This window comes from Natator depressus, chromosome 18 (assembly GCF_965152275.1).
Source record: "Natator depressus isolate rNatDep1 chromosome 18, rNatDep2.hap1, whole genome shotgun sequence".
In the NCBI taxonomy this organism is placed as follows: domain Eukaryota; kingdom Metazoa; phylum Chordata; order Testudines; family Cheloniidae; genus Natator; species Natator depressus.
In genome coordinates, this window is record NC_134251.1 from 15,966,327 (window position 1) to 16,540,724 (window position 574,398).

Below are 574,398 nucleotides of genomic sequence, written 5' to 3' on the forward strand. Positions count from 1 at the left end.
CCCACCCCCGCATCCTGCAGCCTTTGGGGCGCACGCTGAGCCCATGGGGAGCGCTGCGCCCTGGCCTCGCCTCTTGATCGGCATCAGAAACCTGTCTGCCGCCAGTCGCATCGCTCTGCCTCCCGATACTCCCATGCCGCTTGGCTTCTTTGTCGGCACAGGCATCCAGCCAGGGACGGCCTGTTTGTACAGGACCACCAGAAAACTGCCCGGATGCAGTGGTTCTCAACCTTTTCTCAGTTGCAGACCCCTAGAAAATTTCGAATGGAGCTGCAGACCCCTTTGGAAATCGTAGGCACAATTTGCGGACCCCCAGGAGTCCGTGGATCCCCGGTTGAAAACCGCTGTTCTATGGTAATGACAATATTTTTGCGGACCCCTTAGGCATAGTCTGCGGACCCCCAGGAGTTCACAGACCATAGGTTAAAACAAATGCCTTGATGGATGACGCCACCGGTCCAATGTCTCGGATAGCAGCCTGAACCCCGTGCTTCAGAGGGAGCTGTAATCAGACCCCTCCAGAGAAATGCAGGGCTCCTGGAGGCCCACTGCTTCCCATTTCACTGTCTTTAGACAGCAGTGAAACCATTTGAGGGGCCTCTGGAGCTCCAGACCCCAGTACCGTTGTCCCCACTTTCTCCCCTCTTGTCAGCCCTCAAACACAACGGGCCACAGATCCCTATCAGGGAACCAGGACATCACTGCAATGTCAATATCAAATAATCAGCCTCGCTGTTAATTCACTTCCGTGGATTTACTCCTGATTTTCACCAGTATAACTGAGATCAGACTCTTGCCCTTGTGTTTATGGCAGGTTGGCATTTCCCTTCTCTTCTCAAAATGCTGCAGGGAAATAAAAATGTGACTCGAACGGCAACGGGCACGTTTAATGCATTTGTTATTATTTCTGGGCAGTGAGGGGTGGGGGTTTGAGGAGAAAGCTCAAGAAATATCTTGCTGCCCGCCCACACTTTCCCACACGGTTTCTGTTTCCTGGTTCGAAATAAGCAGGGCTAGATTTTCAGAAACCCGGGGTTGCGTTTTGAAAAGGGGATGTGTTTGCAGACTTGCTCATGCAATGATCACCCCTCAGTTCATGTAATCCTGGTAACTGGGTGGTTAAATGACTAGCTGGACGTGTAACTAGCAATCTGCATGTACCGTCGCCACCATTCATCTGCACCATAAAATATGCCAGGCCCTGTACAGTATACAAGGACCACTCCTGCATTACTGATGCCAACGGTAGCAGGATGAAGCTCAGAATTACTAAATCTAGTCTCTCATTTAAAAAATTCAGGGTTTGATGCTGCTCTTGGCCATCCTGGTGTGAATCAGGAGTAGCTCCAATGACATCAATGGAATTACACCGGCGTAAAGCCAATGAGAGAGCAGAATCAGCCCTGGGAGTCTATATGAATGGATGAAATTTTTCACAGATCAAGTTAATTTAATCTGGCATGGATAAACTGGAATACATGGGGTGTGCTTAATCTTTATCCTCACCCAGTTAAGCAGCACGGACAGCAGAAGCATGGGGAGCCTTTTCTACACAGCAAAGCAGCGAACCGTACAGATTGTGTCATTGTCACATCATGTCACGTTATCCCGATTTCAGATTTTTAAAACAATTACATTTTTTTTAGGTATAAATCTCCATATACCGTATAAACAAATGAATCACAGACAATGTGGGCTTGAACCAAAAAACAAGAGCCAAATGACCCAAAGGGCTGGGGAAATTTGGATCCAAATCAAAACTTCATGAACAGGCTTTATCTCAGTAATGGGCCAAACCAAAAACTTGAGGGAATTCCGTCCCAGTTCTATATGCAAACACTGCAGTGAAAACCTAACTCTAGACCAGTGGTTCCCAAACTGGGGTTCGTGAAATGTTACAGGGGGTTCTCGGGGAAAAAATTCCCTAATGGCAGACTGAGCTATCCCTAGGGACCCCGGACAGCCCAGGGCCAGCAGCCCGGAGCCCCTGGACTTCCAAGAGCTAAGCAGATCAAAGCAAGCATGTCTATCACACTGAGGAGATTTAACCTTCAGGACTCCTTATAAGAAATGGAAAGGGAGGTGGATATTTTTTGCTGTTTTTAAAAATTAAATAGGCAGCTAATATTGTTTTTAAAATTATTATGAAGAACAAGTTTAAGCTTTGTTGTAACGTGTGTCGTTTGCCTGGACTGCTCAAGACCTGAATGTTTGTGTAGGAGGAACTCTTTGAGTTAGCTTCTTAAATCCCTTCATGCTGTTTCACATCTGATACTCCTTGATGAAACATAGGAGCCTTGTCTTACAACAGGCTTATTCAAAGTGATACAAGCTACGGAAGTGAGATCTGGGAAGAGTGTTGCTGTTTTCATAATGTAATAAAAATACTGTAATGATAAATAATAATTAATAATAAATAGTGTGTAATAAGCATGTCATAAAAACAAATTTTATATTTCCAAGATCACTGCTTTTATAATTTATACTCAGGTAAAGGAGAAAATCCCTGGAAATATTCATTTTTAGGAGGGGATTTGCGAAACTTGACATTTTAGTGAAAGGGGTTCACAGGTTGTTAAAGTTTGGGAATGACTGATCTAGACAATGCTCATGTTTCTTACAGGCCTCTAAGACTCCGTTGGTCAGACAGAGGCAGGAATACTGTACTGTAGGAAAAGGTCTGATTTATGTAACACGATCACTGTACATTGCATGATTGCTAAGAGCTCACAGGAAGTTAGAAGGCAAATCAAGACTTCTTACACTTTTAAAATTTTCTTTGGTGCATCCAGTGTTGAGAATGGCGGTGCGTGGCTGGTTGTTGGGGGCCCCTTTCTAAAAGGGGGATTCATCAGTTTCATTATAACAGAGTCCAGATGCTACCAGTATAGTTGAAAGTTGGGCAGATTTTTCCATTTAAAAACTCTAATCTCAGTTCTGTATAGGAGGGCGATGGATTTGAATTGGTTTTATTTCTCCTACATACAGTCCTTGGTTACTACTGACCCAGGCTGTGGTTTTTACATCTTTTTGTAGTGTATTAATTCTGCACCTAGTTATTCCAGTGTTTGACACTTTAGAAATAGGTGTAATAATAAAAAAAAAACAACAAAACCATGAGGACAATGAACACTAGCATGTAATATTTATTACCACCATCTTCTTCTATTTTTATCCACATAGTTATTTATTACGAACAAGTGGTAGCACAGAAGCAATTTATTTATTTATTTATTTTAAAGAAAGTTTAAAATGTTATTAACCCAGTCCTGCTTGAAATGCCTCTGTTGATTTCAACTGGGATTTTGGGCCCAGATGTGCAGTCAGGATCCATTACTTGAGGCCTGATTCTCAGCTAGACTGCCATACCACTGGAGAATTTACACCAGCTGAGAATTTGGTCTTGGCCTCCCCAGGCTCCCTGCCCCAAAAATTATTCTAAAACCAAACAGCCTCTTTCTGCAAATCCTTACTTACACAAATAGTCTGTTACTCCCATGAGTATCCTCACTGACGTCAAGGGGAATACTCATGTGACTAAAGACTACTCCCATTTGTAAGCATTGCTGCTTTAGCACCTGATCCTACAAACTCTTATGCATATGAATAACTTTTCTTCAAGGCTGCTCCCATGTGTAAAGCTACACTCCGGTTTGGGTGTTTGAAGAATTGGGGTGTTAACTTTTTTGACATCCTAATTTGACTTTAATGGGAGTTGGATTAGGCCCCGTCTGAGTTAGGAGTTAGCCCTAAAGTGGACTAATTGCTCTTGTAAGTGAAACAAAGTAAAAAGCCCAACTCAGAGGTATTACTGTATCATGCTCATAAAGTAAATAATAACAACACTTAGCACTTACGTGTTTTATGAGTTTTCATCAGTCACATGCAAAGCAGCAGTCTGGCCTAGTGGATAGAGCACGAGACAGGCACTCAGGAGACCTGCATTCTGTTCCTGTCTCTGCCAAGGTGGGATTTGGGGGCAAATCATTTTGATTCTCTGTGCCTCACTTTCCCTCATTTGTAAAATGGAGATAACAATACTGACCTCCTTTGTAAAACACTTTGAGATCTATGGATGATAAGACCTAGGTAGCAGTAGTATTATGTTTACAATGGCAGGTAAGCATCATTATGTTCACTTAACAGATGGGAAAACTGAGGCACTGAGAATCAAAGTAATATTCCCAAAATTACACCGTGGCAGAGACAGGAATAGGACCCAGGTCTTCTGTTTCTCAGCCCTGTGCCTTTATCCATTGGACAAAAGATAAAACCTTTAGCCGATCATGTGTATTACATTTTGTTTCATAAGATATTTTCCAATGTCATAGTGATGCAATTAAATAACACAACGGCATATTCTGCTGATGGCGTTTCTGTATTTATAGTGATTACACGATTTAAAAAAAGAAAAAGATCATCCATGCCACCACCATTCCAAACATGCAAGAACGTTCACAGAAGAATGATGCCACATATAAGCAGAAGGACAAGCCTACTACCAATCTGGGTCTTTGCAATTAAGGATTACACCTCCATAAACAGGCACTGCAGACGGTCTCTTTAATGTCACCCAACTGTGCCCGCAGCACTGGTTTGAGGCTTATACCTTACCTATGAATTTCCTTGCTTTGTGGGTTTATTATGGGGAAGGTAACAGAAGTATAGGTAGCCCTAATGCTGCTCCCATGTGATTGGGGATTGTGATACAGCACTGCATGCATACGGTAGTATGTTAATCTGTGGTAATCCTTATACAGATATTAAATTGAAAATAGGTGCTAAACGTGTTTGCACTAATTAGAAGGGATTGCAGGGCCTACATTCCATGGAGAAAGGAGGATTCTGGTAATTAAGTTTCTAGTGCCTAAACGGCAGAACCTCAGCCTTGATTAATTCATTAGGGAGCCTAGCAGAGGAGATCATAGCTGATCTGTGTAACCCTGACCAGAAGGCATCACTATGGAAAACAGATATGTGATGTAATGGGTTAATGGAGCAGCCATTCATCTCTGGAGAGCAAAAAGAAAGGTGCTCTGAAGTAATGTTAAAATTAGGGCTGTGAAGCGATTAAAAGAATTAATCGCATGATTAATCTCACGGTTAATAATAGAATACCATTTATTTAAATATTTTTGGATGTTTCCTACATTTTCAAATATACTGATTTCAGTTACAACACAGTGTACAAAGTGTACAGTGGTCACTTTATATTTGTTTTTTATTACAAATCTTTGCACTGCAAAAAACAAAAGAAATAGTATTTGTCAATTCACCTTATACAAGTACTGTAGCGCAATCTCTTGATCATGACAGGTTTCAGAGGAGCAGCTCTGTTAGTCTGTATCTGCAAAAAGAACAGGAGGACTTGTGGCACCTTAGAGTTAGTCTCTAAGGTGCCACAAGTACTCCTTTTCTTTTTCTAATGAAAGTTGTAGAATTATGTACAAAAAATATCTGCATTCAAAAATAGAACAATGTAAAACTTTAGAGCCTACAAGTCCACTCAGTTCTACTTTTTGTTAAGCCAGTTTCTAAGACAGACAAGTTTGTTTACATTTACGGGAGATGCTGCTGATTGCTTCTTATTTACAATGTCACCTGAAAGTGAGAACAGGCGTTCGCATGGCACTGTTGTAGCAGGCATCACAAGATATTTACGTGCCAGATGTGCTAAAGATTCATATGTCCCTTCATGCTTTAACCACCGTTCCAGAAGACATGCGTCCATGCTGATGATGGGTTCTGCTCGATAATGATCCAAAGCAGAGCGGACCGACGCATGTTCATTTTCATCATCTGAGTCAAATGCCACCAGCAGGTTGATTTTCTTTTTTGATGGTTCAGGTTCTGTAGTTTCCACATTGGAGTGTTGCTCTTTAAAGACATCTGAAAGCATTCTCCACACCTTGTCCCTCTCAGATTTTGGAAGGCCCTTCAGATTCTTAAGCCTTGGGTCGAGTGCTGTATCTATTCTCAGAAATCTCACATTGGTACCTTCTTTGCATTTTGTCAAATCTGCAGTGAAGGTGTTCTTAAAACGAACATGTGCTGGGTTATCATCCGAGACTGCTATAACATGAAATATATGGCAGAATGCAGGTAAAATAGAACAGGAGACACACAGTTCTCCCCCAAGCAGTTCAGTCACAAATTTAATTAACACATTTTTTTAACGAGCATCATCAGCATGGAAGCATGTCCTCTGGAATGGTGGCCGAAGCATGAAGGGGCATATGAATGTTTAGCATATCTGGCACGTAAATACCTTGCAATGCTGGCTACAAAAGTGCCATGCGAACACCTGCTCTCACTTTCAGGTGACGTTGTAAATAAGAAGCAGTCAGCAGGATCTCCCGTAAATGTCAACAAACTTGTTTGTCTTCATAATTGGCTGAACAAAAAGTAGAACTGACTGGACTTGTAGGCTCTAAAGTTTTACTTTGTTTTGTTTTTGAGTGCAGTTATGTAACAAAAAAAAATCTACATTTGTAAGTTACACTTTCACGATAAAGAGATTGCACTACTGCACTTGTATGGGGAGAACTGAAAAATACTATTGCTTTTGTTTATCATTTTTACAGGGCAAATATTTGTAACAGAAAAGAATATTATAAAGTGAGCACTGAACACTTGGTAGTCTGTGTTGTAATAGAAATCAATGTATTTGAAAATGTAGAAAAACATCCAAAATATTTAATAAATCTCAGTTCGTATTCTATTGTTTAACAGTGCGATTCATTGTGATTATTTTTTTTAATCGCAGTTAATTTTTTGGCTAATCGCGTGAGTTAACAGTGATTAATCGACAGCCCTAGTTAAAATCGATGCTGGTTTGAGAGCTGAGCCGTCGTCATGGGCCTGACTGTGCAACCTTTAGGCGGATCCTCAGTTGGTAAAACTGTTATAGCTCCTCCAAAGTCCACTGAGCTAGTGCAGTTTACCCCAGCTGAGGATCTGCTCTGTAGAGTAGTTCTTATTCACAGGGGATGTTCCACTGAACTTAATAGAACTACTTGCATGAATACCACTGTGAATAAAGGCTACAGATTCACATCATATATTTTACCTAAATGCTGCTGCAAATCCATTGTGTACAGCTCTGTGAAGCCTGACTCCCTTTAGCTTGGGGTTTCCAGCTTGTATTTTTCATTAGTATTACCAATATATTGCCCTTCTATAGCACCTCTCACCCAAAGAGCTCATGCTTCCCAAACAGCACAGCTGTGAGCTGGGAACGATCATAATCTCCATCTTACAAATGGGGAAACTGAGGCTCGGCACTGACATTACTTGCCCGCCCATACAGTCTGTCAGTGACAGAAATAGAACCTGCAAGTCCCTTCTCTAATCAATAGACCATGCACCCTTCCCAGAGCTGGGAGCAGAACCCAGGAGTGTATCTGATTCTCCAACCCTGTTCTAACCACTAGGCTACACTTCCGTGTTGAGATGACACTGGTCAGTGGCAGATCTAGACACAGTATAGAATGGTGCTAACAGGGGACCTTGCCAGCATGCAAGGGGAATGACATGTCTGCTCCCCACCCTACGCCCTGTTGAAGCACCCTTTGCTGGGGCTCTGGGCAGAAGGGGTTCAGTGGAGTTAACAGCATATATAGCAATGTCCCTTGCACAGCTTGGGTGATACTCACTCCTGTGTAGCAGGCCAGCCCAAAGCATGTGCTCTGCTCAAGCCCCCAGAAGCCCTGTTTTGAGGACAGATCTGTCACTGGGTGAATTTCATAATCTCCACGGCTCGCCAAGGGGATTCTAGCACCAGGTCGTGCTGCTTTCGACAACACAAATTTCTGCAAGGTCCCGTCCCTGATGAATGCTATGTAGTTGCTTCGGCCAGGGCAGCCCGGCTCCTTTCGCTTTGGGTTTTAATAATGTATTTTGAGGGGCACAGATTGAAAAATGCACAGCTGGATGACAAATGATTGTTTTCCTGTTGCAGTCCACACTGTAGATTATTGTAAATGAATGGACTTTGAACCTAAAGGGTAACATTTTCAAAAGCTCCCAAGTCACTTGGGAGCCCAAACCTAATTTTTATAAGTGATTTAGGCATCACGGCTGCAGGCTGGATTCTCGAAGGTATGTGGGTGACCAGACAGCAAATGTAAAAAATCCGGACGGGGTGGGGGGTAATAGGGGCCTATATAAGAAAAAGACCCCAAAATCAGGACTGTTCCTATAAAATCGGGACATCTGGTCACCCTAAGCTCACCTCAATATTTTTGAGGATCTGTGCCTTAAATGCCTTTTGAAAGTGGGACTTAGGTGCGAAGTGACTTACCTGCTTTTGAAAATTCTGCCCAGAATTTCTTTCACTGTTTATGCGGTTTGCTTATTGTGTTTTTCACGTTATTCTTCTTAGGCGGTGGGGCCATGTTGAGACAGGCTAGTCAGTTTCCCCTCGGGTTACACCAGGGTCCAGTCAATCCCACTTTCAAGCCCCCTCCCCGCAGCTGCCTGGGGTGCAAACTGCGGGGAAACATGAAACCCCCCCCCCCCCAAGTGGTTTCCCAAGCAAGTAAAATAAGGAATTTCAGCGAGGAAAGGGAGCATTTTTAAATGCACAAAAGCTACAGGCTGGGGCAGGCGAGACCCTTTAAAGGATGAACCTCGCTCGACCTTTAAAAAATAGATTTATTTATTTATTTATTTATTTTAAAATCACAAAGCCATTACACGTTTTATACCAAAGGCGAAACTTTACCTCGCTCCCTACCGCGGATTGCAACTGAGTCTAAAGCTCCTCCTCTTGCTCGGGGGGGGGGGTGGGGGTGGCTCTGGCCTGCCCAAAGTTGCAAGCGGCGGCGGCGACACCGAGCTCTTTAGGCCCCTGGAAGCTCGCTGCCTCCTGGGCACGTGCGCCCCTGGGGCTCCCCGGGCGCCGCCTGCAAAGCGCGTGCCTGGAAGCCCCCTGGAAGGGGCGCGCGGCGGGGCGAGCTGCGGCGCGCCCGGGGAGAGGAAGCGAGACGGGGGAGCGCTGGAGAGGGGGGCAATTCATTGCGGGGCGTCCCCGGGCAGAGCGGGCAGCTGCTGCAGCGGCCCTGTGCCGAGGCTGGTGGCCGGAGCTGCAGTCCCGATCCCCCGGCGAGGAGGAGGCTCGCTCTGAGCTCGCAGGTTTCCCCGCGAAGCCGGGCAGGGTTTTTGTGCCCCAGAAGCGACCATGGGGCGCGGGGCTGTGTTGCTGAGCGCATTTCAACCCGGGGGGGTGGTAACAGCTGCTTTCGCGGCTGCTACGCGAGCCTGAACCGAAAGCAGAGCTTTTAAATTAAAGCCTTCGCAAGCAGAGATGCATTCCCCCAAAACTCGGTACCTAGTTTTCTTTCAGTACTTTGGGACTAACTATAGGTAGGTGCCGTGGTGGTTTGCCCTCCCGGGGGGTGGGTAAAACGAGTCCGGGATCTGTGCATTGTTAGCGTGGGGTGGAAGACAGCCAGATGTCCTCCTATTAGGGGATTTGTTTTCTATGCGCACCTATAACCCCAGCCCCTGGGTGGGGTGGAGGGAGGGGGAAGTGTCCCAGTTTTTCACACTTCCTGTCTGGTCACCATAAAGGGGTGGGAGGCAAGGAAACTACACACCAGTCTCGAAGGTAAATAATTCATTGTATTTTTGGTAAATATTAATCCCATTATTGAATGCATAGGAATACATCTACTGGGATTAGAAACTGGAACGAGGGCAAATCGTTTGGGGTGGGGGAAATGTTGTCCTGGTTCCCTCCTCCCTCAAAGCCCAACTGGAGTGATGGGGGACGGGCTGACAACACATTTCTATCCTTGGAGGTTTCAGAGTAATAGCCATGTTAGTCTGTATTCGCAAAAAGAAAAGGAGTACTTGTGGCACCTTAGAGACTAACCAATTTATTTGAGCATAAGCTTTTGTGAGCTACAGCTCACTTCATCGGATGCAGGATATCCTTGGAGGATAGACGAAAGAGCCAGCTTCTGACGTCAGACAGGTGTAAATGCAAAGTAACTTCATTTAAATCCCTGGAGGTATTTCGGCCTGAGGCTCTGGTCCAGCAAGGAGTTCCGTGGGGGTTGACTCTGCACCACGAAGAAGAGTTTGTAGATTGCATCGGAAGACGTGGGGCTTTTTTTACCCACAAAAGCTTATGACCAAATAAATCTGTTAGTTTTTAAGGTGTCAGTGGACTCCTTGTTGTTTTTGTGGATACAGACTAACACGGCAACCCCTCTGAAGTTTGTAAGTTGGGACTTATAGCAAAGTCACTTGGCCTCAAAGTTTTTGTGGGCCTAGCTTTGTTGGGTAGGAGTGTGACAATAAGAGGTGTGCCAGCAGAAGCTCCAGTGTCGGTGCTGTGAGGCCAGCAAAAACCTCCTTTTTGCTGGTCTGGTTGATTTTGTTTGGGGAACTGGTATACGCTATAAACAAACTCTTTTGCCAGCATTAGCGACAGGCAAACCCTTTCTAGTGTAGACAAGACCTTAATGTCTATAACTTTCAGCCTGTCGTTTCTACTTTGTCTCTAATGCGAGAATCAAAATCACTCGCGTGAAGGTCAGTGACTGTTAGAATAACCCCTAGGTTTTGTCCCCTCTTTACTACACTGAGTAGAGTTATTTACTGCAGTGCTCTCGGTTTTTTCAGTGCGGCACAAGGTCCCTGCCTCAAGAAGTTTCTGAGCTGAAGCTCAAGTACTGCAAATGTACGTTTGCACGTGTGAGGTTACGTTCAGTCGCACTGCTCACTCGCAATAGCATCTGCGGGGTTGGGACCTTATCCTGAAAGCCTTTACCTTGTGCAAATCGTCCCCAGAACTTCAGTGGGCTTGTCGTTATCATTAATTTTGACTGATGTGCAATTGCTCCAGCTGGGGGCCTTCCAGACACTTAGCAAGGGTGGCCTGTGCACTGTGACCCTGGCTCTTGAAGGTCAGAGCAGGAGAAGGATCTCAAGGAACTGTTATGAGGGCAATTTAGGAGAAACATAAGCGGTAGGAGGGAAAAGTAGCTGAGAATGGGGTTATGTAGAGGCTTAAAGGTGAGGACAGGTAGCTTGAACATGATATGGAAGGCTAGAGGGAAAATTGGGTGAGATTCAGAGAGGGGTGTGATGTGATCAGAACATTGTGGGAGGAAGCAAGGTGACTTTTGGCAGTATTTTGTGTGGACGGGATGGGGGAGCAAGGGGGAAAAGCAGGAAGACCAAAGACGAGGAAATCTCAGTAGCTAAGGACAGATCCTTGATGTGGCAGTTCCTATGTAGGTGGGATGGGGGCCTGGCTAGGGAACGAGGAGAAAGGGTGGATTGTGATTTCTGCAGTCACAAACCTTTTTGCAAAGTAAAATAAATAAATTAAAGCTTTTAAAAATGTGAAGTGCTGAATGTGACCGTTTCCCTTCGTCCTTGAATGATGCAGAGAGAACCAAGGCAGATAAGCTTGTCTTTAGACGCAGTAAAGGGGCCATTTAATTTTTGAGGGGAGAGTTTGAATGTTAGATATGCCACGTAATACATTTTGACAGCTGAGATTGCGTTATTTTGCTTTTCCTTTTTTCCCCTTGAGTGAGTCTGTAACTCTCGGCGAGACCTTCTATTAGGCAGACAATGAAAGGAGAATAGAGAAGGAATAACTGAAATAAGATATGCAAATGTCCTCTGTTGTTGAAACCATAGTCATAAATTCGTGTCTGCATCTGCGGCTTAAATATTGTTCTTTGCCTATAATCAGATTAGGCATTTATTATCAATGGGACAATTACTATAGCTAGAAGCCGCAAACTCCATCCTACGTGAATTGTTAAGAAGTCTTTGTAAAACTTTGATTCCTATTCCTGTGGCCTCAATACAGTACAACACTTAACAGCCCTTGAAGTCAATGGGACATAACCATGTGCTTAACTGCTTTGCTAAATGAAGGCCTGACTAAATTAGCAGCATATAGTGGAAGGAAAACAGATATAATTTTACTTCAGTGTACAGTATTGGTGCCTGATTCGAAGCCCATTAAAGTCAATGGCAGTCTATCTAAAATAGGTGAAAGGTAGCATTTGATCCTTAGTTAAGTTTTATATAAAGAATTTGCTGGATCTCAATCACAGTCGGTCACTTGACAAAGAAGGTGACGATCCTTATTTTGCTGTAGCCCAGGTACTCAGCCTAAGTGTGATGTTACATCCTATGTTCAGCCATCGGCTGAAGGTTGGCGTTTACTGACCATTGCTAAGAACTGTTGTCTTTCTTTTGCTCTGCAGTGGTGTCATGGAGACATTGACTGATCAGCCTGTGCTCGGCGTCCAGAATTACTTGGAGGTAGGTACTTGGGGTGGCACTGACACAAACTGAAAAGCTAAGGTTGCATTGTGGAACTGCAAATGTTATAAGGGGGAACGCTTGTCCTTGTAACTGACCACTTAGAATAATAATATTACCTGGCTCCTTGTACAGCACTTTTAGTCTGTAGATCTCAAAGCTCTTTACAAAAGAGTTCAGTATTATTATCCCCTTTTTAAAGATGGGGAAACGGAAGCACGGGGTGAAGTGTCTTGCCCAAGGTCACCCAGCAATTCAGTGGCATTGTTAAGGATTTGATCCAGGGCAAGTTTTTCATGCCTTTTTTCTGTTTTTTGAGGGGATGTGGGGGCCAGTCCTGCAAGCTGCTCTGCGTGGGCAAGCACTTGTCTAAAGGCAGTATTGTGCTGGTTTCCCTTGAGATTTGATTTTAAACCGGTTTGGTTAAACTGGTGTCCATGTAGCGCTGGATTAGCTAAACCAGTTTAACCAAATGGGTGAAAGTTTGTGTGTAGACAAAACCTGGCTTACTACAGGACCTTGTGGCAGTCATCCAGCTTTTTCTGTGCCCAGTTTTCCCCTCCGATAAAAGAGGTATTGAAACACTTTCCTCCCAGGGGCATGAGAGTTTTACTGGAAGGATGTTGGTAAAACATTCTCAGATCCTTGTATGGATGCAAAGCATTGTTATTTCCAAAGCCTGCAAATGCATTTGTTAAACTGGCGCCACATGCCAGAAGTTTTGCTGTGTTCCAAAGCGGTGTATTGAATAGCTTTTTGCTGTTAACAAAAACTCAGTTATTACCATGGTACATTAAAATTAATGATTTGTGCTTAATTTGAATGTAGACACCCATAAGAATGGTGCACTTCGCCTGTTGTCCCAGAGATGCAATCATGAATGACTGGTTTAATCTTAATGTATGTTCCTCATGGTCATTATTGTCTCAAAGGGGGCAGCACCGTCACTCAGCCGTTATTTTTCTGTAATTTCTGTTGGGAACTGTACCGAGGGAACATCTGGTTCTTAGATGACTTGTCTAATGTGCAGGAATTTTGTCTGATGTAGAGGAATTTTGCTAATCACCCTTACGTTGTTGAAGGGCATTCCTCTCCAGAGGGTCATATGACTGTCCTATCTAAGCAAAGCCATCAGAAATGTTTAATTAGCAGTGGATTCTTACCTCTCTCCTCCCACTAATTGACAGGTAGCGACAATCTCTCAGTTTCTACACAAGCAAAACCAAATAGCTTCAAATTGTAGAGACTTGGTACTGAGTTGGATTCTTCCTGGTAGAGCTATTAAAAGCGATCCTGTGTGTCTGCCTGTGTACTTACATAGCTCCCCTCACTGTACCTCACAAACGTTGTTAATTTATCCCTGCAAAACACCTGTGCCGAAGTGGTGTTTTCCCCATTTTACAGATGAGAAGCTGAGGCCCAGAGAAATTAAGGAACGAATCCTCAAAGGTATTTAAGTACCTAACCTTCATGGATTTCAATGGGAGTTAGGTTCCTAAACACCTGATAATCTGGGTTTATGAGACTTGCCCACGGTCACACAGGGAGTCTGCTGCAGAGCATAGAATTGAACTTCGGGTCCCTGAGTCTCGATACAGGGCCTTAACCACAAGACAGTCTTCTTCTCTGCCTGGTCAAACTGGAACCAAAAGCTGGGCTTGTAAGAACAACTTTTCATAAAACTTAAAACCAGTAGAAATGGTTCTGAAAACTCCAGTGGAAACAGTTTTTGTTTTTTAAGCTAAACATTCCCCTGCAGAACTGCAATCCAAACGTTACGGCATTGTGTTAGCGTGTGACACCCAAAGGTGAAATTGACTAGTAACTGTAAACAAAAGTGAGACAAAGAGGGAGAGGTAATATCTCTTACTGGCCCAACTTCTGTGGGTGAAAGAGAGAAGCTTTCAAGCTTACATAGAGTTTTTTGCTGTGTAAATGCAAAAGCTTCTCTCTCGCATCAACAGATGTTAGTCTAATAAAAGATTTTACCTCACCCACCTGGTCTTTCTAATATCCTGGGATTAATACAGCTACAGCAATGCTGCCTGTAAATAAAAGTGAAATTGACTAGTTCGTTTTCATTGTCAAGATGACAAGAAATGCAAAAATTTAAGAAGGAAATTTGCCGTTAACATTTCTCTCCAGTTTTAATGCTCCGATATATCTATTAACACTCATAAAGAAACCTTGCGGGGGTTTTAAATGATTTCTACTCTGAAAGCATCCCTTTTAATACACTGCATATGGGTTTGATCCTACAAACACCGTGAGTAGCGCCTGAGTTGTTCCATTAATTTCCAGGAGACCTCCCAAGGTGGTCAGGACTTCTCTCTGTATCAGTTAACAGGATTGGGCCCTAACTGTGCAGTAGCAGTGAAAAAAGACCCATTCCTCTGTCAGCCAGTAGAAAGTGAGTCACTAGTACAGGTTACAGAATGAATGCTCTGCACATCTAGGCATTTTTGTGATGTAATGCTAAGTTAATTACAATTCTGTATTGAGTGGCACATCTCTGAACACTGCTGGTGATTCCCATGTCCCCACGAGTGGCTGTAATTAAAAGGAGACTCTGCTGTCTTAATTTACTTCTTGCAGTCGGGGTAAGTTATAAGCTAAAGTGAAACACATGCCTGTTTATGTAAGAGATGAGATTTGAGCTGTCAGAGAGGTTACAGTCCAGCCACTTTGTGCTGCAGTGGACTGCGCTTGCTATCCAGAATGAGACTCTCGCACGACTGTTTCTAGTCACTTCTGAAGCAACAGAAATGATGTATGGCTCTCATAAGCTTTACTTCTGGAAAGATTATCCCCTGGCATGTTTCTGGGCTGGGTTTATGCTTGCCAGGAGCAGAGATTAAACCATACGTTTTATTCTAGCCCATCTAGGTTCTATATGATGGCTCCCCTCACGTTAGGATCTGAGCGTAGTATTCTTAGAGCAGCATGTTTTCTTATCATCCCTACGGGTTTTAAGGACGGTGTGCTTGTCTCTGGAATAGTCTTAGCTCTTGCCCTGCTTTTCCTCTTCGGAGGAGTGGGTATGTTTGGGAGGTGTGTGCAGGATAGGGCTGTGTGCAGTTCAATAGATGGTGTGAACCCTTAGCACTGCATCGGTGCCCCAACATGGTGTCAGGTGGTGATGCACTTTTGGAGGTGCTGTCCTTTTAAGATGAGATGGTAAACGTTTATGGTCGCTGAAAAGAATGACTTGTGGCCATTCAAAGATCACTCTTCCCATTTTGCATGGGTAGAATTGTGGACCTTGACGTCAGAGTTAAATTCAAGCCAGGTTAAGTAATGCCTACCTAAAAAAAAATGACTCTTGGAGCTTCAGCTACTATACAGTATTCTTTGCTTCCTGGCCAAACTGTTGTGCTGTGTTTCTGTGTGCTCCTAAACAGCTGCCATTTTTCAGAGTGGTCAGAGGCACCTGCATGTCAGTGATGGGTCAGATTACTCCTGGGGGAATTACGCACCACTGCGCATGTGCAGAATTTATGTTCCCTGCAGATTTCTTTGCTTCCTCACAGAAAAATGACTTTCTGATGGGGAAGCAAAGGGAAGCCACAAGAGCGGTCATGCGACCTTCCCCAGCAGTATGTTTCGGGTGCCCACGGCAGCCGGCAGAGAGAGAAATCACTGTAGGGCGAGGGGAGGGACTGGGGAAGACCCAGCTGGTGGCTCCTACCCTGTGCCAGGCTCAGCTGATATTCCTGGCTGGGCTGGGGAGGACAGGACTTCCTCTTCCCCTGCATGGCATCCGGGGCTGGGTTGCAAACTCCTCCCCCTCTCCTTCGCTTCCTGTACCCACTGCTCCTCACCTGCAGAGGGAGGGGTCACTGTGTAGGGAGCTTCTCCCCCGACCACCCTGCATCCAGACCCCCTCATACCCAGACCCTCCCGCTGAGCCTCACACCTGCCGCACCCAGAACCCCCCTGAGGAGCCCCACTCCCCTGCACTTGGACCACCCCGATGAGCCCCAACCGGCTGCACCTGGATCACCACCCCACTGAGCCCCACTCCCCCAGCATCAGTCCCCCCCCCATGGGACCCCCACACCCGGACCCACTGCCGAGCTCTATCCCCCCACACTCAGACCTCCCCCATTGAGCCCCCAACACCCAGACCCCACAACAAGCCCCTGTGCATCCAGAGCCCCAACTCACCTGGATCCCTCACTGAGCCACCCACACTCAGATGGCCCCACACAGAACCCTCTCAATCCACATCTGGATCCTCCCACACTAAGCCCCTCCACACTTGGATCCTGCCGGGCTGAGCCTGCGCACACCTGGATGTATCTGGCACTGAGGGGCAGGGCACTGGGGTGTTTCTGGGGCAGGCCCGGTCCTTGCGCTGTGTCAGGGTTGGGTGCAGCCTCACTGCTGAGTCTGTCCCCAGGGGGGAGCTGTGCAGTGATCTCCCACTTCTGTGCAGCCAGTGGCCTGTGCTCTCCAATGCCATGCTGGAGCCTCCACATTTATTTGACCAATACATTTTGCATAATTTTAAAATACTGTGCACAGAATTTTTAATTTTTTGGCACAGAATGCCCTCAGAAGTAGTCAGATGGTTCCAGCATATAGCAAATCGAAGGAGCTTTGGGCTAGATAGCTCAACGGACTGTTTGAGGCACGTGTTCTGAATTTGGTGGCAGTGTGGGGTTTTTTTGGAACTGGTTGACTTTTTAAAAAATTTGGTGCAATTACAAAATTTAAAAAAAAACTGCAGAAAAGGTTGAAATTTTTGCAAAAAAATAGTTTTTTGTGCAACTAACTTTAGTGCTGGTCAACTTATTAAAAATGTTGAAATTAGGATGAAGTTTGTAGTTTCACAAAGAACTGGACAAAAACTGTTTTGGGGGAAAATGTTGCTTACTCTTCTCTCCTCCGTGCTCCCCTCTCTGCCACTCCCTGGTCCCCCCCCCCCCCCCCCCGCCCCTCTGTATTTATTGTTGTTAGAGCAGCGGGTTCCCTTGTTTTACAGAGAGTTCCAGGCATAAGGAGCAGTAGAAAGGGTGTGAAATTAAGAGAGGACAGAGGGAGCAAAAGGGCATTGTGGGTGGTTGTTTGGGAGGAGATCTGACCATAAAAATTGAATCTGAAGGTAATGCCACACGCAACAGCTCAGGCTGGAGATCTCTTATGTAATATACAACCTGTATGCCCATATGATCTTGTTATTACTCAGCACTGGAATTGATTACTTATCATGAGCCCAGCAGCAAGCAGGTGCTGCTTTATCCTCTCTAGCCTCGGGACACACACCATTTGAAGGTCACATATTTGCCCACCAACCTCTCCACGATACCCCCTGCGCTGTGGGATTGAACATCTCATAGCAGCAGACCAAGGTCCATAGACTCGGAGCGGGGTATTCTGTGGAGAGCAGTGAGGAGTTCACCTACCTCGACTGTAAGCAGGGTTCGAATGGATGCAGCAAACTGGATGTTCTTTGGCGAACATGAACCCGGCATGAAGTGTGCGTCTTCCTTATGGATGCTAAACCATCTTTGTGCTGAGACAAAGTTCAGGATCTATCAAACCTGCATACTACCTGCATTGCTAGATGGGTCACAAATCCGGACACTCCTCAGGCAGACTTGGAGCGCTGAGGGGTATTCCATATACGCTGAGTATAAAGTGGTTTGTGTGCAACGATCTGGCCTTCCTTCGGTCGTTCGTCATGCCCAAAAGCGGCGTAGCGAACTTTTCGGCCAGGTTGTTGCAATGGACAAAAACAACCCAGCACACTGTGCTCTCAAACTTCCATCAATGTGCAAAGGGGTGCATGCCCTAATCGTACCTGGGCCTTCTGGAGGGCTGCCCCAGAGAATCATGGATTTGTAGGATTGAGCCAGATCTAGGAACTTGATTGCACCATGCCCGGTGTGATGCCATCACTCGCGGTCACTCTGACTGACTGGTGCAATGTTCCTTAGAAGACTATGCGTCTGTGTATTTGCCATGCTTGTTTTTCATGGTCTGTGTTGGCATTCATTCGGCACTCACTGCTGTGGTAGCCGAGGGCTATCTGCAATTCTGGTGGTGGGAGTTAGCGCCGTCCGATGGCGGGGGCACTGGTCTGGGAATTGGGAGACTCAGGTTTTATACTCCGCTTTGCCACCCACCTGCTGCACGACCTTGAGCAAGTCACCTAATCTTAGCGCCTTGGGTAGCAAAATGAGGATAATGATTTCTCACATCCTTTGGCCAAGAGCTCTGAGATTTATGGAGGGAAAGTCCTGCCTAGCGGCTAAGAATCGTAACTCTAATTGGGGATCTCAGCAACATTTATTCGTATTGCTCATTGATTTATAAAGCACCCACCCATCTCCAGAGACTGTATCTGGAATGCTGCATAACTGTTACATGGCGCTTGAAAGAGAGAGAGTCCAGAAGGCTGTGTATCCCATTTACCCATCCTCTGCACAGTATAGCACTGTTTTCCCTCCCTGTCCCATGCTTGGGGCTTTGGATGAGCTCAGCAGTTGTTTTGCAACATTTGAGCGAGCAGCTTTTTGTTTTAACAAGCAAATGGGTAGAATGGGCAATTAAAAAAAAAAGGGAGGGGGGAGAAAAAGTTAGATCAACATATTTGTTATTGTCATTTCATGGCATCGGCATTTTGATCTCCTCAGCTGCACACTGGCCAATTCGTGGATATGCTCGTTTCTTTCATGTGGTTGGATTGATGTCGGGCACTGCTGAGTCGGGTTGCATTTATGAGAACCACATGGGATGTCTTAAAGGAACATTAATGGAAAACTTCTGGAGTCTGTAGGAATTTGTCCCCTTTGCTTCACCTTCTTGTAACCTTGAACTCCGAAAGACTTGTTCTTCTTCGAGCGATTGCACATGTCCGTTCCACTGTAGGTGTTGGTGCGTTCCAATGCACAGTTATCGGAGAGTTTTTACCCTTAGCAGCACTGGTCAGGGCGGCCCGAGTGCCCTTTTCTGTCTTGTGCACATGGTGCAGGCGTAAAGGGCTGAGCCACCCCAGGTCTCCTTCAGCCCTTCTGCCTGTGATGGTTGTTGGCGCTCCCTGTCCTTGCTTCTGCAAGGCTTTTCTCAATACCTGTATCTAGTACCCGGGTATTGTGAGTGTCCTTTTAGTAGCTAGTTAGTTTGTTAAGGGAAAAAACTTGTTTTGTGTGGTTCTGGCACCCAGCTTGGGGACTGGTACCGGAGATGTGCTGCACTCTCCGGGTTTCGAGGCCTGCCGCTTCTCGAGAAGAAGCTTCATACTCATTGGACTCTGAAGTGGGTTCCTATGTACCCCAACCCCTATGGACAAAAACAACCCAGCACACTGTGCTCTCGAACTTCCATCAACATGCCCTGATCCTACCTGGGCCTTCTGGAGGGCTGCCCCAGGGAGTCATGGATTTGTAGGATTGAGCCAGATCTGGGAACTTGACTGCACCATGCCTGGTGTGATGCCATCACTCGTGGTCACTCTGACAGACTGGTGCAATGTTCCTTGGAAGACTATGCATCTGTGAATTTGCCATGCTTGTTTTTGATGGTCTTCTCTGGCACTGATGGGTACGGTGCCGCTTAGCTCTCGAGAAGAAGCTTCATACTCATTGAACTCTGAAGTGGGTTCCTATGTACCCCAACCCCATCAGGAGAGAGAGGTCACCTGCCTGCCCTGGATTCCACCCCAGCAGGAAGCCTACAAGAGGGACCTTTGGGCTAGGCATAGCTGGGTCCAGGGCTGTACCTGTGGCCCTTTTGGAACCTTGGGGTCATCTCCCCTCCCCCACCCAGCCAAGGCAAGAGCATCCCTGCAGCCATCTCAGCTGGCTCCATCTGCCGGGCATCAGGAGAATTGTCACCACAAGCACCATAGTGGTGGTACCAAGCAGAGTCGGGTTTCCTTTCATGAGCAGCTGCAAGAGGAGAAGGAACTAGACCAACCCCTGGTTCCGTTGGCATCCTCTTCCTCATCTCCAGAGGAGGAAATTGTGGCAGATCCTATTTCTCCACCTCGGGATGATTCTAAGACTCATCTGGAGCTTTTGCGGAGGATGGCTATAGCTCTTGATAGACCTGGGGGAGGTCTGGGAAAAATCTCACAAGCTGAGGGACATTCGAACATCTGCGGCTCCAGCTAAAATAGCCCCATTCATTGGGAGAGCTATCTTAGAGCCTACAATGTGCACATAGGTGGTTTTAGGTTGCCAAACTGTGCCTTAGACTCCTTCGGGGCTGGATGGTGGAGAAGTGCTCGTCTAGAGAGCACCACGTAGACATGTTAATGTAAACTGTCCTCTCCTGGGTGGAATCAGAATTGCTCAACTGTGTGCCATAGATCCTGTACTGCTAACCGAGATTCTCCTTTAGCTCAAGCAGCTGGGGACTGATCCTTTGGAGCAGGAGGTTTTGATTCTATCCCCGCTGTCACCATGAAGTTCACAAGTGGTCATGGCATGCACCATAGTGACAATCCTGTACCCACAGATTTGTTAGTGTTCAGAGACCACCTGCATGAAACAGAGAGAAGTATCAATTTTGCAGACTAAGCATACAGAGATAGGTGATGATTTAATATGTTTGGCTTTTTTCCCCCCAGAGGATTAAAACTTTCTTTCTAGGTGAATATTTATTTAGCCTGCAACCCTTAAAAACTCATATCATTTCTAGGGATGGGTGCAAACCAAGAACCCAGATCTAAGCATCCCCCCGACTTCTCTAGAGTTTGGATCTAGATCTGAACACTGTGGCTTGGCCATGTCTCTTGTTGTTTCTTTATTAATATTGACAAGATATATAGGACCTGATCCTGTAGCCCTTACAAACAGGTAACCCCACTGTAAGTGCAGTTTAGAAGGACAAACCTCCAGTGTCGAGCCTGAGCCTTTTAATCCCCATACCCAAATGAGTAGCTGTTACTCATGCAAGTGGGCACCTGGACTTCAGTGGGATTACTTGCATAAGGAAGCACTGTTAGGATTTGCAGGATCAAGCCCATTTAGCGTTGCAGCTAGTAAACTGCACCCAGTTTGATCGCTTCTAAAATGCAATAAATGCAAATCCAGTTTATACACACCAGTTTATACAAGAAAACAGAGCCCCAAGCCCTGAGCTGTTGTTTGTTGCTTCTTCATTGTATTTTTCTCCCTGGACTTATGTGCACTGTGGTGCTTGCTGTTTGGTTTGAATCGTCTCCTGAGTGTGCTGTTACCCATCGTGCTGATGAACACTGCCCAGAACAAATCTTCCTGCACAAAGCTCTGCTTTGGCCAGCAGCTTTGTGCTATATCCAGATACCATTTCCCATGCAAGGGGGGGCGGGGAACAGAGCAGCCCAGGACCGCGTGAGGCTGTTTCAGAACAAACTCCAAAGAAAAGAAGGTAGACCCAGGAATGAGTCATCTGTTGTCCCTGTTTGAGTTGGATTGCTCTTCCAGCGATGTGGGTGACGGGCTTTTAGACCCATTCTTCCAGGCCTAGTGAATGTCTCTACTGTATTCTCCTTGTTGCCACAAGAACTTGCATCCATCACACTGAGTACCGGGCCAGATCCTCAGCTGGTGTGAATCGGTGTCACATTGTCTAAGTCTATGAGGCTGCCAATAGATACCAGAAGAGGATCAGGCCCCCTAATTTTAAAATGTACCCTGATACTTCAGGAGGCGGCCGTGAGCCAGTGCAGCACATACTGCCTATATTGGGTCTCTGCACATCTGGTGCCGTATGGGTGGAATTCGCTTCTGCATGCAGTTTGCCCTTGTACTTCTCTTTTGACCTTTAAGACCCATTTGAAAGCATCCATTTCCCGTCTCTCTAACCCGGCACAGTCAGAGAGGAAGCATTGTCCAGTGGTTAGAGCACAGAGCAAGCTTCAGGAAGCTCAGATTCTACTCAGGGTGCTGCCATTCAGTACATACAGCATCACAGTTAGGTATCATGGTTAGGTGACTTCTGATGTCAGGGTTAGAGGTGAGACCTCATGTAACAAGCTTACCATGGAGTTTTTCTAACTACTTCCCCTAGCTCAGTGGTTCTCAGACTTATTGAGTGGGCCCCCTTCTTTGTGTCTGTAGCCAGTTAGCCCCTCCCATCTCCAAGTACATAGACTGCCACCCTCCGCTGAAGGCTTCAGAGCGCAAGCTCCAGCCCAAGCCCCAACTTTAAAGCCATGTCCTGCTAGCCCGAGTCTCAGAAGACAGGCTGGGAGCGCTTGCTTCCCTGGGCTGTGTAGAGACACCCTCACGGTCTGTTTTAACCTTTAAAGGGCAATTGGATCGGGGTCAGAGAGCTGAAAATCAGGTCTTTCTATAGGATGCAGCACTGCAGGTGATGTCTCTCTGTCTCTTCTTCTGCAAGCAGAGATTTCCCTGGTTCTACAAGACTCTGTCCTTCTTCTCTGGATCCTGCTGAACCTACCAGGGATTCCTGTTGTTTCCTGTCCCTTCAGGATATAATTCTGGCACTTAAGAGTGGACATTTTCATGCTGTTCTAAATATGGAAGCGCTTAGCAAATGACCTGTTAGAAGAACAGTCCAGCTACCTGCAAATGGTTCTTTTCATGCATCACAGCGTAGGCAGGAATTCAGGGTAAAGTGAAATCCTTGGATGTGTATCCCAGCTCAAGGAATACTGTTGGCTGGAGAGAACGCACACCAGAAAGTAAAGTCAAATAGAAAATTGACTGGATTTAGGTAAATGAGGCACCTCCGGCCTGTGCCAAGCCATCAAATGGCAGAGCACTCAGAAATGAACATCAGCTAAGGTGAGGATGCTTGGATGGAGACATGGGCTAAGAACCAGCCCCTGGGGACTTCTAAGGCCTGATCCTCCTCTTACTTGCACTGGAGTGATCAGGAGTAAGTCCATTCAAGTCAGCAAAGTTACACTGGTGTGAAAACAGCACAACTGAGGGGAGACTCCTCAATCCTAAACTCCAGTCCCAGCTGTACCAGCCACTTGCTGGGTGACCTTGGGCAAGTTGCTTAATCCTTCTTCCTCAGTTTCCTCATTTGGATCTCTGAGATCATACCCAGGGGAGATATTTGGGAGGCTTAATTAATATCAGTAATGCCGGGGTGAGTTCCTCTGATGAAAAGCACTGGGCGGGTCCAAAGTGTTTTTATTTTATTATCAGGCTTTTACCTGAAATTACTAAAGAGTAAATAATGCATCTTTTCATAATTCAGTGCAGGTGATATTAGCAGATTAGCGTTGTGGAAATCAGGGGGGAAACAAACCACCAGCTGCATATAGACTCAAAGGACATCTGGATGGTCCAATTATGGCACACACTCATAAGTGAAGGGGTCATTTGTGAGTTGCTCGCAACTGGGGTCAGCAGTTCAGCAATGCCCCGCATTGGGGAGATTAATTAGGACGTGCTTTCACTGAGCTATTAAAAAAGGAATCTGATGCAGGAGTCACTTGTAATATCTATTAAAGACCATGTGGCCGCTGGGCTGGAGGGAAAATAGCTTTTAATAGCTCTGGTTTTGTTGTTGGTTATTCCTTGAATGTTCAGCACATAGATCCTTCAGTTTCCTCTCCAGAGAGTTCTGCATGGGAAGGATGCCTGCTGGATGAAGGCAGCTGTGAAAATAGCTTTTCTTTGTCCCCGTCGTCCAGTTCTGTGTCTCTGTGGGTTCATTGTTCCCCACGTGCCAGTCAGCCAGCCCTGCTTGGATCCTACAGTCCACTCTTCTTTTCCAGTCTATTCTCCAAAAAGAGAGAGCTCCTCCCAGGCCGAGGGGTGAGATCCAAACCTCAGCGCCTGGTTCTCACTGCAGTGCCGTTCAGACACTGGTTTGAAAGGGGCTGGAGAAGGGATGGGCTGGGCGTGGGGATCCCCCTGAGCCCAAGCAGACGCAAATCCATACCAAGCCAAGCAGGGTGTTTCCCATGCTCTAGCCCGTCTCCCCAAGTGTGGATTCGCTGCGCTTCTCGTATGCCTGACGAAATCTGCTAAACCCAAACACGTCTTCCTGCAAGTTTGCTCTCTAAATGCAGCTTCAGCTTTACCATAAGTCCGCTGGGCCACATGTCAAGGTCTGCTAAAGAAAACTGTTTAATTTCTGTCTGCTCCTCTCTGCTAAAGGGTAATAAATAAAGATTTTCACTGTTAATTGTAACCATATGTGAGCGCCAAAGAGAAGGACTAGGAAGAGAAAAAGCCTCGGGTGGGGTGTGTTCTGGTTCCCAGGCCTTCCCCCTGTAGCTCAGTTACATGTTTGCACTCCTCCCCATGCTTCATCATGGTATGTTTCTAAGAGTCCAGAATCCTCTCTGCTAAAATAGCAGGAGCCTGGAAGGCATTTCCGAGTGAGCGGCTAAAACTTTATTGACTCTCAGTACCAAATTGAAATCTAATAAAGATCACTGCTTGGTCTCCTCAAGGGGGAGGGGAGTGAGAGCCAATTGCTAGCCATTAATCTGGTTTTCTCCTTTATTTCTTTTTCAGCACATCTTTCCGATCTCTCTCCCTCCCCCCCCCCAGCTAACTGCCTTAGTCTCTCTCTAAGGGCCTGTGAACATGAGGCTGAAAGGTGTATTTGCACAACGAGATAGCGAACGTGTTTTGAAAACTCGAGCATATATGGGACAAGTTGTGTTTTAAAATGTGTAAAGTCAGTCCTGGTGAACCCTAGGCTCCTACTCACTAACGTGTTAAAATAAAACCTGCCCTGTCTTCACTAGGGTTTTTAAGAAAACGTAATTCATCCTAGTGTGCGCGCAAACGCACACACATGCCTAATTAGCTGTAATAGAGTCTTTTAATTAGAGGATACCACATTAATGACTCATTTAGCAGAGATTTTCTTTACTTTCCCAGCAGGGGGGCTGTGATATCGCACCTGTTTTTTTTCCAGCCCTTTGTTATGGGGCAAAGGAGGAAAGCGAGGGAGGGGAACCCAGCTGTTGGGGAGGGGAGTGGAGGGGAATGGGAACTGAAATCCCTTTCAAAAGGTATTTAAACTGGAACATGTGCCATGGTGCAGAACCTTGCAGATATTAAATTACTTCCACCACCCTTGGTTTAAAAATGGTGATTTTTAGTATTACTGGGTGTAATTTTTAACTGTCCATCCTCTGCCTCCTCAAAAAAATCTCACTTCACAGCTGCAGTGTGATTCAAGGGCAGAATGGTGGCTCTAGTAAAATACAGTCCTCTCTCTCTATAAATAATATATTGCCCACAGTCATATTAATTTTAGTCTTGCTGTGACTAACATCCCAGTAGCGTTAGCAGGACATCGCATCAATGCTGAGATGACTCTCGCTAGGACAGAAAGGCGGTATATTTAAACAGGAGCAGCCCAATTCTGTGTTATAGTCACATGTGTAACCAGTGAAGAGAAGGGCGTGACTTGAGTCCGTATGGTTTATCCCGTCACTAGTATCCCTGCGTATATGTCCTTGCACCGGCTCCAACGCGACACGTGCGTATTAATGGGGAAGTGCCTGGATCCTTGGGTGTTAGTATTTATTCCTGAGACTAATGAAATGCATGAGCTAGGTGCTGTGTTACTGTTAGTCTGATCTGCTGGCCCCTCCTCTGATCTTAATAAGTGATGGAAGCCTATTGCTCCCTTTATGGGTGGGAGGAATCTTTGGCTTGAGATATTTTATTCAGCTAGGGTCTGCGCTGAAAATGAAAGGGTGAACCCTGCACCTGCTAAAGCCTGGTGGCAAGCTGCAGTGGTGCTGGATTCATCCCTAGGTGCTGCTGATGTCTCTTGAGTGAATTGCTTCCATAATCTTTTAGGGGTGTGTGCACAGAGTCAGGCTAAGGTCAATAGCATTGTAAGGAGGCCTAGGGCAACCAGTGGTTTTCACCCTCTGGTCTTCATCCCCTGAGGGTCCGCAGACTATGCCTAAGATTTCCAAAGGGGTCAGCACCTCCATTTGAAATATTTTAGGGGTCCACAAATGAGAAAAGGCTGTAAATGCAGTTACTTGCCCATCACAGGATAAGCTGCTGGGTTGCATTTAAACGCTGGGCGCGTCGACTGGCTGTCATGGCTAAGCTGTGACTTACAAATGGAGACAAGACAACGTTTTGCATTTTAAGGGTCGCTGAGAAGGGGGAGGAATGGATTTGCCCACCTGACCTGCCACTCTGCTAAATGCTATCTCTGCTCAGCCAATCACACGCCGTATGGCACGGTGGGAAGAGCCAGGGCTAGGGAAAATCTGGGACAGCCATATCTTGATGGAAGATTGGATTTAGAATCTGGGTCACCCTAAAGGGGAAGTCACCTTAGAATCATAGAATATCAGGGTTGGAAGAGACCTCAGGAGGTCATCTAGTCCAACCCCCTGCTCAAAGCAGGACCAAACTTTACAAAACAACCAGCCAACCTACTTTTCTGTCTTCTATTCTGTCTAGGTTTTTTATACCATCCTCGTCACCAGAGTGTCTGGGCACCTTCCAGTTGTGTATTAAGCATTGTGACTAACATCTATTGTATGTGATACCTTCTTCCCTGATGACAATTGTATGAAAAGCAACGACCTGCATCTACAGCGGTGACTAGGGATTTTGAGTGTCTCCATCTTTGGGTGTCCAGCCTAAGATATCTTTTAAAGGAGCCAGATTCTCAGAGGGCAAACGCTCCGCGCTGTCTGAAAATCAGGCCCCTTTATCGTGTCTCAAACTGGGCCCCAAAATCACCCCGTCATGTTTGAAAATTGGGTATTTTGTTGTTATTGGCCTCAAAGAAACGAAAGCACCCACTGATCTGCTTTCTGCAAGGGGCTGAGGCCTCTGAATTGGACTCCTGTTGATTGTCCTTGGAAGCTGATGGACCCCAGCCCCTTGCAGAATGGATCCCTTGATGAGAACCGGGAAAACATTATTAAATATTTGCCAGTGACAGAGCTGGCTGGTTTTGTTTCCTGCTCAAACGATTGGAGGCCAGTACTTAGCATGAGTCATGGTAAATGTGTTGGGGGCTTGGAGTGGGGAGTTCTTTCCTCTGGTGTGTTACTATATAAAAAAAGCTTCAAAGGAAGAAGCAGGTGAACTGATGCAGGAAGTTTCATTTGCTGTATGTGCTTGCATTAAATGTGTATGATTTGATGCTCTACCAGAGCAAAGGTCAGATCAGTGGGACCAGGCCTATAACCATGCTCCGCTTCTGCTCCCGTTGATTGCCATGGTGCAGGAGAAGGCACATGGGAGAGCCAAAGAACACAGCGTTGTGTTCTAATGCCTCCTTCCGAATCCCTTGCTCACTGTCCCTTCTCTTGGATTGCAGCGGGCAGCACAGAATCTCAGACCCATCACTCCCATCAAGTTCTATGTCTCCAGCCGAACGGACACCGGCGTCCACGCCCTCTGCAACTCCGCTCACCTAGACATCCAGAGAGCCGCCGGGAAGCCGCATCTCCCTGAGAGCGTTATTGTCTCCGCCCTCAATTACCACTTGAAACCCGAACCAATCCGGTGAGTGGGGTGGAGGGACAAATCTCTCTCTGCGACTGCTGGCGAGGGTGCGATGAACTCCCCCGCATTTATCCACAGAATGGGTCTGACTCTCTTACACCTCTCTGCAAGCTCTCCACCCGCGTCCACACGTACAGTCTCCTCTGTCCCACCAGTGTGGTTTGGCAGTCTCATCGTATCACAGTAATGGCACTTCGTGGAGAACCCTATAAGGGTTGAAATGAGGGAGATCCTGGGGGGATCCAGCTCCTGTAATTGCTACATTCAGGCCATGGTCAAACAGTGATGATGGTATGACTGTAACTTCATATCCTTGATAGACAATCAAGGGGTTGTTCTACAGAAAGCTGCAGATTGCTCAGGTAGTCGAATTTAGCTCTTCATAAAAGCATTTCTTTGCCCGTATAACCAGCTTTAAATAAGATTGCTTCCAACAACGCAAAGACCTCCGAGCAAATAAATAGGATTTTCAGTTGCTCGCTAGCACCAGCCAGGCCCTCTCCACTCCAGTGAGGTCAGCCCCATCCCTTCTCAATACGATCTAGTCTGCCACTTGACCTGGTTCAGAGAAGTTAAGTCAAAATTCCTAGTTTATTATTTTTGTAATAAAATACGATGCTCTGCTCAGTAATGCAGCTACACAGTCCTTATGAGCTGATACCAGATGGGTGATAACTAGACCAACGAGCATGTAACTGCAGAGTTGAGCGCGATATAAGGATCTACATAGACTAGACTAGAATGTCTGACGTTTTGTCTCCTTTCCCTCACCCCTCTGCAGTTATTGCTAGTTCTCATCGAATCACAAAATCAGCTTATTTTGGACAAAACCCAGGTCTAAACACCTGCTCCCACAGACCTAGCCGCTGGGAAAAATATGATAATTAAACTAAAAGCTTTTGTCGGGAAGTTGCATTTGTTATATAAGCAATTTGTAAGGTATATTGTATGTTAATTTTCTGTGTTTCCAACGGGATGGGTGAAATTAATGTGCATCTGTTTCCTTCCTAAACTGTTGTGTGCTGTTACTGTGAGCTGTTAATAGTGCTATATTCCTCCTCCGAGGTGGGTGCATTTCAGTGATTAGTGAGTGAACGCTAAGCGTGATGTTTACTTCTGTCTTTTTTTTATTGTTTTGAATGCTTTGTGGAAAACAACCAAAAACCTCTCCCAAATTGTGGCACCAACATGCTGTTGCAGACCATCACTTTGCTTGTGTGCTTTAGCTCTCTACCATACCCACTATCTGTCTTGTCTGTTTCGATTGTAAACTTTTTGGGGGCCGGGATGATCTCTTTGTTAGTACAGCACCTAGCACCATGAGGTCCCCGTCTCGCCTGGTCTCTAAGCGTTTTCATAAATAATAATCTACGTACGTGCTTTACAATCCAAATTGGCATTAAGGAAAGCAGGTAGTTGGGTCAGTGCCTGAGACCTGAATGATAGATCCTTGATGTAAGATGCCCATTCATGGTGCTTACGAGGAACATGGCCTGCACTATCACTTGTCGCCACAACCCGCCTGCTGTCTGGTGGTGTGAAATTAAACAAAGGGACGCTTATGGAGGCGAATACTCTCCTGCCACAGAGCCAACGGGCTCGGGACAAAAAACAAATCCCCAACGCACCCTGTGAAAGGATTGTTGTTAAGCATAGCAACATTATTGTAAAGTGCCCCTCCCTCTCCCAGCGCCCCTGTTTGCTTTAAATCCTAATCTCCTCTTTGTATAGCAGGGCCCAACCCAAATGCCGACACAGCAAGGCCTGGGATTTGGGGGCTGACATCACAGTTGCATCTGATCGCGGCATTGCAGGGTAGAGAATCCAGTCGTCCGGCACTGGGGGACTGCGCCAACCCTGGCTGTAAATTGTCAGCTCTGAAATATTTTTGCATGGGTGGTCGTGGGGTTTTTTTTGTTTTTTTTAATGCCACTTTGTTTTCTCCCCTCCGTGTTGCCTGTCCGGTTTGGGAGAATCCCCAAATCAGCGTATGAAATACCATGTAGGGTCATGCCCTTGGCGGGGGGGGTGCTGAGCCAGCCCTAATAGCAAGACACCTCCAAAGCACAGGACACCCACAGCCTAGCCCAGTTGTTCTCAGACTTTTGTACTGGTGACCCCTTTCACACAGCAAGCCTCTGAGTGTGACCCCTCCCCCCCGATAAATTAAAAACACTTTAAATATATTTAACACCATTATAAATGCTGGAGGCAAAGCGGGGTTTGGGCTGGAGGCTGACCGTTCATGACCCCCCATGTAATAACTTCGCAACCCCCTGAGAGGTCCCGACCCCCAGCTTGAGAACCCCTGGCCTAGCCCATTTCTGCAGCATCCCAAAGAGAGAGCCATTTTTGTTATCCCAGCGGGAGTGAACGGTGAGACAGATTAGGAAGCTTGGTTTAAATGTCCTGATCTGCCCCCCCCGCAAAGCTCTCTCAGGCTTTAACTGGTGTGGTGGGTGCTCAGCAACTCTGAAAAATTAGGCCCATTGTCAAAGGTGTTTAGGCGCCCAAAGATGCGGATAGACGTCTGGCGGGGTTTTGAGAGGCCCAAAGCCAGTTCAATGCCGAACGCCCATTGGCTTCAGCGGGAATTAAACCCCGAATACGCTTAGGGCCTTTTGTGACTTGCTCGGGTCCATGCACTGAGTCAGCATCCAGCCAGAGTTAGGCCGAGCTGCTGGTCCCCATGCATGTTCCGTGAGACCCCTTGGTGTGTTGACAGGTGGAACAAAGTGGAGGATTCGCTGAGTTGCCGGGACCCCAGAGTTCTCTCTCTGCTCTTGTTCTCTTCAGCACCATCTCCAGAGCGTTCTTCACGGCAGCGTCTTCGCGGCTTTGCCGTTAGCGTTGCCCAGGACAGGCGTGGTGATGCCCCTGGATGACAAGGGTCAGCGTGGGAGGCTGGTTGGGAGCTGTCCTCCGGTATCCTAAATTCAGCCATGGTGCTCATGTGTGAATCCACGCTTGCTGCCATGGTGGCCGGGGTCCTACCCGCGCACAGTGAAAGCTTTCCCAGGCTCTGGAGCTGAGTGTTTGTAGCTCGCAGGGCAGCCCTCTTGGAATTCAGGTGCTCAGCACCCCTCAGGATCAATCCCTGCTCTGGTTTATTGCAATGTTTCCGGAGCTGGGTGACCAGGCTACTTTGCATTGAAATACAGTGGGGCCTTTTGTCTGAAGGCTCTCGACTGAGTGAATAAAAGGAGCAGCATCTGCAGCAGCTGTCTCGGAGCCAGCTGTACGCTCTTATGTCTGAACAAGTGCCATGGTATCTGCTAGGCGGTATGGGAACGATTAAATACAGTCCTCGGAATTTGAGTTTCACGGACAGAGGAGATGCAGAGGGAGAAGGTGTTGTAAGAGCCTTATTATTAAAGGGACAATCAACTTCAATTATTATTTTTAATTGACTAATTTCCTGAGTGATTACTGCTCCCCTGCTGATGTGTAGAAGGGTCTTTAGGGCAGGCTGAGGAGCGATCTCATTGAACATACTCCTGACACACACACACACACACACCCCCACAATGCATCTTCCTTTTGCCTCTTCAGTGTTAGTTTTGCAGCTGCTGTTCTTTGGAGATGCCCTCTCCTGGTGCCTGGGAAAGGGAGTTCATCCACCAAGGTGCAGGCGAATAATGCCTCGGTGCTGGGGCTTGGGACAGGGAGCCCAACTGGCCCCCGGGAAGGAGTGAAGCTGGCTACAAAATGCTGGCAAATGCAGAGTAAACAAACTGGCCAAAAGAGAGATTTTCTGATCTCATTTGTTTAGCATAATCTAAGGTGTAAATATTTAGGTCAGAGTTTTTCAGAGGGGATTGTGATTTTTTTGTTTTGTTTTGTTTCAAGTTGGTGTCTCTTTAAGTGCAAAAAACTTAGTTTGCAAAGTCCATTAAGTTCCCTCAAAGCAAATGCTTCTGTGATGATTATTTTAAAAAAAAAAATTCAGTCCCACAATCTCACTATTCAGAGGCAACCCTACAATAACAAACCAGGCTGTACAGCTCAGCACTCAGAGGCAACCCTACAATAATAAACCAGTGTTGACAAATGTAAGCCACTGTGTCCAGATACCCTGCTTAAAATACAGGAAAGAATCCTGGTGGTGGTGGTTTTGAGGTTTGGGGTTTTTTGATACCTGTGACGCACAGCAAAGCAAAAATGAACTTGAGTTCATTGACAGTTACGGTGCAAAGTAAAAAGCAGCAATAAGATAAAGTTTGACTCCCACTGGCAAGGCCCCTTGTATAGGTCTCAGCTGTACTGCCAACAGCAAGTGCATCATTGTAATTTCACTTGTTTAAGCCCTCAGCCAGATGGATTGGTAATGGCTGTGGTTACCATGTGGCCTTTGAATGCATAGTCAGAGGCCAGCGCATGAAGCCAGTATTTCACAAGCCAGCTGAAGTTACATGTTTAACATCTGTGGGGAACTGTCCCTCAAAAGCTTTCACCTTGTACAACACATATAGAAAATGGCCTACACAGCTGTCTTGAGAGCTAGGAGAGGGTTTGTTTTCAGATGACTCTTTGGTTTAAAAAAGGCCATAAAATAGAATTCGGTCGTATATTTTCAGCCTCCGAACTTAACACAGTTTGGAAGTCAAAGAACTTCTGATCACTCTGACAGTAGGAAGGAACAGAGTATAAATGTGGAGGTCCCATATTTGGTTTCTTGCCTGTGTGGTCTAGTGGTGGGAGCAGTGGTTTGGAAGTCAGAACTCAGAGATACAAAGGCCAGAAGGGACAATTAGACCATTTAGTCTGACCTGTATATCACAGATCACAGAATTTCATCCACTTCCTCCTGTGTTGAACCCAATAATTTGTCCATTCTATTCCTGGCTCTGCCACTGACTCATTGTGACTTGGGCAAGTCACTTAACTTCTCCATGCCTCCATTTCCCCTTGTGTCAAATGATTCCTCTTGGCTTCATTGGGGGTGGTTTTAGGTTTTGTTAATGTTTGCTTGGTGCTCCAAAATCGTCAGATGAAAGGTGCTCCAGAATTGCAAAGTGTTCTTTTCTGAATTCGTTTGCAAAATTCCATGCAATTTTTCTTTCTAGCGAAACAAATTTGGTGTTGGCAGTCATCCAGTTTCAGCACAGTAAGTGCATGCATCATGGTGGGTGGGTGAGGGACTGAATTCGATAAGGAAATAGCCTGTAGTGATGTGTTCCCACTGTGACTCTAACTAGTGAATTGAGGGGTTGGAGGTAAAGGTTTTAAAATCATGGCATGTAAGTTGACAATGTACTTGTGATTGATTTATAGTCTGGGTTGATGGCTAATCATTACTGAGGGGAAAGGACGTGTAAGAAGAGCATTTTGCTTTTGTGACAAATGAGACAAGTATCGAGAAGTAGAGTTGGGGACCAAAAAATCTTCTGGTGTATATATGTGGCTGTGTTGGAAGTCCATGGCAATTCCTTACATGCATCAGAGGGTGAAATTTGGCCCCACATGTGCTATAAATAAGAACTCTGAGAGTGATGAGGTGTAGGATGCCGATATGTTAATTGAATTGGGAGGTATGGAGTTTCCGAAAACATCTCCAGCTGTTGCATGAAGGCAGCAGGGTGAAAGAATTGGTTTTCAGTCCAGCAGGCTGCTAGAAGTTATGCTACCATAACCACTATTAACGAAAGGAAACCCAGAGGCTCACACAGAATTTTACCATGGTACTTCACGCTTCTGTAACACCTTGAGATCTGAGGATCTGAACACCCTTTCCACATCATCTCTGGGGGGGAGGTAGGGGATGTACAGGTATTACTTCACCACAGTGGAACATTGTGTTTAACAGCACAACACTATGGGGTAGGAAGTAAAGAACACAATACCTCTGTGAAACTGTAGCGAGGATTTAGGGAAGCAGAATGCAATTACTTGAGATGGAGTTTGGCCAGAATACCATTTATTTTTGCAGTACTATGACATTTTTAATGACTGTGCGTGGTTAGGATTTCAGTCTCTTCTGAATGACACGGCACAGTGACCTCTATGGCCAGACTGGGATATTGCTCCAGTACTGACCTGGAGGGAAGAATGACACCATTCAGAACAGCCATTTATCCGATGTCTAACACACATTAAGAAAGTGTTGGCCTTTGTCTCCCTCTAGTGGCTGGTCTGCTGAAGGGGATAACAGCCTACTGCAGTTGCAAGCTAGTGGAGGTATTCCTTTAGCTCAAGCAGTAGGGGGCCACACTTCTAGCACAGGACGTTTTAGGTTCAAACCCTGTTCCAGGTCTAAGGGATAGCTCTTCCATTTCTACTACGAGGCCTTGGAAAGCCAGATAGCAATCTCCCTGTCAAACCTTTTTATGAGGCAAACTCTACTTCATACTCAATACATATCAAACTGTTGATTTATTTACCTCCTGATGGGTTAATAGATGCTGCGGGAATAAACGTGATGAACTAGAGATTTGATCTACAGCGTGGCCCTAGATTTCTGTGCTGGGCTTTGGATGGAGAGGGGAGGCTGGTTTTGATGATCGTGATGAAAGCTCGGAGTTTTCTTCCTTCCAACCCATAAAGAAGCTCACGGTTTTATGTGCTGAGATTGGCATTAGACAGAAGATCCCGGTTAGAGAGCATCCAGTGAAAAGTTGGCAGTCGTATCCCGCGGAAGAGATAAGCTTTTCTCTTTCTGTATGGCCTGTTAGTCTGGTACAGTTGCAATGACTGACCCCTGGGACGGGGAATCTAACTTTATTTGGTCTTTAACCAGTGACAGTGTCGCTCTGATCGGTTAGAGGGTTTGGGTTTAGAGGAACTTGGGTTGGTGCTGCTTCCCCTTGCTGTAGTTTTCAAAACCGTCCGTCTGCTTCATATTAAGGAATTGGTGACGGGCATGAGACGGAGCGGACTCAGCAACCGCCACTCTCCCTGTGTCAATATTACTCTGCTGAAAAAAAATTCCCTCCTAATGCTGAACAGAAAACTCAGCACTTTCATGTGGTTGAGATTGGGGAAGTGGGTGGGGGGGATGGTCTTTGTGAAAGCATATGATTGTCGATAGAGTTTGGAAGGGAAACAAGATTCCATGCTGGCTGGCTGCATTATCAGCAGTAATATCCTTCTGTAGAGCTCTCCCATATGCCATGTGATGGGTCTAATCTCTCATCTGATCTTCCCCTCCACAAAACTGGCTGCAGCAGATGATGCTCCCCCAAAACCCACGCTCTGGATCTGGAGACATGCGTGAGGAATTCCTAACCCATCGCAGAAGAGTTTGAAACCCACCCTCTATCCCAGCGCATCCTTCCCCCCTCTCCCTCCCCCCCGCCACCCCCAACTCTCGCTTGTGCCTGCCCACAGTCTCAGCTAACCCTTGCACCTTGCTGCGCCCTGGGCAAAAACTCAGAGGATCTAAGGGCATTCTTGTGTTTGTATTCTGTGGCTCCTATCCCTATGGCAATGGTACCTTGCACATTATCTGCTTTATAGGGATTTTACATGCCTAATGATCCTGTTATTCCCCAAAAGCTAGTCTGGTTGCAGTCCCTTAGCAACTGCCGCATCTCGACTCAGTCTTGCGTTACTTTAGGGCTGCAAAGCACATTTTAAAGGATCTCGCCCACGCAGATCCAGTATGTACCACATAGATGGAGAAGATCTGTTAAAGACATCTCCTCTACCCAGCGACTGTAGGATGGCTCCCCGCCGAATATTTGCTGGCATTTTGTCAGAGTGATGGAATCATGGCAGGAAAATTTACTTGTATTCCTTTTTGTTTCTGGTTTCAGTTCCATATTTGCTTATTATTTGCTTCTGGATTAATGACAGACCTAGCAAAATAAACATTAGTGTCAGATGAAAGCGAAGGAAGCCAAGTATTTGGTTCCCCCATGGTGTTCGCAGGACCTGCTAATAAAATATTGCTTCCATACAGATTCTGTTGGGATCTTTAAGAATCACTTTTGCTTCCTCTGTATCACCAGTGGAAGATAGTACCTCTCTGAATCAGAGCGCAGGAGAACACAGCCAAGGCTTTCACAGTAACGAGTGATTTTTTGTACCATCCACTTGAGATGTGGCGTCTGGTTTTCAGACAGTGCTGAGCACCTGCCCTCTGAAGATCGGGTCCCTTTACGGCATCTCAAGTGGATCCCCCACAAACTGAGGTGCTACCGATCACCAGTTACTCTTGAAAAACTTGGTCAGTGGGTTTGCCCCTCCCTCGTGGGAGGAGCGTCCCATAAACATCTACCAACGTGCCGCTCCCCCGCCCCATTATCACTTTCAGAACTCTTCTCTGCCTTGGTGCCTCCAAACAACTTGACAATGGTTAGGCTTCTGGGGTGCGGAAACCACAGCCCAGTAATGCCTCATTGTTTCCTTGTGTTCCCCCTTCTGTTGACTTATATGTCGATTGTCCACCCACTGGAGCAGGGACTGTCCTTTTGTTCTGTGTTTGTACAGCGCCTAGCACAACGGGGTCCTTCTCTGTGGTGCTACGGTAATAACAGATAAATAGTCATAATTCAGTTCCTGTCAGTAGGTGGAGTTCTCTTACCGTGTGGGTTTAGCCTGTACCGATCATGCCTAAGCGCTGTATCCGGCAAACATCGCCAGGCACTGGGCCCAGGGCTGATCCTGCTCTGCCAACCTCCTGCATAAAGTCCGATTGACTTCTGCAGGGCTCCCAAGCGGGTGTATAATTCCCTTTGCAGGGTCAGAGGCATAAGCAATAAAGGTGGGGTGTTGCAAATCAGTCACAAGTTTGCTCGGTGCATCGTAGACCGCACGTACACGGCAGGGTTCTGAGAAGGGCTCGCTGCTCGAGCTGCTTGAAATGTTCAGAAGTTTGGAATATTTTTGGGAAAAAACAAATTCATCTCCCCCACTCTCTCAAACCAGCTCTAGTCCCAGTCTGAAAGACAGACTTGGTAGAGAGGAGACAACTCACTCCTGGAAGGATGGGAGGCGTGGAAAGGAGCCAGGTTACAGGTCTATGATTTTGTGGTTACAAGAAGTACACTTATTTTGATGACTCCGTCTTTTATGTCGTTGGAGAAATCCCAGCCTAGGTAACCAAGGGACCTAAATTCCTTTGGAAATCCCGACTTTGTCAGTGCCAAGCATGGTTTTTGCAGGCCGTGCTGCTGAAATGGGCTCTAGGAGTGACTGAAATGAAGCAAGGAGGGAGGCTGAGGGGACTACATTGTGGAAAGACATTCCCAGCTCTAAAAGGACTGTAGCTCTCACTACGCTGAGTGTGCGAGGCAGGAAATAATGTGTACACAGAAGAATCATGTGAGCATAAATATATTTCTTTTCTGAAAGAGCCGCTCTATTGGAGTGCATACAAGGGTGATTATTTCCTAATAAGTAGATGAGCATTGACGAGGAAGGCTCCAGGGGAACCGCATACTTGCAGTGTGTGTGTGTGTGCGTGCGCGCGCGGGGGGAATAAATGGAACATTTCATTATGGTACTGGGGTCAGATGAGGCTTGTTACAGGAAAACTGCATTGAGTCCTTCAGCTCTGTGATCCTTCCTGATCCACTCCATGGCAGTCGGGGAGAGGATCAGCGGGCACTCCAGCTGGCAAAACCCCCAGGGCACAAAAAAAATATTTGTAAATCCGTTTGTTGCTCAAATATTTGCTCTTGATAGGCACCTGGGTTTTTTAATGGCTGTTGATCTCATTCCTCCTCGGATGCCAGGTTCAGAGCACCCCATACTTAATGCAAAGGGCCCCTGGCACTGTGAGGACCCCTGCATTCCGCAGAGGGGCGGCCCACCTTGGTTAGAGTCACACCTGCCAGAAGAGGATAATGACCTTTCCCTTCCACACCTCGGCCTCTTCCAAAAGCCCATGGGGCAATATCCTTCGGCCTGTCCCTGCAGGATAACAAATCTGTGCTCAGCTGGACCAAGAGGGGAATTGAGTTCCAAGGCGAAGCATCCTTTGCGGGAAACACTTCAATATAACCTCTTGCCTCCAGTGGCTTAAATAGATGGAAAGAAGTGGAGGAGCTAACAGGGGCGTGGGCACTGCTCCCTAAAGCCAGAGAGAGGAGGAGGAGCTGTATCCCTGCTTCCCCCCGCTATAATCTGTGGCCCAAATAGATGGAAAGAAGTGGAGGAGCTAACAGGGGCGTGGGCACTGCTCCCTAAAGCCAGAGAGAGGAGGAGGAGCTGTATCCCTGCTTCCCCCCGCTATAATCTGTGGCCCCCCTCTGTTTTAAACCAAGGTGGCCCCATTGCCATGGCAGCTTCTCACAGAGACTCCTCTACCTGGATTAAAATAGAAAATAAGGGAGTGTAGGAAACTGACAAGTTCTTCATCGGTGTAACGGCTCTGAAGTCCATGGAGCTGCGCCGGGGATAACTTTGTCCTAGCACCCTTCCTCTGAATACACAAGAGCTTGTGATTTCGTGGAGGTCTCTTAAATGCAGTCCACGTGCTCATCTTCCTGGCTGCAGAATCAGTCTAAGAGGCAGCAATGTGCTCCCTGCATTTCCACCCGACTGCGGCAAAGTCGTGTCTGTCTTTGGGGGGGTGGGGGAGTGACCTAGTTTCCTGCTATCTCCATCTGCTGCAGTGAGCTGAGTAACAGCCTTCAGAAAGAGCTAGCGAGGAGTGTGCTCCTTGGGTATCCAGGTGGGCCATGACTGGAAGGACCTTCCTTCTCAGGGCCCCGATTCAGGAAGGCACTCAAGTTCATGCTTGACTGTAAGCATGGGAGGGAACTCATTAAAGCCCCCAGGGAAGTGCTGTTTACCCCTTCACATAGCATACAAACCAGGGGTCACCCAATTAAATTAATAGGCAGTAAGTTTAAAACAAACAAAAGGAAGTATTTCTTCTCACAGTGCACAGTCAGCCTGTGGAAGTCGAACTCCTTGCCAGGGGATGCTGTGAAGGCCAAAAATAAAACTGGATTCATAAAAGAACTAGATAAGTTCATGGCACATAGGTCCATCAATGACTATTAGCCAAGATGGTCAGGGATGCAACCTTATGCTCTGGGTGTCCCTAAGCCTTTGAGCCCCAGGCTACACTACCGAGTTAGGTCAACGTAAGCTGCCTTACATCAACCTAACTGTGGAGGTGTCTACGCTACAATGCTCCTCCTGCCGCTTTAACTCGCTCGCTACGCTGATGGAACAAAATCACCTCCAGGAGAGGCGGAGCTCTTCGGGCGACGTAGTTAGGGCGACACAGTGTCGGTGTAGACACTGCATTGTTCATGGCGTCCTCAGTGACCTCCAGGAGGTGTCCCACCGTGACCGCTCTGGTCACCGGTTTGAACCCTGCTGTCCTGCAGCCAGTTATGCAGTTATTCGCCCCTCCCCTTTTAACGCCCTGGGAACTTATGAAATGGCTCTTCCTGTTTTGCTCGGTGTGGAGAGCTAACATAGGAACTGCCCAGCTGACCATGCCGGCATCAGGCAGCAAACGCCCAGAGGAGGTGGATCTCCTGGGTATGTGGGGAGGGGAGGCTGTGCAGTCCCAGCTCCGCGCTAGCTGTAGGAAGTTCAACATCTACCGCCAGATTGCTCGGGGCGTGGAGGAGGACTACGACAGGGACGCGCAGCAGGGCCGTGTAAAAATCAAGGAGCTGGGGCAGGCATACCAGAAGGCCAGGGAGGCAAATAGCTGCTCTGTCACGGAGCTGCGAACGTGCCGGTCCTACAAGGAGCTGCACGCCATCCTCGGCAGCAGCCCCACCTGCACGGTCAAGAGCCCTATGGATACTTTGCAGGGGGGCTGGAGTCACTGGCCCACTGGAATGAACTCTGAGGACGAGGAAATGGAGGCAGAGGAGGATGGGGACAGGTGACAGGGAGAGCCGGTGGTGTGAGGAGCCAGGATCTCTTTTGGACTCCTGAGCAGTCTAGCCAGTCCCAGCAGTCGAGCTCTGGTGAGCCTGATGCAGGGGAGGGAAGCTCTGGTAAGTCCTCAGTTTGCTTCAGTACGGCAGGGACACATCTGCCCATGTACGGCTTTTTTTAACCAGGCTAGATGAGGTCATGAAATAACCAACACAGGGCCAGTTGCTATCTGCTTCTCATTCCCCTGTGCAGCGAGGCAGAGGAGGCCCCGGTGAACAGTTGGTTTATGCACGCTGGGATGTCCTGTGAATCCTCCATAGAGATCTCTAGGAAATTTTCCTGGGGCTAATCTGCAATCCTCTGCCGAAGGTTTCTTGGGAGGGCTGCTTTGTTTCTTTCCCTGTGGTAGGACGCTTCGCCATGGCACTCAGCAATTACTTCAGAAGTCACCATTGCAGCATTCAGGCTAGCAGCATACAGATCCAGTCTGCAGCCAGATGCATGCAGGAGCTGCTCCCTGGCAGCCTCGGTTACCCTCAGTTTACTGCCTGTGGAAAATGGTACCAGTATTCAGAACAACAGCCCTATGTGCTTGTACTGGTACCCCAGTGCCACCTCACCACCACCCCTCCCCGGGCTGCCATCCTGCTCTCTGACTCCGAAGCGAAAGTGAGAAAGTTTTGCTGCAAATCTATCCATTATGTCCTGCACATTGCCCAGAGTCACAGTCCTTCATAGCAGGAGGCGATTGATGGCCCTGCACCCTTGCATCACAGCCACCCCCACAGTGGATTTCCCCACTCCAAACTGATTTGTAGCAGTCTGGCCAGCTTCCACACAGCGATCGTTACTTAGGATTCACCTTGTGGCTGTAATCTTTCCATGAAAGTCAGTGTGGATGTGCTCAACCTGGGGTAAAATCCATCAACTCTAAGATTTATTCATTCGTTGCAGAGCTCTGCTGTGAAGGGACCTGGTGGGGGAGAGCATGGTTCTCTTGCCATCATTCGTGTGATCTAGGCACGACGGTGGGAGTTGCAGGATAGTGGGGAAGGTGCAGAAAGATTTTAATTTTTAAGTCCACATCAGTAGCAACAGAGTTAATCATGATGTTCTATGTTTGTGTAACATACTAGGGATACCAAAGAAACTGGTAAGTATATAGTGAATTCTGGCAAAAAAACACAAAACAAACCCCATTATGCGTCCCTTGACATTTGCACCAGCCACTGAAGAGCTAGTGGCCCCGCTGTGGTTGATGCTAGCCATAATGTAGCATAATATAATATCTCGTATTTGTATAGTACATTTTATCCCACAGCATTTCTGCAAACCGTGAGCAAACTCCTGCTTGTCTTACTCCTGCAAAACTTTCCCCTTAAGGGGGGTGGGTGGGTGTGTGTCAGAGAGAGAATACTTTGTGCATATTTAGATGTACACCATCTTGCATTCCACATCTACTGCTAAGGCGGAATGGAGCAGCTGTTTAGCAGTGCTCAGCAACACATGAGTTTAAGATACACCCTTCAGTTGAAACTGAAATGGAAAGGGAATTAAGGGTGGCAGGAATTAATTACTCAGGTTGGAACCTAGGTCAGGACACCAAGGTTACTTCCCTGTTCTTGCAAAAAGAGCTGTGGGGTTGTTAATAACTGCAAGGGGTCAGAACCTCAGTTGTGTCTCATTCTAAAGATACCTCCTACAGCGACGCAGGCTTGCTTTTGTCTGGGATTTAAAGGTATGCTAGAAGTGATGGCTAACAAAGTCTAAAACTCTAGGGTGGGTAGTCGGGGTGTGTAGACTTTACCAAGTGCCAGCCAGTTGTTGAAGCATACAGTCTCCTTTTCTATCCTAATCAACACAAATCCACAGTGACCCCAAGTTCCATGCTAGAGCACTGGTTTGTTATCAGATCAAAGGGATGGGTGGTAACTAGGGAATCATCAGAGGAGCTTCCTAGAGAAGTCTGTTGTGTGTTTAATTCTGGAGGTCGCCAATCCAGGTAGTGATCAGGCTTAAACCAGTGTGTTAAAAAGGATCCCAACTTTTCTTTCCTAACAGCATTCTGAGTGCCTATCGGGTGTCTGATAAGTTCCACGCACGCTTCTCTGCACTGTCAAGAACCTATGTTTATCGGCTGGTGACAGGCTGCTCTCACCATTCCCAAATACCGGTGTTTGAAAGGGATCTGTGCTGGGCTCCGAAGGGAGAGTAAGTTTATTTAATTAACCGAACTTTTCAGGAAAATCCCCTTTATTGGATTATGCAGATGTTTTTCTGGTTTGTTTGTTTGTTTTTTGTTTTTTAAGTTTCAAAGTGAGTTAAACTAAGTGGGATTCACTTTCCTGAGTGTTCCTGTGTAGACAAGCCCTAAATTTCCAGGTATGAGACCAGATCCCCAGCCAGTGTAAGTCAGTTTTGTCGAATGAAGTCACTGGAACCACGCTGACTTACTGCCACTGTGAATCTGGCTGTCCATCCTTTCTTCATTGAGATCTGGGATAACTGCAGTGGCCTAGCTGGCTTACAGCCAATAGCAGATCTGCAGTGATTGAGCCACAAAGGAGTGCATCTGTGATTGATGTTCTCTGCGCTGCCAAAGCCAGAAACTCGCAATGGAGCAAACTTTTTGCATCCTCTGTAGAGAGTGAGAAGCATCTAAAATGGAGACTTTTTTCTGTACAGCAAGTTAACTCTGACAATCTAGGGCGCAATTATCCAACAAGAAACAAATGTGCAGAAACCCATTACCTTGCAGATTTTAGAGTTACAGATAGTCTGCTCTGTACAGTCCCATCAAGCCTGACAGCTCAGTGTTTTTTTTCTTGCCCCCGTTTGCAAATCCATATAATTCTTCTCCCTGGTCACATTCTACAATGCTGTGTGTTCAAATAATGAATGAACGCAGGTGCCAATCGTTCATGTGCAACCCTACAAAAACAAACCAGTCTGCGTCGCCCAGTGCTCGTAAACAATCTTGGAATAGCAAGCCAGTTGTTGCAGATTGGTACCTATGAAACAACCCTTTAGTAATATAGCAGCATACGTGCAATGGAGGATACAAATATTTTAGTAAAGAAACAGGATGTCGGTTTCAAGCTTTAAGATACTATAAATTGTTAGTTAAAGAATAAAACAATGTCACGCTATCCTCATTCTTTTTTACTATCATATACTATAATAAATATACATTCAAGAATATTGGGGTTTTTGGAGTTTTTCCAATCACATTATAGTAAAACAGTTTTATAACTTCAAAGTCAGTTACAATAGTTTTATCACCACTAATGGAATAACTTGACATTTTTCATTACATGTATTCTTATAAAGCCAGCAAAACAATCACAAATGGTCCCAGCAGAGAAATCAAACTTATGTTGTCCTAATGGTAAATATGTGTGTTCTTTTTTGTGGGCTGAGGAGGGGGAAAACAACTTAAAACTGCAAAATTATATGTTGCACACACCATAAACCCTAATCTCAAGCTTTGTGAAATGACATGTAATTTAGCCCAGATGTTGCAGTTAATTTTCTCAAAGGACAATACCACACAGTAGGTAAAGACAGACTGTACCAAACGCTGAGTCGGGGGCAATTTACTAATTGGACTGATCCTTACTCTAACAAAATCCAGAGAGCAAATTCCCACTGATTTCAGTGGAAAGCAGCATCAGCCCTAAATCCGTAAATATATATTTTAAAGGGGACGCTGTCAGTTTAAAAATCCCCGAACCAGATTCCTTTCTGTATTCTCAGTACCACCTTTAGAGCTAGTTGGGAAATCCTTTTTGTTCCTGTGACAAATTTCCACAAAAATGGAAAAACTGTTTTGAAGTTTTTCTTCAGAAGTGTTGGGGCTTTTGTTGAAAAACTGAAAATGTTCAGCCAAAAGCCACACCATTTTTGTGGGTTTCTGACAGACAAAACCCCAACATTTAATCAAAAATGGACATTTCCTGTGGTGATTTCCGTTGGGGGGGGACTCTCAAAAACAAACCCACCATTTTTTCCACAAAAAAACCTTAAAAGAAGATCTACCACCTTGAAACGTTTTGGGTTATTAAATGTGAATGGCAACTAGCAATCTTAACTTTACTTTTTGCCCTTTACACTCTCTCGTCATTGAGAGTTTGCAGTGCCTTGAACTTGTGCTGTTGCCAGTTCCTCTCCCGTCTCGAGTCCGTTACACCTGTGGGTTGGCTTGCTTGTAGCAGGCTATTTCAAATGCCTGGTTTAGGTAATTGTCCTCGTGTCTCTGCAATTTCCATTTTAATTTATCAGAACCTCATCCTCCAGAGAGGATTTTTAGTTTGTTTTTTTCAGGGCGGTAACTTTCATGCAGGTGATCAGAGCTTGCAGTCATGAGAGATCTAGAAGTTCTTTGATAGATACTGCCTTGCGTAAACCTTTGCGGTAGTAGGTCCTTAGAGGTGAACAGAATTCACATCTGGATTAGGGTTTGGAACACCATGTGTTTTTGGTTTGGGCCATTATAAGTAGGGGGCCATTTGCAATATGGGAGTTCCCCACCCTCTACTCGCCCCTCTCAGTTTTTTTCTAGAGTGTCTGAATCTGGGGCTTGGACTTGGAAATTTATTCTCCCCCGCCCAAAAGACATGGTTGTGCAGAACCTTCCCTTGCTTCCGGACCCCCCCTCAGACCTTCCTTCTTGCTCTGATGTATCTCTCTCCATTTTGTTCCAGCCATTTGAATGTTCCTGCCATGCAGGAAGCAGCGGGTTCCCTCCTAGGGACCCATGACTTCAGCACCTTCCGCTCAGTCAGCTCTGAAAAGCCTTTCAAATCTCCCATTAAAACCCTGGCCCAGGCAGACATCCGACCCTCTTCTGGCTTCATGTCACATCACTATGAATACAGGTAAGAACCCACGTGGCCCTCAGCCCTGTCACTTTGTTGACCATACACTTGATTGTCCACTGCTTCTGCTGAGAGACCACCAACTGCAGCTTGCCAATAGCCCACTGTTCTCTCTCCTTGCCAGCAGCCTAAGACTGGAAACTAAGGGGACTGAAAGCAGCAGCCCACGTGTGAGCAAGCCGAATAGACCCACTGGCTGCCTGTCCCACCATGGAGTGTGGATCAGGTAGATGCAGTGACATGTTGTGTCATTCCTGCCCTCCCTGGTCAGTATCGAATGCCACATTGCCGGAGCCATCAAACTTGACTTGACTCTGGCTCTTTGCATCCTCTGGTCTGCTAGTGGAAGGACATGCGCTGTTCTCACCGGATGGAGCATTTCCCTAACTCCTCCTTGCCGTACAGCTGGGAAGGCAGAGAACCACTCGTTTACAGGGGATTGGCTTCAGTTTTTAAGGCTCAAAGCCATCTTAAAAAAACTCTCCTTTCTGGTCAGTGATGTACCACTCATTAAGGTCAAGAATTGAAACTGGAGCACTGCCCATTCCTTGTGGCCTCTGTAAAGCTGTGCTGGATTGTTATTACTTCCGCATGAGTCTTGCTTGCGTTAAGTATTTAGTGAATTAGCCATATTGCGTGTCCCTCCGCCAACTCCATCTCACTCGTAGGTTTAGAGTGGGGCACTTGAGCCAAACCTGTCTGTGAGATTCCCCAGGTGTTGCATGCAGATTTCTTCATCTCCAACTTTGGCCAAGGTGACTGTGGAGCAAAATAAGGGACTGATCCTGTGTGGTGTAAGCTTCAGACATCGCTGCAGCATGCACGCCCTCCTTCATTGCCAGCTGTCCAGCCTTGCAGCTTGCAAGCAAGGTGGTTAAAGGGGGAGGCCCTGGCCATCTCCTAGCTTTGTGGTGACCCTTGTAGGCATGGTGGCACAGGATGAGTACAGCAGGCTCACTGGCAGGGTGATCCGTTTTAGGCCACTGGGAAGGGTCAGCCAAGTGCTGAGATCCAAGCTTTAGAGCACCGAGAGATTTGGGTTTGTTCCATAAACCACATTTTAAAAAACTTGACGCCTTGAAAAGAGAAGAAAATGGAGATTTGTTTGCACCCATGCTCATAGAACAGTAAAAGATCAATGACTGTAGCTGTCCCATCTGGGTCAGACACTCTAAGCCACTCTATGGGTGTGATCCATACATGAGAGACCCAGGGAGGAGAAACAGGGTGTTTCTGGGTTGGTGTTGGCATCTCAGTGGGTGGCACTCTCTCTTGCTATCATGGCACTGAACTGCCAGACTCTTGGGTTGAGTGTAAGGCAGAGGCCATGGCCACTTGTGTTCATTAAACATTCCCTGGCATGTTTTCCCCAAAGTAGGGATTCTAGTCCTTGTCATCCTGATCTGTTCCAGTTTAGACATTTAAATTCTACCTCCATCAACCCCCAGCTCTGGGAGTGGCTCGGTCAGATAAAGCATGCCTCCTGTCCTCCCCAAGACTGGGATGCACTGTTAGCTGCTGCGTTCCACTCTAGAGGCAGCTGCATTTCATCGTGAGGAAGAAGGGATTCTCCTCTATTTAATTTGCAAAGGGGTGCGGGATTCATTGGGAGTTAATATGCCAGAGAAGTGCAAGAGGTGGTTGGTTTTTTTTTTTTAAACACACTCTGATCTGAACAGCAGGTCATTGGTAGGCATTGCCTGGCTTGTTAGGATAAGTGAATAATCAATTGTTCTGGCGTGCGTGTCCAGAACAAAGCAGTCATCGTGATGACCCTTTAAATGAAGAGAAATGGTGGGTCATGATGGAAAGACCCCCCCCCCCCCCCCAGGCAAAGAAATCAGTGTTTATAGAGCTGAGCCACTGGGGGGAGAATACACACGTACGTTCTCTGGGCTAGGCAGCATCTTGGTAGTAAATCTGCACCTACCTGATCTTAACTTTGGCCACCACACGCCACTGGGCAGCTGAATAAGCTGCCTTTCCAGGTAGTTCCTGGAGATAGATGGCAAGGGGGGAGACTGCTATGATAGCTGGCCTCTTGTGCATGGCAGCCTCCTCGCTGTCACTCATGGGCTGCTGTTGCTGGAGGCAAAGAGCCTTCCTCCATCAGGGATGGGTGGAGCTGAAGTTAAAACACCTCTTTGCTTCTGGAGCCCCCCAACCCCCCGAACCTGTGTCCCCTACCCTGCTGCGTTCTGCCCAAGGGAGAAGTGGCAAGGAGGTGATGTTGGCGCTGTGAAAAGTCAGGTCGCCTTCCCATTAAAGGCATGTCCTCCTGACGATACTGGACGTCTCTTCCTTTCAAAAAACCACAGCTCTGTGTAGCTAGTAATGCTTAGCCTTGAAGGAGGGCTTTGCCACAGTAGCTAATCAATCCCGTCAGCGCCCCGGGGGGAGGCGAGAATTACAGGTGAGGAAAGTGAGGCAGTCCAGTGATTTGGCCCAGGGTAAACCCAGGGCGAGTTAGGCAGAGCTGGGACTGGAACTCAGGAGCGGCTGACTTGGAGTTTTTTCTCTCGCTCCTAGCCACGGCTGCCTCGTGTTTATCCAGCTTGTGCAGCCTGGCTTCTCTGCACATTTCTGCTGGGACGTTTGCAGGCTCACCTCAACCAACAGGCCTGCAGTCTGCCCAAGGGTGGAGGGAGGAGCTAGGGGAAAGGGTAGAAGGCAGGTAAAAGGAGCCAGGAGAGGTGGTGATGGGGCAAGAAGGGGAGCTCCCTCTCCAATCTCGCTGCTCAATAATAAATTGCTCATAGTCCAGCAACCAAAGGAGGGGGCCAGAATTGCATCTTTACTGGCACAGTCCATCCAAAGCCACCTGCCTGTCCATTGTGAAGTTATGGTATAGCTAGTCATTAGCGTGTGGAAATGATTGCCCGTGTTTATGGCATGTCTGGAGCCTGGGGGATCTGGAATTGGGTAACCTAAGTGATCACGCACATCAGGGAAAGAGAAGTGTGATTTTAAACCCTTCTGTATTAGTACAGCCAACTCCAGTAAATGGCCACAGTGGTGTACGTCCTGCTTTTCATCAGTGCAGCGTGTCTAGGTGAGGGTTTGCAATGGAGTGACTGCAGCAGTCTAGCTACTCCAGTGCCAATATCATAAATGTAGACAGGCCTGTTTTTAGTACCAGGGCTGTTTCTTGAAACCCATCAGTTGCTCTTTGAGTCAGAGTGAAATCTCCCTGCACTGAACCCAGCTCTAGGCAAAAAAACCCAGTGACTGAAAAGGAGAGTACTACCGGGGAAAGCAGTGGACTTGGCAGATCTTTCTCTCGTCACTGATCTACCAATTTGTGAATTTTTAACGTGGCTGGTTTTGTGTATTTGATTTTAATAGAATGCTGTTGATTTAAATGGTTTGGAAAGGGAATGTGCATTTTCTCGTTTATCTTGCTTCATAAATCTGTGCCAAGCAGCTTGAGAGAGCCTTAAAGCTGAATCAATGGCATCACACTAGTTGTTAGAGGAGCATTTCTGCTGAGTTCTGGCGATGCACAAAGACAGTTGTCTTATAGCGAGTCATTTTTACAGCGATGTAATGTTTTATGTATTTATTTACTGAGCATACAGACTTGCGGCTTTCAAAGGTGCATGATTTCAATGGGATTTGGATGATTAATTCCCATAGATGCCTTTCAAATCCCAGCCTTAATTATTAAAATCTTGTTAAACCAAACCATTATTTTTCTGGTTTAGGGAATAAATATAGTTCTGGTTTTATTTATCCTTTGCATTAATCTCCTGGTTATAATTAATCAGATGGTCCCTCGGTGGGACAGTTGTCACTTACGAAACTCGGTATGCACCTTTCCCAAACCTGTGACTGACGGCCAATGTACCTGGAGCGTGCGCATTTCTTTACTGAAGTACCAGCAGGAAATCAGCTTGCACAGAAAGGCCTGAGATTGCACGAACAGCATATAAATAGGTTTTAAAACTAATCTAAGAGGTTTATTTTATTTTTTTTCACTCTGGAGGGTGGGATACAGCGAATGATAAACCATGATCTTTTAGTCAAATAATGCAGCTTTTCTTCCTGCTTCTCTCTTCCCCCCCCAAATGAAAACCGAGCTTCTGAATTGACCCCTTGTCTGTGTAAAAGGGCAGCTGTTAAAACTGCTCCCTCCATCAAACTCACCGTTGCTTGGCAACAGTGGAAGTTAGGTTAATGTCCCATCAATACAAAGCACTCTTGAATGCTAAAGCCATGTTCAGGAACTTAGCCCCATCGCTGCTTCCTTGGGAGTAATTTTCCATCACCTGTTTCTCACTGAACATGTATTATTCGTTGCGAGGTGCTGGGTTGTGCCAAGTGAAAAGCCAGCCCAGAGTTTTGCTCGGAAGCAGAATTGTGTGTGATATTAACAAGGAGAAAATTCTCCCTTATGGAAAAGTCTGATAGAATTTAACAGAGAATCAATCATTTCTCTAAGGTTATTGAGTCATCTGATATAATTTAATAGAGAATTCTATCCCCGCTATAAAATTCTATAAGAAGGCTCAGAAAACGTTCAGAAAGAATCTCATTTTCCATTCAGCTCCATAGGTTTTTAGGGCAACCTCTGTAGACTGCTGTTGGTTTCATCCTTAAGTCCTATTCGACTTTGCCATCAGAGATGCCACTTGCTGTGTCGATTTAGGAAGTCAGATTTCACAGGCAATTCCAGCCCTAGACCCCAGCAAAATACTGCAAGATTTCAGCCTAGTCTTGATCAAAAATGCACTTTTTACATTCTTCTTTTAGAATAAATTTAAAATTCAGAGATCAGATAGGTCATGGGCTTGAACACCTTTATTAGCCCTGTTTTACAGATGGGAAACTGAGGCAGAGAAGGGGAAGTAACTTGCCCAGGGTCATGCAGCGAAACAATGACAAAGCCAGGAACTGAATGCAAGTGTCCAAATACTTAGTGTGGCCAGGCCCTCAGTTTTCCTTCTCCTTACATTGGGGTCCAGGGTTATTGATCAGGGGTCTTAGAGAACTAGGGACAAAGAAATCCTGCCGGTGGTGCTGTATAAAATTAAGGGAGGCTGCATTAAATATATTAGCCTCGATTCAGAACACCTGCATAAGTGCTTTGCTGGATCAGGGCCTTAATCTGCTTAAAATTGTGTGTACCATGTGCATATGGGCAGAGCACGTACAACATCTACGTAGAGGGAAAGGAATGGCATGGGAAAGCGGTAGGATATTAACGTTTTCTGACGGGAGCAGAGTCTGGGGGGGTGGGAACTGAATGATACGTTGCAGCAGGATGATATTGGTGATTTTCTTGGAAAGCATCCTCCCGATGTGGCGTGTTCAGCGCGCCCACCTCCCGTGCAGGCTGGCAGGTGATCTCAACCCCACTCTCCCCGTCTTGATCGCATGGTAGCTTTTCACCTTCCCAGATAGCCGAGCCCTTCCCCACAAGCCTGTAGGTTCTGGGCAGGCCCAAACCGATGGGGAACCAACCTGAACAACACACATGCATTTCTCGCAGCCACACTTTACACACACACACGGACCCCTTCTGCGTAAGCACAGATGGTCCAAATCTTCATAGCTGCCCAGTCTGCCATTACCAATAATTTTGCAGGGGCGTGGGAACAGACCACAGAGCACTAACAGTCACTTGCACACAAAGGTCAGCTGTTAGGATTAGCAAAGGCAAATGTCATCCCGAGTGGCAGTAGGAAGGAATTGAGGGAGGATTGGTGAATGGGGGAGCAGGGGCATTTAGGAACTCCCCGTGCATTGGATAGTTTCCATTTGCTCTCACGTGAATTCCAGCAGCACTTAAATACCGGTGAGTACTTATATTTATGAGTCTATAAATGTGCTGTTACATATGTACCCCCTCTATGCCTGGAACGGACTGGAGAGTGTTTTGCCTCTGGCCATGTCCCTTTGTAGAGTCCGCCACTGAACCGTGAATTTTCAAAACCACTTTTTCCAGAAATGAACCAGATTGGATCCGCCATAAAACAAAAATCTCCCCACGTTGGTAGGATGGTGTTGAGGTGTCCTTTGGAGGTTTTAAAATCCTGTTTTCAATGAGTCTTAGAAACCCTAAAACTTTTGGAAATCCAAGACTGGTATCTATTTCCGAAGCTAATATTTTTGTCTTCATCACATGGACACTGGCTTGTTGTGGCAGGATCATGCTTTAGGGCAGGACATTTTGGTTGCTCTAGGGTTGCTCTTGAGTGCTGTGCCGTGCATTCTGGGTTTTGATTTTATGGCTGTAGGAGAAGGAGGTTGTTTTTGGTTTGTTATTGTAGGGCTGCTCCTGAGAGTCGGGCTGCAGGCATGGATTTGTTGTTATAGGGTTGGGTGTGAATACTGGGTCTTCTGCCGTTTGGGGTGAGGGGATGGTGCAAAGGCACAAAGTATTCAAAGACGGCCAATAAAGAATAAAAGGGGTTTGCAAGCCTAAGTGAAATGTTGGGAGAACTAGCGTTGGTAGGATCCCCTTTAAGGAACATTGGTGATTATTCAAGTAGGTTTTGGAATCGGCGTGATCTCCAGGTTGCAAAAAGCAGCGGCTGTTTCTATCCAAGCAGCACGGATTTGACAAGGGAGAGGAATGCCTGCTTACCTAATGTCTGGACCAGAATCTCCATCTGGCCGTTTCCCCCGACTCTCGCACCGGCATGGGAACGCCTCTCCGTCTGCTGCTACGTGCCTTCCTGACTGTTACAGATGGATTCCCTGTGCACGTCAGTTTCCTGATTTGCTTGCTCTGGCCTTTCCAGCAGCATGTGGACCTTGCGGTGTGGATTGCCGAATGATGAAAAGCATTCTGCAAAGTCGGTGGTGACCATATGACTTTCCCCAGTCAGCTCTGATGAAATCGCATTGTGGGTTTGATCTGGGTATTAGGAGAGAGTTTTTTTCTGTTACCAGCAGGGAGCATTCCCAGAGTCAGCACTTTCTCTGCAGGCAGTTGAATTGTACCTTGTTTTATACCGCGTGTCTCAGACTGTAGTCATTGCTCTGTTTGTGAGCCATTGTGCATACGTGTATAAGAACCTACACCTAGCGCATCCAAAGGATCCTACAGCTCTTTACAAGCTTAGGAATCACTCATTCAAACTAGGCAGGGATTGCTCAGTGGCAGCCACCTCTGGGGTGGAACATGGCAGCTGTTTAACAGCTCACAGCAGTTTTCCACTTTTAATTTAGGAGTGGAAGTGGTGCTGAACGCGCTCTCTAGCTGAAATGACAGAAGAGTTTAAATAGGAGGAATGTAGGAACTGTGTGTTTTGACCGGGACACTGAGATTAAAAGCTGTTACCAAAAAAAACCAACCACTTCCAACTTCGGTTTCACATCTTCTCTGAAAGATTGCTCCTCCTGCCATCCAGCAGCTTCCTAACACCCGTTTGGGGCACTGGTTCATTGCTGAATCTCTAGGGGGAAAATGCCACCTACTCCCAGACCCACACCAAAGACTGCCACCACAGTGAGCTGGGGTGGTTTAATTTGCAGTTGGCTGCCGACCACTGGCTTTGGACAGACTTTTCACAGCAGCTGCTCTAATGCAAAGTGGCAGCATTCAGCCCTGCAGGCTAACTGGGTTTGCAGAGAAGAGCTAGTAGCGTTGTGAGATCTGTACCAGAAGTTCTGAATTCCCATCTCCCCACTGGGACTGGTGCTCATCTCCTCGGTGAAGGGTAAGTGATGAATCAGGTAGATGTGAAAAGCCCCTTTATTCTTGTTGGATACTGGAGGAAGATCACTGATGATCCTTGGGTTCTGGACAGGGCTCCTTGTGTCAGTTGGTAACTGCATCCAGTCAGTGGTGCTGATGCGGATGATCAGCCATGTGTCTGAAGAACATAATAGCCACTCTAACTCTAGCTCCTGTGCTGCAAGTGCACAGTGCATCATCGCTCTGCAAAATACCTGGGGCCTACCCTAGCACGCGGGAAGATCGGCGTTTCCTTTTGCATTACATTCAACTGCCTGCCTGCAAAACCCCAGTTTAACTGCTGACCAAAACAGGCACTCAAGAGGTTTACATTCCAGATTCTTTGCAGGGCAGCCGGTTTCCTTAATCTGCGTCTGTGGCGTGCGTCTGTCTGAATTTGGGCTTTGTGGATATCAGTGCTGAACTCAGGCCACAAAGTTCCCATCCAACTTTTCCCAAAACTGGGGGGAGGGGGGGGGGAGAGTTCACATTGGTCTCTGTGTTGACGCAAGGGATTCAGATGTTTCTGATGTTGCATTAATGGATATAGAATGGGGCAGTGGTTAGAGAAAGCAGTGAGGATACAGAGCACTTGGAATACAGCTGTGCCAGCTGTTGCTTGGTGCCAGATGCAGCCATCCCTGGGCAAGATCCCAGTGGAGTCTGGGCAAGGGCTACCAGGGTTGGCTGGGCTGACAGAGTTGCCAGGTAGGGGAGGGGGCAGAAGGTCAGCAAGGCAGAGGCAGGAGAAAAGGTCCAGTTGAAATTGGAAATGTAACCTGGAGAGCGGGTGGCGCCTAGCCCCAGAATTGCCTGGACACGCCGTAAAGCGGATGCTGTCCTGGAGTGGGCCTTGCAGGGCGTGCAGGGCTCTGCACCAGAACTGGTGGCCACCCTGCATGTTTAGGCATTGTGCACCACGGCACTAGACTTGCAACTTCCAAACCCAGTTATAGCGCCGCTAATGGCCTCCCATCTACGCTCTGGATGTTGCCAGGCCAGCGGCCCCGGGTTGTAACGGTCATGGGCCAAACACGCTGTCCTGTGCAAACCCCCGATGATGCGACACGTAGTTACAATGCACAGTGGGCCTGGCCAAGCAGCAAGACCAAATCCTGTTAGAACCCAGGGGCCCAGCTCTGTAAGCTCCTGTCCTGGCTGCAGTCCCTCTTGGGTTCAGGGAAGACAGTCACACTTTGCCCAGCTTACTGCCAGAATCGCTTATTCCCCTCTCCCTCATACACTGGTTGCTTTTGTTCCTGTGAATCGCGCTAATTTCCACCCCCTTGTAGCTACAGTCCAAGAGCTATAGTGACGCTACAAACCACTGAGTGCTGTAGCTTTGTCAGAGGCTCAGAGAGAGAGAGAGATGTGGGTCCTGAGAGCTTGGCAAAGCCCTGCTTTCTCTGGGGCGGGGGGAAGGAATGGGGAGGGGGGGCAGACAGAGCATGGAACAACCTAATGCCATGAGGTTCCAGTTAGTAATTCATCCCGAAGCCTGGTCAGGTAACGTCTAGCAAATTCGATTAGAAATCACACCCATAAAAAATTCCTTTTAATGATGCTAAACGCTGGGCGGGGATGGAGACAGAGGACGGGGCGTGGGAGGAGGAGGCAGATTTATAGTGAGCTGCAGCTTAGAGGAAAGCAAGGGAGTCTTATCTGCAAATGCCCCAGGGACGCCTGTAGCCAGCATTGCGGAGGGTTGGTTAAGGGGGGAAGAGATTTGTTTTGTCTGCTAGCAGTGCTCCCCCTCCTTCCCCCGGCAATCCAATCTGGCTGGTTTCGAATTCCCTCCTCCCAGCCAAGCACAAAACCCTCCTCGCTGTGGACCCCGTAATGTAATATCCCCACCGAAACCCAGCTCCTCTGCCTTTTCCCAAGACGTGAAATTAAAACCAGAGGCGGGGAACTTTCCCCTGCTTCCAGCACTCACTGTGTCTGGGGTTCTTAGTAAGCAGTGCTGCGGGGTGGGGAGCTTACCAGGATGCTGCCTGTTTCCGGCACCTTGATAACTGTCTCTCCCTTAAAAGACGCTCGCAGCATGAGCAGAGGGATCCACAGAGTGAATCCCCCCAGAGACCAGGGGTTCTCAACCTTTTCCTTTCTGAGGCCCCCCGCAACATGCTATAAAAACTCCACGGCCCACCTGTGTCATAATAACTGGTTTTCTGTATATAAAAGCCGGGGCCGGCATTAGGGGGTAGCAAGCAAGGAAGTTGCCTGGGGTTCCATGCCCCAAGGGCCCCTGCAAAGCTACATTGCTCAGGCTTTGGTTTCAGCCCCTGGCGACGGGGCTCAGGGCCCCAGGCGTCAGCCCCATGCGGTGGGGCTTCAGCTTTCTGCCCTGGGCCCTAGCAAGTCTAATGCTGACCCTGCTTGGAGGGCCCCCTGAAACCTGCTCGCGGCCCCACAGGGGGCCCAGGGCCCCTGGTTGAGAACCACTGCCCTAGACAGCACTAGATCTGGTTAATAACTGCAAGCCCCCAAGCCAGCAGACAATAACGACTATGTTCAGATTCTATCACCCCAGCTCACCTTGAGTAACACCTAATTGGCGAGTAGCCCATTGGTTAAGTTAAGGTGTCTAGTGCTTAATTAGCTCTTCTAAGTTCCCTCCCTCTTAACAGGAAGGAGCCCAGGTGGCTGGGGGACCAACCCCAACCTGCCAAAGTGCTCTGGAGATGACATGATGAGCAAGACCTCAAGTGGCATCTGGGGGTACCAGGAGACCAGCCTCTCTCCTGGCATTTCAGCCTGGCCAAAGCCAGCTACATGCTGGGAGGAGAGGAGAAAAGCAGCCAACCATAGTGTGTTTGCCCCTTTGGGTTTGTGGACTTGCTCTTTGTATGATGGTAGCACCTAGATCCCCGTTGTGCTAGGCACTGGACAAACATAGTGAGACAGTCCCTGCCCTGAATGGTTTACTAGCGAAGGCCCTGATTCACAAAAGCCCTTAAGCATGTTCTTAAATCCCATTGATGTCACTGATAAGTTAAGCATGTGCTTAAGTTTTCTCCTGAATCAGGGCCAGAATAGACCAGACAGAGAAGAACAGTGCTATCACCCCATTGTACAGCCAGGGAGCAAGGGCACAGAGAGATGAAATGACTTGCCCAAGATCACATAGGAAACCCATGGCAGAGCTGGGCATTAAACCCAGATCACCTAATCAATAGGTCTCAAAGTGTAACTGTAAATGGAGACTTGTCATCAGACAGGGTCTGTTTCCAGTGGAACCCGCAGGGATTGGGTCTTGGCCCTTCGCTATTTAACGTTTTTATCAGTGACCTGGAAGAAAACACATAATCACTGATCAAGTTTGCCAATGACACAAAAATCGGGGGAGTGGTAAATACTGGGGATGCTGGATCACTGATACAGAGCAATCTGGATGGTTTGGTAAACTGAGCACAAGCAAACAAATAACTGTATTAAAACATATAAAGGTATGTGTGGACATCTGAGAACAAAGAATGTCGGCCATACTAACAGGATGGGGCACTGTATCCTGGGAAGCAGGGACTTTGAAAAAGATTTGGGGATCATGGTAGATAATCAGCTGAACGTGAGCTGCCAGTGTGACGCAGTGGCCAAAAGAGTTAATGGGATCCTGGGATGCATGAACAGGGGAATCTCCAGTAAGAGCAGAGAGGTGATTTTACTCCTGTATTTGGCACTATTGCGACCGCTGCTGGAATCCTGTGTCCAGTTCTGGTGCCCACAATTCAAGAAGGAGGTTAATAAACTGGAGAGGGCTCAAAGAAGAGCTGCAAGAATGATTAATGGATTAGAAAACCTGCTTTGTAGCGATAGACTCACGGAGCTCAATGTATTTAGTTTAACAAAGAGAAGGGTTACAGGGTGACTTCATTACAGTCTACAGGTGCCTACGTGGGGAACAAATACTTCATAACGGGCTCTTCAGTCTAGCAGAGAAAGTAGAACCCAATCCAAGGGCTGCAAGTTGAAGCTAGACAAATTCAGACTGGAAATAGGGCATACATTTGTAACAGTGAGAGTGATTAACCATTAGAACGATTTATCAAGGGCTGTGGTGGATTCTCCATCAGTGACCATTTTTAAATCAAGATGGGATGTGTTTCTAAAAGCTCGGCTCTCGGGATTATTTGGGGGCAGGTCTCTGGCCTGTGCACTGCAGTGGGTCGGACTGGAGGATCCCGGTGAAAAACCTGAGCCCTGCTCCGGTGCATTAGCCACCAGCCCTTCCTTCGTCGGAACTTGTTCCCCCACCCCTGGGGCAGGCTGCGCGTTCGCTGCACGTTAGCTGCCTTGCCAGCTCAGCGATGGCTTGCACTGAGCGCATCTTGTCAGTTCCCCAGCGCTTTTGCCTGGGCTTCCTTTTCCGCCTGCTAGGTGCTTTCTACTTTTAGCCTCTGTCGTTGAGACCTGATCCGTAACAGCATCAGAACACGCATCTCCCCACATCAGTCCGTGCTCGTCGGCTGAGCGTCCACTGCCTGCAACACCGATGTAAGCGCTCCGACCGGCCCTGGGACGATGACTGTCTGGGGCGTATTCCCCCTCTGCCTTGCTAGCCCCAGTGCTGACCGAGCATGTGACATGTGCCCGGAGCCCAGTTTCTCCTGCTGGGACACAGGGATGGAGCCACCCATCAACAGAAGCAAGCTACGGCAGTGGGAGTCGGACTCCTGGGTTCCTCCTGTCTGCTGCTGATGTGCTGGAGCTCATGTGCTGGCTTTGAGCATATAAATGAGTGATGTCACCCTCTAGTGCTCTCCCCCCTCCTCCGCCGGGGACAGTATTACAGACCTAGTAGGACAAGCTGAGGGAGTTCTCCTTTAGCTCAAGTGTAAGAAGCCCATGGATCTGGAATGTAAAAAGTCTCCGACTGTCTTTTTGGAGAGAAGGGGAAGACGCAGAGTTAAATCTGACCTGCTGGGGGCTCCTTAAATTCATTATCTTGGTGATATGATGCCCAGCTAATTATGTTTGAACTGTGGCTGAAGGAACTCCAGTCTTGCAGTGAGCAGCCTGGCTCTGCTTCCAGGTTTACGCTGGCAAATGTTATTTACTAAATGGCTCCAATTCATTAGGTAACGAGATTCTTCATTTGCAATTTCCTGCAGCACTTGTTTTTGAAGAGCCCTTTGCACTGGGTATTGAGAAGCATAAATGAAATATAAATGTAACCTGCAGTAAACTAGCAATAGCTGCCTACCTGGTGGTAGTTGAAGCCAGTTCTTGTTTGGGAAGGAGCCTTATCTAGGGGTCAGAGCTGCTTTCCTCATCCTTTCTCTGCCAATAAGCGAAGCCGCGTTAGCGACCAGGCCAGGCCGAGGGCTGGGTGCCCCCGAGCAGAAGGGAGAATGTGTCACGGGCAGCGTTTCCCGACGGGATAGATGGGATTTCGTAGAGCAAAGGCTGAAATGAACGTGACTCAGATCCCATGGCACTGCCGTTACCTCCTGGCCAGGCCCTTCCCTCTTCCCAGCCCATTCAAATGGTGCCCTCCTCCTCTCCACCCTCCCTTGGCTCTATCCCTGCCCCTCCCTGGAATCCGTCCACTTGCTGCAGTTGGTTGAAAGGTTGGCCATGTTTTTCATCAAAAATGTGACTGCCGATGGAGAGGGAAGGGACAGAAACGCCCCATTTCTCCTTCAGCTCTAGCACTCGCTTCCTGTCTCCAGCATCTGATGCTTCCCAGCCCCACGAGGCTCTGTGGAATTGTACCTGAATTGCACAGGGATGTAGGAATGGCCAGGGTGAATCAGACAATCCATCTCGTCCTGTATCCTGGCTCAGCAGACAGAACCAGCTGTTTCAGCAGACAGTGAAGGAAGCCCCCACTCGCTAGTGGACAGTTATGGAATAATGCAGTTGACCCCAGCTAAGTAGAGGTTGCCCGGAAGCTGGTGGGGTTTATATCCCAAGGAAGGTGAATAACAACGAAGCGATGTTGCACATGGAATGGAAGGCCATGTTGGGTGGATCTCCGGTGTTCTCAGACAGTTGCACCATTTCCTAAAGGTGACCTGAAAAGAGTGGGAGAAATGGGCGTGTGCCGTCTTTATTTTTGCTGCTTCCTGGTGAATGAGAAAAGATCTGAAAGGTTTGTGGAAGGAAAAAACCCAACAACCTGGTGTGTGTGTTACATTATGAATTCAGTTCTTTCCACTCTGTTTCCCTGAAAGACTCTTTGGATGACTGGGGAACTAGTCACAGACACCAAGCAGTTGAAAACTGATTAAATGGAAAGAGGGGGATTTTGATGTTCAAAACTGTTGTTTCAGCAACAACGAATAAATTCAGACACCTGCTAAACAGCTGGGGGAAAAGCTCTCTCGTTAAAGATGCAAACCCCAAGCTAATCGTATGGATCCAGTCACTGAACTAATCCATGTTTACTTCTCTAGCTCTTGTTAGAGCGGCCAATGAGATGGAAAGTTGGTGATGCTAATACTCTAGAAGTTTTCTTTCTTTGTTGGGATTTACATATTTTTTGAAATAAACATTTTCTGTAATAAGCTTGTTTGAAACAAACAGATCTCCCAGGCCAGCCAACGTGCTGACAGTCTCTGGATGACTCCGGGCCAGCTGTCAACAGGGAGGCTGCATCCCCAGCTCTCTTGACAGGTAGAAATTCTTTCTCGACATTTGGCTGCGAATGCATTTCATGGTTCAGCAGCTGACCCTGGTTTGGAAGAATGTTAATTTTTGCACCTAGGCTTGTGCACCTGAGCAGTCCTGGAGGGGGCTGCAGAGAAGCAGGAAGGGCTGGCTCCGTCTATCCAAACACATGCAGCAGTGCCGCCTTGCGTACTCACTGTGTATTCAGTTTATTAAGGAGGGTGATGAGAGCTTCCTCAAAGATGCCTTCTAGGAACTTCAGGCCGGACAGGTGCTCCATCTAGTCTAATATCCTGGTCGTGGTCAGTACCAGTTAGATCAAAGATCCAGACCTTGCAATTGGCAGTTATGGTCTCTCAGCTGCTCCCAAGGAAAGTCTACTGCCAAACCACACATGTGCGAGCTTCTGCCACAGAGCTGGAGGCTTTATCCAGGCTCTCGCCATCTTGCGTCTCAATTACTGCAACATCCTTTTCTCTGGAATTGACCAATGCAGTCCTGTCATGCTTAGAGCCCTTCAGAGCCTGTTGCTTTGACCGTGTCGCCCCCTCTCTTTGCAACCCTGCATTGGCTTCTCCCTTCTCTAGTGTATCGAAAATATAAGCTGCTTGTCTTCGCTTTCAAGGTCCTTCACGGCCTTTCCCCATCTCTCATTCGCCGTCCCACCACCAGTCAATCCAGGATCCCAGCCTCCATTGCCCACTTGCTGTCCCCTGTGCTGCCCCTCTTGCTGGAGTGGAGCTCCCCATGAACATCCACAAAACTAATGAATTATCCTCTTTCAGAACCCTCCTTAAGACCTTCCTTTTCCGCGATGCCTACAAAAAAACTTGACAGGTTAGGCTGCTTGTGTGCTGAGACCACAGCCGGTCACGCTGACCAACACTGTCTCATGGTTTTCTTGCACTCCCCTGTCAGTCTGTATCTACTTTTTGTCTATTGTTTTATATGTAGATTATAAACGCTGTGGACATGGGCTGTCGTTTTTTGTTCTGTGTTTGTACAGTGCCTAGCAAAATGGGGTCCTGGTCCATGACTAGGGATCCTAGGTATTGCAATACTGCTCCTACTAATTATCCTGCCAAAACTCTTGTTTGGTGTGTTTTTTAGTATGTACTATTCTAACTCTATCAATGCCTCATACCCATTTAATCCTGCTAAACTTCTTGGCATCGGTGACATCTTGTGGCAGTGAGTTCCACCAGCTAATTATGCATCATGTGGGGAAAAAAATCTTTCCTTTTGATCAGGTTTGAATTGGCCGCTTTTCAAGTTCATTGACTGTCCCCTTGTCCTTGTATCGTCACACACGGGTCATGCTGGTTTCTGATCAACACGCCAAGTCCCATTCGTTATTTTGCATGCTTCGTTCGTGTCCCCTCTTAACGTACTCAACTCCCTGCTGCACTAGTTCATCGCTAGCTGCAGAGCGAGCCGCTGTCAGTGCAGCCGCCATCCTCGTTTCCCATCCCTGGCTCCGTTCAGGTGAACTTCTGGCCAAGGTCCAAGTGACAGATCCCCCCAAAAAAAGGAAGCCGCGCTGGGCTGCCATGGAAAAATTAGCTTCCGGCTGCTGAGTTGACTTTGGTGGTGTCATTATTAACCATCGACTCTCACCCCCCCAATCCCCATTCCTTACAGATGCCTGGAGGAAAATTGCGCATAAGGGCTGCAGTGCCTGCTGTTTAAATAATAGTGCCTCAATTAAGGCCCATTTTGCATCTCCTGGAGAAGAGCGCGTTGTGTGCATCCTCTTGGGAGACGTCTGCTCAGGTTACATCAGCCAAACGATCCTCATGACTCGACTCCCCCCTCCTGAACAGAAGCTGCCTAATGGCAGCAAACGCCAAAAGCAATCTTCATGTCCGTGGGAGAAGAGGCTGGTTTTGTGTGAATTTAGTGCTTCCGAAAGAAGCAGATGGATTGGCTTGGTGTGGTGGGGAGGTCAGCAGCCCTGGGTAGCTCAGATGCTGGGCAAGTTTCCTCCCCCTAGATGTGCCTGGGTCCAGAACCCTGACCTAAAAATCCTTCCCTTGCCATTCCAGCTGGGAGGTCTCCGCCCAGCTCTGCCAGTGCACTTTGTTCTCCTCTTGTAGCCGTCACTGCTGATCCAGTTCTGAACGCTCACACAGCTCTGCCCCTGCAGCACCCCCTGCCGTTCCAGGCATCCTGTCTGCGCTTGGCTTGCCCCCATTTAGATTCAGCTCATCGGGGCAGTGCCCTGCCTGGGTATGTGCGTCCTGCCTGGCTTTTGATTGGTTAAAGCACAGGTGAGGCTGGTGAGTTTTAACGAGGGGGAGCTGGCAAACTGGGCTATGCGGCCGTTGAGAATTGAATTGGAAATCGCTTGAGGAGGTTGTGGGTCTTTTAAATGGATCAGCTGGGACCACCCGGCAGGTGCAAATAAAGTGTTGATTTCCCGCTTGGTTTGGAGCCTCCTCGCCTGTGGGGCAGCACCTGTGTGGAGCAGCTCCAAGCCAGGCTGAGGCACGTCATCCCCACGGAGCAGCCCAGAACCCTCCAGCCCCCTTGGCCAAGGTAATGCATCGGTGTAGAGCCACCCCAGAGCTGTCCAGCCCAGGCATGACAATCCTGTAAGTGAACATAAAAACAGCCAGACTGGGTCAGACCAAAGGTCCATGCAGCCCAGTATCCTGTCTTCCGACAGAGGCCAATGCCAGGTGCCTCAAAGGGAATGAACAGAACAGGGAATCATCAAGTGATCCATCCCCTGTCGCCCATTCCCAGCCTCTGGCAAACAGAGGTGAGGGACACCATCCCTGCCCATCCTGGCTAATAGCCATTGATGGACCTATCCTCCGTGAACGTATCTAGTTCTTTTTTGAACCCTGTTATGGTCTTGGCCTTCACAACATCCTCTGGCAAGGAGTTCCGCAGGTTGACTGTGCATTGTGTGAAGAAATACTTCCTTTTATTTGTTTTAAACCTGTGCTCCTGAAATTGACCACGTCTCCCCAGCAACCGGACTGCGCTGTAAATACTGAGTCATCTCTTCCCCTCTGGCTCTTCCCCTCTGCTTTGTCCTTGGGCATTTTAGGGTCGTGCTACTCAGCGAGGGGCAAATTTCAGGCAGTCAGAACATGTCCCACCTGAGATGGCAGGAAAAGAATCTCTTGAAAGAACCCCCAGCACAACATCTGCTTCCTCGAAAGCTACATTAAAATCAGCAACCCTTCTGGGTCTCACAGGCTGGGAAGAAAAGGGGGGCGAGTCTTAGCCCTGATACAGGGAGGCTGCTGTCCTAGGGCAGAGTCAGATGAACGGGGATTCCAGCCCTGTTTCACTGACCAACGGGGCTGCAGCCCCTACTGTGAACAGAGACTCAGTTTGCACATGCGTGGCTTAACCTGCCCTTACGCGGTGACCGCTTCTCTGCTGCAGAGTAGCATTGCCTGGCTGTGCCGGGACAGCTGTACCTGTGGCTGGTCACGAACGGCTGAAATCCCCAGTGGAGGCAAGGCCCCAGAAACCGCCACCATGCTGGCAGCAGCCCAAGTGAGCCCACTATTCAATAATTATAATCGACAGTAGGATCCCCTGCAGCTGCCCCAGTCAGGGAATGTCTGCAACCTTTGGCTCATTGGGGGTGCAGGTAAACGTGATTTTCCCTGGACTGCAGCTATGTCCTTATCTGTGCTAGTTACATGGTCAGTCTGGGGGAGCTGAGAGCGGAAGGGCAGGGTTGAGGCCCATCGGCTTGTTCTGTTCGGGGCCAGAGCTGTAGTTAGCGTTTCAAACGGGTTGAGAATCTGTGGGGCAGTTTAGTGCATCCAGACCAAAAGGAATTAAGAAAAAATCAGAAAACCAAAACTTCCCTGACGGGAGAGGTTATTAATTGCACTAAAACTGTGATCTGAACCCCTCTTCCCCACCCCACCCCCGCCCACCCCCGACGCCAGCCTAGGGCTATAGGCGTGTTCTACTTGGTAACCAGAAACCCGGTGGGCAGGTCGGGTGAGTGCCATCCAGGGAGCATTGAAACAGGGCCGGTGGTGTTTGATTCTCTCTTCTCCTTCCAAAGGCTTAAGAAGATTCAGAGTGGAATTGTTCCTCCTTAATCTTCTCTCCTGGAGCCTGTTTTAGTCTTTTGTTCCCACTCACGCTAGTTTAAACTGATTATTTTTTAGGTCACGGAGAGATTTAGGGAGAGGCTGAGGCTCAGTGCTGTCCGGTGGTGGTGGCACAAAGATGAGTTGTCTTCTTGTGCTTGAGTTTTGGCACCATTGAGAGCGAACAGGTGAATGGCAGAGCAGCGGGGGACCAAAACTTCCCCAGCACACCTCTGCTGATGCCCTGGAATCCTGACCCATAGCATCCCCTGCTGTGCCCCTCCTAGCTCCCCCAGCAGCTCTGCCGACGCTCCTCAGTCCTGACCCACAGCGCCTTTACCATTCCACGGCTCTGCTGATGCTGCTCTGCCCAGACCCGCCGCACCCCCTGCTACTCCCCAGCTCTGCAGCTGCCCCCCCTTTCCAATCTGTCGCTGGGCAGAGAGAACCTGCCAGATGGGCCGCGTGATGCAGATGCCGAGGGCACAAAGGGAAGGACCATCCTGGCCTCTTCCCGTCCCCACCTGCGTTGGGCCAGCCACAGTGTGACTGACAGAGCTGTGTGTGGGTTGGGTGGAGAACAGCCTGGAGTTGATGCTGCTGTATAAACTACTTATAAGCTCCATGCAAGAAGCGAGCTGGGATGGTGAGGGAGAAAATTGCTTTGGGTATGGTGCAACGCATGTCCTGTGCAGCCCGTGTCCCGTGCAGCCCCAAGCTGCCCTGGCCTCTCTGGTGCCATCTGTCTTAGAAGCAGCATTTCAGGTTCCCCCATAAATCTCCTCTGCCGTTTCCCTGACAAAGGCTGGTGTCTCCTTTGTTTTGGCCAGCGCTGTTTCTCTTACTCCAGGACTGTGAAATTTGCCCGTTTGCCTGTCCCTCGCAGATGTTTACAGCGAGTGGAGGGCTGGGGTGTGCTCACTGCATAACTGACTGTCTGCAAGTTCAGTTTAGTTCCTGCTGGAGAATCTGGGCTCCAGAGGAAGCAGTCACTGTTCTGATGTAAAGAGCCCTCCCTGATCCCCAACACTGAAGTGGAAACTTGGCTTCACACTGATTCGCCTGCCTGCCTGTAACTGACCAGTGATTTACGGTCCCTCTTGGGGCTGGTTTGAGAGAGACAATTTTTAAAACTGATCTTTTTTTTTTTTTTTTTTCCTAGGGGGCTGCAGTTCTGGGAGCTAGAATTCAAGAGCAGATCATTCCTCTACAGGCAGGTACGGTGTAGTGCTGCAATTGTGATAGTTCTAGCCGCCTTCGGCCCCTTTCACCTGAGGATCTCAAAGCACCCCACCAGCACTAAGCAAACTTCCCTACATCCTTGGGAGGTGTCTTCCCTATTTGACAGATGGGGAAACTGAGGCAAAGAGGTGCCATGACTGCTTCGGCCATGCAGTGAATCCATAGCAGAGCTGGGAATAGAACCTAGATGTTTTTATTTCCACGTTTGGGCCAGTACAACCAGAACCTCTAAGTTTGTTCCTAAAATGACTGGAGGTTCCAGGTCATGTGGGTGGGAGTTCTAATTGTCTCCAAACTACCTTGTCTTATCCCTACGGTGTGAGTGGCTGCAGCCAATAGCCAGCCAGTCTCACTCTGTGTTACAATGCCGAGCGTCGTGAGGACCGTCTGGAGTTTTCCCTTGTGTTTTGGATCATGAAATACTACGTAGAACTATAGAAAGGAGAGATGGAAAAGCTCCATGACTCCATGTACTTCCTCTCCTAGGGAGATTATTCCCTACTGCAGGATTGTTCCCTACTCTGCCCTGTTCTCTAGTTTTGTCCTGTCTGCTTTGAAATGACTCAGGAGTGGGGTTTTCACCACATTTCCCCCCCTCCCGAGAGAGGCTGCTCCCCAGTTTAATGGAGCTCATTGTTCGGAAAGGATTGGCAGTTCTTCGTTGGTGGGTCTTAGCCATGGTCACGTTCTGGCGGCAGCAAGCTGCAGAGAGAGGGCTCGTTGGTCTTTTTTTGTGGGATCAATAAGCAGCTCTTTTGGATTCTGTTCTGGCAGACCCGCTTTGTTTGCATCATGGGCCGAGCAGCTTTTTAGACTCCCTGGCTGCGGGTGCCCAGCGACTGAGCAGTAGTGGGCTTGAAAGGGGGAGACCTTCAGGGCATGGGAAGGACTTAGGCCTGTTCCCGGGAAGGACAATTTAGAGAGAGAGATTGTCTCCCTCCCGGTGAGTGTTTTAGGGATTAGACAGGAGGCCCCAGCCTCAGGCAGTGATGTTCTGGGCCCCCCACGCTCCCATCTCTGCTCAACTATCTACTGCAATCTGCTATGACAACCTTCCCCATCCCTGCAGAAACCCAGCTCCGCTTTGAACTGTGCGCACCGACCTGCCCGCAGGCGCAGTCAGGATGCGTTTGACAAGGGAAGCAGGGTGGGCACCCCAGGAGAACTGTCACGAGGAGTGCAGTGTGTTTGCCCCGGGAGGCTGAGGAGGAGGTGATCGGGGCATGTGGCTATCCCAGATCCCTTGGGGGTAGCCTCCCTTTAAAGCCGGCAGACCTGAAACACTGAGGCATCGAAGTTAGATTCACAGCAGGCAGTGACCTCTAGTGGGGAAAATTTAAAATAGTGCCAAGTTCTCCTGGTTTTTGTTTTTGTTTTTTAAATAGTGCATGTCCAGAAGGGTTGTTTCTTCACAGTCAGACCTGGGCTTGTTTTATCCATGCTGAAATGTAGGATCTTAGCAGGTAGAGATGTAAAAGACCTAGCTGTCTTGAGCAGGGGAAGATCTATAAAACAGATCAGTGCTGGGTTGGCCCATCAATCTGAAGATTTTGAGACCGAACCCAAACCCCTATTTGCTAACAGCACTGGGAGCTGACTGCTTTGATTGGATTAAGGCATTAGTGGGAAAGTGATGGTGCTTTGTCTTCATCTAAATAACTCCTCGCTCGTTTGACCTGTGCGTGGGTTTAACAAGGACAAACCTGATTAGCTGAGTTTACTCCACTGTAAATGCAACCTCCTGGATAATTGTTTCCTGCTCTTGTACAGTGCTGTGCTTAGGTCCCTGCAGGATTCGCTTTACATTTGTGTCTTCATTTTTCTTGTAAGGGCACAAACAGCCTAATAAAACAAATACAAATGGAACTCAGATGTTAGCCCCAGCCTTCCCTTCTGTGCGGGCAGAACCAATTGCACGTAAGGAAGTGGACTTGCGTTTGCACAACAGCTGTTTGCACAAGTAAGCGTGGCAGCTGGGCCTCTGTGTGTTTGATCTGACTCCCTCGTACAGATTCGGTCTGCGTTCATTGGTTGCTGGCAAAATCAGTTTGGTGCCCAAAATCCGAGGCTAGTGGGAAATCTGGAGGGACCCACGGGAGGTGATGAGATAGCAGTTGGTGGGCATGTCCTGCAACAGTAGCATGTTCTGTGGCCCAACTCCAAATGTCAGTGGGACTCCCCATCCCTGCGATGTGTGACCCAAAGGCTGTTGCCTGGTGTCTCCCCTGAGCCTGCACAACTTTCCTCTCAGTGCCCGGGATACTAGACAGACAATCACAAAGCTCCAGCCGTCTTGAGGAGGGGTCTTGCGGGATCTCACCAAACACAATGCCCAGCTTGAAAGGCTGGTCGCCTCTGAGCTGGGTGGAATTACATTTCAGGGGCTTTTGTGCATTGCAGACTTCTAGGAATGCTTGAGCAGTGAGCACAATGGATGAAGTCCCAATCACGTCAGTGACCCCCACTGAACCGTCTCTCCTGCTGGTTGGCCCTGTTAAGAGCTGGCTGCCTGGTTTTGGAACCTGCTCGCCTCTTTCTCCCTTTATTTTCCTGGGGATCTTCAAGCCCTTTGCACATTAAACTTTTCAAGGGCAAATTGACTTGCCCACAGTCATGCCGTGAGCTGACCCCAGATCTCCTGGGTCCAGATCTTCCCCAGCTCTAACCACTAGACAGCGTCTTTGATAGTGACCGCAGAACAGCCTTAACCCTAGAAATGGATCGCTAGCGAGGCTTGTGTCCTTAAAGTGACATTTCATGACTGCAGCCTAACGGGAAAGCCACCATGCAAACATGAAGTATGCAAAGGGCCAGGAGATAAATCTAGTTTCAGAATAAGCTCATCAATATACAAGGGAGGTGGAGGTCTGGGAGTTGATCATGCAGCCTAGCTAGCAAACTCAGCTGTGTATCCCTCTGACGAGATCAGTTGGTGATCCTGGGAGAGCAGCTAGGCTGCAAAGGTACCAGCTCAGAGGCTGCTAGACTCTGTTTCTGGAAATGCTATCAGCAGAAAGGAGGTTTCCTCAGCCCTCTTCAGAAGGGAGGTGCTGAGTTTTTTCTTGATGGCAAGAGGGAAGAAGGGTCAGGCAGTAGGCAGCCCTGAAAGGTGGCTTTTGGGACGTGCTTGTGTCCTTTGCTGCTGCAGCATGATGCACTGCATAAAGGGCAGGAAGGAGCCTGGGCTTTTAGTTTTTGTTTCTCCTTTTTTTATTACATTAGCAGTTCAGGTTGTGTCTACTCTGCTTTTCCAAGCTTCTGTGGTTGACTGTGGAGCTTAAAGGATTATGGGATCTTAACTCTCAAGAATGTGTACCCAGAGCAATTGAGAAGAGGTGGGATCTTTTTAGATGAGCTGTGATAGGAGCTCCTAGGACTACCACAATTCAAATACTAAATAATCATAGAATATCAGGGTTAGAAGGGACCTCAGGAGGTCATCTAGTCCAACCCCCTGAATCATATAATCATAAACCCCTTTTAACTCAAACGCCTGCCAAACATCTGGGAGAAAAGACATTTTTGTTAAAGTTTAATCGTCCCCCCTGCCCCTTCAGTTAAGGGCTGAGGAAGTCCCAACTCAAGGGTTTTGGCTCCTCCAGCAAAAACAGACTAGACATTCCTGATATTTCTGTTTTTCATTATCGGGTGGCACCATAAAGAAGCTAAATAAATAAATAGGGTGCAAGCATAATTTTATTGCCACCTTTATAGGTCACCAAAACAAGGAGGATCCCAATGGCTGGAAATTCCTGGTGCAAAGTTATTAACTGTGATAGAATTCCAATTTCTCTAGCAGTTTTCATCCCCAAATGCTCCCCTAACTATGTACACGCAGCCAGCAGCCCTGTGATCTGCAATGCAGCCACCTCTGGGTTGGCAGGGAGCAGCTAGGGAACACCGTGCGTGACAGCGAGCGGGCAGACACAAGGGCAAACCCTGCTCTTGTGACAGATGTCCTGGGGTCTTTCATAGCCAGACCAGACCTTGGTTTTTAAGGGTTTGTACAAAAATCCTGTACACACTTAGCTACCTGCATTAGCGTTTGTGTGTGAAACCTCCGTTCGTCCTGCTCTGATTCTTGGGGGTGAAGGGAGGCAAGATATTTAAACTCTTCTGCTGAGATGGCTAAGAGAGAGAGCAGAGGCAGTAGCAAGCACAGAAGGCAGGGTGAGGCAGCTTTTCATGGCATGGATGCGGGAATCATTTTCCCCTTGAGTCATGCGGGGGAAGGCTGTGGGGGAGCTGATTGGTAGCTGGGGAGGAGACAGCGACACGGCTGAGGACAGGCTGCCAATAATATAAAAGGGAACATGTAACTTTTTAGTGTGCTTTTTGCATAAAAGCAAAATGGAAGTGTCCCCTCCTGTGAGAGGCTGAACAGCGCCCCCCGCAACCTGCAGGGCAGGGACCCTGAGCAAAGGCTAAACAACGTCTAGCATATCTACAGTGCCTTGCGTCCCCCCCAGACCCCTACTGGGCTAGCTTTGCCCTTGGAAAGGCAGCCAGGAGGAGCAAAGGGCCTTCTCCTTGAGAGGTCTGGAGCCCTCGCAGCACCTGCTGACTGTGCTGTGCGGATTATGGCCCATGGCCACCCGCTCAGGCTCACATTCTCGTAACGAAGTGTTGGGATAATACCAGGGCCTTGGGCATGTGGAGAGCTCGGCTGCTGACTGGCTCCTTGCACCACCTACTTGTTAATTTTGTCCCTCTCTTATGGCTTGTCTTCTAGACTGTGAGTTCTTTGGGGCAGGGACTGCCATGTCCCACGGCCTGAGGGGAGCTGCTCTGCAGTGCTCCGGGCTGGCCGGCCCGCCTGTGGGAAAAGAGCAGAGTGCTTTGGACAGGCCAACCTGGGGCTTTCCGGGGTGCCCACTTTGAGATGCCTTAAAAGGGCCTGACATTCGGAAAGCACTGAGCATCCCTCTGGCAGGATCAGCTCCCCCTCTGATTCTGCCCAAGGCCCTTAAAGGGACACTGGCTGATGCGATGCTAGTGCCAATGGGTGGACAGTTTCCGTTTTGGGCATTCGCTCTTGTGGGAGCTGTGAAATCCCGTCATCTCCGTTCTCCCGCTGCACTGTGTGCTTTGAACAGGATCCCCGCCGATGCCCACTCTCCTGGCCCCACCATTGCCTTGCCTGGAGGGGACACGGACCTGGCTGTTAGCAGTGACATCTGTCCAGCTCCTGCGTGTAACTAACTAGCTGCTGGGCAGTCGGTGCCTTGAAAATCACAACAATGGGTTTCACTTCCTAGCAGCCATACGGAAACCAAAGGCCATCCCATACCCTATCACAGCGGGCTTAAGGGAATTGAGGTGTTGGGCCTGATTATTATGATTAATGATTTGCATTACCATCGTGCCCATGAGCCGCATTCGTGGACCAGGACCAGGACCCCAGCGTGTACCAACACGGAAGAAAAAGACGGTCCTGCCCCAAAGAGCGTACAATCTATCAGAGCCTCTCTCTTAACGAGCGACAGTGCATCCTGTGGGCAGACCTCATTCCTACATGCATCCTTGGTGCTCTAGTTTTTAGCTTTGCTTCTCCTGCATGTTGGTAGATGTGCGGAAGAGCTGTCAGGCTGTGGCCACTCGTGTTAATGCACCTTCTGCAAGCGGGCGCTGGCTTCTGCCGCCTGAGCCAGGCAGCAGGCCATGCACAGCCTGCGTGCAGAGCTGCTCAGTGCCTCTGGCGTAGGAGGCTGCTTGGGACAGGAGGCACTGAGGACTGCAAGTACCAGCGGTATCCCTGCAGCACCTTCGGTCTCAGGGACAGAGAGGGAAAGGACAACTGTTAGCCTAGATGCTCAAGTGATGGGTGTGTTCTAAATATGACTTCTCCATGTAGCTCTCCAGTTCTCCCAGTGTGGATGAAATCAGCGAGTGGCAGGGGGGAGGTGTTATATGCAGATCGGAGGAGGTGTTTGAAATGTCAGATTGCTGGCTGCGGGGGCATTTCCTCTCATCTGACTCGCTTGTTTTTGGCTTTTTGAGAGAGAAACGAGCCCCCGAGTCTCCCCCGCCTGGAAACAAGGTTGGTTGCGTAACTTGAGTTTGAAAGCCCAGCTCTGTCGCATGCTTGTTAGTTTCCTACCGCAGAGGGATGCGTGGGCACTGCTGCTCCTCGCCTCTGCTCTGCTCGCTCTCTGCCCACGTGTGCGCTCCAGTTAGAGGCAGCGTTGCTCGTAGCAGAACGTTTCAGCGTCCCCAGCGCTCTCAGTATCATTGTGAGGGGGGGGCTCAGAATATAATGGAGAGGGCCCAGGAATTTGGTCTGCACTTCACCCCTCCTCCTTTGGCCACTGCAGGTCACTGTGCTGATTTGTGTTACTGGTGGCAGCTGTCACGGCTGCCTGCAGTCCCCAGGCACCACTGAGCAGGGCAGACGCATGGAGCCGGCAAATCACAGCAGCGCTACCCCCGCCCCAAGCTGTGCAGCCGGGGCCACTGCCTATCACTGCAGCGCAGTGTCCTGCCCCCTGCAGGCTGGAGATGGGGGCAGCTGCTGGAGCTCACCAGGGCACTGCGGGAGCAGGGGCCAGGCATGAGGGGGTGTCAGAAAGGCGGGGTCTCGGGGCATGTCTACACTGCAGTGTAAGCCCAGGGTTTGCATTCAGGCTCACCACTAACCCCTCTTCCGTATACACACACATCGCTCTGTTCCAGGAGGCTCTAAGCCTGGGTTCAAGCCCTATTGCTTTGCAGTGTAGACACAGCCTCCCCTGGACTCATGTTCTGGGAGTATCCCACAATCCCATGGGCTGACTTTTTGTCCTCTGAACGGTCATGCTTGGTGGACAGTCCAGTTTTCCCACACGGCCCCGTGAACGAAGGGCTAGAGCGGCCACATTGTGGGAGGGCACTAGGAAGTCTGGGATACACCTGGCTGGACTCGGACCTGCATAATGCAATGTAGATGCTGGAGCCCCAGGCTGGGTTTCAACGATTCCTAACCTGGGGTTACGAATGGGTGTAGATGCTCAAGCCCTAAGGTAACAAACCCAGGGCAGGCTGACTTGCGTTCTGCTAACCCTGGGCTTGCATTGCAGGGTAGACACACCTTGGGAGTTAAAAGAGCAAGGCCAAGGGGTGCTTCTGGGAGATGTGGAAGCTCCAGGCTGCCACATCAAGTCCAGCCCAGGTCTGTATGGACAGAGAGTCAGGGCTCTTTGGGGTGACTGGTCTCGGCCTGGTTCTCTTTGGTTACGTCTACACCGCACTAAAGCACGCACGGCTGACCTGCGTCTGCTGACTTGGGCACGCGAGGCTAGGCTGTGGGGCTGCAAAATCGCAGTGTGGGCATTCGGACTCAGGCTGGAGCCCGGGCTCCGAGGCCTCGTGACTGGGGGAGGTCCCAGACCCTGGGCTCCGGCTCGAGCCTGAATGTCTCCACTGAAATTTTACAGCCCTGTGAGCCCAAGTCAGCTGACGCAGGCCAGCCACGGGTGTTTCACCTAGCGGGTCTGTGCCGTGATGGAGCCCCTGGGTTGGCATCTCAGTAAAGAAGCCCAGCATAGAATAGACCACGGAGCTTGGAATCTCCTCCAAGGGCCGGAGCCCCCTTAATTCCCACTCAGCTCCTCTCAGGAGACGCCCAGCCCTTTGGGTCCAGACAGAGGCACAGGGTTAGCTGGGATGAGTGATGGGAGCTTCCCCCAGCCAGTGGTGGCACTAAAAATACCTGCAGAAGAGGCCCCAGAGAGACAACACGTTCTTGCAGGGGCTGGTTTATCTCACCTTCCTTTGAGTAAGGGGCTTAATTTACCGGTCGCCAGTGCTGGAATTTTCTCAGGCCACTTCTTCTCAACCAGTGTGTGTTGGCAGGACTCCTCCCAGGATCACAGGGACCGGGCATGCTGCCTTGAACTGCAGGGCGTGAAGCATCACTCAATACGCTAATTCCCTGGCCTGGTAGTTATGGGACATTACATGCCCCTAGGCCCTGCTGGTTTACACTGAAAGCATCAGGTGCCGGGCAGAGGGTTTTCACATCTGCTTTTTACAAGGGCAACGACGGGGCGGTATTTCTAAGCCGGATTCTCTGTCGTTTCAGGTACGAAGGATGGCAGGGGCTCTGGTAGCAGTTGGCCAAGGCAGGCTGGCTCCTTATCGCATAAAGGAACTATTAGAGATCAGAGACCCGCTGGCTTATCCACTAAACACCATGGCTCCGGCAGCTGGACTCTTCCTGAAATCTGTGGAGTACGACGAAGCTGGTAAGTGAATCCATGGAGTTCCCGTCAGAGGGAACACCGAGCATCGCAAGGTTCCTTCAGTGCAGTCGGATCTGCCTCTGAAGGCAGCAGTAACCTGCCCCAGCCTTGCGATCAAGACTGTCTGCGCCATTATTCGTCTCACAGGCTATTTATAGCCACGTGCCACTGAGTGCCGATGTCGTAATGGGCACTCGCTGCAATGTGACATCATGTTTCCTGGTCAGTTTCCTCCACGGGTAAAACATTCATCATAAAGTTTGCAAAGGGCGTTGAGATTCTTGGATGAACGGTGCTCTGTCGGTGCAAATGAACTAATGAAGCCTCGTTATACCCACGTAAGCGTTATGACCGTTCTGATGAGGAAACTGTGGCACAAGGAGGGGCAGCAGCTTGCTCGAGGTCACAGAGCAAATGAGTGGCTGAGCGAAGTCGAGGATCCAATAATTCTGGCACCTGTTCCCCTGCTCTAACTACCTGACCCCTTCCCTCCCAGAGACAGGAACAGAACCCAGGGTTCGAGACTTAGTCTCTTGCACGTAACAAGTAGAGCTACTACCCTCTTTAAATATTTCACAGCGGGCTGAGAAGGGTAGTGGGCGCCAGCCAAATATCCAGAATTTGCTCGCATCTTCATTCCCACCTCTCACTGGACTGTTACTGCACAGAACCTGTAATGATAAGACCTGTTGCTTAACCCGTCCAGAACAGGAGACGGAAATCCAGGGGGTCCCTGTGAGCGGAGACATGGTATCTATTTTAAGCTGTTTATTTCAGGTACTGCTTCATGGAAGTCTCCCCCCCCCCCCCCCAAAAGGCAATCTCTCTCTCTCAGAAGATTATGAATTCATACAATCCAAAATTCATATCCCTTGTAGGGAGGGAGAATATTAATAAAAGCGATTTTATTGCAGGCAGAGTGTGATAAGATGATGTCTTGATGGGGGAAAGATTATCTTATTTCTAAATCGAATCCGGCCTCTGTGTTAGTGTCCCATTAAAGGGAATCCATGAAATCTTTGCCGCAAACACGTGTACTTGCTTCTGATGAGATTAGCGATCCGCTCCAAGAGAGAAGGATGGGGGCATTGAAATAATTCCTAGCTCACTCGCTAAGCAAGCCTTGCCGTAGTGACAAATGCGAGCCACCATTGTGAAATGATACAATAATCAAGTACTTAATGGAGCTACTTCGTCCATAGCGCTCTCAGCCCTTTATAAAGACGTGTATTATTGCCGAGGATGGGGAAACTGAGGCACGGAGAGGCAAAACCGACTTGCTCAAAGTCACATGGGCTTCACGTGGAGTAGAACCCAGGTATCCTGACAGCTACACAGCACTGTGCCCTAGCTGGCCAGGTCAGGGTTGAGGGCACAAATGATGGAGGGTGGCGATATGGGGCAGCTTGTGTAACTGGTGATCCTGTGCTGCATAGAGAGAGGCCTTTGGACCCCCGAGCTGTCCCCAGGCACACGGCAGCTGCAGTGAATAAACTAAACTCAATTTACTTCTACAGGTGGGGTGGGGACAAACTGACTTCAATGGTTCACCTTGTACTGGCTCTCTCTGGGGCCCCCATCTCCCTGGAGTGCCCTCCCTGTGAGCCGCTTCCTCTCTCTGCAGCTCATTGTAGAATCTTCCTCTCCTCGTTAGCCAGCAATTCACCCAGGGCTGGGGTGAGCTGGTAATGAAGGATCCTTAACAAACACAGAGTGTCCATCTCAGCTAGCCCCACCGGCTCTCCCTGGCGCGCTCCGTTGCAGCCAGGGCTTGCTAAAGCTGTCAAGGCTCCCCAAGGCTCTGTTAAACTGGGGTTAGGTTTCATCCCCCACAGCAGCAGAGGAGGCCTCCTTTGATTTTTCTTGGAGGTGCCAGAGCAGGACGTGGGGAACAAAGAGCAACACAACCCGCTTGGAGACAAAGCAGAGCTCTTGGGCGGGCCTTGAAAACGCTGCAGCTTGTCGGTTTTGGCCCGTTCTAATGGCACTTCTCCCAAGAAGCGCTGGCTGCCGAGCCACCCAGCCATCTGCCCACGTGTGTGGGGACGGAGCCCAGGCAGGAAATGAAGAAACACAGAAACTTAAGTGCTTTCAGGTGGGGCTGGGTTTTTCTTTCTTTCCACATCAATGTTTTCCCTTTTTCTCCTCGCAGACTTGGAGACAGAAGGTAACGCAGCAAAATAGCGGCCCTGTGAGACATGCAGCCGTGCCTGAAAGAACTCGGTTGGTGGGGGCCGTGTTGCGGAGATTTCTGGAACTCGCTTTGTATGCTGATACGCGGCCGGGTCTCAATAAACCCCATTGATTGTGGCTAGAGGCATCTCCACGTCATTTGTCCACATGCCTAGAGGCTGCCCGGGTGGAAGGATAGGTAACTCTGGGCGACGGACAGCCGGTTGGTTTGCAGATTCTAGGCTACTTGGGTCATACCACTGGCTACGAACTCACATACTGTCTTCCCCTCGCCTCCTGCCTACTCCAACATACAGGGAAGGGACCTGTGTGTGTGGAGGGGCGTCACTTCCCCAAGGCACAGACAGAATGGGGTCAGACCATGGTAGGCAAACCTTTGTCTCCTCTCTACCCCTATTCTTTGTAATCCCTGTCCTCTTGCAGACCAGCAGGAGACACAGTCGTTTATGTATGGATCATGAAGGCCCAACTTGAATTGCGGGACGATTGTCAAATAATCGCAGCTGAGCTGCAGACAAGACATGGAAAATTGCGGAAGAGTAATTGATTTTGGTCATTTGGAAAAGCCAGAGAAGACCTATTTGTTTAAGAAAAGTTTGCTAGAACAAGTATTATGTTATGCTCGCAAATTTTTTTTGATAATCTGACATTTTGCTGCAAGTGTATTACAGTTATTAATGCGCAGTGCTGACAGTGGGAGACCCAGCCGCCCGGGGCCGACAGCGGGGCAGCCCAGCTGCCAAGGGCCGGGGACTAGCAGCCGGGAGCTCCTGCTGTCAGCTGCCTGGCTGACAAAATTGCGGTGGAAGCTGAGTTTGATGATGATACAAGAGGCAAATCAGAATCCAGCTTGCTCTTGGATCACTTCAGCATGTGAGCTGGGGCTGCGGATTGTTTTCTGCTCTTATCAGTGCACAAAGCACACGTGAATCAACACAGGAGCGTGTCGGGATGGAGAATACACGGGTGCCTTTTTTTTTAATTAAACAGGATCATTTTTTGTGACACTTAAACCTTAAGTTTAGCCTATTTTATGACTAGGTCTGATACAATCAGCATCATATTGTGTGTTAATTGGCCTGGCTTGTGAATGGCACCGAAACACCAGCCGTCCTTGAGTGGGACTCAAAGGCCCATGCCCCAGGCAGTTGAGCATTGACTTCACTGAGAGCTAAAAGTCAGACCGAGGTGTGCTGGAGGCTGGCCTGTTTTGCTGCGCATATTATGCAACAGTTCATTTTTGTGGCAAAAGTTTTCGGCAGAGAGACTGAAACAAGAGTTATTCTTATATAACCTCATCTTGTTCTGCCTTTTGCTTTCTCTCTTTTAAAGCTTTGTGGTGTCTTACGGCTTGGTTGGTGCAAACTTCAGTGTCTTGTGGTTCTTCCCAAACGAAAGCAAACGTATCGCTCAGTGAAACACTAGTGCGTGGCCGGGTCCTGCTGCAAAAATCATCCTTAGTGCACAAAGAAAGTGCCTAATGTCAACTTTATTAATTAGCCCTTCCTCCTTATGTGCCGGTGTTGCAGTTATTGAGAAGGACCGGTGCAACTGGCCAGAGAGAGGGTCAGATTGTCAGTGACTGTGGGGGGTGGTTTTTCCCCCTACCTTCCTCTGCGGTGTGTGGATGCAGGTGACCTGCCAAGATTATCAGGGTCTATCTCACTTACTCATTTCCCTGGCATTTGCAGCGACTCTGGGCATCGGTGCATCTTGAGTCCCTCCCATTCTCTGCCTGTGGCACAAAGTCTAGGTTCCCGAGGGCTGTAATATTTGGTTTCCTTTTGGTTGCTGGGTGGTGGTGGTGGCTTGTGATATACAGGAAATGAGACTGAACTCTAAGACCCGGTGATAAGCTATCTCCTTGGCTGCAGAGCTGGTGTTCAGACCCCTACAGTCTGCTCCTCAAGGTAAGAAGGTGCTTTTTGTTACTGGGGGGATACTAGATACCCAGTAACCTATTCAGACAAATGAAAAATCCCATTTAATACTTAGTTGCAAGACTGTACAATGTACATTAACTCTTTGACAGCAGGGTTGTGAGTTTGTGATGGCAAAATGAAGTATTTCATCCCCTTACTGTTGCCAGTAGCAGGTTTATCAGTGGAACCACTTCTTCCACCCGCTGAAGGAGAGGTAAGAATTTTCCACTTTATTCTCTCCCTTCGTGCCGAGCGGGTTGGTTCCTACTCACTTTCTAATCCCAGTTGCACAAGGGTGAGTTGGGAGCTGCATTCTTAGCACTAACAGTGCCACTGGCAATTCCAAGGAGCCCCAGAAAATTCCACACAGTCGGGAAGGTTAACATCGGTGTCTCAGTAGGGGTGGTGCTGACTGCATCTGCTTGTATAGCTTTGGGCTCACCCTGTCATTATCCTAGAGACTGGACATATTGCAGAACAGTTAAGGGACCAGCTGTCATGGTGCTTTAGACTCACCTGGGTATCTGAGCTCCACATAGATACAGACACACAGGAAATCTGATGCTATAGATCAAATTTAGGCAACTGTTTCCCTGGAAAGGAGTTGACCAGTGGCCTAAACCTTCCCACATCATTGCCATTTCTCCTTACCAGGAAAAGCATTGGTTAAAATAAAGAAAAAATCACAAGTGGAATGAATCTGATTTAGGCTCAGGCTAAAGTCAAGTACTACCCATGATTTGGAAGCATTCGCATTCTCTGCTAAGGAGAGACCTAGGGCTGTGTAGTAGCTCAGGTGCCAGTCGCAGTTGTGAACTAACGTGGGACTGTGCCTTTCACGAGCTGGCAAAACTGAAACTCATCTCATTGTAGTTTCACGTGACAGATGCTGGGCAACGTTCTGTTCACCTACTAGCCGATTCCGAGTATGAACTGGAGGCCTACGTCTGCACTTCCTGTGGTTTCTCTCTGCAGAGCAAGGTGGGAGGGTTTTGCTGTATGCTTTGCAATGTGACTTTATTCTGGTGCTTCACTTCAGACAGGAGAGCTCAGCATCAAGCCTCTGCTTTGTGAAGAGTCTTCACAGGATCCAGTGTGTTCGTTGCATTTTTCGCGTGAGATAAAATGGCCTGGGGCTGGTGGGTGAGTTTTTGTTTCTTTCACTTCCCTTCCTTGATTTGTCATGAGATGGCGCAAGACGAGGGCAATTGGCAGACCAGGCTCTCTAGCTGTCCATCAATCCAGCCACAAGTGCAGGCTCTAAAATTACAGCCTCTCTACAGATGTTTTTACCAACCCCCCACAGCTGCCATCTTGTTTCTCAACTTGGGTAAAACTAAAACCCTCTCATGATCTGTCTGTCCAATAGCTGAACGACCCAACTTAACTAGCTAGAGGATCTGGTGTTAGTTGGTCAGTTCCACGTTCAGAAGCTAGCGCCTTATATGAGCACTTCAAAAGTAAAAACATCTAAATCAGCACGATCCTTGGTTTAGTGTCTGGATTTTTTTAAAGGAATGCCAACATCTTAATACAAGCTGGAAAGCCCCTCTCCAAATTATCAGGCTGAGTTAGTTTTGCAACACCCATGGTAAATGTTTGAAAATAACCTACCATCTTATATGCTAATTTTTTATTTATTTATTGCTTTAAATATCTTGTTATGCTGTTAATTCCTTCTACTTGGATGTAATCTTCATTGGACATTGCACCCTGACATTGGGAATGCATTTCTGGTGCTTTAAAAGGGATGCTGTCAAATCACAGTTTGACCTGAAATTTGAATTTTGTAAAAACAAGGGTTTATCCTGTGACTAGCAGAAATGTTTCCATTACTAACAATGGAAACTTCTTTTCCAATCCAACAGACCTTTTCCTCTTCACTACCAGGTTTGCAAACCAGAACTTTTGCACCAGGGAGAGCTTGGCAAGTGAAACTCACAATGGTGACTTTCATTATCCAGGATGAAATGCAAGAAGTAAAATGGGTGCTGATAAATTTGGCAGAAAGAATTGGGGTTTTTAAAGAGATGTAGGCGCTGGTCCTGCAAGCTGATTTAGTAGCAGAATGGGGGCTGTTGGGTAATAGGAGAACCATCAGTAAACAATTTAGTTTATTTACAATAGGGAGAAGTTGACTGTACCTGGGGAACTGGGTGCTTCTCCTAGCGTTGTGACAGGGGGAGAGTTTTGCTGCTACCTCTACCCGCTTGTGTACAATGAAGACACTTTGATTTATTTACTTCCGATGTGTATTGTGATGCTAAATTGTTTGTTTGTAAAGAGTTGCTGATGGAATGTCTTCAGTGTTATTTCTTCCCTCTCTGATCCTCATTTTGCTCTAATTAATCCAAAGCAGGTTCGCTTTAAGGGAGTGGAACATCTAAACCGAGTTACTCATCTTACCAGTTCTGAACTTAATGACTTCTCCGTCCTCTTTCAGTGGGGCAGACCTGGTTTCTGATGTCTACTTAGATGGTGGCTTTACAATCTTGCACAGCTGTGCTGCTCACAGCAGACAACTAGAATATTAGTCACTGTTTTCATTGTGGTAATGCTGGGCAAGTAGATTTTGTGCCTTGGCTAGTCATTTCTCATCCCCAGACTGCTTGAGAAGTGAGTTTTTGAGATTTTCCTTTAACTTGAGTGGGTTGGTGTTGTCAGTTAAATATCTAAAAATGTCACTTTTGGGGAAAAAAACCCTACGTTTTCCTGCATGATGCTACCTCTGCTTCTTACGGACTTGCTCTGTCCCACGTCATTCGGTTAGTGGGCAGTAAAATTACTCTCTCTTTCCTCCTGTTTCCTTTAGACAAAGTCTAGAGCCTATTCAAAACCCCACTGCTCACTTCATTTACTAGTATCCTCTCCACTCACACATCACTCTTCTTTATTCCGATCACCCTGGCTGCTCCTCAGATGGAGAATTAAATTTAAGATAGCTCCAAGACCATTGCAACCTCCTTGTCTGTGTGCATGAATCAGTATGTTTGTTTTAGGCCTGCTGCAATTTCTTGGTTGTCCTTTTTTCTTGTCAGGGACAGGGTCAAATCATAGAGTAGTCACTGGGTGTTCACTTCACCAGAGCAGGATCTATTCTTGCATGGTCTGCCACAGTGTGGTTTTGCAGTTATTTCCCTTTCCCCCACTCTGTTATCTGAAAGACCCACACCAACAGATTGTGTAGTCAGACTTGCTGTTCACCCTGTCGTGCCAAAGTGAAACTATTTCCCCCCACCTCTCTAATCTGTTATAACAATCTTTGATGCTTCTTGTAACAACAGGACAAGTGAGGGGACTGACTGTGCCCCTTTAATGTATAATGAATAGTAGCATCTACTTTACTAGGGCCTCCCACCAGAGGATCTCAAAGCACTTTACAAACACTGCATGAAACCTCACTCCATGGCGAGGTGGTATCCCAATTGTTTCAAGAGGTTATTTGTATTACAGTAGCAGCTACAGGCCCCAGCTGACATCCAAGCCCACGTGTGCTTGGCTCTGTACAGATACATCACAAGAAACAGCCCCTGCCCTGAAGAGCTTGCAGTCTAAGACAAAGGGTAGGAGGGGCAACAGGCATAGAGAGGTGAAATGACTTGCCTGAAACAGAAGTCAGGTCTGCTAGGCCCAGTTCAATGCTCAAACTCACACAACCACTCCTAAATTTGGATGCCTAATCTCAGAGAACTGGGGCTTGGCTTGCTCCTGTAACTGGTCTCCTCCAGCTGCCTGTTAAATGTAAATGAGTTGGGGGCTGCGGCTGCTTAATCTCAACCAGTCTCCTGTTTTAGGGGATATTTTTGATTGTAACTTGACAGAAAGATCTTTCCCGACCACACTAATACTTATTTTTATCTTATTAGGCTTACTGAGCGTAGAAGCTTTAGCTACATTTTTAACCAGAACTGGGTGATGTAAGAACTTGGAGTTCTCACAGAGAGCTCCTGGAGCTTTGGACTTGCTCATCTTTGGAAAGAAGAGACGGATCTAGGCTATCCCCACAGAACTTGTTCTCCTGCAGCGGAAAGCATGGAAAACACTTCATGTACCTTGGCCAGGGGACACTCTAATGCAACACTAGTTGAAGCAGACTTCCAGTACCATCTCTTCAGTGTCATCTACAGCTTTGTCTTTGTACTGGGACTGCTAGAAAACATCTTAGCTCTCTACCTTTTGACCTGCAATGTCAAGCACACCTCGCACTCCATCTACCTCATCAACCTGGCTGTAGCAGATACCTTGTTCGTGTGTATATTGCCCTTTAAAATCCATTACCACCTGAACCAGAACAATTGGATCTTTGGAGACATGGCTTGTAGGATCACCGGGACCTTGTACTACATCAACATCTACCTCAGCATTGCCTTCTTCACCTGCATTTGCATGGATCGTTACATTGCCGTGCTGCACCCCTTCACCTACATCCGGATTAAAGTCACCCACTACATGACAGTGGTCACCAGCTTTTGGCTCACTGCTGCAAGCATCACGATCCCGCTTATCCTTGGGGGGCCCCTTCACAACAAGGGCACAGGGAACAAGACTGCCTGCTTTGAGAACTTCTCGCTGACCAGCTGGACCCATCGCATGTTGCCCTACAATGTCTGTGCCTTGCTGTTCGGCTTTGTCATCCCGTTTGCCATCATCCTCATCAGCTACCCTCTCGTCGCCAAGCGGATCAACCACACCAGACACAGCATTCACAAGAAGAAGGCCTTGAGGACCATTTACCTCATCCTGCTCATCTGCATCCTATGTTTCCTTCCGTATCATCTCACTCACCTACTCCACTTCCTGATGAGGGTCCAGCTCATCCGAAGTTGCCTGTTTACCAACTTAATTTACAAAATGCGCCGGGTCACTTTGGCCCTGGTCAGTTTCAGCTGCTGCCTGAATCCCATCCTATACTACTTCACGTCTTCCAGCAAGCCATGGCGGCTTGGCCTCAAGTTCAGATCCAGATCCAAGGTTTACACCATCTGTGACAGAAAATTCAGTGACTATCCTTATAAAAGCAAGCCAGCAGTGAGACCAACAACACAGCAATTGAATGAATTGTCTTTTTAAAACAAGGTCAGTAAGTTCTCCACCTGAACTCTGAGGAGGAGTATTCAGGTGCTGGATACACATACTCGTTAGGGCAGGGACTATGAATTGAATTTGGTGGTGGTGTCAGTCCACTTCCTTGGAGACCAGAGTCTGTTACAACCCCTGCCCCCCTCCAATTGGCAAGGGTGGGCTCAGCAGACAACAAGAAGATTAAAGACACAAGAGTTTTTCCCCCCTCAGCTCTAAAAACTGAAGTCCTATTTATACACAACACAGGCACATCTGCTAAAGGGTGTCAGTAAGTAACATTGAAGTAGAAATATTGCCTAAGCAGTACCAAAAAAATCCTTTGTTTGGAAAGTGGTGACGTATGAAATATTTCACAAATTATCTGAACCAATGGACCTGCACCAGTATGGTTTGGTATACCGAATACTTGACTGAGTCATTCCATCATCTGCAGCCTTCTCTCAACTTTCTTAGGTATCCTTTATTTTAACTGCTATCGAGGCGGACTGGGACTCAGAGGGCTAGTTCTAATACCAGTTGCTTTGCAGGACATTGGCTCATGATTGAAGCTCTGCCCATCTATAAAATGGGAATAACCAAGCACCTCCCTGTTGTCCCATTATTTGCTGAACATTGTGAAAGTTAGCTTGGCTTTCTACCTGAGGGATGTTCTTCTTCTCAATAAGAGACCCCTAGGGCATACAGAAGCTCCTCAGCTATTGTTCACAGCAGCGTATGCATATGCGGTTAACTACTTAAATATTATGCTTGTTTTAATCCCTTGGGCCTACTTTTAAGTTCTAACCCCCTATCAGTGTTCTGTACTGTTAAAGTTGACAGCTGACCCTATGTTCAATGCAGAAGCAACAAGATAATTGAATCATTTTGTTCACAAGCGGCTGAGTGAATTAAAATACTGTTAAGAGGAGCATCTTCCTGTGATGTTCTTATGTATGTTGAAAAAGCAAAGTGCTTGCTGTCATCCAAATGTTCTTTTTAATATTACAAAAATAAATGTGAAGGGAAAGACTTTGAAAATCTCTTACCATGCTCTACAAGGAACTCCAGTCAAAGCTGCTCCAGGTAACTTGATGCAAACAGCTTGCGCAGTAATTGATATTTGTGACTGGCTTTGCCAGTGGGAGATAGCGGTGCTGCTAAAGCAAAATTTTGTCTGAATAGTTAAATACTCTCTACTGCAGGATATTTTACAACAGACGTTTTATTTAAAAAAACAAGTATTTACATGCTCTGGATAATGTAAAAAATGGAGGTAAACCTGGAAGGCTTCTGAAGTTCCATTTTCCCCATTGCTGCATCACTCAAGCTGTAGTTTGTGGCAGTCCCTTTTTCAATAGGGATGTAAGATAGCTGCCCAGTTCTTCATCCTGTATAGAGAAATAGGTCAGGTGGCAACACCCCCACTCCACTCTCTTTTAGGGCAGCAAAGCAGAGCCTGCTGTTTTGACAGGCCTACACCTAAACTTAGTACTGTTTCTGAATTGTTTGACAAATGGGAGTTTGTTACTGCCAAGTCTGCTATTTTGGAAGAACAAAGCGTGAGGGGGCGCTGAGACAACAGATGTCTCTCTTTTTGCTTTGCTCTCAGGAAAACATTTCCCCTCTAAAGAAAATCCTTTTGAAATCCACAAAACCTAGGCACTAGAGAACTCTAGCCATGAAATTAAACACTAGTGCCTCTGCTGGGGTGAGCTTTTTGCTAGTCACAACTCAAATTTTTCATACAACCCCCAACCTTCCCTCTGCTACCAGTACTCCACCCATTGCATCATATTGCTGATGGCTAAGGCCATCAATTTTAGGATGGTTGATGATTTTGTTTCCAGTGCCGGCAGTGGGAGTAGACTCAGGAGATGGTGCTACTGGAAAGGTAGTTTTATTAGGGCTAAAACACTGGGGGAAAGCTTAAGGAAAGGAGGTGACTCTAGAGTTAGTGCATGGCAAGCTGGGCTGTAAATCTACAGCACTCTAACAGGCCCTGTGGGCCTGCGGCTGCCCAATGAAAGTTTGAACCAGCAGGCTAGAGCACTGTAGAGCAGCCCATACTAAGACATCGTGTCTACACTGCAGCTGAGGTGTGAGATCCCCAGCCTGGACAGACGATCATGATAGCTCAGCATGAGCTAGTGCACTAAAAATAGCCGTGTGGATGCTGCAGCTATGTCTGTGCTGCACATGGGAGGTGTAACTCCATGCCCAAGTGGCTCATGCTGGACTCAAAACAAACAAACTCAAAGATGGAGTAGCTCTTTTCTGTTCCCTCACTGCAATAACCCACTTCCTCTGGAAACTCATCCTTACAATTGCAACCCTCACCACAGGCCCATGTTAGAACATAGCTAACCAGAGTCACTTTGTGAATGTGTGTCTTCTGAAGTGACATTTATTCTTACCTGGTATGTCCATGACACCAGCAAAACTTTGGTTCCTTGGTCCTCTGACTGTGCTGTGGCTTGGATCAGAATGGACTCCACCATGATAGATCCATCAGGGAGATGCTGAACAGAATAATCTTTCAGGACTCTAGGAAGATGGAAGGTACATTATGCATTCCTGCTCTGTACTGAAGTGGGCGTCTGAGTACACAGACCTAGCTCCTACAATCAGTGCATCAGTACAGAGAACACCTGCACCTCCCAGGCCACCGTCTGAGCCAATACCCGCCAGCCGAGGAGAGCAGAATAGGACTTATAAAAAGGCATAAGCAGGCTTTGAATATTAATCATTAGAAAGTCACATGGTCCCACAGGGCTTGATTTCTGGTTTGTCTGCATAAACCACTCCTGAGGGGCAGGGCCACCAGTCTAGAGCAGAGGAATTATCTGTACATTTTAGTCACTGGAATCTCTACCAATAGTTTTTTTGTCACCTATTAACATTCCCCAGCTACACACAGCTGCTTTGGAACAGCAGCTGTTAAACAGCCTGTGGCATGCTTACCCCTTAAGGTGATTATAGACTCGAAGCACCATCTCGTGCTCCTTGCGAGGATCCTGAATGTGGACACGGCAGGTAAAACGCAGCTGATGCTCCCCAAGCCCCAGTTCCTTCAGTGCCTGCTCGGGAGAGACCAAGCGGAAGCTCTGCCAAGGGAAAGGAGAAATCCATTAATCACAGGCTGCCATTCACATTAGCTCTATAGAGAGCTACCCAATAATGAAAAAAGGACTCTGGAGCAAAGGACAAACACATAGATTTCCTTGGGGCATGGACCATGCCTTTTTAAATGGCCTAGCACATTGTGGACAATGCCACAAACTCAGCCGCTAGCTAAATGTGTGTGTGTACACAGATTTATACATACAAACACCTCTCTCCATCATACATTCCCTGTTTTCCAAACCTGCCGTCAAGCACAGCTGCTCTATGAATAAAAGTTGGCACAACCCACCTGTATGACAAGAGTGAGTTAGACTACAACCACTAGGCTAAGCATAAGATCTCTTGACCTGGACCAGAAGGTAAATGCATCCATAGTGTGGCAGCAGGAGGCAAGAGCATGACAAAAAGCAGAACTGTATTGGAAGTGGCTCTGTGGATTGGTTAGCTATGTCTCCAGTGTCCTCTTCCAGAGACAGAGAGCCATGCCTCTGGGTTGGTCTGATCTCTACCAACCTTGGTGGTTGAGAAGCTGGGAATTCTCATACACCTGGATCTCCTTCATAGCCCCACAACACTTCAGAGCGGTCACTGCTGAGCTGCTTCCAAGAAGCTAGGACTGTGCACAACACCTTTACTGTTAGCAGAGGCCACAAGACAAGTACTAGAGTAATCTCCTTTTCACTTACATTATCCTTCATGATTAATGTGCCATGCATGAGCTTTGGCTTCTTGGAATCTGGTACGAGACCTAGAGTGGGACCAACAGAAAGGAAGCACGAAGTCATTAATGGTCTTTTTATACACACATAGTAAAACACTTTGGGATCTAACAGACTGCAGGGCCATGATGAGAAGAGGGCCTGAACTGCCAGCCCCTCAACTGAAATGAAGTAGGTTTAGTCTATGATCTTATAACCTTGGCAGAGACCTTTTACAAACAGTTGCTAACTGGCTGCTATAAGACGTTCCCTGGGGATGGGGCAAATCAGGCTCAGCAACACTGACTTTCTCTCAATCTTGCAGCACACATCACTTCCTCAGTTTAGATAGAAGTTTGGGGGGATTAAAACCAGATTATCTTGTAATTCCAATAGGGGTGGAACTGGCCCACTGAAGCATGCATTTTTATCCATTAAGCAAACTTGACAGGTAATCTCTCTGCAGAGTGCATTAGTGATGAATATCAGGGCAGCCCCATTCTACGTGTGTCTGACTTTCCAGCATGGGGCTTTTAAAAAACAGTGAATACACTATGAATGGGGATAAATTGGCAGGTGAACTCTTCATCCCACTAGTGATGAAGCTCCATTATATGGAAGATCATATAAATGTGTCCACAACATCCCCTTCTCACACATCCATGCATAACCTTACACTCAGCAGTAAAAACAAGCTGTTCTAGAACTGCAGTGCCTGAAAGGGAAAAGTCATTGTTAACTGGTGTATTACCTATGGCAGTCTCTCTCTTCAACAATCCAAGGGAAATGTCCACTGGTATATTGGGGCTGGTGAACAATGTAGTGGTTTCTCCGTTTGCAGGCATGTAACAGTTGACATCTGTATTAAAAGCAAACAATACTGGAGAAACGTCCATATAGAGCTTCTAAACCCAAAGGAATTTTTATACAGGAACTATCATTGCACCCATAGCTAGAGTGGAACACGGCGGGTGTTTAACAACAACCCTTTACAACAATTTGGGACAGGGACTAAGAACATTATACTCAACTGAAACTTGAAGGGGTAATGCAAATAGCCAGTATACTTGTTCTAAAGGGAATCTTGCCAGGACACCAGAGTTAACACCCCTAAACGTGTGGTAAATTCCATGGGATCATTAGTCACAAGTAGTCACGGCCTTTTTTTTTTTTTTTTTTTTTACATACTTTTCCCATGGAAGACAGCACAAATTCCCACAAAGGGAACAATGCTACTTAGTGAATCACCAGCAACACCTCATGCAGCAGCATGGGTTTCTTTTGGAGAACTCCCATCCAGCCTGAGTCTTGGAGAATTTGTGAGAGTTGGCAAGATCACAGGCTGCAGCAAGACTGCCGCAGAACTTACAGCCATGATAAAAACAAGTTAATGCAAAAGTCACCTGCAACTGTTGGGAAAATGCACCCAATAAATAAGTATCCAGAGAGTGAAACACAATGGTCTCTTTGCTGATCATTCTCCACCTCGCCTTAGAGTCAGCTGCTTTCAAAAAAGGTTTTAGTTTTTCCTCTACTCTTGTTCACTGTAACTTAAGTCCGTAGTACAGGAATTATAAACATGAAAGAACTTTTCCCCACCAGTGTCTGTTGGTTTTAGGAGTCCAAGAGACACAGCTTACAGAAATAAATCCCTGTTTATACATGCACACATACAATAACTCTCTGTTTCTTCGACTGCACTGCATCTGATTGGTCCCCAAAGATCATTAAACCTGCAGCAGGGGCTTACTGCAAGCCATGCCATCTGGAGAGTCATCAAGCCAATCAAAACACGTTATTCAACTAGATTTCACGTCCTGGCCAAAGTACATGAACTATAAAAATAATTAATCCTTCCCCCTTCCACGATGAATCCTCCCCAGCACCCTCTACACCCAAACAAGTCACATACGAAATTCCTGTTCAATTTTCTGCTTCAGGAACTCCATCTTCTTTGCTTCCCCGTGAACCAGAAGAACACTGCGTGGCTCGGCCTGGCGAATCAGCTGCATTATTCCCTTGGCATCAGCATGGGCACTAAAGGACATGTATTCTACCTGCATCTTCACCTCCAGCTGCAGGGAGCAAGGGGAGAAGCAAACAGAAACCATCCCCCATCAATACTTGCTTTGCTTGTTCGCAACTTACAAGCTGCGCAGTAACTGAACCAGAGCTCTCAGGGTCCGCGTGTAACTGGAGTGAGCAAGACACCTCCTTCAGAAAGTGGGACAATTGAGACAGCCAGATCCTTGACGTCAGGGGCAGTTGACAGCAGTCAACTCCATACAAGGAAAGCAGTTAGTACCTTGCAGGATCAGACTATCATTCTGGATACACTACCTGTCTCAGCTTTGCCCAAAGAAAATCACCATGTAAGGATTTTAATTACCAGCTGCAATGTCCCTTCCAGCAGGAATCTATGTGACGGTTACCTCACTGAGTATAGGTGATTTATGTACTTTTCCATATAGAAGTAAACACCCATTAAAGCCTCTGGGCACATCTACAGTGATTTCAGGCAGTAAGAGATTTATGGGGCAATCGTTCAGCCATTGCCCACGTAGCCAAACTCCTACCGACTGTAGTTGTGGGTCCACACGTGGAAGGATGGCCGCAGAATGCAAATCATTGTCAGTGCAACCAAAGGAACTAATTCAATCACGTCAGCTAAAATGTTACTTGGTATATCAACACAGGGAGAGATTTTCACCGACACAGAGGGCAGTGCAATGTGCAAGTCCCCTGAAAGTCAGTGGTGCCCTTCCAAAATAAACTTACTATTTGTCTTCCTTCCATTTCTAGCTTCCGCTGTCCACTCAGGATCTTATGGCCCACAGTTCCTTGCACACAGTAACCTGGCATAATGACCTGGAAGGAATCCAGACAAATACGTAGCATTTGCACACTGAACGGAGCTACAGTAAATTGTTCTCTTGGGACAGAGCTAGCCGTATGATGCTGACGGCAAGTTTCCATGGTTCTCGACCTGTATACCACAGCTCTTTGTTTAGATGCTACTGAATCTATTCTGTTCAATTATGCCCCTTAGCATCTTGTACGATAAAGACCCGAGTATGGCACAAGCATTAAGATTAAATTGAAAAGGTGGCTTTTGTTAAAATTTGCATGCTACTAAATAAGGGTTATTACTAGTCACGGGTAAACAGACAGCTTTGAGCAGATAAGCACAGCTGAAAATACATTTCCATAACAAACTCTTGCACAAAAGCTCGAGCTAAAAAAACCGTACCCATGTCAGTTCCTCAGGAAATCCCTCTCTCCCCGACTGTAAAGGCCTGGTTATCATTCAGTTTCATCGGATTCCTTCAAAATTAAGGCTTCTTTTAAAAGACCTTCAAAATATTTAGTAAAAAAATATAAAAAGTGGTTCCAGTCTCAAACCTGAGGAATGTCACCTTATGAGTTTCAAAGGTCACCGTCAGCCTTTGTGCACAGAAACTCTCTCAGTGGGATATTTTATATCCTTATTGAGACCACCAGAGCAGGCTGGCTTTCAGAGCGTGGCTCCGTGAGGAACGCTCAGAGTTCCACAGTTATTCACCATCGATGATTTTCATAGCCAGTGTTCCCTGGGTAAAAACTGACCCGCATGGATACTTGATAAGGTGGTCCCACTGAAATAAATGGACCAGTATGTCCCCACGCATGGATCACAGGCAGCATGTTAGGAGTTAATACTAATTGTTTTCCCCTAATTGAAGCACAATGTGGTATCTAACATAGGTCAACTTAAGTCTGGAGTGTAGACATGCCATCAGAACTGAAAGCGTCATGTTCATGCACAGTAATTAAACCTTGATTTTATCAAGCTGCATCTGTTCCTCAAAGGGTGAATCCTTGTCCAGCAGAGACAAATCCTGGCCCCAGCGAAGCCAATGGCTAAACATCCACTAATTTCAGGGCCTGGAGTTGGTCCAAATGCAATATGCCAGTCATAAAAAGCATTTTTTAATTATGCTTTAATTAAATAAGGTCAGTCAGTGGTTATTACTAACTGATGACTCATTTAGATAACAGCTGATAAAGGAAAGATACATGCAAAAGACACTGCCATTATAGGCAGAGTTTATTTCTAAAACGACTGGACTGTAGCCCCACACATCAATATGAAGCATCATTCAAGGTCACAGAATTTCTTACCATGTTCTTTTCATTCCCTGCCCATTTCCTGAAGATCTGAAGGGACTGTCCGGCATGAAGCATACCTGGGGTTGCAAATACAACCTAGGTTTCAAAACAAGAGTGTTAGGAGCTGCCACACAGAGATTCATTTTTCCTAATGATTAAAAAGCAGGTTTCCCAGATTATGGAGAGAGCACATAAGAATAGAACCCAGAAAGTTCCATCCATGAATCTATATAGTACCAAATAATATACAGTACCGCTTACACTCATTACAGCTGTGGGGTTTGGGGGGGAGGGGAGGGAGAGGCAGAGAGAATTTTTTCAAACTGTGCCTTATTTTCATATAATAAGATCTCCATAAATTTTCCATAAAACAAAATACTTCAGAATTCACATTTCCTAATAAACCCTTCAAGAGTTTTTATTAGCCTGTAGTGCCGTGACGGTTTCTGAGCGATCTACTGGGATGGAACTAGAACAGGAATCTGTCAAAATCAACAGCAACAATGCAACATTTATTTATTTTTTTTTAAAAGGGTCACTGTCATGAGTTTAATTTAAAGGGACTGGTTATAAGAACTATAGATTGGATCAATGCAGAGGAATGCACTTAACAGATTTGCCATCTGTAGATTAATTTTCTAATTACAAGAAGAAAAGGAGTACTTGTGGCACCTTAGAGACTAACACATTTATTTGAGCATAAGCTTTCGTGAGCTACAGCTGACTTCATCGGATGCATTCAGTGGAAAATACAGTGGGGAGATTTATATACACAGAGAACATGAAACAATGGATGTTACCATACACACTGTAACCAGAGTGATCACTTAAGGTGAGCTATTACCAGAGGGAGAGCGGGGGGACTACAAGCCGTCAGGAACAGTATCCCCGATAATGTCACGGCAAACCTGGTGGCTGAACTTTGTCCTCACCCATAACTATTTCACATTTGGGTACAATGTATACCTTCAAATCAGCGGCACTGCTATGGGTACCCGCATGGCCCCACAGTATGCCAACATTTTTATGGCTGGCTTAGAACAACGCTTCCTCAGCTCTCGTCCCCTAATGCCCCTACTCTACTTGCGCTACATTGATGACATCTTCATCATCTAGACCCATGGAAAAGAAGCCCTTGAGGAATTCCACCATGATTTCAACAATTTCCATCCCACCATCAACCTCACCTGGACCAGTCCACACAAGAGATCCACTTCCTGGATACTACGGTGCTAATAAGCGATGGTCACATAAAGACCATCCTATACCGGAAACTCACTGACCGCTATTCCTACCTACATGCCTCCAGTTTTCATCCAGACCACACCACACGATCCATTGTCTACAGCCAAGCTCTACGATACAACCGCATTTGCTCCAACCCCTCAGACAGAGACAAACACCTACAAGATCTCTATCAAGCATTCTTGCAACTACAATACCCACCTGCTGAAGTGAAGAAACAGATTGACAGAGCCAGAAGAGTACCCAGAAGTCACCTACTACAGGACAGACCCAACAAAGAAAATAACAGAACGCCACTAGCCGTCACCTTCAGCCCCCAACTAAAACCTCTCCAACGCATCATCAAGGATCTACAACCTATCCTGAAGGACAACCCATCACTTTCACAGATCTTGGGAGACAGGCCAGTCCTTGCTTACAGACAGCCCCCCAACCTGAAGCAAATTCTCACCAGCAACCACATACCACACAACAGAACCACTAACTCAGGAACCTATCCTTGCAACAAAGCCCGTTGCCAATTGTGTCCACGTATCTATTCAGGGGACACCATCACAGGGCCTAATAACATCAGCCACAATATCAGAGGCTCGTTCACCTGCACATCTACCAATGTGATATATGCCATTATGTGCCAGCAATGCCCCTCTGCCATGTATATTGGTCAAACTGGACAGTCTCTACGTAAAAGAATAAATGGACACAAATCAGACATTAAGAATTAAAACATTCAAAAACCAGTTGGAGAACACTTCAGTCTCTCTGGTCACTCGATTACAGACCTAAAAGTGGCAATACTTCAACAAAAAAAAAACTTCAAAAACAGACTCCAACGAGAGACTGCTGAATTGGAATTAATTTGCAAACTGGATACAATTAACTTAGGCTTGAATAGAGACTGGGAGTGGATGGGTCATTACACAAAGTAAAACTATTTCCCCATGTTTATCCCCCCTGCCCCACTGTTCCTCAGACGTTCTTGTCAACTGCTGAAAATGGCCCACCTTGATTATAACTACAAAAGGTTCCCCCTGCCCCCCCACTCTCCTGCTGGTAATAGCTCACCTTAAGTGATCACATTGGTTGCAGTGTGTATGGTAACACCCATTGTTTCATGTTCTCTATGTATATAAATCTCCCCACTGTATTTTCCACTGAATGCATCCGATGAAGCCAGCTGTAGCTCACAAAAGCTTATGCTCAAATAAATTGGTTAGTCTCTAAGGTGCCACAAGTCCTCCTTTTCTTTTTGCGAATACAGACTAACACGGCTGCTACTCTGAAACCTGTAATTACAAGAAGGTAGGTCTTGTAGTATGTTTATTCCTTTTATTATGTTTAAGACAAAAGCTTCATTATTGCTGCATATGATTGGATTTATTAGTGCAAAAAATGTATATTCAACAGGGATTTGGGTGTAGAGTCCCAGGTCTGCCATAGGCGCTTCCTATGTGACGTTGGGCAAATTACTTCATCTCTTTAGGTCTCAGTTTCCCATCTGTAAAATGGGGATAACAGTAATTCACTATCTCAGAGAGGTGTTGTGAAAAATACATTCACAATTGTGAGGAGCTCAGATGCTATGTAAATTGTGCGCTTTCCTTAACCCAGGCAAAAAACAGCACTAAAGCATCTCCTATCAATGCACATCAATCCTATCATGTTCTTAACCTCCACGTACCATTGGCCCAGGGTTATCAGCAAAGGCCCTGTCAAATGCCTTGATGTGTTTGAATTCGAACATGTTTCTCTGGACAAAAGTTTTCCGGATCTTCTGATTGGTCCATGTGATGAACAGCTTGTAGTAGTGATTGGCCTTCTCAGTCAGCCCCATGGAGAAGTAAATTGGGGCCTTCAGGTTCATTCTTTCCCTTTGGGGAGAGAGAAAAGTCAGTCAGCCAACTGTCGTTGCTTAAGTGGGATCCTGGCAAAAATCCCTCAGGCTCTCCCCTTTGTGTACTCAAGAATCAGTCTAGGGACTTAAGATTTCTATGCATATACTTACCTGGGGAAGTAATAAGCCAATATCACTGCTATGTCACATTAATGTTAGATAATCCAGTTCTCAATGTCAACTGCTCCATTATGAATGTTAAACATGATGCTACGGGGTATAATTAAGAGTAAGGCATCTTTAGATTATCATGTACATGTTCCAACCCAGACACAGCCTCTCCTTTTTGATCTTTACCATGACGATGTTCATGAAAAAGACTCAATATTTTATTCAGCCATCCAAAAAAAGTTACTTGTCCTGAGCATGGAGAGTTTTGCAAGGCCAGAGGGATGGCATGAAATAAGGAAAGGGAAAATTTAGACTGAGTGTCTGGGGGCAAGGTGAGGCATGTCTCAAAAGAGCAAGATATTTCAGAGTAGTGTCCAAGTGGTGGAGGGACAAAAGCATTAGAAAAATATACTACAGGGAGCAATCCTACACTAGCCAGCATGGGCAGATACAGACTAGAGACAGAGAGATGAATGTAAGACTATCCATGACAAGACAGACACCACAGAATCCTGGAAAAAATGAGCAGTAAGTGTATGGGGGGGGGGGGGAAGGGGAATAGATATAGGTTTTAAATGGAAAACCTGAGGCTGTTCTTACCAGAAAGTTTCCAGTAAGATGCAGAGTTCCTGGGCACGTCCCAGAGCAAAAACCGGGATAAGAACCTGCAGTTGAAGTGGAGAGTTAGACTATATACTGCGAACACTATGCAAAAATTACGTGCCCCACTAGTGCCCACAAACACCTGCACTTGCTCACAATGGGTGCACATTCAATTTTGCAGATGAACTCCATGTGCCCTCCTTTCCAGACTCTCCCCATAGAGGGCCGATCTTCCTGATGCTGCTTTTTATTTCCCTATTCATCATTTGTTCTTAATGGAGAGGAGGTATTGCACTTATACTGAAAGCAACATCCCAGGCTCCCTGGATTCTTGCAATATAACAGAGAACACGCTTTATGGAGACTTAGGGAGCCACACTGTTCTGTTTAGCACTGCAAGGAAGTTTCCAATAAAATACTGTAAATAAAAACAAAACCACATTTCTGGCATTGTCTATGGAAAATTACATTGTGCCAAGCACTTTTCATCTTAACTGCCTAGGCCGCACTGGAGCAGTTATGTCCTAGCAGTAACTTATTTAGCCCTCCAGGGGACAAGGAGCGTGAGAGTCCAACATAGAACGTACACACAGCTGCCTCCTTGGAGAGTTTTCACACGCGTCGTTTCATGTCTCTAATATTTTCTTCTGTCAAACTGTTCACTGATGCTTGCTGCCAACTGGCAGCACCTTACATTACTGATTGGTTTTCCAGATTCAGTGACAACTTCATACTTAAGAAATCATCAGCTAGTTCTAAGAGGAGTCTCTAGGTGGGAGATCTATCTGTATGCCACCTCTGTTCTCAGAGGACTCACTTTTTCCTTCCATAAGCAGATCCAGATTTCTCCCTCACTGGGAACAGAACAATAAATGAATGAAGTATATGACCAAAGTCACTGGGGATGAACTAATGTACCTTTTAACCAAGACAACACCATTAAAACTGTAAACATGTGATTGCCATACAGACTGCACCTCCCATTTTATCAGTGATTAATTTAGTCCAAACCTCAGGAACTAAGGGCCACATCCTCATGAAAATCAGCATAGTTCCATTACTTGAGAATCCAGTGACTTGACCATTGGGATCTGGCTCTAAATTATTTGTTTTAATGCAGATACAACATCCATCTTTAAGTAGGACTGCTTTAAGGCACATTTTATTGGGAAACTTCTCTCACTGGCTACAGAAAGTTGGCTTTTAATTAACAAGAGGGGGGCAATGACCAAAATTCTGAATGAACAAGAAACAAACAAGTGTCTAAGGAAGACACACAAAAATCACAAAAGCCAACTACAGTTAAAAATTGCATTAAGATGTTATTAACATTATAAGCACTGCTATGTGCCATGTGCTTTGGTGGTCACGTAGACAAGACGACCAGTTGTTTATTTCAAATTGACGTGATTAGAAAAGATCTGAACAAATAAAAGGGGGAAAGCTACATGCAGTGCATTCAAACATTTTTAAAATGCTTCAGAAGGGGATGTAGGTAGGTTAATACTTCTCATATATTTGGGGTTTTACAGCAAAAATCTGCTCAGGGTCTAATAGTGGGGCACGGAATACGGAGATGAGAGCACTGGTTATACTAGAAATTGTTTCTTATGAATGGTTAAGTGTAAAGATTTTGACAGATATTCATTGAAATTTAGAAAGAGACCAAGAGATGAGTTTAGAGCACAGAATGCACACGTCTGCGTTTCAGGCATGACTGTCTCTGTAACTTTGAACGACAGAGTTCAGATTGTAACCCTGGCATTTCCTTTCCACTAGAAAAGCAAGAACACCCACTTAATACCCTGCCCTTTCTAGCATAGGTTAGCAATAAAACCAACCACCAAATTTGCTTGGTGGAGCAACAGAGCTGTCGTCATGCTGTGTAAGAAGGCAGCTCAAATATTAGCAATAATACAGCCCTACTGACCCACCGGATGCGCATGCTTTCTACAGACTGGGAAAGGCCCCAATTAGCTTATGCCACATACCATACCTTCCCTCCTCTCTCTACGCTTTCATGGACCTTCTTCAGGAAGTCCCTCTCTCTGCAGCGTTTGGAGTCTCTGATAGTTGTGGCATAGGTGGATTCGCTGATTAATAAATCCGGACGACACTTATCAATCCAGGCAGCTCTAAAAACAGAGAGCGACAATCTAATAGATAATATATAGCACCTTAATATAGGAATAATAATGGTCCTTATCCACCTTTTATAGATGGGAAAACTAAGGCCCAGAAATCACAGAATCATAGGACTGGAAGGGGTCATCTAGTCCAGTCCCCTGCACTCATGGCAGGACTAAGTATTATCTAGACCGTTACTGACAGGTGTTTTTCTAACCCACTCTTAAAAACCTCCAAACCTAAGCAATTTTATTCCAGTGCTTAGCTACCCAGACAGGAAGTTTTTCCTAATGTTCAATCTAAACCTTCGTTGCTGGAGTTTAAGCCCATTGCTTCTTGTCCTATCCTCAGAGGTTACGAAAAACAATTTTTCTCCCTCCTTCTTGTAACAACCTTTTACGTACTTGAAAATTGTTAAGACCCCTCTCAGTCTTCTCTTTTTCAGACTAAACAAACCCAATTTTTTCAATCTTCTCTCACAGGTCATGCTTTTTAGACCTTTAATCGTCTTTGTTGCTCTTCTCTGGACTCTCTCCAATTTGTCCATGTTTCCTGAAATGTGGTGCCCAGAACTGGACACAACACTCCAGTTGAGGCCTAATCAGCGCAGAGTAGAGCGGAAGAATTACTTCTCGTGTCTTGCTTACAATACTCCTGCTAATACATCCCAGAATGAGGTTTGGTTTTTTTGCAACAGCGTTACACTGTTGACTCATTTAGCTTGTGGTCCACTATGACCCCCAGATCCCTTTCCGCAGTACTCCTTCCTAGGCAGTCATTTCCCATTTTGTATGTGTGCAACTGATTGTTCCTTCCTATATGGAATACTTTGCATTTGTCTTTATTCAATTTCATCCTATTTACTTCAGACCATTTCTCCAGTTTGTCCAGATTACTGTGCAGTGACTTGCTCAAGGTCACACAGGAAGTTAGTAGCAGAGCCAGGAATCCTAACTTCATTGAACCACACTGTAATGGTCTCTTGCTAAACGAATCCAGTGCACAATATGGAAACTAACACTACAGATTTTTGAGACACAAGTTGTCATTTACTTGCTGATGACTAATTTAAGAGGTTTCATTTTATTAAAGATCAGCAACATTTAAAATCTTTCATACACATAAATATACTTCTCCTTTAGCACTGATACAACATTTATTACTGCAAGTCAAAAACAAAACATGCCTCACTACAAATTTATAGCATTTGATCTGAACTATGTTAGAAAGCTAACACCTATAAAAAAATGCCATGACAGGAAAACATTTAAACCCAATTATTGTGCAGTCTTAAAAAGGGGATTAACATGCCCATACACCAGAGAAAAGAATAATACTGAAGAAGTGCATTCAGAGTCTATCTTGAGGAATTATTTTAAACCTGTTTAGTTCCATAATTGAAAACTGCATTTATCTTCCCAAGAGAGAAGGCACTAAGTGACCGAGTCTTTTATCCAAGAACACAGAATCAACACTAATAAACTCCCATACATTAACAGGAGTTGCAGGTTCAGATCTCCCATGTATGGATCACACACATTAAAATTCACAGTCTCTCTGCTTCCTACTTACCCTAAGTGTCTGTCTGGCGTCATGTTATAATCACCCTAATGGAAGAAAAGAAAACCCATTTACTACCTGAAAGATAATTGGACACATACCATACAAAGGAGATGTATCGGTCTATAAATATTTATCTGTATACTTACAGTATATACCACAGACTCAGAACCAACTTTAATCTGGAACATGGCTGCTCCCAGCACATGGCCAGCATAGTACGCCTTGATTTCCAGCTCATCATCTACCTACATAGACAAAACCATTTAGCCAATTTTAGATGACATCTCTCTCAGTGGTTAAAGAGAATTCATGAATTAGGAATTATGAGCACTGATGGCAGCTGATTTTATTACTCTGTTTCTTCACTGCTAATTTTCCGATCCCTTCCCCAATACAACTGTCCTCTTCCCACCCCCTGTGTTTGAGAGGCAGCATCCTCTATACCACACTCCTGCTAGAGGAAACCATAGAGAAGAACCAACTTCAGGTGCAGTACCCTGAACAAATAAGGGATCTGATTACCCCCGAAGTGCCTCAGAATCCACAGACTGCAAGACAAATGCACTAGCTCCTGAGAATCTTCAACAGCAACCACTAAAAGGACTCTGGGTAATCTCTGTCTCACCTTCTTCCTATTTTGTATTGTGTCTCTGCCTCCCTGCTTTCTCTTGTTTCTGGACCTCCACCCTGATCTCTTGCTTGTTTCTTTCTTTTATATGCACTTTGGTTTTTCCACCTATTTTTGGTCTTTGCTAGGTGAGGAACAACAATCCTCCACCCCCTTTATACATGGAAGGGCTGCAGAGGAAACTGACTAAGCCTTCTCCTTCTGTATCAAGCTCCTTAGAGCACACAGCTGGCTGCAAAGGGAAACTGACAAGAAACACAATATCTTAAAAGTTTAAAGTGAAAGTGCTCCTTAGCAGGTGCAGGGGTATGAGGAGAGGGGATTAAGATTCCTGGGCTCCTTTCCCTGGGTCTGCCACTGACTCTCTGTCTGACCTTGGGCACATCACTTAACCTTTTTGTGGCTCAGGCACTACAGAAGTGTAGCAATAGAAGACCCTGTACTCTCCTCTTCAACAGTCCAACTGATTTATTCTGAGAGTTCCCCGGGGTGACTCATTTTACCTGAACTGTCTGGTGAAGGTGGACAGCTACCACTTTTTTCATACAATCTTTAATCATCTGGGAAGTGAAGAAGTTGCTCTCCCCTTTCTTATCCACAGTAATTTTCCTGTAATCCTCCAGCAGGATGGGGCAGATGGCCTTGGTGGGGTGCGTCATGTATATGGGTCCATCATACCCAACCATTTCGCTGAAATACGGTAAAGCTCCACAGTGGTCCAAATGGAAGTGGCTGTGAAGGAACACCCAGAATGAAAGATACATCCCACAGGCACTTAGTTAGATGTTTACTGCTGTCACCTAACACACAGATCTTGTGAACACGCATTAGTTCATGTAAAGCGCTGAGAGATCCTTGCATGAAGCAGAAGTGCAATCTAATCTTTGCGGTATAGAACTGCAAGCCATTAAGGATGACTAGTTTATTAATGTAGGAGGGGAAAGTGGAAGAATTATTTTCCAGTGCTTTCCTCTTTTGCATCTGAATTATAAGACGGGAGCAAGTTTTCTTACCTGATGATTACACAGTCTAGAAAGTCAGTCAGCCTTCCATTCTGGGTAATGTATGAAAAATCAGGAAAGCGTCTCTAAAAGACACAAAAGCATGTTATCAAATATTAAACAAAACTGGTTACTGAATTCAAAACATGACATTAAACAAATGTCAGCCGCCCATGTAGCTTTAGGAATGCACTGTGATCTTATTACAGGGCAGAACTCCAGTGGGACAACAGGGAATGCTGGTGTCACCAATAAAGTGGATCGCTACAGGCTAAACCCCATAAAAGAGATGAGTGCAGAGTGTGCCAAGAAGGAGGAGGAGAAAACTGCCAATGGGAGGGTTTATTAGAACATTGCAAATAAGTAATTAAGTTATCGTCAAAGAAGAAAGATAGCTAATCCATTTTATCTTCACCAAAGTGCTCATTTGTAGGTTTCAGACCTCTTCATAGAGTTCTGCTAAAGTTGGTAGTTTGCTCTGTGCTGTGTTTTATGAATTCTGTTATCTGCACACAAGAATTAAGCTTACTCCTCTCTCTCTTAGAAGGTATCAATATTCAGGCATCGTGAGCCAAAACAACAGAGTCAGGAGGAAAACCCAACCACCACAATGCATCACTCTATATCCAGCAAAGCATACATGCTGCAGGTCTCGATTTGGGTCCCATCAACTGGCTGGTAACAAAGCTCATCCCAGTACCAAACTAATGATGGGTTTTATGTTTTAAGCCGGGGTGAGCAAACTTTTTGGCCCGAGGGCCACATCGGGGTTCCAAAACTCTATGGAGGGCCGGGTAAGGAAGACTGTGCCTCCCCTAACCCTGACTGCCCCCCTCAGAATACCCCACCCATCCAACCCCGCGGGCTCCTTGTCCCCTGACTGCAACCTCCTGGGACCCCCTGCCCCTAACCGCCCCCCCCGGGACTCCACCCCCTATCCAACCCACCCTGCTCCCTGTCCCCTGACTGCCCCGCCCCCTATCCACACCCCCGCCCCCTGATAGGCGCCCTGGAACTCCACCCCCATTCAACCCTCCCTCTAAAGCCCCCTTCAGAATGCGGCCCTGCGAACATGGGTGGAGGATTCAGGAGGAGCAGGGGCAGCCACGCAGCTGGAGAGAAGCAGCCGTTTCCCCTTCAAAGCACCACCTCTCTCTGGCCGGCTGCGCAGCCGCCCGGTGCTCCTCCTGAGTCCTCCGCTCGTGTTCGCCGCGCTCCCACCAACTGCCTGCTCCCCTGAGGTTGCAGGTGAGCCTCCCTTCCTGCTCTCCCCTGCCCCTGCAGTGCAGCCCCCTCCCGTGCTGGCGGCGTGGTGCACTGAGGCTGCGGGGGAGGAAGAACAGCAAGGGAGGGGCCGGGGACTAGCCTCCCCGGCCAGGAGCTCAGGAGCCGGGCAGGACGGTCCCGTGGGCCAGATGTGGCCCACGGGCCGTAGTTTGCCCACCTCTGTTTTAAGCACACAGGAAGCCTCCTGCCACTTAAAGTGAAATGACCCTGAAATGCAGGATCCACTGCCCTGCTGATCCTCTTTTTAAGGTTTTCAGGCAGCTCACACAACACCTGGGGGCTGGGAGGTGGAACTACAGAACACAAACGTATATGGGGAAGAGGGGACATCTAGTCCCCACACAGGAACTCAGAATTGCCAGAGGGAATATTGGTCCATCAAGCGTGGTACTACAACTCCAGCAGCGGTTAATACCTGAGGTTTCAGAGGAAAGTGAGCCCTCACCTGAGAGTGCACCAAGACGTTATGCTGGATTCTTCAAACAATTTCTAAATGAAGCTGGTACAGCTGGCCAAGTAGGTTGTGTAGCTTAGGCACCCATAGAACCAGAAGTAATACTGGAAAAGGCGGGGCAGATAAACCTTAAAGAATCTGCACACAGCATTCAGTCTTTCTGCGATACTTACATCGTCATTATAGCCCATGTGCATCCCGCAGTCTAGCATGACATTTTTCCCTGCAATAGACACAAGGATGCAGCTCCGGCCCACATCCTGGCCAGCCCCTGGAGCAAGAGACAAACAAAGGAAGCTGCATCACCTGTCTATGTAACCTCTTAAATCTTGATAAGGATATAAACATTTGAAGCTCTGGGAAAAACACTGACTAGATAAACATCAACATCCATATTAAAAGAGGCAAGTATCATTAACCTCATTTTAGAAAGGAGGAAACTCAGGCGGCGACTGGGGAAATGACTTGCCCAATGGCACATAGTTAATCATTGGCAGGGCTGGATTTGAAATCTGGAGTTCCCCCTCCTGTAGTCACTCCTCTGTGCCACAGGGTCTCATCTTTCCGTGAAAGTGCAGCTCTCCATTTAGCACCCAGCTTGTCAGTTTCAGACCAAAAGACATACATTAGCAAACAGCATTTTTGCCGATATATTTAAGGAGATGCCATCAAATGGCTTATCACTAAGACTGCTATCATCTTTCAGGAACATCCTCTGTATGCAGACTACACAGAGAGACAGAGCTACACAAAGTAACAGCAGCTGTTTTTGAATTTGTGTACTCCACAGAACAATGACCCCCACTCTTTCTACAGCAATGTTAAATAAGCTAACATTCTTCACAAACTATGCTAATATGTATGCTGAAGCAAGACCACAAAGGAAACAAGAGGCGCACAGCACAATCCAGCTTCAGTAAAAACATTTTTGGGGTGGGCAGAAAACAGCGTTTGCCAAATTCAAAAGGACAACAAGAAATAATATTTTCCACGTATCTAGCTATTTCTATCTATGAGGCAGCTTATAAACATTAATTAATTAATCCTTTTAACATCGAAAAGCAAGGTTAGCAACGTCTCTTTCTGTCTTCATGTTTGCAAAGCAAGATTAAGATAACCTAAAGAGAGGAGTCAAATCTGAATGCTAGTTATACAAATGTAACACAGTAACATATAAGTAACGTAACATAGATAGAAGTATAAGATAGGGCAGGGATCGGCAACCTTTGGCACACAGCCCGTCAGGGAAATCCGCTGGCCGGCCGGGATGGTTTTGTTTACCTGCAGTGTCCGCAGGTTCGGCCGATCGCAGCTCCCGCTGGCCGCAGTTCGCTGTTCCAGCCAACAAGGGCTGCGGGAAGTGGATTGCCAATCCCTTAAAACTATAACAAGCTATTCTATCCCAAAACATGGAAAGAGGCACAAATCTCCTGCTATCTGTATTGGAGTTATTTCTACATTTCTATATTAGTTATTTCTAACTAATTTTAATTCCTTTAAGGCTCTGTCACAGCATCCAAACCTTTTCTACCTATTTCAGCTCCACCTTGTGGTTTGAACTTACCCAGGGGAGTGACTTTTATTTCAGGCATTTTAAGCAGAGACGAACTCTTTGAACCTTAGCTGTACAGCAGGCTATTTCAGAGATACCATAACTGGGTACTGAAAACAAGAGAAGATCCAGCCTTTCTTCAAACCACTGATCTGTTTATTTACTAATATCACAGAGAAGAGTTCAGCTGGGGCCCCATGGCTTCCTAGACGGAGACAAGAATACAGACAAGTAAAGAGTCAGCTAACTCGGCACATTATTAGTGTCATCTAAAAATGCATGCCTGTTTCCAATATAGTCAAGGCTAACGTTCCCCAAAAACAAACTGGTTTCCTTAACCCTAACATTATTACAGTGTTTTATAGTCACTCAGTCCAAGACTGATTGGGCCATGGAGGCTGAATCCTTCTCTTGGTCCTTAGAGAGATTCAGCCCAGGTGAGAGGGGATGCACATTGGCATGGCTGTATGTGGGAAGCCTGACTGCTGCTGATCCTGAAGTACCTGATCTGCGGACAGAGTGAGGTCTTCAGCCTCCTGGACTCTTGAGCAAGGACTAAGTTCATTAATTTATTAATAAACTGCAGACAAACTCCCTATTACAGCCTTGATTTTGAAGTGGGAGTTAGTTTTAAAAAATTAGGACTCTCATCCTCTGCATCCCTTTCCCAATGCAAACTGCTATTAAATCAAAGATGAGAATAGACTTAGTTCAATTAACTTCTAAGTTGGGAAATAACAAAACCCCTTAAATTGTCTGAATACAATTAGCACATTCTTTAGCTCTGCTTCTGGGATTCCAGAGCAGTATGTATTTTATAAATCATTACGGGAAGTTGTCAGGTTGTGTTATCACTACCAATGTTCCCTCAAATTTTTGACAGGCCGCGTGCGCAAAAAATTTCTTCGGTGCAAATTTTTGACAGGCCGTGTGCGCAAAAAATTTCTTCGGTGCAAATTTTTGTGCACGCGGTGTTTCACCGTGTGCGCAGGGTTTAGGAAAAAAACAAACAACATTTTTTTGTTTGTTTTGATGACAATTTTCCCATCGGCGGTAGTGATCACTGTTCCCTCTAAGCTGTGCGTGTCTGCACACGCACACAGATCCTAAACCCCGCGCACAGCTTAGCCCAACTTGATGATCACTTTAGATAAGCTATTACCAGCAGGAGAGTGGGGTGGGAGGAGGTATTGTTTCATGGTCTCTGTGTGTATATAATGTCTTCTGCAGTTTCCACAGTATGCATCCGATGAAGTGAGCTGTAGCTCACGAAAGCTCATGCTCAAATAAATTGGTTAGTCTCTAAGGTGCCACAAGTACTCCTTTTCTTTTTTAGAGGGAACAGTGATCATGACCGCCGATGGGAAAATCATCATCAAAACAAACAAAAAAATGTTGTTTAAGTCGAAATCAAAATATTTAGAAAAAGCTGTTTTTTTTAAGCATCAAAAACAACAACCAAATGAAGTGTTTTCATAAAGTTGAAATATCCTGAAACAACATAAAAACATCCCTTTTTTTCAGAAATATAAAGTCCTGATTATTTTTTGTTTGTTTCAAAAGAACTTTCAGGAACAAAATATTATTTTATAAAAACCATTTTAAAAAGGTTTAGAAGGCTGGGATCCGAAAAAAAGATCAAAACAAAACGTCCCAGTTAAGCCGCAGCACGGCGGGCCCCCCCAACTCTCCCCCCCCTCAGCACGGCAGGCCCTGCTCAGCACTGCAACCTCCCGCCCACTGACCCCGCAGCAGGGCCCCCCCCGCGCTCACTCCCAGCCCGCGGCTCCCAAACGGACTCACAGCGCTCTCGCTTCTAGCAGGCCCTCTTTCCCGGAGACATCTGCGCATGCGCGGCAACCCTAACTAAGACCCGCCCTCTGCCTTGGAGGGGTTGTCCCTGCCCTATCACGTGACGCAGGCATGGCCTCTCACCACGTCCCCAGCGGGCGCCAGCCAATGGCCAGCGGCTATCAGCCTCCGCAACCACCCCCCCCAATAAGGCGACTTGCGATTGGCCAGGGTAATGTGCTGCCCGGAGAGGAAGACGGTGAATGGCTGGAGCGGGAGCCTCGGGCGTCGATTGGCTGCGGCGGGAAGGGGCGGGGCAGCAGTCGGGAAGGCGGAAGCAACTGGCTGAGGGGAGCCAGGGGGAGTCTCTGGCGGTTCAACATGGCGGAGGGGGCGGAGACGTTCTCCCTGAGGGAAGTGCTGGTGGCGTTCACAGCCTGCGTCAGCGAGCAGCGGGAAGTCCGCGTGGACCCGTACCTGGCGGGCTGGAAAGGCCTGGTCCGGTAAGGCTGGGGCGGCGGGGGGCTCCCGGGCTGCGACTGGCCTCAGCCGGCCCGAGGCCCGCCCCCGGGCCGGGGGTCAGCGGCCGCCCGCGAGGCCCCGCCCCGGATTTTAATTGACAGGGGTGCTTGGCCGGCAGCGGCGGGGAGGGGGGGCGCGCGCCATCTTGCAGCGTGCACTGCCGCGCCCTTCGCGGTCACGCCTCGCTCGGACGCGCGGCCGGAGCCCTGGGCGTGGCCGCCCGGCCCGGCCCGGCCCGTTAACCTCGCCCCGTGGCGGGCCCGGAGCCCCCGCGCCAGCGCTGCACGGGGTGGGGGGCGGAGCAAAGCTTCCGAGCGCTTCACAGCGCGGGGCCAGCCGGAGCCCAAGCCCGGGGAGGCTGCAGGAGGCCCCTTAGAAAGAAGCGGGACGTGAACCGGGCTGAGCACTTAGGAGGGGCGATAGGGCACCGTAAACCCGGGGTCAGGTAACTAGCCGCGGGCGCACAGGCCCCTGGGGAGGGGCAGTGGTGCCCTCGCGCGCCATCCGCCGTCAAGAAAAGTTCGTGGTAACGCAGAAGCTTGTGTCCCTCGCCAACACGCGTTGGTCCAAGGAAAGATCGTCCCTCACCCGCCTTGTGTCTCTGATGTCACCCTCCTACACGCTTTACAGGAGTTTAATGCCAAGCACCTGCCTCAGCCCCGCCCCTTGTGATCTACATACAGGTGAAGCATAATTAGACATGACGAAATTCAATTTTGAATTTTTAAATCATCAATAAATATGCTTCAAACTAATTAAGTTTATCCATTTAAATTTTTGCAGTTGCACAAAATTATGGGGGGAGGGGGAGAGATCAGACAGATTATAGACATTGAGATTCAAAAAGCCGAAACTTTATAACTTAAATTGTCAACATCATATGTCAAAACACACAACGTCACTAACCTTACATCAAACTAAGTTCTTAAGCGGCTTTTTTTTTTTTTTTTTTTTTTGCTTTGCCTATACGTAAACTTTGACGGTCTCTGAAAATATTTTTCATCAGTTTGTGTGTGTGTACAGTGAAATCAATGTTTATCAATAAATATTTACCAATAAAAACCTAATCCTTCCAAGCCTAACACTGAAACATTGCCTCTTGATCGTCCCTGAAAAGGTAGCTGACTCGTCCTAGGCACAAAGTGGCTGTTAGTAGATTACATTCTATATAGGTTTCAGAGTAAACAGCCGTGTTAGTCTGTATTCGTAAAAAGAAAAAAGAAAAGGAGTACTTGTGGCACCTTAGAGACTAACCAGTTTATTTGAGCATGAGCTTTCGTGAGCTACAGCTCACTTCATCGGATGCATAGCATATTGTTTTGTTTCATGGTCTCTGTGTGTATATAATGTCTTCTGCAGTTTCCACGATATGCTATGCATCCGATGAAGTGAGCTGTAGCTCACGCTCAAATAAACTGGTTAGGCTCTAAGGTGCCACAAGTACTCCTTTTCTTTTTTCTTTTTACATTCTATATAGTTAACCAGTTTTGCTTTATATTACCAACACTTGACTCTGCTACTGTCTTGTTTGTAAGCCTGTTCCAGTTATTTACGACATCACCTGTAATAAAAATGACCACCACCTTATTCTTCCATGTATTCCATGGAAGTTCAATCTATGTTCACCAGTTCTGGTCTGTCCAATAATTTCCGTTATAAATTAAGACCGATCTAACTCTTAACCACTTAAGTAAGGTCACCATTTCAGCATCATTTCTCAAGCTCCCTTACGCTGTTACATAACACAATTGATTTTTGTTTTGAATGTAGGTTTCTGAACTGCCTGGGCACAATTTTCTCCTTCATTTCTAAAGATGCAGTGACCAAAATAGAGATAATAGAGAATTACCGTAATAGTGACCAGCGAGAAAAGTACTTGACCGTTCAATCCATGGTGGAGTATGAGTTGGCTAACGGCCTGGTTGATCTCCAAAAGCGATCTGACTCAGGCTGCAGAACCTTGTTGCGCCTCCACCGAGCCCTTCACTGGCTGCAGATGTTCTTGGAAGGACTGAGGACTGGCAAGGACAACTCCAAAACCTCTGTGATCTGCTCAGAGACATACAATGCTTCCTTGGCTAACTATCATCCCTGGATTATTCGCAAGGCTGCTGGGGTGGCTTTTTGTGCCTTACCCACTCGAAATACATTCCTTGAAACCATGAATGTGGGCACAGTTGAAGAGGCTGTGGCTATGCTGGGGGATGCTTTGCCCTATATCTGTGAAGTCTATAAAATCACAGAGGAGCTCTATGCCCAACACAAACTGCTTGACCTCCCCTAGCAGGGGATGTTTGATTAGAATATCTCACTATTGTAATTGCTGAAAGAGTTCACTGTATTGGGGATGGGGATGGGGGCACTCATGTAAATAATTGATTATTTGCACTAAAGACTGGATTCTCTTCCTCCCTCTCCCCCTACCCTGCCATCTCCAATAGGTCTCTAGTAGAGCCCATAAATAATTTGATTGATACTCTTTGGCCTTTTAAAAGAGAGCTGACTTAATTCTTGGCTCCCCTTTTATTAGAAGAAATTTGGAATAAACATTCTAAAGCCCATGTTAGCTTGTTTAAACTTAAAGGATTTATCTCTCTCCTCTGCACTGAACTCCTTTTTCAAAACTTTATCAGGTCTTTATTTGTAAAAGCCAAACAAAGCCCCCAGCCACAAGTGATCACTTAATCTTTGTAGCTCCAATGCCTTTAAACAAAAGTAGTGAGGAATCTCCCTTTGTCCTACTCATGGGATAATGCTAAAATTCAGCTAAACTAGGGTCAGAACCTCTCGCTGTGGTATTATAGGGCCTGTGTACAGATGACACTCATTGCCATTCAGCCACTTGTTCTCTGTTTAGGTTAACAAGGTGATGTGTGTTACAGGGCCTGGAATTTTGGTTTTGCTGCACTGCAATGCAGGACCCTTGAAATTATGCTGCTTTCTTACAACAGTGAGCAATTGATTGCAGACCATCTTCATGGCAGCTGGTCATCACTTGCACTGGATAACGCTTCCTGCCCCGTCTTCTCCCACTCATCCTCACAAAAACTAAATGGTGTGGAGGTGTGGTATAAGGATACATTCCCCCTCCCCCATTTTTGTGTGGTGCTGTTGAGACAGGAAGACCCTTTGTTATTTTCTCCCTCTTCCCCCGCCCTCCCCCAAGTTTTGCTGCTTGGCATCGTGCCTTTTGGGGGTGGGAAATAATCTTGAGTGCAGACTGCACAGTACTGAATCACAGAATAATTCAGAGCTTTATGGAAGTTGAGACTACAGGTACAGAAGCTACCCCTAGAGTAGACTTTAGGAAATAAAGGGAATGCTGAAAGCCTAGAGAAATGAAGTCCTGCTGTCTGGGTGAGGCAATTATGATTTGTGCTATACATAAAATCATAGTGTTTGCTGAAGCTTAATGCCTTGCAGTCCAAATCAATCAAAGCTTTAAAAGGAGGGTAAATCTTCATGCAAGTGGTAAGTGTAAAATTGTTTTAGCAAGAATTCCTATATATGTTGTATATATAATAGGTGTATACATAGGAAGAGGGATGCAAGCTGGTTATAAAATAATGAATTGTACTTTCAGATATTTTCAAAATTTATCTTTCACAACAGTGCATGGATATTTCAGAAAGAACACTAATATTACTGCTGTAAAACTATTTTAAGACAACGTTCACACCTCTCACACTGTGCCCCTGTACATTTTATTAACATTAATAAAGTGATCTAGATAATTGGAGGCATTTAAATGGCCACAATAAGGCCACAGTGCTGGAATTGAGTATTACCTCATGGGTTTGGACCTAGCTAGCCACACTACTCTCCCTTAAATTACGTTAATAACTTGCCTCCAAAGAGTGGCGTTGTACAGGAATGCCTGCCTTTCTCAGGTCTTTGAAGGCATGTGATCTTGGGTCTCGTACATTCAGGGCATATTGAACCCAATAATGAGTGGTTGCTTAATTAGTCATTTGGCTAGTGACCAGAAATGAGACCAAATAAATTTAACAGCAGATTCTAAACTCTCAGCTGCAGCATGCATCTCTAGATCCTGCAGATCAGAATCTGTGCATAGAGTATTTCTTAGCTTGAGGATCAGGAAAGGAGGGTTTGCCCCCATCTGATCCAAGGATAGATGTTTACCCACAGTGATTAAAAGGTATTTATGCCTCTGGCACATTTCACAGACTATTTTCCTTCCATGTTAAGATATTAATTTAGAAAAGCCCCTTTTAAATTTACTGTAACTTTAAAACTGCTGTTTACACACAATGCCATGGGGTAGCTCCCCCACGTATTAAGACAATTCAGGTAACTCAGTGTTCCAATGTCTAATAAATACTTGCTGGTTTTTGTTTTATTTTAGCTAACTGAGTTTTCTTTCTGGTCAGATGTTCTTGATATTTCATCTAAAATGTTGTGTTGCATATTTTGCGTATGATCAATTTCATAAAATATTTTAAAGTATCTCGCACTACATATGATGTGAAAAAGCTGCATGTATCGTAAGTAACATTTGCGTAATGCCTTTGTTCCAAGGGTTTAATATAAAGAGGGAAACGTGAAAACTGTTTCTGTTCTCCACCAGTATGTCCAAGCTAAATACTATTCTTATATGATCAAAGCTGTAATACATGATTTGCAATTTCCAACAAGTGGTTTTTCAATTAAAAAGTCACTTATCAGTGGAAAACCTGAGTTTGCTTTGTTTCTACTAATCTGTTGGTCCTGTTTTTTTTTTTCAAATGGGGGTTATATATATGATGGCTAGATTCCACAGGGTGGTACATACACTCAAAATCCACACCTTTCTACCAGCACCCTGCAATCTGTGTGGCATCTTTAGCAAATTCCTATGCATATGCATTGTTTAGTGATGCTTCTCCAAATTCTGAGGTTCCTCTTCTGTCCCTGCTCTGGCCATGTTCAAAATCCTAGCCTCTATCCCTTACTGCTCATTAAGACCGGGGTCCTACAAACTGCTCTGGGGGGTTGTAAGCTGCTTTGCACAGAAGGCCTCTGCATGGTGTAAGGGCCCAGCCATGCAGAGCAGCTGACAGGATTGGGGCCCAAATTACTTTTGGGTTTAGAGAGTCCGTTTTAAGCAGAAAGTGTTGTCGGACATGTGGGCCTACAGCTGCAGGGACTGAAAGTAGGTTTTGAGGAAGGGTCCCAATGAACTTATCTGTGCACCAGAGGGCGCTCGTTCATTGGGTGACAAACAGGTACAATCTCTTTGCCTCTGTACACGTATTAATCTTGCACCATTTGGCTCTAAATTTCCTTTTATCTTAGAATGAATGTGTACTTAGTTTAGTCTTATGAAACTACTGAACATACTTTAAAAATGAATCACTTTCCCCTCTGCTCATTAATTGTATTTCCATTGCACGTGGGGGCTGGTCATGATTAGGGATTCTATTGTGCTAGACTCTATACAGACAGAACAAAAAGATGGTCCCTGCTCTGAAGAATTTATAATCTAAGTAAGCCAGTGACATTAAAAGGAGAAGAAAATATATTTCTGGAGCAATGAGTTGACTTTGCAGTCACATAAGGATTTCAGATCATTCTCTGCTGGCCTGTTCCATCTGTTCATGTCCTTAGATATATTCCTACACTTACATTCTGACCCTTTACTGAAGATTAGGGAATGATGCATAGAAAGCTTACCAAGAGATCTACAGTCATGTCAGTTAAACAGTAAAACACAGCCCACTGTACTCAGGAAACTCACAACCGTGTCAACCTTCATAGGGATCATACAGCAAGCTAAACACTAAATTTAAATGCACAAGTATCATTCCTCTAATTGACTTATTGAAAGACCTATTCTAACGTCTAGTAGCAGAAAACAGTGCTTTTTTCATTGGTGCTTTGAGACTAGGTGCATGATGGAGTATCAATGCATGCAGAGCCAGTAAGAAGTGCACCAGTGAGCTCAAGTGTTAAAACCAGAAGTTCTCCAGTTTAGATCTTCTGTCCTCCTCAGGATAAGCCTCGGTGCCTAAATGACTGTATTCTGGAATAGAGATCCATGAAGAGTTGCACTAAGGATAACATAAATAGTAACCCCATATGCAAGAAATCACAGTTTTGCCAAATGACTTAAAAATAGCTGCACAACTTACCTGTCCTGGAGTATAGACTAGCTCTCTGCTCCAGACAAGTTCCAGTGATGATTCTGAAGGAGACTCAAATCTGTGCCATTGGATGACCTAAAATTAAAAAGTTTAGGATCCCTGCTGTCTGGGCCACTGAGCACATAATTCCACAGCTCATTTAAAAATAAGTTCCACACCATTCTTTCATTGCAGGTCACCTTTACGTAGTTAGAGGGTTCCTGTCCCAGTGTGATTTGAAAACCAGCAGGAGATGCAACGTGGTGCTTTAGCTAGAAAATTAGTCACTGTGCCTGTGGATGAAAAGGCTCAAATAAGAATCAGGAGTTTGGAGAATGAATTTAGTACCTGGGGATGAACTTGAAAGGTTATGGAGGAATAATAGGTCCCAAAGAGAATGAAGAGCTGAGGCTGGGAAAGTGCATCTGTCATGGGCGAGAAGCACACAGTGTGTCCCCAGAGAACACCGAGTTTAATGGCAGCATTTAATGTTTTACTCCACATTCTAGCAATAACTATTCTATATTTCTCTGCCACTATTTCACCACTCCCACGTCAAAGCCAAGCTGTATTGTCAAGGGGAATGCTAGAGAAGTTATTCAGAATGCCTAATAATGTCTGCCCTTATTTTTGATGTGTTCTCAACATATTGCTTGTTCCTCTTCCTTATGACTAGACGTGATGACAGGGACCCTCAACATTCTTACGGTATCGCACCGAGTCCTGGGATGGAAAAGGGGAAGACCCACTGCTTTAGCAGTTTTCCTGGGACCAACATAATGTAGATTGAAGAGGGTGACTGGGTGTGTTTTTTAATCCAGCCAGTGATTTTCTCTAAAACTGGTTTGAGAGTAAATACCCAGCCAAACCTGTCCCCATGCTTCAGGCTGTTTGAAAAGAGGAGCGACATTTCAGTGGACCCAAGAAGGTGAGCTAAGCCTCTGAACTTTTGCATGTCTGTCTACAATGAACCTTTTGAGGTTTGGCCATCTGCTCTGTTACACTAGAATGGCTTAGGTGTTTGAGCAAGGGATGGGAAGCCAGGACACCTGGATTTTATTCCTAGTTCTGCCACTGACATACTGTCTGTCCTTGGGAAAGTTATTTCACCTGAACCTCTAGAACAGAGCTTTAAATCACAGATTGCAACACCTATGGCAACCTTTTTTATTGCCATCCCTTTTCTCCCCCTCGCCCCAAGGTGCACAAAGAGCTTAGGGTATCCAAAAAGCCCTTTCAGTTATCTAAGGAGCCTGATCCTGCAGCTTGCTCTGGGCCCTTGAACCCCACTGACTTTGCAGGGATACATCCTACACCAAAAATAGGTCTTTCCATTGATTTCAATGTGCTCTGCACCAGACCCTCAGCACTTAGCTATACACTCCCCTCCAGACTTCACTCTTGCAGGAGTAACATGGGGTCCACCCAGCAACACTCTCACTCGTGTAGGATCAGGTTCTCCACACGTCCCTCTTCACCCAGGGCCTATAGGCACGATCGCTGCCCTGCATCGGAACAAACCCTTGGTAACACTAGTACATCACGCAGCTACTGAAACAGTCAGTCTACGTGGGATCTTCAGATATCACATCATCTCTCTGCTCAAACCATAATGCCAGCGTGATTCCGTACATACACCATCAGGTACACCTCCGTACCAACTGCTTTTCCTTTCTTTGCAAGCAAAACAGTGGCCCTCGCCTTCTCTGCTTTGAGGCTAAGATCACGCATAATGGCAGCTGATGGGTCCTATCTCGGGAATCTGCCTTGTCCTTGATGATCTAATAGTCCTTGCCAGCTCTAACTGCTCTTATTCCATTGCCCCTCCCACAGTGCATGAGCATCTTCAGATAGAAACATCAGGTGCTCTGAAACAGACAGAGCCCATAAAGCATGAACCCCTCAGGAGTCCCCTGCTCACACCGAAATGGAGCCATGACAGCAAATGAAAAACAAGACATTCTCGCAGCCTGATGGCCAAGATGTTTGAGGGAGTGGAGATAAAAATGCAGTGCAGAAAAATAGCCCAATGTACACACAACCCTCTGCTCCAGAATCAACGTGGAAGTGGGCCCTGAGCTCGCTCCCATCTGCAGGGGATGCTTGTGCAGTTATTCATTCAGAATGGATTTGAACAAGATCAGGCTATTGGAGTGGATGGAGCCATATCCTGGGCTTGAAAAATTCACCTTGCCAAAGAGGCCTATAAGAATGATGAAGGGGGGAAAGCCACCAGCAAGTTCAGGCACCCCGCCCCCAGCATCACCTACGCTGCACACTCCTCCACCACCACCACTCCCAGCTGCTGGGTGCATAACCAGCATGCAATCCCTGGACACCACTTGAGAGCTCCTCTGGCTGGTTGCAGTCTGATAATTCTGAAGCCTCAACCTCCTCTGGGCTTCTCCAAGGAAAGAGGAACTCTGTCCTTCCTTTTCCCCACTCAAGCTTCCACCCTGTTGTTCCCCCACGCCTCTAAAAGCCTCCCAACTCTTGCATGTTTGGGGCCTCTCCTACCCTCCCTCTTCCCTAGCCTGTTGGCTGCTAGGAAGGTCTTTCCGAAAGATTATGCCCTGCAGAAATTGATGGCTAAGCTCACCCACACACCAGGGAGACAGTTTGTCAATCACCAGAAATTAGCAATGTTGGTTTTTCTATTCCCTGGCTATACCAATTGGATGGGCCTAAACATAGTCCAATCTATCACAGGCAATACAATGTACATTGATAAGGCCTTCCCTGCTCAGCCCTCTTTGGAATTGAAAAGTGCTCTCCTTTGGGTAATCACCAAGCACTGCAAATTGCATGAGAGTGGTTTTGGAAACAGCCCTCTCTGATGGACTAGAATGGTTTTATAAATAGGTAAACTGAAGTACAGAGAAGGAGAAAGTGACTTTTCCCAGAGCGTATGTTAAGTCAGTGGCAATGCCACGGACAGGACCCAGAAGTCCTGATTCCTAGTCCCGTCACTAGCTGCAGGCCCCATTCCATCCTCCAATAAATAAGAGCCGTTTCCCCACATTTACAGGTATTTGGAAAGTGTCCAGTTCCTGTAATCTCCCCACTCTAGCATTGACAGAATCCAAAGCGACACTGTCTACTGTAAATACACTTGGAGTGGGGGAATCCCACAAATGAGCTGTTCAGAGAACCATGTGTGGCTAATTTTGCTTGCCCGTTAGACACAAAGCAGGTCCATCAGCCACAGTGCAGTGATGAGTACTGTACATTGTGTACCCTGGTGCCATAGGACCACACAGCTGCAATTTGTTTAACTGCAGCACAAGATGACTGATCAAGCCCTGGCAAGAAATAAGATATTGGATCCCTCTGAAAGCAGAGCAGTCAGTGATTGCTATGATTTATGCTCCCCACTGAGGCTTATTATTGCAAGCAGCTACAGGATATTTACTGTCTCATCTGCAACTAATTTCTGTTACTTTTTCTGCCAGACTGAACGAGATATTTACATGGGAGGAGGGGAAGAAAGGACAGAACCGGCTGCTGATTGGACCAGAATCTTTTTTGTTTGTTTGTTTCCAGCAGAATTTTTAGCTGAGTTATAAACCTCTAGGGTTAGACGGGCATAATAAAGAAAGGGCTGATACCAAGTAACTACAGTGGAGCAGCATCAACCCAGGTGTGGAATAAGGATGGTCCTGAGGTTACAACATTGGACTAGGACTCCTAAGAACAGGGCTCTGTCACTAACTCTGTAACGATGGGAAAGCTACATAGAATCTGAGTTCAAAAGTGCCTGAGGTCCAGATCCTCAAAGGTATTTAGGTGCCTAACTCATATGGATATCGACATGTTTTAATAGTTACCAACCGAGAGTCAACCTCTCTTTAGGAAAATAAATAAAAACGACAAATACAAAACAAGACTAAAATCGATTATTTGAATCAAGGTTGGCTGCTTGCCGATTTAAATCATGATTAAAATCAGTGATTTAAATCAATCTACCCTGAAAGGAGCCTAATCTCAATGGGTGTGTGCTCAGAACTTTCTGAAATGTAGGGCCCTCTAAGATCTCTCACATAAGAACAGCCATACTGGATCAGACCAAAGGTCCATCTAGCCCAGCATCCTGTCTTGCGACAGTGGCCAATGCCAGGTGCCCCAGAGGGAATGAACAGAACAGGGAATCATCAAGTGATCCAAATCATCAAGTGATCTCTCAAGCTGAGCACTCAGTATCATTTGTCACTTTGAAAAATCTTGGCCTGTTCGTATAAGACCATCACCGTGGTATCTGGCTATGTTACCCAAACAGAAAGTACAGCAGGCACTGTTTGGGGAAAGCAAACATTTACTCTACTAAAAGGCCAGATCCTGAAAAGCGCAGAGCACTCGCACCACCGAGCTTCAATCAGGCCAGTGTATAAAACACGACATCCGCGCAGAGGCACTCTGGATAAGATGATCTGCAGTAATCAAGAGCTGTTGTTGATACAACACACAAATCCAGGTGTCTGGGAAATTTGCAAACAGGAGACAGTTTCTGCAAATTTCACGCTGTGAAAGAGGTCATGTAAAGCAACTTTAGTCAAATTGGATCATCTCCAGGGCATGGGACGTGATCCTGCACGCCTCCCTCAAGCAAATACAGACTCTTCCTACTGAAGTCAGTGAGATTCCAGGCCTGAATACATGCCGCTCACTGAGTGAAGGGAGCAGGATCAAGCCCCTGGTTTGCAGAAGAGCCCATGCAGAGGTCATTGCTGGATATTTGACTACCGAGGACCAAACACAGAGTTATTTATTTAATGAATTTTGCAAAACAAATTCGCGTGCGTCATTCTCACCTCTTTCAATTCTATTTGACAAGATTTTTTGGGACCTGCCACCACAAGATTCTCTCTCTCCTTCCCCCCCTGCTCCCTGTGGCCTTTTTAAATTTCCTGGGAAGCATGAGCTCTGAGAAGAGCAAAGCCATGGCTAGAGCCCTGCTGCTGTACCTTAGTTTTGTCAGCTCCGCGGCCCACGGACGCACATGCATGTCGGCTCAGTTTAAAAAGCCGGGTGATTATATCCTGGGAGGCTTATTCCCTTTTGGAATGAATACCATGAACCTGAGCGAGCGACTGGAGCCCAGTGTCGTCGTGTGTGACAGGTCAGAAGGGGTCTGTCAAGGATATCATCCTAATTGGCATACAGTGACTTTGGTCACCCCCCCGGGGGTAGGGGGTGGGAGAGGGAGAGGGGCTTTTATGTAGCAAACAATCTGATGTCTTAGTCACAGAGGACGACATTTGAGGCGAGTTCGGAAGAAAGAGCGCTATGGTACCCAGCGAGGTGGGGCGCGGAGGGCATTGCCACGGCGATGGCAGGTGCTGGAATGGGAAATCTTCGGCACTCTCCCGCTGATGTTATTCACTCCAGCATCAGATGCCACCACTCACCTCCAAACACACTTTGGTCAGCAATTTTAATGGTGCTGGCCTGTTTGGCTGTTCCCACGGAAAGGATTCTGCTGCATCTGCCATGATGGTTTCAATACGCTGTGGGTTTAGACCGGGCTGTAAGTGTGCATGGGACACTGACAGAGCATGGTGGCTTCTTATCGCATTTGTAACCCGCTGGGAAGCTCACCAGGCCTACTGGGGGCAGATGCTTACAAACCAGGATAAGAAAGATCCCGGCTAGGTGATGAGCACCCTCCACTCTCACCAAATTCAGCCAGAGCAGAGGATGCTCAGCACTTTGCATGATTGGACCCTATGCACTTACACGTTCCCATCCCTGCTCAGCAAAGCATTTAAGCACCTAGACTTTAAGGCCAGAAGGGACCATCGTGATCATTGCGTCTGACCTCTGCACGTTGTAGGTGACGATACCTCACCCGCCCACTCCTGTAATAGACCCCCAACCTCTGGCTGAGTTACCGACGTCCTCAAATCAGGGTTTGAAGATGTCAAGTTACAGAGAATTCACCATTTACACTACTTTAAACCTGCAGGTGGCCTGTGTCCCACGCTGCAGAGGAAGGCGAAAAACCACCAGGGTCTCTGCCAATCTGACCTGGGGAAAAATTCCTTCCCGACCCCAAATATGGCGCTCAGTTAAACCCTGAGCATGTGGGCAGGACCCACCAAGCAGACACTTTAACTCTAAGTGGAGGCATTCAAATCAATGGGAATTAAGATCTTGCTTATGTGCTTTGCTGAGTTAGAGCCTACATGAAGAAGGGCATCGCTGAAAAGTGAGGAAATTCTTCCTCGGCCAGTACCTGCTGCGTTAAAGCCTCAGAGCACAGAGGCAATCCAGAATTTTGTGAAACGGGTGAAATTTTAATAAGGGACACTTAAATTTGGAGAAGATTCCACAAGCCCACATGCAGAGATACGAGCCAACCTGGGTGCAGTTCATTGCTTCAGGCTTTGGGGTGAAATCTGGCGTTCTGGATTACTTTTTGCTTTGAGTCAACTCCCAGGAAAAGCCAGCCTCAGAGGAAGCAAGCCTCACACAGATCAAACATGGGGGGGGGAGGAGGAGGGAGCGGGGGCGCGCCAGGGGGCCCATACACCAACTCCAGAGAGCAATCAGCCCCATCTCCCAGCGTACAGTCCTACAATAGTCATTACTCTGTAGCTGAATGCTGTAGGCAGGGCTCAGCTCAAGCTAGAGAATTTATTCATCTCGCACACTAGCTCTTACCTGTGTACTTGCGATTGATATTTCTTTGTCAGATTCCCAAATTAGTCACATTTACAGGGACGATATAGGCTGCCAACAAGCCCAGACCAAAATGGCAATATGTATACACACCTCCATTTGCAGGGAGTGGAAAAGAGACCCTTGTGTCCCATCCACTGTAAAGGACAGAACTGAAGTCAACAGCACACTCCACACACAATGGTCTAGTGGTTAACACATAGGGAGTCAAGGGCACTGGGTTCAAATCCCATCTCTGCCACAGACCTCGTGTGTGACACAGGATGAATCACTTCCCCGCTCTGTACTTCAGTTTCCTCACCTGTGAAATACAGAGAATATATTTACCTACCACCCAATGGGGCTTCAAAGCTGAATTCATTAGTGCTTGGAAATCTTCAGGCAGAAGGTACAAAATCTTACAAAGGTCCTGGTTACAGTCAAGCTCTGCTGATAGTTAAATCACCTCCTGTAGAATCCGGATTTGCTAGAGGCAGGCTCAGCTATACCGGTCTGCACATCTGTGCTAATGCACAGCTGCCGAGAGCTCAAAGAGCATAGAATAAATTCATCCCTGGTGCAACGGCACTGATCAGTCTGGCTTCATGCAGTTCTAGGTCACTGCTTTGCTGTTTCCCCTACCTGCAGGTTATATGCTTCTGGCCTGATCTGGGCTCTAGGGATGAAGTTTGCCATCGATAAAATCAACAACTCCACTTCCCTCCTCCCGGGAATAAAACTGGGCTATGAAATCTACGACACCTGCTTACAGCCTGTGGTGGTCATACAGCCCAGCTTGTTATTCCTGACCAGGGAGGGCAGCACTGGCATCAGAGTCCTGTGCAGCTACACCGACTACCAGACCCGAGTAACAGCTGTGATTGGGCCTTACGTGTCAGACCTCGCTCTGATTACAGCCAAGCTCTTCGGCTTCTTTCTCATCCCGCAGGTAAGTCTTTGGAGAATCACGGCTTTTGCATTATAGGGGTTTGGCCCAGAGAGGGTGAGAGGCAGGACTGCCTAGTGGTTAGAGTGCTAGCCTGGGCTTGGGGAGACCTGGGTTCAATTCCCTGATCCACCACAGACATGGTGAGTTACTTAGTCTCTCTGTCCCTCAGTCCCCTGTCTGTAAAATGGGGCTACCTCTCAGGGACGTGTGGATAAATGCACTCATGACTGTGGGGCTCAGACACTGCGCTGATGGAGGGCTATTGAAGTAAGACAGAGGGGTTGTGTGTTTCCTGATCACAGGCGAGCTCCCTGGCTGGTGCCAGCAGACTGCTCTGGAGAGTGAAGCCGCCTTGCTGTACAAGTTGCTGCTGTTGATCCAATAGGTCTAAACGCTGCTCCCTGGGTAGCGTTTGGGCCTCTGGCTGGTAGGTACTGAGCACTCTAGATTCCTATCAGTGGAATCAAGGGGGCTTGGCCCCAGGCCCTCTGCCTACAGAGGGAAGCTCAGTTTCTTGATACTAGATCCCCTTTGAACAGGCGGCAGGGTGAAAATGCAGAGAGCGGAAATGACCAGCAGTGGGCGTTTACATACTGGGGAAAGTCACTGATTTTCATCCTCATGTCTGCAGTCTCCCCAGTCAGTCAATCTACCGCCTTCTTACGCCTTTACCCTGAACCCGTCTTTTAGGCACCCCGCGCTATCAGATGTGATGGGACTGGGTGACAGGCTGGAATCGGTGGTTCTGGCTCCCAGTGGTTCTCTCCAGGACCAACTTTGGTCTCACGGGTACATCTACACTGGAGAGGTAATTTCCGGCGTGGGCGGACGTACGCACACTCGCTCTGTACGAGCTAGAGAACCAGGAACAGCAGCGCAGTTGTGGCCGCGCAGGCGGGAGGATGGTCTGGCCTCCCCCAGCACAATCCCATCCGACATCCTAGGTTATGTATTCAGGGTGGACAGCCCGGCCCGCAACCTGCGCTTCCATGTCCACACTGCTGGTTTTAGCATGGTAGATCAATCAGAGCTAGCGCGGGTATGTCTGCCCAAGATGGAAATTATACCTCCAGTCCAGACAAGGTGTTGGAGGGAATATCTTTGACTGGGCCAACTTCTGTTGCTGAGAGTCTCAAGCTGAGCTCGGGGTGGCTTGAAAGCTTCTCTCTCACCAACAGAACCTGGTCCAATCAAAGATATGACCTCCCCCACCTTCTCTCTCTCTAATATCCTGGGACAGACACGGCTACAACTACACTGCATACCTCCAGTCCAGTGCAGACGTATCCAGACACACTGGTCTCTCCCCCATTTCCAGGTTAGCTATGGAGCCAGCAGTGAGAAACTCAGCCAAGAGGAGTATTACCCATCCTTTTTCCGGACTGTTCCCAGTGATAAGAGCCAGTCGAAAGCCCTGGTGCAGCTAATCAACAAGTTTGAATGGAACTGGATTGTGGCCATTGGGAGCGAAAACGAATATGGCCGTGAAGGCCTAGGCACCTTCTCCAACTTGGCCACAGCCCAAGGCATCTGCATAGCCTATGAGGCATTGATTCCTGCTGACCCATCAGCCCCACAAGATCACCAGAAACTGGAGAAAATAATCAAGTACATCAATGAGACCCAGGTGAATGTAATTGTCCTCTTCTCCGTGGACAAGCCAGTGCAGGCCCTGCTGGAACTGTGGATCAGTCATGGCTTCAGCCAGAAGGTGTGGATTGCCACTGAAGCCTGGGTGATGTCTGACATAGTCACCTCCATCCCTAACATCCAGACCATTGGGACAGTCATCGGCTTTACCATCAAGGGAGGCATTGTACCTGGCTTTCAAGACTACGTCACTGACCTCTTCGCATCCGTCCAGCAGGAGAGCTTCTGCCGGGCTTCCTGGGAGTACAGCCGCGACGCCGACTCTCCAGTGCTTGGCCCGCAGTGCAGGCAGTGCGACAATGTCTCCCTGCCCGACATATCTCACTTGCTGGAGAACCAGCAGACCTACGCGGTGTACGTCGCAGTGTACAGCGTGGCCCAGGCGCTGCACCAGGCGCTGGGGTGCACGGCGGAAGGGTGCCCCAAAGCGACTGTCAAGTCCTGGCAGGTGAGCGAGGTCCAGAGTCTCAGCAGCAGCTTTTCCACTCCGACCCATCTGTCACGCTGCTGGCTTTCTCCCATCGGTCCTTTTCCAAATGCTAAGATTAATCCCCCCTGCCGTCTCCCGACATGAGCCCGTGACTTGAGCCACACTGACCAACTCCTTTAACTCAGGCATAGGATCTGCCATAACGGATCATCGTGCCATTGGCCCATTAGGTCCAGTTTCCTGCCTCTGGCAATGGCCAAAATGTGGTCCAGTGGCCTCTGAGTCAGGAGACCTGAATTCTATTCCTGACTCTGCCACAGACCTTCTGGGTGACTTCCAGGCAAGTTACTTGCCCTCGGTGTGCCCCCGTTTCCGCAGCTGTAAAACCGGGAAAGCGGTACTTTGAGATCTACAAAGGAACAGCGTATTTATTAACACAACCCCACACTGCAGTAAAGGGCCGTTAAATGTGCAGCAGGTCCCCAAGTCAGTTCCACACCCAGGATAATGCTAGGTCAATGCTTTATAAAAAGGGGAGATTCCTTCCTGAGCCCAGCAGTTACCAGCTGATGTCCAGAAGCCTGAGAGCTGATGGCTGCTATCTTAGCCTGCCCAGGTGACAAGTGATTTCAATCAGAAAATGAGACATTCATACCCAGCCCACTGCCACACTCAGAGCAGGTCTGTCTCCCTGCAATGTAAACCCAGGGTTAGTAGAACTTGAGCCAGCAGACCCTGGGTTTGGTAACCTAGGGCTTGAGAGGGCTGTCTACCCTCATTTGTAACCCCAGCTAGGAATCACTGTATATGGGCTCCAGCACCCACCGTATTATGCAGCCCTGGGGCCGACCAGCTGTACCCTAGATTTCCTAGCGCCCTCCCAAAACGTGGCCCACACTAGCCCTTTGTTCGTGGAGCAGCGTGGGAAAAGGTCACTGTCCACCAAACTTGACCATCCAGAGGACAAAGAAAGGTCGGCCCATGGGATTGTGGGATACTTTTGGCGGCCTTCCAGGGCATGAGTCAAATGGGTCTGTGTCTACATTGCAAAGCAATAGGGCTTGAACCCTGGGTCCTGACTCCATCCTCATGGAGCCCTGGGACCTTGGATCAGAGTCCTGGGTTAGTGTGATGTGTGTGTAGCCGGAAGGGGGGTTAGCCTTGAGCCTGAGTTTGACACCTGGGCTAATACTGCCATGTAGACACACCCTGTACACTGTAGTCATGGGGCGTGGTTGTAGCTGAAGCCGACATACCCAAGTTAGCTTTAATTGATTTAACTTGGGTCCCACAGCAGCAAGCTTCAGCATGGGTTGTACACAAACCCACCCCAAACCCTGGGCAATTACTTGTGGGGTTAGCCTGGGCTGAAGCGCTTGCTGCCACAGCTTTACTGAGCTCGCTAGACGAAAGCTAGCTCTGCTACGTCGGGTCAGGCCGCAACAACACCCAGCGATTGCAATCCAGACGTACCCAATATCGGCGAGTGCTTGGCAAAGTCTCTCAGCCTCCCGCCGCCCACTGCCAATCGCGCCTTCTCCCCTTTTCTCTGCAGCTGCTGGACATCATGAAAACGCTTCGGTTCACCCTTGATAACCAGTCATTCCAGATGAACCAGTTCCATAGCACAAACCAGGGCTACGACGTCATGTTTTGGAGCTGGCAGAAAAACAGCCTCCAGTATATATCCGTCGGAGACTACCGGGGGTCCTTAAGCATCGACACGTCCCAGATTCGGTTTCACACCCTGGATAACAAGGTAAAGAGTGATTAGCAGCACCTCTGCCCTCACAACACAGTAACAAAGCTGCACCTATCTACCCACCCAGCTTGCTTGCTGTGGCCACTCAGGACTTATTGGCTACAGCAGTTCTTCCTGCTCCCAAACAGACCCCAGCTGTGTGAGCTAAAGGAGAGTCCTCCTTAGCAGTATAGGGACTCAGACACAGAGCTCTGGTCCTACCCAACACGGGGCAGTGGTGCCCATACTCAGCCCGTGTGGTTCAGTGTCATCAAATTGCTGCTGCTGAATGTCTGTGGCTTTGTTCATCTTCCAGAAGCCTGTATCCACGTGTTTTCAGCGGTGTGAACCAGGGCAGATTAAGAGAGTGAAGGGATTCCACCTCTGCTGTTATGACTGTATCGACTGTGAAGAAAACACCTACCAGGGCACCAGAGGTGAGGCTTGGGAAAAGCAACTGTCTGAATAACCCATATCCCAGCTGACTTTAGGGTCACACAACTTCCTCTAAGGAAAATTGGTGTCCAATTCTATGCTGTTCCTCTGAGAGGCTTGGTGTACAAGATGCAGACCATGGGGAGGAGGGACAAAGGTGACTTGAAGCCATCTTTGCCTGGCCTGATCCTGGGCCAGTGCTGCTCCCACCATAAGTTTGGAGCAACCCTGGGGCTGCTCTATTTACAGCAGCCTCCAAAGGGCCGAGTTACAGCTCCACATTTCTGTAGTGATATGGGCTGCAGACATGTGCTCCTGCCCTTGGCCTGCTCCTAGCGTACCCCCTACACTTGTGAATAGGCCAGGGTTGGTTATGCCAGCCCCATGGTGGGGGAATTTCCCCCCAGTACCTTGTGACACCTTTGCAGCCCCTGTACGCAGCTCGAGTGGCATGGGGTGGGTGAGCATCTTTCACTTGCCTATTGGTCTGCCCCTGCTACTGGCCAGTGCAGGATTGTTCCCTATGATATATTCTCCAGTGCTTTGTCCAGCATCCTTCTGAAGGGCTCAGGTGACAGCCAACGCAGGGCCAAAGCAGCGGGAGCGAGCCTATGTGACATGACGGGATTTTTTTTTTTTTTTTTAGTTTTGTGAGAAGGTGAAAATGATCATTGTGGCACAACTGACGGGTCTTTTGGAAGCAGGGGCGCCTGCCTGATGGGGGGAGAAGAAGCGGAAAATACAGGGCTTGTTTGGGGGTGGACAGGGGAGGATATTGGCTAGTCACAGGCTCTGGGGACCCTGAAGATGCTTGCATATTTCCGGCGACTGTAGGAACTGCATTGGCTGCTCCGTTCACCCGTGCCGGTGACCCGCCATCACGAGCTGCCTGCGGCAGGGTCATTGCAGCCCAGAGAGACGGCGTGCAAAGCCGTGCCCAGCCTCACGTCCCCTCCTCATTGCTTGTTTTCAGAGGACTTGTTTTGCACTGAGTGCCCAGAGCACCAGTGGTCACCTATTCGAAGCACCAAGTGTTACGACCGCAGCGAGAGGTACCTCTTCTGGGACGAGCCGCTCGTCATCGGCTTGCTGGTCCTCATGCTCTTCGCCACAGTGCTGACCTGCCTGTCAGCAGTGCTCTTCCTTAAGAACCTCAACACGCCCCTGGTGCAAGCGTCCGGGGGCACCAGGAGCATCTTTGCCCTGCTCTGCCTCTTGCTGACGTGCCTCAGCTTCTGCCTGCATATAGGGAAGCCCAGCACTGTCAGCTGTATGGTCCAGCAGCCCCTCTACGCCCTGGGCCTCAGCGCTTGCTTCTCCACCTTCTTAGTCAAGTCACTGGAGATCGTCTTGCTGACGGAGTTCACAAGCTGTCCCAAAAGCTCCCTGCTCTGGGTGACCCAGAAGAGGGCTTGGCTCGTTGTCGCCATCGCCTGCCTGGTTGAGAGCATGCTCTGTTTTTGGTACATCTACTCGGTTCCAGCCATCCCGGCGAGCAATTACAAACTGCTGCACTCCCAGGTTCTGATCGGTTGTAGGGTTCAGTCCTGGTTCGCCTTCATCATGATCCACGGCTACACCGGCGGCCTGGCATTCATCTGTTTCCTCTGCACTTTCATGGTGCAGACCCCTGCCAAGAGGTACAACATGGCCCGGGGGATAACATTTAGCATGCTATCCTACTTCGTTACTTGGATCGCTTTTGTTGCCACCTATAGCACGGTGCAGCCCACGCAGCAGCCCGCTGCGCAGATCTGCAGCGGGCTGCTGTGTGCGCTGGGGCTCCTGGCCTCCTACTTCCTCCCAAAATGTTACATCCTTTTGTTTAAGCCCGAATGGAACACGGTGGCTTATTTCCAGTTACACCAAGGAGGGGCCTCATGAGAAGGACTCCCGCTAACCAGACCTGTTCTAGGCTGCTGTGAAATAGAAGTTGGGAGGGCTTTAAATGTTAGCGAGGATGGTTTGGTTTGTAATGACTCCATGAGCTGCAGTCGAAAGACACAATTACTGTATAAAATACACACACAGCCCTACCTGGTAGACTGAAGACTAGAACCTTTCCAGCTAAAAAAAAATATCACAGGGTTCTGATGCTTGAACTAAAAGACTATGCCCCAGGTAACAATAATAGTAGGTCCCACATCCTCTTGGGCCAACAATAAGCACAGGGAGACATTGCTCAGTCAGTCACCTCCATAAAGCCAGCAACATTACAGGTTCCATTTAGCAAGCATCCTAAGGTTCAGATGCTTCTCTGCAGCATCTGTTCCTGTCGGATCTGCACATCTGAGCTGGGAACCTCACCAGACCCAGCTCCCTCAAAAGATTTCCAGGATTTCCCGGTTCTAGTCAGGGCAGAAATAAAAGCCGGCCTGCTTCTCTCGTGCTATTTCTGTACATCCATTTCCGGTCCTGACCAGAGCATGGAAATGCAGGAGAGGCCACAGAAAGAAGGGATAGCATGGGGTGGGTGAGGAGAGGACTTGCTCTCACGGAAGAAGCAGATGCTCAGAACCCCTCGAGTGTCAACTGGTGAGTTTCCAATTCCAACTCAACGGTAGGGGAAAAAAATAGTTATGGTCCAGGAATTGCCAAGTACATATATACAGATCCTTTATTAATGCTCTCCAAATATGCATCACAGACAGCATGGATGGGGGAGAGAACCCACTGAAATGCCTCTGCGTTGCTGCTAGGGTGAGACCCACGTAGAATTGTATTCAAGGATCAGTTCCTCCAGCCCCAGCAACTAATTTAAAGGCTGGAGTTTGATTCTGGCTTCCATCCTCCTGGATGCTTCTTAGTATATATGTTTGCTCTGTTCCTAGCGCCCAAGCTTGCTTTGCAACACACTGGGTTTGTAACTCCAGGCTAGCGTAACAGGTGTTTATTAAAAAGTAATAAAACCAAGACATTCTGCAGCCTTGGATTTACTTTGTAGAAGTTACAGTGAATGAAATCATTTCACCATCTAAATCAGCGGCAGGCCAAAGGGGCCACCAAAACCCAAAGAGACTCCCGGATCCATCTCAGACCAATATACCATATTTCATGCTGGGATCTATCATTTCTTTGTGCTGCCCTTTTGCCTTAAAAGATGAGGGTGACTCCCATCTGCTTGAAGTTAGCTGTGACCCTGGGTTCTTGGAAAATAGCCAACGTAGCTTTGGGGTTGGGGCAATTTTTGCATGCCCTTGATTTCACCTTGAGGAATACACAGAAGGGGGGTGGGGTACATGGGAGGGGAAAGATATGGGAGAAGAGAACAAGAGTAGGTCACACCTGAAATGGGGGGAAAGGGAGGAATTGGAAAAAAGAGTATAATTTTTCTCCTCACAACTGATATAAATTAATGCTGGAATCCCACCTGAGCATTCTGGTGACAAACTTTCCTCTTACCATTTATACCGTCCCCAGAATCCTTCAGTATACAGGTAAGAATGTGCTATTCCTTAGATCTATCTAATCTATCTATCTACCACTGCATATATTTGTACCGAGGCTTGTAGAAACCACATCTAGATCAAGTATAAGGGGAAAATATCTGGCCTGATACAAGGGACATATTAATCGTCTAAATTTGCTCTAGTGTATTTTTCACCAAGCTGCCTTTGCAAAGAACATGGAAATGAAGTGAAAATAGAAAATGCAAATCTTGCCGTCCCAAGTCGGAGCAAAATGCTCCCACAGCCTCTGCAAACATGCAAAGGATCAACCAAAAGACCCACTCCTCACCCAGTGGGACCGTTTGCATTGGGATAAAAACAACAAAATCCTTGTTGCAAATTATGAACTACATGTAAAAAAACCCCTCACCTGTTCATAAAACAGGCTCAGGAATTGTCAGATCAAGTCAGAGCAGTGGTTTGTCTAATTTAGCAACCTGCCACCAACAGTGACGAATAGCAGCTGTTTCAAAGGAAGGGGTAGGAAACCCTATAAACGGACAATTATGGAATAACTAGCTCATAGAAGTTCCTTCAGAGCTGGTTAATGCTCGGAAACATGAGGGTTTACATATTCTCCATTTTTAAAAAATCCTATCTAATGTAAATGGATGTTTTCATTGTCCATAGAGTTGTCCAAATCTTTTTGAAACTCTACCAAGCTCTTGGCATATTTCATTGCAATGAGTTCCACAGGCCAATTATTGCATTGTGGTGTGTCAGCTTCGGCTTACTACAAGCATCAGCCCAGGCTCCTTCAATTTGGCCCATTTCTTAGGGGCTACATCCAAACCCTAAAGATATGGGTTTTTTGTACAGCTGTGTTAATGGAATTAGATAGGAGTAAACAGAAATAGTAGGAATCTCCACTGTCACTTTCTATCTCCATACATAGCAACAAACATTCATACCCTCAAATTGATCTTTCTGCCAACTGCCTTTTCGGTTCATTTCTAATATATGGATTGCTCCAGAAGCATCTGCTGTCTGTGCAAAGCATTCCACACATCATTTACACTCTGCGTAGAGAGAGACATGCTCTGGGGAAGAGGAGGGGAAGCACAGAGGGAGCGTGCAAACTATTTATTGCAAAAGTTACAAAATTCAAGAGGGGGAAAGGTTTGATCCCATAGGAAACAAATGCATTAAAATCAACACCCCTCTCCGAAATTCTAATTACACCCAAAACAAAGATGGGACACTTATTCTTTGGTTACCTCGCAGCTGCTTCGGATACGTCACTGAATATTTTCTTAACGAGAGGTAGAACTTTATTATAGACGATCCCTCTTTCTGCTACAACAGTCAGAAGGCATTTTGGGCCTGATCCTAAAGCCCACTGGAAAGGACGACTCACGATGACTTCAGTAGGCTCTGGATTAGGTGAATCAGGGTTTTTAGGACTGCAGGTGGTCGGGATCTCAGGGATACGTCTCACCTACCCGATGGAGTTACCTGTAGTGCAGCAGCGGGTAACACCGCACTGAGACAAGGGAAAAGTGCCTCCTACTGAATGCACATCACTTCCATCTTGGGCTTTCCTTGCTATCCCTACCCCAACCCTGGAGATCACAGCCCGACGTGGCACTGCTGCCCACGGACATGGCAAAGCTTCGTCATCAAAGGCAAGAGGGAGGCAGAAGCTTCCTGCCACCCGGTGGCTACTTCTGTTGGTCTTAGAGGGGGAGCTGCCTTAGGGGCCATTTGCATTCAGGCTACAGTGCTACGAAACCACAGTAATTATGGGCCTCAGCCAAAGCCCGCTGCAGTTACGGGAAATCTTTCCATTGCCATTTCTGGGAAATTACTCTCTTGGTCTCAGTGCAGCATGGAGGCTAGTCACTTTGGGCTAGATTTACAAAGGCCTAAAGATGCAGATGTGTGTCTAGAGGGATTCACAAATGGCACCTAACCGGATTAGGTGCCTAACTCCCATTGCAAGTCACTGGGCATTAGGACACTTGCAAATCTCACTAGGCCCCTCCCTGCATCCTGAGGTACCTAAATACCTTTGGAAATCTGGCCCTTTGTTGTTAAATCTAAATTAACACGTCACCCTCCCAATTCATTCCCCTCCCCAGAGCAGCATCACCTTGACATGATCGGATGTCACCACATCCCATTCTGCTGAAGGCTAGCTGCTTTCAGGAGGCAGGGGATGGTAAGCCTATTGGAAGATCCCAGATCTCTCAAATCCCGCTCAGAAGGCAGAGCCACGTTACTGCCTCGGCCCCCAAGGAGCAGCTTCTTTTGTCCCGTTCAGAGCAGGAGGAGAGGAACGAGAGCGTGAGAGCGACAGGCAGAAGGGAAGAGGCAGAGGAGAGCTAGAATCCCAGGAGTGAAAAGGGGCAGCAGATGTGTGGATATGAAGGGAAGAAGAGGGGTATGTTTGCAGGAAAAGCATCATTATGGTGAGAAGCTGGTGCTGAAACACCACCATGCCGAGCACCAATACAAGAACGTTTAGACAGATCTTATGAATTTAAAGGGGTTTATAGTATTAGGATGATCTAGAATAAGAGGATCTGTTCCATGGCATGTAGGCAAAATGCACATACGGTTATTCAAAGCCAGATTTGTGATTTAAGATGATTTTATCTTGTATATCCCTATACCTGCCCCGCCTCAAACAACTCCCCACAGATCAGGCTGTCTAGCTTTGAAATAATATGGCTCCATTATTCCCCCCCACACACACACACACACACACACCAAGGAACACACATGCTATCAAATAATCCAGATTAAATGAGGCACTCTTTGTGATGAAGGATCTGACTCGTTCATGGTGCTATAAACCCCTACGTGCACGGGACCCACAAAGGCAATGGGGAAAAAATGGATGACAGTTTATTTGGATGCGGGAAAACAAAATACTGCTGCAATTTTCAAAGTCCTTTAGGGTATCCGGGCACTCAATTCCCAGTACTTTTAGGCATCACTGAAAGGCTCAGTCCACACACACACACACACACACACACACCCACCAGCTGCACAGGGAACTTCCAGCGATATTGCTGGATTCAGCCACAGCTCGTCTATTCAGCGATCAGTTCACAGACAGCATCAGAACAGATGCTCTGGAATCGTTACAGTCATGGGGCTTGATCCCAGTTCCCACTGGAGACAAGAGTGAAGCTCCCACGGACAGCAATGGAGCAGGATCAAGCCACTGAATTAGCCTGGAAGGGAAGCAAACCAACCAACCAAATGGAGACTAGCTTTCACTGAGTGGCAATGGAATCAGTGAAACCAAGCCAGCGGGCACATTTAAAGCGCCGTGCAGGCCACTCCAGAAGCATTCATACGTCTGTTTGTTTTTCCTGCCATCCATTGACTGGGGCATTTGTGCTCTGGGCAATGTAATTACTATTTGTTCTTTCAGTCGAGTGACACTTTGGTTTTAAACCCACTAGCAAGGTTTAAATTGTCTCTCTATCACCCTGTATCAGAAATAAATGCACCGTTGCGACTATGGAGGTATCATAGCCCAAGCTGCAGAGGACAACATGTGTCCAAGTTCGTTCCTTGCTTTGGGTCTCTTCTCCCAACAGTGCAGGGAGATCCGTAGCCCTGCTCGCCCTTGGCGACATGTTTGATCGGCACCTTGGATAGTTGCTGTTTATTAGCTGTTGCCTGCGGTGAAAGGTAGGAGCCATCGGGACGCTAAGGTGGGTGAAGGCGCACGTTCTCTCACTGCGAGTGAGATGAGTACATGGGTATTATCACCTCCATTGTACAAAGGGGGAAATGAGGCAGAGAGGGGCCCATGGTCACACAACAAGTTGATGGCAGAGCTGGGAACAGACCCTAGGATCTCCCTAGGCAAAAGGCCATGCTCCTTCCCATGAATATATTATTAAGTGTATACTATCTAGTGCAGTGGTTCCCAAACTGGGGTTCGTGAACCCCTGGGGGTTCACAAAACGTTACAGGGGGTTCTCAGGAAAAAATTCCCTAATGGCGGACAGAGCTGTCCCTAGGGACCCCAGGCACCACGGGGCCAGCAGCCTGGAGCCCCTGGACTTCCAAGAGCTGAGCAGATTAAAAGCAGGCATATCTATCACACTGAGGAGATTTAAACTTCAAGACGCCTTATAAGGAATGGAAAGGGAGGTGGATATTTTTTGCTGTTTTTAAAATTAAATAGGCAGCTAGTATTGTTTTTTAAATTATTATGAAGAACAAGTTTCAGCTTTGTTGTAACGTGCGTTGTTTGCCTGGACTGCTCAAGACCTGAATGCTTGTGTAGGAGGAACTCCTTGAGTTGGCTTCTTAAATCCCTTCCTGCTGTTTCACATCTGACACTCCTTGATGAAACATAGGAGCCTTGTCTTATAACAGGCTTATTCAAAGTGATACAAGCTACGAAAGTCAGATCTGGGAAGAGTGTTGCCGTTTTCATAACATAATAAAAATACTGTAATGATAAATAATTAATAGTGTGTAATAAGCATGTCATAAAAACAAATTTTATATTTCCGAGATCACTGCTTTTATAATTTATACTCAGGGAAAAGAGAAAATCCCTGGAAATATTCATTTTTAGGAGAGGGTTCGTGAGACTTGACATTTTAGTGAAAGGGGTTCACAGGTTGTTAAAGTTTGGGAACCACTGATCTCGTGATAACCAGCAGGCCCTGGGTTTGCAGGCGTTTCAGCGGAAGTTCCGTGTGTGGAGGGCTTGCAGACTGAGGCTGATGATATTTATTGCACTGCAGTAATGTCTATGAGCTCCAGGAGCAGGACCTGACCGTGCTAGGCGCTGCACGGACAAAGACTAGAAAGACAGTCCCTGCCCTCAAAGAGCTTACAGTCTGAAAGCCACAGTTATAACTAGGCTATGATTTCAGCATGGACATTTTTAGTACATTTTACAGCAGAGGTGTGGGGAAAAAAACCCTAAGTCACGTAAAGGCCACCAAATAATGTGTTTTTTGTTACATCAACATTCACAAGAGACTAGTGGGGATGCTGAAAGGTGAGGGCCAGGGAAGGGGCTGGAGAAAGGGCCCACTCCAGATTCACTCCGCAGCAGCAGAGGCTGGGCCTGGCTCCCCATTCCAGGTGTTGTGACATGCTACAAGAGGTTGCAGTGTCACTCTGGTTCGGCCCATGGGCTCCTCCATCTACATGCTCAGTGACTCTCAGGAGAAAGCCCCATCACAGATAAAATATAGACAGTGTTTTGCTTGGAACATACACACACAGAGAATAGCAATCAGCCCCCAGAACTCCTCAAGTGCTCACAACCAAAGCATCCCAGGGACTGGTCTACACTGTAAAGTTAGGTCGAGCCAGCTGAGTCACTCAAAGGTGTGAAAAATACACCCCTCCCCCCCAGTGATGTAGTTAAGCCAACCCCTAACACCATTCTTCCATACTTAGCTACCACCTCTCGGGCAGGGGGATTTACGACAGCAAGGGGAGAACCCCTCCCATCACTACGGCGTTTCAATGGCGGAGCTGTAGCATTTTGAGTGTAGACATAGCCTCCCTTGCGAAGCTACCTGTTCTTTTTCCTGTGCTCTGCCCTAATGAAGGCTCAGTTCAATGTCAATAAATCCCAGAAATTAACCCCAGCGTGTGCATTCCATTTCATTGCCTACTCAAAGTGCGTTGCTTGCTGTGCTGAATACAAAAGCAGTGCATTATTTCAGGGAGAAATCTCCTGGTTCCTTGTGTCTGAGTTTGTGGGTGGATTTTTTTTTTTTTTTTTTTTTTTAAAAAGGAACATCAAAGCAGGATCCATCTTTACCAAAATTAGATCCTAGATTATGAACAACAAAGTTTTTATGGGGCCTTTGTGTAGCAAGAACCATCATATTCTTTTCTGGGGCGACAGTAAAAAAGCATCATTTTATCACATTGTAACACACATACATACTGATTCCACTCTCTCTTATATCAATTTTACACCCATGTAATTCCATTGATTTAAAATGGATTTACTCCTTATTTACACCACTAGATCAACATTTGGCCCTCTGTATCTACATTAAAATGCAACAGCTCATTCTGAAGGTGCCTTCAGTGAGTTCCCCTCAGAAGTACCCAAGGCAGAACTTTTAGAAAGCAAGAAGCTCTTTTTCTGAGATCTCCCTATTTTATTCTGCCCCCTTCCCCTCCGTCAAAGTTGGCCCAAAGCGTTTGGTCTTTACCTCCATTTTTATCAGTGCGGCTTTATCAGCCAGTCACTGAGCTGCATGAAAATTATCCCATCAATTGAATGCACATGATGACTGGACATAAGCAGACACTAATCTATGGGATAGGCTGAACATTAGAGAAACAGGACTTTTGCAGTGCATCCCGTGCACACCTCTTCCTCTGCATTTCTTTAACTCCCTGCATACTGAAGTTCTTTCGGAGGTAGGAGCCTGTGTACATGTGCGCATGGAAATTCACGTGAGTGGGATTTCGTGTGGAGTAAGGCGCTACTCAGCACGAGCCAACGTATCAGAATCTGGCTTTATGCCTGGAAGTCCCCATTGCCGGAGACCGTACTCAAGGATGTGTTGTCATGTGTGAGATGACCCAAGTGGTGATTTCATGACCATGCAGCAGTTTATGGCATTTTCAAACCAGGAAAGACACAGAGCCACGTTCTTTGATGAGACTCTCTTGAGGTCAGCAGAGATTAAACTGACCCCTTCTTTTTACAGCCAAGTGGAGTCACCTGTTCTGGGACCCCGGCTGGAGTCAATAATCTAACTCCCTCATTAGACTGCTGAGTAAGTGCAGGCTGCACAACCTAGATCTGCAAGGTTTGAGAAATACTGGGCCCAGTTCTCCTCTCACTTACAGTTGAGCAGCTCTGCACTGGCTCTAAATTGTGATGAGCATCCAGCATTTAGCCAACTTCCCCTCAGCTCCCTCCAAGCCGACATGTAGGCTTTGAAAGATAGAAGAGCTGGGGAAGTTCTTCTGCACACAGCCCAGAGAAGGGGTCTCCAGTCCATATCTGCTACAGAGCAGTACTATCCATGATAGGCCCGAGCGGCGTTCAGGGGTCGCCTAGGATCCCATGATGACTGAGAGCAAACCCCCTCCCTCCATTCTGCTGGCTCTTGCCAGCCTAGGAGGGGGATCTGGTCCCAATCAAACTCTAGGGAGAATCCCTGTGCCAGGCCCATTCAGTCAATTTAGGCTTTAGAGGGAGGGAGGGTGGATCTCTTTATGCCGTTTATCAAAGGCATTTTGTTGGGGTTTCCTTGTTAGACTCACCTGCAATCTGGGGTCCGGCAGGATCCTGGTTTCCATCTCAGCTGAGGCAGACGTGCAGAGTCCAGAACAAAAGTGAGTCTAGCCACAGGACTGTGTTAGTGGGTTCAAGCAGCTCCAGGGGACAGAGGGAGAGATTTCTCACTCCTTGGGTTTGCAACTCAGACAGCTTGTTCCAACCTAGGCTCAGGACTTAACACCTTGGTCCAACTAGTGCAAAATATCACACCATCTACATTATACTTGTGCCCGCACATGCTCTGTCTACTCCCTTTCCAAAGGCAGGCTCAGGGAGAGGGAGGAGATAGGCTAATTAATCTAGCCTCTCTTAAAGAGACAAACATGCTTTCTGCACAAATGCATTGGTGACAAGCTCAGGGCCTGTGCCTTGTCAGTATCTGAGCATCCGGAGAAATGATGATAGGCCATACAACTCTGATCCCAGTTCCCTGTTCTAACCTCCAGACCCCACATCCTCCTATCAACTGGACAGAATACTTACCTCTCTCAGGGAGGAGCTGTCAGACATAATGCACGCCTCGAGATGCCTGGATAGCAAGTGCTATAGAAGTCCAAAGGATCCTCATCAATAAAGGGAAGACACTGGGTGCAGTTGTCACATAAAATTAAAAGCTTTTTTAGTGTTTAAAATAGCATTTACACATAAGCAGCTATATATTAACTATACAGACACTTGGGTTTTAATACAATATCTACAAAAAAGAATTCAATTATGCAATAGACATTTAACAGGAACAGTGCAGTCCATGCTAGTAAAAGGTTACTCTCGGAGTAGAACCAATTCTAGAATAGGTGATAGTCTGGGTTTTCATTATTTAAAATCATTTAACGTTTCCCCCCCTCTACTGTACATAAATTCTTTACATGTATTTCTAATCACTGATTAGAAGGATTTTTTTTAAAGTCAATCTTATTACAATCCAGTTAAATGCAAAACAAAAACAATTACATCAACTCATCAGCTGTCAGTCTCAAGATGGGACTGTCAATTTGACAAAAAAACCAACAAAAATATCAAAAGTCAGCGCCTGTGCATCGTTTGCCATCCAATATACTTTTGGATAAAGTGTCCAGGGACTATTACCTCTGAAAAGCAAATGTGTTAACAGGAGGTCAAAGACATCAGCAGTGCCTTTAAGACGCTCATAAACCATTCACCAAAATCTTACTCTTTAGAGAGTTGGGTTAATACATTAGGTGGGTGCATTACCCTCACATTCCAGTAGGAGGCATCATCCCAAAGCCTTGGCACATAGGTAATCTCTAATCCACAAAACACACCTATTTGTTCTTATTAGTTGCTGTTGACAGGAATGAATAAATAATAGTGCAAGTCCAGCTGCAGAGCACAGGCAGATTGTGTTAACTCCCCCCTTCCCTCCCAATTCAAATACTATTTAAGGCTCCTGTTATGAGACCAGCTTGTCATTTGAACCCGTTCAGCATCACCCCCTTCATGTGCCTATTAACGGCAAGCCCATCACTTTTCTTTGCAGCGGGAGGAGGACAGGTCAAGATACATTCTAGAGCCAGACCACTGCCAGCTCCCCAACCTTAAAAGGAGCAAACTAACCTGGGCTCTACTAAGAAACGACATGCTCTTTAAGGGCCTGATCCGTCAACTATTCGCCACCTGGCGTAGCACTTACAACTGCCTCGTTGACGTCAAGGGCACGTCTCTCTGGAGGAAGCACTCCACCTGGCAGTATATGCTTGCAAAATTAGGCCCAAACGCCCCCAGGCTGCACAGATAAACTTGGACATATTTAAAGGCATCGGCAGGATTTTGGAGATCTCCCTCCATCCACTCATGAATAAGTGACAAACATTCTGCTCCTGGTTCCCCACTCACTCAGCCTGGCATCTCCCTAGACTTCAGTGGAGTTACTGTACATTCCTCCAGGGGAAGGGAGAGGAGAATCAAGCCCTAAGTATTATACTGCAACCATGATGTATTGCACTATTCATAGAATGGGCATTTAGATTCTCCTATGGCTCTTCAGGGAACAGAAGATTCGAAATACCGTTCATTGTTTAATAACCTGCCATTGCACACAGAGCAGCACATGCTTTGCCCTAAGTGGGAGCTTGATTTCAGCTGAAGCCAGTTTGGATAGAACTAAGTTAATTTCTAACTCACAGTCAAAGCCAGACTTGGCAGCCTGCTTCCTTCAGCAGATGAGCACCTTCCCACACCTACAATCGGGACTGTGTCAGCCTGAGTCCAGAGTCACCCATGCACACAGAAATACATAACACAATCATTTCAACACAGCAGCAAAGGGCAACACGACATAGAGCAGTTTTTCTGCCAATAGCACTTACCACAACAACAAAAAGAAAAATACAGCAAGTGTGTAACTGCAACTCTTGAAAAGACATACAAGGAAACAAAACACTTCAGCCTCCTTGGGTGAAAGCCCAGCCTATAATCACTCCCCCTTCTGTATACCCTAACATATTAACACTACCATCTTTTCCCCCGATCCCGTAACTTTTGCTTTAAGATAAAGTGAGCCAGAAAAAAAAAAAAAAAAAAAGAGCAGAGAAGTAAAAAACTGGTTTAAAAGCAGAACCACCAGAGATTGTCAGTAAAGTCAAAGACTTTTTTTTTTTTTTTTTTAAATAGGGCCTCCTTGAGCTACAGCAAAAGTAAGGGATGATTTCTTTGATTGCTTTAAAAAAAAATCTCTGAATGTAATTAGTATTTGCATCATGCCTAGGTGAAAAATGAAAAAAATGTTGCGAACAGCTCCAGGTTCTAAAAGGATCGTGCAATTTTATATTGGTTACCGGCAACTCTGCTACTTAGCCAGTTTAGGCTGGGATTCCAGCTGAATCATAAAGAAACACAGCTGGGCGAGGCTAGCCAATGGGTGGGTTAGGCAAAAGGGATTTAGGGGCTTAAACAGGGAGTTGGTGTGTGGCATGGTGGGGTGTAAAATCTACAGTGCTCCAGCACACTAACTGTCCATGTGGATCCTGCCACTGTGCATTAAGAGTACCCTAGTGTGCACTGGTGAAATGAATGGTTGTTTCAAACAGCGGTTATGTCAGTGCACTCTAGGGAACCTTGTGGGTACAGCAGCAAGATCCACATGGACCGTTGGTATGTGACGCCCTGCAATGCTGCAGCTCTACGCCCCAGCTTGCTGTGCACTAACTTCATTTAGACACGCCCTAAGACCCACTGACTTTCAGGTTGCTCTGTGCTTAAGTCGCTTTTGAAAAGGAGCCCTACGATCCTAAGTCATTTTGCTACTTTTGCAAATTTTACCCTTTGTCTTTTTCTAATTCTACTAAGAAAAAGAAAAAGCTGTGGCAGCCACCCCAGGGTGCATGACATGATAAGCACGCTGCTTGGGAAGTCAGTGCTGCAGTAGGATTACAAGGGAACATGAAATCCCAGCAGTATTCAGCTATACATCTCTTCTGCATGCCTGCTAGGCACTGAAACCAACAACAATGCAAGAAATATAGCCGGAGGGACCGTCATATTGGGGGGAAATCTTTTCTACACAGTGAAGCGTGATTTAAGCACCTATCCTCAAATTCATCAGGAAGAGCTGACTACTAATAAAGGTGGATTTTAACTGAAGGGCCAACAACATAGGACTGAAATCCTTGGAGATGTGTGACAGCGGATGCTTAAGAAAAAGCTGCCGGTTGGAAGTGCGACCCTTAACACAGTTTTCACTGTGTGTCAGGTAGAAAGATGAATCGATTTTAGCATTTCTGAGCTGTGCATAAAAGCATTTCCCTTACCTAGCCCTGTCTGCATTCAGAACATGCCCACTTGGTAACACTGCAGGGCCAACCCCAGGATTCTGATTCACAGCAGAGGTGAAGCTGGGAAGGGTGATGCCAGGAAGATCTTATTCAGCAACCGAGAGGAAAAAGAGCGGCCAAAATTACCAGCAAAGCCACTGATGTGGGCAGGAATAGGATGAGCATCCCCTCTTTAATGAGAGGAAGCTGCATCTATGCCTTGAATAACCAGATAGTGGCAACTGTCCCATTGCTGCGGGAACAACCTTCACAACAGCAATTAAGTGCACGTTATGCCCAGACAAAAATGGACATGCCTCATCATCAGGGGTGTCACGGTTGTGATAGGATGATGTCAAAATGAAAGACAATTCTACTCCTTACTCAGCAGAGGAAAGAAGGGTTCTACATCGAATCAGATCTTTGCCTCCTGCTGGGAATTTCCCCTCTTACATACTGCCCACAAACTTTCAGGCGTCAGGGCTGCTCGTGCTGTTTTTTGCTATTTACCAGACGTATGACAAGGAAATCAATCATAGTAGCCAGTGTTTCTGGTAAGACAGAGAAAGAGAGAGAGAGAGAGATAAAGGTGCTAATAATGCATCACTGGAAACTTAGAAGTCATATGAAATAAAAAAGCCTTGAATCAGCCAAGACGACACACTAATTGCACTGAAAGTAGATGCCACAATTACCAAAGCTCGTCAGGCTGTGAATATACACCAGTCAATCACATTAAAAAAAAAACAACATGGGGAGAAAGGGAAAAAAAGAGGAGGAAAGAAAAGATGCCATCGACTTGCTGATATTTAAGAATCCCAGGGGATTTTTTTTGTTTTTTGTTTTGCAACACACGACTGAGATTCAGGAAGGTGTTACATGCAGTGTTCGGCAAGGACCCCCCCCCCCCCCCCAAAACCCAACCCCAAACCCCAACATCAATGAAAACAAGCCCCTCCCGCCCCTCCCCCCAAAACAGAGTCTGAAGGCACTTCCTCTCACATGATGTCAACAAAGAATTCGCAAGGGTTGCCCATCGCCTTCTGGAAGGACTGCCGGCTCCCCGTCAGCTCTGGAGGAACGGAACTCAGTTCTCTCACGGGCGGTCCCCCGGGGGGTCCACTCGTCCCGTAGACTTTGGAGCCTAGCTTTGGCAGGTTGTAGAGGGGTGGGACCCCCGGAGGCCCGTACGAATGGTGGCTGTGGTGGCTTCTCTCGCTGTGGGTGGCAGAGACGTGGCTGAGCTGGCTGACGGGCCGTTCGCGGCGCACGACGCTGGCTCCGCCCCCGCTGCGGGCGGTGTGGTCGGATTCGCTGCCGCTTCCGGCTGACTTGCGGTCCTTCTCCCTGCCCAGTGCCCTCCGGCTGTTCTCACTGTTGCTCCGGTTAGAGCCGCTGCTCTTGCTTCCTGTGGACGGCGAGCAACAGGAACAGAACGGGAGGGTCAGTCAGTCACGTTTCCTCCCCTCCTCTTTCATCAACACGTCCTGAAATCCCCCCGGCATCAAACCCACAGTGGCAACAATGACAATGACCAACTCCGGCCCACGTCAAGCACAACAGGCTATGGAGGACTCCAGAATTTGGCGACGACACCCGCTAGAACAAAGCTGAGAAGGCTGCGACATGCAAAGATGCACATCGATCCAACCCACCCTCCGGAGCCAGCGTGGGGAAAGCATTGGCTAGCCTAGAACTACAGCCTGAAGCCCCTCTGCTTCCATGCCTTCCCACTGGCCAAGCAAAGGAGAGGGAAAAGACAAAAAGGGGAGAAAATGGAGGGATGGGGGGGGCCGCGCGGGTTCTGTTTTTAAACACAAAATAGGTTTCTTCTAACAGTATGATTGACTCAATGTGTGGATGCCAGGAACCCTGGCACAGGAATGGGTTATTCTACCACAAAACCGCTTCTTCAGAACAAAACTCATCTGCTCTTTCCGGTATCAGTCTTTGGTAAACAAAGCGGATTCAAAGGATGGGCCTGCTCCAAATCCAGTGAAGTCAATGGAAGTCATTCTGTTGGCTTCCATGGCATTAGGACCTGATCCAAAGGCAGACTCCTACAAAGCCCATCACGGAGGTGCTTTGTGGTTGTAGTGTCCTTCAAAAGCCGGTGTGTAGAGTTGTTACACGTAGATTGCCATGTATCATGCAAATGCTGAGTCTAGAAGATGTTCCCAACAGAGGCTGAAAATAATGCCTTAGAGGTTGTGTGCAAGTAGCCACAGTACATGAGAGTGTGAGCTATTGACCTCACTGGGTTTTGGGTCAGGCCCAGTGTGAACAGCCGCAGGAGGTGCTCAGATATCATAAGGATGAGCATGGAAGGATACTTAGGTAGATATTTCCAAGTAAAATCTCTCTCTTAAAAAAAAAATAAAAATCCTAACTTTCCAAGCCATCATTCGACAAGGAACTAATTGCTCTGCTTAAACCAAAGCCCTTAGAGTTTGACGTTCCATTCACGCACAAACTCCACCGCCTCGTAACCATGGGCCAGATTCTGAATTTCAACAAGTGCTTGCTACTCCACTCAAGTCATCACAGCATTGATGGTTAATGCAACGGAAGAGAGGGAAAGAGAGAATCACAGGTGCTCCTACTGCTAGTCGCGGCTCTCCTTCTGCTGATGAGATTATATTGAGAAAAGGCAAAACAAAAGAGATGGAGGAAAGAAAACTAGCCAGGCCTGGTGCGTGTAGTAGAGATCTCAAAGTCTCCTGCAGAACACAGAGGGCTTGAGGACCAAAGCAGAACGTGGAATACCCAAGACGCAGTGTGGACGAGGGGTTTGAACTCAGGACTAGGAGCCTGCAACTGGTGAGTTCTATTCCTAATTTCCACCAATTCCCTTGTTTGCTTTAGGCAAGACACTTGACTGTTCTGGGCTTCAGTTTCTCCATCTATGAATGGAGGTTATAACATTTACTCCCCTACCTCCCAGGGGTGTTGTAAGGATTGGTTAGCTAAGCCCTTTGAAAACAAAGCGTTACATAAATGCTGAGTTTCATTATCAAACATCTCCTAATGAGCCAATAAACCCCGCCCCCGCCATGTACCAGAGCATAATTGGGAATTAATAAGATAACTGTTCCAGCCCTCACTCCAGGCAGGATCGACGTAAGAGTGACACAGAGAATTCTTACAAGGCACTGATTATAATTCATCCTCGAGTGAATGGCGCTGTGCCCATCACCACCCAAACACAAATCTTAAGGCAGCGCTCTTTGGCAACTGCTTTGCAAAATCAAGAAGCACCTTGATAGGAAGAAACTCCAATGCAGTGGGCCTTTGTTCCCCAGCAGGAAGTCCCCACATTGTGGCAATCTTTGAAGCACTAGAGAAGCCTCCTTTTCCCCTAACGTGTCCCAGGACAATAGTATCAGTTTTCAAGCAGGAATTCCCATGGATGGAGAGATCGGTTTAAAACCTGATGGCACAAAACTGGCCCCTTGACATTCTCCTCCCACGTTCTAGCTCTATGCTGGGCATGCAATGCCGAGTCTGTAGTAATGTTCTGAGATTAAAGCTGGCGTGTATTTCAAAGTAAAGGTCTCTGTGGGAGCTGCTATTCGAGATCAGGCCCCGGAACCGAGGCTCACTTACCCCATCAGCACAGTCACTTCTGAAGGTAGTAGCGCATTCAGTTTGGTGCAGGTGAAAGGAGCTGAACCGACAGCTTTGGAGAACTAAGCCCTCTATTTACTAAGAACTATGTCCTCCCCAGAACAGTAAGATTCGGGCAATAGCAGGGCAAGCTTCCTCTTATTGCCCTTCCAATACACCTCACCACAAATCCAGGAGAGGAGAACAAAATCTAGGATCCTTGGCCGCTCTGATGACTACCAACGAGGTACCAATTGTATGACATGGACACTCACCAGATCTGCACAGACACCCACGGGCTCCCCGGCCACTGAAATCCTGGGATATCCCCTTTTCTGTCTGGGGGGTCACGACCAACCTACCAGAGCCACTCTCTCATTTTGAATAGCTGAGTTATTGCTACACCCTCAGTGGCTGCTCACTTTACGCTTCCGTCAGTCACATCAGCTTTCCGAATGCCCAGTGTGACTAGATCCAGCTGCCTGGTCCAGCACCCCCAAACAACTAAGGTGCTGGCACCCATAGGCCTTCCACCAGGCGTATAACAGGAGAGAATTGGTGGACACCTCCAGAAGCAGCTTATTGGACTACTAAAAACAGGATGCAGGAGGAAAAAAGTCAAAAGGCTGACCACAGGCGCTCAGGGGCGGGCACCATTTGGAAGTCTGCACGTTGGCAGGGAGAATTCGGACGTCATTCCCCGGTAGCTGTTGTCCCGCTCTGCAGTCAGATTGCTCACTCCACTAATGCCACAATATTACAACAGGATGCGCTGGGACAGGCAAAGTGCCTCTGACAATTGAAAATAAAATAAAAGGGGGGGAGGGGAACAGCTAAACATTTGGATCACAAGAGTCTAAATGATCATGCTATGAATTTGTTGTTATTATGGAGGCATTTGAAGCTTACCAATCCCCTAGTGTCAGCCATTCCCTTCTGAATCCTTCAGTCTAATGCTTGCTCAGAACAAAACAAGGGAATAACACAGTTACAAAACAAGAAACAACACAGCAGTGTAGTTTCCAAAAGTAGAACAAGGGAGAAAAAAGTGCTGAACCCTTCAAAATGAAACCCTCCCGTTGCCTTTAATGAAACTCTCCTAGCTGGTAACCCAGGATGCATGGATAAAAAGACTGGACCTTTCCTATTCCAGCAGCAAAGAGCTCATGTTCTGTTGCTCACAGTGACTGGTGAACCACATTAGGAAAAATCAGTGTCCCCCCGCCCCAGTGGCAGAACGGACCTGATGTGGATTTTTTTCCTAAAGATCTGAATTTTTTTGGTTCCCCTTCCCCACATATTTGTTTTCAGCTGAGGTGGGAAGGGCAAGCGCTGGCCGTCTCACCAGAGAGCTCTTCTCGTGGGATTCCCAGCCTGGGTTTGCAAAACGAAGCAGGTTGGGTTAAGTCTGGAGGGGCTGCATGCAAATTACTGGATGTTTATCTTGGTAACATAATTCACGCCCAAGCTTGGAGCCTCCTTCTGAGCCTTGCCTTTTGGTTACGGGCAGCGTTTCCAAGAGGGATATTCACACTGGAAGCAATGAATTTCAGAAATTGCAGGGGACCGCCCACTGGACAGTCCTACCACAGAATCATGTTTTCTTTACTTGGCTCAGAAGAAGGACGTAGCAAGGGCTGGAAGGAGGTGGTACGTTTACGCAACCCATGCAACATGCATCAAAGCAAAAGTAATTGCGCTCCCAGCGGAACAGCGTTTAGGGGTTGCAGTCCATTTGGCTGGCTGCTCCAGACAGCACTCTTTTTGCTTATTTCACACGAGAGGCGGTGAATAGCCTTCTGCACTCAGGGCGGAAGTGGAAGCCAGGAGCACGTAGTTTGGAAGCCCACTTCTGTCCCTGACTCTCAGTTCTGGCACATGGCTTCAAGCAAACCACTAACGGCCTGATTTTCAGGGACATTGAGCACTCCACTGAACTCGGCGACTCGCACCTGTGAAAACCAGGCTCTTCACCTCTCAGGGTCTCATTGTTGCCTTTTGATTAGTCGGCAAGCTGCTATCTATGTAGCTCTTTCCCAGGGTGAGGACTGGGTCATTAACGCTGGATTAATTAGGGATTTGTAAGTGCTACGTAGTATGTAATGCTGTGGGGTACCTATGCCACATTGAACATGACAGACGGCCCTGTATCTAGTTCCCCCTTGGTTCTTGCTCTGTGTGCTGAGCTCTAGCGAACTACCCAGATGGAATATCGTGCTGGCTCAATTAAAATGTAACGGGCACTTTCACTCCGGTGCTGAAAGGCCGGCCCTCCTCTCCCTTGAGTCTGCAAAGAGAGATTTGCTTCAGCACAGTTGCAGCAAATCCCATGCATGGAGCATACAAACCACGGGGAAGGGGAGCACAGACAGGACTAGGGAAACTCAAGCAAATGGCCAGGGATAACGGGAGCTGGGACAGCGCGTGTTCCACTCACAGGCTTACCTTCACTTTGCTGGCTACCCGCGCTGCCACTTCCGTAGCTGAAGCCTGGGTCCTGGTATGCTGGTGGGAAGCATGGAGGGGGGAGTGGGTACTGGTAGGGGTACCCCTGACCCAATGGCCAAGGTGCAGCAGGATGTGGAAGGGGAGCAAGAGTGTCCTGATCAGAGGCTCCGCTAGAACCGTTGTTAAGGTTCAAGGCAGCCATATCTGGAGGAAGAAAGAAAAGGTGAGGACAGTACAATTCCCTAGCACCTGATACCCACGTACTATCATCACCCTATAGAACGACAGCTAATGGGTTTACGTGGGACTTAACCTCAGCAGTTCAATCCAACTATTACCCAGGGTGAATATTGAATATGGAGGGACGGGTATTCTCAAGCAGGCGTGTGCAGTTGGGAGTGCAAAAACACATGCACTGATCTGATTTGATGCCCCAAACCTTCTATCATTTGCCTATCGCTACCAGCCGCCCGCAAAGACATTCTGTTTATAGGCAGCGTCTCAGTGGGGAGATGGGCCTTGCAGCAGAACCAAAAGGTTAACGAAGCCAGTCTCTGGTGGACTATGGAAGGATGGTGGCCTTGTGCTTAAGACACTAGACTGGGACTCAGGAGATCAGGGCTCAATGCCCGACTCTGCTTCAGACTCCCCGTGTGACTTTGGGCAAGTCCAGCCGGGGTGCGATTCCCAGCGTGCGTACTCACACTTGCACTAGTTTGCGCTGAGCGAGTGTGCTAAAACGAGTAGTGAAGCTGTGGCAGCATGGACAGCTCAGGCCAGCAGCCCCGACAATAAACCGGCTTAGGCACTGGGGTGTGGGGGGACATGCTCAGGGCAGCTAGCCCGGGCTGCTGCTCCCACTGCTCGAACACTATGGCGGCCATGCTCCTATTATTAGCGCTAGCTCTCCTCAGGCCGCGCATGTCTCCCCGAGCCGGGAATCGCACCCCAAGCTCCAAGTGCAGATGTAGCTTCGATCCCCTCTGTGCTTCAGAGCCCTTTCTGTACAAGGGGGATCGGTCCTGAACGCCGAGGGAAATTGTGAGGGTACAGCCATTGCTGAAATAGAGGTGCTAACGCACTACCACGATGGGGGCCCCCAAAGTGACCTGAAGAATGAATTCCAGAGCAAGAGGGGTCAGCGGAGAATGCCCTGGCAGCCTATTCTCATTTACATGAAAGGAGGGCCAGACGGAATGCCTCTGCTGATCACGCTTGTGTCAGGGCATGAAATCATTATTCAATTTCAGATCATACTTACACAGTCTGCATCGCCATAGCATTTGAGCCCCTCACAGCATCCCCGTAAGGCAGGGTAATCCTAGCCCCATTTTACAGATGAGAAACTGAGGCCCGATGACAGGCAGGCGTGTGGCAGTAAGGATTGGAACCCAGATTTCCTGAGTCCCAGTCCAGTGTCCTATTTCACTAGGCCATCCTTCCAACCCAGATAAAAGCATAAGAACGGCCATACTGGGTCAGACCAAAGGTCCATCTAGCCCGGTATCCTGTCTTCCGACAGTGGCCGATGCCAGGTGCCCCAGAGGGAATGAACAGAACACGGAATCATCAAGTGATCCATCCCCTGTCGCACATTCCCAGCTTCTGGCAAGATAACTCAGTTGCTTCTCCTAGAGGAAAATATTGGCTCACGATCATGTAACTCTGGTGGGGGGCAGGCTCGTGTGTGGAAATCGCCACGCTTGTGAGATTCCACAGGAGGTTGTCCTGCGCTTCCTGCCAGAACAGAGGAGCTGGCATAGAGCACATGTGCAGCTTTGCCCTTCTCGGCCGAGGAACTTACTGCTGCAGAGGTCCCCGAAGACGTAATAGCACTGCTCTGAGAAGGTGATTTTGTTCACAGTGTGCCTGAGGTAGCCGTGTTTTAACATGCTGCTGGCGTATTTTCTAGCCTCCCGTCTGTCCTTGAAGCCCTCCACGTGCGTGTAAAGCCAGTCGACCACATCTGCCCCTGCAATGAGAGTGGGGAATGGAGAAAGAGAAACATCCCAATGTTACTTTTAGCCGGCAAGACAACGTTCAAACTCCTATCATTATCTATTACAATGCATTTGGGCCTATAGGCCTCAGCCAGCTCAGAGCATCATTGTGCTAGGCACTATCAAAAAAAGATACAGGTCAGGCCCTGCCCCGGAAAGCTTCAGGATATCATATTTTCATAGCACCTTTCATCAGGCCCGTCACTGAAATGCATCCACCTCTGGGGTGGGATAGAGCACCTGTCTAACAGTGCTAACCACCACCAGCCATCAGTTTAAACCAGGAAGTGAAGAATAATCCTGCATCCAGGTGGAGCACCTATTCATTTAAATGCTAAAAAAACAAAAAACAAAAAACAAAAACAAAAAAACCAACACAGACATGGATTTTTTTTTTACGTGGTGCATATGAGGAGGAATTAAGACAATCTGAAATGACACAGTGTTTATACAGACAGTGACAGGTTTTCAACAGATATGGGGGGCCAGGAGGGGTGCAGACTCCAGGCTGTCTAGTGTCCTGTTTAGGTAACAAGTAAAAGTCACATAGGTTGTTTAGAGCTCAGTACATATTTGCATGCAGCATGAAAACACCATCTGGATCACTTGGCAGTTTCCATCCAAGAGGGAAATAGCTGGGGTGGTTCAGGTCATGACTGAGATGCCTTGGCCGAGCTGCGTGAACGTGCAGGTTTGGAGCAGCAGGGGGCGCTGCTATCCTGGACTGAGATGCCTTGGCCGAGCTGTGTGAACGTGCAGCTTTGGAGCAGCAGGGGGCGCTGCTATCCTGACAGGCACAGGATGGGAGCAGCAGTGGTATTATCCATAAGGGTTCAGGTGCAGTGGGACAATGGGTGGGGGAACCTTGCACAGTCCTAGCCCACACTAGTTCAAACTCGAGCCATTCGTTCTTCCTTTTCACAACTAGATTCTTTCACAGAAACACAGAAGAAAAAAAAAGTCACCACGGCTCTAAAAGGCAGCTCCCAAAGATGGTTTCTAACAAGCCACTGGGTGATCTGCGCAGCCGTCGGGGGACCCGCTTACCTATCACTGCATTGGAGATGGTAATTTTTAACCACATTCTGTCCCGGATTTCCAGGCCTGAGTCAGGTAACTGCATAACCTTGACAATAGTAGCCATGTCACTCTTCACAGTCAAGGGAGATTCTTCCAATTCTGAAAGGAAGAGAGGTTAGATGCTTCTCGGAGCTCAGCCACCTCCGCAGAGAGTGTCACTTCGTTTCAGCTCACCGTTTGGATTGCGCCTTTCAAGACACAGCTTTCCAAAGCAGAGGCAAGACAGAGTCACAGGATTTCCCCATCTTGCCCTCAGCAGTGGCACCAAGGTGCAGGATTCACACCAGTTCTGTAAAGATGCTGCTTGGCGTGAACAGTTTAGTCACTGAGCTGCAGGCACCCTACAGGTGTTGGGTTCTCTAGCCAGCTACAAGTCACTACCGGCCCATTTCCCTAGGGGGAGCTCCTGAGGCTGATCCAATCATCAGCAATTTCCCATGTAATTTGCAGCACTCCCAGAGGGACTTCAGGCAACACTCCCTCCACATTCAACCCACCATAGGTCACGTGGTGGTCGCACAACAGACAATGTTAGGAACAAGCACGTTTTGCTTCTACCTAGACCTTTGGGTTAATCACTATGAATGGTGGCACCTGCCAGGGAAAGAAGAGGGTAAGTCTATTCTGCTATCAATGCATCTGCAGCTCATGTCAATGGGCACAGTGCAGGCATCAAAGGGAGGAGTGAAACGAATCGGGAAACTAGAAGACAGCCTGTATCAGTAACAAGCCCTGGGCTGGTGGATGCCTTGAAAATGACTTTAGTGGTACGCAGCCTTACAAACCAGGGAAAGTAACAAAACCCAATGAGAACACATATACCCTCTCCCCCATGCTCCATGCACCTCTCTTGCAGAGTATTTGGAAAAGCCAATTCTAGATGTGTCAGCACTGATCAGCCGTTGCTGCTTTTCTCATTTGACCACCCCCATCTCGTGCACAACTCCCCTGACCTGAGTGTTCAGCTAGAAACGAGAGAATTTGTTTTGCTGATCCATTTCAATAATAAAACCCAACAGTAAGTGCCTGCCAGATCTTCTGTGCTGGCTGGGCAGGGTTAAGCCTGGCCCCCCTGTCCCTCATATGGGAGGGGTATTCTCCTTGGTTACCTCACCCAGCAACTTCTAGGGCCCTTCCTTCCAATCTCTCTCGTTACTATGATCTGCGAGACAGGTGTGAACCCCAAACGCCATCCAACTCTGGATCCAATTCCCAACTGGTAATGTATTTTTAATGGGCTGCCCACCATACTCATTGTGTTAATCCTGCCTCCCATCCTCCCAGCTCAGGAGAATTCATATCCATCATGTAGCTCAGGCTCATCTCTAACAGAAACATAGCAAGTCATGAGCCCCCTCACTTTTCTAGGACAGCAACGGAACCAATTTCACTTTGCATCAGCCACCCTCACATTTTTGGTAAAAGGCACAAGTATGACACAGCGAAAACTCAAACCATTGATCTTGATACATGCACATCTACACACTTGAAATATACCATCACATGCCATATACACACACACACAAGGCTTCTAAACACTCATGCCATCGGAGCAACACTATGATTTGCTTTTGCTTTAAGTTAGTTTGGTTAGTGACAAAAAGCAACTTTTTTAAAAAAGAATATCTGATTTAAATATGCAGGGAGCAATAAACTTGATTTTCATATGGCCTGTCTCCAAATCAGTATTATGCTTTTCGAAGCCACTGGAAGCAGAAGGATGGTGGATCAGTAGGCTGTTGTTTGCAGGTGGCTGTCCAAATCTGAAAACTCTCAGTTACACCAAAGAAAATGTATCCACCTCAGGACTGGACTTCCTCAAGTAACCCTTGACCCGACAACATGACTGAGTGGGGTTGTGAATACACGAGCATCAGAACAGGCAGAAATGCCGACCATCTTTTGAATCAGATGCATTAACCCAGTGATACTCAGATCCCAGTGGTTCAGGAGCCAAATTAGCGATCAACGTTACCCAAAGGAGCCACAATGTATTGTTTCATTTACTCTCTCTCTCTAGATTAGTCATTTTGCTGCGAGGATTCTATAGAAATATTCTCACAGCAAAATGACTGACCAAGTGTTCTACACTTGGTCAACAACACAGTAAAAGCATCTGATTGGTTAATAATTAAACCACACCACGTTTTAATATCACGTGCAGCAAAGAGAGAGCCACTAAAGAGCCACTTGCCGCTTCCGAGCCCTAGTCTGAGTATCACTGCATTAGCCCATTGCTTTAGATTGGTTCTGAGTGGTACCTTTACCTCTCAATTTCACCCCTCCACTCTTAGAGATTACTGATAAGAAGGGTATATATATATACACACACACACACACCAGGACAATGCAGTTGTACCATACCTCATACCATCTTTATTTCGCACCTTCATTCTAGTGCATGTGTGTACAATATTTGCTGAAGAGACAGGCCCACGCAGAAGGAATGAGTAGCTTTGGGCAGGATACCCCTTTTCAAAAAGCAAGACGGTATTTCACAGTAATGGTCTGAGGGCTTGATCAAACCCCATTCAAGTCAATGGAAAAAAACTCCCATTGATTTCAATGGGTTTTGGATCAGACTCCGAAACACAACAGCTGCCAAGAAGGACTTTGCAATGCTCAGGGGCTACTCCTGTAGAAAACTGGAGTAGTTTTACACATAAAGGTCTCTAGGGTGATCTCAGAAGACCCGGACGGGCCGTAAGCAAGTTCCTCTTCTGAAAACGGAGGGGGGAAAGATGCTCTGCCTTTGATAAATGAACCAGCACTGGTGCTTGTCCTGGCTGAAGGCAGCTGGCCCAACAGAGAAAATCAGAGGCTAATGCAAGAGATTCTTGCCATGGAATGAGCTGAAAATTCTAGAACAAGGTACCTTTTTCAATAATAATTAATATGAAAAACTGCATCTATCTGGTGTGAAAAAGTCTGATTTAACAGCAATTGAGTAGTCAGGTCCCTGAGGAGTCCTGTGTTTGAGAGAAAAAGCCTGAAGAAACAAAGAGATAACGAAACCGACCGAAAAAACAAAAAAGAAACCCAAGCCCTGCTGCTTTGTGGGTTTCATCTGAACCCCCCCTTCCCCCATCTCAGGTGCTTTAGTCACAAATGTTGATGTAACACTGGCTGCACCAATACGTCTGATGTTAAGAACAGGCAAGAGGGCAAAGGGGGTGGGCTGCAAGGAAAAAAAAAAAGTCTCTCAACCCATTTACGTTATCCCAGCCCCATTATATAAATAGAGTAAACCAGGAGACATACCACGGTACTCAAAAGAAGGAACCCCGACACAGACTTGCACTCAGCTAATGCTGCTCCATTAACTGGCTGCTTCCACGTTTACAGCCAAAACAGTAAAACTGATGTTTATATTTGCTGTGAGTATCGGCAACATAACCCTGAGAGACTTTAGGAGGCTCTTGGACGGGGAAGTGCAAGGCTGGAAAGCCCTGTTTGTATTTAAGCTCTTTGTTTATTCCATTTTGGGTTGAGAGGCGTGCGGTCTCTCCGTTTCTGCCGTGACTGAGAGGTTAATGGGCGAGATCCTCTCTTCTTCCTGACCCACTCCTGAGATCTGGGTGTGCTGCCCCTCCTGTGCATCAGATTGGCTCCAAGTGAAGGAGACAGAAAGGGGGAAATCAAATAAATGGCAGTGCAGTTTGCTACCAACCTCGCTGCTAGTCCTGTTGGCCTTGTTTGTAATAAAATGTTACCCTCCTATCGCACTGCCATCTGAGGATCCCAAAGAGCCAGGGGTGGGTGCTGGAACAACTTGTATAATGAGGGGCGCTGAGAGCCACTGAACCAAACTGTAAACCCTGCGTGTGATGGAAACCGCTTCAAGCCAGTGAGTGTGGCAGCCCCCAGTTCTAGCACCTATGCAAAGAGCATGGGAAACGTGAATGAACGAAGCCTCCAGACACACCTCTGACGTGTGTCAGGATAACCACTTCACAGATGTGGAAACTGAGCCATTTTGTTCTGATTTCAAGTTTTTTCTCCTGCTCGTGTTAGGAAAAGGGAACGCCCCACGCCACAAGAAATGAAAAGCTAACTGCAGAAAACTGGTTTCACTCCCAAGCAACCTTCATTTCAGAAGCATGACAAAGAGGGTGTCTGCATTCCTCATTTCCAAATCGCTGTACTGTGCAGCAAGGCACCCGATACATTAATGTTTCAAGAGGAATGTAAACAGAGTAACAGACTCTCATTGTTTGACAGCAATCAGCAGACATATTAGACTCCAGTAATCTTTAGTATTTATAAGACTGAAAAAAATGCATCTCAAGATAAAGCCATGGTGGGGTAAGTGGTTTGACTGCTGATAATATTTCCCCCCCTTTTGCTGGTGCCGCCTACTGTCTAGGGAGATGCAGAAACAAGACCTACAAAAGAGGTCACTCCCCTTTCAGAGTTTCAAGGTGAGGCTGTAATTCTAGCTGCTGTCCGCTTATGAAATCAGAGAGTGAGCGAGCGAGCGAGCAGCTACATGGTCTGGCAGGACCTTCTGGTACTTTTAAATATAAAGGCACCACCAATGCACAGACAACTTTAGGAATTTAATACTTCAGCCAAACATTTGGCCAGGAAAGATTCAGTCATTGATCATTAACCCAAAGGTCTTTAAATGATCAATGAAGATCTACTTTATTAATTATGATGATGATTGTTGTTTTGCCTCTATTGAAAAATCCAGTATAACATATTAGCAATGAAACCAATAGGGTTTCTTTAAGGGGTTACAGAAATTACTTTAAGCAACCTATAGATTTTAGGCCCCAATTCAGCAATGTACTTAAGTGCTTGCTTACCATTAAGCTTGTGAGTTATGCAAGCTGGCTTCAGTGGTATCCTGCTGATTTGGAGCCTTAACAGAGAATGAGAGTACTTGTGGCACCTTCGAGACTAACAAATTTGTTTGAGCATAAGCTTTTGTGCATCCGATGAAGTGAGCTGTAGCTCACAAAAGCTTACGCTCAAATAAATTTGTTAGTCTCTAAGGTGCCACAAGTCCTCCTGTTCTTTTTGCGGATACAGACTAACACGGCTGTTACTCTGAAACTTAACAGAGAAGGAGATCCTCCCTACAGGAATTTTAAGGCAACCTACAAAATCTGTGGGGAATTATATAACCTTGCTACAGATTGGGTTAAAAATTCTACAGAAGGTTATCATTCTGTATTAAGGGTTTTTCCATACAGAATACCTGTAGGAAAGAAAGAAACACTTTTCAAGGTGTAAAGTTCCTTAGAGCTTCTAATTTAGATTATTTCATTGCAAAACAAGTCTTCAGGTGGAAAGAATGTCTGAACTGTAATTGGCAGTGTCACGGTTAGTTAACAGAGCCAATCTCTTTTTTTTTATTACCCTGTGCAGCTGAGAATATTTTCAGTGCAAAACAAAGAGATTAAAGGAGGTGTGTGTGAGCAATACAGCTAGATCCATCAATTCTCACCCCCTCTTTTAACCTACTCAGATAAGCCAGCCCTTTCAGAAGTGACGAGTCATTTGAGGTATTTCAGTTTTTGGATGTTCAAGCTGAGGCACCATAAAGGGCCTGATTTTTAGAAAGGGCGGACCACTCTGAAAACTAGCCATCTTTAAGGTATTTCAGACTGAGACCCCAAAATGGCTGGTCACTTTTGAAAATCTTGGCCCAAATTTTCTAAATAGGGATATGCTATTATGCCACCAAAAGCATCCAGTTTGCATTGCTCCTCCCTATTTCTTCTTCTTTTGAAAAAATATGCCAGCCAACAAAGTACAGTAGCTGTCCTGCCTGCCTCGGAGGAATCAGTGGGGGAAGAAAGGCTTGGGGACACATACCGAGGCTTTGCCACTTTATGAGTAAGAACGAGACAAGAATTTGATCTTGATTGAGGCAAAAGTGCTGTTTAATTTTGCTGTTCGCAGGGCAATAGGAAAGTGTGTCCAGTGTGCTTAGTTTAGTTGGTCAGTGCATTGATTGCCTTTTGAGCATCAACAGGACCAGCTAGAATCAGCAGCTCAAAGTGGGACGCTAGATGGCAATGTTTTGGAAGAAATCGTGAACCAGTCCTGCAGAATGTGTTTAGTTTCTGGTCTCTTTATTCTTCATTCAGGAAAACACTTAAGGATGGTGCTTAAGTCCATCCCTATTTAGGGCCGCACTTACAGACTAGCTTAAGTCCCTTCAGCACATGCTTAAGTGCGGTCTCGAATAGGGATGCTTTCCTAAATTGGGGCCTCTGTGGTGAGGACCTGAACAGCCACTTGCTGTATGTATTTGTCTTGCCTTAGTGCCATGTGTTTTTAAATCAGATGCTGCATTGTGCCCTGCACTCACACTAGAGAACAAGGAAAGACTTGTTTCTTCAGTTCTAAAATTTCCAAGATAAGAAACCATAATAACTTTCTCACTAGGCTGATAGGAGAACTTAGGAACTGCCACAACAGACCAGACCAGTGGTGGAGAAAATCTGACCCTTCATTTCCTCTTGCAGGACAAAAGTCACCAGCTTTTGGTTTGGTTTTTTAAATTTAGTAAAGTTCCAGAAAAGAAATGGCAACCCAATTAAACCATATTAAAAACACTGTGAAGGCTGTTTTGAAAGCAAATAGAAAGTTTCCAAACATAATGCCCTACTTCTTGATCCGCAAGGTTATCCACCTGGGGGAAATGGCTTTTGGCTCTGTAAGGGACTGATACATTAGGATGGAGCTCTGCCCCTCCATTTTATTGGAAGACGTGGGGGAAGCTCTTCTAACATATGGTACAAAATCTAAGTGCAAAACCTTGCTCCTACTCTGTGGCATCCCTGTGTTAACCTTTGGAAAGTTTTATGCTCCCCACACGTTAAAATTAAAAATTAAAATGTTTTCTTGCGGTTGTTGTGTTTGTTTGTGTCTTGCTTTGCTTTTTGTGCAGCTCTACACTGCCGGCCCTGAGCAGAAGACACCTGCCCTGTGCTGGCCGCAGTGCGACTTACTTTCCGAATCGTGAATTGAGCTTGTTAGTGAGGAGCTGGTAGATGTGATGGTGCTCATGGAGGGGCTCATACCGTAACGGGGGTATGCTCCCGTCATGGCTGTGGTATGAGAGATCCATGCTGCAGGGTCAATTGGCCTCACCGGTTCAGCTGGAATAGCAAACAAACAAAAAGAAAGAAACAAATCAGATTTCTGGCAGAATCCACCTCAGCAGGATTCAGTTGAGGGGGTGGGTAGGAGACAATTATTTGGACACTGTCAGTATCTTGGCGTCATTGTCATTCACATGCACAGGGCTAAGATGATCACTAGTGTGGGGGACCAGAAGGAATAGTCAGGGACTTTTGCCTTCATCCAGGACACTAAGCAGGGACGGTTGGGTTAGATTTGGAGGGGAGATCCAAGATGATCAGTTTCCTGTGATAGTGGCAGGAGTCTTCTCATATTATACTGTGAAACCTGACCCAGAGTCCAGACCCAAAGCTAACTGAATCCAAGAAAGAACGAAGTCCTGTGCCCCCCACCCCAAACTTAGAACTAGATATTCTGATCTGTTTGCAAAGGGTTGTGGAAAAAAAAATAACTTCCTAAGGTAACAGGGTAGCTGGAAATGCCTTGACCCTTGGGGTCTTTGTGCCATGCATTTTGAAAACCTTGCAACTTAGCACTGCTATACTGGCTGCTCACTTACCCCTGGGGATAGTAAAATAACTCCTAGGTGTGGGATCCCAGCACTTGGCCACCGTTAGGCTGATAGGTCTGAAAATAAAGAAAATAAATATGGATGACTCAGTTACCTTTCCCTGTAGAACCGGGAGAACGATATTCTATCGTGGTGAACGGATTCGTTCCTCCCCAAGGATGGCTAGATAGAACAATCACATTTTGAGGTGGTTTTTGCCCTAGGAACCCCATAGGGAATGAATCAGCAAGACAGCTACCAGTCTGTGTTGGTTTTAGCTGGTATACTAGCAGCCAGGGGCTAACCTATTCCAAGTGGTTCAGATAATCAGGATAAGCATCCATACTCTCGGTGCTTATCCAGATTGAACTGCTGAACTTCTTGAGCTTTGCCCAGTACTAAATTTCGGGAGACGGGGGAAAAACAGGGATCTGGTGACACACTCACCCAGGCTTGGAGACTATTTCCCGTAAAACCCGCACTGCGTCATCATTGCTCATGTTCTCAAAGTTGACCTCGTTCACCTGGAACATGCCACAAAAAGACAATGATGGTCAGAGGTTGTCACTAAAGGGAAAAGGCCGTTTTATTAGGCTAGTGTTAGCCTGTCCCATGACAATGGCAATGAATAGGGCATTGTCAAGCATTATGAGTGAAGCCCCATCTTAAATTCGTCTTAACTGTTTTCATTTGGTGGAGAAACTGAAGAGATTTTTCATTGCTGTAGAGTTGGTCAGCCAGCCAGCAGGGAGAACTCAAGTTAAATGGCAAATATTTGGAGACTTATGTAGTAGGTAGGCTAAAGTAGGTGTGCAAGCTAAAACTTCTTTGCACAAGAGTGAATTTCGCTCACGGGTTCTGGAACGGGGGAAGCTGGTGGAAAGGCCAAGCTGAAACCAGTAATATTTCAGCAAGTGGCATAATTTTGGGGGCATGGACCAACCTGTAGAAGCATGTCTCCTGGTTCAATTCGGCCATCTGCTGCCACGGCTCCTCCTTTCATGATAGAGCCAATGTAAATGCCACCATCTCCTCGGTCGTTGCTCTGTCCTACGATGCTGATCCCCAGAAAATTATACTTTTCTAGATAGGCAGAGGGGGGAGAAAAAGCAAGCGAGGTGATTGGAAGGCCACTGAAAGCTGGCCAAGTATTACTCTATGGCCTTAAGAGAGACTGGTGTCTTCCAGATTTCTCACCACCACCACATTATCAACAGAAGCATTGTAGACATTCAGACCAAGAGGCTAAGCTGAGCTGGTTGTATGTACCTGGCATATTCATCCAAGCAGGGAGAGGTTGTTGATCTTGGATTATTTTTTCATACGACTTGTTGAAAATGTGCACATTTTAAAGAAAATAAGCAAGAGGAACTGTACTGAAAAGACCTGTCTGCGCCTAGAAATAAAACACTTAACAGCATCAGGTCCTGTTTGTTTTTCCATACATCACTGAGGCAGCAGGAATTTAGGGCTGGTGAAAGGGGTTGGACTGACAGCCTGGAAAGTGTCTATTTATCCAAACAATGGGGACAACATGGGTGGCAGCAACATAAGCCTCCATCACCAAGCTACCTTCCTCCTTACCCCACTTCTAGGGGTGAGAGGAGAATTTTATCTCCAATGACCAGTCATGGCCTATCCCGCTGTATCTGCCACAAAGTTTGAAAATCTGAGACAGTTATGATGTTGGTTATGGGATATGGACACACATCCACTCTGAACTGGATTGAGACCCACATGCTTCATTTGGCAGTCTGGACAGCTGTCAAAATTTATGCTCCTTGAAGTCAACGGGAATCTTTTCATTGACTTCTAAAGAACTTTGGATCAGGCCCTAATTGCAGTAGCTCAGCTACTATATCACGCTAAGTCTTGACTTTAATAGTAAACAATGAACAGCACTCGACAAATAGAATTAAGAATAAAAATCAACAACGATGCTACAACGTCATCTTACCCATATTGAGCGTGACAGTGATGATATTCAGGGACATGGTTGAATCTGTGATACTGCTGAATGAGGATGACTGGAAAAATACAACAGAGGCTTCATAAGAATCCCAGCTTTTAAATGGTTCAAAATCTAGCAATGAAAATAACTAACTGGGAGCAACCAACTGATCAGATTTGGACCTTCCTTCTGTATGGAAACCACCTAGGAACCCATCATGATTTCTTGAAATTGATTCCTTATTCATGATTCTTCAAACAACCGTATTTCACCCAATGGGCTGTTTAAAAGTGCTCATAGCAATGCTCAATATCAGGGGTTCTCTATTTGAATGGTGCATGCTAAGTCATGTGGTACAGTTTCAGACCAGATGACCTAAAGAAAGTACTCCTGTTGCAAAGACGCCCATTTGCACGGGAGTCCTGGTATTCACGTGAATCAAAGCTCCTTCCCAACCATCCGTGCAAATAAAACATGACCTCACAAACGTTTGCAGAAAGGCAAAGAGAAAACGGGGGACACACACTTGAATCAAAACACTATCAAGGTTCAGCAAACATGTTTGAGAATAGCTCTTCTGTTAGCCCAGTTCTAGCAAGAAGAGCTTAACATAGTCTGTTTCTTTAAAGCCCCAAGGGATATATTTTTTCTGAGAAGCAAACAAGTGCCTGATGAAATTGTAATACATCATCCGAGTCACTCTGGTGCTGCTGTTGTAGCACTGTCCCAGAACGGAGCGAGAGACAATCCTTGCAAGTTGCTGAGTATTTCCTAAGAGCTGAGCATTCTCTCCTATTGACCTGAACGGGAGCAGAGGATGGTGCAGGCCAAATACCCAATACTGTAGTAACCTTGCCATTGGCCCTTCCCCTTGCTGAAGACAGAGTCCTGATTGAGGCTGTCTCATGGGAGCACGTGGCAGTGAGAAGATGGGGCAAGAAGCAGGGACACAGCATCAGAGGCAGAGGGCTGAAGAAAAACAACAAACTGTGAAGATACGTCAAGATTCCTAGGTCAAGGACCTGTTCCAAAGCCCATAGGAGTGGACAGGAATCTTTCCACTAACTTCAGTAGGCGGTTGACCAGTCCTATCACCTCTTTCTAGCACACACACTGCACTCATCAGAAACATGACCCACCCCGCCGTATGCTGCAGCACCAACCTTACCCTGTCAATCTGTCGCATCCTTTGTTTTCTCCTCCTGCGTTTATGCTTCCGTATGAGCCGGGACGAAGTACTTTGCTCTGTGGAGCTACTCAGCCTGGGGAGAATTCAAAGCACAATTCAGCTGCATAAAAGTGAGGCCATTTGCAACTCTCGACCCTGCCACAAAGGGCTGATGCCCAAAGATCCAGGAGGGAGCAAGAAATGTAGGCCCCAGCAACTGGCTCACGATGCATGCCCCCACCCCGCCCATCCTTGAACTGCCGCTCACCCCAGTGTTAGATCTTGGTCTCTGCCTAGCAGCATGCACAGGGCAGTAGATTAACTGTGACAAGGAAGTTACAGGCTAAATTACAACATGGATTAATGAGAATAATTTACTATCTTCCTCCTCTCCGGGAGCAAGAGTGAATTCAGCCCCCAGCTCGGCAAACACAAATCCTTCCGATTTAATCACCCAAAAGGTCACAGATCCCCAGCATTGCCTAGTACTTTGCGGTGGTCCTGACCCCATTATCCAGTGAAGAAAATTGCACACAATAAAGACAGCTGTAGGCCAAGCAATGATTTTAAATCTCTGCTCTGAAAGGCTCCAGCACAGAGAACCCTGGAGAATCATGTGATGCTACATTTTGAGAACCCTGGAGAAAGAGATCCTTGTCAGCATGCTGCTATTCCCTCCATGCAACTGGAATCCCATGTGCCTAGGAACTTAATGGGGACGTACTATAGCTAAAGAAATAACTCTCTTAAATAGTTATGCTTGTTCCGATGACTCCTCGGTCCGTGCGATGGAAAGAGTTACATTGCCATGGAGGTATTTATTTATTTTTGGTTTCTATGATTTTCGAAGGCACTGTAATAGCTGAGCGTGTCACATCCATGAATGCATTTTTCTTCCGAACCGCTCGGTGAGGTAGGGAAGTTGTATCATCCCCATTTTACAGATGAGGAACTGAGAGCAGAAGAAATGAAGCGACTTGTCCAAGGTCCCACAAGCAGTCTGTGGCAGAGCCAAGGACAGAACCCGGATCTCACAAATCCCAGTCTGGTGGGTAACCACAAGAACATCCTTCCTCTCTATTTGTTACTCTAAAAATGGTTAAGATAGACAAAGATGATGCAATATCTTTAACCAGGACAACATAGCAGCTACAAGAGCAAATGGGCAGATGCAAGTCCCTGCTTCACAAATCTGAGCAAGAGGGACCCTGGACCGGTTTTTCCATGTCTACCTGGCTCTGATCTACAAGGTTCTGGCCACGTTCAAAATGCTGGAATACCACAAGAGAGGACAAACCCTGGAAATTTCATGAAGGGGCCTGTTGTCATGAGAATCCCCACATGACAGGAATATTCAGCTCGTGTATACTCTGCATGAGCACGTTGGAGTGAATATTGGGGATGGGAACCTCACGGAGCTGGAGGGTTTGTGAACCTCTCGATTCATCCTCTGAGGTCACAAAACTAACTCAAAGCTTGTCAACATGAAGCACATGCTTCCTCTCAGCCAGCAGGACAGTTCCAGTTGGAAAGGCAACGGCCCACATTTTCAAAAGCAATTAGTGATTGCAAGTGCCTCCATTGCTGGCAAAGCCCACACACCACTAAACTCCTACCAAAGCGCTCCAGGTATAGTACAGTATGGCTTCCAGGGTGCCTAGATCTTGTTGGCTGCTCTGCATAGGAGTCAGTTTCACATAATGTCCATTTTGCCACCAATATTTTTCCCCACTGGATTTTCACTCTTCTCCTCTTTCCTCCCAGAGTCTCTTCTTAGAGCATGAACCTAACTGCATTCAAGACTGAGCTGAATTCTCCAGCCCACAACAATCAGGTGGGCTTAAAGTCCAGCAAAGTGAGTTTGCTTGAGTCCAATGAACCTGCCTGCTACTTGACGAGAGACTCCGGGGAAACTTTCCTGCTTGGACACAAGTCAAACAGCAAGATTCCTGGGAAGGCTGCCGAGTGAGAGGCAAGTGCCTTTCTTAGGCTGATAAGAGTAGGGCTTCAGTAGGCAAACTAACCTTGTGCCGAGATTTCATTCCATGCAGGGAGCCCTGGGGAACGGGTGAAATCCAGCATGACTCATGGTGAAGTACGCACTAATCTTTCTATTGACTTTCATGCAGCTGGGTTTGGCCATGAGTGAGAAAGAATAAAAACACATGGCAATTTTTATACAGTCATCTTTTTCTGATTATAACTGTGCTTTAAATAATTCCCGGCAGCTATGCATCACGTAGTTGATTTTCAGCGGCTGTAATGATCTGCTGAAGCATGCAATAGTTTAGAAGGTGCTGCTCTAGACCAGTGTTTCTCAACTTAGAAATTTAGAAGTAACGGAGGAGGAAAAGGGCCTTGGAGTATTGGTTGATCATAGGATGACTATGAGCCGCCAATGTGCTGTGGCCGTGAAAAAAGCTAATGCGATCTTGGGATGCATCAGGAGAGGTATTTCCAGTAGCGATAAGGTTTTAGTACCGTTATTCAAGGCACTGGTGAGACCTCACCTGGAATACTGTGTGCAGTTCTGGTCTCCCATGTTTAAGAAGGATGAATTCAAACTGGAACAGGTACAGAGAAGGGCTACTAGGATGATCCGAGGAATGGAAGACTTGTCTTATGAAAGAAGACTCAAGGAGCTTGGCTTGTTTAGCCTAACTAAAAGAAGGTTGAGGGGAGATATGATTGCTCTCTATAAATATATCAGAGGGATAAATACCGGAGAGGGAGAGGAATTATTTAAGTTCATTACCAATGTGGACACAAGAACAAATGGATATAAACTGGCCAGGAAATTTAGACTAGAAATTAGATGAAGATTTCTAACCATCAGAGGAGTGAAGTTTTGGAATAGTCTTCCAAGGGAAGCAGTGGGGGCAAAAGATCTATCTGGCTTTAAGATTAAACTCGATAAGTTTATGGAGGAGATGGTATGATGGGATAACATGGTTTTGGTAATTAAATATTCATGGTAAATAGGCCCAATGGCCTGTGATGGGATATTAGATGGGGTGGGATCTGAGTTACCTAGGAAAGAATTTTCTGTAGTATCTGGCTGATGAACCTTGCCCATATGCTCAGGGTTTAGCTGATCGCCATATTTGGGGTCAGGAAGGAATTTTCCTCCAGGGCAGATTGGAAGAGGCCCTGGAGGTTTTTCGCCTTCCTCTGTAGCATGGCACACGGGTCACTTGCTGGAGGATTCTCTGCTCCTTGAAGTCTTTAAACTACGATTTGAGGACTTCAATAGCACAGATATAAGTGTGAGTTTTTTTGCAGGAGTGGTGGGTGAAATTCTGTGGCCTGCATTGTGCAGGTGGTCAGACTAGATGATCATAATGGTCCCTTCTGACCTAAATATTTATGAATCTATGAATAAACTTTTTTCATGTCAGGGACTGGCTTGCTGCCTCCCTAGACTGTGTCAGGAAGATCTCAGGGACCGGCGCCGGTTCACGGGCCAGTCGTTGAGAAACGCTGCTCTAGACAACGGGGACAGTGCACACTCCCAAGGAGCGGGATTCTGTCTTGCAATGGATAAACAGAGCACAGGACACGTGCCATGCAGCTCACCAAATCGTTTGTTTGGTTTCACAGTGCCACGCCAATCAAAGGGTTAATGCCACTGGCTGCTATTTCCCATTGTAAACAGCGGGCTCTAGGTTAGAGATGTTGGCGAAACGCACATGCCAGGCCATGCCTGAGATGTCCAATCAGGGAGGGACTTCTCCCAGTAGCAGAGAGTTCTTCCTTCACCTCACAGAAAAAGGATGTTTTGTCTGGACAGGAAATCCCGGGACCAGTAGGCAGAAACTTAAGACACCTTCAAGACCCCCCTAGCCCAGTTTTGCCTTAAGTAGTCTTGGCAGCGACCTAGTGTTGCCTCCAACATTTCTGACACAGAAGCATCTTCCAGCACACTCTCTCCCTGTCAATATTCTCATTATCACCACACACTTCCAGTCACCAAACCCGCCGAACTGCCCACGCTGACTGGTTGTGCCAGTTCCTCCCCTTCTGCTCTGAGGGGCATCAACACGGTGCTGCTTAGAAACACAAAGAGCAATTATACCAGGGGTTCAATCGCATTCTCTCTGGCAGGCTGGACTAAAAATATTTGTCTGCAGTCAATCTGGCTGGAAAATGCAGCTGCTCTCTGACCTTGTGAGCACTTAGAAGTGACGTTTTAATCCCCCATCAAGTCAGGGACTCAGTGTTTCAAAGCTAGCTTTGATATATACAAGGGTAAAATTAGCTCAGCTCCTAATTGCACTGACACCAATTAAAGATGTCCTGATTGTGACTAGAAGGGATACTACAGTCCATTGCTAATATACCAGCAAGATGGTTACATCTTGGACAGTGGTCTGATGCAAGGGATGGCCAAGAGAATTTGGCTAAAATATTCTCACCAATTTGTAGTTCGCTTAACTTTTCCTCCTATTTTCTCTGCTGCTCCTGCAATTCTGGGCTCTGGCCAGGGCTGGAAGTGTAACGAGTCTTTAGCATGGTTTGCACTTGGGTCTTCCAGCTCAAGCTAGACTTCTACCATTAAAGCTTGGCTGGTGGCCAGTAGTAGGCTGTTATTTTCTAGTGACCCAGCCACTAGACAGAAGCCACATCAGACATGTTGCTAGTGTTACAAAGAGGTGCAAAAATACCACAAGAAAGTGAACAGAACAGAAGGAAGAAGTAGCAGAAATCTCGAGAGAAAGCCTGTTTCCCATGAGACTTAGAGGTTCTACAGGCTCAAAAAAGGTCCGAGAACTAGCACCCAAACTCTAGGTCACTATTCAACCCAAACTGTCAGATATTCTTAGAGGTTCTTCCACCAAATCACCATCTTATACGTCCTTTATTACTGATTTCTTAAAGAACAACGTACCCTACCCCTTCTGACTTGCTTACCTTTCATAATTAAATTGAAGGAATTCTGAAGGAGTAGGGTAAATTATACCTTCTGAACAGAGACCGTGTCAGAGCAGAGCATGGTTATGAAAAGCATAACAAACAGATTCTTACAAACTGAAGGGAAAGGGAGACAATCTGCTTAATGATTCAGAAAGATGGTTCTGTAACCCTCAGGAAATTCCAGACATTCACTCAAAGCATCCAATTGGCTCTAAAGTGCTGGGGAGGTAGTGTCTGGTCTGGGCAATACCACCACACATGTGTTCTACTCTCTGGGCCAGAGGAGCTGGGCACTCGGTTATTATTTACTTGTATTATGGTAGTGCTCAGGGCTCCACTGTGCTAGGCACTGTAAAGAGAAACAAAGAAGACAGTCTCTGTCCCAGAGAACGTACAGTATATGAGAGAGCAACTGTAGTGATGAGCCTAAATAGAGGGATTAGACAGAAAGAATAGGCAAACTGGGGAAAGATACTTGCGTACGTGTGAAGGTGATGGCAGTCGGAACATTTTACCACCACCTACAGGCTGATTCCACTGTCAACCACACTCTGAGCATCTTCAAAAGGATACACACCTTTACCCTCCCCACGTACCTCCGCAATCCTGGATAAAAAGATATGAGTCTGCATAGGGAGAAGTGAGCCTCATTTGGGAATCTGGGTTTCATTAGGATATGCACCTCTTCAAATGCTGAACACGGTCGATCTGTAAAAACGGAACTGGATATCCCACACAACAGACTTTCTTGAAAGACTTTGGTTTCCAGCTGGTATCAGACTAAGAGGAGTCATCTTCGTTTGGTCTGTGCTATTTCCAGTTCTACTCTGCATCAGAAACCAGGATTTGGGGGGGCGGGGAAATCAGACCCACAAAAGATCTCCATTCATATTTGGTTCTAAATTACGGTCCATGATTTGGGGCAGTTTTTATGCAATCCAAATTGGCTCTTTCACTCTTTGTCTTTCAAAATTCAGGACCACAACTTCAGCCTTAAGACACACTTCACTTCTCTTGCTTTCCGGCATCTTTCCATCATAGATGAAGGACTTTAAAACGGTACTTGCAATATGTATGCAAAAGAAATGAAAGAAGAGGAAAGTTATGCTGAAGAATGCTGCAAATGTGTATGCATTTAATTCAATTAATTCTTGATCCCTTCTTGTGGGAAGCTGGGCAAGGTTTTAAGCTATCTTAACAACCTTGGGTGCAAGTACAAGGAAAGCAGTTGGTCTTGGCAAGACTCCTAGATGATGTGAAAGCATGTTTGTAAATATCAGGCTTCACAGTCTCTGCGATTTCTTTCAGAAAAAATAATTAGGGAAAAATCAAAGGAATCCAACTTATTTCCTCTTGCATGTTGCCATAACATTTTAGCCATCTCTCCTTGCCAACTTTTTCAACCTGTGTCCTCAGCAGAACTGCTGCTTACTCCATGTTTCATCAGTAAAGAAAATATATATTACAATTACATGTCAGTCATACTAATTTTCATTTCTGTAGCACTTTTCACGCCCTGTATTTCAAAAGTGCTTTACGAGAATTAATTACTTAATCCTTACAACATCCCTGGGAGGCGGGTAGGAATGATTATAGCCATTTTACAATTGGACAAAGAGAGTGACTTGCCCAGGGTCACCAGGTGTCAGCGCCATGCCAGGAATAGAACCCAGGAGTCCTGACTCTCAGTCTCCTGCTGCAACCACTGGCCAAAACTCCTTGAGCACTCCTCAAAACCGAAAGGCTACTAAACTCTACACCGAGTTTTATGAGGATAATCAATGCAATCTGGTTTCTCCAAAGAGAAGGAAAGAAGGGGGAAAAGTGGTAATGATAGATGTAGTTGCAAAAAGTGCTTCAGAAAACGTTCTTTCCATTTGGTTCTTTTATGCAGTGGACTACAGCACATCTGAAGTCAGTGCAGTTGGAATTCTCGCCACGCACGATTTTGACCACATTAGAGCTAAGAGCTCTTATTAATAATAATTATAGGCTGCTGTCAAAAGCCTAGCTTCCTAACAGCCTTTCATTTTCCAACTATTTATGGTCTTAGGGGAAGGAAGAGACTTTAGAAAAGTACCTTCGTATTGAATGGATTACTCCCCAGCAGCTCTGTACTCAATAGATCACCCATTACCTGCAAACGCCACTAAGTTTACGCTGTTTAATGACTTGTGTACTATACCCCATTCTATCACATTGCTTTAAAGTCATTTTTTAAAGAGAACAAATGGTTTTTTGTATCTTTTTCCCACCTCCCATATGAAAAGCACAAAAATGAATCAGAAGATCAAAGTCTGAAACTCCCTGAACCATAAGAGAGAGTGAAATTGCTACGGTCTGTAGAGAACCTGAGACAGAGATCTGCCAGCACTATTAAAAAAAAAAAAAAAAAAAAAAAAAAAAAGATGGCTCCTACCATATAAGGCACAGATGAGAAATGAATCTTGGAGGAACAGGATTCTGGTTAAGAAAAGAAACCTAGAAGATGGTGTCGAATTGGGGAACTGTACTGCCTTGAAATAGCCACTCACTGAAATAAAGTCACCCTCCCTAAAACACATCCCGGCTTTCCCTGGAATGGAAATTAACCAATTCTGCTGCGCCGCTCCAAGTTAAAATCAAATACTCACAGAGAAGTACCACAGAAAGTTCACATCCTCCTCACTGTTACCACCATAAAATCCTTTTCATTTGGATTCTTCTCTCCGCGTTGTCCCCCCCCCACCCGCTCATTCCCCACTCTCAACTCGGCCTCCAACACTAGAGTTTATCAACGCCATTAAACAAACTTACCCCCTTTAACCCTTTCCCCAGGCCCCCATCCCCAGCAGCTCCAGAGCGTGTTTGGTTTTCTATCAGGCTGTGTTCGCCCGTGAAGAACGTTCTCCCCCCACCAGCGGAATCTCTCATCCGCTTATGAACATCGCCTTTGTTATAGAACAACATACCTTGGAGCATGCCATTACGCTGCTCTTCCTGACGAGCTAGCCTGGCAGCTGCTTTGTATGCCAAGAACTTCTGCCCTCGCCTAGAAAGGAAAGGGCCCTTGGCAGCAGCTTCTAAGAATTTTGCTCTCATCTTGGGTCAGGTGTAGAGAGTTTTCTTTATTAAAATACAGGACAGGATTTAGCTGGGTCTAGCATGCTGTGCTTTAGTAACCACCCTGACTGTGCTAATCCTGCCCCACTGCATATCTTGCTGCCATGGAAATGATTCATTTATTTACAAGAAACAAAATGAGTTGCAAGGCTCTCTTGGAAACCCCCAAAGGTTTTAGGAAAGCTTAGAATGGATGCAGGTTAAAGGCAAAGGGCCGGATTCTGCGAATCATTTAGGCACAGGGAAGGCTGATGGGCTTACTCATCTGTGTAAAATACTTGAGGATTGGTCCCTTCATTTTCACATGTTGGCGATCCATGCCCACAGCTCACGTTTGCACAGGGAATTTCCATTTGCATGTGAAATTATCAGTTTTGGCTGGGCGTTTTTCACCTAGACTGTGTCTGCGAGCAAATATTTTTTTTAAGGTCAAAGCAAAAATCGGCCAAACTGTCAACAGGTGACCTGGTAGACCAAATGAGCATGCATGTGCATGGACAAATGGGCATTCTGCATACCGCACTACTCAGTGCAGCCTCCTCGCCCTTTACAGGTGTCAAAATGGAGCTCAAATTAAGTGGGATTTTAGCAAATTAAAAATAACTGAGGCCCCAGTTCATCAAGGCACTTAAGCATCTGACTCACTGCAAGCCCACAAATAATTCCTCTGAATTTAATGGGCTATTCATGTGCTTAAAGTGAGGCATGTGCTTAAATACCTTGCTGAGTTGGGCTCCTTTTTTGTTTGCTTTTCGCCTTAGAAATGACAGGAATATCAAGTTGTGTCTTTCTTGTTTTTACGAGAGGCCTCCTTGGAGTACCAGAGACCTGGAACGGGCTTTCTCAGCTCAGCATCTCCAAAGGACATCAGTACAGCTCTAGATATAGCATTTATAGCTACTTGCATTGGGAAATCAGCAGGGGGAACAAGAAGTTGGTCTTGCAAAAACAATGGTGAGTTTTGTTTTAAATCTTGCAGTAATGGAGTGGCAAAATGGAGTAGCAAAATCAGTCATAGTCTGGCCCCTGGGTCCCTCTCCTTGCTCCTGGCAGGGGATATGATTTGCATCAGTCCTACACCTACTGCAGACCAGGTCTCTCCTCTGTACCTGCTCAGCTGCACTGGCTGGCAGCGCATGTGGGTAGGTGATGTGGAGCCCAGCCTCCACCTGTTCCCGAACGCTGCCCGCCCCCCACCTTTGCAGAAGCTTCCCCACGGATGCTGCTTTTCCTCCCCCATGCTCTGTTCCAAGCTGCAAATGGTGATGGGGGTAAGGGATGTGTGTAAGGGATGCCTTACGCGCCCTTAGCTCGGTACGTAGCTAGGGTCACAATCTGGCCCTACACGATTAGAGCAACACAGTAAATCTACCCTAATTGCGCCGCGTGAATTCCCCACACCGGCTCCCTACCTGCTTGTGTTATCGTCATCATCAGAGTCAATGAAGCTGCTGGACTCCAGCTCGCTGCTCATCATGGTGGAAGAGCTGTCGTAGCCGGGCGGGTGCTCACGGTGCCTGTCCAGCTTGGGGTGCCCATTGATCCGAGGGACTGCGGAGAGAACAGCAGGAAATCAGGCCTGAGGTGGAGAGAGGGTGACAAACAACTGCAGTGGCAGGAAGGTGTCAGGGAAGGGAGCATGAGACTGACACTAAAAACAACCAATTCTCAACAGCCTTCGAAAAGGGCCCGTCTTGAAAACGGAACCACTTAGTGTTTGGATTTCAGTCAACAGCTGACAAATCCTGCCCTAGCCTTCCCCCATCTACCCCTGCTCTGGCACATTCGCAGACCAGGTTTAAGGTTCACAGGGAGAGTCGCACAGGAGTTAGGGCAGATGGGCTGCAGGTCAGGACTGAGGTGCATCACAGCAGAGCTCTGTGGGGAGCCCAGCGTTGAAAGAGCAGCAAGTGCTGAAAGTCAGGACTGAGGTTCTTTGCAGAGCAGCACATAGCACGGGGTGCCACAAACTGGGGGTGAGACTCGTAGAGCAGCGGGGCAAAATGTGCATTGCCCCGGTCTGCACAGTGCTATCAGCTTCTCTCTCAAACACAAATCCGTACGTTCCTCCACACCCCATAACCTGGGCAGTACAGCTACGTTGCAGCCTCATTGTCCTGGCCTTTCCATATGCATAATATATACTGGCACATTTTCTTCTGCGAACACAGCTCTGAGTATGCAATCAGAGGGCAAGGACTTCCCTGTGCATCTTCCCTACAAAAGTGTACCCCATTTACCTGAATGCACCAGTGGTTCACCTCTGGCTATAGGAACACTCAGGATAGCCCGCTACAAAACAAACTTCCTCGCTCCCTTCTCCCACTCAGTCACCTGTCACTAAAAGATCCTTGACCTAAGAGCAATACAGTTTGCCAAGAAAGTTCTTGTCCTAGACGCCGGAAAGGCTGATTCTGATAAGGAACCCAGTCAAGAAATCAACAAACTGGACTTCAAAGCAGGAATGACTTTTTAAAGCATGCTTTCTAACCCTTGGAATGCCTTCCCAGGTACAAGCAGATTATACAATGGAAAAGCTTCATGCGGAAAGAATGACAGTGCCAGGAATACACAAACCAGAGGGCAATTATTATACCCAGGAAGAAACTTTCACAGCCTAAGACTTTGTATAAGTTCTGAAGTAAGATTACTTGAAAAAGTACAAGAAGCAGCATGGACTAGCAGACAGACACAGGACCAGGGGTTGAGAGAGCTGGTTTCTGGTCCCAGATCTGCCATCCTTAACCTTGCTGCCTCGATTTACTCATCTGGAAAAAGGGCATCTGACTACTTCCCTCCCTCCTTCCCAGGGGGAGTAATTGTAAAGCACTTTGAGATCTCCAGACAAAAAGGTACTCGAGAATTACAAAGCACTATTATTATTCTTTATAATTCAAGCACTCACGGCTATAAAGCTAGATAAAGTACTGTGACAGTAACCGAGCCGATCCTTCTGTTGCACAATTTCCAAATCCCGTTCTGTCACCGCCTTGGCCCAGTTTACGTGAATTTAGCAGTGGAGAAAGGGGCTATGTTGGCAGTCCCTGAAGATCCAAATAGTCTTTGCATTGCCAGAGCGGGTGCAACCTGAAAGTGGCACTGTCAGTTTCCCCTCCTCCTGGTCAATGCGACTCAATCTTGGTTTGCAGGGAACCACGCCTGGCAGCATCCCTCCTAGCTAGCGTATGGTGCACGAGGGGACTGTTCAGATGCCATGGTCCATCCAAGCCCTGACGCTCTGGTAGGATTGTGAACTAGTTCTAATAGTGGGTTTTGAGACTGGAAACTTGTCCTCTCGGAACTATGCTGAGACCACCGAGGATGGTCCTGTGTTTAAAGCCTCAGGTGGGTGATCAGTGTCCAGTTCCAGGTACTGCCTCAGTTTCCCCATGTGACCTCGGGACTGTCGTCATTTAATCTCTCAGTGCTTCAACTCCCCATCTGTAACACTGGGACAATGGTACTTTGTCTCGTCTTTTTAGATTGCAAGTGCTTCAGGGCAGGGACTACCTTGTAGTACGTGTTTGTACAGCTCCCAGTACAGTGCAGCCTTGATCGGGACCTTTAGACACTACTGGAATCCAAAGAAACTTTTTCACAAGTTGAACCAATCCGTTATTAGAATGATTCTTGCCATCAATGAAGAGAGGGGGAAATGTTAAAACACTTGAAGTTCAGGCTCAATTTAACAGATACATAGGAAATGACTAAAGGACCAGAGCAGTGGCTCTCAACCTTTCCAGACTACTGTACTCCTTTCCGGAGTCTGATTGGTCTCCTCACTTAAAAACTACTTGCTTATAAAATCAGACATAAAAATACAAAAGTGTCACAGCACACTGTTACTGACAAATTGCTCATTTTTACCATAGAATTATAAAAAATCAGTTGGAATATAAATATTATACTTACATTTCAGCGTATAGTACATAGAGCAGTCATTGTATGAAATGTTAGTTTGGACTGACTTCGCGCGTGCTTTTTATGTAGCCTGTTGTAAAACTGGGCAAATATCTAGCTGAGTTGATGTACCTCCGGAAGACATCTGTGTAGCCTGAACTGAGAACCACTGGACTAGAAAACATGGCTTATAGCGATAGACTCAAAGATCTCAGTCTATTTAGCTTAACAAAGAAAAAATTAAGGGGTGATTTGATTACAGTCTGTTAGTACCTACATGGGGAACTAATATTTAACCATAGGCTCTTCAATCTAGCAAAGAAAGGTATCACATGACCCAATGGCTGGAAGTTGAAGCTAGTTAAATTCAGACCAGGAAAAAAGGTGTAAATTTTTAATGGTGAGAGTAATTAGCCATTACAATACTTTACCAAGGGTTGCAGTGGATTTCTCATCACTGCAATTTTAAAATCAAGATTGGATGTTTTTCCTCAAAGACCTGCTCTAGGAATTATTTTGGGGAAGTTCTCTGGCCTGTGTTGTACAGGAAGGCAGACTAGATGATCACAATTGGAATCTATGGATCTACGAGGTTTAATTTGAATAAACATTCAAAATGGACAGCTACTTCTCCAAATTCTACAGTCTAAAACAGGCTAGAAACTAAATAATTTACGCGTATATTGCACCACAGATGATCAGGTAAAAAATGTGGTGGGAATCCTCCCCAAAATAGCCTTCTAGTTCTGGATTTAAAACCAAACTCAGGGACCAGGCAACAAAGTCCATGTATCCCAGACTCAACACAGACAGAAGGGAAAATAAAAGGAAGTCAAATTTTGCCCCTCCCAGCCTGGACCACAGGAGTGTTCAGGCAAAAGCTATTCTAAATGATCAAGCAGGCGGCCTGGAAACAGACACACACGTCTCTTGAATGATCACTGAGGAAGTAAAGACTAAACTGCTATTTCTTCTCATGGGGAATCAGCCAACTTTGACCTTTGTCAGCTAAGGTCAAGTAATCTGTTCTACAAATGCCCTGAACGTTCGAACCCAGCACCTCAGCCAAGCTTTAAGAGCCAATTTTTTCTTTCATTGGTGCTGTCATCCATGACAAAACAGAAGGAAAAGGGAAAAACTTTCCCGATTCTAAAGCTGAGAAAACCGTGTTCTGTCCATCAAATTGGTAGTTGTGTGAAATTTACTAAATTGCCCGTTAAAACCACAGAGAGTGTCCTTGGCTTGGGTTAATGACAAGCCTCCTTCCTGGGAAAATGAGTGAATAGTTTTAAATCCAGATACAGTGTAGTCTAGTGGCTAGAGCACATGCCTGGAAACCCTAGTGGCCTGGATTCTGTTCCCAGCATCAACGTTGCTTCCTCTCTCTGTGCTTCGGTTTCCCCCAATCTGTAAACTGGAGAATGATACAATCACTTAGCTCCTGCTGGGAGGGTTTTGAGGCTTAATTAACATCCATAAAGTCTTGGAGACCTTTAGATGGGAGGGTCTATAGAACTGCGAAGTTAGGTTGTATCGCTGAGGCTGAGTGACGTAAATCATACCAACATCAGCACTCAGGCCCACAGCACTGTGTCAGTAGGAGCGCTTCTCCCGCCGACACAGCTTCTGTCGTTCGCAGAGGGGGTTTTATTAGGCCAACGGGAGAGCTCTCTCCTGATACAGCTGCACCGCTGCAGCACTTACGTGTATACGTGGCCCAAGAAATACTCAAATCCCATTGACAGTCAGTGCTATTTGCGCGGCTAACTTCCCGTAGGCACCTCTGAAAAAATCCCATCTTAAATCCCCCAAAACGCGGGCGTCTTCCTAACCAGGAACCCTTTGTTTCTTCCCTGGTGCAAGCGCAAAAGGCAGACTCCTGCCCACACCTGTTCGGGTCCAGGGAGGAATGTTTTCATTACTGGTCCGGAGGGCGGGATAAAACAAAACAAAACAGAAAAACACAAAGGCTTCGCTGCTGAAAGAAGCCTATTCTGTTGAGGGAGATTTAAAGTAACTGCCAGGCAATCGGAGTCATCATCAGAGCTCCCCGCTTCTGGTGACTTAGTAAGACAAGAGATGGGAAGTGAACCGGAGAGCTAAAGAACACAGAAGCTCTTTAATCTGTTTACAAGAGAACAAAGCCATGCGTGAAGCTTTAACTGCTGGGGCTCTCCTCCCGTTTCCTGACATTCCTCTCCACACCCAGATGTTTCTTGCCCCTCAATCAAAGACCCATCCTAGGTGCCCATTCCCTCGCCACATTCTGCAGGTGCTCTTCCCCCAACCTGTCTCACTCTTAGCTAAGCCTCCTAAGTTCTGCTTTGGATAACAATAAGGAGCACTTTTCATCCAAAGGCTCTCACGGCTCTTTACAACAGAGAGCATAAGGAACTTCACTCTGCAAAACCCAATCCAGCAAAGCACTTGAACACATGATTAACTTAACTTTAATCATGTGCTCAGGTCCTAGGGGAGTCAATGGAGCTTAAACTTTAATCACGTGTGCAAGGTCTGTGCTAAATTGGGGTCCACTTCGTCAAAGGCAGTTGGGCGCCTAACTTCCATTGGATGGGATTTTCAAAGGAGCCAAAGGGAGTTAGGCACATAAATGCCAGTGGAATTTTAGGAGACTGAAAACCTCTCAGGATCAGGGCCTAAGTGACCTGGCCTGGGGCAAACAGTGAGTCTTTGTCCCTCTTTGGTGTTGGCTTCGTAGCTGGATTCAATGCGCATCTGGTTAACAAAAGCGGAGCCTGACACTACCATACAGCTGAGGAGCCGTGCAGATGAATTTATATGGTAAAGGGATTAGCTTTACAGCTTTGCTGTCTCAAGGCAGCATTTCCAATCAGGCAGGTCACAGGCAGCACCTCACTAAGGCAAGGTGTGTCTATTGACAACAAACATTTGTCACAATGTGAGAGCTGAAGTTGAGGGGAAGAGGAAAAGGGTTTGGGAAGAGACTGTTGGACCCAGTTTTTACTGTGCTGATCACTGTTGGTGTGGAATACCTGTTGGCTTTCCTTTTAATTGGACTGCATTTTTAATTTTGGTAGAGAGGGGGAAAAAAATCCATGTTTTGGGTTTGTACTTTGGTTATAAGACCACATGAAATAAATACATACCCTGCCAGGTAAGAGGGCAGGAACTGTCCATCAGATTCAGAAATATTTAATAATTTCTTGCCCTAATAATAATAATTTCTTACACTTCCATCACACCTTCTGTTTGAACACTTTGCTACGCTCGACCAACAATGAGGTTGAAATGTTCAGAGCCGCTATGATGACGATTTGTTGTTTGTCTTGCTGTAGTACTGCGAGTTCACAGGACGGCATCAGGGTCCTGATGTGCTGTACAAACACAGAGAAATGGTCCCTGCCTTTGTGCAAGGGATCTCATTAGGGTTGGGAAGGATGGAAAAATTTACCACCGCCTTGGGGTTCAGCAGCCATTATAGTAACCAATACCCCTCTCACCTCCACCCCCATATGCTTGGGGTTAGGCCAGGAATCCACAAAGATCTCCTTGCACTGAACCCTCCAGTCCTTGCTGTTATGCAGAGTCCTGGGGACGAAGTGAAGGAAAAATAATGAAAACGAATAGCAACAGTGATTGCGATAACAGAACCTGAACACATCCAGCAGCTGGCAGGGAAACGCTAGAGGGGAGGTGGTCGCAACGCCAGCAGATATTTGCAAATCAGCCTGTAGCTGGGTCTTCAGCAAACACCGCAGATAAACACTAGGATTAAGGAAATCCATCTACCATAATCCATCATTCTGGGTCAGTTGAATCTCCGTGCTGTGTTTCTGTCTGAACTGGCTGCTAAGGATTCTCCTTTCCCATTCAGAGGAGGGCTCCTGGACTTGCCAAATAAACACCAGGCTTCCAGTTTATTTTATCAGCTGTGCGGGATGGGGCACCCTTATTGTGCAAACCAAAATACAGGAACACATGGCAGCATTCGGAGAGAAAGAACAGCATCTCCTCGCACCCCCCGCCAACACGATCCCTGGGAAAGTCAAGTTAACAGGAACTGGCCAGGGGTTGCATGAAAGGCAGGGGGGTGGGTCAGAAAAGGCTTGAGAGGCCCCGTCTTATGGTTAGCCTGACAAGGAATGATAGGAAACAGGTTCTCACATTATTATTGCGGTAACTTCCCAACTAAGATGAGGACCACATTGTGCAAGGTGCTGTACATGTACGTACACACACACACACACACACACACACACACACACACAAAGCAACTGTTCTTGATGCACATAGCTTACAGTCTAAACAGACAAGTCAGACTGCAGGTGGAAGAAAGGCAGGATTATTACCACATTACAGATTGGAACTCCCACTGCTGACTCTAGGCCCCAGAACTACCCAAAGCCACACGCGTTAGCAGGTAACGCAGCCACTGGAGGTAAAACCCACTCTCTACTAGCAGCTCTTTGGGACAGGGACCATCTTTTTGTCCTGTACAGCCCAATGGGGCCCTGGTCCATGACTGGAGCTCCTAGGTGCTACAATAGATGAGGAAAATAAAACTGGTCTCCCTGTTATCTTGTCTGTGTAAACCTGGTCTGTCTTCGATCCAGTTCAGGCTTTTTCATGGTACCCATCACCTCAGACTGTAAGTTCTGTGGTGCAGAGAATGTTCCTTATTCTAGGTTTGCAAATCACTGGGGAAATTTCTGCTAGCCCTACCGCACAGTGTTTTGGCTCACCCCCACCACAGTGCTGTAGCAGTATTTAACTGAAAACTAGCCCATCAAAAACAAAACAAAAAACCACCCTAATGCTGAGCCCTGAAAAATCTCCATCCACTTCAGCAGTGTTTTAAGGGATACAAACCTCTGAAAACTGGGGCTAAACAACAGAATGCCGAAAAATTCAAAAGATTCGAGCTTGAGCCATTAGGAGCAAAGACTGTTCGGATGTGTGTGCAGAGCCCCTAACACAATGGGTCCCTGATCTCCAAGTGGGGCCCTCCCGGCACTACAGGAATAGAAAGAATCCATCATTCAAACGTAGCAATGTGGAGTCAGTACCCCAGACAAGAATAAATAACCTATAGCATAGCCATGGGAACTCCCAAGCCACCTCACCAAATGCAGACCCAACACAGAGCGGAGCTGCTTGTGAGAGCTGACTGCCTATCATTTGCGGACAACAAACCGGGAGTGAAGTCTTGCTCCCTCTGAAGTTTTGTTGTTGACTTCAGTGAGAGCTGCAGCTTTCCAGATTCACTAGCTGACTCCTACTTTAACATGGACAGATTGAATCACTTTGTTCTTTCCGAATTTTAAACGTCCATTTTTCATAGAGGAGCTGTGTATAAATTAGAAGCCGCACAGGTCCAAAACACTAACCCCCAGGAGACCCGCTGTATACTTCCCCATTAGACAAAACCCCCTTTGTATTTTTTTCTTGCCCTTCCTGAGTTCCCTCTGCTATTCATCGGTCGCAACTTATAAAACCAATCCCATCAATGGGAGCGGATCATTTCTATTTCATTTGGTGGAGCTGACGTAAAACAGAGCCCTGATCTTAAAAACAAGCCCCCGTTGGGGAAAGCTTTCCCAGCTCCAACTGGCTGGAGCATGAAGATCACACAAAGTTGCAGGGCCAGAATTTCATCTCAGGTACAGGGGTGTGAATGGGAGATGAATCTGGCCAACAGGCTGCATCAAAAGGAGAAAGCTTATTTATATTCAGTTTTGATTATTAAGCATGTAGCTTTCGAAGCCAGTTGCATTTGTCATGTTCCCCCTTCCCCTCCGGTTGCATAACTCTTCTCTATTTTTGCAGCTGAAAGGCTCTGTGAATAAGTCTGGGCTGCCCCCGGCACTCATTACTCCACGTTCACTGTGGAAGCCCCAAATCCCCCCATCCCCACCCCCAGGCAGTGACTAGACAGCATAGATTCTTTATTCTATTCAGAGTGGGTGGTCTCAGAGCTTTTACCACTGTGGGTCCCCTTTTCCTCTGTATAATTCCATCTTGCATTTTCTTCACCGCTGAAAACTCCACGTCATCGGTTATGGGGGGGGGGGGGGGTTAAAGAGAGATATTTATCGCCTGCAACCTCCAAGTTCTCTCTTAGCCCACACAGCGGGGAAGGGAACTCACTTCCACAACCGGGCCTCCCTCACAACACAGCTCCTCATTCATAATGGAGCCTTTAGCCAGTGAATTTTTCTGATCACAAACTGTCCGTGAGCAGATGGGTACAATATCCCTGAATTTGTCATTCAGAATTCTTTGCCAAATAATGCTGATGGATAATTCTGGGTCAGTAGCTCATTTGGTTTGCAAAGAAGATTCACCGTTCAAAACGCTAGGCTTTTTGATTAAACACAGAGGTCACGTGGCAGGCTTTTGTTCTCTCACTGGATGAGCGTAGATCTTAGAATCAGGTTTCAGGTGAGAACCCTTGCAATTGCAATTTGTTATTTCCTTCCTTTTTACACTCTTGCAACACTTGCTCAGAATTCATTGATTCCACAAACCTCAATGCTAATAAATTCACTCACCAGGACATTCACCGAAAACAAAAAACAAATGCTCATAGCAAATTTGCTCCAAAATTCAAACTAACATTGATAGGATTTTTTTTTGAAGCTGTCACTGTCTCATTGTCTAACACTAGGGTCTGGTGCAGGCTTCTCGGCTATTCCTATAATAGGGTTTTAAGCAGTATTTCTCTACAAGAACACACACTTATTTTCCTGTGCATTGTCTGGCTAAAGATTTATGAAGGATTACAACACAGCATGAGAACATTCCTCACTGCGATTATCTCGCACTCTGAATTAATATCGACAGGAGTGATTAGCTTTGGCATCTCAGAATATCCCACGATTTACTTGTACCTGCTAGTTTTGGAGGCTATAAACTTGCAGCTGTGACTTGTATTCCAATCAAATGGACTAGGATAGCTAATCCCACGTGTAATATTTAGACTCACACAGTTTCCCCATTCGTTTTCAGGTAAATAATTTATCCCAGAAAAACTCCATCCGTTCACAGCCACTATTAAGAATTAATGGCCCACATCAATTTGCTATGCTCTTTAGTTCTCAAGGGGGACTTTTCACATGGAGGAGCATGCTAAAAGCAGGCAGAATTTTAACCAGCTGAGTGCTGCTTCGCATACTTGGGACAAAAACACACCTAACAGGGCTTATCTGCACACTGGGCAAGTTTCCTTCAAAGCTCTGATCTTCCAATGAAATACCAGTGTTTAAAAACACATAAGGCAAGTGCCATATGGCTGCTGCACCTGCGGTTAGACATGGATTAAACATGGATCCATTTGCACTTGTTCTTAACTTTCCTCAGTTTCCAGTCACTTCGGTTGGTGATCAGAGAGTCTCGCTCTACGCCAGGTTTTCCCTTTCATGACTCAGTCTTGCAGTGAAATCACAGGGTTGGAAGGAAGAAAGCAAAGCTCTGGAAAGCTGGTGGGAGCATGGTCTACCAAGGAAGGCAGGGGAGTGGGAATCAGGACTCCTGGGTTCTATTCCTGCCTTGGCCAGTGCCTGGCTGTTTGACCTTGGACAAGTCTCAATCTCTCTGTGCCTCAATTTGTCAGGATGCAAAATGAGGTGAAGCTGCTTTGCAAGCGGTCACGAGAGGTTTATAAAGCCCGTGGAGATCCTAGGAAAAGGCCATGGGAGTGCTAAGGGCTTACAGAATAAAATCTTGCCAATTGACGTTGATGATCCACTCCCCTCTCCTCCGTTCGCATGCCGAGAATGGGCCTCTCACCACTGAAAGTTTAATAGCAGGGTGCTGGGGCAAGTGCTTTAATGGGCGCGGAGGCAGGTTTTGTTTGTGCCAAGAGTACATGTGAATTTTTAGTGGATGCAGTGTTTGATAATGTTTCCCGCCCCCGGCGTTAAACGAGCTCTTTCCATCAGATGGATACAGACGGGCAAGTAAAAATATTAGCACTCACATGGGGCTGTGTATCTCCAAAGGACTTTACAAACATGAAATCATCGAAACCCTCAATACGCTGCAGGAGGCAAGTAGATTGCCTCGGTTTCCCTGTCTAAAGGCCACGTGGGAGCCTGTAATCCGTTTGACCGCACGGGAGCCTCAGTTAAGATGGCTCTTGATACCTACAGTGATGCACGCGGGGCTGCGCTTCTGGGTAGCATCGGATGGGTTCCAGAGGTCTCGTCAGGGGGGGACACCACGTGTGGCAATGTCTCCTACTGCGCCTGGGTCGTGGAGGGGACCCTTGCCCCTGCTGTTGCCGCCGTCGCTGCTGCCTCTCCTGCCGTGGCCGGCTTCCCCCGCAACATTTCAGGAAGGTGGACGTGACCATGTCCCTGCCCACCCCGAGGCCCGGGAAGGAATCCACAGGGTGCAACGTGACTGCCACGCCGCGCAACTCAAGCAACCGAATCCAGAGGCACAGAATTCTCCCGCTCTGTGCGTTAAAAATAACTCTACTTCTGAAAAGAGGGTGTCGTTCAGAGCTCCAGCTGGGGCATTAAGAGAATTCTTTGCCCGAAGACTCAGAGATTATGGGGGGGGAAATCTGCATGCTCTTCCTCCATGACATAATCCCAAGGATGCTTGTGCCCGAAGGGCAGCCAACCTGGTGAGCACTGTATCTTCAAGGGACTGGGGAAACAGAACACAAATCATTTGCATGGGCTTTTTCACGTGGCTGTTCCCTGAACATGCTTTGCACTCTCTCTCTTTCATGAATCATCTCTGAAGAGCCAAATCCTTTTATGGACACATTTTTAATGGGATCCCTAGAATATACGCTACAGTCCCCTCTATCCAAATGAGCCACGCATAAACACAGCTTTGGAATTTGCATGATTACTTTATACTCAGGCTACAGGAGAGGAGGATGATTTGGTGATTATTATTTTTAAATTGTCTCGGATTTTTAATGTATTTCAGAAATACAGTTTGGGCCTAACTACACTGGCTGATTATTCTATTTTAATATAGTTGTTTAAATTCTTTATGCATTTTGCCTCGAGGACAATGTATTAATAATAAACAATGGTTAAAAATAGTATCCTTATAGTACACGTGTGGGGATTCCCTTCTTATAAATTTGTTCAGTTTCATGTACACATTGGTATCTAACAGGAGCATTGGCAGGTTCCTCAGACAAAATTCTGTCAATTATATTGGTGTAAATCTACAGTAACTCCACTGACTTCTACTTGACAAAGGATAAAACACACAGACTGCTGTCAGGGATACTGTCTGCTTATAGTGGTGGAGGCATTTCTTACAATGGATCAAATTCTGGTCTCACTCCCACCACTGTAAATCCAGATTAACCTTCACTGAAGTCAACGGGAGTTTGGAACGTGTAAGGACCACAAAATATAGCCTGACAGACTGAGATCCTACAAGTTATGTCCCTGATTCAAGAAGTGACATAGCATGTGCTTAAATCCATCTCATGCTAAGTGTGTCCTTATACCCCACTGACTTCAACAGGACTTCAACACGTGCTTAAGTTCTTTCCTGAATCAGGACACATGGGCAAGATTGCGCTTTCATTACAGGCAAAATACTTATTGACTTCAGCGGAAGCTTTGCTTGAATAAGTTCTATGGGATCAGGTCCTAAAAATCAGTTATTTAATGCCACCTCCTCTGGAGTCAATGTGAAATTAATCATTGAACGTTTTCTGTTTGACGCATTTCAAAAATTTTTGTACGAGGGCTCACGTTTTGTCTCAAGTGATGCACCCTGGCGTTACTATCAGGTGCTCCAGCTCAGCTGTAAAGAGGCAGTATTTGCTGAGGAACGGTTTCCATTCAGAAAATTAAGGGCCAAATCATCAGATGAACTTCCTCAGCTCCCAGAGACTCCAATTGGAGTTGCAGTGGCTCATCTCCTTTCAAGCTTTGGCTCTATGCTTATACCCCATTTCAGGGAGATTTTCATATTCCATGACTGCCTTCTTCGCTGACTGGGTCATTAGGACACAGAGACAGCTACATCTCTTACCCTGGGGATGACAGGACATTTAAAGAGAGCTCTCAGCTTTGTCACAACTCTCCCCAGCTCTCTTTTTCAAATTATCCCTCAGAAGCAAAGCACAGGAAATTGGGAAGGGGAGGGGAATATGGAGGTGATATTTCAACAGAGACAAATAATGTATATTCTTGGTATCATAATTATTAACTGTAGTAACTTTTTTTTTATGATAGCACCTACAGACTCCGATAGGGTACTGTACATGCTATATATTACTGCGTATGCTAGATTTAAACAGCTCTAACACAACTCTAAGAACTGTGATCTTATATCCTCAAACAATGTTTTCCCTCCATTTACAGTAAGTCGTAAGTCACACTGTCTAGGTCTCTTACCACCCAACCCAGGGACTCTTCTAGGACATACAACTTCTTGATTCCCATTTGTGCAGCTCACTTCTTTTAATAAAATTAAAAGATTTAAGAAAATACCTATCCCGCTCCTCCCCCCACCTCTGCCTTATTTTTCCATTCATATTACAATCATTACATCAAAAGATATATTTCCTAATACCAACATTTAAAAAAATTTACAAAGCTTTTTACCTAAGCGATATGCGTTGTTGAAAAAATCCCTGTTGTTTTTAACATTATAACATTTTTAGCACCTCATACAGCAAAAGAGCTTTGGAAATATACTTTCACTTTTGACAAAATCATGGCCTTTGATCAGAAACACTATTTAAATAATCTTTCCCATGGGGTTTTACCAGAGCAGAGGTCAATAATCCTTAACTAGAGAAACAGACAGTATTGTTCTGCAACAACATCAAAACTGAGCTGTTGGGGTTTTTAAACTATAAAGGATTGTTAGGATCCATGTTTTATCAAAGTTTGTACAACACCAACGCAAGAGGGTGGCGAGAGATCTCCCACACACACACAGACCCCTCTCTCTAAAACCCATCTTACATATTCACCCACCTCCTGAATTTGTCCTCCAACAGCATATACCAAAAGCTACTCACTTTAAAGCTCCCTCCAGCAATATGCTCAGTGAGCTGCTGTATATACTTACTTTAAAGCACAACTTCTGCTGACTAGACTGGGCAGAACAAACTTCAGCCTGGCCTTCCTAAGAAACCCTTTTAAAACAAGCGCACACGCAACCAGACCTCAACGTGCCTAAGGACACCTGAGGCAGCGATCAGCCAGACGCTACAGTCAGCCCTCACTCTGGCTTCACTGAGTGCCAAACCAATGAGGGGGGAGCTATGCAAATGCTCCGGTGATGCACTCTCTTCCAAGGCCTCTGGCACACACGTTGTGGCCCTGATGAATAGTCCTTCAGCGCAGAGTCCCCAAAGGGCAGTGCTGGGAAGACAGGTAGACTTCTCTCCGGCAGGCAGCGGACATATGCCGGCCAACGAAGGGGTCTCTAGTGAGAAGGCACATGCTCCTGATCAAAGCAACAGGCCGTGGGCTGCTTTGACAAGAGGAAAGAAACACCGTGTTTCTGCTTTCAATGGCATAAGCTCAGCACAAAGCAGGACAGTCTAACATGCTTGCAAACACAATCCCCCACTACCTCAGTCCCGTCCCCCCCACCGGATCTGCGAAGGAAGTGAGAGATCATTCCACCCATTATCCCTCGGGCTTGTTGAGCCAGAATAAAGGCGGAGGCAAATGGAGTCAACTCAACAAAGAGGCCGCCGGAGTTCAGTTTGCGATGTCGTGTGTTAACTCAGCTGAAATCAGACAAATACGAAATGGAAAAACCAACAGCATTTCTTCGGGGTGCGGCAGGGGAGGGAAGCAGAGGCTCCAACAATTCCTAAAATAACAGACAGGATAAGTGCTACTTAGCAGCACTGAGATTCCTCCTAAACTTAGAGAAACACCCCCAAGGCCAGGCACATAAGGTCTCTTTTGACTCACACACTTCGTTGTATAGCATGATGTTCCCCATACATAAAGCACACAAGTACCAGTCAGCCTCGGTGGCTTTCGTTGTAGATTAAGGAAAACCGCCAAAACAAGAAAGAATAAAATCTCTCTGCAAGAACTGCCAGAGTGGACCAGACGCTGCAGAGGAAGGTGTAAGAACCCCGCAGTAGCAGATGTGGAATAACCTGCCCCCCACATTAGCCCTTATCCTCCTCTCTAATAGCTAGAGATTGGCTTAAACCCTGAAGCATGAGCTTTACCATCCCTTCCGAAAAGTTTGTGAGCACTGACTATAGCAACACTAGCTATTTCTGTTCTCCATATTCATGTCCCAACATTTTAAAAAAATCTTGCTAAGTCCTTGGCTTCAGTGGCTCCCCGTGGCAAATTCAGTCCATGTCCATTCGACAATACTTAGTTTTGGGTTACTTCTTAACCTTGGCTGAGTTTGAACTGGAGACCCGGAAGCCAAAGTCCCGCCCCTCCTCCCATTACCAGCCTCCAGAGCCCATTCCGTCCCTCCCTCGTCACACTTCAGAGGGCTCTCTCAAGAAGGGCCATGGGCCTGGAAGAGAAGAGCTGCCAAGACTCTCCAGTAGGAGGCAGCAGACCCTGTAAAACGTTTGGGCTCTGATTCTGCAGCATCACACCCAGCACTATTTAGCTGCTGCATCTGAAGGTGCTAAAAGTCCGCCTTAAGCATCCCACCCCCAAATGCAAACACAAGTATGGTCTCTCCTACCTCTGGCCTTTCATTCCTAACTAAAAAACACCTCATCTTGGAGAGCTGTTTAATGAGTAGCTGCAACCGAGTCTTGCGGCCTGCGGACATTTCGGAGGGAGCAATTGGCAGAAGGGGTGGCTCCGTGGGCAAAAAGCTATGTCTATCATCGGGTTAGTGCAACTTTGCAATTGCCATCTGTTCAAACATTCCTATTGCAAGAAACAAGGAGCCAAGGCATTTAAAAAAATGTCTAAACAGTAATTGGTGTCTGTTTAGAACTGAGCATGGAAGTGGAGTCAGAAATGCAGAGGTGATTATCTGAGAAATGCCGCGAGAAAGCAGATTAAAAGTTATTACTCTAACCAATTTCTCACTTGCAGGTGGCCTGCCATTCATTTCCCCAAAAAGCAGAGGCTCCAACAACTGCTTTAATAACTGCTGATGAGCTGTGATGAAAACAAGAGTAGAGCAGACAAGGTGCAAAGGCATGCAGAGGCCACCTTCCCACCGGGATCCCTCCATGTGAAGATGCATCAAGAGGAAGGTGGGGCATGAAAGAAATCCTCTTAAGCTGAACTGATCCAGAAAGGCTCTCTTCACTGGCCCCTTTGGCTGATGCATGTGGCTAAGCTACAAGCTAGCAAGGCTGAGCTCTGGAAACCCGAGACCCTGCAATAAAGATACATTAGGGGCCAGATCCTCAGCTCAGCTCCTTGACTTCAGCGGAGCTCTGTCAACTTACAGCACCTGACGATCTGCCCCATGTACATTGAGTCCCTTCTCATTAATTTGCTCAGTGGAACATGTAGGCTCCCAAATCGACTGCTGGCCTTTTAAAGCTCCATAATCAAAAATAATCATGGACCCATTTAAAATGATTCCACAGACTTTGGGGGCCCAATTTTTCCTAGTAGAAAGCAACAGACACCCCCCCAACCTACAGGTGATCTCACCCGCTCACACATTTCACGCACAAGGCAGAGCTGGCAGTCCCAAAATATCATGGCACTGCGCACCCAGCCAGACCTGCGAGTGCCAGTTAGAACTAAATAATGAAATACTACCTAGCTCTTAAATAGTGATTTTCATGAACAGGTCTCAAGGGTATCCAAGTCCAATAGGAAAAAGACTGAGATCCACCAATCACGGATGCGATTTTCAGGAGGTAGCCACCCAATTCTAGGCTCCTTTGAAGAGGCCAATCAGAGCCAACATAGGCCAGAGCATAAAGATTCAGTATAATACTTGTTACTGCATTGCCTAAAGAGCAACTATGAAAACACTTAACAAGTGCACTACATAGCAGACACATTTACTAACATCTATGGTGGTGGAACCAACCGGGGCATTCCACAGCGGGTTATTATGGTTTATTGTCAGTGCAGCTTCTTCCCCGCTTTGCCATCATAAAACTGCAAGTGAAATAAGATGGGGAGTAAAAAATGCTGCTAACCCAGGTAAACGGGATTGAACCATTGGCTTCACTGGGGGTTGGGTGGCTGGGGAGGAGGAGGAAGGAAAGCAGAGCAGTAAGGCAGGCCTGGCTCATTTGGAGGGGCGAGAGGGGAGGTGATCAAGAGGAGCAACTCATCCGCTAGGTTCTAAGGGTTTGAAGCCTGTTCCATTTGGGGTTGGGGGATCGAAATGGTTCTGCCAATCTGCTGTGCAGCCCTTCAGAGTCAGAATTCACTTCGTTAAAGAGCAGATTATGTTGTTAATGGGCAGCTGTCTCTCAAACCAATGGCGCCTCTTGATCCAGGAGTGCTGGATAGCCGAGCAGTGTGCTTGTTCCCAGACCAGTGTCTGCTTGAAAAAAAAATAATTATGAAGGGAAACAAGGCCAAGTCCGTCGGCCGGACTGAAGACGGCCCCCCTGTGTAGCCCCACCCGTAAGTCTCTAGAGAAAGGTTAGGTTAGAGGCATTTTATCAAAGACAAACTCAATGGAAAGTAATTAAACATGAGAGGGGAAACTTGAAAGGCCTGTTCTGTCCTCGGGTTAGCAGAGTGTGCCCAGCTAAATAGCTAAGAGAGGCTACAGGCTTGGATCTTCTAGGCAACTATCATCAGATTCCCTTTTGAACTCCCACCCTGGAAATGGAAACTTGCAGAAGCCAGATCCTCAGCTGGGACAAAATGCCGCAGCTCCAGTCACGTCAGTGAGCAATATTGGTTTGCACCATCTGAGATGCCAGCCTAGGGTGACCAGATGTCCCGATTTAATAGGGAGAGTCCTGATTTTTGGGTCTTTTTCTTATATAAACTTCTATTACCCCCCCCCGGCATCCACTGTCCCGATTTTTCACACTTGCTGTCTGGTCACCCTACTCTTGCCCCTGGCTTTTAAAGTCCTCAAGCTGGGTCAGCATTGTTAAGTGCCAAGCGTGTTTATGATGCTATGTAGACAAATAATTATCAGGATGAATCTGTCTGAATAAGTTAAGAACCTCTGATTGCCACCCCCTTCCGAAACCTACAGGCAAACCCACGACGGTAAGGAACCCCTTTTCAGCTCTGTAACACTTCATTACATTTTTTACCCCTTGGGGCTTGTCATTTTTGCAGCAGCCCGCGCACAGCTGGGCTTTGGCTGGGACTGGAAATGGAACTGTTGAACGGCTGCTCCAGAGAGAGGCTTCCAGCCTGAGTTTGCAGATCAGAGAGGCACTGATCGTTCAGGTAAGCAGCCACGCTCCGGGTAATTCAGTCGAAACCAAGAATGCCAAGCTTGTAGTAAACCAGTGATGGACAAACTACAGAACATGCTTCCTGCTGCCATTTATCAGTCACCCGCAGCCTCACCTCTCTCCTATTTGAAGCCTGCTAGTTTTGGTAAAATAATAAGACACGTTTCATCTTGAGGTTTTTACCCTGGGGGCCTGATTCTCATTTACACCAAGTCCCCTTTGAAGCCGCTCTACGCTATCAAAGCGGTGTAAAGTGGGGGCAGGTATGATATGCTCCCACGCTAAGGCACCGTTACACTGCCAGAGTGGAATAAATGGACCTTAGGTCTTCTCTACAGGGGAGTTTTTTCAGGATCCTCTCAGGTGTGACTGTAAATAGCTATAGTTACACCAGTCGCTCATATGCACATGCGCATCCATGGTGCGTTTTTTCTGGTTTCGCTATGTTCCCTGGGAAGGGGGTTAAGTTAAACCAAAAAAACCCCACCACTCTCTTACCAGAATAAGTGTGTCTGCATGGGGCTTATACTGGCATAACGCTGCCTGTACCACTGGGACAGTTTTCCCATGTGGACAAACCCTAAGCGTAAACGAGAATCACACCCCTTTCTCTCAGCCATTCCCAGCCACAAACACATCGTGCCGTTTCTGTCTCCTTTGTACCCAGCACCCATCTGGGAATTCAATGCCTAACCCACTAATGGCCAGGGACTTTCTACCCTCCTTGACACCGGGCTCCAATGCTTCACTGGAGGACCCAGAGTCCGCTGAGACAATCAGACAAGAACCTTTTAATCTGTCACGATGATTAGGAGAAGGCATCGCTCGGGAGGTTAAAGTGTGTTCTCCTTGGCTTTCATCAACACCTGAGAGGGTCTCACCCTGAGGGACAAAGCACTTCAAAGTGTGGAATCAAACAAGCCTTGAACAGGGGCAGCAGAGGAGAGGCATCTGCACCAGCAAGTTATAAAGGGTTCTCCATTAGCACCGCGTAGAAGAGCAGGGAGGCTGGGCCTGGCAGAAATCACAACTAAAACTAAACCTCAGATAGGAGAGGACAGCACCACAGCTCTAGCTATTCAAGGGGTCTTCCATCAATTATAGACAGACCCTGAAATCCGTTCCCACTTTACCAACACATACCACCGCCCTCCAGCAGCTGGGTCCAGGCCTGTGAGCACAGGACACAGTCCTTACTGTGCAGGTAAGGGGAGAAGAGTGAGTATTAGCATCTCATGGCCATGGTGTGCTCCCTGCTCGTCTGTGTGTTGTATGCACCTGCCATCTCTTCTCTTGTGCTTAGACTGGGAGCTCTTCAGGGCTCTGTTTTGCGTTTGCACAGCACCTAACACGATGGGGATGCGGCTGCCGCGACACAGACAAATAAAACAAACTCACGACGACGACGACGACATCATGGGCTCCTTCCTTCCCTGACACATTGAACAGACTCACAGACAAGCATGCAGACCAGCCGCGGGAGCAGCCCATGCAAGACTTTACGCCTTTTTACACAGAAGGCAACTCACGACAGCTGAGAACAGATCCAAGTGGCAGCAAGCTGCCTCCATGTTAAAAACGAAGCAAACCTGAAAACAAACCTACTCGGCAACACTAAGTCCTTGGACATATGTGTGATTGATCCTGGAGCATTACGGCCACCAGTGTCAATTCAGTGAGCGTTTGGTTTGGCAAGGGAACGTAATCACTTACCCCTAATGACTTTTCCTTCAAACAGGAGTAACCAATCCATCTATTTGTCAAAGGAAATGTACCGAGAAACACAATCGCTCATGAGCAGTTGCTTCCCAGTGCTGAATCAGTCTTAACTTGCCCTGGAAGATGAGTTGGATGCAGGAAAATGTAACCTCCCTTTTAATAAATATCCCTTCCCAATGTTACAGCACAAGATTAGTTTCCAATCCACTTTCTGTACCTTAATAGATTTGCCTACATGGTTCAGTATTTACATATTTACAGTATTTACACATTTCAGCTGCAAATCATAGAGCACATTGTAAACATCAATTAAATCTCATACAATATCCCAGGTCAAGCGTCATTATCCCCATTTTACAGATGGATAAAGTGAAGCCCAGAGAAATGAAGGGACATGCCCAAGGTCACAGAGAAAGTCAGCAGGAGAACTGTTAGAAGCCAGGAATCCCAATACCCAGCCCCCTGCTTTTAGTGCTAGGCAATATTTCTCAGCAGAGGAGCACTACATTCACAAAGATGGTCTCTGGGTCTGATTTTCAGAGATCCTGAGCATCTGTAGCTCCAAGTGAAAACAATACCTGCAGGCTCCCAGCACCTCCGGAGGTGCTGGGAGGGAATCAGACCACCAAATGCTATTATATGCATCTAAAATGTGTAAAACTAGCTGACAGATGGTATTTACAAATGAAGACTTTCCCGCTGCCCCTTCTTCCTAATAGAACTGTTTCAGTACAGTCCTTAGTACATCAGAGAGTTTGGGACACTGTTGGTCCTACCAAAGCAAACAGCATTTGAAATAACTACACAAATATTTCCCACGTGTACCTATTTGGTCTGGATTCTAATTACCCATGGACCAGGCCCGATTTTTGCATGGCAACGTCTTGAAGAATAATCAAATGAAGCCAGAGATGGTTGCGCGAAGCTCTTTTTAGAAAACTACAGTTGTTTATGTTTCCATTACAACTGGCCTGAACAAAGGGCACTGGGAATACAGATACACGGTTCTCCCCAAGGCTTAAGAATAGACATACTGTAGCTGCTACTGGAAATTTGGAACAATCGCTCTTCCCAACCATTCACAGCGCCCTGAGTGTAAATGCCAGGCATCTCCCAAAGCACAGATCACTGACCCAGCATTTTGATCTGTCCATACAACGGTTCATTTCACTGCAGTGCAAACTCGGCATCGAAACAACAGCACCGACACTTGACGTCCGTAGACTTGTCAAAAAATGGCAGCAGCTATAAAACATTCTGAACGCCCATGAAAACTTGTCCCTTAATTACCTCCCTAATTAGACGTTCCATGGTCCCTTTTCTCACTCCTCCTCGGGAAATGGACATGGGACCTTTGTCCTAGTCAGTGAGGGGTCCCGAGAACATGTGCCAAGCAGACCTCCCACGCTTCTAATTAAGAGCCTGGCTCCCCTCATTTAATGGGACTTGGTCAACTTTTCCTAGTATCAAGTACTTTAGTTGCTTTAAGGGGATGGGGGACAGGGAACAAGGGGAGTCAGGGTTCTCCTCTAGTGACAGCTCCAGCCCATTCAGCCTGTGATTTTATTTGCAGCCAAATCCAGAGAGAGATTTGCTACTAATTAGAGTGAAAGGTAATCAAGAGAAAGACATTTCCTAACTCATACAAAGCCTCAGTTTGATACAAAGGGGCTCTTGGTTTTCCCCACACCAATTATTTCTGTTTCTTTAGCACCCCTTTCCTCCCCCCCACACTTTTTTGGGGGGAGGGGAGGAAATCACATTCAAAAGGTAACTTTGCCCAGGTCCGCTTTACAAAGCGCATCTTTGTCTGCAAGTTGGCTTTATTGTCTCTCACTTAAGAGACAGACAACATCTACATCAGCACAAATGCTCTCTTCTCTTGTGCTTGGTGGGTAACTCTCTGGTTTGGGAGCACAACAATCTAAGAATCGTGCAATCCCTCTGAAGAGGGCACACTGCTGTTTGCTTCTCCTCTTTGTTTTCCAGCCATTTTATTAGACACATGGGGGATCTGTAGACAAAGATTAGCGTCTACATCACGTTATTTGACATCGGAGGATGTATGCCGCTCTCTAACGGGGATTATTCTTTTCAAAATTACTTAACTGAGATTGCATGTTGGGAGGAAGATAAATTGGAAGGTTGGAGCCCCCAGAAATTAACAATCTTGTTTCCATGTATCATGCTAGTGTGAGAGTAAGGAAAGGGGGTCAATCCCCTCTACCAACACCTGAATCCTGACCCAAAGCCCACTAAAGTCAACATAAAGCTTCCCCAATTGACTTCACTGGGCCCCTGAACACACCCCAGGCAGCATCCTGTGCTGGGTGCTCTCCTAGGCCCCGATTCAGCAAAGCACTTAACATGCTTCAGTCCTATTGATGTTATTTGGCTTTAAGCACTTGCTTAATGTTAAGCGTGTGTTTAAGTGCTTTGCTGAATGGGTCAACAAGCACATTCCACAATGTTCCTTGACCCCACAGAGGCCTGGTCGGCCAGACTGGGAGCAGGCCCGGCTGATCAGAGCTGAGTGAAGAATGGATTTTTGAGTTCAGTGGCCAAACGAAAAAAATCTGAAAAATTCAGTTTGGCAACAAACCAGGAGAGGTGGGTTTTTTTGGTTTTCACGATGAATTAAAGGGAACGAAAAACATTCGGAATGTCGACATTTTCCAAACAACATCTGCTAACCGAAGTGTCAGTTCAAATGGACATTTCATTTCAAAACTTGTCCAAACGGTTCCTTTAGACATTTTGTTTGGAAATGACATTTCCAGGGTTCCCCCCCCAACCCCCCAGGTTTTTTCCCCCGACCAAAACTATTTGCTGAATATGACCCACATTCAGAAAGACATTCAGAGCCCTGAGGAACGCATTTTTTGGTGAAATTTCTAATCCCTGAAAAAACATCTGGCCCAGCTCTCTTGCGGACATCCTTTGTTCAAACCAACTGCAATTGAAAATCATCTGACGCACCAGTCGGGCCTGGGGGAACAACTATGAGACTACGCCTCCCGAATGTCATACCTCTTTAAATGCACATCACTTTATGCAATCTAAAAATGAACCCGTTGGAAATTAAGCGGATTCCCTGGGAGAAATCACTTTCCCCAGCACTGCAATTTCTTTGATAACTGATGAAGGATTTGTTTTTTAATCAGAATAGACACAGGCACAATGACGTCCGACGCCACGTATTATTTCTATGCTATCAAATAGCAACAAAATTTATGAGAGGTGGGTGCGGAGCGGGAGGGAGTGGAACATGCTCACATGTATCATTACCAGAGTCGCTCCCTGATTCAGTAAGTCACAAACTCCTCTCTGCTACAAACCTCTATGATCTTTGGTAATCTCCTGCACAAGGAATAGATCGTGTGGTAACCAAATTCTCTTCTAATTCTCAATTTATGCAAAGCAAGGCTTAAAATTTTTCTTGAGAACTCTATGCAAGGTCAGTCATGCACTTATGGAGGCAATCATTCAGGCAGGGGAGACCCAATTAAGCTTTCCCATTAAAGTACCAGAAACATTTTGCCTGTCCATTCCTGAAGATTTTCATAAGATCACACATGGACACAAGAATTCTGCTCCAAAATGTCCGACGAAAAAGGTGACTTACTTAGCCTTCTGCAAGTAGCAGGAAACAGAAATGAAATGAAATGAAAACAAACATGAAAATGTTACAGGAACAGCAAACACAACTGGTATTTGAAGCAACTGCAGACAAAAGGACTGGAATCTCTGGCCTGCCCCAGCTGCTTTGGGCAACGGGGCAGAGTTAAGGTTATGTGTGAAACCTTAACTTTGATTTTTCCTAACGTTCGAGCATTAAAGCCCTAATCTTACAATGTGCTTTGCAAGGACAGACCCCCTGCAACCACACTGAACTCCACTTACTTCAATGAGGTCCTGCATGGAGCTTATAGTACAGTCATGACCCAACTTTGCAGGCTTAATATTCTCCGTGAAGCTTTCTATATACAATACATATATTATACCCCAGCAGTTCAACCACAGGCTGTTGGGCTTCACGCAGGAACCATGAAGGTGAAATTTTCTGGCCCGCATTATGCGGGAAGCCAGTTTAGATGATCATAGTGGCCTCCTTCTGGCCTTAATATTTTTTTTAAACTATCCACACATTAGAAATGAGTGTAAACACAGTACTATTCTAGTCTATACAGGTTTTTATATCATGCTTATCACTGCAGTATCTGAGCACCTTCCGGTAGTGCATGAAGTAATGTGAGTAGCATCTGTCATGGGTTTGCTCTCTCATCCTTTCACAGTGGGTGTGGGAAGCTTGTGCAGGAGATAATCTTGTTTTGGTAGCATGTTTTTCACACAGGCACCCGCACACTGCTCTGTAGCTATGCTACAGAAGGGTGGTTAAAGAAATGCACCTTGCACTTGAAGCAAATGGTGGGAAGGTGCATGATGGCCCTTAGTCCGTGGGGACGTTCATTCCAGTGTCTCACACCAGCACCAGTGAATACTCTGTCTTGTGCACAGACCTGAGCTATAATCTTATCATGGAGAGCTCCCTTGTGCCAGAGAAGCAAGACGGTCAACCATGGTTTTCATCCCGGCGCTTTAGGCTCTTTGAAATATCTTGGGCCCAGACCATGGAGCACCTTGACGATAAGAACCGAGACCCTGAACTTGAAATTCTGTGGGAAGCCAGTGTAGAAAACAGAGGGCAAGTCTGATGTGGTCTCAGTACCCCATGTTCCTGAGGGGACATGTTCTAGCACTCTGCAGTAGCTGGAGTTTCCTAAGGGCTGAAGGCTTCGTGCCCATATATATTGCAGTAGATGCATATTTAATACGTCCTGCATAAGAAGAAGCTTTTTCTCCACATCACACACATCTTGTTCACATTCAGATCTGCTAAAAGATCATGATTATTTTATTCATTCAATTTCATGGCTCAGCCAGGCCCATATCCTCACACAGTTTGGAAAATAAGATAGCAGTAAGCTATGGTGGGAAAAGCTACAATTAATGCAGATAAATGTATTATTTAAATTAAGAGTGTATGGAAAGTTTGTTCCCCTACCAACTTGAGTTTGGCTCTGTTAAGGAATGCAGAACGTGGCCCTTAGATGGGAGAGGGGGAGTAGGGCCATACACCGTGGGGATGTCTGTGGCCAGGCTACCACCAGCACATACAGGACAGAGTTGGTTAAAATACTGTTAAAAAACAAAAACAAAAAAAAAAACACACCACACACATGAAAATAGCTACTCAACAAAACAAACATTCACAGAAAATTTTCATCATTGCTAGAAACTTCTCCAGCTTTTTAACAACAAAAGTTTGGTTTCACTTTCTGAGAAAACAAACACACCAACATTTTTACTTTTCAAAAAGCCGAAACATTTTCACAGGAAATTCTGAAGAATAAAAACGTTTTCAAAAGTTCCCATGAGAAACAACTGATATTTTTCAATCAGCTTGAATGTTGGGTACAGTCAAATTGATTAATCCCCAAATGCTTGGCTTAAGCAGCAAGTCCATGGACAAGAATGTTTAAATAACACACATACATGTTATAACACCCGAGCTCTGTTAGGGGTTGATCCTGAGGAGAAAGGGTTAAGTGGGTTCGGCTGACTCATTTGAGGTATGGGTCTCCTTATCTCACTTGGATATAAAGCAAAAATTGCTCTCTGGTGAGAGGGGATTTAGGGTGTGGGCTGAGCAGATGTGAGAGAGGAATTGTATAGGCAGCTAAACCTGGGGAGAAAGTTTGAGCTGAACTTTGTCATCATATTGCTAATGAAGCCATACCCCATAAGTGGGGTGAGCATTTGACTCTACACAGTACACAGAGCGCGTGTTGAAGCAAGTTGGGAAAGGCAAATTCCCATACAGAGTGGGAGAAACTGCAGGTGCTCAGTATAAGTCTATAGTCCTGAATGCTCCCATTCATGTCTATTCTTCACTAGAAAGTAAAGCAAGAAGCCATAAAAACAGTATCATGTTACCAGGCATGTCCCACGGCCTCAGGTGAGGGTATACCATCCACTTAGATAATGGCCAGTGTGTGTCCACAAATGCATGTGAGCAACTCAACAGCAGCACTTGTATTATTAAGAGTAATCCTGCAAACAATGAACTAGAGCGTGCAGCCCAATACGCACGAGCAATCCTACCATGACAACACTCTGTTAATTATCACCACCAAGGGATGTCGTTAATTCACCATCACTTAAGTCTTATTCGAGTTTTCAAATCAGGACTGTGTCTCTCTGTGAGAAACGTGCCCTAGTTCAACCACAGGCTGTTGGACTCAAAGGAGGAACTCCTGGACGAAATCCTCGGTCCTGTGTTATGCAGGAGGTTAGGCTAGATGACCGTAAGAGTCTCTGTTGGCCCTAAAATCTATTAAACTAATTTTCCAGAGCAGCTCCACAATAATGAACCAGTTCTTGCAAATGGCAGTGGGGATGAAACTGTGAGAAAAGTGATTTCAGCCTCTGAGGGGTAAAAACAAACAACCTGACCAATAATCAGAGAGGCAGCAGGCCTAGCAGATGAGACATTGGCCTGGGACTCAGGAGACCTTGGTTCTGGTCCCTGTTCTGCTTTGTGCTCTTGGGTGAGACCTTTCCCCTCCTTGTCCTCCGTTTCCCACCCACGCACCCTTTGTCTGTCTTGTCTATTTTGAGTATAAGATCCTCGTCTGTCTCTTACTTCTACATCCCCATCCAGCGCCCAGCACATTGGGGATTGTGGCTGGGGCTCTGTGTGCTACTGGCAAACAAATGGTAAATGCCGACTAGAAAATGTCCTTTCAATTCACACTCTGCATCCTCCGTGCAGAGACTCACACCCACGTTCTACTGAATCTGTCAGCTTCTGATCAGCTCATTCCCCTCTTCCTCCCCCCCCCCCCAACACCTGACTGATTGGACTGTACAAGACCTTCCTTTATTTGAATATTGCACTGAGCTTCCTATTATCAAAGCACACGGCTCAGGAAAGACAGAGAAGATTATTCTGTAACAGCTCCATTGCCGTGCGGCATGACAAGGCAGCAGAGATCGGCTCAGGATTCCAACCCTTACGGATGGGAAGAAAAGAAAGGCCACCTGTTATTTACACTGCCTCCCTGGCTGACTTCTGCCATCACTGCTGTAAGCTACTGTGCGAGCAGACACACTCACTGCACATGCAAAAACACACCGACGCGCACTCCTGTGCCAATCCAAATGGGGCCCTCACAAAGGATTATTTATCTGGCAGTAGGGCCTCAAGGCACCAATTGAGGTCTGGGGCCCCACCGTGCTAGGTGCTGTCTAGTCACAGCAAGAGAGTATCCCTGCTCCGAGCAGACAGAGGGTGGGAGGCACAGGCAAGGGAAGTGTTTTGCCTGAGGTCACAGAGCAGGGTGGTGGTGGCAGCTCTTGTCTTAAGAGCGCTGATCTCCTGAGTTTTAGGCCAGTGCACTAGACTGCGTCCCCAACATTTATTTTGGCCACATTTAGGACACTTGAGAACCCTGGACTTAGACAGGGGTTTCTTCATCTTGCTCACTTTCCCGCTTCTGCGCACGCATGAACCCGGTGTACATACGCGTAAATATTCCTACTCCATCCCATCAGCCCCACTAATTTCAATGGCAAGTCAACTTAAAGCAACAGCTGCTGCCTAGTGTTTTGCTAGGGGTCCCTGAGCTACCGTGCTGCACAGTGGTGCGAGGGGAAATTCTGCTGGCAGAGGATCTGCTTATGTCTATTAATTGAACGCGACATAAAACAATTACTGAAGATCCAACAGCACCTAGCCTTAGGCAAGGTGTGGTCTTTGTATCATGGCCAGATTCCAGCCTGGGTTCTTACCTAGCGGAAATTCCCCTTGCAGGTTCAGCTGCAGGGAAGATTCTTCCCACCTCACTTTTTGCGCTGCTGTTAATGCACAGTAATGCTGCGCGAAGCAGAGGTGGCTGCATTTCAGTGTTGGGGAAGTGAATCGTATTCTTTGAAAATCACTTGGGACTGTTCAGGTTTCATTTCTGGAGAACTGTGGGTTACCGAAAGTGCCTGAGGGGAGTTGCACCTGCCCATTTTGCAGGTGAAAACGAGAGCATATTTACCAGTAACTGCTGCTGTCGTTTATCTTTTTGCATCAATATGGGAACTGACTGAATGTTCACACTGAACAGAACCTCCCAGGGACACAAGGAATGCTCCCTTTTTAGATCCTGTATTACAAACTGAAGGCCAGGTACATTACAGTCTCTCTGAAGCACTGCTACCTAGAGTATATTTGCTCTTCAGCAGGATTCAACCTTTCACATGAATACCTAAAGTGGGCTGTAGCCCACGAAAGCTTATGCTCTAATAAATGTTAGTCTCTAAGGTGCCACACGTACTCCTCTTCTTTTTACTAACAGACACGCTTTCTCCACTGTGGTTGACTAGATCAGGCAGAGGAAGGGGAGAACCTCAATGGGTTTGTGGCATTATGAACTTTGCAAAGAACTTTTGGGGAATTCACAAAGATATAATCTCATCCATGAACCATTTTTTCTTGTCCTTAAAAATTCCAAGAGCTCATCAAATTTAAAATGACAACCAAAGAGGGGCTGCCTAGCTCATGGGTTCTCAATTCAGGGGTTGCAATCCCCCACAGAGGGCAGCAAACTGGCGTCAGGGGGTTTCCCCCACCTTGCCCTTTCCATAATGTGAAATGGGAAGATGTTCCAGCCTGGTCCTGGCTAGATGGCAGGGGAGGGGTGGGAGTGGTCTTGGCAGGGGAAAGGTTGGGAACCAGGGGCTTAGGTAACAGGAGCACTGTGCTATGTGCTAAAGGCAGAAGAAGGCCCTGAATGCCAGGTTGACAAGAGTGGGTGTCCTCTCCATGGAATACAGTTAGAATTTCCCTTTCCCCACTTTTCTCCATTAGTCACATTCCCTCTGGGTGTTTTCACCTAACTTCTTACCCTCTGCTCCCATTTCACCCACTGTTCCCAGTGGATTTTCTATTGCTTGCCTTCTTGCTTTGTAGTCTCTCCAAAGCGGCACAAAAACCTTCCAACGCTTGACCTCCCAACCCCACAATGATAAAGCGTTCAGCAAAAGGAGTTTGCCATCCCAGGTGGGCCTTACCCTGATGTGCCAGTGTCTGAGAGACTCCCCTGTGTCTCATTAGCACCTTCTCCTGCTATGCATTGGCTTGAAATAAAATTTAAAAAATAAAATAAAAATGTAACAAGCTGTTCCATTGCTCCCCTTCGTGCAGCACTTGGGGACGCCCCTCTCCCTTTGGCAGGGGAAGGAGATTCAGCGTCTAGTTTAAACAAAAGGAAGGACTCTGGAACATAATGGAGAGTTTTAAGAACAGGTTAGACAGACACCCGTCAGGGATGGTCTGGATAATACGTAGTCCTGCCATGGGTGCAGGGGACCGGACTAGATGACCTCTCGAGGTCCCTTCCAGTCCTATGATTCTATAGAGGGGCATTTTTTTCAGTGTAGTTTGGTGAGCCGATGGCACTGTAGGTGCTTAAACAAGCGTGGCTTTGCACTGCAGTGTAAGTAACACCCCCGGAACAAAGCAAAAAGACCCACAGAGCGCTAAAGAGGACACTTCCCCCACCCCCTAGTGAATTACTGGAGCTGTAATTTTGATCTCCTTGTAACAAGTCTCTACATGGCCAGATCAAAGACTTCTTGCATTGCCTTATTCCCATAGCAGCCGAGGAGGGGCTTGGCCATTATTTCGCAGTGACGAGTGACACACACAGTTCCTGTCCCTGAATTTGGTTGTGAACCCCCATCCTATTGTCTATTCCACAGCCAAACGCCCCCCATCCTTTCATTCCAGTAGGCAGAGATGGCCAGAAGGCTCATTTGACATACGAGCTGCGTTGCGAAGGGGCTTCAAAATCGATCTCACTAATCGGAGGGGTGTTGGATTCCCCCCCCACCCTGTGAGACAAATCATTGCAAATTACATCTGCCTTTTAATCTTCTTTAAATGCCAGAGAAGAAGCTGTAATGAGCTGACAAGCTTCAATTGGAAATAAGGCACTGTTCTTGTTTGAAGCATATTCCTTCACATCACCAAGTCCTTGCTCACGTACAAACAAGGACCCTTCTTCCCCATGGAGCTTATAATGTACAAAAAAAAAGGCAGGCACAGGTAAACAGACTCATCAGGGGCGTGTCTCCACTGTATCTGGAAGAGAGCCTCCCAGTGACCTTTGAGCCAAATTTGCTTTGAGTTTTGAGAGGGCCTTGTCTGAACCTGAACCTCCAGGCTACAAACCCTATATGGACCGAAGCCCACAAACCAAACAATTTGTCCAGAGCCTCACAAACCTAAGCCACCCGCTTCCTCACAGCTCTTCTCCACTTTCTGACCCAGACATTTAAACAGGCATTGACAAGTCTAGCGAACGTCCCCTCCAGACGGCAGCTGGGAGCCCTGCCAACCTATCTCTGATCACAGAGTTCAGGGGAAGGGGAAACATCCTCTGAGCTGAGCAGAGAAAAAACATACACTTTCCGCACTCCCTCTCCCACAGCTGAAGCCAGCCTCAGCTGTAATAATACACATCTGCCCATGGGAGCCAAGGCCCAAAACACATGCTCCCCCTACGGTGGGCTAGTGAGTGAGACAGGGGCATGGATGAATGGAAAGGGCAACATACATTGAAAACAGACAGGCATGGGCCCCACAGGGTATTTTTAACTCTTTGGTCAACAGCCCTTAGGATCTGATCCACCCAGGTGCCAAACAAGCCCTGAAGCTGGCCAGCAGCTTGCAGGATTGAACGTTTGCTAGAAAGGACCTGACCGCATCCAACCCCTCGCACCCTAGCAGGTATCTGTGCTGGAACCAAACAGTTGGAGGGATAGACAGCACCAGGCGTTTACATAATATGTGATGAGCAAGGGATGGACAGACAGATAGGGAACTACATTTTGACCTATCCTATGGAGAAAAGGGCTAAAGGGCTTTTCATCCAAAATGATAAGAAATCAGCTGCTCTGGTAGAGAACAAGGTGACACTAAGGGATTTTGGCCAAGTGTCCCTTTGAGATTATGGATGTGAACCTCTATCTCAAAGCAATACTTGGAAGGCACAATCCACAGGGGCTGAAGCTGGCCAAATCAGGCAGAGGAGCCCCAGGCAGAGAGGTTCTGCTGAGTTTCACACAGCTCTGGCTAAAGCACTAGAACTGCACCCTGCCTCAGATCAGGGCCAGTGGGACCCAGGTCCAGTCAGACCTCAAATGAGGGGCCCGCCAGGTTAGCAGTAGAGAGCAGGCAGCAAGCAACGAAGAAACATTCCAGCGAGTTGCCAAACTTCACATGCACCTTCTGTTTCTTTGGAGTGGAGCGTCGAGAAGAGAAGCAGAGCAGGCAAGTGGGGGTAAAGGAAGCCAAGAGGTCTGTCTCTTAATACTTCCTTCTTATCGAGTTCAGACTGGCATATTTAATGTAGTCGTTTATAAAGAGATTGGGAGTGAGGGAGACAATAAACCAGCTTTAAACACACGTCGCCTTTTAACATTCTTCAAGTAACAACCTTTTGACCCAACATTGTTAGAACGTTCCCCCCCTTCCAGTGGTTTCCCAAAGGAATCTACAGTCAGTACCATGTGAAGATGGCTCTCTGCTCCACCCGCCATTTGAGGGACTTTCATTTATTCTCTGAGCCACTGACAAGTTGGGCGGTTAAATAAACAGAAAGACACCTGCTGCCGACACACTATTTATGCCCTTTTGGTCTTGTGTTTGGAGGCACTTGCAGATACTTTGGTAGATGGGGCTGTGAGTTAAACCTACACAGGCTCAAGAGATGTCAGAACAAAATATTCCAGAAGCAGGACAATTTTACGCTTGATGAGCCAAACACTTAACCCTTCCTTAAGCCTGGATATGCCAAACATTGCTTCTCTGGCAAGGAATTAAAAACTAAGCTTACTTAGTGTGTAGTGTAGAGACCAGGGGATGGAATTCTACAGTTGACACACTTACCTTGGATGTGCAAATGTTTCAAAACCATAATCTGTGGGCATGCATGATATGCACGCACACAGCAATGTAAAAACATGGCTTCCTTACTACATATCTAAGGCTTTATTCAAACCCAGCTGAAGACCATGGAAAGATCCCCAGTGACTTCAACGGGCTTTGGATCAGACCCTTAGTGGTCAGGTGGGATTTTACAGCTGGCAGTTACGGTGCCATCACGGCCACACAGAACTTCATGCACTGGGGAGCGACTCCTTCACACAACGGGCAGGGCTGTGCAGATACAGGTTTACAAGTCTTGGGCTGAGTCCAGAAGCAGCATCAGTATCAAGTCTGATGAGATGCGTCAGTTATGCCACTGAGGTGTTGGAGGCAGGTAAGGAGTTCAGGGGAAATCTGAGACAGCACTGAAGGCAGCGTCCCAAGACAAACCAAGAGCTGAGAGTTGCAACAGGCTACCTAAACAGAATATGGTGCATAAACACCCATGGCCCCAGCTAAATGCCAGTGACAGACCTGGTGCAGTTAGTGCCAGCAGATTCTTCTGTATATGTATAAAGAAAGTACTAGAAACACAGGGGGCAAAATAATGAGAAAAGTTAATTTAAAAAAAAAGGGGGGATGGACACACGTTTTTGTCAAAAACGGAAATCTGGAAAATTCTGACCAGCTCTAAAATGCCCTTCGTCTCCGCTGCAATGTAAATAATAAGCAGATGCAAAGCTGGGACCCATCTTCTATCAACACTGGAGCCATCTGTGGAAATTCCGCAATAGGACTTCCCCCCACCCCCTTCGCTTCACTGGAGGGTGCTTGGGCTAACAGGAAAGGACAGGAGCTCCGGGCTTGCTAATATGCTTCCCTGTCCTTTCTCACAGGGGTTCTCAACCTTTTGCTTTCCGAGCCCTCCTCCCGGCCTCCCCGCACCATGCTACAAAAACTCCACACCCTACCTGTGCCACAACAACTGGCTTGCTGCATGTAAAAGCCAGGGTCGGCGTTAAGGGGGTAGCAAGCAGCTCAACTGCCTGGGGCCCCACGCCCCAGGGGGCCCCACAAAGCTAAATGGCTCAGGCTTCGGCTTCAGCCCCAGGTGGCGGGGCTCAGGGCTTCGACTTTCTGCCCTGGGCCCCAGTGAGCCTGATGCCGGCCCTGCTCATTGGACCCTCTGAAACCGGCTCACGGCCCCACAGGGGCCTTGGACCCCTGGTTGAGAATGGCTGCTTTATCGAACGTGCCATCGTTTTTAAAGGCACAGGAACCCACCAGCTCCATCAGGGCCCCAGCAAGAAAAGAATGATGCCGTAGATGGATAAAAGGGCCGTGGGGCTTACCGTCTTCGTGGCCTTCCCTGGTCCTCCGCCGGTGTCTCTCTCGCCTGTGGCTAACAACCGACTCCGTTCCTGTTTCGTTGTCCAGTCCATCTCGACTGCTGGCAGCATTCGGGCTGAGAGAGACAAGGGGGCAGAAGACAGTCAGGGGTCACACACCGCCTCACTAAAAACAAACCTGCCAATGCACTTAGTGTCCAGGAAGGGCGCTGGCTTCACAGCCCCAGAGAATGAATACAGAGGACAGATACAACACAGAGAGCAGCAGAGCAAGCTTCCCACAGACTGCTCCGCGAGGGCATCCCCGGTGCTGAGCTAGAGGATGAGGGGACAGATTGGTCTCCCTGCCTTGGGAATGCCCAGAAAGCATCATCCTCCCATTGAACAAAGCAGTCTCAGACCCTCTAGTTTAGATTGTGGTCCCAACGGTCTAACCACCTTGATGGTGGGATGAGCGAGGGGATTGTTTTCACGTGAATCTTAGCAGATCCGCGGCACGCTTTGGAGAGGCCAGCGGGAAGGCAGCTTTGACTGGTTACACATTCACACAGCAGCTGGAGACTCCAGTCCACATTTGAACAGCACCAGGACAGGAGCCTGACCATCAGGGAGGCAGCACAAACGCGCCTCGGGCCTGCCTAACTCAGGTGAGAAAATAGTGCAGGGACTCTTGAAGAAAGGGTCATTCGTTCTCACACACGTTTTTACCTCTGAACACACAACTGCCTTTCTCCCAATGCCCCTCAATATTCTCCGCAGCTCAAGGATCCTAGAGACAGTCACAAGTACGTCTGAGCGACTCCAGTAATGCTGACAATCCAGCGGTGTGTTTCTCTGGAGAAGTGGCTATCAGGGGGTCATTCTGAAAGGAGCGCTAGACACTCGCTGGCCTTCTCAGGTATCCCTAGGGTAGCCATGAGTCTCATGAGCCATGTTGCTCACCATCCTGAGGGCTCAGTCACACAGTGCATGGGTCCTCAACCTTTATGGCAACGCCCCGTTTGGAGTTAGCAGCTTGCTAAGGGCATAAACCACAACTGAGCACAGCCCCCTTTATGGCAGCCCTGCAGCCTAGGAAGACCCCAAACCCCAGAATTCATTGCTGAGAAACAAAGGAACGGAGGAAGCAGCCTAGAGCATGCTGGGACTCGCAGTCACTCCGGGCTGCACTGCCACATTAGAGAGGAGGCTGGTTGCCTGACAACACCGTGTCCTCCTCCAATCCTTACGGTACCTCAGGGACCCCCATTGGAATTCAGCCGTGCAGATTCCCTCCGAAGTACTGGCCCCAGCCACTGCACTGATTCACGTTCTATTCCTCGCAGCCAATTTACCCTAGACCCTCTTCCTTCCTCCACCAGTCCATAGCCTGACCTCCCCCACCATGTCCTGCCTTTTCCCCGCTGGATCGGGGCACGAGGGAGAGAGCGGGGGAGTCAGGTTTTGTTGGGTGAACAACATCAAGGGGCAAGCGTGGAAAAGGGGCCAGCTGGGATTTAACCAAGCCAAAGCCCTACCCTCCCCATATCTCTGGGCGGCTGAAAGCCCTCCGCTTCCCTCTTCTGCAACAGTGCCCCTAGAAGCCACTTGTCCACTCCACCAATATGCCAGTGCCCAGATTGTCAGTGGAAATGTTGGTATGTAAGTCAGGGAAGAATTCGGCCTCTAAGACTTCAGGCCACATTGTGAATCTATTAAAAACGGGAGCAATACTGGCTCCCTACTCCCAGCCTTCAGGGGGCTGCTCCTCAATACAGCTAAGCAAGGTTGCCCATGACCCCTGGTTTAAATAACTGAGCCAAACTGCAGCCTTTGCTAGCCCATCACTGGGGCTGTACTACAGAGCACTGTGCATGTAACCCTGTTTACGAGCAACCGTCTGTTTCAAGACCACTGCTGAGGAAATGCCAAAGTGAAGCTGGCCGGGGCAGAGGGGGATGAGCTCCCCCCGGCTCCCCAAACAGCAGTAGCTTGGCTGTATACATCTCCCTTCAGGCTCAATATGTTTTATGGGGCTCTGTCATTCTTACGTTTCATAAACGGCACGGGAGCACTCATGTGGAAGGCAGTAGGAAAAGCCTCCCAGAGGCCACAGCTCATTGTAATGGACTGATTTGGGGAAATTGACCTGTAGCTCCTGAAAACGCCGACAGAACAGGAAAAGACGTAGCAATGTGCCACTGTGCATCTAGGGGCTGGAATGGCTTCCCTGAGAAAGGGTCGCTGCTCGCAGTCACCTCAGATACCCACCCCACAAACAAGCAGCCCCGGCTTGCGGGCACACCATGAAGCGGAGAGTTACATTTCATGTGTGTCTAAGCAGTTGCTTTGATGGCCATCATCACAATAGTATCCCAGCTCCACACAGTCATCAACAGATTTATTCTCACAACACCCCAGGAGATAAGAAAGTGCCGTATCTTCCCCCTCTTATAGATGGGGAAGTGAGGCAGAGTCTAAAGGTAGGTCTACACTTTGAACTGGACTGCCATTCCACCGGACTACCATACCACTGTACATTCCAGCCGAGAAGACATACCCACACTAGTTAAAACTCCAGTTTGAGGAGACAAATTACCTCTAGATGTAGATGTCGAAGTGTAGATGTACCCCCAGAGACTTGCCCAGGTCACACAGGGTGTCTGTGGCATAGCTGGGAATCGAACCCTTCAGAGTCTTGGTTGAGGGTCCCACTGGTAGGTCTCCCCTTGCTTCCCTCAGATTGCTGCATTAGCATTTTGGGGTGCTTTTCACCAAGGATCTCAAATGGAACATCCTTGCTTCACGAATAGATGAAATAAGGCACAAAGTAATTGCTAATTTTGGGGATCCAATTTTTGACACCCTACAGTAGGGTCTGAATTCCAGCAGTGCTGAACACTGGCAGCTCCTGTTGGCCTCAACAGGAGATGGGGGAGGGGGGTCATCACAGCTGAAAATTGGGCCCTGCTGCAGTATGTCTAAAGTTGAGCATGCAAGAACGGAGGCACCCAAAATCAGAGGCCATATTTTAAAACGTGGGCTCAAAAGAGAGCCAGAAATACATCCCAGATCTCTCGAGTCCCAGGTCCTTGTCTGAACCACTAGAAAACACCGTTGTTGCCACCAACATGCTGAATGACAGTCCAGAAACATGAAATATTTGTTTTAGGGACACACACACACACACACACAAAAAAAAATCACACTAGTTACATCTCAGCAATACATGCTCCAACACTGACTCGCCACTTTGCCCCTATCAGAGACTGAATAGATCTCTCTAGTCTAATAGCAGGTCAAGAGGGGATAAATTGCATACAGAGAATGCAATAAAACGGATACAGTTAATGACATTATGGAAGTGCTCTATTGATTACATGGATTCAAAAGGCAAAACTGTTATACAACTACTGTAGACCATCAAGGGAGTTGAACAGTGTATGTGTAATAAGTGTATAGAGGACTTAAAAGAGGGTTAAAAGCTAATCATATGGGCACCTATTTAACAATGATTTTCCTTCTTTTCCTGGGGGTTTCTGTTTTATGTTCCATACCATGGTGAGTTGGGGTGAAACCATTAAATGAAACAGGTTAATCTTACTCAGCCCCTCCATAGCAGCTTCCGGCTGAGGCGCTCAGACATTTTGCAAACACTAGTTAAGCCCCATAATCTCCACATGGAATAGGCAAGTATTATCCCCATTTTACAGATGGAGAAACTGAGGCACAGTGAGGTTAAAGGATGTGTCTGTGACAATCAGGAACAGAACCTAGGGGTCAGGAATCCCTGCCTGTGCTTGAATCACAAGACCGTTTCCCACCCAAATCAAGAGGAAAGGAGGACTGAAATCCACCGGTCTGAGCCCAGTGTTCTCTCCCTGGAATCACAAGGAACTGAACATGGAAGATACGCCCATCCAACAACAGACGGCTCCTGCTCCATGCTCCAAGGAAGAGGCAAAAATTCCTTTTAGCCCCCACCAATATGCTCCATGGGGAAGGGAATTAGGTCCCCAAATGAAATTTGGCCACCAGTTCAACCTTTACATGCATCAAAGAGGCTCAGAGAAGCATCCTAACATTTGGATACTTACAGGAACAGAAAACTTTGCACTGTTTGAGTTTGCTCTTAACTACCATAGTACACAGAGCTGTGTGGTACAGTGGATAAGGTACCAGATTGGGACTCTGGAGATCTGAGTTCTATCCCAATCCTACCACTACCTCAAGAGAAGAATTTAATCAATCCGTGCCTCTGTTTCTCAGTCTGTGCATGGGAGATAATGTTTACCCAGCTGTGCACAGTGCTTTCAGACCAGGGGATGAAAGATGGTTAATGCTAAATACTAGCAATAATCTACAGAGGTGCCTCTCAGATCTCGGCAGTTACGCCGCAGACCGGGACATACGCTGAGAAAAAGAGACAAAAGCAGTACCAAGTCGACCAAAACACCAAGCTTTGTAAAAACAGTGCATAACTTAAAGCTGATCTTTGACTGCCAGAAATCGCTCAAGCAGCATATGCTGCGGAAGGAATCCCCCAGCTTCTCATTAAGGCTGAAGAAACACAGGAGATGCCCTGCCAGTTTCACATGTGTGCATGTCTCTATTGCGAGAATGAGCCGGACACTTCAAACAGAAAGCGCAGGACAAGGGAATTCAAGAGACTCAAGCACGCTGCTCGGCGCTGATGCTAGTTCTCTTCCGCAGGAGCTGTAAAAATTAAAATTCTTTGAGGGGAAAAGGCTGGTGCCTCAGCGGTTCTCTCTTTCCATGTTGAGAAACCCAGGACAACAATCAAAGGCTGCATCAAATCCTCCTCACTCAAACCCACATGGGGACGACTGAAAGCGAGCCGGAAACCCACAAGATCTCTATGGACTTTCCTCAGGGTAGAAATTCAGAAGGGACCACGCTAGCAGCTTCCAAACCTGAGTAAGTGGGCCCCCAATGCCACTTTGCCGAGGTGTTTTAGTTCTGACCAACAGTTCCTCCTGCTGTTACGGTCCTGCACGCCCCCCCCCGCCCCCCAGCTGTGCCACCATGCCTCAGTCCTGAGCCACAATCCCCCCTGGGATGCTTTTCTCTTTTGGGTCCGGTTATCACGGGGCGGTGGGGGGGGGGGGGGAAGAGAGAGGAGAGAAAAGAAAGATTCCTCATGGAAGATATTCCCTTCCTTTGTCCCTAAACAAAGATGGGCATCAGCAAGTTTTCCAGGCCTTCATCAGTCAACCTCAGCAGCACCATCTAGTGAGTACAGGCAGTTACCAAGCATCACCTGTGATTGGACACTCAAAGGCTGCCCGAGAAATCTCTACCTTGGAAGTGCAACGCTGCTGGTTTCTTCTCTCGCTGCTGGGAGGTCGGGTTTGCTTGCCAACATGAAAGGAGCACACTGTGGATGTGTGAGGGCAGGGATACTGGGCCAGGCCCTCCACTGGGGTAAATCAGCATTGTTCCATTGATGTGACTGGAGCGATGCCAATCTACACCCTCTGAGTAAGCGATCCCAGCTTGTAGTGCCAGGTTCTGGACAAAGCTCCGAGGTGATCATTTTCTAATCAGATTTGTATAGCCTCCTCTCCCACAGTATCCGAGTGCCTCACAATCTTTAGTGTGTTACTCCTCACAGCCCACCCCGTGAAGCCGGGCAGGGTTACCGTTGTGCGTTTGGTGAAGACAGGCTATGCCAACGGGAGAGCGCTCAGCATAATTACTCCACCTCCATGAGAGGCAGAAGAGCTTCTCCCACAGACAGAGCGCTGTCCACACCACGCTAAGTCGATCTAACTTACACCGCTCAGGGAGGTGGCTTTTTCACACCACTGAGTGACGTAAGTTACGTCGATTTAAGCGGTAGTGTAGACAAGCCCTGTGGCACAGAAAGACTAAGTGACTTGCCCAAGTTCACACAGGAAGTCGGTGGCAGAGCAGGGAATTGAACCCAGCTCTCCTGAGTTGTAGATTAGAGCTCTAACCACTGGACTGTCCACCAGGCAGTTGAACTATGACCACACAAAAGCAACGTGTTATTTCTGCCCTCACTGAGCTGCTCGTGATGCCAAGCAACTGCATTCAAATATGATGAAAAGCATCAGAAAAAATACCTTTTTGAATCCAGCCAAAAATAAATCCAAAGATTGGGAATAGGACAAAAAAACCCCTACAGCAACGAGGCGGCAGCTGGTGTGTTGTTTATCATTCTGACCAGTATTATCTCATTGTCGTGCTGCCTGCCAACCCGTCTGTCGACTTGAATCCATCTCCTCTCGTCTCATACTTGGATCGTAAGGTCTTTGGGGCACCGACTGTCTTTGTTCTGTGACTGTACAGCACCTCGCACACTGGGGCCCTCATCTACAGTCGGGGCCCCTGGGTGATGCAATTAATAAATACAACCACCACCAGAAAAAGGAGGGAGAAGAGAATCAGTAGACATCGGGCCAGCGGCAGTTATACTAAAATATACTTAAAATCTACGACTACGAAATAGAAAAAGGAACTGACACAGGTATCGAGGGGCGGGGGAAGCAATTCCTACCCTAAAAAGCCCTCCCCTCGCAGAGGCCTGCTGGCCTGGGATGAAAGGGCAATCCCAGGCCAGCAGGCGGAGTGCAAGTGCAGAGATCTGTCAATTACAGGCTGCGACTGAACTGAACCGCAAATCTCTCATCCGACTCCAGGGGAAGAACTCGGGCTTTAAAACAACTCGTCTACCAACTTCGAGCCAACCCACCACGTTGCGTCCCAGGACCCTGTCCTCAGCGGCTGGCCAGTGTTCCTGCATTCTCCCTGTCTGCCGAGGCCAACCCGCGCCAGGGCCAGCACTCCCGGCAGCAGGAGCAGGCGTACACAACGATGGGCCACACACTTGGCAGTCCCCTCTCCTCACGTATACCCACTGCCGCCCGCCCCACCAGACCCTCATTAGCCCATTGCTCCCCTGGCCCAAGAAAGCCAAGCGCTTGCATTTCTTCTCCAGCCCCGATTTCTCCACGCTGCTGTTTGTTCAGCCAGATGGCTAAACGCCTCCATGTGCAGCGACAGCAAGTGTTGTCTCGTCGTCAGAACACAAGCCTGGGAGCCAGGACCTCCCGGCTTCTCTGCCTGACTCACTGTGAGAGACCTTGGGCAAGCCACGTCACCTCGCCGTGTCTCAGTTTGCCCAGCTGCGAAATGGGGATCCGTAGATACTAAGGTCAGAAGGGACCATTATGATCATCTAGTCCGACCTCCTGCACAACGCAGGCCACAGAATCTCACCCACCCACTCCTGCGAAAAACCTCTCACTTATGTCTGAGCTACTGAAGTCCTCAAATCATGGTTTAAAGACTTCAAGGAGCAGAGAATCCTCCAGCAAGTGACCCGTGCCCCACACTACAGAGGGGCGCTGGGAAGCATGACGCCCCATTGACAAAGTTCTGGGAGTTCGACAGATGGCAGCAGGCGCAATGGAAGAGCACAGCTGAATAAAACGGCATCTTTAAAACACCGGGGGTAAAAACAGAGCTTGCTGCACACGTGACCCTGTGCCACGAGTTTGAGGGGGTGTTTTTAAAGGCACAGTTAAAGCGTTCTAAAACCAGCACATACTTCTATATATAGGTCAGGAAGAAAAGAACTAGTTATGCTAGCAGGTCATGTGACTGCAATTGTACGGGCTACTCGCCCACCGGGAAAGCGAAGCTTGGCCACAAGAGGGCAGCATAACCCTGGCAAGAAACGCAGGCCAGGCGAGTATTCCCCGGGATTTCTTCTCCCCTCCAGAAGGCAGCTTGGTGCTTAGCCCCCGCCCAGATAACGGGCTCGCCCAGGCAACAGACATCCCAGAAAGCAGGGGTTGGGGAAGGAGGAGGGAACGTGAGAACAGCAGGAAAGGACACTGGGTTTGCCTCTGCATATTGAGCCACTGGCTCACAAGCATTGGGGTTCGGCTCCCCCTCTGCATCCTTACTGGGAACCTGTTAATGTCACCAGTGCGGAGCCAAATGCAAAGGGCAGGGTCAGCAGCGGAACAAATGGAACAGCTGTTAACCCCTCTGCACCAGGGGCTGCCTGCCGTTCGGGCCTGGCAGCACAAAGCCTGTCCAAGAAGCGAAGTGGCGAGATGTCCCGGCATCAGCATCAATGCACCGAGCACAGGGCATCTGGGCTGCCAGGGACAAGGAGAGGCCAGAGGCACTGAGAGCTCACTTGGCTTCCAAGCGAATAAAATGGGCAAACACAAGGGTTTCATGCAGCGGGTGGTTCACTTGATCAGGCCGGATTGGTTAATATAGCAAGAGAAACAGCACTGAATTTTGAGCTAGGTGAACCTGGGACTGACAGCCCTAGAGACTGATGGCTTCTGTTTTTCTGAAGGGAGGCAGAGTGGTCTGGTGGTCAGAGCAAGTGGGGAGAGGGGTCAGAATTCCTGGGTTCTAGTCGCACTTCTAGGAGGCAGTGTGGCTCAGTGGTTAGAGCATGAGTCTGGGACTCTGGCACTTTGCTTTCTAGTCCTGATATTGATACTAACTTGACCTTGGGGAAAACGCCACTTAACTTCTCCGTGCATCAGATTTCCCATCGGTTTAACCTGTCGAGCACTTATACGCACATCAGAAGTGAGAATAATTCATGCGGTTGACAAATGGTGAGGGGCCTGAGATCCAAGATTCATATCCAGATTCCAACCACCCCAAAGGACTGGTGCACAGGGTGGCAGTTTTGAGTCTGGGTTTGGGAGTTGGATTCACTGGGTTACAGGAAAAGGAACCAATAGCAAAATGCAGATCCCAAATTCAGGACTGCACTGATCTGGGGTTTCAGTTCAGGCCCCAGTCTAAAACTACAGGGCAGAATCTCAGCTCTCAAGCACAGCTAGCCTTTGAGGGAAAATACTTGCTGTTCCCTGGAACAGATCAGAAGGATCACTGGGTACTTACACACTATGGTCTGGATCTTGCTCTCAGTCCCCACTCAAGTCAATGGGAGTCATTCTAGATTTACACTGGGAGGATCTGGCCCTGTACGTAGAGCTGCAGGTAACTAGGCTGCTATTCCACCAACGCACGTTGCATTCCATACAGTCGGGGTGATAGCGTGGGGAGCATTATTCCTTAAGCAAATTGCTGCTCTTTATCATAACGTTCTGCTGCCTGTGTATGCTACATAATTATACGGCACACGGTAATAAAAGGTTGTCATCCACATGCCACCCAAAGCGTTTACATTCCTCCCCTTCTCCCCCGCAAGGTGGGTTTCGAAATGACGAGCAATAAGATAATCTCACTCGAATGATCACATTTTTCCCTCCCATCCCCCCTTTTATTCCCCAATGAGCACAGCAATATCAAAACAATAAAACAAAACAGGTGGGAAGCACCTAACACAGGGTGCTGAGTGCTGGGGGAGGGCAAGGCAGAGAGGTGGGGGAAGAGCCAGGCAAGTATTTTGCATCCCTTGATTAGAAAGAATAGCTTGGCCTTACTGAAATGAAGGAGGCCGTGAGTCTCCGATGCCACCCGTTCTCTCGATGGGAGGAGGGAGGTCCGTGTGGCTTTCAGCGCACTGGGAGCCCGTGTCGGAGTGGGAGCTTTCAGCCAGGACCAGCTGCAATAGAATAAAAGGGAGAATTAGATACACCCATACAGGTTTCCATGCCCTGATGTAAGGTGCTCAACTGCCCCCTTGATAAATTAGAGGCAGAGAGAACTGCTTGGCATTGGATTTTGATGGCTCTTTGCCAACCTTTCACAAAAGCCAGATCACTTTGAGTCCGAATGTGAAATTGGAACTTGTAGGGATTTGTGCAAAGCCCTTATGAGACCCACAAACCTGCAGCTGACTCAAAGCAAGACCGACATTGCTGGGCAGGGAGCACATTTTGAGAGACTTAGGAAATTCAAAGGACGTTGCAGAAGGAAACTTGTGACCCTCAGCAGGTCACCAGGACTGAACAAAACCCCTGGAATCCTCCCAGGCCTTCAGGAACCCTTGGGAAACGCATGCACATGAATGCACTGGGGGACTTTGCAGAACGCCCTGCCTTCAGTGACCGCTTTACCCGATGGGTTCAATCAACCCCCCATGCTCACAAGGAAAATCAAAGCCTGCAAAATCACATGGCCCAAATGCAAGGAGTTGCTCCTTCAGTTCCCATGGCAGGCACTTGGGCAAGAAGTGCTGAAGATTGAGGATTGGATCCCGGCTGTATGCACACAGCCATGGTTTGTTACACAGACACCCCTGAACACAGGGGAATCTGGGTCCAGATCCAATTCCATGGCTAGTCCTTATTTTTTACAAAAATCCCCTGCCTGAACACCTGGGAACTTTAGGAGGTAGACCTGAAATCCCCAGCTGGGTCTGAGTTTTGTGATTTAGGCCCATTTCCATTATAAACATCAAGGTCATTCCTCAACAGTGCCATAAAATCCTCAGACAGGCAGAAACAAATGGCAGTCAGTTTAAAAATCCAGAGGATCCCTGAAGAGTCGGGACATTTATTTTTTTTTTTTTTTGCTTCACAGGCTGTGAGCACAGAGTAGTCCATAATGGCCTGAAACCTTCTGTAAAACCATGTTGCTATAAACGACTGCGTTCAAACCCCCTTGAATACTGACATCTGCATTCACAGAAGCTACAGGCTGCTGGCAGGCAGCCAGTCAGGGGAGTGGGGAAGGATGCAAAGGACTCAACGTAGAACGCTCATGTGAAAACGGGTAATTGAAGAAAAGCTACAGCAATCAATCTTCTCACCACAAACAGGCAGCTAGACACAGCCCGGTGTGTCGGAGGCTTATACATTCCATTCTCATTACAAAGGTGTATAAATTCTGCAGATCCCCACCACATGGCCACTTCTTATTTTCAACTTCCTATCAACGGGAGGAAGCCTCGTGTATATGGATAGCAGGGATATTAGGGTTACACAAAAGACACATGGGTCCAGTCCTGTTCCACCAAACTCAGCGGATGAAACTCCCATGGGCTTTTACACATGCAGAATCAGGCCCTTTGAGAGTAAGTCAATCAGGTAATGGATACACTGGAGCTAAACAAATGGGTTCCCCTCTTTTCCCTCATTCCTAACTCAGGGTCTTATGTTGAGGGACACTGGAGGATGTTTGAAGTTGGTTGGAGACTTCTACTAACCAAATCTGATTTATCCAGCTGTCTCGTATCTACATTTCCCTATTCTCCAAGGTTTTGGAGGCCAATGTCTTTCAGTCTATTCCCCATCACCACACACACTTTTTTTTTTTTTTTTTTTTTGGTAGAGCCAGGTGAAGCGAGGGCTACTTCCATCTTTATAGAACCTTGCTAGCGTTGGAGAAAGCCACAGTTAAAGCACACAACTGGGAATCAGATAATCCGGGTTCAATTCCCGGCTCTGCTGGGGATTCTGTGCAGCCATAAAGGAGTCACTTCATTTCTCCATACCTCAGGTTTTCCCCTCAGGCTGGTGCGAGGTTAAATTAATTAATTAATGTTTGTAAATTAATTTATGGCCCTTGGGTGGAAGGGGCCATAGCTGGATAAAGGACGCTTAGAATCAAACCAGAAGCGGTTTGGACCCAGCTTCCATTTCAAAACAAACTCCTGAAGTTTGGGGATTTCAGATTAAGGGGTCCAGTTTTGCTCCAACTTTATTTCCAACAGAAGGGGCAAAAATAGGAGCAATATTTTTGCTTTAAAATATAGATTAGATTTATTGATTAATTACTATTACGATAGGGAAACAGCCCCTCGTCCCACACTATCCAGGCCGCCACATGTCAGTTGGAGAACGCAGGAGGCAAAAAGGCTTGAAAACCTGTTCCATTTTTTGTTCACTTGTGCAAACTCTTCCTGTTGCAAGATTTTATTTATAGTGTGGTCACGCTTCGAGGCCCGAAAGGAGGACATCAGAGTCCTGTTGTGCTCGGCCCTGTATACACACAGCAAGAGATAGCTACTGCCCCAAAAGAGTTTACAGGCCAAACAGACAATACCCAGGGTGGGAGAAAGGCAGTTTGAATGGCATCTTGAACAGATGGGAAACTGAGGCACAGAGCAATGAGGTGACTTGTCTAAGGGTCACACACGGTGTGCATGGCAGAAACAGGAATTAATCTGGGATCTTCCAAGTCCCATCCAGTGCCTTGACCGTGAGAGAGCATCCGTCAGCCTCGCTTCATCGGTACCATTTTGTCCAGCGACAGGGAATTCGGATTAACCGGAAATGACACCGAGGACATTTCTTTCACATGGGCTGCTGATCAGACGAGATGCCGACCATTTCTGGCCACGAGCTCCACTTGAACTAGTCACCTAGAGGCAAAGGGGCCCATATCCTATTACCAATCCCCTAAACCATCTAAATCCCCTTGCCCGAGTCCCTCCACACAACATGATTAAGAAATCTTTTAATTAAGTAGATGCACTAATACCAACTAAGATTATCACCTCTCACTGAGAGGCCAAAGGTCTCAGTCTCTCTCCATTTGTAACGGGGCATAAAAGCTAAACACAGCATAAACGAGCTTGACCGTAATTGGTTAATTTATCAAAGGCTAATCCTAATATAATTCTTGGGTAAATACTAGCCATCAGTGCAAGGGGTGCGGGGGAGGAAAACCGGTGATCCTGGCAGGCAGCACGGAGTCCCGAAGGGGAATAGATCATAGAAAAAGGCAGGCAAGAGACAGATGGACATAAAAAGGAGCAGTTTGAATACAAAATGGTTCTTCGAAGCCAGCTATATTACTCATCAGACTCGTACATCACCCAAAGCTAGAGCAATGGGGGAAAAATATGGAAGCGACACATCGCATGAGTGATCCAAATAACATGCCGACAGGAATCTGTTTAGCGCCGGGAAGGCATCTAGAAGGCATGGTGGCATTATGGAGACGGAGGTGACTCTCTGAGCAAGGCCTGTCCCTCAAGGAATCCCTCTGCGGGGGAGAACGTCTGCACGAATCAAACCAAGGAACACAAAAGAAGAAAAGAAATTGGGCGTAGACACGAGACCCGAACACTCCTCACACCTCGTCCCGCTCCCAAATCAGACCGAGCTACCCAGACCAGTCTAGTGCCATTTGCTTTGAAGTGGGAAGATGCAAAAAACTTTCTCCAGACTTTCCACAGAGGGGAACACCTGTCCTAATTACGTGCAGCCACGTAACAAAGAGGCCGAGATGAGCTGACACCAAGACCAATCACTTCCCAAGAAAAACGGAAGTGACACATTTTAGCCGGGACTGTCAGTTACCCAGCAGCCCTGCGCCCTTGGCCTGACGAGCTAATTGTGCTGACGAGGTGGCACAACACCTGGGGCTCTGGTGCACACACTGAAGGCCGCTGTCAGCTTTGCCTGATGTTAGCCATGGGCTCTATTTTAGGCATGGTGCACCTGGCCTGGCCTGTTCAAAGGGACGAAGGGCCACACACCCATTTCCTATCGGCATTCGATAGGATAGGAGTTCCCAGCTCCCTTAGGCTGCTTTGATTGTCCCAGACCCAGTGGAGGTGCAGAAACAAGGACATACAGTGCTTTTCTTAGCTAACTTAGCCTCTCAGCAGCACCCTTGGGTGGTAGGATAGATATCATTAGCCTCATTTTACAGATGTGGAAACCAAGGCACAGTGCCTCAGAGATTTGCCATAGGTCACAGAGGTATCATAGAATCATAGCATTGGAAGGGACCTCAGGAGGTCATCTAGTCCAACCCCCTGTTCAAAGCAGGACCAATCCCCAATTTTTGCCCTAGATCCCTAAATGGCCCCCTCAAGGATTGAACTCATGACCCTAGGTTTAGCAGACCTATGCTCAAACCACTGAGCTATCCCTTCCCAGGTAGTCAGTGGCAAGGTGGGATGGAACTCAGGAGATCCTGATTCCTATATGTAGACCATAAGACCACGCCACCACCCATTAGAGACAGAAGAGGGCTAGCCAAGTGGCCTGTTCCATCCTTCCACCAATGCAGTGGCTTGACCCACACCTACCAGAACCTGCCCAATTTGACTGGGAACTCTGCATGGACGAGCTCGCTCTATTAACTTCTGGTACCTCCTGTTGGCCAGCACGCAAAGCCTGAAAGAAAGTCGTGACTATGTCAGTTGTCAACTGAAAGTTAATTCCCACGAGAGGATTTAGAAGGGCCAACAGAGGGCAGCCCCATCATCAGTCAGGAGCCTGGGGTTAAGCCTGGGTCTCTTCAGAAATCAAATAGCTGCTCTCCAGGCAGGGAGACAGGTTATTATTGGAGCTGGTCAAAAATTTTGTTTAAATTTGAATTTAGTGGGGCAAGAAAATTGAGAACTCTTTCTCCGAGCTAGAGCTAGTATTACCTAATGGAGGAAACATCACCTAGTGGTTAGAGCACAGACCTGAGAGCCAGAACTCCTGGGTTCTAGCCCAAGTTCTGCCCCTGATTTGCTGCGAGACACTCAACAAATGACCTAGTGTGTGTGACGCAGTTTCTCCATCAGTCAAATAAGGATAACACCATCTCCCAAGGACTAGTGAAACCCAAGGAATCAACATTTTAATGCTTTGAAATCCTTGCAGAAGGCCAAATGCAAAAAGTGTTTGCATCTTTAAAGGGAAGGGCTTAGCCCTGCAAAGCAACGAGGCAAAATCCTGCTGATTATTAGAGTTTGTATGGCCCAGCCTTGGGGAGAAAAGGGGGGGATGTGAAACTCAAACAGCTTTTTTGACGATATTGGAAGTGTCAGGAAATCCCTCAAGTCTGGCAGCACCTGAAATGAGCTGGGAGGGAGACCGTTTAAAAGGGCTTCAGAAAGCGTTCTTGCTGCTCTGCCAATCTGGGGCCTCGAGGGTCCTGCAGGATGACCTGACTTTAGCAAAAGGCCTTTGAGCGATTTAGTTATTAAAACAAAATCATTTGCTATCCAGATCCGTGTCGGCTGACAGCTGGTAAGGCAGGCTCTGCCGTTCGCCGAATCTTTCATCCTTCACTCCTAGACATCCACATTTGTGAACATGGGAAATAAAGTGTCATTCAATATTCTGATGGCTGTAAACCAAATTAACAGGAATACGACGAAGGAGCTTCAGGAAAATACCCGCTGTACTACTGCAGGAAAGGAAACCTGCCCCAGGCGACCAAGCTGCAGTTGGATTAAGACAATGGCTCAGGCTAGCTGGCTTTCCACAGTGGTCAAATGGAGTGGAATCAGAAAAGTTACACATAGTACAGCACCTAGCACAATGGTGTCCTGAATCTGGTTGGGGCCTTCCAATGCTACCATAGCACATGCTGTAAGAAAACAGCTTTCCAAATGGAGTGGGACAGCTCTTTGTTGTGACAGCACAAGGAAGAGGACTTTTGGAGCAAAGTGAGGGTGTTACAGTGTTTGCTGCATCTGCACTCTGGGATCGAACAAAGGGCTTGTGTCATGCATTGGGGTGCAGGGAAATCTGTTCTGTCTTTTGTAAAGCTCATTAAGGATTCATCATTTCTTCCTATGACGAACGATGCCAGGCAGAGATTTAAGTATCTGATGGGCTTTGCTTGAAGATAAATCACATCCCTTTCTCTTAGAGGGGTAGAGTGTAGCGCAAAAGGTCATTTTGAAAGAAAAAAAAAAAAAAAAAGAACTTGGTATTCTGTTTGGGCATTATAGGCTTCTCAAAGTGTTTCCAGAAGAGCAGGGTTGTTAACTCCAGCGTCCTGGCCAAATGCCAACTCCGATCATTACATTTTGCCCATCAAGTTCCCCCTGCAGTTTCAACTGCATACAGCATCCTGCTTCATTTCCTGCCTTATACTGCAGCTGTGCCGTGTGTGGTTACACGGCGGGTTCCTGTGCACTGTGAAACAGCTGCTGTGTTCCACCCCAGAGAAGGCTGCATTTCAGTGATTGATGAGGGAGACCCTAAACCTCTTTTGCCTATTTCACAGGGGTGAGAATTAATAAATGTGTAACCAATTATAATTGTTGCTTCACGTAATGTTTATTTAACTTAAAGTCTGTTTCACGAATTAACACAGTGAGATCCTCATATTGCTAAGATCTCACCACAGCACTTGCTATTAAATCTCTGTGGAGAGATGAGGAGAGCTTACCCATTCTGCGTGAGCTACAGAAAGGGCCTGATTCTCCTCTCCCACTGTTAATGCTGCAGTATCTCCGCTGACTTTAGAGAGTCACTTCTGATTTACAGCAGCACAAGTGATACCCAGTGTCAGGCTCAGAGGATGCAGGTTAATACTGTGAAGCTTAGCAAGAGTCTACGGTAAGAGTATCCCCTGTGATCTGTTAACACTGATGGAAGACTCACCTTTCTTTCTGCATGCTAGGCATGTGTAAATGACCTCCTGAAGGGTGGGCTTGGACTTCGCACAGCTGATCGATCCTTGGTGTATTTCTAATCAAGTCAATGGAGCTACTCCATTACACCAGGGTGAATTTGGCCCATCATGCAATATTCTGGCCACGACGTCGTCTTTCACTCCTCAGCACTTCTCTACACTAGTGAGGTTAACCAATTAAAGTGTCCTTTAACCAATTAAAATGCACTGGGCAACCAGAGGCAAAAGCAATTTAATTGAGTGACTAGGGGGCAGCGATCTAAGTTACCCCGTTAATTTACAGGGGACTCAATCCAATGAAATGCCTGAATGGATGCACCCGTCAGCCATCCCACCTGAAAGCTTAGCATAGGCACCAGGAAAAACCTTATGCTGGCTCAGGGTTACTGTAGGTGCACCGAATCAGTGGTGGGTCAGCTAGTGCAAATCTATTGGTACACCATCAACTGATCGCTCAAGTGCATGTAAGTCCAAAGGTCCCATCTGGAGTCAGAGACGCAAATAGCACACTGGCTTGGGAGTCAGGACACCTGGGTTCTAGTCCCAGCTAGGCCACTGACCTTCTGTGTGACCTCGGGCAAATCACTTCACCTCCCGTGCCTCAGTTTCCCACCCCACCCTGTGTCATATTATTTAAACTATAAACTTCAGCGCAGGGACTCTCTCTTGCTATGTGTTTGTACTGGGCCTAGCACCACGTTGGCTACTGTAACACAAAGAATGCCTGCCTCACCGCAGAACCTCTGAACTAGCCCAGGCCACAAAACAGAGGAAGAGATTTGTTAAGGTGACCCATAGCTGAGGCCACGATGCAATGAGGGCTGGGTTGGTGGGGGTGTTCGTAGTACAGTTTGCTCTCACGCCGGCTGCACTTTACTCTGCATCAGTAGTTACTGAGCTCGTTGGGCTGAGAACCTAAAACATGCAGCTTCATTAGAAGTCTTATTTAAATCTCTCAGCTCTGCTGTGTGAAATGTTGGAGCTCTTGGCATCTCTGCCCCCTTGAGGACAAGGACGGAGGGGGAGAATAGCAGATGCATAAATACCTAATTAAGAAGAGCCGTTAGTCAGGATTTCTGCAGACAACGCCGTAACTTCCACCTCTCGTTAGGGGCAGAGACTCATTATTTCATACGAAGGCATAGTTCCATTGGCTGCCAAAGGCAAAGCCCCAGAGACGTGGCCTATTGTCCCGAGGAGCAATGGTTCTCAACCAGGGGAACATGTACCCCTCGGGGTACGCAGAGGTCTTCCAGGGGACACATCAACTCAACTAGATTCTTGCCTAGTTTTACAACAGGCTGCATAAAAAGCATTAGCGAAGTCAGTCCAAACTACAGTTTCACACAGACAGCGTCTTGTTTATACTGCTCTGTATCCTATACACTGAAATGTAAGTGCAAGATTTATATTCCAATTGATTTTATAATTGTATGAGAAAACGAGCAATTTTTCAGTACTAGTGTGGCTGTGACACCTTTGTATTTTTATGTCTGAGTTTGTAAGCAAGTAGTTTTTAAGTGAGGTGAAACTTGAGGGTACACCAGACAAATCAGACTCCTGAAAAGGGGTACAGTAGTCTGGAAAGGTTGAGAAATCAATGCCCAGGAGCACTGCCCATGTGGGCATCGATCCCGCAAAGGGATCCAACCGTCCACCTGGATAGAGTCAACAGGACTCCCCAGAGACATGCGGGTCTGCCCAGGCAGATGAGGGACACGGGATTTACTTTAGGGCCTGGGACGGGAGACTGCCCCAAGGACAACCCAAGCTACTCGGCAAGTTGTGATGAGGATTCACTAGGCAGCATGCCGCCCTCTGACCCTGCAAACACCTATTACTGGGGGTTAGCGCTTACTGCGGTCACCAATCCCTCACTGGGCTCTGGGGCAGGCTCCTGGGAACTAGAGAACAAATGCCAAGCACGGGCTGCTGCGGTCAGAGGAGCTGTGCACCTGGAGTGGTCTTTCAGATGAATTGAAACACAGGTAGGGTGACCAGACAGCAAGGGTGAAAAATCGGGACGGGGGTGGAGTGTAATAGGCACCTACATAAAACAAAGCCCCAAATATTGGGACGGTCCCTATAAAATTGGGACATCTGGCCACCCTAAACACAGACCTGACCATCTGTGGCTAGTTAAGGTCCTGGGTCATTTTCATAATAGGACAATTTACCCAGGTATCCTGACCAAATTACAGTTGGAGCAACAACTTCCTTCCTCTTTATATTCCCCCTCCAGTTTTGATAGGAGACTATGTATTTCATTTCATCCTCAGGTCTGGTTCTGAATTTTTGCCAGTGGCTTCTATTTCATATACCAGGCAGAAGCAAAATCCCTGCACTTGGGCAGGCTCAAAATCCACAGGGAAATGTTTCAGCGTGGGCCCATCTGTATTCAAGGCAGAGCAGAGGTCTCTCCCACTACGGCACTGAGGGGCAGATGAAAACACGCACGTCCATATGTTCTAATCTAGCTTGATGACCTTCACTGCCTCCGTATCCTACCCCCAGTGACTTCAGTGGGGTTTGGGTCAGGCCCCAACTCTACCGCTCGGTCTGTTCAAGAGATCTTTGGTGCAAAGACAATGTCATCCTCACGCTACTTGGTGCCAAGAGCGCCAACAATCATCCCATTTCCTATCAAGCAGTCCTCTTCCCGCCAACTTCAGCTCTTTCTCCAGATTTTTTGCAAAATATCTGGCCTCCCTTCAAACTTTTATTTCAAGAACACACTCTTCTCTCCACCCCCTGGCACAAGTCTGGGAAAGCTCTAAAACGTCCTCAATTGCAAAGCTTGGAGGAGCTCAAGTTCGCATGCCGCTGACTGTGTCTACTAAAACAGAATATCAGCCCATCATTCCTCAGCCCTGCATCTCCTCTGACATATAGCAAAGGGAAACGGACTACAACGAGGGTCTCTAAAGTGACTAGAGACAGCTGGGCTTCAGCGTTCACAGCCTTAGGGGTCTCCTCGCCCCTTGTACGAGGCATGTAAGTGTAGGCAGGACCATCTGCTTTCATCAGTGGGAGAATAGCTTCCCCCCCCCCCCCCCGTCAGTGTCCGTTTCACTTCTGTGGCCTGATATCTAGGAGAAAATAGTCAAAACTAAGTTTTGATCTTTCCACCTAACCCCCAATCTGTCCCCCCAGTGACTGTACCATTAGCATCTGCCTGAGTGACAGGAAGGCCCAAGGAGCCGCTTTCTGCTCCTCTTCTGTCCTTGATTTTAACATCCCTGCTGGATCCAAGCCCCATCCCTCCTCCCTCCCATTTCTAAATTGGAAGAGAGGAGGGTCCAAGAGCACAGGGGAGAGGACCCCTAGGACGGGATTGTGCGGTTACTTGGAAAGGCACGTGTACAACTGAAATCACTCCCCTGAATTAGGGGTTTCATTTTTGTTATTTCAAATTTCTGTAACTCGCTCCCCCGAGGCAAAACGACAGCCGGGAGATTTTAAAAGTGATTTGAACGGGAGGTGGGGGTTTGGCAAACAGGATCAAAGAGGGCATGCCAAGCTCATGGAGAGGACAAAAGTAGGTACTGGGGCCGGCTGGAGTATGAACAGAAACAAGGCCACAGACATACAGAAGGTTGGGGCCAAATGATGCAGGATCTTGCAATTGCCACCAAGAAGTGGACTCACACAAGACCCTATTTTCAAGAGCTCCGCACCCACAGCCAGGGACAGTTTTCAAAGTTCTCAGCAGCTCCCACTTGGGCACGAATGGCCGGATTTCCAAGATGTACCCAACACGCACCCCGTCCGCCGAGCTTTTTGGAAAACACAGGCTGCGCTGGGGAAGGTCAATGCACCGTAGAGCAGAATCGCCTCCTCCCGCCCTGGCCTCATGAATCCAGACCCAGAATATTTCTCCCAGCAAAACGGGCACGAGGGTCAGCCCCCACCGCCAAGAGCAGAGGAGCACGTGAGCTTGTATTCTGACAGGAGAAGAGAAAGGTCCTGCTGTCATTTCTTTTCACAAATTAGAATCAGCAGGAAGCGGCTTGTTTGGATTATTTAGATTCTGCATCCGCCGCCTCAAGTACGCACTAAGAGACACTGGCTCTTAGCAACCGATCGCCGAACAATCCCAGGTCTCCTATGCAACCCTGTACGGCACAAGGCTGCACGACTCGACCGGACAAGTGCAATAGCAACTGCCCTGCAATGCAGCGTCTGGAAGTGCACATACAACGGACAAGCAGTTAGGTCCACTGACAAAGCATTATCTCTTGGCACCGAGATACTACAGCCAGAGAGAGACCTGGGTATGACCTCACTAAGAGCCAATCAGAAATTGGATTCATCACAAACCAGTCCCTCAGCCAATTGTTCTCAGATGTTGCAAAGCTTTCCGAAAAACCACGGATAACGGCCAACCCACCGTATGCACACTGCTGGCCTCCTGGCTGGTTCTGAATCGGCAGCTACCCGCGGGCCAGTTCTTTTCAAATTCCCAGCTTCAGTGGCCAGGCTGTGAAAGCACTGCAGGGTGTGTGTGTGTGTGTACGTACGTGTGTGTACACGCCCTCCCTCCCACAGCTGTCACTGGCTTTTCCACAGCCAAAATCCCCAGCAAGGTCCCAATCCTACAAACCCCGGAGCAAAGGGATAACTTTGCCCATGTAAGCAGTCCCCTTGGCATCAAGGGGAAGGACCCCCGACTCATGTTGAAGGGTTTGCGGGACCAGGGATCAAGGGAGGCATTTCTTGCAACAGAGCAGCTCAGGGGAATGTGGGTTGGTTGGTTGGTTGACATTCAGTTAAAACTTAGGCTTTGTCGAGAGGAACGGTCAGTGCCTGGCAACCCGGGATGTAAATCGACAGCGCACTTGCGCACTAACTAGCTCTCAGGACCCCGCTAACACCCATTACAAGTCCCTAGCTCACTTGGAGTCGCTCGGTTTTGAAATGGGAATCGGGCAACTGCTAATGCAGGGACCACACTGCCAGTTTGTACACAACACGCCAGTGCATCGGGGCTTTACACCCCAGCTTGCTGTGCACTCAGACCACGTCTACATCTGAGCTGGGCGGTGGGATTCCCCGTTCACTTAGATGGACCCGGGCTAGTGCTGCTTGAGTTAACATGCTAAAAATATGAGCAGAGCCATGCGGCAGCTAGGGTTAGCGACCAGAGCACGTACCAAGGGGTCGGAGTGGGTACACGCAGGTAGCTAGCTCAAGCCGCTGCCCATGTTGCCCCAGCTACGCTGCCATTTTTAGCACCCTGGCTCGAGTGGAATTAGTACATCTACACGAGCTGGGAACCACATGTCCCAGCTCAAGGGGAGGACACAGTCTAACTGTTCATATAGACGAGTGCTAAAACATATGGATTAAGATTTTCAGAAATGCCTCGTGAATTTGGTGCACCTTAAAGGGGCTTGATTTTCAGAGGGTGGGTGCTAAAATATTCTGAAAATGAGGGTCCCTTTAAAGGGTCAAGTTGGGCACCTAAAAATCACTGGCCACTTTGGAAAAATCTTGGTCAGGGGTCACACAAATCGCTAGTAGAATACTGCAAGATCTGGAGGAATATAGAGGGGTGTGGGGAGTCTAGAAACAGACAGAAGAGTATTTGAATAATTGTACTTCATAGCACATTGGGATATATATATAAATATATATAAAAAGCATCACATCTTCTAAATGCAACTTCCATGCTTCAAAACATCTTTATAAACCTCTTTCAAACGTCTGATCAGATACACCAACTGAAAAACAAAGTTGTTTGCAAACCATCTGAGGTTAGGAATTGAGGTTTGGGAGTTTGCCTGCATCTATTTTAATTTTCAAAGGGTGTACCATGCATGTTAAACTGATTAAGAAGCAGCCTCACCAAAGCGAGAGCCAGAATGTAATTTAAAGTCATGTTGCAAAACAAACAAAGTTGATTTGTGATTTAGCTCACCAAAGGAGGAGGTTGCACTTTACCCTCAAATACAGCTGACAAGTAGCATCATGGCTCGGATTAGAATGCTAAATGCAAAATACACCGACACACTCATCCCCAGGGGTTCCCACAGATTGCCCGAGAGGACAGGTTCATGTGAGTGGCGTATACATAAGACGATCCATTTTCTTAGCAGCCCAGCTGACAATTCCTTCCTATAAGTCCTGTAGATAAACACACACGCACAAGGGTCCTAAATCAAAGCCCACTGAAGTCAGACGCAAGACTCCCACTGATTTCAATGGACTTTGGATCAGGCCCCAACCCATCTTTCATCTTCTGTCATTGCCCTATGAGCTGCTAACGTATTCATGACAGATGAACGGCTACACCAGCCCACGCTGGCTGCCTCCTGTTCACTCCCTGTGCACGCTGATCCCATGAGACTACGCGCCACAGACGGGATGAGGGAACTTAAAGCACCAGTTATGAAAGCCTGAAATACCAGTAGCTTGGCCTCCTGGGTTATCGCCAGGACAGAATCACTGCTAGGACAAGAATCCGTTCTCTGGTGCTTGAACTGTTTGGCAGATTGTCCATGAACTTGTGCTGCTATGGATGTAGAAGTCATGTCCCCCTCCCGGAGTCGCTCCCAGTCCTGCAAACAGGCTGCAGTGAAATACATTTTTGTAACAATAAATATACAGGTATTTCACCCAACAGCTCCAGATGGCGGGGACTGGCAGAGGGGAACAGTAACCAGATTATACTCCCCTGCTCATCAGCCCCCCCCCACCAATCAACAGCTCAGTTCCTGTCACTGTGGGAGAGAAGGTAGGTCTGTCTGCCCCACTTCCATTCCCAACCTCTGGGGAATGGGAATCTTCTGAGCCCTCCTAAAGGCCCGTTTCTCTTCTCACGTCCATGCTCTTCGCGCCTCCTGTCCTGCATCAATGCAAAACTGGTGAGAGCAGAATCCGGCCTTACGATCTTGCCTACACCCACACTTTTTCGCATGCTGCTCTGCCAATCCAGTTCAGTCCTGATCTGTAGAGAAATCTATTCCCCCACCCACCTGGTACCTTGTGGTTCTGGAGGGGGGAGGGGGAAATCTTTCTACTCAGAGTTTGCTGGCTGGCTCTGGGTTGAGGCCCGTAGCAGAACGGTCTCTTGTGATAAAATCCAGCCAGACTCCTGGCCTCTGCTCTTCACCCGTCATTTCGTTCAGTGGCCACACATTTTGTCAGGAAGATGGGCTTACGCTTAAGACACTAGCCTGGGACTCAGGAGATCAGAGTTCGACTCCCACCCCTGCCACGGACTGTCTGTGACGCTGGGCAAGTCACTCCACCCACCTGCCCCCCAATTATAAAATGGAGATAATGGTCCCATTGTCAGCTGTGCTCATTTGAGCTGGAAGCTCTTCAGGGCAGGACCTGCCTCTTACTGTGCAGATGAAAGACGGGCACGTAATTTAATATTAACAACCTTTATACTGTGCTAGTGCCTAAAGGCCAAGCAGGTTGGGCCCCACTGAGCAGGGGTCTTACAAATCCAGAGTAAGCGACAGGCCCAAATCACTTACAGTCTAAAAAAAACCCCCGTAAGATGGAACAAGTGGATGAGACAAACAAGCAGGCCAAGGCAGGGATGGAGGAGGTGGGACGACAAACATAACAGGAGGCATGCAATTGTTCACCAATCAGGAGCGGAGATTGTGACTCGCCGGTATAAATGAGCACAGTTCCAAAGCTAGGGGAAACAAGCAACAGCTGAAGGGTTGCAAAGCCTCTTTTTAAAGATATCGCCTATGGAAACCAATCCAGCATGTGACGCCAAGATCAAAGCTCCTGCCTATGACAAATATAATGATACAGATGTTATTTAAAAAAAAAAAAAAAAAAGACGAAACTCAGAACTTTCTAAATGTCACTCGTCTTTTAACTTCAAAGTGTCAATAGCTGTTGCACCTGCCTCTGGAGAAAGATAGGAGGGGAATACTAAGCTACTTCACGTATGCCGAATGCTCCAGGTTTTAAACATTCTGCCAGGATGTGGAATGTCCACCCACCCACCCAAAAGAACTACAGTGGAAGAGCCCAGTTATCACAATCAACTCAGTGGGAGAGTCAAGGCGTTTGCTGTAGGTAGGCTTTGCAGAGTACTTTAAAAAAATAATAATACTTTCAACAGGTAATGTTGATGCTTATTTTTAAGCATTTGTTTTCTATTTTCATTTATTTAAATTTTCACATTTGCACAACATGATGGGCTTCTTTAAGCATTTTTTACTTTTATCCATTTCAATTCTTTGTTGTGAGAAATCAGGTGGTGAAAAAAAAGAATTTAATGACAGCAGACACAGATTCAAAAAGGTAAAGCTTTATAACTATTAAAACAAAAAACTGTCAGCATCATGTCAAAATCTATAAGCTAAATGGCCTTAAATCAAACGCTAACAAGTTTACGAGCAGCATTTTTCTTACTTTGCCTGTCTGTAAATTTCAATCATCAGGGATGGAAATACATTTTCATCAGTGCATGCGTGCACGGTGAAATTGACGTTCACCGACATTTACCAATAAAAATCTAACCCTTCCAAGCCTAGCTATAGGCAGACACGTGATTTAAACAGCAAAGGAAACAAAGGCAGCTCAAATCCATTGTGTGGGAAGCCAGGTACTGGAGTAGTTCATGCTGAAAAACATCCTTATTCCAGAAGAGAAAGCTGTAACGAGGCTAGGTCTGAAATGCATGGATGCAAAATTATATATTCAGTTCAAGTGACTGGGATATTAAAAGGTTCTAAACTGTGAACAATTAATTTACAGTAAGATTAACATAAGCCTCCTCCAATAATTAGCGGCAAGGAGAGGCAGATAAGCATTGCAATTTTATGGGTTTAGCATGAAAAAAGTAATTTGCAATTGGCAATGCAGGTCAGGCACAGACGTTTCAACTGATAGTTCAGCACAGTCAAACGCAGCGCTTGTCAACGTCATCTTCTGCAAAAGGGTGTTGTAAACAATCGGTAAGAGGAGGGCTACAAACGGAATCCTAGCTAGCGGGGTACGCACAGAAACTTAGAGACAAGTTTACGGATGCTGGGTGGTTCTCAGTCTTTTGAGGCAGATATCAGTTTACATTGCCTGCACCAACGAGTGCCCACTGCCTTCTGTTCAGTTGCTCATACTTACCCCTCCGTGGAAACTGTTTGCTTGACAATGAATTACCACATGCACAGCTGAATGGCCGCTGGACAAGGGGCCAAGAACAGACTCAACGCTAATAATGTGGAGAATGGGAGACTAATGCACTTGTTGCAAGAGGCTTGGAATAGCTGACGTAGGGCATCCATTTGCTTGTGCTTTTTGATCTTTGCAATACTAATGTGCTCTCTAACCTTACAGATTTGGTTTCTGTGACTCCGCAACCAAACTGACCCTGGGCTGGCACTCAGGACAATAAAGACTTCTGCTCCATCACCTGATGAATCTCATTTCATCTAGGGAGGAACAGACAAACAAAGCCGATGTTTTTCCTGGAAAAGCGAAACAAGCGACCAAGAGAGGAGCTAAGCCATGGACACAAATGTCCAGACGAGAAATTACCTGTTCCCTGATTTCATAAGCATTAGCCCAGATCACAGCATTACAAGTATCAGGAACACCAAGAGCGACAGAAAGGTGGTGAATACCTCATCACAGTAACATTTAGCACTTATTAGCCGGCCTTGATAAGGGGCTGACAAACAACGTAACAACAAAACAATTTACAAAGACTAGCCCCAGCTAGCCAACTGCAAGACGCGCAGAAGCAGCATATCTACAGCTCTTCAGCAGGGCTCTACCTTATCAGCACATGGAACGGAAGAACAGTTTGGAACAGTCAGGGCTGGTCTACAGCTAGAAATTGACCAAAACAGCTATTCTGAAGTAGTTATAAATCCCCACGCGGACATTCTTATGCCAGAATCAGAGTGCCTTTTCCCAATGTAATTTAATCCACTGGATTCTGGGATAAATACTCTGGAATCACTGTTTTGGAAAATGTTCAAGTATAGACTATCCCTCAGGGATGAGCATCCCCCTAAAAGGTTCAGCGTGTGAGTTCAGAGGAGTCATGCATAGCCCAGATCCGGTAAGGCTGGTTAGATCCTTACAGGCCCAGACGGAAATAAGGATCTTCCCAGGGAGTTTCAGTCGCTTAGGAAGGTTGAAATCAATGCAGGAAACTCTCTCAGAAATGAAGACACACAACATTTCTCTGAGCTGCAAACGCTGCTCTTCACAAGAGGTTTCTTTTCCAAGGAGTTTGATTCTTAAGGGTTGGTTTTGTGACTTCTTCCTTAAAAACCCATCTTTCTACATGACCTTGTAGGAGACCTTTCAGCCATTTACATATTCAAAGAGCTGTATAAACACATGAACTAATTAATACTAATTAATCCCCATGTTGAGAAATACTATGCCATCAAGTAATTAGAAACTTCGTAATTTCATAACATGCTTGCGCAAAGCAGGGGGCAAAGTTAAGGTCGCATGTGCAATCTTAAATTCTGCATTTCCTACTGGAATGTGCAGCCTTAAAGCTCCTTTAATGTAATTTTGTATGGAATACCCCCATGTAGAAGCACAAAACAAAGGGCGATGGCCCTGATCCTGCACTAAGTTCCTTGCATCGCAAGTCTCCCTGCTTGGAGCTCTGCAGGATTGGAACCTTGCTGTAAAAAGCAGGGCTGCTACGTCCGCTCACCACCACCTGGGGATAATACCTCAGCGTCTCCCTTTAAGGAGAAACCACATTTTGCACTGCTCAAAAGGTCCTACTGCGTTTTTGCTCTACAGCTAAAAACTGCAGCCATTGCAAACTATTTGTGTCAGGAAAGCGAAGACCCCTATAATTCACAGACCCAGAGGCCTGCACTTCTCGGAACGGATGGCTACATGAAATAGTACAACCAGGTTAACACTAATATTCCTGACCTTGTCAGTAAAGGGAGACCAAGTGCAATTAGGGGGCCACTCCAGACTTCCTCCTGTCAGGTATGATGAAGGGGTTTCCCAGTCCCCACCCAGTCATGACTCATGAATTTTATTAAATGGAGGCCGCCCACCAGGTGTTGATCCCTTTCCTCTCCCATCACACACAGTCCCTGCTCCCACAGAAGTCAGCAGCCCAGGACAAGGCTCACTGGGCTTATAGGAGGCATTGAGCCGGATTCTGCACCACTTAAATCAATGGGAGTTTTCCCATTGACTTCACTTGGAGTGGAGAACACTCAGCATCTCCCAGGATTGGGCCCTCCGTATTTAACGGCAACCTCTGAATGCCGCCGTTGTAACAAAGTTAATGAACATGCTACCTCTGTCAGCGGAGAAACCGAACACACGGCTGGCGCTGACATTTTTGATGAGCCCAATTAAAACGTAAAGCTTCTGAGGTTTGTTTCTCTCTTTTCAAGTACATCTTGACGTCTGAATCATTGGAGACATGGGCTCTGGTAGGTTTTTTTAGTCTCTTTTTAGACAGTTTCATTTCAATGAGCCACAGCGTTTCTCCTTTACGTTCCCATGCTGCTACTAACCACCCCATTAGAAGGTTAAAAAAAAAATCAAACGTTATACACTCAAAAAATTCACTCGTCCTTCAAGCAGTCCTTCTGGTTGCGAGGCTCCCGTTTAAGAAAGGGGAAAGATGACCTTATGATTAGGAACTGGGCTGGGATACAGGAGAGCTGGGTTCAACTCACAGAGGCACCTGGTGTCAAACCAGGCAAGTCCCTTCCCTCCCGTGCCGCAGTTTCCTACTTGTAAAATGGGGATTGGATTCCTTTGTCTTGTACCTATTTCGATTGCAAGCTTTGGGGGCAGAGGAGTCTCTTACTACGTATCCGTACAGTACCTCCAGTGGGTCTCCGATCTTGGCCAAGGGCTCTAGGAGCAACCATAAAGTAAGTAGCAGCAGCTTTCCTTTCATGTAAGGATGGATGGGAAAAACTGGAATAAGGGAGAAACCCCTGGATTATCTATTCTTGAAGGTCTGGAAAGTGGCCAGCACCCTCTACTTAAATTAAATCATAATTAATAATAAAACTGAGGCGCTTAAAAAGATGCATTTCAGAGACTTTGGGATTCCACTGGGACTTTAAAAAAAAAACATATGTAAAAATATGTAACATCATTCATCTCTCACTGTTCATGTGTAGATCTCAATGCACTTTGCAAAAGAAACCAAATATCATGATCCCCATTTTACAGATGGGAAACACAGAGGCACACAGCCAGGAAGCAACCTGCCCATTGTCACAAAGCAGGTCATTGACAGAGCTGGGAACTCAGGTCTCCTGAGTTCAAGACTCATTCCCTTATCCACCGCCTAAATAAATGGGTTTTTGTAACAGCGACAAACAGCAGCAGCGCTAGAAAGGGGGGTGGGGGCACAATCCAAGTCCCTTTAATCCTTAGTATGGAGAAATGGATTTTCCAAAGCCCTAAATATAATTACCTTTGCAATAACATCAAGTCTGCACAGGAGGGCTCGCACAGTGCAATCACCCAACTAGCTGACTTAGACTGAATCCGAAATTCGTCCCACTGCCAGAGCAAAACTAGGGATCTCCCACCCATCATACACTAAATCGCACTCATAACTGCTTCCGAAACAGCAAGTGAATTTAGGTAAGATAAAAACAAACCCCACGGAGATAGCAAATGGGTTGGAAAGGATAAGGGCCCGGCCCAGCGGCGCAGATGGCTGCTTGAATATCGGCCTGTTTGCATAAATGCTTTTCAGTTCAGCAGTTTAAATTGGGGGAAATGGTGCCGAGCGACAGGATGGCCTTTGGGTCGCTCCTCCAGCCTGGCAGTGTCTATTCACACAAAAGAGATCAGGACCCACTCAGAGAGAAGAGCACCGCCATCAGGCACTCGGATACCACAACAATGGATCCAGCCATGGAACAGAGCTCCTGTGGTACCTAGATGTCTCTTGTCTGTCTCTAGACTGGTTCTACTGGCCTTGGACGGTCTGACTGGATCATCGGTATTTGTTCAATGTTGGTTTTATTCTCCAGTGCAAAAAAACATGCTTGAAAACGGGAACAGTTTAGTGTCCAGTTTTTGACTGGAACACTCAGTCGAAAAGGGACCCTGGTGGCTCCAGTCAGCACAGCCGACCGGGCCGTTAAAAGTCCAGGGAGCGGTGCTGTGGAGCTAAGGCAGGCTAGTCCCTACCTGTCCTGGCACTGCGCTGTGCCCCGAAAGCAGCCAGCAGGTCCAGCTCCTAGGCTGGGGGGAGGGGGGGGGAGAACCAAGTGGCTCTGCACGCTGCCCCCGCCCTGGCACTGGCTTCCCACTCCGATTGGCCAGGAACTGCGGCCAATGGGAGTTGCGGGGGTGGTGCCTGCGGGCGAGAGCAACGCGCAGAGCTGCTTACTGCGCTTCTGCCTAGGAGCTGGACCTGCTGGCTGCTTACAGGGTGCAGCACAGAGCCAGGGCAGATAGGAAGCCTGCCTTAGCCTCCTCGCTGCACCACTGACCGGGAGCCACCGGAGGTAAGCCCGAGCCCCGACCCCCCCAAACCTGGAGCCCCCTCCTGCCCCCCAAACCCCCCATCCCAGAGCCTTCACCCCCAAATAGAGCCCTTACCCCCTCCCGCACCCCAACCCCCTGCCCAGAGCCCCCTCACACACCCTGAACCCCTCTCCCCCCAACCTGCAGCCCCCCCCACACCCGGAACTCCTCATCCCCAGCACCACCCCAGAGCCCACACCCTCAGACAGAGCCCTCATCCCTTCCTGCAACCCAACCCCCTACCCCCCAAATCCCTGCCTCAGCCCAGAGCCCCCTCCCCGACCCTGAACCCCTCTACCCCACCCCCCAGCCTGAAGACCCCTTCTGCACCCCAAACACCTCAGCCCTGGCCCCATCCCCTCTAGTACCCCACCCCCCTCCCCCAGCCCGGAGCCCCCTCCTGCACCCTGAACCCCTCATTTCTGGCCCCACCCCAGAGCCTGCACCCTCAGTTAGAGCCCTCACCCCCTCCCGCACCCCAACCCCCTGCCCCAGGCCAGTGAAAGTGAGTGAGGGTGGGGGAAAGCAAGCCACCGAGAGAGGGGGAAATGTAGTGAGCAGAGCCTTGGAGAAGGGGTGGGGCTAGGGCGTTCGGTTTTGTGCAATTAGGAAATTGGCAACCCTAGTTACTTGGTCCATGTAGCAAAAACGGAGATTTCTCCCTCGGTTATGAAGGCAGATATTTAAATGGTCCCTTCTTGCTTGATTACTCCCTTGATTCCTTGGTAGCATCAAGGATTTGTATCAGCACACTACTGGGAATAGTATTTGAGCTTTTCAAAGCCATCTAAGGGCTTTAGCTACCTAAATCCTTTAGTCGGCTTTGAAAAATCCCAGTGTCTATTAGTCATCTACTGCTGCAGGGCCACAAGGACGACACACAAAGCAAGCTGCGTAGGACCTATATAAACAGCTTTTTAAATAAAGATTTCTCGGTGACAAAGTGCTGGGTTGGATTTTTCTTTTATATGACTATTTAAAGCCTGGGGAACATTCCCACTTTGGGCCATAGCCATTTTAACGTTAAAGATCCCGATTCAGCAAAACATTTGAGCATCTGCTTAATGCTAAACACAAGTTTGAGTGCTTTGCTGAACACGGGGGAACTTAACCCTAAGCCTGTGCTTTGCCGAAGTGGGGCTAGAGAATGGTTGTGACTATGCTGTTTAAAATGTGTGTCCCTTTAAAACAGGAGAGAAAGAGAATACTGTAGAGTACAGCTGAGAGAAATCCGTCTGCAGGCCCAATCCTGCTCTCGCTAAAGAGGACGGTAAAACTCATCAGCTGCACTCGGAGCAGTCTCAGGCCCAGTAGGAACGCGTATAGTTGGTTTCTCACAGCCAGGCATGACGTTGTGCGTCTGAGTCAGCAGATACAGATGTCATAAACACCCCCCCAAACGGACAGAGGTTTAAAAACACATTGCACGTTCCTTCTACAGCGTACAGCCCATGTGCATTCTACTGCAGGCTACAACATGTCACCCAGGTTTCCTTTGACTTTGACAGCCAAAACGCGGGTAGTCACGGTTCCAGCAGACAGGCCCAGCCACTTTCCGAGCAGCCCAGCGAGGTTTGTAGAATGCAGAGACAGGTTTCCTCAGCAGTGTTTCTGTGAGACGACTGAGGTACTGAAATATTTTAGCCCCTCCCCCGTGCTCTCTTTGGGGTGGGAGAAGTATATCTAGGGGCCGGATCCTCAGTTGGTATAAAAGTCAACATAGCTCAGCTGAAAGCAACGGATCTCAGCTGAGGATCTTGTCCCATACGCGAGAGGGTTACAAAGTCAATCCCTACAGAGCTAACCGCACTGAAGAGCGCATGGCAGACAGCTGACAATGGCTGGCGTATATGCACCCTTACAGTTATTGCTGGGTCCAGATGAACCTATCTGCTTGGATTTTCCCCACTAAAATAACCCTAGAACAATTTTTTTTTTTTTAAATACTTATTGGCTGCGGGCAATCCTGCAGACACTGGCTGCCTACCAGTCCCTTGACTACTAGCCCCACAGACTGTAGTAACAAATTTCACTGAGCTTACTCTCTCAGTGGTGAATGCTATCCTTGTCGATTCCTATCGGACATACCTGTCAAAGCCAAGGCCCTAACACGATGTTCATGCCCTGCATTTAGGTGCTCAGAACAGTGTGTAGGGGCAATTGGACATCACTCAAGTCCAACTTAAGCCCTGTTTTGGAGACTTGAGTCACGCAGACCTTGTGTTGGCCCTGTGTGCAAGGACGAATGGTATCCCTACTTCCAGATTTCAGTATCCAAGTGCAGGCTTTGGACATCCCAGCAAGGGGCCTACGTTTGAAAACCGTGCTCCTCATTATGCAATCAAGTATTAAAATTGCAGGCAGACTCTTACGCAATCATTAGTATTCTCATCTTCTGCTGGGTAGCAATAGGAGGGTATCTGATGTCTCACTCAGATTGAATAATCAGAGAGGATAGTAAACTGACATGAGCTTGCTAGATCCTTTTTGCCTTAAAAAAAAAAAAAAAAAAAAAAAAAAGAGCCACAAAGCTGAAGGCTCATAAGAGCCCCTCTCCGGCGGCTAACAGCACGTTCCTCTGTGAATCAGCCACCCCTGAGACTTATAAACTTGTAGCCAAGCACAGCAACATCCTCATAAAATGGCCTAACAACCAACACAGTTCTGGCATCTACACCGCCAAGCTAATCCCCAGCTGGGCAGGAAGGTATCTTGCATGGTAAGCCTCGGGGAAGATTGCTCAAGTCACAGGTTCTGTATCATTGCCAAGCCGACCACAATCCGACTGCAGAGCTGGGTACTGCGCCGAGCAAACCAGCTATGCAATGAGGGTCTTTTTCAGCGCAGCCCTGAGAGCAAGTCACCTGTGTGCAGGATGGAAGGCATCGAGAGGGCCGCACATAGATACAACATGCAGCAGATTGTAATTAAGAACTACAATTAGCCAGCTGCAAAAGGGCCTTTGTAGCACACTGATTAAGAGAAACGCAGAAAAGAAGAAAGAATGTAAGGGGTGTGGACTGAGGGATAGGGACTCGGGAGATCTGGGGTCTATTTCCACCTCTGACACTGATCTGCTCTATATCTCTGGGAAAGCCACTTCACCCTCAGTCTCTTTCCCTTCCTACCCTTTGCCTGTCTCGTCTATTAAGACTGTAAGCTATTTCGGGCAGGGACCATCTCTTACTCTGTGTACGTAGGTGTATGCATTGTGCTTAGTACAATGGGGCCCAAATCTTGTCTGATGCCACCAGGCACGACCATAGTACAAATAAATAATACATTTGAAAGAAAAATGATCTTCTAGATCAATGGATATCAAAGCAGGCTTAAAACTGACCCTTCCAAAAATCAGACAGACAGACTTACTCAGCAGAACTCTGCCTATTGTTAGTCATGTACCATGGACAAAAGGATGCACTCAATTCTTTTGTTATACCACCACATTTATCCCTCTCCTATGAATTATATGAGATTTCCTCCAGAGCTCTACATGCAAATTCACCCTGATACTTTCTTTAGAGGGTGGGACATAAAGTCTTAAAAAATTCCTTGAACATTTTTGAAGTTCTAGTGCAGCAAAAATAAGTTTAATTTCCTTTCCCCCGCCGCCCCCCCCCAGACTTGTGGACCTCAAAACATTCCAAAATAAATGGGGTGGAGGGGTGGAGAGAACGGATCTGCAGATCACAGGGCTTTGAGGCAAAGGTACAATACTGAAATCCTTGCAAAACAGAAAAACACCCCCCAAAATGCAGAAACATCAATCCGCGGCAACTGAAAACATAACCAGTATGCATTTGTGCAGTTTGCAGTCTCAGGCAAAAGAGAGACCCTCATAAATTCCATTAAGTCTTGCCACTGACAACCTGGAGGCTGCTGGGAAGAAGAACTACAGGCAAAGCTTAGAGCAGAAGGGTAACATTCTCAATAATGGGCATTTAGATGCATCATAAGCAGCCGGATTTTTACAGCGCAGAACGCTATGGGAGACCCTCGGTGCCCTGAACTTTTGAAAATCAGGCCACGAATCTACACGCCCAACTCCAGCCCCTGGTTTTTGAAAATCGTGGCCTAACTGAAGAAACATGCCCACTCAATTCTACTTACTTAGTCTGGGCCCAATTCTACAAAGATAATGCACGTAGGTAACGATATTCAAGCAAGTACTCCCACTGGTATCCGTGGGACCACTCATATTGGTAAAGCTAGTCACACGTGAATATGCATGATCGCGCCCTTGCAAAGGCATAAATTCTTTAAAGGCAGAGTTTGAGTCAATACCTCAAATTAGAGAGCATTGGGGAGTGGGGGGAAGAGACAAACTCCTGCACTGTCACATACTCGGATTTTGTTTGTAGGCACGAGGCCAGTACTTTCCAGCTGTACTCACATCCCAGCTAAAGCTAGATCCCAGCCACCGCGCACCACACGTACACAGACCAACCTACCCAGGACACCACTCTTCCATTGAAGCACGGTAGCTTTGCATTGTCATCCGAGATCTCCTCCTTCACCACCCTGAAAAATAAAACCATCAAGAGCTTGTATCAACATCAGATCCAGGTGGGCAGCGTTTAACAGGTTCTAATCCATGACATCAAGACAGTTCTTTGCTCTGATCATCCCAACGTAGCACGGAGACCATAAACTATAAGTAATGCTCCAATCCTTTAGAGGGCATAATTGTACTCCTTTGCTTTTTGTTCTCTCCCCTAAACTATCTAGTCCTATAGAGGGAATGCTGCTGGTTCGGATGCATTTCCTGTTCTATTACTCTGCTGCGTGCCATACATTTCATCCAGAAGAGGGTTATTCATCTTCTGGACAAAAAATGCTGGCCAGGTCAATGAATGGCTCTGGTGGGCAAGCTGTCAACTCCCCTCTGGCTGTGGAGTCCAGGATGTTCAGAGGTGAAGTCTCAGTAAAGGTTATTTCAGCTGGGGACTTTTGATCTTAATGATTGTTGAATCTGGGAGAAAGGCCACCATGAGCATCAAGATGTGACAGCCACTGGCTATAAATGCATCTCAGTAGTTTGCAAAGGGCTAGACACACATTTTAGTTGTAGTTGGGTTTTTGAGAATCAGAAGCACCAAGCAGGATCCGGTAGAAAGAGTGAGATTCAAAGCCCACTGAAGTCTTTTCACTGACTTCAAAGTGCTTTGGATCAAGCTCACAGAGAGGACACCAGACTCATTTCACATAGGCCACCAAGCACATAACAGTGCATCTCCTTCCAGTTACTACTTACACTGAGGGTGACCAGATGTCCCGATTTTATAGGGACAGGCCCAATATTTGGGGCTTTTTTTAAAAAAAATATGGGCTCCTATTACCCCCACCCCCGTCTCAATTTTTCACACTTGCTATCTGGTCACCCTACTTACATTATAACCTAGAAGTGAAAGCTACTGCAGTATCAAATCTCCACACATCGCCTGTACTATCCCCTTGCTGCATCCTGAAGCTGTTCCTGCAATAAGATGGCTACTCTGCACATAGCAATTGAAGACAAAGTTATGAACACTGACAATTCGTTTTTTTCACCTTTATTGATCTGCCCAAGTTATATACAAAAAAAGGAATGTGTATGAAAAAGACACAGTAGACAGACAACGGAGAGAGACATATCCAGGTCTCCGGAAGGACTTCAGATGGGAACTCTGTGCAGGCAGAAGCTGCAGAATCAGGCCCAGAGGTGGTGGGATCCTAATGATTTTAACATCAGTAAGTCTCCAGCACCAAGCCCCCTTCTAGAGGGTAGGGAAAAGAGTGCAGAGGGAAAGAACAGTAAGGAAGCAGGTGGAGGTAGGGTGTGGGGGGGTACAGCTGTTACAGCTAATGATAAAGGAAAGCAATGCACCACATGTTGGGTCACATTTCTCTCCTTTTACAACCCAGCCTTAAAATCATCCGAAAAACAGCAGGTGGAGAGTTATCAGCAGTGACTGTCCATCTGCCAGAGAGAACGCCAATCACTTTCTCCACTCTGAAGTCTCACTCCTGCCTTGCCACTAGGACTTACAGTCCAGTACAGCCTCTAGGCGCGAACCCAGGTCAGGGCTCCATTGCGCTAGGTGCTGCTGGCACACAGAGAGCACACTGAACGCTTCACAATTTGGATGGACAAGCCAGAGGAAGTTCTTAAATCCCAGTCTGTGAAATGGGGATAATAGACTAATCGTAAGGGACTCCTCTGAGGTAACACAGGTAAGTCTCAAGCAGAGCTGGGCTTTGATCTCAGACCTTCTGCAGCACCGCAGTCCAGCCCCTTTACCCCAAGGCCATCCCTTCCCTTTAATTCAAGCACCCTTCACTCCACTCTTGGATCATCATTTTTCTCTTGCCGCTAATAAAGTGCTGGCTTTCCCCCTGCTCCTCCACCCCCCAATTTCGGAAGTGTTCAAAAAGCTGCGGCCTGCCCCAAGGGGGATATGGATGAGTGCCAAGGTGCAGCTGTAGCTTGGGAGTTCTTTTCCCTTGCAGAAGTGTGATGCCAAAGCTGTGTGATCTTCGGAAGGAGACAAATGAGGAGTTATTGTTAATCAGCTGGATGCAGCTCCGAAAATGCCAGGGAGCAGAACGGAGCATTGCCCCATCTCTCAGGCTGCTGCCGACAGCAGCCGGAACCACAGAGGCTGTGCAGTAGGAGAGATATTACCCTTCAGCTCCTCATTCTGCTAGCAGCACGGGCTGGCACAAGAACAAAGGCAAGATCCCAGATCTGAAGGGGGTCAAGATTTCATTTATTTTTGGAGGTCCAATTCAAGCATCTCAACTCCCAAAGGAGGAGCAGCACTGCCGTACACCATGCCAGCTACGCATGTCTGCTAGCAAGAGATTAAGCGTGTCAATTTTGTTTTCCGCGGGGCAGCCCCTAGTTTGCTTTCTTAAAGACACCCCACCCTCAATTAAAAAACCCACCTCCCCAAAAGCTTCCTTTTAGAGGAGCAACCCAGTTCGCTTTCACAGAATGTTTATTTCCATGTCGTTTGATTGTTGCTTTATAGCTGTGTAGTAAAACAGCAGCAAACCTTGGACAGTTAATCAAAAAAGGTGACTTGACTCATCTATTTGTCTTCCCAGAGCCTCCGACATCCATCCTCCCACCTAGCGATCCACTCCACAGAAGGCACGCTTTGCTAGTGTGAAGGCAGGCTCAAAACAGCTGCCAGGCTCATGCCTGCTTGAATGAACGCCTCTTCCGTCTGGGGACCAAATGCCTTGACCCTGCAATCTCTCCCTCCCTCTCTCCTTCAGCCTGTCTAAGCTCCGGCTGCCCAGCTCCACTTCCTCTCCTGAACGCAGTCAGGATCTCCCCACTTTCTTGCACCTTTATCCCGGCTTTGTCCTACCTCGGCTGACCCTCATCGCCACTCCGCCCCAGTAATGTTCAGTCTCCCCACCCTCTCTGGCTTGCTCCCCGCTCCATTTCTGCTCCATGGTTGGCTACCAAGGAAAGGACTATTGTGTCTGAAGAAAGGATTTGAATGAACAGAAGGAGATGGGACAATGTTATACCAGGGCAGAGGATCCCTGGCACCCAAACCCAGGTGGTTTCAATGTACCAGTGGAGAGAGGGGTTGTGCCAGGGCTAAGGGAACTGGAGCAAGGCCCAACAGATCCATTGCTACACAGATTCACCTCATAGAGAGGATGCGGTAGGGCTGCTGTTCCTCCTCCATCCCCCACATGCACCCTTGCAGTACACGACCCAGCTATTTGGACGAGGCTCCTGGTCCCTATTCATCATTGGTTCCCGGCCAATGGGAGCTGCCGGGGCAGCGCTTGGGGCGGGGACAGTGTGCAGAGCCCCCTAGCTGCCCCTATGCATAAGAGCTGGAGGGGGAACATGCTGCTGCTTCCGGAAGCCGCGCTGAGTGGGGCAAGACCCTGACCCCGCTCCCTGGGTGGAGCGCCGGAGTGGGGCAAGCCCCAGACCCCACTCCCTGGCGGGAGCTCAAGGGCCAGATTTAAGAACATCTAGAGAGCCAGATGCAGCCCCCGGGCCATAGTTTGCCCACCCCTGCTCTAACCCCATGCAGGGGCATTGGTACACATGCTGACAAGAGAAAAATCACCCACCAGGATCAGTACCATTACTACTCACTCCTGAATTCTCCTTAGAGGTCTCCCCATTCGAGTACTGACCACACACACAGATCCCCGTAACACAGCCTCCATCCATGTATACAGCTCCCATTGATGCAGCATGAGCAGTGTGCACAGATGGAGGACACTGGACTGCCATCAAACGCATTCACAATTAAAAGGGCGGCAACCGTTCCAAACGGTGTCACACTGGAAATGAATATCAACAGCCATGCCAAAAGGCTTCCTGACATCAGAATCCGGATTCTGAACTCTCCTCCCCTGAGGGTAGCAAAGTAAAGGTCACAGTCCTCCCGATTTGCTCCAGCTTCAGAAAGCAGAGTCAGGACCAAAGATTTTTAAACCTGCTCTCAAAACGGTCCTCAATTATTCACTCAACTCTGTGTAACCTCCAGCTTTTACCACTGGAGTGTTTAACTTTTAAGGCGTTTGCTTGCTTGTTCTAGCGTTCCAACGCCCCAGAAGCACAGGGCAGTGGGAGAAGATTGCTCACAATCTTCGGGCAACCCACTGAATTTATTTATTTATAAAGACGTAAATACAGACCAGACATTCAAGTGACACTTCTAGGAAGAAAACAAACATGCACTCCCAAGCTGGGCTCAGTTCCAGGAGTTCCTTTCCAAGAGCTTCGTTCCACATTTTTACCCCTTACATTTTGCATCCGAGGCTTTTCGCCCCTTGAATTCCGAGTTGAAACAAGCCCTCAGATTCAAAGCAAAAAACTCAGCCAGAAATGAGGTTTGGGGTCAAAATCATGTCAAATCATCACATTCTTCATGCCTTCTGCCCAGAGCCAACAGACTGCCCAGGTTAACTCAGGAAGCATGTGCCCAATCCTCACCGAGGAAGGATGGCCTTGTGGTGAAGGGGACTCAAGAAATCTGGGTTCAATTCCCAACTCTGCCACAGACTGTGAGGCTGCATGCAAGTCATGCTCCCTCGCTCTCAGAGTCTGTAAATGGGTAACAACATTCCCTTTACGTGTTTAAGTCAAGCCCTTTGGGGTAGGCACAGGAATGCCAAAGTGCCCGTAATCAATGCACTCTCCCCCTTGGCAGAGAAGAGATTGATCTGGGTTCACAGGCAACGAGGTCTATATTGAGGCTGCTGCACACTGATGGTGGTTCTCCCTAGCTCCCACACTAAATAAAATAGCTTGTACTGCTGAATAGCACTGCACACAGCCTCCCTAAATCCTGGCCTGGACTCCACAGTGATGGAAGAGACTGTTGACTACACTACAGTCAATACCTCTGGAGTCATCCAGATGACTACTGCAGTATCTAAATCAGCTAGTGGTTCCATACTACTGGGAGTAATTAGCAATTGCCTTGAAGCTGTGTGTTCGCAACAAATCCTCAGCGAGCCGGCTTCTAGCTCTACTAAACAGTTACAGATGTCATCTTTCAACAGGGTACATTCAACTAGGTTTTTATGACTGTTGCTTTAGGCTAGAGAGAGTTCTCACTTAAACAAGATTAAGATTAAGGAAGTGTAAACTCTGAAATCTCATCACCTTTCCCACCACTCTCCAATCCCAGTCTCAAAAACTGCAATCTATCAGAAACCGCTCTCAACCATGGAGGCAAAGCAGGCAGGGGTCCCTGAAAAGGCCAGCAGAAGAGAAGTTTTAAAGAAGAATGAATTGTTTGGGGGGGGGGGGGGGGCAGTTGAGCAGAGTGGATAAAAATTGATCATTTTTTTTTCAGATTTTTATTTTAAATTGAATACTTTAAAAAAAATAAGCCTATTTAAAATTAAATTTGAAATTATGACAACCTGTATCAAGGCCCAAATTTACTATAACCTATACAAATATTTTAAATTAAATTTCAAAAGTAACTTCCAAGCAGTACATGTTTGCTGCCAAAGTTTTAAAGAAAATCAGACTACTGCACAGGTGGAAGTCACTGGCTAAGTACCTGGAACCAGAGTTTGTTGAAGTGCTACACCAGCTTTTGGCAACAGTAGCCTCTTCTGCAGATGCAAAGAGAATATTTTCTTTTTGTCAGTTTATTCATCTAGTTCAGTTCAATGACTATTCAGTCACAGTTCAGAAACTGATTGGGAACTGAAAAAGCAGGAAAGCTTGTTTTCCTCATCCAAGCTACGAATAAAAACTAGGTATTGAGGATGAGATCTACTAATTCTAAAATCTTGAAAGACATGGTGTCCAAAAACAATTCGTTCAATTCACTAACTACTGATCATACTTCCTTTGTTTAATAAGTTCATTTGAAATACAAAAACATGTTTTGACAAGCTTACTTTATTCTCTTATTTATCCAGCACATTCAAGGGAGTTTTATTTAAAAAACATTTTAAAGTTCTGTTCTTGTGCATTTTTAATTGAATTCCTATCCAAATGCAGCTTGACACTAATCTAGAGTAAAAAAACAAATCTAGTAAATAAGAAATGAGTCATTCACGATTTTCTACCATAATAAAAAAAAGTAAATATTAAGAATCTGATAAATGCACGTTAAACTATATAATTCCTTACATAAATGTGTGGAGATATAATGTATCCTCCTAGTTAGGAAAAAGTACCAAATTTAGTGTAGAAGGCTCTATTTAGTTGTAAATCAACTTGTTTTAATAATTACCAACCAATGAGAATCAATGTTTTTATAGTTTAAAATAGTTTCTATAGTCTAAAAATTACAAATGCAAAACAAGATTAAAATCATTTAAACTGCTTACTGATTTGAATTGTGATTAAAATTGGTGATTTAAATCAATCCACTCTGTTTTTAATATACTGAGATCTTGCACCATGAGTGCTTAAGTTTTGAAAGGGCTTAAATGTTTTGGTGAATCGGAGCCTGAATGTTTAGAGTTTTCAGTCCGAAAATGCAATAAAAATGCATCACGGAACTTCCGGATTAATTTGGCGCAATGATTTCACTTCAGATTTGCTCAAATTCCAAGACAAGAGATCATATCATAGTTACCAGCCTTATACTCTCATTCAGTCCTGAATCAGAGCCAGGCTGGGTTCTTCCTGGCTCATGCATCACTAGTAATAATGATTCTGCAGGCCCAGTTCTTCCCTGCGTTACAACAACTCTGCAACGTCACGGTCGTCAATAGGATCAAAGAGATGAAATCCGGGGCAGAATTAGTTAGCAGGAAACCGCGATTTAAATAACTGGATTTAAATCTTGTTTTGCATTTGTAATTTTTTTTGTCACCTTGAAGCCTAGTAAATTTCAATACACTGTGGTTATAAGACCACATTTTCCATTATTTATGTTTTTCTCTCCCCAGTTGCTGTGTTAAAGACCCACGTGAACCATGGGGAGATGGACTATACTGTGCTGTCAGATGAACAAAATCAACAAAGGGGGGAAAATATTTTCTCTCTCTAATCTCTGTTAGAAAGATCTTAGTAATGATACTACTACCTTCCTTTGCATCCAACAACTGGAAGTTGAAGCTAGACAAATTTCGATTGGAAATAAGGTGTAAATTTTTAATGGTGACAGTAATTAACCATTGGAATAATTTACCCAGGGTCATTGTAGATTCTTCAATTGCGATTATAAAATCAAGATGGGATGTTTTTCTAAAAGCTCTGCTCTAGGAATTATTTTGGGGAAGTTCTCCGGCCAGTGCTATGCAGGAGGTCAGATGAGTGATCACAATGGTCTGTTCTGGCCTTCGAATCTACGAATCCGTAGATTTCAAAGCCCTTTGTGCAAAAAAAAAAAAAAAAAGTATCCATTTCTCCTTTTTTTACATGGTTTCTTCAGTGCTGGTAGGCAACACATTTACAGTCAGAAGCGCACTCTTAAGCAGGCTGGGTCCCCTCACATTACTAGAATGGACATTTTAAAATTCCAACTGAGAGTTTATTTCTGTGTTTGCACTTTCCATTGTCCAAAGCAGAGAACGGATTCTTCGATTTCACTTTGCTTTTGGTTATGGTCAGCGTCCTACAAACAAGCATCAAACTGCAATTTTGGGATTGCAAACACTTGTGCTGGGGGAGAGGTATTGGCTACAGAAATGCTTCCAAGGGAAAGTCAAGAGAGAGTCATGGAAATTTCTATTACTCAGTTTTTGTTTAAAATAAAACCCTACAATTTGGGCCAAGTTTTGATCTGACAGTATCCATTTAATGTGGAAAAGAATAGGAACCCATTGTGGATCTGATGGCAAGTTTGGGCATAGGCAGACCCTACAGCTGGCACAGAGCCCCCGGGACCTCCACCCAAATTCAGCAAAGCATTTAAGCAAATGCTTCCCTTATGCACGTGGCTTCAGTCCCATTCAATCGGATTTAAGCACATGCTTCAGTGTATTGCTGAATCCTCACTGAGGCTCTTCATAGATCCAGCTGCAGGATCAGGACTTAAGATGCTGCAATAATTTTACACTGGCGGCTACGTCTTAAACTAGAATGGCAATTTTTGGTAAGGAAGTGTCATTTACTGGGAATTCTACCCCAATCCTGCACATCCTTATGCACAAGTTTACTCTACTCATGTGAGCAGAGCCAGAGAAGTCAGCAAGGCTACTCACACAAGTAAATTTAATCCTGTTCGGGTTTACAGTTCTATGGCTCAAGTGTTTGACCTTTTGGGGCCACCCACTAAGCTCAGGGGTGTGGTAAGGGTCACGTGTTGGGAAGTGGCGGGTTATGTTGTTCATCAATTCCCCTCCCCCCCCAATTGCTACATTTTCCAAAGGCTTCATGGCTATCAGGGTCTTTTTAAAGACCACCGGAATACGTGATTTCCCTGCTACTCAGCACAGAACGCTTCAGCCGTACGCTTGCTGGAAAACAGATACATCAAAGCTACCACTTCCAAAACAATGCACTTTTGCACAGGCTCTGCTGGGAAAGGGCTGCCAGCTCTGCTACAGCTTGAGCCATCGAATACGGCCCCAGGCTATGAGGCAGGAGCATGGCAGCCTGTAATTCCCGGCTTGCTCTGGGTAGCAGCACACAGTGCCAAGAATATCAAATGCTGCAGCCACCGCTAATTCCGTAAATCATTCTTTGTGCGGAAGAGGCAGGTCTCGGTTCCCAGGAGGCGGTGGCAGTGGGCCGAGGGAGGGAAGGAGAATGAAGCACCTGGGTTCATTCATTCAGTTTGGGGACCTCTTTGAAAGCACAGATCAGTCAAAGGCCCCTTACGTGGCTACACAAGGGCGGAGGTGCAGGGCTCACGAGAAGGACGCATGTCAGCATCTGGGGAGCACTAGAGGCTGCTCTCGCTAACACGCAACAGCGGCTCAGCATCTTGGGACTTGCAGGATCAGGCCCTGAGCGACAGGCTCGCTTCCTAAGCCCGGTTGAGGCCGGCACAGCGAGGAGCAGCAGAGAGGCCGGGCAGCTTCTCGTCTGCCAAAGGACTCCTGCCAAGCAGCGGGGGCAGGACTCCTTAAGTCAGACTGCGGGTGTGGGGGGGCAGCTGCACAATGGGGGGAAAAAAAGAGTAGGATGCTCCCCCCTCCCCCTTCAGCCTGCCCTATGATAATGGCAGCCATCAAGCCAGGGCCACTTGGCAGCTGGAAAAGTAGGTCCTCAGTCCTGACTCTGGAATGGGTATTTGCCACCTAAGCCACACCCTGCAGCTGGACAGAAGTCAGGTAGGTGCAGTGCTTATTACTGCTAAGAGCAAGCATTTGCCGGACTGCGATCCTGCTATCCCTCTTTATTCCAGGTCTTCTATGTGCCCCTCGAGGCGGAAACTCTCCGCCAGGGACCGTCCATCAGTGTGTGTATTGCGCAGTCATCACTGAACAAACAATGATCAGTAATAAAACGAGCGGGTTCCTGGAACCTGGGCTGCAGGTGTCCTGAGTACAACTGTCTCCTGGAGGTGGCCTGAGCGTGTCCCAGCAGCGCATCCAACTCTTCCGGTGCAGGGGCAGGGCACCCCTCAGGAAGAGTGAGCCGGAGAGAGAAGCTCGTGCCAGTATTTTAGATTCACAATAATTTTGCCTTGTCCTGATACTTGTCAGCAGAGGTGAACGGCTGCACGGGGCAGGAGAGCCAGGCTCCGTGTCCGGCTCCACCACAGATTTCAGATTCTACTTTCCACTGGCCGTGGTAGGGCTTCGAGCAGCCCCCCACCTCTGGCTCTGGGGGGGCAGGTGCATTGACTCAGGTTCCACCGGGACTGGGCAGAGACCGCTGCTGAGCCCCGACTGAATTCAAGCTGCCTCCCCTTGACAGCAATGACGGGAGCACCGCCCGCACTCACCCAGGGGCTAATGCATCCTTAGCCACAGGTGACCACAGGCCTTGCACAGGGTGACTCAACCCTTCCCACGTGGGACCTTGGGCAAATCTCTTCCCAGCCACCCGACTTCACAGGCCTCAGCCATTAAATGCTTGAAGATCCTCAGAGAGAAGGGCAAAGCAACAGGGTAATTTGTCCTAAATTCAAAGCCAATTTGTCTCAGAGTCAGTAAGATGACAGAACTGGAGACAAGCTCATTGAAGCGCGGCTTTTAGCAACAGAAGTTCAAGCCGCAGCTTCTCACGGGTGCCCACTTTGATTCCACTTATGAAGCAGCGGGTTCCACCCCTCCCAAAGCAGCTGTTTAAATTAGCAGCACAGTCTGCTAATCTGTGACATGTAAACCAGCCCGGAAGTTATTTATATTAACCCACTAGATGTTTTGGCAGCCCTTGAGTCTACATCTCAGCCCAAGCAGCTTTGAAGCCTCCTAACTGTGCTGTAATCTGCTTCGATCTATACGTTAACATGGAACTAGGGGCCAGATTCTCAGCTGTGGAAACAGAAGTTGCTCCATGGAAGTCAGGCATTCCACTGAAGTCAACTGAGCTCTACTGATTTACATCAGCCAAGGATCGGCCATTACACCTTTAAATCTGCCCCCAAAGTTTCCCCAGATTACCTGGTACATCGGTCTTGTTGGACCAATCTGCAAGGATTAAGACCCCAAGTAGAATATAAACCCTGCAAGACAGCAAGGCTGCCGTGAGAGTCCCTGGCGGGGAACAGCACCAACAGATAAGAAATTGTGTCATCATTGCGGGGATCCACTCTAAAATACAAAGAGCGTGTCAGTCCCTGTAAGGACAGAACGTATTTCAGAGTGCACACAGCAAACCAGGAGCAAACCGTCACTGCAGCCAACCTTCCCGAGTCTCTTTAAAAAAAGTCTCACCCCACTGATCACATGATGGGTTGGGAGTACTTGGAACGGAATTCAACACAGCTGCTCTAAAAATAGGTCCCTTTCAAAGCTGATTAACATTTCTGTTGGAATTCTTAATGAGAATTAAGACTATATTTTCGATAGCTGGGGCCTCCACACAAAAATATGTTTAACCATTCCTCCGTGGGGAAAAAAAAAACGAAAAAACCCTCACAAAAATCATGCCACCCACGAAATTAGCTGATGGGGTCTGGCTGGGACACAGTGTTTATTCTGGAAATAGACTAGAAGGGATGGAATCTTTTTACCAAGCAGGATAAACACCATGCTGCAGTGCAGCATCAGAAGGACCCTGCTCAACACAAAAGATGCACAGCCTTTTGTGATGCTGGAAAAACCTTAGATCTCAGCTGCACCCTGCTGAGTTACTGAGCAGGAAACTGGGTTGAGCGGCAGAAGCTTGCGGAGGCAGATCCGCGGTGCCTCTCTGTAAAAAGCTCATGCAAATGACTCCCTAGCCTAGGGATCTTTCCGCTCAATGCAGTAGAGCCAGAAGGGCACCTATGCACCATTTTTGAGCAGTTAAAGAACTACTATACTTTGCATTTCCATACAGGCTCCTGTATGAACCAACACTTGCATAAACCCATCATGAACACACATTGGCACACAAAACTCAATTACTATACAATTAACACACCGCAACAGCAGAAAGTTGGTACTAAAATCCTTTTCCTACCGCTTCCAAAGCGGAGGCCTCTACCACTGGACCTTAAGGCGAGCTCCCTCAGCTGACAAATAGTAGGTCTGTTATCCTCTTCGTGGGGTCAGCCACTAGAGGCCATCACCACCCAGGCATAAAGCACATTAAAAACTTGCCCCTTGACTTCGTGTTTCCCAGCCTGGGGTTAATGAAGAGACCATCCTGAGAACATCTCTGATTAGACCCATTCTTAGAGGTCCTATAAAAAATTCAAGGACAGAACTTATGCATTGGGCATTCAGGGAAGCTGCTTCTTTTAAGCAGAGTTTAGGACCCCATCAGAGGATCCTAACTCTGAAAAATCCACAGCCCTGAGCAACAGTTATACTGACCTTAACCCCCATGTAGACAGCGCTACATCAACAGGAGAACTTCCCCTGTCAATATATTAATCCATCCTCCTGAGAGGCGGTAGCTATGATTACAGGAGAAGTTCTCCCATCGACACAGTGCTGCCTACACAGGAGGTGAAGGTCGTTAGAACTAAGATGCTCAGGGCTGTGGATTTTTCACACCCCTGAGCGATGTGGTTATACAGACATAGGTCTGTAGCCTAGATCAGCCTACCCACCGAAGACCATTAGCATCCACAAAAAGAGGGGACGCTTTCTCCAAACCCAGAGAAACTCGTCCCTTTCAGGTTTTATACAACTTGCTTCGGAGGATCGCTAACAAGGCACGGTCAGGGAGCAGAACCCCCAAGTACTGCCTCCCAATTTCCTGCATTAAGGAGGCAGCGTGGCTACTAACGGCTCATGTTATCGCAAGAGATGGCTGAGGATCCGCGCAGGGTGCACATGAATGACCAAGATGACAGTGGATCATTTTGATCACTTCAGGGGCTTGTTAAAAATATATATGTATTTAAATCAAAACAGAAACTCTGAACGGAGTGACTCTAATTAAAGGCACATAACGGGGAGTTAACCTAAGCATTTCAATGTGTAAAAGTCAGACCACTCTTCGGGGAAGAGCAAACATTGCTCCTAGCTGGGTCACAGAGTATAAAGGAGCCTAGGAGGAGAAACTGATGGGAAAACCTATAATGGGAGCAGTAAGGTTACTTAGGGGACAGGGGGTATGTCTATATGGCAACCGGAAGTATGACTGCTGCGCAGGCAGGCACACTCACGCATAGCTAAAAACCAAGAGTGGAAATGCAGAAGCATGAACTTCGGCACAAGCTAACTTACCTAGGGTCCCCAGCTGGCTAGTACAGCCTGAACTGAAGGCCAACCCGCCACTTCTTCACTGCGGTGTTTGGCCATGCTAGCTAGATTAAAGCGACCCATGCTGCAATCAGACCTCCAATTGCCATGCAGACACACCCAATGACAAGGCAACATCCCAAGGCTTGTAGCAACCTCGCCCGGGTCTGGGATTTCATGCAAGTGCTCTGGAGAGGAGTGGTCCAGAGGAGAGGACAGGAGGTCTAGGTGCATCTGACACAGACTTGCTGTGTGACATTGAGCATGTCGCTGCCCTCTTTCTGCCCGTTTCCCCAGCTGCAAAATGGGAATAATGCTACAGACCTTTCTTTGAGATCAGTGGAGGAGAAACACGATCACAGTTAAGTGTTATCGACCAGCGATAAAGGACAATCCAGAGCTCCGTTAAACATGGTCCCCGCCACATGAAACTTAAGAGTACATTTGCAGCTGGGGTAGGGAGGAAGGCAATCCAGTCTGGCACCTTTCACCAGCACTAAAAACCATTACAGATAACCCCACTGGTTGTTACTGAGCACAATGGTCTGACATGGTGACTCACACTAAACAGTTCCACGTGTTTCAAACCAGCTGTGTTGGGCTCCCAACCCAGATTTGTCTCATCCTTTAATTCCAATGTAGCCCAGCCCAGCCCAGCCCCTCTCCTGCTAGCCCTCTGCCCCTTGCCAGGTTTTCCAATCACCACTGGAAGGCAATTTCTAACACACAGTGCAACGTTGCTACTCCGGCTAAAACTTGTACTGCATTTTATGTGAATACAGTCCCCTCATGCATGTTTTAAAACATTTAATTGGGGACAATTCTCTCCAGCTACCACAGTGAGCGGCTCCCCTGTCTGTTGCTTCATAGATGCTAGAGGTGGGAAAGACTGACTGGAGCATCTAGTTCATCCACTGCACATTTCTTCCCTAAAGAACAGGGTAACTTCTCAGTCCTGCAAGTCAAGCGTTTTCTAGACAATAACTCTAAAAGCACAGGGGAGCAAACTGATCTCTGGCTGAAACGTCTATTGAAACAAATTAAGTTGTCTCCGTTGTGACTTTAGCACGGATGATTATTTTTTCTCCAAGATTGGGACTTTCCTAGGTCATTAAATACTAATACTAAGCACAGAGGGAGTTTTATCTGCAGATCTCAAAGCACTTTGCCAAGGTGGAGAAGTACCATTATCCAGGGCTGCTGAAACAATTTGTATCGTGGGGGTGCCGAGAGTCATTGAACCAAAACTGTAAACCCTCTATGTAATGGAAACCACTTCAAGCCAGGAGGCGTGGCAGCACCCCCAGCACTCCTCATTCCAGCACTTATGCCATTATCCACATGTCATCGCTCAGGAACTTGAAGCACAGAATGCAACACACTCAAGATCATGCCATCAGTCAAACAACGGCACACATGGTTAAAATGCAGCTATCCTGTTCCCAGGTGAGTGGCTTAGTCACTAGACCAGGCTACCTCCCAAAATATTTCTGACACATTTTAGGTTTGTATTTCACACACACACAGTTTTACAAAACCTAACACGAACAGAAAGATTGATTGATTGATTTTTTAAAAACGGGTCAGGTAAACCATGTTCTTGTTTAAACAAACAATCCCCTGCCACACAGGAAACCTAAACCCCTTAGCATCTTGCAAGGGTCTGAGACTCACATTGCAACCGTAATTAGAAGACACAAAGGGACACGGAGCGCTCCAGTTTCACTGAGTGCAAACCAGAATAAAGCCAGCAGACTGCACAAACGGAGCAAAGGAAATGCCATTTCAAAAAACCTCTTTCCGTCGTAATAATCTAGGGTGGTTTTCGTAGCACAAGGAAGGAACCGACACATGGGGATTTCATTCGGACATCATTTCAAAATGGAAAAAACCTCATCCGAGAGGCATCAGGCGCTTCCGCTGGGGGTGCGAGTCACAGAGTGCCCGGCGGAGCGAAGGGCAAGCACTGCTGCATTAGCAGAGAGGGATAGAACAGTGAACAAAAGGAACGACACCATTACTGAATATTGCACTTGCTAGCCCTGGTCCGGAGTACTGCCTGCTGGGCCCAGTCAGGAGACAGCCACAGGTGGGCCACAGATTCAGCACAGGGCAACAAGGGTGACAGCAGATTGCCTGGGTCTGCGTTAGATGGAGCACTGCTTATTTTCATTGGGAGACAGAAGGCGTCAAGGTGTCTTGGTGCAAGCAATGCAGATTATGTTATTCACACCATGCCCTTCGCTCCACCCTAGTTTCTCTGCTGACTGCTTCTTGCGTCTCCCTAGCCCACTCCTAACTCCATGCCACCCCTCAGGCCTGGCTCGGCTTTCCATTTTGGTTGCCAAGCTTCTCCCTGGCCTCCTTCAAAACCACTTATGAAGAAATCCACCTGTTTCGAGATGCATCCGGCAATGCAGACCTCACACTGCTCTGCCTTTGCGCTGCACAATGGTATAGCGCTGTATTGGACCCTTGAGACTGAAGCTTCTCTGGGGCAGGGACCCTGTTATTTCCTGGGCACCGTTCACATATCATACAGCATGACGCTCACACGGGGCACTAAGAAACGATACAAAATAAAGAAGTGGTGTGTGGATCTTGATTAAGTTTAGGCTGCAGCTCAAGATTTGCTGTGGAGGCTGAATACAGACAAGGGGACAAGCTCTGTTCTGAGGATGCTGAAAGCCAAATCAATACACAAGGTCAGATTTCAACCCAACCTGGCGGAAGTCTCTCAAAAGTTGATCTTGCGAGAGCTGGACTTCTGAAATCCTGGACTACAGCTGAGCCACCTTGCCAAGAACAGCCCACTTCCACTTCGAGAGCCAAAACTGGAGAGGAACCTAATCCAGAAATTCTAACACAACCCTGTCCTACCCACCCCAACACACAAACACACACACTTTAAACTGGATTACTGGCGTGTGTCAAGTTAAGCCCATGTATAAGTCTTTGCAAAACTGGGCCTAAGTGAGGTCAGGAGACAATAGTATTTGGGGTCAGAATATAACAGAAAAGGTTAGACAAGGACATGCGTGTGACAGGACAGGAAGCGAAACATAACTGGATGGTGAAATCGACAAGCTTGTATAAAGATGCCAAACTTTCCTCTCGTCTGTCTCCTGCTAGCCGGTGTTAGGACTCTGCATCAGTCCGCTGAGTAAATGTTGCTGACCCACTGTGGCAGAAGCAGTCACCTGGAATAAAGAGATGGGTGTAGCCCTCTGGCCAGAGGGAGCTAGGGAGGTCCTCCAGAGAACCCAAGGAAGAGCCAGGCTTGGAGAGGAGGCTTATGCTCTTTATTATTAATAGAGTTACCCATAAAGCACAGCCGAAGGATGCATGTGAACTGACCTACAGAGTCACTGAATCTAAGGCCAGAAAAGACCACGAGATCATCTGACGTCCTGTATATCACTGGCCACCAACACCAGCACACTAAGCCCAACAACCAGAATGAGACCAAAGTATCACAGCCCACAGGACATGACTATTTTGTGCCACAGGCAGAGAATAGGAGGGAACAAGGTGCATCAGTGCACGAGGACCCGGCTAATTAAAGGAGATTTGCCAGATAATCCTGGCAAGTGACCTGCACCCAAATACTGCAGAAGAGGGGGAAAAAACCCCACGGTCATTGCCAATCTCACTCGGGGGGAAATGCCTTCCCAACCCTACATACAGTGATCAGCTAGACCCTGAGCATATGAACAAGAACCAGCCAGCCAAGCATCAGAGAGAAAATGGGCTCGGTGCCACCTGACAGCCCTGGCCCACTCTGCCCAGTATACCATCTCCAGCCATGGCCATCCCTGATGCTTCAGAGAAAGGAGATTTAAAAAGCCTCCCAGAATACATTGGGGTAAAAACAGCTCCCTTCCTGACCCCCTGCTGGTGGCCAGCTGAAACCCTGATGCATGAGCATTAGGAACATAAAAAACTGGAAGTCCCAAGGCCGTTGAACCCTGCCCCTGTTGTCTCAAGCAACACCATCATACATCCACACTCAAATTTGTCCATCTCTCTCTCAAAACTAAATTAAGTTGTTTGCTCACCCACTCCCCGCAACTCCTACTGAGAGGTGGTTCCAGAACCTCATTCCTTGGATGGTTAGAAACCTTCTAATTTGGCTCATGGCCAGTTTACGTCCATTTGTTCTAGTGTTAACATTGTTCTTTAACCTTAAGTAGCTCTTCACATTCCCTGGTGTTTATCCCCCCCAATGTATTTATAGAAAGCAAATCATATCCCCTTCTCAGACTTCTTTTCGTGATACTCAACTAGTCAAGCTCTTCCAGCCTCCTCTCATAAGACACCCTCCATTCCCCTGATCATCCTAGTAGCTCTTCACTGCATCTGTTCCAGATTATATTCATCCTTCTTGAACATGGGTGATCAGAACTGTACACGGGATTCCAAATGAGGTTTTACCAATGCCTTGTACAAAAGCATTAATACTTCTCTCTCTCTACTGGAAATAGCTCACCTAATACATCCTAGAATCACATTTGCCCTTTTCACAGCTACATGACATTGGTGATTCATAGTCCACCTGTATTGACTAAAACCACCATGTCTCCCTCCTCCTCTGCACTTCCAACTGATCAGCCCCCACTTTGGAACAGAAATTCATATTGTTAGTCCCTAAGTGCATGACCTTGCACTTTGCGCTATTGAATTGCATCTTATTTCTGTCACTCCAGTTTTCAATGTCACCTAGATCTTCCTGTATAATATTCTGATCCTCCTCTATATTGACAATGCCTCCCATCTTTGTATCATCACGTTTCGTTAGCACACTCCTACATTTTGTGCCATCATCATTAATAAAAATATTGAGTAAGACTGGTCCCAAGACTGATCCTTGAGGAGCTCCACCAGTAACCTCAACTTCAGTCCGATAATTCACTTTTCAGCACAACCCTCGACTTCTTCCCATCTTACAATGCTTGCAGTGATCCCCATCTTCCCTAATTTAACTAATGATTTCCCACGTGGTACCGTGTCAAATGCTTTACTGAAGTCTAAATAAATTAAATCTAAAGCACTTCCCTTATCTTAAAAAAAAATCAGTTCTTTTCTGAAAGAAGGATCTCAGGTTAGTCTGTTGTGGTCTCACTTTGGTAAACCCATGCTGCATTACATCTCCTTTGCCATTTACCTCTAAATTTAGTTGTTCGGAGAGGTAAATGGTGACTTTGTGCTTAAAGAAGTATATTGGTCTCAAAAGGTCTGGGTTCAGTTCCCAGTTATGCCAGACTCCCTGCGTGACCCTGGCCAGCTCATCTGTACCTCAATAGCACCACCTATGAGCTGGGGATAAACCATTCTCTCCCCCATTCTTCTTCTGTCTTGTCTACTTAGATTGTGACCTCTTTGGGGCAGGCACAATCTCTTACTCGGTGTCTGTACAGAGCCTAACCCCATAGGATACGGATCTTGGTTGGCGCGATCATAATAAATATGGCCAAAACAAACAAAATACTTCTGAAGCAGAAGATCTCAAAATAGAGGGCAATATCTCAACCCATGATGCTGGTGGCATCTGCTGCTATGCACTGGGGAATTTTAAAGATGGTTTTAATAATTTAAGCAAACAGTCTCTTTAAAGAAGATTTAAAAAAACAAAAAGAAGCCCTACCTTCCCCTCCAAAATACGCAACCTAAAGATATATACATAAATTAAACAAAAAATGTTATCAATGACACCGATGGTAAAAATGCAACATAACTCAGGGCGGGATCTGAAATATACATGTTCTCCATTTTCACAAAATGCCTTTTTTTTTTAAATTAAAAGAGGAAAAAAGGGACCCCAGTCTCCTTGAGCCAATTGTTTTGGCAGATCATAAATAAAAGAAGATTTACTGCAGCATCTTTTAAGCCTCATCAAACATGACTGCATAATTTATCTTTCACTACTCGCTCAACACCAGAAAGGCTGATCTGAAGGCGCCTGATAAAAATGAAAAGGGGTACAAAACATGTCAACAACCACTGCCTGGATAGCTATTGAAGTTGTTCACACCAAATGTGTGCAATGACTGCCTTGCCCGCAAGTGTAAGCCCAAAAGAAAACCACAACTTGCAAACTTTCCAAGCACGGCATTTAAAAAAAAACAAAAAAAACAAAAAAAACAAAAAAAACCCTTTTAAACAATCCACCATTTCTCAAATTTCACCCTTCAGTTACAGTGCTGGTGTTGATTTGGTATTTCTGTGCTGTGTGTCATTTATTCTAGATACAGCTCCTGCTACAACGCAGGTTGCAATGTTGGCTGGAAGAGCAAATATTCCCCTTGCCCTGAGAGCCTGTAAAGAGACCTGACCTTTGCTCTGCCATGAGGAAAAGCCCAGCACTCTTGTTATGGACTCCTGACATCATTATAGGATTACTGAGATCAGGGCCCCATTGTGCTAGGCAACGTATACCCATACTGGGAGTGACAGTCCCTGCTCTGTATAGCGTACAGTCTACAGAAGACACAACAAAGGGTGTGAGGGGAAGCAGAGATAGGGAGAAGTGAAGTGACTTGCTCAAGTTCATTCAGGGAGTCTATGCAAGCAGAGACAAGAACACTTCTCTGCCGAGCACTGGGTCTTGGGGCCTATCCACTGCGACTTACACTAGCTCCCAAAGATTCAGCTGCAAGAGCTTCTGTGATGAGCTGCAGGTTTCAGAAAATTCTCTGCAGCAATGTCCCACTGGCCAATGGGCAGGTCACCCTCTGCCACCTCAGTGGCTCTGCTGGGAGGCAGAACAGTCCATCGACGAGGATGTAGATGACTTCTATCCCCAGCTCTGACACTGACCTACAGAGACACGGAGGCCAAGTCACTTCACCTCTGTCCCCAGCCATGAGGAGGCACAATGCTGCTTACCCACCTTCACAAAGCACTTTGAAATCCATGGATGAAAAGCATCCGTTAAGAACCAAAGTGCCATGTTATTACTGTAAAGCCAAGCGAACCCACAACAGCACATGGCAGAGGCAGGAGTAGAACCCAGGAGCCCTGATCTAACTAGTGCTCTCTGCAGGGCTTTGGAGTAGAACTGGGAAACTGTTCACAGCAAACAGTACACTTAATTAATTTAACGCCGGTGCTTATTGGACAAGTGAACAGACAGCAAAGGCTGTCTGCAGAACGCTTGCATTCAAAAGGTGATTAATGGTTTATATGAACATACTTCTGCCTATAAGCTGATTGTTAACCATTAGCAACTACTCAAAGTGATAGCTGCAATTTATATCCTTATTTAGGCTTGTAACTGGTCCAGATAAATCATATCCTCTCTTCTTCTGCTCTGACAGGATGTTTTCAAAATGGCAGCTGAAGATCTCTATTCTACGGTGTATCTACACTGCAGTGAAAACTCCATCTGCGGGACCTGGATTTGCGGCTTCCAAGCCTGCGCTTCAGTGTCCACCCTGCATTGTAATCTGGGCTTACAACTGCTGCAGCCAAGTCTCTCAGCAGTGCTAACGCATCCATACTGCGCTACGCAGACCGTCTCATTTAGGTCTTTGGTGTGAGCTGTGTTCACACTGGGAATGACAGTGCTTGGACCCAAAGCCACAGTGGGACTCAGACTGTGACCCTCCTCCACCCACCCCCAGCAGGATTCTAGGACCCCTGTCCTGAGTGCTTGCTGACCCAAGTCAGACTAATGCTTGTGTGTGAATGGAAGGGGCCCTTGGGCTCAAACCTAAATCAGAGCCTGGGCTTAGTGTACAATGTAGACACACCCTTAACGTGGATTCTAAAGTGAATTTGAAACACTCTCTCATGACCATTCTTGTGAACAAAAGCTTGCAAATCGCAAACGAACGGGATGGTGAACAACAGTCAAGTGAATTCAGTAGAATTTATTTTATAAACACACATTTGTGTGGGGGGAGCCAGTTTTTTCCCCTTGCACTCAATTTTACAAATTGGGATGGAATACGGCATGCACTTTGCCTGGGAGAATTCTTCTGCAAAACAAATTGACGGAAAGAACTTAAGGTTTTTACAGCTGGTGTGAAATAAAATCTGAATTGGAACTGCTACCTGAAGAGTAACAAGTCTAATCTAATGTATCCCATCTGGGTGCCTCTGGGGACCTTCCATCACTGTAGGATCAAGTGCCTCCCAATCATGAATGAATTTATTCTCCTAGCCCCTACAGGGTAAGGAAGTATTATCCCCATTGCACAGACAGGGAAGTCCACAGTGGCAAAGCGACTTGCCCAAAGTGGCAGAATCAAGAACTGAATCCAGAGCTGGAGTCCCACTCCAGGGCTTTGACCACATTCTAGATTAACAAATCCTCATTCAAAAATGGAATACGTTTGCCTAGGAAAGGACCGAGAAGGAAACTGCAAAGGGAGACTACAGCGGACAGCAAGCTGGTGGTTGAAATGCCAGTCTGAAATGGCTGGTTCCGATTCGGTTTTCCCCCAGGGTGCAATTATCTTCAAAAACACCAGAGCAGCACACTCTCCAAATAGCACTTACAGCCAACAGCCACACGAAGTCAAGGCAGAAAAGCAGCCAGTTAAAAATCTAAGCCGCTGTAGGCTGAACCCATGTCTTGACCTTGGTATACAAAGTGCCGTGTACTAATTCACCAAGCTGCTGCTGCTGCTGCTGCTGCTGCTAATACACACTTGAAGTTTCGTTCTCCCAGCCGAGCCCCAGTGGAGAACAAAGGGCACAGTTCAGATGCTTTCCCTAATCAAAAGTGGCTCCAGATCTCATCAGCAAGTGGCAAAGAAACCTGCCCAACTCCCAGAGGGGCTGGCCAAGTCACCTGACATGTTGCCGCCACCTCATAAAGATTTATCTGGTGTGTAGAGCAACTGCTTATTCAAATGGCATCCCCTCCCCCTAGCGCAAGGCACCCATAGCAGTCAGCACCATCAGTGGGGGGTGTCATCCTATTACCGATTACTGAGAAAAGAATGGAAACACTCCATCAGGGACCCTAGACTTTACAGAATTCACATGGTCGCCAGGGGCGATGCCATACAGAATTCTTAAGCAGCCCCTCCACCATGGTCTTGTGCATCGAAAAGCCCCGCTTGACAACCATCACCACTGGGGACTGAACTCAGGGACTCCGTAGCCAAAGCACACACCTCTGTGGGTCAAGACAAGATTAAGTCCCCTAGCTGGTAGCTCCAGCAGACTCATGTCCCCTGTGATTCAGAGGAGGAGAGGATGCGGACTCCCACCGCATACAGCAGCATCTCACTCAGCACTGCAGACCCGTTCTTCAGCGGCAGAGCTGAGCGCGGTGCGTGGAGACAGCAGGGTGAATCACCGGGCCTGCAGCGCAGTGCCAAGAGCTGGCATGGTTACCAGGCCCGCCGTTCACACGCAAACGCGACGTGTAAAAACCAGCGAGCTGACAAGCGGGGTGGGGAGCAGCAAACTCAGACTTAAGGGGCAAAGCGTGGGTGTGTTCACAACACATGCACTGTGGAATTGGTCTGGTGGTTGGAACAGGGGTCTGGAGTCAGGACTCCTTGGTCTCTTCGCGGGTCTGGCGCTCAGTGAGTGACCTTTAATCAGTCATTTCTTCAGTGCTGCAGCCTTTCCAATACTACAAACTAACTTAAGATACAACTCACCCTTTTGCCAAAGACCCAGGGCAAGCTCCCAGCTCCATGTAAGTCAGATTTAGCGACGCATAGGCGCTGGGATGAATTTAATCTTTCAAGTCTGGGCTCTGTGTAAGCTCGAAAGCTTGTCTCTCTCACCAAACAAAAATTGACCAATACAAAATATTACCTCACCCACCTTGTGTCTCTCATATCCTGGGACCATGACCCAGCTCCACACCACTGCATCCAATGGGTGAATACAGACACACTCTCAAAGCATTTTAGAGTGAAGAGCATCATTATCCCCATACCAACACGGTAGCTTCCCAGGATTCTTAGTGAACGGTCAGAAAGGGCTCCAAGAAAGATGCCAAAGACATGTAAAGCATTACATTTAGTTTGCTATCCTACAGGTCCCTACTCAGTCAAATTCCCACTGAGGTTAATGAGTAATGGCTCGTTATTATTATTCAAAATGTCAATCATCAATAAGGAGAGACAATACCTGGAGCCAGCAAATGTCTCTTATCTTTGCACATTTGCTCACATTTTTAAAATGGCCAAAGAAGCAGGTGTCTGAGAGCCAGGTGGGGGCAGGATTGTTATTTCCTGCTTCAATGAAAAAAACAGGAGTACTTGTGGCACCTTAGAGACTAACAAATGGGGCAAGTGATGCTGTTTTTCCACAATTTCAGCCCGTGCACGTCGACAGAAGCAGTCTACGTAGAAGTCCAGTCTGTTGTTTTGACCTTCAGGAGGAGTCCACACAGAATCCTCCTTTCTGTAGGGTTGGTAGGAAGGATTCTGTGGGTTAGTATGTTGTTCAGAGGTGTGTTGGAAATAGTCTGAGTCGGAGACGTCGAAAGTAGGATTCTAGGTCACCACAGACCTGTATCATGTTTGCGAGCCTGGAGGGAAAAAAGGAGAGGCCCCGAGATAGGACAGACTCTCTTGTGCCGGGCTAAGAGTATGGCCGGAAAGATTAACAATATTGTTGGGTGGGTTAAGGGAACTACTGTTGTGGCATGTAGGAGTTCAGATAGTTTAGTGTCCTTTTTCCTTTGTAGAGAAGCAAAGTTTGTGACGACATTGTTGCACAGCAAGATTAACACAGGGTGAATATGCCACTTGTAAGCCCACCCCAGGACTGAATACTTTGAGTGGGAAGGCTGGCATGTACTTACATCTAACTGCAACCACGAACAGCAAGGGCTGCAAGACCAGCTAAGAGATCTTTCCAGCTGGAATAGCAACGTGCAGACACACTGACAACCTCAATAGCATCACATGCACATCTATAGAAAAACCAGAAAACAAGCAACTGGCTTTCAGGAGCATACTTCGTTTCTATGCCAAAGCAATTCAGTCACGGTCTCACGTCTTGCCTTTAGAATTCAGCAGTAGAGCTGACTAGATTTTTGCACGCAAAGGCTGTCACCAGCACTTTGGCTTATTGGTTGTCAAGCAATCTATTTTCAAAGGCAATAATACCAGTCCCATACTGCAACCTTAAGAATCCATTTTCTGTGTTAAAAGGGGAGAGAGAGGGAAAAAAAGAAAATCGATAAAATCGTGTTCCTTCAGTCTCGTTCCATTTGCTTTGCTGTCACTGGTAACCATGGTGCAATCATTCAGAAACCAGAGCATTCATTTTAGTGTTCCTCTCCAGTGTAGCACTTGTGGCGTTAATGACATCAGTACAAATTTCATGACAGGTAATAAAGCAAAGACTAGACCCAAGATCTGCCGAGTTAGAAGGGACCATTTTTACGGTCACATTTCTGATGCAAACTACACTTCAGAGATACCTTTTCAGTTCTTTGCACCTAAAACTATGCCGCCAACATACGAATTCATGTGTTTAACGGGACATCTGTGCATGCGCGCAAGTGCAACACCGACAGACCCCGGTTGTCAGCGGGCAGGATCGAACCGGGGACCTCTGGAACTTAGTGCATGAGCCTCTACCGCATGAGCTAAAAGCCAACTGACTCTTAGCTAAAATGAGTCTGCTCTACAGCCTTCTCTCTAAGAGGTCTTGGTACCACTAGATGGCACAGAACACCACACCCAGGAGGTGTGTGGGTTACACAAGTCCCCATTCACTAGAGCAAGCAAGCAAGCAAACATGTGTGTACTTTGAAAGTATTTAGATGCCAATGTTTGGTGGGAGCCATGTTAAGGAATTTGGTATTTATTCCATGATCAGAGTGGTGACTAGGTAGAATGAACGTTCATTCAGGATTGTGGAGGTAAGTACAAGTCAAGGTGCACTGTAAAGCTAATGTAACGATGGCCCCGTCTGGTTCATTTGAACTCTGGATTTCAAAGCATGTGCCCCCACTGCCTGACCTAAAGGATCGAGTCCATTTGCTCAAACCCAGTAGCAGATCCATTAACCTCCATGTAATGGGTCTAGGTCCCCTTACAGGTACCATGAGACATGGGACCACCCTTTGTAAACGGCAGCATAGTTATTTATGGGGCGAACAAGACTTGCCTCCCATTGCAAGGTGCTTTGCGATCTACATATGAGCGTTACATGGGGCAAAGTCCCCCCTTTCCCCTCAGGGAAGTGGGCCAGCACAAGGCATATGGACCATTTAAAACGGAGCCCTCCTATTTCCTACACAAGGAAATGGAGGAAAAACAAGGGCACAGGCTGCCTTTGCAACCAGATGTTCCCCATAAAGAGGGAATTGCTTTCTTAATGAAATGCAACATAAAGTTAAGAGTTACTCTCATCTGTCCTGTGCACCCACGGGGTATTGCTCGCCACTCTAGCCATCTTTCAATACACAGTAAGTATTAATTTGTTATCAATAAAAATGTCACCTGAGCGTAATTGTCACCATATCAGATGCCAAAACACCTCAATTCCGTCATATATATATATATTACTCAAAACCACCCAAGGAATGAAAAATGCTCAATGTTACACTTACACACACACACACACACACACACAGGCATTGACTCTAATTTGTCTTTGAAGTGTTTCTTCTCACGTTACTTAATGACTTGACCAAAGTTCCATATCCAGGCCAAATTAAAAAAAATTAAAGCAGCCACCATGGCCAATGCCTTACAGAAAATACTATCAACTAGCCAGTTCCAAGGATTGCTAGGCGAGAGATCTGAATGCCAATTCAGACACATGAAAAACTACACACTGCAGCCAGGTGACCCTTGATGCTCACAGACTCAAACATTTGGGATGTGGAAAATCATCCATCTGGGGGTAGCTGTAATAGCATTGATTTAGTATGGTCCTGATGCAGAAACCTTTCACATTATTTTATTATAGACCGGGTCTCTCTCTCTCTCAAAGTTATTTGTCTAGAGATCAAATAGCATCATTCAGGGCCACTGATGTAGTGGAGACAATTGAGTTCATCAGGTCGGCTGGCACATGACCTCAGCTTCCACCAGCACAACTCAGCGTACAGACATTTGGCATTCGGAGTATGCTGTAACGAATTCATGTTCTGAAAGCAATAGGCACCATCACTATATAAGTTACCACCACCACCACACACAGAGGCAGCTGAGGGCTAGACCCCAGTCTGTTAGCTCACGTGTTGGAAGCCTATCTCTTTGGAGCTAGATTCAGTGCATGGCCCGGGTGGCCTCTACTGGGGAAACTCTCACAGAGTCTTGGTTGCAAATTAACACCGCCCTCACCTGTGGTGTTCCACCAGGGTTTAATCCCCCACAGGAGGCAACAGTTCCCACTGGCCCAGGCAATGACTCAAGGTCACTGAACACGCTCCTCTGACTTTCTCTGGGCACGTGCACACAGTGAATTTAACGCAACACCCCTAACATGCTAACTAAAAGAAGAGTTGAGATTATGGATCAGGCACTGTCGTAGTATAGACACTTACTACGGCAACAGAAGGGGTTCTTCCTCCACAGACATAAATCCACCTCTTTGGTAGCTAGATTGATGGAAGAATTTTTTTCACCGCCCTGAGCAATGCAGTTAAGCCAACCTCACTCTGTAGTTCAGGCCAGCCCTCAGTTTCAATTTCAAGTCAGAAAAACAGATTGCTAAGGAGTGAGCACAATTCTTGTGAAATATGCGCCTTTAGAGCCCGTGCAATCAACAGCGGCTCAAAACAGGGTTAGAGTGAGATTGGTAAGTGAGAGAACTAAGTCATCAGCCAAGACACGCTACGGTTAAACTGATGGACAGCATGGATTTGGACCCCCAATAAATTAGCTGAGTACTATGGCAATGAATTAGTCATTAAGGCAGCCTTGAAAAGGCTGCTAATCTAGTAACCAATCAAAACTGAAAAGAAAATGCAAGTGTCCATTTTTCAATATGCCTTACACAGAGATCCTCAAACGAAGTTACGTTGAGAGGACACTTTGCATGTTACAAAGCGAGAGAAACTTTAACAAGGTTCCTGTAGCTTAAGTTTTGCAGCCGATGACTTCTCATATAGCTATTTCAATTCTCAGCAGGCCTCCCCAGAACATAAGCAGCAAACGCAATGTGTGCTTATGACGTAGGGCTCACTAATGAAACCTCTGGGTAAGCTCCTTGGAGCAGGGATGGTCGTTTCCTTTGTGTGCTTCACCTAGCACAATGGGGGCCCGCTGAGCCCTGTAAGCGCTCTTGTAATTTAAATACTAACCTTAGAAGACGACCTAGAAGGTAGATCAGTGCCAATGGAGGAAAGACGTTGTATTCTTTACCCATTTCTTAGTGAACAAGTACAGACCTCTCTGTGCGCCACCACCAGATGCCTGCTTTCTGGCAGTCCCAGTGGTCAGTTTCAGGATGGAATGGACTATCAATGAGAGGCAGTGCGGTCTAGGGGATAAGGCATTGGACGAGCCTCAGGAGATCTGGATTCTGTCCCTGGTTCAGCTGCCGGCCTTGGGTGAGTCACAACAAGGCCCTGACTTCAGCTGAGGTCTCTAAGTGCTAGAATAATACGATACTAGATGATTAACTGTCCTCCAAGCAGTGGGCGATCCCTTCCGTTCCACGGAGGCACATTGGTGGGGCGGTGTGAAGAAGTCTGCATTGTTCCCAAGCTGCGAATAAACAGAAGACTGCAGTGCTCAGGACTGGCGCTCCACCATTTTCTGCTTACAACACCACAAAAAACTTATGGAGGGAAGGGATCTGGGATGAAGATTGTGGGAAACAAGAGGCGCACGTGGTTACCCCAAAGAGGACACGTTTCCATCACCCCAAGCCTTCCCTGAACGTTAGAGGCTAGGAGGCTGCGATTTCAGATATACGTGTAAGAAGGGGGTGAATCCTAGGGCGACACTGGTGAAGAGAGACAGACACTGCACACAAAAGCACTTTTTAAGTACCACCATCCATCATATCAATTTCATTACAGAATCTCTCCTAGGCATTCAGACTTCAATACCAAGCACCGCCAGTCTGAAAGAGACAGAACTCAGTCACTGGCTCATGAGTAATACTCCATCCAGGAGCCTTTAAATACCAAATTACAATCAAGGAAGATTAGGGCTTTCTTCTAAATCAAGTTTATTCTCAATTAAACCTAGCTAAACACACTGCATATGCGTCACCCATTGTAGTTAGTCTCATTCTGCTTCCTCTTCCAGACCTTGTTGTGAAGTTGGGACCCAGGCAAATCATCATTGGAGAACAGCACTGGCCAGAGTAGCTGGGGGCTATTTATCCCACAGCCTTCATCAGGCAACATTTGTTACCCACTGGGAATAATTCAGGAACTCTCACCTTTATTTTAAGAAAGCTGGGAATTTTTATTGGAGCCCTTTATGCTCTGCCCTTGTTTGGTGGCAGGTGACTCTCCATCAATCATTAAGCTTTGAGGACCACCATGTCTTTTTAAACCCCTCAAGGCTCTACCTAACAGCCACCCCCAATTCTGAGAGCCAAGGACGATAGGACTGACTTCTCATTTATTGACTGGAAAAGGTGATGCTGAGCAATAATGCTCCCAGTCATAAAGTGCTCCAAGCCTAACAAACCGATCAGAAGTTCCACCTCTCCGAGGCAAAGCCTGCTACTCTTGGGTGCTATCAAATCTCACTGCTCTGGGCACCAGGAAACCAGAAGTTAAACTAGACACTGCCAATACTCACAAGCAACTGTACCATGTTGTTAGTCCGAGACCTTTGCTGTACCATTCATGCCCATTACTCCCCATTCAGTCCCAGCATGGTTTAACCCACCATGGAGGTTGGGCTGCTCCAAACCCCAGGCTGATGATTGCGAACAACCCCAGGAGGGAGAGATCAGCCTGATGAGGAAGACCCTGGAGTACCTGTGATAAAAGCCTGAGGTACGTGAACTGGTGGTGGTGAACCACTGCACTAGGCCACTGGGCATACGCTGGATATAGCTAAGTGGTGGACTTCACGCTCCATCTAGAAATGGGTATAAAGCTGCAAAGTTCTTGTCAAGAAGCAGGCCTGGGCCAGACTGTTCCAGCTCACAGGGAGTCCCAACCAGATTCTGAGGACACGCTCCCCTAGAGGTCAAGCCACCCATCTTGCAAACCCCATAGGCACAGGACAGTGCCAGACATTCCCCCCCCCACTGGCATGGTTGGGTGTTTGCCTGTCAGCAGTTCTGCAGGCTGCCGGGTGTTCAGGTGGGACCGTGGGTTTGGTGCTTGACAAAAAGCTACACGAGAACTTCAGGGATGGTGCCGACTGTCCACACAGCTGTTTGGATCGGGGTTTTGTTTCACTCCGTCATCCCAGTGAATGTGACTAAACCTGCTGAGCCCATCCCACCCCCCATTGATCAGACTGCAGTGCCGTACAACCCCAGCAATGCCGCGTTTCAGCCCTCCACCCTTTCGGTCTCACCAAGCTCAATGGGGCATTAGTGGTAGGAGCAGCATTTGCCCAGCTGCTCTTAAAAGCAACCATTTAAAGAAAATCAGAAACCCTAATATGCTGTAAAGCTTTCAGCTAAGATGCCATTCAAGTGACAGATGGGGCGCCTGCCAAGAGCCAACATGCGTGCGTTAGGAAACTGTGCCCCAACATCACCCGTAGAGAACTATTACCTTGCAGCTGGGAGAGCCCATGGACCGACCGTCTTGGGAGCGGCCCCGATTAGAACGCTCGCAACATGCTTCTCGCTGGCCGAGCTCTACCTGGCAGCTTGTTTTTCTTCCCCTTTTAGAGTCATTGGAGTGGCCTAAATAACGCGGCTTAGAGCAACCAAGGCAGGTGAGAAGAATTTTAGATTCTGTGCATCTGGGAGTGGGGGCCGTGTCCTATTTTTGGGAGGGGGGGAGAAGGGGCAAACCCTTTGCTCCAAACTTGACTCAAACCCTTCGCAGACCCAAGAGGTCCTGGCTACTGGAGAAGCATGTGAATTTTCAGTACCGAACCCAACAGAACCTCAAACCCCTTCTTAGGGTTACCAGTCCCTACTACAAGAGACAAATATGGGGGCAGGTTATTATTTATATCCAGTTACATCGCTAGAGGTCTGCAACTGAGAACAGGGCCCCACTGTGCTAGGCCCTGTACGAACAGTAAGGGGATGGTGCCTTCCCCCAAAAGCTTGCAACATAAATAGAAAAAACAAAGGAAGGACGATTGTCCCCATTTAATAGATGGGAAACTGAGGCACAGAGCGATTAAGTGGCTTGCCCAAGATCGCTCAGGAAGCACGTGACAGAACTGACCCCAGATCTAAACGCCAATGCAACGCCTTCAGAGGATGACTGGGTTTTCGGTGATTCTTTACCAGTTTTCAGCCGCTATAACTCTGCTGACGTGGGTGTACAGTGAGCGGAGAATCAAGCTAGAATTTGTCTGACCACTAAGGAGGCATCCATTTAGGCACCGCTGCCTTTCAGCCTGTAGGAATAGTCCTGTGCCCTTTAATACGCTGGTCCCACTTACACTCCGACCGGGAGCTTGCTGCAGAGGACTGAAAGACCAGGCTATTTCCTTCCTTCCATAGTCAGTGATCCCAATTCCCCCCAGCCCACATTCATTGTGCTAATTGCCCTACTGGAAGCTCTGATTATTTTAAATTGCCTTTGACAGGTGGATGGCATCGTGGACTTCCCTCTCTCATTTGTTCAGACTGCAAGAACGTAACCCACCACCCTGTTCTCTTCAACTATCTAATTAATTAGAGAAGCCTTGTGGTTCTTCCTGCCACATGTAGCTCTCTGGAGTATCTCATACAGCCTTTAGTCATTCTCCACCTAGGTTGTGAAATGCACCACAGGGAATCCAAAGCCCTCAGTCTTTAGATCACACTAAGATCCTGGTGAGCCCAGGCCAGGGGTTTAGTGGAAATGCTCTGTTGTGTGGGATCCCTAATTTCTCATTCCAGCCTGGCGGGACGCTGGGAATACTGCAGGAGACAGCGCCTGCACAGTGGTGGGCCGGCAATTTGTGCAACCGTGCTCCGTAGATCCCAGTGAAAGCCAGGCACCCTCATGCTCGCTCCACGCCTGAACCTGCAGACCTCGCTCAAAGTCATCAGGAAGGGTTATGTGAATAAGGACTGAAGGATCAGCTCCCGTATGCACAAAGCATAGCTCCTTCATCACTCACAAACAGGCTTTGGAGCCACATTCGATTGGCTAAAGACGCTGTGAAATAGAAGGTGAAACAGCAGGGGCAAGTTTGCTGAAGTGACAAGACATTTGAAAAATGTCCAAGTTGGAGTTTTGGGAGAAGGTTTGAGCTGGGTTCTAGTAAAACTAAACTAGGAAGCAGACGACTCCTCTCTAGTTGAGCCCAAACAACTCCCCTGAGGGGACTTCACAGTCCAGGGAACATCTGTCTAGGAAAGGTCAGGCTTTGGCACCCCTTGCAGATCTGGGGTCTGCAGCATCCCCTGTGGTACCAAAACCATTGGACGACTCAGTTGTAACAAAGTTAGCCCTTTATGGCTGCTAGACACAGACAGGCCCTGTGGTTATCTTGGGTTCTCGCTCTCCAGCTTGGGTGGTTTGGTGTCACCGGACAGGGTCTCTCCAAATCCTACACAGAAGGGACTGCTGGCTACCACACAGGGTCTGACGAGAGGAGAGTGGCCCAAGCTCAGGTGGCAGGTCTCACAAGCACCAAGACTACGTGCCGAATCTAAACCTCCACCCAGTGACAAAACACAAGTGGCTGCTTATTGGACAGACTCTCAAGGCCCCGAGAGCATCAGGGAGCAGTCTGCAGCTTCGGAACAGGCTAACGCTGCAGGAGCCTCTGACAGCGAAGCGCTCTTCATTTATTTGGCTACAGGTACAGTAGATAAAGCAGCTATATAGCTTAACGGGGACAGGCTGTGCATCGGACCCTGAAGGCTTCATTGGCTGCACAAGTTTCTTTGCAGTAGGATCTGGACAGCATCTCCCAAAATCAAAGCTCTGCTTTGCCATTTCCTAATTCCCATTTCTTTGAGACCTATCTACTCTGATCCAACAGAAGAACCAATCCCAATGGCTTTGTAATCTGTCCATTCTTCCATTACAGCGAATTCTTAACTTCATTCATTTTCTGCTCAGCGACTCCAGGAGAGACTAGCAGCTCTCTAACTGTGGCAGTTGCCAATTGTTATCCAAACAACCAGAGGCTGATTTCCTAATTAGTACTCTCCAGAGTTGAGAAAAAAAATCCATTACAAAGGTGAGAGAATGAAGATGGAGGATTAAACTTTTGGCTCTTCAGAACTGTCCTTTTGCGAGTCTGTTGCTAGGACCTCGCCACACATGTGCGAGAACAGACCTTTCTCAAATGCTTCCTGAGAATGAACTTCTCTAGTCTGCAACTCCTAGACCCATTCCCTCTGGGCTCCACAGGGCTTGCGGTCATGCCACCAGGCACAACTCAGGAGCTGGGATGGCCCTTCATTTAGCTATCTCCCATTTAGCACCCCGGAAATGGGATTCAGTACAGGGTGCTCTTCCTTCCAAATCACCACAAAGCAACAACATCATTACCATGATATTAGAGGGCACGCTACTACCATGGGTGGGGGCAATTTTTTGGAGCAGATATAAAATCAAAGTCCTGTCCACTTGTCATTGAAGAATCCATGGACCTTTTCACAAGAGACAGAATGTCAATACCTTGGTGTCCTTCCCAAATGAGAACTTTGTTAGTTTCAGCCTACCTAACTAAATTCCCCTCTGCCGTTTAAAATTAACATAGGCTGGTTCTTCACCTTCGGCCCTAAACTGTTCTGGAGAGTTGCTGCGCACTGTTAAAACAGCTGCCACGTCCCATCCCAGGGGTCAGTGAAGCAATTCCTGTGGGCAGTTTGTTGAGTGCTTTGAGATCCTGAGTCTAATTGAAACATCTCATTCCAATGACTACTTCATTAACATTGTTCCATTCACCAGTTACTTGCCCAGTAGAGGACTAAACATACTGCATCTGTTAGAATTCCCATCGGTAACTGGATTCACACCCTGGACTTTTAAACCACATTGCCCCCAAGTGTTTTCTATTCAAAATTGCCAGCTTCACTTCAGCTTGCTGCAGCCATCACTCAGCCAGCATCTTCCTTAGGACACCATTTCAATGGTCTACTTTATTTTGCGTACAAATTTAATTAGTTCTGGGAGCCAGTCAGAATAACTAGGAAGAGTCATTTATGTAATTTGTGAAACTAGGTTAGTGTGCCAATAAATATCTTTAGGCTGACAATTTTGAATAAAAATCCCATAATAAAATTATAAATAAAAACCAACACAATCGAACCATCTTAATATCTCTCTGCTTTAAATAGCAGGCTCTCTTTGATTACCAATAAATCTTTAAACTCTGGGCACTCACAATCATTGTACCTTTGATATGATAGCAGGGAACTCCTCCCACTGACATTTCTACAGACCTTCGGATGGAACATGAAAGGGGAGTGGACATTAGCCCGTTTTGGATTTATCACCATCTTTTTAATCTATTCGTAAAAAGCCTATAAAGGGGATATAGTGCAAAGTTATTAAGCCTTGAAATGTACATGCCTGATTGTCCCATTTGCAACACTTACCTCAAGGGGACACTGAAAGATATTCATTATAAATACATTTGCTTAAGTAAGGGCCTGATCCTGAAGCTTTTACTTATATGAGCAGTCTAACTAGAACTTCAACAGAACTACTCAGAGTCAGATTTGGAGGTTCGAGCCCCAAAAGCTTAGGTTCACTGATTTTTTGAAAATTCGTGTTTTTAGAATGCTAGAGGTCATTCTAGCAGCAGCAATTTGAACACAGCTTGCAGATTTGTGCTCAGGCCACCAGAGGGTTCCCCATCCTGCTGGTCCCCAAGAGGGCTATATCTGGCTCTGATGTTCAAAAAAGCTGAGCCCCCAGACTGAAATCAATGGAAGTGCCTACCAAAGTGCATGTATGGCCCTCATCATCCTAGCATCTGAGGATCTGCCAGCCAATCATGGGTTTGATCCTAACAATGGCTTTTCAAGCTAGGGAAAGTATGATCCCCATTTGTAAAGTGGGGAACCGAGGTAGACAACGGACTTGCCCAAAGTCACAGAGGGAGACTGTGGATGAGCTGAGAAATGAACTCAGATCTCTTGGCTCCCAGCCCAGTATCCCAGACCATCCTTTCTACCCACATGGGATCTGGCGAGTGCTCAGGACTTCTAAAATTCAGGTGAAATGTGGAGATGGGTAGGACATGAGGCTTGAAGCTGTTGCTACAGCAACAAGTATTGGCTTTAATATTTCACGTTTTTCTAGTGCCTCCCATGCAAGGCTGTCCAACGGACTATGGACCAGATTATGATGCCTTTACCTGCTATTCGACATAAGTAAGGGATCAGAAACGGACTCCAATTTATTAAGCCTCAATAATTCTGCAATGTCGCATTATTATCCCCTTTTAATAGGTGAGGAAACTGAGGCACGGGTTGGTTCACTAACTAGTCTAAAAACATGTTACGTGCCTACCCTGTTTTTAAAAAAGTCATTCCCTTTAATGGACTGAAGTTAGGTATCCAAAAAAACAACCACCAGATCTTTTGGAATTCAGCACTTGAGCATGTCAGGGACAGCAGCTCCCAGTCTGCTGTTCTAACCATTGTACCACACCCCTGAAGTCAAAAAAAAACAAAACAAAACAAAGGTGGCATCTTTCTCTTCAAGTGCTATAGAAATGGCAGTCGGTATAGCAGGTCTGACCGTGTCCGTATTACATCACCTGTATAATGCATTACTTTCAGTCCATGTTCTGTCCTGTTCCACCACGCTTAACCAGGACATGGAGCGCTGGGAAAGCTGAGCAAAGAAAAGGAGATTGCACACTAGTTATGCTGAGACTGCAATTGCTTTATTCCTCCAGTTTTCTTGGCACGCTGTCCTGGGGCAGCACTGTGCCCTTGCTTGTAGGAGCATAATTTTTTTCCAGCACCACAGTTTGAGGCTTTAGACGGGTTTCTCGAACGTTTGTATTTTGTTTGTACTGCATCACTTTTTTTGCGGCCAGTTTCACATTACACAAAATTCCAAAGTACAGAGCCTGCAACAGTGCAAATCAGAGGGCATCACCCTTTGTTACAGTATATTAAAGAGACTCCGCAGCTTTAAAAGGCCAACATTCCACATTCACTATTGTTATATAAGCCACACTTAAGATTTCTACAACTGAAGGATGGGGGGTGGGGGGAAATCCATAATTCTCTCCATTAATTTCTGTTTACTTTGTGCATTTGGCAGCACTTTGTAGGCAGTCAGTTTTGCCGTTTCCCCTGCAGAGCCAGTTTGTTTGCACGAGTCTTTCACACAAACAGGCAAGAGAAAGGTTTTAAAAAGCAGGAAAATGGGAGTGTGAAAATCGTAAGTATTGGCATGGGAACTTGGGATCAGCTGTAGGACCCACAACTACTTTTAACTTGCAGTTTAAAAACGGATTTGATTTCAAGCTGAGCGTTCCTTTAAAGCACGCTGCTCTGAGGGTTCACAAGAGCCAGACTTCAACAAAGCACCAATTCCTAGAGGGGCTCCGTTTAGTGAGGCACTAAGAACCCTGGGATATGTCCCCAGGAGGCTTAGTGTCTAGCCCAGGTTACTGCAGTGCCAGTGTGGATGCCCCTACATATGTAAGGCTGTGCAGGAGCGGATGCTGGCAGGTGGGCTTGGCTAACCTGGATACCCATCCCTGGGTTTCCAGACCCCAGTTAATTCTGCAGTGAAGACATCCCCAGAGTGCTGTGTCCTCTGGTTGTAACGTAGGGCAAACCCAGAGTCATTGTAAATGCTACAAAACAATGACCATATCAGCACCTCTTAACACATTTATTAAGCAGGTTTCTCAGGAGTCAGCCACGCTCCAGATACTTTGGGGGCCCGCAAAGCTCAAAACAGAGCAACTTCAACAACCCCTCAACGTTCAAACCAGCAGAGATGCCCTGACTCGAGTGCGGCTGCTCTTATGCCAACAGGTTATTTTTAAAAGAGAGCAAGAGGAAAGTGGTCAGCTCGCATTTAACTGAAATGCCCAATCCAAACAGACGAGAAAACTTTGTTTTCCTGTTTCAGTCAATTCACAGCCCTGGTGACGGACGCCCTCTGTCTGTTCACCAACACGCACCTACAGCACAAACAGCAGCAGGGCAGGCTTCCCTGCTGATGTGCCTGAACCCGGACCTGCAAAGGGTCCATCCCACAGAACCATTCAGTCCGTGGCCTCTCTGGACGATGCCAGCAGAGGAGCCAATGGTGGCTGTTGTGATATTAAACCCGCATCCACCAGGAATCAAGCTGACTGCTCATTTCACACAGACCCCCAACACAACTATTACTGGCCTAGATTCAAACCCTGGACGCCCCAACGAAAGGGGTCTGTGTGGGTCTTACTAATTCCCTGGGTGGGGTCACCCAGCCCACAAGAACAGGCCACTTGGGTGGAGAGTTACAGAGCCATTTCCCAGTTTACACTAGGTTACTCTAAAGACGCAAATAGATATGGCCTCTAATGAGGATATTCAATAAACTGCCGAGAGTCCACAATGCGCCAATTATTGGCTGGTATAACGTAAAGCCCCTTGCCATCAGCTTAGCATCCAGATATAAATCACAGCTGCTCACACCACCTACGCCAGCCCTCGGGGAAGGAAAAACACGACCATTGAGTCTCCAACACAAGGGAGGGGGGGTGTCTCATTTTGCTTAATTTGAAGCAACATGTATTATTGGACTGTCAGCGATGGACTCAAGGTTGTCAAAACCAATTGCATCCAGAAGGAACCATGGGCAGCAGCCTTTAGTCAGTCTGTCAGGCTTGGCTAGATCAATTATGTCACGAACTTGTTCTCGCATCTGATACCTTCCAGCCTGCAGTCCCCAGAGCTGGCCACAATGGTCCCTTCTGTGATTACGATTTCCATCCCCTCATCTTCTGTTGCTTTCTCTTTTATTTTACTTGATTAGAAAAAACTACCATTCCTTCTTAAAGAGACAGAGAGGGCTTCCACTAAAGAATATATATTTTTTTGACATCTTGAGATTTCTCTATCCTTCAAAAAAATAGTTAACGTTTCAGTTTAGCACGTCAAGACTTAACCTAGGGTGACCAGACAGCAAGTGTGAAAAATCGGGACAGGGAGTGGGGACGGGGGGGGGGGGGGGTAAATAGTAGCCTATATAAGAAAGAGACCCAAAAATCAGGACTGTTCTGATAAAATCGGGACATCTGGTCACCCCAGCTTAACCAGATGAAAAGAAACCTTTCAACATGCAGAGAGATAAGTGGGATGCTATCTAAAAACTAGTGTGATCTCATCCTCCCTGCCTAAGGTGACCAGATGTCCAGTTTTTAAGGGAGAGTCCTGGTTTTGGGGGACTTTTTCTTATATAGGCGCCTATTACCCCCCACCCTTGTCCCGTTTTTTTCACAGTTGCTAGCTGGTCACCCTATCACTGCCTCTACTGCTCTTAAGTTTTTCAGACTGCACTTGGTCTCACTTTTTCAGACTCCCTCCACCCCTCTCTGGGAGATTTACTGGGGCTTTATCATGGGAACAATAGCATAATGGAATCGCTTCACCCACTGTTTGCTGAGTGCTTTATTACATGCTCATTCTTTCGGACATCCCTGTCATCGTGGTAATTAGGGCTGAGTGAAAGGCCTTTAGTAAATAGGAACCAATTAACTGCAGGGCACAGGGAATAGGTTTCAGGTTACGCTTTCCCTTCCCTATGTGTGCAAGGAGCATAAAACACAGGATGAAACTACAGAAGGGCTGAACCGGTGCGGCTCAGAATGCTGCAGCTCTCGGGGTGGATGATGTTAGGGTTCCCAACTTTCTAATAGCAGAAAACCAAACACCCTGGCCCTGCCCCTTCCCTGAGGCCCCGCCTCTTCTGAGGCCCCGCCCCCCACTCACTCCATCCTCCCTCACTCTCCACCAACCCTCACTCACAGGCTCATTTTACCGGGCTGAGGCAGGGCTCCGGGCTGGGGCAGGGAGTTGGGGTGCAGGCTCTGGGCTGGGGGCGTGGGCTCGGGCTTCAAGGTGGGGCCAGAAATGCGGGATTCAGGGTGTGGGAGGGGGCTCCGGGCTGGGGCTGAGGTGTTTAGAGTGCAGGAGGGGGCCCTGGGCCAGGGGTGTGAAAAAGAGATACCCAATCATAGCTACGCCAACAAAGCCTGCCATGTAAACGCAACCATGCCGAGAGAGGAGGGATTCCAGTGGCAGAGCTAATGGCCGTTTGCAGAGAGGTCTTACTATCCTAACAAAAGCTCCTCCTTCTATTGCCTTGTCCTGCATCTACACTAGGGGGCACTGCCGGTATAGCTATATAGGCAAAGACCCAGTAGCATAGACAAGGCCTCACTCACTATGTGTTTACAGCCTAGATCAGCTCTCTTCTTGATTGAAGGCTCTAGACGCTGTCATAATACAAATAAATACAAGACGAATCAGCTACGCTGGTTTTTCCTCTGCTGCCCTTGCTCAGATGTCCACGTTCCACCTCATCTTTACTATGGCCAAGCCTGGTGCAGCTGCAGGAATTCCCACTATGGGAACCTGTCAAACCAACTCCTCCTAAAGCTTGGCCACCATTCTCCACAACACCCACGGAAAAGGACCCCTCCACCCCTTGCAGGCCAGAGTCCTAATTCCTCTTGTAGTTGCTGATTTTCGTTATAAAAACTCCAGTCAGCTTGGCTTTAATGATGCAAACCAGGATCCCGCCCTGCACCAGAGGGCAATTCACAGCAGCCTTCGCTTCAATTCACTGGCTTGCTGCTAATTTGTGTGAGGGCGGGGTAGGGGAGCGAATTTTTTCCCCTTGCTAACATAAGCAAAACTTGCTTATTAACTAGATTTAAAAAAGAAAACCTTATTCAAAAAGATGCTGGGAGGGGAGAAAAGGAGCACGTCAAAGAAGTAGGAACTGGAGCCGCCTGGCTAATGTCAGCCATGAACTGCAGCCCCTGCTGGGCCAATCTGAAACACAGAGGGGGCAGGCATTTGATTGCTCTAATTCAGAGTGAAGCTAGCTAATAGTGTATTAGGAATGGTACCCCTGATTTATCCCACAGCTCCTTGTTACAAGGAAAGAGAGTGTGACGGGTTCGGTCATAGAGATCCCCTTGGGATTGTCACCTGATGTGCTGAATTTACCTCTGAGCCTGTTTTCCCTGCCAGCTTGGGACTCCAGAACCCTGCCTTCTGGAGCCAGACAGGCTAGCCTGCTGCAACCCAGACTCAGGGTCTGAACCGCACCCCCAAAGCTGCAGGCTTTAACCGAAAACCACTCAGCAGGTTACTTATCTCCAGCACCCAGACACCCAGTTTCCAATAGGATCCCAACTCCAAATAAATCGGTTTTACACTATATAAAGCTTATACAGGGTAAACTCAAATTGTCCACCCTCTATAACACGGATAGATGCGCATCTCTCTCTCTGTGTTTGCTCCCCCCAAGTATTAATTACTTACTCTGGGTTTTTCAATAAACAAAAGTGATTTTATTAAGTAGGATTTCATAGAATATTAGAAAAAAGAAAAAGGAGTACTTGTGGCACCTTAGAGACTAACCAATTTATTTAAGCATGAGCTTTCGTGAGCTACAGCTCATATTAGAGTTAAAAGAGACCTCAGGAGGTCATCTAGTCCAATCCCCTGCTCAAAGTAGGGCCAACACTAACTAAATCATCCCAGCCAGGGCTTTGTCAAGCTGGGCCTTAAAAATTTAAGCGGTTTCAAGTAATAACAGACAGAACAAAGTAAGTGACCAAGAAAAATAAAACAAAAAACACACAAGTCTAAGCCTAATGCATTAAGAAACTGATTACAGATAATCTCTCACCCTCAGAGATGTTCCAATAAGCTTCTTTCACAGACTAGACTCCGTCCTAGTCTGGGCCCCATCCTTTCCCTGGTACAGTCCTTGTTAGTTCCAGCAGACATCTTAGGTGGAAACTAGGGATTTTCTCATGACTAGAATCTCTCTTTGTTCTGTTCCACCCCCTTTTATATCTCTGGCACAAGGCAGAAATCTTTTGTTTCTCTGGGTCCCCACCCACCCTTCTAAATGGAAAAGCACCAGGTTTAAGATGGATTCCAGTATCGTGTGACATGTTCACATGCCCTGTGAGACCCCATTCTCCATTCTTCCCGGGCTGGCCTGCACGTACCCAGGAAGGTTTGCAAGAAAACAGAGTCATTTACAGGTCATGGATTCTGAAGCACCCTTAATGGCTTCCACGTAATATGTTTGCATCAGTAATATACGTTTATGTCTTATTCTCCTAACTCCAGACAGAAATACAGGTAAACAAATGGGATGTAAACAAATCCACACTCAGTAGATCATAAGCTTTGTAATGATACCTTACAAAGACCTTTTGCATAAAGCACATTCCAGCTACATCATATTTACACTCATAAGCATAATTCCATAAAACATTATGGAGGGCAACGTCACAAAGAGAAAGATCCTAAATATCATGAAAAGGACCAGATCAATCCCCTACATGCCATGAACTGGGGACATGTCTTTTTCAAATCAAGCCTGAGGCAAGTGTTGTGAGCAGAGCGAACAGTATGAAAATATTACTAAATATACCACCTCATTTTAAAGTGTCCCCAGTCCCATGTCCATGGAAGCTATGGATTGCTGCTGTACCACCATAGAATATCAGGGTTGGAAGGGACTTCAGGAGATCATCTAGTCCAACCCCCTGCTCAAAGCAGGACCAATCCCCAGCTAAATCATCCCAGCCAGGGTTTTGTCAAGCCTGACCATCCGGTCTCTCCCTATTTCAACACCCACAGCTGTTCAGCCCCAGATGCATTCCTACCATTTCAAAACTAGCTTCTGCCCCCAGAGCCGCTATGAGTTTTGTCATCGATCTGGCCTTTAACAACTCATGTCTTGCTCAAAAGTCCATAGCAGCTGGAATCCCACTAGTCTTTGTAAATGCACAGGTCACATCATTGCTGGCTACCACTTTGCAAGAATAAGTTTTACACATGGCCAAATACCGTTTACTTTATTAGACAGAACAAACAGATACATGGCATACAAAAGGAGAAATATGCCCCAGTGCACAGGGATTGGGAATGCATCTCCTTTCCCTTTAAGTACCACTTTACAACCCATGAAAGGTCTAAGTGGGGCTGAGGCACCCTTCCCCACGGTGAGTTTCAGAATAAAATTCATCCCTCCTAATGCAATGCATCCATTTTTTCAAATTTTACCTGTAACTAAAATAGCCCATCGGGTGCAATGAATCCCTGGAAATCAGCCTCTCTCAAAAACCTTTGAGAGAATCATTTGACTGGCCCTGCTTTCTGAATAGGCAAATTTCCCTTTCTTCTTCACTCAAACTACAGCACTAGATTCAAGATCAAACTTCTGCAGGTGCAAGTGGCATGATCTCCGCAGATGGTTGCCACAGAGAAATTGTTGCAATGACTGCCAAAAGCCAGGAGAGAAAGAGACGCACACATGTTTTGCCCTGTGGAGCAAAGCAAAAAGGAAAGAAATCTGGCAAGTTACTGTGATTTCTTGGCAGATGAATGAGATAACCAGTTGTAGGACTTTGCTGCCAAAATGCTAAATGCCAGGTATATTTGTACCAATGTAGTACGTGTGTGTAGCTGCACAGCCTCCCAGGGTTGATGTGTAGCATTCCTGGAACAAGGAGCTTGCATTGGTGTGGCTCAGCCTGGTTCAAAAGCTTTTATAGATGGGTTATTGAGGCACAAAGATTCATTCCCCAAATACACGTGCTGAAGTTTAAACCTTGGGAATAGTCCAACCGAAGTCAACGGAACTAGTTTAAGCTAAGCACGTGCAGATCTGTTTGTAGGATCGGGGCCTAAATGACCTGCCCTGGGCAATACACAGAGCCAAAAATTGGACCCAGATTTCAAGTCCCAATCCAGGCCCTTCAGCGCATCATCCTTTCTCTCACTTCTAAGTGAAACTGAAATTATTTCCCCCATTTAAAGTTCTTTCAGGTTTAGTGGCTGACTATTATTAGTCACTAGGATTTTTAGATGACTCCTACTTTGACACTGGCTTCTCCAATCTAATTCCTTTCACAATCTATTTAGTGAAAACGCTGAAAGGTTTCTTTCTTTTCTTTTTAAAAAAAGCCGAGTAAGTAGAGTAAGTGCTACCCTCACAAATCCCCATGGCAGCCTTTCGGCACGCTTGCTTACAAAGAGATTTCTACTGCCACACCCCCGAGCCGGGAAATGGATACAAACGGAAAGCTCTTGAGGGAGCAAGAAAGAGAAGTAAACTTTTCTGACCCATCACAAAGGTTTGGTTTGGGTCTGAGGCAAAGGGCTAGCGAAGGGGCCACGACGAACCTGTTCTCCTTCAAGTCTCTCCTTGAGACTCACCCCTGCCATGATGGCCACAGAACACTCGACAGCAGCTAAACTGCCAGCGTCCTGGGACGGCTGGACGATCTGCTCAGCTGAAGGGTCTCACTGTTACCTTGTGCGCCGCCCTCTGGTTCCTTGTACTTCAACTGTAAGCTCTCTGGGGCAGCGACCTTCTTTTCATTAGTTGCTTACACAGTTCCCACCACGACGGGGTCCCAGCTGCAGATTGGGCCTCTGCTCCTGGAGACCGACTAACAGAACTGGTTTGTTTCAGTGTCCGTGTGCAAAGCCACCAGCTAAACCACACAGACTACTGTGGACCGAGGCCAGGTTTGAATTCTTGGGAGCCCGGGAGCGCTCAGTGGAGGGCCCTTATCTGTTCATTTTGCCACAGAACCAACCCAGTGTTCTTTGTATGATCCATGACTCATCTCTGCGCAGGCTCATGCCCAATAACCAACCTGCAGAGTCCACCCAGGTGTTGTCCCTTTTTCAGAAGTCAGCTATGGCTGCCATGGAAATGGATGCCTTTCAAACCCAAGCAAAGGGTGCCCAGACACGATAGCAATGGGTGCCTTAGAAATGCAAAATCATGAAAATAGCACACAAAGCCGACAAAACACATCCTACTTGAAAACAAAGATCTGCAGCTGGGCTGTAGAGACTCAAAGCTAATTTTTGAAAGGGAGGATTCCCGACTGCCTGAACGGACTGACAGCTCGTTAAGGCTGCTAACACAGGAATGAGCACGAGACCTTTTTCCCCACCGTGTCCATATATTAGCTCATCTTGAATTCATTTTCGAATGAGGATGACTGTGGTAGGAAGAGTTTGATGCAGAACATTCAGCGCCTTCCCCCCATTTTGAAGCAAGAGAAGATGTAAAGATTATTCTTTATTTGCTTGCTTTGATTGGAAATGCTGAGACGGTCTCTCGCAGAAGCAAGCATGGAAATGCTTCCTGGGCTAGCTAAACCAAGAGCAGTCTCAGCTTGATGCATAGGGAGATGCCATTAACATTAACGGCTATTAGCACTAATGCTGGGATAGTCCAAGGACAATAGGATCCCCTCTTTAAGAGGGGTTTCCATGCAGGATGGGAGAACCCCTTGGCGGTGAAAAGCCATTTGCTTTTCCAGCTGTATTCCCACTGCTCTTGTTGAGGAAGCAGCTTGACCTAGCAGGGGACTGGGAGTCAGAGGTTCTAGTCCCAGCTTCAGGAAATTCAACCTCTCTCTGCTCCTCAGTTTTCCTCTCTGTGAAATAGGGGGGGGAAAATAATAATTCCTTAGCTCATGGGGAGGACGACGACGACGACACTTCCCTAGCGCTCTCCTTGCCAACGATCTCAAAGCACTTTGCAAACACTAAAGGGCCAGTAGTCTAACAGACCACTCTGCATACAAATGGAAAGCAGCATTCCGCCCTTAGCATTTATAAGATCCTTTGCATGGAGAGCACTAGGGAAGGGCCAAGTATTAACAAAGGCTTCATCTCATGTTTATGACATCAGTTCCTGTTGCCATGGAAGTGAGTGAGATCACAAAAGGTAGCAATAGGTCATCTCTGCAGGGCCAAGGAGGAGGAAATGCACATTTGTCAAAACAAGGCATAAAACCGAGGCCCTGACCACTGGGAATCTCAGAGCTGGAGGCCAAATTTGGTGTCTTGGCCAAATCCCAATCTGGATAATTACATTCAGCTGGCCTTCATCCCCACCTAGTTCATACGGAGGGAGCATTCTTCACAGCGTTTCCAGCTCTCACGATTTCATCTTGCACGTCACAAGACTTGAAGCTGCAGCTCCTGGAGTTCTGTGATTAGGGGAGAATCTCAAGTTTCGTTTTTAAAGGAGGACGTTTCTAGCCCTGGCTGTAGAGGAAAGCTTGAAAAGGTCACTGATGTGCCCCTCGAACACTCAATCCTTTTTAAAAAACCACCCACATCTTGATTTTTAAACCAGGATTCGTGATTTTTGAATGGATGGGGTTCGCAATATTGTCCTCACTCCAACCTGAACTGTTCCGTAGAAGATCAAAGCTATTATGTTGCTCTCCAAAGAAGGTGGCATTTGAGTGGTTGCTGAAGTCAGATCTGCAGCTAGGCAGCTTTGAAAATCTCAGTTTAAAGATCATCCAAATGCCTGGGGCAGGTTTGAAAATCTCAGCCACAGTTTATCAAGTGCTTTACAAGGATGCTATGTCGATACACTGGGTGCTATGAAAGCATAACATATTATTCATTAGCACAGATGGGCCTACATTAGATGGGCCTCAATTGGAGTTCAGAATCTGAGCTCTGGAGCTGGAGACAAAATTCTCATCTTTCCTACAGACCAAATTCCTACCGCTGATAATCACTTCTGAATCACAGTGTTCAGAGTCCAGATGCAAACTGGACATTCAGGCATTTGCATTCCGCCCATTTGAGCTGCAAGCTTGTATCCAATTCCTTTTTTCGGTTTCTGCCCATCTCTAAGAAGACTTAGATAGTCAGCAAAAGCAAGGAGGAAATTTAACCAAGATGCACATGAGCATTAACCTGATATAGGTTTGAAACAGCCATTTCCTGCCAGTGAAAAAACAGCACGCACAGATGAATTCATCAAAACAGCTAAGTTAAAATTTCCACCCCTGAAAAATATCCTGCTCTTCATCTCCACTGGGAAGCAAAATTTGTGTTTTGTTCCAAACTAACGCACTTTCGCATGTCTTGCGATTTGAGGCAAGCATGCCTCATCTCCCCCGCTCACCCTCCAGGGGCCTGCTCCCCTTTTTTTATGCTATGCATGAAGAAAACCCCACGCAGGGAGAGTCTGACATATAGGACGTTCCTACAGAAAGGAATATTGTCGCTAGCAAACCTGCTCTTGCTAGACACGGTTCAGTAAATGCCATCTGCACTCGCACGAAGTTCCATGAAAAGCCCGGGTAAGCGACATGTGGCTCTCTCGTTTAGTAGAGTTCCCTTTGCACCATCATACACACAGAGGGGAAACGTGAGGAACATCTGCGTTTTGCTGTTAACTGGGGGGGGGCTGTGGAATAAAATCCCACAGGAAGCATACCATCTACACTGCAGTATTTGTAGAAAGCAGATGGCAGTTCCGAGACATGCCACATCAGTATCAAAGCTGGAGTCTAGGGCTCAAAGGTGCCAGTATCTCTGGATCGTGTAATTGACATAAAAGAGAGCTGGGGCCCCAATTTAGAACAGCAGAGGATTTGAAGATCTGTCAGCGCGACATCACATCTCTATACGCTGTTCTGTACCTGAAGGCTCTAAACCATGCAGCAGCTCACAACACGGAGATTTAAAGAGACAAGAACAATCCTGTGGCATGGCTGCATAAACTTGGCAGTCATCAGCAGGCACAGAACTCCGGGCCTTCTGCTACAGTAAGCACCTGCCCCTAATGCTTGCACTAAGGGGATCTCAGCTGCAGAAGCAGAATTTATATATTGAGGGCATGTCTACACGACAGCCTAACTCGATAGAATTTACGTTGCTCAGGGGTGTGAAAAAGTCCCCCCCACCCTCTGACCGACGCAAGTTTCGCACTGTTCCACACCAGCGCTATGTCAGCAGGAGACGCTCTCCCGTCGGCATAGCGCGTCTTCACCAGACGCGCCAATGTAGCGCTGTCGTGTAGACTTGCCCTATGTTGGCTTCCAACCACTAGACAGTGACAGGGTTGCATTTCTGATAGGATTACAATCAGTCCAGCTCTATGCCAGCGTAAACCCCACTTAAAGGGGGGTGAATCTGGCCCCATGATCTTTAGAGCCAACTCTTGTATGTTTGACTTTAAGCATGTACATCTTTGCAGGACTGGGGCCTTAGCTTGTAAGATCCTTGGGAAAGGATAGTCTTCCAACATCTTCCTCCCTGCAGATACACAGAAAAACATCCTCGACTGCGTGGTTTAATTTAAAAAAAAAAATAAATCAACTTAATACACACGAATATGGAAGAGCAGGGACAGGAACAAACCCCAGAACCAAAAGTCTCACTCCAAGCAGGAAGCCCTCTAGCAGACGTCACTGAAGAATCCAACGTGTAAGAGTTTGGAATTTCTCCTCCATCACTGCTTGCCCTCTTCAGTATCCCTCTGCTTCCCTCCTCCCTTGTAAGATATTTGGGTAATTGCTCTTGTAATTACCAACGATAATTCTAGGAGGCATGCCCAAAAATTATCCATCAAAACACTTCTCCTCACAGTATGGACTTTTAAACAAAACTGCAACACAGACGCTGGGCCTAAAAATAAGGGGGGGGGGGAGGTCATCCCTTTAAGAACCCGTGCTCCAAGCTGTAAGAGGAACACCAGCAGAGAAGTGGCCTTTTGTACTTTAAAAGCAGAACCTTAGCAACAGCAAGGTTTGTTTTTACCAGAATGCCTCATGCCAAGTAAGCTCTGATGATTAATGAGGACAAATTGATATTTTTTTTCCCTTGCAGACATTCCAGTAATCAATTTAGCATCCCAAACCACTAGCTATGATCACGTAGCGGATACTTTAGAGCACTTTAGGGCAAGGACTGACATAGGATACTTGTTCAGATCAGGGAAGATCGTTCATTTTGCTGTCACTGAGGAATGTTATAATTTCAGAAAGATATTTAACAACCACCACCTACATTTTCATTACAAAGAACATATTCCCTTCGGTTCCACACCACATCATGTTCAGCAAAACATCTACAGCTCATGAAATTAGGCCACAATCTATGGGGAAAAAGTAGGTTTCCTCCCACTCACCCCGACATGGACTGAAATAAGATTAGAGACTGTGTGTTGCAAATTGCCAGTTGCCTTTCAGTGCAAGGCTACCTCCAGATTTTCTTATCCTCGGTAACCATGATGCATAGCAGGAAGGTGATCTGCATATGGAAAAATTACCCTGCTAAGCAATTTGAATTAAATAATAAACATTACAGTCTTATTTGTAGAAGCATTCCCTAGAAGCTTTCATTTATGTAAAGCGGAGATAGAAAGGATACGCTGCTGCCCTAGACCCAGCATAGATTGTGAAAACCCCCGAGATTACGCTCTCCTGGATCAATGTACTCTCCTCCCGACACATGCATTCAACAAATGTATTCCTTCTGCTAAATCCCTCGATGTGTTAGGACGTTCTTAAATGGACTAACAGCAATGCTGAGAAAGAAAAATCAATTGTGCAGCCTCTTGCTTACAGCAAATATTCGAGTGACTGTCAAGTCTAGAACAGTGAAAAAAAAAAAACCATAATGTGTACTAGCAACAGGGAAATAGAAACACACACAAAACCACATGTGGCAAGCATGTCTCATTATTCCCACTGGAATATTTTAGTTTCAAGATCTTGGTTTAAAATGAAGGGTGTGGACTAGTAACAACTTTTCCTTGTTTGTGTGCAGGAAGTTATGCACACCTCACGTGATCAGGGGCTTGCATAAACCATAAATTTAGCTAAACATCTAACCTACCTGTACCTTTTGAGATCTTCTCCCTTCCACCTCCTCTCAGAGGAAAGCAATCAGTCAAGTCAAGTGGTTAGAGCTGTGATCTGGATATCAGAACTCATGGATGGAGTCTACTCCTGCCCCTGAATTCATGTTGGCACCGTTATGGCATTAGAACTGCTGAGCAGAACAAGAATGTCTCTTGGTTTCATCTAGAAAAATTGAGTCACCATGAGAGTTTTGCAGGAGATCTTGTGATTCTGTAAGTGGAAAACTCCTGCCATGTAATATGTAGGTGGCATTTTTCATCTGAGTGTCTCAAAGTACTTAATGATCATGAAGCTTTGAAATCCCGTAGGAAGGTTACAAAGTCAGAGGCAGGGCCAGGAATAGAACTTTAGAATATCAGCTTCCACTCCTCTAAGCCATGCAAGAAAGATGCCATCTGCATGCTGAGCGGCCGTGGATATTAATTTATCCTAAACAATTATTGGATTCGTCACTCTGGGATCCTACATGGCTTCTTTTGCAGCCTCTCTCTGCTGTGAATGGTGCAAAACATTCTGTAGCACAAACTTAGTCAAGGGAATAAAATTGTAACAATATTTATGGCTCTTTCAAAGGATCCTGGCATCAAAAAGCAGCTCTCAGGTTTGCTTCAACTTTAATTTTCCAGCTACAGTTGCTCATTCTATGCTTGATTGGGTTCTTTGCTGTGATTTCTGAAAGACTAAGACGTGCGGCTACCGCACAATAGCTGGCATGAGGGTCTGTCTGCTCAGAGACAGACTCAAAGGGCCAAATTTTAAGCATGCATAAAAGTGATCGTCCATGCAAAAATTGCACATCCAAATTAGAGAACGGTCTGAAATGAAGGCCCACACGTTGTATTTCATTAGATTCTGCACTTGTGCGCTTAAAATTGAGCACATGAGCAGTCCATTGACTCCAGTGAAACTACAGTTAAGCACAAGCAGGATCAGGACCTTAATCATTATTCATACAGCACCTAACACACATCAGACATGTAGAGGACAGAGCGGGTACAGTCCCAGCCCCAAAGACCTTACAGTCCCAGTCGAGACAACAAGAGAGGGTTACAGTTTTTGTATACATCTTGCTGGCCAAGGCAGATCTGTGTGCAGGGCGATTCCCCAGGAGAGGCACATGACCCAGCGACCACAGCAACAGAGCTGAAAAGGACCCTGATATAGGAGGTTTTTTGGGTCAGGCCTGCGAGTGGTCACACTGGTCCATGACTAAAGCTCCTAGGTGCTAATAAAATACCTAACCACCACCAGTCACTGTGTCACCTGGGCAGGATTCTAAGGCTGAACTTTTCAAATCCTCCTACAGGATTTAGGCACCCAATTTCCAGGAAATTGGAAATCGTGCAGCTAAATTCCCTAGACCACTTTGGGGGCGGGGGGGGGGGAGGGAAAAATCAAAGCCTAGAGTGTGTGCATATAACATTCCCTAACCTTGCCAGTTAAAGGTGGGTCAACATCAGTAGAGCCCAGCAAATCTGCAGATATCTGCTTTATATCCATGGATGCGGATATCCAAGGACCACATTCTCGGATCGGATGCGAATACAAGTTTTGTATCTGCGCAGGGCTCTGTGTATCGACAATCCCTCTCCTTTCCTCTTACCTTTCACCTGAGGCTCTCAAATCTTATTGCAAAGGCGTGTAAATTGTACAGCAAGACAAGATGAGGCAGAGGGAGGTTAAGTGACTTGTCCAAGGTGAGACAGGAAGTCAGTGGCAGAGTCAGAAACAGAACTCAGGTCTCCTGGTGGTTAGAGCAGGGCAATGGGCACTACACCATGCTGCCTTTTATGCAAGCAAAAGGCTGCATTGCAACAGATGCATCTATAGGAACAAAGCTGGGATTAAAGCTGAAACCTTAACCGAGAATTTAACAAAACTCTAACAAAAGATGCCCAAGTGCAGTATGGGAAACCGATTTTGAAGGGGACTTTATTCTCAGCCTAAAAGCTGGGCATGATTTTTTCCACAAAGCACTGCACCAAGGCCCAGTTTTCAAATGACAGGAAAAGTCTAATTTCCCACACTTCTCCCATGGAAACGCAAGCAAGCTATTTCTGCCGTTTGCCTTCCGCAGAGCAAGCACCAGACCCACTGCTTAGATGCTGCACTGCAGAGGGAAAGAGAGAATACTTAGTTCAAAGACTGAGCAAAAAGCCATGCAAGTTAATGGCACCAGCAGTCCCATTCAATTACGGTTCTCTCAAGAGGATGCCGTCCAGGCTGCCAGAATGGATACAACGAGATGGTAACACGGAGTAACCTCCTATTCATTTTGCACAAAGGCTTTAAAATACAGTTTTAACAAACGATCACTCGGTCAATACGCAAGATCCTATACGCCAGGGCTAATAAGGCAGCCAGACATATGGACCCAAGATGGCCAAAGACTACGGGAGATGTCTGCAAGAGGTGCTTAGGGGATTCGGATACTCAGTTCCCACTAACAATTAAGGCATTTGGGTGCCCAGTTCCCATTTGGCAGCTTTGAAAATCTCACCCTCTAAGCTCTATCCACATAGGGTGGAAAAAATCTTCCATGCTCTTTTCAGTGCAGAGGGGGTGATAATATTCAGTGGTCTGCCTGGTGGACAAAACCTCACACATCGTAAGACATGCTAGCCAGAGACTAAAGTTGGGTCTGAGTCCTTTGGGAGGGAGGGTTCAAGCAAGTAGTACCTGGGAAGCTTTTGCCTCTGGGACATAAAAAAGGGTCCTTATTAATACTACTGCCATCAGCATGGCTGCTTGTCCGCCCCTACTTGTGGCTGAAGGAGTAACTTGCGTCCTGCTGTCGAAGAGCATACGACTTGACGGGGATGTGTGGAATCGGCAGTAGAACTGGTTGGGAATTTTCCATGGTTTAAGAGTCAGAAAATGCTGACTTGTCAGCCCTGAAATGTTTCCCTGCTGCTGTCCAGTGGCGGAAAGCCGGGAAACTGACAAAGAATGTGCCCATGTCAGCCAGCAGCTGCCATCCAAAGAGCAGACTTCCTTTTGGAACCACCACGGTTTTATGGAATTTCTGGTGCTCGCGCACACACAGAGTCTGGTTTCAGTCCCAATCTGAAAGAAACCAAGTTTCAGCAGTTTTCCTATGAACCGGAAATTGCAAGTTTTGGCCAGCTCTAAATCGATGGACCCTAGAATGAAAGAGTTGGGTGGATAATAATGTCCAGTCCAGCCCTCGGTAAGTTCCGATTCCCAAAGGAGAGCCCAGGCTCGTGTACAAAGGAGGAGACACCAAAGTTCTGCCGTTACTAACGGCAAAATCTTGACGAGGAGATGCCATGCAACGAGCTGCAGGATCCTATCCCATGAAATGAGCTGAGCAACCAAATGGCTGAAATGCCTCAGGTACACGTATAACCCCAATATACCGCAGTCAAGAGTCAACAGCCACTGAAGAACTGTGTTCCTCAACTTCATTTCCTCCCCAGAAGGATCATGGGAAAAGAGACAGCAGCTTCCTGGTCCACCCAGGATAAACTGTAATTAACCTATCCTTTGGGTTAGTCTGACCCCATTCCTGTGGAGATTTGGTTTTAAACAGACCTGAGCAAGTAATTTAGTCTCAAGAATCTATGTTCTGTGCTAAAAGACAAAACCTCACATGCACCATATGGTTTTAATATTGAAGTCTCAATGAAAACATTTAAATATTATAAAGACACCCTGCAGTGTTGGAAACACAAAGCACAAGAGCATCAGGCTGCTGCAACAGAGCCTGAAAGGGACACAGACGGTAACCCAAGAGCAACAGTCTTATTTTACTGTCCAATCCAAGCTCTATTTACTGCCTCACGTTGCTTCTTGTTTAGAACATTCTTGCACATGCACCTTGCAAAGTATCAACAAACAATCTGCTATTGCCGACAAAACAATTTGGATATAAAGCATACGCGTAAACAAATCATTGTAAACACGCTGGTAAACAATATAGGGACAAAGATGGTAATATAGATACCGGTGTACCAGCAACACAGCAGAGTTAGAACGCACCATTAAGCTATAGAAATAGGAGTTAAAACACAACTAAAATTCATTTTATACACATTAGTTTTTATCTCCAATCTCACATATTGGATCAAATGCTCTTTCCTGGCCACCATGCGGACAGCTTAGCACGTTCTCTGTGCTTAACAAGTCCTACCATAGGTTTCCGGGAGGATTTATTTTACCAGGTCACAGATATAACCTTAAATATAGCTGATAGGGAGACGTTGCAGGATACTAATTTCAGCCAGTTACATTTAACCTGGGAATTCTCTGCACCAGAGTGAACTTGGTGCAAATATTTAGGCCATCCCTTCCTTGAATACTGTAAAATCCTCTGTATTTGTTCATCAGCTGGTCTCATTCGATTACACTTTGGAGCAGAAACTGGCTGCTTTGCCTCCATGTACGCGTTAGTCTCCTCTGAAAACAGGGACTCCCCTCCCCGAGAGAGCAAGAAAGTGCTCACATGAAGTCGCAAGCAATGCATGCCCCCCTGCAGCCTAGTATGTTCTACGGCATTGAGCTAATGCTCATTAAACCACCAGTGACGTCAGTGGCACCTGATGCAAACTTTTGGTGCTGTTAATTAGACTGGCACAGTCAGCCATCAGCTGCAGAGAGTCTAGCCAGCATAAATAGCAACTCCCCCCGCGCGCACACACACACACCCCCATGCACAAGTGGGGCACTTTGCTCTGCTCTGCCACTGATGACAGGGAGCGAAGAGCCAGAGACAGAACTGGCGAGTCATGTTGCTAGGCCGAGACACCTCCTCTCCCACCCCTCTGGCAGAGTTCTCTTCAGAGTCAGGGCAGATCTCTCCCATTCGTCAGCTCCCCGATCTGAAGCACATGCACAGATGGCATTCTTTGAACGCCACAAGCTCTCTGACGTCTGCACGGCAGGAAGGTTGCAGTTCCAGAATAGCTTTGTATATCCTAGGCCCTGGAAAGGTCAGTCCTCCTTGATTTTGCGATCCAGCTAGCGGAAATCAAGTGGATCTGCCAGGAACTTCTCATTACATTTCCTCCCAAGAGCACAGGTGTCCTCAGAATCCTTAGTCTGGAACTTAAGTTCTTTTCACAGGGGAAAAGGTTCTGATGCAAACTCAGAAGGTGCAAAAGCCTGTAACAGCTCAGCCAGCTTTCTGGCACATTTACAATCCCTGCTAATCCACTTCCCTCATCCAAGCCCACCAGCAGAGTCTGATCCAAAGTCCATTGAAATCAGCAGCAGCTTTGCCATTTATTTCAAAGTGTTTTGGATCAGACCCATAAGGGCAAAGGGAATCTTGTACCTGCCAGTGAATCAGAGGTCTCTGCATAAGCACTTGGCTGATGGAGATGGACCTACTCATGTGTTTCAAGTCAAACACGTGCTTAGATGCTTTGCTGAGTTGAGGCCTACACGCTCTGGTTAGTAATGGATTCCTAGATGCTAGGAACTGGTGCTTAAGTACCAATGATAAGTTCTTTGGAGGGCACCTAACTCCGCCACAGAGATTGGTCAGAGAATTTCCATTTACTCAAGTGTCTATGGAAGCAGCACCGCCCCATCATGGACCGTATGCTAGTTAAGGTAGCCCAGTTACGGTCTAAATGCAAGTCAGAAATGAGAGGCTGCTTGTCCAGTAGACTCTCCAAAACTGAAACTCCTCCCACAGTGCCTGGGATACCTTAAAAAGGAAGTGCCAACCTGACCGATGCAGATCAGCGCACCCCCACAATCTCTGTGGTAACCTCCCATTAGGGAGCCTGCTAATCATGCTGATTAGTAACAACGGGGAAGAGCACCTGTGTCAATTCTCCCCTTCCTATTTCCCTGCATAGCACAATGCACAATGTTCGTGCGGCAAAGGGCCTCACAAGTTCCCACACACTGAACGTTAATGGCTAGTGGAAATAAGGTGGACATCTCACGTGACCCTCAGTCTCTGTCCCAATATCCATATGTTATGCTGCCATTACGGAAAAAAAGCCACCCCCCCCCCCCCCCCGCTATTAGATAAGGCAGGTGCATGTCTCTCACCACTTCTAATATGCTTCAAAGTCAAGGGTTTGAGCAGTTTTCCATGGGGGGGGGGGGGGGGATTATATAAAATACATCTCCCAGGAGCCTTCATCCAAAACTCCAGGAGGATAGAAGGTGTTCTGAGGAGGAGTTTATTAAGCCCTTGGAGAAAGAGACCATCCAAGAGAGGAGAAGGATGGGAAAAGAGACGGGCTTCTTTTGACACTCTGTGGCCAGCGAGCAGTGGGCTTCAGTCCCACCCGGGCGGACGTGAACTGTGGGCGAAGGTGGGTCGTAATTGTGACAAATTTCAAAAATCGTATCGGGCAAAAGTTAGAAATGAGTAAAAACAAAGTAACTCGGGGCCCTCCTCCCCACCCCTTTCAAACCAGCCATTGAAGACTTAACCCAAGAACCTGCACAACACATTATTTAGCAAGCTCTGGACTTTTTAAACGGAAGAATTGCGTTGCCATTCGGTGGGAGAGACGTAAGAAGGATGCAGCTGGGGAGAAGACAGAAGATTAGTGTAGAGGGGGAGAATACCAGCGGGCCCTGGGAGCCTCTCTGGAGGGGTGCTGGGAGGTTAGAGTACCCCCCACTATTCACATAGAGTACCCCAAGTCAGAAGGGGACAAGAGGAGCGGAAGGAGGCTGCTCCAGGGGAGAGAAGGCTCCCCACGGTATTGTCCCACCCCTGAATCCCACGGGGACTGTAGCACTGACCCCTGATAATGCAGGCCTTGTTATCTGATCCTCGCTGGCCCTCCACATCATCAGATCCCCTTGAGGGATGTGGGGGGCGCTGGGGTGTTTGAGACTATTGGCCAATAGGGACAGCATGTGCGCAGTAGTTGGATTCTTTCCCCCCGAGGAACTGGGCTGCCATCGGAGAAAGGGATGGCCTGGGACGCTGTACCCAAGCACTGGACTTCCGTGACATAGCCTGAGAAGTGCCTGGATTTTAGGTTGGGGAGGGGAGAGGACCCCAGCCATTCTGGAATGCAGAGGAGCCCCGGCTACCTCTAAAGGGAAGAAGGTGGAAATTCCTTATGTTTCAACTTGTGCGTGGGGTGGGGAGGGGAGGGTGGTTTCCAGCACATGATGTAAGTTTTTTCCCCAGGTGCAGGGTGAGGCAACCTGGCCCACAATCATCTGCACACAGACGAGAGAGCATGGAACCTCCCTCCGCCTTAGAAGCGATGCAGAGCACCCCTGGAGAGGCGCACAACCACTGCCTCGCGTTTTCACAGGAAAAACACGCAGCTGTCTTTTAAACTCCTACCAGCCCCTGCCAAGCCTGCAGAGCTGGAACAGGGCGTGGGTAATGGACCTCGAGATAGAGCTACCACCTCAACGGCGAGGAGCCAAGCAGCTGTAATGCTGAGGACGACCATTCTAGAGACAGCAGGGTGCAGCTCCTGTGTTGGAAAGTCGTCCCCAGGCTGGGCCTGACCCCTTCACTTGTTCTCAGGGATAGATTGCCGGAGTTCAGCCAAGGGAGTGTCGGGAGCTTGGAATTTTCCCTTCCCATACGCCGGGAGGAGCACAGGGAGTGTCAGAGTGCTGGGAGCCACCATGAATTGAGAGAACGTTTCAAAGGCCAACAGAGGCTCCCTCCTCAAAGACATGTCCATAGGTGCTGGGGGGGCTTCCGCACCCCCTGGCTTGATGTGTTTCCATCACACACAAGGTTTACAGTTTGGTTCAGTGGCTCTCAGCACCCCCCACTATTCACATTGTTCCAGCCCCCTGGATGTCTCCATCTGTGGTATTTCTAGGGGGCCTGTCCACATGGGACACCCAAGCACTGGAAAATGTCAGAGGCAGCAATGAGCATATCCACAGGTCCCTTATTCTCCTCTTCCCCCCCCCCCCCCCCGTTTACCAAACTCTTTCCATTTTACTCCTCCCAAAGGACTTCCGTTTTCTTCTTGTTTTTTCCTCCACTCCCAAGCTTCTCCATAATGCTCCTGACCATTCAAATCAATGGGAAGACACATTTGCTTCAATTGGCTTTGGCTCAGGCCTTAAGTGCTAGTTGGGGTCTGGGGGACAGGGAGATGCAGCTACAGGGGGAAGAGGTGCATCCTGCCTTTAGACACAGATTTAGTTGGGGATTGGTCCTGCTTTGACAGGGGGTTGGACTAGATGACCTCCTGAGGTCCCTTCCAACCCTGATATTCTATGGTTCTATGACAGCCACTCTCCCTGGCTCTCAGTCACCTCTTCCGGGAAGGGAGTTCCCTAAGCTGGGGTCTTGCAGTGACACAGCTCTGGCATTTGAACCCACAAGACTGATTCCTTGCCTCTATCTTGTGCAGCCGCCCTGGTAAGATATGGCTGGCTAGACAGCTTCTGGGATAACTCAGTTCTAGCCTAGTCCATGAAGGGCTTATATAGACTCCATACAGAGCCTTTTCTTATTGGGAAAGTTGGGATTTATTTCAATAGTTCCCACGTATTTTATTATTGTCAACATGCTCCTGAATGGCTATTTTGATTCCGTTGCCATGAGCCTTCTGCCTAAGCTACATTACCTGCCTCATCAGCTAGGGTGACGAAGCAGGACTTGGAGCAATCTAAAGGCAACGCTGCCTACACTTTGTCTTATACCTTTAATTGAAGACATTGGTCAAAATCAAGGCCAAGTTAAAAAACAAAAATCAAAAAAGATCAATTGCCTTCGAACTCGTGGATGAAAAAAGGACAAGATTCCATTGGTCTACAGGGAGAGAGAGAGAAACCACCTCGTCAAGAGCCTTTTGCTAATTTCCCGAGGAAATGCTCAGGTGCAGACGGCGCACTTAAGCCTGAAAGGAAAGTTACAGCTCAACTCGTTCTCCTCGGTCTGATGAGACGGTTCAGAGGAGGGAAAAGAAGGGACTTTTTGATCTAGCATGTAGCAGATCCACACCCCACCTAGAACACCAAGCTGGGCCCGGGATCAGGGAGACACAAAGCACTTTTGCCTCATGGAGGTGTTCAGGGACAACATGCATACAATAGAGAGCAGCTCATTGCAAATCACTTTGCAAGAAAAATATTTTACTAAAAAAAAAAAAAAAACCAAAACACACCTTACATCTTGGCCCTCAATTACTCGAGTGTCCGAATTTTCAGAAGAAATGTGTGATTTTCTGCGGGTCGGGGAGAGGAGCAGGGGATAGAGCTTTGAGTAAGGCTCCTGTTTTTACAGAGTCTAATAGGAACAAAAACATTTTCAACCAATGTTTAAGGTTTCAGTGAAAACGCTCTTTAAAGTTTACGTATTCCCCCACAGTTAAATTCTGAACTGGAAGGGTGAGATTTGCAGAAGTCTTTACCATTCGCTTCAATGGGAGCAGAGTTAATCCAACACAGAGAGCACTGGAAAAAAAGTCACCTAAAGCATTTTGCTGCAGCAGGGTGAACCAGCAAATGAAAATGATTAGATAGAAGCAGAAAAAGCAGCCATCAGTCCAGAGAGTCACCATCGAAGCCAAGTGAATGACAAAAATGTAACGGCAAATGTTAGAGATATTGAAAATTCTTTCAACAAATCATTATTCTGTCAACAAATTCCTTCTTTGGGGCTTCCCAGCCCATCCTGTCTACTCAGCGTTGACTCTACTCCTTAAACTGTAAATTCTTTGGGGGCTGGGACCAGAGACTGTGCCAGGCCATTAGGGGACCTAAGCAGGAATATCCCCCATACACACAACACATACTAAAAAAGCAAATAGGGCACCTTCCATGAGCTGCTCAGGACCATAAGCAATTGCTTAGTCTGCTTATGCCTGGGGATGTGTTTTGCATCTTGTAGAGAACGGAGGACGTTATTTGTTACGCATCAGCAGTAAGATTTTTATAGCAAGAATCATTCCCACATTAAATATATTGCGTTTCCCTAACAAGGTCTGCAGAGAGCTCGGAGATAGATACGTTGTATTTACTGAGGACCACCAGAGAAGTTGGAACACATCAGAATGCAAGCTGCCCTTACTAAATGAGGACTAAGTTAAAACCCTGCCCCTGTTGCTGTGTAAGGAAAAGTTTGCAGGCCAGCAAGGCATGCCTCCCCTTTTTGTTTACAGCTGACACCATATGCTTTCCGTGGCTGTGGACAATCCTGGGTCTGGGTTAAGGAATTAGTCATTAACCCACCTGGGAACAGGGGCTGTGTGTTGAATACAGATAGCAGTTTGTGTTTCCTATTACACGTCAGCGTTAGTAAATTGCAAGGAAATCCTTCTGCAAACTGAGTGCAAACGCTGGGGCAAACTGCGAGCAGTCAAGAGACACTTTTGAGCTTTTCAAAGGCCACGGTAGCACTGGCTGCAGAACAGTCGTGTAATCATTGGGTGTTTAGATAAGTTACCCAAAGGAGAGTCCATCCCCACCCCAGCATTTTGCATCCAGGTTAGACAGCTGGTGAATAAGTCAAATAATGGTGCTGAAGTTAAGAGGAGGAAAATTTAGGCCATCAGGAAAAGATTTCTTCCAACACCCCCCCCCACCCCACCCCCGGTTTACAAGGTACACTGAGCAAGCCTGCTCTGATGAAGGGACAGGTTATAGTAGGGTCTTTTCATCTCTAATTTTCATTACTAGGTACCCCAAATGTAACCAGTAATAGAACTGATCTGGACCTCTGGCTGTGCAAATAGCCTAGCGCCCGCAACACACCTTGCTTGGTTTTCCACTGATTAAAAGGAACTTGTCTATCCATCTAGGTATTTCTACCATAGCATCTCAATGCTAATCCCCCCCCCACACACACACACACACCGTTAATTCATACAAGCCATACAGCAGTATCTGCTTCACCTACTATAACAAAAGCAAATGAAATGTCAGCTCTTCCTATCCAGCAGGGATCTATTACGTGTACATTTTGTTGTGGCATGAAGGCTTGAGTGCCATAAATTTTTACTGGTACTGCAGCAGTACCTAGAGGTCACAGTGTGCTACGCACAAGACACACACACACACACACACGCTAAAACTGTCCTAGCTCTAAACAGACCACACAAATGGCGGGAGAAGGCCGGTATTATGGAATCAGAGTCACAGAAATGTAAGGCTAGAAGGACCCTCAGGAGGCCATCTAGTCCAGCCCATTGTGCTGACGCAGGACCAGGTAAACTAGATCATCCTGACTAGTGTTTGTCCAACCTGGTCTTAAAAACCTCCAAGGATGGGGGATTCCACAACCTCCCTTGGATGCCTGTTGCAGAGCTTAAACTATCTTAGAGTTCACAAATTCCTCTTAATACCTTAACCTGTAGCGAGGAAGATTCAGGTTACGCCGATTACTTCTTGTCCTACCTTCAGTGGACATGGAGAACAATTGAGCATCCTCCTTATAACAACCCTGATCATATTTTAATACTGTGGTCAGGTTCCCCCCACCCCACCTAGTCGTCTTTTCTCAAGACTAAACATGCCCCATTTTTTTTTAAACATTTCCTATTGATAAAAGGTTTAGAAAACCTCATCTTTTTTGTTGCTTTGCTTTGCACTCTCTAATTTGTCCACATCTTCCTGGTGCTCAGAACGGGACTCAGGACTCCAGCTGAGGCCTCACCAGTGCGAGCAGAGTGGGAGATTAGCTCCTATGCCTTGCATACACCACACTTGTAAAAACACTCCAGGAGGACCTCAGCCTTTTTCACATTTGCATCACATTGCTGACTTATTGGCTCTATGATCCACTATCGCCTGCAGATCCTTTTCAGCAGAACTACCACCTCGCCAACCGGTCCCCCTTTCGCAGCTGTGCATTTGATTTTCCCTTCCTGAGGGTAGTACTTTGCGCTTATCTTTATTGAATTTTATCTTGTGGATTTCAGATCAATTCTCTAATTCGCCATGGTCATTTTCAATTCTAATCCTGTCCTTCAAAGTGCTAGTCCAACCCCTACCACCACGGTGTCATCCACAAATTTTATAAGCAGACTCTCCATATCATTAATGAATGTATGAAAATATTGAATGGTACCAGACCCAGGCAGGACCCCACTAGTGTATTAGTGAAACAGGCTAGCGCTTGATTCCGCCCCCCCACCCCACCAAACAGTTCCCCCCCATCCCCCACCCTGACATAGAAAATGAAAAAAATAAGAAAAAAATTCCACAAGTAGATTTATGCATTTAAATATATCATTGTACATGGTTAATGTAGCCAAAGCTCAGTATGATAAATGGGAACATTTTCAAAAGCACCCAAGTGAATTAAGCTCCTAAATCTCATTTTCAAAAATTACTTAGGAGCTTAGGCACTTAGGGGAAAATTTTCCCCCGAGTCCTCACAATTTGAGTTTCTGTTCTATATAAAAATCTGCATGTACAATAGCAGGCCTGTAGTAGGACCAATGTATGGCAGTGCTGGGAAGCTAAAAAGGTGGTTAGAAATCTAAAATAAAATTAAACATGCTCAACGTAAAATTAGTTTCGTGGTCCCATGTAAGAGCCTGATCCGACTCAATCGGGATTTCAGTAGCCAGTGGATCGGACTCTAAGCAGGGACTTGTGCTTACACATTACGAAGTGACGATGGTTTTTTGAAACTCAAACTTTTTCAGGCTGCTCGCCCATCACATGGGCAGACATCTCTGAGTCCTTCCTTTTTTTAAATGTAAGTTATTAAAAAGTGACTGAGGGAAAGATTCTGATCTCAGTTAAAAATCCAGAGTAGCTCCATCAATGTCAAAAGAGTTACTCCAGATTTACACAACTACAGAACTGGCCTGTTGCGACTAACACGATTTCCATTTGGGAGCCGAATGCGAGTGCTCTGTGCATAGCATGTGCGGTAACTGTATTGACTCCCTAAACTATCATCATCAACAAGGGTCGCAACTCCACCCTCCGAAGCACATGGCTCCTGCCGAATTCAGTGGCAGTCCCGATGGGGAATGCCGGTGCAAAACATAACCCCCGTGTGATGGGGGTCTGCAAACTAGGTAGTCCCCTGTGTCAAGACTTTGGGGATAAGGAGTCAATAAGCAGAGACCGGAGTTCTCACTCAGCACAGATGAGAGCAGCTTAGAGAGCTATTATAGCATATTGTTATAATAGCACACACTTAAGAAAACCCACAAGCACAAGTGGACGTCTTGTTTTGCACACTCCCCCCCCCCCCCCCCCCCAAGGCCTGTGCGTTCTGTCGGGTCAACAACACTCATACCAAACAGTCCCCAAGTATGTGTTTACAAGGTATATGTGGCTGATGCAGGTTATTGACATAAGTTATACATTATGTGATGCCTAAATACACAGCTTGGATCCGTTAATTACTTGCATCAGGATCTGAATGTATATGGGGTTTGTGGTCCATGGGAAATTTTTCTTACGGAGAAAAATTACACAGGACAGCAGCTCCCAGGAAGATTTAAAATGGAGTGCGAACCAACATCAGTCAGGTATGGACTAAAAACACGCCTGCTTTGCTCACATAAGTAGTTCCGGAAACAGAAGCAAGATCCGGATCCCTATCCATTAGATGTTACATATTCTAGAAGGGACTGTAAACACTAGGCTTTCCCCCCCCACACCCTCCATTTCCTTGTCCTTTCACCACCCCAACATTGTTCGTCAGCATACAGGTTTCGCCAGCATGACCTCTCCAAAATAAATTCTCAGGGGCTCTTTTTATGGCTGCATTCATAACAAACTGTTAGTGCTCGTAACTCACTGAGATACTCTAGTATTCCACAAACCCCGCTCCCAGGACACACCCCTGTAGGATTCTAAGACAGGCCTGCTGACATTCTGCATTTTAAAACCAAGCAATAGTCTGTGCTCAGCTCATTTCCAAAACTCTGCACCCTCCATATGAGCAGAAGTGCCAGAGAAGACAGTGGGTATTGGCATTGGGAGAAATCAGAGTATCTGAGCTGAGATTTGTCAAGCGGGTCTTAAGAGTTTTAATGGGGGAAAAAAAATATATCAGTTAGCCTTGGACAAGATCCACGCAGGGAGGTTACGGGCAGAGAACAACGTGTGGACAGGCAAGTTTGGGTAAGGTTTTCAGGCTGTACGATTAAGTGGAGATAAAGTAGGTCGGGAACCCCAGGAGCACATCAGCTCCCAGCCCTGGTCCCACAGAGCCATGTACTGAAACTTGATTTAGGCTAACTGGCATGAAGCCACTCCCCTTCGCCTAGCTCAGACAGTGTGACGGACTCATTTACTTGCAGGGAATCTGTCTCAGCGTTGCGAGGACCTCTTACGGAAATGAATCCAATAAGGCTCGTCACCTTTAAAAGGTAGATGGATAACCTGAGCCAACTGTAAAGCAGAGGGCGATGGAACAGAGACGTCAGCTGGCTTCAGTTCAAAGGCAGGTAACCACACTGGAGCATAGTCATTGTCTCAGGCCACAGCTGCAATTGCCGTACTTGGTTATTCTGCCCATGGTGAAGCTGAACAAGGTAGCAATAAAGAAGATTAACTAGTAAGTCTATGTAGGCAAATTAACAGTCTGGGCCCTTGGGGAGAAATTCTAAATTACTTAATCAGGAATCCCTACGAATCATTACAAGGCATTCAAGACAGCAGTGAGAAGGAGATCAGGGCATGGGATAAGTTAACTTGAGGTCTATTAAATCTCCAAGGCAAGTGTCAGCTTCATAGAGGCACGGATGGAGGCCGTTTTTTCTCCTGGCAGAAGTACTGTCATTTCCCCATCATGGTTATGAATGGGGACGGTGTTTTAGAAAAGAAATTATCAGAATTCGTCATGATTTTAGAGTGATAATCACTTAAAGCAAGAGTCCCATGGAGACAGAAGGAAAGGGAACGGAGCTTACGGGCAAAGAGATTGGGGAAGAACTTGAAGACTATGTGGAGGACTTTTTAAAAAAGGAATAGAAGGAACTCTGACCACAAGTCTCCCAATGACTCTAGTGGGGTTGGGAAAGAAAACTCCACACCACCCTCACTTCTAAAGTTTCTTTTAGAGCCAGCTATGTGGGCAATTCAGCACCCATTAAGCTTCCTTATAGCCAGAAAGGGGTCACTTGTAACTGCTCCTGTTAAACAACTCAAAGCAAGACAGACAGTTGGGCCCAACATTGCATGGTTCTGGGAGAGGGCACATCCAGTCAGTCAACAGCTAAGAAATAGTTACGGCCCAAGAACAGTGGGGTTAGTTTTCTCAACAAGGGGACTTTCACGGAACATAAAGACTTGCTGGACATATTTATTGGTGTGTCATGGGGACACTGACCATTTCCCCAAACCCACTTGACTGGATGCATCATACCCATGGAGAATATTTCACAGCGTTGCACCTCAGGGTCCTCTAAAGATCGTCAATGCGCTGTGACCCCTGCAGGACGCGGTTTTGAAGAAAACTTGGTGAAACAGGCTGGGCTTAGCGATGAGCATTTATACACAAGAGCGTTTCCACAAGCCATGGAGGATCCCTTTGACATGAGCACAAGCAGGCATTCGATTTCAAAGCTCGCTGGGGTTAACCTCTCTTATAGGACCCAGCAACACGTTCTGCTCTTCATCGGGTCATGTGCAGCAGCAGATTTACCAACACGCTATGGTGACATGACAGGCAGAAAGGCACCGACTGCGATGTATCTATACATTCGGTATTGCTCGTTATCCCCCTCCCCTGCCCTTTGGAGCTGGTAGTCACAGGGTGCAGCCAGCTATAACGGGATAAACATGCAGAAATGCCAACTCCTGGAAAAAATGTGGGAGAGGCAATTTCAGTTATCAGGGCAGCTGAATGGACACAGGCAGCAAGATTCAAAGGAAGATGCAGGCTGGAAGAACAAGGAGAGCATTCTGGCAGCTACCACCATGTAGAACAAGCTAAGAAGTAAATTCCAACTATACACTACAGCTACGCCACCTCATCAACTTCCATAGGCTTTTGCAGGAGCATAGCAGTTGCAAAAAAGACTGTAACACTGTAGATAGTTTCACGTCGAGAGGATTCCCCACGAATTAGTTTTAGCCAGTACATCGCATGGCAACCCAGACTCCACACACACAAAAGGAGCTGTGCAATGTCTTGGTTCTCCAACATCGGAGACTCTGCAAAGCTGGCAGTCAGAATGATAACCGGCAAAGGTGCACAGTGTCACTTGCCGGCTGCATTTCAAGTAGAATCCCAAAGACAAGCAGGAACAAGCCTACTTTCAAAAACCCCAGGCACGTGCCCAAAGGCAAGCAGAATCCAAGTCAAGTCAGCCTGCTGTATTAATCTCCAGTATACCGCAGCAATCTTTACAGGTTTTAAACCTGCATGTAAATGAATTCCTTAACCCCAGCTTTAATCTGTTCCCATGCTATTTATGGTTGATTTTGAAAACGTAGACATGGATCTCCTCCTGGTGAGCCTGCTTTGCGCTCTCTGGCAGACTAGAAGGATGATAATCTTTCAACAAATTATTCTTTAATAAACCCTATTTAATCCCACTCACTTCACAAACAAATTTATTCATTACAGGAGCAGTAAGCCCACAGATGTGTTCTGAACCTCACTCCTAGAGACATTTAATAATTTTAACAGGTGCACAATCTACATGCGTGTTTAAATCAAAGCTGTAGTAAGGCTACCTGCATACAGGATAGTTGACTACACATACACACGTTGTGGGGGAGGTTTAGTTCTAGGAATAGTAGCTAAATTGTTTTTCTAGCTTGTCTCACAGCAGAGCACTAGCCACAGGAAGCGGCCCAAACCTAACTGTATCCCTTTGGCATGTTTTCATAGCGCTAGTTTTTAATAAATATAACACTCCACCCTCAGAGCAGGGCTGTCCTCAGGATCCAGGTTATTGCCCCTAGAAAGAACAATGGCTGTTTTAAGTATTTAGATTATACTACAGCTGAACCGTTAAAATAAGACGTGACTTGCACTATAGAGAAGCATTGAAGTGAATCTGGCAAAATACATGTATGCTAGTACGGTTATAAGCACACAGGCTTTGGGCCCTACGCGCCAGGGATTGGTACAGATATCTTTATGATTTAGCATTTGCAGGACAATAGTACCTACAGCCCCCAGCCAAAATTAAAGGTCCCACTTATGCAGGCTCTGTGCAAAAAAAAAAAAAAAAAAAAAATCAGAGAGACAGTCCTTGCTCCTAGAAGCTCAGCATCTAAACAGACAAAGCCGGAGAAGGGAAGTACGATTGCCCTCATTTTAGAAACAGCAAACAAGGCTCTAAGCACAGCACACACCTAGCAATTCAGCAAAGCACTTGGTTGCATGTCTAACTTTTTACACAGATGTGTGTTTAAATGTCTTGCTGAACTGGGACCTAAGTGAGTTGCCCAAGGTCACATAGGAAGCCAGTGGCAGAACAAGCATTGACTCTAGATTTCAAGTCCCAGGTCAGTACCAGGCATCAGTACTTCAGGCTTGTGAGACTTTTAATCTAGGTTCCCCTCCCTGCCTTAAGGCCGAAAACTCCCTCCTGGACCCCACTGCTGCCTGACCCAGATATTCAGGCCCAAATGGTGCTCTAAGTGATTCCGTTACTCCGCAGTGACACTGGTTTGACTGAGAACAGCACATGGCCCTCAGTTTTGAGAGCTCTCCAACTCACCATGGATTGGGACGGCTGCCAACTTCTTGCATGAGGACCTGAAGCAGACCGAGCTCCATTTCAGGCTGGAACACACTCAGGAGAATAGGAGCCTGTGGCTGCTCCATGGAACCAGTCAAGGCCCCCGTCTGGCAGACCGATAGAGTGGCCCACAAAGGTTGAGAATCACTGCTGTCGAGACACTATCCTAAATCACAGAAGTCTTATTAGCGACCATTGAGTGCAGTAACTAGTTAAAATCCCAGCGCCAAATCGAAGCAAGGCTTTGGAAAATTTCCCTGCCTCTGATAAATTTCTCCCATCTCACGAGATGCCACTCAGCCACCTCTTTTACTTACATTTTTGGGGGTGCCGCTCATTGAAATAGTGGCAGATCTGACTTTAAAAAACATCTGTTCCCCTTGGTACTCACAGCAAACTGCAAATTCAAAACATGAACTTGATAGCTAAGGAACTGCTGACTCAAAGCCCACTGAAATCAATGGAAAGACTAATTGATTGCACTGGGCTTTGGCTCAAGCCCTGAGTAAGCACGGCTGCTGCTGGTAGATTCTTCACACTCTGGGGCCTCCCTACAATGCTAGTTAAGTGAGCAACAACAGAGACGGGCTATAAAACCTTGCCACAGCACCGTAATGTGTCCTGCATTCGTTTCCTTGAGCAGCCCACATCACATGTTTACATCACGTGGAACAGCTGAGCGTGACCTTAAGACAACTTTGATGTCTGTAGGCCAAAAGAACCAGTTACATAATAGTCCAAGCAAGCAGAGAGACAGGCAGATAAGGCCTAAAAGAACCTGGGGTGGGGAAAAACTTTAGAAGGCACTAATTTGTTGCACCGTCTGTTCAAACACATGTACCATTTGAAAGAGATATTTGCATTAGAATATATTTATTAGGCATTTACAAGAGAGAGGCCAACTAATTTGTATAAGACCATAAGAATGGCCATACTGGGACAGACCAATGGTCCATCTAGCCCACTATCCTGTCTTGCAACAGTGGCCAATACCAGATGCTGGAGAGGGAGTGAACAGAACAGGGCAATTATCAAAAGATCCATCTTCTGTCATCCAGTCCCAGTTTCTGGCAGTCAAAGACTTCGGCTTTGACCATCTTGGCTAATTGCCATTGATGGACCTATGCTCCATAAATTTCATCTCATTCTTTTTTGAACCCAGTTTACTTTTGCCCTTCACAACCTCTCCTGGAAGTGGGCTCCACAGGTTGACTGTGCACTGTGTGAGAAGAAGTACTGCCTTGTGTTGGTTTTAAACCTGCTGCCGTTCATTTCATTGGGTGACCCTTGGTTCGTGTGTTATGTGAAGGAGCAAATGACACTTCCCTAGTCACCCTCACCACATCAGTCGTCTCTCTTCCAAGCTGAGCAGTCCCAGTCTTTATTAATCTCTCCTCGTGAGGGAAGCTGTTCCACACCCCTAATCATTTTTGCTGCCCTTCTCTGGACCTTTTCCAGTTCTAATGTACGTTTTTTGAGATGGGGCAACCAGAACTGCACATAGTATTCAAGGTATGGGCATACCATGGATTTGTAGAGTGGCATTTTTATATTTTCCTGTCTTATTTTCTATCCCTTTCCTAATGGTTCCTAACAGTCTGTTAGCTTTTTGGACTGCCTCTGCATGTTGAGTAGATGTTCTCAGAGGTCTATCCACAAGCTCTCTTTCTTGAGTGGTAACAGCTAATTTAGACCCCATTATTTTGTATGTATAGTTTGGATTATGTTTTCCAATGTACATTACTTTGCATTTATCACCATTGAATTTCATCTGCCATTTTTGTTGCCCAGTCACCCAGTTTTGTGAGATCCCTTTGTAACTCTTTGCATGCAGCTTTGTTGCATGACGGTATTACCATTTAAGGCCCCCAAGCCTGAAACTCCTTGTGCCTGAGTGGACTGCTGTGCCCATGTGGAGTTTAACTGAAGTAGGGCTTCTGCACAGGGTCAACAGTCTGTACTTGGCGAAAAGCTGGAAGATCAAGGCTTAAACTTGCAGTCGAGAGCTATCTACTGTTCCCTTATTCATTTAGTTTATGAAAACATTGGGGATTTTATGTATTAAGAAGGGTTCCTAACCTGTTAGGTTAGAATACAAATTGGCTTAGATTCGAGTAAGGAATGTACCAAGTAATCTATTTGCAATCTGGACAGATTTTTCCATTGCTGGAGAATAAGTTTCACAATCCTAACAGCTATTGAGTTGTGTGAATGATATTAAACTCCTCTTCTTTTCAATACTAGTTGAGTTAGATGTTGCACTACAATTCTAATAAGAATTGGCTAAACAAGGTTGTCTGGAGGGATTAAAAATTCATCCATTCATTTTGGTCTGATGAGGTCTACAAACTAATGGGCCAGATTCTCAGCTGCTGTAGATCAATGTTTCTTCATTGATTTGTTCACAATAAAGTCATAACTATTTAATCCTCAAGCTGTGGAGGCAGGTAAATATCATTCATGGGGAAACTGAGGAAGAGACATTAAGGGCTTGATTTGAGAAGTGCTGAGCACTGTCTGCCCCCTTGAAGGCGGTGGGAGCAGCAGGCGCCCAACTACTTTGGAAACTTGGCCTTGCGGCTCCAATTCAGCATGTTCTTAAGATTACCCACATGCCTAACTCCATCCCGGCCCAGCAAAGCACGTAAGCACATGCTGAAGTCTCACGAAGTCAGTGGGAGAGGACCATAGCTAGGATTCTCAAAGTGATCTCAAGGAGTAAAAAGCATCCACCCCACATTGACTTTCAATAGGCCAACTCATTTCCTTTGACCCCTTTGAAAATCGCAGCCCATGTGCAAAGAATTAAGCACATGCTTAAGTGATCTGCTGAATCAGGGTTTTGATGACTTGCCCAGTGCCATAGATTGAGTCATAGTCAAAAATGGGATTAGAACTCAGGCATATTCTGGTTTCTTGTACACTGGGTGAGAGGATTGCAGAGCAGCAGGTCCTTGACAGAAAAGGTTTGCCCCTCAGTATCACCATTAGAGGACAGGAAGACAATCAGCGGTTCCAACCCTACTGCCATATTGGTTAAACAGCTAGGAAATGAACAATAGGGCAGACCCATTGGAGCACGGGGCACATTCATCACTATAAACCTTGGGACTTGACCCAGGTTACGCGTTGTAGATTGAATAGTTCTTCCTCTGTATCTCTCTTGCCAGCAACAATCCTGTCTTGCAGTGTCCTGTGCTAGCTAGCAAGGGGATGGATATAATGAAATCTCAACATGTGTTACCATACATTTATCTTAGGAGGATAACGTTACAAGCAGTCCTGTAATTAATTGCTTTATCTTTGAGTTTATTGCTTTCGTGGTTTCCAGATCTAACCCACACATTATTGGACAGTGTTCTACAGTGTAATAAATCACTAGGTTTTTTCCAGAGCTTTTCCTTACAAAGGAGAAAAGTTGGAAATATGTGCGCTCATCTAATATTATGGATGCTCCATGTGAATAAGCCGGATCCTGAGCTGTAAGATCTGTGCAACCATCAGAGTTTAGATTTTAAAAAAGTGGTTCCATTTGACTACATTAGAGAATTTTTAATTAAGTGTGTTTATTCAAATTAGTAATTGCAAAAAGAAAGTCAGGGAAGTTGCATTAGACAAAGGACTACAAGGACACATGGGCATAACCTCAGAGTCAACACTATTATCACTTACTAGGAAAGGCGGGGGGGAAAAAAAGAAGAAGATCAGTTCCTGTAAAACACCAAACCAGGTGACACTGCTCTTCAGCTAACAGACACAGGCTCTGAGGAGCAGCTTTTTAGAGACTCATTTTTGGTGGACACATCGTTATATCCGAAGGCCTGACCCTGCAGTGCTCTGAACACCCTCACCTCCCACTGACTCCAAAGGGAGTGGAAGTTGTCAGCAACCCTACTTTAGAAAATAAGAGCTCTAAGATGTCTTGCAGGTATAAGGCAATATTTGCATTCATATGTTATTGTGAGCTATAGATATGAAAGTAGCAGGAAAGTACTGTCCTTTCAAAGTACAGACAAATCCATGCTCCCACTAGTGGGTGCAGAGGTCATCATGCATGGAAGATGGAGTAGGAGACAACATTTACTATGAGCCCGATATAAGCAGACTTCAAGTGATGTTAAGTTGTTCTGTATCATACGTGTGCATCACTAAGGTTTACACTACTATAGCTGGCTGAGGCTGTAACATTAAGTACTTTGTGCATTAGTAAATTAAGCCCTAACTAAATCAAAGATCCCTAGACCCTCCTCTGCCATGCTTTCCGACCAGTATGCTGAATGCTGGCCAAACACTCAGCATAGATACGTGAAACAGACTGTGCAGCAAGGCACGGCTCTGCCCCTGTTCTAACGCCACTTCTCTCTGCCCTAAATAACCCTGGTCATTCCTAGTTGGAAACAATTCACTGTATACATTATTTCTGTTATTTATTACATTATTTCAGGATCCAGGAAAGGCTGGGCCATAATTACAACAACATGTGCAATATTGCAGAGTCAGTTCCTGATCGCTGGCTTCGGAAGAAGGCTCCACTTCTGCACGAAAACATTTGCCTTCCTAACACAAGAACTACTTTTCACTCCATATTGGGATTTATAAACTGCCCTGCCAAGCAGTCAACTTGCCAAATTATAGCTCTGCATGGCCATTGAGCAGCAATGCCAAGAACAGAAGTCTAAAGTGAGAGAACTCTCAACGACAGTAACGTTTCAGTTTTAAATGAAATCTAAGTACCTCTTACAGAACAGAAAAAAAAAATTCCTCAGGGAACATTTTCAGGGATGTTCAGAGGAAATCAGACAATTCTTGTGACTGTTACTGGAAATTGTAGGTATAGAAATTGCTTGCTATAGAAAAAAAATGCACCCTTCAGGATACAAGATTATAGAAACACAAACCCGTATTTACTGTTAATACTTTGTCCTAACAGCCACAACGCAAATTGGTTCTCCAATTCCCTCTGCTTTCCATATGTAATTGTGTTTATAAAGGAAGCAATGAAAGTTTAATAGGACCCGTAGACAAGGCTGATTGATCACATATTGGCTTATGAGAGACACTAGCTCCAAACAGGAGCAGGACTAGCCTTACTGCGCCAATAGCTTCCTACTCCGGTGCATCTACAACACAACACAGCTCTAGTCTTTAGCCATTCATACAGACTGTATCCTGAAATGCTTTACAAAGTTAACCACCACAGGGGAATCATCACAGCAGGGTGAGAGAGAAACAGAGGTACACAGAAAGGAGAAACAAACTTGTTTTCATGGGAAATTTGAAAGCTGGGGGTGGGGAGGAGGAGAAGATAAAGTGGAGGAACAGAGAAAAGTTGTTCCAGAGGATAGGAGCTGCACAGAAGGCTCTTGCACCAACTCTGCTGAGGGGTGGGATAAAGAGGAGGCTGGTGGTAATGGACTGGGGACAGGAACAAAGTCAGAGGAGAGGCTACATTGGTGCAACTTACACCTTTCAGCCCCCACAACAAAGAAGTCCCATGACACCTAGGATTTACGGACGCTGGCCACGAGCTGACATATCAGCAGTCCCACTGAAGTCAGAGGGACTACACACATGTATATAGTTAAGCATGTGCATCAGTGTTTGCAGGATCAGGGCTTTAGACTGAACCCTATAGACCAACATATATAGTTTACACACCCATGCCATCCCTCGACCAGAAATGGGCTCACTGGGTCCAAGTGGAAGGGAGTCGAAGGGACACAGCACCTCTACATTTGGTTCAGAGAAGGTCTGTAGGTTAGGATGGAGCAAATCCACGTAGTGACATTACAAGGCAGACAGTTTTGAACTGGATTATGAAATATTATATATACATACACATATATACCTGCACACCCCCATGAGGAAACCCCAATGACTGCCCCAGTCACCAACTGCACGATGAACATGATGCAGAGAAGCCATCGGTGATTGGAGAAATGAGCCCTGCTCTAAGAAGATGATATATTACAGCAAGAAGGGAGGTGAAAGGGGCATCACTAGAGGTTCACAGTACCCCATAACTGATTAAATCCAGTGGTCTCAGAAGGAAAAAAAGACAAGTGATTGTGGTGGTGTTAGCACTGTTAAATGTTACATCAGCTCTTCCATTAGAGATCTGATTTTATGTTGGTTTGCAACTTGGCCACAGAAATTCATTGTGAGCTGAAGTTTAGGAAAGATAAGGAAACGCCCTTTAAATTTACACACAGGCCCAAATTTTGCAGTCAGATACATGCTGGCAGACCCTTCTATCCTCAAAGAGCCACGGATTGAGGTCATATCTTGTTCTATATTATTTAGGAACTTCTACAGGGGGTTGAGCACAAAAACTTTGATGTTTACCTTTAAACAACTTCGACTTTTAGAGAGACCCATCTTGCAACAAAACTAGTGCCAATGCATGAATGTACAGTTGAGGAAAGACACAATGTCTGCCCCAGATGCAGTGAGCATCCACAACTCCCACTGAAGTCAACAGGAGTTGTGGGATGTTCTATACTTTAGGATCAAGTACCCCCTTCCCCATCAGAAAGTTTTAAGGTCAGCGCACAGACTGGGTCTGGCTTTTCTTTTACTGCTGGCTCCTGAAGCAGAATATAGTAGACGCCTTGGAACTGCCAATTTTTCAGCACACATCTGCACACAAGCACTTCAAAAGGTGGCGTGCCAGGTACCGCACCTGAGCGGCAATGGAATCACATTTCATCTTATGTGCTGCATATACAAGGCAGCAGCAGCAGCTAGAGACCAAGTATGACCTTTAGCTTTGAATTTGCTCGGCATATCTTGGTTCATGTTATCACCTTATCATTTAAGCTGGTGGCGTTAATGTCTGGGAGAATCCCATTCACAAACTTGTAGCTTTGCTACTTGGAAAAGCAAAACCTTTCCAGTTCCATATTACAAGATCACTAGGACACTCTCTAAGACAAAAAGAAAAGGAGGACTTGTGGCACCTTAGAGACTAACCAATTTATTTGAGCATAAGCTTTCGTGAGCTACAGCTCACTTCATCGGATCCGATGAAGTGAGCTGTAGCTCACAAAAGCTTATGCTCAAATAAATTGGTTCGTCTCTAAGGTGCCACAAGTCCTCCTTTTCTTTTTGCAAATACAGACTAACACGGCTGCTACTCTGAAACCTCTCTAAGACAATGGCCTCAACCAAACACCCTTGTATTTGCCACGGTATGATGCAAGGTTCCCCTGCTATCACCAAGCAGCGGTTCCACACTTCACTGGCAGCACAGACAACTTAACTGCAGCCATTCTCCCCCCAACACACACGTCACTTTTACACAGCATCAATTGTATTGTATATTTGTATTGGAGAATATTGTCGACTAAAGGGACACTAATTTGACAGATCCAAAACTCGACTGTACATTTGCAACTCTCCACTCTTATGCCAACTCCATTTTCCACGAGCAGGCAAGTGGACTGGGTAGAGATGAAAAGCCAGTCAGTAAGGGAACTGAAATAAACAAGAAACCTGCACAGGATTTTCTTCACCTGGAGAAAGAGCAAGGACAGCACCACATGAGTGACTTTACCTGCAGTCCCAACAAACTCAGAATCCAGCCCGGTTTTACTGAGGCAGGATCACACATCCTAAGAGCTGGCATTTTAAGGCTATCCCACAATATTGCAGCACCCTTCATTTAAGGGTCCATGAAGAAAAATGTAAGTTTAAGGGACAGGCACAGTTTATGCTTGTCCGACATGATATACATATTTTTAAGTTGTACTCAACTGTGCTATTAAAAAGGAATTACTTCAGAAGGCCCAAACTGGCTGGTCTAACATCTGGACCATTTCACATGTCCCCGTGTGTTTGTTTTGAAATTAATTCTTTATGTACTTTTTTTCTAAATAAATGTTTCCAAATTCTAGGAAATAAATAAATCAGTGCATGAGCAGCTCAGTAACAAACCAATATAAACAAACAATCTACCACATAAGAAATACCCTTCAGCATGGAAACATATTCCAGTGTGGATGGAGAAACAATTGGAGAAACAAGCTTCAGGGTTCAAGCTTTCAAGAAGCAATAAAGAGAATATCATTTTAAGATGATGTGAATATTACCAACAGAGTCATTTTAGATACCAGGCACTATATTCATATGCTTATTATGCTAGTGATGCTACAGACATTAGATCATGTTACTTTTCGACAAAGGTTTCATCTAGCCTCTTCCACAAGCAATCTAGAAATGCAGAGATGCCTTGCCACTGATAGATGCAGATACAAATATCCAACATCAAAAAGTGCAGCTGTGTATTACAGAGGGATTACTACACTTTGAAAGCTGATTTATGAAAACTGTCAAAGGGCATTGGACTCTTTTTTTTTTAATATGAATGCTAACAAATTGAAGTGTACAAACCCCCCTTTTGTGCGGGAAAGCTAGCATTTAGGAACGCTAAGCCAGAAGTGTGTCCAGCACCCAACAGATCCCATTGGAAATCCGGCCTTAATAGTGGAGGCTGAGGACTTTTGAAAATGTGGCCCCTCGCCTTCATCGGCTTTTATACGTTCCGCATACCCTCGGGGTGAAAACGATCACTTCCGAGAGCAAACAGCTACCTGATGGGTGCGCGCAAAGGTGCTTTTCCACTTGCAAGAGTGGAAGTCCCTTTGAATACGTCCGTTAGCATATTCGTGGTCAGATCCTTTACACTATATTACTGGGGTGTCCTGAAGACTATCCAGACCAGATGTGTAAGCAGATGGGACAGGGTTACAGGAGAGCGGAGACGCTCCGTGTGCGGAGAGCAGCAGAGGGGTTGCTCAGCGGGAAACCAGCCAGTTACCCAACTCCCCATGGGCTAGTGCCAGGGCAGAGTATTTGCCTCTCTGTCTGGGTGATTAGCTGGGCATTGGGGAATGGAATTTCTCCCATTTCCCCACAGGTGACTGTCTGGGAGGCAGCCGCCTGGCAGAGGAGGAGAAAGGCCCTTGGCCCAGTCTACCAGAGGCAGATGCCTGAATATGGGAAGGGATATGAACCGGTCTCCCTGTGGGTCCGGCTTAGGTAACGGGATAAGGCCCTTCCCTTGCCCTCTTGTGCCTGGGTATCGGGGTGGGAATTGCCCCCAGACCTTGGCACTGGGAGATGCCCTGTCCCCCTGCTGCTGGGGCACAGTCATGGGGGGAGGGAGGGGCAGGCTCCTTATACCTAGTGCTTGGGTGAGTGTCCCTGGGGGCAGGAAGGGAGAAGCTGCTCCATGCCCCCCCCCGCTGGGTAATTGGCGCAGGGGGTGGGGAAATCTGCCCCCATGCCGCCCCCCCCGCTGGGTAATTGGCACGGGGGGGGAGGAACCTGCCCCCATGCCGCCCCCCCCCGCTGGGTAATTGGCACGGGGGGGGGAGGAACCTGCCCCCATGCCGCCCCCCCCGCTGGGTAATTGGCACGGGGGGGGGGGAGGAACCTGCCCCCATGCCGCCCCCCCCCGCTGGGTAATTGGCACGGGGGGGGGGGAGGAACCTGCCCCCATGCCGCCCCCCCCCGCTGGGTAATTGGCACGGGGGGGGAAGGGAGGGAGGAACCTGCCCCCGTGCCGCCCTCCCCCCCGCTGGGTAATTGGCGCGGGGGGGGGGGGAGGGAGGAACCTGCCCCCGTGCCGCCCCCCCCCCGCTGGGTAATTGGCGCGGGGGGGGGGAGGGAGGAACCTGCCCCCGTGCCGCCCCCCCCCTCTGGGTAATTGGCGCGGGGGGGGGGGGGGAGGGAGGAACCTGCCCCCGTGCCGCCCCCCCCCCAGGCCCCGCCGCCTCCCCAGCCCGGGCCGCCATGTTAGTAGCTGCCTCCCCCGGGCCCTGCGGCGGCTGCCCGGGCCTAGCGCGAAGCCGGCGCGGCGGTGCCAGGACCCCCCCTCCAGCCAGCGGGGGTGTCAAGGCGCGGGGGGACTCCCCCGCACCCACACAGCGCTATCCAGCCCCGCTGGGGGGGGTCACCAGCCCCGCTGGCTCTAGCGCTGCCCCAGCCCCCTCCCCGGGCACCCCTTGAAGGGCAACATCCCCCCCCCCCGCACCCACAGGCAGCCTCCGCGCCCCTCCCCTCCCATCCCCGTGTAAAGGGGCGCAACCCACCCCAGCGCGATCCCAGCCCCCCCCTCCGCCCAGCCACAGCTGCTGGGGGGAGGGGGGGCTGCTCCCTACGCCCCACATCTACCAGCCCTTGGGGGCGTTTGCTCCATTCCCCCCCACCAAAATCAAACGCACGCTCCTCGGACCCTTCCCCCTCCCACGCGTGGAAAGTTTCACCCCCACCCAGGCGAGCTTTGCACCCCGGCGCGGGGAACAGGTGCTCTCGGCTGGGCTGCTCCCGGGGGGGGGTTTAAAGCCCATCGCAGCTGACAGGGGGGGGGGCGGGAGCACAAGTATCAGCCCCCCCTCCCCCGTTTTAGGGAGTGCCTGGAATCACTAGGGCGAGGGGGGGGGGTGTATACACACTCACCGAGTCACACGCATGCACACTCACCCGAAATCCTGGTCCATGGACTTGAAGAAGAATTTGTAGCTGTGCACAGGCCGGTTGCTGAGGACATTTTTAAAATCTGTCAGCGTGACTTTCTCCGGGGGAACGGGCAGCTTCACCAGGTAGGGGGTCTCCTCCTCGTCGATGTGGTAGATGATTTTAGTCTCCGCCATGGGAGAGAGGTAGGTGGGGGGGGGGAGGGGAATACGGGGTGGGGAGGGGGGCAGTCCAGGGGCGGGGGCAGGGGGGGCGGGGGAAGGTCCAGCCCGGGTCGGAGCTGCCCGTCACCCACTCACCGGGTTTCCCAAGCCCCGGTCTGGCGCGGCTGCCAACAGGAAGGGAGAGCTCGGCTCCTGGCTATTGCACCGGGGATTTCATTCCCTGCACCGCTCTCTAGCTGCCCAACGGGAGAAATGCACGCGGTGCCCAGCCCGGCCCGCATCCCCGCGGGGGCCGGCCGTGCCCCGGAGGGGCGAGCGCAGCACCCCGCCGGCCTGGGGCTGCGGGGGGGGGGGGGGGCTGTTGGTAGCAACCTCCTCCCGCGGCTGCAAGCCACCAGCCTTTTGCCCGTTGCTCTTGCTGGGGAGGGGGAGTGAAGCCGCTTCCCAGCCTCCTCCGGGCTGCCTCCTCCCCCCCCCCCCCCCGGCTGAGTTAAAGGGACACGGTGAGGCGGAGCCTGGCCCCGGCCTTTCGCAGGCGCGGGAGCAGCCCCGCGCCCGCCGGGTTCCAGGCGGACCCGCGCCGCGCTCCAGAGCGGGCTCCCGCTCGCGAGCCGGCGCCGGCTTCCGAGACGGTGTTGAAACGCGAGCCACGAAACCCCCCCCAGCTCGGGGAACGGAACGGCCAAGCTCGCTCGTCCCCTGCCTGCAAACAGAGCCGGGGCTGGTTTCTGGGCGGATGGCGCTGGGCAAAGACCAACCTCTGGGTCACGAAACATTTGGAGGAGGCTGGCTGTGTGGACGGGGAATGCCAGCCACCCCCAAAGGCAGGCCACGGTTTATGGGATGCCCTGCTTGGAAACCTGGCAGTGAAGCGCCTAGTACATAAGCATTTCGCTTCATAGAGTACCTGACATTTCCTGACTGAGAGCGATTTGCCCTTCCCTGGGAATACTGGGCCAGATCGAGCAACCCCCTTGCGTTCAACTAGACCCTCGTCCTGTGAGCAGCCCCTTTTAAGCCGGTGAAACGGCTAAGGAAGGGGAGGGGAGGGAGCACCTACAGTTCCCATGGAAATAAAACTCAAGCCGCGGTAAGGATGTGCCTAAATATGGATCTGGGACCATAACAGATTAGGCACCCAGGGTTGAAAATGCTGGCCAAAGTTTGGGGCCCAGCCCATTCGCTTCCCTACACCTGCTTCTCTTCTGCAGGTTGCTCTGGCTCCTTGCAGGGATAACCTGTGGGATAGGGACACCGGCTTTGCATTAATAGTTGGAATAGAGGGAAACCAAAGAATGCTGGAATTTAGCGCCTCCCTCCCCCAAAAAACAGACTTTGGGGCTAAACCGAGCAAGAGCTGGTAAAAGAGAGATTTTGGTAGCTGCGGAGAAATGTGTCTTGTGCTTTGTAACTGGAAACAGGTACAGGAACCAGAGAGGTCACTGGACAAACCAGGGTTGCGCTTTCCCTTTATATTTCAACAGAGCTGGGTTGATTTTTTTTTTCTGTCTAATCACCGTGCTCTGTGCTCCCCTGCTGTTAGTACAATTTGTCATGGACCAGCAGGCTTCTCCAATGCCTATGCTAATAAGAAAGCAGAGAGAGCCATTTGCGGCCGTCAGAAATCTTCTTTAAGAGGTGCTGATTGGGACTCTATCAAGGCTAGATGCTTCTGGGGCGCTTGGCACCTACAAAGCTTTTTACCTGTCATAGAAATGTAATTCTTTCTCCGAAGCCATGTAGCATACAACTAAAGCTATCCCATGCGTTGGAATAGCTTTGGTCCTACTGCTCCAGGTGTGAGAGCGGTGGTTTGGAGCAGAGTGGAGGTCCTCTGGTCCGAGAGAACACCTCTTTAGGGCACCATATTCTGCAGCTCCTCCATTTGAGTGACTCCAGCTTCCTCCTTAGAAATCCCAAAGGGGGGCAACCAGCATGTGAAAATTTCCAAAAAGTATGGCTAGGTCGTGGGCAATCTGCTGTTCATTAAAAATATGTCTGCAGCCAAACCCCCAAGCTAATTATATTCCCTTTTTTTTTTTTTGCACACAACCCCCCCAAATGAAAGAGCACATTAGTTCTTCAAATATTCAGCTGCGGCCTGTGGAAAGGGACATTGCAACTCACTCATTGAATTACCTGTGGCAGTGGAATGACTTGTCCTTTAGAAAAAAAGAATAGAGGAGCCAGTCGTGTTAAGGCAGCTGCCCTCGGCCAAATGGTTCGTTAACACTGTGACTATTTATTATTGTGAAAGGGGAGGGGGGGGTATCCCCAAATCTAAGCCTGAGGGGTGAGATTTTGAAAAGCACCTAGTTAGGTTCCTAATTCCTGTTGTCTTTTAATGGGAATTGGGCACCTAACTGTAACTTCCTTAGGCACCTTTGAAAATCCTACCCTCCATCTTACCTTTACATAGCATCTTTCAGCCTGAGGTGCTTTAACAAACTACGGGCCCAATCCTGCAAACACAGCTGAGTGTAGCGATTAATTGCTTTGAGCAGCCCCTTTGCTTAGATGTGGTAGTCAGTTTATGCATGATCAGGCCCTGTTTACACTTCACCGAGCCCTGAAATGCAGCCGTCACTGAGGTGGATAAGGTAGCCAGATGGAAAACCAGTGCACAGCATGCATGTCATCAAGGACGGAAGGTTTTTATTTAATTTATTTATTTATTACTACATACTTGGAATGTAAAAGTATTCTTGGATGCCCCAGCCAATAGACAGTTTGAGTCTGCCAGCCTGGGGATGGATCTATGGTTCTTTCTACCCTAATTTCCTATGTCCCCGTCCCATTTAAAAAGAAGCCGTCTCACCCGAAAGGAACCTAAATATTCTCTATTGTAACAGACACATAGCGTCATTCTGTGTTGAGTGAGCATGGGGCTTGGATTCATTTCAGTAACACTTAGTATCATTGTAACTGGGGCTGACAAAACAGGGGAAGGGGAGATAAGTGTACCAGGCCCCTGAGTTCAAAGGGCCTCCCCCGCCACACCCCCAATCTGTAATATCTGCGTAAATAAAGTGAAAGGGGCGTGGCAGTGAACATGATGTACCAAGGTCTCACATTGCTCTTGCCAGGCCTGACTGTGACATGTATTGGGAAACCAAAATGCTAGCGCCAGCTATCTGCCGGCACTCCTACTACTGTGAGGTAATTACAAAATTGCATTTAATGGAATTATCCAACCCTGAATCTCTACAGGCATTTATACCACTGTTTTCACCATTGAGCCCAAATCCCTGCATAATCCTTTAACGAGACATGCAAGGTGAACAGCAAGGAAAAGCTGTGGCCTGACTTTCCAAAACGTGATTAGTGGTTGTAGGGTGGCTCAGCTTTGGGGTGTCCATTTTGGCACACATCAAAGGCATCTGATTTTCAGGAAGTGCTGAGCACCTCCCCTCAACATCAGTCTTCTTTAAGGTGTCCCCAGTTCGGCCCCTCAGAACTTAGCCACTAGTCACTTTGGAAACTTCAGGTCTATGTTTTCACTATTTAAATATTGGCCTTTTACTTGCAATAAGCACAAACTACTGAGGATTTCCATAAGCTCACGCATCTCTCATGCACACATACACTGTGGTTCACATAACATTTTGGGATGCGCTTGGTACAGAAAATATGCCACAAAAACAGCAGTTTTCCCACATTTTAGAATCGCTTGGTAGGAATGTACAAGATTCCTTATCGCAGGCTTGTTCTCTAACCTGAGCTATGCTTTTCAGATACCTGAGTCCTTTGCAATCTTTTTAATAAACAATAAAGAAACTCCCACACACAAATATTCAAGACTGCGGTCTCTTTAGTGGGTACTGAATGACCTGCTGAATTGCTCAGTCTCTAAGGAGGGGCTAACACAGAGATTGGGTCCGCAGAGCCCTGTCCCTGCTCTAGCCAATTTGCTTTCGCTTTTGACAACTAAAAATGGAATGAGTTGTATAATTGTCAGATGGCTACGTGCCAGCATAGAGATGAGGATCTTGGATGTATGACTCACAGACGGATTCCTGTGTCCCGCCCATAATGCCCTGCCTTCTTGGCGTAACCCAGATTAACATTACAGTTAAACCACAAGCTAATCCAATTAATCAATGTGTTTGGTACATAGTGAGGAACAGGGGGGTTGCCATACTGGTAAACCATTGGTGCACCAAGGCCAATATTTAGCTTCTTGCAGAATTGAGTACCTGACATTTCAAAGGAAAGTCAGATTAGGGCATAATGGTCCTAGCCCCTTGATGGGGGGAATAGCCTTCTGGAGGAGATCAATGCCTGAAGCATAAGTGTTGATCACCCTTTTTTTTTAGCAATTGACACTATCCTTCATTACCGGCCACAGAATTCACAGATTCCAAGGTCAGGAGGGACCATTGGGATCATCTAGTCTGCCCTCCTGCAGAGCACAGGCCAGAGAACTGCCCCAAAACAATTCCTTTAGCAGATCTTTCAGAAAACCATCCAATCTTGATTTAAAAATTGCCAGTGATGGAGAATGCATCAGTGTGGTAAGATGAGACCCTTCTATCAGAGGCCCGGTCTGAGGCCTAAGGCCTGAACTAAAGTAATGGTCAAGACTTTGTTAACATAAAGCAAAGTTAACCTGTGAGCCAGGGGCAGGCCCTGCTCACAGAAGCTGGCAAGGAAAGGGCTGATGCTGCAAAAATATTCAGACCTAAAAGGTACTGGACACTAGAGGTACAAACATGTGCCAGGATGGTACCAGAACACTCCGATACTCGCACATTCCACACAGAGAACAAGGAACAGGCAGACCCATCCTAAAGACGGGCAGGAGGGTACTATGATGGCTAGAGTTGTTTTGATCGAACCAACATGTACAAGCTGATAGGTGGCACCTTGCTACATAGAGGGGTTGTACCTCAATACGTCAGGAGTGAGGTGTAATTTGTTTGTATGTAAGAATTCACACGTGAGGAGTTACCTTGTCTGGCCTAGGGGGCAGTGATGAATCCCGCCACTGACTGAGACGGTCCATTGTCAGGGAGCACATATGTACCAGCAGAACTGTAGACATCTGATCCGGGGACCTAGAGACTGTGTTTTGTTTGGCAATAAACCTGGCCGGGTGCCTTCGTACCTTATCAGAGTCTGTGGTCACTGGGGGTTCTCTCGGGGTCTGCTGGGTCAGCGATCTGCAGAGCCGGGGCTGCACACGGAACACACGCACGCAGCCGACTCTTATCAACATTGAACAGAGCAGAGCACCACACCGGTGATGTCTGATGACAACCATGACCCTTGGTAAATTGCTCCCGTGGTTAATTACCCTCACTGTTACACCTGTGCATCTTATTTCCTGTCTGAATTTGTCTAGCTTCAACTTCCAGCCATTGGATCATGTTAGATTTTTCTCTGCTAGACTGATGAGCAAATATTGGTTCCCCAGGCAGATACTTACAGTCTGTAATCAAGTCACCCCTTAACCTTCTCCTTGTTAAACTAAATGGATTGAGCTCTTTGAGTCTGTCACTGTCAGGCATGTTTTCCAGTCCTTTAATCATTCTTATGGCTCTTCCATTATCAACCCCTTTTTAAAAAATCTGGCTTTTGTGTTGTATTTCTGATGGTCTCTTGTGGCATTGAATTCCACAGGCTTACTGCACGCCGTGTGCTTTAAGCATTTGCACTAGGAATGGGACTTAAAGAAAAGCAAGGATTGGGACCCCCGGGAGTTTTAGGGAACTGTGTGACTCAGGCCCATTCCCAGCTTGCAGGGGTGTTTTCAGAAATCTCTGCAGGTAAAGGAGAAAAAGCATCTCCCCTCACTCTGGTGATCCTTTGGCAGGAGAATCCAAAGGCAAGACACGTGTTTATTTCGACTCTAAATGCTTTGGGGATAGGAATAGTCTTTTCCTTGGGTCTGCGTACAGTACCTAGCATAACAGGGCCCTGATCTGTGATTGGGGCCACTAGACACTACCAAGGTACAAATAAATGTCTGAGTGCCCTTCACACCTTGCATGAAATGTTTGAGGTTTAGAAACCTATCAAGGATCAGGAAATTTAGTTTTGGTCCTGTACCAAGAGAAAGGTTCCTGATCTCTTCACAGAACAGCCAAGTGACTCTGCCCCTGCCTGTGCTATGAGACTCATGAGGGGAAGACGAACAGAATGGCCACTCAAACGACACCTCAGACAAACACCTGTCAAGAACTGAGCAAAACCTTTCATTGGGAGCTTAGATGTTGGTTTCGCCTTAGAAAACAAGCCTGCTTTGTTCTCTAAGGGCCAGCCGATGGGAGTTTTGCCAGTGATGTCAATGAGATCATAAAAGTGCCCTTGGGCAGATTGCCAGCTAGCGAATGAAAACTTCTGCTTATCGACAGAATGGGAACATCTGGGCTAGTGTCAGTACAAGCTTCCCACACCCCCATGCTCAACAATCCTTGCCAACTTTCCTTATCCACCCTATCAGTTCTTTGGCATCTCTGCTGAGAATGTCAATGAGGAGGCCAGTGAGTGTCACATCTATGGATGCTTCTCCATCAGGAAGTGAACTGAGGCCACCAACTAGCTGGCAGAGACTCCATCCTGGCTGGATCTACACTAATGACCTAGAGATAAACGTTTCTCAATTTGCCAAGCCATTGAGTCCTGCCAGCATGACTCATTTTTACTATTCATTCATGTAATCGAATGCTTTTCACTTAAGCATTATCCACACGAGTCACTGGTGGCAGAGGAGAAAGGGAGAGGGAGATGTTGGCCATTTACAGTGGAATGACGTATGAAAGTTTGGGAACAGTCACCTCTATCTGTGAGCGCAGCCACGCGTGCGAACCATCAAGCAAGACCACTGCTCTTCGCCACACGTTTTAAGTGACCCCCATCTAACGAGGTTTAATTGTAGTGGGCCCTAACAAATTTTCTGAATGTAATAGGAAAGGAAAGTGTAATGTAAACACTCTTCTCATCTCGGGGGGACAGAGGTGGCTTGACGGCTCACTGTCAGTGTTTTAGCTCCAGTTCATAGAGGCCGTAAATGTTTCCTGTCATCAAAAAATAGCAGATGGCAGCTAGCCATGGAAATTGTCCTCGGAGCTTTTTACAAAGGAAAGACGGGTCATGTATCGCCCACACATCTAAACCGTAGGGCCTGGGTTTGTCTAAAATTAAGAAGCAATGGGCCTCCTCCTCAGGTAGTATAAATCGCCATTGAAATCAATATACACCACCTGAGTATCTGGCCCTGTGTGTCTATTTCCTCTTCTGCCACCTCGCTGAGCGATGGACAGGTCATTGCAGAACTCCGCTCAGGCGAGACTCCCATGGCAATAAACCCATCCGCCACCAGAGGGTGGCAAAGGCATTGCAGTTCAGCACATCCGCTCCCCGGCCTTCCAGCAAGGGTCCTTGTTGCTTTTGGCTGCAGCAGGGTTCGAGTGACACCTGGTACAGGGCATTTTCGAAGGCATTTCAGGGAATACTTGTGGCACCTTAGAGACTAACCAATTTATTTGAGCATGAGCTTTCGTGAGCTACAGCATCGTGATGCATCCGATGAAGTGAGCTGTAGCTCACGAAAGCTCATGCTCAAATAAATTGGTTAGTCTCTAAGGTGCCACAAGTCCTCCTTTTCTTTTTGCGAATACAGACTAACACGGCTGTTACTCTGAAACATTTCAGGGAATGCACATACTCACCCTGCGGGGCTTTCCAGCTACAGGTCTGTGCCCGCCGTGAGGTCTGTAGGAATGAGACAAAATGTACCAAAAAAAAATAAACAAACAAGCAACGCTTGATACCTCAGCCCAGGCAGCACCTGGCATCTGAACTCCTGTGGGACTGTTTAAAAGGAGCAAGTTAGTAAGCCCTGCTGGGGCCCGTGCATAGTTCCCCTATGACTGTAAATAGAAGCCGTGGGACTGGGGATGGGATACAGCCGCCTCCAGCCCAGGTTCTAATTTTAAATCCAGCCCAGGTCTGTAAGGATGCTGTTCCCATCTGATGGGTGTCAGTGGCTTCATGGGAAGTGTTTTGTGGGGCTCAGGTCAGTTACCATCAGACAGGTGGCTGCAGCGCAAAACCCAGAGCCGTAGTCAGCATGAATTGGCTCCTATGGTGATCAAAGAATGAACAGGCCATGAGACTAGGGTGACCAGATGTCCCTATTTTATACGGACAGTCCCGATATTTGGGGCTTTTTCTTCTATAGGTGCCTATTACAACCCACCCCCGTCCCGATTTTTCACACTTGCTATCTGGTCCCCCTACATGAGACTGAACTACCCTCCAGTCATCAGTGCATCCCAGCAACAGCAAACCCAAAGTGAAAACCAGGTGATTACCTGTATTACAAAGGTGCTCCCATCACTGAAGTGCAGCCACCTCTGAGGTGGAATGTGGCAGCTGTTTAACAGCACATAGCAACACTACAAACAATTTAGAGGAGGATATGAAGAAGAATCCCAGATTGAACTGAAGCCGTGGAGCATAATTTAAATTGTCCGAATTTGGCCAGAGTCTTACAGGTCATTCCCCATATTTTGCAAAAGGTTTTATGAGATCTTTACTAACTTGATGATCAAAAGTGACCCAGGCCCCAGTTTTACATCTTACCTAGTGCCCTGTAGTGCCGCTGAAAGCCTGGCGGTGTTGCTGTTGCATCCATCACCATTTAAAACTGCCGTGGTCTGCCAGATAACATCTGAGGGATGAAGTCTGAATGGCAGAGGATTCTGTTTGAGTTCTATAAGCCAGATGGGTTGGAAACATTGACAGCAGCAGGAAAAACAAAACCCAGCCCATCTCTTTGCTGGTCAAATGCCTGAACTTGCCACTCTTATGAAGAAAAGTCTCCCTTTGAAGTTGCTGGAAGTTTTGCTTGTGAAGGGACGTCAGGCTGGAGCACGGAGGCAGGTCATCAAAGCAGCAAGTGGGATCCAGTTCATTTTGATAAAGTGCCATTTTTCCTCCTCTTGATTTTTTTAGATGGGAGCCTCAAATGCAAGGCCTATATTAAATTCCCTGCCTCCACAGATCAAGTGGGACGAAACCTGCGTTCTAGCCAAGAAACAATCCCTAGATGAATCCCATCCACAGGGCATCTATGGGACTAGAAACACCAACACCCCCCCCCCACACACACACACCTCAAACATTTTCACAGTGAGGACCACATCTCAGCAGTGAGTATAATGGGCACCTCCTGCCTCCCATTCTGCATTGCCTGGTTCACCCAGCTTCCCACTCACCACCGGGCATCACCCCTCCAGCCCTTGTTCACATGGGAAAGTTTTCCTGTAATTGACATTGTCCTTAATGCAATTAAAGCCAGCTCTCTGTGAAGCGCCAGAGTTTGGGAACCTGGGCAAGGGACTGTGTTTTGTCCATTTAGGAGAGAGTGAATCACACTGTCTACTTTTGCTCTTTATTTCCCCACTCCTTCCCACCTCTGTCTCCTCCACCCCCACCGCGGTGCTTGCTCCCCTCTCCTCTTCTTCCTCTGTGCAGGTTTCCGGACACTTTGTTCCCTTCTCCCCGGGATGTTTCTCCAGCTGGTGACTGGCAGCTCCATTCCCATTGGCAAGTAGGTTCCCCTAAATCTTTCCTGTTTCCATTCCTCTTCTGAGCGTGGAGCTGAACCAAAGTCACTTGAAGACAATGGAAATACTACCCTTGATTCCAATGGCCTGTAGCTGCTACACTGGCTCTTCCTTGTTCCCAGCTGCTTTTACGGGTGGCCAGGACCTTCTTGGCAATGAAGAGCCTGACTGCCTGGAGAAACAGAGGGAAATGAGGAGGAACGGTCAGCGCTGTGACCAGCCATCTCTCTGCAGACCACCAATGGGTGGCACAACACCGTTTGGGAGCCTGTGGCCTGGAGCATTGTGTAAGCCAGGATTGGCCCTGGCTAGGCATTAGGACCATGTTCTCCAAGCAGTTTGGTGATCACACCCACCTCTGCCAGCTGCCCGATTTGTGTATGGGAAAAATTCTCCCTTTTGGTTGGCGGCTGGTCACTTGCCCTTGAAGCACATGTAAATGTGGGTGTCAGGCGTGTGCAAACAGACCTGTCTGCAGACTTTGCAGCTGCACTTTCGGAGGGCCTTTGGAAGCTCAGCTCCCCATTTCCCATCTAGCACTAATGGGAGAAATCAAACCCAGCGCGTGCCATGTCCGCCCAACAAATTGCTGGTGTCTTTGGCCTCCAGCAGTTGCAGTGTAATTTGAAAGCATTTTCTGTGGCCTGGCCCTGCAGTTTGCTCAAGGCTTTTAGCAAAAAAAAAAAAACAAAACAAAACACATAAGGTGAGGAAATAGTTTTCAGTCTAAAAACTGGTGTCAGGTTTGATTCCTTCCCAGTGGGGGTTGGTCGAGGGATGAGCTCAGCTGCTAGAAGCCACCCGTCGGCTCAGAATGGCCGGCCCTGCTTCCCCTTAGATGCTGCAGTGAGGAACACGCGCTCCAGCTTAAAAATGGGCCCGACCCGCGTGGACCCACTGTGTGCTTGTGGGCCCTGAATTCATCTCAGCCAAAGAAACGGAAGGGTCCCGATGCTTGGTGCAACCTGGGGCATTCCAAAGGCAAAGGGTTTGATTGTCACACGTGTTTTTGGGAGCCCTATCCTAGCAGGGCTGATTGAGCAACACCCAGACAAGGGGGGGAACGCCATCAGAGGCAGGGAAATCACCCCAACCTTCCTTTCAATCTGCTGTCAGAAAGGGAATGGGGGGAGCTCCAGCTCATCACTAGCCCCCTCTTTAACCTTGTTTATTTTGGCCAGTTGGGAGAGTTGAAGGAGGCTGTGCAGACTGACCTGCTCTCGGGTAAGAGGTGTCATGGAATAACAATGGATTGTTTTTAATATGAATTCCATGTAGGTGAGACACGAAGCATTGGCTAGAGCCAGGCAGACTGGACAGGCTCCTCAATCCACCTCTGGCTATTTATACTGTATCACCCCCTGCTTTTCTCCCATGCCAAATGCTTTGATCTCCCTCTTCCTTTGCCAGAGACTGGACTGTCCATCCAACAGGGTAACATAGGCGGTTTCCACTCTGTCCTGGGAAGAACTCTGTCACTCCCGCTGGACTATTGGTCAGCAGTTGGGGGCTCTCCAAGAGCAGAACGGACTTGGGGAAGCCTGGCGGGTATTTAAGTCCAGCAGGAATTCCAGGTAGGAGGAATTGACTAAATGTGCACCAAGTGGCATGAGCTTTAGAAGTTTAACTCCTGGCAGCAGGTGGGTGGGGCAGATTCCTGACCCCCTGCTAAAGGCAAAGTCTTTGCTTCTCTGTCTGCCCATGCTAGAGTCCTGAAGATTCTACTAACAGTAATAATAATCCTCCTATACTCTCACCGTGCCCGCAAATCCCCCACCCCCGCAGTTTCAATGGGATATGGTGTCTTCCTTCTCTTTCTGTCCTACAGCACTGTGCGTTGTTACCATGGACTGCTAAACCCTCAGTGGTGGTGTGAGCTGTATCTCCAGTAGAACGCCTGATCCTGATATGTAACTTCTTGGGAAGTCAATGGGAGGTTTTGCATATAGACTGTAGGATTTGGGCCTTACAGACCCAGTCTGATGAGCCCTCCCTGTGGGGAGCTCTTCCCGAAGTCAAGAGGAGTTCCATGCACTGGGAGTGTGCAGGATCGGGGCCACAGTTTGTTGAGCATTTTGGAGCACTTTGAGGAGGAAGGTGCTGCATAGAGGTAAGCAGGAACATGCGGCTGCTTCTCAGTCTCTTAGAGGGTGTCTCGAAGAGCAAGAAATAAAACCAACTGCATTTGAAAACCAAGTACATTCTTCTTTATTTCTTACATGTAAGGAGAGTTACACAATGGGCTGATAAATGATGACAATAAAGCAACAATGATAGTATGGAAATGAAGTAGATTACAACACAGAGTCAAACCAGCTTTATGGGCCAAACTCTCCTCTTAATCTGGAGAGGCAGCACAGTTCAGTGGCTACTGCACACAGCTGAAAAGCAGGAGATTTGTGTCCTAGTCCTAGCTCCACTATTGATCTCTTGTGTATCTTTGGACAAGTCGATACAAATCACGGTGTGCCTCAGTTTCCCCATCTGAGACGTGAAGACAGTTCTACTTACACACCTTTGTAAAGCACTTTGAGATCTTGGGCGGAAGGGCTCCTTGGTATTAATTATTATTATAGGGTTGCACAGCTGTCACAGAGAAAAAATAGCCCCATATATAATTTAGGAGGCATTTTCTATTGCACATATTACACATATTACATATTTTATTAACAGATTTTCTGGCTGATGTACCCCTGTCTAACTTCAAATAATTAAAACTGGGAGGGCTGCATATTAGAAATAAAAAAATAAATATTCCAAATGCACCTCAGAAAAAGCCAAATGCAGCACCAGGCCCCCTGCAGAGGATTCATAGATGATCGTAACAGAGGGGACTGTTATGATCATCCAATCTGGTCTCCTGTGTAACACAAGCTAGAGAACCTCACCCACTAATTTCTGCATCAAGCCCAGAATTTCTGGCTGAGCTGGAGCGTAATCTTTCCGCAAGCATCCCCTTTTGATTTAAAGACTTCAGGTGACAGAGACTCCACCACGTCTCTCGGTAAGGTGTTCCTATGGTTAATCACCCAGCGTAACCCTCAAACCAGAAGCATGGTTTGTCACTGCTAACACCTTCTGGGTTTTACATTAAAAACCTAAAGACACTTCTCTATGTTGCAATGACTACTATTTGATCAGGGAGTTTGTTAAAATAAAAAATCCTAAATGGTATAAAATAATCAAATACAAAAAAACTTTACAGCTTTTTCTGTGCTTGCCATGAGTTTTCTTTCCACGTGCAAAATCTCTTGTAGCATTTCATTTCTTTGCGGGGGAAATCATCAGACAAACCAAAATGATTCTTTTTTCCATGAACAAACTGTTGTGGGTCAGATCATTAGCTGATGTAAACTGGTGTAGCCACCAGAGCTTACTGATTTACACCAGCTGAGAAACTGACTCTGCCTTTGCTTCAAGTTCCAGTGTCATCTGGGAAGCAGCACTTAGCCTCTGCCCATTTGAATTTTAACACAGGCCCAACCACTCAGATATTGGGGGAAGAAACACTTTTTGCTTCACTCTGTGGGAAGACAATCCTCAAGCCATTCGGGTGCATCCTACCTGCTGCATGCAACCCGGCCAAGCCCCACATAAAGCCTGGGTTATAGCATCACACCTGCCAGGCAGGTTCTCATCTAAATGGAGCTCCACTGTAATTAGCAAGTTTCTAATTTCCAAAATATATATCTATATACCCATTCCCAGCTGTGTACTTTCTGGCAAAATATCTAAGTTGCAGACTAACATAATCCCCATTGTTTTAGCACCTGTATATGGATTGTGCAGCTGCATCAAATTACACCATCTCGCAAGCATCTAGTCAAGTTCAGCTCACTAAGGCTTCAATTAAGATCTCACCAGCTCATGCCGAGGATAGTTTTATGCCCAGACACTCTGAATCACAAGAGCTGTTCTTTTTTTTATCTTTTCCAAATCACCACGTCCACCTCGGTGCCTTAGTTCTTTATCTGTACCCACTTTCCTGCCTCCAGAAGGGACTCCCTACCGTTTATGTCCAATTAAGATCATGACAATGTCGTCTTCATTAAACTAATCCTAGGATTTCTCTCTGTCTTTCTCTGTGGTGCCAAATTACTGTGCTTGCTGAAAAAGGAGAAGAAGTCAGTGTCGGTCCGATGGCCTATAGAACTGTTAACAGTAACGATCATTCACTTATGAACAATTGCACTTGGGAGGGAAAACGGCCAAAAGGACTCCATCAGTGGGAACGCAAGTGCAAGAAAACGAACTTTCTGGCAGCCTTCCTATCAAAGCGGAGAGCACAAATCACAGGGAAAAGATCATGCTTTCACGGCTCCAAAGTCAAAACCACCAGCACCGGATAATATTGATTCCAAGAATTAAAAATAAAGGCCCTGTTGCTGGAAAATTCTCTGGAAAATTCTCGCTTCCAAAGAGCCGAGCCGATCTGGGCCCAGCTGGCATTTACCGTAACCCTTTTTAAGGTCACTGATGTAAACTGTTGCCTTGTTTCCAAACAAAAGATTACAGTCTACAAAATCTTAACTACCCTACCAGGCCCTTTGCATTTTCTGCCATCAACTTGCTTCAGAACAGGCGGAGCAACCAGCAGGCAAATATTAAGGGGTTTTATTATTATAGTGAAATGCGTTTCTCGGGAATCAAGGGTGCAAAGCTTGACAACAGTCCGTAAATCAAAAGGGGACCATGTCTGCTGAAGATTAAATGCAGCATCTGCTCAGTGCAGTCATCTTTTCCTTGCACTGCTATAAACACATGCATTTAAGGTTCTCAAAGTGCTGTACAAATATTAATGAACTGCTCCTCTGTGAGTGAGGAATTATTATCCCCCATATACTGATGAGAAACCTGAGCTGCAGAGAGAACAGCCATACTCCTTCAGGCCAAGGGGAAAGACCAACAATATACAAGAACAAACATGCAAAGGAGCTAAAGCTAATGAGCTGCTCCATGGTGCCAGAGCTGAAAGCTGTCTGCCCTCTCATCACTCCTCTACACCATCAGACACAAGAACCGACCCCTGCTGACGCCACTTAGTTATTTAACCGTACTATGGAAACACTGCCCAGATTGTCCTGTAGTCTTGCCTGGATCTCTTTATCTCCGGCCTCTGACCTGGCAAATTACACACCTGGCATGTGTCCCTGAAATAGGGCAGCAATGCATGCCTTGTCCGGCTTGATTTTCTCGTTGATTAGCAAAAACCAACCTTGCACTAAACCTGTTCAGATCTACACAGGACACTTGATGTGCCAGACTTGAATGCTGCCATTTCAGTCAGCTTTGCTTTGAGAGGGTGCAGTCCTCCAAGAGACCCTCTTTTTAAAATCTCCTCCCCCGCCCCATCAAGGCCTGGGAACTTTTTATTTTTTATTATTAAGCTTCAGTGGTGTGTCTGGCTCTGGACCAGATACAGTCCCTGCCCCAAGGAGCTGGCAGTGGAAGCATCCAGTAAGGTCTCTGTCAGGACATGATTCCTTCAAGAACCATCACCTCTCTTACCAGCCGCGTGGAAAGGAAGGGGTTTCTCTCCTGAGTGCTCCTAGACCCTGCCAGCATGACAACCTCAGATCCCCACGTGGCAGGCCAGAGATGAAGGAGGAACTTTGTCCTCCACGTGCGGCACAGTGCAATTGGCCAGGAAATTGCACATTCTTTTGAAGTACCAGGTAGTGCCTGAGGCAGGTTATCAGACAACGGCCTGATCCATTATGGCAAATCCTTTGTTCTGTGCTGTCTAGCAAGACTTCCAGCCTGGCCCTTCTTCTGTTTTTTCTTAAAGTGGCCTGGACAGCGAGGGACGTCTAACAAGCGCTGGGCACAATTTTCCCTGGCCACGTTTTTGTGTAATTCTTCCCGGCCAGCTTTGGGCCCAGGCTGAAACTCCAAGCCGGTTGCGCGACGTGGCCTGTGAGAAACGCAGTTTGCTTTGAGTGGCTGCATGTGCAGAGATGCAGCCACGATACACCGCACAAGCAAAATTCCACCCCCAAATGTCACAGGAGTCTCCACAGAATCACGGACAAAAGCCTCTTCTGAGTTACTGATTCATTTGCTTGCTAAGCGGCCACAGTACCACCTCGAGCAATGTAGGGTTACACACAACCCAGGCTTGACTGATACCCACATTCACACTGGAGATCAAAGCAAAGATGGGGAGCTCTCAAAGCCCTGTGCCTAGTTCAGAAAACATGTTAATTTTTTCCCCTTAAGCTATTTTGCAGCCTAGAAGACAAATGAAATATTTAAACTCCTCTGGAGCTTATGATTAAGTGACCCCATTTCTAGCCTGGGTCTATATAAGCTGCGCAAAGCAATTTGAACTGGCAAGTAAAAGTTCCAACCTTTGACTCACAGACATGAAAGAGAGAGAGAGACACATTAATGCTGATTGCTTGAGACTGTGCTGTCCTGATTGAATAACCAGTGCTCCCTCCTGCACCTGCAGAGATGTGGGTTGGATTTCACTCAGGCCCAGCGAAATGCAAGCCAAGAATGGCTCTCTGCTTTCTCAAAAAGAAAAGGAGGACTTGTGGCACCTTAGAGACTAACAAATTTATTTGAGCATAAGTTTTCGTGAGCTACAGCTCACTTCATCGGATCCGAGAAGCTTATGCTCTAATAAATTTGTTAGTCTCTAAGGTGCCACAAGTCCTCCTTTTCTTTTTACGGCTATAGACTAACACGGCTGCTACTCTGAAACCTCTCTTTACGTCAGTGGGAGTCATGCTTGGGGCTGGGTTTGGTCCATAGTGAAAAATTCTCCTCCCTGATACATCCTGCAGCTAAGAGACCTACAGGGTGGAGTTAGGTCTGCACCTCACGGCGTGGGTAGGACCCACCTGGCAAATGCAGGATATGCAGCAGAGAACCACCCAACGGATCCAAGAATTTTGCTTTGGTCATGGTAAGATTTCTGGTTCTGATCTAACTTACACTGGTTTTCCAACAGTACAATGCATTGACTTCAAAGGAAGCTGTACCTGCTCAAGCCAAGGTTGGATTTGGTCTATAATTTAAAAAAAAATGAATAATAATAAGATCAGGCCAGGTGGCTGAGGAGAATAAGACAGAGCTAGGTATCCACAGCATCTGGAATCTAATCCCAGTGCTGCCACTTATCCTCTGTAAAATCACAGGCAAGTTACTGCACTTGTATGCCTCAGTTTCCACATCTGGAGGAGGATGATAATATTTACTCACCCTCCTGGCAGGGCATGAGGATGGATTAGCTAACATTGATACCACATCTTGACTATGGAAAGTACTAAGTGTCATGATTGTTCCTCCTGATTCATGCCAGCATACGGGAGATCAGAATCAGACACTTTCTTATTCTCTGTTAAACACATTGCAGGGAAAAGTACCTGACGTACGGATGGCTCAGGGTCATGGTGCAGGTTGGGTTTATTTCATGCTGTTAAGTTAAAGCTAAACGTCTGCTGATTCAGCTGAAAAAAACCATTGATGCAAAAGAACCAAAAAATCAGGAAAGGAGAAGGAAAAATAAACAGGAAAGGGGGAAAAGAAGCCACCAAAAAACATCTCAAGATCACACAGCCAAGCTAAACCTTTCTGTATGCAGCTGCACACGCCTCGGTGCCCACCGGGAAGAAAGTCTAAATGAAAGCTCTACGGTAACTGAAAGGATGTTGTAATAAGGAATGCATCTCATCTATTTTTAATTGCAGCTTCTGGTCCAGCCAGCAGCTTCAGAATGTCTTCATTTACAGTATTCCTTCCTGAAATCTGAAAGCACAGGAGGGAGTGAAGGTTAGCGGTTGCAGACTCATTTAAAATCACGCAAATCAAGCCACTGTGATATATACAGATGTGCAGCAAGGTGCTGACAGCCTGCCCGTCTGGTAAAAATCCTCTTTCTGAGACCCAGCTGAGGCTGGGGGTGGTTTGTGTGTTGTGATGGAGATGCCTCAACTGAAAGGAGGGGCTTGTATTAAGGCACCTGAGTGCTGCTTAGAAGACCTGAGTTAAATTCCCTCCTCCCATGGCTCAGATATCCAAATGGGAATAATGTCATTTCCCCACTTCACTGGTCGAGCCGTGTAAAAAAACAGATTTTTCAGCTCATTGGCAATTCCAACAGAAGTTTCAGATTGACTCAAAAATGAATTTTTTCTAAATTTTTGGTGACTTGAAAAATAATAAGACGAAGAAAAAAGAATCATTTCAGGTCACACAAAACATTTTGATTTTTTTTCAGAATTTCTCTCTCTGTTAGGGTGTTTTTCAACCAAAGCTCTTCACCGAAATTGACATGAATTTGCCACATGTTTTGGTGTCGCCGAATCTGCATTTTCCACTGAAAAGAAGTTTCAGTTGAAAAATTTCACCCCATTCTCCTCGCAGGAGAACAAGAAGGATAAATGCATCCATGAGTGTGAGGCACTCGGAGTGAAGAGAACTTTCCCAGTGCTCTGTGAAAGTGACTCACAACTACATCCAGACCTAGGCGTGAGTGGGGAGGGTTTGGGAGCTTTCCATCCACCTCTTTTGCTGTGGGGTGCCTTCTCTCTTATAATTTCATCTCCATGCTTTGTGACAGCCACCCACGTGATCTGATTCAAACAGAAGCAGACCCCGGTTCCCTTTAGGAAAAGCTTTCTCCCCCTCTTTATACAGAGAATATTCCATTGTTCCAAATAACACATAATCATTTTACTAGAGAGGACAAAACATAGAAGGTCAGGAGGTCATCTAGTCTAACCCCCTGCTTGAAGCAGGACCGATCCCCAATTTTTGCCCCAGATCCCTAAATGGCCCCCTCAAGGATTGAACTCACAACCCTGGGTTTAGCAGGCTAATGCTCAAACCACTGAGCTCTCCCTCCCGCCAACAACGCCTTCATTTGCTAGCAACCCCCCATTGACTCTGCTTCTTTCAGTGATCTGGTATGGTCTTTTCACAGATGTGATCCAGACTGGTCCCAGGCTATTTAAACGGTTACTATGAGATGCTCTGCAGGATCTAGGCAATAGCATAGCAACAGTTGCAGCTCCAGGATAACTTAATGTGATCACTGCACTAATAAAGTTATAAAGCTGAATTACAGGAGGCCTGGCGCCTGATTCCCTTCTCACTTGCACCACTTTTACACCAGTGTAACTTTGTTGATTTCAGTGGAGTTACTCCAGATTTACACAGGCATGAGAGGAGATTCAGACTCATGGGGGTTTTGTTTACTTGCTTTGGATCAAGTGGATGATGTCCATAACCAAAGTAGCCCATGGTACTTTCTTCCAGAGTGTGGGTCATTCCTAACCTCCATGGGAGCACATTTCGGTTAGGGGGCATCTTTGCCCCGAGGAGCTGGGGAAAGTACTATTTAAAAGACTGGAATAAAGTATTCTAGCTCTGTTACATACTGCGGTGGGAAGAAAATTCTCATCTGCTGCCAAGAGCTTTTAAGGCTCCTAATCACCACTTGTAACTTGTGGCTGCATGATGAGAGAACATGAGCAAAACCAACTCCTCATTCCAGCGGCCATGTGTCAGGCTGCTTGGACATTCCCCCTTCATCTGTGGCTTGGGCAGCTACAATCTTAGCAACACGCTCCCCGCCTCCCCCTTGCCCCCACAATAAAGAGCATCCAACCCAGCATTTAGTGGGTGGAGTGGGTCATCGTTACCTTTGTCTAAATCGATGATCTTTGCTGGGAAGCTCTGGGCCTGCTCGGCCCTCTCCTTCAGGATGTTGTTTTTGAAATCTGCGTGAGGAAGGAGCGCAGTTCAGAGGCTGGCCTCCAACAGAACATTAAAAGAAAGCAATGCTTTTCCGAGGAGAGGGATGTGAGATCGTTCCTGGTGGGCACTAGGTGCATCTCCTGATCGGTCATATTTGCAGAACGACTCAGACCCTGGCAGGGAGGAAACATGTTTCCCCAGCTTAATCACTTCACTGGCACAGATCAGGTCTGAATACTTCAGCGTCCTGCCCTCAGTAACGGCCAAGGATTGCTTAGGTCTGTAGCGAGATGCTCCGGATTAGCTGGGTGAAGGGCACCCGGGGGCCTTTCCTGATGTCGTTATTTAAAGAATTTTCCTCTTAGGAAAACTCTCAGAAGATGCATGCCCTCGGCAGGATTTCGTCAGAGTTGTAGGAAGCCACCTGGTGCCGCCTGCCCCACTCCCCTGACAGAATTATATCCCAGGTCCCATCCCCTGCACCAGACCTGCCTCCTGGAACTCCTCTATTCTCTGTTGCTGCATTTCACACGCTTTCTAGTTTTCAGGGGCCCATCTTGGGATCTCTGTAGCTCAGCCTCTGACTCTGTATCCTATGATTCTCCGAGCAGTCCCTCCCTCCAGAGGACAGATTATGGGTAGGCCTTTATTTTGACTGCACAGAACAAAACAGAAAGGGCCAAATTCTTCCCTGAGGTACCAGTGAGTCCACTGACATACCCGAAGACACACAGGGAGTGAGTTTGGCCCCCTATGCTCAGCTCAGTATACCAAAGAGGAACAAGATGACTCTAAATGCAATCTTCCCCAAGCTTGAACAATGAGAAGGCCCCCTGATTAACCACCCAAAAAAGGAACTGAAGGCTCCCATTTCAAGCTCCAGTAAAAAGAAGGAGGATCCATCTCCAGCTATGTTACAGGATCCCCCGGGTATGCACACACATCCATGCAGTGACCCTTATGTAAGCCATCACTGAGCCTGGCTTGCATCCCTTTATTTCAGCATGGTTCATCTGACCATGAGATCCAGCACTGGGATTCTCAGTCTTCTATACTCTAGGACCCAAGAGTCAGCCACTCCCAACTTCACCTCCTAGGATATTTCTCTGAGTCCTTTTGCCCCTGTCTCCCCTGCACTTCCAAAGAGGAATGATGGCTTGCAGCATCCAGGGAGGACCTGATTGCAATGGACTGAGTAAAATTTGCTACAGTGGAAGATGGGAGGCAGGGAATGGGGCTGGCTCATGACCTTCCTCTTTCCCCAACTCAGTCAACTGATGTTCATACCCTCTTCTGGGAGCGGAGCAAGGTCAAGTGATTAGAGCAGGGACCTCAGAGGCTGGATTTGGGGATTTTATTTCTATCTCTCCCAGTGACTCACTGCGTAGCATTGGACACATTATTTAGTTGGTCTGTGCCTCAATGTGCCCATCTGTAACATGGGGTTAATGACAAAGTGCTTCGAGACTCTTCAATGGTAGACCCTAGAGAAGTGGCTTCGTGATTATCATCCTTATAACATCCCTTCACAGAATGTGGGGCAAACTTTCATCCTGTTTTTGCATCACAGGGCTTCACATTCCCATGAATTTTGCTTTGAGCTGCAGGGTTCAAAGAAGCCCAAAAGCTCAAAGTGAAAGTAAAGAGTTTTGCCCGGTTTCCTCCAAACCCATAAATCAGCCCCCAGCATATCCCAAAACTCCCAGTTACCCCAAAACTCAAGCCCCCAGGGTCAGCCCAAAATGTCTGGCAAACTTGGCCCAAGTTTTAGGTTTGTGCGCTGAGATTTCCAAAGCTGCCTGCAGACTGTGGATGGACAAGTCCCACAGAAATGAATGAGAAACTGGGCAACCAACCAAACCCTTTAGATGGCTTGGAAAGTCTCAGTCGTGATTAGTTTTGATCCAAGAGTTGAGAACTGCTGCAGGAGGCACCCTGCTGATTCAACACATACCCAGCCTTATGCCTTCACTTTTGAACTGGGTCAGGTCAGTTGTGTCAGCTGAAACCTCTTTGAGATTCACGTCCTTCCTGACAAAGGGAATGAGGGGGAAAAAAAATCACCATTTGCCAGATATTTTCTACACTTGGTTCCTTTAACTCTCTTCATTTTTGCAGGTTGTGCCCCACTCTCTCATATCTTTCCCCTCACCTCTGCTCCCAGCATGCCAGCCAATTCCTGATCTTCAAAGGGGGTCATTGCAGAGCCGTGTATTGGGGGATTTCAGCTGTACCACACACATTAAAGCTAAGGGGAGGGCTGTGGTTAAATCATCACCCACTGTTTTGAAGATTTACCCTTTAACAATAAAGACCCAAATGACTATGTTTTAACTGTTCTCTTTCATCACACCGTCCTTTAGGTGTAATCCAGATGGAAAAGCCCAAGGAGATTTCATAGGAAATGGTAACCTTTTCTATAGGTTTTTTGGGGACCATTCCAGAGAATTTAATCAAAAATGTTGTACCTCTGTAGGATGGTAGGAAAACCCTGCACAAGGAGCTCATTCTCTATTAAATACTAGAGGTTTTAGAGTACATTCTGTAGAACCCTACAGATAGGGCACAGCTTTGAGAGTCAGGAGACCTGGGCACTAATCCTGGCTCGGCCAGGGTATGTCTACACTGCACTGGAAACCCAGGTTTGTGGGACCTGGGCTTGTGGACTTGGTGTATCCAAGCCCATGCTTGAGCATCCACGCTGCATTGTAAACCTGGGCTTACAATCGCTGGACCCAGGTCTCACAGCCATGCTAACGCATCCACACTGCACTATGCTGACCTTCTGACTCGGGTCTGAGGCTTGAGCTGAGTCCACACTACAGAATGACAGGGCTTGGACCCAACTCTGACCCATGCCCCTAGCAGGGTCCTAAGACCTGGGTCCTGTGTGCTTGCTGGCCCGAGTCAGACTGATTTATGTATGGACGGAAAGGGGGCTTGAGCTCAAACCTGAGTCAGAGCCCGAGCTTAGTGTGCAGTGTAGACATACCTCCACTGTCCTGCTCTGTGACCTTCAGCAAGTCACTTTGCCTCATTGTGCCTCGTTTTTCCTCCCACCCTTTGTCTGTCTCGTCTATGCAAATTGTAAGATCTTTGGGTCAGGGATGGTTTCTTACTATATGTAAGTACAGTACCTTGCCCAATGGGGTTCTGATCTCAGTCAGGACCTTGAGGTGCTACCATAATACAGGTAATAAAATCCCTAATAAATTCTATCAGACTTTTCCCATAAAGAAAGGGAACACATGACAAAATGGTCTCACAAAAGGGAATCACGCCTCCCACTGAAGTCAGGGGAACGTCACCACCTCTCTCCCTCTCCTACAGCATGTCAGCCAAAGGTTTCTTTCTTACAGAGAAATAAATGGAGAAGCACAAGTCCCAGAAATGGGACCAAGGTGCAAAGAAAGTTTAAGGGGACTTTTCGGCACAGGTGTTTGTCCAGGACAATCGCAGCAGTGTTTGCACCAGCCCTGTGCACTTTGTGCCTTTAACACAAACTCCTGGGGGGTGTCTTTAATGCTGCTCATTTTGAGGCTCAGTTCCCAGTGTGTAAGCAGAGGAAATCCAGCTACTGAGCCAGCCCTCCAACAACCCCGTGCCCATTTTGGTAGGGTTCAAGCTGCTCACCAGGGATGGGGATCCCAATTTTTGTGTACAGCAATGGCCTAATTAGGGAGTGAGCTGCAGGTGAATCAGCGGGAAGGCAGTGAATAAAACCTGTCAATCAACATGCTGGTTACATGACTATGCACTTCACAGAGACACCCTCGGCACATGTACAGCCCTCCTGAAGCTGGTGGCATTACACCACGTGACAGCACTGAGGATCTGGGCCCACATTCTTCAAGATGGAGCCTTTCGCGTTGTTCAGTGCTTATTTACTACAGATCAGGGATTCCTACTTACTCTTCATATTTCTTCACGTTGTACTCGTAGCCTAGATGGGGAAAGAGACACGCAGTGAGCAGAAGCAATGGCACCATCTGACCCAACCGTCTGACTGGGGCTGAGAGGGCTGCTCACAGAGGGCCTGGCTTTCACAGCCCAACCACGTGCCCACCCGTGTGCATCCCACCACCATTGCCCCAGGACCAGTCATGTTTTGTTCCTAAATCTCCACCTCTTGTTCCACCCCTCCCAGACCAGCAGATGACTGGCAACCAAAAGCTTTGGTCTTCTTCATTTGTCATGTCTCCCTCTGGTATTTCAGGCGTGGACGTTTCGGGGGGTCACTCACTGCCCCCCCCCCCCCGTGCTGCTGCACTCACTAGTAATTGGTCCATGGTACATCTGCGCAGGTGAGACAGGACAGCCATTTAGGTCTGTGTCTATCATGGGCCCCAGGTACCAGACTAGAGTCTAGTCTAGATGTTTAGACCTTTCCAAAAGGCAGGCATCAGGCTAGATTCCTTCACCCCGCCTTGGAGGTACTATGATCTCAGGGGCCTTCTTCTCCTTAAGTAAGACCTTGGCCCAGATTGTGTTCTCATTTGTCACCGAGGTGAACCCAGTGTAACTCCATCAAAGTGAGGGGCATGGCTCTGGATTTAAAGCAGTGTCACTGAGATGAGAATCTGGTCCCCTGCTGTTTGGGTCCCTACCGGCCACAAAGAATGGCAATCCAAGGGCACTACCGAGGAGGTCGACATTGCCCCACACACCCGCTCACCATAGCGTACGTGGCTATTTCTGTTACAGTCACGTCTGTAGGCACTTATCTTCTTCTGCAGGGGGACAGTCACCCACGGCATAGGGTCCACACAAGGCTGAAGACCCCAATTACACCTCACTTCGCCCATAGGTGGTGCACTGGGTTTTACACAGTTTGGGCAGAGACGACATGTAACTGTTGGTAGTGGGGGTGGTCCAGTTTAAAGGTTCGGAGGCGGGGAGGTGACCGCCCCATGGTCTGATGACCATCACACCCATCTCACTGAACCGTCTCTCTTCAGGCCCACTCCTGCAAACCCTTTCTACAGAGCAGCGTGCTGGCCACCACGAGCCTCATTGCCTTCAACACAATGCTCAGAAGCAAGGGCTGGCTCCTTAAGCGGGGTAACACTCCTGGAGACTTTGCCATTGATGGCCTTTCCCTGCCAGCCAGGCGCTTACCTCTCGTCCGGCGTTTGCGGGTAACGAGCACCACAATGATGAGGAGGATGAGGAAGAGGAGCAGGGTTGCCAGGATGTAGCCCAGCTGCTGGAAGAAGTGCACCCGGCTCTCGGGGATGATGACGTTGATCACGTTATGGCCCCTGCCTAGGTTTGGATCTGGGGTTGGCGAGAGAAAGCAAAGCAGAATAAAATGGCGGCGCCCACGTGTCTGGAGCAAAGCAGAACACAGATGGGGGGGCCCGGTTCAAAGGTAAATCCTTTTTGGTGACGACTTTGGAACCTAACCATGGCCCAGCGTGGGGAAGGAGAGAAATGCTGGCCTCTTTTAAATGCTGTTGTGCATCAGGGCACAGAACGGCAGCCATTTCCACCCCAGAAATGGCTGCACTTCAGTGAGGAATGAGTGAGCCCCATAGATACAGGCTGTAATGGCCAGTGGGAGCCTTTTCGATGAAAGGGGTCCCGTTAGAGAGAGGCCTGAGGCAAAGCTAGCCCCACGTCCGAACAGCCTCTCGTCACGTGGGAACTGGCTCCAGAGCTGGCTCGCCTCATCTGCATGAAGGGACGAACTAAAACCCCAAACCAAATGCACTGCCCCTGTTGGGCCTACAGATTTACCTTCCCTGGGAGCAAGTTTATGGAGTGTCACAATAATCGATGGTATTGTGCTGACGGAACAGGGGCCAAAAGGGGGACAGGGAGACAGAGTGAGTCCAAACTAAAAGGCCTCCTGCTATAATTCAAGGGCTGCGTAAAGCTCATGCCGGGTAAACAAGAGACGTGTGGGACCAGAACTCAGTGACCCAAAACCGGGGTGCAGGAAATTACGTCTAATTGGTGAACAACATAATAAGGGGCAACTCCACCATCACTCCCTTTTGGGGCTCTTAACAAGAAAAGACCTTTCAGGGGAAATTAGCGGAGACGGATGGGCAGAGGAGGCTACTGCAACATGGGTTGATTGAAAGAAGGGGACGGAGCAAGCTTCACCACCATGGCTGCTGCCCCCATGCCCCCGCTCCCTTCTGTGTAATAGGAATCTGGCTGAGCTGGCCACATTTTGGAACACTGTTGTATGCCTGTGACCAGAGAGGCAGATAAAAGCAATGCCTGAAATGGCCCGACGCTCATAACAGCTTGCCAGGTCTCAGAGTGGCTGGTAACACCGTGCATGGTGCCTGTTTTTTCCCAGCAGTGAGACTGCATGTGAAAGTCAACAGAGCTGCATTTTCTGTCTGTCTGATTCTTTTCTCTTCCTTCTAGGATGAGTTTGGCTTGTTTTGTCTTCAAGAAAGCTGGATCGGACTATAACAGCAACAACTGTTCCAATCCCCCTCATCTAACTTCTTCTCTTTCCCCCAAAAGGACAGTTATCACCATCTCTGTCACCATCTCAGACTGTCACACAAGGGCGGTCCCTTTCGAAGAGCACCCTTCAGCTACAGGGAAAGGGAACAAGGAATGTTGTTAAAATGAAAGCCTTATTCAATACGGTACATTTCGAATGCATTAACTGTCTTTCCTTCATCTCTGGATCTTTAATGAAAGGTATCCATGGATAATTAGTGGTGATTGCCATGCTGCTGACCAGGCTGAGGTCTCTGGATACCAAACCCTGACGCTGTTTAATGCTGGACAGTGGCAGGGTCATAGGCTCACATTAACACCTCGGGCCCCTTGATTCCATCTAAATTAACACAACACTACCCCTCTGAAATCTCAATGATTGTTTCTCTCGTCATCTGAGCTTGGAGGCTCCCAGCTGAGATCGGGACCCACAAGGCTGAGTACTATACATACCCATGATAAGAGACAGCCCCTGCCTTTAGGAACGTATGATACTAAGGATTATTAACCCCAACTAACAGAGAGGGAACTGAGTCACAGGGAGATTCAGTGATGTGAGCAGTCAGGCAGGGCATAGACAGTAGAACCAGGCAGTGAACCCCGCTCCCCCGAGAGTCTGGCCAACTCACTAACCACTAGATCATCCGCCCTCTCTGCTGCATAAGGCATTAATAACCATTCTTTAACATGTGCTCATGTTTAACACTCCCAAGACTTTCCAGGGAAGCAAACGTGCTGTTAGTGACTCTTGCCGATTATCACTGCACTGCTCCTGTCTAGCAAACGGGGCAAGTCCAGGGAGAAGCAAAGAGAGCCCCAGGTGCCTCTGCAGGAGAGCACAGCGAGCTTTTCTGGTCGCTTTAGACATGCACTGCACTGCTTCGGCTCCAGACGGCTAACAGATGAAACTGCCAAGTGCTATAATTTATGGAGTGGAAGGAATTTGCAATGCCCAAGAATGAATTTTCTTTTAAATAAAACAAAATAAATAACTAAGAACACAGTGAAAAAGCCAGGAATCCATTCCATTTCTGGGCGCAGCCGCTTGTCGATTCCAGTTGCTCGTCTTCCAAGCAGGGAAGGGAAACAGGGTTTGTACATGGAACGTATTTTTTCTAGAGCCTGAATAATTGCTTCAATGCTCTCCCTCCCTCCCCCAGAAAAAGAGAAGGAAATATTTGTTTGCAAGAGTCAGGGGGTTAGATAAATCCTGCTGAAGGATAGATAGCAAAGCCCTGAGACACACTGTGCTGTGGGAGACTTCCCTTTGAAGCAGAGTTCAAAGCGATGCCGTCTCGTGGAGACTGGGAATGTTCACACAGTGCCAGACAAACGCCAACAGGGAATTGTAACCTGAAAGCTGCTTCAGAGTTAAATTCCTATGTTAGTGAGAGAGAGTAAGGGGGAACACCCAAAGAGCCATCGTACCTTGCAGTATATTCAGGCAGAATTCCCTAATGGCTAAAGCAGGGACCAGGAATCCTGGGTTCTATTCCTGGCTCTGCACTCTCATACTCAAACTTCCTAAGTATTCCTCAGTTTCCCCAGTGTCTATATAATAATTAAAAAGGTGCAAGTTCCGCTCACCATTATACCAGAGTCAATCTGGAGTAATTCCATTGCTTTGGATTTACACCAGTCTAAGGGAGAGCAGAATTTAGCTCCATGTTTTCTTTGTAAGTGTATTTTGGTGCTCATGAGAGTGGGGGGCTAAAATCAGAGACAAATAGCAGGCACTGAGTGGCAGACTTTTCCCCCGCCATCCCCGGCCCACCATGCACAATATTGCCAAGAAAGAACTTCCATCTTTCTGCCAGCACTCCTGTCCTAAGCAAAGACTATGCTATGCCAAAATGGAGGGTGATTTTGCAGTGTGGACCAAATGACCATCGAGACTAGAATGAGACCACTGGGCCTGTCTCAGCTGGGACATGATTGGCCCAGGTTTGAACCCAGCTCTCCATTTGTGTCAGCCTTGCCTGTGCAACCAGATCTCCCCCGAGCCTTTTTAGTCATTCCCCGGTAAGGGACATGACACCTCCGGAGTATCGGTTAAGCACAGCGATGATCGGCTGTCAGAGGAATGTCGCTGCTGAGCGAAGCCAGCGAGTTCATCCTGACTCCAACAGCTGGTTTTGCTTTTCGGGCCATCTGAGAATGTTATAAGCTATTCAGTTCCATCAGTACAGAAATGCAAACACAGCCAGGGTCCAGAAACTCCATATTCCCTACAATAAACTAAGCTCTGAGCACCCTGACCCAAAGGTCCAGGACCCCAGTTACAGAAGGGCTAATAGGCCAGAGCAAATAGCCCATTAAACCAATCAGCCAAACTTTAATTAAACACTTGAGTGACCCAGGACCCCTGAGCATTAGAAGATGCTAAACTGGTGATGAAAATGAAGAATTGAGGCAGCTGCTCAAGAACAGGTAGGAATCAGGAAACCCACTAGCTGCTCTGGGTTGGGTCCTGTCTGGGAAGAGCAGGAAGCAGGACCAGAAATACATCCCCAGTGCTTGTATTATAAAAGTGACTCCTGCCAGGCAGGCAAGGATTCCGCAGGGCAGGCCCAGGCCGAGCACTTTGCTGTTGCTCCGAGCAAGAGTGAAATGCCAGCGTCCCCCGCTGATGGCAGCATGTGTGATCAGCCGGTTGGACACACCCTGGCCAGAAAAGCATAATCCCCTGGGGGACATGGTGCCTGGGCTGGTATGTCTGTTGCTCCTGTCCCGTAATGCTCTGCTGGTTGTACTAGGGAAGAAGCTACCTATATCCTTTTCCTGTCCTTGCAGCCCTGCATAGCGCAGGGCTGGATTCAGCCCTCGCTGTGATGTCTTTTTGCCGCGAGAGTTTGACCGCTATAATACTGGAACACACAGGAGTGGTCCACCTGGGAAACCATTTGTTACCAACTTGGTAAGAGCAGCAGGGCATTCTGGGAAGCGGAGGAACAGCCAGGTGGAGACTTCTGAAAGTCTGATGGAGTCTTCGCTAAGCTTTGTGGATGAAACCCAGTTAGACCTGGTTCAGAACCTGAACACTGGATCTGACCCCTCCTGAACTTTCGGGGAGCTTGAATCCAGATCCAAACAATCCAACCTGGGCCGCTCTCTTCAACGGGCCGGACAGAATATCCACCACCCTCAGACTGAGAAGGAGTTCAGCTACAAAGCCAATGGATGTGAAATTCGTAACGCGGCCCCGTCCCTAATGAGGGGGAAGGGTCTTTGGTTCCCACGGGGTCAGCGTACACTCAGGGAGAGGAACACGACCCCGATAATAAGACAAAGAATCTAGCAAAAATGACTGACTTGCTCCACAAGGATGCTGCGAGCGTTAATTAATGACTGCCAAGTGCCCACAATCCTGCGGTGAAAGGCCCTGGTTATGTACATACAGCTACTGGTTTGGGGGCAGGTTGTTTTGTTTGTTTTTTAAATACACACATCTGGGGAAACTGAGCCAAAAACTTAAGAGCCAAAGTTGATGCCCTGGAAATGCCAACATCACCACCGGAAAATCAAGAGGCTCAGTTCTGTGTGGTCTGATGGGTTTGTCCTCCAGCCCAATCGTGTATCCCTCTTTTATTACCATCGCTACCCATTGCACTGGCCGTTGCTGGCTTGCTCTGTTGGGGACGAACTGGGTAACTCTTGTCACCAGAGCCAGGCTTAAAAAAATATTAAAAACCCACTTGCAGAGCCATCAACATCAACTGCGCTGCAGCACATCTCCACGCTGTTAAAGGCGGCAGTAGCTGCCACACAGAGGAAGCAACCGCACGGGCAGATGTTTAAACCAGGTGACGGCATCCACAGTGCGGCAGCTTACTGGTCTTTTGCCTTCCCCTGACATCACTTGCTGGACAGGGCTGGAGTTGGCTTAGCCTTTTGCAGACACTGGGGATTTCACTAACATAACAAAGAATAGATTTGAAACAGTGTTAGGCCTCTTGTGGTTTACTTTATTAAGTATTAATATTATTATTAACACCTAGCTGTTATCTAGTGCTTTTCACCAATAGATCTCAAAACACTTTACAAAGGAGATCAGCAGCATTACCCACATTTTACAGAGGAGGAAACTGAGGTACCAGGCAGTGAAGTGACTTGCCCAAGGTCACTCAGCAGGCTAGTGGCAGAGCCAGGAAAAGTATCTCTATCTAGTATACAGTATCTCTTCCCCATTCTAGTTTTCCACCAAAGTGTAAGCTTAGGTGATGTTGCTTTATGCTACAAACAAGAGCCAAACTTGCAATATTTGTAAATATCGCATCCCCAGCTGCACCCAAGCCACTGCACTAAAGTTCCCTAAAAGAGTTGTTGCTATTTAACAAAAGAGGCGGGCTCTAACCTAGCCAGCAACGCAAGAGTTAAGGCACTGGTATTCCCACACACACACTCACAAATCAGACTATAAATCACTGAATTCAGCGGGGTTACACACCGAGGCCTCAGTCCTGCAATCTGATCCATACAGGTGGACCCTTAGACATGAAGTCCACAGGGCTCTACATGGATGTGAGGGTCCACTCGCATGCATCAGGATACAGGACTGGGGACCAGATGCACATGCAGCCATAGTCAAAATCTTTTCCTTGTTTCTCTCAAATACGGCATAATCCCGTTTAGTTGCCTCGCTCCGTACTACTCCATTTAGGACAAGGAGGAATAATTAACAGGTTTGTTTTATAAAGAAGTACCTATCTCACAGGCATGTGAGACTTGAGGGAGTCAATGTTTGTAAGGTGCTCTGAGACCTTTGGTTGAAATATATGACAAACTTGCATGCATTTTCAAAGGGCTGCTGTTTTATTTTAACCCAGGATAACTGATTTTTAGTGCAAAAAATTAAGCAGGGAACAGTCTCCTGACATACCTGCCACCAAAATATCAGAGATGAGATCCCCAGCGCTAGTGTAAATGGGTCTAGCTTCACTGAAGCCTTTGGAGCTACACCACTTTGCACCCGTTGAGGCTCTGAAGGCCAGCAGAGAACTGAGCATAGATCTGTGAACTGTGCGACAATAAATATGTCGTTGAGATAATGGCCAGATTCTTCTCTCAGTCACGCAGATGTAAGTCCAGAATCATTCCACTAAAGTCAGTGGGTTCACTCTAGATTTATGCGGGTGCAACCAAGAGCAGAATCCAGCCCAGGTTTCTATTGGCAGCAGGATGAAGTTTCCTGTCTAGAGATGGCTCCAAACCTTGGAGCTATGCCTGAAACTGGAGCTGTTCATTGAGAAAGGTCAGCACTTTGGTTCTGTTATCTCCGGACGTTTTCCTTTTCTTTCATTTCTCCCAGAAGATTTTTACAGCGGTGTGCAAGGAGTGGGGGGTTCTGTCACGGCCACTCCCACTGCTATGCAAACAGGACCCGCTCCGGCACGCTGCATGGTGTCGATGGGTTTGGAACAGGCACACGAGACATTCCAGCTTCTCTCAAATTCCCATCGATTCAGCAAATTCTTAGCGTGGCGCTTTGCAGGCCAGACGAGCACTCACCGCCCCCAGGGGCCCAAAGGGGGCAAAATTTAGCAGCTGAATCGACTTGCTTTGCTTTACCCAAGGCCCATTAGGGCCTGATCCAAACCCCGCTGAGATCCGTGGTCTTTAGATCAGGCCCCAAGTGCACAGCAGCCAGCCCCTCATGGACCTGTTTAGCAAAGGCTCTGAACAGAAATAATCCACCTTATGTGTTCTTCAAATGAGGTGGGGGGGGGTGATCCTGGGCCTGATCCTTCTCCCACTGCCGTCTCTGCAAGTTTTGCCATTGACTTCAAAGGGAACATGTTCATCTGTGTCGGGCTTTGCTGTTGGCCAGAGGAGATCAGTGGGGACTACTCGTATGAGTAAACATTACCCAGATTTGCAGGATCAGGACCCAGCTTGCCAAAGTGGCAGAAGGCTCCTTCCCTTCTTGTACTAATACTTTGCACACAGGGCACAGCTCAGGCCTCTTTACCCTTCAATAGCGCCGGTCATCGGAGGATCTCAAAGCACTTGATGAATATCAGCCAATGATGGCTCATGTCACTGCTGCAAGCTGTTCTCTCCAACCTGTGCAGGCATAAAGCGATTACCTGCTACTCATGTGAGCGCGCGCTGCAGGACTGGAACCTACTGGATTCGCCCAAAGTCACAAAGCCAGTCACCGAGACTCAGCCAGAAAGGGAACCCCGGTGTCCTGACTCCCAGTTTCCCTGCATTGATCCTTAGACTTCACTGTTTCCTTAAGTTCCTCCAGCACACTCTGACCTACAAGACTGTGTTTATCAGTCCAGCTGCAGCCACTGTTCTCATTCAGTTAACGGAACATAGTAGCTTTATTTTATTGTGTTTAGTCCTGTGCACACCAATGAACTGTCACGGAGTAAAGAGTAAAAGCAATGGCAAAAGTTTACCAGGGAGAAACAAAAACCATTGAACACAGGAAGAGCAGTCATTTGCTGCTTAAATGTGAATTAGTGTAAGGTGAGAGAGGGCTCTTGAGCCTGCTTCTTTGACTGGAATAATTAATCCTTTCATTCTCTTTGCCAGTGACAAACCCCAGTGCAGGACCCAGATGACCGAAACTATCTTGCCGGTATCCAGCACCTTTTCTGCCAACGTGCTTGATAGGCTCAATTAAACTGAAACACATGACACTGGGATCACTTTCCCCACCACTGAAATGCAGCCACTGCTGGGGTGAAACACAGCAGCTATGGGACAGCCCATAGCAACACTAAGCCAACAGTTTTGACGTGCAAACGATGAATATGTCCTCTATTGAAAGCCATCGGACAAGGTAAGGAGGCAGAATGTAATTACCCCACATCAGAATGAGTCCGGATACTGAGGCTCTCTCTCTGTGCTATTCCAAATTGGCCAGGACATTAGTTAGGTATTTCCTCCAGAAGGCAAGAGGGGAGACGCTGCTTGAGCTGTTTTGGGGACCTGATGCAGGACTGAATGACTGGTGAGCTAGTCTGTCTGTATTAAATTGTTTCTAGCTCCTCCCATGTTTTGTCCACCTTCTGCTCAGGTGGTTACCAGTTCACTGACTGCACAAACAAAGAGCAACGCTGGATTCCTAGGGGACCCTCCCTGAAATTGAAATGTAGATCTGCAAAATGGCAGCTGAATGGGACTCCCCGAGCCAAGGGACGGCAGCAAAAAGGCCACAGGCAGAGAGCATAATATTTGTGTCCCAGCCTCTACGTAAACTCGCCCATGGGCAATCTCTGTTTGATAATGCCTCTCTTTTCTGGGTGCCGACCTATGGCCCAGCGGGGAGATGCAGGCCTCCGTGGCTTGGAAAAGCCTCTTGCTGAAGCAGAAGGGAGCTACTTAAAGATTTATGAAGCACGTTTAAATTCAGTATTAAGCAGCCAATAAATATTAAACCACGATGAATATTTTAAAATGTTAATAAAGAATGGTAACCTGGAAGGCTCAAAAATTATTAAACTGGGGAAGGGGGGTTGCCTGTGATGAGTGTGATGGTTCAGGGTTTGAACAGGCTGTCAGAGAGCAGCTCGTCCAGAGAAGAAAATGCGAGATATGGCAAAAAAAGGGGGATCTTGGGGCCTGATTCTCCACCGCCTGGCATGGACACCTGTTCAGAGTGGGTGTGAAATGCTCCCACACCAGAATAGTAGCCTTTGAAATGCACTTTGCACCAGCGTATACAGTGGCACTAGATGCAAGGCAGAGAAGAATCAGGTCCATCGGCTGCAGAGGTGCTGAGCATCTTTAACTCCCACTGACTTCAATGGGAGCTGGGGGCAGGATCGGGCCCTGTCCAGAGGTTCCCAGGGTTTGCTTCAGACTGCTCTTTGCAGACGCTTTCCCCCTCAAGCAATCAGAGCACTCACCACCCACACAAAGACACCAACCACCCCTCAGAACATAGGGGCAGATTCATTCCTGCATTGACAGAAGGGACATTGTTTGAGTCTCATCTACTCCTGGCTGCAGGGACATGTGTGGGCCCTGGCTCAGGCTGGGGAAGCTCTCAGAGCATCTCAAAGTTGCTTCAGTGGCCTCTGTGGAGCATTGCAGGGATGCCGAGTCACCTTGGTCACGTCCCCTCCCTCCTTCCGGCCTGCCCCAGAGTGTCTCCTGAGGCCAGGTCTGTTGTGGGGGCAACACAAAGCAAGCAGAGCGATCTCTATGCCTGCTAGAAAACTCTCTGGAACTTGAGGCATTCCCTGAGGGCAGGGCCCGAAGGCCTGCTCTGTGACCCCTCTCAGCCAAGGGCAGGGCTATAGCTGTTTACTCCTCCCCGGGAGGAAGGACACCCCACCCTGGGAGGGTCACCTACCTACAGCTGGCACGCTGTTGGGGTTAGTGAGGTTCACCACCTTCTTCTCTCTCACTGGCTCCGTCACGGAGACCCGGAAGATCCTGCGCTCGTGGAGGCCGCAGTAGTGATGGTGGAGGTGGCAGGAGTACGTGCCCTCATCCGCGTTCTCCAGGCCCGAAATCCGCAGCGAGAAGTCGCCCAGGGCGAAGGCCGTCTCAGTGATGTTCATCTTCTGCCGGATGAAGAGAGGCCCGTAGGAGCGGCGCTCGCCGGACGCGTACAGGTCTATGAGACGGTCGGCCCGGTCGTGCGGGACCCCCGGGGGCTGCCTGTCCCAGTGAACCACTTGCTGCTCCTCCTCGCTGTGCCGCTCAGTCCAGATCTGGTTCCGGTTCACGCACGGGAGCACCACGGTGCTGTCCTTCAAGGCAACGATCACGGCCTTCTCGCCATCCCAGTACCTCTTCGCTTCCCTGGCTGCAGAGAGGACACAGGAGGCAGCTGGGTAAACATGTACAGTCCCATTTCATCTGGAAACAACCCAGCGCACACACCTTATTATACCTTATTGCCCCCGGCAGCTCTGCTGTCTAGACGCCAGCCTTTCCCATGCTAGGAACCACCGAGAATGCTTTCCTGCCCTGCACTGCCACCCGAGGATCTCAAAGTGCTTCACAACCTGAGACACACGGAGGGGGGGTGACTGGCTCAAATCTCCCACAGAGGGTCTGTGCCAGAGCTAGGAACTGAACGCAGGACTCCCGGGTCCCAGTTTAGGGTGTTAACTGCGAGCCCGTCCCTCCTCCCCTGTAGCTGAGAGTCCGTGGCTAGGTTTGCAAAGAAGGAAGAGCACGTTCTCTCCAATGACTGAGAATGGGAAAACAATAACAGACTTTATCTTCAACATGCCGAGTCCCATCCTCCAAGCATCTTAGGCAGTCTCCTTGCAGGAAATGCTTTGATGCCCCCAGTGCCCTAATTACTGGGGGAATTACAGGCTCACTGGCTCGCAGGCTGTTCACGCTGAGCAATAAAAACCAGACAAGCAGCGGGGCTCCCGGAGCCAGACTGGGCGTTTTTATTATACGCACAGAAACGTTCAGGGAGCAAGAGAGAAGATGCTGCTTCCCTCCCATCCCAACGCCCACTTATCCGAGTTACCCATACGCTCGCTGGACACTCAGCCCTTCGCCCCTTTCTCAGCACAGGCAGGCAGGGCAGCCTTAGCTCTTTCCCAGGGCTAACAAGACTGGGACCGGCAGGAAAGCCAGACAAGATGGAGGTGATTCTAGCGGGCAAAGGGGAACGTGTACAGCAAGTGAGTCTCCATCCAAGTGGTGCCATCGGTGGCAGTCCCTAGAAGCTCCCCCTCTTGACACAGCAAGACTCCAACGGCAAAGCAAAGGAAACCTCACAGCTGCCTGGCTGCTAGAAGCTGCACTGAGCACTGATGTCTTTTGAGGTGCAGCGACATTCACGTGCAGCACCAGTGATCCTATCCCGCGCGGTGCTCTGCCTCTGCACGGACCCCCCACTGATTTCACTGAGGCACCGGGTGGGAGCAGGGGTCTCCCTCACCAAAGCTGGCTCAAGGTGCTAGCCCTGGGCAGTACCCCTGTGAAGCCAGCAAGGCTCTCCATGAGCATAGGGCTCCCGCTGCCCAGAGTTCTCTGTCAGACTGGGGCCCGAGGTACTGGGCATGGGGAGTACCTGCCCCCCCGCAGAGGGACCGATGCCCATCGTTTGCATCAGCATGTGCCTTTACCTTTCTCGGTGACCTCCAGCTGGATTTTCACCGTTTCGTACAGGTGGCAGTAGTGATGGTGGAGGTTGCAGGAGTAAGTGCCTTGGTCGCTCTCTGCAACATCTAGGGCAAGAGGAGAAAAAGAACCTTTAAGAGCAAGGTGACGCTTGTCTGCGGCTGTTTATGCAGCACGTCCCCAGGCTTGGCGGTACCGAAGGAGCTTTAGACAAACAGGGCCAACGTCCCACTGCAGTTACATGCTCATTTGAGCTCATTCTTGTTTGTTTGAGTTATTCTTTGGCATTTCAGTAATACCAGCCCCAGCCAAGCTTGTGCTAGGCACTGTAAGAGACCCAAAGAGCATACAATCTGTATAGACAAGACGGACAGAGAGTGGGAGAAAGGCAGGATTCTTATCATGTTACAGGTGGGGAAATGAGGCACAGAGTAATTAAGTGACTCAATCAAGGCCACACAGGGAGTCCACGACAGTGCTAGGACTGGAACCCAGAGTGCTTTACCCATAAGGCTATCCTTCCTCTTTGACACACAGTGATTAAGACTTTCAAAGTGGTTGCAAGGCAAGTTTCTCTTAAAAGGTGGTTACTTTACTCGTTGTTAGAACACTGCATTTCCTGAGTCTCAGATGACATCAGCTTGCCCTTCCCCTTAGGAAATCTCAGTACAAGAGCATGGAGCTACAGCAATGGAAGGAGAGATCACTTTGGCTCCTGGTACCTTTGATCACCAGTGAGAAGTTGCCATCTGCGAACGCATTCTGGGGCATGGCTATCCTCCCTTGGTTGTAGGAGCTATACACCCGCTGCTCCCCAGCCGAGTACATGTCACACAGCCTCTCCGCCTTGTAATCTCCATCCGGGTTGCTATACAAGTCCCAGTGGACCACACGCTGGCGGTCATTCAGACGGTCCTGGGTCCAGATCATGCGGTAACTCTTGCAGGTCAGGACAGTTTGGGACCCAGCCACGGCGCTGACATTCGACACCGACACCACCACGCTCTCGGGGTTCAACATGTCAGCTGGGACTGTGGGCAGAGAGAGGGAGAGGCCGGACTGATGGGACATGAAGTGGGGAAGGATGCATGAAAGCAGCCGGTTGGTCATGGCAGCATGTTCTAGAATCTATGCATGTCCGGCAGCGGCTCATGGGCGGCCAGGTGGTTCCCCATTCCTGGCCAATGGGAGGTGCGGAGTTGGTGCTTGGGACGGGGGCAGCGTGCAGAGACCCCCCCCGGCCATGCCTCCTCCTAGGAATTGCTGCCAGCCATGTTGCCACTTCTGGGAGCAGTGGCAGGCCAGGGCAGGTAGGGAGCCTGCCTTAGCCCCGCTGCACCGCTGGACTTTTAGCAGCCTAAAATCTCCTGGACTGGCTTCAGTAGCCTCCGGGATATCGAGCCTGATTCCGGGAGACTCCTGGTCAAACTGGGAGGGTTGGCAACCCTAGTCAGTTCCCATACTTCTAACAATCCTAAAACCAAGACAGAGTAAAAGGGCATCACTTACCTGAATACAAATGAACAATAGACCCTGTTGAAGGAAAAAAGAAAATAATGTTACTGACAAAGTAAATGAGCAAATATTAAATATATTCATAGCCAGCAGCCAGCATCTTTCCTTTATTTTTATTATTCCATCCTTCAGCTCTTCTTCAATATTGTGATTATTTCATATTTATATTGTACTAGCGCTGACGGCCTCACAACCCGTCTAGGTCCCACGGTGCCAGGCCCTTTACAAGCATAAGAAATGAGGGTCCCTGACCCAAAGAGCGTCCAGAGGATATAAAAAACAAGCAGGCTGGAGAAGGGGGCGGAGACACGGGATCAAAAATATAGCCGGATTTGGTCTTGGCTTTGATAACCTGAGGCATCAGATTAAACTGTGGGCCAGGCATTTACCATGCTAATTAACTCTCTTCACCACCTTCAACCCCAGCGATCTGGTCTGGCCCTTCCTCCCATCTTTTTCATTATCTGGATTCTCTTCTGTTCATTTTACTCATACCCTGGTCTTGGTGATCATAGAAAAGGGAGCAAAGTGGATTGGAAACTTATCAGTGGCCTGGTATTTGTGGTATCTTTCAGAGGCCAAACACTGTATCCACCAACCCCCTCCCCCATTGAAATGAACGGGCCATTCATGTCAGCGGAAAAAAACCAGGGATTTCTTCCAGTCCTCGCATTCACCTTTTAATGTGCTGGTCGGGCTAGAGGGCAGTTTATGACCCCAGTTTAATTTCTCCTCAATTGGTCCTACAGATACAGCTTCTTACCTGTTAAGTATCTTAATTCTGTTCGGGAGCCACCAGGATAAAAAAAGAAAAAAATGAAGCATGTAAACAACGCACCAGTGCGGCCCGGAGTCAATGCAGAGGTGCAATTTAGCAGCTGAGGGCCAGATCCTGTGCATGGAAACCAATCCGGTTCCTCCCAAGATCAGGCCTTAAACGTGTATGTAACTTACGCCTTCTAATGGGCGCAGCCCGCAGACAGGATTTGAACCTGACCTTAAGAGTATGTCCACACAGCAACTGGGAGGCATGACTGCAACTCATGTAGACATACCCGAGCTAGCTTTGATTGAGTTAGCTTGCTAAAATAGCAGTGTGGCCATGGCTGCCTGGGCACCTCCCATTGTCCAATCTGGACTGGGATGGTAGGTATAGACTCAGGCAGCTAGCCCAGGCCAGGGGGCTCCACTGCTATTTCCAGTGAGCTAGCTCTGGTGTGTCTACACATACTGTCCCGATGGCGGTGTAGACATTCTCGGCTAGCCATCACTAAGGGTTTCTCCTGTCGCTAAAAGGGCTGAGGCCAGCATTTTTGGAACTAAGTGGCCAGGGGTCCTGTTCTCAGGCAATCACTGGCCTTTCTGATGCCTGTATGGTGCCTTCCATCCTGGGCCAGTCACAACAGTGCTTTCAGCCGGATTGCAGTCACACACTGCTTCTCAGTTGTAGCTTTGCCCAGAGAAAAGTACAGCTTAGCCTCATAGCTCGGAGCTGTGATTAGGGGTGGGAGCATACTGACAGGGACTATCCCTGTGCCCTCACACCACAAAGCCTGGCTTTACACAATGGAAACAAGACCTTGTCTACCACGGGGTTTTTTCCTCCCTAACATTTTCCACTACTGCTACCGACAGGGCAGTTCCACCACCCGCAGCCACGGCGGGAACGCTAGTGAACACAAGTGGCCGATAGCTGCTGGCATTTCGACCAGCTCTGTGCAGGGTAACACGAGACAGCGGCTGAGCACGCCCATCGATGGGAAATTGTAGGGAATTGCCAAAATACCCGCCCTCCCCCAGTGTTCTCTTGCTGAGACAGAGTGTTTATAACCGAACTGGCATACAAACATCACCTTGGTCTCTTCCCACTGGTTCCAGCTGTTTAGCCGGTGGTGCTAGGCAGTGCGTCTGACCACGCTGCCATTATATAATAGAGGCTTTTGTTCTGCCTGGTGTGTAGTCAGCCAGGGCGAGGCCCTCAGATATGTTCATTTGGAGTGGGAGGGGCCCTGGGGTCTTGTAGGAGGACACCTAACCTTACATCTGGAAGATAAAAGTTCCACCCTTCTCCCACAAACGGTTAGTGAGAAAGGGTGACAAGGCACAATTGCGTCTCTGCTGCTGCCACACGGACCAGGATCCCCATGACGGTCCATTGCGATTCCAGGGATCATCCATGGACTGTACAGCAAGGGGATGCTGGATGGCTCATGGAATTAGCAATGGGATATGGAGCCTTCCCCTTGTAGGTCATCTATTTGAACCCTGCTCGGCTCTGTGCTATCTGTGTGAACAGTGTTTGGTAATCTCACTCTGGCTCCTTCTTAGAGGGCATCCAGATTGCTGTCCCAACAGAGACCTGGAGATTCAAGTCCCTTCTTGTTTCGCCCAGGTCAGAGCTGAGCTGGAGTAAAGTGGAGGGGAAGACCACACTGCCACTCTTCCTGTCCTGTGGCTAAACAGAGGACTTTGGCGCCCAAGGCTTTGAAGCTAGCACCTTTCAGGAGACAGGACAGCAGCACCAATGCTGGAGTTGATGCAACTGAGTTCTAGTGTTTCATAAAAGGCAAAAAGCTGCTGATCAGAAAAGCATGAATCCTTTGACCAAGCTCGCTGCACTCAGGTGTGCTCCCCTGCACGTTCCTTTCACACTTCACTGCCAGTACTATTCAGAGAAACCACCTGTTGACATCAAGGGCAACCCCATTAAATTCTATCTCCCTAACATGCCTGGCTTCCCCGGGCTAACCCAGTGCAGCCTCTCAAGCCCACATAACTCAGATCCATGTACTGAGAACTACTTCCTGGGACATAAACAAATGTCTTCGTTTCCACCTTCGCATAGCCCAGTACCTCCTGCTAGTTGCGTAGGATGGGAAGTCCAGTGGGCAGTGTGGAGAGCATGGTTCAGTATCACAACACAGTGGCATCATTCATCTCCATAAACCATCTGTTAACCGTTGAAGCACAAATGGGTTACAGCCGGATAATTAGTTGTTTTGTCCTGCTAATGCCGTGGGCACAATGCCACCCGGACAAAGACTGGAATATTTCTTGCTACAGGGAATAAATTAACTCCAGAATGGGGCTACTTCAATCACACCCACAGAGAACATGCTCAGTGAAATAAACCACTCTTCTTCTCTGCCTCTCGCAAAGCACTGGCAGTGACACCATGGTGGGAGAATGGCAGTTTCCAGGCAAGAGCTCCATTCAAAGATACTCCAGAGGGAAGCCTTTTCTTCTGCATTTATATTTGCAGCTTTACAAAGAGAATACGCTGGGGAAATGCCGGTGTACTTTGTACCACTTCATATAAAAGAAAAAGACAACCCATTCCCAAACAGTGAAGTGATTCCTTCGTTTCCAATCCCTGTTCTTGTGGTTTACAAAGCACTTGATGGCGCAGAACGATAATGCTCAGGCCTTCGTTTCTGGAAGCTCAGATTTAGCTTGGGGCAACAAGAAAATAATACTTTGCCTTTCTATAGCACTCTCCTTCTGAGGATCCCAAAATGCTTTACAAACATGGATCAAAGTATTAATTTTACTGGTGGAAAAACTGAGGCACAAATGCTAAATAATTAGTTCACGGTCCCACCTTGACTGCAGATTAGGCAGATCTTCTAACACCCAGGTCCATGCTTTAACCTCTTGATCCTGCGCTAATGAACATGCTGCACTCAGACTACTCACCAGGGGGCACGGGTTCATATCACAAACCACCATGCAAACTCTGGGCAAGCCTGAGGGCCGGAACCGCAGGTGAGAACTAAAGTGCATTGTTTGAACTGTCTGGGAGAAATTTGTCTTATGATTTTCACTGATCTTGATCTTCGTGAGTGAGCCCTGATGGATCAACTGTCCCAGGGCTGCAGTAAGTGACTGAAATCACTGGGAGTTACTCACACGCAGTGATGGAATAACTAGGACCTGGGCATATCTTCAGGTGTGAAGGGACATCATGTCATCGTGCTGGGTCCTGGCCCTGTATTGCCATGCATCAGTGTTACGGTGTGATGCTAACCAGTCAGGATACGGTGAGGTTTGCATCACGACACCAGGAGGTGATGTCATGATGAGGAGATGCAGTCAAATGTCCTTTGTCCCAGAGCACAATGCCTACAACTTGGGGCTGCTAGCTGTCTGCAAAGCCAGTGCTGTCAGAGCCTCGTTTTGCTGTTCATTTAATAATGGATTGATTTGGTGCTGCAAGAATCTCCTCTTGTGGGTGAGCCGTGGGAATGCATTTATTTTTCCCTTTCCCCCTTACAACTTAATGTAAAAACCATGGAGGCAAACTGCATAAATTGGACATCTGACAAAGCCATCCAGCTGAGCCTTCCAAACCCGGAAACCCTCCGTGTTCTCCATTCCACAGCCTGCATCGTCCCTGAGCTAAGAATAGCAGAGCCCCTCTCCCCCAATTTCTGGATTCTGTTTTTATGCTGGTTTTACCAACTGGCATGATCAGGACCACACAAGCCCTGACTCTCCCGTCCATCCACTGGGGCATATTGCCAGGATGGGCTGCTGGAGCTTATTAACAGGCCACGTGTGTTCCTCCACCACATTGCAAAGCGTGGCTGTTCTGTGAAACAAGACTGCAGAGCATGATCATCTGTAACATCAGGGCAGCAGCTTCCAGGAGACAAAAACTTTCCACGGTTCCTGCCGGCTTTCTTTCATTCATCTGCTAAAGCCTCTGCTCATAGATCCCTACAGGGGAGGCAGCAGTCTCGCAGTTACTAGGCAACTGCATGTCAGGACTCCTGAGTTCTCTTCCCAGCTCTGCCACTCATTGTAGGACATGGGCATGTCACTGTGTTTCTCTGTGCCTCAATTTACCCATCCGTAAAGTAGGCATAATACCTGTCTGTGCTTTGCCAGGGATGTACTTCGAGGCCTCAGTTCTATTATTCATCCGGACTGGCTGGGATACAAACCCTGGACTGTGCATGGCTCAGTGACACCGACTCCCACCTGTCAGTACTGATCCTGTCAACTGAAAGAGGCCGCTCTGCCCACCTTGATCGAGGCAGTAACCGCGTCAGGAGGGCAGCGTGAAAGGAGGTGCGAAGCCAGGAGTGGGAGGAGACAAAGGAGGTAATGAGTTGAGCCGACTGGGCAGGATGCAGGGGGAACAGTGGGGTGGCGTGAGATCAGGGATGCCCGTGGGCTACTGGGACCCAATTCACCAATGTGCCTGAGACCGGAGATGGGATGAAAGAAAAGTGGCACCTCCCTGATTCTGGGTTTTGGTTTGGAGCTGCCCTGGGCCCCAGCCAAGTAAGAGCAGCCTAAGGCACTGCCCTAACCTGCCTCCGGCCCCATGCAGCCATTGGGGCAGCTGGGAACAGCCGGAGCACAGCCGCACTGTGGCCACCCTCCCCCTGGACTGGAAGGAGGCGTGTTGTAGAGGCATTGCACCAGCTCTGCCTATGCTGGAAGAAAGGCCAGTGACCCATCCTGGCAGCTGTACAGCCCCTTACACTGACAAAGTTTGTGTGACGGAGGCAAGGGGCAGCCAGGAGCTCCGGGCTCAATTCACAGCACTGTCAATGCGACATCCAGGGCCACGATGGCGGATGGCTCCAGGAGATGAAAGGGACGGGCAGGTTGCCCTGGTTTCCCTCTGCAACCATTAGGCCTAGAAACACGATTTTTGTTTTAATGAAAGCTGAGAATCCTCCACAATCCCAGGACTCTGAGAGCCGAAGCTTTGGGACCACAACCTCAAGATCTGAACAAACTGTGTTCGCTGCAGTTCATGGTTCCACTTTCCAAAATTGAAGGCAACCGCTCTGAGCCCTGTAGCTACATTCCCCAGCCCCATCCTCACGTTACCGCTCCAGCTCCAGACACGAGTGGCACTGGGGAGACCGGCTCACATAGTGTCCCCTAACTTTTCCTCTACGCTAGAGGCAAACATAGGGTTCTTCCCAGCAGGTTCCTGAGATATCGTGCTGGCCAGTCCAACAAAAGCTCAAAGGAAAGGCAAAATCTTGAGCTCCACTGGATGAGAAGAAGAGAACAGACGGCATTTCAAGATCCTCCTGTAAAATACATACCCAGGCTCTGGCATCTATAATTCCAAGGCAAGCTTCTTAAATAGGCCAAGAAGAAGCTGGGCAAACAAGAAGCAAGATCCCAAAGCTCTGAGGAACGTCCCACATCGACACTGCTCCGCAGACTGCCTCCTCTGCGTGACCCAACTAGGAAACCACCTCTCCCCTTTCCTACACACAGAACAACACCACTGCTTCAGTCAGAAGGTGTCTGGGATGCTGAGGAGAGACTGCCGCTCTGACTGAGAGGCTGAGCCCAAAGCTGGGAGTGCGTGCTCATCAAAACACCCGGTGTCCTGTTCAACGAAGAGCTAACAGAGGATGAAAGCAAAGGCAGAGCTGAGCCAGGAATCTGGCTAACATCGCAGAAGGCAGCATGAATGGGGTTGTTGGCTGGTAAGCAGGTGTGTGCGTTACAGGGTCCTGTGATAGCAGGTAAATCCCCCAAGGGCCCAGTTCTGCCACCATTACTCACACTGGTTCTGATCCTGACCCCGCCGAAGCCAGTAGGAGCTTTGCCATTGACTTCAGGAGGTGCCAGATCAGGTATAGAGAGTAGTGCTTTACAGGACAAGCAGTGCCACTGAAATCCAGAAGGCCACTTAAGAAGCAAGGGACTCCCCCTAGGAGTAAGGGCAGCAGAATCGAGCCTTCTTAGTGATTTACACCCAGCATACTTGAGCACCGTCTCTTCCCAAGTCAACTGAGATCACCCAGGAATTGTCCATGCTCTTCCTCCTAATGATTCAGCTGATACAGGCTGGAGGAAGATCCTTCCGAATGCAGGGACCTCATTTCTGGCCCAGCCTGCCTGTGTCCCTAGACAAGGCCTTTTTGTTAGAGTAAGTTCAGCTCTGACCTTCTCACCATTCCTTTCTCAGCAGCTTTGTGTCTTTTTCAGTCCCTTTTTCTTTTCCCATCTCATTGCCCATTTTCCAGATCACTGAGTCTCAGAGACTTTAAAGCCAGAAGGGACCATCATGATCATCTAGTCTGACCTTCTGCACATCGCAGGCCACAGAAGCTCACTCACCCACTCGTGTAATAGATCCCAAACCTCTGGCTGAGTTACTGAAGTCCTTAAAACATGGTTTAAAGACGTCAAGATACAGAGAATTCACCAAAAAAAACGAGGGGTACTTGTGGCACCTTTGAGACTAACAAATTTATTTGGGCATAAGCTTTCATGGGCTAAAACACACTTCATCGGATGCATGCCATGGAAAAGGTATGTATACACAGTAGGAAGATATATATATACAGAGAACATGCAAAAATGGGTGTTGCCATACCAACTGCAACAAGACCAATTAATTAAGATGGGCTACTATCAGCTGGAGAAAAAAACCCTTTTGCACTTGTTTAAACCTGCAAGTGACCCGTGACCCGCGCTACAGAGGAAGGCAAAGCACACACACCCTCCCCCGAGGGTCTCTGCCAATCGGACCCGGGGGGAAATTCTTTCTCAACCCCAAATATGGCGCTCAGTTAGACGCTGAGCATGTGCGCAAGACGCACCAGGCAGATACGGATTCTAAACAATAGCACTCATGACCTAGGACAGAGTCCCGTCAGCTTCAAAGTGCCACACGACACCTTCGTGAATGAAGTGTTATCACTTCTAAGCTGCACTTCAGGAAATTGAGCTCTGGAGAGGTTCAGGCCAATGCTTTTGAAAGTGGACACTGATCTTAGGTGCCTCAGTTTTGGGGTGCCCAACTTGGGGCACCTTGGGCCTGATTTGCAGAAGGGCTGAGCACCTGCAGGGACTTCAGCTGGACTTGTGAGTGCTCAGCTGCTCTGGGAATCAGCCCCTAGGTGTCTCCAGTTGGGTAGCCTAAGAAACCAGACACGCCCCAAATCAGCAGCCACTTATGAAAATTTCAGCCTACCCCAGGTCACACAGTCAGACAATCACAGAGCCAGGACTAGAACCCAGGCATCCTGCCTCCCACTCCCTGCTCTAATCATTAACACACCACTTTGGTGCTGCCTAGGTGCCCGACATACGTCCAAGAAAGCGACACCTCTGCACTGGGCATTAAACCAGCCTCCATTGACAAAAAGGGAGCTGCAGCTCCTCTTGCTGGAGGGGTGGCAGCATCACGGTCCCGCTGGAGCGAGTGGCTGGTGGATCAGGCCCTGAATGAGAGGCTTACTCAAAAACGGGAGTTTTTTAAAAAGTTAAAAATAAGAAGCATGTGAAAATACCAAGTTCCTCGTTCTCCGTCGTCGCGGCCCCTGTGTCCACACTTTTAAGGGCCTCCCTAGAGCTATTCCCACGTCAGTGCAAACATACCAGATGCTGCTACTGAGTTAAGCTCATACGGTCTTGGAAAATGGTAGCAACTTCACGCTGGCTCTTTGGGGGCCTGACCCAGTGTCAAGGGGACCATTATGGCTTCTCCTCCGGGCACTGTACTAGCAATGGCCACTCCGAATAGCTCAGTGAGTTCTGGGAATAGCTCTATGCGTCAGCTGACCCAGCAGAGGGAGGCGACCTACGCCCCTCTTTTCAAGTCACCCAGCTGGGGGCATCCGTGAGTAATGCAAGTGCTTGATTCCTAATGGCTAACCACACTGCATCCCTGCTGCGCCTGTCTCCTGCTGGCCTGGGAGTGAAAGACTGAGGCTGGATCTTGAATGAAGATCCCCCACAGGCAGCCATTTGCGAGGGCTGGCTCAGGCTGCAGTCACTGATGGTTTTTTAAGTCCCCATTTATAAAAAACAAAAACAGCTCCTGGGATCTAATTTCTCAACAGCAGATTTTTGTTCTTGCTTTCAGAGGGGATTTTGGGACTCCCAAAAGCTTCCCCAGCCATCCGACTCCAACAGTTCCAGCAAGTGGGAACATGCCTGTCAGACCGGAGAGAGACGAAAAAGTGCCGTCTCGGCAGAAAGAAGAAAGTCCTCCTCCGTCTGCACGAGAAGCCAGGAGAAGCTCCGCCAGCATTTGCCAGCCGCCATCTTGGCTGCTGTGCACACAGGCCCCCTCACAGGCCCGCTTCTCCCAGACCGCTCAGAGATGTGCTTCGCTTTGAAAACACTTCTCAGCCTCGTGTACAGTGTGTTGGCACGCGGCCCGCAATGCAGAGCCATTCGGAATGGAGCCGGTCTTTCCCCGAGGGATGAACGCTCGAGGGGGGAGATCAGAACCGCATCTCACCAAAGATTAAAGGAACTGGATTTCTCCCACCCCTTGCCTCCAACTTTATTTTCATGGGAATTTGGAGAAGTCAGCCTGCAAGTCGAAGATCTCTGATGGGGCTCCAACACCGCCCCCACCTCTACACACTGCACCCAAATGTGTCCGTTAGAGCCCCTCAATCCTGACCTGCAGGATTACGGTTCCAGGTCTGAGCCCCACACAGCTCTACTGTTGGTGAGCAGCACCACAACCTGCTATTCCTGTCCCACATGCTCCTCTGAATCATGTAGGGTAACAACCCAGCTGGTTCCAGTCCCCTCAGTTCTGCCAGTGCTTCTCAGGCATAACACGAAACCATCCCCTCCTGCTCCGGTCACGGATCCCCACACAGCTCTCCCACTGCTTCTCAGTCGTGATCTTCTCTTCCGGTGCCGAGTCCCTCACAGCTCTGCCCAGGCCCCACAGTCCTCACCTGCGGCCTTCCCTGCTCTTCCAGTCCTGGACCACGCCCAGAGACACTGCCAACTGTGGATGGCTTGGTGAGGTGGAAAATATCCACCCGGGACCAGACTGAGCACAAAAACTGAATTCACCTGTGACCTGAAGGAGCTAGGAAAGGCAGGTGCGGGGGAACCCCAGCCACTGGCTAATGGGATTATTTGGGTTTATGAGGTTGGGGGATAAAACAGCCCTAAACGAGCTTGCACCCCACATTTCCCAGATGGGATGCACTGTCGTCCTTCAGAAATTGAGCTGTCCTGTGCCCCAGGGTGACCCAGCCTTGCACACACCCAGCTCTCCTCAGAGAAGAAGGTGTCAAAGGGGCTGGTTTGGGTTGTGTGACGTGGGCTGCTTCCTTCTGGGGGGCTGCTATTTACCCACAAGTCTTTTTACTTCATTAAAGCCTTCCTGCTGAGGCCCCCTCTCTTGGCGCATTGGGTCTGCCATTGCCCTCCACAGAAAACTTTGCAAAGCAGGAAAAAACATAAACAGTGCCATGTTTCTATAATAACCCCCCCCATCCCCTGACCATCCTCCCCCTCCTCCCTCCCCACCCTCCCCCGGGATGTCAAGTGAATCCTGTTTTTACCTGGGCAGCCCAAACAGTTTTAGTATTTCCCCCCTTATCGCCCACGACGACTGCCAGCTCCTGCCGTACAGCACAAAGTCACCTGAGATCAAACGATTCAGAGCGTTTCAAAGCTTTGGGGCAATACCAGGCTATGTTCCTTCCCTTCCTTCTGCACACCAAGATGATCAGCAGCAAAACAAACCAAAGTACATGGATAACGACCCAGAACATCCTCTGATCTACCCCTACCCCACCAAACATTCCTCCTCCAGAAAAGCCAAGAGAAATCCCTTTTCCCCATCCAAACCTTTTCCCCCACCCCACCACACAGACACACTCCAGAAAACAACTAGCTACAAGAATCTAAACCAAGACACTGAACTGACAGAGCCAGCTTCCCCAGGAAAACTCCAAGCCCCCATTCTCTCTGGTGCAAGAAAGATACATAACATTGATGCCGATCAGCTAGAAGCTTACTTTGCAGAAGCAACAGCTGCCACAGGAGGAGTCTTGCTACTTGCTCCATTTCTTCAGCCTCTGTGTGTTTTTCTCTCTCTCTCTCCTGAAAAACAAGTCGAAGTTGTTGTTTTTTTTAACCCAAAAACACTATGACCTCATCAACGTACAGCCAGGGAGCCAGGGACAGCAGCTCAAATTCTTGCAGTATTACTCCACCTACAATTTATAACACCCCACCTCCCCTCTGCACTGCCCCCTCCAAAACACTCTCTCCACCTCCTTCCCTTCCTTAATGCTTCCTGCTCAATTTCTCCAAAACACGAGCTCTCTCTCTTCCCCCCTTGGATCCTTCTGCTCTGCTCCCTGACTTTGATGTCAAAGTCTTATCTGCTGACTTTTGCTGGTCCCACACAGCTCTGCGTTCCAAAAACCAGCCCCCTCCCCCTACTTCCCTTCTGGGTATGAAACTAATTTTCCTTGTGCTTTTACTGGATCCAGCTGTTCCTCCCTTTCTTTTGACACTCATCCAGCTGTCTGCCGGGGACAAGGTTTTTGAACCTTCACGGTTTTTTGATCTGTCTCTCCTCACATGGTTTTACTTTAAAAACAAGTATCAGAGGATGACTTAAGAAACAACGTTGACTTGAGTTCAGGACAGGGGAGGCAAAACAGACTAGATTATAACTATCCCCCCAAATGTCTCCTGATGGACAGGACCCCTCTCCAGCCTTTGGTGCCAGCTTCTCTGCTATGTAGAGACAGGAAAGATACGACCAGCAAAGAACCTCTACATTCAGGCTCCGTGTACAAGAACAGAACAATGCCATGGGTTGATTGATTTCTATTCTGAGAAAAAACAGACACCTTGTACAGCGGATCTTGGAGAGCCCAATATACTGCTCTTTGTTTCCTTGGTCCAGTCATAAGCTGTTAGAGACAAGACTAATAGGGGAAATGTTGGTGGGGCCACCTGGCTCTGTTGTTACTGAGGGCCATGATACAGCAATGATCTCAGGTCGTGATGGAAAAGCAGAGTTCTGCTCATGAAGTCTTTAAACCACGATTTGAGGACTTCAATAGCTCAGACATAAGTTAGGGGTTTGTTACAGGAGTGGGTGGGTGAGATTCCGTGGCCTGCAGTGTGCAGGATGTCAGACTAGAAGATCGTAATGGTCCCTTCTGACCTTAAAGTCTATGATTCTATAAGAAAGACTGTTACGTTAGGCCAGGTCTGTACATAAAGTGGTACTGATGTGACAAAAAGTGTGATTTTTATATCAGTTCAGTTACCGGTGCAATGTTGTTCATGGACACGTACATCCATTCAAACCCGGCTCAGAGCAGTTTAGCTTGCATCCATAAATGCACAGGTCCAGGCTAAACCAATGTAATCGTTTTAAACTGATATGAAAGACCACATATGAAAGGGGCAGCAGTTTAACTAAATCGATTTTAGTTAAACCAATGCAGTTTTTGTGTGTAGACAGTCAATTGAGAGGAATAACTGAGAACTATCTGTGGATAATTCCCTTTTCACCTGAAAAGAAAACGTGGCTGGCCAGTTTCTCCAACATCCAAGAGCTACCTGCAGAAATCGGATGAGTCTTCCCCAAGTTCACACAGTTATTTTTTTTAAAAAATCAAACATACATATTTTCAAATCCAATGTTAAAACTCCAAGGCAAGTTTTCCATTCTCCAGGAGTGACTGTTATTCTGCAGAGACAAGAAAAGGTGTCCGAGAGCCAATGGAGTCAAAGACGCAGCTGGTTTGGGAAACAGAACACAAGAGCTCCTGATCTTGGACAGGTCTGTTAACTCTCAATGGCAGAAAATAAATGAAAACCGTCAGAAGCAACAGTAAGGCCTCAGCCTGAAATCCGTAAACCCTCCATTGTGAGCGGGGACTCTTGCTTCATTTCTGCTGAACGTCTCAGCGGATTCTGTGTCCTTTTAGCGCACCAAAGGGCACTCCCGCTACCAGACTGCACTGAAGACAACGTGAAAGAGAGGAGAGAGAAAGGTTCGTTTCCAAACATGAAGATGACCCTAAAACTCAAGCCAGCAAAAAACCCAAACCCTTGCCTTCGCATTAGTGAGGAAGGTCTTTCTGTTCCATACCAGTACGTTTTTTGGTTCGGAAAATGAACCCTGATCCTAAACTGGTGAATAATAAACCTTAGTGGGTGACGTCCTGAGTCAGGACTCCTAGGTTCTCTTTCTGGTTCTGTATTGATCTGTCATGTGGTGGTGTGGGCACCCAGAACTCCCTTTGAGGTCAGTAGGTACTCAGGATCATTGCAAATCAAGTCATAGCACCCCGTGCCTTGGGCTAGCTACTTTGTGACTCTGCTGTGTCAACACTTCCCCTCTTCAGAGGCGCTGGAAGCTTAATTGCTTGGAAAGCACTTTGAAATCCTTAGCAGAACCAAAAACCTGATTCCAAACCTGCCCAAACTTCAGGGAAGTTGATCCATGTCCAAGCTTTGCAGCTATATCTATAAAGGGATGAACAACACACCCAGATTAAAACACCTCTGTCACCTCCCAGGCTTCAGATCTAACCCAATTTTCGCTCTCTCTCTGGAACTAAGGCTGTGTGGAGATGTAATCTGACAATCTGAGCTGCCATTTCCCATGCTAGGGAGGTCAAAGACAGCAGCAGGAGAGCTGTGACAGTGAGGGATTTTTCAGTTCCGTGACAGTTCCAAAAATTTGGGGGGGAGGGGAATAATTTTCAGACAAACCAAAAAAAAAATGCTTCAAAATTTTTGGTGAATCTAAAAGTCAGGAAGAAAATTCATTTTGAGTCAAATGAAAAGTTTTGTTTTGATTGTAACCCCTTTTCAACACTTTTGATTTTTTAAAAATAAAATTCAAGGCGATTCTGAAGACAAGTCATTGTGAACCAAAACATTATGTTTCAAAAAGGTCAAAAATGAAACTTTTCCATTTTTCCAGAATTTTTTTAAAGTATTTTATTTGGCAGAAACAATTCAGCAAAACCAGCACAAATTTGCCAAACATTTTGGTGAGTCCAAATCTGCATTTTTCACCAAGAAATAGTTTTGGCCAAAAAATTCCACCTAGCTCTAATCAGCAACATGGGCTACCATCGGCCCTGATCAGCCTGCTGGAGCGTTCAGATTTCCTTTATGTAGCATTTGACTCAGAACAATGCCCAGACATCTGAAGGAAGCGGACTCGGAGGAATGCACATTTCAAGGGTGGTTGTGTGCTGGGAGTGGCTTAAATTCAAATTCACAACCTATTTGTCACAATGGTTCTTCTTCTGTTTGCATGCTTTCTGATTTTTATTTATCCCCACCTTTTGCCCGCATATATTGCCAGAGTCAATAACATCCCAGTGAGGTTCCACCACAAACTGACACATGTATTGGTTTGCAACAGAGCATGGAGAGCTTTGCTTATGTCTGGCTCCTATATACCACAGACAGTGCTAAGATAGTAGCACTTTTGCCTCAGTGGCTGAAGGTTCAAGTCAATATTATTTTTTATTACAGTAATACGAGAGACCCCCAAACAAGATCAGGGACCCACTGTGCTAGGTGCGTCCCTGATTGGTCTTTGTGCAGGCAAAAAGTATTATTGTGCCCATTTTAAAGTTGGGGAACTGAGCCACTGAGAGATGCCAATGAAAGTCAGTGGCAGTTCGGCTCCTAAATCACTTAGGGACTTTTGAAAATATTACCCAAGATCACACAGGGAGAGCTAGGAAATGGCCCCAGATCTCTCAAATCCTAGTTTAACACCTTCACCACAAGACCAAAATCTTGCACCCAGATTTGAGTCCATGCCCAACGCTAATGCCAAAGGGAGCTGCACTTAGATGGGATATTCAGCCTAACACAGATCTCCTCTAAGGGCTGTCACAAAGGAAGTTACAGACCCCAGGGCACTTTCCCAGATAGCACAGGGAGAGGACTTGAATGTCCCCTCTCAGTAGGAGCTAGTACATGAGGATTGCCTAGGGCAGAGTAACTGGTGGTACTTGCTCTCACAGCATGTAGCATGAGTAACATAACAGGAGTACGAAAAGTGCTCAGATGTTATTTTAGGACTTGGGCCCAATTCTCTGCGGGTGTAAGTTGGAGCAGTTCCATTAGAATTTGGCCCTGTGCTTTGGTCTTGAATGATTTTGTACTTTTGAGAATTGTTAAACTGCCTCCTAGAATTTAGCAGTGGCTTATACCCTGCTCTAGGGTTCCATGCACTGATTTAAACATTCTGTTGCAAGCACATCATTCTCTATGGATTTCTATCGGACTCTTCCACACAAGTCCGTTGGGCATCTCCTACTTGACCAGGCCTATGCCTGCAAAGGGCAGGGCGTGTTAGGGCAGCCCACTCCTACCTCTCTCCTTGTGTGAACTCTCGAATGGTACTTTCCCGGTAGTCCCCTAGGACCTGACCAGAAGGGAATGACTGTCTCATCTGCAGTTTAGATTTTCTCATAGAGAAGTTCACTCCCTGCAGGCTTGGCTGTCATCACAGCCCTTCCTGTTGCCACCCTCTGTGCATGTCCCTTTCAGAGGCTCCTGGCCTTCCACTCAGTCCTGGCCATGCACTGAGCTGCAAAGTGCACCGGGCACCGAGAGGCGTCTCGGACGTCTTTGCCAGGTGGCATTCGATACAGCAATCAGCTTCCCAGCGTTACACAGCCTTCCTGTTTGGTAACTTGTCACGCGGCCTCAGAGAGAAAGGAAATCTTTAGCAACTGGCAGCCTTCTCCACTTTTTGGGCAAACACACTGTTAGTCAGCCATGAGCACTGCCCTTTCCATGTAGGTTTCAGATTGGGCTGTTTGACGCACTGTAGCTGATTGAGCCAATAAGATGACCGATAAGATGCTTAGTGGCAAAGCATTGTGTGTTGAAACACCTGGATTCTCTAAAGCCACATGTTTGAATCCTACCAGGGCTACCACATCCCTTTGTTCTTCCAAGGGAAATAAAGACATAACCCTAGAAAGTTAAAAGTGTGTGGATCTGTCCAATGAGCCCTTCGAACCAAAGGATATTGAAGGTCTCCATAGCATTTCTAGCAGAGAAAGTGTGTGCCCTTGGTCAATTTTTCCCCTGCCACAATATCATGCCCTGTCCTGTGTGCTGGATGGCAGCTGTCCCCCACCCTAGAAGTGGTTGCATCAGTGCAGCTGGGTAAGTGCTTTAGGAGGAAAGGTGCATTATAAATGTAACATTTTATTACAGAGACCTAAACACCAGGACATAGTGCGTGTTCTGCAACAAGTGTGAGTTGAGGAGCAGCCAGACTAGATCAGACCCGTGGTCCATCTAGCCCAGTATCCTGCCTCCAACAGTGACCAGCACCAGGTGCTTCAGAGGAGGTGCAAGAAACTCCAGTGATTATTATTAAACAATCTGTCCATAAACAATGGTTCTTTTTAACAGATCCAGACTCAACCCAGTGGAAACAAGCACAGCAAAGCTCCAAATCAGGCGTGATGTACTGGTTTGGCTACAAGAAGATCCCACTGACATTTGATCCCGAACTTGAACTCAACCACTCTGAACTTGAACTCAACCACTCTGCTGGAATATGGAAGAGTGTGGGTAACTTTGCTTGTTTTCCTGACTCTCTGCTCTTCCCAGGATTAGAAATCCAGAAATACCAGCTCGTGATGGTCCCAGTCCCTACCAAACACAGGGAACGCTTCAGCCTAAGCCAAAGGGGAGTCAGAGACACTTGGATATATTCAGAGGAGCACCTGAGCCAGTCATTTGGAGGTTTGACTCTTGCTCACTCCAACCTGACCCCTGCAGAGATGAGTCAATGACCCTCTTCAGAGAGGAATGCCTAAGTGTCAGGGCTGGCAGGGACATCACAGGAGGACGAACAGTCTAGTGGGTAAAGCATAAGAGGAGGACTCCTGCTAGAGGAGTTCTATATATTGGCTGTACCACTACCGGACCCTGAAATCATTTCACCTCCCTGTGCCTCCATTTCCCCATACGGGGGCTCAACAACCTGCTTAATTCAGATATTTTTGAAAAGTGCTTTGAGATCCTCAGATGGGAGGGGCTAGAAAAATGCAACGTGATTAGTCCAGCTTCCAAACCTCTTGCCTGTCGCACTTCCCCCCCGACTCCGAGCTGAACACCGGCTAGCCACTCTCCAGCTGGTATCGATCACCATGGCTCCACAGACGACACTGAACTCCAGCTGAGACGCTGCCCCATCATCTCTGCCTGAGGAGGGGGGAGAAGAAGTCTTTCCTGTTGTATCCCCTCGCCTCCGTGGGTCAGAGGAGCAAGATGAAACGGTTCTGAACCCACGGCCCTCTGCCCAGCTGCATCATCAGAGAGCAGGGCCTGCAAGACGTTTAGCTCAGCGGCAGAAAACCTTGTGCAACTGACGCCCTTCTGCGTCTTGCAAGCTCGGGACCAGCCCCACCCTGCTCCGTTCTTTACTGCCTCCTGCTGACCAAACTTGACCTTTCGGGCATTGACTGCAGGTCCCTTCCCTCCCCCATCCCCTGTTCTGCATCCTGGGTCTGGCTTTGCAGAAGCTGCTGGCTGTGCCTTGCATGACTTCTCTGGATGGCTGTGGTTGCTGCTGTGATGAATCGGCTATTTCCTGTCTGAAAGGAGCCAAAATCCAGGCAGAAGCCACTGAGGTCTGCAAAGGAAAACAACTAAACTGGCGAGAAGAAGCGCAGCCTCTCTGGGGCTCAGGCTGAGAGAAGGGGAGAAGAAGAGGGGGGCCAAAGCATTTATAGAACATCCCTCTCCAAGCGAGTGTGGCTCGTAGGCCCGTGCCACGCTGCATCCCCCACCCCCCACGCTAAGGCCCCACGCTGGTCTGGCTGGCCTTCACAGCTGAGGCCAATCGGGGCCACTCCTGGATTGGCCAGCCCGTGATTGCGTTACCCAGGAAGACCCTGGAGGTGAGGTAGCTGCCTCAGCTGCTCTCCCTGGCACTTGTGAGGCTGGGCATGGAGGGGTGAGCTTCGGACCTGAAGCTAGATCCTCCATCTCAGCCAGCTTTTCCCAGGCCTCTCCTGCACCCGCCCTTCTAGTGGTATTTGGGATATTGATTCTCCAAACAAGCAGCGCTGCTCATTTGCTCAAAAGTGGCACGTTCCAGCTGCCTGCTCTGACCACGGGGATGGCCAAAGAAAAGCAGCTTCTCCCAGGGGAAGAAGCTCTGCTTCATCATTTCGACCAACCAGCCACAGGCCTCTGGCCCCCCAGCGCCTGCCGAGCAGATCATGGCACATTACAGGGCAGCAGGGCAAGACTCTTTGAGCACTGGAGGAAGAGTTGCATCTAGTTTAGGATCCACGCAGTTGCAGGTCCTGCCAGGGAAGCTGGTGACTAAGTCCACTCAGTCCTACTTCTTGTTCAGCCAATTGCTCAGGCAAACGAGTTTGTTGACATTTACGGGCGATAATGCTGCCTACTTCTTATTTACAATGTCCCCTGAAAGTGAGAACAGGCGTTCGCATTGGCACTGTTGTAGCTGGCGTCACAAGGTATTTAAGTGCATATGCTAACCATTCGTTTGCTCCTTCAGGCTCTAAAGTTTTGCATTGTTTTGTTTTTGAGTGCAGTTATGTAAAAAAAACCAAAACAACTACATTTGTAAGTTGCACTTCCATGATAAAGAGATTGCACGACAGCACTTGTCTGAGGTGAGTTGAAAAATATTATTTCTTTTGTTTATCTTTTTTACAGTGCAAATATTTGTGATCAAACATAATAATATAAAGTGAGCACTGCACACTGAGTTTCCTGTGTCGTAACTGAAATCAATATATTTGAAAATGTAGAAAAACTTCCACAGATATTTATAACACATTTAAATCGGTATTCTATTATTGTTTAACGGTGCGATTAATCACAACTATGTATTTTAATCTCATGATTAATTGCAATTATTTTTTAAATTGTTTGACAGCCCTATCTTCGACCATTTTGTTTGAAACTTGCACTACCTTTTATTAGTGCCAGAGCAATTATCTAGAGTGTTGACGTGACCAAACACCGCAGCCCAACTGACGATATAAAGAGACACAGCACACGCCTGTTTGCTACCTGAGAGAGCCACCGCGCTAAGGAATGAGCGGCTTTCACAGCTGTAAGCAGGTGCATAGTTATTAACAAGGCATGGCAGGAGTAGTTCCCACTGGACAGGAAGTCACAAAATAACATAGAATCATAGAATATTAGGGTTGGAAGAGACCTCAGGAGACCTCAGCTGCTTTCAACTACCTGAAAGGGGGTTCCAAAGAGGATGGATCTAGACTGTTCTCAGTGGTAGCAGATGACAGAACGAGGAGTAATGGTCTCAAGTTGCTGTGGGGGAGGTTTAGGTTGGATATTAGGAAAAACTTTTTCACTAGGAGGGTGGTGAAACACTGGAATGCGGTACCTAGGGAGGTGGTGGAATCTCCTTCCTTAGAAGTTTTTAAGGTCAGGCTTGACAAAGCCCTGGCTGGGATGATTTAGTTGGGGATTGGTCCTGCTTTGAGCAGGGGGTTGGGACTAGATGACCTCCTGAGGTCCCTTCCAACCCTGATATTCTGTGATTCTATGATCTAGTCCAACCCCCTGCTCAAAGCAGGACCAACACCAACCAAATCATCCCAGCCAGGACTTTGTCAAGCCGGGCCTTAAAAACCTCTAAGGATGGAGATTCCACCACCTCCCTAGGTAACCCATTCCAGTGCTTCACTCCTCTCCTAGTGAAATAGTGTTTCCTAATATCCAACCTAGACCTCCCCCACTGCAACTTGAGACCATTGCTCCTTGTTCTGTCATCTGCCACCACTGAGAACAGCTGCGCTCCATCCTCTTTGGAACCCCACTTCAGGTAGCTGGAAGGCTGCTGTCAAATCCCCCCCTCACTCTTCTCTTCTGCAGACTAAATAACCCCAGTCCCCTCATAATACCAGTTCCCTCATAGCATGAGTCATTCACAAAGCACCTGTCAATGACTCATGATCAAACTACCAATGATCCTTTTAGGTCTGTTCTAACATGGGATTGGATGACATCTCATAACAATCTGCTCTGGATGATCAAAAGCAAGGAAAAGATTCCCATTGGACAGCAGAGCTGGGGGTTTCCAGCGCAAGGAGCACTACAGATGGGAAATGAAGCGTACTGACAGGTGCCCTGGCAAAGCAACACGGGTGCTGCGGGTCAGGAGGGAGAAGCATCTGCAGAGCTGTGCCTGGAAACCCAGGGCTGCCAGTCAGGATGAAGGTGCACAGATGCAATTCTTTGTAGCAGGAATTGCTGGCATAACTCTTGTTATCCCACCAGTGCCACCAATCTGCCACATTCATGAGGACTTACATACCATCCACATGCACTCCCTTTTCTCAGGACAATGTGATTAGAAAACCCGTCTTTAGTGCTGTCTATTGCTGATGGGCGAGACCAACGTAACACAAGCCCACCTAAGTCACTGGAGACTGCATGTTTCCCAGGAGGTTTCATTTGGTTGCAAAGCTTCTCCCATTAAAATAAATCTTCCATCTGCAATGAATCCCGTGAGACTGAAATAATACAACATGTACTTGGTACCGTGAACTAAGAGGACAAAACTGAAATTTAGCCGCAATGACAGGCTTGTCAAATGAAACCTATCATTATCTCAGTGACCTAACGAGCAGTGGCATCTCTTCGGGATTCCATGTTACAATGTTTCTTCTGTACTCAAATTACAGTGCTAAACCCCGATTTGCCCTTTCTGGAGAGTTTAATCAAAATGAAGTCCAGGGTTCTGTGCAGAGGTTCCTCTGTGTATTCCTGTTCAACTCCAGAACCTGAACCATCACCAGCCTACGTGCACAGAGGCTCCAGCCTGACCCAGCTGCTGGCACAAATCTATGAGCCAGCTGGGTGAAGATACCAGGCTGTCTACTGTAACGAGCACATCTCAACCTTTCTGTGTATTTATATGCACAGTAAAATCATGGCAAATTATTACCTGGGGATTCATCTATTAATTCCCCGTCACATTCCAGTGACAAACCTGTTGCTGCTGAAGAGAAAAGAGAGAGAGCCCTGGATCTAGTCAGTGGGGGAGCTGAGATCAGATCAGCAAGAGGAATGATGACCCAGCGGTTGGAGTGCTAGCCCAGGAGACCTGGGTTCAAGTCCCTGTTCTAGCACAGACTTTGGACAAATCACTTAGGGTTGGATCCACAAAGGCATTTGGGTACCTAAACCACAGACGGAGATGCCTTAATCACAGGACTGGAATCCCCCCCATTCTGTCTGGCTGTTCGGGTGTTGCTGTCCAGTTAGATGTCCTCCCATGGACCTTTTGCCATGAAACCTCCTGGGGGTTCTGGACTGCTGTAGTTCCAGTCACTTTAACGTCTTGGGATAGCACTATATTTAAACACCCATTTTCACTGGGCGGCCTTCAGACTTGGATTCCTGGAATTCATTTCAAAACCAGGACTAGAAGCCAGCTAGATAAACAGAAGACTTGCCCAAGAAACCAACAGAGATTTTTTCCAGACTTTAGTTTGAAGATTCTGTTTCCAAGATAAAAATGCAGGACTCAGACTGACAGTGAACGAGTGGAGAGAGAATCCGGATGGATGGACTGATTTGTGGGCTTGAAAGTCATCAGACAGGGGCAGATCTGCAGCTGGTGTAAATCAGCGTGGCTCTATTGACTTCACTGGAGCTATGTCAATTTACACCACAAATTCTGGTACCGTTTAAAACTTTCACAGTAGTGATGAACAAGATCTGCTGGATCACTGAATCCTATTGCTAAGGGCCCCAGGTAATCGATTAATTAATTAATATAGCTCTTCTATAACGTGTTTATCCACAGACCTCAAAGCACTTTACAAAGGTGGGAAGTATCCTTATCCTCATTTTACAGATGGGGAAACTGAGGCACTGAGTGGGCCATGACTTGCTGTAGCAGGGAGGCTACCCTGCTCCTAAAATAGAAGGGGTTAAAAGCAGCCCTGGAGGGGGCTGTGGCTGGGGATGGCTGACTGGGGAAGCAGCCGCAGCTGGGCCACACCCCAATCAGGCCCCAGCTGGCCTGTATAAGAAGGCTGTGAGCCAGAGGAGAGGCCCAAGGAGTCTCTCTCCAAGCTGGGAGACAGCAAGGTCCGGCTGCCTGCCTGACAGGGTACTGAGGGTGGTGCCGTGCTGGGGAAGGAGCAGGCTGAGCAGGGGCGCTCCAAGATGGCAACTCCCCAGGTTGTAGGGCCTAGTCCAAGGCCGATAGAGGTACTGGGAGGCAGAGGAAGGCAGCAGGTCCGAACCCCCTTGCCTATGATGAGTGGCCTTTACACGGCAGTCTGCCCCAGGGAGCGGGGGCTTAGTGATGACTGGCAGTAGCCCAGACTGAGGCAAGGTGGGGATAGTGGGTTGGGGGTTCCCCAGGAAGGGGAGACCTAGAGGCAGAGTGTGGGGGTACGGCCAGGGGGCAGAACCTCAGAGAAAGGAGCACCGGGGTCTGTGAGGAACACGGGGGCCACAGCTGTGCAGATCACTGGCCTGCAGAGGCCGCTCCAGGCTGGAAAAGAGCTAATTCCCAACGACCAGCAGGAGGTGCTGCAGGGGTGAGTCCTATACTCACACTTGCCCAAGGTCACCCAGAAAAGCAGCGGCAGAGCCAGGAATTGAATCAGGTCTCTTAAGTCCCAGTCCAGTGCTCTATCATTCTTCTGGACAAGCCTCTATTCGTGCTTTTAATTACAAATGGAAGGGAAAGTTGTAAAAGGAACCCAGCGTGCTTTGTGGGGTGGGTGCAGGAGTTCCTTGGGACTTACTACCCATTGTACCTATCATGGACCTGGCATCACAAAATGCATAAGAGGGGATCTCTATGCCGCAAGCCTGTGTTCCCTTTTCTCAAAGAGGAGCCCACCCTGGACAGCCACCATAACACAGCATAACCCGTCTGGGTCCCCACTGTAGCTGAGCAAATCCCCTTGTTAGCCAAGTCTCACTGGCCAGAACTCTGCCGTGAGGGCAGGGAACTAAAACCACCCACCACAAACTCTTGGCCCTGACCCCATTCGGGTTTGCAGTCAGAGCCCCATTTGCCAACCTGCTGGGATATGAACAGGAACCAACCAAAACCTACCTTCTGCATCTCGGATCCGAACCAATCCTTTTGCTGGGCTCAAAACAGGAGACGGATATAAACCAAAGCTTATTCTCAAGAGATCTCCAGCCCAATTTTGCAAGCTCAAGAGGTTTGGAAAGTTCGGAGGAATGGCCAAACCTCTGGATTCTTAGCCAAACCGCTGACCTTTTTTGAAGTTCACCCATCACTTCACACAACTCAGATTGGCCTGGGCAAACATGGGAGATATGCTGGGCACAGTTTGGCAACTTATTGATTGGGGACAAGTTATCCAGTGACTGATGTCCCTTTTTCTGTCTGTTCACAGCCAGGCCAGGACTTCCATCCCTTTGTTCGGGGTCCTCAGGTATCTGACAAATCTTCAGTGCAGCCACACTTCAGCCCATGGGATGCTGGCGGCTGTTCAGTGCAAGTATGCAATATTCAGGCTATGTGATTGGTCACCTAAGTCACATGTTATTGCTTCTACTCTCTAACTGGATGGCTGGGGCTTTTATAAGCTGAAGAAAGGCCTGAATAAATCAGTGGGGTCTTATTTCCCTCAGGGGCAGGGGAACTTGAAGGAGGGGGCGCAGAAGATAAACAAGCATTCGGGAAGTGGGGGCTTGTAATTAATGCACTGGACTGGGACTCAGAAGATCTGAGTCGAATTCCTGGCTCTGCCACTGACTCCTTGTGTGATCCTGGGCAAATCACTTAGTCTCTCTGGGCCAGATTCTTAAAGGTATTCCCAGGAATGCTCATGGAAATGAATAAACAAGGCTGCAGATACAGTCAAATCAGATTAGAATCAGGGTCAGTGGCAGAGCCAGGAACAGAATTCAGGGCTCCTGAATCTCAGTCCGGTACCTTCTCCCCTGGACCACGCTGCTTTTGTCTTATCAGAGAGGTTGGAACTAAGACCCTGCTTCTGGCAACTGCATCCACGTAAAGGGGACTCTCGCAGTCCCACAGAGCTCCAGTGGAGTCAATGGGACTCCACACAGCCACGGGGCTCTGCCAGCCCATGCACCAATGCATTTGTGGGATCAGGGCTTACCCAGCTACGCAGGGGAGAGACTGCCGCTGACGATAAACCGCGCTGCCCAATGGGCAAAGTGAGCTGACTGCAAAAATCATAGTAAATATTTTCTGTCTCATTTCGTTCATCCCCAGCAAGCTCAGGGCTCAGGCATTACCCGTGACTATGGTGGGTAACGTGTTCAGACAGGAACATGATGGTTGGGTTGACAGTCTCCCCACCAGAAGTTCTTTGACTCTCCCTGATCCCATAAGCAAGGCAACATTCTTGCCATGTCTGTTTCGCCTTTCCTGTTGGTCTCATTCAAAAAATACATATGTAATTCCCCCACCAGCTCAAAGAGCCAGACCAGCATTGAGCATGTAAAATTAAGACATGGGTGTTGAACTGAAAACGGCACCATGGCCCATCAGGTTACTCTGCGGCTGAGAAAACGTGGAAATGAGACACTGCAGCTGGATGTGAATGCGAGTTTGCCCTGAATAAAGACTTCAGGATTTGACCGTATGCACGGCCGGGAATCAGTTCACAGGCAGCCAACAGGCACATACTGGGGCAAGGGGAAATCTGCACCAGGGCACCCAAGTGTCCTCAGATCACTCATGTCCATGCAGAGCAACAGCTACTACATTTGAATGCAAACGGTATGGAATTCAGTGTTCCCAGCTCACAGAGGGCTGGCGCACCCCCAGCAGGAGCTGTGGTTCTCTGAAGTCTCGGTTTTTCAGATTTACATTTAGACCACTAAGCCACCCCCTTCGGCATATATCTCGCGCTTGTCCCTGTCTGCAGATTATAGACAGCTCTAAGAACCAGGAGGAAATGACAATGGAATCAAATCAGCCAGTTTGTTTGTCTTAGGCGTGCAAGACAAGCCAGCATTCCAGGAGCCTGCCATTCCACTCACTGTTACTCATCCCTGTTTGTTATTGATTTGAAAAAGCTCTTAAAGACAAATCAGGGAAAGAGGAGACCCTGATGTGTAGCGGAATAGGCAGACTCAGGTCCTGTTGACATTCCTGGGGGACTCGGATACAGTACAGCAGCCTCCAGCACGGTTACAAGACAGCTAATTGTAAAATCTAGCTCTTATAGAGAGTTTTTCCTCAGTAGATCTCAAAGCACATTACAAAGGAGGTCAGTATCATTATCCTCATTTGATAGATGGGGAAACTGAGGCACAGAGAGGAGTACTTATTGACCCAAGGTCACCCAGCAGGCCAGTGGCCGAGCCGGAGAAAAAAATCCTGGTCTCCTGAGTCCCAGTCCAAGGCTCTATCCACTCGCCCACACTGCCTCCTCGGTCACACACACTAGATGGGGCCATATCATGTGGTTGGCTGGTGCAGAAGTCCAAGGCGTAGCACAGATCGGGAGCCCAGTCAAGACACCCTTCCTTCCATCTTTGCATCACAATAAACCCTCTTCTAACAAAAACAACGAGGAGTCCTTGCGGCACCTTAGAGATAACAAATTTATTTGGGCATAAGTGGGTTCTAGCCCATGAAAGCTTATGCCCAAATAAATTTGTTGGTCTCTAAGGTGCCACAAGGACTCCTCGTTGTTTTTGCTGATACAGACTAACATGGCTACCACTCTGAACCCTCTTCTAACAGCGGCCCTCACCCTACAACTAGAACCTCATGGTCAGAACCCCGAACCCATGTGAATCTGACTGAAGCCCATGATGGGAGACAGCTGTTGATGAAGTGGGGTTTGGCTCATGAAAGCTTATGCCCAAATAAATTTGTTAGTCCCTAAGGTGCCACAAGGACTCCTCGGTTTTTTTGCTGATACAGATTAACATGGCTACCACTCTGAAACCTGTTCTAAGCAGGTTCCTCTAGCTGCGATAGCCAGCAGCATGAAGCCCTACAGTTCTGCTTGTATTTGGGGTGATGGGGTTCAGCGTGCGCACATCGACTGCCACTGACTTTGGATCAGGCCTGGAGTCCCTCTCCGTTCTCCTTGACCCCTCTTTCCATTCACCGGCGAGCTGTGACACCTCTAACAGGCGCTAGGCTGCTCCTCCTCACTGGAGCATCCCCTCATTTACCTTTGGAAATAACCACTGCTGAGAGCGTGAGTGAATTTGGTGCTGGTGAAGAGGGCTGAAGTGCCAGTCCTCTGCCTCTCCGAGGGCAGCAGCAAGCCAGCCTAGACCTCAGGGGCCACACCGCGAGCGCTCCATGCTATTTCCGTGACTAACGGAAGCAGGCGGGACTCAAAGGTACTCAGGGAGTGGACCCCGTGCTGCAGAAAGGTGTCATTTTCAGAGTCACTTTTCTGACCATCAGCCTCGTGCTTGAAACCACATTGTCTAGCCCCTCCCCACATGAGAACCAGGCTTTGGTGAAACTAGCTTTTGAAGGGACTCCGTTCCCCACGCTAATTGCAGCCCATCAGCTCTGCCCTCCTATAATAATGAGGCAGCGGCATTGCAAGCCCAGCAGCTTATTTTGAGATCGCAAATGACGGAGAGGGAGAAAGAGGGCTGGGAAAATCAATAGCTTTGTCCAGAAAACAGCACTTGGAGGCTGCCTCCCAAGAGGGTTTATTATTTTCTGAGGGTTTCCAGACCGCTTCATTTACAAGAAAAGAAAACATCATTTGGGCTTAAAGAAGGCTGCCCTCCAGAATGCCATATAAGCCTGTTGCTAAATTCAGAGGTGTAAACATGGAGCTGGGTCAGCTTTTCAGACCTGAGGCTGCTTTGAAAGGGCAACTTGTGTTTAACTGTATATACACTTTGGGCCCGATTTTCAGAAGTGCTGAACATCCCCAGTTCCAGCTGAACATAGCGGGGACCTGCTGCTGCTGACCACCTCTGGAAATTGGATGCCACGTGTTTCTCTCTGCTTGGAAACCTACATCCCCCCCACTTTTAATGATCACCGTTTGCACCTCTATTGCGCCTTCCATCCAAGGGCCGCAATGCCCTACACAGCACCAGTTAATTTAATCTCACAACACCCTTGTCAGGCAGATAAGGACTGTTATTCCCAATTTTAGAACTGAGGAAGCTGAATTGATTAAGTGACTTGCCAAAGGCCATAGAGGGAATCAGTGTTCCTGGCTCCTAGGCCCAGCTCCTCTAAGGTATTTAGGTGCCTACCTCTCATTGAAACTGGGCCATATATCTTAATCAAACCTTATCTCAGTAGGTCCTGGATGTTACTGCAGTACTTAGTAATGCACTAGCTCCCCTGAAAGGAATGCTGTAATGTGGAACCTCGCAGCGCACTCCTGTGGGCCTGACGATCTAGTGTTCTAATAAGCTTCATTATAATCAGTTTCATTTGTGAAACCAGCTGGGGGTAATTTTACCTGTTCATTATCCACGAAGGCCCATTGAGAGCAGCCAGCCATTAACCACGAAATTAATAGTTTTCATAAGTCATCGTGGCCTCGGAAAAGTACAGTTTCTGAAACCACGGCTGAAAAGCACCTCTCCATCATTCCTAATCTTCGTTTTGCAGGTTGATCGCTCTCCGAGTGGCCCTAGAGGACTCATGAAAGAGACACAATGCTCTAGAAGATGGGTCTAGCAACATTAACTTCCAGAGCATGCGGGTCCGGGGGGATGAATTGGATTTAGAGAAATGCCCATTTTCTGTAAATTGGTAAACTGTGTTTTTTCAAGCTGGGAAGAGTAGGGGGGCTTCTGCCAGACCACTACAGAAAGGGGGGCAAGCCGCGGTCAGTTCTTTGCAGATGGGCTGCTTGAACAGGGAGCTGGGAAGAGGAAGTACAAAGAAGAGAGTTTGGTTTACTGTGCAGGGCAGCAGGCAAGGCATTCATCCATGGCAAACTGAAATGGGAAAATGTTGCCTTGGGGGTGAAAGAGACATTGACATAGCAACGTCATCCCAAAGAGCTGGGCACAGCAACCACTGTCACACATTACTGAAATGCGGCCACTTCTGAGGTGGAACATAGCAGCACATAGAAACACTGCACAATAGTTTAGAACAGGAAGCGAAGAAGAATCCCATATCCGAATAAAACTGCAGGGGAATTTAGGCAGGTGGAAATGGGAATCTGGCCAGGACACTGGGGCTAGCACCCCTATTCTTGCAAAAAGATACCAGGAAATCTTTAATACTCTGGAGTGGAAGCCCCTGACCAGCAGTCAGAGCTTACAGAATCACAAATCCCCTACCCCCAGTCGTTACAGAGTTGATATTCCACGTGCCCGGAAATGGGGACATGAAAAAAGTGTACACAAAAAGGGGACACACTCTTTTAGGATGTTGAGGGAGGCCTCTCTGAAAACCTGCCTCGTGCATCAAACCTACTGCACCTCTTACACAGCGGCTTGCAGAACAGTGAGAAGGCCAGTAACTGTGATCAGGGTGAGGGAGAAGCAAGAGTCACTCACTAAGTTCAAGTCAAAATTTATGAACACATCAGAGCTGATTTGGACTAAGATCCATACTGGACAATGCTCCTTAAATTCATATCAAGCAAACTACCTCCCCCACCCCTTACTTTTTGTTTAATCTGGCATCCCCCTTTAAATGCAGGGAAGAACTCTCCTCTTGGCTACATACATCAGATCCCAACTCTGCACTGAGAATTTTATCCTGTGCGAAACTTCCAGACAGGAAAACAAGAGCTAGGTTTGCCTGGAGTGGAGTGGATCTGTGCTTGCTCTAAGTTTAAGGCAGGGATGCTTTATATTTCTCCTTGCTTTGTCCATCCCCTTGCAACTGCTCAGCATAGCATAGGCCCACAGAAGTGCTGGGCAAGAAGAGAGCAGGCCAAACAGTGCAGCAGGCCCTTTTCATCTCTTCCAACAGCCCCACAGCTCATGCTGCTCAGATCAGGGAGTCTGCCGAAAAAGCTCTTTAAAAGTTCCTGCTCCAAGCTGGAGGAAGCTTGTCTCTGACACCAGCTCAGCACTGGACACCACACAAAGAGACGGTAAAGAGCAGGGAAACCAGAGAAAAGCTGGACACCCATCTGCAAACCCCAGAACCTCCTCATGGCAGGAGGTAGACAGCCACTTATTACATCTCCTGTCACTCATCCAAGCACATTTCCCCTTCATTTGCCCTCTTCTATTTCCCTGCTGTGGCTGATTAGCCTGGTATAGCCTGCTGGAGGGAAGCCCTCCCCCCGTGATTAGCTGTCCGGGGCTACAGTAGGAAGTCTGTTTTCACCAAGCAAGATTTCAAAATTGCTTGTGAGCAACGCTAAGCTAAACCAGTATCAACTGGGGGTATTCTGGGGCAAAAATGAAAATGGGCGGAACCAACTGGCACAAAGAGGGTAGGAGTTTCTCATTCTCCTCTTGTTTAGTTTGGTTTTACATCAGGATGCAGTGCTGCCTAGTGGATAGAGACCCAGGGGTCCCTTTCCTGGCTCTGCCACTGGCTTGCTGGGTGACTTTGGGCAAGTCACTTCACCACTCTCTGCCTGAGTTTCCATCTCAGGTTTACTGATGATAGAATTGGGTAGTAAGGACTTCAGTGGCATCTCCCTGGCTTTCCCAGTGTAACTGAGATCAGAGTCCAGCCCTACATGTTTGCCTGCCTCCTATCCCAGGGAATTCCAAGGCAGAACTAGGGGTTTTTATCTTCTCCCCTACTTTCCAGCTGGAAAGGGATCATGTGCTCAATCCCAGCCTTTATCATGGCTCTTCCCCACCTCCTGGTTCTTCCTTCCCTAGTCCCTTTTCTCTTTCTTTTGTTGACATCATACCTGCTGATAGCTGCTCCCTGCACCACAAGCTGAGTCTTTGCAGAAAGAAGCCAAAATGGAGAACAGACAATTTATAGGAGCCCCACCCACAGGCAGGTCTAAGCTAATTAGTAGGAGGAGTTTGTGCACTATAAATAGGCTTGCCAGAATTCCATTTTTATGTTTTTAATAATTTTGATGGATAACCGTTTACTTTTAGGTTTCAGAGTAGCAGCCGTGTTAGTCTGTATTCGCACCAAGAACAGGAGGACTTGTGGCACCTTAGAGACTAGCCCATTTATTTGAGCCTAAGCTAGTTTATTTTTAAGCATTTTTTCTGCGGGTATGGATTTACGTTTTCACAGCTGTGCAAAATTAAGGGGGTTACGCCCTTTTGTTTTATTTGTATCCATTTAACTATTCACACTTCTATGTGAAATTATGGGGGGATCAGACAAGGAAGGGGTCAGTCAATAATGACAGAAGAGGCTGAGATTCAAAAAAAAGCTGAAGCTTTAGAATGGTTAAAACGCAGATGATCAACATCGCATGCGTATACAAAGTAAATATCCTGAACTCAAACTCTAAGACGTTCTCAAGCAGCATTTTCCTTACTTTGCCGAGCTGTAACTTTTATCAATGGAAACATTTTTTCGTAAGTTTGTGGGTGCCATTGCCATTTAATGACACTGACCAGTAAAAATGTCATCCTTCCAAACCTACCGACAAACAGCTCTGGTTCTGCGAGCTGTTACTCTTTGTTCGCCCTAGAAATGAAAGGACCAAAACACGGGGGGGCAGCTCAGCCTGGATTTGGGGGGACTTTAAATTTGGGTCTGAATTTTGCAGCTCGCGCTGTCGAGGAGATGGAGAGACGCCATAGGCCAGACAAAGCCCTCTTTGTGTGCATTCTCTATGCAGACATGATTTGCTGGCCTGTCCGTTTTCATTCACCCTCCCTTGTGTTCTGCAATCCCACTGTATAATAATGAAAACCCTTCCGCCCTGTGTGTTGGGGATAGCATTCTCATTTGCCACCCTCTTCCTCTCCAGATCAAATGTGGACCCCGGCAAGAATGCTCCACGGATTCCTGGTGAGGAAAAGTTTCCTGCTTTTCTGGAGGGCCCAGCAGCCCACATCCCTTCCACAAGGAATGGCCAGTATTGTCCAAAAGTAGGAGATTTAGCTCTCCCTACCTTAGGACAAGCCAAGGGATATTGCCTTACACATGGCAGGAGGCTGGTAACAACCTAGGTCATTCCCCTCCTCACACACAAGAAAGGTAAAACTGCTCAGACAATGGCAGTTCTGTGAAGGCTGCTCGTTAAGCTACCTACATTAAGCAGGTTTGAGGCTGCAGAGCAGCAACAACTTCTGGACAGTAATTGGAACTAGGGGGGCTGCCGCACACCCTGGCTTGAAGTAGAAATAACGAACACCATCAGCAGCAGCCCCGCATTTGCTCCAACTCAGACAGAGACAAACACCTACAAGATCTCTATCAAGCATTCTTACAACTACAATACCCACCTGCTGAAGTGAAGAAACAGATTGACAGAGCCAGAAGAGTACCCAGAAGTTACCTACTACAGGACAGGCCTAACAAAGAAAATAACAACGCCTAGCCGTCACCTTCAGCCCCCAACTAAAACCTCTCCAACGCATTATCAAGGATCTACAACCTATCCTGAAGGACGACCCAACACTCTCACAAATCCTGGGAGACAGGCCAGTCCTTGCCTACAGACAGCCCCCCAACCTGAAGCAAATACTCACCAGCAACTACATACCACACAACAGAACCACTAACCCAGGAACCTATCCTTGCAACAAAGCCCGTTGCCAACTGCGTCCACATATCTATTCAGGGGACACCATCACAGGGCCTAATAACATCAGCCACACTATCAGAGGCTCGTTCACCTGCACATCTACCAATGTGATATATGCCATCATGTGCCAGCAATGCCCCTCTGCCATCCATGTACATTGGTCAAACTGGACAGTCTCTACGTAAAAGAATAAATGGACACAAATCAGATGCCAAGAATTATAACATTCATAAACCAGTTGGAGAACACTTCAATCTCTCTGGTCACGCGATTACAGACATGAAAGTTGCGATATTACAACAGAAAAACTTCAAAACCAGAGTCCAGCGAGAGACTGCTGAATTGGAATTCATTTGCAAATTGGATACAATTAACTTAGGCTTGAATAGAGACTGGGAGTGGCTAAGTCATTATGCAAGGTAACATATTTCCCCTTGTTTTTTCCTCCCCCACCCCCCTGTTCCTCAGACATTCTTGTTAAACCCTGGATTTGTGCTGGAAATGGCCCACCTTGATTATCATACACATTGTAAGGAGAGTGATCACTTTAGATAAGCTATTACCAGCAGGAGAGTGGGGTGGGGGGAGAAAACCTTTTGAAGTGATAAACACCCATTTTTTCATGGTCTGTGTGTATAAAAAACATCCTCACTGCATTTTCCACTTTTATGCACCCGATGAAGTGAGCTGTAGCTCACGAAAGCTTATACTCAAATAAATTGGTTAGTCTCTAAGGTGCCACAAGTACTCCTTTTCTTTTTGCTATAAAAATTGTTTCAGCACCCCTGATTGGAACAGTATGGATGCCCTGAGGAGCCAAAGCTGGGCGGTCTGGTCTGGAGGGAAGGCTGCCATGATGACCTCTCTCAAAGCTTCTGCCCTGAGGACAATTCTGACCTGAATTCAGCTGGCTCTTTCATAGCTGAGCTGGCCCTGCAAAGCTAGCAGGAGTGAGAACACTTTGTCAGTAGAAGAAACGGATCTGACTCAAAGTCACCCAGGGAGCAGAGCTGCTGAGTAAGACGGTGCCATTAACCTACAGTCACATTGTTGGCTATAACCACACCTCAGGCCTCTTTTACTGTTCTCGCTTCTGGCACGCTTTGTCCCCGGTTGATCATTATTCTGCTTCAGCTCACCCCCACCGCTGGCTTGGGTCACAGTTCAGCTGTGAGACCTCTGCCAAGTTTTGCAAAGCCACTTCAAATATAAAGTCTTAAATATTTCCAAAATCTTTATTTTTATGGAGCTTGCCACATCCTCGGGGAGGGCTTCCCTCTTAGCGCCCTGGCGCTACGTCACTCCAGGACTATTCGCAGGACTTACTGAGCGCTCGATGCTGCGAGTCCTCCCAAGTGCTGTTCATGTCAGTAAAAGGGCAGAGAACTCAGCCCCACCAGAACTCACCCAGCACCACAGCTGGTTGAGCTCCCTTAAAGATTTTGTGACGAAAAATGACTTTTCGGATGATGATAAAATCCCCGTAAATTTGTCGTATCATTTGAAATGTTCAGCTGTTCCATCAAAATAAAACGAGAGCTTTCACTTTGAATTGAAACCAAGTTACTTCCGGTTTTTGCCTCTTTCTCCCTCCCCCGCCAGCTTCTCTCCCATCAAGAGGGGAAAAAGAAAGACAGGGAGAGGAGTGCTAAAAGCTCCCCAGAGAGAAAGAGATGGTTGGTTGATTGGTTTGAATAGAATCAAAACAAATGTTTTTGTTTCAGAGCAAATGCACATGAAATTTCTCATTACAATTAGATGAAAAGTTGAAAAATTCTGCCAGAAATTTTAAAAAGAAAAAAAGGCTTTGTTTCTTTTGAATTTTATGTGGAAAATCCATGTCATTTTTGACCAGTCCTCCTCTGCACATTGTAGGACTGGGCCTAACTCAGCAGCCGCAGCATTTCAATACACAAAGTCCAGGGCAGGACTTTATTAAAATATTTTTTTTCACAATCAGGTTTCGTTATCTACGGTGCTGTTAGCATCATCGAAAGATCATTTGCGCCAGATCCTCCACTGATGGCAATCGGCACAATTTCATTAACTCCACTGGAACCCCACCAGTTTACAGCAGGTTAGGACCATTTACTTTTAGAATACATGGGGCCAGGTCCTCCTCAGCTCAATCCCATTGAAGTTAACGGAAACGTCTATTTACACCAGCTAAAGATTTGGCCCATTGTTTTTAACCTGGCAGTGTCCCTATTAGCTCACCGGTGTAAATGCCCCCATTGTTTTTGCTCAGGAATTATTGGGCTGCAGTACCCCTGGGTTTTTAATAAATCCAATCAGCAGCTAGCTGATCAACAGCAGGGGAGCTCGGCGCTTCACTCTCTGAAAGGTAGGCATTGTTCACAAGCCGCTCGTAAAACTTCCAGGGCACAGTGGAGGTGGGAATTAGATGGGGTAGAAAAGATCCCTGGCATGTGCCCCTTCGTCTGAGATTGCCCTGGAGCCTTAATGACGCAAGCGAAGAGGATGGTGCCCAAAATACACACTAGGAACCTGGCCCCTGGCATCAGAGTCTTAGCACTGAGCACAGATGGAACCCCTCAGGCTGCAAACAGAAGGAAATTTGCTTTGCAGCTTGGTGAAATCTTCCAGCAGCCAATACAACACTGTGAAGAATAACTTCCTTTCACATTTTCTTTTACAGCCACACACGGCTGGGTCTACTGGGCACCCCGCAGCCTGTACCCAGCACTTCAGACACACGTGCCTGCTCCTATGAGATCACAGCAGGACTCACTGCCAATACACATCATAAAGAGCTGTTTTAGTTCATACTGTTTGGAGGAAGCGTGTTACCCTGACAAGGCTCCATTATGTGGGCAGCGCCAGCATAAACTGGCAAGCGGGTTTCTTCCAGCTCTCTCTGGTGCTTTCGGATTAGCGCGGGGTCACCTGAACCTTCACACACAACTCAAACCAACACCAGGCCTTGATCAAAACTTTGAAAGAGCTCCGGGCACATTCCCTGCCCCTTTATATCCAGGCCTTGCACTGCGGTGCTTGGTGCAGACACACGCAAGAGGCTGGTTTCTTGGTATTTTGAGGATGACCTTGTATGTAGTAGTTCCCTGAACTATTCCAAGGCTCACACAGGAGCAGGGCCTCTCCCTTTGGTTCTGCCACTGGTAGGGCTGGTGAGTTTCAGAACCCAGTGAATCATGGGCTGAGAGCTGATTAAAGTCAGCCTGGAGCAGAAATATTCCCAAGCCTGTTCTCAGGAGATTTGCAGCCCACGGTTTGGATAAGCAGCTCAAATCTGTGTTCCTCTGACTCAAACCCAAATTCCACACCTTTGAAGGTTCACCCATCACTACTTGTATGGTAGGAATTACCCCAGCTGTCAAAGTTGCCCAGAAGTCAGTCAAGCTAATGCTTTGCCCATGCAGCACGTGTAACATCATCACTTGAATCAGGTGTGGTTTTCACACAAGGAGAATGCTGCAGCGTTGTGACTAACACGGGGTGGAACTGTTGCTATCTTTCATCCATTTCAATTTGATATTCATGGCCATATTGGACTGAATGCACCTGATCTTGTCTGACCTTGGAAACTAAACCGTCCACGGCCTGGCTAGTATTTGAACAGGAGACCACCTGGGAATCTCGAGTGCGGTAGGCAGCCTTTCAACTTGATCCTCGTTACCAAAAGGCTTTACTCCACATATGGACAGTTTCCTGTTTGACTGGTGATGAGACAGGATTTGAAATTTCAGTTTGTGCTTTATAAAAGCACACTTGGAATAGACTCTTCCCACAATTTCAGTATCACAGGCCATGTGTGCACCAGCCTTATCCTAAAAATCTCCCACTGCTACCAATGCAGTGATTGCTAGTGCAGCCATACCACTGGGAACTGTGGAGTTATTTTCACCATAGCGTGTAGACCTGCTGTGAACAGGAGTGGACACTCCAGTGGTTAAAAAGCCAGTGGCCAGCAAGGAGTTCTGTCTACACGGGCTCTACCCCATCGCCACGTAGTCAACCGACATAACGGGCCTGATCCTCAGCTGCTATAAATCAATGTATCTCCAGTGAAGTCAAGGGAATTACATCGTTCAGCGCCAGCTGAGGATCTGCCCCAGCATTTGACAGGTATCTTGAGCTCAGGATATCTTGAATGCAGAAGCTATTATTTCACAACCAGAAACCACTGGGAATCTCACACAAATCTGGACTCCTGAGATTTTTTCCAGTTCAGCATCTAGACCTGAGCAGGTGGGGTACATTTCAATCAGCACCTCATTACGACACTGATAACAGCCACACGCATCTAAATGGAGACACACTCCCAGCCCTTCTGAAGTTCGCCCATCACCATTATGAGCTGCCAGTTCTGCAGCAGATTCAGCCCATCCCAGCTGTTTAACGCCACCATCTTGCTGTGTCCTGGGAAGGGAGCAGGCCATCTGTGTGAGGTTTATACACTGCTTTGACTGATGGGGAACAAAATACAGCTCCTTTATATCTCTTTGGAGAACAACCGTATTCCTATCTGAGATCCAAACCATGGTTTCAGTTCAAACCAGGTAGCTCTGTAATCACGTTGAGCCAGATGATAAAACTACCAGACTGAATGAGACACAATAGTCTGCTCAACAGTTTAGTTTGCTCTCTGTATTCAAGCACACATAACCCAAGCACTTGGGGCGGGGGGAGGGAGGGAAGGAAGGGGTCCATGCGTATAATTGGTTTCATATTCCAGTTTTCGGAGCTCCTTCCTGAGCGATGTCCGAGTCCCAGTTTCAAACATCCATCACGTTGTCTTCCCTGGATAGCTCCAGTCTCTGGAATACTTAGTATGGGTTCCTCTGGCAGCTTCCTGCTGTTTTTCAACCATAATAGGGAGATGAAGGAAGAATCCTTGAAACCTCTTGATTTATCTGAGTCGGATAAAGGTCAAAGCATGTCCTTCCACAGGCTTTCAGCTGCTACCATAGCTACACATACATGTGTGTGCATACACATATAGGGGTATATATATTTCCAGCCAGTAGAAGTTCATAACGTTTCCAGAATGGAATATTATGTGCTGGTGCTTCCCCTACAGACAAATATGGGGAACTCTCTTTCATCTATTCCTCCCCAACAAGAGCAGGACGAGGTTAACCCAAAGGATGAAGGGCTGTATTAGAGTAGAAAACCTGATCTGTGATTGAGCGAGCTAGGACATGGTGATTTTAATCTTGGAGGAGGATTACACAGAGAGAATGAGTGTGTGAATGTGTGTGTCTGTTGTGTCCTTATAGTGTCTGGCACTGAAACAGCATGAGAAACTTCAACCATGCTTTACGACAGTGAGTTTCAGCCTGGGGTCCGCAGACTATGTCTAAGATTTCCAAAGGATCCGGACCACCCTTTGAAATTTTTTAGGGGTCTGCAAATGCAAAAAGGTTGAAAACCATTGCTTTAGGATAACCATGATTTAACCATGCGACCCCACCTAGAAAAAAAATACACAACTAAGAGCAGGGCACAAATGTCTTGTCCCCAGCCTTTAATTATATAGGAACATACTGGGGCTTATTTGTAAACACCATTGCAAATTACACAGTACTTCCATATACCTGCAGATTAGGCTGCCATTACATTTAGTAGATGTAAAGATGATGACTATATGTGCTGAACTATGATTTAGAGGGCAGATATAATCAGACTTATACTTAGTGAAGAGATGGAATTCACTACAGAGACCTCCAGCTGTAACATGGTGCCTGCCCTGTAACGAAACAATCCAGCTCTCCTAGAAGGTGAAGAATTGCATGAGGTCTGTGCCATGGAACTTCAAGTGTTTCAGAATTCTTTCCTAGCAGCTGATTCGGTGTTAAAGAACTGGGTTGTCATATCAAGAGGTGGCTTTAACGCTATTGGGCTAATCCCAGAATATGACACGTCCCCTCCCTCCACTCTGGAGCTACCAGACATGACTGCAGTGAACTGCTTTGTGTTCCACAGCCTTTCAGAGTGACTATTGCAGGCAGTGCAACAATGACAGACATTGCTCTCCTACCCAAAGACTAAAGAGCTTTGCACGTTATGTTCTTTCCTATGGCATGCCCAGTAGATTCCAAGGTAGAGTGAGATCAGAACAACCCACAAAGCCATGACCCCAACTCTGCACCCCCTGAAATAGTAAAATGGGGGCAGAGGGGGAATTGGTTAAGATGGCCATGGGTATTTGATGTACATGGCCAGTCTCTATATGTTCACTTGCGAGTTACAAAAGGAGGGAGAGTACAACCGTGTTTGTGGCACCACTATCAATACTCCACAGACTATCACAGGGAAAGTCAGGGACGCACGCACCTCACACCAGGTGCCACATTCCAATCACTCACACACCCATTAGGCTGGAAGATGGGATGGCATATCAGTGCTTCTGGATTAAAAGCAGGAGTCACAGGATTCTGTCTGCTCAGGCTGGCAAGAGCAGAGAACATCACAGCAGCACAGCTGTGTTAAATGAGGCATAGGAGGCAGCTAGTCTTTTGGAACAGGTTTTTGCTTGTAATTTTGAAGACCTCCCCCCCCCAGATACCACAGCAACCAGCACCGTAGAAACACACAGATTGACTGTTCAGACAGGAGGGCAATAAGCGAGAGGCCTAAGAGCCAGTCCCAAGAGCAGCAGGAACGGGAGTGACAGAGCTGTGAACACAGCCCATAGGAATGAGCATGAAGGGATAAAAAAACCCCAAGGGCCTCACTCCAAATGAGCTAATACTCTAGGCGCCTGCTCAGAGAGAGGCCAGACTGAAAGGACCCGACAGCAAGGCACTGTTGTGCAGTTACACTGTAACACATTCAGACTCTTTAGTGACCCCTGGGTGCCTGCTGAATATTAACCATGCCCCGGAAGTCTAGAGCCAGCATTACAAATAGGGACTTTTTAAGGCAGAGGGTTAAGTGCTCCCCTTGCTGATTGGAGCCCTGAAGGAATAGTCTGAAAAAAGCCCCGTTTGAGTTGGTTAAAAAGAACTGCAGCTGTAGCCCTTTTTAAAGCTTTACGAGGAGGCAGGGGGTTGTTTTTAAAGCGCTGATCAAAGTCACCTGCTAACACCAGACTTGAGCCTATAGTCTGGAAAACCCACCAACCGTAGCAATGTTCTAGTTCTGCATGTCTCTCAGGGGTCACTTCAATTTAATCTGAAGTGGGGGTTTTTACCCACAAAAGCTTACGCCCAAATAATTCTGTTAGTCTTTAAAGGTACCACCAGACTCCTGACTGTTTTTGTGGATACAGACTAACATGGCTACCCTCTGATCAATTTAATAAACCTCTCATTATAGCAACATGTTTGTCAAGAATAATGATTTTTACACACACACCAATTGTTTAAAATACAAGAACTAGAAAATTAGCCAGCAGGTTCCTACAACAACTCCCATGGCGTTTCAGAGCGCCTTGACTCTACTGCCATCTACTGACAGCAAGAAGCGTAGCAGGTGTCTTTTGGTTGCATTGGCAGATGACCTACAGAAGGATACAACAGAAATTAATCAAAATGTTACCTTGTAGCAATGAGTTCCACAGGCCAATGTGCTTAAGAAGTATATTCTTTTATTCCCTTTTAATTTTGTTGCCTTTTGGTTTAATCAGGTGTCCCCTTATTCTTGGATTATGAAGGAAGGAACAGGAGCACGCAATTTATCACCTATGCACCATTTATTATTTTGTATACCTCTAACATAACCCCTCCAAACTCAAATGCCTCAGTCTTTTCCATCTCTTTTCATAGGACATCACCTCTAATTGTTTTCATCACCTGTCTCTGGTGGGATATGGTATTTCACCTCACAGATGGAAAGATTGAGGCATGGAGAAGGAAAGTGACTTGCCCCCGTGCAAGTCAAAGAAGGGCCAAAACCAGAAACCAGGACTCTGGACCCCCACTAAAAATGGTTCAGACAATACAAATAAAAATATCTTTAGTTGCTTCTTCTCTTCAGGACTGTTGCTGAATGCTTTCGCTCGAAGAAGGTGCACACTGAGGCTTCAAGCGAGTGGAACTGCATTGTATTTTGTAATGCTGATTAATGCAACTTCCACTCCTGCCCCAACTCTGCTACAGAAATAATGCTGTTCACAGGCTGTCTTGAGAAGCAAGTAGCAGGATGTATGATGAGAATGAGACATTAAGCCTCCCAGGTATGTAACAGGCAGTATGCCACTATTTTACAACCAATAGAGAGCTTCTCCTGCAGGAACATTTGATATGTGATGGTCAAATGACCCTGTCTTCTGCACCAGTATGAGGTGCAGTCCCTCTCACACTCAGAGGCCATTGGTGCAGCAGGGAATGCTTTCCTCCGTCACATTAAGACTATTGTATCACACTTGTGACTCTCTCATTCCATCTCCACCAAGGTAACAAAGCCTACAACATTCATACCCCCATTTGGGACTGGAGACTATGTGCTAGGGTGGTTACACTTCAAGGACTTATTACCAATACAAAAAGGCCCTGATCTAGGAGGAAGGTATGTGCAGGATCATTTCTGCCTTATGCCTTGCACTAAGAAAACTGAGAACAGCTGGATCAGCTTTGATTTCAGTCCCTCACAGCAAATTAGTCCAAATCTGGCTCTCACTGGAACTCCATGAGAATATTCCTCAGAACTGGCAAGTCCTGTGGGTTGGGTCATTTTATTCAGAACCTCACTTGCTCTATTTCCCCTCTCTTCTCCATGCAGCTAGATAGAGGGGCTGGCGCTGGGAGACAGAGGGCTGATTTGGGCGAATGAACCCACAAATTGATTTTTAACTCAGGTCATTTTTAGTTACTATGCCCACAGGCTTTTTTCAGCAAATGGCATTTTATTATTTCAATAGCCAGTATTGCACAGGGTTCGGAATGATCTCCTCACCAAGATTTTAAACATCTACACACCTCTGGTCTCATCATTCAGAATAAGTTAAAAGAACTTTGACTTATTTTAAATACCTTTTAATTACAATTAAATGCCAAAACACATTTGAGGTGTTCCAGTCATTTAGTTCTCACAAATATCTTGGGCAGCTGCCAGCCCTCAGAAGGCTTTTTCAACCCAGCTCTCCTCCAGATGCGTTTCAGATCTTTTTCAAACTTTGCCTGGAAAGAAAAAGGAACGACTGTGAGCTCTCTTGGAAGTGACACGTTCAAACCAAGACACCCCACTGCATAAAAAGTATCCTAAAGAGAAGCTGGTTGTTATCTGTATGAAGGAAGCAGTACATTACCTAGGCAGCCTATCCCGCTTCTCAGAATATGCTCCAGTTCTTATTGCAGAAAATGCATTTCAAATGCCGTATAACCGCATTTTAGAAATGTTCCATTAGAAATACTGAAAACGGAGACATATTTAACGAGTTCAAATGTTAAAAAAAACTAGTATCCAGTAGGGATCAAGAAAGGAAATGGGACCTTTAACACTGGCTCTTTAAACTTGAAGGGGTTAACTGGGACTAACAAGACACAAACACCTTCTAAGGACATGTGTGGTGGGAGAAAGACTAGAACAGGGATGAAAATTTGAAGCATGGAAGAACTGTGGGCTGTGGAAAGGCAGAGCTAAGTAGCCCATACAACCAATGGAGTTGCATCTGCCTCCACCAGTCTGAATGTGGACCCATGTCCTTCCCTCCTACCCCATTCTAGAAAGTAAAATGCTTCTGGGCAGGAGTGCAGTGTGATATTTTCTCCTTACAGCTGCTGACACTGGCTGTTCTGTGCACATCAGTTGAGGATGCTGGCAAGACAGGTAGAAAATGGTTATTACACCAACTATCCAAACACATCTTGGGCATGTGTACTACTCGTTGGTGCCTATGTCAAGAGATTATTTTTATCCACTGAAGAAGTCGTAACCATTCATCTTTTCAAATTATTTGAATGTCAAGATAGATCACCACGCATAGCGATGTATCATTCAAAGTTTAATATATCTCTTTCCAGCTATACAAATTTTAAATAATTGGCCAAGGACATCCAAGTCAAAAAACAAGCCAAAAAGTTCAGAGGGTTCCGAAACCAGCATGATCTGCAAAGCCACCAGCCCAATGCACTGGAATTGCTCCAATCAGATTGCTGCTGTTTTTCACAAGTCAATTCTAGATTAAAAGCACCACATAAACTGCTAGCCATATCTAAAGAAAGTGCCAGCCACTTTTTGAAAATATGCCTCTGTTGATCCCAATCTCACCTGACGTTTCTTCCTGCGACCATCTAGTACCTTCCTCCGCAAAAAACGCGTTCGTTTGAGCAGCTTTTTGTACTTATGCCGATTCATTTTCCTCCTGCGGATCTTCAACACATTCTTACACTCAACCTTGTTAGTGCTGACTTCTCCTTCCTCTTCCTCCACATCAGCTCCCCCTTCACATGGGGGACAGTCATATTGTTGGGTAGGCTCATAACCTAGCTTTTCATGAACATTGATGATCTCCACTTTAGGGAGGGAGTATCTAACAGTCAGCCAGCTTTCTAAAGGGCTGATGGACATTTTTCTGGGGACCAGCATTTCTTCCAGTTCAGGGTCCACGGCATACCAGCGCTGAGGTTGGGCTCCATTCTTATTAGAGGGTTGTGTGCTGTAATTTGCAGATGTGGGACCAGAGCACAGCACAGAAGACGTTGATCTTGGCAAAAAACGTCCTCAAAAAAACAAGAGTTTTGTTTAAACTTCTTGAAGAACACATAACATGAGTGTCTACCTTTAAAATAGCTAAATATTAAAATTACACCCAAAAAGCTACTTTAAAAGTTATTTAGGTTGCAAATTCAAGCACTTGGAAGCCAAATTTACTCTCGCCTGTGCAACTGTAATTCCACCCCTTGTGCATCCATTCTGTTCACTGAATGAGGTAGGGGTCATGTGGAAAACACAGTGCGTAATCACGTAATTAAAGACTGTATCAATGCATATGCACAAGGGGTCAAATTAAAGTGCATTGGGAGGCATAAAACTGGCATTTTTAACTTCTGAGTGGGTGAGTTTGCAAGAAAAAGTAATTTAGGTTAACACAGAAAATTGCATACAAAAAACTACTTTGTTTATTCAAAAGAAAAAGACAAACACATTCTATTGTGTACAGCTGTAACAACCCACAAATCGTGCGCCACTGGCCGGGTTTGAACCCTGAACCTTCAGGATTGCAACACAGACTTCTACTACAGCAGCCTGCAGCAGCAGTGGGATGTTATCTCTGGGAAGATATGGGCATGCAGGTCTGGTTGAGGGGAGGCCAGTCCATCTCTTTTCCCCTCCCACTCCTCAGGAGATGGAAGACTCCTGCATCTCATGGTTTCCCCAGAAGAAAGAATGGAATGCTGGGGCCAAGTGCATCAGGGGTGGGTTATGGGATGATCCCAGCCTAACTCTGTCTCTCTCCCTCACTCAGGTGTTGGAGGAGCTCCTAGTGGTGCACCCAAGAGAGGGGATGGATGACAAATCAGGTCCATGGCATGTGTTTGGCTAGGGAGGGACAAAAGGGAAAAACCTGGCTTAAATGTACCACAGTGGTATAACTACGGTATATAGTTACTGATGTTGCTTTTGTGGACCCATAGTTCAAATACACAGGAAATTTCAAATAATGATTTGGACCACTATGTTCAAAAACAGTTTAACACTAAAGAATGCAGACGTTAAACTGTAATTTACCCATGAGCTGAACTAAGGCAAAAAGTGCACTTTACCTTAAGGAAAAGGGTACAATTCAACCAGCTAAAATTAAGCTAAAGAGGTTACCCCCGCATCTAGAGTAGGAAAAAAGTCAGATCTAGAAAGATCCTAAGAACCTGAAAAGATCTCAGCATTCAATCCTCCTGCTCCCAAATACATTAATTCCCCTTAAGATCATGTATAAAGTTAAGGCAAAACCTCACAATAGTGTCAATACACACCAATCAGCAGGATTAGTGACCTACTGTTCTTCAGCACAAACGACTGATTCTCCTGACTTGTAATGCTTGCGGGCAAAAGAAACTCTGGAAGTCTAATTACCTCTGAAAACTTCAAAATCAGGTTTTGCACTAGGAGTTCTAACACAGACGCACTCAGGGGGATTTTAGTTTCACCGTTCTGTTTACCTGCAAATCGTGAGGCCTTCGCTAATTGAGAAGTTAGTCGTGATATCATCATATTTGTTACTGATTTCTTCCTTCTGTAAGAACCAGTAAAGACTGCCAAAATAAGAACATTTATTCAGTGAACTATACAAAACTGGAAGGAACTGAACCAGGCACCCACCCTGATCACCCCCAACCGCTCCCCCGCCAGGGCCCCCCCCGCCGCCGCCACGGCCCCCTCCAACCGCTCCCCCTCCGCCACGGCCCCCTCCAACCGCTCCCCCGCCAGGGCCCCCCCGCCGCCACGGCCCCCCCCCAACCGCTCCCCCGCCAGGGCCCCCCCGCCGCCACGCCCCCCCCAACCGCTCCCCCGAACCGCTCCCCCGCCAGGCCCCCCCCAACCGCGCCCCCGGTCACGCCCCCCCGCTGCGGCCCCCCCATGACCCTTTACTACGGGGACCCGGGGAATAGGCCGCCACCCCGCGCTGCATGTGGGCTCCCCGAGCCGAGCCCGCCCCGGCCCGGCCTCCCGTCCCCCCAGCGGGGAGGGCCCGGGCCCGCCCGCCCGCACTCACCATCCCAGGCCCGCCGCCCGGGCCGCCCCGCCCCCACACACACCGCGGTTCCCGGAAATTCCGGCGACGCTCCGGCCCGCCCGGCCCCGCGCCCCAGCGCCCGCGTTCCGGCCCCAGCGGTTCCAGGCCCGCTGGCCGGTGTAGCAGCATAAACGGCCCCCTGGCCGCTTGTGCGCCCCAGGTTGTACTGCGCATGCTCAGTACGGGATGGCCGCTGTCCGGGGTGGGGGGAACACGTGGAAAACATAGTGCGTAATCACGAAATTAAAGACCCGTAGGCATCCAGCCAGAGCCTTGGGGCAGCTCCTGACATGGAAGCTCTTCTCCAAGATGGGTTTGGCAACCCAGACCGGCTGAAGCCTGTCCACATTTAAACTGATACTGCGGAGACCAGGAAGGGCTCTCTCTTGTTAACGTCAATACTCCATAGTCATTGGCCCTGGATGCAAGGGGCTGATATCCCTCATTTGCGCCATGGCTTTGTCTGTCAAACCCTTCAACTAAAACACCCTTCTTACCTGCAGCAGCTTCTAGCTTCCTAGGATATGATCGCACTAGTTTTTTAGTCAACGCTGCTTCTTCCAGGGTCAACAAGACCTACGTTTCTAAAGGCAAGAAATACCCATGCTAATCGGAGGAAGAGGGTTGGGGCGGGGTGGGGCGCAGAGGAGGCAGAACAAGCTATGTGCGCCTTCTTTACATGGCATGAAAAAAAACACGGTCCACCCACCCCACAGTTTCTCTTTTGCACCTTTCCTTCAAGTGAATCAAAGCAAACACACACATTCCATCAGCAAGCAACTTCTGGTTGGTGCACCACAGCACTGGACCATGGACAGGTCATTATGATATGGGGACACTTCCAGGTTGCCAGTGGCGGTCAAAGGAATGAGGGGTCTATGGAGCAGAACGTAGACATGCTGCCACCACACACAGCTGCAGGTTATGAACCAGTTTTCAACCAGTAGCTTCATTTCTCCCCCTCTAAAAGGCAGCATGAATGGGTAGCAGAATTAGATATGTCTGAACAGGAGGGAGTATTCGTGAAGGGAAAAGCTGTAACTACACTGAGTTTAAAAAATAGCTTCTATTTGGACCCCTGAAACACCCTCAGGTGACTATGAAGAGCATTACAATGACTGGATGAACAGCACAGAGCCTTTAACCAACTGTAGTTCTCAGCAATAGCAACTGACCGTCAGTGCCATCCAGTAATAGTTTGGCAGCCTTGATGACAAGCACTTTGGGGGTAGTTACCAAGATTTTAGAGTTTGCATCACCTGAAGTGATGAAGTTACGCCAGCTGGGGGAAGGGTGTAAGTGCAGAAGGCAGAGGACAAAGGAAGGAGTTGTAATTTAGGGACAGCCCTGATGCACTTGTAGGGGCAGCTGTGAAATGCACCTAATCGCAAGTCTCTCTGAGACTACGGAGAACGTTAGACAGTGTGCAGATGTAGCATGTCCAGAGAGGGCTGCAGCAGCAGTACCCCCACCCCATGGGCATAGCAAGAAGGAATTTAACACAAAGTGTCCCATAGGTGTAAGGTACTGCTATTTCAGCCATAGAAGAGCCATGAATAGCCCAGGCCACCTGTAATGCCCTGGCTAGATTTAACACTGAAATTCAGTGCACACAGAGTGATTAGTTGCAGTGCCAGATTTGTTTCCTAAGCCTCTTTTGTCTCTGAGGAGCTGAGTCATCTAAAGGCTTTCTGTTTTCACCCTCCCACCTTTGCAGGAGGAGGGCAGTATTTGTTTATGGCTCTAGCCACCCAGGGAAACTCCAGGAAGAATTGGATCAAGGCAACCCCAGGCCCTGTGTACACCACAACAATGCCGGCTCCCGCACACTAGCTTAGCCCCCTTTGCCTCCCCCCGATGCCAAGACCACCCCGCATTGAAGGGGTGGTGGAAACAACAGACCTTGACCCCATTTGTTCCCCACAAGCACCACTAGTGCCCCTGCCTTCATGGGAAGGCAGGGATGGGCCCCCAGTACGTATCCCACTAGCTGGCAGTGTTTCTGCTTGGGGGGAAGCGAGTAGGGGCTCCTGCACTCTTTCAGGAGGTCGGATGCTGGTATTAACGCCCTAATGAGATGTAGAACAGTGGTTCTCACCCAGGGGCCTGAGGCTGCCCTGGGGCGGGGGGGGGGGGGGTGCACCAAGCGTTAGACTCACTGGGGCCCAGGGCAGAAAGCTGAAGCCCTGAACATGGGGCTGAAGCCCAGGCCCTGAGCCCTACCACCCAGGGCTGAAGCCGGAGCCTGAGCCATGTAGCTTTGTGGGAGCCCCTGTAGCACAAGGCCCCAGCTGACTGACCTGTTTGCTAACCCCTAACACTGACCCTGGCTTTTATGTGCAGAAAAGCCATTAGGGTGACCCAGGTGGGCCATGGAGTTTTTATAGCATATTGAGAACCCATGATGTAGAAGGTAGTTTGCACCTCCCACAGCAATTGGCTCAGTGGGACTTAGTTATGGTTCATCTGCCATTGGTACTCTGGCATGAGAACAAGGGGAAAAAAGAGTGAAAACTTGAGCAAGGTCCCTGGACATGGGATCTGTATCTTAAGCCAGCTTGCAAGATTGCACTGGGGCAGGTTTTGAAGAATATCTTCTGTCCAGGAAGAGACCACTCATAGCTTTGGCCCTTGTCCATGTTGCTATTAAAATCACACCTCATCACACAGAGGAAGCTATTCTTCAGCACACCATTGAAGTAACTAGGCAGCTTGACCTAAGGAATTAGTACCTCAGCAAGTACTGTTTTAAAGAAAAACTTAAAAAAAAAAAAAAAAAACTTCGTAGTTCCTGCAACAAGTCTTTGCTTCCACCCTTCCCTCAGTCAGCATTCAGAGATCTCTGCTCTATCCCAGCTACGGGTAATATTTTGTACCCAAGAATTAGTTGCTCTCCATGTTTTGGGCACTACCAGTGAACTGAGCCAGCCTCTAACAGCCACCCTCAAGTAGCACTGGGCAGAGAGCAATGCCTTCCAGCTGGAATTTTGATCTCATGCACCTTGAGCCAGAGGCCCAGACTCCTAAGCTAGGTCCAGTAGAGAGCCTCTGAAGTAGTTCAGTAAACAAGTGGTTTTTGCTTAGACAAAAGCAGCTTTTATTAAAGACAAGCTAGGAGTCAAACGTGCAAACCCCACCCCTACATGGACCAGGGGATTGGTCACAGCAAGGAAGGAAACAAGTGTCTTGTGCCATGACCAGGGGGACACTTCTCCAGAAGTGCAGTGGCCAGGGTTAAAGCTTCAGTCTTTACCCACCTGAACAGCCCTGACCTGCTAAACTGATTTACGGTACAAGAGTCACCAGAATGGTTCAGCCTGCAGGAGCCATCCAGACATGTCCCTCCAGCTTGGAGCAAGGACTGTAACAACCCCGTTACCTGCTGTAAACAGGCCCAACTCCACTGAACGGAACGGTCTCACCTGCAACTCTTACCCACAGAGTAGGTCTTATTACGGATTTGGTTTTGGGATCCAATAGGAATAATCCCCACCCCCTTAGCTGTAGTTTTGGTAAATTGGAGTGTTTGCTAAAAGATATCATTCCCCATGTCCCGTTTCCTTCTCAGGGTTTGCAGAGGTTATTTGAACATAGCAATACCATTACATAACAGAGCTAAAAACTTCAAAATATCTGTACATGTTGGATAACAGATTTTTTTTTTAAATATACTAGTTGAAATAGTCAAAGATCTGGATAAAAACATTAATGCCAGAAGTTAAATATTGGTTGGCAATCTCATCCTGTAGTCCACGGTGTGGGTTACCATGGTAGTGTTCCCCCTTGACCGTCTAGAAAGGAGCCGTTGTCTTTTTCACTGAGATTAGCCAGAACTGAGAGGATACCTGGGATAGCTTCTTGTATCTGCAAGGGAGCCTAGGAGGATCAAGATTAAAGAATTATTAGGAGTATCCTTGGGGAAAGGCAAGCAATAGAATTCTACTTAAGGGTGTGAAAGAGCTTCCTTAACATTGCACTTAATATAGTTTCCTAGCTAATGAGATGTGTTAAGGCAACTGGCTCTTCAGGGCCTTCAACAGTTACAATTAGTGTATTGTAAGAATGAACTAGAAAGCCAGCATATTTTAAGGTGTTGGAATACAAGGTTGGTCCTACTTAAAAAAATAAAGAGAGTGTCTTGACATCACTAACCATGTCTCCTCCCATGTCAGTTTGAATCCAGCCTGGGTGCAGAGAAATACAAAGGATACCATCCACTTTCAAGTCTGCAGCAAGACACCTGGTGATCATATTCAGTGCAGTCTAGAAGAGTGAAGATGGTATCAGTAGGTCAGTTTCACATATCAACTTTGAGGTCTGGAAGGAAGGCCACCAAGTTAGTACCTTACTTCCACCCCCACCCCCCACTTGATGAGTCAGGGAGCTGTAGAAAGGTCACATCCAGAAGATGTACTTCAGACACTGGACTTCAGTCTCCTCTCACCTAGAAGATGCCAATCAAGAGCTGGCCAAAAAAGTCAATGGAGCTAGATTGGTGCAAGTGAGAGGAGAATCAGGTGCCAATCTTTTGGTCAAGTTCTGATGGATCTGGAAGTACAGTTTGACACTCACATGGAAGAGTCTTGTAATTATTCTTAGTTCAAGGTTCTGAAAGGCTGTATTTATATAGTGGGTTGGGGGCCTGTGAGTATATAGATACAGCCTTTCAGAACCCTTGAACTAAGAATATTTACAAGACTCTTCCATCCAAGCATTTAAGACCAAAGACAAAGAAAAGGTAACCTCTTCCTTCCCTCCCAGCCTACAGGATACCTAGATGAGTTTAATGGAGCTACTTGGTTTGTGCAGTCATGGTTGTATTGAGTGTCTGAAGAAACAGATGATGTTCCATTTAATTCTAAAGCAGCAAGGTCCTAGCACCTTAGGAGTTGAGAAGGGCATGTTGTTGCAGGAGAGGGGAGGAAGGAGGAGGAAGAATGTCTGCCATAAGGGACATTTATGTCATTTAACCCAAGCAGCCAGTATTATATTAAATCCATCCTTGGATAACAGAAACCAATACCAGATCAATCACAGTCCCTGGATGTGTAGATGTTAAAATCCATATACTGTGATTAGTGTCAACATGAGAGACTTCCACTCCTTGCAATCAGTTTAATATTGACCACCTTGCTGACGCCTTGCACTATGGGAATAGGTATATCGTAGGTCTAGGGAGCTCTCCGAAGAATGCTGGGTGAATTTAGAAGGGACTATTGACAAGGCACTTACCTGGATTGTATAGTGGTTAGTTAAGGACAGCGTGTTCCATATTCTTGTTGGAGAAGTTTGCGGTAAAAGGGATCTTTGTGCAGAAAGGAGGACTACAACAGCTCTCTCTAGTCTTATTTTATATTGACTAGCAAGTCTTTACCTAGTAAAGTCATCTTATACAGCATATCGAATTAACCACTATTTCTAAGTTAGTTACCAGTTTAGGATCCCCTTTAGCTCAGAGCTTTGCCTGGTTTCAGTTGAGCACAGCGTTGGAAAACACCCACCTTCGCTATTCTATAGGGATAGACTTTGAGGAACATCTCATTTGCCGTGACCAGTTGCATGGAGGCAGCAAGCGACGACATATTGATAATGGCTGCTCGGTGACAACCCATACCGGTGCTCAACTGGGCTGCCTTCCTCAGAAGGGGAAGAAAGGCCTGCAAGAGAAAGAGGGTTCATTTGATTTAAACTTAAAATTTCAGTCTCAGCCTGATCAAGACCAATTTGGGATTAAACACACTCTTCTGTTAAGAGCACAGAGCAATACAGCCATGACAGTGTTATGCTACTAACAGACCAGTAGACCCTCTGCAGAGCTAGCTACTGATTTATGCTGACTTTAGAACCACCACAGACCTATCATTCACAGGAAGCAAGCGGCTTCTCAATTTAATCCTTTGCTTATTTACAGTCCCAGAGTCTGCTCAGGGCCTGGCACTATGGACTCCCGAAGAGACACAAAGTACTCTTGCCCCACAAGACAGGGAGATTTGCATACCACAGAAAGGCTAGAAGCTGTCTTTGAGGAATCCACCACGTACTGTTCATTACTCAAATCAGAGGGCATGGTCAAACTTTATGTGGAGTGTGACACACTCAGTGCTAACGTTGAGACTGGCCTAATTGCCTAACTGACCTCTCTCCAGACTAGTTTAAGAGCTTTGAGAATCAGCATTAGCCAGTCACCATGCAGTTAAGCATTAGCTTGTCTCTGGAAGACTCACCAGGCTTGTACAATGTAAAGAGGCATAGGTGGGGCTCAAGACGACTTATATGGGCAACACAGAAAGGACAGATCCTTTTTAGTCTCTTTCACAAAGTAAACCCATGTCCCGGTCTTACCTTAGTGACCATCAACTGAGCAACTGTGTTGGTTTCATAAATGGTGAGCATTGTTTCAGCAGTGACTTCTTCCAGGGAAGCAACCACATTGATACCAGCATTGTTAATGAGGCAGTTCAGCCCTTTGTCTCCTAAGATCTCTTCCACTTCCTTGACTACTTTCTTTATGCTGTTTTCACAGACCACATCTGCCACAGGGAGGAAAGGAAACACCAGCAATGAAGTGGATTCTGTAGGACAGTGAGAGTCTGTGTGTCCAGTATGGGCTGGAAATGCAAAGCCAGTGCATCAGTCTGGCTCAGGATAGGTGTAGAAAATACACGTGGTAGAAATTTAAGTCCCACTGAAACAAGCATGGGCAGAACATTTAGACAAGAGGAATGTTACATGGTCTATGTTGTCCCACGTGTCTTCCCTTTAATGAAGGTGGGAAATAAGGGCTTCCTCACCCCAGTCTGATACACATCTGGTCGTGCATGGCCAGTCTTCTTGCTTGATTTAGCTCAGTTTTTCTTCATGCCCAGAAGGGGCTGAGTGCACCACAATTTCATGTTTGTCACATCAAGATCAGGGTACGAAGAGGACGTATGATCTCAATCCAGCACCAGGACTAGTACAGTGTGATCAAATACAAGCTAAAGGAGAGAGAAGGAGCTGAGAGTTTGGGTTCCCCCCACCACCACCCCCGCAAGCCATTCTACATAGAGATGAGATCCAGACAAAGTGTGGATCCAAACTCTGAGGTTATTTGAATGTGGAGTTTCGCCTCAGTCCCACTCTAGTGAGGGGCTGACAATAAGTTGGCGTGCTTTAGTGTGGGGGGGGGGCAGGGGAAAGAGGAGTTTTCTTCAATAGGCAGTAGTCAGATGTCAAAATTGATCTCAAAAACAGTGAGTTTCAGTTAAATGTATACAGCCTGTGATAGACAAGTAAATGAACCCTGAAAGCCAAGTATTAGCATGGACCATTTCTCAAACACGAGAAGGAACCAGACTCTCACACAAGAGAGTTATAAGAAATCTGTACAGCACCAGAGATCTGGGGAGTGGCTTTACGTTATTTGTGAAGAGATGCGGCTTCTGATCTTCCACTCCCATGTCTCAAAAGCAACCCAACCTTGCTATGGTAACACATGGTTCAGTTTGTCAGGAGGCTCTTTCACTCACCAAGCTGGAGTAGTTTGATGTGGCTATACTGCTTGCTGAGCTGCTGGAGTTCCTAGAACCAGAAGGAAAAAGTGAGTTGTGGTCTCGTCTGCCTGTGGTTATGGCTCAGTTTTCAGGAATGTGGAGCACTCCGGTCTAGTTAGCTTCCATGGGAGTGAAGGCACAGGCCACCTCTGAGAAATCAAGCTCTTAGTGACTAACTTAGTAAAGCCGCTAGCAGCCCCACACCGTGAGGGCACCCCGCTCAGGTTCTCCATTAGGCTAGCATGCAGAGCGTGTATGCAGCCAGTCTAGCCATCATATGGAACACCACTGGTGAGCCCCATCCTGCGATGGGCTTCTGATAGCAGGATATTGTGACTTCTATTGCATGCAGTTGCTGGACAGACATTACACCGCTTCCCACTCAGGGGGTCAGCTCCTGAGTCACACACCCTTCCCCCCCCATTATAAAATAAGGTGTTTAGTCATTTAAGATTAGGGTACCTCAGCTGGCAGCAGCCCAGAAAAGCAGCACTAGCTTAAGTAAGGAGCATTTGATGTTTGAGACGGTAGAAGGGCAATCAGTGGGAAGTTTTTTTTTATTGTGCAAGACTCGAGACTGAATTCTTTTCAGTTCCATGCACTACAGTTCAGTTGTTCTCCACAAGACATTCACAGTGAAATTAAAGACTGAAGTTTAACTGTCTAGGGAAACAAGAAGGAGTCACTAACTTTTAGCAGGAATACAATTGCAATGGTAACCTAGCTGCCACTAGGCAGTGTCAGATTCAGGTTGATAGATCCTGGGGGAACACTGTCCCTGCTAGGCCCCAAAGCAGGGTGTAAATCCTAGCCAAATGAAACCGACAGGATGGGTGAAACCTGCCACATGGTGCTCCCCCCAGGGTGGCTCGGAATGCTAAGCTCTGCCTACAGCCTGCTCAGGAAGCCCATACAATACAGTGTAGCTATTAGTAAGGATACGATTTTCTATTTCTATTTTTAAATAATAAATGTCAATAAATTTCACCCTTTCAAGCCTACATATAAACCAGGGGTCTGCTGACTCAGTCAGGCGCCATAGCTGGTGAGTTGTTGCACAAGGTGATTCTTGGCTAGCTAGGTCCGTAATCAGCAAGGGTGGAGGGATCTCCAACTTGAAGACATGCATGATCCTTCCAGACCACTCTGAATATAGGACACTTCTCTTTCTAATTAGGTTCCCACATTCAAAGCTAGTCCTTCTACTATGGTCCCCTCTCCTGCAGTGTGTCCCTGTGTGATAGCACATTTATCCCTAGAAGAACTCCCGTCCAGGGAAAAGTGAAGGGAGGGACAGTGGAGGGCTATCACTCTGGCTTTGCAATAGCAGATGCTGGTGCTTAACAGTTCCCTTTGGTCACTGCAGCCTGTAGCTAACTAGGAAACTGGACTGTTCCTTTTACATAAAAACTTTGGCAGATGAAGAACTCTGTAGCCAGCAGGACCCACTAATCAAAATGAAGAGTCAAATCTTTTCTGGGACACTGAAATATCTCAGACGGACACAAAGTCTCTAAGACAAAAGCTACATTCTGGAAGGCTTTGTAACTTGTTACATTTTGGGGTGGAAAATGAACCACGTGTTGCGTTTGAAATCAGAAATGCCTGAGGAACTTTATTCAAGTATACGTATACAGGGAGAGTCAGCCATAGCGGCTCTGTGTAAGCAGAAAATACAGGAGTTAATATAGCTGAACACCACAATTTGTTAAGCACACTTCCTTTAACATCATGAAGAGTCAAATCTTGAAGAGTCAAATGAAGAGTCAAATCTTTTCTGGGACACTGAAATGTCTCTCTCAGACAGACACAAAGCCTCTACGACAAAAGCTACATTCGGGAAGGCTTTGTAACTTGTTACATTTCAATCTGGGGTGGAGGCAGCACCACTGATCCTGGCTTTGCCTAAGTCACGACTGACCCTGGACTAGGCACAGCTGACGGTATCTTAACTCGAACTTGTTAAAATAAACACAACCCAGTGACAGCGAGTGGTCACAAAAGTCTGTGGAATTTACCATCTGTGAAAAGTGCCAGGATGATACCAAAGGCCCAAGTCTTGTTTAGGAGTTCAAGAGGAATATCGAGGCAAGGTTCCCAGCTGACAAGCCTTGTGCCTTGTCTGTAAGGGTCACCTCAAGATGTCTGTGGGGGGAACTGAAGTCTCCACGGCTTTTCCCATCGCTCACCACCCTGAGGCTGCCAACAAGAGGGTCAGTTCTGTTTGATTCAATCACTAATCAGACTGATAGCAAGCACCAGCTTGATTAGCAGGAGGCTTGGCATGAAACTCACTGAGCCACTGCCACATTGCGAGCGAAAAAAAAAGCCATGCGGACTATTGTACGCTTTGCTGTTTATGCTGTCCTTAACCACTGCTTTTTGAAGATTGTGAGGGCTGTGTCACAGAAAATGGCCAAACCAGAAGATGCCTGTGTGTGTTTTTGCACACATTCAGAACCCCTAGAGTTTTATATTGCATGTTTGTCCCCTCACCATTCTCCAACTTAATCCTTTTAGATTTCTTACAAATAGTCTTTTTCTTAAGCAGGATTCTGTAACTTTTTGTGCGGACCAGACGGTCAATATAAAGCTGTAAGCAGGCATCTTCCGGTTTGGTCATTTTCTTTAGAACACGGTCAGGATCGCCACGGAATTGCACAGCATTTATCGAGGTCACCCCTTGTGCTAAATGTTCTTGGGTGAGGCACAGACATTGCATAGCATAACCTTTGGCAATAACAGTGTTTAATAAGCTTTCCAAACCCAGCTCTGCACACAGGCCCTGGAGCTTGCAGTTTATATCCACTGAAGTCAAAGTCACACAGTCATGGCGCCATTGGGCTGGTGCATCTATGACACAGCCCTCACAATCTTCAAAAAGCTTTTCCCTGAGACAGTGGTTAAGGACAGCATAGACAGCAACGCATACAATAGTCCGCATGGCTTCTTTACGCTCACGACGTGGCACTGGCTCAGTTAGTTCCATGCCAAGCCTCCTCCTAAACTCCTCATAGCCACATTCTTGGAGTCCTCTTCAACAATTTGTATCGGTGTTGAGCAAAAACAAGGTGGGCCCGGTTCATCTTCGCTGCTTAATGCGACGCTGTCCAGGGCCTCCGGGTCCTCTAGAAAGACGTCATCTAGCTGTTGAGAGATTTTCGGACAAGAAACAAGTGTAAGTTCCCACTGCTTGTTTTTAGATTTACACAACCCCTGGTTCCTAACCCATTACACCCCATGCTCATCCATCACTTCTTAATCATTCATTTACCTGAGCAACGTCTTTTCCATTCACCTTGTCTGCCGGTGACTCCCCCGAGCTGCGTTCTCCTTCCTCCTCCAGGGGGGTGGACAACAAGCGGCCACCATGCTCATTGGGGTGTCTCACAAGCAGTTGGGTTGCAGGTTCAGGCATATCCATCAATGGCTGGGCCAAAGGGCTCCCCTCGGTCTCTCCTCCTCCTACTCAGAACTGTTGCTGATGTAGCGCTTTCTCCACGGATGGTCAAAGACCCTCGGGGCTAAAACAAAGTCTGAAGTCCTCACGGGGGTGGTAAAGGAGTCCATGTTTCCACAAGTTCTAAAACACGCGTTCTTGGTAAGAGATGGCCTCTTCTGCCCGGCGCCAGGACTTATGGGGTGATGGTGCTGTGCTCTGATTGGCAGAGGGTCCTGGGAGGAGTTCTTAGAGGGGTCACTTGACCCTCTTCTGAGTGGTTCACCCCGTCCCAGAACCTGCCCTCTTTTGGTCAAATCTGCTCTCAGGGCGGTCCTATGTGGCTGAAACCCCTCCTGATTGGTAGAGGGAGGTGGGAGGAGTTCTTAGAGGGGTCACATGTCACACCTTGCTTCTGGCCATGTGGCCGCCTCGACCCCAGAAGTAATACCCCCATAGGGTGGGACTTCCAGTGACACGCGGGCAGGGTTTAAGGGGTCACGGGGCAGGGTTAGGGTTTCGTTGATGGTAGGGCCCTGAGACTATTTACGTGCACCTGTAATGAACCCCCTAATAATGGGCTCAGAGTAAATATGCTGGACTCCTCAATTAAGAACACCATACAAGTGTACGAGGAAAGATGTTCTCTGAAGAGAGGTGTTCAGGTATTTAAGAGGGCTGCACTGTCCATGAAAGTGTGTTTGCAGTGATTGCACAAGTGTATTTAAACAAGTTTCTTGGGCAGTCCCAGCCTCCAAATACCTCTCCAGCAGTTCTAAAACTGTGGGTTGGTACCCCAAAGCGGGTTGTGACCCCCTTTGAATGGGGTCACCTAGTGCCGAAGCCCGAGGGCTTCGGCCCTGGGTAGCAGGACTCAGGTTGCGGGCCCCCTGCCTGAGGCTGCAGCCCTTGAGATTCAGCTTTGCCACACACCCACCCGCCCAGAGTGGTGGGGCTCATGCTGTGGCCCCTCCACCCAGGGCAGTGGGCCTTGGGCAGGTTCAGGCTTCGGTCCCCTGTCCTGGGGTCATGAAGTGATTTTTGTTGTCAGAAGGGGCTCACAGTGCAATGAAGTTTGAGAACCCCTGATAGTTATTGTGGGGAAAAAATCCAGTAGGACTAAACTTCTAAGTCGGCCTAAAACTTTGGTCAAGCTAACTGTATGGTAAAAGCATAAGTAGAGGCTGAGGAAAATTCCATTGTGCGGCAGCTGCAACAGAACAGCTGAGGAAATGTAACTCTAACAGCTAGAAATTAGGAAAGACTCACTAACCGCAAAGAACAACCTGTCAATAACAGGAAAAGCTGGTTTTGCTATATCCCAAATAAGGAAAACTACTATTAGAGCCTGTACTATATGCCAAATAAGGGAAAATGCTGTTAAAGGAAGTGTGCTTAACAAATTGTGGTGTTCAGCTATATTAACTCCTGTATTTTCTGCTTACACAGAGCCGCTATGGCTGACTCTCCCTGTATACGTATACTTGAATAAAGTTCCTCAGGCATTTCTGATTTCAAACGCAACACGTGGTTCATTTTCCACCCCAAAATGTAACAAGTTACAAAGCCTTCCAGAATGTAGCTTTTGTCTTAGAGACTTTGTGTCCGTCTGAGATATTTCAGTGTCCCAGAAAAGATTTGACTCTTCATTTTGATTAGTGGGTCCTGCTGGCTACAGAGTTCTTCATCTGCCAAAGTTTTTACGTAAAAGGAACAGTCCAGTTTCCTAGTTAGCTACAGGCTGCAGTGACCAAAGGGAACTGTTAAGCACCAGCATCTGCTATTGCAAAGCCAGAGTGATAGCCCTCCACTGTCCCTCCCTTCACTTTTCCCTGGACGGGAGTTCTTCTAGGGATAAATGTGCTATCACACAGGGACACACTGCAGGAGAGGGGACCATAGTAGAAGGACTAGCTTTGAATGTGGGAACCTAATTAGAAAGAGAAGTGTCCTATATTCAGAGTGGTCTGGAAGGATCATGCATGTCTTCAAGTTGGAGATCCCTCCACCCTTGCTGGTTATGGACCTAGCTAGTCAAGATCACCTTGTGCAACAACTCACCAACTATGGCATGTGACTGAGTCAGCAGACCCCTGGTTTATATGTAGGCTTGGAAGGGTTACATTTATTGACATTTATTATTTAAAAATAGAACTTTCACTGTGGAGACACCAATTGTTTCCCTTAATTGGAGTTTACAGATAGGTAAAGAAAAAAATAGGTTGCTTGAGAATTTAAAACACTCTGAAATGAGGATATTTTGTATCTTGACAACTTGTCTTTTGACAGTTACAAAGCTTTAACTTTGTGAATCTCAATGTTGATTAAATAATTGTTGTACGACACCCTCCCATTGTTTCCCACAACCCTGAAAGTTTAAATAGGTAAAAATAAGAAAATCGTTATTTTTTAAGTATCTTCCATCAAAATAATAATAAAAAAAATTAAATTCTGCCAAGCCTATTTTCACGTGAGGGACTCCCACCAGGGCATTCTCTGTGCAGGGTCCTTAACTTTGAACCCCAGGTTTTGAGAAGGGTAGAATAGGAGGCGTTCCAACAAACCAAGGTCCATTGGCTTTCAGGGCATGCTTAACTGACCATTAACTGCTCGCTCATGTTTTCCAGAACAGCACAAGTGTTTTGTTAATCCTGAATGAGTGAGCTGGAATGCAGGATTGATTTGGTGAGAGATCTGTAGCCATTTCTATTGCACACGTAACTAGGGCAATGGGCAGGTAGTTTAAAAAAATACATTGAACAGTACAGAATCAGACAAATCCATGCTGAAGTGGGGTATTGTACTCCTAAGAGAAGGGGTAATAGACTGCCTGCAGGCTCTCTATCCTCAGAAGTCCATTTGCTATGCACACTCTGTAGACAACACCTAGGATTTATTCAGCACAAATCAGTCTAAGCCGGCAGAGACTCACATATAAAAGCCTTCAACTGTTCTCAATTATCCCAGGGGTCAGCAAGTTACAGGAAAGAAAGACATTTGCTGCCTTCTGTAGCTGGGAGGATTGGGTGGAGGGATCCAATGTGTTCCCAGGTCACTGGAGGAGAAGTACCTCTGGGTATATGCTGGCAGTTAGCCTACAGAGGGGAGGGTTACAAGAAGATCAAGCAAAATATTTAAGTTCACAAGACAGGCTTTTAAAAGCCAGTAGCAGCTTCTTTCCCACCTTTTCAGGTGCGTTCTGGAAGCAACTCAGGTCTCCTGTAATTGGATTTTTACAAGTCCGGATTAGGGAGGCCTTTCAGACATTTCCACACGAGTTCATCGTCCAGCTCAGGAGAGGACACTAGGATCAGTCCATTCTAGTCTGGTTAGCTTTTTTACATCCACTTTTCAACCGTAAGGCTACACAAGGTGCAGAACAGTGGAGAATCAGGCCCTAGGTGGTTTTGGGGGAGGCGGAGGGAAGTTCCTGAACTGGGTAAACATGACTTTTCCCATAGATCTACTCCATGGGTACAAAGAAGAGCACATGGCTCCTATTTATAGCCAGGTTGAAGTGAAGTAAAAAAGCCTTTGGAGGGGCAGGCTCTAACATCCTGTTGGCTGAAGCTTTGAACACTTCCAGCTCCTGCTTTACTAAAAGAAGTTGAGCTCCGGGATATTTGAGTGGGGAGTAAGGAAGAGACGATGAATAGCATTGCTTTTCTGCTTACACGTGCTTAATAAGAGCTCATATCTGGCATTCAAAAAGTTAACACAAATACTGTTGCCAAGCCATGATGTTATCATGAGTTTTGCCAAGTTTGGTGTTTAAGGCCCCAGCTGCTGAAGTCAGGAGAATCTCTCCTTTCATTGGAAAAAAGGGAGTTTCTAGCTCTCAGGGCTGCCGGAAAAGAAGAGCTTAGACAAGACACCTTGCAGGCGCTGCCGTGCCATCTACCTTCTCATTCAAAACAAGGTTTCAAAGTCTTGAGACTTTCAGAGGCCCCACTCAGGATTTTTGAATGCTTAGTGCAGGCAACATTGTTCTCTTAATTTCTGTAATGTGTAACTTCTGTTTTCCCCTCCTCTGTAGGGTTTCAGAAGCCACCTTTTAGCAACACCCCTCGCTAGGGGGAAGGAGTGTTAATTTCAAGCCATCTTGAGAGACTATTTATTATTTGTATTGATGTAATGCTCAGAGCATTGTGCTTCAACCGGTGGCTTGTGTGCCAGAGCCATCCAGCCTGCAAGGGCCTTCCAGGTGGCCCACTGCCTTGTGTCAGCTGTTCCTTCCTGCCTCCTAGGAAGCCAATCAAAACTGCTCAGAAGCTGCACAGATCTCCTCCTCCACCTCTCCCGTATCCCTGTGCCCAAGGTCACAAAGGAAATTTGGGGAAAAGCCAGGAATTGAAGCCCCATCTCCCAAGTTAATGCCCTATCAGCCCTCTCAAGAGGGCATAACATAAGAATGGCCATACTGGGTCAGAACAAAGGTCCATCTAGCCCAGTATCTGGTCTTCAGATAGTGGCCAATGCCAGGTGCCCCAGAGAAAATGAACAGGTAATCATCAGCTAATCCATTCCCTGTCACTCATTTCCAGCTTCTGGCAAACAGAGGCTAGGGACACCATCCCCGCTCATCCTGGCTAATAGCCATTGATGGACCTATCCGGCATGAATTTATCTAGTTCTTTTTTGAACGCTGTTATAGTCTTTGTCTTCGCAACATCCTCTGGCAAAGAGTTCCACAGGTTGACTGTGCATTGTGTGAAGAAATACTTCCTTTGTTTGTTTGAAACCTGCAGCCTATTAATTTCATTGGGTGCCACCTAGTTCTTGTGTTTGAGGAGGAGTAAATAACACTTTCTTATTTACTTTCTTCACACCAGTCATGATTTGAGAGATCTCCATCATATCCCCCCCTTAGTCTTCTCTTTTCCAAGCTGAAAAGTCCCAGTCTTATTAATCTCTCCTCATACGAAAGCTGCTCCATACCCCTAATCATTTTGCCCTTTGCTGAACCTTCTCCAATTCCAATATATCTTTTTTGAGATGGGGCGACCACATCTGCACACAGTATTCAAGATGTGGACATACCATGGATTTATATAAAGGCAATATGATATTTTCTGTCTTCTTATGTATCTCTTTCTTAATGATTCCCAACATTCTGTTTGCTTTTCTGACTGCTGCTGCATATTGAGCAGATTTTTTTTTTAGAGAACTCTCCACAATGACTCCAAGATCTTTCTTGAGTGGTAACCGCTAATTTAGACCCCATCATTTTATATGCATGAAGAATGCAGGAAGGCACACACCAGACATTCTCTGAAGTCAGCCAAGGGCAGAATTTGACCTTGCAATTAGCAGGTTCAAGGACTTATTCCAAAAGGCAAGGGCAGACCAGAGAGATATGCTGTGAAGTTTTCACCAGGATGGTTCCCCCCTCCCCCTTCTGTGAAAACAGGGTGGGCCACAAATTATTACCCCACTTGCAAGTTAGATACCTCAAAGCTACGATTAGTAATCACTTGCAACAAATGAAGTCTGGAGAGTGCCTGGGCAAAGAAGTCAAGTCTATACCCACAACATTGTAATAGGAATGCCAATTGAAAGGGGGGCAGAGGAATCTAATGAATTGGCTGAGAAGGTTTCAAGAATACAGATTTAAGTCTACAAATGAATCCATTTGGGTAGCGATAAGCGAGCTGATCCCAACCTGAAGGAAAGAGGGATTAAAAAAATAAAAATAACACTGACATATAGACATGAAGCAAGACTGAAATACACCAAGGCAATAAACTCTTTTTCTAGTGGAGCAAAAATCCCATCACACAAAAGGCAAGGGAATCAGTGCAACAGAAGAGATCCAGGAGACTAGTACTGGTTGAGGAGGCTTTCAGGAATCAGGGGGAGTTAGCAGGAATTTACCTATCCAGCCTTGAGTGAATGAGGGAACAAGGTTAGTGACTTTGAGGGAGGTTTGAGATGGGGCAGCTGTATAAGCAGACTGCTTTCCAGATGTGCCTTGCAGCTCAGAAAGGAGCTCTGGCCTCAGCTCTGGAATGTGCAAGAGCCCTCGGAATGCCTCGTTAATTACGTTTGAGTCTTGTGCCCATGAAAGGTGGAGTGTTACAGGCACTAGTCAAGTCACTAGCTCCCCAACGCATAAATGGGAGCTTTTGTACGATCCCGACCCACCTCGGAGTTAGATATCAAGCAGAAAGTTTCAAAAACCAAACACACCCACCCGCCCCCCCACACCCACCCCTTAGGGAGTATAGCCAGTTTCCCAGCAGGTTGATCCTTTGGAAGAGGACTTGTGCCGCACCAGGGACGCAGCAAACACGGAACTTCTCCCCCCCCCCCCCGGACTGATCCTTGGGTTTTGCCCTGATCCACACCCCGGAGCCCCATGGGGAACAGAGAGCCCCCCCATCCCCGGCAGGGGTGCTGGGACAATTTGTATACTGGGGGGGGGGGTGTGCTGAGAGCCATTGAACCAAATTTTAAACCCTGGATATGATGGAAACCCCACTTCAAGTCAGGGGGTGCAGCAGCAACCCCCCCGGCACCCCTAGTTCCAGCACCTCTGCCCCAGGGCTGCCTCCCTCGCCTCCCTGGGCTGCAGAAGGCCTCGGTGCACGTGCGCTAACACCCCTGGGACCGGCCAGGAGAGCTGGCCCCGGGGGCGGGGGGTGTCTCGGCAGGGCCCCTCCCGTTTTACCTGCGCCTTCTCCGGGTAGCGGCACGTGGCGATCACCCAGTCGGGAGCCGGGCTGGCGGCCGCCAGCCCCCGCACCAGCCCCAGCCCGATGCCCCGGCTGCAGCCGGTGATGAGCACGGAGCGGCAGCGCTGCTGAGCCATGCTGGGGGCGGGCGCCGGGGACACGGGCCGGCCGGCTGCGGGCGGGGCGGCTTTAAACCCAGCCCGGGGGTCGGGGGAGGGGGGGGGAGGAACCGGGGCCTCGCCCCCGCCCACCCAGGGCCCCACCCCCTGGCTGCTCCCCTCCAGGGTCCCATCCCTCACTCCCACCAGCTGCTCGTCCCATATCCCCCCAATCCCATCCTAGGGTCCCCTCCCGCTCCCTGCCCCCAGGGGATCTCGGCATCTCGCCCGCTAGCTGCCCCGCCGCACCCCAGCCCCATCGCCTCCCAGGGTCCCGTCCCACCCCACCCCACTCATCCCAATCCTATTCCCCTCCCAGGGTCCCCCACCCCACCCCACTCATCCCAATCCCCTTTCAGGGTCCCAGCCCACCCCACTCATCCCACTCCCATTCCCCTCCCAGGGTCCCCCACCCCATCCCACCCATCCCAATCCCATTCCCCTCCCAGGCTCCCCAACCCCACCCCACCCCACTCATCCCAATCCCCTCTCAGGGTCCCAGCCCACCCCACTCATCCCAATTCCATTCCCCTCCCAGGGTCCCCCACCCCATCCCACCCATCCCAATCCCATTCCCCTCCCAGGCTCCCCAACCCCACCCCACCCCACTCATCCCAATCCCCTCTCAGGGTCCCAGCCCACCCCACTCATCTCAATCCCATTCCCCTCCCAGGCTCCCCCAACCCACTCATCCCAATCCCAATCCCATTCCCCTCCCAGGGTCGTCCACCCCACCCCACTCATCCCAGTCCCCTCTCAGGGTACCACCCCACCCCACTCATTCCAATCCCATTCCCCTCCCAGGGTCCCCCACCCCACCCCACTCATCCCAATCCCATTCCCCTTTCAGGGTACCAGCGCAACCCATTCCTTCCCCAGGCCCCCAGATCATCTCCTTCCCCAGCCCCCCTTGAAAATCTCCACCCACTGCCCCCTCTCTCCTTTCAGCCCTTCATCCCACCCCACACCCTCTGCCGGGCCCCTCATCCCATTTGCTCCCCGTCCTGCTTTGCGAGCTGCACTTCCCTCCCCCGGGTCCTTATCCCATCCTGCCCCCCCTCCCCAGGCCTTCCCCTCCAGTAAGTGGGGTGAGACGAGGGCTTGACAGCTCATCATCATTCCAGTGTCCCCACAGAGAGGGCCCCGCTCCCCCAGAGATGCCATTTCTCTGCTGTCTTTTTGCCCTTTCCATGGGTAGCCCCTGGGCTGAGAGCGCTTGGTCAAGTAGAAAAGTTGCAGGCTGAAAAGTAAAGAAAAGATCAATTCCCAACACATGTGCTGCAGCTGCAGCTAGTAAAACACATTCCTCAGCATGAAGCCGTTTGTTTGGTCTTGGGGGCCACTGTAACCAAAGAGGAGGCCCCTGGGCAATGCAATCAGAAATGAATGGTCGGCGGCGGGGGGGGGGGGGGGGGAGGGGTTCTGTTGAAAAAACAAATGTGCTCAGGAATTGATTAGATTTCCATGGAGGAAGGAGAATTTTTTTTTTTTCTTCCCCACCATGGAAAGCTTTCTCTCCCTCTCTCTGCTTCTCTTTCAGGGTCACGACCCCCCTCTTTGTGACGGGCTGAGGCGTCTGGCTGCCAAGTGGGGTAAATGGTGAACCCATTCAGCATTAATATTTATATTACAGTAGCAATTAAAGGCCCCAGCCAAGGATAGGGCCCCGGGGAGCTACCTTCCATTCCCTACCCACCCCTGGTCCTCCAGTGATGTAGGTCAGTATTATTCTCCTCTCGTTTTACAGATGGGGAAACTGAGGTGCAAAGAAGTTAAATAACTTGCCTGCATTCTCTGTTAGGTGGAGCTGAAATAGATCCCGGGAGTTCTGACTTCAGCACCCTGCATTGCACCAACCCGTTCTTTGTTGGTTTCTGTGTTATTTCTGCTTAAGAGAAACCACTCTGATAGCTCTAAATAATGTTTGGGATCTGCACATCTTCATCATTGCTGGCCAGCCCGAGAGAAGGATTGCTATTCATTTATTCATCCCAAGATCTTCTTCCACCTGTACTGGGGTGGGTGGGGGCTCATTTCTGATTTCTCATATCTAAGGCACCTCAACACAAGAAAGGGCTTGATTAAAAGCTGCACTGACTAGTCAGATAGCCTCTTGTACGAGATCTTTGGATCTGTCTCATGTAAAATGGCACATAGGTATGGTAGCCAGTTTATTCCTTATATGCTAAGTCTCTGTACACAACATCAGAACCACGTCAAGGCTTCCATCTTCCCATTACTTGCTTGCAGGCCTGTCAAAATCAGTCAGAGAACATTCAGTGTCCAAAATACCCAGCTGATTTACTCTGTGTGAGCGAAAGGAGTCAGATCCTGCCAAACTGTAGTACTGGGAATAGTCTCCATATTCATGGAGGCAGCTACTGATACTGTGGGTAGAGTGTCAGGCCCTGCTTCAACAAAGCTCTGAACCATGTGCTAACTTTAAGCAAAAAAAAGGACAAGTTCTGGGAAGTAGAAGATTCTTTCTAACAGGGCAGATTGTGCAGGGAAAAGTACATTAGATTATGTGTATTAACTTGCGGTATTTTTATTGCATCACAGATACATATGACACTTCATAAACATACAGTCAGAGTGATAGCTAGCACCGAATAGCCCTTTTCATGGACACATCTTACAGCACTTTACAAAGGTGGGAAAGCATTACTGGCCCCATTGTGCCGATGGGAAACAGGCAAAAGGTGAAGTGACTTGCCCAAGGGCATAGAGTGAGTCAGTGACAAAGATGGTAATAGACCCCACGTCCCTGATTCCCGGTGATGTGCTCTATGTGCTGGATCATACACCCTCATAAGACAGGTTACCTGCCCCAAAGAGCATACAGTCCTGAACAGAGCTTTATGGGGTTTTCAAAGGCTTTCAAGTTAATGTGTAATTAAAGACACAGGGCCAGATTCTCCGTGGGTGCAAGTCAGCATAGCTCCACTGAAGTCAATGCAGCTGCACCAATTTACACCAGCTGAGAAGCTGGCCCATAGCTCCCATGCAGAACATCAGCTGCCCCGACCTAAGTTGGAGTAGGTGACCTGGTTCCGAGTATTCCCGGCTGAGTGTTGCTAGGCAGCCTCACTAGAAACAGGTGTTTCTGTTGTCCCTGTCCCAGGTGCTAGCTAGCAACCTTATCCAGCTGCCTTTCTTCTTAAACACAATCCAAAATTCAACCAAAAGGATTTATTTGGCAGAGCGTAAAATCAGGGAGTTGGGGGCGAAAGGCGGATCCCATATCTCTAGCCCACAAATTGAAGCCAGTGGAGCTGTGTCATTTCACAAGATCTGAGCCTCTGCCCCCTAATAATTATCAATACATCCATCATCCTGCAGCAGGGGCCGCATGTTGGTGGTGGATAAAATGGAATGCTCCCCATGTGCATATGGGACATGAGCCGACTCAAGGGAAAGACACCCTTTGATTTTAACAGGCTTTGGGTCAAGTCTATAGGGCTGCCCTATACACATGGATTAGTTGGGAGAGGCCACAAGAAATGTCCTCTCCTTTCAGTGTACTCACCGTAATCTGTCTTTGTATAAATTATTATTCTCTCCATCCATTAAGACTGAGCTAACTAACTTCACACGCAGTTTGTACAGGCATAGGTTTCCTCTCAACCATGCGCCTTACAGGACACGTCTACACTGCAATAAAAGACTTGCAGCATGGCTGTGGCTGGCCTAAGTCAGCTGACTCAGGCTTGCAAGGCTGTGCTCTGGGACTATAAAATTATAGTGTAGACATTCAGCCTAGGGCTGGACCCTGAGCTCGGAGACCCTGCCGGGTGGAGGGTCTCAAATCCCGGGCTCCAGCCCACACTCAAATGTCTACATTGCTCTAGTTAGCCCTTCAGCCTGAGCCCCACAAGCCGGAGTCAGCTGACTTGGGCTCTGAGACCCCAGTGCTGTGGGGTTTTTATTGCAGTGTAGACACACCCACAGTCACTCGGAGGCACAGGGGGATGGACAACAATCCTTGGACCCAAGGGCCACCTGCTGGTTATGAGTTCAAGTTCTGCTCTTGGCTGATTTCAGAGAATGTCTGATGTGTGCACTTCTGCATTCTTTGGAGAAGAAAGATGAGTTAGTGGTTAGGACGTTGACATGAAACACCTGGGTTCAATTCCTGGCTTCCCGTGTGACCTTGGGCAAGTCACCTTGTCTCTGTGTGCCTCAGTTCACCCACCTGTACAATGGGGAGGATAGCACTGCTCTGCCTCACAGGGGTGTTGTGAGGACCAATACATTAAAGAGCTGTGCTCATGGTAACAGGGTCACTGTGAGTACCGTAGACAGATTGTAAGTGATCCTCCATAACAGCACCCTCAGGGAGGGATTTTCAACTCTAGCATCCTTTCAGGCACATCAGTTTCAAGGCTGTATCCGAATGTTGTCCATTGACATTTCTCTGTTGTCGGGTTGGCTCCCCGGTGGCAAGATTGCCTAGTGACTGAGTTACAGGCACTCGGGATTTGCTCAAGGTTCAGTGACTTTGGAAATAGTACTGCCTGGGGACTGAATGCCCTGACAGTGATGGGTAATATAGTTGCTTATCAAAGCTTGGCTCAGTCTTGCAGATAAGAGGTTGATTTCATGCAGGGAGCTGGGAACAAACACATACTCACCCATGCATAAAGGCAAGCGCTCACGCACGCACACACAAACCAATTTCAAGAGGTCCCAGACCATGCAAACAATCCAGCGTTGGATGTGTTCAACATGCTTTGTTTAAGGTGGATCCTGGGATTAGATTCTACTGCTCCCTGCAAATGGAAGGGAGAGATTCCTCTTCCTGTGCAGACGGGATGTGGTATGACCCAACAGTGAAGCAACAATGTGTACTGACACCTGCACCTTCTCCTTACCAAACAAAGCCCCTGGAGGCATCTCTCTCCCTCTCTAATCTGTTTCATCGATGTGTTGATTTGGGAACAATACTTTCTGAGCATTAACAAAGGCATTTTGTGGCTTTGGGGGATTTTCGAGAAATCCCCTTCGTGCTTAACGTTTCTCAGTTGTTGTCTTTGTGTGTGTACTTTTTTCAGCCCTTGCTGTCTGGACAGGCCATCGGTGTCAGACATCGCTGGAGTGCTGCACCACGGTGTGGATTCAGCAGCAGTGCATGGCCTGCCAGCCATCCTCTGGGTGAATGTGTGTACTGGTATTTCTGTTCTACATTCATGAAGGATACATTCCTGCAGATCTTTGCCATGCCTGCCACCCAAGTTGAAGGGTCAGAAACATTTTCAGTGTACGTTTTCAGTGTACTGTACACAGAACTGTAAATAATACTTTGCCTTCCTCAAGCGCCTTTCATCTGAGGATCACAAAGCCTTTGAGAAATATTAACAACTGCAGCCTCACGGCTTGCCTGTGGGGGTCAGTAAGTATTATCTGGAGGAAATGATGTGCAGAGAGGTGAAGTCACTTGTCCGAGGCTACATGGAGGCTCAATAGCGGAGATTAGAATCCAGCTCTGAGTCCTGAACTCTCAGACCCTTGCATTAGCTACGAGGCCGGGATGGCTCATATATGGAGAGCGGTTCGTGAATCACTGAAATTTTGCTTTACAGGGGTTTATACAGATGTTTTCTTTCATTTCAAATAAACCCAAAGCTTAAGCAAAATTCCATGGAACACCCGCCTGCTTCCTCCTGTTGGGGACACTGGGGCATGGCCACTAGGTAACTCGAGGGGATGGAAGACCACGAGTGTCGATGAAGCCCCCTCGCACTAGGCCCAAGTGTCCTTGGCCCCCCCACCTGGAGGCACTCACAGCAGTTATGCTGAGGATCTGCAACAATATGTTGCAAAGTCAGACTGCCTGAAACTAAACAAGGCCAAACAAGGCAGATATGGCAGAACAATGCTGAATAAAGCAGCCTTATGTATGGTTTAACAGATGGTACAGAGAACAAGGGAACTAGCTGGGAACTGGATTGGCTGGCTATATGGATACTTAGGGCAGCTTGCTATTGGATAAGCATGCTGAAGAAAGGATGTATAAAAGCCTGTGTAACTTCCTGCTCTGGGTGCAGGATTTGAGATTCTGTTCTCCCTGTACCTTGTTTGCAGCTGCAAATAAACTTTTCTGCTTCTCCACCCCGTTGTGATTATTGGGTGATGCACACCGGGCAACGAACCCCTGCTGTTGTTCGCCTCTGGCACTGGGTGCCGGCAACACTCCAGTTCAACTCAGCAAAACCGTGAGAAACAACAGCCTGCACTGGGCATGGATGCAAAGCCATGAACTGTCCTTCTCAGAGTTCCCAAACCTTACTGAACCTTTCAGCACATCTGGCCTGCTTCATGCTTTCAGTAAAAATGTGAAAGGAGGTGAGTTTCATGTGATTTCAGGGTCAGGTGCAAGCATTTTATTGGCCAAATGGGCAACTGTCACAACACATTTCCACAGGCTGTTCGCTTTCATTGAAATCATTGGCAAAACTCCCATTGGCTTCAACGGGAGCAGCATTTGGGCTATGCTGGATAAATTATCCGGCATAGCCCAAATGCTGATCCTCATTTATACAGTAGGGCTGAAGTCTTCAAGGTTGCCTGAGAGATTTGGGCACCCAATTACCATTCAAATCAACAACGATCAAGCATCCAATTGCCTTCGGAGACTTTGAAAACCTCAGCCCATGTTATTCGAATCCATGTGCTATGTCACCAATTGGCCTGTTATTCTGCAAATCTCCCCTTAAGAACAGCCTTTTCACTGTTACACACTTCCTGTTTGAGCACACTGTCTGGGGACATTATTCTGATGCACTCACCCAGAAGGGAAAATATGTTCTTTGTTGACTGTCCCTTTCTTTGTTGATCTAGAGCAAACATAGGTGTGAGGACAAGAACTTCTGCCTGTACAACAAGAGTCACAGCTGCTACATCCATTTATTAGGAAACATCAGCCAAGTAACCCTGGTTAAATATTTTCCTTTGACACAAAAGCCCTTAGCTCAGGAGAGAAAGTCTTATCTGTGGGACCACTGATAGCCCACAATCTCAGTGATGATCAATGAGGTGGTTTGTTTGGTGTTAGTTGAATGCCAGATCTCCCGCTTTGGGCTTGGGTTAAACATGACGAGCAGCAAATGCTTATTCCTTGTCTGCACTGCACCCCACAGTCACATGAGTTAACACGTGCGAGGACACAATTACAAACTCTAGCACAGACAAGCCCTTTAAGCACAGCCCACTAAATGTTATTAATGACCATTAGCACTTACATCGAGTTTTCTTCTTCAAGTCACTAGTACTGATATTAACTGTTAATGCCTCTCTCTCGGCGCTCAGTCCTGCCAGGTGCCAAGCAGCCTGGCTGTGACCCAGCGAAGCATTTAGGCATCTGCTTGACTTTAGACACTTGAGTAGCCCCATTGACTTCCAGGAAAATTAGGGCTTAATTGACACTCATTTAAGCTAATGGCAAAACTCCCCTTTACTTCCACGGGGCAAGATCAGGCTCTTACTCCCATGGTTTAAGGTAAGCTCATGTTTAAGTACTTAGCTGAATTGGGGCCAGACTGCTCAGCACCTGGCAGGAGCATGTTTGTACTCCACTTTTCATGTAGACGTCTCCAAGCACTCTGCTAAAATGAGGATCATTGGCCCCCATTTTATAGATGGGGAAACTGATGCCCTGTATTGCTTTCCCTGTACATCACAGCACCCATGGGAAAGGGTGTCTTGGCTCTTGTCTTGTGGAGAGTCAGAGCATTAGGGACCAGAAGCCAATCAGAAAAACAACGCCGTTCATCAAGAGCACATTTCACTAGTGAGTCGATACAAAACCCAAACGCAACGTTCACGTGTCATAGAGTCCGAGGCCAGGAAGGACCATTGTGATCGTCTAGTCTCACCTCCTGCAGAGCACAAGCCATAGGACCTCCCTGAATTAATTCCTGTTTGAACCAGAGCAGATCTTTGAGAATAACATCCACTCTCCATTCAAAATACCAAGCCTGCAAAAGTCAGGAAAGTGAAAAAAATAAAAAGGCAGGTTGCTCCTACCAGGGCTGTCCCTGGGGCGGTGCAGGGCCCTCCCCACTAGTCTCCTTGCCATCCACACGGCGCGCCCGCCCTCCTACCCGCCTCCTCATCCCCATCCCGCCTGCCCACCTGTGCCGTGCCTCCCTGTTCACCTCCTCACCTTGCTTGCCTGCCCGCCTCCTCACCTGAATATTGGGACAAATGGCATCCCGATCAGACATCGGCTGGGATGCGGGACAAAGGGCTAAATATCGGGACAGTCCTGATTTTATCAAAGCATGGGGCCCCCCAAAGCAGAAGGCCCAGGGCAGTCGCCCCGATTCGCCCTACCCAAGGGACGGCTCTGGCTCCTACCTTAGCAAGGAGCCATGTTCCACAGACATGGTGCTGCATCCAAGTTTACATTTAAGCGAAACAAGCAAAACCAGGAACAGAACATCCCACATCCATGCAATGGGGCCAAGTTAACATTGTAGGAGCCTGAACTTTTGGAACTTCCTGACTTTTCAGTGCTTGGAATTATTTTAACTGCAGCCAGCAAAATCAGTGGGGAGCGAGGGGAGGAGCCTTATGTGAGATTTTTCTGGCTTTGTGAAGAAACGAATCCGACAGGAGAGTGGGAGAACAGAAGGGAAGAGAGCAGGAAAAGCTGGAAGCTTGCACATTCCTTCAGCTCTGTGAGCAACTTGATCTGGCCCTGTTCAGCTTATTGAATGTCCAGGTTCAGAGCAGAGGCGTCCTTGATTCTGGGACTATGCAAAAGACTCCCAAACCTGACAGCTCTCTTCTCCATGGGGTTCATAAATACTGCCTGCCCTCAGCTCTGGGACTGTCCTTTGACCAGCATTGCCGTCAACATCTCCCCACACACCCCACTTTCTGTGCTGACCAAGCAGAAGTGGACAAGCTGGGAAAACTGTGGATGCTGTGATGAGGTGTGTACCCCACTCCAGCCCTGATAGGGTTAACGGGGGTCTGTTAGGCCAGTTAATGAACCCTGGCCAGGTAACCTAAGAGTGAATCCCGGCTGGGCCAGCACTATAAAGCCATCTACTATGAGGCCATCTTAAGGGCCGACTGGAATTGAACTTTCCTGCGCTCTCTCTCAGATGTGCTGGGGAACATTGTGTGCCCTTTGCCCGCGGGATCTTGCACATTTAAAGGGATGATCAGGACCCTGGTGATCTGCTGCTGGCAGGCCCATGCTAAGATAGGTTGGCCCCAAGCTCACCTCATTCCAACCTCCTCTCCTTCCCCTTAACGGGACAGGAGGGATGGAAAAACCTGCATTCCATCCTCCGGCAGAACAGCCACTGAAGACCACGGGAGCGGCCCCCCGTGAGCAGGAGATGTCAAGGGAGCTAGTGTCAGCATCTCCTATGTCCCAGGGGCACTGGGACACTAAAAAGGTGAGCACCTTCTGAAGCAAATGCAAATGGGATTCCCCAGCTGCTCAGAAATGTTTCTGAACAGCAAACAACAGCCCATTCCAAGGGCAAAGTCATGGCCTGCAATACCTGTTATCATGATAACACTGTTAATGGGGCCGAAGTGCCTGCCCCAAATCTCTCCCCTTGTGCCCACAGAAAAGCAGGTGTAGCAATGCGGGAGGGGAGGGAAGCACATCTTGTTCTAGCCCAGCAGCATGGGATGCAGCAGTGGGGGACCATACCTGCAGAGGCTGCTACTTGAACCCCTTACAGGCAAGGACGGGAGCTCATGAGAGATGGGCCCAGGCCACAAAGTATGGATTTCATAAGCACCGGGATCGGGGCTCTGGGGTTTTGGATTGAGCCCAGCCTCTATTCTTTGGACGGATCAAGCAGTGAATCAGTGCCCCTCCCTCCCTGCATCTGCAAGGGCATTTCCTGTCGGAAACCGCTGAGGAGGAACTGACACCATGCAGTCCTTGTTTGTTTGTTTGTCCTGTTTGGTTTGTGGCTAATACTAAGGGAGGGACCCTCATGGCTCAGCAAAACTCGTACAGCTGAGATATGGATCTGTCTAGCCACGTACCACGCCCTCCTCCATCACTGCCATAGTAGCTTTCACACTGCGATCCCCAGCTTGATCCCAATGCAGGGCAGTAGCGAAGGAAGGCCGCTGTGTCCCACACGTCATGGGCTGGAGGGACTCAGCCAATCCCCTAGTCCTCATCGTATCACGGGCAGCAGCACGAACCAAGTCCCATTGTTGGGACAGGGACCCAAGACACATTGGGCCAGGGAGACAGTGAACGCCCTTCACAGCCCAGAGCAGGACTCCTGCAGACAGAACTGAAGCCCACTGGGGAAAGTGCATAGGGCCACTGCCCAGCTCGCTGCCTGCACTCGCTTTGCCAAAGCCCTTCAGAGGAGGACAGGAATACACGAGGGCAAACAAGTGAATTTGTCTGAGCCCAACGTCCTCTCCCACGGGTCTCCCCACGGCCGGTTGAGCGCTGCACACGGGGGCTGCAGTCTGAGCCTGCCAGGACATACATTCATATGCTGAGCTCAGAGTTCTTTTCTGTGGCATCAGCGCATAGTGTTCCTTTGAAAAGGTTTCAGGTGAAGCTGGTGCTTATGAAAGGTAACAGCCCTTGGCCAGGTCAGGGCTGTACGCAGCTCTGCCAAGGCGCCTCTGTCCCAGACTCCCCACCCCTGCTCTTCCAGGCCTTGGCTCTCCCCAGAAGCTCTGCCAGTTCACTTTGCTCCTTGCTATTCCAGACCGAGCTCTCAGGCACCAGCGACCAAGGCATGGCAAATTAGAGGTCTGTTTGATGGGCAAAATGCAGATGGGACTCAGTTCACTTCAGAGCCAGCAGGGGTAAAGAGCTAGGGCATCAGTGCAAAGCTAGTTGGGGCAGAGCGTGTCTTTCTGTTCTGTGTTCGTACAGCTCCTAGCACATTGGGGCCCTGGCCCACGAATAGGGCTCCTAGGTGATACAGGAATACCAATAATCAATCATCACAGATTGTCACGTGGCTCCTCTTTTTTGAGGGATACCTAAGGCAGAGGTGAAAGGTCCTACGGAGGGAGCTGGCAGCGGTCCCGTGGGCATGCTTTTATCTGCAGCATACAGCATGCCTGTTGTTACTCTACCCAGGGAAGTGAATGCAGTGGAGGAGGGAGTGGGAATTGGCTTGCTTGGCTACAAAACAACCCAGCATCTTATTGTCAGTCTTAATATTTTGTGCCAAATAATATGAGAAAGTGACGCAAAAGACCTGGCTTGTTTTTTAAGAAAAAGGGAAACCGTGGTGCCGGTGGGGTGGGCTGGCAATCGCACGTCCGAGGTAGGTCCACAACCTGAGCAGATTAAGTTACATTGTTCTCAGCACCCTGTGGAGGAGGAAGCATGGCCCAGTGGTGAAATCTCTGTTCTGAGCAACTGCGTTGTTCTGTGAGTGGTGTGTTGTCATGGAGGCTGGGGCAGGGCTGTGTTTCCTGTGTCACTGGCTCTGAATGGCACCCGGGAACCGACTGCTGATTTCTCTTGCCTGGGTGCTTTGCTTTGGCAGTGACAGACGATCTCTTGGCTGCTCACTTCTATACTCGCTCTGCCTCCTACTTCAATTTCCAGAGGGGCTGAGCACGCACAAACCCCACCGCCGGCCAGGGGAGCTCAGCATCTCTGGGAATCATTGGCCACTGCCATGTTTGGACAGCATTTTAAAGATTAAAGGTGAAATCCTGGCCCCACTGAACTCAACGGGAGTTTCGCCGCTGACTTCAACGGGTGGAATTTTTCAAAGCTGGCTACAGGATTTGCCCTCCTGGTAGCCATTCCTTTGGAAAATCCCTCCCTACGAGTGCTAAGCACTAGGAAGTGCCAGGTGTCATTCTGCAAGGTACCTTGTTAAGGAAGGGAGCACTTTATTTGGTAAAGTACATTACAGTGCACAGATGAGGGGCACTATCTCACTATTAAATATTATTACTCCTAACACACCTTTACTTGAAATAACTCAATCTGTTCTATGTACATTAAATTAAACCTCATAGTTCCCCTAGCAACACCATAAAGTGTCATAAATACCCTAGATCAGCGGTGTCCAATACGTTCGCCACTAGCCACATGTGGCTAATAGGCTATTGAATTGTGGCTAATGCATGTGGCTTTTTTATACTGTGGCTAATAAGAAAAATTCAAAACCACAAGTGTGGCTAGCATCAAATTTCCATTGGCCACCGCTGCCCTAGCTCTTAAAGACGTGAGGAAGCAAATGTGGCTGGGCTCTTTGTGGTGGCTGTGTGTGAGAGCTGGTGGAGTTGTTATCTCAAGGCATGACAATAATCAGGGCTTGGAAGCCCAGCACAACTGCTCTGTGGATCGCAGGACTGCTGTCTGTTTGTACATTGCATAGATTCTGACTTTCCTCTTTCCAATGCACTGATATGACCTCAATGGATAGTTTTGAAAGGGTCTTTCTCTAGCTGGTGCCACACCCAGGGCTGCTGCTGAGGTTGCAAAGGGGGCAGTGGGTGAGGTGGGACCAGGGAGTTAATTTGTTTGTTTTACTATTTAAACAAACCTGCTCTCTCATCCACAAAGAGGGAGGCAACAGTAACTGGCAAACACACCTACCACCTGTAGTGAGAAACGCTGACACTTTGTTCCTGGTAAAAACCACACTGAACAATACTGATAAACTCTCAGACCAGTAGCTGCTCATCTTGGGTCATCTGAAGTTGGCAGCGGGGAGGGGAAAGAGGTCAGAGGCACCCTTCATGTTTTGTGATGATCTGAGGCATGGTGCATCTGAAAAGAAGGGTTTTAATGAGCATTAGGGATCGGATAAATTACTCCTGTGATCAAGTCCAGGAAGGCAGACTCCTGCCCCCATTGGGCTCCTACCCCAGGGATCTAATTTTTATTTGCATGACAGTAGTGGCCCACCGTGCTAGGCGCTGCAGAAACAGTCTCTGACCCCAAGAGCTCACAACCTGAATTGACAAGGCAGAAGGTGGGAGAGAGAAAGCGACTTACCCAAGGTCACAACTAGTTCAGTAGCAGAGCTAAGATTCGAACCTATGCCTTCTAACTCCCAGCCCACCAGACCATGCTGCCTCAGCCCCCAGCTAACAATACCAAGAGAGGAATTCCCATCAGCAGCAGGGAAAAGTACAAGATGCTGCCAGCTGAGGATCTAGCTCTATTTCTTTACACCCAAAAAGGACCTGCATCCAAAATACATTCTCCAAGGCAAAGCACTGTACAAGCATTACAAAGATAGGAAAAATCTCCTGCTGCCACAGAGAAAAACACACAGTTCTCAGGCCCCGTGGGCAGAAGAGGAGAGCAGAGCAGGACAGGGGCTGGAGAATTGGGCAGGTCATAAATATAAAGGGAAGGGTAACCACCTTTCTGTATACAGTGCTATAAAATCCCTCCTGGCCAGAGGCAAAACCCTTTCACCTGTAAAGGGTTCAGAAGCTAAGATAACCTCGCTGGCACCTGACCCATAATGACCAATGTGGGGATAAGATACTTTCAGATCTGGAGTGGGGGGAACAAAGGGTTCGGTCTGTCTGTGTGATGCTTTTGCTGGGAACAGATCAGGAATGCAGCCTTACAACTCCTGTTAAGCAAGTAAGTAATCTAGCTAGAAATGCGTTAGATTTCCTTTTGTTTAACGGCTGGTAAAATAAGCTGTGCTGGATGGAATGTATATTCCTCTTTTTGTGTCTTTTTGTAACTTAAGGTTTTGCCCAGAGGGATTCTCTATGTTTTGAATCTGATTACCCTGTAAGGTATTTACCATCCTGATTTTACAGAGGTGATTCTTTTACCTTTTCTTTAATTAAAATTCTTCTTTTAAGAACCTGATTGATTTTTCATTGTTCTTAAGATCTAAGGGTTTGGGTCTGTGTTCACCTGTACAAATTGGTGAGGATTCTTATCAAGCCTTCCCCAGGAAAGGGGGTGTAAGGCTTGGGGGGATATTTTGGGGGAAGACATCTCCAAGTGGGCTCTTTCCCTGTTCTTTGTTTAAAACGCTTGGTGGTGGCAACATACGGTTCAAGGACAAGGCAAAGTTTGTACCTTGGGGAAGCTTTTAACCTAAGCTGGTAAGAAAAAGCTTAGGGGGTCTTTCATGCAGGTCCCAACATCTGTACCCTAGAGTTCAGAGTGGGGAAGGAACCTTGACAGGGCAGCTGGGACCAACAGAAACACCTGGGATGAAGTCTGACTATGGAGAGCAGCATGGCCAGCCTCAGCTGTTCAAAAATCAGCCAGCTCCCACCCTCCAGTTATAAGACTGATGTAAAAAAGTATTTTTTTTCAGGTAAATTTTGGGTTCCTTGCCTCCTGTTTGTTGATTCTTTAGGCTCCACGCAGCTCAGGTTTTTCTACACAGCCATGAGGGCTAGAAACTTTATTTTGAGGTTCTCACATCATTTCTTGACTCCTGGAAATGGAATTTTAAGTAAAATACCAAACATCCAAAGAGCTGGCAATGCTTGGAATGTTCCATTGATAAGTCGAAGGAGCTCCAACCACAATGCAAGCCCCGTTCACACTTATGTTGGGAAAACTATGGCCAGGTGGGAACCCAGCTTCACTTACTCTGGGAGTGCCCAGTAGTCACGTGTACGTGAACTAACAAGGCCTGTAGGACATTCCCAACCCCCTAACTTGTGTGCTGAACCCAGTACTGACAGAGTCTAGCAACAACTGGCTGAAATAGCTGAACCTACTCTTCAAATGAGCAGCAAAAGAATGCAGGAGCCCTGAGCTGCCTCCAACAGGACTGACTCTGTTTCCGGTTCTGGTCAGAAAAGCTGAAAGACATTCAAAAACTAAAAGCAAGTCAAACCAATCTCTGACTCAGAACCAATGCCATTTGTTCATGGACAGTTAACTGCTCAGCCGCTGTTTTTAGCTTAGACTCCATGCCCACTTAGTCAGCAGGGCTGCCCAGAAGCCTACCAATTTGGAGGTGGGTTTTTCTGGGACGCGGGCAAGGGATGGGGCTGAGACCTGAATAAGTCTTTTCCTATGCGGGCCGCCAAACATCAATGGTTCGTGATCACTCCTGAGCCAGGCTAGATTCACCCCAGCGACCTGAAGGGGAAGGCTGGTTGTTCTTCTTGTTGAACAAAAAGGGAGCTGTGTTCTTTTCAGTTCTATTTGAAAGACCCGGGGAAAACAATCTGCGCTAGCCAGATGGAAAGAGACAAAAACCAGGCTTGTCAGAGAGTACTAGCAACATGGGGGGAGTCAAGGGAATGCTACTAAATATGTCTTAACTCTGTGTTTCCTTTAACAGCTTTTTGAAATCCCTGGGATGATTTCCCCTCCTCCCCCCACTGTTGTGCCCAGTCATGTGCACTCAGCAGTCACTGCTGGAACTGTGCTTAGAAAAGATTAAGTGAACAAATGCTAAACGGTGCCAAGAAAAGAGAAGAAAAGAATCTGTGTAAACTCCATTTGTGGAATTCCTGGCTCACCCATCCTCAGCAGTGTTCACTCCCAGAGCCACCTGGGCAACTCCCCTTGTCTGGTTCACATCAAAACGGCCCTGATGCTCATCCGCTTTGAAATGTTTTCACATCCTGCGAACTGGCACCTGGCCACTTTCCCTTTCTTTTCTGTGTGTCTAGGGCTAATTCTTTGCCAGGGCTCTTTGGATAAGGGAAAGAAAATAGATTTTGCATGAATTTCACAGAAATTGGCATCTCTGGAGATTTTCTGGCAGCTGGTTACAGTTAAAATTAAGGTTAATTTTCTTTTTTTTTTTAAATGGGACTTTCACATCCCCAGTCCAGAGTCCATCCCCAGGTGGGTTTAATGCCAGTGGGAGGTGCTGGATTGAGAGTGACCTGGATACCAAAGCCCTCTGTTTATCCACAGGAATACAGCACAATGACTCGGCCAGAGGATGGCACCCCTGGAAGGAAAGTGTCTCCTTTCACACCATGGCGGGGCCTGGCTTCAACAGACTTGATGGAAGAAGAGCCAGCAATACCGCTCCCTAGAATGTCTGCAGGGTCCTGCATCCAGAGAGCGACCTAGTCTGTGAGATCAGAAGGTTTTAGTGTGGGGACTGTGCCCCATTAATGTGGTAGTGGGTCTCTTTGCTGTGTCTGTTGTCCACATATTATTCCCCAGCTTCTTCCAAACAGTCCTTCGTTTCTCCTGTCTGAGATAACAAACCTGAAAGGGGCTTATGGTATGCCCCTTACCATAAGCAGGCCCCGGTGCTGAACTGGCATCTGGTCCATATTCCCCACTTCCAATGACGTGGCATTATAAAGAGCCTGTGTCTTTCTGCTTCAAAGACAAACATAACAGAGTCTCATAAATCACGGCTCTGTAATCCCTAGATATTAACTGTATCTGTTCCCTGGGGGGTTTATTAATCATCTTGCAAGGGAAGAAGACAAGACCTGACTAGCATTGCCATCCCTGCTAGAGAGCAAAACTAAATGTTGGAATTATTAATTATTAATATTAATATGGGAAACCAGCAGACACTAATTTAACCATATGTTCCTTTATTAAGTCGAAAGGACAAATGGTATTTTATACAATGGCTTTAAACATGCCTAACAGCCAAAAACCAAGCAGTCATTACACCTAAACAGTAAGCATTTGCTCAAGATACTTACAAACGGGCTAAACCCACAGGTGCTTAGACCCATACTGGTCAGCTCCAGTGCACTCAGGCAGGTATTAGCAATGAACCCTTTAAGAGTTTACTTTTTATACTCTTCAACAAACAAGTGATGTCATTGCCAGTTACTGACTTTTTGAACTACACATCCTTCCCACAGTGCAAGTAATACACACCTTTTCATTCTCACAGCCTTCTTTTACTTGCTGACTGGGGCCTTTTCCTTACTGGCCACAAACCATAAAGCAGACATTGTGTTCTTTACCAAACTTAAGCTAACTTTAATTCTTTTAATTGCATAACTATCCCTACACTACGTATAACCACTTACTTGGCTACATTTATGGTTCAGTAAAAATATTTAAGAGACCAAATAGCCAAGCGTAATCAGTTTACCAGTCAAAGACAAAGCAATCTCACGGCATTCACCTTATGTCGAAGGACTGGTTCCAAAGTGTGCGCTCAGGGCTACCTGTGGTAATTTACAAGCTGAAAGCTAATCGTCACCCAAGATTCAACCCACCAACCTGTCTTATCTTTCTGTACCTTCTTTATCTTAGTTTTGAATTCCACATTTCAGGTACCTGGAGGCTGTGCAGGTACCAGGACATACTATTCATTTTTCTTATTTTGGACAGATTTTGTATTTGTGCCAAGAGCAGGGCTCAACTATAGCATGAGTGAAGAGCATTCTGGGAAAAGCATAATTCAAGCCACGTTTATACAACTTATCATAGACTAAGGTTAGGTAGCAATGCTGTAATGTGCACAGTGTTAAGGTCATGCATGTAATACATATTAGCGTGGAGGACCATACGCAGAGCAATGCTGGAGACTCAGCTGGTGTCTTCCGGCTACATTTTTAGCTAGTAAGTGGAATGCCTATTCTTCCTCACAATGTGTACCATGTAGAGCTGGACAAGATGTTTGCTACACACTGAAGAGAGGCCTGAACCAACTCCCTGGCTCAAATACTGCCTGAGACTTCGAGAACATTTGGATCTGGTTCCAAACTTTGTGACTATATCTTGCGGCTATGGATCCTTATTTAGGATTCATAAAGAAACCAAACCAAAGACCCAGATCCAGTTGCCTCAGAACTTTGCAACAGTTCAGATCCAGCGCCGATCTTTGCAATTCGGTTTTAAAAAAGGCAGAAGGACTTGAGCCAGATTCAGAAAAGTGTTCTTGAAATCTTGCAGCGAAGCTGGACTAAGGTCTGAGAAGCTGGGCTTGGTTTCAAGCTAGCCTGTATTGATTTCAGATCGCAGGTGGAAAGGTTCCAGGCCCATTCCCAAGCACCACGCCCATCTCTATGATGTCATTAAATCGCTCACGTAGGGGTTGTCAAAACACCAGTGTTTGTTTCAGGGAAAAGACACCCCTAGCGCCCCAAAAGAGGCTGAGAGTAAAACTGACTGCTGCTGGGTCACCTACCAGCACAGATATGCCCATGGACCCTTTCTGTGGCTGGATCGATCTTCCTGGTGTCACATGAAAACAAAAGGATTTTCAACTACCTGGAACCCATGCAGCAAAAACCTGCCTTTGAAAGGAACATAAGAGAGAGTAGGTGCTGGTGTACGTTCAGCTCAGGTGGGAAGTCGAGATTGTTTCAGGGCTGAATGGAATATTAAGGAACTCTAAACCCTCAGTGACCTTCAGAAGAACCCCTTACAACCCCTCTTGAGCAAACAGAGGAGGTGGAGTGTCATTGGAATGTAGACAGCCTCGACAGCTTGCCATTAAATACAGGTGGGGGGCTTTACTGGGCTCATTAGGAACTGTGGCTTCTCAGATCTCCACCCAGTGGCAGGCTTTAAAATCCTAAGAGTGAAGACTCCAAAGGGATCGTGTTGAGAGATGGGGGTTACTGTCGTTAACTCGTAGGCCTGGGAAGCCAGAATTGTTCCCATGTTGATGGCTCGTTCACTCTGCTCTGCAGAAGGAGACGTGCTAAAGGAAGACCCCCCGTTCCCACATTGCTTTAGCCGGTGGTCGTCAGCTATGCCGTGCAAAGGATGCAGGTAAGTGCCGGGGTGGTGGATATTAGGCACAGCCAATTCTTGAGCTCTCATCAGTCAAACCAGGAGATTGCCCTTGATTTTGGCACATTTTTCATTTTCAAGGCACTTCATGAGCATGAGCCAATTAATCCTGGCCACCCATCTGTGAGGAGGGGAAGTAAAAATTATTATTCTCAAATTCCGAGATAGAGAAAGCAGGACAAGAGTGAGAAACAGTGACCAACCCAAGACCTGCTTAGGAAGACATCCCTGCTGGGATTAGACTTGAGAGATCCTGACTCCCACTTCTGTGCTCAGACCACACCTCTTTGTGCTGCAATGTCGTATAGCACCCAGTGATGGCTCCAGGTAGAGCCAGGCATGATGACATTCGGGTAAAATACAAGTGGTGAGGAAAGCACCCTGGAGCTTCTCTTTTTTAGTTGTACAGCATCTGCCGACGAACTTGAAAACCATCCTGAATGGACAAGAGGCAGAGCGCGGAGGGTCGACTGCACAAATTAGAGAGGCCAGCCGGTATCAATAGCCATCTCCAGCTGACTGAGCCATGGGAAGTGCAGGAGCTTGGGAAGGGACTCTGCTGGCCAACACCTGCAGGGATTGTAGCCATGAAGAGCAGTGGGTCTAAAGGGGCCGTGAGCAGCCAGAGGTTCACGGCGAAGCTGTTTGGGGTCCTAATGAAGTCCCTCTTCCAGCTGGTGTTTGTTCACTCAGCCTGGGGTCAAAGCTAGGTAAACAGAAAGAAGAAAGAGTTTTGGGTCCCTGAGGTCACCCCTTCCCCCAGGGCAATCAGAACCACAACTACCTACAAGTGGCTCATACTCACTCCGGCCTATGTGAGTTTGCCAGGGAAGCGTCTCCCCTCCTGCACACATGCTCATTAGGATAACAGGACGAACTCACCTTCCTGGGGCCTGACAGGAACCTCACTGCCTTCCTTTATCCCATGAACAGAAGTGGGGCAGTAGCTGTGCCTTGCTATCAACCTGTGACAGGTTCCCTGCCCCCCCGGGGTGCCACTTGGAACTCAGGTACCACTGAGCCCCCCAGGCCCACCAGCCTGGACTCCCTTTACACTGTACTTCTGGCTGTGCAGCCTGCCAAGCCCTCCCCCAGGCTTCACACTGCACTTTTACCAGCACACACAGAGGTAGGGACACACCCTGCTGCAGAAACACACACACACTGAAATCAGCTGTGCATGGGACGACTCAGCTAAGGAACTACCAGGTACTCAAGTGCACACCCCCCTCTAGAGGATAAACCCAAAATGATACCGCCTTGCACTGCACAGAGATCTGTACAGCGTAAGCTCACGAAATTCACCCCCTCCCTCCATGTGGAGGAAGAGATGCAAGAGCTTTTGCCCCCCAGTAATGTTTATTAACTACAAAAGATGGTTTTCCCTTATAATCACTTAAAATCTAACAGATCAAAGCAGATTACCTAGCAAATAAAACGAACATGCAACCTAAGCTTAATATAGGAAAGAAATTGGATATGTGTAATAAATTCTCATCCTAAATGTTGTTTTAGGCAGATTACAGAGACTCTTGAAGGCAAACTGCACTTGTTTGCAGCTTAAAACTCCAGTGGTGTTTGGATGGGGAGGGAAGGCACAGCCTGGGGGGTGCTATGGGTACTCAGGGGGGTGGGGCAGGTTCCCTACCCAGCTCCTGGGAAGCAGCAATCTCCAGTTCCTAGCTCGAGGTGCTGTCTCCCCTCCACCCCAAGCCCTGGTTCTGCAGCTCCCATTGGCTGGGAACCACGGCCAATGGGAGCTGCGGGGGCGGTGCCTGCAGGCAGAGGCAGCACGTGGAGCAGAGTTCCTGTGGCCTTTCTGGGGGGCCCTCTCCAGGTAAGCACTGCCCTGCACCCCAAACCTCAGCCCCCCCCCACTCAAACCCCTGCTGATAGGGGGACCCGAGGCGACTGCCCCAGGGGCAGCGTGAGCTGCTCAGACAGCTCCCGGGCCGTCTGCATGGGCTGCTGCGGAAGTCATGGAGGTCACAGAAAGTCATGGAGTCCATGACCACCGTGACGCACACGGAGCCATAATCATATCATTACAATATCTCTGAAGGCTATGGGTGTAATGCCATGCCACCTTTGCCATAGCTATTGGGTTGACTGGAACAGAACGGAGTGCGACTGACCCACCATGGTTCTCCCCACAAACCCTCACAGCCTGTTACCAGGGACCAGCTGTGCTCCCAGGCATGAAGAAAAGTGTGTGTGTGTAGGGGAAATATCAGGCCTTGTGAATGTTCTAGCACTAGAATTTTGGTTCCATCAGACCAGACCTTTCCCCTCTGATTCGATAATTCATACAGCTGAGCTTGCTCTGAATTTCCCAGTCATTAGTGAAGCAGCCTTTGAGATCAGGCACTGCCGTGATTATTTGATTCAGTTCAGGCCATTTCATAGGTTATGGGTTGGAAAACACCAAGGAACAAACAGCTCAAGAAATCACTTGGGGATTGCAGGAGCAGAAAGCTGCAAAAATCACCTGAGAAAACACATGAAAGGGGCCAGGAGTTCATTTCACTGTCTGAAATATTCTTGGCCATTCAGGTGAGCAAGCTGCCTTTTCAAAGGGCTGGCCGTGTGTCTTTGGTAACTGACTGAATGCTGAATTGCCAAAATGTTATTTCCCATCAGCCACTGCCAATTACAAGCCAGCCCCAGCCCCCCCAAACCCATCCACTGCTGCTTTGGGGTTGCACATTCAGCAGAAATCTTCCCTACGGCACTTGTGCAAACCACTTTGGCACCACTCCTGCAATTGGATCAGAACTCAGACCCTTGTGCCCACCTGAAAACACACAGGCTTGGAAGCAAGGCCCATTGGCATGACTGATTAGAGGTGCAGCCCTTTGTCCCTTGCTCTGGCACAGCTGGGTGGATAATGAGGGGTGGGGGAAGACATATTCTTTGAATAGTTCACTCTCAAACGAAGATCAGATACTGGAGAAAAAACACTCATCTAAAAAGTTATATGAAATTTGTCAAATAAATTAGACAAATATGAATGGGCTCTAGTCTGCGGCTCTTTCAGCAGAGTCAAAGCCTGTTTCCTTCCATGAGAGACCCAGGCCACAGCTTCAGCTGGTAGAAACAGACACGGCTCGCCTGAAGTCAGTGGAGCTATTCTGATTTACAGCAGCTGAGGACCGGACCTCTGAACTTCAGCTGCTTTGTCAATCTTGTACTCTCAGTCCACCTTGCAGCAGATTCTCTCTGTTCTAGGCCGCTGCCAAGACTCTGTTAGTTATCCATGCCGGGATGGGGTGGGAGGGTTCTCAGTAAGAACATGTTGTTCACTTCTAGAACAGGATGTCCCTTTTAATCCCAGAACATAATCCCTTTGGTTTGGGGCCCTATACACACATTTTCTCCTAGGCGCTCAGCTATGTTTTATACAAGGGCTGAGGTTCCAAGATATTTCTCTCTCTGGCTTCAAGCATGTCCGAAAGTGGAGTATTACTGTTTATTCAACGCTGTGCATTTGCGCAGCGGTTGATATAAAACAGCTGCTGCCTCTCACGCCAAATGAGGTAATGTATATCTAGAAACCCCTACCCAGACAGGGGCTGCTGACTACTCTGGAGCCCTCTTCCCCAAATGCACTCGGAGGTTTAACTCCGAGCATTCCAGTTAACAGGCTCCCACTTTAACTCAGAGATCGATGGCAAAACGCGTCAGGTGGACGTTTCAACTGCAGAACTTGCTCCCCTTGTGCAGCCGTCACCCTTTACAGCTGCTGATTTTCAGAACCGGTGCACAGCCCAGTTCTGTCCAATCCCTTAGAGAAGCAATCCTTCAAAGGAGGCCTCTGGGCCCAGATCTTCTAAAGAATTTAGGCACCTAACTCCCATTGATGTCATTGGGAAATAGGCACCTTTGAGGATAGAAGCCCGCATATTTAAAATGACTAACAGAGCTGAGCTGATGATTAAAGGGGGGAATTGCCTCTTCCTTTTAAGACTGGGATGAGCAAAGAGATGCATTTTATTCTGCTAAATGCACCTGGTTGATCCCTTTGCAGCTACATTAGGCAGTAAGGACAGAGTGTACATGCAGACTCTGGGCAGAACAAGATTACTCCACAAAGGGGTCTCACAAAACTGGGTGACTGGGCAACAAAAATGGCAGATGAAATTCAATGCTGACAAATACAAAGTAATGCACATTGGAAAACAATCTCAACTATACATACAACATGATGAGGTCTAAATTCGTTGTTACCACTAAAGAAAGATCTTGGAATCATCATGGATCCTTTTCTGAAAACATCTGCTCACTGTGCAGCAGCAGCAAACAGAGCAAACAATCTTAGGGTCCGTTCGGAAAGGGCGTATTTTCCTTATCTATCCTATTCGATAAATCCATGGTACGCCCAAACCTTGAATACTGCATGCAGTTCGGGTCCCCTCGTCTCAAAAAAAAGATAGATTAGAATTGGAAAAAGTACAGAGAAGGGGTACAGAGCATCTTTCATATGAGGAGAGATTAAAAAGACAGGGACTGTTCCACTTGGAAGAGAGACCACTAAGGGGGGCTATGATAGAGGTCTATAAAATCACAAATGGGGTGGAGAAAGTGAATAAGGAAGTGTTCTTTGGCCTCTCACATTACACAGGAACCAAGGGTCACCCAATGAAATGAATTAGGGAACAGGTTTAAAACAAACTTAAGTATTTCTTCACACAGTGCACAGTCAACTCATTGCCATGGGACATTTTGAAGGCCAAAAGTATAAGCGGGTTAAAAAAAGAATAAATTCATGGAGGACAGGTCCATCAGTGGCTATTAGCCAAGATGATCAGGGATGCAATCCCATCCTCTGGCTTTCCTTCAAGCTCCGATTACCAGAAGCTGGAAGTGGATGATAAGGGATGGATAACTCGTTAAGTTGCCTTGTTCCATTCAGTCCCTCTGAAGCAACTGGCACTGGCCACTGTCAGCCAACAGGATAGTGGGCTAGATGGACCATTGGTCTGACCAAGTAGAGCCATTCTTCTGTTCTTTCTAATCCAAACAGAGTGTAACACTTTGGACAGGTCACGATTACTTTGATGTACTGCTTTGAGCTTGTTACTTTAAGACAGTGTATACGAAATAATCCAAATAGCCACTGAAGTGTGAACTTACTTCAGTTTCCCTCCATGTGTGCAAAATACAGGTGAAGGCAGGTAGTTTGCTGGCTTTTGAATAGATGAAAGAAGAGACCAGCTTGGCTAAAACCAGTTAGCACAACTCCATGCTAGTATCTTTCCCCTCCTCACACTCTCAAGTTACGTTCCTTGACACTGCACAATCCTAACTAACTCTACAGAGTTTTCCCATGTCTCAGCCTATAGACAACTGCTTCTACTTGGGATACTTGAGAAACAGGCGCTGAAGATACCTAAAGACCAAAGTCCCTCAAGTTTGACCAGTAATGTAAAGTAACAGATCATTAGCAAAAAGCGAGTTACACATAAAAGCCACTGTTATGGAACCATATAGCAGCTACATGCAAAGCTAGGTAACTGTGGGACCTTACCTTGTCCTCACTGACTTCAAACTTCTGTCACCCTTTCCACGTCACGTCCAAAATTAGATCATATGCTGTTTGAGGGCTAGCAGCTCTTTCATGTATGTGGGAGGAGGCTACAGCCCCCCCCCCAACATTCTGAAATGGCATTCAACTGAGGGCTGGTCTCCACAGGGAAGATTACTAGCATAGCCAGAGTGGTAGAATTCCCCATATGGACACTTGTATCCCCAAAAAGGAAGGCTCTTTTCTGATTTTTAATTTGCTTTGAAAGCAGTATAAATATCAGAAAACAAGCACTCTTATTCAGGAAGACAAGCGGGCATATGGGAGTTTTACTGGTATAGCTAGACCAGTCATTTTCTCCACATGGACATCATGTCCTTACAGAAGATTAAAGTTCCTTATAACAAATGCTTAAGTTTCTTCTGCCCTAGTATTGCTTTTGGAGGGGCTGTGACTTGCTGGATGGAGGAGTAAAGCCTCTTTAGGGGTTTATGTTCAAGTTTAAAAAAAAAACAGACCAGAGTGAAGTGTAAGCAGCAACGTTGCCAGAACTCTGAACCAATGGAGAAAAACAAACAAACAAGAAAAAAAAACCTGAAACACTCGAGGAAAAAGTCTAACATGCCAATAAACTTATCCACGGGGCTTAACTGCACCATCACTGTTTAGTCTCTTCCCATTAGTTTACCTCAGCTGTCAGCTCAATTAGTTTCAAGTGATTTTGCTTTAAAAACAAAGGATTTTTATTATTTTTTTTTTAGAAACTCACTGAGGTCAGATGGCAGAGCAAGCAACATTTAACCCTTGGTGCAGTGACAGAAGACGGCAATGTACACGCTACATTGTGGCACATGCAGGGCAGCATGTGTGATGAGTTACTCTGGGTGCCTCCACTTTTATCCCAAGCTGAGGCACTTTGGGGAGGCCTGACTGTCACAGGCTTGGGGTGCTCAGCACTTCCTAGGTGATCCACCGGGAATGGCCCTGCTTCAGGTCCTTGTGGTTGCTCTGCTTCCCCTGCTCCAGAGCAGTACGTGGGAAACGGTGGCAACATGAGGAAGCTGCCATGAGATTCATTAGGGCATGGGAAGGGCCAGGGCAAAAACAGCCGGAAGGGGAGACTGCTGCTGTTCAGCTCTAGAAACTACAGCATTTTGTTTATTCTCCCCCCACATCGTGATTCGTGGGGTGGGACCCAGGAGTACCCTTCTTCCAAGGCAAATTTGCAAGTTATACTGCACTGCTTACACAATTCTGTTCTGGGATATGGGAACAAGGAACTTCAATGCCATACCAATGGCTGACTCACCCCTCATGCTGTGCACACCTGTTGATGGGACACTGAAAACCTTTGTAAATGCTCATGATGAGCCTGCCAGCAGATCCCTCAAAGACATATGAGGGCATTTGCCCCACCCTCACTTTAGTATCTAGGCAACTAAAGCTAACCTATGATGTGTCAGGCTATGTCTATACAGCCCCTGGCTGTGAGCCTCCAAGCCTGGGTCAACAGATTCAGGCTCTCACTACTGCACTAAAAATAATGCTGTGGACTTCAGAGCCCAAGCCATGATGTCTACACAGCTATTTTTAGTGCTGCAGCATGTGAACCGGTCAACCCAGGCTCAGGAGCTCGCTGCTGTGGGCTGTGTCGACATACCCTCAGTGGCTTGAAATTCACAGGAACCACTGTCAACCTATCAGCAGCCACCATTACCTTCTTTCCAAGGGTAGGAAAACACTCACCACTTCATGCAGCTAACCCTCTGTTACACCTGCACTGATGAAAACTCTTATGGACCTAGGTTGCACAGCGTTTAACTCCCTCCCGTGGGAAAGGAAGAGACCTGTTTTACCATTACTCGCATCCCCTGTAACCATGTGCTACAAAATTACTCTGAAACAGTATTTATATTTGCAACGGCATACGCCAGTTTAAAAATAAAAACCTTATAACCTATTCATTTACCCCTATTTAAAGTCAGGTTGTTTGTCCCCTTTTTGATTAGCATGGCAGTACAACTTAGAAGTCTCTGAACTACAATAGACAGTAACATCATAGAGTTTAAATACAAAATCAAATACTTTAATGAAATTAGGGAGCACAGGAACAGCTCAGATATACCACTAAAACGGATACCCCTGAGCTGTGTACTTGGGCTGTTTTTTTACACCTTCTGTTTTTAAACAAGCAAGCAGACTGACAAACTACCAATTCTTCAGAGTGTCAAAGATCCTGAGTATAGAGTTATCCAAAACACATAAAAATGTATATATATGAAACTTCTCTATGAGCTGGTGGCCTGCACACAGCATTGCACGGATAAAAATATACTACTTTCAATACACAGAGCTAAATACTTTCACATTTATCAGAATTCTCTACACAAATCTTAAATTGATAGAATTCAAGTTTTGACTTTTCAGTATATAACTTTCACTTGTATTAAACAAATGCTTATTTACACGGTGGAGAAAGTATAAGGGCTAATAAGGCCATATTCCCATATTGTATTGTTAAACACTGCAAAATATATACACAAGTGTAACCTAATATAGGCATCAGTTCTAGAAATATCACCTTACATTTGTACAACATAATTGAGTCAGTATGAAACGACAGCTTTGTTAGCACCAAGCCACTAATGGTGTTCATGAAACATTTGAGCTTTCTTCTAGTTCCACCAGGAAGGGCTGGTTCAGCAGAATTCTCTAATTGCTGAGCAAGGAAATTGGTGCTCTCAGTACTCCAAGTCCAGAAATATACTAACACCATTGCACTACAGTATGCAAATATACCTATTACCAAAGAGCAGGCATAGGAGCAGCCACTACAACAGAGAGGCTCTTCAGTGTTTCCTAAGAGACACTCCAGCAGCAGAACAACCAAGCCATCTACCAGATCAAGTCTTCCACATCATCATGTCTGTTCAGTGTCTTTGTATTTGGATTCATGCTAACAAGCACAGGGTTAGAAAAGATTACTGATGCTAAGTGGTTTAGACTCAGGCTAACCCTATGCTACAAGGGCAAAATGGGGGAAGCCGGGCTCCACTCTGAATCCCCAAGGACAGAGGAGAAGCCTTTGTAGCGCTCATCTCCTGTGCCTGCTGTGGCCAGGGTGGTCTCGGTCGTAACGATGACCCGCACGCTCATAGGAGCGGGAACGCTCGTGTCTCTCTCTGTAGTAGTGACTTTTTTTCTTGTACTTCCCAGAATGATCAGAACGCTCCCGCGAGTGGCTTCGGGAACGTGAGGAGCTCCTGCTGCGGGACTTCCTCGGCTTGTGTGTCGAATATTTGTAGTCCTTTGACTTTTTGTAACTCCTCATTTTAGAGCCTTTGTAACTAGCACTATGGTTGAACTGTCTTGGGGGAGAATCACTGCGACTCCTGGAGCGGCTGTGGGATTTGGAACCACTCGATGTCGAGTAGCTTTCACTTTTTCTAAGACAGGGAAGCAGGAGGAGACGAGAAAAAACAATGAGTGCTTTAAAAATCAATGCCCGATTACTTTACAGCATTAAAAGCAAGACAGATTATAGTAATCTTAGGTGCTACTTGGAACACAAGAAAAAAGGTTTCAGAAGAAAATGATTTGACACTGTCCTTTAAAATGCCACCCCCTTACTTACTTGTCAGCTACAACTGAGGTTGAAAACTGCCCTCAAAACAGATCTTACAAGCAAAAGCCGCTTCTCCAAACACAGAGAGCTACTAATTTGATTAGTTGAACCAGCAAACCTTAACCTATTTCAACAGATTTTAGCTTTTTGTCTGTGTCACCTGCCTTCAAACAGAATACTTCCCCAGCTCACACCCCATAACAAATTAAAACACAGTGTAAGTAATTTCCTGTAGGACTAAAATAGATAACATTTGTAATCATTATATCTGTTGTTGGATGGGTAAAAAACTGAGATCTTTTGAAATACTGAACAGAATCTTTCACAACACACTTTATTAACAATCCAAAACCTTTTGCTGTAATTATGAAGCTGATTTCTTTCTGTAAGAATTTTAGAAGATGTATGGATTTGGGGGGTTCCATGATTACCTCTCATGGATAGCTATATACTTGTAAATTGAGCCAATTTACCATAGATTTTTCTTCTCTCTAATTTCCTAGCCTGAGCATCACCACCAGTAAGAGGCTTTGCAGGCCAAATTTGGACCTCAGTTCTGCTAGTGCAACCCCAGTGTTTGGTACAGGTGGCACAAGGCATAATGGAGGGAGAATCCATTTCCCTATCCCCCAAGCTTTGTTGTGTCTATGGCGAGGACAGTAAGAAGCAGTATAAACTTATTGTTGTCATTTAAGTCAGCAGAAAGGACTATGGGCACAAGAAGCAGATTTGCTGAGTAAGACGCTGCCATTCATATTCAGTTATTCCTGGAACCCTACACTTCACTTTAACTTACGCTGGCCACCATGTTGCACCTCCATACACTAGTCTCACCCCCAGAGCTCAAACAGGGTTTAAAGTTTTATACAAATCGCTGTAGTTGTTGCTTCAGCAGAGCCCACTGACTACCAAAGCACCATTCTCTGGGATGGTAGTTTGCCATTAGCATAGCAGGTTACGAATGGGACTCGGAACTTCCACCCATTTCAGTACATACCGGCGCTTAGGAGATGCTGATCTAGATGGTGATCTTGAATAACTCTGCTCTCGACTTCTGCTTCCACTCCTGCTCTCCCTTCCTTTCTGAATGCTATGAAGGACAGAATCCAAGTAAGATTTAGATTTAAGTGCTAGGAGAAAAAAAAGTTAAAAATCTATATAACATGGAATCTTACCCATTCACTGGGCTGTTGGAATTCATTCTTTTTGTTCCGTCCATTTTTCGTTTAGCATTCTTCATCGCCTGCACAGCAAGTGGGGAAGGTTTATTTCCTTTACCTTCTTTTGGAGACTCTAAAAGAAAAATGTAAAAGTTTACACTTCATCCCCCCCCCCCACATGCATATCAAAGAGATGTCAATCTTTAGCAGGCAACCCAATTGTAAGGAGTGGCAAGCAGTGGTTGAATGGGTCACCTGTCCTGACTAATGAGGGCAAGAATCGACTAAATTACCACATCCCTCTAGATACCCTTTGCAGTACATACAGATAAAGGGTGAAACTTGAACACCTTTAGGTAAGTCACGAGTTATTCAAACCTAAAGTAAATTTCTGAGGCTGTAAACTTAGTACATAACAAATAGTTTCGTGTCATGTCCCAACGCTGCCTTTTTTCTAGCACACATATGAACATGAGGCTAAGAAAAAGAATGGGGAAAAAATTTCATGAGTGGTTTGACTCCTCCTTTCTACAGAGTGATTACGCTGCAAAACAGCAGCATTTGCATCATCATTTGGAATATAGACAGCTTAACATAGGAATCCCTGCAATCTAAAATAGCCTGAGACAGGATTCTTACTCAAGTTAAGTCGCTGTAATACCCCCAAAATATGGGCGAAAAGCAATGCAGTCCAAATATGCAAACTAGGTACATTGATACCAACCATTTTTAGGAACAGGGGAAAAGCCTGACGTGTTATCCAAATTGGGAGTCCTGTCAGGTAGCAGACCTTTAGCTAGTGCTTTTGCCTCTTCAATGGCTAGTTTTTTCTTTTCTACTTTGCTTTCCAGATAAGACAAGTCAACCTGCAAATGCACATAAAAAAATTAGTTCTCTGTACTGTTTCAATTGACCATCCATGCTTAGAAGGGATATGACTCACAGGGTCTGGATCCTGCTCCCAGAGAAGTGGGAGCTTTGCAACTGGCTTCAATGGGAGTAAGATGTTTTGCCTTATGTTCTAAGAAATACCGAATACACATTGTATAAAACAATAGCGAACCTTTTTCCGAGTATATAGCTGCAGGATTTTTATGCAAATCCCTTGAATTTCCTCCTCTGTTGCTCCAAACAGTAGAAACCAGTGAGGACGATTAGGAAGTGGGATCTACAATTGAGAAATTCATACATTCAATTTTCTACTTCTACATGAAAACCTTAATGGAAACGGAAACGACAAGATATAAATAGATGTTTCACCTCCAGTGTTCTAGCCGCAAGGTAGATACAGGCACAGGCAATAGTTTCTGGCTGGAATCTTACGAAGACATCTGTTCGTAGACTGTCATTCATGTAATTCCTGAAAGACACAATAAGGGGACAATTGCAACCCCCTGCACCATGCCTCTCTGTTCTATTCTCTTCCATTCTACAGTAACTACTTCCCTCTGCATTCTATTACTAAGCTCAAATGCTAGACTCCTGTAAATCTGAAGAGAAGTTAGAAAAAATTTCTTCAAGAGGATGGATATGTGGTTGGGAATAAGTTTCTGACTGGCTGTCAGACAAATCAGTTATGAAAGAGAACCAATTTTAACTTTACTTTTCCCTCTAGATCTACTGGCCTGCTCTCATGCAAAAACAAAACGTTTTTGTAGAGACAACATATAATCTGTAAAGAACTCAGTAACAGAAATCTAGGCTCAATCCCGGAGTGCAGAGAAGCATGCAAACTCAAAGCTAGTGTTCAAAGTTGCCGATCCTGCTGGAGTTCTCCGGAGAAATGCAATCCACTTCAGCATGTACCCATTTTCCACTGGAAAGTTTTTGGAACCTGTCCATTTTCCATTAGTGAGACAGCATCCAAGACAGAATCCATTTGTGATGCAAAAGCTAGTCGTGGAAGAAATCCAGATATTTGGGAACATCAATGCAGAGGACGGTTCAGTATTCAAACAGATCTCCTCTTCTCTGGCATATGACAGTATCGTTTCCAAATGTCCCATTTCAACAAGGTTTCTTAAAATGAATATTCACAGAATGAGACAACTGTAAAATATTGCACATATTCCACAACAGTCAGTACATATTTTAAAAGATTTTGATTTTAAATCCTCAAGGAAGTTTGTATTTTCAAAGTACTTGCATCTGAATTTATCAACAAATAAAATGCTTAAAGGTATAACTTTTAAAGTAATATTTCTTTCAAGCAGCGTGTCAGGTGGGCAAGAGAGAAAACACCACCCAAAACAAAGACCACCATATAGTTATACAAGCTAGCTAAGAAGAGAGTTTGAAATTGATCATGCGGGTAATGCAGTACACAAGGATTCACTAACTCAAGGAGGCCCAAACCAGAGCCCACAGCCCATTTAAAACCAGTTACAGAAAGAGGAGGTGCTCATGAATCACATTCCCATCTATGTGCTTTAGTCCTTTACTATACATTTCAGTTCTAACACATGGGGAGCGACTGACCACTGGGAAAAAAGTGGCAAGTTAAAGGCTTAGTCTTGACTGTCCTTCACCTTGCCCATGAGGAAAGCTTAAACTAAGTCATGATCACCTGTTTTTGCTATGGAGAAGACACTTTGAAGGAGATCAGAGAAAGCCTTTGTGAAATTAAGTGCAGCGAGAAGTAGTATTCATACCTTGTGAAGGATGAATGGGCTTCCTTTTCCAAACCTCTAAACAAAAACTGGCTAACTGTGCAGCTGGCCTTTGGGTTCGGAGTTTAGGGGGCATGTAGAATTAAACATTTGTCACATTACTTCAGCTTTAAGTTGTTCTCTAAAACCACTGCACTTCAAACATCAGTTATACTGTTGACCTTCCAGGTACTGGAAGCAATGAATGGTTAGGGTATTGCTCTAATAGTTATTTCTCTGCATCCCAAACAAAAAAGGGAAATTGGTGCCTAATAGTATTACTTCACATGTGAATTCTGAATGCAATGGTACTGAGTAATCTGGAAGTAGGGAAAATGTCCAGTGTCATTGCTGTACTTAATTCCAAACGGCAGACCTTCTACTGAAGTATCTTCAGTGTTGGATTAAATCACATCCACAGATATGATAAAAACTGAAGTCTACCAGTTACATTACCCATAAGACTTAAATCCCACCTTAAAATAGTTTTTTTTTTTTTTTGGCTTTTTAAAAACGTACAGCATCTTTAACATAGTTAAAACATTAACAATAACAGTTTTCAAAATGTAAACAATCAAGTTCTAAAATATACAATAGAGTCAACGGCACAACAACAAAAATCAAAAGTATAAGCACAAGAAGCAGTTGGCCAGTTACTATACTATCGTATTTATACCACCTGTCTAGAGTCAGCCTTCTCTTTGTAGAGCCTGCTTTGGTTTGACTGAAGACGGCAGTTATCCCTGCACCATAGCGCTTGGGCAGCAGAGGAGAAGTCTTAGTCACTTACCCTCAGAGGCTACCCTTTGATTAAAAGAGTACAGAAAAGAAAAGTCAAAATAGGTTCTCCACCAAACAGATCACAGTACCAGAGAGTTCAGTCAGCAGAAATATGACCTTTAGATTCATTATTCCAATTTTTAAATTATGTCATTATTTCATGAGTTACAAGTTTGTTACAATCAAGATCTGGAATTTTAACTTCGATACCCATCCCCAAATGAGTCTCTTCACTACAGTGAAGCAACAAGACAGGCAGAAGATGTTTCATGGCAAATGCAAAAACACTGAGTTATCCAGTCTTAGTAGCTGACATCTTGGATTATCCATGTGGATAAAAAGGATTTATGTCGAGGGTTCCTGATGCCCTTGTTGCAACCAGCAGCTCAAGTGCTGGGAAAGTCTGTCTCCCAGCATCAGCGACGGACAAGAACTGCACGTATGATTTACCCAAAGAAACAACCACTTAACATTTTCACTTTAGAGGGAGGGCAAAGGGTAGGAGAAAAGGGAAGAAAGAGCAAGGGTTGAGGGGTTTAAAAGCTATCTTACCATTTAAGACAGTGCCTGAAACTTAGAGGCCGATCAACATTTGGGTAGTAGGTTGGGGCACTCCAGGAAACACTGGAACTGTCTATTCCATGAACATAGTTGTGGGCTACACCAATGTTGCCCAGAGTGCCTCAAATGACATATTTCTGCCACTGCCCTGCTGGTCTCATAACAAGCAAGATCAACTTACCATGAAGTCTGGACCAGGTGTTGGTTACGTTCACATTCTAATACCTGAAGGTACATAACGATTATCTGGAAGATATGGGTTATTGAGTTATTACCAAGAATCTCTAGAGCCAAATATTTAATTCAGAAGGGATGTCCATGTGGCATCTGATATTCTGTTCTAGATTTTAACATTCTCAAATATCCACAGAAAGAGTGCTTGTAAGATGCCAAGTGTTTACCAGGGTAGTTTCTGCCTTCAATTACAAAGGGGGAAAGAACAGGCTCCAAAAATTTATGTGCACAGCCAAATCTGACCTCCCTCATACTGCTCTTTCTGAGCTCAGTCATCCTATTAATCTAAAAGTCTTGCCTTCCACTCAGTTTTCAAAATAGATATGCTTTTCCTATAGAACTCAACATTCCTCTTCTAGCTGCCACAGGGTAGGAAACACTGCCAACTGGAAAAAGTGGCACCAATCCACCACAAAACATCTCCACTGGGAGGGACTAAACCTAGCCAACATTTCTTCCCTCTTTTGCAAAGTTTAAAAGGTTCACAGCAACATACAAAACAAAGTTTTTGTGAACCACAAAAAAAGAGACGGTGGATAAAACAAAATGATTACATGAAATTCACAAGGATTAGTGGATGAAGGAGTATGCTCATTCCTGTGATCAGTACCCCAGTAAATAAGGAGGCTCAGAAAGAATTGCAGTGCGCAGAGAAAATCTGAACAGAGCAAGGTACCTATACATTTTTAATCAGAGGGCACTTGATCTCAAATTTAAAGAGCATTTACACTACAGCGAGCTGAAGAGGTCTGAAGTAGTAGCCCATTGCTGCAAGACAGAGCAGATACCTGCAGTGCAAGGAAAAGGAGAGCCCTTACACTACTTTAACCTTCTATTAGATTCAAACAGCAGTGCTGACTAGCTCATATGGGGAGCAGAGTCCAGCACACTTTGGGGAAGACCATTCCTCGGACTGACAATTTCACACATCTCATCAGTAATGACGAATATTATAATTAGAGCTAGATTCTACAAAAGGGCTATTCGAGAGCCTTAGTCAAAGAGGAGTTATTCATAATGCTTCAGAATTTAACACCAAAATTACCTGCTCATTCAACAATAAGTTTTCATGCTATGACAAAGTGAAGTATCCAAGTACAGTTAAGTCTAACCAGTTCTTAACATCTGCATCCACCTTCAGTCTTCACTGACCAATGAGATACAAGACCAACTATTAAGACTCTCTTGAATGAGAAACAAGATAGCAAGATCACTGTAAACTAGCTTCACTGGGTTCAGTATTGTGGAACAAGAAGCTTTTATCCAGTTTTACCCAGAACAGGCAGAGTGTAAGAAACACACACCCACTGTTTTATAGGTTAGCTGAACATCGTACAAACCTTATGAGGGTGCTTTACATGAACACAGAACCCCAGCTCCTTTAAAACTCTTCTCTCTGCCTTTATGATTTGGTTCTTCAAATTAACATAATCTTGATCCAGTAGTAGAGGTACAGGTTTTCTGTAAGACATTATTTCAGATTCCATCAAGTAAGAGTGAAATGCCAATATTAAAAGACACCCAACCATCCTACTTGGACACATATGCAGGTTACTATATTTTGATGCAAACTAGTTAGTATTTACAACAGTACAAGCATTCTTCTAGTTAAGAAAATAACCAGATTAATGTTTTGGTTTTCATTCCCCAAACAAGGTTTTACCCCATGTTCCTTGAGTCATGATGCAGCTGAACTCCCCCATAGGGAAAGCAACAACTATGGCTAGCTAGGGTACTAAACTCAGGCTCTCATGTTCAGTAGTCCCCACATTTAAACAACTGGCCGTGAAGAAAGCGAACACTTTTCAGATTCTAAACTTACTTTTTCTCTCTTAGATGCCGAAGGCGATGGAATACGTTAATTACATCTCTTATGCGCCTCGGTGCTTCTTCAATTTTGGATGCCAGATGAACACAGGCCATTGACACATGCTGAAATATAAGTATTGCAACATACTGATGTTTTGCTCAAATCTGGAACTGATCGCCTCCAAGAGCTTTAGGAGGGATAACAAGAGAAAGTGGTGGTAAAAACAAGAAATATTCAAAATTTTAAGATAAGTATTCGTTATAATGTAGATGTGTAAAACTGTGTTTAACTAAACAACATATCTATAGCTCGAAAGTTTCCTGTACACATAGTTCAACAGGGCATAATACATGCTCTCAAACATGAGAGAAATCAAATGCATAGTGCATTTTTTAAAAGAATCCTTACCTCCATGGAATGCTTCACAAAAGATTTGGTATAAAAGAAACGTTGAAACAGCACCTGCCCTGTAGCCATTGCCACCTAGAGAGAAAGGAAAAAAATGGTAATCCAATATTAACATCCTCATACAGGATTCTACAGCAAGATGAATTACACTACAACAAATCTGAGTCCCATAAAACCCATTAGAAATGCCTGACTCAGCAACAATCAGCTAAAAAAAAAACTACACCACCATAAAGGATTTGTTTTCAACACCTAGAACTATAATGTGCAATCTTAAAACAGATGAGATACTAGAAAAGTACCAAACAAAATATTTTATGGGGACACTCAAAAGTAATTATGAGGGTGGACACTACAGTCCAAACGGCCCCCAGTGCCCTGCCATCTACGCAAATACTCCTACTTGTTTATTTTTGGTTCTATGTTCGTTGAGCAATATTAAAAGGCAACCACCAACTCAAAGTGGAATCATTTTAACCATGAGTCAGCACTAAATGTCAAGTAAATCTGCCCCCAAGCTCCCCAGCCAGTCTTTGTGGTTTTACAGTCACATATCCATATTTAAAAAGACTCCCTTGTGCCGTACTAAACACACTCAGATGCAAGAAAAGATGGCTAGAGAAATTAAAACAGCTAAAATAAAGATTACTGGTAGCAGCATTAGGCAAAAAAAAAAAATTTATTTATTTTTTTTAACTGAAGGTCATTAACCTTGTTTCAATCATAGCGGCATTTTTTAACCCCTCCAAGCATCATGGTAACATCTGACTCTGTCCCATTTTCTTTACTGGCAGCGTAAAGGAGGAATTGAAGCTCGCCAGGAAAGTCGACTGGCGACATGTCATACGAGAGAGAATGTAAGAAACCTCATCTGAAGGGCATTGCGAAATCGTGCGCGTTACCAGCCGCAGCAGAGCAAAAGCCTGAGCGGCGGCGGGGGATGGGATCCCCCGCTTAGAAACGAGCGAGGCTTGGTCGAGCTACCAGGAAGGACCCTGGAGGGCTGAGCCAACCGCGGCCCTGGGCTCACAGGAAGAGATGGTTACATCAGCCGCTTCCGGTCCCAGCGGAGCCGGCCGGGACAAGGGGCGGGACGCTGCCCGTAAAGGACACAACAGGGCCGGTTTCACACGCCTGGTTTCTTGGGAAACAAAAGGCCGGGGGCGCCTCCTGATCCCGAGTCCACCCTTCCCATTGCAAACGCGGGTGCGGGGCCCGGGGAGCTGCCCGCCTCCCCCGATTGCTGCCGGGGGCGGGTTGTACCTGGTTTCTGGGAGTACAGGGGGGTGGGTGTCGCAGCGGCCCCTGGGCACCAGCGGAGACGGCGGGGCCCTGCCCAGACGGGCGGGGAGAACAAAGCCGGGCGGGGAGAACAAAGCCTCCCCCCCGCGCGACACTCCCAGGCAACAAAGGTCCAGGGCCCCCGGCGGCCGTGGGCCCCGAGCCGCCCCGGCCCCGTTCGCCCCCTGAGACCGGAAGCTGCCCCTCCCCCGCCGCCGCGGGCCTGGCCCCCCCCGCCCCGCTCACCTGCGGGAGCCGCAGCAGGATGCCGGCCGCCTGGATGAGCTCGCAGCCGGTGACGCGCAGCTGGGTCTCGGTGTCGGGGTCCAGGCCGCTGCCCATGGAGGGGGTGAAGCGCAGCGCGTCGTCGGGCAGCAGGCAGTTCTCCAGCGTGATCAGCACCCCCGAGTACAGCCGGTCCCCGATCAGCACCGCGCCGGGGCCCGGGGCGCCACCCGCCGCCGGGGCCGGCCCCGCCGCCGGCGGCCCGCCCGGGCCCCCCGCTACCACAGCCGCCGCGCTGCCCGTCCCCGCCGCCATCTTGGGCCGCCGCCTCACCGCTCTCTCGCCTTCCCCTTCCCCAGCGCCGGGCGGTGTCCCGCCCGTTCCCCCGACGCCCGCCTCCCATTGGCGGGTGGCAGCGAGGCGCCGCTCTCGGATTGGCCGGCCTGCCCCCGGCGTGACGCGGCTCCTGCGGCCTCCTGCAAGCGGCGTGACGCAGCGGTTGGGAATTCGAAACAGGGTGGAGTGGGCGGACCGTCCGGCGTGCATCGCGCGCCTCCCGCGCCCCCTCCCCCACCCAGACAAAGCCTAGGTCGCTACCACCGGCTAGGCCCGAGCCAGCCCTTCCCCCCAGCACACGGCAGGGGAGCCGCCCCCCGCTGGGGGGGTATTTGAAAAACGTATTGAAACAGATGCTGGGGGAATTGAGAGGGCCTGGGAGAGAAATCTGGAGCCCCCCTTCTTCATGTTCACTGGGGTCCGTCCCCCTTTCCACTTATAGACAGTTGGGGGTCTGGGTACAATTGCCCTCACACCCCACATACTTATTTGCTTTCTGACAGGAGCCCTAAGGGCCACTCCACTCCCCTGTTCAAGCTTTTCTCTGTCATGTAGGAGGGCAAGAGTTTTAAAAGTTTGTTTCCTAAATAACCCCTTGACTCCAGCAGCTGGGGCTTTAAGTAAAACAAGTCTCCCAAGGCTTCCCCCCCAAATTTTAAATTGGCAACACTGACCAGCCTTCCCACAACCGTAGTTTTATCTTGCACGACTATGCCTCATAAGAGCTCAAGCAGGAACTCTCTTCCACAGCACCAGCATCTGCCTTGAACAGACTCCAGCACACAGATTTCACTGGAAGATATATCTGAGTGTAAGCTTCCATTTGCTTCAGCTTTAGCTAGGTCATTTATAGTATGGTGGTGCTCCCCTGAAGACCAGTGCCTTGGAGGTTTCAGAGTTTTAAAGCCTTTACACAGCCAGAGGTCCCAATCGCACTACAGCTTTTAACACCAAGGCCTGCTCTACACTAAACAATTATATCAAGTTAGGTATATCACTCAGGGCTGTGAAAAAATTCACACCTTGAGCAATTTACTTAGGTCCACCTAACCTCAAGTGTAGATTACAGCAGGGTTGATGGAAGAATTCCTCCATCCACCTAGTTACCACTCCTGAAGAGTGGAATAACTACATAGATGAGGAAAAAACCCTCCCATCAATGTAGGAAGGGTCTATGCTACAGTAGCACAGTTGTAGTGTAGATATGGGCTTAATCTCAGGTTCCCCTGACTCCAATACAAGTGTTGTATAGATTGAACCAGTGAGAAATTAGCAACTCTGTGGATAGGTTTTAGGCAACACATCACATGTAAGCTTTCCTTACTAGACTGGCCTGTTTAATTTTTAAACTAATTTGAAAGACTGACCGCTACACTTGAATATACTTTAGCTGTGCTGCACTCTTTTACATATTCTAGTTTAAAGAAAAGCTAGATACTCCACATTTAGTGGCATGAAGCTAGATGGCACAATACTTGAGAAGGCATGGTTTATACTCGTAACAACTTCTGAATTTCTGGTGATTTCACTAGCTTTTCTTTTTCTTTCTTTTTTTTTTTTAAAGATGCCGTCACATGCTTATCTCATGGACTGACTACTTATTTTAGTAGAACTCTACTAGCTGCAGCACACGCCTTACTAAGCCTTTAAGATTTTCCTTTTTTCTGCTTTTTGGCAGGTACTTCCAAAGTCATCTTATGCGTCATATATTTAAGCCATAGCTTTGCAATATAACCTCATTAACACTGAGTGCCACATAGATGCAAGTAGAAAAACATCAATGTGGGATAGTTGTCAACATTTCAGGAAGCATTTAAAAATGTATGTTATTGTACTGTGACACCAGAAGTGACTATTCAGATATTTTCATAATACATAAAAAACCTTTATTAGATTGTTACAGAACAAAAATGTTTACACAACATTTTGACATAGAGTGACTTCTGCACAGTAGGGTTTATCCCTGTTAAGCTTAGATTGCAACTTTAACCAAAACCACTAAGGAAAAAGAACCGTCCTCATGAGTTTACAAGCTAGTTGTCTAAGTCTTCCTTCTCTCTTGCTAGATTGATTTTAGAGGATTTTGTTTCATAGATATGACCTTTTTTGTTCTCTGGGGTGCAAACTTACTTTGAAATACAAGTCTCTGCTTAGAATAGGCAGCTACAATTGCAGATTATGCCTGTCACTTCAATAATGGTGTACAATTCGTGAAAATATTCCTTCTGGTTCTTTTCCATCTCCAAGGGCATCAAGGAAGCCTTCTTGTCTCCTCCTTTGGGCTAAGGCAGCTAGGGACTTGAATGTCTTTGGCTCATAAATAGCCAGATCAGCAAGCATTTTCCTGTTCAGCTCCACCTGGCACTAAATGCAAGAAGGATGGTCAATGAAGAGCATAGTAATTATCCTTTTACAAATGTTCATTGTTAAGTTCTTAAGTGCATTATTATATACACGTTTCATTAAAATGCTACTATTTAATGGATATTTTAGGCAAACGAACATCTGATTTTACCACCTGCGAAAACCTCACAAGATACACATCTAATTTTTGTGAATATCCCAAGGGGAAAGCGTCATACAATTCAACAATAGCAATACGATACAAAACAGATAACCATGGGTTTTCTAAAACCCCTTTTGAACAAATTCCAGAAGCTACAGTGGGGAGTCTCTTCCTTTATGGAAGTCTACATAGTAAGTGCCTGATCTTGGATGCTCTAGTTTTCAAATTCCAGAAAACAAGATAAATATGTTCCAAAGGGATGGGAATTCTTATTGAAATAATGTTTTGCACTTTTATAGTGACTTCCATCCAAGTTTCTCAGTGCTCCTTTGTAACGTAGTCTATCCATTCTAGAGGTGAGGAAATGGATACACAGAAATTGACTTGGCCAGAGTCACACAAGTTGTCCATTTCAGAGGTGGCAACAGAACTTGGCTCTCAGTTCCTAGTCCTGTTCCTTAACCATCCCTACATAGTATTTCAGATTATGCAATAACATCCAGAAATATTCTCAGCCCATCCATTTATTTTCACCTTTAAATAAAAAGCCAAGTTTGAGTTTCAGGGCCCAATCCCATGAAGTGCTGCACATCAACAATTCCCATGGACTTCCACAGGAGTGGTGGATGCTGAACTCAGGATCTGGCCCTTAAAAGGGTCTCAAAATGGAAGGACCTCAGGATCGGTCCCTTTATAGACTACATAGGGCAATGAGTGGATGATCTAAAATGTCAAAAGATTATAGAAACCAGGTCTGCTTCTTTTGCAAAATGAAACTAAGGACCTCCCTGATGGACAATTCTAAGATGCAAGGGACACTGACTTTCTCTGAAATACCTGTTCCTTTGTCTGAGTTTGATGGAACTTCTATGCAGAGTACTTTATTCCATTAGTTACCAAGAGTTACAATAGAAAACAATAGAAGCACTTTAACAGTTTGATAACTTTAGAATAAATCTGATTTAATTAGTTGATCAAATAAGCTACTGGTTTAATTTTCCATCCAGCTGTTCTACAGCCTTAATTGGGGGGGGGTGGGACGATGGACGGACGGACGACTAACAGTGTTTAAAGCACACTGCCATCTTAAATTTTGCTCAGGTTAAAAGTTTGGAGAAACGAGCTAAATCTAAGACCAACAAATTTTTCCAATTCTAATGTGAAGCTTTGAAACAAATCCCGCTGTATGTTTTAAGAGCACTGAAGTGCTAAGAATGTAGCAGCGAAACTGACTGCATTTATTTTTGTTGTCCAAGCTGACTGAAATGCACCAGTTTAATTAGTGAAAAGTAATTTGGATTTTTACACTCACTTTTAATAATTCAAGGTTTTATTTTTAAAATATCTTGATATCTAAAAAGGCAGCTATTACTCTGAGGACCTGAAGTAGCATAGGTAACAACATTTACAACAAACAATGTAAATTGACACTGTCCCTTTAAAGAATAAATGAAAACAAGTTCTTCTGATCACATAAATCTATAGTGAAGAGGTAGGAATGTGTTATGAGTCTTATGTTGAGCTCTTATGCTGCCAAGATAAAAGAAGGTCACTTGTAGCACAAATAGATACAAGTATAAAACAGGACTACATTATTGCAGTAAGCAAGAAAAACCATAGACAAGAAATTTCATATTTATCACTCATCAGCAGAGCTGGAAGGTTTTCTGGGTGTTTTATGGAATGACTGATTGAAAGACCAATGAGAATTTTGGACAACATGTCACCATTTCAGTGCAATTCTTCTTCAAGCAACACACCTACCTTAAGCAGATTGCCTATGAAAGCTGGATATTTCAAACCATGTTCAAGAGAAGCTGCTTCAATCCTTGTAATCCAGAGCTTAAAAAACACAACGATTTAAATATAAAAATACAAATATTCTAGTTGATGCTTTCTTTTGGTAAAGAATTAGACATATGGATGTGCTCAGATTCAATAAATACAATGTGTCCTGACCAACATTTCTTCAATGCTAAAATTCTGATGCAACATGAGCTACTACAAAGCCAACAGGGGCTATTGCACTTGCCTTGAACTTGGAAAACTACTCTTTCAACACCAGTTTGTAAAGCATTTTGGGATACCCCGAGTAGGAAAATAGCTATATAAAAATGACTCTAGTCTCTTCCAATTTCACTGTTTACATCTATCATTTTGGTTTGTTTTTTACCGCTCTCATGAATTTCTTCTTTTCTCTTCTGGCCTTTGTAGACTTCACAAAAGCTCTCCGAACACTTCGTACAGCCAATCTATAGCAGCGGTTCTTCCTTCCACGAAAATGCTAAGGCAAAAACAAGATGTTCCAGTTCAGTTATTAACTTTATAAGGCTGTAAAGCCTTTCAATAATATGAATATAGAAGATATCACTTTGCATTTCTATAGAGCCTTTCATTAAGAGGATCTCAAAGCACTTTACAAACATTAGTTAAGTCTCAGCCAATTATCTCATTTTACAAATGGGGAAATAGTAACTGAAAGATTAAGTAACCTGAGAAAGACTACAGTTTCTCACTGGCTGGACAGAGCACAGAATCAGTTTTAGTTTTCAATCCCAGATTCTAACAGTGGGCCAAACTCACACTAACTTTCCAACTCTTAAAAAACAGAAGGGGCTGCCTGTATGCAAAAAGCGGGAAATCAATTGGGAATCCCTATCCTTAGTAACGTCTCATAGCTTGAGCCACTTCGTGTACCACTGATGATCATATAGTATCTGTGGAAACCACCACAGTTGCACATATGGAAAATTAACACTGGGCAAGTGCACCATGCAATTAGTCTGCTCTCCAACAAGTGTCCCCACAGGGTACTCATGATATATGGCTAGACTGGGACCCAAAAGTGTAGGATATGCCCATTTAATTGTAGGCAATGCCCTGCTCAATGCTATAGCAGCTGATTATATCACCAAAGCTGCTGACAATATGCCCTTACAGAAAATTCCTTTTTAACCCTATATGCAATAGCTTAAGAGAGACTGTCCACTTAAGTCATATTGTAAAGTAGTATCTTCACCTGTTCTAAGAACACCTGAAGATCTACAAATATACATTTACTTGTCATTGTTAATGCTCTTTACTTTTTGCATTTTGATCAGTTCAAATTTAAGTCAATTCAGCCAGTTTCATTGTTTATACTCAAGTGTCATTTTCAGATTGTTCCTGCTGCAGTGTCTGGGCTTCAAACACTGAGGGAATGTTTGGTTAAGGCTTTATCAAAACTTGTTTCTACAGTATTTATATTTCTGGGGACCAAATTTAAGTTCATGCTGTCCCTTTAACCTTATATGTGCAAGCAAGGCTCAGGTAACCATCTAATCCCATTTATACGGCAACCATGGACAGCCAATAAGTCAGCTATTTTCCTTTACGCCAGAACATCGTGCCTCTCTTCTGTATAAAAAAAACAAAGGGTGTGAACTTCTGGCTCTATTATGGAAAAGAGCACAGCCTCTGGGGGAGACCAGAGTGAAACCTTTATCTGTGTTCTCTGCCATTCCCCCCACCATGCACTGGGCAACTCAAGAGAGGAACATGAGTGTCACCTTCAGGCCCAGACGAAGGACAAGACTGTAAGTGGATGGGGTGTGGGAGGAAGCAACTAACAAAAAGAAAGGGACAAACACACCCCTTCTGCTCCTTGGGGGACACGACACCCCCCCCACACACACACCCCTTCTGCTCCTTGGGGGACACGACACCCCCCCCACACATACACCCCTTCTGCGCCTTGGGGGACACGACACCCCCCCCCCACACACACCCCTTCTGCTCCTTGGGGGACGGGACACGACACCCCCCCCCCACACACACCCCTTCTGCTCCTTGGGGGACACGACACCCCCCCCACACACACACACCCCTTCTGCTCCTTGGGGGACACGACACCCCCCCCCACACACACCCCTTCTGCTCCTTGGGGGACACGACACACACCCCCCCCCACACACACACCCCTTCTGCTCCTTGGGGGACACGACACCCCCCACACACACACACCCCTTCTGCTCCTTGGGGGACACCCCCACCCCCTGCGGGTTCGCGGCCGGGCTAGGAGCGGCGGGCTCTGGGTGCGAGGCGGGGACAGCGCAGGAGAAAGCGCCTGGCTCCCGGCAGATGCGCAAAAGGCGGCGAGGCCAGGCCAGGCAGGCGCCGAAGCCGCGAGCGGGGCTGGGGAGGAAAGAGGCCCGGGGCAGAGGCCTGGCCGGGGCCGGGAACCGGGGCTGGACTCACTCACTCGCGCATGCTTGAGCACCGCCTGCACCCTCCAGAAGCGGTCGGTCAGGCGGCTCCGCAGCCAGCAGGGCGCGCTCAGGAAAACCATCGCCCCTGCGCCCGGCCGAGCAGCGAGCGAGCGGCGGGGCCCGGGGCACGTGCGCAGGCCCGGGGAGCGCCGGGGGGGGCGGGGCTGCGGCGCCGCCGCGGGAGGGTGATTGGGACGCGGCGCTGCTGGGCGAAGGGGGCGGGGCCAGCCCCAGCTATAGCAAGGGGGGGGGACTCAGCAGCTCGGGCTGGGCTGGGCTTGGCTTGGCTTGGCTTGGATTCCCATGCACTTACTTTTGGGGGGCAGGAGCATAGCTGCTGCCCCTGGGGGTGCTGAAGCACCCCTGTCTTGAAGTGGTTTCTATCATACATACAGGCTTTACAGTTTGGTTCAATCGCTCTCAGCTTCCCCCCCCCCCATAAATTGTTTCAGCCCCCCCCCCCTCCGGGGCAGGAGGTCACAGCTGCCCAGATATTTTTTGGAGGGGAAGAGCAACAGTTGCAGAGATTGGGGAGAAACGTATATCTGGGCACATGAGACTCCCCCCCCCCCCCCAGGAAAGCCAGTTATTTGCACTGTCTGAACAGCTGTGCAGATGGCCTGCGGGCTAGATAGACCTAGCAACCAGTGGGGCTGGGAGGGCTGCCTGTTATGGGTACCCAGCCCATCTCACACTGAGACTTTCAGTGTTTATAACTTTGCCAAACTTTAGCTGGTGGAACTGACGCTTTCCCTGCCGGGTGTCTCCTCAAGATGAATTTAAAAAAAAAAAAAAAATTGAGCCAAAAGAGTTCAGCTGTTTGTGAGAAGGAGGAAAAAACTTTCCCACAAACTTTTCTTTTGGATGCTCCAGTGTCCTCATGCTCTGGAGCCGGAACTTGAAATAAGGCCTTTGAGCCAATAATGAGCCATTTGCTGTTCCCCGAATCTGCTCTCCCAGCTGCAGCTGAAATCAATGGGAGCTGTGCTTTGAACACATAAAGTACTGCATAATGCTAAGTATTCTGGAATATCAGGTCCCAGGTGTCTCAAATAGCCAGGCACCCAAAATTAGTAGATACTTGGACCTTAATCTCTTTGTGCCTTAGTTCCCCATCTGTAAAATGAAGATAACAGCATGCCCTCATCTCACAGGAGTGTTGTGGAAATAAATGTTTGTAAAGCACTCAGGTGCTATGGTGATGCTATTGTATTAATTTAGAGGGACTAAATGGACCCAAAGAGTTGAAGGTGTTAAGATGACCAAATCACTATCCGATGTTAAACAGTCTTAAACAAGGTTTCAGAGTAGCAGCCGTGTTAGTCTGTATTCGCAAAAAGAAAAGGAGTACTTGTGGCACCTTAGAGACTAACCAATGCATCCGATGAAATGAGCTGTAGCTCACGAAAGCTTATGCTCAAATAAATTGGTTAGTCTCTAAGGTGCCACAAGTCCTCCTTTTCTTTTTAGTCTTAAACAAGATTCAGGGGCACTGGTACACAGATATCTTTTGCACCTTTTCCCATCAACATTTGTTTTTATAAGTTATTGTGACACTTTCTGAACTTTAATTCACTTTTCACAGTTGAGCTCACAATTAGGGTAAAGTTGTATGCCCAGTTATCACAACAGTACCATAGAAAAGCCCACGAGGAAATTAATAATTCTGCTTCAGGGCAGGGTTTGAATAGTGTGCAGTAAAGGCCTGGAGTCACCCACTGAAAAATGTGGAGAAAACAAAATATTAAATAGCTGCTCACTAAGTGAGCACCATCCATTCTGTGCACTGAATGAGGCAGTGGTCTTGTGGAAAAAACAGTAAGTGGTAGTGTAATTGAAGACCATAATGCATATGCACAAGGGGGCTGAATTAAGGTTACACCGGCAGCCTTAATTCTGGCATTTCCTAACTTTTGACTGTGCAACCTTAATATTATTCTTTTAACTTAGTATTTTTGGGTGATATATGTAGATATAGTTTAATGTTATGTATATCTAACCTATATTGATATACAGTATACCATAGATATAAATTGCAGATAAGATGTTTGGTAATATTAAAATAGGGGCTACATCAGATGAGACTTTTGCCCTGGTGTCAGCCAAAATTTCTCCACCTGTCTGCACATACATACACAGTTGTGTAGCGTGTTGTGTGCCATTTGTGCAGTCATTACCCCAAGCGTGGTTGCATTTCAGTGGTGAAGTTATTCCAATTCTGTCATTTGTTCAGATTTCATACGTAGTTGTGCCCCTAAGGGCTCTTTTATGCCAACTGGCAAAGGGTGCACTGTTATGTAACCATAAATCCCAGCAGATCTGACAAACTCACTACGCCCAACACGCTCTTGTCAGAATATTTAGCCAAACAGTTCTTGTGAGGTATCATGAAAAATGGTGACATGCTGGTCATGAATATCATTGTGTGATGTGGGTATGGGTTGCGTATAAACAGATATGTACGTATGCTGGAAATGTGTTCTTAAAAGATGTTGTGGAGGCAGTTGATAAACAAAGGAACGTGGGTTACGTCTCTGCATGGATCAGGCTAACAGGCAGATGAGAAAACCACATGGCCTGTTTACAAGAAAAGGACAATAAAAGTCCATGTACATCTAAGGTAAACAAAGTGATCAAGGCAAACGAGAAAGCGAATTGACCAGAGGAGGAAGAAGGGGCTTGGCGCCTGCAACCAGAGGAAACACAGGCGCCGACTTTTCAAAGTGCTCCACCCCAGGTCTCACCCCCACTCCACCCCTTCCCCCAAAACCCCACCCTGCCTCTTCCCACTCTACCTCCACCCTTCCCGCCCAGTTCCGCCCCCTCCTCCGAGCACACTGCATACTCGCTCCTTCCCCCTCCCCCCAGCTTCCTGCATGCCGCGAAACAGCTATTCGCGGAAGGCGGAAGCTCTGGTCCATGGGACCCGCCGGTGGGTGGGAGGCACTGGAGGGGGGCTGCTGGTGGGTGCTCAGCACCCAACATTTTTCCCCAGTGGGTACTCCAACCCCGGAGCACCCACGGAGTCAGCACCTATGAGCAGGGGAGAAGAATTTTGCCTGGGTTTATTTTTCAAAGAATACATTTCAAAGGTTTTCTGACTGTAAAAGGCAGTCAAAGGGACTTCTCGGTTATCCATGACTTTAAGGCACAAAAGGGGCCAGCACTCTTGGAATCTGTGAAAGATGGTTCCCCAACCAGGTGGGTTGAGGATGCTGAGAACTGACTGTAGGTGAGAAATTCCCTGAGACTGTTAAGTTTAAGACTCTAGAAAGCGTGTTTTCTTTTGTTTTATTTGTAGCCACTTTCTGTTTCTATTATCTCTGCTCAGTATCACGTAAATCTCTGCTCTTTAATAATAAACTAATTTTAGTTTTACCATAAAGTCATCTCAGTGCTGTTTTATTAAAGTGTGGCGTGCAGTCTCGGATGAGCCAACAGGCTGGGATGTATTCTGTTTTTTCAAGACAGTGGACTTGGTATTTCTGTGGGCATCTGGTGACAGGAGGTGAATGCTGCAGAGGAATGGTCTTCCAGGGGGTTTGGGAACTGGGGTTGACTGAATGTTACTTGCAAGGCAAGGTGAAGACTGGCAGAGTCTCGAGGAGTTTGCTGGTGAGGCAGACAGACCGGTGTGGCTGGGAGCTAATACACAGTTTAAGCTCCAGCAAAACTCTCCCTTGCTGAGGCAGATGAGTAACACAGTGGCTTATGATTCTGGGCACAGCGAGACAGTGTCACAGTGGTGAATAAGGTACAAGCAAATGAATGAAAAATCAATCTGGGAGGCACAAATTTTTCATAGCTGAAACCTTTCATGACTGTGCAGACTTCCTACCTGATCATTGGCCAGCAGGGGTTATCGCCAGTTTAGCGTCCCTCTCTCCCTGCAGAGGGGAAGATAATGAGGCAGTATTGGATTCTGTAAATCAGGCATGTTGCATAGAAGGAAGGCAGGAATCCCTACTCCATGGTTGGGAAGCTACCTTGTTGCAACCCCCAGTCACCTACAGTGCTGACTGTAGTCGCCCAGACTGGGGGACATGCCTCTGTTTGGTTTCTGGCAATGTAAGACCAAGCTCTCTTTGCTGAGATTATTACACTAGAAGAGCCTGTAGGAAGGACGTAGGTGACCCGACAGAATTTTGTTGTGATTGCTGCACCCTGCTAGTATACACCGTCTAAAGGTGTTCACATGCCAGCAATCTCTCCTCATCTGAACTGTTGGTCCATGCTTTGTCATGTCTATTCTAGGCCCTACAAACTGCTTTGTGCGTGGGACCCCTGCACCAGTGCAGAATCCCACTGACTTTTGGGGGTCCTGCGTGGGTGCAGGGATCTGCCCGTGTGAATCCAGCTAAAGGGACAGAGCCTAAGACTATATACAATCTAATGCTAGGGAATATGTCTTAGTCTGTGCTTGGAAAGAGCTACGTAAATGAATAATAGTAAAAAATAACAAAGTGCTTTGAGACGATTGGTTAGAAGGAGCCATAGAAGTGCAAATTATTATTGTAACATGAGTTAATGTCCACAGAGGGGTTTATAGACTGAAAAGAGAGCTGTTCAAATACTGAATAATACGATTCATCAAGTAAAATATTGGCCAGATCATGTATTATTCATCAAATATTGCATTCAACCAGCTGTAAAGTTGAGTAATGCAAAACACGGAATCATGAATAGTGCCATTACTTGACAAATATTATCCATCCAGCTCTAACCAAGATCAAATTCTAATTTTCATTTAACTTCTGTTGACATAGTTTTATTACATGTCTTCAACCGTCCTTCAAAATGTACATGTTTGATTTTGGCTGCAGGCATGGAAGTGACTACTTGGGAGCATTTTGCAGGTTGGAGCTATTTTTCCACTTGGAAACAAATTACACCCTGCGTGCATTTGGAATCCTGCCCTATATGGAGGCAGCAGGTGCAGTTATTGCCTAGATGACAGCTTTGCTGATTCAGTGCTTCCTATGCCACAAGAGCTGGTAATTTATCAGTTGATTCAGTGGTTCTTTATCAGCATACAGGTTTATTAAATGTCCACTGGCAGAATATAAGAAGACATCAGCATTGGATTATTCTAATGTTCACAGGTGTATTCTAGAGATAGGATGATTGTAAATAGCACAGATCTGGCCATTTTGCCCTTCTTCTGCGTCCCAAGCCAGTGCCGCCCAGAGGATTCAGGGGGCCTGGGGAAAAGCAATTTCGGAGGCCCCTTCCATAAAAAAAAGTTAGTTTTGCCACCCCAAGTGGCGAAGAAAAAAAAAAGAAAAACCCAAGTCATGCTGCCAAAGAAAGAGGAGGACAGGAGGACCCGCCAGCGAATTGCCGCAGAAGACTGAAGCAGAGCGACTGAGCTGCCGCCAAAGTGCCACTGACGAGGAAGAGAGGAACTGAAAGACCCGCCGCCGAAATTGCCCCCACCCTGTCTGCGGGGCCTGGGGCAAATTGCCCCACTTGACCAACCCTCGGGCGGCCCTGTCCCAAGCTAAATCGTAAGTGAATTTCAGGCACTTCAAATGGCTACCACCATGTGATGACGGCGGCCATTTTAAGTGTGGTCTTGCTTCTTCTCACCGCCTGGCCTATCTTCTGCCAATCTCCTTTACCTTGTCCTCTGCTGCTTCATTGCTCCGACCACCCTTTCCAGGGCCCCATCTTCTGCTTTGGGCACCTCCCACCCCACCTCCCTGAGGCTTTAGGATTCACCTAGTATCCATTGGCTACATTATCTGGTATCTAATGAATCCCCAAAGATGGTTTAATCACATCCCTAGTAAATATGTATTACAGCAGCACACCGCTAAAGACAGAACCTTTTAAATAGTGAGAGCCCTATTCTTATTTATACTAAGGCCCTATGATACCACTCTAGCGGTATAAAGGGGCCTTACAATGGGTATACAATGGGTATTTATACCCCCTTTAAGGTTCCGTTACTCTGCAAGAACAATGTAAATGGGAATCAGGCCCTTTATCGGTTAATACTGGAATGATGAGAAGTCTGATCCTTCTTCACAAGGTGGCAGCAGAGTAAACTGAAGGACAAAGTTGTTCTCATGCCTCTCAGGTCCAGTTGACTGTTCTTGAGTTGGGATCTAGTTCAGGTCCGGATTGCAGCTTGTCATCTTCTCCTGGGAAGTGGACGGAGTGCCCCCAGGAAGGAGCCTGCCGGACGCTAGATCCTGTACCGTTTCATGCCAGCGAGTCCTGAGGGACAGACTTGCCCCCTTCCCCAGCAGCAGCTCCATTAAAAGGAAGTGATTTTTTTCCACAGCCAGGTGTAGTGGGGTTTTGTTTAGCCAGCCGGCTGCATTGATCTCAGCTCCATGGTCCAGAAGGTAACTGACTACCTCGCTGTGCCCACAACAGGCAGCTCTGTGAAGCGGAGTCAGATTCAGACAGTCTCTAATGTTGGCGACAGCTCCTTTCTCAACCAGCAGGTGGACGAGGGCCAAGTGTCCCGCAGCTGCTGCCTTGTGGAGTGCCGTGCAGCCGTAGCGGTCCTTCATGTTCACGTCAGCTTTGCTTTCCAGCAACAGTCCTGTAATCTGGGAAAAGCAAAAGGGAGTTCAGTTGCGTGGCCCCATGCACACGAATGGGCATGCGTTCCACCTTCTTGCAATGCGTAGGAATATTGGTCCCAAACCTGCAAAACCATGAGCACCTCTTGTGATCGGCTATTTTCATTTCCAAGTCCGCAGAAGTTGAGGGCACTCAGCACCTCTTAGGAGTGGGTCGGCATCTTGTAGGAGTGGGCCCACACTGCGCAATCTACAGCAATTTCAGTGGCCATTTGCAGTCTCAGAGACCCATGTGCCAATACAGAGCTCACTGCAGGACCAAGGCCTTAAAATGAGTATTACTTTTTGCTCTTCAAGTCTTGGCATGGGACAAGAAACTGGAAACTCCTTCTGAGGACTTCGGTAGGGCCAGGATTTCAGTTTTAGTGAATACGTGTTTTTAGCAGTAAATGCAGCTTCCTGCTTCTTTTTAAAGTATTCTCAGCGAGGCATAGTCTAGTGGATTTATTTTTCTTGGTGAATATAAATGTCATAGATTTATAGATCCCATGGCCAGAAGGAACCATTGTGATCATCTAGGCTGACCTCCTGTATAACACAGGCCACAGAACTCCCCCAAAATAATTCCTCGAGTGTGCCATGACATTCTGGTTTTGGTTTACAAGTTTCATTTGCATTTTATCTTTGCATTTGCCTTTTAATTCTTCCATTTCATCCTCCTATTTTAAAGTCACTCATTGAATTCTCCCCCGTGTTCTGATAGCTGGGGGTGGGGGAGGGCAGGGGGAATTCCCAGCTGATTTACTGTCCCTCCTTAGGAAAGGCTACTGTGCAGTGAGTACACCTGTACACACTACAAATGGCACCCAAGATATCGAATCCCATCACCAGAATATGATCTGTCTTCAGCCAAGGTGCTGTTAGGAAGTCGAGTCCTTTACGTTTTTCTGATGTATCTTTTCCCTAAACATGCACAGAGAAGCCAAGCCCATTGTGCTGTTGTGTCAGCGATCACATAGGTCAATAGGAGCAACCAGTCAATGGAGCTAGCTGCAGCTACTCAGGCATATCTTTCCACTTTGTGGCACTTTGGAACCCCAGAGGACAATCAAGAGAGAAAGCTGTGTGTGTTGATAACCCAGACATAACATTCACGGCCAAACGGCTGGGTCTGAGTCAGCATCTTTGGTCATCTCGGATTGTCCCAAGTGAGCACTGGACTGGGACTCAGGAGACCTGTCTTCTATTCCCAGCTCTGCCACTGACCTGTGGGGAGACCCTGGGCAGGTCACTTTCCCCCGCTGTGCCTCAGTTTCCCCATCTGTAAAATGGGGATAATGATACAGACCTCTTTGTAATGTGTTTTGAAATCTATGGATGAAAAGTGCTATGTAAGAGCTAAATATTCATATTCATATTATTATTGATAGAGTTCAGTGGCCATCTCTCCCACCTTGCTGACCCTAATCAACTGATAATGAACCATTGCCATGAGCATATTGCAGAATTCCATGCATTAAGAAGAATGGATATTAGGGGCCTACCTCTCGATTGCCATTATCAGATGCAATGGCAAGTGCTGTTCTCCCCAGCCCATCTTGAGCATTGATGTTGGCACTCTTGGCTAGCAAGAATCTTAGAGCGTCACTTCTTCCCGTCTCTGCCGCGATGTGCAGTGCTGTGATGCCTCCGTTACTGCCCAGATCCGGGGAGAGACCCTGGCAAAGCAGCAAGTCCATGATATGCAGCTGGCTGTTCACAGTCGCCCAGTGCAGTGCTGTCCACCGGTTGTTGTCCCCGCTGGCAGGATCTGTGCCTTGCTGTAGGAGCAACTGCACGATGAGGGTGTGGCCGCTGGCTGCTGCACAGTGAAGTGGGGTGAGGCCCCCTTTAGTCACGGCTGATGCTGGGGATCCCCGAGCCAGGAGAAACTCAGCCACTTGGGTATGGCCGCTCCAAGAGGCATGGTGCAGCGGGGTGTAGTGTGCTCTGTCTGTGGCATGGACCACGGCTCCACGCTGCACCAGGAACTTCACCAGCATGATGGACCCCTTCAGCGTGGCGCTGTGTAAGGGCGTCCATCCATTCTCGTCCCTGTGTGGGCACAAAAATGAAACCTCAGGGTGTTTCTTTCAGGACGGAGAGCGAATGAGCGAGACAGAGCTGGGGTAGAGTGGGAGCAGCCGGCTCAAGGGGGCTCACCTGCTCTCTATCACTGCCCCCTGCCGCAGTAGCTGCTTCATCACGTGGGTGTTGCCGTCCCAAGCTGCCAGGTGAAGCTCTCTCCAGCCCCGGTGCACAGGGGCAGACGGTGAGTTATTCTCCATGAGCTGAATGCCAGATTCAGAGCTGTTCCCCATCGACTCTCCTTCCAGGGTCATCTCCTCACTCAGCTCCATCCACCTCCTCAGGAGCTCGGCCTCTGCTCTCATTCCTCATTTTGTTTTTTTCAACAAGCAACAAACAATCTGCTGAATATTAGTTCCATTAACTACACCCCCCACCATCACTGCAGGGGGGACTATGGCAAATAAAACGAGGCTGTGGACCCTCTACGCCATAGCTTTCAATCTAATAGTAACCCAAAGCCCATGCTGTCTGTTGGCTTTTGTTGCTCTCCATGGGTATGTCTACACTGCAAAAAACCCCATAGCAGTGAGTCTCAGAGCCTGGGTCAACTGACTGGGGCTACGTGGCTAAAAACAGCAGAGTAGATGTTCTCAGTCGGGCCGGAGCGTGGGCCCTGAGACCCTTCCCCACTCACAAGGTTTCAGATCCCGGGCTCCAGCCCGAGCGAGAGCATCAACACTGCTATTTTTAGCCCTGTAGCTTGAGCCCCACCAGCTCCAGTCAGTTGACCCAGGCTCTGAAATTCACTGTGGCCACGATGCTGTCGGTTTCCACTGTCCCCGTGCAAAGGGTTAATGTTTCATGAACCTGTATCTAATCATGTTAGGGGGTTGAAGGAGTATAGGCATTTCACCACTTAGTTCCACTGCCCATTAATAATAAGCAAATGGGAGGGTATTCAGATGCATGGCCAGCCAAGCTCAGGTGTACAAAACAGCATTTTAAGAGCTCAACTTGCCCTGACTCAAAATGAGGCTGATCAAATAACGAACCCCTTGTTCCTCTGTGGGGCTCAGCTCTCTGTTTTTGGAGGTGGGGCTCTTCCATACAGAGATTCAAGAGACGTACATGGAGAATTTCTGGAGTTTCACAGCAACCACATCCTCAAAACCACACAGTCACCGTTGCGATAGTTCCCATCATGAAAAATAAACAAATAAAGCTAGTTCTTGTCTCTCAGAGCCAACCCCTTTTTAGACGGAAAGGACAGCAATTTTCCTTACCAATCATTGTCCTGCCACAGACACGTGTGTAAGGTGGCTCCGGCGGGCGCGGCAGCTTGTTATGGTAGGGTTGTTGCTCAGTGTGAGGCTTCACACGCTGGTTTGTTATTGCAGGGTCGCTTCTGGCGTGGCAGCCTTTGCAAGCTTTGGTTATCGCTGGGTTGTTCCTCGGTGCCGGCCCACTGGCGTTAATTCAAAAAGCAAAATTCGACCAAGTAGTGAAGCTGTTGGGGGAAAATAAAGCCCCTGCATATAAGGTATCACACAGACCAGTATGAGATAAAAATCAATGCAAGTGAAACGTGTCAGTCCCTCTGACCTTGAGAGTGTCCCGTTAATGTCCAGTGAAGCATGTAGGGCCTGAAAAGCGCATTGTCCTCGTGGCTTTCTGCATCTAGTACTGTGCTCCGTGCTGTTTACTCAGTGACTAAATGGATGTGGGAGGAGGACCTGGTTGCTAATGGTTAATAGGATAATGTCTGTTTCCCTGCACGCCTGTAACTTCTTTCAGCACTGCTGCCAACATTCCACTAGACAATGAGAGACACCGGGTCAGCAGCGTCACACAGCACCACTCCCTCGCCTCCTCCAGTCTTTAGTAAGACACTCTCCAGGCAAAGACAACTACAGATCCAGTCCATCAGCTAGCTGGGGGTCAGCTGCTCAGAGCTTTGGAAAGTGATTGTGGCTGTTGTGGACTGGAGTGACATTCACTAGAGCTTCAGGTCTGCCCAGAACAGTTAAACAAAGTAAATTCTGTGCTACTCTTAATAAAGTGCAGACCTTCTGACAAGCACCAACATGTTCCTGCTCTCTGAGGCGCCTTGTGTTACAGGATAACCTGCTTTTACTAGGCATTGGCACAGCTTTTGATCTTCCAGGCAGGGTCAGGGTGCGAGTGCTTCGCTCCGTGAAGTGCTCTCCTGAAGCATTAACTCTTGCTTCTATGGGGCACAAGAAGAATGAGAGGATATCTTGCCTTTCAGGCGCCGTTGGTTCTGAAGGATCCTGGACAAAATATCCTATAAACTATGGGTCTGATTTTCAGGTACACCTGCATCTCCCACCTGGAATTGTGGGTACCTAGCACCTTGGAAAATCAGGCCCTGTTTTCATTCATCACTTTGCCCACCACTGAAATAAGCCAGAGCTGGGGTGGAATATGGCGATTGTTTAGCAGCTCACAGCAATTCTACTACAAAAGTTTGCCTCGAGCACAGGAAGAAGAATCCTGTATCCGGGTAACTGCAGGGGGAGCCCAGGCCAGCAGAGTGCAAGCCGAGAGGTTCTGATGAGCATCCATTTATTTGGGGTGATTGTACAAACAAAGCTTTTGAGGTCCATCCACCACTAGAAAGACTTTAGTGTAATAAATGATCACTTGCTAATTCTCCCCAGATGGTAGATGGCACATAAAAGATGGGGTTGGTCCTCTGTGTCCAGCCTTCCTTCCTATTATTTGCGGTAAGGCCCCTTCCACTGTTCTGGTTGTGTAAAGGGACCTTTCAGTGGGAGTGCATGTAGTTGACTCTGTCAGAGGTGTGTAAAGGGGCCTTTGTGTCCATGATAAGCCATCCCCATGTTTTCAGTGGTTGAGGGAGTTTGGGAATGTGGGTCACATCCCCCAGAATGTCTCACTGGCAGGGAGAGAAGGCTGTGAATAAACCAAAACCAAAGGCAGGAGCTGTAAGAACCCACAAGGTGGTGCTGTAGCTATAAAGACATTTGAGAAATTGTCCTCTCACCAGTAGTGCTCTGGGTGGCTCTGGGGTCGGTGAGAGAAGTTCATGTTTACTGCACCAGCTACAGCATCTAATATCTCCTGGCAGGAGAATCTTCCACAGGTAGTACTTAGCAAGACTTCTCTCCCACTTACTAAGAGGTTCTTACCAGGGCTGGGGAAAGCTAGAGGAATTGGAGGTGCTGTGAACCTCTCATGCTGTTTTTTGGGGTTTGCAAAGCTATTTTGATGTCTAGATGATTCATTTGAACCCATATTGTTTTCCAATCCGAATTCAATTTGAAAAATACAATCTGCTCCCAGCTCCCTATGGGCTCAATTCTGCTTTCATTTACATTGAGGGAAATCTGGAATAACTCCACTGGATGCACTGAAGTTGCTCTGGATTTATGCTCATGTAACTGAGATCACAGGTTGAGCTGATATGCTTTCTAGAGCCAAAGAAGACTGTGCTATGCATTAGAAAGCGAACAGCTCCCAATAAACAAGGCCAGCACATGCGGGTGCCCAATATTATAGGTGTGGCTGGTAAGCGGGCTTAATTTATGGGATTCAATTTCACTGATTTGCTGGGACATATTGGACTGGTTATTACACTGTGTTCAATACTGTGATACTTGCAAAAAGTGTTATGTCCATTATTAAATACTAATCACAGTTATAGTGTGTTCTCATTACTGGCAACCTCTTCCTGGCAGCAGAGAATCGGACCCTAAACGTCCTCTTGCATTTTTAGGAAACCAAACACAACAACCTCATTATTAATATTGTTTATCAATTGTAGGGCAACAGAACCCAGGGTCCATGCAGGCTCCAAGCTCCCCTAGGCTAGGGGCCACACAAACACAGAGAAAGACACCGGACCTTTCCCAGACTTGTTGGTGACACTGGGCATCATACTAGGTAACTTGGGAGGGTGGAAGGCCACGAGTGCTGAGGAAGCCCCCCTGCGCTAGGCCCAGACAAACCAAAGCCTCCCCATTCCGTGAACTTTCTGTAATCCTGCCAGACTATGAGGAAGCTAGTATAAAAACAAAGACAGAAAGCTGCAAAAACAGTTTAGAGCAGACAGCATGCTCTCAGAGACAGCCTTCAGACAGCTCCGGCCAGGGTAAGCATATAGATAAGAAAGGAATGTTTTGCACTAGCTTTCTGCAACACAGGAACGGATACAACCAAATAAGGCAGGGCTTACGTAATGCTAATGAGGAAACATCTAATTGGCTGCTTTGGCTGTATTATTGTACAGGGCAACAGGTAATTGGTTGTACATGCTTCTGTAGCTAAGTTGGGAAAAAAGGTATAAATTGTATGATGTAATCTGCAGTCGGGGCTGCAGGATTTGAGACAGCTGTGTCTCCCTGGGCCTGTTTGCAGCTGCAAATAAACTCTCTGCTTCTCCCCCCCGTTGTGATTATTGGGTGACGCATACCGGGCAACGAACCCCTACTGTTGCTTGCCTTGGGCACTCTGTGCCGGCAACAGACTGACTAGCAACAAAAGTGAAACTGACCAGTCAGTCTTCAGAGTCAGGTACTTCAAATGTGAACATACTTCAGTACAGGGGTTTGTGCACATGCACTGGAGTTCGTCGCTGCTCCAGTTCATCATGTGCAAAATCTGACCCTAATCCCCCAAGGTGAATGAGATGAAAAAAGCAAACAACCAACATAAATGGTGAAACATCCATGAGATTTTTAAAAATCCGCTTTTATAACTGCAGGTATTCTTAGTAACAGGCAAGGACTGCAATTTTAAAGCAGATGACATTTCTCTTGACAGCATCCTTCTAGTTATCATCATAATAAAAAGAGCATTAAGAGCATGAATGTCAGCTGACTGTTGTGAAATAAACCTTCCTGTCACAATCGATCAAGCAAGAAATGTTCAGCCTCTCTTTTCTTTGCTATTTGCAGTCACTGGATGCAGGTGCGCTGGGTTTGTTTATTTATTTATTTACTTAATGGTGGTGGAATTACATATTAGTATTATACTACATTGGCCAAGGTCAAAGCCGCCTATCTACATTAAAATATCCTAAGAATGCTAATAAGTTAGATGGAATCTATCAGTCTTCGAATGTGTTTCCATTAATTTATTCTGGGACAGTTTATCTACATCAATGATTGCCCTTGTCAGCTAGGAAACCTGAAACCTTTAGGAAACACAAATGCAATTCACCAGGACTTATTTGAAATGCTAACCGATAGTTAGCTGGGAACATAGTTCAATAATGTGTCTACCTTTGAAACAAAATCAATGTTACTCAGAAGGGTATTAATGTGGGCTGTTTTTTAATGCTGCATTTTTAATATATAAAATGTATTTGCAATGCCAGTTTCATTGGATCCCAAAGGACAGATTTGAAGCTGGTGTAAACCAGATGCCACTGAAGTGGAGCTATGTTGATTTACACCTGCTGAGGATCTGGCCCACAGTGCCCATCTGAGAGCAAAGCAGTCGCTGCAGTTGGATGAAATCTACAAGAAAAATAAACTCACTTTTTGTCCTGTTTTTCCTACTCCTGACAGTTCACCAAGTTTAGGGGCTGCTGGGACAGATAAAATAAAAGCCAGCAGAAAGGCGGAAAAGGGGAAGCCCTAAACTCTGCTGTTTTGGGACTGCAAATGTTGTAGAAGCCAAAATAAAAACAGACAGATTGACTGGCACGCTCCTACAGTTTACAGGATCAGGGCCCTAGCTGGTAGCGGTGTAAAGGCATTGCCGTTTGACCCAGGTGTCTGATATGAATAGTGGAAATGGCTGAGAAATAAAATGAGAACATTGCCCAAAACTCAAACTGAGGCGTTATGTTCACCTTGTTTTCTCCCACACATTTGTACTTCCTGGTTCCATCTGGGACAAGAAGTATCACAGCACAGGCTGACCTAGTATTTCAGTCTTGCCAACCACAAACATTTGAAAATCATGAGTCAGGGCCCCAATTAATCATGAGATTGAATTAACAATCTGAGATTTGGGGTTCTTCTTCTTAGCTTTCTAGTTCTTGAGCCTTAAATTGCACTTTGGGCCACGTTTTCAAGCTTTGTTCTCCATCACGTGGGGCTAGAAATTTACTTTTTTAAAATGAAAGCTGAGATTCTCATGAAATCACTTGACTCCAGGAGCTGGCAATTGAAGAAAAATGTCAAGTATCATGAGATTTGCAATAAAATCGTGAGAGTTGTCAACACTGATTTGTGGTCCAGCTTTGCAGACCCACGCTATTTTAATGGTTCTGAGACGTGTCCAGTCATTCAGGTGCCTCTTCAATCCAAATTTCCAGGGATTTGAAAATCACATTCCAGCAGCCCTGACCAAGCAACCTCCATAGGGCTGGGGAGCACGTGATCAACATAATGATGCTGGTGGAAATTGAGCCAAAGTGTGGGTTTATGTTTGCATACCAGCAGCGGGCATGCCTGTTCTACGTTCCACCACACGCTGCGAATTACTGCGGTTGGCTCAGCGCAGGGATGCCAATTGCTGAAATTCAGCCAATGTACACTTTCTTCTTTGTTCGCTGCAGCTTAGAGCCTATCATGCATCTTCCCTAGCCTCTCACAATGGGCCCCTTTGCTGTCACTGACACCTGTGCAAAGGGAGTGCAAGGAAGAAATCAGACTTCTTCACTCGCACCCAGGGCAGGAGTGTACACCCACTTTGCACAACTGGGAATGAAAACAGAAAGGGGCGTGGAGTCTCAGGTCCCGTAACATGACAGGATCTTTGTAGGGGCCAGTCCTGCAGTCCTCTCTCAGATGAAACTCTCATTGGCTTGACTGAGTGCAAGAACTGAGGAAGGGCTGCAGGACTGAATCCTTGGCTATTAGCGGTGGCAAAGACCTATTAGGCCATTTACCTTTCAGATGAGCCATAAAGTCAAGGTCCTGACTGCTCCTGGTGACCAAGGATCCAGTCGTTTTACCCCAGAGAGTGGGGACTAGCTCCTGTGCCCTGGCATATCCCAATAGGATAATTACGTTCTGCCTGCTTGCAGTCCTGGGCAGTTTCAGCTGAATCCAATGGGCTAAATCCATAGTCAGCATGTCCCACTAGCACCACCCTGATGTGCACAGACCGAGGATGTAGCCCTCTCTTCACTTCCTGCCCTGAGCTGTTGAGAAGTGTTGCCCTGTGCTGACAAGCAGCTGCTGTGTTGTGCCCGAGAGGTGGCTGCATTCCAGAACTGGGTGGAAGCGATCCCAGTGCATGCTTTGCACGATCAGTGTATTATGGGGTTGGGCCCCGTCTCCGTACAAACTCCCAATCCCCACCATCATCGCTCGGCGTCATTATCCCGAAACTTCATTCCTCTGGGGTTGAAACAGATGTGCAGCGTGGAGGTATACATCACACTTGCTGCTAGGGAACTTTCCCTTGGCATTCAGTCCTGAAGCTCCCTTTGCTCAGTTCAGGCCCATGACTACTTTGAGCTTCTTTTGCCCTTTCTTCCCAACGGATTGTCGCCTTGCGGTGCCTTTGCCTTGCTGATGACTTGGGCACTTTGCTCTGAAGATATTCAGACACAGCGTGCCTTTCTGTCGGGCAGAGAGGACTCCAGACACACAGGGAAAGCTTTTTGACCGGTAAAAACAGGAACTGAAACCTACACACATTAATCTCATTGCAACGGCCCGCTGCAGCCGCCATCCTGATGTGTGGACTCTGTGTCTCCATGAATATTTATTTCCCTTTATTATTCTTTAAATGTATTTATTGATGGAAGGAATTGGGATGAACTTTCACCGAGTGTCACTGGTGTATTTCATCAGGGCTGGAGACAAGGTGAGGCACTTGGAGTGAAGATTGGTAGCATGAATGGGAATACCATAGTGAAGTACTGGAGGGCCGGGAGAATGAGCAGCTCCAGTGAGGATGGGGGAGACAAGCAAATGCTTCAAGTTGCACTGATGAGCTGTCAACAAGTTTACTCCAATTCATCCACAGGAGGGAGAAGGAAGGAGCCAGGGAATGGAATAGAAGGCACAGACAGGCCCCAATTCCCCTTTTGTTTATCTCATTGTAACTCCATGGACTTCAGTGGAGTTGCTCCTGATTTACACCAGAACGGGAGGAGTGGGCCCAGTGTTTTGTAAACCTGGTGCATTGACAACAGTGGCCATGGTCGGCTCTGAGCATGTGACGGAGAGGAGCAGGTTTAGTTCTGTTTTCAACTGAGTAGCCTGGCAACCAGAAATATATTTCCACCCTGTATGTTTGCAAAGTCAATGGGGCAAAGCCAGGGCCCTAATTAGACGTGGTCTAAGGATGGGCAGAATGCCCCCTCCCCCATGTTTGGGTTTTGCAGGGGGGTGATAAAGCACTGGTAAGGGGAATCGGGCATGGCCCCTGGGCCGGAAGTATTTTGATAACCCTGTGAAACTGGGTTCATTAGAAAGACAAACCAAACAGCTAGTCGTTGGTAGCCTGGAGTAGCTTGGTTCAGATGGATCTGTGGTGATCTTCTCCAAGAATCAAAGGGAGAGAGGCCAACACTGCCGCTCCTATAGAGCAGATCTGCATAAATGTCCATTAATACCTCCTCAGCAACTGCTGTGCATCACAGCCCAGCTGTGGCTGCTTGGCTGGGGTGAGTGAGGAAATTCCCATCTATAGAGCGCTCTGGGTTCCAGCTGGATACAAGGAGCTCTTTAAATCACCCTGCTGAACATGCCGAGCTCTCTTTTGGCATGTCGCCTCCGCAAGGCGCTTCTTGGGGCAGGGACTAGCTGCCTTTTCATTGGGAGTCCGTGCCGTACCTAGCACAGTGGGGCCCTCCCTGGAGTCCTGAGTATACCCTACCACAGTATAAATAACAGTAGCTTGCCTGGGGCCCTGCAAGCATCAGAGCTGGGGTTAGAGAAATCCTGGCTCACGGTCCCATACTCCGACCTCTGGGGTAACTCAGCTCTCATGTGTCTCTCCTTTGCTTCACTCTGCTGTGCATGAGAATCTCAGGCACATTTGATTTTCCTTTGCAGAAAGCCGGTGATAATGAAGGGAACTGGGTTAGAAGCTGACAGCTGTTTTACAGAGTTAGCCTCCTGGAGCACTCGAGCAAAGAGGCCAGATGGGTCTGCCACGGCCCAGGCAGGGGAAGAAATTAATCCATGGAAAGGGCAGCCACAGGAGGGGCTGGCTATCTCTAATGAGCAATGATGGTGGATGTGCTTTGAGACTGGTCTCTCTCTTGGATGGGTAAGATGCTCCATGGTGCTTCATTGCTAATTGTTCGCAGGCAAGCGTCCAGCTTTTAATCTCACCGTCCTCATCTGTTTTCTCTTCCCAAAGCTATTGATCCCGGAAAGGATGCGTCTTGATGATGCATAGCACCCTTAACCAGCTCAGTGGCGAGTGGGCTCGCGCCCTCCTTGTGCGCCACTCAGCTGTACTGCCTAGATGTGCTGTGGGACTTAACCAGCGCGCTGGCCCCTTGCAGGGGGGCGAGTTTCGTTTGGAGGTGACTTTGGATTTGTGTGCTCTTTCCTCTCGCTAATTGTGTTTCGACGCTGCCCACCAGTGGTCACACGCAGGAGCTTCAGGGTGACGATTGCCCCTCCCAACTTTCACATCTTTTAGCTCGTTCAGCTCCTCAGAATTTCTAGGAAAGGGGCTTGGTCTTCAGCTTAAAGCAATCAGACATTTGCAAAAGCCTGATCCCCCCAGGAGGCACCCGGCTAGCAGCTGTCTTGCTTCAACAGCCTTTCTCCTCCTCTTTAGAGCCTCGTTGTCTTCCTCTCTTTTGCACTTCTTTCCCGTCCCCCTAATATTCCGGTTTCAAGACCGGAGACGGGATGCCTTCTCTGTCAGTGACTGATGGAACTATTATTTCCAGTGCACACTGTGCCCGCCCTTATCTCATTAGGATTTGTGGCTAAACGATCATCGTCATCTTAGAGCAGGCAGTGTGATCCAGTGGTGAGAGCACTGGGGTGGGAGATCTGGGGGTCTGCCGTTAACTGGCTCTGAGACCCTATGCAAGTCTCTGTCCTCTGTCTCCTTTTCCCACATCTCCACAACGGGGATAAGGATCGCTGGATGAAAAGTGCTACGTAAGGGCGAAGTGTAAGTGGAGCAGGCCTGTGTCACTTTGGTCTACATGCGGTTTTGGCCCCATTTGAGTTGTATTGGTTTAGAAGCGGTGCAACCTCGGAGTGTGGGGGCAGCTGTACTAGGGTCAAAGTGCTTATAACAGGATTGCTTATTTCTGTATGGGGTAGGCGTTGGGGTGGGTTCAGTGGGGTTAGGGGTGAGGCTGGTAGGTGGCCTGTGGTAGGGTTAGGGGTGGTTTCAGCCGGCGACCCCAGGCTAGGGTTAGGGTCAGAGCCAATTGGTTCTCCGGGCTTCGGGTTAGATTTGGTTGGTGTTGCTGGCCCAGGGCTAGGGTTGGGGCTAGTTAGTGGCTCTGACCTTAGGCTCAGGTTGGGCAGGGTTGGTTGCACTGGTCCTGGTATCTGGGCCACCCGCTCTTGATCCTTTCACAAGGCCATTGAACTCTGGAAGCTAGCCGACTCGGCTCGCCCGTCAATCATTATTCCACTTTGCACCATGTCCCCACCAGAGGGCTGATCACGCGAGGTTTAAGAAGGAATTTGGGGGCAGATAATCCCTGTGCCGGTGCAGAGACAGAGGGAGCCTTCCCTATTCAGGGGATGTGGGGCCTGTGCCATCCATTAGGGCACCCCTGAGGACTTCCCTAAAGTGCATTACTGCTTCAAAGGCCCTTCTTGGGCTTTGCAGGGGCACAGGATAGCTGGACCCTGAGAGCATCCCAACCATGCTTCACCCTCTGGTCTGCACCCACACACTGCATCCACTCTGTCCTCAGGTCTCTTTTGCCTAAGGTGCCAGTGGAAGTGGTGCAGGGTTAGCCCAGCTGCTGGAGGCCTCTGTGTCAGGGGTGGTTTCGGGGGGAGCCCATACACCAGGGCTCACCCAACTCTGAGCAGGGGTGTAGTGCTACCATAGCGGTCCCGAGTGTCACTCAGGCACCTGAAATCCAGGACGGAGCTCTGCACCCGCCCTTCGAAAAAGCTACCCTCCGGCAGCTCCGCCTTGCCATTTTCTGAGCCGTGGGCCAGAGGGTCCCCGCCGCCCTGACTCTCGGGGCTGCCTGGCCGCAGGAGGACCCGCCAGCATGCAGCAGCCACGCACACGTTAGCGCCCCAGCTGCAGAACGCAGCGTGGGCCGTTGGTGCTGGGAAATCAACCGTGCGCGGTGAGGGGGAATGGTTGGGCCCTCACCCACAGCTGCTCCGAGGGGCAGGGGGAGGTAGCGGGCAGGCGGGGGTGCTGCGCTGGGTCCAACGTGCCGTGCTGCCTCCGACCCCCGCGTGTGCGGGGTGAGGAGGAGGCTCCATGGTGCCCCCCAGGAGAGGGGAGCTGCGCCCGGCGGAGAAGGAGCTGCTGGTGGCGATTGCCCAAGGTGAGGCATGCGCGTGCCCAGCGCCGCTGGTGAAGCCCTGTGTCTGGGGGCACCAGGGCTAGGGAGAGGGTGTGGCGTCGGGGGAGACGCTGAACTGGGACCATCTGTCATTGCCCGTCCTCCCAAACGTCGGGGCCCTCCCGGATTTCCACTCCTAGCTACGCCACTGCGGTACGCTGCTCTGTGGCTGCCTCGTCGGCACAAAGGGGCCGGGACGCAATGCCTGTAAAGTCGAGTCCACACGGTATCACTGGTGTGGCCTTGCTGAGTGAAACCCTCCTGCCTCACCCCCATGACAACCGGGGGACAGCCTCTCTGCCCCTACCCCTGCACAGAGGCTCTAGGCGGTGCTCTCTCCGAGCTGAGTGACGGATCAGATCATGACATGACTGGGCCAGCTGTAGTAAGGACTGTAATATCTCAGCTGCCATTTGGCCAGCTCTGTAATTTGCTAATGGGATTCCTGAAAGCATGGGCTATGTTTCCAAAGCACAGTTTGAAAGGGACATTCTCTTGTCACAAAACTCATATTAAACATAAATGCACAAATCTGTTTCTAATAACAGCTTAGAATAACCAGGCTGAAACAGGCTTAGGAATCGAATGAATTTTTCACCGTCTGTGTTATTCTAAAAAAAATTCTACATTTCACTCAGCTTGGATGTGGTAACTAGAGTGATCTGTTTAACACTGAACTCACAGTCAGTTTCACTGTCTGGGTCTCAGAGTAACAGCTGTGTTAGTCTGTATTCGCAAAAAGAAAAGGAGTACTTGTGGCACCTTAGAGACGATGAAGTGAGCTGTAGCTCACAAAAGCTCATGCTCAAATAAATTGGTTAGTCTCTAAGGTGCCACAAGTACTCCTTTTCTGTCTGGGTCTATTGCAGAAGCAGCATTGGTATGTGTGTCTTCGCAACATTGGGCAGATCTATTATAATTAAGAAGTGCGGGGGAGGGGGGGAGAAAGAAAAGAAGGGAAAAGTTCGTTTGTTTGTTTAAATGATTAAAATATTTAGGGGCTTTTAACCTTTCATTTCCCCCTAAACACACTCATCCTTTTATATTTTCAAAATCTAAATTTCAGCCCTAAATCTGGCTGCAAGTGTCTACCTAAATATAAACCCCCAGCGTCAAAAATAAAATAAAATTAGACTCAGGCACCAACACCTTTCAGAACAACATTTGTTAGCATCAAACCTTTCACCAGTGGGCGATGTGAAAGGAATACTAATAGAGAGCGATTTCTAGGGGTTTGTGGATGCTGGCAGATCTGGGATTGTTAGAGAAGCTATAAATAATCCTTAACTTTTCCCTAGCACTTTTTATCTTTTGATCTCAAAGTGGTGCACAAAAAAGGGAAAGTATCATTATCCTCGTTCTAGAGGGGGAAGCCTGAGGCTTGGAGAGTCGTACAGCTGGTCAAGGTGGTTTTTAAAATGGAAAATGGCTTTTTGGACAAAACGGAAACTTCTGCAAAAAACGTCTGCTTCTCACAAAAACTATGGTTTTCTGACGAAACTTGAAACATTTCGTTTTCTCAAATATTTGCTTTGAGAAGTCCTTCCTTTTCAGTGACATTTTATGGGAGAGGCAGGCAGGGTCTGGGGGAAGAGATATTGCCTGGCCTTCTCTGGGTCATTTCTAGATTAGCTCCTTTCTAGAAGGGAAAGCAGCCCGGTTTTTTTGGAAGCGGAAGGAGAAACAAAGTGTGTCTGGGGCTGTCATATGCATGGTGCTGCTTCCAGTGCCAGCATCCCAGCTGCACTGTGTTCACGATAGAAGTGATCCCAGCAATATTTAGCAGGCATTTTACATGTTTGATCAATTGCACAGAGCTTGAAAGGGCAACTCTGACCTGCAATAAAAACCCCACGGCTCCAAGTCTGGGTCAACTGACTTGGGCTCGCAGGGCTTGGGCTGCAGGGCTAAGAACAGCAGTGTAGATGTTCGTATTTGGGCTGGAGCCCCTGGCCTCTTTGCAGAGGAGGAAAGTGCGGCTATGCAGCCCCCCCGGGACACCCAAGCCACAGCTGTTTGCATTTGAAGGCAACCACTTTCTAAATGAAGTGAACCTGGTGTCCCAGGGTCCAGCTACTTAACAGGAAAAAAAATGAATGAAAAATGAATGAAAACAGCCAAAAAAGAAAAAGAGAAGTGGGGGATAGGGAATGGTCCAAAAAACTCTTCCCCAGAAAGGACCTTGGCCAGGCCCTCTGAGCCTGCTCCAGCCTCTTTGCCCTGCTCCCTGACAGTGCTCCTCTGCATAGTGCTGGCTCTATGGCACCTGCTCCCAGAACCCCAGTGTAGGGGCAGTATTGGGAATGGGGGGCATGACTGTAATGCCTTGTGTTCCAGATCCTAGCTGGGGAAAGTCCTTGTTATAAGCTTACATGTGCTAGAGCAGCCATGAGACCGCTCTAACTTACCCAGGGTTCTGAACTGGCTTCTAGGTGCTTCTGGGATCAGGTGAGTGAAAAGACAGCTTTTAGCCACTTTTGTTCTCCATCTGTCCATATCCCGCTCGCTTCAGGTTTTGTGCTGAGCACAGCTCAGCTGGAACCAAGAATCTTCCATTGAGTACTTCAGAGAGTCCACAGAATATAATCAGGGACAAAGTTCCAGAGATGGGCTCTGAACAGAGAGCTGGACCATGGTGAGCCTCAGGTTAAGGGCAAGAATGAGGAGCAGCTATGCCATGTGGCCTTATGTGGAATGCTTCAGGGAGTCTCCAGGCCATTCCTAAAAGACAGGGATCTGTGTCACCAAAGACATCCTCCAAATGGGCACTGCTTGTTCCCCTGGCTGGCAGTCAGAGGAGAGGCCCGGGGGTGAATGGGCTTGGATATTGAATTCCCCTTCCCAGCACAGCAAGCTCCTTCCAGGTGTAAGCTGAGGCACGTTGGTGTGCAGGGAAAGACAAATGGAGAGGCACAGTGGATACTCGTATCATCCCTTAACCCTTTGCCTGTGTCAATTTCTCACTGGGCAGGCGCAGTGCTAGGATGTGACTCCTGGCTGACTTGCCAGTCAGTGTTGCCGGCGGTCTCAGCATGTGCTGGGGAAGGATAATGCTGCAGGTTCCGCCCGGATCTGGCATGTCTGATGGCAGATAAAATAAATTCCCAGGGAACAGAAGGAGTAGGAGGGATGTAAATCGCTTCATGACCATGGCTGTCATTGAGGGTGAAGCATCAAGAGCTCCTGCTTGCACTGAATTAACAGGTGCAGGGAAGAGAGGAGAAAAGCACCTTCACTATTTTGAAATCCCAGGACAATGTAGGGTTTTAATAAGACCCTCATAAAACTGATCTATTGCTCTCCCAGCCCTGTCGGGGGGTGGGGGTGGTGGGTGGGGAGGTGTAATCCTTCCAACAGTTCATATACTTCGAGTGTGAGCGTTTCATTTCCATAAAGCAATCATTAGAACACACTATTTTATGGTGTCCTTAGAGAGGAAAAATAAGTGTTTTATCGCAAGTCAAGGGCTCGTACATTATTCATGGCCCCAGTGCTATTATAGACAGATTGAAGTTAGATTTAGAGCCCTGCTGCTGTCCTGGGGTATGTGACAAAGTTGCAGATTGCGGGCAGGCTCATAAAGCAACAACTGACAGCTACAAACCAAGACTGGGCTGCGTTCACAGCTCGAACTGGGTCTCGGCAAACACGTGGCCAGCTGGAGATTACTGATTTTAAACACCTTCACTTACAGCCCCTCAGTCCAGCCTGGCCAGCTGGACGGCAGTGCCAGCGGTCAGCCAACAGAAGCAGATAGTCTCAGTGTGTTGGAAAGGAAAGAATGCAACAAATCTTTCCCTGGCCGTTGCTGCGTTCCTACAGGATCTGGGAAGGCAGCTGAACTGACCGTGATCCCCAGTACCGCATGTCTGTGCTAAATGGGTCTGTTCACTGAGCAGTCAGTTGCTCCTGCCCTCTTTGCGCCGTGACCACAGCAGCAGAAATGGCCATCACGATGTGTCTGATGCGCTGGGCAATGCATGCATTTCCTTTCACCAGCACTAGAGCTGCTGCCTTTCAGGTTCACAGGTCGTCTCCTTGGGTTTTGTGTTATGGGAAACTAAACAGGGCTGGAAAACTGGGCCGGAAATCTGACAAGAGCTTCCTGTGTCAGGTCAGGTCAGAACGGTCAACCCTGCAGGCCTCCCGATGGGATGGCACTGCTTCTGCCTCGGTGCCTGCAGGAGTCAGTACGTGCCGAGACAGCTGAAAATCAGAACCAGAGGGACAATTCCTGGCCCCTGATCAACGCGTCTGTGCACCGCTCTAGTGGCCATAAAGCTGCCCTAACTGCACATGCTGCCGAAGGGAATCCTTAGGTGGTATACAGCGGGTATAGCCAGCTATATGCCATTCCCTCCTAGGCCCCCCCAGATTTGGGATGTCAAGGGCATGGTCAGGGGAAGGCGGCATGACCTGAGCACTACCATGCCCTGGCCCCTTAAGGCTGCTCTGTGTTGTGCTGGGGGGATCACCCTCCAGAGAGCAGGGAAGCATAAAAGAGGTGCACAGTGACCTTCGCCCCCCACCTCAGCACAGCTCCCCCAGACTCAAGGGTTGGAGACCTCAGAGCACCGATTCAGTGAGAATTTGGGAAAGAGGTTCAGGGGATCCTCGCTTTAGCCAAACCAGCCCACCTGGGCCTGGATGTCGTGTCTGGGGATGGTGTCTGAGGTCAACATGTGAGATTCAAGGGGGTGGTTTTGTTCTCTTTGAATCCTTTCCAGGCATTGCATTTTTCTGCCTTCGGGAGCTCCCGGGCCGCATTGTAAACACAAATAAAGTCACACTTGAACTCATCCATTACAATTGTAATTGAATTCAATACAACTAAATGCAGTTCTCGCTCCACAGAGCACTCTCATATTTTGTATATTAGCCAGTCCTCTCATCTATCGTGGGCCATTAAATCTCCCAGACTTTAATTACCAGCCAATTGTCAAAGTCGTTGGAATTGTGTTTGAAACAGAGGATCCTATTGGCTTTGAGTTTGAAGATGTCCACAGTTAGTACCTGCATATTTGGCATAAATGGGGCTGAAAACTGGGCTGTAAATTCGGACCAGCTTGATTGGCTTCAGCAGAGTTACTCAGGATTTTCACCAGTGTGCTTGAGAGCAGAAAGTGGCCCAATAAATGCAAATTTCTCCTTCCTCATGAGCCCGGGGGATCTGTGCTCCATATTCTGCTCTGCTGGTTGTGTGGCATTCTCACTAATGACAGTGGAATTGCTTTAGCCGACCATTGCATGATACAGTGTGCAAGAGAGAGTTGGAGTGGGGCTATCTATCTATCTATCTATCTATCTATCTATCTATCTATCTATCTATCTATCCTCTCATGATCCCCACCATCTGATCTCTCTTCCCTCCATTTCTACCCTCCTTAGTCTTCTCTACTTCCTCGCTTTGACCCTCTCCTTCCGTCCATTTCTTTCCAACCACGCTGTCATCCCCTTCCGGTTAAGGCTGGGATGTGGGATGAGTGTGCTTGGGAGGATGATTAATTTATGGCTGTCACCCTCCAGATGTGGGTGATTTGTCATCCCACATCCCAGCTGTTCTAAGGGACTGACAGAGAGCTTGGGGGGGGGGGGGGGGAGGCACCAGATTAAGATAAGGGAGGAGCCTGCAGGGGCAGGGTAGACAAGGAGGTGGAGGACCTGCCTGCCTGATGGAACGCAGATGATCTCCCAGGGGCTCCCAAGGGAAGGTGAGCTAGGGAGAGACATTGCGTTTTATTTTGTATGATCTGTGCTCTCCTGGGCTTTACATGAATAAGGATAAAAGAGCATAAAGATGTCAGACTGGGCAAAATGTGTGTGTGTGTGTGTGTGTGTTGTCTGCTTCACAACTGCTGTGTGCCCCTGAGAGAGCTGAACTGTACACCAGACGCTTCACGCCATTGGGGTGGAGTTCTGGGAGAGGGTTGTGTTCAGGTATGGGAGAGTCAGAAGGGTCAGCGCTGCGCCCAGAGGGGCTAGGCAGCTGGACAGTGGGTTCCAGAGAGAAGGTCTGTGCCCTGAGAACGTGCCTAGGGAGCCGGAGATTGGGGCGGTGGCTGGACTTTGTTCTGGCTCCTGAAGCTTGAAACACCCCAGGGATCCACAGCACAGAAGATTCCCCTCGCAGCAGTGCTAGCGGGTGGCCAAGTAAGGGTTAGGATCTGGGACAGAACGGTGGATTCCAGTTCATCCTCAAAAGCCGATGTTACTCATGTTGTCCTGACCTTCGTAGCCACCTAAATCACCCCAAAGGGAGATTTTGTAATGAGCTTGCACAAGCATCTGGCAGAATCGGATGGAAACAAAGGCTCCTCTTTCCTGGGGCTCCCTGGCTGACAGCTGGTCAATAAATCAACCCAGAAATCTTGATTTTGTTGTTGTTTTTCCTTCCTTCCCCAGCCAGCTGCCAGGGGAGCTGACTGCATCACAGTGCGCATGCAGAGAGCTCAGTGGAAGCTTTATACGCATTGTACGGGCTATCCCAGCAGCAGTGCCATGTGGATTTGGCACAGTACTGCTAAGATAGTCTCTCTTTTTTAAATTGAAGCCAGTGGTGTGATGGGGTGACAGATCTAGGACTGATACCCTCTGTGTATCTACAGAGCAGGTTCAATCCTAGCAATGGCAAGGCCTCCTTTTCCCTCACCATTTCACACCCCTCGCACCTGCCAAAGTGCCACCCTCAGCCCTGCCCTGGAGTGCCCCCACTCCCAGTTAAAGGTGAGAGCCTAATTAGTCTCCAGGGCTTCTTCAATCCTCTCTGCTGAGACTACCAGCAAGGATGCCAACTAGTGGCAACCACAGTAATTGATTTTTTATGCAGACCCCTGTTCCAGTCTGCGGAACTCATTGCCACAAGGTGTTGTTGAAGCCAAGTGCTTAGCAGGCTTTAGACCAGGTTCAGACACTGATATGACTCACAAGAATAACCCATTAGAATAATACAGATGAAAAACCAGCCAACCAAGACACAAGTTGTGGAAGGGATTTAGGCCCAGAACTAAATGGTGTTTCGGACCCTAACTCCCATTGATGTCAATACCTTTGAGGAATTGCGCCTTAAACCCTCATGCTTCAGGGCTTCAGCCAACCTCTAATCATTGGGGTTGAGGAAGAAATTGTGTCTGTGGGCAGGTTATCCCAGAGCAGCCAATCCAAGGTTTCTTATACCGGGCTATGAATCATCTGATACTGGTCACAGGATGCTGGGCTAGGTGAACCACGGGTCTGAGCCCATCTGGCAGTGCCTAGGAAGGGGAAGGATGCTGAAGGAGGGCAGCTCTCCGGAGCTCCTAGGCAGATGGGCTGCGTGAGAGCCCTGCATGGAGCAGGGGTAAGTCTCATTTGAGGGCTGTGCGGACAGCGGTGAGAAGCTCCAAGGGGCCGGGGGGGCTGCAAAGGACTGTGATGCGGAGGGAGGGCTATACACAACGGTAAGCCCCACTACACTGGACTGTGGATCTACAATACCATGGCACAGCAGAGGTGATATATAGACACAGTCAGGGCCACTGCGCTCTGCCTTTCCAGCTTTTCTTTGATTTAAGCCCGCGCCTTCACTGTTACCCCGTAGTTTTTGCCAGTGTGCTTATGAGCCTTTTCCACTAAACAGTTGTCCTTGCCATGGTTAGAGGTCACAACTCAGCCCCAAACAATATTACATGCTTAAATCACGGGGGGGCCATTACACAGGCACAATAAACGCTTGGCCTAGGCAGTTCATCACGTTTATTGCCCCCCAGCACCGTCTCGTTTTATGCTCTGATTCGGGGCCATATTAACGCTGTGCACGGCCGGTGCAGTGACTCCGAGCAGGATGTCTCGGATAGTCATTTCCCCCTGGAGGGCTGGATTGATCCGGGGACATATTTTAGAGACTTGTGGGCGAGAGATCGTGCAGCTGCGTTGCCAAGTTTATGCTTCTCTCCATCCACCCATTCTGCAGGGCTGGGGGGTGAAGGGGGAGAGGGGAGCTGATTGCCTCTGTCCCTGCTTTAAAAGCTTCCTTCTCTGCAGTCTTTATAGTCCTGAGCCAAAGCTCTTGGAAGTCAGAGGGAGGCTTTCCATCGACTTCGAGGGGCTTCGAACCAGGCCCGGGAGAAGGAAGTGTATGACCCTTGTGGCTTGGAGATTGGTGCTCAGACCTTTCCCGATTGAGGGCCACATCACGGCATGCTGCATGGAACAGAGTACAGCCGAGCCCGCCTTTAATATGAAGGGGTTCCGACCAAAGGCACCTGCATGCAGTGCTCCATGCGTTGGGAGCCGCAGGCTTTTCGGGCTGCTGCGCTGTACGTGGGCTGGATTGCAGAACGCCATGGGCAGCACTGGGGGGTCCGGGTGCGCTTGATTAACTCCCACCGCCCTCTCCCTCTCTGTGGCGCTCCTGCCCAGTGGAGAGATGCCTGAGGAAGCTCAGGTAGGTTGCAGTCAGTGCTCTGTTTCGATGCCTGATGCCCAGACAAGGCTGGAAAACAGCTGCCTTTCCCTGACTCAGCTTTTCTGTAACCAGCTCCGTCTCCTCCTGGCAGGACACACCAGAGGATGGCCCGCCACTGGGCTCAGATCACCTGAGGGGACTCTAGCTCTGGGTCCGACTCAGTCCTGGGTGAGCTGGCCAAGAAAGTGCAGCAGGCGCGGGGTTAACTCCCAGCTCCCATCACTCACAGGATTCGGGAGGATGGCCCAGTCCATCCCTCGATGGGACAGAACCCCACAGTGTGGGGGTTACACGGGCTGCTGGCTGAGTGCGGGGGGGGGGGGCGTGTTAGAGCCTCTGCTTATGTAAAAATGCTGCTTATTTCGTTATACCCCCTGCACACCGTGTGGGGTTGGGAATCTGTGGGAGAATTCTGGCTCGGCCACAGTTCCTCCTGGGTCCTAGGGGGGGTGTGCCGGGTTGGAGCATGATCCGGCCCCTTTAGGGAGGTTCCCAGTAGCAGCAAGTGGGTGTCGTGTCTCTCTTGCCCAAGAGGATTGTGTCCAGCCCACTGGCTCCCCTTGTGCATGTGGACAGGGCTGGGCAAGACCCAGGTCCCTGAGGGCTCAGGAATAAAGCCTTGGCATAAATCTGGCTGGGTGAGAGACCTGTCTGAGCTGGAAGCCTGAATAGCCTCCCTCCGAATGCAGAGGTTGTCTGGTTCCAGAGCGACTCTCTTCACTTCCGTGCTCACTCCAGCCAGATGGGCTGGATACACGCTGGTTGTGCAGCTCTTTACAGCTCTGCTTAATTAACCTGTAAAGCTAAAGGGCCTTGGGGAGTTCAGCTGTAGATGTTCTTTGACACTGTCAGTCAGCTGCCGCGACTGAGAAGAGCTGATTCAATTAAGGCACCAAACCTTCCGGGGCAGACCCAGTGGCTGAACCCAGGCTGGAGCACTCCCCATGGCAGGGTGGCAATGAGACCTGGGGTGCTGTGAGGTCTGTGTGCGTGGGACAGGGACGGGCGTGCTGGGACGGGGGTCCCAGTTAGAGCTGTGCAATCCGCAGTAATACAGGTGGGGTTCCACTTGCCAGAAGTTTCCCCGTAAGTTTCAGGTTCAGAAAACCAGGGCAACTGGCCAACTCCCCGTCCCCTACGGTTTGACTCCTAGAAAGAAACATGCCTCCTGGAGCCAGTGGAGAGGGAGCTGGCCCATGGCTGCCAACTTCAGCAACTCATGGGTTGGGGCTTCAAGTTTTGCCTGGTTTCCAGACCTGGTAGGAAAGTTTCACCCGGCTCTAGGCCTCAGTGGCTTTGCAAAGGGCTCCAAGTCATTCCCCCGCTGTGTGCTGCATTACAGGGGTTCCTCTGCCTTCCTCCCCCTCCCCCCCCACCCTGTGTTCCCAACTCAGCCCTGCCCTGAAGCATTATGGAAGCACTTCTACTCTCCCCTTCTCCCGCTGAGCCCTTCCTCCAAGTGGGGCGGGTGGTATCATTTCTGTTAGTATTTCACCTCTCATTTTCTGTTGACCAGTTCCTGCTGATTCTATTGGCAGCCTGGCTGGATAAAAGTTATTAACACATGGAGATTTCCCTGCAAGTGTCACTGTACCCAGGAGCCTGTCCTAAAGACAAAGAGGATGAACTGAGAATTAACCAGCACCCTGAATTACGGCAATTAGGAGTACTTGACATATAATAGCAGGATTGTTCTGAATCATTTCTCTCTCCAAACCTTGAATTACTCCTCACTGCCAAGAGATGGGAAATTTTGTTTCAAAATGAATTCCCTGCTAAAGAAACCAACTACCCACCCCTACACTCTATGTGTTTAATAGATTTATGCCTCCGGCACTTTGGCAAAGACTATTAGGGAAATGATTTCCTAGGTCAGCCAGTGCAATTGAGTCCGCTGCTCACTTAGGAGCCAGCGGTTACCAGGGCATTGTGCAATTTTCTCTCCGTCTCCTGGTAAATTGATTGGCTAAGCCGAGCTGTTCCAAGGTTCGCAGTTAGATTAAAACAGAAATGGGTCTTCCAGCCGAGCTGCTGGTTTGAATCCATTGAAAGTGCTTGGGCTGGTTCTGGCTGAAACGTTTCAATATTTCAGTGTTAAATATGATAACTGGGAAACAGGCTGATGGCATTTGGGGGACATTTTTCCTTTGGTTTTCAACCAACAAGGCAGAGCTGGGCTTAAGTTTTAAAAAGATTCCAGGGTTGGGTTGTTGTTTTTTTTAAATGTTTCATTTTGAAAAATATGGCAAGCCATTTCAAAAAGATGATGAAGTGTTCTCCTGGGGTTTTGACCAGTGCTAGTGAGGTCTTGGTTGGACGGTGTGAGGAAAGGGGTCCGTGTGACAGACCCGCACACTTTCCCGCACACTTGGTCGGCCCCATCAGTGTGGCTCGGCCTGGGAGATCCCACCGATGGAAGATGGAAGGAGTTCAGTCTCTATGGCCCACCCAATCCTTGGCCTCCCAGCGGAGACTCCTAACAGCTAGCAGCCAATTGTAACAGTTGTTTTTGTGATGTCACTGAACATGCTGACTCATCTATGGAGGCCACCAAACGGCCGTTGGATGTTGGTATTTTTGGTCACTACTCCCTCTCTCTCTTTCACTCTGTCTCCAGGCCTGTCCCTGCCTATCTATCTGCCACTGTTCAGGTCCAAGGATGCACTCGTATCATGCTCAGCGTGTCATCTGAAAGCCTAGGTTTAAACTCGAGACCCTGATGTCAATTGCTCTTGCTTTGTATTTGAATACCCATCAACCGCTCAAGGACATAGCCTCGCACAGGGTAATCCGTCACTCTCCAGATGTCAGACAGTCCTGATGGACATCTCCTATCCCCTCGGCTGTGTGCACGGCAAAGGCTTCTGTGTGCCTATTTCATTCAACGCGGGGCAGATCTGTGTCTCTGGAAATAAAACGCACGCTGGCTCCCGCGCAGGGAGGAATGCTAGCCTGGAAATGGCACAAGAGAACATCGGCTCAGCAGGAAAATGACAAGTTAGTGAAAATGCAAATACGACATGTTCAGCTGTTGGCAACATACTATCGCAGCCAAACTCAGTAATTTCTAACTTGCTTCACCTGACTCCTGTTAGGGAGGCTCAGAAGCTGGTCAGATCTCACAGAGGTGCACCTTAGAGAATTAAGCTTCCTATCATCCCCATGAGGCATTGTAGACTTTACAAAGGGAAAAGACCTTTTAGGGCTCCTAGCCCATCTCTGCCGCATAGTATTGTTCCCTGTTGCACTTTTACACTTCTTGTACGTCTACAGGGAGCTAAATACTTCACATCCATTTGGCAGATGAGTAACTAAGCACTTTGGGGCAGGGCCCATCTTTTTGTTTTGTGTTTGTACAGCACCGAGTAGAGGGGGACAGTAAGCTCTTTGGGGGGACAGTAGTTTTGGCCTGTGTCTGTACAGAGCCGAGTAGAGGGGGGACCTGGTCCATGACTGGTGCTCCTAGGCACTACTGCAATACAAATAATAAATGATACTCACTAGGGAGGTTTGACTAAGGACACAAAAGCCAGGAGTGGAACGCAGGAGGCCTGGCTCACAGGCTTGGGCACCCACCAGGAAGTGCTCTAAGTAACATGAGCAGAGCTACTTGTTTTATTGTTATGTCTTTAACATTTACAGAATTTATTGACTTATAAAAATCTATCTGCGTTTTTTGCAGAACAGTCAATCTAAGCTGTTAAATCAGAGCTGCTCTTGTCATGGGGTACTGGGCTACAGCTGAGGAGATCTGGGTTTAGTTGATGAGATACCACAGCCCTTGAGCTAAGAGAGGAAGGTCTTTTCGCTCAGGAAGTAGAGGCTCATGCTTGTAGACCGACAGGTCCTGAGTCTGATCCCAGCAGCTGATGTTTATCTGTGTTAGGTCCTTGTATGGTCTCTGTAGTATCTGAACTCCTCACAGTCTTTACTGTATTTTCCTCACAAGAGCCCGATGAGGCAGGACAATGCTGTTGTCCCCATTGTCCAGAGGGGGATCTGAGGCACAGGGAGTCTAAGCCACTTACCCAAGGGCCACTCAGGAAGTCAGTTGTGGAGCAGAGAATTGAATCTGGATCGCCGGTTTGTGCCCTACCGCTGAAAATTCTCTCCTCAGGCAGGGGCATTGCCTTACGGTTGCTGTTCAAATAAACACTTTCTTAATTCCCTTTTATTTTCACTCTCCCATTCCTCTCCGGACAGCTGGGCACTGTCCAGACTGATAGTTCGGAATGCGTGGAGGGCTGGCTTAATCCACTGCTGGCAATGCATGCTTTATCTTATTCGCCATTAGACTCCGGCTGGAACAAATCGAGTCTCAGGCTGGTGTCAGTGCTGCTAGTCTGAGCATCTGCTTTTAATCCATCCCTTGAGTGGTTGCACCTGTTTTATGTGAAGAGAACTTGACACCGAAGATAAATAATCACAAGCAAAACAGCTGAATTAGCTGCAGTGTCACCTGCAGGGCTGAGGCGAGAGAAGACTGAAAGAATCAGGGATTGTCTGTGGAGAGAGGACTAGCCTGGCCCCTTAGCTACAGCCCTAAGCAAGGGGGGTTGCATAAACAGCACCACTTCAGGATCGGCCCCAGCAGTTACCCCGCCAAGGTACAATGGCTCCTCTGCCCGGCTCTTGCTCTCAGGAGGAAAGCAGGTTACTGCAGCCTTTGAAATTGCCTTCCCCCACTGCTCCTTTGGGATTGGGGGATGGAGCCCTGTAGTCTGGATGTGGCTGGTTCGACTATCTGGGAAGCCCTAATAACCACATTTGATCCTGCATCACCTTTGCCAAAGCATAGCCTCTGCAGCTGCTCACAAGAGAACTGCCTCTCGAACACCATCCACCAAAGAGAAGAAGAAGCTGGGAAGTCAGCTCGGTGCTCCTGGTGAGCGCTACCATCCTTCCCTCCACAGGCACAATTAACTTCACAGCAAAGCCATTAACTGAAGACACTGCAGAAGACTAGCTCAGCTTTGTAACTTTCCCAGGCACTTATGCAGATCACTGCACAGTAATTAGATATTGACATATCTCCTCCCACACCTCTCCCTGCCTTCAAGCTCATTAAAAGCGATTCTATAGCGTGGCTCCCCAAGGAGCTGGCTGGCAGTGGCTTGTGAAAGAGAGAGATGTTTTCTGTAGCACAAACAGTCTCACCAACATCTGGGTTTCTAGACAGATAACGGAGACCTGATGAGACCCTCTGCCGTGGCTCTTTCCAAAATGAACTGTAAGATGGACCAATGGGATGATCTGGCATAGCAAGTCCAATGGATTTACCAGCAGCCTGCCCTGGTCAGGGTGGGTGGGATGAGTCAGAGGGATCCACACCCAGGTGATCCACTCCGCCAACATGGGCATTGCTGGGATGTGTTCAAAAATAGTTATTTATATTGTCACCATAGAAAGTGAGATGGCTCAGAAGGTTCACAGCTCAATGGAGTTATGCCGGATTTATACCCACGTACTAAAGCAGAATCAGGCTCAGCGTTTTCCTAAGAAGCCCTTAAAGCTTTTTTTTTTTTTAAAGGACTCCATAGGGATATAATTAAATCCCACCTGCTGTAAACAGGTGCAGTAGGCTTGGTGGGTCTCCTTGTACGTGTGCGTCCCAGCATCCCCCCGAGTACAGGGAAAGAAGCTACCTTCTGCAGCAAATCAGCAGTCTCTGATAGCGTTTCTGAGTGAGTTGCCCGTCCCTTTGGAGCACTCACAGGGCATGCGCAGCTGCTTGGCTCGGTTACCTGCTGTCGAGTCGCAAAGGCGCCATCATGGAATTTTAGCGCCCTTTCCCTTTGCTGTCATTTACACCAGCCCCTGGAAGGTTGGGTATGAAATCTGCTCCCTATCATGGGCTCAGAACATCCCCACATCCTGAATCCAGCTCCAGATCTCCCATCCAGGGCCCTTCTCTACCAAAAGAGCCAGGAGCTCGGAGTAGCCGAGTTCACCCGACAATAGCCTCAGTCGTGCAGCACAGATCTGTGCAATCTGGAAATGGCTAGTGAAGATGCATTAGCTAGGTCAGTTTGCTCTATGCCCAGACAGTCAGATCCCCATCAGGCCCTGGGCCCAGTTTCCAAAATATTCTCACCCAAAATGTATCCAGCACAAAACGTCTCAGAGGAACCCTCAGTTCCACAAGAGGGCAAGTGCTGTCACCAGGGCACGACTGTAATTCGACTTCTGCGACAGAGCTGCTGCAAGCAGATGAGCGGGAGGCCTGCTGGGTGCAGTATATGTTATGGTCAACTTAGCCGTTAACAATCGCATCCATAGCAGGAAGTGAGGGGGTCTCTGAATCATTCGGTGTCTTCAGCACCAACAACTGAAATGAGCAGTGAGAAAAAATCATCCTCTCTTCAAAATAACCCGTTTCCTGCCTTAATGGCAGCAGAGTGGGAGCCAGATGGTCTTTCGCGGTAACATCCAAAGGCCCCCGTTGGAATCGGGGCAGGGTTGTGTTAGGAGCCGTACAAACACAGTGGGAATAACCAAGGTCCTTTCCTGGCTGCACAGGAAGGGTGTTACACACATTTGGCCCTGTAATTGCAACATTTAATGGGGGAAATCTATGGCTTTGTGATCCAGGCACTCGACTAGGAGATGGGAGTTCAATGCTTAGCTCTGCGTGGCCTTGGGCAAGTCACTAATCTCTCCGCACCTCCGTCCCCACCTGTAAAAGGGGGATAATGATCCTTCCTTTGGCTGACTTGTCTAGGAGGCAAGTTCTTTGGGGGCGGGGCCTGTCCCACTATGTGTACGTACAGCACCTAGCACAGAGGGGCCCTGATTTTCATTAATACAAGTAACGAAGAGTACCACAGATAAGTGGTGAGAATGCAAAGCCGGCACTTTGCACTGGGGTGGCTCAAACCCTGCCTCTCTCTAGCAGCCCTGCCTTTGGGATAACCCAGCTGTTGCAACTGAGCTGCTCTCTGGGTATGCTGCTGCTCCCTGGAACTCTCCAGGCAGAAGCCTGGGTGTGCAGAACGCCCCGTGGCAGGGCGCTTCTCCTTCTGAGCGTGGCTCCGACTCACGCTCGGGCAGTCCTCGTCTGGCCCGGATTTCAAGCATGGAGCTGTTCGAGGGGAGCCTCCCAGGAACGCAAGGTGCTTTCCTGTAAGAATCATGCCCAAGACAAGTCCTCAGCATGAGGAGCAAGGAAAGTCAAAGGGGTGCTGTTGCTGGGGAGACAGCACTTGTTCCGAGAACCCGATATCATGTCCTTCATCTGCGTTCACACACGTGAGTGCCGAAAAGACCGAGGACTCTAGGAAGTTGAGACAGAAGGCTACACACTTCTCTGCTCCCACAGCTTAGCTGTGTGAGGCACAACCCATTTCTGAGCCCACGCATGCGACAGCCTGGTTTTTCTTTTCTCCCCTGTGCCAATCAAACTGTTATTCCCCATTCCCTCCCTGAGCTTTCCAGTGTCCCCATCCCCAAAGGGTCCTGCAGCCACTTCTCAGGCTTCCAGCTGGCTGATAAGGCTCTCTGGCCAGCACCTCCCAGCAAACTCTGGCTACTCTATCCAGTCCTAATATGTGACACTCATCCCCATAGCCGCTGGAAATGCCACAGGGGCTCAGAGTACCAATGAAAAGACGAAGAGAGTTCTCAGGGTCAAAGACACCTGTGTGGGAGCGGGTCAAAGATTTGTCATCAAAATGTTTATTTCCAACAGAAAAAGGCTTTTTTGCCAGCATGGAAATTTCCACGCAAAACATTTGTTTTTGTTGAAAAATGTTTGAGTTTATATCAAAGGCTGGAAATCACCGCAGGAATTTTGACATTTTTCCTGGAGGAAAAATAATCATTTCCTGACGAACTTTAGTCTGTATCTTAGAAACCACATTTATTTTTGAAGCATTGTATGTAATGGTTGATCTCACACAAGCTTTGCATTGTCTGCTCGGTCCAGTGCAAAGTGGTTCAAAGGAACGAGCATCGAGCTGCACTCCAGCACTGCTGAATTCCACTCCCTGCTATGCCACTGATTAGCAGTTCACCTTGGGCCAGATATGCAACTGGTGTTTGCCTCAGTTTCCCCATCTGTTCAGTGGGGATGTTTCCTTGCTCCCGGCGTGCTGATAGCATGTATGTAAAGTGCAATATAAGTGCTAAAGATCATCAGGAGAGACAATCTCCATTTCTTTACATGGGGTTGATCACGAGCCAAGCAAAAAGACCTCATTGCAGTTCTTGTTGCCTTAAAAGAGAGTTACCGTTTGCAGAGCATGCTGAGATCCCTGTCTAGGAGGTGCAATGATTATCGTCTGTTACAGTATCCTAGTCTTTTATCTGCAAAGAAATTGTGGCCGGAGAGTTGAGAACAGAGCAATTTCAGTGTCAAAAAAGACCATCCTAACCTGGGAAGGTGGGGAGAGCGTGGTACCCAGGCACTGCGTGCTAAGTGGCTGGGGTGGAGAAACAAGCTGCAAAGGATTGGCTAGCACAGGAAGGAAATCTGATAAAGCCACTCGAGAGCCAGCAGTATGAACAGTGCAGCATTGCACAGCTCCAGAGCCAGCTCAGAAGGGAAGACGCTGCTCCTGTCTGAGTGCCTGCGAATGCAGACAGCGGTGTGCACCGAAACCACACACGCTGCTCCAGTCAGCTTGTGTCTCTTTGCTTTCGGCACTGCACAGCGCAGGCAGGGTTTCCAACAGGGCGAGGGAGAAGCTGCTCCCGCTTGTTCTTTTAACCAGGCACGCCAATTGGAAGAAAGTTGGGTAATTACTTGGTTCTGGGATACTGGCCACAAATAGATGATTCAAAGTCAAGGAACAATCTCTGAGAGGGCCTGAGCTTGACACTCTTAGCCAGCAGGACTACTAGGCTATCTCCAGAGCCGTGCAGCAGATCCAAGCTAGGGCAGAAACTCTTGGGAACTCCTTGGGACCGTATCCCCATAAGGAAGAGCCCCCGAAGACAGAGAGAGCGTGCAAGAGAAAATAAGGAAACACCGTGGATTCAAAAGCAAAGCGATAGCCCATAGCTGGTTCCGGACCAAACTTCCAGCAGGTGCAGCTCTGTTCTCAGACTGGAGGAGAGGCAGTGCTGGGGAATATACTGCAGGGCATGATCCTGCCCTGGCCAGGCTGGGGTGCACCAGGTGGCCCGGTAGGGCCATTCCATCTCTAGGGTCCTTGCTGGTGTCTGGCTAGCCCTTCTCTGCTGGCTTCCGGCTGAGAAAGGAAAGCCCCAGAGCTCCACGCTCGGGTTCGTGGCCAACAGCAAAGGCAGGAAAAAAGAACAAGGGAAAGAAGGGTAAAGAAACTCCTCTGAGAATGTCTGACCAGGAGATCGAGGACTTTGAAGTGGACAATCTGTCCGACACGTCCCGGATGATCCCCGGCCTCCCTCCTTACGACATGGACGACCAGCTTCTTCCCTTGGAGCCCCGGAGCACCTGCTGCTGCTGGGCTTGGACCCTGCTGATCGTCGCCACGAACTCTCTGGTCTTCCTCGTGAACTTGCTCCTGGTGGTCACCATCTTTGCAGTCGTGCTGCTGCCGACGATCGTGGTGGTGTACTTCGGCTTCCAGTGCCACTCCCGGGTAAGTGAGCGTGGCCCGGCCCCTGCGTGGGCCTTGGCACCCCGAGCCAGGACAGGGCCCTGGCTTCCCTGGGATTCTTGACTGAGCTCCTCTGAGGAAAGAGGGCGGGACAGTGGCTTTAAAAACCAGGTTGGGATTGCTGAGCTTTAGCTTAGTTTTCCAAAGATGTGGTTGGGGGGGGGGGGGGGAGTGTGTGTGTCTGAGTCAGTGGAGGTGAGGGACAAATGGACAGACAGACAGAATGTGCTCTGGGGTGTGACACCTTTGCACACCAGCCATTGTAACTGCTTCCAAGTCGCCCAGGAGAACTGACTTTAGCAACAGGTCCCCTGTAGGGCCTGATCCAAAGCCCATCCAAATCTCTGGGAGTCTGTCCTTTGACTTCGCTGGGTGTTGGATCAGGTCCTTATTTGAACCCTTGCCAGGTGCTCCTTGCATTCTCCTCTGAGCAGAGGCCACTAAGGTGGGATTCACGGGTGGGAGCCACGGGGTTGGTAAGAACCTAAGGAATAAAAAAAGCTGGAGACCAACTTTCTAGAATAACCAGTCCCACCCCAGAGTCCTCGCTTGAGCTGGCTTGGTTTTAAGTCGATTCCTAGGATAGAAACAACAGATTTTTTTTCCCCACTAGTAAAATATTTCCTAGGCGAAAAAAAACCCGGTTGTACTCTTGGGCCAGGCCCCTCCGAGCCTGGCGTGAGGGGTGGGATTAGATAAACCCCGTGCGCTGGGGCAAGCAAGCATCCCCTCTCCTGCATGCAGAGAGTTTAGATCCAGCCTCTGCGGCTTGAGATTTCAAGTTCCCGCTACACCAATACTTGAATCTTGACAAAGAAATCTCACCTTTACCCTGTCCGTCCCCAGCTGCAGGATTTTGTTCCGTGGACAGCGGGCTGACAAGCTGGCCATACTGATTCATAAAGAGATTTTACAGCAAAGCACTCCCCACTCGGGCAAAGCTCCCACAGAAGATCATGGCAATTTGGGGCACACAGCTGACACACAGGTGGACCTTTGGGGTTTACATTGCCCTGCAGCCTGTTGTGCATTCGAGGGGGTCCCCTCTGCTGGATGCATGTGGGGTGACTCCCATTCACAGGGCATGATAGAGAAACATAGTGCACCAGAATTCCATACGTCCTTTGATCTACGGCTCGCAGAGCACCTGACAGACATCCCGTGCACCCACCTTCCAGGTCAGGCAGCACCCAAGTTACACGTGTCGCCCAGTGAGCCAGCGAAGAGCCAAGGTGCGAATGTAGAGCCCTGAGCCTCTGTGGCTTTTCGCCTTGTGTTGTCATTGGCGTGAGCGCACAGGGGTCCTCTGCCTAAAGGGCTGCATTTTACACCCGGTGCACACTGGTGTAAAAGGGCCAGGCCAAGGGGGATGCATGACGCTCTTTACCATTTATTCAGCATACATAACCGTTGCTTCTTTCAGTGCTGATTTCTTCTCTGACATGCAGATTTAACAGAGGCCGTGTGTGCAGGTTGCATGATGAGGCAGTCCTGGGCTCACACACATGGCACTTGTCCTGTGGATTCCTTTGTCTGGCCATCTGCAAAATGCCCTCAGTGAAAGGGTTAAAGCAGTTCTCTGGGATGCTCTCTCCTATTAGGGCTCAGTAGCTGATGGGACTTCCCCCGCAGTGCCGCAGGGGGTCTCACCCCTGCCTCAGAGGTTAGGCTCCTACCCAGCCCTGGCACTCAGTGCAGGACTAGACGGGTGCTAGTCTTTGGATGAGATGTTAACATGGAGGTCCCTTTGGGGCTGAAAAGGGGGAAGTGAAAGATCCCCTCTCTGTGGCATTTGAGGAGAGGTTTGCAATAGCCCCAGTGACCTGGACACAGGGCTTTTCCCTTGAGCTGTGTGAAGCTTCCCGTCTCTGAGCTGTGGGGTCAAGGCCAGATGTGTTTGCAAACTTCAGCCCCTGCTTGGGGAATGGGAATGCGGCTGGGCTGAGCTTTGTTCACCCAGAGAAGAAGCCGGCAAGCATGCCATCCCCCGTGTCACACCCTCATCCCCCAGCCCCAACAACAGCATCCCCGAGTCCTGACACTCACAAGATCCTTCCCCCAGCAGCCTTCAGGATACTAAGGGGATTCCCTGGAGCTTGTGGGGAGATTGCCTGGCAAGTCTGTTTGTCCCCCTCAAACATCCAAATGAACCTGGAAGTCTCCAGCCCCTGTGACCCGAACAGCTCGGCTCAGCTTGTCCTTCCTGGTGTGAGCTGACCCCTGCACAGCTCCCATGGCCCTCAGGTGCTGGGGGGGCTCATGTGGGTGAACCACACATGCCCCCCCATATAGTGTTCTTCCCTCCTGAGACACTGGCAGGTTGCAAGTTGAGCTCTTGCTGAGCACATGACAGCTACATCTGCTGCACTTCCCATCTCTTCTCATCTCACCTTGACACACGGGTCTACAGCAAACCAACCTTATTCCGCACGGAAGTTCTTTTTACCCAGCCTAGTCCTGTTTTTTATGGGAAAATTCCAACTCACCTACCTAGAGCAGGCTACATTGATGTGCCCTCTGTGAAATACATTGGAGACCAGAACTCCAGATCTGAAATTCTGAAGGAGTTCAGCTTCCGATGCAAATCCAGAGCCAGGTTCAAAGCTCGGGTCTGTCTTGTCTTTAATTGTGTGGGGTTTCATATAGTGAGAAGAAATTGGGTCAGCTTCCAATCTGTCTCGTATATTTTATGTGTGTCAGCAGTATTTGGGCAGGTCTGGAGGAAAGGCAGGTTTCGGTATTGCTGATTTCTCTGAGGGCCCAAATCTGAAGACGTCAGTGTCTACTCTCCGCTTGCTTAGGCAAAATTCCCTTTGAAGTCCGTGGGAATTTTGCTCAAGGAGTGAGAAAGCACTCCAAGATTTGGCTCCTTGTTATTTAAGGAGCTTTTGCACCAGTTTTACCCCAATGTAACTCCATTGACTTCACTGGAGTTCCTCCCATGTGAGATCAGAATCAAGCTCTGCAAGATGCCAGTCATAGGGGACCTGTGCTTTGCTCCACATAGGAAGGGTTTAACCCCTTGTATGCTGGCAGGAGTGCTCTGGATTCATTCTGACACTCCCCGGTATGCTCGGGAGCTGTAGGTCTGTCAGGCGTCATTTTTTATTCCTTTTTTAATTAACAAGCAGCTGTGACACAGATCAAGTAAATACACTGCCTGGGTCGACAGAGAATTCTGTGTAGCTTCAGTTACTCACTGCAGTTTGCATTTTAATGTCACAATATTTCTCTGCAACTCCCCTGCAGCATCTACACTACAGAGGCAGCGATAGCAGACGGCTCACAGTCCTCCCCTGTGATTTGCAGCCTCCCCCCCCATGGACTTTAATTTGTTTTGTTAATTTCATTTTAACTAAGCCCTCTTCCTGCAAGTGTCATTCTCTGTGATCTATCTAATGATAAGAACAAGATCTAATAAAAGATACACACACACACACACACACGCTCCCGTCTTGCAGATCTGGGCCGGCTTCCCAGATGCATGAGCTGCAGTTTTTTATTTATTCCCATTGAAAAACTCATTTTGTCCCCATTTAGTACTCTGTCTTTGTGCGTGTCAGTTTCATTTGGATGCTCTGCTCTGAGTGTTTTGGGGGTTTTTAAAGAATGTTTATGGCTTTCCATTTCTTGTCGTATTTCCCTGTTTTGCTCCAGCATCATTTGTCCGATGTGGGGATATGATATGAACCTCTTTGTCCTTGTGCCATCACACATTTGTTTTCCTGTCTGGGTGAAAGGAGACAAAAGAATATCTTGGCAAATAAAGACTAAGGCCCAAACCTTCAAAGGTATTTAGGGAGCTAACTCCTGTTCAAATCAATGGGAGCTAGGCACCTAAGTACATTTGAGGATCTGGGGCTAATGCTCCTATCCTGCTTTGAGAAGTGGTGGGGCACGGTCTGGAGTCTATGCAGAGCTCCCCTGATATGAATGGGGTACCATGTGGGCAGAGGGGGGTCACAAATGCCAATCTCAAAGCAGGATCAGGGCAGTGTATGGCTTACATTTTCAAAAGGCACTAGTGATTCTGGGCGTCTCCATTCTTGGGGTGCCCATCTTAAAACACCTGAAAAGGAGCTGGACTTCAGTCAGTGCTCAGCACCCATCCTCTGAGAAGGTTTCCATCCAAATACTGATCCAGCCTGATGACGAAAGTAAACCTCAAATCAGAGGACAAAATCTAATGATGCTGCAAGGCTAATGGAAGCCAGGCTGCGTCACTCTGTAGTGTGGAAGGGATTAAAGTCACAAGAGCTGATAAAAAGTCAGAACCTACCAAACGCTGCTCTGGTTTTTGCTACTAGCCTGAACTCCACAATTCGTCAGATGCTTAAAGATAGCAATAACCGTAATAATGATTCAAGATACACAAACAAGATGAAGTCATTGTGTGACCAGTGTCCCCGGATACGTCCAGTGAGGAAACCTGCAACCTCCAGTGTTTTCTCTCTCTATGACCCTGACCCAGCACACTCTGAAATCAATGGCAAGACTCTCATTTGACTTCAATAGAGGTGGGTTAGGGTCTAAATTATTAAATATATTGTAGTTCATAAAGAGCCTTATCCGGCTTCCAAAGACAAGTCTTTCCATTGATTTGACTAGTAGTTGGATCAGTCTGTATAATGTGCTCAATTTAGGATCCAGTCTCGGGGGTCCGATTCTGCACATATGCATGACCTAATATAGTGCTTATTACCGTGACTAATCCATTGAAACCACCCAGGAATACTGTGTTTGCAAGCCTGGGATGTAATCACCAATCAGTCATTGTTAGAAATAAGCTGTGTAGGAACTCATTTCTTCTCTCTCTCTCTCAATATTAGGGATGGATCCTGAACGGCTTACTCAGGGAAAATGCCCATTGACTTCACTGTGAGTTTTCCCTGCGGGAGTGGGCCCTTAATATTGTCAATTTCAAGTATGTCCCAGCGTCTCATTTGCTCCCTGTCCAACAGATCCTAAGCTAAGAGCACCCACCTCAGCCTGATTTAGTCAGCTCACTGCACTGAAAAATATTGAAAATAAGTTTTTTCCCTTTTAATAACATAAACTGCATCTCCTACTTGATCTGCCGCCTCCCATTGCATCCCATCTTAGTCCAGTTTCACAAAGCACCTGGGAGTAGGGCATGAGAAATGATCCAATCCATGCAGCAGGGTGACTTTAGAGGAGGGCTTAAATAACAAGAGAGAATTAGAAGCTCTTATTATTAAATAAAAAGACACCCCTGGGCCAGATAGCTGGTGTAAATCAGTACAGTTTTATTGACCTCAGTGGAGAATGCAGATTAACAACAGCTGAGACTTGGCCCAAGATTTACCTTCAGAAACACTGAGCCTGGGAGTTTACCTCATCACCTATTATCCTCAGAAGCACCTCTACGAAATTCCTAGTATGGTCAGGAACATCTGCTAGCCAGAGGTGAGGGCTGGATGGGGTTAGTGCTGGCAAAATCCAGGCAATCTCAACATGGAAATAAATCACCTTCAAAAGATTAAACTTGCCCTTAATTAAAATATGGCATCGAGTTAAATCCCTGCGGCTCTGTGCCCGAAAAGTCTGCATCTGGTTAGCCTCCAGTTTGCACCAGCATAACTCCATCGAAATGAACAGCGTTACTCCTGATTTACACCAAGGTTAGTGAGAGGGGAGTTACCTGCCCGCTTCTCTCCGCTCTGACCATTGAGCTTGTGCCTCTGCTACACACATTTGGCCCTTAGCATACAGAGGGCAAGAGGACACAAGGTAATGTGCTTCTTTCCAGGCTCTGGACATTTGCTTTGCACCTTCCTATTACTTTGCCCACGGCAAAGAGTTGGGAGTGAAGGCATATTTCACCCTGATAGAAGCCTGCTGTGAATGTTAAGAGTCTGTTCTGATGCTATTTAACAGTATACGTAGAACTGCACAGATGTAGGAAATTGCAGAGCAATCATGAGAGAGAAAGAAAAAGAAGAGATAAAGTAACTAAAAGTCTAGAAAGGCGGTTTGAATTGCACTAAACCTGTACTGACAGGGGGGAGAGTTAACATGGAAATGAGAGGCCAACACACAGGAATAAGAAAAGATAACAAAAAGTTATCAATAAGTTTGTGTAACAAAGGGAGGTCGAAGCTGTACTGTCCGGTGCTGGAGGTGACTGTGATAGGATCAACCTTATGAGCTTCCCACTTGCAAGTAATTGATCACTACGTGCTGAGAATATTGCCTTAATAGAGATCTGTTACTACTGAGTAAGTGAATCTTAATCCAACACAAAATACTCTCAATCCGTTGCTCTGAACACAAAGGTTCAGGACCCCGATGCAGACTGACAGGACCTGAAAGCACAGAAGCTAAGGGTCTTGTCTTCCTTCGGCCCCGGGGAAGCCACCACTGTTCTTAACGGGAGGCATTGATCAGTAACACCCATTTCAGTAAACAAACGGCCACTGGTTGGTTGAGAATCTATCGCTGAAATAATAACCCCTCCCACCCGCACGAATCAATGCTTTTGTTCAGCAAAGAGACACTCACCGCCAGTGGAAACTAATGTGGCTAAAGGATCTAAAGCTTTGGTTGTAAATACAGCTAACACAGGGACACTCAACCTGTGGTCCGTGGACCCCTGGGTATCCACAGACTATGTCTGAAGATTTCCAATGGCGTCCGCATCTCCATTCGAAATTTTTTAGGGGTTTTCAAATGAAAAAAGGTTGAAAACCACTGATCTAACAGATCTCTGCCACCCCCCCTAGGGTCAACCCTGGCTAGGGGTCGACACCACCATGTTGAGCGACAGACACTTGACAAAATTACTGTACTTAGTGACGGACATGTGGGGGTGGTTATGTCATTCAGTCATTCAATTTTGTGAAAAATTATCACAGACCTCAAAATTTTTACCACCCTGTGTACGGACACATTGCTGACCCCTGACCCTGGCCAGCTACCATAGGGTAAAAGGCGTTAAACTGTGTCTGTGCTAGGTGCAAAGTCTGGTTTAGGAGGAGTTAGTGAACAGGATCGTAAATAATGCCTTTCCCCTGAGTCTAGACACAGCCTCAGGGTTTTGCACATTACAATGCTAAATGTAGGATGTCATGTAGCCAGTCAGCCAGCCTTCCCTCCTTAGTGTATGGGCCTGGGAATCAGAACTCCTGGTTCTCTTCTCAGCTCTGCCACTTGTGATCTTGGGCAAGTCACATAATTCCAGCCTACCTTATTTTCCCTATTTACTCACGTACCTCACTGGCATGCTGTGAAGCTTAGCTAAGGTCTGTATAATGCCCTTGACCTCCTGGAGGGTGGGGGTGGGCCGTTGCTGGTGCTTAGCAAAGCAAGAAAGGTGGACTTTGTGGTTCGGGCACTGGGGTGGGTTTCTGCTACAGGCTCCCTGTGTGACCCCAGGCCAGTCACTCAATCCACAGAGCACACCTGTAAAACAAAGATAATAGTACTTCCTGTCTCCCCTCCTTGTCTATTCAGACAAGCTCTTTGGGGCAGGGACTGCCTCTTACTAGGTGCGTGTCCAGCACTTAGGGTCCTGATCTTGGTTGGAGCTTCCAGGTGCTGTTGTAATTACAGGATATGCCCCAAACCACATGCTGTCCTTAATGCCCCAAGAGGATCTCCTGTGGGCACTGAAACAGTGGAAGTCCAGCCCCTGAATACACCAGCCCAGGGTTTCCCCAAGTCCCAGGTATGCTGCGACGGGATGCGTTTGGCCGTGTTCAGTGAATGCCATGCAGCCATCCAGCCAGAGCAGACGTACGTTCCGTGAAGCAGCTAGTTCGTCACGCAGAGCCTTAGTGCATTCATTCGACGCTCTTCGAGACGCACCGACACGCAGAGTGCACACTGTTGACTGCAGGCATTTATCACCGTGCCCGAGGGGCGATAAAGCCTCGTGGTGTAGTATGCAGCTAACGCACCAAGGACTGAAAGTGGCCGGCTCCCCCTGCCTCGCGCGTTCCCTGAGATGGTTTTGCTCTTTCAGTAGCTGACATATGCGCGGTTCCGGGCGTTTTAGCTCGTCACGTTTACAGCCCTGGAATGTTATGACAAAGCGGCGAGCTGCTGTTATTACCCAGCGCATCCGTAGATCTTGCTAGCTCATGAACAGAGAGGCCTTTGTCGTGGTAATCACTGCTCAGACGTCGCTGCTGCTAACAGACATAAACCTAATAGCCAGCTCTGGCCCAGAGCCAGATGTGCCATTGAATTGTCCAGCAGCACCCCAATCTCTCACCTGTCTCCTTACCCCTCCTGCTAGAACGCTTCCTCCTGCAGGAGACAAGCAGCCCCGAAGGGATCTATGGTAATCCTGAGTGTGTGTGAAGGGGGAGAGGGGGAGGCAATCCAGCCGTAGGTTTCTTGACATCTCTAGTGAGCAGTCTCAGATTCATTAGCCTTCACGGCTGCTCCGTTGTATAAAAAATACACCCCCCAAGGGCTGGGCTGCAGTACCCTGCCTCTCACCGGACAGTCCTGGCGCTGTGAGTCGGGAAGACCTGTGGAGCAAGGCATTACTGGCTATGCATAGAGCTACCACACTCTGGCCCCAAACCGGCTGATTGGCCAAACCCAGCCTTCTGTAGCTTTCCCCAAAGCCTCTGTCACTGGAGACATGAGGTACGAATTGATTTCCTACCACTCCCTGCCTGGGATTGTTGGAGTTATTTTCCTTCTGCCACTCAGTAGCTCCTTAGAGGAGGTAAATTGCTAAACTGGGCATCCAAGGGGAGCGCTACCTAGTAACGAAATGAACAAATCACCCAGGCTTTGTCACAATGAGTCTCTGCAGAACAGCGATTGCAGCCGGGTGCATCATATTTTCTTTGGTGCAGTGTGCATTTGCCTTGTAAACACGGAGGAGTCTGGCTCGCGACATTGATTTCCCTTCAGAGATATGGAAGTTTATCTTTATTCCCCTTACCTTAATTTCCTTTGGTGACTTTTTAAAGGGAGAGAATTTCATTTGCCTAGATGTTGATCCCCATTAGAGATGGGCCAGTGGGTTTGGAGCAGATAAAAACTCTGCCCTGTCCTGAACAATTGTCCCTTTCTAGAATCAAACCAGTGCAGTTCTAGAGGATCTGAAAAGGTTTCTCCTCTTTCACTTCTGCATGCCCTGGTGCTGCCCAGATCCAGATAAATCTGGAAGAGACTGGCTGCCGTGAGGAAACTTATTCCCTGTCATGCTTTCCAAATATCAGTACAGGACTCAAAGCAGAAGAGCTGTCAATCTCACCAGCAAGCCTGTTCTCCTGAGGTTTGCAGCCCACTTTAGCAAACTGAAGAGCTCCTGGTAGCTGGGACAGGATGCTTTATGGATAAAGCAGCACGGGAACGTTATTGATCTCCACTGAAAATGCTCCACTGGTAAGAGCATTTGCAGCTCCACTGAAGGGAATGGAGTTGCAGCTCCTCACATCAGCATTCAATATGTCTCAGAAACTTCTGCAGTAATAACTGTCAGAGTCTGTACGTGCATCGTCCCTCTTTTCCCTAACTCCGCACAATCCTCCCATACTCCCATGGCTCTCTCACCACTCCGGACCTTCAGTGTCCCCGGCCCTCCCTTGTGCCCCAGGGCCCTCTTGAAATAGATGACTCTCTGCTATTGTCTGACACGTAGCGTGACGGCTGAGAGGTTCATAAACTCAGAGTCCAGAGATGGGCAGGATCTCTTTGGTGACCCAGTCCATCCCGCTGCCAGTGCAGGAATGCCCAAGGAAACTGCTTTTATGACTTCTTGTTAGCCAGTGTGGTGAAACAGGAGTTTACTTTTGTTGCTGGTCTGGTATAGCCTACGGGGGATTAGCACCAGTCTTGGGGATGTATCTGCCCTATTTCTCAGCAGTTGGTCCTGAATTTGGCATCCTGAGTTGTGACTCACTGAGGCATGGTTACACCTTGGGCATCCCAGTCCTTGTATTATCACCAAAAACACCGGATTTAAAGGTTAGTGGTTCTTTACAACCAGTCTCAACAAATAAAGAGTTCTTCTGATCCCAAAGGACCAGCCACACACCCAGGTCAATAGATAGCTTAGATCTTACCCAAAAATCACACTGTTGCCAATCCTTTAGTATCTAAAGATTTATTCATAAAAAAAAAAGAAAGAAAGGTGAGAGTTAAAATTGGTCAAAGGAATCAAATACATACAGTAATTGCAAAGTTCTTGGTTCAGGCTTGTAGCAGTGATGGAATAAACTGCTGGTTTGATAAGTCTCTGGTTGCTTCCAAATCATTGGATGGTCCTCAGTCGATTGGTTAGAATGCTCCCATTAGTATAAGTTCATAGACCAGAGGGTTGGGAAGAATAGAGGCTGGAGCAGGATAGAGGCAAAATGGAGGAGTTTCCAGGGCCTTTTATCTTTTCCCCCGTTGTTCTTACTGTGGAAAATTACAGCAACAAGATGGAGTCTGGAGTCCCGTGGGCAAGTCCCATGTCCACGCATTTCGGCTCGTCACAGCAGGAAATTCCACTAAGTGAGGAGGGGTGTTTCCCATGGTCCGTTGTCAGTTAAATGTTCTCTCGATGGGCCATTCCATTTGAATAGTCCCTCCAAGATGTGCTGCCTAGCTACCTTGTGGGCTGTACCCCAGGAGCAAACATTTGAAATCCAAGTCTAGAGCCAATACTTATAACTTCAAATACAAAAGTGATTCATGCATGCAGATAGCACAGTCATAACCAGCAAACGCTAACCTTTTCATAGACACCTCACTTGACAACCTTTGTACAAGATTTTCTGCAAATACATAACAGCGGTTGCAGCAATGATCCGTATGGTCATATTTTGATCAGAGAACGTCACACATGCCTCTTCAAAGCCCTGGCACATCAGGCATGCCAGGTACCCGTGACTTCTTGCAGGCGGCGTGGGTCCTACACGGAGGAGTCTATTGACATCTCAGACCCAGACAGGAGATTCTCAGTGGAGATAGCCTGGATGGGGATCTCTCCCTGCCCCCTCAGGAGGTTTCATTGGCAGACATTCCTTTGTGCTGACATTTTCCTAATGCAGGTGGCTGCCGATGTTCCCAGGCTCTGTTTACCATGAGCAATCCAAATCAGGTGTGAGCTTCCGAGTCAGTTACAGCCCCTAATTACATGTCATGCTTTCCAAATACCAGTACAGTCTCCCACGCTGCGTCTTGACAGCGTCTTGCATCGACTCTAGCATTTTGCTGGGCTAATGAAGCCCCATGACTGCTAGCTCGGGGATTTGGATCTGGTCAGGAGAGGTGGAGCGAGAGGTGGATGGAGTGATTTGCAGCGTGTTTACTGCATCAGCCAGTTCCCCGACGCCTGAGCTGAGATCCTGCCTCGCAGCGCAGGACCCCTGCACTGACAGCCCATTAAACCTCCCGTTACATGTCCAATCACTTTGGTGAGCTTCCAGTTGATGGTTCCCTCTAGGCCTGACCTGCCTCCCACCTGATCCTTTGATGCCTAGTCATTACCCACAGGTTCTTCTCTCCACTCTCAATCGTTATTGTTTAAAAATGGAAACCATTTGGAGAAGGCATTTTTTCACTTTAGCTGCGGGGATGATCCATCTCCCAGCTGGTGCCGTCGGGTCCCCTCCACTTGCCAGCCGATACCAAAAGCTCCTCGCTTTGCCTGCAAAGTGCCTTGGCATGTTGTCTTAGGGAATTCCTTGTGGGAAAAAGCATTCCCAGATGTCACGCTCCAGCCCATTCACCACTGGCTTTTTTCATATTAATTATTACAATAGAACCCAGGGGCCACCGTCTTCGACCAGGACCCCTTTGTGGTAGTGCTGTGAACTCAGAGAACAAAAAGTCCGTGCACCAATTGTTCTTATCTTACCCCATTTGCTAAGGGCAGAGGCTATTTGTGTTCAAACGAGGGCTTCCCTCCCTCTCAGACGATAGGCTCCCTTGTTCCCAGCCAATTGGCTTCCTTCGCATCATCCCACTGGAAGGCCACATGGCTGGATGTGTCAGGAGAATGACTTCCCCGCAGGCCAGACAGGGGGGAAGTGTGACTCAGATTCTGCTCCCACATACCCTGGACCACTCAAGTCAATAGATTGTTTGCAGTGTTGTTGTAGCCGTGTTGGTGCCAGGATATTAGAGAGACAAGGCGGGTGAGGTAAGATCTTACCTCCAGACCTGAAGAAGAGCTCTGTGTAAGCTTGAAAGCTTGTCTCTTTCTCCAACAGAAGTGGATCCAATCAAAGATATGACCTCACCCACCTTGTCTCTCTAAGGTCAATCGAGTTACCCTGGATTCACATTGGTGTAACAAAGCAAAATTCAGCCCCTTATTCCAAGCCCTAACTTCTTCCATAAGAGCACAGGGAACAATGGCTGCTCACACTTCTGTCGGCCCAAACATTGTCTAACCTCTGGTTTGCTCCCCTGTGAAAATCCATCTTTAAGGAACATGCTTTAAGTCACAGAGGTGGAATGGCTTTGGAGAGCTATCAAGAATCGAGCTGGGTGGCTGAGCTGTGGGGCTGCTCTAGAGATGAAATGATTAACTGCGCTTCGGTGGTGCCTTTCATGCAGTGATCGCGAAGAGCTCACGACAACTGAGCTTGCACACTTTGCACATTGGGGTGTCACCACGGACATCAGAGTCACTCCTGATTTGCACTGGATTTCATTCCAAGATCCACCATTGCCAATCAATTCAACAAAGCTGGAAACAGAACTTGCTCCTTAGAGGAGCCATGGAATGACTGTGTGACCTGGGGCAAGTCACTAAACACCTCTGCGCCTCAGTTTCCCCATCAGTACAATGGGGATAATACATCTTCAGATTCAGTTATGTTACAGGAATGTGGTGGGGCTTAATTCATGCTTGTGAAATGCTTTGAAAGCTGAGGAGCTGTAGGAGTGCAAAGAATTAATATTTTTAATTGCGGAATCATTATGAGTGGGACAAAGCCTGCTTTTCTTAGTAAGTCCTTACTCAGGGAAGATTCCTTTGAGAATGAAAGGGTCCGGCCTTTTATTATTGTTGTATATTCATAAATACAGGCTGTTTTGTTCTAAGCCTGAGAAAAGCTAGATAGAAGCCGTGAACCAGCCTCTGTGAAACCTCACTGCAAAGGGAGTTTCTCTTGCAGCCATTATGGCAGGAGCTATTTCTGAAAGCTCCAAGGCAGATGAAGTCGCAGCTCTGTATTGGTTCCTCTCCTGCTAATAGACAAAATGTTGGATGAATAACACTCCTCTGACATTTTGACCTCAATTATAAAAAGAAAAGAACAGAATTAGATGTGAAATTCAGCCGGGTAGAAATGCAAAGCGGCTTTCTGTGGCTGCTGCAGGGACCAGGAAATGGGCTTGATGTTCATACAAAGGGTAATTTCGTTACAGATGGCAAAGTAGGAACTGCCACCCCAGATCAGACTCGTGGTCCATTTGGTCCTCTGTCCTGTCCCCAACAGCCACCAGTACCAGCCCAAACCCTTCCCCAATGGCCTCAGCCCCTTTTCCAGGTTCAGACAGGGATCCTCTCCCCGGGATCCACTCCCCACATCCATGCTATGGATGGGCAAACCTGGGGTGAAGGCTCCCCTCCCACCTGCACAGAATTGAATCCAACTGAACCTAGCAGAGGTTCTGAAATGCTAAGCCAACCCCGCAATCATTCATTCCAGTTGTTGCTCCTGCCTCTTCATTGCGGACTTCTGGCCCCAACAGGGACCCAAACACCCTGAGGTTGCCCAGGGATGGGGAGCTGCTGCCTAGACGCGCTGCCCCCCTCTTTTCTCCTGAATACCGTGTGTGGCTATTGCTGCTGGTGGTGTGTGCCTGTATCTCCCCCCACCTACCCATCCAGTTGGTGTCTCTACTTCCCAGCAGTTCCATGTGACCGAGACAGTCCCGATCCCTCCATGGCCATTCAGCAGGGAGTGGGGGGGCATAAGGGGTCTGTCCTGCTGTTCCTAAGGGCCTTCAATTCCCACAGCAGGAGCAGGCCATTAGCTATTACAGAGCATCCCATTTGTCAGTCAGACTCATGTGGAAGTGTAGCCTGCCTGTGATCACAGCCAAGGCCTGAGCTGGGACCTTCACAGTCCACAGGCGGTGGCTGCTCTATCCCGGACCCCGGGAGGCACCCACCCCCTTCTGGCTTTCTCCAGAGAAGCCGTACTAAGCTGATTTCTCAGCTGGAGGCTAAGAACCAAGAGGGGAGTCTTTGGCCTCATTACGTCCTGTTCAGTGCAGCCATGAACCTGTCAGACCCGGGGCTGGCTCCCTACCAGCCAGGGTGCGCCTTCCTTGTCAGCCAGCTCCAAGACTGGGGAACCTCTTTCAGTTCCGCAATGGCTGCTGAAAGGCTGAAATTCACCCAGTGAAAGGCCTATGTCCCCCTCAACACAGGGCATAGGTGGGACTCAGACATTGCACAGACCCCCTGCTGCATGGGGATGAATTTCACCCCCAGGGGGGCTGTTGTTACCATGAAAAGGTGAGTCGTACATTCCCGCCAGCTCTTTGTTCCCACCACCCCGTCAGGGAGAGGCAGAGGTGTGGCCGTTAAGGAGAGCAAATAGGTTGCCATGAAGACATTATATTCACATGCGTGTTGATTTGTTTAAATTCCAGTCCCAAGGAGGCTATTTGGAGTTTTTCTTTAACTCAGCGGATGGCTAGTGAACATGCTGCGTCAGCCCCACCCCCCAGGAAAAACAGCTTCCTGCAGGCCTGCTGCAGCGATGAATAACCCTCAGCCCCACAGAGCCCGGGCACTGATTGTCGCAGAGGCTCACGATCAGTAGTCGTTCAGTAAGTCTGCTGTTGTTATTATTATCACCAGGCAACAGCCTCAGGCTGAAACGCTCAAGCGGGGCCGTGAATATTGGGTGCCCGGCTGCCTCCTGATTTCCGCCCACAATTCCGCTCGAAGTCAGTCGGAGCTGGGGATGCTCAGCCCCTCTGCAAATGGAGCCTGTGGGAACCAATGGGTCATTCCATCCTGCCGTGTATGTGGCTGGATCAGACGCTACATGTTGGCTCCCCGGAGCCAGAGGTCCTGTACCATCCCCGTGGCTTGTTCTCTTTGCAGTGAGCGAGTGAAAGGGGTGCGCTCTCCCCAAAGAGCAAGTCCCCCAAATTGAAAGCCTGTGATGTGCATGCTACTGAACAAGGCCAAACCTTGTTGCTCCTGATGTCTCCTGTTGCTTTCCAAAAGGGAAAACATTAGCCCACAACGGCTCTGGTATCACGGCCCTAGCTGAAAGGGGGACATGGGCCACTGGGTCAGACGAACATCCCTTGACAGGGAGAAATCAGCCCTTGGTTTCTCACACAGCTGTGCTCTGGTCACAAGCGAGCTGTGGTGGCTGCTCTAGAGATGAAATGATCGCTGCACTTCGGTGGTGCCTTTCACGCAGTGATCATGAAGAGCTTGCAACAACTGAGCTTGCACACTTTGCACACTGGGTGTCTCCACGGATGTCAGAGTCACTCCTGATTTGCACTGGTGCGAGTTCAGAGCCAGGCCCAATGTACACTGCAACCCTCTGTGGGGGAGATAGGTATCTCTAACCCCTGCTTTTCAGAAGGGGAAACTGAGGGCTTTTCTACATGGGAAAGTTATTGAGAAATAAGCCTGAAGTCAATGGCACAGGCAAGAATACAACCTTGGGGTCCTGAATAGACCAACTTGCCCCTCTGGAATGGCAATGTTGGGACTAGAAATGGAACAAGAATTTGAATTCCCCTGCTTTAGATCTTTCATGGCATATTTGTCCATCAAGATCTGGATTCAATTGCTCTCCAGACATGGCTATTGTGGGCCTGCACACATCTCTGATGCCCTGCACCTTGTGCTCCTATGTAACATGAGTGCAGCAGGGGATGTGAAGTGCTGCCAAAGCAGAACCACAGAGTTTTACATGCACTTGACACTGGTGCAAATGAGTGCACACGGGCAGGGTGACTCAGGATCGGGCCCTGCCTGCACGAGATATAACTGATATATATTTGGAAATGAGGCCTTTTTTACGTAACGCAACATGCCAGCCTTCTTTGAATTGTTGCTAAATGATCCCAGGTGATTTTAGCTCTTTGAGTTGTCTTGATAAGAGCCAGGATTGATGGCAGTGACTTTAAAGCAGCTCTTCCCAGCAATTTGTGGTGATTAGGGGATTGTCTCTAAAACTTCACTGGAAGTTTAAAGACCTCCCTGTGAATTTGTTCTGAGTTAACAGAGGATGATGGGCAGATTTCCACTGATGGCTCCCTAGGGGCTGGAGAATACAGCCTCTCGGAATAAACCACAAAGTGACTTTCTATAGCTTATCGCTCTTGCCTTTAACAGCCAAGAAAGGATATTTACCAAGTGCCACAGTCATTTAAAGAATTTGCATCGGAACCAGCTCAATGAAACCAATGAGAAAAGAATCACTTTCTTAATGCGGCTTCAAACTGTGTTCAAACATAAGTACCCAAAAGCCGAGTTTATCTTTAGAGATATCTCAGGAGGAGACCAACATATGTACAGGGTTGCGATATAGCAGGCCAGGACTGGTGTTTGGGAGGATGTAGAATCTCCATCACTGGAAATTTTTAAGAGCAGGTTAGACAAGCACCTGTCAGGAATGGTCTAGATAATACTTAGTCCTGCCTTGAGTGCAGGGGACTGGACTAGATGACCTCTCAAGGTCCCTTCCAGTCCTGTGATTCTATAAACCGTGAAGGCATCTGCTTCAGCTTTCCCTGCTCTTTGGAGCTCCAAAGCAACCACTTTGAGGCCCTCTGCACACATCTGGCAACTTCCATGCTAGTCTGATCTGATCTACTTTCTGATGGTAGGACTGCTATAATCACAGTAGTACCCGCTGTCACACAGATTGGAGAGAGAGAGAAAGAGAAAGGAAGGATGAAGTTCTGAATCTTTGCCTGGTGGTAGGGCTGAAAGAGGACCTGCGAGGAGAAGGAAAAGCCATGTGCTGGAGAAGATCACTCTTGTGCGTTACACATTAATAATCACCAATTATTGTTGATCCCACTCTGGAATCAGAGGCAAAGCCCCCAAGGTTTGAAATAATGAGAGAGGAGCATCTTCCTGGATTGCTGTCTCAGTTGGAGATAATAAAAGTACAACACGCTGAATGCATTAAAAGATTTTTTGCTCCTCTCTTTCCGAATTATATGTATAAAATGATCTCTCTATCTCAGAGGAGTCTTTTGGAAATTCGTTATTACTGATTGTTTGGTTCTAGCTTTGCCTACATATGCAAAGACTTTGTAAGTCACAAAGCCAGCTACAACCAAACATGTTTTCAGCGGCCTTCCTTAAATTCAGGCAGGATCCATAGCTGTGAAGTCTTTACAGGGGAAGAGCCGAGCTCATGAAAGACTTGTCTGATGCCATTTATTCAGTGCTCGTATCTGTGCTCTCGGTTATTTCCTCACAAGCTTCTGGCAGGTCCACCAGAGAAGATAAAACTACACAATGTGTGGACATTGTCTAATTAAATAATAGTAGGAGTCCTCTAGAAACACTTATACTGTCCACAACAATGTAAACCACGCACATTTTTTAACAAGATGAATAGTAATCCAGGGACTGAACAGTGGAGACAGCTGTAATGAAATGCCACTCACCTACTACAAATGGCTGGTTAGGAAAGCGAGAGTAAAATGCAACACATAAAACAGCACTTTGTGCTGGCTGGTCATTTGAATAGTTTAGCAGAGAAAAACATTAGGACAGTCTTTAGATCTGAGTTATAAGGAAGTGTTTAGTAGATAAATGGATCTACAGTTAGCTAGCTATATCTATTGGAAAAGAATTGTCCCAAAGAGTTCAGAGACTGTCCGTCTATTGTGTGTCTTGATTGGCACAAGCTGAAGTGGTAACTGTATCTGTAGAGCTTAACAAAAACCAGACAAGCCTGAAGCAAACCCTGGCTGAGCTTCAACTGGAAGACCACAAAGACCGCATCCAACTGCTGGGAAGGTTCAGATTCAGATTTCAAATCCCTCTGTTCAGGCCCTGGAGTCTGGTGCTGCCTATGATAGAGTTATATTGAATCCAGTTCCAAATCTGGAGTTTGGAACCCTGCTTCTGGCTTGGGGCCATCTCTTAAAAGAGCTGTAATAGTGCACGTCCAGTAAAATTGCTAGATGAATGGGAGCCTAGAGATCTAGTAACAGCATTTTAGTCCCGCAGCTGTTTCTATAGGGCTGAAGTCCACTGGGAAGTCTCCTTTTAACAGTGGGTAACCATCTGAGGTTTAGCTGGAACCTCAGGAGATGTTTGCTTGTCCTTGCAATGGTGCAAGTCTCATAACAAGCCGTGCCATGTGCTATGCCTGTCCGGCGTGAGATCCAGGAAGAGAGCTTTTGACGCCACTGACTATTTTAGGAACAAACTTGCCAACACAGGAGTAAAAAGAAACAGGCAACAAACCCATAGGGAGGAAAACACTAGAAGTGAAAACAGAAGGAAGGCGAGTGCAGCATATCACTGTGACAGGTACTCCTCCCTCCTCCCCAAGCCCAGAAGGGAGAACACACAGCAGGCATGCCCATTACATCAGAACTGAGCCTCAGGAGTGCAGGAAGGAGCTGGGATGCTTTCTGCAGCTTTGCAACCCATTTCAGAGCATCCTGTTTAAATAGCCCCTTGCAGAGATAGGCCACAATAGCTCCCTATGGCACCTGTGCAGCCCCATTACCATGGTACCTCACAGCCTTCTCCCTAGCCAAGGAGGGAGGGAAGGACCTCATTTTACAAATCAGGGAGTGAAGCAGAGAGAGACTATGTGACTTGATCAGTGCCCCATGGGTAGTCCGTGGCCAAGCAATGAATTGCCCTAGCCGCTGGGCCATCCTTCTGAGGACCGTGGCAGCCATTCTGTGAAGCATGTTGTCTATTGTGTGACCCTCACCCCTGTTCAGAGAACCAGCCCAAGGCCTCTGCACCACGCAGGGCTCACTCATTGTCCGCAAAGGGATTTTGAGCATCTCATTGGGCAGGTTGCAAAAAAATTGCTCTTTGCAGAAACAGCTGCTGCTTGTCCTTGAAAATTCTGCATTAGGGGAAATTTCTGTCATCCTTAACTTGACAACATCCCCTCTGGTGGCTAAGGGCACTAGACCATGGCTCATGAGACCTGGCTCTGCCCCTGAGCTACTGGGTGACTTCAGGCAAGGCAGTTCCTCTCCCATCCTTTGTCTTGTCTGTTTGGCTATAAGCGCTCTGGGCAGGGCCTGTATCTCATTATGGGTATGTACAGACCTAGTGCATTGGGGCTTCACTCTTGGTTGGGTCCTGAACATGTTACTGTAATACAGATAATAAGAGGAGCTTTGGTTGATTAACAAGCACAGAATTTGGCCCTTAGGCCAGGATGATGTTGAGAAAGGACAAAAGGCTGGTCTGGAATTTGATGCAAAAGCTACCGACAGTTTTTGGAAGTTTAGGCTTTGTTATTCCTTCCAGCCATTGGAAATACCGAGCAGATCAGGTGCTGGAGACCTGCAGGAGAAAGAAGAAAGATGGTTGAAAGGGAAGTGGCCTGGGCTGGCAGGAGACAAGTGAAGTGGGCTATTATTTATTATTGTTTATATTGCCGCAGAGCTTAGAAGTACCAGTTATGAAGCAGGGCACCATTGAGGCACTGTCCAAATCCAGAACAAAGAGAGGTCCCTTCTCCCACAGACCTTACACTCGAAGAAGAAGAGACAACAGATGGACACAAGACGGGCAAGTACCAAGGAACAATGAGACAGTGTTGGTCAGTATGACAGGCTGTGGTCTCAGCACACCAGCAGCCTAACCATTGTTAAGCTTTTCTTAGGGATCCTGGAAAAGGAGAGCCTTAAGACAGGTTTGGAAGGTGGATAATGCATTAATTTTGTGGATGTTTATGGGGCGCTCCATGGGAGAGGTAGCATGGGAGAAAGCAAGAAAGTGCTTGTTTGAAAATTTAAGAAGGGGGCAAGGGAGGCTGGGGTCATGGGCCAGTCAGAGGCGGGAGTCAACCTCTCAGTAGTGAATGAGAGATGATAGGGTCAATGGGGATAGGCCATGAAGAGCCTTGAAAGTGAATACAAGCAGCTTGTGTAGAGGGGTGCCATGGTCAAAATATCTGGCTAGGAAAGTTACCTTTGCAACAGCAGCATTCTGACTGGATCTCAGTGGGGCAAGACTGCATTTGTCAGGGCCAGAGAAAAGAATATTGCAGTAATTGAGACCATGAGCACCTGGACAAGAGGGGTAGCTGCATGGATGGGCAGGAAAGGCTGTACCTTAGAGATGTTCTGCCGAAAGAATCTGCCAGACTTAGATATAGCCTAGATGGGAAGACCTAGAGAGAGGCCTGAGTCAAAGATGATGGGCAGGATATAGGCAGGTTGGTGGTATTGTCCACAGTGAGGAGAAGGGAGGTAGAAGGGAGGACTTGTGGGGGGATTAAAAGCTCTATTAGGAAGAGATGGCTAGGACAGCAGGGGAGGGAACATGAACATCAGAAACAGAGAGGCTGAGCTAACAGCTCTGCAGCTGCTATAAACTGACGTCACTCTAATGAAATCAACAGGGCAGATGCCCAGCTAATGCAAAGCAGCATCACTCCATTGGCTTCAGTAGAGCTATGCCGATTTACATCAGCTGGGGATCTGGCCCTTTCCTTTTCAAAGGCTGAATACCGTCTGTTAATTGATTGAGGTCACTCTTTGAACTGCCATCACAGCCACTGAAGGTTAAGTGCCCCTGGAAATTACTGCTGTTGCTGGCCTTTCCCATCTTGGCTTTGGCTTTTGATCCAGCCTAATGGTAATTAGTGTAAATAGTTTTGACCCAAAGGCTTTAAAAGAATCATGAAGTGGCTTCAGATGCTCTCAGCCCCTTTCTTTTATAGGTTTCAGAGTAACAGCCGTGTTAGTCTGTATTCGTAAAAAGAAAAAAGAAAAGGAGTACTTGTGGCACCTTAGAGACTAACCAGTTTATTTGAGCATGAGCTTTCGTGAGCTACAGCTCACTTCATCGGAAGTGAGCTGTAGCTCACGAAAGCTCATGCTCAAATAAACTGGTTAGTCTCTAAGGTGCCACAAGTCCTCCTTTTCTTTTTTCTTTTTTCTTTTATAGAGCGCTGCATGAAGCTAACAACAAGGCACTTGCAGCTGGGAAAGGCTCCCCTGCTGTCTGGAGTGAGTGGCATAGAATTGACAGCATCTGGCAGGGGTGACTGAGGAGAGCACATCAGGAAGATAGCGTTGCAGTCAATGGTTCTCCCAATCTCAGAGGTCATGGGCAGAGTGCTGCTGGCTTTGGGGGGAAAAGCCACAGAAAGTTACCGAAAACCAAGGTTCTAACAAAAAAACCCAACCCTCCCTGCTTTTTCTGTGCTTTAAATTGCAGGATCAAACAGTGGCAAATCAATCTGCTTAAAAAAAAATCAAAGTTAACAGCCAGCATGAGAAATAAAGATCAGGGCTTGGAAATTAGGAGCGGAGTGGCTGGTTATTGCAGGAAACTAATGAGGGTCAATGTGATACTCCCACTGAGGGAAATGGCTGGATAATATTCAGAGCAAACTACATACTCTAGTCTCTGGATCCTCTGGCAGGGAGCTGAGAGGCTACAGCAAAATGGGCTGGGTCCCACAAGCCTCACCACTGAGGGGACAGATGTGTGTGGCAGGAATGAATGAACCAGACGCAGCACTAGCTGGAACCCAGCCATCGGGAAAAGGGAGGACGAGGTGGAAAAAACTGATTTTTTAAAAAATGGCCTTTTAAAAAAAAGAACAAAAGTTTTTGCAGAAAATTTTAGTTTCTTTCAACAATTTTAGTTTTTTTCAACAAAAAAGCAAATCATTTTTGAGCTTTAGTTGGCTTTGATGTTCAAAAACCAGAAAGTTTGGGGGTTTCATGGAAAAACTAGAGAATTTCACCCCCACCACCGATTGATAAAAATGCTTATCTTTCTCTGACCAGCTGTAGTTCGGAACCATCCCAATCCCTTTGAATTCAGTGGGAGTGGGGTGCTTACCACTTTTAGGCGCCTTCACGAAACTCAGCCATAATAATTATCTTGCTTCCATAGCACCTTCCATCCAATAGACCTGTCTTCTGTTCCTAGCTCTGCTACTGACCTGCATGACCTTGGGACAATCACTTAACCTCTCTGGCCTTGTCTGCACTAGGAAAGAAGGTGTGTGGTTTGTAACATGTGTTAGTTAACTCGTGGTAAGTAATGTGTTAAAATTAGTGTAGACAAGGCAAGTTGCAATTGTCACTCATTAGCTGGTGGGTATGAATCCCCCTAGTAGTGTAAAGTACCATATACGTGCTGTTGTCTTTGTTCTTCAGCCCCTGCAGTCTGCAGAAGAGACCACCCTGTCCACAGCCTGGGGTGTGCTTGTGTATTTAAAACGACCCTGGGCCACACAGCAGCTTGGTAGAAAGTGCTGAGAACCTGGTGCTCTGCAAGGCTAGACTAGCTGAGGGCATTATTGGGTGTCTGTGAATGCACCTTTAAGGGGAATATGGAGAAGTGCCTCTAGATGGACACAGGTGTTCATCAAGGACCAAATCATGGCCACCTTATTCAGGGCTTGGTGCACACTCTGAATACCCAGTCTGTGCACTCCGGAGATCCCTGGGGGTCCATGCCCCAGGGCACAGAGAACCACCCCCCAAAGGGACCAGGGAAGCCATAGAGGGAAGGGTTACTTAGGAAATCTTTGCTACGCTGCAGTCAGAGGGGACTTTGGGGGGAAGACTGTGTATGATGCTCCAAAGGGCAGTTGTGTGTGTGTGTGTGTGGTAACATCTTTTCCCTGGCTGGGGCATTGGCAACAGGGATCAAACGTGGGATTTCTGGCTCTTAAAGCAGGAGTTGCTACTGCCTGAGCTACCAGGTACAACTCTCTTAGGTGAGCCTGTAGCGGGCTCCTCAACTGCTGTGGGGCCCAGCCACGACTAGAGGGGGATAGAGTGCCACGTCGAGTGGGTGTGGCTTACATTAGCTTTGGTGAAGTGGACGCCAAAACCAAAAGGAACCAGTGCAAAGTCCCCACAAGGGAGCACACCCCGCTGAGCAGAACACAGCGGGTATGCCTACACTGCAGGGAGGAGATGTGATTCCCAGCCTGGGTAGACGGATGCCTGCTCGCACTGCTTTAGCTAGAGCGCTTAAAACCAGCAGTGTGGATGTAGTGGCATGGGCAGCAGCTTGGTCTAGCCACTCGAGCTCGGACTCAGGAGATTGGGTGGGCTTGGACTTGGGTGGCTAGCTCGAGGTTTCCAGGAGATAAACTGTCGCTGTGGGGCATAGCAAGGGTGGTGGTAAGTGTAAAGAAAGATGGGTCTCTGGGGTAACTGGGACTGTTCAGAGTTTGGTTCAGTAATGTCTACAGAATGGACTCCAAAGCTCTTGCAAGGGGCTGCAGGCGAGCTAGAGCTCCGTACTTAGCAGCCAAATGTGCACTGAAAGCTTTCTAACCATGCTTGCGGCGGCTGGTGCTTCTGCTGCTAATGCATAAGCCAGACAGGCTTTTGGGTTGCAAAGGGATTTTCCCAACAGAATGCTGGGCCTTTGTTATTCACTGCTTTATTTCTGCCAGGAAATATTCTGAGCCCAGGCCCTTTCATGGGAATGACATTTAATCATGCACGCACAAACACGTACAAAAACAATGAATTGGCAACCTTGATGAAAGGATGAGAAATGATTGCTGGCGAAGCCCAGCCGGGAGCTGCATGAGCTAAGGCGCCCATGAAGTGGAACCTGCTTTTCCTTGGGGTCCCCGGTCTTTGTTTGGTTGCCCTGCTAATTTCTCTGCTCTTCTGAAGATCTTGCTGGTGTTTTGCTACTAAAGCGAAAGGTGCCAGCAATTTCATTTATTGGGCACCAACGCTCGCAGTCCTCTGGGGACATAATATAGTAGGGGCGGGCACGCACCGCCCAAGTAGTCACTTAATGGGCATAACAACAGCAAACAAACCGTCATTTTCCTTCAACATTCAATCCAATGAACTCTAAGTGGCAATATTACATAAAGTGTGACGGGGGGAAAGCAAGGATCTGATTGGTCACTAAACATTCACCTTGGAAGCCAGGGAAGTGAAAGCAAATATTTGAATTGTTCCCTTCAGAAGAGTGCTTGGTTTTAATGGTCTTTGGTTGAAAGCTTTAATGGCGTAAAGCCATTTTATAATAGCAAGATGAGGAGGTAAGAGGCAGAGGGTGCAGCTCAGAGGCAGAGGTCCCTGATGTGTACAAGAGGAACAAGAGTCTGAACGTCAAGAACAAATTGCCATTTAGTTTCACTGCTTATACCAGAATCTAAGAGGTTGACACGAGTCCACCAAAGTGCTTAAGTACATGCTTCTAGCCCCGTTGAACTAGTCTTTCATTAGGGACGTGGGACTGAATGGATGCTCTGTCTCATACAGCTGGCTCACTAGACCAGCAGCCCTGCTGAGTGCTTCTCTTTAGACTTCTAAATGGGTTAGGTTGTCAATTATTAAAGCAGAAACACGATTAGCCAAAGGTTGAGTATCCTAGGGGATTGACTTATTATACTCGGGCTGCTGGATCCAGTCTAGGCTGGTCCCAATACAGACTCTAGTTGCAGATCCATCTTTGGGGCTGTTTGGTTTTTTTTTCTGACCTTCTATTCTGGGGAGAGGCAAATTGTTTCAGGAAAAATGCAGAAACCCTGTTGAGCCTTTGCATGATTTTAGGACAGAAGATGCGCTGAGATGAGCCTGTTTCTGAAATGCTCCAGGAACCTTTTCTTTTTTCTCTGTTCCATTCTGTTCTATCCTATACAGGCTCTTACATCTCGTGTCTCTCATAGGACCCAAGGTCCAGATTAGGCACCTAACTCCTGTGAGGATCAAAGTCCAACTGTCTTTTTTCTCCTCATTTTCAATGTTCCTGGCTGCTCCTGCACTTCCTGATTCCATCTGAAAAAGGAGCTGGAAGCATTCCTGAGCAAAGCATTTCCCATGGCATTTCCTCCTGGGATTGGTACTGCAAGCCTCAGAGGATCCCCCAACCCCCCCTCACCCCCCCGCCTAAATCTGCAGCCCCAAGAAGTTCATAAAAGCATCCAAACTCGGTGGTGTTTCTCTGAACCCGAACACTGATCCTTTTGAAGTTCATCCATCACCGGATGAACTCATGTAGCCTGTTGGAAATTAGTTTCTTGTACGGGGCTGGACTTCAGCCGCTCCATTCCAGTAATGAACCATAGTCAGTGCTTCCGCCGCTGTGCTTCTCTTGCAGGGACACAAGGCTTTCGGAAAGAAGAGCAGAGGGTCCTTCATGCCCCAGGCCTTAGCAATCCCACGCCTGCTTAAATATTGACCTTTGCCCTCCGATACCAATGTTACACGTCCTAATTAGGCCAGTACATTTTCTTTTCAGGCCCAGGCTTCGGAAAATTGCCCTTCTTGTGTCAGTGTGTAATGAAGTGCAGGGTGATCTCTACTCCGCTGTTTTCATCCTCCTTCACCCAATATTCTTCCTCTGCTCACCTCATTAGCGTTTTCCTTCTGACAGCGTCGGTGGCATCCACTTGGCGTGAGCACTACCAAAGCTCTAAGCCGTACGCCGAGCAGCAGAGGCCAGGCAGAGTGCGTGGGAAGCGGGAAGCAGTGCAGCAGGCTGTGTGCGGGGCTCGGGGTATGTCTGCCCTGCAATCCTGGACAACAGGTGTCAAACGCGCCAGCTCCCCTGGCCTGCACTGGAAACGGCTCTCCCGCCGCTGCTGAGCGCCCGGGGAGTGCTGAGCAGCAGCCAGGAGCATGGAGGGAGAAGCAGCCCACTTGCATGAGTGGCAAAGTAAAAGCGGCTGCTGTCAAGTCCTTTGTGATGCTCCTGGATGAAAGACACAGTAGCGGCTTTTAGCATATTGTTGCCCTTTGGCCTGAGCAGTTAGCCAAATTCTAGGGCTTTTGCAGGGTTCTTCCCATTAGGTGGAGAAATCAGTGAGACGACTCTGGTCTGGTCTTGTATAATTGTGTTGATTTACACAAAGTCCTGCTTCCCTGAATGCAGTAGACACAAACCACAGCAGAAACCCCCAAGTCTGCCACTCCAGTGAGCTGTGCCCAAGAAGCTCTGTCTCTGCTTCTTCTCCATGTCACACTCACAAGTGCCCCTTGTCGCTTTTTGCCTCTAACACACAACCTGCAACCGATACCCGAGCCCCTGTGTTTGCAAATCTACCTGGGCTAGCTCTGGCCTTGCCGTGCGGCTCAGTGCCTTGGTGGCTACCATCATTGTCTGCAGGTGTTTTTGCTGCATAAATTGTGCCTTATGCTGAGTTTTTAAAAGTATTTGTCCCTCCCCTCCTCCCCCGTTGGCTTTGTGTTTGTCTTTGGATCTCAGACTGGTGCTGTTAACACCTTTCGGCATAGCAATATGTATGGGACAGATTTTGGCACCCTTACTCATGCAGAGTAGTGCACATAATGCCTTACTTATTCAAGTAACGCTACAGAAATCCTTCTGGAGTAAGGCATGAGTGAAGGGACCCAGATCTGGCCTTATCTTTGCCCCCTGCACAGCAGCGGGTGGCTTCATTCTGGAGAGCAGGTGCGGCTTGGCGAGGGAGTCCTGAAATCCTGCTCAGCGTCCATCGCCCGGTCACCTGCCAGTCGCTGCGGGAGTCTAATAGCGTGAGCTGCAAAACTCCAGGTCCTGTGTGAGGCCCAGCTCAGATTAGATGATCACAAAAGTTTCTTCTGACCTTCTTAGCAATGAATCTACGCAGTGGGTAAAATAAATAACCCCCAACAACCCGGCACATACCACCCAGCTCCTAGCTTTACTCCTCGTCACACCCTAAGGCCTTGACGCCCCCCGGAGGTGCTGGCACATAGTCTGAGGAGAGTCTGGAGTGGATTGTCCCAGTGGTGTTGGGGGCATCGCACACGGAAACCCCTGCTTAGGAAAGGGGGGACCTTTGGGATTTCTCTGACGTGGCAGTCAAAGCACCTGTCCTCACTGCCCCCAGGTTCAGGTGCAGCACAGGGCTCCTGCTCTTTCTAGCCTGCTTTCTGGAGAGCTAGAGGTGGGCCTGAGTAAGGGGTCGCCCCCAAGAGTGAGTCAGAGACTGGCTGTGATCCAAAGTGACAACTCCTGCCCTGCTCCCCGCTTGCTCCGGGGGTCAGGAGGAGCCGGGGCTCAGAGAAGTGTTACCAGCTCTCTCCTGGCTCCCACTTGGCTTTTTAAGGATTGAAATTTGCCCTCTGATAAGGCTTTTAGTCCATTTATGGGTGAACTTAATGAGAGATGAAAGCGCGAGATGTGGACTATTTCGGGGGCCAAAAACGTCACTATCCAAACGTCACTGCACCCACAGCCTTCCCAGCGCACTGCAGTAATGACCACTGAGCTGCTGCACGGCCTAGCTTTCCTGTGCTGGCCCTTCACATAGCCCTGCCGATGCCCCTCTGTCCTGACCTGCAGCCCCCTGCTATTCCAGCTCTGGGCTCCCCACAAACAGTCCTGACCTGCAGCCCCCCACGATTCCAGCCCTGCGCTCCCCACAAACAGCCCTGCCAATGCCCCTCTGTCCTGACCTGCAGCCCACCGCTATTCCAGCCCTGGGCTCCCCACTAACAGCCCTGCCGATGCCCCTCTGTCCTGACCTGCAGCCCCCCCGCTATTCCAGCCCTGGGCTCCCCACAAACAGCCCTGCTGATGCCCCTCTGTCCTGACCTGCAGCCCCCCATGATTCCAGCTGTAGTCTCCCCACAAACAGCCCTGCTGAGACCCCTCAGTCCTGACCTGCAGCCCCCCCAGCTATTCCAGCCCTGGGCTCCCCACAAACAGCTCTAACGACACCCCTCAGTCCTGACCTGCACCCCCCACTATTCCACTCTTGCCCCTCATGCCCCACCTTTCTGTCAGTTCATCCCAGTCCTGATGCACCTACTGCTGTTTTACTTCCCCTGCCTCTCCCCCATTGCACCTTTCTCCTGAGCTGGCCCAAAACACCCCCTGTTCTCCCAGGGCCAAAACAGCAGGGGATGGTTCATACCTGGGGATTCAAATCCAACACCCAGCTCTCTCCACACTCTGGGGTCGGGCGAGAGGTTGGGTTTGAGGTTCCAGTTTGGGCCCATCTCTGAGTTTATCTTTGACAAAGTTTCAGACCTACCTCAGAGGATATGTAGTTGAAGCATCTGGGCAGCGGCATTTAGTGACCCCCCCCCTCCCACCCTGCATCGGGACTGCCTTTCCATTTTGGCTCATGCCACTTGCCTTCTGCAAACCCTGCTGAGATTACAGAGGCCACCCCACAACCCCCTCCCCCAAAATCCTTTCCCAAGCTTGGACCTGTAAAACAAATGGACTGAGTCTGTGATAGGGGACGTTGATCTGGTGCTACAGGGGTTAAAAATCCTGCCTCACCAGGGACCCCATTAGGCTTGCGGTAGAATGGAAATGGGGCCACCAGTGAGCACGACTGCCTGCAGTCTACTAATTAGGGCTAATGGCTCATCACAATCCACATGGGGGACATTAAGCCCCACTTTCTCCGAGGGCGGCTCTAAAGCAGAGTGAGGTGGGGCCTGGCTGGGCTGTTAGGGTCTGCCCTGTGCTTAAAAATCAGCAGCATTTTGTCGGTGGTGGAGGGTCTCTTGTTAGTTGCAGATGCCCCGAGAGACTGTTCAAGGGATTGTTTCACATGGCCAGCAATGGGGCGAAACCAAGGGGTTGGGGGTGGTTCAGGGCATTGCTAATAGGATCCAGAACCTATTGAGCCTTGTGTGAACCCAGCCCTGCGTGGTAGCGACTGAAGACTGCTACTGTCTGACAGGGCTGAGTCTGGTCTCGGTTTGCAGTGGCACAGAATCCACCTCCTCACTGACCGTCCCCATGCTGGGCAATCTCAGCAGAGAGGCCAGCTGGCTGTGACCTGGCCCTGGCGAGAGCCCTGCCTGCTCAGGATGGGGCAGGGCAGGGCCATGCTGGGGGAGAGCAAGGTTGCTTTGCTGGTGCTTGTGCTGCACCTGTTCTGTGGCCTAATGGAGGATTATTTCCGCCCAGAGGCCGTCATGAAGTGCAATGTGCTGACTGCTTCCTGAGCAAACCCCATCTGCCTGGGTCTCTTTTAAAGAACGCTCCCCCTCTAGTCACTGCCTGCCTAAAGCAACATGAACCCCTTTAAAACAAACTCTCCACCCCTCTTTCCTGGGTGCTTCTGTCCCCGCAGACACACAGGGCTTCTTCCCTGATCTATGACTGTATAGTAATTATATTGATTACTCAATGCCCAGTTCTCACTCTGAGGCTTTGTGGGGTCTAGTCCCAAGGTGAGGCCCAGAGATATTAGAATTATTCACACTCAGGACAAACCCTTTGAACCGGCAATCGTTTTAGTAGCATGGCTGGTAAACGCACAAACCCTCCAACCCAAATGAGTTGGTAGCAATAACAGAAAATTGGTTGAAGTCCAGTGTCATAACAAACGTAGAGGCACCCCAGCCTTGGGGTGAGCTAGAAGCGATGAGATGGATGGTGACCCGTGAGGGTCCGATCCTAGCTCTGGCATGCCACAGGTCCCGACAGTCTAGGCTGTGGCTAGCTCTGTTATAGGGTTCAATGTCCACCATGAATATTCATAAAAATGTCCAGCCTCCTCCATCCAGATCTAAACTTTCTCACCCTGGTAATGTTGGTATGTCCTTATCCTATAAGTTCGGATATGACTTATTGTAAACTCATTAGCATATATGTCAATTGGTTGCTATAGCCATTTTGTGGTTGAACATTTGCTGATGTTCCTGTCGTAAAACACCCAAACTGGCATGAACTGATTTCTTGTGATGACCTGTCAGCAGTTGGGCCGACTTGTTTATCACAGTGTTATGCCTGATGTCTTGTGACTTAAGGTCACTTCTTGTTAATTTACTTAGGCTAAGGCTTGTAGGCTTCATATCCTCATACTAAGAACTCAGCTAACGTCTTACAGGTTTGGGCCGGCCCGGTAGGTCTCTTGCATTACTGCCTTATATCTTTTATCTATAGGTTACAGGGGACTTGTACGGCCCAGGGCTAATGTAGCCTGTGTCTTTAACACAGCATCATTTCATGCAAATCCCCATGTGACGAACCGTTCCTGGAGAAGGTGTGATTGACAGGGCTATGCGGGGGCGTGACTTAGGGGCACAGCATGCTTTTGGAATGCTCCCCTTTGCTGGCATGGGGTGGCAGGCATGGGGCACTGATGACCCGCAGAGTGGTCTGTGCAGAGGCAGTTTCCGCTTTCAATGTGTTTATAATGGTTGGTGAATTTGTGCCACATCAGGGCACCAGTTAGACCCTTGCATATTACAGGTCTTTACTGACTCACATATACGATGGGCATGAACTGCAGCGCTCGCTGCTCTTCCAGTCCTAGGCACCGCTCCCCAGCTTTGCCAATGCACCTCAAGCCTGTTCGGCAGCACTCCTGCTGGTCCAGCACTGCGCTTCCCACACAACAATGCACGCCTGACCAGCAATGCTCACTGCTAATCCAGTCCTTTGCCCCCACCCAGCTCTGCCAATGCCCCTCGATCCTGGCCTGCCTCTGCTCCTCGTGCTCTCCTCACAATCCCCAAAAGGCCCATGTAGTTCTGCCAAAGCCCCTCATTTCTGACTTGTGACAACAGCCGGGGCTCTCTGGAGCACAGGTTAGCAGTTGTCACTGCAGCATGTGCCCAGCATCTCTAAGGGTATGTCTACCCTGCAGGCTCTCCATGTGTGACCGTGCACAGAGGTGCCCAGACCTTCATACAGTCCACACTCAGAGCCTTTCACCGTGCACCTCAGGGCAAGAAGCTCCTGAGCTGGTGAGCTCATGTGGGTAGAGGTGCAGGTTGAGCTGCGACCCGCCCCCTCCTCACCCACTTTGCAGCCGGCTGGTAGCAAGGGTATGGGTCAAGCCTCGCCGGCACTGCCATTCCCACAGTTCCCTGTACACATCCCTGTGTACCTACATCTAAACTTCTCACTCGCCCGCCATGCACTGGAAGCTACCTCAAAGACTAGGCTGGAAACATCAGGACTGTTCCCCACATTGTGATCCACCAGGCAGGATTTGAATCCAGGTCACCAAGCGGTGAAGGAGTGAGGCACTGACCTACTCTGCTATTCAGACCCCGGATGTCAGCAATAGGGAATCATTTAGCTACAATAAAAAGTATCCAGGAAGCATTGTCCATAGCTTTCCCTGTTTCTTCTGCAGAGGGTTCTGAACTGCGTGGAATTAATACAGAGACATTAAAAGGCAATTCCTATTAGACCTACAGACCCTACGATGAATCAGCTGAAAACATTCTGCAGTAGGAGTCAGCGAATGATCATTTGCATATTTATCACTTACATTCAAATAGGATAATCTGACTGTGCTTGGGCTGTGAAGCGAGTACATTACACTAGCTCATAAGGGAGAAGAGCGAAGAGTTCAAAAACCAGAGGGGAAAATAGCAGAGGAGGGCTGTCTAACGGGGATACTATTATATCCTCCAGTGGGGTCAGCTGTTCTCACCAAGTCAGAGTCATTTCCCAATCATGTCAGTATAAATATCGCACATTTCCAGCACTCCTTCCGCCCCTCGTGATAGCGATGCTCTTTGAAATCCTGCTGCAGTGCTGGGGGGATTATGCTGAAGTTTTGTTGTGGGTCTGGCTTGGTCTCTCGGCCTGTTTTCCGAGCGGAGATCACGTATGTGTGGGAAGGGCTAAGGAGGCCCAGCCTGATGTGACTATTTCCCGGTGCTGCAGTTTTGCTCAGCTTCACACGGTTAAGCAGTCTTGAGGTAGATCAATGATTTGCATGCAAGATCTCGGTCCACAGCACATGCTATTGGTGACTTATTGGTGGCCCTTTTCCAGCCATGACATGTCATGAAAAACTCCAGGACACGTTTTTTTTGGCAAGACGAGGGGTGTTATCCCCACGTGTCTCAAATACCATAGGGGTGGGGGACCTTTTAGAAACCAAGATAGACAGTCTTGAGCAAATTCCATGCTGGGTGATTCTGTTCTGCTCATCCCCTGACTGTTCCAATTTGATACAATGTCCTTCTTTACTTCCTATCCTAAATGGCTGTGTAACACTCCAGCTCACTTTCTGAACAGCTTCCACGGTCCACTCCAGCTGTGGCTCCTATTTCTGCTTGACAAGCATTTTTTGGCAGGAAAAGCACAATGTGAATGTGCCAAAATCTCCATCATCCCCACCACTGGCATGGCTAATAGTATCTGATTAACACGCTATTGTTTTTTATTGAAGAATATAAAGTATCAGCATGCTCCTGATTTGTAGCAGGCCGCCTATCGGGGGATGTATTTAGTGTCCAGACTGCAGGCTGAGCCTGTTTTATTAAGGATATAACACCTGTCAGATTACACGTTTAATTAGACCATTATGTCCATATCCCTTGCTTGTAATGCTGCAGACCTGTCCATTGCTTAGGTAAACACGTATTTTTTGCCATCTGACAGGTTGGGTCATTTTACAAGGCCCCTGTGAAAGGAGGTTGGTTTGATGGAGGGGTGGGTAGCAAGGGATCTCAGTCCAGCTCCTGGGGGAGAAGTTTCCAGGGTTTCCCACAGCACAGTCAGTTCCCACATAGTGGGAAGTAGGCAATGTCTTTAGGGCCTGATGCAAACTCCTCGGCAGGTAACAGAAAGATGCCTCCTTGGTTCAATAGTACAGCATCATAGAATCACAGGAATGTAGGGCTGGAAGGGACCCCAAGAAGTCATCAAGTCTAGGCCCCTGCGCTGTGGCAGGATCAAGTAAACCTAGACCATCCTTGACAGGGGTTTGTCCAGCCTGTTCTTAAAAACCTCCAGTGATCAGGAATAAACCGAAGATCTCACGGTCTAGGGCTCTCCATTCAGCATCAATCACGAGAACTACCGTCACTTGGCGGGGTGGGGGTGGGAGGAGAGGGCTAAGCAAAGAAATGTTTCATCCTGAAAAGAAAACTGACATGCTTACAGCCTTAACCACTGGTTTGGGTGCCCTCTCTCCCATCACACATGCTTATTCCACCCCCGCTGGTGTACACATTAGGAACTGAGTCAGACTTTAATCAAAATGACATGAAGCCGCACAGTTTGTTCACAGCCCAACACTACAAAACAAACCCTAGTTCTGGTGTCTAATGAGATAAGAGACAAAGAGATAAAATAACATAAGAGAGGCGCAGATTTAGGACTCAGATGCAACAAAGGCAGCCCCCCTGCTGTGTGGCAGGCACCGGGTAGCGAGTGGGAAGGTGGGAAGAACTGACATTTCACATAAAGTTCTACTTGAGCTGCCTGAACCCAAAGAGCTCTTCAGGGTGTCTTCGCTGCTGAGTTCACTTGGATCATTGGTGCTCAGGTGTGAGCACTGGAGGAGGCTTAGCCCAGGGGATAACGGTCACACCACAAAGTCAGACTTGAGGTTGTCCAATTGACTGCATCCACGTTGAGTTGACAATCAATAGTGTGAGGCGCTCTAGACCTCCTGGCTCCGTGTTCCACGGTTCCGAGTGCTGCACGGGAGGAATTCCACCCCGTCCAGCTTCTGGCAGAGTGGGCACAGTCTCGGGGCATCACCAGACTAGGCATTGTGGTCCAGGGTCTGCCAGTATAGATTCTTCAGAGGTTAATTTTCTCCCCACACTAACATCCCATCCAGTGGGTCTCTTCCTCTGTCAGCTTCTTGGAGACGGCATCATAGCATTATAGATTTGGGGTCCTGGTCCCAAAATCTGAGATTTTACTGGCCTTGCAGTGAAGATCCACTAGCACCCTAGTTACAGCTTCAAGCCAGCTGGCAGCATCCTGGGGGGATGGTGCCCCAGATGCCATCTGTTCACCACCAGTTGTACAAGTGCTAGAAACATTGCATGTACGGCAGGGCACATGTGAATGTGGGGTGCAAAGGCCAAACCAGACTTTGTGAACGGGCAGGTGACTTCTGGTTGAATGGGAGGCAAAGAGTAAGTAGATGGCGAGAAAATAGTTCCCAGGTGGAATTGTGGGAAAGCCTTAGAGGACTGTCAGCCCTCAAGTGGCTTAGGTCCACATCCACATTGCAGATTTGTCGGGTTACCAGCTCAAGTGTTGGTAGGACTCAGGCGTTAGCCTCTACCCCTGGACAAACCAGTGAGGGAGAGGTTTTGAGGAGTAGACAGGAATCGGGGTAGGGCCAACCGTAAGAACCTGAGTTAACTTTGCAGTGAAGACAAGCTCTTAGAACACGTTATCAGGTCTGAATGCAAACTTTACAGCTGGCTTGCGTCTGTAAAGGGCTGAACCCCAGCCTGGGATCGGAATACATTATTGTCATCTTGTTTGCATTGCGATAGCATCTAGAGACCCCAGGCAGATATCACACCTCCATTTGCTAGGTGCCCTACCCACGTACAAGGAAAAGACGGTCTTTGCTCCAAAGATCTCACAGTCTAAGTAGGGCTCAAATTCCTTGAAAGCTCAGACTCAGGACAGGTCTACGCTAAAACATAAGTTTGCCCCAGCAATGTAGCTCAGGGGCGTGAAAAATCCACATCTCTGAGCAACGTAGGTAAGCCGGCCTAACCCCCAGTGTAGACTCTGTCCACCAAGCTCTGCCTCTCCCGTCGCTGCAGTGGAAGCGTCTGCGCAGTTGCGTGTAGACAAAACCACAGAGCCAAACTATGCAGCCCAGACCCATCCAGTTTTAGCTCCCTGCTGGAAACAGAAGGGTTTGCAGGCACTTATGACAGTGGGGTTATTACCAGAAATATTTGCCTCTTCTCTTCTGAGGTTTGTCTGGCACTGGCTCGTGTAAATATTGTTAAAAGATGGACTGTTAATGTTAAACATCCCACAGTAGGGATTTCAAGTTAGCTGGAACCCAGCCACACTACTACAGAATACAGATGGAGAGGAGAGCTACCTAATTTGCAGGCTACAGTACAAATGCATTTATACCCTTCAAGGTCTCTCCCCTTAAAAGGATGGGTTGGGGGGCTCTGCATCTGATCTATTGCTTGTGTCATGTACTGAGAACCCTTTTTCTTTGTGCTAAAGGGAAAAGGCCCAGCAGGAAGGCAGACAACACAACAAGTTGACATGCCCTCTGCTGAGAACCTGGCATGAACCTTTCTCTGCTTGAAGAGATTTTATTCCAACTTCAAAACAATGAGGTTACAAAGTTGGACAAGGTCATTTGCCTTTTAGCAGCTGGATCCATCGGGAGGTATGGGGGGGAATCCAAAGATAGTGAAATTTGGGAAGAAGGATGCTGAATGAGATTTTTATAAACGCTTCTGATTTACTTGTGGTGGTGGGAAGCTGCCTGCTTCTAAATAGCTTTTTTGGCTGCCCTAGGAGGTTTCAGAGGTTTGCTGTTTGCATTTTGCTTCTCCTCATTATGGCTAAAGCTGCCTGAATTGTGCAGTTTAGTTTGATCCCAAGGCCATGAACTGCACAAAAAAATAAGTAAACTTCTTAGTACTTAACATTAAGGTTTTATTCTTAATAAACCTGAGAGGTTTGTTGGTGAAATCGACAAATTTCTGACAATCAACGTGTCATAAAAGATTCTAAGTTTTAACCCCGTGAAGCAACCAGGCGAAGGCTGGTTAATAATGATCAGAGACAGGCAGAACCAGAGATGGCTTTGGCCTACGTTTTGCAAAACCTCACTGGTGGGAATTTGGTGTTAGCAAAATCAAAAGCAAGGTTGTTTAGACTTGTTCCTGTTTTTTCCAGACACCCACAGCTCATTGGGTTTGGATGAATGGCTCGTTTTGGCCGCGTTCTCACAACTTTAGGGACATGGGAGTGCACTTGCCATGGTGGGAAACTCTTTTAACTGTGAGCTTAACAAGTTCTGTTCCAGATTCTGCTCCTGGTATAAATGGTTACAATTCCATTGAAAACAGAGCTCTCCACTGACTCTATTTACACCTGTTGTCTACTCCGTAATGCATTCTCTGACTGGCTATTCCAGGCCAGAACTTTGGGAGAGCCTGTATGTTGACTGTGTTAGTCAGTGTGGGAGCTAAGGAGCCCAAGAGAACCACAGGGTCTGTCAATATCCCACAGCCCCAATCACCTTTCTGTTCACCATCACCAAATTCTGTCTTTTCTCTAGCCCAAGAGATACTCTAAATAAGCCTGGTCAGCCCAGGGCTGAATGGGGTCCAGTGTGAAATGAAATGCAAAGGCCCTGAAGGAGGAATGTGAACCCAAAGGGAAGGTGTGGAAACTGCATCAAAGGCAGCTGGCAGAAAACCAGCCAGCCGGTGAAACAGTTCAGAGCGCTTTACCTTTTTGAGAGATGGCTTCATTTGACTGAATGAGCTTGGGTTGAGTTTTAATTTCTTGCTTGGCTGGGTCTAAGATCTTTCTAGCGGCCAGCCGCTTTCGAGCTGGGGTGGGATGGGGAGGGGGAACATATCCTTGAGCTTTCATTTGCTTCCATCACCAGTAATCAAAAGACCTTGACATCAACCCCATTAGCTATTCTCAGAAAACATCCTCGCTCCCCTCCTTACCTCCTATTAATTGTGCACTAATTGTACAAGAGAGTTGCCAGCCGGGGGAGTGGGGGGCGAGATTAAAAACATAAAATCAGCCATTCAGCTCAGTGCATCGGGGAGGAGGGAGAGAGAACCATTTTGAAATGGCACACCCTTGAAAATGAGCTCTCAGCTAGGAGAGTGATTGAAAGAGGTCAGCGCTGCAGAGGTTGAAACCAAAGGGTCTGCACCAAAGAAGGCTTTTCAGACAAAACCCTTAGCTTGTAACTGACCAGTCAAGACTTCCTCCAGATTGAAACCTCGCTCGTTCCGGGAGCTTTGGGGAATGCTTTTGCTGGGGTTGGATTGCATGGGCTGCCGTTTGTTTGTTTGTTTGTTGTGTTTGGCTCACTTTAGGGGCCCGAGTGGCAGCACCGTGCGGACAGGCTGCAGCAAAGGCAAGGGACAGAGGGCTTTGCTCGGCTGCAGTTCAGCCTCCAGTGCAGATATTACTTGGCACGGATGAAGCACTTTGCATTTTCAAAGTGCTTTGCGTGAGTAAGTGCCAAGACACCCTTGTGAGCTAGGGAAGTGAGTGAGCACTAATGGTGGTGCAGCAGGGATGAATTGCACCAACCATGGGTTAGCAATAATGCATACAAAAATCTGATAAAGATAAGCCCGCCTCTCCCCTGTAACTTCCTGCTGAAATAATGCTAGGGAGAGAAGGCAGCAGAAAAACTCTCTATATCTATCTCTCTATCTCTCCTTCCTATACCCCTCTGTGGTATCTAACAGCCCCTTCTTCCAGATGTATGAGTTATAAAGAAATGTCCATTGGCTAAATATGTATGTGCCATGCATTAATTATGCCTAGTTGAAACCATCTAGGCTGGAGGGTGTCATGTTTTTTTACATACAAATGGTAATCAGGTAGGTCCAGACCCAAAATGACTTTTGTTTTAGATTAAAGAAAAATGACAACAAACATTAGCCATAATAAAGTCTCCATGAGAGAGAGCACAGTATGTGCGTTCCCTCCATAACCGGGTGCAGCAGCTCTGAGAACAAAATGGCTTCGCTTTCTGCTCATAAGCAGAGCAACATCCCCTTCGGGGCAGTGTGAGTTAGGTTTTATAGAAGAGTCTTTGTGCTGACCTTAAATGTTGGGTCTCCTGTGACTTGACAGCCTCCCTGTGAAATCATAAACCTAGCCCACAAACTGAGCCCAAGTCACGAGAGATGAGATAGCAAGGACTGGAACATTAAGCTCCCCCATTAAACTCTGCGGTGCCTGGACCATTAGCTTAGAAGGCCTTGAGTTCCAGTTCGTAAGCATAGTGAATTGCTTCCAGCTGAGAGAATATCCCTGTATCCCTTTGTGAGTATGTCAGTCGGATCAGAAGAGAAAGCCAGGGACTGCCTTTTCCATAGCTGGAGAACACAATTATTTTCTGCCTTTGAACGGGTGCAGGAAGGAGCCGTGCTCTGGCAAGGCAGTAGCAGCTTGGCGAGCATGTTCCTTCTGTCTTTGGGTTGATGCTTTTCAGTGCTTTTCCTTTACTTATAGGTTGCCCTTTATGCTGCGCAGAGCAAATAAGGATTGTTTAAAACCGGATGGGTTGTGTTTGCTGTGGGGACACTGAGAAAGAAAGAGAAGCCTTGTAAAAGGGAAAGAGACAGGGAAACTGCTGTGGTCCGCTCATGCAGAGTGTACGGGTAGCTGCACTTGGAACGCCTGTTCTTTTTATTAGTGTTGTAATGGTGCTTAGAGCCCTTAACTGAGATGGAGGTTCCATTGTGCAAGGCACTGTACAAATACGTGGTGAGAGACAGTCCTTGCCCTGAAGATCTCCGAGTCTGAGGAGGTGCTGGGTAGGAGAAAGGGATCTGATATGTGAGCAGAAGATTGAGAGCTAGGGTAGCGCTGATGTGTGCAGGCAGTGTGTGCCAGGGCTGAGAACTGAATGGATGGCTTGGCTGGGGGTCCCAGACCTCTGCCTTAACCACAAGCACATCTATTCCCCCCTCCCGCCTCCTCTTTCTCTGTCATTAGAAGCTAAGATCTAGCTGTATTTTCTTTATTTTTCTATCACTGTCAATGTGCTTTTGCAGCCCGCGTCACTGTAGCATCAGGGATCTTTGTAGCCAAAAACTAGCAAATACAAAAGTATATTATTAGGGATGAGTCAATACAATTAACATTTCCTGCTCCATTATCTGCATGCAATGCCCTGGCCTTGTAATGATGGTTGATTAACTAAACGCCTGATTAAAGAGGTTCTGTGAGGCAGCCTGGAAATTGCCAGGCCTGGTTGGAAGAGAGAGGAAGGCTGGTCTTGGGGCTAAGGCGCTGGATGGAGACCCAGGAGGAGTCCAGTTACTGGTCTGTGGGACCTTGGGCAAGTCCCTTCATCTGGGCGGTGCGTCTTCACTGCAGAATTGGCCCGGGTGATCAGCACCTGGGTTAGCCTCGCTTGGGGATGAGCAGCCACACTGGAAAGCCCTGCTGTGCTACTGTGTCCTCCCTTGCGCTGCACTCTCCCGTGTGTGTTGCAAGGACTTCTGGGGGCATATATCCCGTGGGTCTCTGTGCTGCAGTAAACTGAGGCCCCCCTAGGATTCTTTCCCCATGAATTGCTGAAGAACCTGTTTGCCCTTCCGGACACACGGCGGGATTGTGGGAAGGCTCAGGAGGACTATCAGCACTGGAGTGGGTTAGCCTCTGCCCATAAAGTGGCACGTGACCTCTAGGCTAGCTGGGCACCCCAACATTCAGGGGAAAGGGCTGTGTGTGTGGATAGGAGCAGGCTTAGGGGCAACACCCAGGCAGCCCGGGCTAACTGTACAATGTGGACACCACCTTGTGTCTCAGCTCCCTCCTGGGAACAGAGCTAACTGTACTTCCTTTAGCTATCTAGCCTGGGAGGTCTTTGGGGCAGGGATGTTTATTCTGTGTCTACTTAGCACAGTGGAACCCTGACCTTGGCCGGGCGTCTTGGAGCCATTGCAAATAGTAACAGGATTTTGTTGGACCCCACCTGCAGTGAGGATGGGCTTTTTGCAGGGAGCATTTTGCCCCTAATACATGTAGGCCACAGAGCCCGGATCTCCTGGTTCCCAGCCCCGTGCTTTTCCACCCCTTCAGTTGTGGTATTATTCAGCTTTGGGGCACGGTGCTGGTTTCTGAAGCGCTTTCATGGATCGTGCTGTCCCGAGTGCCCTCGCTGTTGAGTTTTCCGGCTGCGCATCTGGTACAAAGGGCGCTAGCTGTGTTTACAAACAATCCTCTGAAATTCCTATTAAAATCCCATCGATCCAAGTGTCTGGCTGCTGGCAGCAGCTGTCCGGCTGAGAACAGACAGACCTACTTCAGGCCAGGGCCAGTACCTACTGGGAGCCTGCCAGGAGACTGAGAACACAAGAGTGCGATGGCGCTAAGGAAGCCTGGCTTCTGCCCCAGGCCTCTGACCCGCTTTGCCCTTTCTCCCGTCTCTTGCAGGTGCTGCACTCCTCCGCCGACTACTGCAAAACCATCCTGGACGACAACAGCTCCTCTGCCCTGATCATCCTCGGCTTCGTCATCATGTCCCCGCTCATCGTGGTGGCCATGGCCGTCTACTGCAGCCTGGCACGGCGCCTTCGCCTCTTCCTGTGCTTCCAGCCCTACGCCCGGGCCGTCTATAAGGGGGTGAAGTGGCGCTGGTACGAGGAGGGGGGGCTGTGCAACTGTGCCAAGGAGTGGAGCACTCAAGTCAAGGCCTGGGTATGAGCTCGCTGCAGCGGCTCCCCCAGCCCCCTCCCCCCAATACATCCCCCCTTGGCACCTACAAAGTCACCAGCTGGAGTCCCGGTAGGCATAGGCTCTCAGGGTCCCTATGGTCAGAGGAATGTAGCTGGGTCTGGAATGAACCCCTCTCCTGTAGCTGTACCTAGGCCTGTAACCCTCAGCAGGTCCTCCCCATTGTGATGGACAAAAGCGTGTCAAAGGGGCTCGCCCTCCTCCTACTTATGCAGGGCCAGTCATGTCCCTGCTGGTACCAAAGAGACAGGACTCACTGACATAGAAAGGGGGATACTTCATTGAGGCTGCTGGACACAGACAGACCCGGTGCTTCTCCCTGGCTCCCAACTTCGTGCAGCTCGGTCTCAGAACACGGGATCTCCTTATGTCGGGGACCAGACTGAGCAGTGATGGCAGGGGCTGCTGATGGTGCTGCAGGCACAAGGGAAAATTAGCCGTGTGCTTAAAAAGCTCCGTCCTTTGTCCCAGAGAAGTGGCCCCCTGTAAACCACACATTCAGCCAGGATGTGGCCCCCCCCCCCACTTAGAATCCTATTGTGGCTGCACGGGTCTCTGGCCCCACAAATGCACCTGTGAGTCTGGGCCTACACGACACTCAGGAGCCGTCACCTTGTTGCACTTTGACTATGTCCGTCCCGCTTTGCACAGCTGCTTTCGTAGCAGGTGATAATGGTGACTGTGTTCCTTTGTGATTAGTGGGGACCAGGTGGCTTGGGAGATCTCTGCCGGGCTGTGGGTACCTTCCCCCCAGGGTGCTGGCCTGAACCCTGCTTGCTTCGATGCTGGTTATTGAAATCTGATGGCCATGCAATGGCCTGCTAGACATTGGGTATTGTCCAGTGCAGTGTTTCCCAGACGGTGGGTCCCCACCTGCCACTGGGTCGCAGGAAGGTTCTAGATTGGTGCGGAGGGAGGGCTTGGGGGTGCGTGTGTGTGGAGAGAAACCCTGCCCCACACTCACCCCGCAGAGGCTGGGACTGGCTCCCCGCTCTGGGCATTGATGGCGAGGCAGCTGAGTCAGACCTGAGTGGCGCTGCGAACTGGCAGATAGGGTCGCAGGGCCCGGAGCAGGGAGCTGGGCCCAGCCCTGCAGGATAGCAGCCGTTGCCCCCCACCCCTTGGGGCCTCCCCTCCGCAAGCAGCCGGGATTTGGTTTGGGAGACTGGGGGACAGGGGTTACTGCGGGTGGTCTGTGCCCCCTCGGTGGGGGAGGAGGGGAGGAGACAGCGGCAGTGGAGGAGGACACTGCCTTTGATTTTGGGCCCCTCCCAAATGAATCTGGACCTTTTGTAGACACAATGGCGGGTCTGAAAAACAGACAAAACGCAGTTGGCGGGTCATCATAGTAAAAAGTTTGGGAACCACTAGTCTAGTGGACAGGGCTTGGCAGCCAAAAGCCACTCCGGCAGCTGGCACTCGCTGACCCATCTCGCGCCCAGTCTCCACAGACAGGCCAAGGGTTGAATGGGCCACAGAGACGACATTCCCCGCCCCAGCGCAGAGCTGAGGCCCGTCGGCAGGGCAGTGCAAGGGACGCGGCCCTCACTCATATCCCAGATGCACCTATAGGCACAAGGGGTTTCATTCTCCAGGGCTCTCCGGCCGGCACCTTTCACCCGTACGAGGGGTTTGTTTCTGGGGGAGGGGGCCACACATTCTAAACCTACCCCTGCAAGAGATCCAGCCTGGGTTCCCATCCTCACCCGGTACCGGAGAACTAACACAGGGCCTGGTCCATTGCCCAGCAACGTCAAGGAGAGTCTCTCCCTTGGCTTCAGCTGGCTTTGGACCAGGCCTGAGGAGGGCCTTTCCGAGCTGGATGCCATTGACCACTGGAAGCTGTGTATCCCCAGTCGCCATTGTTCTTCTGTCCACTGTAACCATTTCAATTGCTGATGTGTAAATAAACCCCACGCTGGGGGCTCTGCCGTGGGGGCCACTCTTCATTCGCTGTCTGAGCACCGGCGGTACAAGCTGTTCATGTGTGATGCCCATTGTATGTCACCAGGCCATTGGAGCCCTCGCTGTATATTAAAGACTAATTTATGTATTTTCCCTGGGCTTTGGTTTTCATTCTAAGGGTGTAAGGCCCTGGGGCCATCCCTGGAAATGCCATGGAAGCAAAGTGACCATGGGAAGCTGATGGGGGTGGCAGCTGAACACTGGACAGCAGGAGAAGGCGAACGCCATTGGGAATTCCCTGGCAAACTCAGGCTTAGTTCCCCTAATGTGTGCGGTCAGCAGATGGGCAGCAACCGGGCCCAGTCCCGCCTGAGGAATACACTGCAGGAGAATGGCTAGGGGCCTGGAACAACTGTCGGGGAAGAGCGATCACTGACGATCTTAGGAGACGAATAAGAGGGGACGTGATCAAAGTATTACTGTGAGAGCAACGTGGAGGCTGTGAGGTCTGTTCCGTGAAGTGTTTTGAGATTTTTAAGCTTTCAAAATTCTCCGTGAAGGCAAATTCCCCCAACACACCCGCTCTGGGTCAGCTGAAATGTTGCGTTTTCAGTTCTGTCTGTTTCATTTTGTAGATCAGACAACATTTTTACAAATTTGAAATGAAAATTGTTGCAAAACAAACAAAACGGTTCATTCAGAAAATGTCAACACATTTCCCCCTGTTTTTTCCCCAAACACAATGCTGGTAAAATTGACCCGATTTTGTGAAGTGGTTTGATTTCAATGGAACTGTGTATTCTGATGGAATATGGGTCTGCTGAAGTTTCTTTGGCTATCTTTAATTGTTGCTCCTTTGGCCCCAGAGGTTAGACAAAGCGGGCTCTTGCAGGGTTGCTTCCATGAAAGGATGAGAAATTGATGCTCTGAGGCAGGTCTGTTCTTGGGGCGATCTTGTTTATTTACCCAAGATGCACACAAAGTCCTGTTTCCCTGAACACAGTAGGAACAACCAACAGCAGGAAGTTTCCTTGCTCAGAATCCCCAAGTCTGCTACACCAGTGAGCTCTGTGCCCAAGAAACTCTGTCTTTCCACTTCCTCTCAGGGTCACACTCACAACTGCTTCTCCTGGCTTCCTGATGGCTTTCTCTGGCTTTCTGCCTCTAATGCACACTGGCTGCAGAACCAATATCCTAGCCCCTGTATCAGGGTTATCAGGGCAACCCTCTCAGTCCACACAGCTTAGCTGCGACCTGCCATGTGCCTTACGTGGTCCCTCCATTGCTTGTAGCTGTCTCTAGTACATAAAGGGGCTTAATTTTTCCTTCTGTGGAGTCTGAAAGAGTGCTTGGCACAGCCATTGCAATTGTTTTTGGATCAGAGACCCAACGGATGGCAGCCATTAGCAGCTTTCAGTGTAACAGTACTAATAGTGAATGGGATCAAGAAGGTGGATCATGATTTTCCATTCAATCCTGGCTCATAGTATGAAAACAAGGGAGCATTCAATTAGATTGAGAAGAGAAAAGGAAATATGTTTTCTTACCATTGGCCTGTGCAACATATTGAGGACAAGAGCTTAGCAGGATTCAAAATGGAATTGGACATTGATATGGGAAACAAGAAGAGCCATAGTTAGAATAATAAATATTACAAATAAACAAGAGGTTTAGAAGGGCTATGAATTCTCATGCTCCAGGGCATAAACCAGCCTTTAACTATTGGTGGTCAGGAAGACATTTCCACTGAGCTCAGGTCATCCCATAATTGCCTACTGCAGGGTTTCCTGAACACACTGTGAAACAGCCAGCGCTGGCCACTGTCAGAGACAGGACACTGGATCCTGGCTGTATCAGTCTGGCAATTCCTGTGCGAGTCAGTGCTTCAGTGATGCTTCTCCCCATCATCAAGGTGGCAGGGTCCTCAGTGAACAAAGGTTAATCTCAGCTCAGCTGCCTCCTGCTTTTGCTCAGGGGAAGGGCTGGAGGAGGGGTTGTTTGGATGGCAGAAAGGGGAGGGTCCCTGGGAAGTTTATGCTCCTCACATAGGGAGAGAAAACTCTGAGGAACCCCTAGCTAGGAGGGGGAGAGGAGCATTCTGCTTTCCTTTTTGTAGCGTGAACTTATTTTGCTTCCCCATTCTGAGCTATTATTCCTAGAGAGAAAGACCTTGCTGGCTGCTTCTGTATTTCCTCTGCTGAGTCATTCCACGAGCTTTTATTGTGATTCCTCCCACCCTGGCAGCTGCATTACACCAATGCCTAGGCAGGTTGCCTCCATAACCCTGAACCCTCTACTCAGCACGGGCTCCAGTAGTAAGCTATTAACCCAGCTTCCAATTTACTTGCCTGAATCCAAAGAGATGCACACAGCAGAGCAAGATCGCTGCAGGCAGCTGAGCGTCAATCCTGCAGCCCGGGTGTAATCCTTTAATCCATGCCTAATTGCGTCAACGGAGATGAGCCGGCTCTGGCATTTCTAGGACACCTGATCCAATCACAACACCCACTGAGTAATTGGGCAATCTAGCCCAGATGGTAGCAGACACAGGGCAGATCAAAGGGTTAGCCTCTGCTGGCCTGCTGGCCCTTCTGTTGTCTTGGCTGCATCTAGACCTGGTCCACAGCATGGAACAGAATTAAACGGCAGAGGAGGATGGGAAGAGAGAGAACTACACTCCACGCTGCTGGTGCCCAGAGCAACAGCATTGCCCTGGGAAAGGAAGGGCTAAAAGCAGCATAGAACTTGGTTGCAGGAGGGGTAGCAGCCGTTGCGGATGGGAGAGGATGTACACCATGAGAGGGTGCCAGGGAGGGACTGGCAAAAAGCCTGTGGACGGTGTGGTGCTGAAGAAAGAGGGTGTGCCAGACTGGGGCACACTCAGAGCAGGTAGAAGACAATGTGATAAACTGGGTAACACCATGTCGGGTGGGTCAGTCTCATTCATGGCAGTGGAACGCAAGGCAAGACCCCGTCAGCCACTGCACCATACCAGGCCAGGCTGGCCGGGGGGGCCCATGCTGCTGGGCTGACCTCGGAGTGAGCACTGGTATAAAAGAGACATCAATCAGCGTCTATCCAAATCTGTTATCGCGATCGCTGGGTCGTAGCCACCCCACATACCGCGTGGGAGGCAGACCCTAGGACCCGCAGTTTGTGCTGAAAGGGACAATTAAAAACTTTCACACTAGGTGGGTGGTGCATGTTTCAGAACCTAGTTGCAGGTGTTAACTGCCCTAGGCCTGCCCTCAGGACACAGCCTCCTAGTGTTGTTTTGCCTCTGGCCCGGAGGGACTCACAAGCCAACATGCCAGTTAGGCAGCCGGGTGCAATTCACGCCCCTCCAGGTCCTCTCAGGACATCTCCTGTGGGGCAAGTTCAAATTTGCCTCGTTACGCAATTTCTAAGGCATCACTCTGCCGCTCCTTAGGAATCTTGCAACACTGCTTCGGAATGTGGCCCTTAGAGAATAAACAAACCCTGCCTACGAAGCATAAGACTGCATTTCCTATCCAGCTTTCAGAGTAGCAGCCGTGTTAGTCTGTATTCGCAAAAAGAAAAGGAGGACTTGTGGCACCTTAGAGACTAACCAATTTATTTGAGCATAAGCTCTGATGAAGTGAGCTGTAGCTCATGAAAGCTCATGCTCAAATAAATTGCTTAGTCTCTAAGGTGCCACAAGTACTCCTTTTCTTTTTCCTGTCCAGCGTTTCTGATGACAAACCACAAGAGTCTCCTACCTCTCTGAGTGAAATACCCAGCCGAATAGTGGCCTGAAGCTTTTTCTCCAAAATTCTTGGGGACCAACAATCATGAAAAAATACAATAGATACGCAGCACCAAATCCTGCCTCGACTTGTGCCCGACTTAGGGAGAGTTTGTTTCCTAATGATCAGTGTGGTGTCACCAGTCAATTTTCCAGTCACCTCAGTATTCCAGAGAACAGCATCACGCTGGGGAGGGGCAGGCTGCACAGCTGTGTGGTTTGGTCCTTGACCAACGCTTCCCCAGAGATACACGCGGCAGGAGTTTGGAAGACTCAACAACAGCTCTGTCCAGGGGTGGGTGTCTCTAATGTGCACAGCGGCGTAGTCTGTGTGTATCTTCTCCTCCGGGGAGAGGATGTTAATAACAACATACTGGTGATCAATATCAACAAGGCTGATGAAAAATTGGCGAGAAGCTGTGAGAATGATTAAAGGATGGGAAAACACGCTTTAGAGCGAAAGACTCCAGACGCTCAGTCTGTTTAGTCTATCAGGGAGAAGGTTCAGAGGTGACTTGATCACAGTCTATCAGTATTTACGTGGGGAACGGATCTTCGATATTAGAAGGCTCTTCATACTAGCAGACAAAGGTGTAACAGATGCAGTCGCTGGAAGCTTGAAGCGAGATAAACTCAGACTAGAAGTAAGGCACAATTTTTTAGTGAGAATAATTAAAAATTGGGACAACTTACCAAGGGTCATGGTGGCTTCTCCATGGAAATCCACTGGAAATCTTTAATCAAGATTAGATGCATTTCTGAAAGAACTGCTCTGCTTCAAACAGGAGTTACTTCAGGGAAGTTCCATGGCTTGGACTATACAGGAGGTCAGACTCCTAATCACACTGGCCTTAGAATCTGGGAATCTATCAATCTGGCAGGGGATGCCCTTGTCTGAATCAAACTGAGACAGCACCTCAGCAGGGTAGTATGGGGCACTGCTGCAGGAGATGCTGTCTATTGCATGAAATGTAAAATCGATATCCTGACCACTTGTGGTCACTAACGTTTCCATGACACTTTCCTCACAAGTAAGGACTTTAATGCCAGCATCCTGTTTGGGTATTTAAATTCTGCCACCCTAAAGACCTCCCTCAGGCTCAGCTAGCCATGGTATTTGTCACTTCCTGGCCTAACTGTTGTTTAATGCTTCTGTGTAATGCTAAAGAGCAGTTATGTTCCACTCCAGAGGTGGGTGCATTTCTGTGATGGGTAAAGTGATTCTTTGACGTGATCATGGACTTGGGTGTATATGAGATGAAGGATCAGGCCTCTAGTTTGTAAAGAATTTTCCAGATGCTTTTCAGGGACATTGGGAAGGATATTCCAGGGTGAAAGGAGCTGATTTAATAATTCTCACGATATTCAGCAGCACCAGAGTTTGCGCAGGACCATTAAGCCTGGGTGAGGGACACCCTGACTAAAAAAGGAAAACAAATCCAGAGTTGCTGAAGGGAGAATTGCCTTAGGCCTGTTTCCTTTGAACTAGAGACATCCTGTCCTTGCACAATAGCACATTTGTTCCAAAACTCCCAGGATTAGCTGTTATTATTATGTCCTTAGGCTCTCAGTAGCAACAAGAGGGGAAGGTTTCTGCCCCTTAACTCCTTGGGTGCTGGCAGATGTATTAAGCATGGCTGCAAACCTCAGCAGAGCACAACAGTTGATTAGGTGCTGCTTTTCCATCAAAGCATTGTTCATAGGGATTGGATTAGCCCATTGTTGTGCCTATTTGGTGTTTACGTAGCAACATAACATGAAAAATGACAAGGCCGCAGTTGGGGGGTCCCAAATAACCACGTTTACTAAAGACACACGAACATGCCAGACCTAGCTACATACCTGCTGCGGTCTGGGCTGCTTTCTAGAGGCTTCTAAAAGCACCGAACATGGGAATGGCCACTAGCGGGCTCACAGACTATCCAAAAGAATCCTACCTTATGCCACACCATTGATGGGTGGGTCTGGAGTGAATTTATGAGAGGCGGGGAAGCCCACCTGGCCAGAATCTCCTCTTTGCCTTTTCTTTTGTTAGATGTTTACAGTGATTTCCAGCGTCACTAGCCTGGGAAGAGTTTAAGTAAAATCTATAGTGAAACATCCTCACTCCTTCCTTCCTCCTTGAAGTATGTGATGTGGTATTTGTCTGGTAGGCTCACATAGCTTTCCCCTGCTCTGGTTCCTGACTGACTCTGATTCCTGGGGGGAGGGATAGCTCAGTGGTTTGTGCATTGGCCTGCTAAACCCAGGGTTGTGAGTTCAATCCTTGAGGGGGCCATTTAAGGATCTGGGGCAAAAAAAAATTGGGGTTGGACTAGATGATCTCCTGAGGTCCCTTCCAACTCTGATATTCTGTGATGTCCCAGTCTTTGGGGGTGGAATAAAAGGCCTGCAACTCAACCGAATGGCCAAAGGTAAATGTCACGTTGAAGCTGGTTGTTCCCAATAAACCACCACTCAGGTGAATATCCAGCAAAGGGTTTGCTAACACCATCTGGGCAGACTGGTCCCAGAAGCAGTAGGGAAGGGACCCAACCTGATCTGAAGCTGACCTACAGTCCTGAAATCTGGGATGTCTGAAATCCAGCTCTAGAGCTGAATTTTCTATTTCTGGCCTGTTTCTAATTTAAACACAGGATCCAGCCTGGAAGAAGCATAACTGACTGTTCTGTTTGCTACAGCACACCTGGCAGATGTGCCCCCATCTGCGGGGGTTCTCCTTCCTGTTATTACGCATTCCCAGAGCAACAGGAAGTGGTTTTTCGGCAGCAGGACTTTCCTGCGTTCAGACGCTGATTGCAGCCTTGCTCTTGACTCTATTATGCATGTCTGTAGCAACCTGCATGGAACTTGGAGGGAGAAGCACAGTCTGCAGGAGGGGTGAGTTTGGAGGAGGTACCATGAAGCCAGTCTGTGTGCACGTGGCTGGAATGCTGGCTGCAGTTGCATCATCTCTGTAAATAGTTAATAAAGAGTCAGTTTAGTTTTAGGAACATGGAGCCCTCTCTTGTTATTATCCAGCACGTGGTACGTGAAACAACACCTAACACATGCAAGAATGGCAGCCATTCTACCAGGCATCTGAAGCCTGTCGCCAGCTGTTTTCTTTTCCTCCCTGCCCATGGCGTCCCTCTAGTCTCCCAATGCAGACTTCCCATCACACACAGACTGATCACTAACACAGCGGGTGCTGTTAGATACAGAAAGGCAGTAAAGAGTTACTAACTGGGAGAACAAAAGGATGTTTCTTTGCATGACAGGGAATATTACATCCCTGGACCCTAACATTGTGCCTTATGGTGTACACTTACTAATTCACCCCCACGGCCAAGCAGGGCTTTGGAGAGCCTCCGGATATGGGGATGGCAAAGGTGGCTTCACCTACCCCTCTCCATTCCTAACCCAAGCACAGGTCCTGAGTAACTACGAATCAGACCCATCAATGTCGGCAAGAGAGCAGGATCAGTTCCTGGATCCTCAGAGCACCTGTGTGTTTTCAGACATTGTAGTTAGTTCTCTGATCTAGCCCAGCGTGTTCCGTGGCCCTGTTCCTGAGACACGTATGTGATCAATGACTGCAACTAACACATGCTTATTGAGTCAGTTGCTCGCCTGCCACTTAATCAAACTGGATTTATAAAACAATATTCTTCAATCTAGTTGGGCGATGCAGAATAAATTAGCAGTTACCTGACAAATAGCCCTGTTCATAAAAACAACTCTGATTTAATTTACTGTTTTATTTTATAGAGAGTTTTAACATCAGTGGGGAAATGAATCCATCAGAAACCACAAGCCATCTCTCTGCAGCACGGGAGGGATGTTGTTGAGTGAAATAAATTGTATTCTTTCATAGACAGGGGGAATTGGATTCTCCTGGTGCCAGTATAAATCAGGAATGATTCCACTGAAGTCAGAAACAGTTACACTGAGGTAAAATTGGTGTAATGACAGGAGAGCCAGAGCCAGCACTGGATACTCCTCACTGGGGACTTGTGAACAATTAGATTGTAAGCTTTCTGGGGCAGGGATTGTTCCTTTGTTTGGTGTTTGTACAGCGTCTAGCACATTGTGTCCAGTTCTGGGAGCCACATTTCAGGAAAGATGTGGACAAATTGGAGAAAGTCCAGAGAAGAGCAACAAAAATGATTAACGGTCTAGAAAACATGACCTCTGAGGGAAGATTGAAAAAATGGGGTTTGTGTAGGCTGAGAAAGGGGACGTGATAACGGTTTTCAAGTACATAAAAGGTTGTTATAAGGAGGTGGGAGAAAAATCATTCTCCTTAACTTCTGAGGACAGGACAAGAAGAAACGGGCTTAAATTGCAGCAAGGAAGGTTTAGGTTGGATATTAGGAAAAACTTCCTAACTGTCAGGGTGGAATAAATTGCCTAGGGAGGTTGTGGAATCTCCATAATCGGAGATTTTAAAGAGCAAGTTAGACAAAGACCTGTCAGGGGTGGACTAGATAATACTTAGTCCTGCCATGAGTGCAGGGGACTGGATTAAATGACCTCTCAAGGTCCCTTCTGGTTCTATGATTCTGTGATTAGCGTCCTGGACAAAACCTGGGGCTCCTAGGGACTACTGCAATACAAATAAATAAAAATAATCTCTTCTGGTAGTGTTGGTGCCTAGTGGGTAATGCAGTGGATGGGACTTAGGAGTCCTGGATCCTATTCCCAGCTCTTCCACTAGTCTGCTGGGTGATCTTGGGCAGGTCACATCACCACTCTGTGCCTCAGTTTCTCCATCTGTACAATGGGGACAGTGATACTGACCTCCTTTGGAAAGCACTTTGAGCTCTACTGATGAAACGGTATATGTGAGAGCCGGGTGTTATTATCAATTTGCTCATTTAAGGGCTCTTGGCACAGCATCCAGTTTGATTATATGGTTTTTCATTAGTCACAAGGCCCACAACTAGGGGAAATCCGGAAGCACCTTCATGCCATTTCTAAGCCATAGAAAGAAGGTCACTTAAATGTAAACAGCCTTGGAGTTTTCAGGAAAAATGTCCCCGGTGCAAACTCTGTGGTAATTAATAATAATGATTTGCCCCACCCCCTGCCAAGGTTCCAAGCAGACAATTAAAGTACAGTCGCTGTTCCTTTAAAATGCCGAAAAGAAGTCATTCCCTGTGTAGGCAATGCAGTGCAATGCTTAGCGCACCTGAACTGGGAGTCTGTGCTCCTCCTGGCTTCTACTTCCAGCCGGGTCACCGTCTGGCTATCTGTCGAAGGTCCCATTACTGTGAACACTTCTCCGCTCTTTAATGCATTTATTCGCACAGCAGCCCTGTGAGGCAGGGAAGTGCTACTATCCCCATTTACTGATGGGGAAATTGAGGCATGGGGAAACTGAGGCACGGACCCTCAGAGATATTTAGGCGCCTAACTCCCTTTGTGGATCTGTGTCTCCTCTGGCAAATTGCTTGGTACCTGAGCTTCCCAGTCTGTAAAATGTGGACAGTGAGCCCTTAGGTGGCGCACAGGTGTTATCTGAGGGTTAACTGTGCTTTTCGGACATTTTGGGGGGTGCTCAGATGAAAGGTACTAGATAGTAAGTGACAACCATAGTTATCATTGTGCATTAAGTGCCAACCCTGCGATGGTTCAAAGAGCTGGGTTATAAATCTCTTAGACAGCAGATGCACATAAAGCAAACAGGAACTGCTATCACTCGCAGCCACATCACGTCCCGGAGATGAATGGACGAAGTTAAGATGAATTGCAGACACTGTTGCTTTCTGAATGTGAGTGAGTGTGGAGGTTGATGGGAGCTGTCAAGCTCCTCACAGCCACGCTTCGTTTGCACCGCACGACCCACTCAGCCCCCAGCTCTGCGGGCTGCAATCCGCTGCCTAGCAGGTACACCGCAGACGGCAGCGGGGCACTCACACCACCGCTGCCCAGATGCCAGCCCTCTAAGTGAGAGGAGAGCCCCTGGCCTGTTCCGCCCCTGGTCTCTCTGCGGAGGCCGTGAACCAGAAGAGGGTGGAAGCACACCCAGCTCATTTCACACAGGGTGTTGAAGCCCATCAGACAGCCAAACGGGGATTCACCAGCCTGGTTCCAAAGACGACAGAGGTGGGTGAAATTCACTCCCGAGCACCCAGCTGTCTCAGCCAGCATGTTGAGCCCCCTTACCAGCAAGGAGGGTATTTTTACAGCCTACCCAATCTCTAGCTGCCACCTCCTGGCTGATACTGTGCATCCCTCCCCCGTAGTTCCCACCCCAGGGAAACTGAGTCACTATCTGGTGAGCTCCCACCAGACTGCCCCCACCTCACTGGCCATGGGTGATGGTGTGAGACAGGCTGGCATTGGGCACAAGAGAACCACAAAAACATGTAGAAAACCTCTGAGTATCTATGGGCCTGACTGAGCCAAAGGCCCCTGGAGTCTCGCCATTGACAGAATGGGGCTTAGGCTCAGGCCGTGTTTCAAGACACTTTAAACAAGTGGCTGTGACGGAGGGACTGTTCAGTGGCCTTTGAGGAACGCCTTCGGGGAGGGTCACAGCCCAGGTCTTAGTGGGAAAAACATCCACCACAAAGCCACCGCCACAGTCTGCACCAGCTGGCCTCTTTGCGGCAGGCTCAGCAGAAAGGCCAATGACTGACTAGGCCCTGGAGACTGAGCTCCCCTCTCATGCCTAGAGGGGGCCCATCCCCGTCAAGGAAGAGCCATCCCGGCGACTGGTGCGTGACGTGGCTGCTCATACAAGGGAAGCGCTGTCACTGCTTTCTTAAAAGCCAGTGAACTGCTCCTGCGGAAGTGTGACGGCCGACACGCCCAGGATTGGGCCAGGAGCCTCCAGAGCTAAAAGCCAGGTGCTGCTACAGAATGAGCTAAGGGGTCAGGGCTTCTTACCTGGGGGCTGTGATAGACTTTTACCATTGACTTCAATGGGAGCAGAGTGGGGTCAACCATGAGTACGGCTGGAAATCTCTCCCTACAGACTTAACCCCAAATTCATGGAAGTCAGTGACTCCAGCTAACTCCAGCGGGCTTTGGAGCAGGCTCTAAAAGCACATGGGTTGGCAGCACCGTCCCTTGGGTATGGCAAATCAGGGTGACCGCTCCGGGCCCCAAGCTTTGGGGGGCCCCACGCTTCAGTGTGTTGTGCAGGGGGCACTAGGCCAGCCCAGGGGTGGGGTTAGGGGTGCCCATTGCCCCGAGAACAGGTGCCACCCTGTGACTCTCCATCGTCCCTCGCCCCCCAGCACCGCTGTCCCCTCCCCACACCAGATTTCACCTGTATAAAAAATGTTAAGGGGGACCCATACAGGCTGATTTGTCCCGGGCCCTGCACTCTCCCTACGGACTCTATGGCTGCCTGCTCTCAGCTCAGTACTGCCTGTCTTCTCCGCAAGCACTGGGGCAGGGCTTTCTCATGCCTTACGCTCTCGTTCCCAATGCATCAGAAGAGAGACATCTATTTGGGGGGCTGTTTGGCCACTCTTTTAAAAATCCCACGTAGGCAGCTTGGGCATGGATTGAATTTCCCTGCAACATGAAAGCGTGCACGTCATTCAGAGTCACAGCATTAGAGGGACACTGACGCACCATGGAAGACTTTGAAATGCATTCCCCCGCCCCCGAAATGATTCTGTTCACATCTCTCATGTATTTTCTGTATTTTTCCTCTCCTCTTTTGTTCCTATATGGGCCTGATCCAAAGCCCATTGACTTGATTGGAAAGGCTCCCACTGACTTCAATGGGTTTGGGATCAGGCCCTTGTTTCATAGAAACAGGATTCTAGTTCCTTCAACAGATGCTGCTGGTTTAATTTTAGCCCCTAAAAGTTAGATTTTCACCAGGGAAAAAGGGAGTGGCTGAAAGCTAATATGAAGAGAGTACTGTTTGTCCTGGGTTTTGTTTTAAATCAGCTACCCCCTTTTGAAATGTGACCGTTCCCCTGAAGTACGGGAAGCCCAACAATTGCAGGATTGGGATAATGCATGAAAAACAGAAAGTGACTAGAAACAAAAGTGAAATTGCCCAGTCTCAGGTCACTGTCCAGGCCAAGCAAATTGCAAAAATGAAATATACGTGTGTATAGACACACAAATTAAACAAAGTAAATGAGACTTAATATGATGTTCACTTTCATTTGTCTCAACTGTTGCTAATAATAACAAAGATAAGGATGCTTTGTTTCTCAGTAGGATTTTTATCCAGCAGTGTCCCTTGATTTTTTTATTCTTGCAAATTCCATGTTCCCTCTTTGGATTAGGTTTTGCTCACAGACAAATGGAAGTTTATAAAAAGGCTATTTCCAGGTGCTGATGGCTACTGTGTGGAAAAACCCAAGGTAGAGTCTTCTTTTCAAGTCTGCTTCGTTCACTGTATTATTTATTTATTATTGTAATTTAAGCCATAAAGCTGAGCACTGCAGACCTTTCTAATGAGCCTTAGCCCTTTGCGTCTTCAAAGATCTGCACCATCATTAGCTAATATCCCCATAAGGCCCTTGTGAGATAAATCCATCTGATCCCCGTTTTACAGGCAGGCAAACTGAGATGCAGAGGTTAAATGACATGCCCAAGGCTACACGCTGAGACAGCGTTGGGGCCAAGATTAAAATTCAGTCACTCCTGATTCACAACCGCTTGCAAATGTCATTAAACTAGGCTGAGTTCCCAGCCAAGGATGACGAAGAGAGACAAGATTGCAAGGCACTACCCATCCCCGCTGGACTGATTGGACCTTGTAAGGTAGGGTGGGATCTTGTCACCGTGCCATTCCTGGTGAACTCTGATGCCCTGAGCCCAGGGTCAGGGTGGTTTGACCTGCACAGCAGTTGTAGTCTCACAAAGAACTAGGGGCCGGATTCAAAGCCGCTGAAGTCAAAGGGAATCTTCGCATTGGTGCTACAAAGGTGACGCCAGTGAATACCTGGGGGTAGGTGGTCAGCCAATTCATGCTCGCCGGGCTCCACTAGCCCGGATACCCAGCTCTCCAAAGGCTGATCCTATTTGCAAGTCGGTGACGGTGCTGGGTATATTCGACATGCCTTCAGTGGAAACAGAGCAGACCCAGTTCATGACAGGTGTCGGTCCAAAGTTAGCCCAGCTGATTATTTTTAGACGTAAGAAAGTGCTTCCATCAACCTATTGGGTCCCCTTGACTGTCTCAGAATGGTTAGCCTGGCTAGCGGGCGGTAGCTATGGTTACCAGCCATTAGTATTTAGCTCACTGCTCCTCCCTCCCTTATTTACTATCAAGGGCCTGCACTACCCCTAAGTGGCTCTGATGTATTTTGTCAGTGCCTAATCAACCACTGTGCTCATCAGGTTTCATGTAATCAGGGCGGGTGCTTGCCTTTCAACTCGAAGGAGCCTTGCACCCCAGGCTGGGTGACACAGGGCTCAGTTGCTATAGCGATGCAGCTTTCCTTATCAACTTGATTGCAAGACTTTGATCTGTGAGGAACAGGTCATTGCTATCCAGTCCCTTAGTATTTTTACCAGAGGGCGGTCGTTTCTGTAGGATAAGTGCAGCATTTCCCTTAGGCGAGGTTAGTGCTGCTGTATTTTGAGGAAGTGTTCTTTTCACAGGGGCAGGCCATTCCTGCCCTCTTGTTATAAGAGGAACTTGACCTTCATGTTCCCCTGCCCTGTTTGCCATCAGCTTGAGACTCAGCTCTCAGGCGCAGGGACATTGGCATATCCTGCCTTGAGGTTTCCCTCCCCTCCTTCTCCCTTCATTCCCCTTTGCTCTAACTTCTTATCCCAGCCGCAGATCAGCCCTGTAGCCAAGAAGATGGCAAAATCCATCCCTGGCCGTGGAAACCCGCAGGGGCAGCAGAGTGGCATGAAGCAGAAAAGAGGTCACTTTCACTTTCACCCTCTCTCTGAAACCCTGGTACTCAGAGAGGGATAGAAATTAGAGACGGGAACAGAGCCGGCGCTAGGCATAAGCAGTCTCAGCAATTACTTAGGGCCCCAAGCAACTCAAGGGGGCCCCCTATTCACTTTTGATTATGTGTTGGGGTGGGGGGGATATTCCTGTTTAGGGTCCCCGATGGTCTAGCACGGCCACTGGTCAGTGGAAGTGGTCATTTCAACTCTCTTCCTGCAAAAACAGATTCCAGGAACCCTGAATCCCAGTCTCCTGCTCTAACCCCTGGACAACACCCCACTTACAGAGCAGAGGGGAAGAGGAATCCTGGTGCTTTGGTCACCAAGTGTCACTCCTCGGATGCTAGGTAGATGGCGCTAGAACATTCTCCTGGGGGCTGCCAGACCAGTGGGTCTGGATTTCAGTCCTCCTCTTGGCCAGAGACACTTGGGCAGCGGCTGGTGCTGTGTGGTGGTGTAGCAATGTACAGCTCCGAGCTCCCTTCGCACTCCAAGGGGCCACCTGTGTTTTGTTTTTCCTTTAAACTTAAGAGAGAAGGGGATGCCTGCAACAAGAGAAAAAGGAAGGTCAAGTGGTTGGAACGCTAGCCTGGGACTTGGGTTCAATTCCCTGCTCTTCAGCAGACCACCCTGGCCAACTCACTTAGCCTCTCTGTGCCTCAGTTTCTCATCTGTAAAATGGGGGTGACAGCACTGCCCTGCCTCACAGGCAGGTTGTGAAGATACATTAAATATTATGAGGTGCTCAGTAAAGGGGCCAATAAATACCATAGATTATAGGGGACCATCAGGTATACTATAGGTCATTTGACCCAGAGATTCCCAAATTACAGACCTTGGAAGAAAAAAACACTTTTCTTAAAGTTGACATATTCTACCAATGTATTTTTGCCCTGACCTGGGGATCAAACCATGGCGCTGATCCTGGCACAAGGCAACGTATGACACTCACTGGCCCTCCGAAGGAGCAAAATTCATAGAGAGAGAACAACTTTGCAAGCTAAATTCAATCAGCTTGTGGCTGTTGCCTCTCTAAATGTAAGTAGAGGGAAGGTTCAAAGCCAGCAAGAACATCATTCTCCTGGAACCTTCCCTGAAAGGGCTGGATAACGTTCTCCCTTCCCTGTTATTTTCCTTTTGTGCTCTCACCTCTGTTCTTCTGCATCAAATATATTGCTGAGTGGGATGGGAAGAAAAGAGCAATTGCTCAAGAGTAATGGAAAGAGGGCCAAATTTCACGCTGAAAACATTGGTTTGTGTTTTGAGAAATTCTCTGGCATTTCACCGAGTTTAGTCTTTGCTGCATGAATTTCAAAGGTTTTTAAGAAAGAAAGAAAGAAAGAAAGAAAGAAAGAAAGAAAGAAACCACCCAAAACACAGCAGAAGTTCTGCCTCTCTGATCCAGGCAGTCTTGCAGCCAATCTGCTGGAGATAGGAGCTACTAGCCTCGCTTTTAATCACGTCAGCCATCTCCTCTATGCAAGATTTATAGCCAATGGTTTTGTGCAATGCAGCTTAGCTCCAGATTCTCCTCCACGCAAAGGCAAGGGATAACAGAAGCAATCAGGGAATAGAAAGTGGGGAAAACATAACTAACCCAGTGGGATTTACACATTGTGGCAGGGAATAAATCACCCCCAAGACATTCCTTCTGTGCATGTCCTTGAACTTGATGCATACTGCAACATTCTCCTTGTGCCTTTCAGAAAGGAGCTTTTCCTCCTATGGAGATAGATCTAGATATTAATCAGATCTTCACAGTGGGCAGGGGCACTGAACAGGTATTTGGCCGTGTTTGCAAAAGAGAGGGGTGGGTATCTGGTTGTGTAGGGAGAAATAGCACCAAAATGTTTACAAAGCAAAGCAGAAACAATAACTTGGGGAGAAAAACAACAGCTGGGATGGATACTTAATGGTTTACTCAGCAAATAATAATATACTGCGCAATTGCCAGTTTCTCCAGGAGACACGCTTCATTGTTTCCCCTGGACCTTTTTCAAGTAAAGCTCTAAGTTAGCTTCGGGAAGATGCTCTGCCATCTTGGGCTGAGATTTATACCAGCTCACCCAAGCTAAGCAGCATCTACCCTGATGGATATGCAGAGGGAAGGGCCAAGTGATTTAAAAGCACGAACCCAAAGTTAGGCTCCAAAATCCATGTGTAGGCTCCTAAACAAGGGTTTTATTTTCAGACATGCTCAGCAACCCAAAATTCCCTCTGAAGTCCTTGGGGGCCATTGGATGGCCAGCACTTTTGAAAATCAGGCCATGTATCCGGGAGCCTAACTCTAGGCTCCTGTTTTTGAAAATCTCGGCCAAGACGTCTCACGGCAACTGTGTGTGCTGCAAGACCCCGGGGGGACAGTCTTTCCTTGGTCGGAGACTGCTGCGCTATTCCTTCGGGTGGTATCTGCGGGGTTAGAGGCACCACTCGGACCCTGGTCGCCTGCGATCATTAGAGTTCCCACAAAAGTTTTCATGAAAGTAAGGGGGTTAGTATGAGAGGGCAGCCTGCCCCTTCAAGGGCCAGGTGGACCCTGGGCTAGCCAGCCCTATTCAATCAGGCCCACCTGTGCCATAATGAACTGCCTCCCAGCCGGAAGGGTGGAACCAATGAGGTCAGGTGACAGCATGGGGAACACCTGGGCCCATATTAAGGCTTGAAAGGACTGCTGGGAGGAACTTGTGACAGAAGGTGCAGCGAGCAGGTTAGGGGCCTGTGGGAGCCCTGAGGTAGGGGCTGTAAGAACAAGGGAGGATGCTGGGAGACGCTGCTGGAGTAACCAGGGAGGGGAGGCAGTGGGAAACGTGCCAGGAGGAAAAGAGCCTCTGGGGAAAAGCCCTGGCGGATAGTGCTCAGCTTACGGAGCAAAGGAGAACTTGGCAGGGCCTAGAGCAGAGAACTTCAGCATCGCCTGCGAGCAGCGGAAGAACCCTTTGTTTGGATGGTTTTGCAGTTTTCAGTTGGACTTTTGTTGCCTGAACTGGAAAGGTGACCTGGCTGGAGGGCTGGGCCGTGGAAGATGCAAACTGCTAGAGAGCCACGTCGGTGCAGGAGGGGAAGAATTCCGACAACACTGTCCTGGCTGGCAGTGAGTTCTCCCCCCCCCGACTGCTGTTAGCCAGGGTGTCCTCTGCAAACTAATATTTGGGTAAATACGTGAGGTGGCTCCAAGCCAACAAATTGTCGTGATTGCACACAGGACTGGGTGTCAGGACTCCTGGGCTCTGTGGCCAGGTCTGCTGCTGACCTGGGATAAGCCGCTTAACGATTATAGCCTCTAGTTTGCCCACATGTAAAATAGGGATACTGAGAACAACCAGCTCCTGGGGGAGGAGGCCAAGGTATCGAAGCTTCAGTAACTGTTGTTTGCAAAGCACACCGAGATCCTTTGCTAGAAGAGGCTAGAGAAGTGCAAAGTGCTGTAGACAGTGACGCAGAGTTCAGGCCATTGCTTATGTTCTCAAGTAAGCAGCTTCTGCAGTCAATAAATGGCTCAGATACCCCCCCAGCACATTACAATGGCGGGGGGGGGTAGGTGTTCTCAGTTCAGTCAGGAATAGCCTGCAAAGGGCTCTGTCCCTGGGCTGGCTGCCCATACTAGAAGGGAAGATTAAGGAGCAGCAGGGGAGAGGCCCCTGGCCAGTGTGAGCCCATGATGAGTTTGCTATTTTGCCATCTGCAGATGAACAGGGATCTTGACCAGGCTTAAGGCTCGGTCCACGGCTCTAGGTGCTGATTCATTTCAGTCTCGCTCCAGTGACCCGTCGCTCAGAAATCACCCTCCATCAGGCCCAGCACTGACATCCAGCACATCTGTGTTCTTCCCTCTTTGGACTGGCTGAAAACTCTGCCTAGTGCTGTTCAGAGTCTGAGCCTGACTGAGCCTCCCTCAATGCCAGCCCTTTCAGTGAAGGTCCCTTCCCGTCTCCTCTGCCTGGGCACATTGCTGGTGTTCCTCCTTCACCAAGGGTCTCCCAGCACTCCTGTGAAGCTGTGCAAGCGATGGGAAACTTGAGAGATCTTAGCCACATACCCCATAGTGGACCAAGCAATCTCTAAACTCTGTCTCTCACACTGTCCTGCGCTGTCCAGGATCTCACCCTCCATGTTCTGCTTGTCCATTTCTCCCACAGCCACCTTTCTGCCTCTTCCTACCCCCTCCCCCAACATGGAGCACCACCCTGTCTGCTCTGCTCCACAAGCCACTTCCCTCTCCATAAAGACTCACTCCTCCTGCCAGGCCAAGGAGTGAGCAAATATGTAACAAGCCTCTTCATGGTTCATCAGCAGAGCCTTCAGCATGTCAACACAGGCCTCTGCCACTTAATACAGTCCTGTCCGTCGTTCCGTCCTGCCAGCTCCCCAACCCCAGTGTTATGATCTCTTAGTGAGCGCTGTAGTGTAGAACCTTGGTAGACCCACCTGTCTGCTCCTTCTCTGTTAGATGAGAGGCTCTGAAGGGTGGTCTGGGTTTTATCTCTTGGACTGCACCAAGTCCACTGACAGTGCTTCACGGATCATAATAAACAATGGAATAAACAAGTTGATAAAAATAACCATGATGAAAACCCTTGTGTAATTAGTAGGAAACAATCAGATGTGATTTCTGCTCATGCATTGTAACTTTAATGTATTATAAATGGGCTTATAAATTATTGAGAGACACTGGAAACCTGTAAAGTTTCTGCTATTCCTAGTTGTCGAGGTGTTTTGCCTGCTCTCCTGTTAGTCGACCTAATGATTTTGTTTTCCACTCCATCCTGTAGTTGCTGGGATTCATGCTGGTTTCCAGTCAAATGAGAAATTTAATAAAGCAGAATTAAGGGAGATAAAGCATCTTTTAATAAAACTGAGAAGGAGTTGATAGCACGCTCTTCTGTAAGAATGTTTCTGTTTTCTTGCTCCTGTCCCAGTGAAAGCTGGGTCACTCCAGGTTTGAATCTGATTTCACTTATGCCAGTGTAAATCAGGAGCAGCTCTGCTGAGACTGATGGAATTATACTGGTGTAAACCCCAAGGATCTGAGATGAGAAGGAGGCCTGGAGTACTTACACAGCAATTTACAGCTGCAGTTATTAACTAACAGCCCCGCTGCTGGAAAAAAGCAGGTAGCTATCATTGTCACTTTCCGAGGAAGGGAAAATGTGGGCAGGTTAAGAGATTTGTTCAAGGCCACAGCAGTCAGTGGCAGAGCCAGGATTGGAGCAACTTGTGATTATTCCTGCAGACCAGGTTTCCCTTCACAAATGCTTATGCGTAAAGTACAACTCTCTGACTGCACTGAACAGGGCTTGTCTACCCGAACAATTAGACCACAGCAAACTGGGGTGTGAATCTACCCGCCACTAGCCTGCCACCATCAGACTGTCCAGGTGCACCCTGCTGACACCCGTTACTGGTTTGTTAGTGCTTGGATCTAGCCCTCTTTGAAACTGGATTCAGAGGAGAAGCCGTGTTAGTCTGTAGCCGCAAAAAGAAAAGGAAGACTTGTGGCATCTTAGTCTCTATTTATCAGTCTCTAAGGTGTCACAAGTACTCCCTTTTTATTTTTTTAATCTGGACTAGATCAAAGAGCAGCAAGGCCCACGCAAACAGGCTAGTGTGGGGTAGATTGACATCCCCGCTTGCCATGGACTAATTGTCCATCTAGACAAGCCCTTTGTCTCCAGTGCAGTCTCTTGTCTCTCCAGGTGTAGGGACCAATTTGGAGGGCGCAGGTGTCCTTCCACTTTGCAGACGCTGAAGAGTTTGTTGCTGCGACCTTTTGTGTGCACCCGTCTCGATTCCAACCCCCCCTCCGCCCCCTTCTCCGCATGATGCCCTCTTGTATGCAAGCAGCGGGCCTGACAAAGAACCCAGGGAAGTCTGTTCTAGGCAGTGGGACAGCAGTAGGGCTGGAAAGATGCTCTTAAACAAAGGCAGAGGAAGCTTTGCTGTAATACCACACGTGGGTCCCCCAGCCCAGCAGTTCAGAAATCAATGGCGGAGCAATCAGGGTAGAGCGGAATTCAGAAACGCTTGCTCCAATTTTCCATCAACTCCTTGATCCGTGCTGGGGAAGTACGGGTAGCGTTCGGGGGCTTACCCTGCTGCACCCAGGTTGCTAGTCACTGGAAGCTATGCCTACAGGAGTGTGAGTTCAGTGGGTCCTGCGGGAGGCACCCTTCAATTTTCACCTATCCAGCTGCAAAGCCTGTTACAACAAACGGTTCCAGAGTTCAAAACCCAAAGCAGAATGAACCCAGCCTGACCAGCTGGGCTCCCCGCAGGGGGACCATTGCAGTCCAGGAGACCCGAGCTCTAAGGCTGGCCTGTCGGGCAACTTGTGCCGCTCACGGTGGCTTTGCTTTCCGAATTGTGCAATGGGAATTAAGATATCTACCAGGCCCCTTGGGAGATCCGGATGGCAAGAACTGTGGAAGAGCCAAGTCTGATTGTTTTCTCCCATGCTGTAAGGAATGCAGTGGAGGTTGTTCTTTATTTATCATCCTTTACAGACCATCTAATGGCTGTTTAGTAGCAGAGCGGGTGTGAGCAGTGCTGGGAATAGGTATTTAATGCATCACATCCACCCCCAGCCTCTCCACCCCCACCAGCATCATCAACCCTCTTGGTAAATGTTGAGCAGCTCTGCCAATACACCGCAGTTCTCATCATCTCCCACCCCCTGCCAATTCAGTTGTGGGTGCTAGGCCAGGGGCTTCCATTTTCACCTGCACAAGGCTCCTCCTGAGCCGACTCTGGTTGTCACTCCTTGACAATGGAAACTGGGCTGAGAACACACAAGCTGGGTTTAAACCCAGGCCTCCTGCTACCTAGACCAAGGGCCTTAACCTGCTGCCTTACAGGTCAGCCTGTCTCAGGGAGGTTTTGGTGGGCCGGCACATTTGATCTGCGCAGAACAATGCCGCTTACTGAGCGTCGCTGTGAGAGGCCACCTGTCCTTACAAAGCAAAACAAAAACCTCAGGAGCCGGGGGAGAGGAGAAGGTGACACCATGGTGGCTACTGGGCACAGCACGGGAAGTTATTAGTCATTTCTTAACATACAGTGAAACCTCTCTCTAAAAGAAAACAGGATGGAACAAGCTAATTACATGGATGATAAAGCAACCAGTTCCGCCCATTAATTTTAAACCTCCTTTGTCCGTCTTCGAGTTTATACCAGTGGCTTGAACACCAGTCACCTGGGAGGAATGTGGCCGGACGCTGCCCGTTTCTCCGAGGAAGTGTGGCAGCAGGAAGACGAGGGCTACAAAGATCTGGAGACGAGTCCAGGGGGATATTCAAAAGGGCTCGGCACTAGCCTAACAGTGCTGCCAATGAGCCCCCGGGGCATCGGAGCCATTTGGAACGTCCTGCCTGCAGTGTTAGGGACGCTGAATATGACACTGAATCCATCTTCCTCTGTGATGTTGTTGATGTGACGACGTTTCGCTGAAACCCGCGACTCCTTGTTTCTTTACCAATACACAGAACCCTACCAAATTCGCGGCCATGAAAAACGTGTCACGGACGGTGAAATCTGGTCTCCCCTTGTGAAATCTGGTCTTTTGTGTGCTTTTACCCTACACTGTACAGATTTCACGGGGGAGACCAGATTTCTCAAATTGGGGGTCCTGACCCAAAAGGGAGATGCAGGGGGGTCGCAAATCTATTTTGGGGGGGGCCGCAGTATTGCCACCCTTACTTCTGCACTGCTTTCAGAGCTGGGTGGCCAGAGAATGGTGGCTGGAGAGCAGTGGCTGGTGGCCAGGCACCCAGCTCTGAAGGTGGTGCCTGGCCAGTAGCAGCGCAGAAGTAAGGGTGGCAATACTGCAATCCCCCGACAATAACCTTATGACCCCCCCCCCACCCCACACCAACTCCTTTTTGGGTCAGGACCCCTACACTTACAACACTGTGAAATTTCAGATTTAAATAGCTGAAATCATGAAATTTACTTTTTTTTTTTTTTTAATCCTATCACTGTGAAATTGACCAAAATGGACTGTGAATTTGGTAGGGCCCTACCAATACACCAGGGGAGAAGGTTCAGAATGGAGCCCAGGGCTTGGAGATCTCTTCTGCTCCTGCCATGCCCAATGCCTAGGAGTTTATCCACAGGGCCTGTAAATAGCCCTGATAAAGTCTGGGGTGGGATGGAATCTGGGGCAGGTATCAGCTCTGGGAGTGAGTGAGTGAGTGGTCAGTTACAAAGACTATCAAGATGCTTTAACAAATCTGTTCTTGGCAGGCCACCAAGTCACTTCCTTTGATTTTACTCATCAATTGGCTTTCCAGAAAGTGAGCAAAGTGGAGACACAAGCAACCTGGCATAGGCCACAGCTGGGGAGGGGCTCCATTCTGGGATGCCCAGGGCAGCGAAACCTATGATCAGATTTCTAGCTGATGTTGCAAACAACCAACCCTAGTTAAGCATGATTAAACTCAGCGACACTGATTAATGAGATTCATTTGTACAACAACCTCCATAAATAAGACCAGAAGAACAGCAGGATATATTGAAATAAAGATGAATGTCGGCAGCAGGAAAAACATCCACCGGGAAAAATAAATTTGAGAAATGTGACTTTTATAGGCTTGGCTACTTTTAGTTCAAGGTTTTCCATTATGCTGAGCTAAGCATTCTGCTTCTAATACAAGGCCAGAGAAACCAGCTCTACGGTTGATGTAAATGACTTGTCCCTGGATAATTCAATGTAAATACATATTCATTAGGCTCCCTCGGCTCTAAGGGAGGATTGTGTCTCCTGATCTGTCAGGTGTTCAGTCCCAAATGGGGAACAGAGGTTTCATTGGAATAATGATGGTTTTTTTTTTTTTAATTTGTACACAACTTTCAGAGAGGCCCGTTTTCTAGATATTTAAATTGGGTGGAGGAAACTGTGAAGCCGCTGGGATAATGCTGGAGGGAGCGAATTATTGTTTGACTTAGGTGCATTGTCCCCATGTGGTGGTGGTTATTTTGTGTATTACGGTAGCAGCCAACGATCCCAGACAGGATCAGGGCCCCATTGTGCCAGGCGCTGCGCAAACCTAGGAAGAGACTGTCCGGGCTCTAAAGACTTTGCAATCAAAGGCGCTGAAGCTGAAACTGCTCCATGACTGGATTTTTGTGCCCAGCAAAGCCCCCTTGACCTTAATAGCAGTCCATATGGGTGCAGGGTTCATACATTGTTCGTTGCCAGATCAGGGCCCTACGTGATGCCTAGCTGCTGGTATGGACTGAGCGTGGAGCTATACGTTAGCTTGTATTATACGCCTGAGTGTGGTGGCTTTGCCAAGTAGTTTCCAGTCAGTTAAATCTCCCCCAGTGTCACTGCCTTTCACACGTGCTATTCTCCTTTGGCCATTCCCTGTGGGGCATTAACACCAATGAAGGGTGGGTGAGATACAAGGAGATTTCTGGGGTGCAGGGAAGCAGGGAGAAGAAACAAACAACAAAGCGAATCCAGTGTCTAATGCAGTCAGAGTTGGGATTGTCCTTCAAAGATCTGACGCTAGAGAGGACCAAACCCCAGGCCAGAGGTCAACAGCTTTGGGAATGAAAGGGGGGGCACATAATACATACCTTGATTTAGACATGAATTTACCAAATGGTCTCTCTCCTGGTAAGGGACCATATTTGAACCCTGGATCCAAACCACCCAGGGAACTTTCCCGATCTAAACTTTCCGCCTTGGGCCCATTCTGTATGTGAAATTCCCTATGATTTATAAGAGAATAAGCCAGGCATCTGTTCTGGCCTTTAAAGGCTTGATCCACAGCCTACTGCAATCAGAGGGTGTTTTTCTATTCACTTCAATGGGCTTTTGATTAGGCCCTTAGTCCTTAAGTGCATTATCCTGCTGTACTAAATGCTCAGCAGCGTTTGCTGGCAGAGGAAACTTGTCACATGCATCCTCCTCTCCCGCAGGGAAAGGCTGGGACGAGCGTATGGAGGATGTCTCCTAAAAGGTGCTTCCTTGGGATCCCAATGAGGCATGTGTTTGCATTTCTTACTGCACGGTCCAGCTCCAGAACTCTGAAATCGTGACCCCAAAGTAAGGAGGCAGTTGCAAACCCAGTCACATAAATTTCCGGAGACACTGTTAGTGTCAATACAAACCGCTGCAGGGCGGCGTCAGCCCAAAACAGAAGGATAAAAATAACCGGGCTGTCCCTCAACGGTAACTCATCCATCACAAGGTCGCACGGGGTTAATACACCAGCTGATTCCTTCATCTCTAAAGCGATTCAAGCTGAGCAGGTCAGTGGTGGGGCAATCACCCTGCTAGTCAATCTTGGTCTATGCTAGAAGAGGTTTGCTGGTGGAGCTAGCCCAGTGTCTGATAACAGTGTCTATAGTGGAGATGCGGTGTATTCTGGCAAATAAAAGTGCTTTTGCCAGTGTAGCCTATCCCGGTTCCCTGCATGAAGGGAGCTATTCTGGAGAAAGCACGTTTCTGCCAGTTTAACTGCATCCGCACTAGGCTGTTTGTCGGTGTAGAAATGTCTTTGAATAGTCACCCCCTAGCTGACATTGACAAGCTTCTAACACAGCCGTGGCTTCAGTCACTGCCTGTGGAGGGAGACGTGAATCCTGGGGACCATTCAGCCCAGAGCTGCTGCTGAAAATCATAATCACAAAGCTGTTTCTTTCCCTCCAAATATGGAATTTCCCCCTAAGATTGCAGAGGTCCGAGCCCACAATTTACAAAGCCGCTCCAGTGACAGGCTCAGGATCCTGCAAACCAGCAGGACTATCAGTGGGAGCTTCTTCCCCTGATCATGCCAGCGATAGGAGGCCCTAAGTCCTATCCCAAGACCTTGGCATCTTGGAGTCTTTGTGCCTAGAATGTAAATGTCTTTTAGAGGTTTCTCAAGTGCGCTGTAATTTTCCCTTCCCATCACAGCTTGTACCAAGCCCAGGTGCTCAGCTCGTCTGGTTTTACAGGCTATGTCAAGCAGCACCCATCAAACATTCCCATCCCCTTTGTAAATCGGCTGGTCTGTAAATGACGTGACAGATACGAACGTCCCGCTGGTGAGGCGGGGCGATGGTTCTGGCAGTACTCGGCCAAGGTGAGCTGCAGAACCCGTTCCTGGGAGGCTTTGTGACCTGGCCATCCCGAACTCCTGCTGGCAAAACCTCTATAGCTCACCTCGTGCTGTGCATATGGTGGAAGCTGCCCTGGAGTTCCCAACTCTAATAGGCCACCTAGGACTTAAAGCAGCCAGCACCTCTGGATTTGGTCCGGCAGGGTGGCAGCTGGGGAGATCTGCAGGGCGGCGGTCCGGGGGTAAATCTAACCCATTTCTCTGGCATGTGCCGTTTTCTCCTGTTTCTTTGGCTCCTTGTGAGGTTCATACAGACCACTGCAAAGCAGGGCTGGCCCGGCCCACCTCACCTGCTCCAGACCAGCTGCCCTGGGGACGGGCACCACACACCTCACATGCCCTGACCCAGCCCCCTCAAGGGACACGTGGTTCCCCTTTTGGCCCATCTCTGGTTTCTTGTGTGGTTTTGATTGACCTTGATAGTTAAAGACTCACCAATAGTTGCTGACCCAGTGGGCCGGGGCAGAAGGCGGAGCTGGCTGCTGTCTGTGCAGAGATGCACTGAATCACTAGAGATGATGGCTAAGCCAGGGTGACAAAGGAGCAGGATTTCATGTGTCCGTGACTTCGGGCTCCCTCTGAGACAGGAACAAAGCTTCGGGTCAGCCCTGTCTACTTTTAGTCACCTTCTGATTAGCAAATGAGTGTTAATTGGGTGATTTGCAGCCATGGGCTAGGAACGCCGGGCCATTGCCTTGCACGCTGTCATTTGCACGTGTGCGAAGTGGGTGCAAAATCCTAGTGAACCAGTACAATACACCCCTGCCTCGCAGTCCCTCTTCACGGGTATAATGACTACACTGGCTGGAGGACAGTGCAGCATCAGGCCTCATGCCGCTGGACTCCGTTGCGGTAGCAATTTGAAAACCTCAGCCCAGGATGGTCCTTATTCAACCACTGGATTTGAAATAAGCCTTGTCCTCAGCCCCGTTAAATATTGTATGACTCCCATTGGCAGCTGAAGCAGCTTGTATTATGAAACATTTGTCAGCTCACGCGGGCTGGGGGTGGGTGCGGGTGGACTAGCCCGTGGCCTAAAGGCTTATGCTTTTAAAGCTGAAGATGGAGGCTCTGTAGTGGGTGGGTTTACTTGACCTCAACACAGGAAACTATTCTTACTGCAGAATGAGTGAATGCTAATGTGCTTCCATGAGTTGAAAATCATTATTCTGTTGGTGGAATGGACAAGCTTTCGCGGCACACAGAGCTCCAGATCTGAAGGAGCCCACCCTATGTAGCTCGAAAGCTTGTCTTTCACCAACACGAGTTGGTCCAATCAAAGAGATGACCTCCCCAACTTTCTCTCTCTCCTGTGGATTTCCACCAGCTGGGGATCTGGCTCAGAGAAGTGCAGACAGCATGTTGACCAGTGCGTGCTGGAACTCCTGCCCCCCTGCGGTGCGACTCGTCCCCTCGTGCTGCCCAAAATCATCGTGCAAAGCATCTGCCTGGGCGTGACAACATCTTTCCCCAAACAATTGTGTTAAAGAGCCGAGTCTAATCGTGATTTATTCCCACTTTGGTCATCGTGAGGCCAGTAATCAAGCAGGGCTAATTCAGCAAAAATTAATTCATGTGTAATTCACCAGGCTGTCGCCATTGTGTGGAGCATTAATTGATACTGACATGCCGTAGAATCCCCCCCACGCCTGGCAGTGGGCCGGCGTGCCGTCCTGCTAGCTTGGCTCCGGCTTGCTCTACAGAGCTCCCACGCTCTGCCAGCGCCTTCCCACCCTGATCTGCCAGAGCCTCGTAACCCCCACAGAGCGACTGCCTGAACTGTAACCTCCAAGGAGGGACTCCTTCCTCCACTGCGGCACCAGCACGGCAGGGAAGGGCCAGTGCTGAAAAGGACTGGACCATTGTGAAATTGGGGATTGTTCCTTCAAGGGCTGAGCTTCCCAGACACAGAGTCTGGGCAGGGCTCCGTGAAGCTCTTGTGCTGCACAAGCCACTTGGTTGGCACCAGACCCAGAACAGAGCAGAGCTCTTGCCGTACCTGAAGCACTGAGTGATCGCAGACTGGCGCCGGCTGAGCACACGGGCCACATTCGCACCCTGCCGGGAAAGGGTTAACTCTCTTGGGTCACCCCTCTCAGAGCCAGCTCCAGCCTGCCACTCTCGCCCAGTCTAATGTGTTTGCTCCCTTCACCCGCCACGCGGCCTGTGCACTTGGCCATTAACCTGCCAGATGTTCCACCAGCCGCTGCTGTAAAATGAACTCTGCCCCGAGCGCAGGGCTGAGCTCTGTGTTATTTTTTTGTTTGCTCCCATGCCAAGCCAAGCCCAGTTTGTTGGGACGATGCTGACTGGCCAGGGCTAGAGACCTCTAGATGGCAGAGATGAAGATGCCAGGGTAGGGCTCACAGGGTGGGTGAGGGGATGCAGCCAGATGTGGCCTCCCCAGGGCGGACCCAGGAGGGGAAATAAACACAGAGAGCTGGAGTGGCTGTAGCAGAGAGAGACGTTCTCTGCCTGCTCTGTCTCCTCATACAAATGAAAACCCAGGGAAGGGGAGGTGCCTTGGGGGAGCTGGATGGCTCAGGAGCGATGGCAACGGGATACAGAGGCTTCCATCCTGAGGCCGGCTCCCACCTGACTGTTATTCAGGCCCTAAGAGAAATGAATCCGGTCACTTCCCCAGGAGCCATGGTTCTCAGCGCAAAAGGCATCATCAAATTGTCTCCTTTGCTGGGAGTCTCGGAAGAGAAGCCAGGGACTGAAAGGTGCTGCAGGCCAGGGCTGAGGGGTGCTGGCAGAGCTGGGTCGGGAGCCTACTTCCTTTGCTCCAGCCCCTGCTTTCTAGGTATTATTTAATCTCCAGCTGCGCGGGCCTGAGCTCGGCTCCCGCCCAGCGGCTCACACGGAGCCATCCAAGCACGGTTAGTTCCACAGCCGGAAGCTCCCTGCGTGTGTCAGGGTCTGGGGCGAGGAGGGAGCAGTGAGCTCACCAGGCAAGCATCCCGTCAGTGATCTATCCCCCTTGCAGCGTGGTCAGGTGCAGGCTCTGAAGCATGAACCCCCGCCCCGGCCCCCAGCCCTGACCAGGATGGTGTCTCAATGCAAATCCCCATTGCTGTGAGCAATAACAAAGGGACACTGGCACTGTCATCACTGAGGGGTTTGTTTCAGGGCAGGGGTGGCCAGCCTGGGGCTCCGGAGCCCCGTGCGGCTCTTCAGAAGTGACTACGCGGCTCCTTGTACAGGTACCGACTCCGGGGCTGGAGCTACAGGTGCCAACTTTCCAACGTGCCGGGGGGTGCTCACTGCTCAACCCCCGGCTCTGCCACAGGCCCTGCCCCCACTCCACCCCCTTCCCTCCCCCTCCTCTGAGCCTGCCGTGCTCTCACTCTCCCCCTCAACCCCAGAGCCTCCTGCACGCCATGAAACAGCTGATCGGGAGGGAGGGGGAGGCGCTGATTGGCGGGGCTGCTGGTGGGCAGGAGGCGCTGGGAGCAGGGCGGGAGAGCTGATGCGGGGGCTGCTGACCTATTCCTGTGACTCTTTGGAAATGAACATTGGTAAATTCTGGCTCCTTCTCAGGCTCAGGTTGGCCACCCCTCATTTCAGGGGGTATCTTGGTAACACTTACTCTTTGGATTTGGAGCCTTCATGTACTATGTAAGGGGATATTTAATGCAGAAGGAACCACATTGGGAGCCGATAAGCCGGGGCACAAATGGGGTAGGAAGAAAGAAAAGCCCCGACTTCTCACCAGACTTGCAGCCTCCGAATTTGTGGGAGCTCCCCTCCCCTGTGCAGCACCAAGCTCTCCGAAGCAGAATGGCTCTTGGTTCCTCCCCTGGGGCAATGTGTCTGTGCCAGCCACATTACAGAGCTGTGGCTAACCACCAGTATCCAGCCCTGCCCTCCGGAAAGAGGAAATTGCATGCAGATTTCCAGCATCCACCGGCACTGCAAACATGTATGCCTCATTTCCAAGGCTAATGCTTCACGAAGCATCTTGTTAGACGGTGGTGTCAGTTTAGCTTTTTGTCTAAACCCCAGGTAATTGGTAGCTGCAAATACAGGCTCAAACGATCTGTTCTCTGAGCTCACTGCAAATATAGATTAAATTCCCAACGGGACCTCTGGCAGCTTTGTGTTTATTAGAGAGAAAATGAGAAAGCAAGGCCTCCCGTCTAGTCTCAATTTCATTACCCTACACGATCCTTTCGGGGCAGAGGGGATGGGGCTTCGAAAAGAGGAAGCACCATCACTATCGCCAAAGGGCACCGGGAATCAGACGAGCCAGGCCTCAGAATGTGCCTTATCCCATGCATTGCTCTGTCTCGTGTGGCTTTTAGCCTCTCATGTCTGTCTCATGGAGCCCAGGGGCTCGGGGCATGTTTGGAGAACATACGAACATAGAACATAAGAACGGCCCTACTGCGTCAGACCAAGGGTCCGTCTAGCCCAGTATCCGGTCTTCCGACTGTGGCCAGTGCCAGGTGCCCCAGAGGGAATGAACAGAATAGGTAACCATCAAGTGATCCACCCCCTTTCGCCCTTTCCCAGCTTCTGGCAAACAGTCAATCCATTGCCAGTCCAGGGAGACCCTACACATGTGTCACGTCATTGTAGGATCAGTTTCGGTCAATGGAACAGCCTCCCTGTGGGGGGTAGCTATACAGAGGCTGCCTGCCTGCTCTGAGATATGCTCCCAAAGTGACCCCTATCTGAGGCACGTGAGCTCAGTGAGCATCTCCTGGGAAAGGCCCCCAGACCGTCGCCCCCTCCAACGCTGAACCATCCAGCTGCGCTACGTTCGCTTTTGTTACAATCTAGAACGCTGCCGCTGGACACAACAGAGACTGAAGGAGAGAGCCCAGAGGCAGGCAGAGAGGGATGAAACAAGGGATAGAGAGAGAGAGGCCGAAAGACATGGACTAACAGAGAGAAAGCCAGATGGACAGAGAGAGAGAGAGCGCGAGCCTCACACAAAAAGAGAGTGTCTCTAAAAGTTCTGAACTTCACAAGAACATCCAAAGGGCCAAGTCCACGACTGAGCTAAATGGCACAGTAACTATCAGAGGGGTGGCCGTGTTCATCTGTATCCACAAAAACAATGAGGAGTCCGGTGGCACCTTAAAGACTAATATGCCACAGTAACTATGTAAGTTTCAGCGGCAAAGAGTCCTGTGGCACCTAATAGACTAACAGACGTATTGGAGCATAAGCTTTCGTGGGTGAATATCCACTTCGTCAGATGCATGTCATTTAAGTTCCAGCAGCTGCTGCAGATCAGATTGCCCTCTGCTAAGGCTGGAGGGGCAACCCGCTGTAATCTCTGCTCACGTGACTTGCTGTGCTGCTTTAGGTTACGCTTCCTTCGAAGCACCGATTCAGAAGGACGCTGCTTCTCTGCTCTGCGTGAGACACACCTTGTCCTTGGGGGGCTATCTGGGGCGCAAACTTCGAAAAACAGCCTTGTTTCCCGACAGCTGTGTTTTTCAAGAAGAAATTAGCCAGACGTTCCATTTGTTGTGTAATCTTCAGTGATGCTATTCAACGTGTTATTGAAAACATGGTTGACGTTTTTTTCATTTACTGAGAAGCCAGTTTGGGCCCATGCTTCTCTCGCATGCTAATAAGGTGCTGGAGCAGGAGATGAAATCGCCTGCTTTGAATAATGGGCTGAGAATGAAGTGGCTGGTCTGGGTTTCACATCAGGTCGAGATGTGCTCCGCATTGCTAAGCAGTGGGAGCTTTGTGTGAATCCGGTGCAGTTAGTCTGGGACATGGTCTGGAAATTTCCTGCTCTTGATGGGGCATGGGATTTTCAGGCAAGACCAATGGAGGCTGGATTTTAACCAGCACATGCTTTCAAAACACCTGAAACACCTTCTGGTCTAGCCGAGGAAAAGAAAGCCAACCCGGCAACCGCTCTTGCACTGCTGCTGTGGCTGTTGCCTCCCCATTGTTTTATCTAGGCTTTCTCCCCCCTGCCGCAACAGAGCCCGCTCCGCACAAAAGTAATAAACCTAGTGCTGTAAAGAGGCAAAAGAGGGAAGCAGCAGAACTGGCGGAAACGTGGGCTATTCCTACCACACTCAGTCACATCAGGAACATTTTACCCCATGAGCCGCTGCATTGGATCAGCGTAAGGGACGCAGAGCTGGGCCCAGAGATAACAGAGTCCCTGGGTTGGTCTGCCACCTCCGCGGCTTCATGCTATGATTATGATTATTTAGTATAGCGGTGCCTAGACCAGTGGTTTTCCAACCTTTTTTTCATTTGCGGACCCCTAAAAAGTGTCAGATGGAGGTGTGGACCCCTTTGGGGAATCTTAGATGCAGTCTGTGGACCACAGGTTGAAAACCACTGGCCTAGAGGATCCAGCTGAGATCAGGGGACCATCGTGCTAGGTGCTGTAGAGAGGCCTGGAGGGAGACAGGGCCTGCACCTAAGCGCTTACAGTTAACCAGATAAAAGGTGGAAGGGGCAACAAAAGTCACAGAATGGTGCCCAAAGTCTCAGGGCGAAGCCAGCCTTCTGACTCCTTTTATAAAGGGCTTTGGGAGCCTCCATTCAAACTTATCGTCAACATTTTGAATAAAATAAAAAATAAAAGGAGGCTCACGATTAGCCTCCTCATTTGCCAGATAGGGAAACTGAGGCACAGGGCTATGGGCTAGCTTGCCCAAGGTTGAGGGCGGAGAGGAGGATAGAAACCAGGATCCGTGGCATCCAGGCTTGTGCCCCGACCCTCTGGCTAACCCCTCACTGCATGAAAAATAATTAGCACGTGAAACAAGACGGCCCTAATAGCAGGGTTGAATGTCTGATTTTGTAAGGAAGTCATTTTTAAGTGAGGTGTAACTTGGGGGTACGCAGGACAAATCAGACTCCAAAAAGGGGTACGGTCGTCTGGGAAGGTTGAGAGTAGCAGACTTATCCATGTATTTCTCCTAGACACCACTAGAGGGGGACAGAGCGCCACACAGAGCAGGTGACCCGAGCACCTGGACGGAGGCCGTTGTAGATTGTCGAGATAAAAGGGACTGGACGTGTAAGGACGGGAGTCTGATCTCATGGACCTCCCCCAGCGTGTGAATTAGGAGTGAATTGGTTACCACACTTCAGATTAATGCCGGTGCCACCCAAGGCAGGGTTTAGCCCAAAGAATTACTAGTCCAGTTGACAGCCAGGGCAGCATTCTGTAGTTTGTGTTTGAATCGGCCCTGTCGGAAATGAAATGGGAGTCGGAAGGAAGCAGACATGATCAGGGACAATGTGGCTTTCAAAGAAGGGCGGGTGCTGTTGATGTAGTGCCTGGAATCACAGGGGGAAATTCTCCTCTCACTCACATGCAAGGCACATGAGTGGGAGCCAAGAGATTTGGGTTCAATTTCTGGCTCTGCCCTAAACTCTGTGCATGACACTGGGCGAGTCATCTAACCTCGGGGGGCCCCTTTTCCCCCATTGCCAAATGAAGGGGGATGAAAGAATTCCTTTCTCCCACGCTCTGCCTGTCTTGTCTGGTTAGGGCTTGTTCAGTAGAGCCCTTTAAGCGCGTGTTTTATCCTAACTCAGTGAAGTTAATGGGACACACGTTCAAAGCATGTGCTCCAGCGTTTTGGTGACTCAGGCCCCAGGACCATAAGCTGGCCAAGGCAGGCACTGTCTCTTGTATCCGTACAGCAGCTGGCACAAAGGAGCCTTGATCTTGCACATTAAAAAACAAATTTAGGTTTCAGAGTAGCAGCCGGGTTAGTCTGTATCCGCAAAAAGAACAGGAAGACTTGTGGCACCTTACAGACTAACAAATTTATTTGAGCAAAAGCTTTCGTGGGCTACAGCCCATACTAAATGGTCAAATGCTTTCCATCAAATCGAATGAGATGGGTGCTTTTGCTAGCTGCTGCTGTGTCCCCCTTTGTTTTAAATGCCACACACTCTTCCAGCGATACGCTCCCTGACAAGCCCCTGCTTCTCCTTGTCACCATTCAGATTGTACACAGCTTTGGTTCTCCTGCTCAGTCCTCTTGCTCCACGTGAAACAAGCTTTCAATTATCCTTTTAAATGATGGCTTTGAAGAACAATTACAGGGAGCTGCATCAAACTGTTTAAATACGTCTCGCTTGGAATCCAGAGTGAATTCTTTGCAAACGTTCCCGAGAGTCAGCTATTACTGAAGGCTGCTTTGTAACGATTGCAGAGCTGCCACACGAAATCACATTTTCTCTCATCCTCTGCTATGCTCTGAACTGGGGTCGGCTGGGATACAGTCCCCTTCAAAGTGAGTATTTAAATGGATGCTGCTAAAAGGTGGCGAGGAAGTTTAATTCCATCGCCAAGGTTTGCAAACCCTAAATCTAGGCTCCCAGATCCACTCTTAGGCACCTCCAGAGGCAGTGTGATCTAGTGGATAGCGTGGGGGGGGCTAGGACTCAAGATTTGAGTTCTTTTCCCAGCTCTGCCACTGATTTACCATATAACCTTGGGCTAGTTACTTCATCTTTGTGTGCCTTTGTCCCCCACCACACATACCTTGTCTGCTTAGTCTGTGAGCTTGTTGGAGCAGGGAGTTGTCTCTTGGGCTATGGCTACACAAGAGATGCAGCTGCGCTGCTGTAAACTCTCAGCCAATTCACACCCCTCAGTGACATATTCACACCCCTGAGTGACATAACTTATGTCAATTTACGCTGTATTGTAGCATTGCCTCACTCTCTGGTGTTTGCATACACAGAACCCAACGCGCAACGGGGCCCTGGTCTTGGGGCCTCCCAGGGCTACAGGAATAACAAATAAGTGGCATGATTTTCAGAAGTCCCCAGCTCACTGAGAACTTGTCGGGGGATCAGCACTTTTGAAAATCTGAGAACTTGTTAAGGTGCTTAGAGGTGGATTTAGAAGCCTCACTTTAGGCTCCTAAAATCTTGGACATATTTAAAAACACAAAGTTCTCTGAAAGGGAAAGCTGCTCCTGTTGTTTTGATCCAGTCCTTCTTCCCAAGAAACTGCAAAAAATGTCTTTAATCACTGTGTATCTAGTACCTAATTAGAGAAAAGAAAAAAAGACTTTGAACAGAGCACAACAAACAGCAGCGACCAGTGAGAGCATCTGGGACTAGCTCAGCACTTTTAAAAGTACGGATGCTTCCTATGAAGCCCTGGAATGGGTTACCTAGGGAGGGGGTGGAATCTCCATCCTTCCAGGTTTTTAAGGCCCAGCTTGACAAAGCCCTGGCTGGGATGATTTAGTTGGTGTTGGTCCTGCTTTGAGCAGGGGGTTGGACTAGATGACCTCCTGACCTCTTCCAACCCTAATAGTCTGTGATTCTACAGGTCAAGCTCTGTTGAAAATCTTACCCGATCCATGGTGGCTGCTGAACACTTAAAAAAACCAAACTGGTACCCAATGTTTTGTTCTCCTGTGCTCCCTCTGCTGTCTGACTCCTACACTCTCCTTAGCCCTGGGTTGGCGTCGCTGACAAAATAAACCCTTTGGATACATATATACGTGCTAGCGCGGGGTGATGTGCACAGTAGAAAGCGCTGTGTTCATTTTAATCTCTGTTAGCAACAGAGGAGGAGGGAGGGGAGAAATGAATCCAGGGGATGATGTGTGAAAAAGGGCAAAATTGGGAAGAAACAAAATGTTCTTTCCAAGGACGTGCCCAGAAACGGTTAAAAAGAGAGACAGCCAAGCCCATTGTGGCTGATAGGATTATTGTTCATCAATGGAATAATGAAATCCTCATCTGTGCGCATTGGCTGCTCACATGCATTTCCCAATCCCATTACACACTAATGGAGAAACAGAGACAGACGAGACTGGGGTGGGATGAAGCTTTTAATTCTCATTCATGTAGGATGCCTGCATTAGCTGCAATGGCACTGTACGGTATCTATGATCAATCAGCAGGACAAGGCCCCCTCCGCCTCTATGGGACGACGGAAGGGGGTCATGTCATGCTAACGCAAAACATGTATGGAAACCATATGTAGGGATTGATAATTACGCAAATGAGCCTTCGCACAGCCCCACAGGTACCAGAGAAGGAGCACTGCCCCGTTTAATGGCCCTTTCAGGAGCCTGGCTGACGTGTATGAAACGCAGGAGCTGGCGAGTGATGGATAAGCCCCAGGCAATTCTGAGCGAAGGATCAAATTCTGCTCAGGCACTGGTGTAAATCTGGGGTAAGCCTGTTGGAGCCTGTGCTGTTGTGATTTACAGCCGCGTAAATGAGAACAGGTTTTGGCCCCAAGGACAGCAGAGCCTGTAGAAAGCGCAAGGAAATCCAAGCCAGTGAAGCCCAGGGAGTTGGATAAACAATACTTCTGTCTCCAGCCTTTGGCTCCTGCAGCCTTTTAGCTTAGAGGAAATTCCAGCTGAAATGTTTAAATTAGTTCCCACTGGATCCAATCAGCCAATTTGGGTTCGGGAACAGAGCAGTGTGTGTATTGGTCAGTTGATTCCCCTGGGACTACTGCTCCCCCAATCGAAACCTGTGCAAACAAGAATAAACAAACACAAAGTCAATGGCAAAACTCCCCTCGATTCCAGAAATGCCAGGGTTTCACCTCAAGAGAGGCCAGCTGAAGGCTTGTAATGGAGTTCATTGTAATTGTCACTAGGATGAAGTAAAAGACAAACCATCTGGGTTAGCAGTCAGCTCAGATTGCACTGTGGAAGGATCCTCCCAATGCAGGAGTACTCCTTCGCGAGCAGAGATGGGCTGAACTGGGACTAGGTTCAGTTTTGCAAAGCCTGGTCTGCTGGCTTTGCTGACCCAAGAGGAGAGATGGCTCAGATCCAGACCCCGCATATGTGAACACCGATACTCTTCCCCAGAAGTACTGAAGGAGCATCTGGTTCCAGCCAAAGTCAAGGGAGCTGGTTATATATACATACTCATTTCTCTTTGTGTCACTTCCACCCAAGCTATAGCATGTGGTTACTCAGGTGACCTCCTTGAATCTGCCTCACTTGATTTCGGAGCACAAGCACTGAAACAGATACAATGGCCAAATCCTGAGAGGTGCCAACCCATCGTTAGCCATTGTTCATGTAGGACCTACTCAAAACCATTCTGTGGGGGCTGCCTCTCAGGATTTGGCCATTTCATTCTAATAAAACAATGCAAATTATTGGCCCCTTGCAAAGTGCCCTTACGAGATTGGCTATTACATTCAACACCAGCATGGACAGATTAACACGGCACTTGCTTAGCCTTCCCTGGGCCATTATTTTATGTTAATGTGGCAGTGATTTACACTGTAATATAATTCAAAAGACATGTCGTGGGCAATTTCTTTTGCTCTTTATTTATGCTGCCAAGTGTTTAACTGGAACTTGAATGGCTTTGAGGAAATCTTCCCTGCTCATCTTTTCAATTCCCTCCTCTTTGCTGTGCTAACTAGTCACTAGTGAGCATTGCTTGCAGCATTGCTGATATGTTTGTAAACTTGATTAAAACTAATGAAACAAACAAACAAAAATCCTATCAAGACGTCCAAGACACAGTTCCCTAATATAGTTTAGCAGCTCGTCAATATGGTAATTTGATTCTATAGCCATCAGTCGCCTTCTTATAGCATCCGCCTTCTCTGTTTAAAGAGACAAGAAGGCTTTCAAAGGTATATTTACATAGCTTGCTTCATCCCAAAGTTTTTACATGCATAAAAAACTGAGCCATAAGCTGTCCACACGAATAATTCTGCCAACCATTGCAATGCAGATGCCTCTGCACTGAAACACAGCAGCTGTTCAGTAACAAGGTACAACAGTATAGGCCGGGCATGCTGGGGCTCCTGCAGGTTTGAAAATATTTACCAGAGCTTCGCTGAATTTAAGCCCTGAGTATAGGATAGAACGTGACAAAGAAAATAGTTGGGACCAATCCTGTATTGGCAAAGAGAGAGAGAGACTGGGTGGTCTAAAGAGGTCTTAGACTGTAAAGTCTTCAAGGCAGGCACCATCTCTTGCTGTGTGTCCTAGCTTCCTGGTTTCACAGAGTTTAAAGCCAGGAGGGACCATTCGATCACCAGTCTAACCTCCTGGGTGTCACACCCCATTAGTCTTTGCACAAAACCTTGAGTTAGACTAAAGCATTCCAGTCCTCAGGAGACTAAATTGTGAGCCACAAACACAGAACCAATGCCCGAGGCCCCTCCAAGCTCTGTACAGCACTTTGGCCTAGCTCCATGGGGCCCCAATCGCAGATGGGGCCCCTAGGCCCTATTGAAATGTTACGACTACTGATACTACTGTCCTGGATCCTAGGAACACTAAATCCATTCAACACTGCAGGGGAAGGGAATTTCCAATGTCCCAGGGTAATGGCTCCATTAGTGCCAATACCCAGGAGAAGTCCCGTGATTATTACTTGCTTATCTTGGGGTTTGCTTTGGTTTTTTGCTTAACGGCAGAGGCCTGATTATGAGTCACTTTTAATCACCTAATTCTATTGCAGTCTTAACAAGAAATAGTGAATAGGCATCATAATAGAATCCCATTAAACGGCCTACCTCATTTCACAGAGACCCAACGATCTAGCCTAGCACAACGATTCGGAGACAGCAAACCTTCCTCGGCTGGTCTACACCTAAAACTTAGGTCAACCTCGCTACTTTGCTCAAGGCTGTGGGAAGATGTTGCACTCCGTGTGATGTACTTAGGGCCCCAGAGCAGATACAGCTGGGTCCATGGAAGAACTCTAGGATTGACCTTGCTACCAACTCTCCTACATCGACGGAAACCTCCCCCGCCCCCCCCCGCCATCTATGTAGGAAGCGTCTACACCCCGGTGCTGCAGGAACACCACTGCAGCACCCTCGCTGCGCCATTGCAGCAGCTGTAGTGTAGACGTGCCCACAGCATCACTCCCTGGTGCTAATAGGCAGGCTGGCTGAAGGGATCTAAGCACATTTCCAGAAAGGTAGGTTTGTTCGCCCTGGCAGCTACACCCCTGCACTCCCCCACCCCAGTTTCAGCTGGATTCAGTGTTTTTCTGCACGTATTGCTCTGAACCACCATGTAATATTGCTGTGAAGCAGCTGCCATGTGTCACCCCAGAGGTGGCTGCGTTTCATGGTGAGTGAGGTGATCTTTGTGCGACCTCTAAGGACTGTGCACTTCTGCGAAAGCCAGGGAGTGGAAATGTTGCTGATCTTCCTCCAGGAGTTTTCTGGGTGGTCCTTTGTTCTTCCTGATGAGAGGACAAACTGAGCCAGGGCCGGCAGAGGGTGGTTCATTTCACGCCCAGCCACCTCGACAGGGTCCCTTGAAGGGCAATATGATAATGAAGCTGCCGTGTCTAAGATTCAATGCTCTGCTTAGTTTAGGGCCTGGTCCAGAGCTCAGTGAAGGTAATGGGAAGACTCTCATTGGCTTCAGCGTGCTCAGCCCTGCTCCTATTATAGTCAATAGTGAGATTCAAAAAGGGCAGGATCAGGCCCATAGCTCATAAGTCTGGTCCATACTGACAGGGAAATCTGGGCCTTGAGGAGGGTGAGGCAAGGTCGCCACCTCTCATGGGTGTGTGGTGCATCCCGTGATAGCTGGTGATTTTCTTAGAGCCCCAGCTCCTGGAGTCATGTGAACACCTGATAATCGCAGCTTCTAGTTATACAAAAGAGGACATGTCTAGCACTCATGGTTATGGAGCAATGCCTGAAGATGTGACCTGAGTGAATCTGAAAGGCTCAGAAGCCAGAAGGCAAAGAAAAAGAATTCAACGTTCATTATTTAAAAAAATTTCCTGATTTTTAGCGCCTGACCCATGATTTTTGAAGGCTTGGGGTTTGCAGCGCTGCATTTCTAACATGGGTCACCTTTTCCACAGGTTGCCTTTTGTTTGTTTTCTTACCAACCAGGCCCACAGCGTGGTGGTGATTTTGAGTGACAGCCCCAGGCTTATAGCCTGAACAAGAAAACTAAATGTAAGATCTGTGGCTGTGGGACACAGGCACACAGCAAAGAAAGCAGAGTCTTGGAGAAGCAGCAGTCAATAGCCCGGGTTTTAGAAACCTGGGTCTGTGCATTCATAGATACAGGGAAGTTATATGGAATAAGAGATTTCATATTGAAGCAGAGATGTAAGGTGTGTTGCTGTGCTCATCAATATCTCTCTCCCAAGAGATCGGCTCCTTCTTTCCCATATTATTAAAACACAGCCTCCAAAACAGGCCTGGAAATCCCAGCTGCAAACGGGGAGATCCACAAGCTCGATACAAGTGTATCAATCTTGCCCAACCCCCAGCGACTGAGTTTGTGTTTCCACAGCTACCCTTCCCAAACCTGTCCATGGCTTCATCTGGATCTGGGATTCTTCTTCATCTGCTGTCCACGACTGTCGTGCAGTGTTGCTGTGCGCTGTTAAACAGTAGCTGTGTTCTGCCCAGGAGGTGGCTGCATTTACTAGTGGGTGGCATGGACAGTACAGAAAGCATGTCAGATCTTTCAGGCACTGCATACACCGAAGGTATTGTTTGAAAAATAGATATTATTTATTTGAAAACATATTCCATTTCAAGAGCAAAATGATCTGAACCGTAATTCCCAGTCTTCTGTCCGAGAGTTAACCTCAAATAATATATCAAGATTCTTTGTTGGATTTTTAAAACAACAAACCTTTGCTATTTCTGTACGTGCTTAAACACTGAAAGCCCGAATATTCAAGTTTTTCTGGGGCACCTTTATTCTGACTCCTACGAATTGACTGTTCTGAAAGCTTCGTTTAGAGGAAATGCCATTAGAAAGCATCATTCTTGAGAGACAGGATCCCCTGAACACCATTAGCCTGCAGCCATTGCATTTTTATTGGTTTTTCCCATTTGCCATTTAGCTGGGGAAAGGATGGATGGAGTGTTGCTGGAGGTTTTGTCTGTGAAGTGAAAACTGCCCTTATAAATAAGAGAACGCGTCTAGCCTCTCTGTTTCTCCCACCTCGCTGTTACTTTGCTCCAGGGCCTAGAAGCAATGTGCAGTCAGCAGGAATGCACGTAATGAAGTTCTTGCAGGCCACCGAGTTAACCTCTGCTTATTGGAAGGGAAAAAATCTATGAATGAAACAACAGCACTTCAGAAAAGCTCATTTTGAAAAACCCCTTCAGTAGTTTCCCCCTCTGTACCACCAATTGCCTTTGTAACCTGACACAGAAATGATCACACTGCCTGCCACAAAATGTCTCCTAGTCCTCCTTGTCAGCTGGTGGCATAACAGAAGACAACGTCTGTATGAAATATAGAGCAGTCCAGGGACAGTGCATGCAACCAAGGGGGATTGAACAATTTCTATAGTGGGGGGGGTGCTGAGAGCCACTGAACCAAACTGTAAGCCCTGTATATAATGGAAACCACTTCAAGCCAGCACACCCCTAGTTCCAGCACCTATGCATGCAATGCCGCTGGGTTGCCAGGTATGGTGACCAGCTGTCCCGATTTTATAGGGACAGTCCCGATATTTGGGGCTTTGTCTTGTATAGGCCCCTATTACCCCCCATCCCTTGTCCCGATTTTTCACACTTGCTATCTGGTCACCCTGTTGCCAGGTGTCCAGTTTTCAACTGAATACCTGGTCAAAAAGGGACCCTCCCAGCCAGGTGAAAATGAGCGAGTGAGTGAGGGTGGGGGAGAGTGAGCGATAGAGGGAGGGGGGAAGATGGAGTGAGCAGGGTGGGGCCTCAGAGAAGGGGTGGGGCAGGAGTGTTTGGTTTTGCTCTGTCAGAAAGTTGGCAACCCCATTTTTGGACACAGCCTAGAATGTGGGAGACCTTGCTTTGCTAAGCTTCCTGTGTGACTTGCTTAGGCAAGTCACTTGCCCTCTCTGTCTCCGTTCCCCATCTGCAAATTGGGGATAAGAGCAGTGCTCTCCCTCACAGGGGCCTTTGGAAGTATAACCCCACCAAAGATGGCGAGATGGCGAGACACTACAATAGTGGGGCCATGTAAATAGATGCAGGACGTGGGATGCTGTTACCCAGCAAATGTCAGAGCAGAGATGGGCCTGGATCTAAACTCCACTGAGCTCTGCTGTGTTGAAAATCTACCCGCAGGGTCTCGGTGTTTGCGCCGTGAGTCTGTCTCATGGGCAGAGTGTAATAATGATGCTGTGTAGTTCTACAGAGCCTTCCATCCACGGGAAAAGACCCTTTATTATTGATATTATAGTAGCAGGACCCCATTGTGCTGTACAGATACCAGGTTCAAGACAGCCCCTGCCCCACAGAGCTCACAGTCTAAATACACCAGACGGACGTATCCCTGTTTTACAGACGAGGCGCAGAAAGATGAAGTGATTTGCCCAGGAACTGAGCACACAGTTCCTGAGCCCCAATGCACAGCCCCAACTACACAACCAGCCCTCTCCGAGACTGGGCCCAATGCAGACGGCATCCCCCTGCCACAGCTGGAAAATGGATGCACGGAGCAGCAGCTTGGGGATCACCTCAGAGCATGCAGCATTTCGTTCACACGTCCATCCCGCCTGCTAGGCAATCTATCGTACATTTCCGTAGGGTCGTTGGTGGACGAACGGCAGGAGCCCATAAAAATCACTAGAATCTTAATGCTAAAAGATCAATAGCCAAGCGAGAGGCATTTTGGAAGGCTGAATCTCACCCCTGTGTTTGAAGACAACAGTTCCTGGCTCTTTGTAACTTGCAGAAGCAGCGAAGTCTGTCACGTAGCGGGTCACTGCCAGATCTACACAACTGACCCATATCCAGCCATGTGGCTAGGCAGGATCAATCGAAAAGCTGGGGCAAAAGAAGCTGAAGGAAGAGGGCGGCCTCACCCGTGGAGAAGGTTTTCTCTATTGTGAAGAGCAACAAACAGGTGGAGAGCAGAGCAGTGGTCCAGGCTCACCGTGAGCAGCTGTAGGCATCTGTAGGCATCGTGGCAGACTTTTTAGAGGGTTGGTGTGTGTCATTCAAAGTGAGGAATTATCAAGGGGAAAAATTGCTCTGTCTTCCAAGGGCGGGGAACAAGTTTCCAAAGAGCTAGATCTATCTGTCTCTCCCCACCCCCATGCCGCTCTCATTGGAAGCTTTAACCCCTGGGAGATTTTCCAGTAGGGGTCCGGAGGTTTTGTTGGAGCTTGATCAGTAATGTTTTGTGAGCTCCCTGCCGGAGTGATGAACGAGTCCAGATTAGCTACATTAATTCAGCCCCACGTACCTGCTGTTGAACATATGTTCCAGCACTCCAGAGACATGAACACAGCCCAAACTGCCATCTAGCGAGACGAGGCGCCAGATGCTCTTCACACTTGGCCAGAGAAGGGTCTGATGAGCTCATGTTCCCTGACGAGGTGGTTTTTTTTCCACGGGATG

At 47.7% G+C, this 574,398-nt stretch overlaps 13 protein-coding genes across 28 annotated transcripts; 5 read left to right on the top strand and 8 right to left on the bottom strand.

Moving 5' to 3' along the window:
• Window positions 1-8,821: 8,821 nt before the first annotated feature.
• On the top strand, window positions 8,822-80,339 carry PUSL1 (pseudouridine synthase like 1). Of its 4 annotated transcripts, XM_074933917.1 has the most exons (10): window positions 8,823-9,366; window positions 10,633-10,690; window positions 12,240-12,297; window positions 27,535-27,722; window positions 41,577-41,726; window positions 44,219-44,392; window positions 63,921-63,975; window positions 72,060-72,222; window positions 74,372-77,477; window positions 80,201-80,339. In XM_074933917.1, exons 3-9 carry the CDS (start codon window positions 12,247-12,249, stop codon window positions 74,401-74,403), a joined length of 813 nt encoding a protein of 270 aa, XP_074790018.1. In that variant the 5' UTR covers window positions 8,823-9,366; window positions 10,633-10,690; window positions 12,240-12,246; the 3' UTR covers window positions 74,404-77,477; window positions 80,201-80,339. The 4 variants fall into 4 exon arrangements, with proteins under 4 accessions (XP_074790015.1, XP_074790017.1, XP_074790018.1 ...); XM_074933914.1 differs by lacking the exon at window positions 10,633-10,690 and having other exon boundaries at window positions 8,822-9,366; XM_074933916.1 differs by lacking the exon at window positions 10,633-10,690 and having other exon boundaries at window positions 8,822-9,327.
• A 23-nt stretch (window positions 80,340-80,362) lies between these two features.
• LOC141974305 (lysophosphatidic acid receptor 6-like) lies at window positions 80,363-82,453 on the top strand. Its single transcript, XM_074933913.1, has one exon. The coding sequence runs from the start codon at window positions 80,367-80,369 to the stop codon at window positions 81,402-81,404; it is 1,038 nt and encodes a 345-aa protein (XP_074790014.1). The 5' UTR covers window positions 80,363-80,366; the 3' UTR covers window positions 81,405-82,453.
• A 195-nt stretch (window positions 82,454-82,648) lies between these two features.
• Window positions 82,649-103,685, bottom strand: INTS11 (integrator complex subunit 11). 2 transcript variants are annotated; one of them, XM_074933911.1, is made up of 18 exons: window positions 103,634-103,685; window positions 101,843-102,035; window positions 100,452-100,549; window positions 98,550-98,623; window positions 98,040-98,268; window positions 97,055-97,153; window positions 96,918-96,952; window positions 95,215-95,353; window positions 93,216-93,280; window positions 92,292-92,481; window positions 89,378-89,461; window positions 87,995-88,084; window positions 87,129-87,291; window positions 85,968-86,075; window positions 85,205-85,266; window positions 84,357-84,499; window positions 83,810-83,939; window positions 82,649-82,783 (listed from the first exon to the last, which is right to left on the bottom strand). In XM_074933911.1, the coding sequence occupies exons 2-18, from the start codon at window positions 101,868-101,870 to the stop codon at window positions 82,718-82,720; spliced, it is 1,803 nt and encodes a 600-aa protein (XP_074790012.1). In that variant the 5' UTR covers window positions 101,871-102,035; window positions 103,634-103,685; the 3' UTR covers window positions 82,649-82,717. The 2 variants fall into 2 exon arrangements, with proteins under 2 accessions (XP_074790012.1, XP_074790013.1); XM_074933912.1 differs by lacking the exons at window positions 100,452-100,549; window positions 101,843-102,035; window positions 103,634-103,685 and adding an exon at window positions 100,270-100,409 and having other exon boundaries at window positions 82,650-82,783.
• A 274-nt stretch (window positions 103,686-103,959) lies between these two features.
• CPTP (ceramide-1-phosphate transfer protein) lies at window positions 103,960-108,826 on the top strand. Its single transcript, XM_074975510.1, has 2 exons — window positions 103,960-104,124; window positions 105,914-108,826. Exons 1-2 carry the CDS (start codon window positions 104,003-104,005, stop codon window positions 106,425-106,427), a joined length of 636 nt encoding a protein of 211 aa, XP_074831611.1. The 5' UTR covers window positions 103,960-104,002; the 3' UTR covers window positions 106,428-108,826.
• Window positions 108,827-115,202: 6,376 nt separating this feature from the next.
• On the top strand, window positions 115,203-124,011 carry TAS1R3 (taste 1 receptor member 3). The gene is made up of 6 exons (XM_074975325.1): window positions 115,203-115,381; window positions 117,571-117,871; window positions 119,190-119,969; window positions 121,507-121,710; window positions 122,009-122,129; window positions 123,101-124,011. The coding sequence occupies exons 1-6, from the start codon at window positions 115,203-115,205 to the stop codon at window positions 124,009-124,011; spliced, it is 2,496 nt and encodes an 831-aa protein (XP_074831426.1).
• A 13,576-nt stretch (window positions 124,012-137,587) lies between these two features.
• DVL1 (dishevelled segment polarity protein 1) lies at window positions 137,588-308,941 on the bottom strand. Of its 5 annotated transcripts, none has more exons than XM_074975385.1 (16): window positions 308,764-308,941; window positions 233,003-233,072; window positions 208,238-208,359; window positions 198,789-198,901; window positions 165,922-166,060; window positions 156,494-156,587; window positions 155,332-155,401; window positions 154,318-154,457; window positions 153,822-153,898; window positions 153,384-153,451; window positions 152,692-152,841; window positions 145,691-145,822; window positions 144,448-144,615; window positions 142,641-142,847; window positions 141,105-141,155; window positions 137,870-137,997 (listed from the first exon to the last, which is right to left on the bottom strand). In XM_074975385.1, exons 1-15 carry the CDS (start codon window positions 308,931-308,933, stop codon window positions 141,118-141,120), a joined length of 1,758 nt encoding a protein of 585 aa, XP_074831486.1. In that variant the 5' UTR covers window positions 308,934-308,941; the 3' UTR covers window positions 137,870-137,997; window positions 141,105-141,117. The 5 variants fall into 5 exon arrangements, with proteins under 5 accessions (XP_074831483.1, XP_074831482.1, XP_074831484.1 ...); XM_074975386.1 differs by having other exon boundaries at window positions 137,896-137,997; window positions 141,105-141,151; XM_074975382.1 differs by lacking the exon at window positions 141,105-141,155 and having other exon boundaries at window positions 137,588-137,997; window positions 152,764-152,841.
• Window positions 308,942-320,703: 11,762 nt separating this feature from the next.
• Window positions 320,704-357,127, bottom strand: MXRA8 (matrix remodeling associated 8). Its single transcript, XM_074975390.1, has 10 exons — window positions 357,007-357,127; window positions 346,235-346,258; window positions 345,448-345,756; window positions 344,731-344,832; window positions 342,984-343,442; window positions 333,323-333,481; window positions 332,117-332,147; window positions 330,159-330,235; window positions 328,150-328,227; window positions 320,704-326,251 (listed from the first exon to the last, which is right to left on the bottom strand). The coding sequence occupies exons 1-10, from the start codon at window positions 357,053-357,055 to the stop codon at window positions 326,226-326,228; spliced, it is 1,314 nt and encodes a 437-aa protein (XP_074831491.1). The 5' UTR covers window positions 357,056-357,127; the 3' UTR covers window positions 320,704-326,225.
• Window positions 357,128-386,512: 29,385 nt separating this feature from the next.
• AURKAIP1 (aurora kinase A interacting protein 1) lies at window positions 386,513-390,342 on the bottom strand. Of its 2 annotated transcripts, none has more exons than XM_074975103.1 (4): window positions 390,160-390,214; window positions 389,730-389,822; window positions 387,841-388,292; window positions 386,513-386,750 (listed from the first exon to the last, which is right to left on the bottom strand). In XM_074975103.1, the coding sequence occupies exons 1-4, from the start codon at window positions 390,197-390,199 to the stop codon at window positions 386,649-386,651; spliced, it is 687 nt and encodes a 228-aa protein (XP_074831204.1). In that variant the 5' UTR covers window positions 390,200-390,214; the 3' UTR covers window positions 386,513-386,648. The 2 variants fall into 2 exon arrangements, with proteins under 2 accessions (XP_074831204.1, XP_074831205.1); XM_074975104.1 differs by lacking the exon at window positions 390,160-390,214 and adding an exon at window positions 390,284-390,342 and having other exon boundaries at window positions 386,515-386,750.
• Window positions 390,343-393,455: 3,113 nt separating this feature from the next.
• On the bottom strand, window positions 393,456-408,109 carry LOC142000711 (C-signal-like). Its single transcript, XM_074975180.1, has 6 exons — window positions 407,946-408,109; window positions 397,813-397,864; window positions 396,647-396,834; window positions 395,806-395,961; window positions 394,457-394,567; window positions 393,456-394,180 (listed from the first exon to the last, which is right to left on the bottom strand). Exons 1-6 carry the CDS (start codon window positions 408,084-408,086, stop codon window positions 394,067-394,069), a joined length of 762 nt encoding a protein of 253 aa, XP_074831281.1. The 5' UTR covers window positions 408,087-408,109; the 3' UTR covers window positions 393,456-394,066.
• A 26,241-nt stretch (window positions 408,110-434,350) lies between these two features.
• Window positions 434,351-445,333, bottom strand: CCNL2 (cyclin L2). 5 transcript variants are annotated; one of them, XM_074975387.1, is made up of 11 exons: window positions 445,040-445,333; window positions 443,513-443,587; window positions 443,117-443,226; window positions 442,635-442,755; window positions 441,242-441,306; window positions 438,332-438,431; window positions 438,135-438,239; window positions 437,796-437,937; window positions 437,087-437,204; window positions 436,909-437,001; window positions 434,351-435,732 (listed from the first exon to the last, which is right to left on the bottom strand). In XM_074975387.1, exons 1-11 carry the CDS (start codon window positions 445,331-445,333, stop codon window positions 435,381-435,383), a joined length of 1,575 nt encoding a protein of 524 aa, XP_074831488.1. In that variant the 3' UTR covers window positions 434,351-435,380. The 5 variants fall into 5 exon arrangements, 3 of the variants coding, with proteins under 3 accessions (XP_074831488.1, XP_074831489.1, XP_074831490.1); XM_074975388.1 differs by having other exon boundaries at window positions 443,117-443,291; window positions 445,040-445,085; XM_074975389.1 differs by lacking the exons at window positions 441,242-441,306; window positions 442,635-442,755; window positions 443,117-443,226; window positions 443,513-443,587; window positions 445,040-445,333 and adding an exon at window positions 440,399-440,524.
• Window positions 445,334-447,217: 1,884 nt separating this feature from the next.
• On the bottom strand, window positions 447,218-452,261 carry MRPL20 (mitochondrial ribosomal protein L20). Its single transcript, XM_074975276.1, has 4 exons — window positions 452,101-452,261; window positions 450,034-450,144; window positions 449,625-449,702; window positions 447,218-447,718 (listed from the first exon to the last, which is right to left on the bottom strand). The coding sequence occupies exons 1-4, from the start codon at window positions 452,185-452,187 to the stop codon at window positions 447,545-447,547; spliced, it is 450 nt and encodes a 149-aa protein (XP_074831377.1). The 5' UTR covers window positions 452,188-452,261; the 3' UTR covers window positions 447,218-447,544.
• Window positions 452,262-456,006: 3,745 nt separating this feature from the next.
• Window positions 456,007-462,455, bottom strand: ANKRD65 (ankyrin repeat domain 65). Of its 3 annotated transcripts, XM_074975273.1 has the most exons (5): window positions 462,316-462,455; window positions 461,997-462,220; window positions 460,846-461,077; window positions 460,188-460,737; window positions 456,008-458,670 (listed from the first exon to the last, which is right to left on the bottom strand). In XM_074975273.1, exons 2-5 carry the CDS (start codon window positions 462,001-462,003, stop codon window positions 458,218-458,220), a joined length of 1,242 nt encoding a protein of 413 aa, XP_074831374.1. In that variant the 5' UTR covers window positions 462,004-462,220; window positions 462,316-462,455; the 3' UTR covers window positions 456,008-458,217. The 3 variants fall into 3 exon arrangements, with proteins under 3 accessions (XP_074831376.1, XP_074831375.1, XP_074831374.1); XM_074975275.1 differs by having other exon boundaries at window positions 456,007-458,670; window positions 460,846-461,114; window positions 461,997-462,413; XM_074975274.1 differs by lacking the exons at window positions 461,997-462,220; window positions 462,316-462,455 and having other exon boundaries at window positions 456,007-458,670; window positions 460,846-461,969.
• Window positions 462,456-488,788: 26,333 nt separating this feature from the next.
• TMEM278 (transmembrane protein 278) lies at window positions 488,789-532,474 on the top strand. The gene is made up of 2 exons (XM_074975114.1): window positions 488,789-490,189; window positions 530,166-532,474. Exons 1-2 carry the CDS (start codon window positions 489,920-489,922, stop codon window positions 530,433-530,435), a joined length of 540 nt encoding a protein of 179 aa, XP_074831215.1. The 5' UTR covers window positions 488,789-489,919; the 3' UTR covers window positions 530,436-532,474.
• The last annotated feature ends 41,924 nt before the right edge of the window (window positions 532,475-574,398 follow it).

Coding starts and splice junctions, on each gene's coding strand:
- PUSL1 (XM_074933914.1), top strand. CDS start 9,308: ATGCATTCCCCCAAAACTCGGTACCTAGTTTTCTTTCAGTACTTTGGG. Junction 9,367..12,239: donor TACTTTGGGACTAACTATAG/GTAGGTGCCGTG, acceptor TTTGCTCTGCAG/TGGTGTCATGGAGACATTGA. Junction 63,976..72,059: donor GATCATTCCTCTACAGGCAG/GTACGGTGTAGT, acceptor CTGTCGTTTCAG/GTACGAAGGATGGCAGGGGC.
- LOC141974305 (XM_074933913.1), top strand. CDS start 80,367: ATGGAAAACACTTCATGTACCTTGGCCAGGGGACACTCTAATGCAACA.
- INTS11 (XM_074933911.1), bottom strand. CDS start 101,870: ATGCCTGAAATAAAAGTCACTCCCCTGG. Junction 97,154..98,039: donor ACCTTCACCAGACAGTTCAG/GTAAAATGAGTC, acceptor TTGTCTATGTAG/GTAGATGATGAGCTGGAAAT. Junction 87,292..87,994: donor AAATGGAAGGAAGACAAATA/GTAAGTTTATTT, acceptor TGCTCCCTGCAG/CTGGAGGTGAAGATGCAGGT.
- CPTP (XM_074975510.1), top strand. CDS start 104,003: ATGGCGGAGGGGGCGGAGACGTTCTCCCTGAGGGAAGTGCTGGTGGCG. Junction 104,125..105,913: donor GGCTGGAAAGGCCTGGTCCG/GTAAGGCTGGGG, acceptor TTTTGAATGTAG/GTTTCTGAACTGCCTGGGCA.
- TAS1R3 (XM_074975325.1), top strand. CDS start 115,203: ATGGCTAGAGCCCTGCTGCTGTACCTTAGTTTTGTCAGCTCCGCGGCC. Junction 121,711..122,008: donor TTCACACCCTGGATAACAAG/GTAAAGAGTGAT, acceptor TTCATCTTCCAG/AAGCCTGTATCCACGTGTTT. Junction 122,130..123,100: donor CACCTACCAGGGCACCAGAG/GTGAGGCTTGGG, acceptor GCTTGTTTTCAG/AGGACTTGTTTTGCACTGAG.
- DVL1 (XM_074975381.1), bottom strand. CDS start 308,933: ATGGCGGAGACTAAAATCATCTACCACATCGACGAGGAGGAGACCCCC. Junction 233,073..308,763: donor TCCATGGACCAGGATTTCGG/GTGAGTGTGCAT, acceptor TTTATTTTTCAG/GGTGGTGAAGGAGGAGATCT. Junction 166,061..198,788: donor CAGGGAAGGCCACGAAGACG/GTAAGCCCCACG, acceptor TTCTCTCCGCAG/TCCCTCGGATCAATGGGCAC.
- MXRA8 (XM_074975390.1), bottom strand. CDS start 357,055: ATGGAGCAAGTAGCAAGACTCCTCCTGTGGCAGCTGTTGCTTCTGCAA. Junction 346,259..357,006: donor GCAGCTGTTGCTTCTGCAAA/GTAAGCTTCTAG, acceptor TTCCTTCAACAG/GGTCTATTGTTCATTTGTAT. Junction 345,757..346,234: donor TATTGTTCATTTGTATTCAG/GTAAGTGATGCC, acceptor CTCTGCCCACAG/TCCCAGCTGACATGTTGAAC.
- AURKAIP1 (XM_074975103.1), bottom strand. CDS start 390,199: ATGCAGCGCGGGGTGGCGGCCTATTCCCCGGGTCCCCGTA. Junction 389,823..390,159: donor CTATTCCCCGGGTCCCCGTA/GTAAAGGGTCAT, acceptor TTATTTTGGCAG/TCTTTACTGGTTCTTACAGA. Junction 388,293..389,729: donor GAAGGCCTCACGATTTGCAG/GTAAACAGAACG, acceptor TGTTTTTTTGAG/GACGTTTTTTGCCAAGATCA.
- LOC142000711 (XM_074975180.1), bottom strand. CDS start 408,086: ATGGCTCAGCAGCGCTGCCGCTCCGTGCTCATCACCGGCTGCAGCCGG. Junction 396,835..397,812: donor CATCAAACTACTCCAGCTTG/GTGAGTGAAAGA, acceptor TCCCTGTGGCAG/ATGTGGTCTGTGAAAACAGC. Junction 394,568..395,805: donor ATCCCTATAGAATAGCGAAG/GTGGGTGTTTTC, acceptor TCACTCTTCTAG/ACTGCACTGAATATGATCAC.
- CCNL2 (XM_074975387.1), bottom strand. CDS start 445,333: ATGGCGGCGGGGACGGGCAGCGCGGCGGCTGTGGTAGCGGGGGGCCCG. Junction 441,307..442,634: donor ATGTAAAGCACCCTCATAAG/GTTTGTACGATG, acceptor CATATCTTCCAG/ATAATCGTTATGTACCTTCA. Junction 438,432..441,241: donor CACCTGGTCCAGACTTCATG/GTAAGTTGATCT, acceptor TGTGTCTTTCAG/GAATTACATGAATGACAGTC.
- MRPL20 (XM_074975276.1), bottom strand. CDS start 452,187: ATGGTTTTCCTGAGCGCGCCCTGCTGGCTGCGGAGCCGCCTGACCGAC. Junction 450,145..452,100: donor CGGTGCTCAAGCATGCGCGA/GTGAGTGAGTCC, acceptor TTTTTGCCTTAG/CATTTTCGTGGAAGGAAGAA. Junction 449,703..450,033: donor AGAAGAAATTCATGAGAGCG/GTAAAAAACAAA, acceptor GTGTTTTTTAAG/CTCTGGATTACAAGGATTGA.
- ANKRD65 (XM_074975273.1), bottom strand. Junction 460,738..460,845: donor GGGGCAGTGATAGAGAGCAG/GTGAGCCCCCTT, acceptor GTGCCCACACAG/GGACGAGAATGGATGGACGC. Junction 458,671..460,187: donor CTGATAATGGCAATCGAGAG/GTAGGCCCCTAA, acceptor TGCTTTTCCCAG/ATTACAGGACTGTTGCTGGA.
- TMEM278 (XM_074975114.1), top strand. CDS start 489,920: ATGTCTGACCAGGAGATCGAGGACTTTGAAGTGGACAATCTGTCCGAC. Junction 490,190..530,165: donor GCTTCCAGTGCCACTCCCGG/GTAAGTGAGCGT, acceptor CGTCTCTTGCAG/GTGCTGCACTCCTCCGCCGA.